The sequence below is a fragment of the Lates calcarifer genome, linkage group LG12 (genome assembly GCF_001640805.2).
Source record: "Lates calcarifer isolate ASB-BC8 linkage group LG12, TLL_Latcal_v3, whole genome shotgun sequence".
In the NCBI taxonomy this organism is placed as follows: Eukaryota; Metazoa; Chordata; class Actinopteri; family Centropomidae; genus Lates; species Lates calcarifer.
Window position 1 is genome coordinate 16562192 of NC_066844.1, and position 452346 is coordinate 17014537.

At 40.2% G+C, this 452346-nt stretch overlaps 27 protein-coding genes and 1 long non-coding RNA gene across 83 annotated transcripts; 18 read left to right on the forward strand and 10 right to left on the reverse strand.

The window, feature by feature from the left end:
- Nucleotides 1-577: 577 nt before the first annotated feature.
- On the forward strand, nucleotides 578-4672 carry psmd6 (proteasome 26S subunit, non-ATPase 6). The gene is made up of 8 exons (XM_018700222.2): nucleotides 578-858; nucleotides 1364-1569; nucleotides 2428-2573; nucleotides 2662-2881; nucleotides 2998-3106; nucleotides 3338-3506; nucleotides 4277-4354; nucleotides 4448-4672. The coding sequence occupies exons 1-8, from the start codon at nucleotides 714-716 to the stop codon at nucleotides 4542-4544; spliced, it is 1170 nt and encodes a 389-aa protein (XP_018555738.1). The 5' UTR covers nucleotides 578-713; the 3' UTR covers nucleotides 4545-4672.
- A 57-nt stretch (nucleotides 4673-4729) lies between these two features.
- LOC108899660 (ataxin-7) lies at nucleotides 4730-31379 on the reverse strand. Its single transcript, XM_018700216.2, has 13 exons — nucleotides 31225-31379; nucleotides 28864-28962; nucleotides 24810-25022; nucleotides 24546-24614; nucleotides 18814-18918; nucleotides 14722-15019; nucleotides 12966-13306; nucleotides 12719-12801; nucleotides 10820-11100; nucleotides 10428-10623; nucleotides 10183-10304; nucleotides 8845-10015; nucleotides 4730-7966 (listed from the first exon to the last, which is right to left on the reverse strand). The coding sequence occupies exons 3-13, from the start codon at nucleotides 25012-25014 to the stop codon at nucleotides 7949-7951; spliced, it is 2889 nt and encodes a 962-aa protein (XP_018555732.1). The 5' UTR covers nucleotides 25015-25022; nucleotides 28864-28962; nucleotides 31225-31379; the 3' UTR covers nucleotides 4730-7948.
- An 891-nt stretch (nucleotides 31380-32270) lies between these two features.
- thoc7 (THO complex 7) lies at nucleotides 32271-34508 on the forward strand. Its single transcript, XM_018700223.2, has 8 exons — nucleotides 32271-32328; nucleotides 32596-32716; nucleotides 32830-32957; nucleotides 33210-33296; nucleotides 33756-33813; nucleotides 33914-33980; nucleotides 34087-34156; nucleotides 34336-34508. Exons 1-8 carry the CDS (start codon nucleotides 32310-32312, stop codon nucleotides 34395-34397), a joined length of 612 nt encoding a protein of 203 aa, XP_018555739.1. The 5' UTR covers nucleotides 32271-32309; the 3' UTR covers nucleotides 34398-34508.
- A 502-nt stretch (nucleotides 34509-35010) lies between these two features.
- On the reverse strand, nucleotides 35011-69329 carry LOC108899664 (interferon-induced GTP-binding protein Mx). The gene is given in 14 exon segments (XM_051074677.1): nucleotides 35011-36094; nucleotides 36207-36458; nucleotides 36773-36849; nucleotides 36964-37122; nucleotides 37198-37339; nucleotides 37432-37554; nucleotides 37651-37710; nucleotides 37712-37730; nucleotides 37849-38047; nucleotides 38144-38282; nucleotides 38534-38593; nucleotides 38595-38689; nucleotides 38790-38927; nucleotides 69015-69329. Coding segments are annotated over 14 exon segments (1875 nt in total). The 5' UTR covers nucleotides 69202-69329; the 3' UTR covers nucleotides 35011-35869.
- On the reverse strand, nucleotides 41725-49779 carry LOC108899663 (interferon-induced GTP-binding protein Mx-like). Its single transcript, XM_051074680.1, is given in 15 exon segments — nucleotides 41725-42224; nucleotides 42343-42498; nucleotides 42593-42775; nucleotides 42902-42978; nucleotides 43082-43240; nucleotides 43332-43473; nucleotides 43562-43699; nucleotides 43793-43871; nucleotides 43997-44097; nucleotides 44100-44197; nucleotides 44284-44422; nucleotides 45036-45190; nucleotides 45328-45465; nucleotides 46497-46702; nucleotides 49664-49779. Coding segments are annotated over 15 exon segments (2022 nt in total). The 5' UTR covers nucleotides 49690-49779; the 3' UTR covers nucleotides 41725-41999.
- LOC127143129 (uncharacterized) lies at nucleotides 53982-54982 on the forward strand. Its single transcript, XM_051074679.1, has 2 exons — nucleotides 53982-54251; nucleotides 54339-54982. Exons 1-2 carry the CDS (start codon nucleotides 54078-54080, stop codon nucleotides 54960-54962), a joined length of 798 nt encoding a protein of 265 aa, XP_050930636.1. The 5' UTR covers nucleotides 53982-54077; the 3' UTR covers nucleotides 54963-54982.
- On the forward strand, nucleotides 55650-58454 carry LOC108899667 (uncharacterized). Its single transcript, XR_001963593.2, has 4 exons — nucleotides 55650-56644; nucleotides 56744-57211; nucleotides 57340-57595; nucleotides 57725-58454. It is a non-coding gene; the product is annotated as an uncharacterized LOC108899667 (long non-coding RNA).
- LOC108899662 (interferon-induced GTP-binding protein Mx-like) lies at nucleotides 58593-63394 on the reverse strand. Its single transcript, XM_018700219.2, is given in 15 exon segments — nucleotides 58593-59477; nucleotides 59602-59814; nucleotides 59906-60097; nucleotides 60225-60301; nucleotides 60393-60551; nucleotides 60624-60765; nucleotides 60858-60980; nucleotides 61069-61119; nucleotides 61121-61148; nucleotides 61247-61317; nucleotides 61319-61446; nucleotides 61535-61673; nucleotides 62084-62238; nucleotides 62406-62543; nucleotides 63067-63394. Coding segments are annotated over 15 exon segments (2028 nt in total). The 5' UTR covers nucleotides 63254-63394; the 3' UTR covers nucleotides 58593-59252.
- A 1649-nt stretch (nucleotides 69330-70978) lies between the features above and the next one.
- Nucleotides 70979-90824, reverse strand: synpra (synaptoporin a). The gene is given in 7 exon segments (XM_018700215.2): nucleotides 70979-72677; nucleotides 73598-73789; nucleotides 73902-74100; nucleotides 74255-74292; nucleotides 74294-74380; nucleotides 90458-90523; nucleotides 90682-90824. Coding segments are annotated over 7 exon segments (852 nt in total). The 5' UTR covers nucleotides 90700-90824; the 3' UTR covers nucleotides 70979-72425.
- Nucleotides 90825-97497: 6673 nt separating this feature from the next.
- On the reverse strand, nucleotides 97498-101631 carry zbtb49 (zinc finger and BTB domain containing 49). Its single transcript, XM_018700322.2, is given in 8 exon segments — nucleotides 97498-98395; nucleotides 98888-99049; nucleotides 99179-99261; nucleotides 99505-99578; nucleotides 99669-99715; nucleotides 99843-100512; nucleotides 100514-100970; nucleotides 101057-101631. Coding segments are annotated over 8 exon segments (2391 nt in total). The 5' UTR covers nucleotides 101209-101631; the 3' UTR covers nucleotides 97498-97649.
- Nucleotides 101632-101961: 330 nt separating this feature from the next.
- Nucleotides 101962-104611, forward strand: lyar (Ly1 antibody reactive homolog (mouse)). Its single transcript, XM_018700319.2, has 8 exons — nucleotides 101962-102467; nucleotides 102593-102707; nucleotides 102805-102912; nucleotides 103097-103177; nucleotides 103357-103687; nucleotides 103857-103922; nucleotides 104077-104162; nucleotides 104330-104611. The coding sequence occupies exons 1-8, from the start codon at nucleotides 102346-102348 to the stop codon at nucleotides 104465-104467; spliced, it is 1047 nt and encodes a 348-aa protein (XP_018555835.1). The 5' UTR covers nucleotides 101962-102345; the 3' UTR covers nucleotides 104468-104611.
- Nucleotides 104612-107280: 2669 nt separating this feature from the next.
- On the forward strand, nucleotides 107281-112291 carry tmem128 (transmembrane protein 128). Its single transcript, XM_018700320.2, has 5 exons — nucleotides 107281-107457; nucleotides 108887-109019; nucleotides 109406-109567; nucleotides 111407-111515; nucleotides 111688-112291. Exons 1-4 carry the CDS (start codon nucleotides 107331-107333, stop codon nucleotides 111504-111506), a joined length of 522 nt encoding a protein of 173 aa, XP_018555836.1. The 5' UTR covers nucleotides 107281-107330; the 3' UTR covers nucleotides 111507-111515; nucleotides 111688-112291.
- A 2510-nt stretch (nucleotides 112292-114801) lies between these two features.
- On the forward strand, nucleotides 114802-121476 carry otop1 (otopetrin 1). Its single transcript, XM_018700324.2, has 6 exons — nucleotides 114802-115932; nucleotides 116149-116285; nucleotides 116634-116692; nucleotides 116857-116987; nucleotides 118307-119211; nucleotides 119935-121476. The coding sequence occupies exons 1-6, from the start codon at nucleotides 115548-115550 to the stop codon at nucleotides 120103-120105; spliced, it is 1788 nt and encodes a 595-aa protein (XP_018555840.1). The 5' UTR covers nucleotides 114802-115547; the 3' UTR covers nucleotides 120106-121476.
- Nucleotides 121477-123258: 1782 nt separating this feature from the next.
- On the forward strand, nucleotides 123259-125759 carry drd5a (dopamine receptor D5a). The gene has a single exon (XM_018700323.2). The coding sequence runs from the start codon at nucleotides 123676-123678 to the stop codon at nucleotides 125056-125058; it is 1383 nt and encodes a 460-aa protein (XP_018555839.1). The 5' UTR covers nucleotides 123259-123675; the 3' UTR covers nucleotides 125059-125759.
- A 44567-nt stretch (nucleotides 125760-170326) lies between these two features.
- On the reverse strand, nucleotides 170327-262616 carry slc2a9l2 (solute carrier family 2 member 9, like 2). 3 transcript variants are annotated; one of them, XM_018700286.2, is made up of 13 exons: nucleotides 262484-262616; nucleotides 256591-256676; nucleotides 252152-252253; nucleotides 246864-247024; nucleotides 242977-243101; nucleotides 241546-241691; nucleotides 230577-230709; nucleotides 223683-223870; nucleotides 218575-218685; nucleotides 209584-209685; nucleotides 209128-209203; nucleotides 186905-187032; nucleotides 170327-170813 (listed from the first exon to the last, which is right to left on the reverse strand). In XM_018700286.2, exons 1-13 carry the CDS (start codon nucleotides 262578-262580, stop codon nucleotides 170571-170573), a joined length of 1698 nt encoding a protein of 565 aa, XP_018555802.1. In that variant the 5' UTR covers nucleotides 262581-262616; the 3' UTR covers nucleotides 170327-170570. The 3 variants fall into 3 exon arrangements, with proteins under 3 accessions (XP_018555802.1, XP_018555804.1, XP_018555805.1); XM_018700288.2 differs by lacking the exon at nucleotides 262484-262616 and adding an exon at nucleotides 259789-259929; XM_018700289.2 differs by lacking the exon at nucleotides 262484-262616 and adding an exon at nucleotides 256945-257078.
- A 2122-nt stretch (nucleotides 262617-264738) lies between these two features.
- On the reverse strand, nucleotides 264739-275232 carry wdr1 (WD repeat domain 1). The gene is made up of 15 exons (XM_051074236.1): nucleotides 275067-275232; nucleotides 273561-273682; nucleotides 273025-273115; nucleotides 272763-272910; nucleotides 271936-272116; nucleotides 270879-270956; nucleotides 270591-270671; nucleotides 269911-270144; nucleotides 268946-269035; nucleotides 267792-267946; nucleotides 267238-267325; nucleotides 267013-267123; nucleotides 266649-266822; nucleotides 266405-266549; nucleotides 264739-265677 (listed from the first exon to the last, which is right to left on the reverse strand). Exons 1-15 carry the CDS (start codon nucleotides 275221-275223, stop codon nucleotides 265571-265573), a joined length of 1962 nt encoding a protein of 653 aa, XP_050930193.1. The 5' UTR covers nucleotides 275224-275232; the 3' UTR covers nucleotides 264739-265570.
- A 1849-nt stretch (nucleotides 275233-277081) lies between these two features.
- idh3b (isocitrate dehydrogenase (NAD(+)) 3 non-catalytic subunit beta) lies at nucleotides 277082-284433 on the forward strand. Of its 2 annotated transcripts, none has more exons than XM_018700292.2 (11): nucleotides 277082-277207; nucleotides 278066-278239; nucleotides 278712-278832; nucleotides 278986-279046; nucleotides 279142-279274; nucleotides 279705-279838; nucleotides 279987-280089; nucleotides 280183-280329; nucleotides 280556-280650; nucleotides 280802-280862; nucleotides 283857-284433. In XM_018700292.2, exons 1-11 carry the CDS (start codon nucleotides 277154-277156, stop codon nucleotides 283932-283934), a joined length of 1161 nt encoding a protein of 386 aa, XP_018555808.1. In that variant the 5' UTR covers nucleotides 277082-277153; the 3' UTR covers nucleotides 283935-284433. The 2 variants fall into 2 exon arrangements, with proteins under 2 accessions (XP_018555808.1, XP_018555807.1); XM_018700291.2 differs by lacking the exon at nucleotides 283857-284433 and adding an exon at nucleotides 281902-283561.
- A 1274-nt stretch (nucleotides 284434-285707) lies between these two features.
- On the forward strand, nucleotides 285708-312190 carry ptpra (protein tyrosine phosphatase receptor type A). Its single transcript, XM_018700271.2, is given in 23 exon segments — nucleotides 285708-286265; nucleotides 296140-296186; nucleotides 296467-296548; nucleotides 296663-296721; nucleotides 296723-297110; nucleotides 301082-301181; nucleotides 301398-301471; nucleotides 302003-302139; nucleotides 302473-302563; nucleotides 302848-302924; nucleotides 303034-303070; nucleotides 303195-303292; nucleotides 303730-303849; nucleotides 304155-304321; nucleotides 304435-304570; nucleotides 304714-304860; nucleotides 304970-305063; nucleotides 305198-305274; nucleotides 305413-305547; nucleotides 305960-306085; nucleotides 306283-306434; nucleotides 307036-307171; nucleotides 308311-312190. Coding segments are annotated over 22 exon segments (2529 nt in total). The 5' UTR covers nucleotides 285708-286265; nucleotides 296140-296165; the 3' UTR covers nucleotides 308386-312190.
- A 947-nt stretch (nucleotides 312191-313137) lies between these two features.
- gnrh2 (gonadotropin-releasing hormone 2) lies at nucleotides 313138-315857 on the forward strand. The gene is made up of 4 exons (XM_018700270.2): nucleotides 313138-314148; nucleotides 314520-314665; nucleotides 314792-314875; nucleotides 315329-315857. The coding sequence occupies exons 2-4, from the start codon at nucleotides 314531-314533 to the stop codon at nucleotides 315365-315367; spliced, it is 258 nt and encodes an 85-aa protein (XP_018555786.1). The 5' UTR covers nucleotides 313138-314148; nucleotides 314520-314530; the 3' UTR covers nucleotides 315368-315857.
- A 3166-nt stretch (nucleotides 315858-319023) lies between these two features.
- On the forward strand, nucleotides 319024-323421 carry zmat1 (zinc finger matrin-type 1). Its single transcript, XM_018700264.2, has 6 exons — nucleotides 319024-319085; nucleotides 319193-319276; nucleotides 319744-319880; nucleotides 320035-320328; nucleotides 321243-321333; nucleotides 321889-323421. The coding sequence occupies exons 3-6, from the start codon at nucleotides 319790-319792 to the stop codon at nucleotides 322871-322873; spliced, it is 1461 nt and encodes a 486-aa protein (XP_018555780.1). The 5' UTR covers nucleotides 319024-319085; nucleotides 319193-319276; nucleotides 319744-319789; the 3' UTR covers nucleotides 322874-323421.
- Nucleotides 323422-324297: 876 nt separating this feature from the next.
- cd8b (cd8 beta) lies at nucleotides 324298-330711 on the forward strand. The gene is made up of 7 exons (XM_018700269.2): nucleotides 324298-326658; nucleotides 327924-328286; nucleotides 329325-329411; nucleotides 329579-329668; nucleotides 329776-329809; nucleotides 329933-329972; nucleotides 330120-330711. The coding sequence occupies exons 1-6, from the start codon at nucleotides 326604-326606 to the stop codon at nucleotides 329949-329951; spliced, it is 648 nt and encodes a 215-aa protein (XP_018555785.1). The 5' UTR covers nucleotides 324298-326603; the 3' UTR covers nucleotides 329952-329972; nucleotides 330120-330711.
- Nucleotides 330712-332819: 2108 nt separating this feature from the next.
- cd8a (CD8a molecule) lies at nucleotides 332820-339731 on the forward strand. Of its 3 annotated transcripts, none has more exons than XM_018700266.2 (8): nucleotides 332820-333657; nucleotides 335341-335492; nucleotides 335595-335700; nucleotides 335851-336174; nucleotides 336278-336376; nucleotides 336481-336588; nucleotides 336838-336877; nucleotides 337461-339731. In XM_018700266.2, exons 2-8 carry the CDS (start codon nucleotides 335463-335465, stop codon nucleotides 337519-337521), a joined length of 768 nt encoding a protein of 255 aa, XP_018555782.1. In that variant the 5' UTR covers nucleotides 332820-333657; nucleotides 335341-335462; the 3' UTR covers nucleotides 337522-339731. The 3 variants fall into 3 exon arrangements, with proteins under 3 accessions (XP_018555782.1, XP_018555783.1, XP_018555784.1); XM_018700267.2 differs by having other exon boundaries at nucleotides 332820-333422; nucleotides 333525-335492; XM_018700268.2 differs by lacking the exon at nucleotides 335341-335492.
- On the reverse strand, nucleotides 338685-376424 carry cast (calpastatin). 50 transcript variants are annotated; one of them, XM_018700225.2, is made up of 37 exons: nucleotides 375447-375718; nucleotides 374645-374737; nucleotides 355198-355266; nucleotides 353400-353543; nucleotides 352907-353017; nucleotides 352012-352143; nucleotides 351297-351428; nucleotides 350800-350844; nucleotides 350615-350716; nucleotides 350421-350501; nucleotides 349638-349676; nucleotides 348639-348725; nucleotides 348336-348407; nucleotides 348133-348249; nucleotides 347485-347619; nucleotides 347246-347350; nucleotides 346988-347104; nucleotides 346749-346862; nucleotides 346532-346657; nucleotides 345509-345601; nucleotides 345256-345360; nucleotides 345020-345136; nucleotides 344763-344876; nucleotides 344182-344295; nucleotides 343945-344028; nucleotides 343681-343785; nucleotides 343364-343480; nucleotides 343032-343145; nucleotides 342844-342945; nucleotides 342651-342755; nucleotides 342447-342539; nucleotides 342208-342252; nucleotides 341979-342113; nucleotides 340988-341074; nucleotides 340333-340362; nucleotides 339964-340070; nucleotides 338685-339840 (listed from the first exon to the last, which is right to left on the reverse strand). In XM_018700225.2, the coding sequence occupies exons 1-36, from the start codon at nucleotides 375474-375476 to the stop codon at nucleotides 339972-339974; spliced, it is 3510 nt and encodes a 1169-aa protein (XP_018555741.1). In that variant the 5' UTR covers nucleotides 375477-375718; the 3' UTR covers nucleotides 338685-339840; nucleotides 339964-339971. The 50 variants fall into 50 exon arrangements, with proteins under 50 accessions (XP_018555741.1, XP_018555743.1, XP_018555740.1 ...); XM_018700227.2 differs by lacking the exons at nucleotides 374645-374737; nucleotides 375447-375718 and adding exons at nucleotides 359911-359961; nucleotides 369806-370019 and having other exon boundaries at nucleotides 346568-346657; XM_018700224.2 differs by lacking the exons at nucleotides 374645-374737; nucleotides 375447-375718 and adding exons at nucleotides 359911-359961; nucleotides 369806-370019.
- Nucleotides 376425-383137: 6713 nt separating this feature from the next.
- Nucleotides 383138-398678, forward strand: pcsk1 (proprotein convertase subtilisin/kexin type 1). Its single transcript, XM_018700317.2, has 14 exons — nucleotides 383138-383602; nucleotides 384895-384999; nucleotides 385097-385219; nucleotides 389605-389751; nucleotides 390900-390976; nucleotides 391674-391762; nucleotides 392368-392540; nucleotides 392896-393108; nucleotides 393239-393339; nucleotides 393490-393723; nucleotides 394945-395102; nucleotides 395230-395363; nucleotides 395466-395627; nucleotides 396399-398678. The coding sequence occupies exons 1-14, from the start codon at nucleotides 383414-383416 to the stop codon at nucleotides 396825-396827; spliced, it is 2334 nt and encodes a 777-aa protein (XP_018555833.1). The 5' UTR covers nucleotides 383138-383413; the 3' UTR covers nucleotides 396828-398678.
- Nucleotides 398679-399939: 1261 nt separating this feature from the next.
- On the forward strand, nucleotides 399940-403028 carry LOC108899640 (globoside alpha-1,3-N-acetylgalactosaminyltransferase 1-like). Its single transcript, XM_018700188.2, is given in 4 exon segments — nucleotides 399940-400138; nucleotides 400941-401003; nucleotides 401371-402194; nucleotides 402196-403028. Coding segments are annotated over 4 exon segments (1056 nt in total). The 5' UTR covers nucleotides 399940-400104; the 3' UTR covers nucleotides 402331-403028.
- Nucleotides 403029-407290: 4262 nt separating this feature from the next.
- Nucleotides 407291-423822, forward strand: ell2 (elongation factor for RNA polymerase II 2). Its single transcript, XM_018700307.2, has 12 exons — nucleotides 407291-407496; nucleotides 411000-411047; nucleotides 412155-412279; nucleotides 412393-412556; nucleotides 415254-415513; nucleotides 415961-416085; nucleotides 416900-416972; nucleotides 417055-417745; nucleotides 419521-419593; nucleotides 419923-420094; nucleotides 420640-420684; nucleotides 420809-423822. The coding sequence occupies exons 1-12, from the start codon at nucleotides 407323-407325 to the stop codon at nucleotides 420923-420925; spliced, it is 2067 nt and encodes a 688-aa protein (XP_018555823.1). The 5' UTR covers nucleotides 407291-407322; the 3' UTR covers nucleotides 420926-423822.
- A 1576-nt stretch (nucleotides 423823-425398) lies between these two features.
- Nucleotides 425399-430829, forward strand: glrx (glutaredoxin (thioltransferase)). The gene is made up of 3 exons (XM_018700306.2): nucleotides 425399-425705; nucleotides 427348-427479; nucleotides 430283-430829. Exons 1-2 carry the CDS (start codon nucleotides 425499-425501, stop codon nucleotides 427459-427461), a joined length of 321 nt encoding a protein of 106 aa, XP_018555822.1. The 5' UTR covers nucleotides 425399-425498; the 3' UTR covers nucleotides 427462-427479; nucleotides 430283-430829.
- On the reverse strand, nucleotides 430303-451448 carry rhobtb3 (Rho related BTB domain containing 3). 2 transcript variants are annotated; one of them, XM_018700304.2, is made up of 14 exons: nucleotides 450857-451448; nucleotides 450282-450513; nucleotides 449205-449397; nucleotides 446507-446664; nucleotides 446048-446156; nucleotides 443061-443256; nucleotides 442711-442907; nucleotides 437469-437578; nucleotides 436024-436129; nucleotides 435080-435253; nucleotides 432562-432630; nucleotides 431707-431873; nucleotides 431323-431419; nucleotides 430303-430423 (listed from the first exon to the last, which is right to left on the reverse strand). In XM_018700304.2, coding segments are annotated over exons 1-14 (1929 nt in total). In that variant the 5' UTR covers nucleotides 450859-451448; the 3' UTR covers nucleotides 430303-430304. The 2 variants fall into 2 exon arrangements, with proteins under 2 accessions (XP_018555820.2, XP_018555821.2); XM_018700305.2 differs by lacking the exon at nucleotides 432562-432630 and having other exon boundaries at nucleotides 450857-451440.
- Nucleotides 451449-452346: the final 898 nt, after the last annotated feature.

The following is a 452346-nucleotide window of genomic DNA, read 5'->3' on the forward strand; positions in this document are numbered from 1 at the left end:
AAAAGTTTAGTACTGCATCAAAGTGTCCACAGACAGTGGAGTAGTTTGACTTTTCAGTGAGGAAATATGGGTTTGATGAGAAATGTATTCGACTCCAGACCACTAGTTAAGATTGGGTATTTCATCCAAAGTTTCCACTTTTATTCCAGATGACTGTTGGTATACAGTCTGAATGAACTCTGTTTGTTCATTTGAATAAAATGCCCACACATTCACCAAGGCTACATAATGTCAAAGTTTAGTAATACATGGCTATGGGAATTGCACCGCAGTGGCCAATATTTTTGTGTAATACCTAAATCCTGTCAGGGATTATTATGGTTTCTGTGATTAATTGTGTGGAATTTAAAATCAGTCAGAAAATGGAAGGTGCTTCTCACAGCTGAAAAAACAGTAACACAAACCACTAATGGGAGACAGCACAAGCAAAGACCACAGAACACATAACTGCATAAACAATAACTGCCAACGGCATAGTTCAATTTGTTATTTACACCCATATCCAGCAGAGGGCAGTAAATGAAAGTTGGTTATTAAACGTCACGCTGCTCTCCGCTCTTGTCTCCTCTCACTGTCAGACGCTCCGGCGGAAGCAACACAGTCCAGTGTTTTCCGTAGTCATCGTTGACTAGCGGGTGTCAGCGAACAGAGGCATCGTCTACACAAAGAAAAGCCTTCATTTTGTGTGCTTGCTCTCATATTTTTGACTAAAAATGCCACTAGAGAATTTAGAAGAGGAGGGTCTGCCCAAGAACCCCGACCTGAGGATAGCACAGCTGAAGTTTCTACTGACAATGGACGGCCATCGACAGGATGCCAAAGTGAAGACTGAGCTCATGGATGCTATCAAAGCTAACAGTGAGTTAGCTTTTCACTGCACTCCCTGGTTTTGTAACAGCAGCTTTGATAGCCTGCTCATGTATGCGTGTAGCAGACATTAATGTACATACATACGTTTTGTACCGGGTATATCATTTTCTTTAAAATGCTTTCAAAATAAGAGAAATGCTTTACACCTATAATGATCGTCGCTAGGAAATTAGCATTGCTTGCTAACGTTACTAGTAAACTCTAGCTAGCTAACAAGCAGTCTGAAGAAGCATTGCTTGGGTTGTTTGTCAACCTAAAGCAGAACATTAACAAGTTATAGCCTTTATATTTTCAAGTGCAGCTCCATTTATATTGCTTTTCATTTGGCTTTACAGGGAAACAGATAATAAGAGGTGTTTTTAATTATGTGTTTAAGTATAATTGCAGAAATAGAGAGTCATGAATAATACAAAAAGTAAAAGGTGATAGTTTTTTGTTGTTTTTTTTAAAACTCGGGCTCGTCATTTGCAACAAACATCGTTTCTCTCTCCAGATATGGCACCTTATTATGAGGGTCTGTGCAAGGAGCTGAAGTGGCAGCTGGACGGGGACCTGCTGAGTAAAATGAAGAAGGCTAACGAAGAGGAGCTGAAGCGTCTGGACGACGTGCTGGAGGATGCGGAGAAAAACCTGGGAGAGAGTGAGATACGAGATGCCATGATGGCCAAAGCTGAATATCTGATCAGGATTGGAGACAAGGTATGTGTTCCCCTCGCTCAGAGTATATAATTGTGGTGTAATAGGCTCTGCTGCAACAAGGTTAAGTTGGACAGCAGCATCAGTACAAATGTATGTAATGGTAAGCGTGGTTATAGTGACCATAAATGGTAAAATGGAAATAACTCAATTGCACAGTCTTACTCCATCAGTTCTCGCCTATCAGTTCAGGCTACACTTCATGACCATGCATGTCATATATCAGTCAGTATCATACAGAGGATAATTATGATTGGTAATTTGCTGTGTACATAGTGTTAGTGTACAGTGCGTGTCTGTACCTGTGCTAGACCAGTAATCAAGAAGTCATTAAATAAAGCTAAAGTATAGTGTTTATCTGAACAGTAGTGTTGTTTTTCTTTCCTGTGTAGTCTAATTTAGCTGCTTTACCTTCTTCTATCAAATAGTAAGAGATTTAGTGTCACGTGGCAGTTTGCATTTGATTACCATAGTATTATGACTATTGATGATGTGTACATTGTAGTGTCATTCAGCTTTAACAGTTATTCAGTAAATGCACTTTGAACCAAAATCTTAAGTACCACTGAAGCATTCTCCAGCTGTTATTCACTTTTGTCAAATCAAGTGGCACTCTTGAATCAACTGCACATAATATCAGCCTCTTAGTACTTAGGGTGTCAGGTTCTCTGTACTGGCTGTATTGTTGCATCAAGTGAAGTGAATGATACTTTCTCTCGGAAGTAATAAAGTTATATTTGTCAAAATGGTCGTTTGTATCCTTCACCGTCTTTGACAAGGCGCAGCTGACCACTTAACATTGCATGAACACAAATTTGAACAGGTGCAGATTCACTGACATTGTCCAACTTGTGTCCACAGGAGGGTGCCCTGACAGCCTTTAGGAAGACCTATGACAAGACAGTTGCCCTGGGTCACAGACTAGACATCGTCTTCTACCTGCTGAGGATCGGCCTCTTCTACATGGACAGCGACCTCATCACACGCAACTCAGAGAAAGCCAAGAGGTGCAGGCTCGGATATGTTTGTTCTCGAACTTCTCCACAAATAGTGTCTTCAGCACTCACCTCTCGATGCATCTCTTTTTCTCTGCAGCCTTATCGAGGAGGGGGGAGACTGGGACAGGAGGAATCGCCTGAAGGTCTACCAGGGCCTGTATTGTGTGGCCATCAGGGACTTCAAGCAAGCTGCTGAGCTCTTCCTCGACACAGTCTCCACCTTCACCTCCTATGAGCTCATGGACTACAAGACCTTTGTGACCTACACTGTCTACGTCTGCATGATCGCCCTTAAAAGGCCTGACCTCCGTGAAAAGGTAGGAAAGGGACTCACAAGATGCTATAGAGGGGAAACACGTTTTTTAGAAAGGCGTGTAAATCGGCACCTCAGCTGCTGTTAAATGTGTTATATATGTGATATGTTTTTCTACAGGTCATAAAAGGAGCAGAGATCTTGGAGGTGCTGCACAGTCTGCCTGCTGTCCGCCAGTATCTTTTCTCGCTCTACGAGTGCCGCTACTCTGTCTTCTTCCAGTCCCTGGGTGAGGAAGGCCTTTCCTTTACTGGCTTAAAAACCTGTGACAGATATTTCATTCATCCTTGCATGTAGAGTAAAACTGCCCATGACTGTATGTGGTTTCTTAATTTTAGGTCATGAACTTCTTTAGTCTTTTCTTCAAGATTTTCTAACATGCTACTGTACTTTTTTTCTGCCCTGCCACATCTTTACTCTTTAATAATCAATGTGACACTTTTTTCTCTTTGTGCCACAGCCATGGTGGAGCAGGAGATGAAGAAGGACTGGCTCTTTGCGCCACACTACCGCTACTATGTGAGGGAGATGAGGATCCAGGCCTACAGCCAGCTGCTAGAGTCCTACCGTTCCCTCACCCTGGGCTACATGGCTGAGGCCTTTGGTGTCAGCACTGAGTTCATCGACCAGTGAGTGTACCAGCACACCACGTTTTATGTGCCACTTTTTCTGGTGATGTGTGTTTAGCCACAGTGTCACTACAGAAATCCTAGCAGTAGTCTTCTCTTGTGTCCTCAGTGCGTTCCTACAGGTTGGTTACAGGTATGCAGTGCTATTTGATAATCTCTACAAAGGAATTGTTAGATGCACTTCAGTAATGGTTGTGAAACAAGACTGGAGATAGTTCAGCGTTTTTATATCAGGATTAGCATTTGATTGGCATCAGGTTTTTTAGAATTCAGATCTAAACATACCAGGGTTCAACTTCAGAGGCTGAATTAATAGGAGCCAGTAATCATTTCAACTTGCAATGTGTTTTATCTGTACATGAGTGTTGACATTAGTTCATCATCAAATACTGCTCATTTAAAAATGTTCCTGGGATCATTAATGGAATATTTCTAATATTTCTTTGTAGCTCAGGCGACTGATACCAACATATTGTATTTACATTTTTGTATGAATTACACAAACAAGATACCTTATGTTAACTGAAGAGCATTAGTGGTGCTGGTGGCCAGCTTTTGTTAACTCTGGATAGAGCCAGGCTACATGCTTCCGTTTTCAGCTAAGCAGCTGCTGGCTGTAGCTCAACATTAACTGTAGGCACAGGCATGAATGGAAGTGAAGTGCTTTTCCTAAAAATGTTTAACTGTTCTGTTTAGTCTAAGTATTCATTTTTGGTGTCAAGTGCTCAGGTTAGTTCCAGCTAACTGAACTAAATCTCCTCTTTTCTCAGGGAACTGTCCCGATTCATAGCTGCTGGCCGTCTCCACTGTAAAATTGATAAAGTGAATGAGATCGTGGAAACCAATAGGTAATGTTACCATTCTTCAAACCTCAATACATCCAAGACATATCTCAGGAACCAAGTGCAGAACACTAATTCTTTTCCTGCTCTTCTTTCCAGACCTGATAGCAAAAACTGGCAGTACCAGGAAACCATCAAGAAGGGCGACCTGCTGCTCAACAGAGTCCAGAAGTTGTCAAGAGTCATTAACATGTAACCACAGAGGCCATATGTTTCTCATTGCAGCAAAGGGCGGAGTTCTTCTTCACGGTATACCCAAACCTGTAGTTTGTCCGACAAAGTGACTTCTTATATTGTGTATATAATAAAATTTGTTTAACTGTTGACACTGCATTTCTTGCAGCAGGTTTTTTTTACTTTAGGAAAGAGGCAGAGACATGATTTCATATAAATAGCAGTATAAATTATTTTATTTACAGAAACTTGTTACAAAACAAATATACTATACAATCTTTTTTCTTTAAATATTAATTCTAACCTATGTTTTGTTCATGAATTACATAGCAGCCAATACATAAGTCCAGCTGAAAATGATTCTGATAATGTATACAAAAAAAAAAAAAATCTATACACGCTTTTACATAGTATGAATGGTGGATTTTTTTTTTCCTCCCAGACACAAGCTGTGTTTTCTCTCACTTTCACATTCCAAGTCTATGGTACTGATTTAAAAAAAAAAAAAAAAACATCCTCGCAAATGTTTCCATGTACGGGAAACAATGGTCAAGATGTTAGTGGAGTTTGAGGGTAAACAAAACACTTGATTGAAAGTTCTTACAAATCCCAGTAAACCAGAGGAGGCCTAAGCCACACACTGAGGCTAACTGAAAATCTCAACGTCTTATCTGGAAAACTTGGATAAACCTGAAAAAAAAAAAAAAACAAAAAGAAAATACTAAAGTGTTTCATACTGGGCAGCTGACAAACTCAGGTTTTTACCATATTTAGGGTTCATAGGCAGATTTAAAAGCAAACTCCTAAACACTTCGAACATTCAAGTAAGGTAAAACAACCCAAAGAATACTGTCCTCAAACAGTCATGGTGAAACAAATTCAGGCACTTTCTTAATTTGATATTTCTTTTAAAAGCTGCAAACTATTTCTTTAAAAGCTGTGATTCAAATTACTTGTTTGGCAACAATGATGCAAGCAGGTGGGACTGTCTGAAGTGTTCCTCTTCCTTGCAATGACAGCTGAACTCTATTCAGCCTTTAAAAAACTACATTAAGTGTTTCAATAATGAAATGTGTTTAAGGTCTGCAAAGTGTCTGAAGAGTACACGGTAACTAGTTAGACAAAGGGGGCACAGCTTCAAGCCTGCAGGACAGTTTCAAAATCACAGGCTAACTGGGTCACATAGTAACTGTTTTTTTTTTTTTTTTTTTTTCCGTGTTGATTCATAGGCAACGTAAAATGTCTTGTAAAAGCACATGTGATTGAGACCTTGAAAAGTGAATAAAGGTATCCTCTGTCATACAGACACATGCTACAGTGGCAACACTTAACCGCTGTTCCTTAAAGTACATGATTCATGAGATGCTTCAGCTTCTACATATAGGCGTATTGCATTATATAGACTTGGCAGTGAACCACTTCAAATAGTCAAGTTCTCTGACTTTTCATCCTTTTTTTGTTACTAAATAAATAATGACTTCTTTTCTTAAATTGTACCAAAAACTCAGCGTGTACGAAAAATGCCTGTGCAAAAATACATATTTCACTATGTACAATTTGTTAACAAAATATGTATTCTCAAATAGGGATACTTCAATACTTGTTTGATACATAGGCTACAAGGAAAAAAAAAAAAAAAAGCTAAATTAAGATTCTTTTTTTTTTTATAAAATTGTCTCTACTTTTCCACACTATCTGACATCAGTGGAGGTTCCATTAATCAACAGGTGTTGCCAAAAAGTTTAAATATGTCCTGTGAAGCCATCTCCATGAATCTCGCACCACAAAACCCATTCGAGACCACGCAGAAATAAGCAAACATCCCGACAAGATGGGCAAGTATTGCCTGATTTAAGACTCCATTTTGACAAAAGGAATAGAGTGTAATGCCTGGCTGGCTGTTCTACTGTGACAAATCTCTTCTCAACTCGCACCAACATAGTGTTACGGTGAGGCATTGAAACTTTTAACATACAGAGCTTGGGTAGTGGTTACACATCAGAGGGACAATCATACTCACAGAAGACGGGTGACGTGCATAAAGTTTGCTCCAGTTAAGACGTACCATACCTGATTCCCTATGTAGGAAAAAAAATAATAAAAGATTACAATTCACATCTGCCCAGAAGCAGCTGTGTGGATTTTACACAGCTGTATGAGTATTAAAGTAGGTAAGTTGTGGCAATAACAATATGGTTTGCACAGATTTTTTTCATATCCACACAGGCAATGCACCATCACCGCTTCATGAGCAAGACAGCCCACATTTTAGTTAACAAAAAAAAAAAAAAAAAAAAAAAAAAAAAAAAAAAAGTAGTTGGCAAAGCTGATAGCAGCTTTTGGCTAGCTTTGTGGACAACTAAGCAGTGCCTGTGGAGAAAGCAGTTATTTAGTGCTGTTCACAGTTGGGGGTAGGTCTACTGTGGCTATCATTTTGCACAATGAAGAGATTCAGAAAATTAACAGGTGTCCTCAATACCAAGCTATCGCTCTGACAAAAGATTCAATCGAATGGGCACATCAGGCGTCCTTTTCACATTTGAAAGCACAACTGTCTTCATCACGTCTACAAAGACTCTTTGTAGTTCAGTGTAAAAAGCTCATAAGAAATCATAAAAAGGTAACACTTGCATAATTATTCTGGGTAATAAAAGAATTGACCAGATCGTCCTTTACGGGCTCGTCTCGGGCTAATGCGTGTAACCCGAGGTTACTTGACGTGTCGCCAGAGGGAGTCAGGCTAACGTAAAAAGTGAAACAACAAGGTGATTGTGTGTTGTTTAAGGTGTTGCAAGTAACAGTTTGCTGCTCCTCCTGCTCTCCTTCCAAGGCTTCTGAGATCAGGCGCTGGGGGTGTAATTAAGTTGGAAATTCCAGTAGTCCAGCAGAATCTGACATGAGAAAAATACTCTTACACACACGCACATTCACACACTCATCCTTCAACAAACGCGGAAGAGATCGGCTTGTTGTCTCCCCAGTTGCTCGGCGTCATGACGGCTTGTTGCGGCAGCCCTTAACCTGAACCCCGATGAGCTTTGAACCCCGGCTGCTGCTATTGTTTCTCCTACTTTATACCAGACAGGAAGACCTCTCAGGATACTGGGACAGCACTTGCGTAGGGGGGAGGGGGTCCCTTGGCTCGCTCATTAGACCCCTTGTGCTCCACGCTGCTATGCCCATACAGTGCCACCATGCCCCCCTCCCTCCCACACACACACACACATGGCTTTGGGAGAATTAGTAAGGACCACATTGACTTCACTGGGCAGTCCAGATCATCTCCACCCTGAGGATTGTGGGAAGCTGAGAGTAATGTGGGTTTGATTTTAAAAGGCCTCGTGTAGTCCAGAGCAGTGTGCGGACTGCTCCCGGACTATTCCCCGCCCGCCTGCCGGTTCCATACACTGAAGCCGGACACCTCTGTCAGGGACGAGCCTTTGGCTGCGGAAGAGGAAGAAAAAAGAAACCATTCAGTTAAAATGCTTTCAACACATTTTTACAATAGTGCCATTCACCACTTTGCACTTCAGTGTCTGAGCTGGTGGTAAAAAAGTCAACTTAAGCACAAAACAGGTTACTTACTTACTTTGTCTTAGGTGAAAATGTGCGTTAACCCCTGTTAAACTGTGGGTTCATCAGCATTTTTGATGAATCTAACTGACAAGCTTAAGCCATGTTTCAGTTCTTGTATCTACCTCATGTTTCATTGATGTAAATATGTCTGCGAAGGTGTGTTTTAAAGTTACAAATGGTCAGTTTCAACTAATGGCCACTGATCCTCTCTTCTGTAATGTAATATTTTTGTATTTTTTGACAGTGCACTTGCAATATGGGGCCAGATGATTTGGCCTTTTTGCTTTAACAAGTCTGCAGTCACCCTAACGGCCCTGGACTGCTTTCAGCTGTCCTTTGAGCTAAATGCTAATGTCAGCATGCTAACATACTCAAAAGCAGGTGTAATATTTACCATGCTCGCCATTGTAGTTTAGCATTTTGCTATCATAATTTGGTCATTTACCGAAGTATTAGACAAATTATAATTTAATAATTTACTGTTTGAAAAGTCATCTCCTGCATCACCTAGGATTTGTCCTCTGAGATCATGAGGGTCTGTACAAAATTATACAAATTTTCATGGTAATCCATCCAGTATCTGTTGAGAAAATTCAGGCTGAATCAAAGTGGTGAACTGGCATTGCAAAAAAACCCATAGTAAAACATGACAATAGTCTAGTAACCTAATATATGTCTCTCTTGGAAAGACACATATTGCCCTGTTATTCAAACATATCTTGACTGGTACAGAATGCAAAACTCACCTGATGTAAATGGGAGTTGTTGGGCAGCCCTGGCGTCCCTGGAATGCTCCGCCCATGCTTCCCATGGATGTTATTAATGGCAGGTGACTTGGCCACTTTGGGTCTACCTGGTCCAGGTCCTCCTCCTCCTCCTCCTCCTCCAAGCCCTCCTCCCCCACCTCCGCTATTAATGCTGCTGGAGACAGGAGAGCTTTTGCGCTTCTTGCCCTCCAGGCGCCCGTCTGAGGAGTGGTGGCTGAAGCTGGTGTGGTGGTCTGAAGAGGATGAGGACTGGTGGTGGACAAAGGGCCCCAGGGAAAGGGTGGAGTCACTGCTGTTCATCACCACACTCATGCGCTTGATGGACTCTGCAGGGCTGCCCGAGGGAGGACCTCGTGCAGGAGGCCCAGAGGATCCGCCTGCTGAACCTCCAGAAGGTTCGGCTTTGAGGCTAAGTGAGTTGGTCCGCACAGTGGGGCCACAGTTAAGCCCCACGCTGTGGACTCCACTGTGGGAGGAGGATAATGACGATGAGGATGAAGAACCTAATGAGCTGTGATGGTAGGTGCTCCCTGAGCTGCTGACATTTGCACAGTTCTTCTTGAAAGAGGAAGAGGAGGAAGAGTAATTGGCATTAGAGGAGGAGGATTCAGAGGAACCATGGGATGAAGAGAGGAGAGAGCTGTTCTTCCTCTTCTTCCCCGAGCTGAAGCTAGTGCTGCTACTGTTACTGTTGGCTCCGCTGTTGCCCCCACCGGTGGAGTTGGGAATGACAGGTGTGGAGGAGCCAGAGGAGATCTCCTTGGGCCTGAAGGACGACGACGACGACTTGGTAGTGCTGCTGCTGGAGGAGCGGGACTTAAGCGCCCGGCCTGAGGCTAGGGAGGGAGCAGAAGAAGAGGAGGATGAGGACGAGTGGGCTGAAGGCATCTGCGGCAACGAAGACACTTGTCGGGCCTGCGTGGTGCCGTAGGCCGGGTGCTCAGCCCCGCCCTGTGGGGAGCTGCGGGCATTTAAGGTGGTCCCATAGGAGAGCACTGATTTGCCCTCGTAAGATTGGCTATAAGGAGTCTGGGGCAAGGTGGCAGGGGGGCCCAGGAAGCCTGAGGAGGGAGTGCTACCGTGGGAATTTGTGCTTGTCCTATGGGTAGGTGCAACGGAGGAGGAGTTCTCCAAGGCCAAGGGGATTTTCCTATAAGGAAAGACATCATTCATTAGATTTGACTGCTAACAAGTCAAAAATTCTGACCATATGTGGCAAGCTGTTCAATTATTATCTCCCTCTGAGTAAACATCCATTAATTCTACTTTAATAGGGGTTCAGTATCAGTCTGAGGAAGCTGAGCTGGACAGACTTACTTCCACATCTGAGAGTTGACATGCTTGTCCATCATTGTGGTTAGGGCACATCGCACTCTGTCCCATCGCCGGTCAAAGGAGTAACATCCTCTCCCAAACAGTCGACTTCCAAAGGTACAGTACTAGGAACAGAGAGGGGATACAGAAGAAAAATAAAACATCATTCCTTCATAGTTTAACTACTGTAATAAAAAGAAAAGATGTCCAGTACTTATCACAGATCAGTGATGGTAGGGAGCACTTACAGCTGCCGGTCGAGGGTGATAACCTGAATAGTGACAGTCCAGTTTGTCAGCATTGTCCTCCCGCTCCTCGTTCTCCCCCTCATCGCTTGAGGGTCGGGAAAACCCATCATGGGTAGACTGGGGATGGTGTGGTGACTCGTGGACTACTGTAGGGTCTCCGGGGGTACCACCTCCGTGACTGCTGCTGCTGTTTAGTCTGACGGACAGATAGTGTGGCAGATCATTTTCAGCTGAATCATAAAAATTGCTTGAGAGAACCACTGGCCCTCAATTCTCTATCAACTGCTCAAAATGGGGCAAATGCTAAATTGCAGTCATGTTCGTGTCACCACACACAATTCAAGCACACATGACAAAATGGAATGTAAAAATTCTTCTGGCGAGGCACCTACCGTGGAAGACCGGGGCTGTGAAATTTGGGCTTGCCTAGTGGCGAAGGCTTAGTGGCGTCTGGGGCGGGGCCGTTGCCGTGAGCCACCTGGTGGGGATCATGGGCAGCGGCGAGGTGGGAGGAGGGGTGTGGGTCCCTGAGAGGGGGGTTTTGCTGGGAATGGGGTTGGTGGAGTTCTCTCTCCCTCTCCCGCTCCCTTGCTCTGTTCTTGTGCTCCGCCAGCAAAGTGTCAAAGCGCTTCCTCCGCCCTGGCACTGCCCTCCGCTGGCTTAAGGAATGTGTCTAGTGTGATGGTGAAAAGGTCGAAGGTCAGAATTGTTGTTTGGACAGGTTAGATTAATGATGGCTTCTTTTTATTCAGATTTGTAAATGACAGATACGTGTGATGTGTGACTGCTGAAAACAGTCACAACTTCAAGAATAAGTCTTGTAGTAACCTCCATGTTTATTATAAAGCCAGAAATATCTTATTCTTCTGTGCCACAGAGGTCCATCATTGTCCCAAAAACCTATTAAAAACACGTCAACGAGCGGCATCATTGTACTGCTTGACATGTTCCTTTATTACATTTACAGGCTATAAAAGGGCTATGTCGTGATCCAGTCAGTACCACACCACAGAAGTTGACAGTGTGTGTCCTAGAAACACTGGCACTCAATTGTCAGTCAGCTACTGCATGGAAGCACCCACCCAGAGGTGTGTTGCTTAGATGCTACTTCAACAAGTATGTCCAAAAACTGTCCTATCCTCTTTTGAAAAATGGGAAAATATTCACAATAGTTGCACCATCGCTATCATTCTACTGTTCATTAACCCTTTATGACCTACCATAGAGCAAGTCCATCTTTACATTTTTACATGCTGTGGTGCCATTTTTTCGGAGCATTTTAATTTGCTATATATCAATACAACCCTTATATCCCAAATTTTAATAATATGAATGTAATAGGTCCATACTAAATAAATAAGTAAATAAATTGCTAAAAAGTGCAATATAACACACAAAAAAATAAAAATAGTTTTTTTTCCCCCATATTTTTATAAATACAGAAATAGCACAGCTGTATCCCTCAAAATTGTAAATGTAAAAAACCACAGAAAAATTATTTTGAGTGTGTTCATAACTTCATTTTTGAGATACACTTCAGAACAGATGAATACTAATTATTACGTATGGTGTGTCCGTGTTTTTGCAGTTCAATAAATATGGGCGAGGTGGGGGGTAGTGTGTGGTGAGTGTCTGGTGTGTGTGGGCTGTGTGTGTCTAAGTGTTTTTATGAAAGAGTAAGACATACAATGAGATCGAGAGCGAGAATGCGGCTGCTAGCTAAGACAAGTGTTTACTGTGGAAAAACTACAATTCCCGGGGAAATGACGTCACTTCCTGTTGGGGTAGAAAAGAAAACTACGTGACAGTTCATCCTCACAACATGATTACATATACTCCAACATAGGAGGTGCTGTGAACACCAGATCAGATCTATAAAAGCATTTGGGTCTGGATTATAATGTTTTTGTGAGTGCTTTTTTACAGAATATCTCCAAATCCATTAGTGGAAGGAAACGGCGCTCTGGGACACGATGAGTGCATGATATGAAAGTGTAACTCCTCTGGGTTTATATGCAAAAAGAATTATTGCTCTATCTTGTTCGGTTGCAATTCTACCGGCATTTAAAAACAGATATGCAAATGAAAACGCAGGTGCTCCCGTCTGTAATAAAGGATTAAGCAAATAGTTAAGAAATTTAGGTTCAACTTTAGGGATTTGGTCGTTTAATGGAATTTGTTGACTATTAGCAAACTTTAGAACATTGTCAGCTTTAGGTTTTAATGATGAACAGTTACTTGAGACTTTGAACAGTACACAAACACAGGAAATAGAGAGACTGTGTGGTTACCTTGCATGTTAGAGATCTTGTGCATGGTTTCCGAGCTGTCATATCCACAACACCACAGTGGATATCTGGATTGAACTCACGTTCTGAAGGCACAGCGAGAGAGAGAGAGAGAGCTGTTACTTACTTACATTGTGTCAAATCAGTGGTTCTGTAAGTAATGTATAATGTATATGTAGAAAATATATGCCGCAATCTAAACAGAAAAACAGCAGGTTTTTTTTGTTTTTGTTTTTTTCATCCAGCTCACCGGTCACTTTCTTGCTAATATGGCGTCTGCTACTGGCACTGCTGCTGCTGTCCTGCTTCTTGTCTGAGAGGACCGAGAGGTGGCCCTTGCCATTGGGAATCTGACCCGGGGCCAGTAATGGAGGCTTTGGTATGGAGGGACAGTTAAGGCCTGGTTTAAGGGCTGATGAGGAGGAGGAGGAGGAGGAGGTGGTGATGGTGGTAGTGTTGGAGCTCACAGTGGTGCTAGAGGAGGATGTGGAAGAGGATGAGGTGGTGGTGGGGGCAGATGGGGCCTGCACCAGCTTGGCTGACGAATCCACCCTCAGGTGCATCTTCTCCACCTTGACAGCCGGGGTGAGGCTGGAAGAGAAGGTTACAGAGATGAAGAGGGCAGCAAGGAGGAAGCTGAGAGTTAGAAACACTGAGCCAGTGAGAAACGCATGGTAACAAACAGATGTACATGTATGAATGGAGCTGGGAGAACAAAACATAAAACTAATATGATCCATCATTTGTCATAAACATTTTTTTTTTAAAAAGGACAGGTGTTTAAATGTAATTTTCTCTGACAGATCCTAAACAGGGACCCCATTCATGCACTATATAGGCCTCATTTTACAGCAGACGTTTTGTCTTGTCATAGCAGAAAAAGCAGTAGCAGAACAACAACAATGGCTTAGTCCTACTAAGTGTTCCAGTGTTGAGGATGTAGGGTTATAAAGAGGAGAATCCAATTTTAGCTCGAACTGTATGAGGTGAAGTGAACACAAGCTTTGAGAGTTGGGAGCAGCAAGAATTAAATGCAACAATTTGTTTGCATAGATATGTTTAAATAATAATTGTACTGTATATCAAAAGAACATTGCCATGTTTATACCACTTTGTTCACTACACAGTTGTTTAATAATAGACAAAATGTCATCTGCTCTTACAAGGTGCTCAAAATGGATAAAATATTCACACATAGAAGATGTAATTCTTCTAACTAGCTAGGATTTTGTATTATATATATATATATATATATATGTATATATATATATATGATAAACCAGATATCTTAGTAGGAAGGATGATCACAAATTAATCTTGTTTCTACAAAAGTGAAATGGGTGAAAAGATTCAGTTACTTGTTGCTGTGAAACACCAGCGGTGGTGTAATTGACACCGAATAATATCCAAATTCAATCTTAACATCTAAAAGCAATGTCACATTTGGAGTCATCAGTCCAATATCAAAACACTGAAAGACATGACCTCCCAACAGTTTGTAATTATTACAACAATTGCTTTTGACATCAGACTGATGACCTTAATAACACTTCTGACAGCTCTGCACTGTGGCTGCTTGAGCTTCACAGCTGGAGGTCTCCATTCAGAGCTTTTAAAGGTTCTAATCTTAAAATGATGATATGTGCTTCAAAGTTTAGCAGGGAGATTGCAACAAGAGATTGTTCACCAGCTGTGTCATTTACACACAACAAAACAGCTAAGCTAGAGAGGCAATCTGCCAGCAACAGTTGTCATTATAGCTGGTGAAATCAACAGTCATCGGCTTAATGTCTCACTTGTTACAGGTTGTTAAGACACTTAATTATGTAAGTTATAATCAAATAGCAGCTTGTGCAAAAAAAAAAAAAAAAAAAAAATCTGCACAATTTCAAACTGCAATTTTGACTTAAAACAATTCATCATTCAGCCCTAGTCTTGGTATATATTACCATTTTGTGCAGCCCTAGCGACTCACAATACTGCAAATGTTACACAGTGTAACTTACTGTGTCTTGTCCGGCTGGAGCATCCTGAAGGGTGCAAAGTTGGTTCTTCGCTGAAAGCCTGGCAGCTTCTCTTTGGCTGGTTTGAGGAGTTTGGGATTGGAGGACGAGGAGGACGTTGAAGAGGAGGATAAGCTGGATCCAGCGGTGGAAGGTCGGCTAAGGATGCCTCCAGTTGCCATTCCAGCTACAGACCCAGAGCCCAGCCCAGGCCCAAGCCCACTGCCGCTGCTCCGGTTCCTGCCCGACACGGGGAAGGGCGAGGTGGAGGCTGGCTTGCTGGCTGAACTGTGTCTTCTCTCTGCAGTATAAACAGTTAAACAATAATAGTTAACGAAATAATGATCAGAATTTGTCGCAAAGCTTTGATCAAACACTACGGCAGACTAATCTACGGTCTATGTGGGTAACTGTGGCAGTTAATGGGCCATGAGTCAGAAGGGAAGACACATGGGAACATAAAAATTTTCCTCTGACAGTAGTGAGCAGTTTACCTCGACAACAAATAAGCAGCATTTGTGATTCATGCCAAGTCAGCCTGAAATAGAACCAGCCAGCAGGTCAAGAGCTTCATTTCCTGCCTGAGCTTCTTAGAACAGTTGCTGTGCAAACTGATAAAAGACAGTATGACAGCAGAAAAGGTTAAGACGATACTGAGTTGTGGATGGAAAGACAAAAATAGAAGAATTTAAGAAATGCACATCACTAAGCGCTTGCCTCCACAACTAAATATCTTTTCCTTTTGAAAAATACATGATCGTTTCCAAAATGAGCAAACACAGATCTCTTATGTGTGCATCCACAATGATCACAGAAGCTTTGGTTTTCATAGGAAGTTCTCATCACTTGCTATTTTTAGTAACAGCGATGAAATAGCACACTCAAAATAATTTTATTGACATTTCCACTACTGTTACGCAACAAAGACTCATTTTACCACAACACAGACTATTTTACAGAGAAAAAAGGACAGCAACCTCATGAGGGCTTTTTTTTTTTTTTTTTTTTTTTTTTTTAAATTGCACCAAAGTCTTGAACCTTGGCCACATAGCAGCTCTCTAACAGATATACTGAGCTTCTGGGGTCAGAGAGGGGTCACACGGACAGACAGACAGACAGACACTCCTGCTGCTCTGTCCATAAGTGGAGAGAGAGAGAGCAACACACAGAGACAGAGAGAGGTGTCCGCTGATGAGTTGAGGAGAAATAGGCGACCAAAGGTTACCGTGACCCTCTAGTTGTCAACACTTTGGTGCACGAGCAAAACAGCATAGAAGCATTTCAGAATGTTAGAGACTACAGCTTCGGGAGTACTAACAGGTTTTGACAGAAAGCGTCTGCAACTAGTTACCATGGCGAGGTTTGGGCCTAGTTAGCTAACATTTTACTGAGCTAACGCCATGGTGTAGCTGGGAAGCGGGCTGTCGGCCAAAGCTCAGTCTCAGCAGGTGAACTGCGAACAAGCTTGTTGCTGCAGTAACAGTAGAGGGGATACTAACAGACATGCACGCACAGAGCTGCCACTCCCTGATCTCCCTCAGCCACAAAGAAAGACAAAAAACCCCCGCACTAAACTGTTTAGTCTTCTTCCAGTTTCCCTTTTAAGAATGCCCTCTTCTTACCTAGGGGCCTCTCTCTCTACACACCCAACCGTGACACACTCAACATATCTTGCCTCCCACTTCTTTGCAACCGTATAACCCGAGGGCCTTTCTTTCGCTAGCTCCTCGCTCGCTCACCCTCCCTCCCTCCCTCCCTCCTTCCCCTGCTGTCTTGTCCTGTCCCGGTCACAGTCAACAACACACCCTACACACAAACTCACACCAGGAAACCCCAGCGTGACACTCAGTGCTCTGTTGACAAAGCACTAGCAGTGAGAAAGGCGAGCAAACACCAGCGGCAGTAGAAGACGAATAAAATAGGAGTCAAGAAAAATATGGGGGGAAGAAAAACCAAAAACCAAAACAAGACACAAAAACTAGGAGGAGCCTTAATATCCTCTTTCACACTGTCAAACCGTTGGCACGGTGCTAAGGGGAATCCCTGACTGTGGGAGCGAGAGAAAAGAATCAACGTACAAGTGTGACGGCTTTACTACCACCTCCACAGGCACCATTTTTGAGCCATAGCACAGCCTAGCTTCAGTTAACTATTTATGGAACAATAATAACCTTATTCTTAATGCAAAAATAATAAATAGACTATGGTTAGTTCTTGCTATTTTACCTCAAGGTTCATGATTTAAAAAATGTGTGTTTATTTAGCCAAGGCAACGCTTGTGAGCAGAGCTGTGAGGAGGAGACAAGTCTTTGTTCCACAAGTTCATAAATGAATGCATAAAACGGCAACCGAGCTTGCAGCTTCCAGTTCTGCGGTGAGTGTCACCCCTGCTGGGATCAGCCTCAGCCGAGAAGCACAAACACCTAACGGGAGACAGATGGGCTCAAAGAGGCACGCTAAAATCATATTGAGACTATCTCGATGGTGCTGAGATCAGTGCCTTTGCCCCGTGTTAACGTCATGGTCGTCCCGTAATGACATCAGAGAGAGGAAGACGAGGGTAAAATCACAGCGAGTGCACCGTTACTTTGTACAACCATGTGTAAGTAGCAGAGGCACAGATTTTCACCTAGATTTAGACTGTTCTGGTGTGGACCTGAAACAATAAGTCGATTGACCAAAAATTAATCTGCTGTTTTGATAATTGATTAATTGGTTATAACATGACAAAGATGAAACCTAGATACCTTGAGAGAGAAAAAAGCTAATAATTATCAACACATTACAGAAGCAGAAGAAACAAATGGTTATAAACAGCTTGAAATCCCTGTCAAATCACTTTTCATTTTGGGTACTGCATGGATCAGATTGTGCACAGTCTGCATCAACAACACCACCCTGTTCAAGATGTACACGGCCACCTGCTGCGATGTTCTTCTCATTTAAAATCCCCACGCAGGTATGAAAACCCAACTGGATGCTATAGTACATAATTAATAGTCTGGTCCAGACAGGCTAGTATCGGTCTGTATTGTTCATCAGTTTGGGAGGAGTCCTTTCTTTGAGTGTTGTTGACACTGTAGCAAGGAGCCGTGTGCTGTTATAACTCCCTCTTGTGGCTGACCTCGACAACTGTGATAAACTTCATGGGGTATGCGCGCCACTGCAAAGTATTCAGTGGTTAAAACTCGATCCACATTTAGGACAAAAAGGTTGTAGGTAGAGAATGCGATCAGGGATTTCTAATTCAGATGCTGAAAGTGTAAGAACAAAACCTAATGCTAATAAGGGTTAAAGTGATCAGATTTCCATCACAACACGGTCACATGAATCGACTAACAATTCCTGTCCTCTTAAACTGACTAGACTTACACAGACTAATACAAATTCTTACTTTAAACCATACGTGACAGAACACAGTAGGTGTCACATGCAGCTTTACAATTTCAAGGACAGCTTATTTTTTGCTGTGACTGTGGGTGTTTGTGAACTTGCCATTAACAATGTCATGTTTAACGAGATCCACAGTTGTGCAAACGCTATATTCGCAGATCTATAATATATCCATTTGCTAAAGCACTCTGGTCAAAGATCCAGCTTTACTATCTAAGCAGTGGAACTTATAGACACACACATCCCTATAGTATTAACAGAACCAGAAATTTGATCTAAGCTGTATGTGTTAAAACAGTACATTACTAGGAAGACTGAGAGAGTCACATCAAATATTAACAGGGGAATTGTAAACACACGCAAGTGAGACAGTGAGTCAAATAAATAAATAAATCAAAGTCTATGGCGTCCCCTCTCAGGTTACTGCGTGGAGAGGGAAAAGTGGTGGGGGAACACAAAGGTAGAGGGAGAAGTAATACCACAGTGTGTGTTAATGTGTGAAATATCACCACCAGGCTTGAAGTGGTATACGGTACGGATATAGAGTTCCTACAAATGAAAAGTACTTCCTTTTTCACTCTTATTGTCCATGTGCAACCCCCTCCTAACAACCAGTGATGCATAATATTCTGTGTGGTGTTTGCATGAAACATGACTGAATAAATACATGCGTATGTGCGTGTGCATGTGCATGATGCTTACCGTAGTGTGCTTGGAAGGCTTGGGGCTTGACTACTTGACCGCAGTGGCTGCACATCACCAGGTAGAAGTCGTCCTGTGCGGGACACTGGCCAAATATGGGCATGTCTGTACATGGGAAGGAAAAATGAACCAGACAAGGCACAAATCAAGAAGAGGCAAACTAAATAGATCAGTGTTCACCTGGTGCCCCAGTTGGCAGATGTATCTACACTGACACATTTGTTGTCATAACACTGTTACAGGTCAAGAGAGGTGTAATGGAACAATCTTTTTTACATAACACCTAAAAGGAAAAACAGTCATGTCCAGAGTAAAAGTCAGACATCATAGTGTTGTACAACACTTGCATGTAAACAATATATAGAGAATATTAAGAAACTGAAAAGCTTGGTCAAGGAAATCTGAGGAACAAAGTCTGAACATGCAAATATTCCTAAGAACTACTCGCCATTCACCATAGAGAACATGTCCTAGTGATAAGAACCAGGAAAAGGGCCGAGCCAGCAATACAAAGGTTACCTACTGTCAAAGAATTAACGTCTCTCCCAAATAAAAACAAACTGCACTTACAAAATAACAGGAGTAGGAATACATAATATGGAATATACATATATATGTATACACACACACCACACACACACACACACATATTTGCCCCCCTCCTGTTTTCTGTATTTTCTTCTACTGGGTAGCATCTCCCCTATTTGGTACTTTTCTCTATTTTCTGTGATGGTAAACTGAATATCTTCATGGCAAATTGAAGGCATCACCTTTACTTGACTCTCCAACTATTTATCACTCAATGATGAGAACAATCAGCAGATTTATACATAATGAAAATAATCATTAGTTCATTAAAAAAGAAGAAAGAGCTGCTCATGTTGATCATAGTTCATCAAGTCATGAAAATGCATGTCAGAGTGAGAGGTATAAAAATGCTTTGAATCTGTAACAGTAAAATATTCCTAATCCATTTACTCTGGTCACACTCTTACTATAATTCATCTGAAACCTCCTCCCATATAGCCAGCTTATGCTTAACACACAAGGACAGTATGGGGTAACAATTAAAATGTGAACACACACACACAGGGTCATAGACCCCTTAAAAGGTTTTACAACTCATAGAAGTATAGAGTCTCTGTCCAGGAGTCACGAAAATGAAGACAAGCTGGAAGACATGTCTGATTTCAAGGTTTCTTTTCGTCTCCAAGGAGGCGTAAAGACCTTATAGTACCACAGAAGTAGTGTAATTTTTAGGCAAATGACCATAAAGGCATACGGAACATGAATACCAAGCTACACAAACAGCATGTGCACAGTTCCTCTCTAGCCACCCGATAGTATGAACCAAGCCACTCTATGGCAAATGAGAGGGAAGTGCCGCTCCTCACCAGAATGTGATCAAAATTTACCCTGGCGCACAGAACCAGAAACCACCTAATTAAGGAGGCTAATTAAGAGATTGCCTGGGGCGTTATGATGAGATGAGCAGAGAAGAGGATACAAGAAGAGAGAAGTGGAGCCCCTCTCCAATACGCACTCCGACAGGGCCGTCAAGGGTTCTCTAAACATCACTAGCCGAATCTGGAAGGGATGAGGGCCATTAAGCAAAGACTGCATAAAAGGGCCTACCTGGCGGGTTCCCTCTCAGGGAGGTCAGTGGCAGTCTTGTGTGGAAGAATTGACAAGCCTGATGCTACTTAATGCGCGTCAATTGTCTGAAACCATTCTGCTAAGTGTCTCGTTCAACAGCAGTGGAGTGAAAAGGCTTATTTTCACAGTGGCTGGGGTCTACCATAGTGAAAAGGCAAATGTCTTCACTTAATGGACAAAGGCATGTAAATTATATAGAACTTGAGTATGAAAGAACACTGCTGATGCGCACAAGCACGGGTCTGACTGCTCTGCAAAGAAAACAAGCGCTGAGATGTGGTGTGGAGGCAAGTATTCACTGGTTGCCAGTTGCAGAAGCATAAGCCATTAAAGCAATGTTTGGAAGCCAGCCTGAAAGTTCTGGGCAACTTCTATCTGTTCTACATGTCTGTTTTCATCTCATTCTCTCTTTAAGCCATTCCTCTATACAGCTAGCAAATTGAAGTTATAATGAAAGAGCAAATATATTTGCTACATCAATAATTTCCCATTTATTCTCCATTAAATCCCCACCTTCTCTGAGAATCTTACAGAAAAGGGCCAAGAACAGCGGAGTCCAGCAGGCCAACCACATTTCCTCATTGGATCGATTGCAAGGTCAGACGACACTCATGCCCAAACTGCTGCTGTTGTTCACATGGAGCATTCTCCAAATGGGTTGCTCAACTATAAAAGCAGCCTGGCTAGATCACCCTGCCACTCTGCATTCAACGCACTGGCACTGACTGAACTGTACCACTAAAATGGCCTGCCTTGAAAAGTGGTCTAACGCCACAGTGACTCCCCGATTCTTAATCTCCATTTTCTTCTTGTGCAAGGAGGAGATGAAAAGGATAGAGAGAGAAAGGAAGTCACCGTGGAAGAGAAAGAAGAGACAGAACAACGGAGCAGAGCCAAGAAACGAGCGTGACAGAGAAAAAACACGGAGCAGAGAAGCAGGCCGAGGCCTCAGCGAGACAAAGAGGGAGTGAGCGGAGGACCAACGCTCGAGGAGGAGGAGAAAGAGAGCCTGCGAGCACGAGACAGAGGGAGAGACCGAGAGTCTAGTTAATTTCAGCATCCTCATCCATGGCAGTGATGAATGATCTAGGGTGGAATAGTAGCAGCGCTGGCTGCCTCTGAGCAGCACGCGTGCTGGCTGAATCTGACCTGTGACACTGACAGTGGCACTACATTTCCCAGCTTCCCTGGCTGTAACGGTGCAATTGTAAAATGTATAAAAAGCAAGACAGATGACGAGTAAATTCATCAGTCATTAACTGCCAATCCTTTTTTCAATGTGTGTCTGTGTGTGTGTTAATCATCTCTGTGTGATAGAATGACGTTTACACCACAGGAGGAATCTGGTGGTGAGTCATGTTGGAGAGGTGTAGTCATCCACTTGTAATACCCCCACTAGACACACACACGCACACAAGCAGAGAATTACATTCTACAAACACACGCTTCTGCGTTGGGCAGCATGTGTTGATCAGCCTTATGACACAAACAACAGTCGCTGATAGACGCTGCTACATGACAGAGACACGCTTCAAGCCAGTTGTATGACAAGTGTCGTAACAGCTTTGAATTTTAAATGACCACGCTCTCCCTGCCTTCCTCTGAAAAGGTTTTTCTTGATCTGGAGATAAACCAATTTCATTCACGTTCAAACAGCATTTCCTCTTGGGTCAGTCAAAAAATAAAAATCTATACAGTCCAATGAATATCTCACTATTTTATATACTGTGCCACTCCTCAAGAGCCACAAGCATGTCCTGAAAATTGCTACTGAAATTGTGCAGAGGTCTTAGAGTGCACACACAGGCCCAATGCAAAGGCAACATTAGATAAATGCCCTGACAAGTAGCCCACAATTAACCTTTTCCTTTAGAGCAACACATGGAGAGAGAGGGGGGGGGAGAGAGAGAGGAGAGAGGAGAGAGAGAGAGAGAGGAGAGAGAGAGAGAGAGAGAGAGAGAGAGAGAGAGATAAAGAAATAAAGACAAGACTGATGACATCATAACTGTGGGCCAAAATCATGTGACCAAAGTGAAATTTGCCATCTTTCCTGATGGTTATTTCTCACTGTGGTATAACGTCAGACAAACACCCTGTTCTGTAAATACACTGTTCGACAGCATGAATGAGAACCACAAACTGTCATTCCAGCACACGTGCTTCTCCGAGTGAGTGTCCATAGGTGTTCTGCATTAGGAGTCACCTAATTCAAAAAATCTGTCCAATTCTGTGATAATTATGAACACCACAGTGATCACTTTGTTGTTGGCTGCAGAATTAATGATGGTGTTGAGTGTCTGAAGAAGATCCTCATGGTTTTTGCTTAATTAGTGCCATTTTTCTCTGCCAAATTATACACACAAATAGAATTTCCAAACAGGGAACAACAGAGAGTAAGATTATTTTCACTGCATGCTTAGATGTGAAATAGAGCTCAAAGAAAAGGATGTATCTTAATCTCAGTGTCCTAGTCGCTGCAATGACTGTCCCGTAACAGCAAGGTCATATTCGACATGCCCCGCTCATGTGTCCTTGAGCGGGAGATAAAAGTCCTCACTGCAAAGTGATTCAAAGTAGATGTGGACATGTTGCCGAATTGTACAAAATACAAAAATAAATATACCATCTTTGTGGGTACATGCTTTTAAGGAGGTTTCCTAGTTTTACTTATGACCATACATGACATTAGCAGGAAACCTGTAATTAAATGAGCTAGGCTTCAAACCACAATCACTCTATCACTCTAGTAAGAAAGCTGATGCATCATTCATTCATCAGTCTCCAACTTCCAACTCATGTCGACTGGCTCATTCTGATGTCAGTCTTAGTGTCTGAAAAATGACTTCATGATTGTTGGATTTGTAATTAAACAAGATGCCATATTCTTGTCATAACAGAGGCTGTGGTGAAGCTCGTTCTAAATCCAGGCCTGCCAGCAGGGCAAATCAGCTAATGCTAATGGAGGCGTTTCCAAAAATAAAATTGCGGCTCAAAGTGCTCTAAAACATCACCGCGCGGCTGCGAAGCCAGGTGATGTGCGCTTCTGACATTGTGGGTTTTATCACTTTCGTCAGGCGAGGTCCTTTCTCTTCATAATGCCATCACTGAACATTTCCCTGTTACTGTCTATTACAGAAGGAATAAACATCACAGCCGCAATATGTTTCGGCTTTAGAGAGAAAGGCTGCAATAACCTGAGATCACAGATACTAACAGGAACATCATCGTCCTGTCACTCTGTTACCAGAGCAGTCTGGTTGTACCCTCGGTGATGGTTGACTTTGAGAGTTTAGATTAGTCTAAAATAGATACTAATATGCTATGTTTGCTAGTGGGTGAATACTTGAAAAGACATTAAAAAGTCATCTTACATTTAGCTTTTTGTTCAATTTGCTTACAATACTGATCTAAATGTGTGGTAACAGACACATTTCAGTTGTTTATATTTTGTGTTGAAGCAGCATGTGAAAGAGCAGTGGGCCATATTGCAACCTCATATAATTTTAACAGTGGTATGACTAAGAATGGGCTTTTACAAAAAGTCCCAATCACAGTCTTATAGGTCAAATTCCCATTTGTGGATCTTGGTTTTATAAATCAAAGTTTCTACTGAATCACTTTTGAAAGTGAATCAGTACCTTACAATTCACCAGGCAACAAACCCTGCTGTTGTCTTAAGGGGAGACACATGAAATATGGTTAAAGGTTTCACGTGTAAAATGGCAGAAATGTAGATGCTGAACAATGAAGTCCATTAGATGCATTCTCCAAACAGAATATGACATTGTTATTACTATGTTTGGGCCTACACTCACCTACAGCGAGACTAAGTTGTTAACCGTTAAGTTATTTTAGGGACAGATGCAAATGTCAGCAGCCACACGAATAACAGACACATGTTTCACTGATTATATCCGGCTGCCCAGTTAATTCATGATCCGCATGTTTACAGTAGGTTTTCATTTTTAGCCCAACGACGCATGTAAAGTGTTTGAATCCATACGTGTGTGTGTGTGTGTGAGCAAACCCCCAGAACCAAAATACACCTTTGGCCCTAGAGGGAAAAAAACACTCACCTTCTCTGCACAAACGCATGGCTTCTCGATTTTTCCCGAAGTCTTTGAAACTTTCCTCCGATTCAGCACCTGAAAATAAGGCGATCCGACACACAGACAAATAAATAGTTGCACTTGCTTGCCTGCCCGTGCTGTTGCTACCAGTAGCGTTTCTTCATATTCCACCAAAAACTGCATGCAATCGGCCAAAAAACAGGTCGGGACTGGCAACTGCCGCGCTCTACCTCGCTTCCTCGCACACATTCGGGACGCTGGGGAACTCACCGTCGTTGCCGTGGAGTTTGGCGGCGTCGACCCAGTTGCTCCAAGGCTGTCCCAGCATTATTTCTGGACTAGGCAAGGATCTCCGCTCCGCAACAGTCGCCATTGCTGTGGAGCCTTCTCCCCGCTGGATCTGCTGCTGCTTCAGCTGCTGCCTGGCCGCTCGGCGCTGCTCCCCCCTGACGTCATCCTCGGCCCTTTCCGACATTCTTTCCGCTACAATGTAACAACACAAGAGTCAGCGTTGGTCGCGCTCGGGATAGGAGGACTTTTTCACTGATTGACACGGGCAAACGCGTGTTGTTTCACCGCACCCGCCCCTCAAAAGAAGAGAAAATGTGTATGGCCACTTGACATGCAACAAGTACAAAGCTTACACAACGTATTGCATTAACCGAATGAACTGGTTAACTGGCAATTTATCTGAAGGTCTCTGTAATCCTCGCTAGTTAGCTTGAAATTTTATCGCTTACATTACATTACATGAAATGCTTGACTTCTGGGCATGGTGGTTAATGTTAAGCCTTGCTTATTAAATACCACATAAACATACATAGGCTCAGTCACTGATTATACAGCAATGTGAAATATCATATGGTTTATATAAAAAATATGCATAATGCATACAAATATTACAGCAAATTTGTGATTTTGGGCTTTATATTTAAAAAATAATAATAACTTACTTAGCTGTATTAGTAAAGGCAAGATTTTGTGATTTTCCTCATTATATACCACATAAGCTTACAAAACACCACCGCTGGTGTGATACTTGTGAATTGCAGTAAGCACTATGCTTATGCACAGTCTGGGTAACGCAGATCTTGTGATGATGCAATCTCTCTCACCTTCCATGCTAAGAAAAGGTAAGCATTTAAAGTCTAAAGCCAATCAGCCATGAGAAGGCACAACTAAAATGGCACAACACAACTCAAATGTCACATTTTTGCATGATTCTGCAATGACAACAGTACAGAAAAAAATACATGTTGAGTTACTAGAAGATGTTTGTCAGGCAGATATTAACCAACTTAATGTAGGATGACTGTGCATAACAAAATGTTTTTTTTTTTTCATTTACTCATCAATACGTAGAAATTTCTATTTCTACATAGCTGCCGATGCATATTTATGGTGTTGACACTGATTCAAGTTCTCACACACAGTAACATAAATGAAAGTTGACTTGATCATCATGGATGTTGGATCAGTAACTGTTAAACACAATGTCTACAAATAACTTTTTTCCCCTTAACTTTTCAAATGTGTAAAGATAGAGAAACTGCTGTGGTTAACACAGCCAAGTTTTCTTTGCTTTCACTTTCAAAATGAAATGTTTGTGATTTGTGCTGAGCACATTTAACACAAACAAATACTGACATGCAAGAAATAAAGAAATGCAAGCCGACAACATTTAGTATAGAGATTTCTGATTGCTGTAAAGAGGCAAAGAAATAGACTAACCCGACTTACAAAAGAGCAAAAACATTTCTGGTCTTCATCAAGTATTGTTCTTCCAACTTTATATCCTTGCTGTAGTGCTGATTCTGATCTCAATTCACCTAAATTCTAAAGACACCACTATCTGTCCGTTTGACCAAATAATAAGGCCAGTTTAAGCAGCCTGCAACACAGTTTTTCTGATATCAAAACTCCTCCTAATAAATGTAATAAAAGTTGAATGTATTCCCATTCCAAAGAGCCTTGAGCAAAAATGACCTTGGCCCTCTGCTGCTAGTTTCAACTGTACAGTTCAGAAACTTGGCTTTGTCTTTAGGCCAACACTAAATTTAGAAATACAAATTAAGAAGCGTATCCTGTAGATGTTGCCAGTGACTCACGGTCAAAAGACCTTATGTTTTATTTTCACTAGTCTTTATTTATTGCACATGCACACATCTTTGTCACAAATTGATCCCCTGTATCAAATTGTACGATAAGATGTGAATGCTGACTAAATAGAACTTCTAAAAATCTAGCTGCATAGGTTCTTAACATGAGGATTTTGAGATTCAGAATCTAGCCTTCATAATGGAGATTGGCTACTGTTTGAACTGTTAAACTGGCCGAACCACAGACCATAGAAAAACATGAGTTAGTGTCTTTGACATCACTCATGTGTTAACCTAAGGACGGCTTGTGGCTTGTACTTGGATCATTTACTAAAGGCCTGAAAATTTTAAATAGGGACTCAGGGTAGAACCTGACCGGAATAATATACTGTACTAATTCAACATTTATATGTATATGTATAGATACAGACATAAAAAGCATGACGTTCTATGATCTGGTTGTAGTTTGAGGATGAAAACATGAGTTCCTTGTCATTTTCTTTTGAAAAAATATCATACACATCAAGTTTGCATTATGTTCTGTAAAACAGTGGATATTCTACATGAAGCTGAAATGGATCTTTTAATTAAATCAGTGGTATACACTCTAAACAGTGGAACATGTCAAATGATCAATTATCTGCTTGTCAGCTATTTCCGACTGACACACAAAACATTAACAGTATTTTTTCCAAGAAGCATGCGCAGACAGTGTTTTTCACTCAAGTGTATAACTTACCCACTTACCCAGCACCACAAATTACAAGAACCTGTGGATAACATAACATTTGGGTAACATTTTTCTGTCCATGGCCATGACTGCAGTTTTATATTACTCCAGTATGATTAAAAGCATTGACATTAAGGAAAAACACAAGTTTGTAACGTTTTTTTACCTGAAGCATTTTTGTCTTGTGTACAAAAACTATCACTAGAGAGTGAACATTTAATGACCAGAAAAATAAAGACCCCTGAACAATAGTAGGCAGTCTGAAAGAAAAGACTTGTAACTACTGCTATTCTAAAACTTGTACTGCTACTTGTTTGTTGAGGTGGTGGTTTTGTATTGGATTACATTTCATTGAAAGTTGCTTGTAATAGGTATACAAAGTCTAATAAACACATCTTACCAAACAAAAACCCAACCTTCTACATTATGTGTCTAGGAGCACACAATGATATTGACACGTCAAAAACTTTAAAAGGTCATTGGCAGATATGAACATTTCTGCTGATGTACCTGGCCAATAAGGTGATGCATTAACTATGTGCATATGATGACACTAAATGTGCATTATGAGCGCCAATGGGGTATATCTTGTATTTTGTTATTTATGGTGAAGGAGATATGATTCTTGGTTTTACAGTTAGGGGTTTGCTTAAAATATAAGGAGGCATTTTGTTCAAGCTGAAATTATTTCCCTCCTTCCTGACATTTAGATGCATTTATTGTAGAATCAAAATGTTGTTTTATGTCTATATCTACAAGAAGCTAAGCCATCATAAAAAGAGTAAAAGGTTAATTGTAATAAAAAGTAAAAAGTAATCAGTATCAGTATCAGCAACTGGCCAAAATAAGTTTGAAAATATCGGCATATTAAATATCTGCAAAAACCCAACATCAAGCATCCCTATATGCATCCTAATACAGCACCAGCATAAGCTATGTATATCTTCATTAGGCCATACACTGGTGTTTCAGCCTCAATAAGCAACACCACAATAATGAATATTTCAGCAAAAAGGGGATCCATCATTCACTGCAGGACTGCTGTGCTGAATTGCACTGCATTTAAAGGGGTTTTTGATCTCGCAGAAAGTGAGTGTATAATAGTAGAAAAGTGGATTTTTCCCATAACTAGATAACAGCTACTGTCCCTTATTTTTTATCAACAAATAGGCATGAAAGTGTGTTTATTATATATGTGTTTGAAATAAGTAAGTTAACTGAAAAACTGAAACTTAACTGAAAACATCACAGCTAAACCTGGGAACCAAATAAGAATTTGTTTGGAAAATGGTAGGGTTGTGCATTAATTGTGAAAAACAACTGCTATACAATTAGCTATATTGAACTCCAAAATGTTAGCGAGTAGTAACTTAAGTAAGTAAGTAAGTGACTGTAAACATCTGTAAGCACTACACAACTACTTATGATTATTATCTCATATTAGAAAACACTGCTTGTCAACAGAGTACTAAAATGAGAAGCTCTGAGATCTTACCTTGGCAAAATAAGAAAAAAGGAACTTATTTATAACTCAGTCAGCCGATCCTCATCAGTTTGGGTGATCGTTGGCTGCCACACACACTGGAGAGGAAGTCTGGAGACACACACAAACCCACACACACACACACACACATACACACACACACACACACACACACACACACACACACACAGAGAGAGATAGGCATTGAGGGAAGATGAGTCAGTATCAGGTTCTTTGTTTTGCTGTTTTCTTGATGGAGTTAATCAGTGAATAGGGGATTATAAGACTGTGTCTGGAATGTAACATTGTCCTCCCTGCGCTTTGTCATGGAGTTCTTCACCACTATGCAGTAATCCAATCCATTAAGCACCATCCCTAACCACCTCTCTAGCCCCACAGTAATCCCTTTTAAACACTGAGAGCATACCCTTTTATCATATTGTTCTTGTCTTAACTGATGCAAAACATAGCTGTACGATATTAATTAATTATATAGTAAGTGAAACAGAAAGTGATACAGTGATAACTATTGTGTATGAATTACAAAAACTTATTCTGGTTTCTGTTTAAATCTGCATAATACTTCAAAAGTTGTTTGTAAAAAGCTTTTGCTGCAGCCCATTAAAGCCCAGGGCAAAATGAACTAACTTTAAATTCAGCAGCATTTCTTCAGTTAAAGTTAGGAAATATTTTTGACCAGTGAACATAACTGGCCACAATCAATGTAAACTATCTGTATATCATTTTGAACCTGAAATCCTGAGTACTACCAACATTTTTGCTATGTGGCATACTACGACTGCTTTAAGATGCACATTTAATACTTTTTCATTGGTATGCCAGTAACCTGCTACCTACAAATAGGTATATAGTCCTGTGTTTCTGGATATCATTTTTGTTTGATCCTTTTTTAATGTAAAGGAGTAAGAAGCAGAATTAGAACACTGACAGCCAAACAAAAACTGCAACTGTCAAGTACTTTATCTTGTGCTTTAGCCTTTGGGCTTGTGCCCTGAAACATGTATAGGTCAGAGTAACTCAGAATCCATAGATAACTGTCCTTAATTGTTATAAAGTGGGTGAAATGACCAATATTCCAATGCAATGTGCGACGCCCACAGTGCCTAAACAGTAAAACAGGTCTGCTCAAAAGTCCTGCACAGTAATAGTTCGCCCTGCAGCTAGAGTATGTAGCCACAGGGTAACCAACACACCTTTGTTGTGGCAGATATTTTGTGTTGCCAAACACATTCACATAATATAAACACAACCAAACACTTACTACATAAAAAAACGAGAACTGTGACCTAATAGTCATTCTTTAATTTTCAATTTAATTTTCATTTTAGAGCCACATGAAATGTAACATGGTTTATAGGCTTGCCATTGAATGACTGTAGAACCACACTTGTACAATGGCTGGGATGTGTCCTGCATATCCTCCCTGTTTACTATAAGGGGTGGGTGATATGGTTAGAATAAATATCTCACTATTAATCTGAACTGGTATGGATATTTTCCAAAAATCACACCATTATATGGCAAATGTATGTTAATATCACATAAAATAATCAACTGATGTTCAAAGCATTGCATGGCTGTGGTTTGCCGTTCACTGCTTATATCAAATAAAACACTAAGTTATCATAATAAAATATGAACATGTCCCAATATGATTTCATTGAAAGTTAATAAAAAGTCAGTAGAAGATCACACTGAAGTTGTCACCCAGCCCTCATACACTGTTACACTGGCTATGACGATGGAATCAGAGTGAATATATAGTATACACTGTGGCATTTTGCATAGTCTGTTATCCTGCAATATAAACATGTCAGAACTCGTAGTTAAAATGAATTCAATTGTGATTTGGGATCTATGAAGACAATATCAAGTGCCATGACTGGCAAAAGATAACACTGTATAATATCTTTAAAAACTAAGTATTTGTCATTGACATGCAGACGCGCACCTTGCCAGGACAACTCAGTTAGCTGGCTAACAGTAACTAGCAGGGACCAACGGGAGCAAGCATTTTTATTGGCTAGCGTTTCTCCCACCTTTGCAGCACACTAACCATACTAACGTACATTAACTTTTTTTCGTTTTTCAAAAATTAATATGACAAAGTCTTCATATCGTAAATACAATGTGTGAAAAAAGACATTATGTCTATGTGGAGCTGTGTCATGAAAGCAGTGTGGGTCTGTGACTGGTACAAGCGTTACTGGAGATCAGTGGCAGCTACATTAGCCTGCTAGCTGACGCCTGTAGCCAGCCATGACTAGCGTTAGCGAGGAAGCTGGCAGAAGCCTGACAGTACAGCAGAAGTCATTAGCAGTCGTCACCGACCGACAACAACTTCACTCTTACCAAGGCTCTGGATGCTGTAGACGTAAACGTGACACCAGGCAGATGTATATCAGCTGGATGCACTGGGTGAAGGAGACAGAAGACGGTGCTGAAAGAGCGAGTGCTGTGCTCAGCCTCTGTGGAGGTCTTCACCTGGTGCTTCCATGTCTGTTTACCAGACTGCATTCTGGGACAGAGACGTCACTGCGTCAGGACGCACGCACACTCCCGCACACACTTCTCCATAATCAATGACAATACAGTATCAAAATATTCCTGGTCTGTTGTCTTCAGTGTAGTCCAATATCACAAAGCTTAGGCCATTTGTGATGAGCACTGCATGACAGGTGTCATATATAATAGTACATATATTTTATCTGGTGAAGACATACAAATGAAAGACAAATCTTTCAGATTTACATATGAACTACAGGTGTGACTTTTGTGCATTTGTCTAGAAAAGCATCTCCTTCTTATTTATCAGTGTACTTTTTCCAGGATGTTTTGACCTGGGGTCCCTCTGTGTGGTTTCTTTTATTTTGAGAACAACTCAGTCTAACAGATAACAGAATCCAATTTGTAATGATTTGATGACGGTTCGCACGTAGAAACAAAAAGTAATTATAGATAGAGATGAAACGGCTCCAAGAATACCTTCAACAATATACAAACAACAACTAATATTACAGGCACAATGTCACGACTTTAACTTTAAATAATCATTAAATGGTCCACCCTATCATCATAGGCGCTAATAAGTAATGATGATGATAACTAATAATGACTGTGAATTGTATTTTCAAGCCCTCGGAGGTGTTAATAAAAGACAAACTAAATTGCCTTCTGTCTCAGATGCTTAGATTATTTTATTTAATCTATGATTTGTGTGAAATATATTGTCGTGAATGTTTTTGGTCCCTTTTTTTCTTGTATATTTTCTCTATGAATTTGTTCGTTCAATTGTTATATTAACATTACCCAAGTTTAACTGTTCTATTTCCTTGAATAAAGGTTTTTAGAAAAACAATCTCCGACCAATCACCAGCGTCGGTTTGCTTTGTCCACTTCCTGTTTTTCGATAAAGTTTAAACTAGCTGGATACAGACATGGGTGCTGTTACAGATGGTAAGCTACTGTTTAATTCATTGATTTCGACCCTCTGGTAAAAGCCATGAGTAGAAATGTGTGCCAGAGTTTTTAATGTACTCATATGGGCCCAGTTGTACTGGAAAAAACTGATTCATATCACAAACAGAAGTCGTACCATGCTTTCAAAACAGCTAATATAATAACAGCAGCCATGTTAGCTAGCTAACAGTTAGCTAAGGCGGCTTTTTAAATTTACCTGCTTTGTCTGAAAGATCTCGATCTCCTCTTTCGGCCCTATCCTAGATGAAGTTATTCGGAAACGTCTTCTTATTGACGGGGACGGAGCTGGTGATGACCGCCGAATCAATGTCCTGTTGAAGAGTTTCACCAAATGGTGCAACTCTCCTGCGACCCCGGAGGAGGGGTAAGTGAGCTCCACAGACCTCAGTCTTGGACTTTGTCGTCAAGTATTTCGATACAATTGTGGTGAAGAACTGCTTTGCTTTGACTCACCAACCGCTTTGCATTTCTGTGAAGCTTTACGCAGTATCAGAGGATGTTGGGCACACTGGCCCAGTGCGAGTTCTCCATGGGGAAGACGTTGATGGTTTATGACATGAATCTTCGGGAAATGGAGAATTATGAGAAAATCTACACTAACATAGGTAAGAAAAGGGGATTTGCTGACGCTGACCAGGAATATTTACAACCCCAGCCCCCATTAATTAAATTTATACACAAACTGTTGATAACTCATCAGCTATATATTCTCTTATGTAACATTCCTTGCATTTTATACTTAGCTTTTACTTGTAGCAACTAGAAGAGCTGGGTTACCACAAAAAAACAACTCATGAGTTTGTGTTTCAAAGGTATTACATCATTACTTAATTAACAGCTTTTTGTCCACACTCTAGAACAAAACATCACGTCAGCACACGAGAAGATAGCAGAGTGCAAAAAGGAAATTCAGAGGGCAAAGAGGATACGAAAAAATCGCCAAGGTAAGAATATTTTCAAGGTGTAGACCGTTATTGTATTCACAGGAGATTGAACTAGTGCTTTTCTTAAATGCTGAGGTCAAGTTGACCCCACCATGTGAAGGTAATATATTATAGAACAAATTTCCTTTTGGAGGATAGTAAAACATGGCTTGCATGGTATTTCATGTTGCAGAATCTTTATTGTAACTTATGAAACATTGCTCAAAAATGCTATGTCATATGTTATATACAGATATATAAATCTAATATTGAAAATGCATCAGCAACATGATCAAATCAGTTCTTAGCGGTAATAGCAGTTAAAGGTGAAGAAGTTGTTTCTGTTATTTTAAAATGGAAATGGAGAAATTGTAATTAGACCATATATTTGTGAGTCCTCAAGAAGTAAATACTGTTAAGCAGCTTCTATTTTAGTGTGGTAGTATGGGTTTTTACACCCTCTCTTTCTTTACTTTTCAGAGTACGATGCTTTAGCTAAGGTTATCCAGCAACATCCTGACCGGCATGAAACACTCAAGTAAGTCAGCCCATGTCTTCTCTTCCGTCATAACAGTTTCACAGTTTTGTCTTTCATGATAATCAGATTACATGCTTAATTTTGCTTTGTTAACTTACAGACAGTTGGAGGCGCTTGATAAAGAACTCCAGCAACTGTCTCACATCAAGGAGAATGTGGATGCAAAGGTAAAACCAGATATACTTTTCATCTCCTTTATATGAACCCACAATGACCTGAGTCATTAGTAGTGTTTTATTTTAATTCTTTTAATCTCCCTTTTGTGCCACTTAGTTGGAGCTGAGGAAGAAGCAGTTCCATGTGTTACTCAGTACCATACAGGAACTACAGCAGACCCTTGAGAGTGAGTAAACAAGGACATTTTTGGGTGCCACGTTTGCAGTGTTTGTGTTTTTTGATGTCCCTTTGTCATGTTCTTTACTCTCAACAGCTGTTGCACTGTAAACCAGGAAATGATTCATCTGTAAAGGTTAGAAAAAGCAGAGGTCCCCATGCCTCGCTAATCATTTCTGTCTTTCTTAGATGACGAAAAATCTGACAATGACGACAACAATCAGGAAAGCCCTGCAGAGAATGGCGAATGAATACGTGGAGATCCTGACAAGAATAGATGAAGTCAACCATTTCTTAATGATTTAGTTTTTTTGTCAAAGAATGCTTTTTGTATGTATTGTTGAATAAAGTTGGCATGTCTATATCTGTCTTTTTCAGTTTATTTATCATAAGTGCCTCTTTTTATTTAGAATGAGGACTTCATGATGGAAATACAAGAGGGATACAAGTTACTGAAGTATTAATGGTTATCAGAGAAACTGTATGTCTTATCTATCCACTATTGGTAGACCGTTCTTAGGCAGGAAGTTGGGACTAAATCAACTCTGTATTTACATCACTGATGCAGTCCCTTAATTGTAGAAGGTGGAAGACCACATTTGCTTATTAATGACAGAGTGAAAGAGGTTATGGTTATGAACTTGGTTAGAATATCTGTATAAGCTGTTACAAGGGTTACATTACAACTACTGCGGTTTGCCGTCAAGCTGGGGTTTTGTCTTTACAATTTCCTCTGCAAAACCACAAGGGGGAGCTAAAGTATAGTCATGAGTAAGTTTGATGTCCAAAGTTTACCACATCTATCAAGAGCCCAAAGGTAGAAGACAGTGCTAAGCAGCAACAATATGATAGACTGAAACGAAATAATTGATATCTACTGTTTTATTTGTAAAAACATGAAGCAGGGCAGGTTAGGAGACCAATTTATGTTGTATCGTTTTTCATTTTAGTGGCTATAAGTGAGTTATATCTTTAAAATGTACTAAAAAGCACAATGTGCAATGGGATGATTGTAGTGTGGAAATGACAGAGTCATCACCCAAATGTCCAGCTCCTCTCAGCTTTATGGAGGTTTACAATGAACACTGTACAACATAAACATTGAACGGAGGCTATATGGTGAACAGAGTGGAGTGTTTAGCAGCTTAAAAGCCAGATATTTCCCTCAGAACTTAAAAACAGAGAGACAGTGAATATCGGACTTATATTTGGCCGGGTGGCCTGAACCACAAGTCCAAATGAGTTCCTCATTTCAATTTATAAAATAATGTAATACATCACTGTGCTCACAACTTTCCCAACAGAACTGACTGAACAGACTGTTCAATTGAGTAGTATTACCTATAAAAGCAAGCTGGATTAGCCAAATGAGAAGCTATCAATTTGAGGCATATCTTTTCTTTATCTAAACAAACACAGTATATTTTAACAAATACAAACATGGTGCATTTGGACATATTCTTAGTCTGTAGAGAGCATTCTAAACACTGTTTAATGAATAATAGGCTGTGAATTACCTTTTTTGAGTGGCAATAGGAGTGCCAGTTGCAGTACACTTAAGAACACCAATTTAACAACAATGACTTGTTCTGACTTGGTTGTCACATTTAAAGTAAATCTATTCATTCTACACTGGACACAGTAAAGAAAAAATAATAGTATAATATGATTGTACTGTATGACAGCAGTGCAGTGGACTCATGCTGTTAGGCCTCGACCTCCTCTAGAACTCCACCAGGTATGCGCGGGCCTTCATGAGGCGATTGAGGCGACTCTGCAAAGCAGCCCTCTTGTGGCCAATGTCAAAGTCCTCCTTCAGCAAGAACTCCACATTCTCTTTATCCTGGAGCATCTGCAGCATCTCCCTCTGCAGCTGGACAGCAGACTCCTGCAACATCTGGTAGCGAATCACCATCGGGATCTGGTCAGCCAGACGCTGGCTGGCAATCTGAAGGAGGTAATAGAAAGAAAGGTTTGTCAGGCAAGAGCAGTTACTGAAAAAAACAGAACCTCTGTCTAAACCTTACTGTTGTGAATCTTCACTCTAAATTTAAACTTACGCTGTAATAAGATTTAAGGTGTAACATCAGCTCCTGAAGTGTCGCATGGTTATCCATGCAGTGCACAATGCTCCTTTTTGTATTGAATTTTGGACATTTCAGTTCGTCCTCATCCTCCTCTCTCTTTCTGTCACTCAAACTGCTGCTGTAGGTTCTGTCCTGGGAGTAAACGATCATCTCCATCTTGAACTGGGTTCTCAGTGTGGACTCTGCGGTGGATTCTTTTTCTTGCTTTATGGCTTCGATCTTTGTCTGGAAAATGAGATTTTGGTCAGACTGAACAGTGCCAAAAATGATGCAAATACTGTAATTTCCGGACCATTGAGTGCACCTGAATATAAGCTGCACCCACTAAATTTAAAAAGAAAAAAAAAGTACGTATACAGGCCGCACTTGTCTATAAGCCGCAGGTGTCTAAATGTTTTTGCGGCATGAAGCTCGTTAGCCTGTAAAAATCTATAAATTAGCCGCATCATTGTTTATGCCGCAAGGTTCAAAGCGTGTGAAAAAAGTAGCGGCTTATAGTCCGGAAATTACGTTACATTCAATTTTGACAGCTAAAATACCTTGGCTGTTTTCATGAGATTAGGAAATCCAATGAAGCTACTGTGGGCCAGCTGTACGAAAGCCTTTCTAACAGCATCTGGTGGAAATTGAAATATAACAATCAGCATCTTCATTTTTACATTTTTACGTCCCTTCAGAATCTCAACAAATACAGAAAAACACAGTTAATGTCACATATTCAATCATGTACCTCCAATATCCTTGAGTTTCTTGACAGCTGGTTCTTCCAGCTGTTTGATCTGCTCCTTGACCATGACCTCAAAGGTCTTGTAGTTGATGAAACCTGGCAGCTCTCTCCCACGGTACCTCTCTTCATACTCCTCCACCTCTCTATCAATTCTTCTGTTAACTGAGAAAACACCAACATATAATTCAGACTCCCGCTGATGGACAGCTGTACACCAGACCAAAATGAAACACTCACAGTTTTGTCCCGAATGGTCCAGCTGGCTGTACCACTTCCCAAACTCTCTTCTGAGTGTGGAAAAGACATTGAGTTTGTCTCCACACTGGAGCTCCTCTCCTGCAGCCAGATTGATGGCGTCTTGGGTGAATGCTGTCACTTTCTAGAGGAAACATGACAGCGGGGACAGCTGTTTAAAATGTTTATTAAACAAATCTTAATATTGGTGGTCTTAGGTAACGTAAGGAAGCTTACATCAATGAGGTAGACGAGTCTCTCAGCTGCATCAGTTGGCGGCCCATTGCCATATCTCTCCATCTCTGCCTGAGTCTGTGCTAGTTTCTCTTCTATCTGCTCTTCTAGTCGAGGCAGAGATCTCTGAAAAACACAGCAGAGGTCAAACCTTTGATACCTATGGTCATAATCATTATTTATGCAATAAATTGTTGAGGTAAAGCAATACTAAAAATTCACCTCAATGTGATGCACCAGCTCAAGTGTGAGCTTCTCAGCCAGTTTAGGAACGGTGGCATGGACCGTCATTGTAGAGAGTGCTACGGCAAGAAGAAAAAACTACTGAGTACATGTGATGTGAGGTGTAAAAAGCCAATCACAACAGTGACATTTCACTGATAAAATATTTGTTGAAACTACCAAGAAGAATGAACTTACTGGAAATGAACATGATCTTGGAAGAAGGCTTTCTCTCTTTCCATTGCTTCAGTCAGAGACACCTTCTCTGTGATCTCTTTCTGACCCCTGCACTTGACGATCATGTAGCCCTTCTTCAGGTGGATGACCTCATTATGAACAATGTCAACCACTGTCTCTTCTGTGCCTTTGTCCACCAGATCAGGCTTGGTCAAGATACCTGACAAAGAGGAGAGACAGACATACAGACAAGTGAGCTGCCTAAAAGGCAAGTCATCTGAAAATGTGGATCTTTTCTAAAATCCTGTCTATCTACCCAAAGTCCTCTCTCCATCAGGATCCACCTCCTGTGCCATCTTCAAAGCCTCTGTGGTTGCTATGTCCACGTTGCATGGAACAACCACCAGGCTGATGGTTTCTTGTCTTTTGATGAACTTCTGGATCAGTCTCTTTATCTGAAAGTATCAATTCATATTGAGCATCAAGTTATGAGTCGTACAACATTGAAATCACAGTGTTGCTGTTTTAATAACATGATGAATTGATATTACAGGAATAAAAATCTACAGCTTTGCTAACAAGTGTTCAAAGATTTGCATGGTAGTCTTATTGGCTTTTTGACCTGAGGGTCTTCCTGGTGGAAAGGTCAATACGAGAAGTCATTTATGAGATGTTGTGTAGGGATGGGAAACAGGGCAGAGCATACCTGTTCTCCAATATTCTCTGGTTGTCCTTTTACAGCCACCCTGGCGATGCCAGGCAAGTCTAATGAGTGTCAGATCTGGAACATCAGGAGAGGCGATCTCCAGACTGATCAGGTCGTCACTGATCCCCACACCAACCCCAGCCATTTCATCCTGAGCTGTAGAGAGAAGATATATGTTACACAAAAACCTTAAAAAACTTTCAGTGGCTCTTTCAATACTTGGATTTTGTTAGTGACATTAAAGAACGCTGTATACCTTCTCGAATCTTTTTCTCCACATGCGCAGGATCTTCTATCTCTTCCTCGTGGTCCTGGTAGCTTATTTTTCCGTACCACTCCTCTCCTTCTTTCTTTCTCTTCATCTTCAGTTCGAGAGGACATCTTGTCACAATGCCTGAAGTGATGGTGACAGAGGGAAAAACATTCAAGGTGAAATCCACTGTACTTGGAACTTGTACTTGAAATTAGCAGCAACATGATCCAGTGATAATAAATATTCAAGAGAAGTCTAACAACAATGCCAGTATTTTCATGGCAAGATCAACACCCCAAATGTAAACAGGACACTCTCTAGTGTGGATTCGTATGTTTGCTTGTCTGAGATATAGGGCCTGATAATTTGTACAAAGCCAGCAGACAGTTACAATGCAATGCCATGCAATTTTCACTGGGTGGTAGTCTTTTCTCCAGTACCACCAGCAGGTTGACATTTTTGGTTCAGCGTGAAATGTCTCCGTAACTAACAGATGAATTACCCTGAAATTTGCATTCATGCAAACATCCATGCTCCAAACTCCAACATAACATTACATCTGGAAAGGATCAATATAATTTTGTGAGTAGTTATTAGCATGTTAATATGCTTAGCATTAAACCCAAAGTACCTACCTTCAAGTACAGCCTAAAAGAGCCATTAGCATGGCTGTGGACTCTTTAATTTTTGTGTTTACAACCAAGTGCAACAACATGAATGCCTTCAAAGCGAGACAGTCTGAAACTGTATGCTGTTATCCCCAAAAACTCACAAAAGTCACAGTGCTAATGCAGTCATTTGGAACAGGCTGGTTGGATGATACACCTTACAGCCCTGTTTGTGTCAAGCATACTGAATGATGACCAGGGACAGGATTCTGTCATTCTGCATATCATATTTCCTGGCAGCGACCTACCTATAAAGCACTACAGCGAATTTTGTAAAGCTGTAATTATTGTCTCCTTGTGGCATTTAGATTGCCTGGAAAGTTTTGTTGTAACCTCCACTTCCTGTTCATATACTGCAGACCACATGCTGTACAACCAGTCATACAGGTTTTAATTGCCGTCTCAGATGATATTAGTGTCCTGCTCACAATAATGAAAAGTTACATAAGACCAAAAAAAATAAATAAATAATAAAAAAAATAAATAAATAATAAAAAAAAGCTTTATCAATTTATGAGTTAATCACAATTAAAGGGTAGCTCCATCCCCTAATTCTACCAGGACCCTCCCTCTCTGAGCATATTTGCAACAGAGGGCTAGGAGGGCACCAGCGTGGGAGAGGCTAGGGATCTCCATTGAACACCAGTTTCATTTCCACCGAAGTAGCCACATTTAAGCCATACAGTCTATTGTGCTCAAGTTTTGCTGGTGTGATTGCGTATACAGTACAAAAATCAATTATGGTTTAATTACTCTTTAGGCCAATACAATTCATCCTGCGACACATTTGGCACAAAACCCAAATAACTGCGTGGTCATCAGTGAATATAACTCACCACTTCCTCTTGGCAGAGCCACCCCTGACAGCGCCTCCAGCACAGAGCTCTTCCCCGAGCTTTGGTCTCCTATCACGGCGATAGCAGGCAGCGCCAGGTCCTTCTCCACACCGAGAGAGCGAAGAGAGTCTATGAGGTCAATGCAGGGACGCACCTTCTCCTCATACTGTTGGTTCAGGGTGTTCATGGTGATGACTTCTCGTCAACTGTTGAAGAAATACCGTTTAATGAAGAAATAAACCCGCCGGATAAAGGTTTGTTGAGATGAGCTCTGTCTGTCACAACCGAAGCCTCAGTGTGACTGATGCAAACTGCCGGCCGGTATTTCAGTGATGAGGATCGGGAAACTGAAAGTTGGGTTTCGTTTCCTTAACTTTCGTTTCTTTAGCTGTTATTGAGACAAACGCTTACGGGGCGGATGCTGCACATACATCCCTGTACTAGGTGAAGAGATTCATTTAGTCTCCATTTAAACGATATGAACGGGATGATTCGACATCTCATCGAGACAACGATGAATGCAGCAGCACAGGTCCAGTGTCTGCAGACGTGGCTTAAGTTTGTCAAAGGCAAAGGAGACACAAATAACTGATCATTTTTACTTACCACTGTTACAGAAAATCAAAAATTGTATGGTGTTCACTATTAGGTGAAGAGTTTATTAATACCCACGGGGAAATTCATGAGCCACCCATTAATATAAATACATCAAGCCCCACCTTTACCTACTGCAACTTTGGAGTGATGTAGCCTACACATTACTGCATATTGCATAATTGTAATCAAATGATCGAGGCTACATTATTCTGGATTCAGTCATTCTGCATGATGTGTGTACTTTTACTTACACCATGTTCTGATGCTGGTACCTCTGTATTTCCCTTGTACGTCTGGATCGGGTGTGCAGGCATGTAGGGTCACAGTGGTTAAGAAGGAGTTTTGTCCTGCTTAAAAACACACAATACACATGTGCACATATGTATTACACAATTTTGTTCTGCATGTGTGAGCAGAGCAGAGTTGTGAGGTAGATATCATGGATAAAATATATTGTTTAAGAATTAAATATTTTGAACATGATAAAGATATGTTTTTTTCTGACACATTTATATGGACCTCCTGTGTTTATGCATTATAATACCAACCTTGCCAAAATTGCAACAGGGGACTAATTAAACAAAACAAAACAAACAAACACCAATATCACTGAGAAAGAAGAAAAACAAATTAGCCAGGTGCAGGTGCTCTCTTCCTGTCTTTGCCTATAACTCAGCTTTAAAATGATGTGGTGTGGCATGTGGCCAAGTAACTGGCAATCCAACATGGCTGCCACACAAAACATGGCCTCTGATGTGGACACTAGTGCTGTCAATCCACACTTGCCAGCCTGAGAGGTCTTTAGGAGGAAAACCAAATGAAAATCACAACAAAAAATCATGTTATGTCATACCCATGGTAACAGGTATGGTTTTATTACTCTGCAAGAGAACAGGAAATGAATAAGCAAGTACTGTGACTATACATTTAACCCATTTCTATATCAAGACAATGTGGCTCTGATAGTTAGTAGTACAATAGTAATAATTTAAACAGGATGATGGACATAAACAGTACAAGGCACTCATTTCCTCAGGCCAGTAACACAACTGTACTGTATTTGAGAAATGAAAGTGGTACAGTGGACTCATGCTGTTAGGCCTCGACCTCCTCTAGAACTCCACCAGGTATGCGCGGGCCTTCATGAGGCGTTTGAGGCGACTCTGCAAAGCAGCCCTCTTGCTGCCAGTGTCAAAGTCCTCCTTCAACAAGAACTCCACATTCTCTTTATCCTGGAGCATCTGCAGCATCTCCCTCTGCAGCTGGACAGCAGACTCCTGCAACATCTGGTAGCGAATCACCATCGGGATCTGGTCAGCCAGACGCTGGCTGGCAATCTGAAGGAGGAAATAGAAAAGTTTGACAGAGGTTGGTCAAAGTTGGGCAGATATTGTAAAATCATGGACACCGTATTGTCCTTTTATTCATGAATCATCCCTCTAAATTAAAACTTACTTTGTAATAGGACTTCAGATGCAAGTTCAGCTGCTGAAATGTTGCATGACAATCCACGGTGTAAGTGTTGATATGTTCATCAAATAGAAAGGTTTTACTTTCATAATTATCATCCGTGTTCAACTCTCTGTCGCTGTCACTGCTGTAGTAGGAGACCTGGAAGTAAACAATGAAAAAACAACAGACCCTCTATTTAAACCTTACTGTCACTGTTTTTGCTCATGAATCTTTGCTTTAAATTAAAACTCACTGGAGAAGCTGTCAAAATACTCTCCTTGGATGCTTTCATCTCCTCCTCCTCTCTCTTTCTGTCATTCAAACTGCTGCTGTAGGTTCTGTCCTGGGAGTAAACCATCATCTCCATCTTGAACTGGGTTCTCAGCATGGACTCTGTGGTGGACTCTTTTTCTTGCTTTATGGCTTCGATCTTTGCCTGTAAAATCAGATTTTGGTCTGACTGAACAGTGCCTGTTTTTTTTTTTTTAGCATTTTTATTGGACAATTTGTTAGTGTCTTAAATTATAAGAATGTCTGTATCAGATTCATAGATGATGATCACCTTAGCGGTTTTCATGAGGTTAGGAAATCCAATGAAGTTACAGCGGGCCAGCTGTATGAAAGCCTTCCTAACAGCATCTGGAGGAAAGGAAAATGCATGACCTTCTGTAAAGTTTGGTGGAAATCTGGAAAAATGTGAGGGAAATACAACACAGTAACTGTCACATATTCAATCATGTACCTCCAATATCCTTGAGTTTCTGGACAGCTGGTTCTTCCAGCTGTTTGATCTGCTCCTTGACCATGACCTCAAAGGTCTTGTAGTTGATGAAACCTGGCAGCTCTCTCCCACGGTACTTCTCTTCATACTCCTCCACCTCTCTATCAATTCTTTTCTTAACTGAGACACAAAAACTTTGATCACAGAATCCTGCTGGCATGAGAATAACCCACTGTTTTTGGACAACTGTAGACCAAAATGAAACACTCACAGTTTTGTCCCGAATGGTCCAAATGGATGTTCCACCTCCCAAACTCTCTTCTGAGTGTGGAAAAGACATTGAGTTTGTCTCCACACTTGAGCTCCTCTCCTGCAGCCAGATTGATGGCGTCTTGGGTGAATGCTGTCACTTTCTGGGGGACACATGTGACAGCTGTCACACCTGTTTACAAGTGGTTTATGTTCATTAAACAAATATTCATATTGTTGGTCTTAGGTAGCGTGAGTGAGCTCACATCAATGAGGATAGACGAGTCTCTCAGCTGCATCAGTTGGCGGCCCATTGCCATATTTCTCCATCTCTGCCTGAGTCTGTGCTAGTTTCTCCTCTATCTGCTCTTCTAGTCGAGGCAGAGATCTCTGAAAAATCACACAGCAGAGGTCAAACAAACAAATTGAAATTACATTAAATTACTTACAATAAACTGTTATGGTGATAGAGTAACAACTCACCTCAATGTGATGCACCAACTCAAGTGTGAGCTTCTCAGCCAGTTTAGAAACAGTGGCATGACCGTCATTGTAGAGAGTGCTACGGCAAGAAAAAAAAACCAAAAACTACTGAGTACATGTGATGTGAGGTGTAAGAAAACCCAATCACAACAATGATACTTCCACCAAAATATTTGTTTAAATTACCTGAGATAATGAACTTACTGGAAATGAACATGATCTTGGAAGAAGGCTTTCTCTCTTTCCACTGCTTCAATCAGAGACACCTTCTCTGTGATCTCTTTCTGACCCCTGCACTTGCACGATCATGTAGCCCTTCTTTCAGGTGGATGACCTCATTATGGACAATGTCAACCACTTTCTCTTCTGTGCCTTTGTCCACCAGATCAGGCTTGGTCAAGATACCTGAGAGAGAGAGAAAGAGAGTGAACTACCTGAGACTTGATTGACTTACGCAAGAGAGGTTTGAATCACTTCTTAAATCTATTTACCCAAAGTCCTCTCTCCATCAGGATCCACCTCCTGTGCCATCTTCAAAGCCTCTGTGGTTGCTATGTCCACGTTGCATGGAACAACCACCAGGCTGATGGTTTTTTGTTTTCTGATGAATTTCTGGATCAGTCTCTTTATCTGAAGATTTAATATTGCTTCAAGTTGTACACTATTATTATTTTAGGTTCTGTTATAATCACACATTGAGAGATCAAAGATTAAATGAGTGCATGGTTGTGAGTTACAGGATGGAATAACACTATTACAATATATTGCCTATGGCATTATAATAAAGATGATTATATAATGTGAGAGAAATCCCCTGAAAACCATTTTCAACATTTGCTTCTTATTATGAGCAATGGAGTCCCTCATGCAACATCCAACATTGATACTATTTATGGTATCAATAATTTGATTGATTTGATTTCACTCATTACCTTAGCTTACCTAATGATCTTATCTGGCTTCAAATTGCCTTCACAAGCATGGGTGATTCACAGGAAACAAAGTATGCATTTAATCCAGTGAGGGTTTCTTTTCACTGAAAAGTGGAAGTTTTCAGTATCTTGCTATGGGCTATAATGTTGGACAAGTGGAAACCTTGATTTGTTTGTGGAGCTAGATGAAGTCACCTAAAGTTATTAGGATTCATTCTCTGAGGATCACAACTGTATTAACTAGAGGGCATGGTCTTACATCCAATAGTTTACAAGATATTCATTCTGATCAGGAACCTGAACTAGCATACCTGATCTCCAATATTCTCTGGTTGTCCTTTTACAGCCACCCTGGCGATGCCAGGCAGATCAATAAGTGTCAGATCTGGAACATCAGGAGAGGCGATCTCCAGACTGATCAGGTCGTCACTGATCCCCACACCAACCCCGGCCATTTCATCCTGAGCTGGAGAGAGAGAGAGAACATGATGTTAACTACAACAGGAAAGAGGTGTCACCTAAATAACTTCAATTGCTCCATCAGTACTTGTGTTTTGTTTTGAGACAATCAAAATGCTGTTGTTCAGTTTTGATGGACTGTACCTTCTTCAATCTTTTTCTCTACATCTGCAGGGATGTCTATCTCTTCCTCGTGGTCCTGGTAGCTTATCTTCCCATACCACTCCTCTCCTTCTTTCTTTCTCTTCATCTTCATTTCGAGAGGACATCTTGTCACAATGCCTGAATTAATGAAGAGTGAGAACAAGTCAAGGGACAATTGAAACCCAGTGCACTTGGGGAACTTTTTGAAAAGCAACTGGAAATCTCAGCTATCACAAAAATCGTATAATCGTTTGGATAAAATCTTTATTGAACGAAAAGCACAGGACTAATCTCAATACTGGTCATAACTCAGGTTTATAATACTTCAAATTTGGAGAAAGTTGGTCAATCCAAAACTTTCTACCATATTTATCTCCACTGCTAAAGTTCTTTACAAAACATTAAGAATGTAGAATTATGCTGTTGTTTAAAGCTAGAGTTAGTTCTACAAACTGACTGACAAAACTGTAGCAAGCAGGCAAACTGTGTCATCATCTTGATAACAAAAGTGAAACTAACTCTTATCTGATAATATCCTCCTGTGCAAAGTACAGTGCTGAGGCAACCTCTGCTGTGAATTGGTGCCATATAAATAAAACTGACTTGACTTGACTATGTAGTCGCTTTTAGCTGTTTAGTCAGTGGGCTGTACATTCATTTTTGATGACATCTAGTTGATCCTTTAGATTATGGATGGACTTAATGCAAGTCTCTTGTGCATTATAATATTTAACATCTGCAGGTAGAGATGAAAGCAACCACTCATGACACCACACAACATAGTTTAGTTTTAAGAATTCCCCATACCAACTCTGAACTGAACAGAAGTGGAGAAATCTGTTTTAGTACACACCTTATTACTGAAATGAACTGCAAAACACACCAAAGTTAGTCACTTATTCCACTAAGGGACTTTTAAGTTCAACTTAATATTTTTGTGTTATTTGATATTTTTAGTAATATTTATGACTTCTGCATATGTTGTAATTGTGAGCTGCCAAGGAACTGCAAATCAAAATCAGCTTTAAGCTAACTCAGGTACAGTACATTAGATAGTAACATTTAATATTTTTTTGGTCCCTTGCAAATAAGATCATAATTAAACAACTGCAAATATTTAAGTGGCACATTTGGCACAAGTAAATAACTGTGCTGTGAATATAACTCACCACTTCCTCGTGGCAGAGCCACCCCAGACAGCGCCTCCAGCACAGAGCTCTTCCCTGAGCTTTGGTCTCCTATCACGGCGATAGCAGGCAGATCCAAGTCCTCCTCTACACCGAGAGAGCGAAGAGAGTCTATGAGGTCGATGCAGGGACGCACCTTCTCCTCATACTGTTGGTTCAGAGACGCCATGGTGAGGACTTCTTGTCTCCTGTAAAAATAAAATAGATATCAAATAAATATGGAAAGCTACGGAGTATTGTATTGCTTTCACTCACACACACTGCAGGTATCTCAGTGAACCAGAAAAACTGGGTGAATTAGGTTTCGTTTCTCTGGCATTTATCTTGGTGAGGTTAAATGGATTAGCACAAAGGTGCAAATGCCTCACCTGAGTAAATGCACTCAGGACATTCACGGGTCATCTTTCACTCAAAAATAATGGGGCGGTAGCGTAGTGCAGCAGTAGAAATAATGCACAACATCATTTGTGACATACTGTATGCAAGTACAACAAGGACCTGCACCAGCTATTTTTGTTAATTATATCACAGCTTATCCAACTCACCAGCTTTATTACTTTCATTATAAGATTAGAAAGGCAGTGTTTATCTTCTCAGTTGCATTCCTTATCTCACAAACAACTGTGCAAAGTAACAACATGTTAACATATATTATACATCATGACATGACAGAGGAGTTCATGTTTGATTCCACAACAATCTTGAATTGGAATATTTTTTGTTGTTGTTGCAAAAATAAACAGTTGTGTATTTACACTTGTTTTCTGTCTGTCCTTTCTCATTCATATGCACACATGCATGCTGACATAACTTGCCTGAAACCAGACTTTTTTTCTCAATTTTTTTCCGACACTGCACATTGTTTTTTCATTTTTACAAATCTGAGACAAACATGCACATTTAAAATAGATGTAACAGATTTGAAATGATATGTGTATATAACAGTAGTTATAAAGACAAGGAGGTAGAGTGCTGCTCTGTTTGAACCAACTACCTTTATTCTTTACAATTTCACCTGAGATTCTGCAGTCTTCCCTTCAGTGTGATGATTTGGGCAACACAATTTTAATGACAGAGCCACAGCAAAGCTTAAACCTATCATCTCAGCGATGATGACGTCATTACTGCTGTGGATCAATTTTCTCAGACAGTGCTGACTAGGTCCACAGTAATGATCATCTTCCCCATCTTAGTTAAGAGTATGGGTGGGTGCTGCATAAGTTCAAATCCACATTTGGTAGATGACTGCATGAAGGCTGAATTTGTGCTGGCTTGTAATTTTGAATTAACCGAAACAAAAATATCACAAAAGTTATATTGACTTCAGACTTTCTGCATAATCACTTAGGTTGAGTTAAAATGCATGTGCATGTAATGAGAGTTATTTAAGTCATTTCCTTCGCCATTAAGGCAATAAGAATACTGAATATGAAACTGAGAATATGGAATAAAAGTCTAAAATTATTTAGGAAACATGACTGTAATAAAAAGTCTCTGAATGTAATCAAATGTGGATACAAAATGTAATAATCTAACAAAGTTCCCTCAATTTTCCTTGATGACTGACTGTGCCAAAAACATAAAAATCTCCAAAGAAACAAAATGGTTATACAGCGTATAATATCATAATTAGAAAATATAATAATTCTGCAATTTCTTCTTGTTGTAAGTGTTATTCATACTAAAGAAGTCAATAACATTTTGATGACTTTAGTATGAATAACACTTACAACAAGACAACGATAAATGTAACAACTAGACTTTAGCAGGGTCTGCTGGGCCGGCCGTCTACACATCTGTATAACATGACCATTTAGCGGCCTGAACCAACAGTTTAAATTGTGTGTGAAAAGCTTCACAGTTAGCTCTGTTGTGGGGGGGTTTCATCGTGGGCAAAGGGGCTCCTCAACATGTTACCATAACTCGGGCCGCTGCTGTTTACTCACAGGTGGTACGTTGATCGCCGGAGCGGACGGCGTGCTCAAGTCGGCTTCCGTAGCCATTTTAACCGCCATTTCTCTTAACTGTTCTGCCGCCTTCCAAGCTTCGGCCGTACTATAGGTAACCTCCTCCCGCTTAATCTTGGAGAGATCCCTCAACGACATTTTCTCACAGTCCAGCAGCTGTTAGCCGTTGTTGGATGTTAGCGAGTGTTGTAGAGAGCAACTAAGCGAAGCCTGGTAATCATTTTTAACACCAACTGTAGCGTCCCTCAGTCATGAATCTACGAGGCGTTAGCTGGTTCCGCTGGTACGTTTATTTGTCAACTGAACACAGGCTACTGTGGGCCGTAGCCAACGCCAAAACAACAAAACACTGCGTGGTTTTACAGTCTATTCGACGGGCTGCCATCCTACACAACTGCCGCTTAGCTAACTCCCCGCTAAAACTAGCAGGGACGGTAACGACTCTCTGCCAATCACAGGTACGTTACCTCACACCAGTCACTGTCATAGGTGGCTGCGCTGACTGACAGGCTTCTCAGCCTCTAGACACAATCACACATTCACTGACCCCTGGAAAACTCAGTAACTGCAGGAGCAGTCCTATTTACCTTAATTGAACATAATACAATCTTGGCACAGTTACACTAAGGCATCACCCACAACATTCATCACCCAGTCTATTTCACTATTTTTATGCCTGTGTGCCAGTGATAGCTGTGGCCTGAGCCATTATGTTATCACGCATATGTATGTCCTCCTGAACATGATATCTCAGTAAGTCCTATCTCAGTAAGAGAATTTTGTGGTGGTCAAAGGTCAAAGGTCAAAGTCACCTCTCCAAACACATTTATGGCCAAAACTCATGAATTGACACACTAATTAACTGCAAATGCAAGGTATACTATTCTAGTTTCAAATAAAATGTGAATTGTGTGCTAATTATTTATTGTAGATCTGATGTGATAATATTCTTTCAGCCTTCCACAGGTCCAGCGTTTTCCCCTGCAGCTGATAGAAACCACCTGCTCTTTCAGCCACTGCAGCCATTACATGTCCCCCAACAAGCTCTTAGAACACTATGAAGATGCAAGTATTTGAAATTATCAAGTATATTAATGCTTATTTTAACCCTCTGTCCTCCAGGAAGTTATCTACAGAGCTATGTCAGAGTCTTGTGGATGTGCCCACTCCCAGTATCTTCACCTTGAACAGCAGCGGTGACTCCTCATCTGTTTCCTCCTCCTTATCCCTCCTCATCATCCTCCACAAGGCTTAAGCCCCTGACCTTTGACCTGTCCATTGCAGGGGAAAGGAGGAGAGAGAGAGAGAGAGAATTCCTTTAAGGTAATGAAGACAGAAATGAATTAATGAAATAAATAGGCAAAGAGATAAATATATCAGATAAAAAATAATGATTGTAACTTTATTTTTTCTTCCTGTCAATGTCAAATGTGCTTCACTGGCAAAACCAAACTTTACACACATGCACCTGATTTCATACACCAATGATTTGAAGTTTTAGGCTGAACTGATTGATCTATGTCATATTATCATTTATTGGAGTCCAGTGAAATAATGTTTACAAGCCTACTCCTCTAGGTTGAAGGCTGGTGATCTACATATTTATTATAGTCTAGATATAGCGTTAACATATCAATTTCAGAAAAAATACCAAAATGTTTATGGATGATGGTAAACAACAATGCCAAATGCATTTAAAACCCGCTGAAAAAATTAACTTAACAGGATTATTCATAAAGTTGCATCATTTTAATTTGGACTTTTACTGTAAAAAATAAAAAATAAAAATAAATGTCGTGGCAGCTCTGATGGGCCTGTTCGTATCTTGAAGACGATTTCTGTATCGCAGATGTTTTTATCGGATAAACCTGGTACCTGTATGTAACATTACAAGTCCCGAAAAGCATTTACGTTTACATTCTTTCGCCGTGTATTACAGTTTTAAATTATTAATGAAGATACCGCCACTGTGCCACGTGCGTAAAATGCGCACAGCAGCGCTCTCAATTTACAGATGCACATATCGATGATCATGCTGCTGCTCGGCAAACTTGGAGTTGGAGTAAACATCTAAAAGACCCTATTGAAATAAATGAGTTCGTTACTTTGATTACATGTCAACATGTTGAAAACGTCTGCACAGTTAAAGTTGACTCCATAAGAAGCCGTTCATAAAGACTGAGGCCAAACTTGCGGCAGACAGGTGTGACTGAGGACGCAGCCAGAGCTGCACATTTAATCACATTTAGATATGGACCTGATCTCAGGTCTTTTACAGGTTGATTGGATGAAACCCAGAGATGAGATGTGACTGTAAAAACACAGGTGAAGAAAACGGACGTCATGGATTCCATGGTTGCCATGTTTGTCTCCAGGCGCATCATATATAGTGTATGTACGATCTATCATTCAAAAACAAACAAAACCAACAGCGCTCAAGAAAAAGTTTGTACGAGTTTGACTCAAGGATTTTTTCAAAAGCCTCATCAAAAAACGCCTGAACCGAGGATTTATATCCTGAAAAGAACCAGAGACTCTCTGAGACCACCAACTGGCCAAACTTCCATCATGGAAAATGTGAGATTTGAACACTTTAAAAGTTTATAGTATTTTCTAAATGTATTTTACCGTCGAGACTTTGAGAACTCTCATAGTTGACCATGAACTCTGCCCCCACCCCGGGGGTTACATCTTATATAAAATATATTGAAGTAAAGCCAGATTCAACAAAAGAACTGTAGAAAACACTAACTGTTTAGATCTATGGGTCTGCGCCTGTTAAACACAGTGTAGGAGGTCATTAGTTTACTGCAATGATGCACACTCTTAGTATTGGACTTTATGGCCTCCATTAATCTCATGTTAAAATATTCAATATAAGCAATATCACTCATTTGTATCATCCAGCTCACAGCTGGCATAAATAGCAATATTGTGGATTTGAGTGGAGCCATTGGTATTATAAATTTGTTCCCAGCAGCTATGTGATACTAGATTTTCAGACATTATAAACATTTGTTATGATTTAACTCAAAATTCATTTGGAAGTATACAACTTTTAAGCACATCAACAACTGACAGGACACAGGGCCTTAAAGTGCTCCCTCTGTATCACCAAACCTGTCTTTAAGAGGGCCCCTGTTTCACTGTCTATTTTTAAGACTTTCATTGCTTCAGTTTTGTATTTCATGTTGCATATTCTCAAATTAATGAGTGTGATGTGTTATATAACTGCACAGTGTGAGATACAGGGTTAATGGGGGCCCAACATTGGATTTTTGGTCTAGGGCCTCGAGCAGTTTAATTCAACCAAGTTTTAGGGAACGATGAAGTAAAAAAGTCAGTGCTGGAAAGTTAATGAGTTCTTTTCTTCAAATACTGTACAATCATGAGGTTCTTTACTGGTTCTATTTTCTGCTACTTCATATTTGTACTCTGCTACATGTCAGAAGGAAATATTATATTTTTTTACAAAGTTACTCATTACTTTAATGTTACATTAATGTTATATTGTTTTCTGCCCAAAACATTTGATGAACATAGAAATTATGATTGCTTTTTAAAGACTGAACAACCCATTGTTATGTAAAGTATTTAAAATGAGCTGAACCTTTACCAACTTACAGAAAAATTCTTCTTACTCATTTATGCATCAGTGCTGATAAATAATAATTCAACATGTAATTATAAAACACTGATACCAGCCACTCAGCTGCTTAATAACTTTTCTTTTTGTCCCTTTTCTTTTACTTTAAATAAATTTTGCTGGTTAAAACTCCTGTAGCTTTACATTTTAATATGTGACTTGCTTTAACTTTAACTGAACTTGCAAAGCCTCATTCTAAAGTGTGTATTGTTGCAGTGTGATGTGCCCATCCACCTTCAAGAGCACAACTACTTCAGGAGCAGGAGAACCTCTGCACGCCATAGACCCACCCGCAACTGTCCATGCTGCAGGGACTCCGAGGTTAGACATCTGGATTTAAAGAAAGAAAAAAACTAAATTTTCACTCATTCACTGTTGGGCATTTCTATGAAGAGAAAAATTTAAGTTAATTTGTAGTATTGTCCTCTATAGTTCATCTGATGTAGCTCTTTCTCCTGTGAGATTGTAAAAAAAAAATGCTGTTAATAAGTATCAAGTCTTCCAGAGCCTGACATCCTCTCATGTGCTGCTGACCTTCCCCAGGGGCAGAATTCCACCCCACCGCCCCAACGCTCTGTCACCACCTCCAGACTTCCCCGGAAGAGGAAGCGGAGCACTGAACACCATCCTTCCGCACCTCCTGCTGAAGCCCCAGGGGAGTTGGATCCTGTCCAGAGGCCTCGGTCTCCGATCTCACCTGACAACCTGCCACCAGTCTCCACTCTGCCACCCAGGCCTCAGCCCTCCACTGCTGAACACCCGAGCAGTCCTCTGAGAATACACAACCGCTCTGTAGAAGAGTATCAGAAGCTCTATCACGAGGTGGTTTATGATATGCTCAGGTATGTTTGTGTTTTAAAAATTCTCACTCTTTCAGTCAGATCATTTTCACATTCATGAAATTATTCAAAAATCTCAGTTGTTCACTATCATTATTATTCAATTTCTCTTTCTTCCATCCCTCACAGGTACAAGAGTGGCCGGCCGCGTCCGTACAGTCTAGAGCTCGGACGTAGTATCAAGCAAAAACTCTGGGAGAGACTGAATCATCCTACAATTTCAACGTCGGCCAACGAAGACGGACAGGCGATCGTGGACGTGTCATATGGGGCTGGAGTCTATCCTCCCCATTATGATGTTGACATTTCTGGAGAACCAGAACCTGGACGGGCACCAACAAAGAGAGCTAAGAACTGAAACTCTCTCTCAAAGTAGTTCAAAGACTGTGAACAATGGCATATTGGCACAGTCAACTGTAAATAGTTCATGTATATAGTTAATAGTTGATAGTTAATAGTTAAGTGTTAAGTGTTAAGGACTTATAGCTTAAGTGAAAAAGTGCAGCCTCTGTCAGTACGCTCCTCAATGTGCATCAACCTCCTCAAACAAGCACCACCTACCATCATCTAACAAAAACCCTAACCAAACCGCCTCGCTCCACCCTCCACCGACCAACCACCGTCGGTCTTAAACTCTGCCTCCTCACTACAACAGTCATCTGCTGCTCTAGCCTCCACCTGCAGACAGCAGAGAACTGACTCAACAACCAGTTTTGCCAAACTCCACCTCCAGCCTCTGCAAACCAACTGAAATGCCATCCTCCACCCACGGCATCAACCTCCACCGGTAGCTACAGACATATCTCCATCAAAAACGTCTGGAAGCTAACCAAACTGCTTCGCTCCACCCTCCACCGACCAGCCACCGTCGGACTCTGCCTCCTCCCTCCAACAGCCATCTGCTGCTCTAGCCTCCACCTGCAGACAGCAGACAGCTAACAACAGACTCTCCACCGGCAACCAACAACATCCACCGTTGCCAAACTCCACCTCCAGCCTTTGCAAGACAACTGAAATGCCATCCTCCATCCTCCACCCATGGCATAAGCCTCCACCGGTAGCTACAGACATATCTCCATCTAAAACGTCTGGTAGCTAATCCTCTGCCTACATGCTGATGTGTAGAGAGCTGGAACCTGGAATCCTCCACCCAGAGGGTTGGGCTGAGGCTGTCTACCAGAAACCTGCAGTATCACCTCCACCTGAAGATTCCTGCAGACAGCTTCAGTCCGATCCTCCATCTGCCTCTGACAGTTGGATTCATCTCCATTCTTCAACTACACATGTAAGTGGAATAATAACACATTTCCAGTCCTTTATTTGTTTCTGCTTCGTCATACCAAATTAATGTTTATTCCCCTCCACCTCTCAGGATGTTATCAGCAGAGCTGTGTCATGGTCTTATGGATGTGGCCATTTCCAGTATCTCCACCTCACCTCCAACCTCTGCAAGCCAGCTCCATCCTCCACCAACCAGCCACCGTCGGACTCTGCCTCCTCCCTCCAACAGCCATCTGCTGCTCTAGCCTCCACCTGCAGACAGCAGACAGCTGACACCAGACTCTCCATCGGCAACCAACAACATCCACCTTTGCCAAACTCCACCTGCAGCCTCTGCAAGCCAACTGCCATCCTCCACCCACAGCTTCAGCCTCCACCTGTAGCTTCAGATGTATCTCCACCCAAAATGTCAGGAAATTATCTGAATTGCCACCGCTTCACCTGCCACCGTCCAGCCAGCATCAGACTTAAACTCTGCTTACTCACTACAACAGCTACCTGCTGCTCCAGCCTCCACCTGCAGACAGCTGAGACCATGCTCCGTCTACAACCAATTATGACCAACTTTGCCAACCTCCACCTCCAACCTCGGCTGGCATCCTGCAGCTTCCTCCACCTGCAGATTCAAGCAGACAGCCACAGTCCAACCCTCCACCTACATCTTGCCAGCAACATCCACTGGTGTCTCCATCTGCAGATGCTTGCAGCAACCTGACCAACCCCAACTGCTACAAACTGCATGTAAGTGGAACAATGAAACATTCCCAGTCCTTAGTTTGATTCTGTTTTGTATCAGCTCAGTCAAATGTCATGACCTTGTGGATGTGGACATTTCCATAGCCTCCACCCTGTGCCAGGAATCTCCAGCTTCCTCCACCTGCAGATTTTTGCAGATGGCTGAAACCTGACTCCACCACCACCACCTACAGCCTCTGCAAAAACCTTGTAATGCCACCTCCACCGTCAGATTCTGGCAGACAGCTATAGCCCAAGCTTCCACCTCCAGCCTCTTCCAGCAACCTGCAACAACCTCCACCTGCCAATAACTGAAGGCAGCTAACATCCTGCAGCTTCCTCCACCTGTAGATTCTAGCAGACAGCTAAGGACTCTGCCTCCACCTGCAGGCTCTGCAACAATCCTGTGATGCCTCATCCATCAAATTCTGGCAGACAGCTATAGCCCAAGCTTCCACCTCCAGCCTCTTCCTGCAACCTGCAGCCTCCTCCACCTGCAGATGTGTAACCTGTATAACAATATGAGGAAGCAGAGGTAAGTCACACATTTCTCACTTTGAATGTATCTTAACAAACGTAATAACTTAGTATGTACTTTAGAAATTATCAGTCCAAATTGTATTGTATATTTTATCCCACCCTCTTCCAGGATGTTATCAGCAGAACTATGTGGATGTGGCCATTTCCAGTGTCTCCACCCCACCACGAGCCCCTGTCGTCAGCTCACGGTGGATTTTAGTGAAGATGTGTCTGTAGCTGTCTTACAGGTGGAGGCTGAGGCTGTAGGTGGAGGTTTTAGCATCAGCTATCTTCAAGAATCTGCAAGACAAGGAAGCTGCAGGAGGAGCTGGAGGTTGAATTAGCTTGCAGCAATCTGCAGGACTAGATGGGTGGAGGCTGCTGACAGAGCATGTGGAGGGTTTGGCCTTAGTTGTCTTCAACAACTGGCAGGTGGAGGTGGCTGCACGTTGCTGGAAGAGGTTGATGGTGGAAGCTTGGGCTACAGATGTCTACACCTACAGATGCTGGAAGATGGCAAATCAGTAAATGCAGCCGCTGTCAACGAACTCTTAAATCAGCCTCCACCACCTACATCATCTGCCAGGACACTAACAACATCTGCAAGCAACCTGAAGTGCTATGTTCCATCCTCCACCTACATGCTCTGTCAGCAACATCCACCGTGGCCTCCACCTGAAGATTGCTTGCAGTAAGCTGATTCCTCCACCTACAGCCTCTTACAGAAACCTGCAACACAGCCTCCATCTGATGAGTCTGACTATACAAGTATATTCCAAGTCCGCACCTCCAGCCTCAAAAATCTTGTGATGCCACCTCCACCATCATATTCTGGCAGATGTTGGCCCATGTCTCCACCTCCAGCCTCTCCCAACAACCAGCCATCACCTCCACCTGCCAGTTGTTGTAGACAGCTATGGCCAAACCCTTCACCTACATCCGCTGCCAGAATATTCCACTGGGACCTCCACCTATACAGTCAGCATCCTGCAGCCTCCTCCACCCTCAGCTTCTAGCAGGCAGCTAAGACCAAATCCTCTGAGGCTGTCCTCACCTCCACCTGAAGATTCCTGTAGACAGCTTTAGTCTGCTCCTCCATCTACCTCTGACAGTTGGATTCATCTCTGTGCTTCAACTACACATGTAAGTGGAATAATAACACATTTCCAGTCCTTTATTTGTTTCTGTTTTGTGTCATGTCAAGATGATCCAAGAAACATCATCAAACTGTTTCTGTTTCAGGTGCCCATTAAGTCCAACCTGTGTAACCTGCATGGCATGTCTCCTGTGGACCTAGAGCACTAACAAGAAGCAGAGATAAGTAACACATTTGTCACTTTTAATGTATTTTAACAAACTATATGACTTTGTATGTACTTTAGAAATTGTCAGTCTAAATTAATGTTTTTAATCTCTTTTATCCCTCCCTCTTCCAGGATGTCATCAGCAGAGCTACGTCACGATCTTGTAGATGTGGACATTTCCATTGCCTCCATCCTGTGCCAGGAATCTCCAGCTCCCTCCACCTGCAGATTCGTGCAGACAGCTGTGGCCAGACCCTCCACCAACATCTTCTGCCATCAACATGAACTACAACCTCCACCTGCAGATGGCTGAAACCTGACTCCACTACCGCCACCACCACCTACAGCCTCTGCAAAATTCTTGTAATGCAATATCCCACAACGAGGACACTAAGAGGAAGCAGAGGTAAGTCACACATTTCTCACTTTAAATGTATCTTAACAAACGTAATAACTTAGTATGTACTTTAGAAATTGTCAGTCCAAATTGTATTGTATATTTTATCCCACCCTCTTCCTGGATGTTATCAGCAGAGCCGTGTCATGACCTTGTGGATGTAGCCATTTCCATTGCCTCAACCCCACCTCCAACCTCTGCCAGGAAACTTCAGCTTCTTCCACCTGCAGATTCTGGAAGACAGCTAAGGCCAGACTCTCCACCTCCAACCTCTGTCAGAAACCTACAACCCCAGTAAGCCGTTGCCTGAAGCCTCCACCAACAACCTGTGGCCTGTGTGACCTGCATGACATGTCTCCTGTGGAACTACTAGGACACTATGAAGAAGCAGAAGTAAGTCAAACATTTGTCACTTTTAATGTATTTTAACAAACTAAATAACTTTGTATGTACTTTAGAAATTGTCAATCTATCTTGTATGTAAGTCTAAATTCATACGTATTTTATCCCTCCCTCTTCCAGGTTATCTACAGAGTTATGTCCTCCTCCTCCTCATTCTCCAAGTTTCTAACTTCTGCTCCTATCCTCAACTGAGAGTGCTCCCTCACATGGGCTCTTCCACTCAAAACCAAGGTTTGAGCCCATCCAACAAGTCTGTGTCCTTTGACCTCTCTATTGCAAGAAGGAAAATGGAAAGAGAGTCATTGAAATACTTGCCTGCATTAGTCTGTTCTCAGCAAATGCTATAAAAATCATCCAGCTGAAGATTTGCTGTTTTGTCACTATAACAATACAGTTGTGATACTCTAACTAACCATGGTCTGAGTTATTCCTGATATGTCAAAAGCTAATGTGTAAATGTGTGTATTACATTAGCTGCTGAAATAAACATGACGCAGACTGTACAGTGTGTTTTTGATCACTTAACACAAACCATGAAACTGATTTAACACCATAAGAAACATTTTTCTTCATAAAAGAGGATATGTTCACTGATTTATTACTAATGTACTAATGTATTGATATATTATATATTGATATAATAGGTAATGCCAAAAATGCTCACTTGACTTGCTGTGGCATGTAGAGTTGAGCGATATAGAAATACGAAAATATATTTGTAATACTTTCTGTGAAGGTGCATCATAAGCACATTTATAACACATTCTAACACATTTAAAAGGCTTTATAAAACTCTTTAGAAATGTTTATAATAATAACAAGGTTTATAAAGTTTTATAAGTGGTGAAAATAAATATAAATTCAGCATTCATATTGCATTATACCAAAAAGTGAAAATTATCTATAATTAAATTCTTAGACTAAAGCAAAAGGTTCTGTTTCATTTTAACTGAATCACCTCAATGGTCTTATGAGAAAGAAAAATATCTGACATTCACAGTGACTCTTTTATTTTTAATGATGGTCAGAAGGGAAGAGGAAGAAATTATTAGTGTTTAAAAAAATTAACAATTTAAAAATAATAATATTGAAATGTGTTTATAAGTTATATTAATGTCATGTACAAACTGAACCATCTGTTCAACAATGAGAATGTTTCTCTACAAGGAGGTTGCTCCTTCCTACTACAATAAACACAGTGAGACTGAGGAACTAGACTTGTACCAGAACCTAAACCCAATCCCAGGATAAAAGGCTGAGTGAATATGGTGTTGAAGGTGTGAAGGTGGATCAGTGATCCAGAGGTGACACACTGCCAGTGACAGTGGAAATTTTAACAATAGTATTACTCCTTAGATGATACCAATTTTTTTACCTGCAGGAGTCTCCTTCTATAGAAGCATTGGCAAGATACTCCTGAGCTGCTCAGCATTTCTGGCCATCCGTTGGCCATCTTGGTTTTGCTAAATTTATGTTCTACCACCAAAACCCATGCATATACAAGAAAACAGCTTTTTAATAGCTGTCCACTGTAGTAACCACTATGCACGAAAGGGTTAATCATCTGGCAAAAGCATATAATATACTCACTCCACAAACATGAATGTCTGTTAAAAAACAAAATCATTCCATTTGGCTTTGACCTCCTCTAGAACTCCACCAGGTATGTGCGGGCCTTCATGAGGCGTTTGAGGCAACTCTGCAAAGCAGCCCTCTTGCTGCCAGTGTCAAAGTCCTCCTTCAACAAGAACTCCACATTCTCTTTATCCTGGAGCATCTGCAGCATCTCCCTCTGCAGCTGGACAGCAGACTCCTGCAACATCTGGTAGCGAATCACCAGCGGGATCTGGTCAGCCAGACGCTGGCTGGCAATCTGAAGGAGGAAATAGAAAAGTTTGACAGAGGTTGGTCAAAGTCATTTGCACTAATTGAAAAATCGTAGACAGTGTATTGTCAATATTTTCCCCCATGAATCACCCCTTCAAATTAAAACTTACTTTGTAATAGGACTTCAGATGCAACTTTAGCTGCTGAAATGTTGCATGACAATCCATGCTGTGTGTTCTGATACATTCATCAACTAGAAAGGTTTTACTTTCATGATTATTATCAACATCTTCCTTGTCCTCTTCTCTCTTGCTCTCACTCAAACTGCTGCTGTAGGCTTTGGAGTTCAGCAGTAAACAATCATCTCCATCAGACAAAAGAAACTATTGAAGAAAAAAAAAGGCAGGACTGTTTTTTTTTAAACCTTACTGTCACTGTTCTTGTTCATGAATCTTTGCTCTAAATGAATCTTACCCTGTCATATAATTGAAGAAGTGCCAAGAGTCCATCCCCTTTCTTCTCCTCCTTCTCCTCTCTCTTTCTGTCACTCAAACTGCTGCTGTAGGTTCTGTCCTGGGAATAAACCATCATCTCCATCTTGAACTGGGTTCTCAGCATGGACTCTGCAGTGGACTCTTTTTCTTGTTTAATGGCTTCAACCTTTGCCTGGAAAATGAGAGTTTTGTCAGACTGTACACTGGCTGTCAGAATGTGTTTTTTATCATTCATTCATAAGTTGTAATCACTATTAAATTATAAGAATGTCTGTATCAGATTCATAGATGATGATCACCTTGGCTGTTTTCATGAGGTTAGGAAATCCAATGAAGCTACTGTGGGCCAGCTGTATGAAGGCCTTCCTAACAGCATCTGGAGGAAATGGACAATGCAGCAATATGCAGCATGTTGATTTACATTGAGCCCTTCAGAGCAATAGAAAAAACACAGTAAATCAATGTACCTCCAATATCCTTGAGTTTCTGGACAGCTGGTTCTTCCAGCTGTTTGATCTGCTCCTTGACCATGACCTCAAAGGTCTTGTAGTTGATGAAGCCCGGCAGCTCTCTCCCACGGTACCTCTCTTCATACTCCTCCACTTCTCTATCAATTCTTTTGTTACCTGAGACACACAAACATACAGTATATTTCAGACTCCAGCTGATGGACAACTGCACCAAAATGTAACACTCACCGTTTAGCCCTGATTGGTCCAAGTGGATGTTCCACCTCCCAAACTCTCTTCTGAGTGTGGAAAAGACATTGAGTTTGTCTCCACACTGGAGCTCCTCTCCTGCAGCCAGATTGATGGCGTCTTGGGTGAATGCTGTCACTTTCTAGAGGAAACGTGACAGCGGGGACAGCTGTTTAAAATGTTTATTAAACAAATCTTAATATTGCTGGTGTTAGGTAACGTAAGAACACTCACATCAATGAGGTAGACGAGTCTCTCAGCTGCATCAGTTGGCGGCCCATTGCCATATCTCTCCATCTCTGCCTGAGTCTGTGCTAGTTTCTCTTCTATCTGCTCTTCTAGTCGAGGCAGAGATCTCTGAAAAACACAGCAGAGGTCAAACAAACATCAAAAGTGAGCCAAGTAATGTACAGTTAACTGTTACATTGATGGAATACAAATTCACCTCAATGTGATGCACCAACTCAAGTGTGAGCTTCTCAGCCAGTTTAGGAACTGGTGGCATGGCCGTCATTATAGAGAGTGCTACAGCAAGAAGAAAAAAACTACTGAGTACATGTGATGTGACATATAAAAAAGTCAAATACAATATTTGTACAAATTATCATAAAGAAATAACTTACTGGAAATGAACATGATCTTGGAAGAAGGCTTTCTCTCTTTCCATTGCTTCAGTCAGAGACACCTTCTCCTGTGATCTCTTTCTGACCCCTGCACTTGACGATCATGTAGCCCTTCTTCAGGTGGATGACCTCATTATGGACAATGTCAACCACTGTCTCTTCTGTGCCTTTGTCCACCAGATCAGGCTTGGTCAAGATACCTGACAAAGAGGAGAGACAGACATAGGGACAGTGAACTATCTAAAGAGCAAGTGGTTTGAACCTTTTCCCAAAATCTAATCTATTTACCCAAAGTCCTCTCTCCATCAGGATCCACCTCCTGTGCCATCTTCAAAGCCTCTGTGGTTGCTATGTCCACGTTGCATGGAACAACCACCAGGCTGATGGTTTCTTGTCTTTTGATGAACTTCTGGATCAGTCTCTTTATCTGAAAGAATCAATTCATATTGTGTATCAAGTTATGAGTTGTACAACTTTCAAATCACAGTTGTGCTGTTCTAATCACATGATGAATTGATATTACAGGACCTAAAAGTCCATAGTCTTCCTAGCAATCTCAGGCTTTAAAAACATTAAAGTGTTCAGAGGTTTGTGTGGTAGTCTTAATGCCGTTTTGACCTGAGGGTCTGGCTGATGGAGAAGTCAATATAATGTGAAGTAATTTATGTTGTGTAGGGGTGAGAAACACAGGGCCCAGTTTTTTGTAGATTTCTGGTTTAGGCTGGAGAATCCACAAACTTCAATAACAACATTTTTCCTTGGAACAACTTTCTGCCAGAGAAATCCCTCCGATGTAAAGTGTTGACAGCATGTTTTGGGGACACTGAACTAGCATACCTGATCTCCAATATTCTCTGGTTGTCCTTTTACAGCCACCCTGGCGATGCCAGGCAGGTCAATGAGTGTCAGATCTGGAACATCAGGAGAGGCGATCTCCAGACTGATCAGGTCGTCACTGATCCCCACACCGACCCCAGCCAGTTCATCCTGAGCTGCAGAGAGAGAGAACATGATGATGACTACAGGAGGAAAGAGGTGTTGATTACTGAAGAGAAAATAAAAATGCAACTACCAGTCACCTCAATAACTTCAGTACTTGTCTTTTGTTTTGAGACATTTAAATGCTGTTTGGATTCCACCTCACTTCTGTGCAGTGTACCTTCTCGAATCTTTTTCTCCACATCTGCTGGGTCGTCAATCTCTTCCCTATAGTATTGGTGGCTTATCTTTCCATGCCACCTCTCTCCTTCTTTTTTTCTTTTCATTTTCAGTTCGAGAGGACATCTTGTCACAATTCCTGAATTAAAGAACAGTAAGAACAAGACAACTGACAAGTGAAATCCTGTGTACTTGGGGAAGCTGTGAAAAGTGGTAGGATATCTCAGATATCACAGCAGTCATTCGGATAAAATCTGTATTGAAATTACACATAGGCTACACATTATGTTAGGGGCTATAATTAGAGTCAAATAGGACTGGACCAACTTCAATACTTGCTTGTAACCTCACCACCAAAATTTTGGTTGAAATTGCTATCACTCTCAGTGATAAGTTTTTAATTCTTTGTGATGTAAAAAAGTTTTTTAAGATCAGCAATGGCAGGAGTGAAAACAAAAATTCTTTATGTGTACAGTATATATGGATGGATCCCCAATTACAATAGTAATCAATAGGTGTAAATGAGATCACACAGTACAGCTTATAGCTTTAAGAGTTCCTCATACTAACTCTGAACTGGAGCTAACTGGTTTGCAATAGTACACACCTCATTACTGGAGCAAATTGCAAAAGAGAGAAAGAGTTTTCTCTTAGTGACCTACCACTTCCTCTTGGTAGAGCCACCCCTGACAGCGCCTCCAGCACAGAGCTTTTCCCCGAGCTTTGGTCTCCTATCACGGCGATAGCAGGCAACGCCAGGTCCTTCTCCACACCGAGAGAGCGAAGAGAGTCTATGAGGTCAATGCAGGGACGCACCTTCTCCTCATACTGTTGGTTCAGGGTGTTCATGGTGATGACTTCTCGTCAGCTGTTGAGAAATACTGTTTAGAAATAAACCTGCAGCGTAAAAGTTCGTCACTCGGCTACAACCCCAGCAGCTGTTGTGCTCAAAAGTGATTGGCCGCCAAAATCTCGTTTCCATCCGCGGGAGCGCGCACGGCGCCTGTCAAGGCTTTTTACACGGCTACAGCTGCTTTTATCTGGATCAAGAGCGTGTTCATGGTGATGACTTCTGCTCTTCTGATTGGACAGAGGCAGTTTAATTAATTAATTAATTAATCAATTAATTAAAAGAAGGCCGGGCTGATGTGTGTCCGGGAAAACAATGCGAGAGAAATCAAAACTTGACTTTCATTTCCCTGACTTTCATTTATCTGCTTGTGGGTGCAACTATATAAACAATCATCTGACAAATGCCACAATTTTGATGATTTGATTTAATGATTATAAATAAACCTACATTCAGCCCACCTGTAAATTCACATTATTATGTAAAATTGATGACCAATTGCACTGCATTTATGTTTTATATTTACATTTACTCTTTTAGCAGACACTTTTATCCAAAACAACTTACACTGTTAGGGACAACACTGAGGCTTCAGTGCAGTAGGAGACCTTTAAGTAAATCTAAGTGTTAAATCTATAAGGCAAAATGCAGGGAGATGAATTGAAGGTGCACCATAAATGCATAGTAAGTGCTATTTCAGCATGGAGAGGAGGTGCTCTTGGAAGAGAAAGATTCTTGGGCAACAGAGTGTGCACCTACTGCAGAAGCTCACCTCTTTTAGAGTTTGTAATGTTATTTTAACCATCTTTTATCAGTCTTTCATTGAAAGTCTTTTAACCTTTTATTTGTTGGTTCAGATGGCTTTCTGTGAAAGACAGTATAGTGAAGGCCTGCTCCAAATCCAGCAGGGAGACTTGTGCTCTCTTTGGGAGAAACATGTTGCCCAGAAAGCAAAATTATTATTTATTTTATTAATTTACTATTTATTTCTGATTTCACATTTCACAAAACAAAACTACATTTCAGAAAACACAACAACACGTCAGATTATGGAAAGGGAGGGACAACACCTCTTGTATTATTGACATTAGGTAAAGCAAACACAAAAAATGTACTGGCACCACTATATAGCATAGCACCCTTTATAAGAGTTTATATGTTAACTAATTAATTAATTAATTCTAATAATTAATGTCCTTGATTCATTGCTCTGATGTGAATCAATAATTACAGTGCCTATAGGGCTCTCAGGATGAAAAAAAATCTTTCTGGCTAGTCATACATAATTACCCCATTAATAAAATCATTAACCCTTCGATTACTAATTATGTCCAACGAAAAGAAATAAAGAAATGTTACATAATGTCCTAATTATAACATATAATAATTTAGCAACTTCCTCTGGTTTTAAGAGTTACTCTGGAGTTGTGTTGTGCTGAAGTTGTGTATGTTCATGCTGAATTCAGTCAACAACATGCGTGCCTTTGACAGACGCTTAAGGCGGTTATGATGGTTGGTTCTCTCAGTTTTTATCCTGGAGTCCTCTCGAAGCAGGGACTCAGTTTTCTCCTTGTCTTGAAGCATCTGCAGCATCTCCCTCTGCAGCTGGACAGCAGACTCCTGCAGCATCTGGTAGCGGATCACCAGCGGGATCTGGTCAGCCAGACGCTGACTCGCAATCTGTGGTTTGGAGAGAAGAAAGGTGGTGCTCTATATTTTGGTGTTTTTGGGTCGGACTTCAAAATAACAGCTGTTCTTTATGTAAATTCCTTGCCTTTTCACTGTATGTAAAATGTGTATGTATGTATTAAACACTGTGCAGAACCTGTAAATGTCTGTAGATGACTCTTACCTGGTAATAGGATTTAAGGTGTTTTGTCATTTCTTTAAGCGTGGCCCCACTCTCATTATTGCTTGCAGTGCTTTTGTTAATTGGTGTAGCCATGAAAACAGTCTGTTCCTCTTCCCTCTTCCGCTTTCCCAGCTTCTTGCTGTATGTGCTGTCCTGTGTGTAAACAATCATCTCCATCTTAAACTGAGTCCTCAGCATGGACTCTGCCACAGCCTCCTTCTCCTTTCTGATGGCTTCAATCTTCATCTAAAGGACATACAAATTTGTCAATTAGTCATGCATTGAGTTATTTCAGTCATACTTATGAAGAAGAAACTGACATTGAAGATGATACCTTGGCTGTCTTAATGAGGTTAGGAAATCCAACCAAGCTGCTCTGTGCCAACTTGAACATCTCTTTCATCACAATTTCTTAGACAAACAAACAAAAACATACAAATCAGACACAGTGAAAAAGACAAGTACAATAATATCTGGAAGGTCTTATATACTTAGATAACCTGCAAGTCATTGCAGCATCATGATAAGACATACCTGACACCTCCTTGAGTTTCTGGACAGCTGGTTCTTCCAGCTGTTTGATCTGCTCTTTGACCATGTCCTCAAAGGTCTTGTAGTTGATGAAACCTGGCAGCTCTCTTCCACGGTACTTTCGTTCATACTGAGCCACCTCTCTCTCAATATTCCAGTGAACTGCAATAATAATGCAATAATATCCACATTATTTTTGTATTTGAAAATGTGAAATAGTTTGCTTTGGCCTCATTCCTTAAACCCACCTGTCACTGTACCTGCCTTTTGTCGCTAGTCTTTTGTCAGTGTGCCTGATTAGTTTCCTGAGTTTTGCTTGCCAGCCTTCCTGAACCTCACCTTTTTCCACATGTCTGAATGTAAGCCTATTTTCTTATATAAAGAGGATCTTTTTTGACTTAGCCTGTCTGTGTATCTACATTTGAGTCCTCCTCTGTCTGTGTTGTGATCAGCTATCAGTGACATGTTCACACCAATAAGAAAAAATGCATTTTAAAAAACAACAAAATCTTACAACATCAGTTTGCATTTCATATCAGATTACAAAAATCATGTAATGACCAAGTTGTTAATGCACTTACATGTTAGTCCAGAGTTGTTTATGGTCTCTTTCCATACTGAAAACTCTTTTCTGAGTATGGAAAATATATTGGTCCTGACTCCAGATTTTAGATCCTCCCCTCTTGTGAGGTTGATAACATCGTATGTAAACTCTGTCACCCTCTAAAATATCAACAGGTTCAGATGAAAGAACAGGACAAATGATTATGAATGTATATCCTATTATGAGGACTTATCTAAGAAGCTCAAATCACTTTGGTTACACTTTTGATCAGGAGGTGCATCTGTATGTGTAGAAAGAACCATCTAGTAAACTCACATCAATGAGGTAACCAAGTCTCTCAGTTGCACCAGAAGGGGGTCCACTGCCGTATCTGTCCAGGTCCTCTCTGGTCTTTTTTAGTTTCCTCCCTATCTGCTCCTCCAGTCGAGGTAGAGATGTCTGCAAATCACACAGGGGTCAAAACATCTACATCTGAAGCGGGTAAAGTAATCTATAGAGAATCCTTCAAGTGAACTATTCACCTGGATATGATGCACCAGCTCAAGGGTGAGTTTTTCTGCCAGTTTAGGAACAGTGGCATAACCTTCATCATAGAGAATCCTACAGTTAAAAATGAAAAGTCACTGTGTACACGCTACACAAACTGTCAAACCTCAAATCATTCACACAATAACCAAAAAGAATGAACTTACTGGAAATGCGCATGATCTTTGAAGAAGGCTTCTTCTCTTTCCATTGCTTCAGTCAGAGACACCTTCTCTGTGATCTCTTTCTGACCCCTGCACCTGACAATCATGTAGCCCTTCTTCAGGTGGATGACCTCATTATGGACTACTTCAACCACTGTCTCCTCTGTGCCTTTGTCCACCAGATCAGGCTTGGTCAAGATACCTGAGAGAGAGGGAAAGAGGGGGTTGGGGTGGGGGGTCACTCAGAACAACAATGAGCTAAGGACTGTCCAGAACTTTTCTAATGCTGTGTTTAAGACAACGATGAACCATATGGATGTCCACAGACATATACAGTTTTATTGTCTTTACAACGAATACATAAACAAGTAAATCCAACTGTTTGCTATTGTTGAGCAACACACAAAATATCTAAAGTGAATGTACTTCTATTTGTGGTAAATGTTTCAGTGCAGGGGAACCCATTGACAAGCTGACAGTCATCTTAATTTTGGAGTCCTGGTGAAAAAGACAGACTGTGTGAAGCTTTAGATACATAAGACTGAATAATAATGTGATTGGTCGCACTGGTTGGACATTCCTACCACAGTTAGTAGATTATGTCATATTTCTGACTGTTAACTGTAATGATGGCAACTTCGCCAATACATTAAGAATGCAAATATATCACATACAATAGTAAATGACTTGTTAGAAATAACTCAATAGCCTACTGTCCCTCATAATGGAGGCCACCATGATTGTAGTTGATATGACCTCCTACCTATGAATACCTACCTACCCTTATGTTCATGCAATCAAGTAATTTTTTTGTTTAAGTCAGAGCTTGCAATTTCCAACTGTCCAACATGTCATGAATGAAACATACAGTCAGATCTATTTACCCAAAGTCCTCTCTCCATCAGGATCCACCTCCTGTGCCATCTTCAAAGCCTCTGTGGTTGCTATGTCCACGTTGCATGGAACAACCACCAGGCTGATGGTTTCTTGTCTTTTGATGAACTTCTGAATCAGTCTTTTTATCTGAAAGAATTAATCCATATTATATCAATTGTAAATATAAAGATTACAACTACTGCATCACCATTGTGTTTGGGACTGTGCTAATCAACTAATGAACATATTGTAATGTACTGAATATATTAGAACAAGACTAAAAATCTAAAGTCAAACTAATGGCCCTGTGATGTTGTGGTAGGCATTACACACAACATAACAACATTGCTGAACGTATTAAAAATGGAGGAAAATCTTAGATTCTTATCACTAGTGCTGCAATAATAATAAATTAATAAATCTGTATAATAATAGAACAAGCTAACTCTACATTGCAATAAAAGGGCAACGCGTCATATTTATATCCAAATCCAGCTTTGGCTTCATTCTATATATCACACATATAAATTATGTCATACACACAGAGATACACACAAAGTTCATGGCCCATGTAGTTTTTCATTTTAGTTGCATTAATAACCACAGGAAATTTGAACATTAGGATTCTGCAGTGCTCAATTAACATACCTGGTCTCCAATGTTTTCCGCTTGTCCCTTTACAGCCACCCTGGCAATGCCAGGCAAGTCAATGAGTGTCAGGTCTGGGACATCAGGAGAGGCGATCTCCAGACTGATCAGCTCATCACTGATCCCAGCACCAAGCCCCGCCAATATCACTTGAGCTGGAGGGAAAGGATATGATATAAACAAAGGACAAAGCAAATTGAACTACCTTAACCATCTCTAACACCTTGCTTTTGTCAGTAACATTTAAAAATGCTATACACTATACCATCTCGAATCTTTTTCTCCACATGTGCAGGATCCTGTATCTCATCAGAACTGCCCCGGTAGCTTATCTTCCCGTACCACTCCTCTCCTTCTTTCTGTCTCTTCATCTTCAGCTCAAGAGGACACCTTGTCACAATGCCTGTAATAGGAGAGAGTGAATGATGCCACAGGTGGAAAAATGTGAAATCCAGTATAATTGGTGAAATTATTATTATTTTTTAAAAATGGTTAGATGATAGGCCAAGGAACAAATGACTGACAGGGCTTTAAAAAACGATTATTGTCATTTTGAGCTACTAGCCCCCATATTTAAGAGTTTTCTTTTAATGACCTACCACTTCCTCTTGGCAGAGCCACCCCCGACAGCGCCTCCAGCACAGAGCTCTTCCCCGAGCTTTGGTCTCCTATGACGGCGATAGCAGGCAGATCCAAGTCCTTCTCCACACCGAGAGAGCGAAGAGAGTCTATGAGGTCGATGCAGGGACGCACCCTCTCCTCATACTGTTGGTTCAGAGACGCCATGGTGAGGAGTTAGGTCTCCTGTATAAAGGAAACTAAAAAATTCGAAATGAATACAGTTGCTACAGTGGGAGACAGTCCGACTGTACAACGAGAGTTTTTACTGAGCTCCGTGTGACTGACACAGACAGGGGGAAGGGCCAGAGAAAAACAAAACTTTATTTAAGTTTCGTTTCTGCGGCTTGACATGCAATGTGGAGGATGATGATTTTCCACAACTTGGCAACTCAAAAGCTTTTCTAATTTAATTTTTTCTAATCTAACTGATCTATAAAGTGTTAGTAAATGATTTAACCATTAAAAAAGCTGTTTAATTACTTTATAAATGGTGCCTTACCAGAAAATGGTACTAATGTTACAAAATAATAATAATAATAATAATAATAATAATAATAATAGAGGCAATGTGGTGAATCAAACTAACTAACTATATTGTTCACCATATTTGTTTCAATAACCACATCAAAGACATGCAGGGTATGACAGTCAAATGCCAAACAGGAAAATCTTGTTGCCTGGAGGTGTGTAACTTATAAACAGCTAAAGGCGCGTGATATTTTAGCACCACATCAACAAGCTACAACATACACTGTGTATATAATCATGGAAGGGAGTAGCCACTGATGTTCACAGACTGTGGGAAATGATAGTGGTACTGATGCACTGCAGCCACAAGATGGCCTCATTATTACAGTAATCCTGTCTGTTTTCTCTAGGCAGTTGTTTTGTACAGTATACTAGTGCTATTATTACTGCACTGATAAAACCAACAATAGCTTTCATATGCAAAGATCTTTGTGCTGGTTATAAAGACACTGTGTATATATTTTGCCATCTGTGTCTCTCCGTACACAACGTGTTTGTCCATATACAAGCGTAGTGCAGTTTGTGATTAGACGTCCCTCTTGTTTGACACAAGTTTTATCACATGTGGTGTCAGTGCTACATGGATCTAGTGCCTACGGGAGAAATGAGGTTGCAAAGCACATTATGTAATGCCTCATTATTTGGTAGATTTGGGGGCGGCACAGTGGTGCAGTGGTTAGAACTGTCGCCTCACAGTAAGAAGGTTCTGTATTCGAACTCTGGTTTGCTTTTCTGTGTTGAGTTTGCATGCTCTTCCTGTGACTCCAGCTTCATCCCACAGTCCAAAAACATGCAGATTAGGTTAAATGGTGGAGTTTGTATTACCTGTAGGTGTGAATGTGAGTGTGAATGGTTGTTTATTTCTATAGGGTTGGCCCTGCGATGGACTGAAAATCTGTTCAGGGTGTATCCTGCCTCTTTCCCAATGTCAGCTGGGATTAGCTCCAGTCCCACTGCTTGAGGATAAGCAGTATAGATAATGGATGGATGGATAGATTTGGAAGCTTAATTTCATAATCAGTTCCCTTTTCGGAGGTATATGATATTTTCACTTGCAGTATTGTTCCTTTCCACAATAAAACAAACTTATTTTCCTGTGCGAGTATCCAGCTCAAATCTCAAGGAAACACATTTGACCCATGTATAATAACAATTATACTTACTTACATTACATGGATATAAGGAGAGGACATGTAACAACAAAGCTTCTTAACTCCATTAGTTGGACACTGACAAAGCTGTGCACAAAAGGCAAATACTGCACATTAAACTTTATGATGACCAATAGAAGGAGCAAACAATTCAACCTTTCACAGACTCTCATGGACAATGAAGCATCCCTGTTTCTGTGGAAACCAAACCAACAGGTCAAAGGTCAAAAGTCAACCAAAGAGATCACAGCAGATACGTGAGATTGCGTCACTTATGGACAAATATGTGCATCTTTATTAGCTTGAATTCCTGTAAAATACGATCCACACTCAGTATATAGATCCGTACACATTTATCATTGACATCAGACTATTATACATACATGAATGTTCAATCTGCTTTATTACACTGATGCAAGCCACATGCTTAGGGGAGTCAAAAAACAGGGTTGCACAAGTCATATTAATGTAAACAAACAGCAACCAAGCATCATCCTTTGATTATCACTTTACATTAATTGCACATATTTTTTTTTAAAGTTGTACAAACCTGAATTGTGATTTTGAAGTAAACAAATGCTCAGTAACAGCTATGTACAGATGAGCCCACTATTCACTATTCTTCTGTTATCGCTGTGGTACTGATGTGCTTTTTTGCTGGGCTTTAAAAGTGTAAATGGATACTCTGGACATGCTTCAGAGGTATAATTTCTGTTTATCATTTTCCAGTAGTCTGAGGATGTAGCATAGAAAACAGTCACAGTAATTTGTAGCAAGAGTGGCCACTTGTAAACAGCGTGTGAGACAATCACCCTCTTCACATTATTTAAATAAAATGACAACGTGATAGCAGATGCAGCTAAAAAAAACGAAACCATGGAAACAGAAACAACAGCTGCATGTTATACTGTATTTTTTTTTTTTTTTTGCACAAACCCTGTATAGTGAATTGTTCAGTATGCAGTTATTGCTTTTGAATTTTTTTGTCTTTCTGACAAAACCAAAGTCAAACTTTTGTTGGAATGCACTTATAACACATGTAACAGAGAACTCTCCCTAAATTATGTTCTGAATCGAAATCTGAATTAGAAATACCCATTATCAAAATATAGTTCCTGATAGATCTTTTAAAAAAGTAACAATACTGATCAAAATAAACTTTAAGTAATGAGCCGGGGCAGTGTGAATCTGTAAACTTTCAGAGATAAATTGCATGTTTTTTTTCCCCTCAGGGTCACAGAGAGCATATTAACACACATACAACATCATGCACTTGAAAACGTGAAGAATTATACCAACATAGAGTACTTTTTCCTTCCACCACAGAGTGCAAACCAGTTTGAAAAAAGACATCAGTCTAAACAGTGAATGTCAATGACTAAGCACAGAGAGAGAAACTGTCACTAATGCGTTTCAAACTACAAGAAATACAACATTCAGCAAACAACACCTCAGAGAGAAAAGGAGTAAAAGACTATATCTAATAATTTTGTACAATACCCAACAATACTTGTATGTACAATGGGTGTACTCGGACACCTTTGACACCTTTTTATGACCATCTTTTTTGTTAGTTTTTTTTGCACAGACAGATTGATGACAAACTAAGCAGAGAATGAAAGTGAACTCCTCTTTCCTCCTCTCCTAACACCCCCCTGATTGCCCTGGTAAGAAATGCAATAGTGCCACTCAGGAAACAAAAAGGCACGGCTACATTTGATTGGAGTATGAAGTGGGCCCCCCCACCTGGCTGTACTCAGACGGCTGGCCGAAGTTTCCCTGGGTGTTGTAGCTCCCTGACTGGTCAAAGCTTCCCTGGTTGTAGGGCTGCTGGTTAAAGGTGCCGGCCTGTTTCTCAGACGCCCCGGCCGCCAACCTTGAAGAACCCTTGTGCCAACCTGTCTCCTTAAAGACAAACCAGATGTTTCCAGCCCATAGAACAAAGTTGAGGAACCCAAAAACCTGAAGAGAAAGAGAAAGAGTGATTAGAAATTTTATTCAGTGATGCAGATTCATTTTCTTTTATTTTTGTGTCTTTATTTTTATTCTGAAGGTCTTTTCACATACAGCTTGATGCAAATAAAGAATGTGAAAGTGCAAAATATTCCGTGAATATACAGGAGCTGAAGCCCCACTATGGTCAGTTGCGGGCATATTTTTAGGATGTCGGTGAGACAGTTTGAGGTCCTGCTGGGGACTGGATGAGCGCCGCAGCTGAGGAGGCAGAGGACCGACTACCGGGTAAGTAATATTCACGTTCTGTGTGAAAGTACTTATAACAAAAACAAGAGTTTGAAAAAATGAATTGATGTGCGAATTAATTACACAAAGAAAAACACCCGCAGTGTGAAAAGACCTTTATTCCTGTTATCTGTGTTTAAGAATGGTGTGCCTCTTTTCAAAGATATCATATCATTCATAATATTTGAAATATTTAACTTGTTTTTCATTTATTTTCCATTCAAATCAATCTTTGTTCAGCTCCACTTCAGTCTCTTCATGCTGATTCAACTTTAGCTGACAATTTAACTGTTTTCGTCTCTTACTCTTCAAATGGCACTTCAGCTCCTTTCAGTGCTTATAAATTTGACTTACTTTGACACTTATTACTGACACTTATTCTTTCTTTTTTCTTTCTTTCTTTTCATCTCTTCAAACACCAACAATTTCCACTGTTCATTCACTATTTACTTCAACTGCTGTCAGTGCTTACACCTCAACTTAAATAATACACTTGAACAGATGCTACATTCTCTCAGGATTTCTTCTTCAACTTATCAGTATTTCAAAAAATTCAACTGCAAAATTTCAAGCACATGTACAGTTTCTTCTGAAAATTTGAACATTCTTTTGTTCATATATTCATCTATTCCCAAACCTACCACTGAGGTGTTGAGTCCGGACCAGCGCGATCCGTGCACAGAGCCACACTTGTTGGTCTGGATTTTGCAGGCAGAGATGAGGAGCTGCACCTCATCTGGATCAGTGGCCACTTTGACATCAGACAGAGCCTTCGCCCAGGCAGAAGAACTGACCAGCCACATGAAGGAGAAGACCACGGTCACTATAAAGTCCTGATGGCATGGATGAGAGAAGATACATAAATAGAAACTAGTCAAACAGAAGAATGAAAGAATTTAATGGTAATGTGTGAAAAGGTCCCAGGTGAGAGGCCACTGTACTTACAATGAGTGGTCCTCGATTGTTGTCACGATACTTGTTCTGGAAGAAGATATAGACGACAGTGGCCATCAGGGAATACAGGAAGGCAAACACCGCAATGGTGACGAAGAACTCTGCAGAGGATGAATAGTCTCCAATGAGGAACACACGCTCCCTCCTCATGCCCTCACACACGGGCGCTTCAAAGGACACCTGATACAACCTGGCACACACAGAAAAAGGTACAAGGCTCAAATCCCACCCTAGTGTTACTACATAATTTACCTGAATAGGTCCTGGGAACACAACACAGTGATTTATTCTCATCAGGATGTTCCCTGTTTTTAACATTATGAAGTAAAAATGTCTTAACTCACCTGAAAGGATAAGCGAAGTCAATGCCAATGCTAAGGTTGCTGACTGGCCTTCTCCATGCAGTCCACGCTAACCCGCAGCTGCCCAGAATAGCCCCCACATGTCGCGAAGGCAAAAATGGCAAAAAGCTGCACAAAGAAACAAAAGACAAAAATCAGATTCACCTACATTACAACTCATCTGAACTGAGGCAATACACGAATTAATGTAAAGCATGAATATATTGCCACATTATTCAGACCAAACACCATATGTGTACGACAAGGTGATACTGTCACAATATCATCAGACCCACAGCTTCCTCTCTTAGCCCTTCTGTATCTGCTTCAACATACTGTTACAAAGAGGACCACTGCGAGGACAGAAGCATCAACTCTAATGAAATACATTATCAGAGGTCTGAGAACAGAGGCTCTCAGCTAAGAGATTTGCTGGCTTGCCAGTAGACCAGATATTGAGCGGGCTGATCAGCAAGGAGGAGGAGATGAGGCCTACAAACTACTGGGAATGAGATTTCTTTAATGTGATAACCGCCCAGACCATGAGTCAGGAGACAGTGCTTTACTTTGTATAACACTGGTGTGTGGGCAGAGTATTAATCCCACTGACTTTTACACAATGAAACATGTATCCTTAGCAATATATCGGGCTCAGTTTCAGTTTTTTTGAAAGCCAGATGAAAAACCTACATAGCTGTTTTACAAAAAGCTTTTTTTTTTTTTTTTTACCAAAGATATAACCACTTTCTTTATACTTAGTGACTTTGAGCTCATCTGAAATCTTTAACTTTACACAGATCATCACTATGCACTAGTGAGAGGTAACTATGATATGATGTCTGGACGATGATGTCTAAAAATGCTGGTTGTTTATATGAATCAGCCACATATGCTGATGTGTGACAATACAAAGGTGGTGTAAAATGAGTCAGTTGGAGAGTGTGATGGCTCTGTTTTGAACAGACTTTACTGACACTGTCAACCACACAGGTAGATTACAGTGGATGTGTCCAACCATGGTAAATGTGCTGTTGTGTTTAGCAGTTTTTCATCACATACATTAATACACCGCAGTGGTATTAATTGACTTTTGGCTACTTGAACATGGTTTCTTGTCAGGACCAGGTGGAAGTGGTAATAATGTTTGCTTGCCAAGAACTTCAGCCACTTGTTATGGTTACAAGACAGGAGGTTAGAATACCTGTGCAGCACTACTTCTTCATCTCCTCATGTTGGACTGAGGACAGATGAATGCTACAGCGAATCACTACAGGTAAATTTATATCACAAGACAGGACAGTCCAGGGCTAGCTTTTTAGCATACTAACTTTAGTAGAAGAAAAGAAGGGCTGTTAATGCTAACGTCAGCAATGCAGTGATAGTCAAAACCTACATACAGCACCTTAAAGAGTTTCCAATATTGCATGAAGAGTTTTAAATCTTAAAATGGAGTCACAGGAAACATTAAAACTGTAACTGCAGTGAATTTCTACTACCAAGCCCCGGTGGCAAACACTGAAGCTCAGCAGTCCCACCATTTTACTTACAGACATCTCAACATTTTTTCTGCCGTGACGTCAATTTAACACCAACTGATAGCGTTTTGGCCACATCAGCACAGGGACTACAATAGCTGCAGTGAGCATGTGGGCTGAGCTGAATTAGGACAAAGCTTCAGAGTCTGGAGGAAGAGATCTCTGTTTGTGCTCCCTCCACAGTCACCTGATGATGATTTCACCACCACAATTACTTGACAAAATGATTTTTTCCTTGTGCATTTGCTTTGTTTACAATTGGCCAAATAATTCAAGCCCGTACACTCGTATGGATGCACACACTGACACAACAACAAAAAAAAAACAAAAAACAGAAGAGTCTAAGAATAATAAAAAATTATTTGGCAGATAAAACTGCATTAGCAGTGTAATAGAGAAGGACATACACTAAGGCGATTACAATGAAACAAAAACAGAATTTGCTCTTAATGAATCTAGACTTCACAGTTTGTCCTATATTACTGTCTGACTGTAAAACCTTAGTGCATTATTAATTTATTTTTAATGCCATTATAACAAGTTTGATGACAGAAAGAAGGATCGCATATTGAAAAACTATCCACCTGTGTTTGTGTTTGTTGAAAATCTATATCCACAATTTTAAAAAAACATTTAAACTTATTGGAGCAAATATAACTACACACATTGAAGAGTGGAAGATACAGTATAATCCAGCTTTGTTATGCTACAGGGCTCTCAGAAGCATTCTGATATGAAATAGAAGCTGGAACAGGCTGCCTGAAGAAAGCGTGGCACTGTGTGTGTGTGTGTGTGTGTGTGTGTGTGGCTGAGTATTAATGTTTACTTGGCTCTATCTCATGTCTCTTCATTCCTCTACCATTCTACCACATCAGTGATTATCATTCATGTGGTTAAAAAAAAGACATGGGAAGAGAAAGTGAGAGTAGAGCACGTGTCTATAACAATTAGTAAAATGTATTTAAAGTTACAAAAAGAAATAAGCGTAAGCCACTTATATATTTCATTTTAAGTTTAATATTTCATGCATACTTTACAAGCTTTGTAGTACTAGCCACCATAAAAAGAGATAGAAAATGTGAAAAACCTTTCTTAAGAATAATGCTGATCTCTATGGCTCCTCTGACAAAACATCTGAAAATTATTTTATTGTACTGAGGTAAAAGTAAAATTACCCCAGTTAGTACAATTACCCCAAGACCTGCATTCACAATCTAGTGTAGGAGATTAGCATAAATTAACATAAAAAATGTATAGAAAGTAACAAAAGTAAAGGCTCTCCAAGAGGTACAGTTTGGCCATATAAACAGCATTTTAATGTTATATAAATATTATTTTTAATTTGTAAGATCATAACATGTTTATGTCTGCAAATCTTGACTTTCAATGTAACTAAAAACTACAGCTGTTAGCAGAATGCAGTGGAGTAAGAAGTTCAACATTTCTTTCTAAAACATGGTGGAATGTAACGTTGCATAAAAATGTTATAAAATAAAATGCATTTTATTATATAAGTTAGTAAAGTATATTGGCATGCTCTTACTTCCTACACATACAGTCCCTGCCACTGCTGTGATTAAATTATATTGCTACCTCTGCTGCCCACTCCAACAACAGTAGAGCCCAAAGAGACATCATTATGGAGCTGTAAGCGGAGAAGTTTTGCCCAGGCTTTGCCTGCCTCATTTGGCAAACAGGGACAATTCGCTTTTCTCTCTCTACGTTGCTCCAAAAGTGATGAGTAGTTTTAATGACATGAAGTTTAGCAGTTTTGTGTGCGCGACTAGTAAAAGTGACACAATTACACAGCTCCTCTTTGGTTCCATGGCTTTCCATTAAAAGTTAGAAACACTACACTTCTAGGTGTTTACAACCTCTGTGTGTTTTGTTAGTTAAAAAAAAAAAGAAAAGGGGTAGTTTTATTGGTCATACAATGATGAAAATCTACCTGATTTGTGTGAGGATTCTTTACTTGAGGAGATGATGACGCAAGATTTCACTGATTTTAACTTGAGGAGCTCACTGTGTCTTTCCCTGGAAAAACAAATTTCTTTGACTTACTCCTGTGTCAGAAGCCTCTAGTTATATTCAACAAACATGAACATGCAGCCAGTATATAATCATACACACATATATCCAACCTTTCGAACACACACAACTACCCTTAATATGCTCCCTCTCTCTCAGCCTAGTTTTCCATATAAAGCTCTGATAGCCTCAAGAGTTCTCAGAACCATGATCACCATAATCAGACCTGATGCCTGGTTAGCATGAGCCTCCCCTCTCCCATATTACAGGCAGCTGGACATGCAGCTTGCCAGTAGCTGGGGAGGACATATCTCTTTAGTTTGAAAGTCCCTCAGCCTCTGGAGGGCACAATCCGATCGGAGTTAGAATATGTGTAAACGTATTCTTAAAGTATGTCTAGATTAAGTGTCATGTGTGCATGCCTGTCTCATGCAAATGTCTACATTCACAGTGTCACAGTGACAGTACGCACTAAACAGAGAAGTGTTTGCTAAGTGCCACAAAAGAAGCAAAACTTCTATGTAGTTAATGAGCCTGCTGTGTGATTGATGGGTTAAGCAACACTGAATAACATAAAATAAATATATTGAGAACGCCAATTCACCAAATTTAACAGTGCATCACTGTTACATTTTCTGGATCATATTACTGGTAAACATCAAACTATGCTGCTATGCAGATGACACCTCATTGCACATTACAGTGAAACCCAGTTATGCTTGCGATATAAACCGGATGCTGATCTTTCTTTCATGCTACAGCTTATGTAATCCTGTAACACTAAAAATATCCAAGCCTGTTTTATTTGGCATTTTAATTCTTTTTTAAATCTCTCTTACCGGTTTATGACTACTATTTGACTGTTTACCTTGACTATAATGTACTTTGTGTCACTCTTTCAAATGTGCAGTATAATAATATCATTACTGCATTAAGCTTAAATATATGTCTGTGATAACATCTCAGGAACATTCAGACCAATTAGTTAGGGTAAGTGAGTGTAGTAAGTGTCAGTAGGTTTTGACTCCACACCAATAAAAATTTGATATCAGCCATATAAAAATGCAGCGCTCACTTACTCTGGCTTCAGGACAGGGATAACCACGTTCAAAAATATATGTTTTCCCATTTCTGTTAAGATATTATGTATCACAGAGAAACCACAGCTTTGTCAAGGCTTCCTCTGCAAGCTTGGACTTGGCAGGACATACCAGATTGTCTGAGGTGGAAAACACAGCACGTAGTAAGGAAGAGTTTTATCTTCCTAAGAGAAAATACATTTTCTTCCCTGTCAAGTTTAATTGGATTGATTTGATTCCCTCAGCTCTGTCGCCTCTTTTTGCTCATTGGCATGTTATGTAGAAATCAAAGGCTGTTACATAATAACCTCAGTAAAAACTACTCAGGCCTGGCTTTACTGATGACACAGAAATACACAGAGGCAAATCCAGCTCTTCTGATATTTGATGCATTCAAAATTGTATTTATTAGCGGCAAAAAAGCACTGGTATGACGTATTTTAAGGGGAAATCCACAGCTGATAAATTCAGACCCACATGCATATAACCAAAGAGATTTCAGCAGATATGAAAAGGGATCAGTGTCTAACTTTTCTATAGTTGTCTTCATATTAAAGCTAGATGGCTATTGTTAGCCACTGTTGAACACTGTTAACTGTGTACAAGCTTTGGCTGGTTCTGAGGCATGATAGGCTATGAAAAAACACAGAGAAATGTGCTCATATGTCTACACACACACACTTAACAAATTAAAATATGCAGCCAAATCATATGCAGCTAAAAGATCTCATAAATACTATACACACAGACTGTAATATGTTCTTATCTGAGCAAACAAATTGTAGAGGAAAAGTGACCAGAATAAATACTCCCCCCTAATTATCACAAACAGCCTCAGATAAACATCTCCCTCTTCCTCTCTCCCTCTCTCTCTATATATGTCTATATACACGTTCTCTCGCTCCTGCAGCTGCCTCCTCTCCCTGTGATTTTCGGCTCGGGTTTAGCCCCTCTCATTTCTGGCTGGGGCCTTTGAACAGGAGAGCGTGGCATTGTGGAAGGAGGGTGGGTGCTAAGCCCCGCGCCCCCGTGTGTTTATCTGCCTCTCCCAGCTGGGCTCCTCAGGGAACAAGAGATAGAGAGGGAGAGAGGGAGGGAAAGCAAAAGAGACAGAGAGAGAGAGAGAGAGAGAGAGAGAGAGAGAGGGACAGATACAGGGGGAGCAAGAGAGGAAAAAGCCAGAGTACAGGAATGAAAACCGTCTGAGATATTACCTACAGATTTAAATGAGCGGATGTGGATAAGAGGGCAAGGATTCTGTCTGAGGAGAACTTGAATGCAGCACAGGCGAAGTTGGAGACTTAAATGGATGAACGCTGTGGAAGAGCGGAGGCTGGCTGAGGATTATGAAACTGATCCTCAAGCTTCAGGCTTGACCAGCATGAATCAGACCCACCGTCCAGTACAAACAGCCAGGAAAACAAATTGAGTGTAGTAAAAATGACCAACCAGGCAAAGAAACAATCGAGAAACTGAGGTGAACACAAAGACAGAATGTTTAAGGAGTGGTGGTTTGGTAAAATGAGGAATGTTTGGCTGTAAAATAAATAAAATAACACGAGAAAACAGAGGAGCTGCTTCAACAAGAGGACGTGATAAGAGCGGCAGGCGAGGCGACTGAGGTAGCGTGGGGAGGTGAGGATCACGTTAAGTGGCAGGCGAGCTAAAAGGTGCATTCACTGATGAGCTGCACTTGACATTTTTGCAAAAAAAAAAAAAAAAAAAAACCCTCCTTGCAGATGCTACACATACACACCAACACACACCGTCCACCTGCTCTATTCAACTTGATATATAACCGTTGTGGTGTCAAGTGGCTGCCTCAGGAGGAGAAAAACGCCTCAAATGTTCAGCCTCTCTCTCTGCCTGACTAAAAAAAAATCTAGGACACTCTTTTTGAAAACAGAAAGAGAGAGACAGATGAAACAGAGTGAGACAGAGATTGAGAAAGGGAGGCATATCTCAAACTGCTTATCCTCTACTATACTTTAGAATCAATCTGCTCTATGAACTACTTGTCTGGTTTGAGTCTGGTTTAAGTTGCTACTTTAGATTTAAGTTAAGACCATTATAAAAATAAAACAAATCATGTATACAATAAATTACATTAAATTCATAGAGCTCAAGCAACAATATGGCAAATGCATAGGCACACAATTTTGTCGTGGGATAATTGAGAAGTACCTCTGTTGTCAAAATGTGACTTAAAGAGAAATTCTGGTGTTTTTCGACCTGGCTGCTTCTCATAATTGTAGCTGCTTTGACTAATGATCGCACTTAAGTTGCACTTGCCACTTCTGTTGTAGAGAACCATGCATATTAAGATGAGCAGTGCAGACTCTTACGGTTTCCAAATAAACTTAAAGCAGCGCTTTATTGCATATTTCAGCTGATTGTTTATATTGACCGACCTGCAACTTTGCTGCTGTTATGGTTCACTCTCATCGCTCTCACAGTGTTGGCCACAACAGGCAACAAAACTCTAAAATACCGTGCACTGCCTGCTCAGCACTAACACAGACAACAAGCTTAAAACTGCTGAATGCCAGATATGTCCATCAAAGTCAAGTCAAGTCAAATTTTATTTATATAGCGCCAATTCACAACAGAAGTTATCTCGAGGCACTGTACATATAGAGTCGGTCTAGACTGAACTCTTTATCTTATAAAATTTACAGAGAGAAACCCAACAGATCCCACCATGAGCAAGCACTAGGCGACTGTGGTAAGGAAAAACTTCCTTTTAAGAGGCAGTTATGTTGCTCCATAACTCCTATAAAATATGTAAATAAGGAGCTGTTTGCTAATAACTTTGTCATTTCAACTTAAAGGTGATGAGAACAGTGTTGTGTTCACAAATCAGCTATTGCAAATATTGCCATTATAATTTTTTGGTTGCTAACTGCACAGGGATCTACTTTCAAGGCAGTCTGCTGGCTAACCAAACTAGCTGCCTGTTCTTCTGCGCACAACAGTTTGTTTACATTTGTGAAGCTGAGGCAGGCAATGCATTCAGTATGCTCATGCTAGAGAGGTGGTAGGTAACGGGAAAGGTTTTAATGTAACTGTCCTCACAGATATTCAAGAAACTGATCAAAACAATTGGATCCAAGACCAAAGACAAAACTGAGCTACAGCGACTCTACTTTAATGTCTTAGATCAAGCACTTGAGGAAATGGAGGCAGAGGCCAGAAAAACAGGCCATCAGACATTTTGGGTCTAATGGCCTAAGAGGAAATAATGGCCTAAACAAATGCCTGAATGTATTGCCAAACAGTACGTCTCCAATCCGTTAACATTTGTCATGTGTATTTGCGCCTGTGTGTTCATACAGTATTGCCATTCTGCCCATGTTTGTGTGTGCGTGGCTATGCCTCAGAATGTGTGTACCCTCTTTGTGCATGTGTGTGTCTGAGTGTTTAAGGACCTAGATGTGAGCATGCAATGTGTATGTATGCGAACGTAGAGTAAAAATATCTCACTCTCTCCACTCAGGCAGAAGCATTAGCCAATGTCCTCAAACACACACACATACACACACGCACACACAAACATAGTCTCACTTGCTCTCGCTACTGCAGTGTGCCAGTGTGCAAACATGAGCAATTTTATGCCAGCTAGCTAAACACAAAACAACAAATGCACATCAGAAATAAAAGTGGGATGAGCAGTCAGATGCACATTTGAACTGAACTTTGACATAATAATGATGAGGGATACCTCCCTCCCTGTCATATTGTGTATGGTGTTGAAATATTGAAAAATTGCAATATCTAGTTTCTGTGATTTTTATTATTATTTTTTGGTTTGTTTTTCATTGACTTAAAATCATAAAAAGCTTCTTTACCCATGCATTTCCCTCGAGAAGTTTCATTTTACACTTTTTAAACAGGGATGACACCTTGTTTTGAAGATGGACAGAATAAATACATAAAAGTAGAGGAAACCCTGTCAATTCCAGCCCTGCTTTCACATCTAAGACATAGGTTTTTCCTGCTCATCAAACAGATGCAGTTACACTTCAGGGATATTGATCTTGGCTCATGCATCAGTCAGAAAAACCCAGCTACTTCACAGAAAAAGTTACACAAAGAGGTGACATCCACAAGCCTTCATGTAAATGCTGTCTGATCTTTGCTTCGATGGCAGCACCACAGAAATCAGTAGCTCATTTAGCAGCGGCTAATCCTGTCCCTGCACAGCAAGGGGAGCTCTTTGTGCCCAGCACAGCCCAGATTCATATTTCCCTCTATCTCTCTGCTCTCCCCTTCTGTAAGCTTGACTGACCACAAGCAAGCAGAAAATCTCCATTTATTTTTGCAACAGTGTCCCTTCTTGGTGCCTCTCTTCTTCTCCCCATGGGGTTTCCATGGCTACTTAGTCAGGTGACCTAGCTGGAACCCGGCCCCTGTGTCCTGCAGGGACAGTCAGTGCGCTTATAAAGCTGGAGGCACCCGATGTAATGTAACGCAAACCCAGTGTGTGTGTGTGTGTGTGTGTGTGTGTGTTTGTTTCTATATGCTGGTGGGTTTACATATGCAAGGATGATATTTCCTATCAAGAATCTAGATCTAGAGGAAATCATCTAAATTCACGTCAGGTTCTGTGTCACTTTATTGATCAAGTAGCTGTTAGTCAACTTACAGAAACACACCCTCTTATATTAACATATTCCTGAAATCAGTGTGAAAAATGTTGACCGCTTGCAGTAACCATCACTGCAGCTTTTGTGTGAACTGAAAATGACACTGATGGAACAGATCCGTCATACGCTACTCAGTGGTTATGGCAAAACAAGGGTTAGGGTTAGGGTAACTCTCCTTCCCAGTTTGTTGTTTTTCTCACCTTTACTTTTTTGTCTTTGTGACATTTCCATGTCTATGTGCTCTTGTCTGTGTACGTACTGTCTCGACACCTGTGCTCTTCCATGTACTGTGTGTGTGTGTGTGTGTGTGTGTGTGCGTGTGTGGGATGTCTTGTTTGAACAGACGTGTCCACCTACAGGAGAGGACAGGCTAACCTTTCCCTGTCTGAATCACTGGATGGTGGACCATCATCTCAGGGTTAAGAGGGAGACAGAGGCCCAGCTCTGACCTACTGGGTCAGGAAAGGCTACGTCACATTGAGGAGCTCGTTGGCTACCACAACCCACAAGACTGAGCTTACTTTGAGATCACATCACTGGAACTGAACTACCTCGACAAAAGTCAGCATTTTTCTTTTAATTTAAATGCTTCATTAGCTCAATAATTACAATGAAATAAAAACTCTGAATTCTGTATTTACTGTTCAAGCTATTACATATACAACATGACTAGGTTATTTCAGTGACTCTAATAGCTAGCATATCCTCCATCTCATGACTTTGTAATTACAGGGGGAAAAAGTGAGAGAGAGACTCATAGTCCCCAACCCCAAAGTGAAAAAATTTAGGACCGAACTGTGATGCCACAAAAAGCAGGTCCCTAAATATCCATTTTAACTGCCAGAAATATAAGCATCTACATGTGCTCAAGTCAGTATTAAATTATATTGTGTCTATGAAGCCTGTGTTGAACAATTATAGTCTGGTACTTGCAAGTGAGCTTTTGAGGGTGGGGGGCAAGATAAATATGGGGATAACAACACACATCCTCTGCAGTCTCTCCTGGAAGACATCCACAGTGTTGCACTCAACAGTTGTGTAACAAATGGAAAAAAACAAAAAACAAAAAACAAAAAACAAAAAACGCTAGAGCAAGACGTTTATACCCAGTGTACTTTCTCACCTCTAAACAGCTGGCTAATTATGCATAAAATTGGTTGTGAAATTCAGATGATCTGTTTCCAATCCAATTTTGGAAAAGTGTCTGACTTCGCTGTCCAACCGTCCAACAAGTGCTTTGGACGAAGCGTAAAGGCCCATAACAGCTAAAAGTTCCCACCTGTGAAGTGCAGTAAAGATGTTGCATGTTGCATGTGTCAGAACATCCTTAAAATATCAGTAAATATCAACACACGCCCTACCAAAATAAGAGCATCTAATTCTGTATTAGTCAATGTTTTTGCAGATGTTTTTCAGAGTTGATTGAGGAAGGAACATCAGACATAAAACTTTAAATGATATCAGACATCAGAGAATACCAGACTTTGTAGATTATACTGACTGACAGATATCTGGGAAGACACATATCACCAGCTACAGAGCATGTTTTGCAAAAGTTTACTTTCAAATAATATCTTGCAGAGGAGAAAATGCCTTCATACTGACTAATGTATATCTGAAAGGCAGTGGCACACTAATTCACCTGCCTAACCCAAGCAGATTTCATGACACTGAGGTATTTGTTTAAATAGATAGCCCAAACTTGACGCCATCTCTTGGAAGCATTTTTTCCCCTCAGCCTCATGTCCCCTTGTCAAAAGGAAATGAGTGATTTCAGTGCTGAAAAAACAGATCTTTGACCTGGCAAGTCTCTTGCGATATCTGTCAGCAGCTGTCGCCAATCTCGCTGCATTTCCCTCCTTTCACTTGTTTTCCTTTGGTGTGTGTGTGTGTGTGTGTGTGTATGTGTGTGTGTGTGTGTGTTTGTGTGTGCATATTCCCCTGCGTAAATGTTTATCATGAACATTGTGCAGAAATCTGTCAAAACCAACACTATAACACATTACAGAGGTGATAGGTCAATGAAGAAATAACACAAAATGTGGCAGACAGAACATGGAGTGAGTGAAAGAGAAAGAGAAAAAGAGAGAAAGAGAAATGAGATTGCTTTCTAAAAACAGGATGCATCTAATTTTGCCAATCCCACTGCATTCAAAATCTGTTTAATCTGTGTTGTGTTTTACTCATGTGAGTCTGCTGTATTTGCGTAACTGCAGAGTAATTCTGGCCTGTCTCACTCAGTTTTGCAGTAGCATTTGTTTAGAGTCATGTTTGGAGATTAGGGTTCCACACCTTATATCTACTTTGTTATACAAAAGATGTCTACATTAAGATGAATGCAATAATAATCATCACGTGTTTACTTTTACAATGGCCTATTATACAGACAGGTGACAAATTAAAGGAAAAACCTGGAAAATGAATCGAGAAACAGGATGAGGACCCCCCCAGACCTTCCCATCCACTGGGCACAAGTGGTCACTAAATGGTTTGATGAGTACGAAAATGATGTAAATTACATACTGTGGCCTTTGAAGGCACCAGATGTCAACCCAGTTGAAAAAGCTGTGGGAAATTTTGGACCGACATGTTAAGACAACGCTCTCCACCACCAGCATCGTAACACCAAACTGAGGGAATATCTTTTGGGAGAATTGTTGCTCCATTGCTCCAGCAGAGTTCAGAGACTTGACAGAATTAAAGCCTAGGAACACCAGCACATGGTGGCCCAACACATTACCACTGCTACACGCAACCATTACGTGCATATTTTTTACATATGCATATTATACATTAACAGAACGCCATTTTCAACCAGCTTGCAGAATTTTAAATTTAACATTAATGTCTGAAATACTGTCTGAAATCAAGGATCCACTGTGTCAAACATCCCATTTACATGTGGTATTAAAATGCGATCTGTATCCAGATACATTATCCAGATCACCTTTGACATTTACATGTGATTGTAATTTCAAGAAATTTTTGTTGGGATTTGATCTCTGCTCTCTGCAACAAAACTTGAGGTGACAGCAAATCAGCTGTAGGTGTCAAATATGTCTTGGGAAACATACCTACTTCTGTAGGAACTGTCCAGTTTTGCTTGGATAGCACTGTCACCCCAAAACGCCAATAAGCATCTCGTTTCCTGATGGCTCCAGAGACATGAATCTTCCATTTCTACCAGTTGTTGTAACTGTGCTGCAAACATGGTGCTCTGCCCACCCTAAAGCAAACTAAACTGGCATACAGTAAGGTACTGAGCATGACATCACAGGACAGTGTGACCCACTGGTTTTGGATGAGTGGAAGATCCTTACTCATAAACTAGACTCATGACGGGACTCATTCTTAGTCACTCATCAGCCTGTGTTTTGCTACAGTATAAGAAGCTCATACAGTACTTGTAAATCTGCACTGTGTGAGATGATACAACAGCCATGACAGTGCTTGAGCGCATAACAAATGCATGTATATCATTTGCATCATGTGCTTAATCAACTGAACAATTTTCCCTCTCCTTTCTCCTTCCATCTCTCTCTCATACACACACACACACACATACATGAAGACAAACACACACACACGCAGTGAAAAGTTTGGGCACATCTCAAAGGACAGCTTCTGCATGAGTTGGTCCATGGTGGAGAGGAGGGGACCTTACAGCTGTTTGAAGCAGAATATGCCAGCCACTGACAGTGTGCCAAACAGGCCAAGAGCTGAATGCGTACACACACACACACATACACACACTGAGCCATAAAACCATCCTTCAGAATCTCCTGCAGCCATGGCTGATTATGAATTTGCCTTATCCGTGTGCAGACCCAGTCCTGACTGAAGCTGTAGGAAAACCTACAAGTACTGCAACATCTTGACTGAAGTTAAAACAACCTTTCAACAGCCTTGTGTTTGTCCACATGACCAATCAGCCATACAGTCAAGGGTTCATCCATCATTAGCAATGTAAATGTCAATCATTGCCTGAACAAAGCCTTTAAGGCCTGAAGGCGTGTAAACAATGCAAACTGACAGACGTGTGTTTTTACTGGTGCTGTAATGTGCAAAGAAATTCACTGCAGGCCTTTAGATAATGAAGCATGATCGTTCTAAACACAGAAAACATTCGTTTCCTGGTCAGTCATGCCATGTCAGCTGTGTGTATTTCAGGCTGGGAGGAAGTCTCTGTTTGAGTGATTGTCTAAAAATAAAAAGGGGCCATATTTAAACTTAAGGTGTGTCCAGATTGTGTGCACATTTTGGGCTATTTGGTTAAAAAAAATGATAGCATCATGTCTTACATCAAGAATTAACCCTGGTTGTTTTACCTTAGGACTTGATTTGTTTGTAAAGTAGCTAGTAGGGACGTCGAGAGAAGCGACACCAAATCAACGCCAAAATTGTGAAAATGTGACAGCACCTGTTTTCCTAAAGTAGCGTAGGTACTGGAAGGTATCATAGGTACTGGAGATGTAATTCTTTAGGGACTGATGAGAGCAACATAATAACCCTACAAGTGCTCTAGTCTGATGTCAAAGGGAAGAAGAAGGAGGAAGGCACAGTAATGGATAAAAAACAACACTTGGCAACACATCCACTGTGGCCCCAAAAGTCATTGTATTTAAGGCAAATCACCAGGGGCAAGTTATAGACCACCAAAATTAAAACAACCATTTTGAATGAGAGTCATCAAATGTCTGTGGTAGCATTGCTCCACACACAACATTCACAGAGGCAATGTCTTGTTTGAGCTAACGTAGAAACAGCTCATAACATAAGCTGGGTGCTCATGATGTTAGTAGCTGCATTATACCATTCAGTCTGTCAAAGTATAACACCGACGTTTTAAATGAATATTGTCACAATACTGGTCAAGTTGCCACAGTAGTAAATTTATACTACTGCTAGCACACATCATATATGGATGCGTGCGCGTGTGAATTTTTTAGTTTTGGTATGGTATTTGGTATTGGTACCATTTACCAAATTTTCTGGTATCATGACATCTCCGTACGTGAATAGCAAGAGGAGAGTCATTGCTCTGAACTTGTAATGCCATTTCAGAGGAAGGGGGACCCCTTGTAGTGAGACAAAATACTGTGATGAGTTAAAAAACAAAAACAAAAAAAAAACAATCCCAATTCTCCAGTGCACTTTGATGATGAAAATGTCATCAGATGCTACATTTGTACCTGTCTGAGTCTCCTGAGGCACCCCGAGAGTCAGAGCTGAGCCGTAGTCAGGGCTAACATGAGGCCAAATGAGGTCAAAATAGTACATGTTACATCACTTAGAATCCAGGTGGAGGCAGGAAAAGTGAGAGATCCCTTTCCTCTCTGGTGTTAGAGAGGAACAGCCTGACCACAACTACACCACTGTAGGTGCTGCAGAATAAATCAGAATAATACCTGGGTCATAATTTGAATTGTTTGCATTTTTATGAGTCCACTGGCCAGCAGCAGAGATGCTGGAAAAGTTTCCATCTTTTAAGATACGGGTGAGGGAGAAAAAAAAAAGATGCAACAAGGAAAAGGTCACTTTTATAACAGTGCTATGAAGCTGTAGAGGTAGCCTGCCCTTTGTGTGTGTGTGTGTGTGTGTGTGTGTGTGTGTGTGTGTAGGGGAAATTACTTGCATAAGATCGTGCATGATTACATGTTAGTGAGCACTGCCAGGTGATTTGTGGATGATCAATACGTCAACTGGATGTCAAAGGAAGGTGTGCAGTCATGCTCATACAATCACATCACACATGCTGCCCTCCACCACACACACACACACACACACACATACACACACAAACATGAAAACACACATAGGGAGCTACGACACTGTTATCTTCATCATACAGATGGTGCTTTGGATCATCTGCTTGTTCTTTGGCTCCGGCCCACAAATATCACAGTGAATCTGATCGCACACACAAAACAACCAAAGCAGATGCACTTGAGAACTCACCTCACTGATAGACATCTGCCCTATATATCTCAGCTAGAACGTCACACTTCTGACGAAAGCAGGTTAGACTGAGATTCATTCCCCCTTTGCACATCAAAAAAAAAAAAAAAAAAAATCTGATTTTATTTATGATTTTTCTGGAGAGGAGACTGCTGCTTGAGGATTCTCTGCACATTTGATGGCATTTGTAAAAGTGAGAGAGACAAGCTCACACTTACGCATTCACACACTCACACAGGCGCACACCCTATCTGCACACAAGCTGAATACCCTCATGGCTACAGTAATTTCTCTAAACTCACATCAAAGAAAATCACTTATCTCGTTTTGCCTCCAGGCTTCTCTGCACTGTACAATAAACACGGGAGTCTACGATACAAGCGGCACCAAGACAGAGAGAGGTAGTAAAGCTTTGATTCAGTCAGAGCTAGGACACCCCGTTCTTATTGTTGATTCTTGTTATATCATTTCACTCAGGGTAAAAAAAAAAAAAAGAAAAGAAAAGAAAGAAAGAAAGAAAAAGAAAAAGGGGTTGGAGGGGAGGGGGGCTTTTTTTGGTGGACTGGCGCAAAAACGCACAGGTTTGGCGCAACTGCAAATCTAAAGCACGCATAACTGAAAAGCATCATAACGGTTTCCAATGTCATCTAGTTCCCACGGAGCTGTAAATCCTTACATAAACTTGAGCCATTTAGTCACGGTGAAGCGGATCACAGTGAAACCTGACTGACCCCCCGTGTGGAAGTAACATAAACACCACCATTAAGGCGCAAAACACCAACAGATGTGATGAACTTCAAGTTGCACCAGAGATGTGCGGGAATTTATCGAGACGAAACCAGTTGTTTTGCTCAACCACCGAAAACAGACGCTCAACACAATCCTACATTACATAATTCATTCATGCGTTTTCACAGCACAGTGAAGTTATTGCATTGCAAACACCAAAGTCCAACTCACCCATTCCAAAACACGGATAAATCCCAGAGGTAATTTTAGCACTTGAAATGTCCCCGTAGATGCAAGCTGCAAAATACACACAGAGAGACGGGGGGGGGAGTGGAGGGGGTGCAGAGAGAAGCGTTCTCATTTCTACCATCAATTAACGACACATTGGCCAATTTAGCTCTCAATTACTCACATCTCTGAGTCAAAATGATCTTTCTCTTCGTTTATTTACGCACCTGATTGGCGGTGTCCATCTCAGCAGAGGGCGACTTTCTTTCTTACTTGTTCTGATCGGATGTAAACAATCTCAAACCACAAGCCAAGACCCGATTGATGTGTCTGTCGCGCGTTAACAGTCAGGGCGCCCTCGGGCTTTGATTCCGACTCCGACCGGAAAAAGCCGAACTTTTTTTTTTTTTTTTTTTTTTTCCTCTGGATGAATTTACCATGGAGACAGGCAGGGATTGGCCTCAGCAATAGAGGAGTGACGCCTTCATTTTTTGTCATTGGAGGGAACAGATTTATTATTGTATCTGTTTAAGTTATTAACTCTGTAACTGTTACATCCTCAGTGTTCATACTCTAAATATACTTTATGCTTTTGCTTTGGCCTTATGGAGTTTTTTTTACACCAAGAAACAACGTGTCACTTTAAATAGGCCAAAAACTAAATGAATTTAAATTGAATTTGACTGACTATTCACTGTTTCATAATAGTACCAAAATAGCCTTTTGATGAACTTGGACAAAACTAAACAAAACTTGCAAAATACATTCTCCAAGATGGAAAAGGCCCACATCTCTGTAAGAAAAGTCATGTTTATGCTGAGGTGTAAATTTGGCTTTGATGTCATATTCTTATATTTTGGGAAATTCACTTTTTTCCCCCAAGAGCGAGATGAGAAAATCCTTAACTCACAGATACAAGAGTGGTGTCTATGTTTTTATTGTCCCAGCAAGAAGCCAAATATGCATGATTCAAAAAATGTCAAACTGTTCCTTTAGAGAGGATTCATTTATGGAGCTGACAAATACACAACATCTGCCCCACTGGAGATGTGACTCGCAGTGTGGAGACTGACATTATGCAATCTATGACAACCAGGAACAAACCACTCATGCACGCACACACACATATACACTCACATATATATACAGGTAACTTCATGTGATGGTCCTTGACTGTTTGATTGCTGTTATTATTCAGATTCACTGTAGGAGCTCAGGCAGTTTGTCATCTAATGAGTTTGCCCAGGCACACACACACAGAGGGAGAGAGAGAGGAGAGAGAGGAGAGAGAGAGAGCCTGAGTCTCACTGCAGGCGAGATGATGGAGAGTGAGGGGGGCTTCCCTGAGTATGCTACACTGATGACAGTTCCTGCAAAGCCAAGTGCAAACTGCTCTGACAGCGTGGCTAATTTTACAACATCCCTCCTATCGCTCCTTCGCTTTTACTCTTTCATTTTCTCCCTCTGTTGTCTCCTTCCCCCTCTCCCTCTCATGCACACACACAGACACAGACACACACACACTCCCTGCCTGAAGGGCTCTGTCCATGCGATTAGAGAATCATTGAATCTGATTGGCTAATATTTTCACCATAGGAAATCAAAAGGATCTGAGCAAGAAGAAGAACACAGTCTCTCATGTGCATTTCATCCTTTTAGTTAGGATCTGTTGCAGATAATGAGCCGCAGCACTTCCACTGGCTTTCATGGAGGCGTCTGACCTGACTGCACAGTGTGAGATCACAGAAATATTACACAGACAGCAGATTGTAGTCAAAAAAAAAGAAAAAAAAAGAAAAAAAAAAAACCCAGAGATATATGGTGACAATTTTTCCAGCATGAATAATTGACCTACAACTTCTTTTCCATGTAAAGAAACATTTATTTTTCTTAAGTCTTACATGATCCTGTAAGCATTTAAGCAACAGCCACATACCCAACCTGACCAAAGAGAAGATTCAACAAAAAGTAACATCCATGGAAAGTGAATGGTCCAGTGAAAAGTCATGGACTGGTGAACTGAACACACAAGTCTGGGAAATGCAAGGAAAAAAAAAAACACCAAAAAAAAAAAAAGCAATGAACAGAAATGTATACATTCATACTTTAAAGTGAGACTATGTTACTTTCTCCTGAAGAGCAGCTAATATGGCTACAAGTGAAACATCCTTTCCCAAGATTCTTTCAGTTGCTATAATTAGGAGGAGTCTAACTGACTGAGAGCGAGTGGAATCACATGGAGGAAGAAGGAGGTGGAAGTAGGAGAAAATTCTGGTGAGGTACAACATGTTTACATCTTGTTTTACTTTCGTATGAGGGGAGGAAAAAAAATGAAATCTGTGACAAAATGTAGTGTATCTGTAGCACGAGCAGAGAAGAGTCATAAAGTTAGTGATCTGCTTTGGTGATATCAGTTAATGCTACACAGACATATCCAGAGTTTTAATTCTCCTTTTGTTTATCTCATAACTTTTTCCCGCTATCCTGCCTGTGTCTGTTTTCACTGTTTGAGGCCCAAGTCACTGTTAACACACCCATGGTGAAGAGCTGCTGCCACTTCTTTATGCATGCTAGGAAATAAGGATCTACAAATAGATACAAAGCACCTTCGGGGATCACAGATGTAGCCAATCATGTCTCAACTTCCCCACAGTGTGTTACTGTAATATTTAGAATAGTGTTTTCAAAATACGACTAATGTTTGGCCGCAAAACTGACTCCTTTTTCCTCCCTGTACAGAGCCTATTACTGTATGTGTACGTGCTAAAGAAACGGGGGCAGATAACCTGTCACACACACTGACAGGTGTCAAAATGCATTTCAAGAAACTGAAAGTGTACTGCAGACCCAGAGAGAGGAGCACACCTGGGTACAGTAGCTAAAGGCCAGTGAGTGTGTGTTGTAGAGAAAACAGACAGGGCATAGGAGGAAGTAGAGCAGGCATGACTGAGTTTGCATCTTCCCTTGTATTTCTGCAGGACACACGTGCATTTTAAATCCAAGCCTCATCACAGATAAGTGTGTTAAAACACCTTATTATGAGCCAGCATGATGATGATGATTTCAGATTAACCTGCCATCGCATTGTGAATGGGTCTGTGTCATAAGAGCGTGGACTGCATGAGGGGCACCCTCAGAGGAAATCTGATTCAGACGGAGCTAAGCAGGTGCCGTCTGAGAGGAAGAGAAAAGCAATAAGAAGCAGAGCAGGGAGAGAGAAAGACAGCAGAGGAACAGTAGGAACAATCACCATTCTTCTTCTCTGGTTAAGCCTCTTTCATATTGCGACACACAGAGGAATTATAGCGCAGAGACTAGGTCAGCCACTTATCCATCTCATCCAACAATGCAACACGCCGCAACTCCACAGCAATTACTGTTCAGCTGGAGCCGCTGCCAGAGCACGTTCACGTCCTCTGGTGCTGATGCAGTTTCAGAAGCAATAATAATTAATGTTGTACAAGAGGTAGAATATTCCAAAAACACCCATGACATTCAAACAGAAAAACTGAGAGTTTTTGCATTGTTAGTCATTAGAGATGGACGATGCTTTATATAAGAATAAAATAATACAAAAAGATTCTTAAAAAATGTTGAGATAGATAAGAACCGTCTGTGTCCATGATGCACATTTAGGTTAAAAGCAGCAAAAATATGAGGAAATATGATAGAGCCCAGCTCATTCTCTGCAGTTAAATGTCACAGTTGGCCAAATTTGGATGGATTCATGTATTTCACACTCGCTTGTTAATTAAACCTATCCTCATATGCCTGTGACAACACAAAGCAATGAAACATGATTAGATACCGGAACAAAAGACAAGCTTTGGAAATGTTTCTGGATAAAATGGCATTAGCCCTGGTCTCATTCTGCACCAGTTAGACAGCGTACATAATCAGGATTAACTTTAGCATGATGGGGGGAGAGAGAGAGAGAGAAAGGAAGAGTGTGTCACGGGAAGGAGAGTATTCACCCTCAAAGTCACTCATCCTGGTGGCAGATAGCAACACTGGTGTACGTAATGAACGCGACAAATACACAAGAAGCACTATTGTTTCAATACCAAATGGGACTGCTGCAGTTTTATCAATGTCAGCGGGTTTTCCTTTAGTCCAGGTGGATGTCTATGAATGCAGGTAAAAATAAATATCCAGTTATAATGTGCAAACAAGACAATTGCTTGGTTTTTGCATGGTTTTTACTTTTTATGTGACTACAAAAAACATTTTTTTGTGTTTTTTGAGTTCTAGCACATCATAAAGGGGGCATTCCACCAGTTTTACCCATGCAGTTCAGTTTACTCTCCATGGGAGTGCTATACAGTGAAAACAGCTGCATAAATGCACAGCATAACAAGAATACAGACTTACACCTGGACAAACATAATTAAAAAAAAAAAAACAACAACAACAAAAAACAAATACATGCAAACTTGAATGTATAGCTACAATGCACAGGTTAAGATCTGGGCATCAAAATATTCTTTCAGGTCAGATTTATGCACTAGGTAGTGGTAAGTGGTAGTTGGTTTTATGCTCATATGTTGAGAGAATATGTACAATACAGTCCACTTATGTGTGTATAACAATGAAAGGATATCTTGCACTTGCTATTGTACAATGTTTCTGTTGTGTGTAATGTGACGCCATGTGGAAAGAGATAGTTCTTTAGCCTTGTCATTTTGGTGTACAGTGCTCTGAGTCACCTACCTTACCAGGGATTATTTAGATGTATTTTATGGTGACCTGTCAACTGACCTGTGCTACAATGATTTACTGTGGGCATGTTAGCATGTTGACGTTGGTAGCTCAAAGAACTGATATGCTATGCCTAAATACAGCCTCAAAGAGCTGCTGGCATGGCTGTAGTCTTTTTTAAACCCATCTCCCTAAAGTCCCCTCCCCCCCAACCTCTTGGATGTATATTATATGCATGTCCACTTTTAGAGTGGATATTACCAGAGTGAATATTTTCAGCTGTCACGGTGGATACGAGTGAAGTAGCTCACGATGAGGACCAGGAACCAGGGTTGGTGTTAACATTTAGATTAGAGATTTCTTCTTCCACGTTGTGAAGGACAGAAGGACTTTCTTCACACTCTCACACTTTGGTGTCTGCTGTAAAGTGAGAACGTGTTCACGCTCACCAGGGTTTGAATAACTAACTCTATACAATGTGAAACGTTCACAGCTTCTAAGATAAAACAGCAAAACAAAACCGTGAAAATAAAAAGTTACAACTTTGACTTCCAGTTAGTGAGTAATATACTATAATAGGATCACAAGAATGCAGGAATATTGTGATATTTACACACATACACACACACACACACACACACACACACACACACTTACTCTTGACACTCTTCTCATCAGGGTCAGGTACACTTTCCTGTCCAGAATCCCATATTGTCCATCAGTGGTTGGAGGATTGACGCAAAGCGAAATGAAGGAGAATGAACACCATGATAACAGACTTATCCAATGTGTTGCTAGGCAACTAATTCAGCAGGCATGGAGTATCAGGGCCTGTATGTTGTGACAATGACAGCAAATTATTGACTGCCTATCTTGTGGTAAACGCGTTTTACTCAGTGCACTGTTTACAAGTCTTGCAACGCTACAGTGGTGTTGCACAATGTTTACTGGTGCACAGTGTTTACTGGATGTGTGGTGAATGGGAATCACATTTATTCTCCATAAAAACCAAATCCATGCCATGAACAATGTTCTTACCCTCAGGTACTTGGTCAGAGGGGACTGGCATTACATAACATGCTATTATGTAGAGTATATGTTGCTGTAAATTTTGTCATTGATAGTTTTTGATACTGTCTGATTTGAGAAACACCTGCCAGATCCAAACCTGTATCTGAGGTTTTCTGACAAAAATTTCTTTGCACATTCCACCATTAACTGTAGTATGTGATTTCTAGCTCCCTCTGTAGTCATTTTGACAGCGTAACACTTTGCAACTATGGGATTTAGTTGCTCAGTAGAGTCCTCACGCTGATGTAGCATCTGTGTTCTGCACAGTGCACCAAAAGTCAAAAATGAAGAGCCTTGAATGAAAATGAAGGAGTCTTGAAGAAGACACCTGATGCAGACTTTACATATTTACCATTATAAAATCACATACTGTTTACTCCATGTTTAATCTGGTGAAATGTGAAAATACGATGAACATAAAATCTGTTGTTACATAGTACACAAAATGCATGTGGCTTTCAAATAATGAACTGATATGATTTCATTTTGGTGTATATTTGTGAGTGCAGCTGCCTATAATATGATAATCCCATCTTGATTGTATGGTAATGATAGGGACCTACTTCACATCTCATGCATTACTGTAGTGATTCATTATTCAAGAAGTGTAAATTCTACCTCCTTGTGTCAGTAAGACACAGCGACTGTTTTTTTTTAAGGCTTTTTAAAAAACAGACCAAACAGTTAATATCTTGAACTCAAGTTATTCTATACTACATTGTGAACACATGGAAGAACTAAATGTTTTCTATGACATAATAACGACAAACACATTAAATAGAATGTACATTATTTATTCTTATATGAATATAATGCATCAATATTTGACACTAGTAATTGAAAATAGGTCTGTATTTTTATGTTTTAAAGTGCAGTGCTGTATATACAAACTGAGAAAGTTTAACTAACATTTTTATTAGCTGTGATGCATCATTGGATGTTTGGAACCTTAAAGGAAAGGCCCACACAGAATCACAGAAAAACTGCAGCTGCACTGCTCTTTATGGCCTCTAATATTCAAGCATGTTACACTTCAGACCACACCCTAAGCAGTGATGTCACCGTAGGGGTCCACCATCCAGCTGTAAAAGGCTTAACACATGTTGTGGCATCACAACAGAAAAGCTATGGCCAGAAAAGCGTCACAACAGCAGTTTTCCCCCTATGAGTAAATGTATTGCTTCATTATTTAAGAAAAATTAGAAAGCACTTACTTTGACTTTGAGTAATGGCAACTCTACACACATAAATAAAACATTTCCAGTCATGAATAATTCATTATTACTATTTTATGTTCACTTTATTATAAGAGCTGCCTTTTTTGACACAAGTCTGTTTTAACCAATCAAGAACCAGGTGGTAACAATCAAAATCAGCTAAGTACACATTAGTGAAAAGTGTGCACTCTTTGAACTGCCTATACATTTTACTGCTCCATATCATTGTCATTTTGCAGTGTTTTCATTGCTAGGCCCCACAGAGTTACACTGGAGATAAACTGGCCCTCACTGGACCTGTAGGAGCCACTATTGGGCCTGCTAGAAGATGTAAGTGAACTGCAGTGATTGTCTGTGTGAGGCAGGTAGGGCCTTCCCACCAGACCTCTGCCCATCTCCACTGACATGTGCCCATTCTCCACATACGGACCATACACAGCCTCCTGAGACAGGTGGGGTTTGCCCAGCTTCATGTGGTCTGGACCAGCCAGGGCCGCACTTCTCTCCTGGTGGTTGGAGGAGAGGAGATGATGTGGTACCAGGGAGCGCAGCTCTGGCAGCGGGGTAGGGGTGGAAGCTGGACTGAGGTGCATGCTGGGAGAAGGAGTTTCTATATGTGGTGGTGGCTGTGGTGGTGATGGAGTAGGTGGGGAGGGTTTCTCTAGTCCTGTGTGGGGCATCATAGTGGTGAAATTCTGCTCACTGGAAGAAACAGGAGGTTTACTGTGGCTGATGGACTTAGGGAAAGAGGATGCTCCATCTGAACTCTGAGTTTGCTCAGCGTTGTCGGTGACCGGGCTGTCGGTTGGAGCACCTTTGCAGTGCATGTTGCTGTGTCTTCTCAACATGGCAGAGCGGGTGAAGCTTTTACCACAGGCATTACAGATATAGGGTTTCTCACCGGTGTGAGAACGTATGTGACGCTGCAGGTCCCCTGAGCCAATAAAGCACTTTCCTGCAATAATTAAGGATAGAAATAGACTGTGAAACACTGTGCAGATATCAGCTGTGTATACAGAATTAGAAAATATGCTTACAACCATAGGAAAAACTAGCTGATGAACCTTAGTTTAAAAAAATGCTCTCGAGCATTTATTAATTAATTTATTAATTTATTAGGCAGTTTTGGTCATCTTTGAAGGTAAAAACAACCATTGAACATTAGGTGGCGCCAAATGACCTTTCCTGAGAAATTGATGTATGAAAAATCTAAAAGTGATCCTGCTGCAGAAAATTACTAAATGCCTGACATTCATATCTGGAAAGACAATTTTAACTCAAGAACTCACAGGTGTGAAGAAAAATATATAAATTGTGGCAAATATAATAGACAAGCCCATCATACTCATCTAAAGCTGCCGGGACTGAAAGTGGAATATTTGGCACCAGCTTAGATTTTTTTTATTACTAAATAGAAATTATTTTTAATGTGATTAATGCTCCTTACCACAGGTGGCACAGCTGTGTGGTTTCTCTCCAGCATGACGGGCCTTGTGCTTCAGAAGCTTTCTGTGCGTGTTGAAGGATTTTCCACACTGATCACAGGTAAATGTCTTGTCTGTGGCATGAGTCCTCTTGTGCTCCTTGAGATTGCTCAAGTTGTTAAATCCTGAGCAATAATAATGTACAGAGAGAAAAACACCAATCTCACAAACACAAAATGTGTAACAATTTTCCAGATGTGTCTCCATAAATTGTATAATGAAGACTATTTTTTGTGTTGAGTGATGTCACATACCTCGACCACATATATCACACAGATGTGGCTTCTCTCCTGTGTGGACCACTTTGTGACGGTGGACATCCCCTGATGCTGTAAAGCTGCAAAACACACATGAATATTATGTTAATGGGGCACTGTTGGGACTAATTCAGTTCATCCAGCCAGTCATTTATTACCACAAATTCTTTAGTATTGCTTCAATGTGTGATTTAAAGATAAATGGCCCAAACTATCAAACATTTTTTTTTAGCAAAGGCAGACACATGAACATAAAAGCAGAAAGGGAAATGGGGAAAAAATGAAAATATATGAGGACAAGGGATAAATAAATGATACTTAACCTTTTACCGCATAATTCACAGATGTACGGTTTCTCTCCAGAATGTCGCCGCAAATGGGTCTGTAAATTCCCAGCCTGTAAAACAAAATCATCTATATATATCTCAAAATAATTTGACCATCTCAGAACAACTGTGCCAAGTCAGAATAACACATTAGACCATACCTGTGAAAAGTTTCTCCCACAAACATTACACTGAAAGGGCTTCTCACCTGCGACAAGAAATGTAGATTTGGGTCTGAAAATATTAATTTAATTAATCCTACAATAACACTGATTTAACTGAAACGTGTTTTGTATATCACGGGTGCTTATAAGGTCATTATAAAATGTAAGTACCAGTATGTGACCGCTTGTGCAGCTCCAGGTTGCTCGGGTGTTTGAAAATCTTCCCACACACATCACAACAATACTGCTTGTGTCCTGTCTGCTGCGGTGGCTCCGGCACAGTCTTTAGATTTTGCTCCTCTTGGGTCACAGGTGGAGGACTGGGATGTTGCACGTCTGTCGAAGTCTCAGGAACCTTCTCCTCGCCTGCAGCAGTGACCTCAACAGGAGCTTCTGGAGTTTCAGTCTGGATTACAGACTCTTCTTGATGACTCTCTTTGGGACAGCTGAGGACAGGTTCACTGGCTGACTCAGCACACATCTCCTCCAAAGCCTTCTGAGACCTTAAGTAGTTGTATTTTTTCAGGTACACAGCCTTCTTTGGGCGCACTGGCCTGTTGAGCATGGAGTCTGCTGGGTCAGAGTTGGGAGTGTTTAAATTTTCTGAGGGTGTTAAGGAGGAGACAGGGTTCTTCTCCACTGCCACAGATGTGCTGGCAGGATTAGGCTGAATTGTGTTTCCCTGAGCATACAGGTGTGTTGTTACCTCCCTGGCTGCCTGTAAGCTGACACTGTTGCTCCTCCACCCCCACCAAAGGACCTGGACCTTGATTTGAGGCTGTACTATTAATCTGAATTGCGCTTTGTTTGAAGTACTGCTTGCTGTAAAAGTTACGGAGCTTGTGGCCATGGACAAGCTGTTTTTCTACAGGTGCTGGAGTGCTGCTAGCTGTGTCACAGTTTGAGCTGCTGTTTAGCACAGAAACTGACACCCTTTTGGTGTGGTCCACGTCATTGTTGAGGCCAGGCCTCTGGGCTTCAGAGGGACAATGGAGGTCAACATCGTGAGGCAGACTGCTCCCCAAGAGGCAGTCGTGCTCAGAGCTCAACATGCCTGGAAGAGAAAATGATGGGATTTCCACTGGTGGAGGACAAGGCTTGAGGAAAGCATTGCACATGCTCTGCACGTTTGGAACCTGCAAGCACTGAGCAATGTCCAGGAGCGCTTGTACATTATCCTGGTTGATGTCCAGGTGGGAGGTGTACATGTAGTCCAATATTTGGCCGATGCCACTGACATCCTGGATAACCAATTGGAACACCTCATTCTTCTGGCTAGGGGAATTTTGGAACAATGACCTAGAAAGATCAAAGAGAAATTAGTGGGGATTCAGGCAAATTCACTGATGTGCCAATGCATTAAATATAGAAAGATGTAAAGACACCTGAAATGGGAGCTGAAAGCTGCCAGGACATTTTTGTGGGCTTTGAAACAGACACCTTTGACCACCAGCATGCAGTCACACAGCAGCCCCTGAATCCTCTGCTCCTGGAGCTGCTGCAGGAGGTAGGAGCTGTGGCTGGACAGGGTGTCCATAGTCACTCAGCTGCTGAACCACTCAGCTCCAACTTTTCCATCAAAAAGCTAGCCGAGGGGACACATGCGAAAACGAAAAAGAAAATAAAACAAGAAGTCACTTATAAATGAATTATTAATCACTCCTTTGCTGGGCTAAACCTTGAAATGCAACCCAATTAAAAATGTTGTCACCGACCACTGATAACATTTTTCAAGTGGCAATTTTCATATATTATCATTCAACAACCGCGCAGACTCCAGTGTGTCTGTGCTACGAGACCACCCATGCAAAAATTGGACGAAAATTCCCAACGAGCGAACTACAAAGCTATGCTAACCAACCGGAGCGGTGAGTGGTGTGAACCGGCGCAGCGTCAAATAATAGCGTCACGAATTCAAACCTAAAGTCCTACATATCTTTAGTTCAGTGACGTTGGTGATAAAGAAATACAGACCTATATTAAAACGTTTCCACCTTTTATTTGGATGATGGGTCACTTTTCCAGTGCGATAAGGTTACGTCACATCCTGGTGCGGCTTGTATTTCGAGCTGCATAAACATGAAACATACAACACCAGAATATAAAAAGCAATTATGAGACTCGTGTGCTGTAGTATGTTTGTGTAATATATCGTAATGTGATAAGATGGTGTACCTGATATGCTGAGAATCACTGTGCTTAGCTATTAAATTTGTAAAAATGTTTGAATTATATTCAGCTTCACTCGGGTAGGAACTTCTCTTTTGTTGCTTTTGCTCACGGAAGACCAATAATGTAGCCACCGAGTGTCTGTGTGGTCACGTGTGTTTTGAAAAGTTTACACGAATGGAATTGAGCAGGAGCTGGTTTGCTTTCAAATGCGATTTTGAAGCAAAAAAGCTTGCCATCGTGACTCGCCGCATTCACACGTTTTAGTAAACCGCCAAACAGTCCCAGCACTTGGTTTATTTCAGCACTCGCTAGCTCTGAATAACGTTACCTGCCGTGCCGTGGCTAACGTTACCTCGTATCGGCGCTTTGGACGTTTCGGGTGTCGCGTTCGCACGAGTATTACAACGGTTTTAAAACGCTGGTGCCGTTAGTTACAGTTACACATTCAGTTAGTAGACTAGTTTGCGTTTCGGTCAGCTAGGTGTAGAAGTGTCTTTCAAAAATGGTGTTTTTTACCTGTAACGCGTGCGGTGAATCCCTGAAAAAAGCTCAGGTTGATAAACATGTGACCATGTGCCGGGGTTGCCAGGTTCTCTCCTGCATCGACTGTGGCAAAGACTTCTGGTAACGATGGAATATTTACGGTCTATCTTCTTTCTGTTTATTCAAGCTAGCTGTAACCATTTCCTCCCCCAACCTCACAGTGCTATGCTTGTGCTCATGGTGTTCCCTCTGTACGTGTTGAACAGGGGTGATGACTACAAGAACCACAACAAATGTATCAGTGAAGATCAGAAGTATGGAGGCAAAGGTTACGAGGCTAAGGCAAACAAAGGAGATGTTAAACAGCAGCAGTGGATTCAGGTGAAATGCAGATAAATGATGCCCCATCTCTGTGAAAAACAGGAAGAACAAAACACAAGAGTGTTTGTAGCTAACTTGATATTTTCTTTGTCTGTAGAGAATCCAAGAAGCCATGAACAAACCAGGGGTTAGTGCTAAGCTAAAGGATGTGCTTTTACAAGTTAGCACATATGACAATGTCCCGAGAAAGAAGGCCAAATTTCAGGTTAGTATTTCTTCAAAATGCAATAGTAATTGAATGCTTTGTTAAGGGACTATTTGGTAATCAATTGTGTCTATTTCAAAGCTAAAGTGTGTGTGTGTGTGTGTGTGTGTGTGTGTGTGTGTGTGTGTGTCTCATGGGAATGTGGAGTTGAACTTATCATTTTCATGTTACGATTCTTCCTCAGAACTGGATGAGAAACAGTCTTAAAATAGCCAACACTAGTCTTCATGATGAAGTCTGGAACATCATTTCTGCAACTGACAGTGTAAGTTCCTGTTGTTTGTCTGGGTGTTTCCATGTGCGATGAGATGAGGAAAAGCAGCATGCTCCTCTGTGTGGTTTTCTTTCTACTGCCTAGTTGTAATAAATTCTGCCACAGAAATATAAGTTTCCAATATTTTCAATATCTAAACTGATTTTCATCTCCCTCCCACAATCTGACAGGCTCCAGAGGTCCCTCAGCAGACTACAAGAGATGAACAGACAGTGGCTGAAGTCAAAGTGGACACCAATGGAAATGAAAAGCAGAATGGCCAGGTGGATGTTGAGAAGAAGAAGAAGCGGAACAAACAGGAGCGTAAAGAGGCCCGTCAGCAAAAGAACGGGAAAGCTCTGAAAAGTGCGGAAAAGAACGTCGCACAAGAGCCAGAGGAAGACCATGCAGGCAAAAAGAAAAAGAAGGACAGAAAAAGAAAGCGCGGCTGTGAAGAGGATGGAGATGAAGAGCAGAATGGGCACAGTGTGGAGGATGAGACGTCCATTAAGAAAACAAAGGGTACGTCAGACATTTTTCTGAAGGTTCTCACATGCTCTGTTATTTTTAGATTCTTTTTAGTCTGTTTTATACAGTTTTTCATGTGTCTTGATATTCTCAATGGGGAATGGCCAGATGTTCAGATGTTACTGTATAAAATATAAATAAAATAAACGTATATTCTCTTTAGTTGACAAAACAGCAGAGGCTGCTGATGCGCACATGGCAGAGGAGCCTGATGATGTGGCTTCCAAAGGTATAATGGTTTTCTATTCATTACTGACATGATGGTGTTAAACAGTGCAGCCACCAGGGGTCAGTGTTGCTTCTTTTGTTGACAGTAAGAACATGATTGTTTGATGAATATTCTCCATACTAGAAGCTAATTTGTACTTCTTATCTACTCACAGGCAAATTCAACTGGAAGGGGAATATCAAGGCAGTACTGAGAGACTCACCTGACCAGGAACTGTCAGTGAAGAAACTGAGGAAGAAGGTGAGACATGGAGTGTTTTGATTATTTTGTGTACATGAGTCTGGAGTTCTTTTGTACAGCATCCCATCTGACTTTTAACCCCAGCAAATTCTTAAGATAATAATTATGTAAAAATTAGACTTGTCTGTGGTTTGATCCAATGTTAAGAGCTTGTTCGTCTTTTATAGGTTTTGGCCGCCTACTACTCTTTCACTGGTGATGGGAATTTTAAATCGGAGGAGGAGGTGCTGGCTCTGTTCAACAAGAAGATCAACAACAATCCCAAGTTTAGAGTTTTGAAAGACAGAGTAAAACTTGTAAAGTAGACTTGTTTATCTCACCTACCTGACATAAAATGTACGTTGTTTATAGACTTTTAAAATTTAAAGACCACCGTTGTCTGTCGTCCTCTCTTGGATGTTTTTGTACAGATGACATAATCTTGAAGATTAAATCATTTTATAACTGAATTCCGTGTCCTGTCACTGATTGCAGTGGGCCTGGTCAGCATGAGTTTTACCAATTACCGCTGAACGTGTCGGTGTGATTTAATATATGAAATGACAATTGTGATAGATGGCTGTACTCTTCTACATTCCAAGCCCATGGTAAGGCTGGGAAATGGCACCTTATCTGTGGGATTGGATGTTGGAGTGGGGGAAGGGAAACAGGAGAGGTGCACCTGAGGTGAATTTGACTCTCACACGGGACGAAGCTAATGCACATTCCTCGGCACCCCGAACGGGGTTCACTTGGCCAGGGACACAGAAGCTCCATAGAAGCAAGATGCTTGGTGTCAGCCTCAGGTGAAGTTTTAATGCTGTCTGATTTTCCACCGCTAGAATGAGCAGCCTCTTTACCCTGTACACACACACACCCACCCACACACACACAGACACACACAGAGGAGGAGCTACAGGAGGAAATCTGCCCAGCTTTATGAAGCTCTCCTAATCCCAGCGGGTTTAACACTGATGCTCATTCATCACACTGCTTACCTGTAATTGTATATTGCATACTTTGGGTATTAGTCAAGCTGTTACTCAGGTTTGCTAGTATTAAAATGGTGTTTTCTAGTCCTCAGTGGGACTCAGTATTGTTTTAATCCAGACCCCACAGGATACCTAGAAAAACTGAAACTAAGCCCGTCTTTACTGTTGCAAAACAAATCTGGATTGCCAGATCATTTCATTCCTGCCATTAAATACTACCTGCTCAGTATGTTTTGCATGGTGCAGTTTGATCCCTGAGCTCTGATCTTAATGGCAGCCATGGCTATCTGAACAGTGTCTTTTTCAAGTAAATGTGTACCTGGGATATTAAAGTAAGAATATGTAATTTCTGAAATAAAACACTATTTGTCTTACAAATAAAGAGTTGAATTCATAAGAAATAAAATGTACCCATACTTAATACAAGTACACTGCTTTAGGCTTGGTAGCTGGTATGACCATTAGCTTATAGCCACTAATGTTAGCTAATGTTTGGAAACTTTTGAATGATATTGCTGTGTAACTGACATTGTCAGTTTTCTGACTTAATGTCTGTACTTGTCTTATTGTTACATTAAGTTGTTTGTCACCTAAGTGATAAAACACACCCTCCAGGAAATTTGCTGTTATAGCCCTTACTAGGTCTGCTTTGACCAGCAGTGTACGGTGGCTACTGTTAGCAAACCTTCAATAGATATTCCTGTAACAACATTATTTAGCTACTTCTACCATCCTTTCTACTTGTCTTATAGTTTTTATGACATTCATCATTAACCTGTAATTGTCACACATGACAACTGTATACAGCGGAAATTACACAGTCTTCACTTTAATGTTGTTATTACAAAGCATTCTACAGCAGTGAGTACAACTATTGTATGCTGCTTGTGCTGTGATCAGGCACTGGTAAACGTGACCAGGTATTTCTGCTATTACTTATCCTCAGACTAAGCACCAAACTTTTAAGGGTGGCATCTCTGAGCTAAAGTGTGAGTTAACAAAGGTCCATTTACCTTTTTGGTATAAACATGGGTAGTTAATAGTGATGCCTTTCAGTATAATGCAATATTGTCCAACAACACCACAAACTGTGGGCTCCTAAAATAAAACACTGTTTCCGTAAAAGCTAAACATTCAAACCTTCATGATGGTAGGATTTATTACAGGAGCGTTGTATGAGTGGTAGCAGCTGACAATAAAGTATTATTCACTTTTTTCACTGAACATACCCTGTCTTTGCCTCATTGAAAGTTTTTAATTGAGAGTGAAATAGGTAAAAGGTATCAGCAGTGTCAAATTCTTGCCAGCGCTGTGTAAAGGTATACATTCCAGATAAACGTTGGAATACAGCCAGCTACTATGCATTCTGCAGTTTATATAGGATGGGACAGACTTTTTTTGTGTGAATATCTTCAATTACCCTTTATAGGATACATTCTTTTTCCCGGTCTGGCGGTCCAGTTTACTTGATATTGTTCGTATCAAGGTGGTCCTTGAGGAAGATATGCACAAAACACACTTACTACCCTTGTTATTTATCTCAAGTGATCCAACATGGTTTTCTTCATTAACCATACTAACATTAATATTTCCCTTTTGGAAAAGATTTGATGTAGCAATACTCTCTTATGCTTATACTGTTGTGTCTGCTTTGCAAGTTCTACACTGTCGATGCCATAGTGTTTGATATTGAATAATGTGCTTCTCTTAATCAAGTTTTATATTCATATCTGTAAATGGAGAAAAACCAACATGAATAAGCATGTTGTCTGTATTTAAAGAGACCTTGTAGACTTTATTTGAGTTTTGCTGTTTATTTATTTGCACAGGTAACAAAAACAAGAAACTCATTTGTATTAAAGAATTACAATATGCACTATGCATATGTCTTTAATACACACTCAAAACTGAACTTTCTGAAGCCACTGTTTAAAAATGCAATTAAACTATGTGTTCTTTTATTTCTAAACTTTTATTTTATATCAATAATATATTGTGTGTTTATTTATGATATGTTTCTTTGTTTACTTGACATGTGTGCATTGTCCTTCCATAGCTATGCCTTGACATTCATTAAATTCAGTTATTTCAAACACACACACAAAAAACTACAACTGTCGCTTTAAAATGCGTCACAAAAAGCGACTCTGAGTCTAGCAGGAACTGCCCTCTAATCACTGGTTAGCTTTCAGAGCTAATGCAAGTTAATGATAGCACCAACATAATGCTAAACGACAGTGAGCTTGCAACGCTGCGGAATAGATTTAAGAGAGATGCGGAATTTTTTATGCAAACAACGACATCCGGTGACGAAGATGAAAAGAGTAAGCTACAGAAACGTTATGTTGGCTAACGTGATTAGCCAACTTTAACCGGTTTTCTGACTGCGCTAACGGTATAAACACTGTGGTAACATTACATGGCCCTGTTTTGGGCGTTAACACAACTAACTGTAAGTGCTAGTGGTATAGCGTCAGATAAACAGCTGGGTGCCTAACCTTAGCAAATATTTCCGTTAGAAAAATAGCTAACTTAGTTGAAAGGCCACTTAATATCCAACGAAGACTATGAGCAACTTAACGTTTTCTTTTAATGAAACTCTAATGAGATTCTTGACCATTTAAAATATATGAGAAGGTATATTCAGTTGTCAGTTTCATAGGAACACTGAAACTAATATAGTCTACTGGACAGTACAATATAAACACCTGCCAGTTCAAGAGTACCACAAACTGCAGCCTTTATAATTATCATTCTGTCAAAACAATACCCTTCTACAACGGTTTAATCAAACACTGACTATTTCAATTTTCATGGAAGTATGGTTTACTGCAGGACTGGTTTTACCTGATAAACTAGCTGTTGAGTATATGTATAGACACTTACAGCATTTGTAGTCTAAGGGGGGTTTGTATGCTGCTTGTACAGTGGACAATTGTCCAACTTTGAGGCCCATGCTGGCACAAATCCAGCAATTCTTGATTGTTTTGACTGTAAGCAAACGCTGTGTCAGCTCAGCAACATAATACAGGGAAACTTAACTCCTGCACTGTCCCCAGTCCAAGGGTCATCTCTTTGCCAATGTAAACTGATAACTGTGATACAAGCAACAGACCAAACATTTGTCGAGTGTCGAGCATATTCCAGTTTACACAGTGCCAGCGGTCCTTCTGGCAGCAGTGACTTGCTATAGTGTACCTTGTATATATGATGGACCACGAGGCATAACTTTGATTAAAGATGTAGGCCAGCTACTTGTCTGGGGCATGGAGTTCATTGTGAACTCTGCACAGAGAGGACCAGCATGCTGAAGCTCTTCAGCAGCCAACTACAGGCTCTGATACATTTAATCAACCAGTAAATTATAGAGATTAATGTTATCTGAGAAGTAAGATTATCTCAAAGAAAACTTATCAGTTTCATCTCAGAGGCTCCTTAAACCCAAAAGGTGGGGATTTAGTACATTCTGTTAAGGCAAGACAAACCTCATATTTAGTAGTAAATATATACCATATTGTAACTCTTTCAGTGCCTCTTAGTGTATAGTTTCTTTGAATTATGCAGTGGTAAAACACTTTAAAGACTGTAGTCAAACATTTGTGGGCATGTGAATTGTTGAGTAATAACTATGTATGATTTGCTATTGTTGCAATCTGTACTTGGATCTCGTGCGATGCAAAAGTGGATGCATGGATTAAAACTCCCTCCCTTAGAATTTATGTCATTATTGTTCTCTTTTCTATTACCTCTCAGGTCAGGAGGAAAAAGATGCCAAACCTCTCCCTCGCATTAACAGACACTCCATATTCTGGATTGTGGCATCTATAGGGATGACCTACTATGTAGATTTCCTCCACAACATCATGGAGAATGATGATATCAAAAGGTGAGTGAATTATGAGGAAGATGCAGAAATTTCGTTGAGGATATCATTCAAACATTCTCTAGTCCCACAGAGTAAACGCTCCTCAGTAAATCAGAATTATATTCAATTTTTGGTCATGACTTGCAGTTTTCTTCAATAAAAGACCTGTACACACAGTAGGCACTGTTCCAGGAAAGCCTCTATTGTAATGGAAGGTGGCTATGCATGGAAAACATCATCTTGCACCAAGGATACAGATGAAACCACTGGTATCTGATACCACTGGGAAGCTTTTTGTGCTGTTGTTAACAACACAATTATTTGTATTTGAATAGCTTCAATAGGTCTTTACAGATTGTCCTCAGGTCTTTCATAATTTTTATCCCTTTAACCCCCTTTTTCCCCAGTTGGTGGTTCAATGTAGGTTTGGTACTCCTCGGGATCTCCCTGTCTCTGGCCATGTTTTGCATTGTGTACCTGGAGTGGTTCAAAGGCATCCAGCACTATGACCAAGAGTACCCCGCCATTCCTCCGCTCACCACTGCAGCCTTTATTGCTGCATCGTGCAGGTAAAACAGGCACAAAGTCGGAAGCACAGTATTGTACTGAAATATGAGTGTGTGCTGTAACATTAAGATTTTTCTTGAGTTAAACTAAGGAGCCTGGTCCAAATCATGACAAAATAGGCTTAGACCAAAAGTACACTGACGTATGTGAACAGGGGTGTGCTGTTTTTGCCAGCCTTTCAGACATGCTTTGATTTGCCTTTTAGCTTCGGGCCTTTGGCTTTATAAAAGCTCAACTTTTATATCAGCGACTTTGCTTTTTGATGTTTCCGACCGGGCAAGTAGCTCTTTGCTGGAATTCACTGGTGTTGATTCACAGTTGGTTCTTCGATGCTAGCAACCTGGTCCATAATCATTAATCAACCATCAAGTGTTGATTTCATAATTATTTCTTGATGTTGTTTTATGGCCCTATACCCCTTGTAAACCCAGCAAGGGTGTTTTCACTTAGTTTTCACTTCTCACAACTGTGTGGATGTGCACAGACGTGTCCCACTTTCTTGTCTAATTAGCCATACTAACTGAAAACATCTGTGAGGTTGTGTAATATTTTAAACCAAGTAAGAAATGCTCTGTTTGAAATAAACCTCCTTGTAGTCTCGGTACAGTCAGTTGCACTAAATTGCCACATGGTTTATTTTGTTTATCTTAAGTATAAGCAAGTAAGCAGTTGGTGACAGTGTACAGTTTGTTGATCTAATGGAACCAGCAATACTCTTATTGTTTACACAAGCACAAATCTATCAGCCTTTTCTGAAGAAGATCAGGACGAGGTAGAGTAATTTTTCAATAGTTCGTTATCAGCACAAGGTGAATCCCTTGCCATAGAGATTTTTCCACTGCAACTATTCATTTACAGATTGTTGGTGATTTATTAGTTGCTTAGAGGAGAAATAATCATGGCTGCTAATGGATTAATTCATCAAATGTAAAGTGAAATTGCCCTGTTAGCTTGCACATTCATATGTCATTACTGGCTAATGCTTTTTATTTGATCTCTGACATCTCAAGTCTCAATGGTCACATTAATTGATGGGCCACTTAACTTTCTTTGTCCTGTGATTAGCTAATGTGCCTTGTTTAACTCATGAGTCCATTTTCATTTGAATTTGTGTCTTTCACATGGTTGATTAGAGTCAGTGATCAGAATATAGTGAGAAGCTTTTTGCTGTCAAATGCAAAAAAAGAGGTTAATTTAGATGCTACCTTAGAGTGCCAAGAATGCCAAGCTTGAACATGTTTGAAGTAAATTTGTTTTGTATGTTCTCACCAGTTGTGAGTGTTGTTGTGTTAGTACCAGTAAATAATCAGAAGGTTGGTGGTTCGATTCCTGGCTCCTCCAGTCCGCATGCCAAAGTATCCTTGGGCAAGATACTGAACCCCAAATTGCCTCCGATGTGTGTGGTGCGTGAATGTATGTTAGACTAGATTGTGTGTGTAGGTGTTAGACACTAAGACTAGATTCTGTGTGTGTGTATGTGTTAGACACTAATTTATATAGAACAAGTGCTGTATGAATGTGTGTGTGAATGGGGTTAATGTGATCTGTAGTGTGATTGTGATTGTGATAGTGGTTGAAAAGACTAGAAAAGCGCTATATAAGTACAGACCATTTAATGACTCATTGCCATTTAATAGCTTGCCAGATTCTCCTGTTTAATTCTCCCAGGCCTACTGGGAAGCTCTTATTTCCACTTATTGTTATGTGAATATATGAACAGCTCTGGGTCACTGCCACATTGTGTAAAGGACAGCAGTGTAGGTGGCACCTGTTTGCACTAGTTTCTAATCAAACATTTCTTGTTTTCATTAAGTTCAACTTTTGCACATTCTCTCTTACAGCTTCAACATTGCACTGTGGCCGGTGTGGTCCTTCTTCACTCCAGTCATCCTCTTCACACAGTTCATGGGTGTGGTAATGTTCATCTCTTTGCTTGGATGAATGTGACAGGTGAGGATGAAACTTATTTAAAAAAAAAAAAACCAAAACAAAACAAACATAAATGTCTTTTGAATGAACAACATTGTATTTGGCCATAAATTGTGGAGTGAAATTACATAATTAATGCCCATGTTTCATACTTGAGTATCATCTTGACATAATCTTTTCTTTTGTTTTGCAGCTCCAGAAGGACTCCTTGTTAACCACAATGTTGAGTTTTGTTTTTATAGTTTTTCTCTTACTGCTTACACGCATTACCTGTTGCCTACTGCATTACCACCTTTCCTCAGTCTACACTCCCACCAAACCTCACACTTTCTCTTCAGAATAAAACACTGGTAGCCAAACAGGAGGCACACCTGTATTGAAGACTTTGAGCATAGATCTTTTTCACAGCAGTGTTATAGCAGAGAAAACACAGATGTTAGTAATAACACTAACGATGGCTCGGTTCTATTCAAGTGTACCAGTGAGCCATGACAGTGAGAGAGCATGAGCAATACAGGGACCCAGAAGGTAAAGCAGGTAAATGGAATTCAGCCATTGTTCACTGTAATACACACACCTGTGCATTTCCTTCTGTGACATGTAAAAACATCTTTAGTGAAGTTTGCCTATTGTGCCGTAGGAAAGTATGTGTAAGCAATGGGAGAAAACTTTTAAGAAAAAGTGTTTTAAAAATATTTTTTATAGTTTTGAAGCAGTTTGCGGTGAAGGATCTAAAGATGTCTGCTTATATCCTATATCTCTTTTTGCCTTTAATAAAGTTTTATAACTACTTTTAATAGCTGTGTAAAATTGTTTCTTTTATGTAACAAAGCACAACGTTGAACAAAACCGTCATTTAATGACTACAACAGCGTGATTGCAACTAAAACCTTGGCTCGATTAAAAACTTATCTGAGCGTACTATACTTAGTCTATAGTACAAGTATACTATACTTAATCTTATAATGTTGTATAATGTATAATATAATTTTTGACACTGTCACAGAGATGTTGATGCAAGTGTTTGCTCATTTTTGAAGCCCTCGTTATGGGTGGCACTGACTAAATTACACGTCTTTGTTGTGTTGTCTACCCGTGTTTACACAGTTGGCAGAGAAACCTCTCAATATAACAATGCAAAGCAACAATGCTCCCTAGACCTGCAGGACTACATTACACCAATAAAACAGTAAAACTATATTTGAGTAAATGTCATTTATATCAAATTCCTTTGCTCAGTATCACATTAGCTGAACTTTGCAAACCCCATTTACTGAATTTTAAACAAAAACTCTATTTGTCTAAGCCTCAGTACACACAGGAATACAAAGAAATGTGTATTTTGCTTTGTACAGTGTTGGTCTGTTTGACTTACAGCAAGTCAAGTCAAGTCAAATTTTATTTATATAGCGCCAATTCACAACAGAAGTTATCTCGAGGCACTGTACATATAGAGCAGGTCTAGACGTACTCTTTAAGATTTACAGCATGTCTCCAGTGCACTGATAATAGATGTTCAATATACTGTATACTTAACACCAGTGGTAGATGAAGTATCCTTACTAAATGTAACAATAATACCATATAAATATACTCCATCACAAGTAAAAGTCCTGCATTTGAATTTTTACTTAAGTAAAAGTCCAGATTTATAAAGAAAATGTACATAAGTATCAAAGTATCAAAAGTAATCATGCAGAATGGCCCCTAACAGAATGTTATATATATTTTATGTTTTTGAATTATTATCAGTGATGCATCAGTATGCAGAATTTAAATCTTGTATCTGTTCAAAGTACAGCCGGGCTATCTAATCTATAATACTGCATCATATTGTATCATCATCATATCTATAATACTGCATCATATCAAAGTAACTATATGGTGTTGTTAAATCAAGGTGTTGGAGTAAATAGTAGCAGTATTTCCCTCTCAAATACAGTGAACTACCATAATATGGAGACAGTACATTGAGCTTCAGCTCTTAAAAACCCTTTTCTGTTAAAGATGGCAATAAAGCTTTGACAGAGTTAATGATTTGTCTTCAGTCTGTGTTTTAGGGGATCGTTTTGATGCTCATGATGTGCAAACAACAAGGAGCCAATAAGAGGCTTCCAAATTCAATCAAAAATGTCAGACTTAATCAGTCGCCCATTAAACTTCTCTGATAACAAATAGATTTTAGACGACTCTTTCTTTATCGCTCTGATTCCCGGTGATCAGAAAATCGATACTCGGCAGATGGCGCTGAGATGGGCTGTTAAGGGGCATTTTGATCATGTCTCCAGTCCTCGTGATGCTGTTGTGGTGTGTTCCTCGCTAAAACCATTCAAGTTAATGAAAGAGACCAAGAGGTCATTTGTCCGCCCCAGTTCACGGTTTAACCAGATTCAAAACCCATCGGACGTGCACGCCAGTTAACACCGCAGCAGCGCGCGCACGGATCGTTGGGGGGACGCTAAAGTTTGGTGTCTGTAGTTTTCCTCTAAAGGGAAATAAACAAAGCTGCTGTTTGAATTCTGAGAACCCAACCGGTGCGTGACAGATGTGTGAACCAACCAGGTTGTAATGTGAAACCTTTTGTTAAAGCATCGAGAATGAAACGCTTGCATGCGTACTGGCACACTTTAATCTCTTGCGCATGGTGCCATCGCTGTGTGTTATTTAGGAAGTAAGTTTGAAAATACATAATAAAACAGTTTATTGTTGCGTCGTTTTAACATGATATATGCTTTAGGTTCCTTTGAAACTCACAAATTCGGAAATGAGTCTAGTCGAGAATAGACTAATGTTGACATTAAGGGTTAAACGAGTTAGCATTTTTTAATCAGCTCTTATCAGGGTTTTTAAAAACGTGTTGTTGTTTTTTGGAGTCCAAGCTGCATGCCTAGACTGACTCCAAAGTCCTGAGGGACTGAGAAGACACCCAAAGCAGAATAGGAGCTATTGTGAAGGCGCTATGCTACATGGAGCCTATCAATTTCACTAATTGTGTTTTACAATTTAATTAGGCTTTTTTTCGCTTCTGGAATGAGCCATAGTTGTTTTTTAAAGGAAACGCATGATTAAAGGGCCCTCAGTAGCACCCCCCTCCCCCCCCCATCCTCACAGAACACCAATCACCTATCAGTCTGTGTCAGCAGAGTTTTTGTTGTAATGCTGATTGGGTGCATCCGTCCCAGAGTATTTATATTGAACCAGAGGTTGCACGGTCATATCTAGAGGAGCTCTCTGCGCTAATGGTGTCAGTGTTCTCCTTCTTGACATCCACTCACAAAAAGCCATTGTGACTTTGACCACTGAAATCTGATTCTTCTTCTTTTCTTTTTTTTTTTCAACCTGAAAGTTTTTAACCACCATATCTCAACCACAGGTGGACATAAGGATTTGAGGAAGTGGCACTTAGATTCGAAGCGCATTAAGTCAGAAGGGGGTCACTCGCCTCCAGCCTGTAGAAATCGCAGGTTTGTGAAATGTCATCTTCCTTTTCATCTCATTTAGGCCTTAACACCCGATAGCCACACTGAGAGGATTTCAGTAGACTTGGAAAGACTGTCTGGCAGCTCCTCTGAGGAGGTGGATTTAGGCGAAGCGCGTGTTTTTTTTTCATTCTGTTATTGTGGATAATTCCGTGCTTAGTGTTTTTTTTTTTTTTGCTTCTTTGAGCGGTGAATGGTTGGCACAGTGAGCCCAGTGGTTTCTCTGAAACATATGGGGGTTTCAAGAGGACGGGGGTCTGGGATCACCAAAGACTGAAACGCAATCTCTCATTTTCAGTGACTCCGCGAGCCTGTTACACGACCACATATTTCAGTTTCAGGGTTTCAAGATGACAATGGTATCTATCAAGTCCATCCTCGGCGAGGCTGGACGCTGAGATTACGCGTGGCCACTGAGCCGAACCTTGAAGATTGAATGAGCATGTTTGGCACGGTACCTATCCGTCTGAATCCCCACCTTGTAGCAACAGGTTACGCACCTGGCCTCCTTCAAATGCATTTATAGTGCGCGACTTTGTCTTTACTTTTCTCTCGGTACTGCGATTTTTTATACATGTCTCTCACCATGGTGGAGCACAGCGGCCTGGATATTACGTGTCTGAACAAGTACTGTCACAGTTCCTCCTCGTCGTCCAGCTCCGAGCAAGAAAAGAAGACTTTCGCCAAACTAAAACTCAGTTTGTCAGGGGACTACCCGAGGAAGAACGCGGAGATCCTCAGCGGGCAGTATGGGACCAACTTGCTGCTGATCGGGGCTGCGCTGATGCTGGCCATTGCGTACCAAGACCACACTGTCAAGGAAGAGCACCTGCTGTCCTTCATCACCTGCCTCATGATCCTCCAGCTGATCTGGATGATGTGGTACATCCTGGTGCGGGAGAGACAGAAGAACACGCGGACCGAGAGAGACGTCCACGCCACCACATGCTGGATCAGGGGTGAGTTTGTACTTTTACGCACAGGATTATAGCAGTAAATGGCGAATGAATTTTAATCTTGTCCATGTGTTTGGAGATGACAGAGATGATGATGATGATCCTCACTAGATCTGAATGTTTATGGTTTGACAAATGGAGGAAAACCTGAAAAGAAAGCTCTTTTTGTTGTTGTCAGTGCTAATAATAACTTGATATTAAACTCTTTTCTCTCCGTAGGTGGTTTGACTGTCCTTGCGCTCCTTTCACTGATTATGGATGCTTTCCGAATCGGGTATTATGTTGGCTATCAGTCTTGTGTGTCGGCTGTGCTCGGGGTATATCCTGTCATCCATGCAACTCACACCATTGCACAGGCAAGTTTACCACCCCACTTTAATTTCAATAAAGTGATAATCTTTCAGCAGTGTTAGACACTGTTTTTTTTCCTTCTGTGCACCACTTAACCAGGTAGGTCTATGAATAATGTGCTCTTTGTTGCTGAGGCGAGCAGAGAGTTGCTGCAACACTATAATCCTGTCATTGTCCATGTTATGTGACTGTAACTGCATATGACAAGGGAAATCCTACTAGTAAAGGGACTTCAATACTTCTTAAGTTGATTTTGCTGTTTGTAAAATGTGTTTTAATGAGCTGCATTTTGTTTCATAATGTTTTGTTCAGCCTTTTATATTAAAGTTCTCTGTCTTGTTTTTGGTGTTTAGGTTCATTTTCTTTGGTTTCACATCAAGGATGTCATCAAGAGCTTGGAAACATTTGAGAGGTATGCAAAATATGTGATATTATACTGTAATTTAACAACACTAAAGTTGCTGTCATATCAATTCTGTTGAATCTTAAAACTGTAAAAAAACACTGTAACACAACACTGCCACATGCTAGCAGATGACGGGTCAACTGATCGGTTGCAACTGTTTGTCTCATCAGATTCGGAGTGATCCATGCAGTCTTTACTAACCTCCTCCTGTGGTGCAACGGTGTGATGTCAGAGGCCAAGCACTTCTTGAACAACCATATGAGAAGACTCTCTGATCTGGGCTACGGAAACCTCACTATAGGTAAGGGCCAAGGGGTCGATTGCTGGCTTGTACCTGGAAGAAAAGTACAATAGTCCACTTGAGCTCTCACTTCAGTGGATGAAAAAAAAAGGAAGGAGAGGAGGGGAAGGGAGGTTAGCCCAGCAGGCCCGGCGGGTCTTGTTTGTGTCGAACGTCTCTCTATTAGGTTTCAGGAGACACACAGTGTTGTTAGCGCTGGGGCCCCCTCCCTGGGCCCTCTCCCCACACTTCAACCACCACCACCCTTCCTTGGCAACCCCCCGCTTGACCTCAGACGGCTTTGTCTCCAGGCTGCTTACTCCCAAGGGTGCTGCAATTACAGTAACTGATACATCTAAGCCTAGGGTTGGGGGGTTCGGCTGCTCCTCCTCATATCCGGCTGACTGTGAGGCTGGCTGCACCCTGACTGTTCCCCCCCCCCCGTTTTAATTAAAGGGTGCAGGACCACAGTAGTGGCCTTTGGGGGGTAGGGGGGTGGAGGGAGGGAGGGGAGATGTTCTCTTGAGGGAAACAGCATCTCTATCGTATGTTGAGGTGGGCTTTACAGGGAGTGAGTAAGTATAAAAAGTGTATTGGCATCAGCGTCTATGATCCTCCGGTTTGCCCTGACCTTAGTGTGAGCTTCAAAATAAAATGCTCTCTGGCCTCATTGTTGTGGTGACCCACCCTCTAATCTTTACTTTTTTCCTGTGTAAATTACTGGATATATATATATATATATATATATATATATATATATATATATCAAATAAAGCAAGGTAACTTGGTTGAACTGGTCATAAGTAATCAATAGCAGTATACATTAACAGAGGGTTATATGGAGACACTGCTTTGTAACAAGCAAAAAAGTTGGGATGCTGACTCTAACACTCACTGTGGTAGGTTAGTTTTCAGATGAGGTTGTGTATAACTGTGAGTAAGATTGCACCGGAGCAAAAGAATGTCAACACACAACAAACTTTATCTTCATTTAAAAATGGTTCTCTTGAAACATTTAAGATTGGACTTGTTTAAAGGTTCAGTGCTTTCAAAGCATTCATGTTAGACACTTTCACATCTGCCAAAATAAAATTACACACAAAGTGCAGATGTTTTTATTCATTCAGCAGTGTCTTCTTGTAAAGTGCAGTACATTAAATTTGACCTTTACACAGGTTTCTCCCAGGTTTCACACTCTCTCAGCACAGTAGTGTCTTGATAGATGGATGTGGTTTTGTCAGTGTTTATAGGGGGCAGCGTAAAAATTGTTTGTTTTTTTTGTTGCTGTTGTATTTTTCATATCTCTCATACATTTGCATCTGTTTTTATGTGTTTTGCAGTGCACTCAGAGCCTCTGTGTAACTGCACCACCAACACTTGCTCTATGTTCACCAACAGCCTCTACTATCTGTATCCCTTCAACATTGAGTACCACATCTTTGTCTCTGCCATGCTCTTCGTCATGTGGAAGAACATTGGACGGACCATTGACCATTCTTTAAACCAAAAAAGACTGGCTTCCAAAACTCAGGGCCTGTCTGTAGGCCCTATTCTGGGTCTGCTTGCCCTGGCAAGCACTATCGGGATCCTGGTGGTCTACATCACCCATGTGGAGTCCCTTAAAACACATCAGTCAGCCATTTCCATGTTCTACATTTATGGCATTGTCATGCTGGTGTCCATGTGCTTGGCCGGTGCTTCAGGTCTACTCATATACCGAGTGGACCACATGCCACTGGATAACTCCAAGAACCCATCAAGACAGCTGGACACAGAGCTGCTTTTCGGATCCTCTGTCGGCTCCTGGCTACTGTCCTGGTGCAGCATAGTGGCAGTGTTAAGTGCCAGCAGCAACCCTCCTCACCTCTGGACGAACTTCATCTACTCTCTGCTTATTGTGTTGGAGAAGTACATGCAGAACCTCTTCATCATAGAGTCTCTTCACCGCCAGCACGAGGATGAAGAAAGGGAGGACCCAGAGTTACCAAGTGCTCCAGAAATCTTCTCTGTGACCTCCAGTTTAGCGCCACCGTACAACGGCATCATCAACCGAGCCTATGAAACTCCGGACAGGGCCTGTGTCACCATGGAGAACGAGCAGGAGGAGAGCGGTCAGGTGTATAGATGTCCGAGAAAGCCATCGGAAGTGCCGCTGCCTCTGGGAAGCCAAGAAGCTGAGCCTCCAAATATAAAGAGGCGAATCCTGAAGAACATTGCTGTCTTCCTGATAATGTGCAACATTTCGGTGAGCAAACAATTAATTACTCACAACTGAATGTCAATTAGATGAAAGGTGTTCAGTGTTAGTTTGTTGTGGCAAGCAACTATTTGAAGTGCTTGTTTGAATCCAAATCAAATTTATCCCTCCAAGTTTTTACTTAGTGTTTTTATCATATGCAGCAGGTTGTTTTAAAGCTCTAACCAATATTTTTAATATTAACAAGGGAGCAAATAACTATGTTTAATGTTACAAGCGTCTCATGGTGACAAACCCACAGAGAATTAGAACTCAACACTTCAGTTCCCCTCAGGTCTACAGAGTATTTTAGTGCCTCTGAGCTTGTTATTTTGGTTTTATGGCCCCTAACTATACAGTCTCATCGTTCTCATCAGTCTTTTTTCCAGACATGGTTAGAAGCTGTTTTTATGGAAAAGCTTTCTACCTGCCCAGCATTAAACAACAGGTAGTCAAACTTAGCCACTAGCCGGTGAACACAGTGGGGTATTTAGCAGAGCCAGATATTCATACATACATCAGGTGGCCAGAGACACAACTTTAAATGAATGCTAATTTTGCTCTCTGGCTGCTGGATTCTATGGGCAACTATTTGCCAACATGTTAGGTAACAACAGCTTTATGAGGTGGTAACATTTCAGTCTGGCATTTACAACTTGTCGTGCTTCACCCAAGTGGCCAAGATATCAGTTAACACAGGTTTAATTAATTGAACTTCTTGCTTTCTTTCAGCTATGGATCCTTCCCGCCTTTGGCTGCCGGCCACAGTACGACAACGGGTTGGAAGAGGACACATTTGGCTTCAGCATATGGACAACAGTTCTCAATTTTGCCATCCCTTTGAACCTTTTCTACCGCATGCACTCAGTTGCCTCCCTCTTTGAGGTGTTCCGCCGGGTCTGACAGAATAGCAGATGACTGACAATGCCAGATAACATGCACAAGAACACTTGTCACCACCGGCTCCCTAGAGTGTCTCATAGCGCAGGTCAACCGTTCAGGAGGCAGTCTGGGTCACACTACAACAGACTTGAAAGCAAGCCGTGGAGACAAAATGTAGATTCCTCAGTGTGGGGAATACAGAGGAAGACAAACCTATTACCCTGCATTCCTTGAAGAATTACCCTGTATAATGCAAGGCGTACTAAAGATGGTGATGAACAGAACCTTTGGTTTCAATAATTTAAAAAGGGCCCTCTGTACTTTTTGTTTTATCGCCACATTTCAGTAAGATTTCTTACTGGTGCATCATGTAAAATGTATATGCTGTATCTGACACACACACAGTAACTGATATAGAATAGACTACTCAGTTGATTTTGATATCTGAAAATACAAGTCAAGCAACTGAAACGCCTGTTAGTCTCATATATCTAATAAGGTATTAGTACTGTATTTCACAGAGCCACAAGTGCATTGTTGTTGTACCACTTGACCCATATTTTATCTGCATGTGAAATGTGCATACTCTATATGGATATGGTTCTCATTTACTTTACTTAGTAGTTCAAATTGTTTAATGGATGTTGTACAACACTTGGGCTGCGAGGATAGTGACAATCTTAGAACAGCACTATATTTTGAATAATCTTTATGAGTCGGATGATAGTTCTCAGAAGTAGCACCTCAGTCAGTTAAGGTTCATCGGGGACACTGATTCATTCTGATTCTCAGTTCTGCCTAGTTGAATGGAAAGTTACGATACATTTAAGTTCCTGCGTAGCACTGTTTTCAATTATAATTAGAGTCCTGTGATCTGTATCCACATTATATTGAGAAGTACAAGGTCTGACAACTAATTAGCATTAATTTAATATTGTTCAAATCAAGTGCAACTACATTGATAAAAATGGAACTCTCATAATTACACCAATATAAAACATGCTCACATGATGACAACTGCTGCACCAGACCAGGTATCATATGTTTACACCTGCAGAATCAGCGACAAAATCCCAGTATGTGACATTATTTGTTGTTTCTTGATATAAAGCACAGATATACCGTAGAGTTGTACTGTACAATTTTATGTCAGATCAATGTAGAATTTCAGTCAGATGTCCAGTAGGTTCTCAACCTGGTGCTATCTGCTGTATGTATTCTCACTATGTGCCAAGTTGTGGTAAAAAACTTTTTTTTTTTTAGGTGCAAACTGCAATATTACTGTTCATCATCTCTGTAAATAACTGCCATGCTGATCAAAATCATTCAGAAACTGTGATACGATTTTGCGAAATTCCAATGAAATGGTGCTCGCATGAAATGATGTGTACAATAGTGATAAATGTATATCTTTTGCCTATTGAAATAAAGTTAGTTTTCTTTGTCATAAAGAAGACAGGTCCCATCTCTTATGTTGTCTCCCCTTATGAAATCTGCTCATTAACACTGAGGATGCTTCTTACTTTTTCACAGAACTTAATATTGTCTGCAACTGTAGTAAATTTTTGCACCACAGGATGGCGCCACGTAGTTACGTTTTTTTTTTTTTTTAAGAGTTTGACAGGACACCTCAAAAGCTCCAGCGCTATACGCCACCACAGCTTGGATTACTGTGCCATGGCATCTTTTTTTAGTAACTGCTTTGTACAAAAATAATAATAAAACACATCAAGGCGGTAAAAGAAATATAAAAGTATGTAAAATAATAACATCAATTTTCATAAAAGCACAACTATGCTTTCAGGTTGTGACTTTATATTATTGGTCTGGGGTTTTCTTAAACTTAAATGCAACAATAATATTCCACATAAACGCGTTTTAGTCAGTGTCTCATGTGGCCACTATCAGACAAACATGTCCGCAAGCATCACACTTTTAAGCTATGCACATTAATTTACTGGCTGTGGCAACATCTGTAGCAACATCTGTATGTAGAGAAATAAACGTTGTGTCGGACACAGGTTGCCTCCTGACATGACATTCCGAGATTATAGGTTACTCCAGAGAATTTGGCATCGGGCGTCGGGAGATTATTTTGACATAGTGTCAGAACGATTTGACAGGCACGCAGACACGTCTAAAAATATCCGTGACGTATCCAAGCCGGAAACGGCGCTGCTGCTGATGCGACTGCTGCTGTTGCTACAGACACACGGCGACGCGCAGCTCGCGCGGAGCTCCCGTCTTGACATGCCCGCCGAGAGTGTGAACGTGTCTCACCTGTTCAGGCAACTCTGAAAAGTGGGTGAGCTGTGACCTCCGGTCAGAGGACAAAAACCATCGATGTTAAGTGAAACTCTGAAAAAGATCGACCCCCACCCCACCCACCCTCCCTTACATTTTAAAACCACATTTTAAAGCTTTTTTCATTAAGCATCGAAATGATACTGTAGCTTTTTATATCAGGCTGAGAATATGTTAAAAAAACAGTTTTGAGTGTTTTTTTTTTTACTACGCACTGGAGTCCTACTTAATGGTGATGGTAATAAAAGTATGAATCAAATTAGAGCTCAATCATGCCTCAAGGCAGTAAAATTGTTCAATGATCCTGTAGGAGATAGTATAGATTGATAGATAGATAGATAGATAGATAGATAGATAGATAGATGATAGATAGATAGATAGATAGATAGATAGACAGATAGATAGATAGATAGACATGAGGTGTATCTTTTTGTGAAGGGAACTATGAATGCAGTGTGCCCCTGTTTCAGCACCATGGACAGCTCTGCTGATGCAGACTGCATGTAGGCTCATTTCTATTTACAATTACAGAACCTCCACTTGATAAGATAGAACTGCTTAACTATGTGAACTGGCTGGGTGTGTCTGCAAATTATATGCAGTACATAAAATGTATATTTAAATGCACGCAGTGGCTATTCATTGATATTATATATATAGTCCACCCACAATTTAATCCTGCACAAAAACGCACCATGTCACTCCCGTCACTGCAGTATTGCGTGATGTCAAATATAGATAATGCGCACCAAAGGATAGACAATTCACAATTGGAAGAAAGCTCTCGACTGAATTGAGTTTGTAATTACGCAATTTGGAGTTTCCACCAACGAAAACCCTCAAAATGTTGAGGGCTTCCTCACACCCCTATCCCAGAACAGTGCACCGTCGTGCGTAACACCACGCACAAAGGAGGCGTGATGGAGTATGCGCCCAGCCCTTGTTGGGTTAGTGTGTGTTAGGGCTGTATAGGGACTCCCTCCTCACCCACACCGCGCTCAGGATATCTTGGACTGAGAGATTCACAGAGGCAGCCAGGTCAGACAAACGCACCGCGCCAGGCTGCAACATGCGCTCGCCACAGCCTGCTGCGTTTCAGCCCCTCAGCGCACCTGGCACGTCGCTCGGTTCAGTTTCAACGCGCTCGTTTCCCTCCTCACGTCTGTTTTGCACTTCACACCAGGCTGGCATCCGAGCGGGTCAATGGGGACTATGCGGTGAGTGGCTGATAACTGCGCCCGTCCCCGCGCACGAAGCAATGGACTGCAGTTTTACTTGAACAGGCTCATGGAGAACCCAGCCAAATATCTCTCATCGGTGCAGGGGATTGACTCTGTGCCGGCACCCCTCGGAGAGATTATGTGGAACAGCACCGAAACAGAGGCAACAAGCGACGGGGGGAAGGATATGGTGGTACGTACAGTGACGGGCTGTCTGCTGTCCCTACTCATCCTATGGACCCTCCTGGGGAACATCCTGGTTTGCTCCGCGGTGCTGCGCTTTCGGCACCTGCGGACTAAAGTCACCAACATTTTCATTGTCTCCTTGGCTCTGTCGGATTTATTCGTGGCCGTCCTGGTGATGCCGTGGAAAGCTGTGGCAGAGGTGGCGGGGTATTGGCCGTTTGGCACTTTCTGTAACGTCTGGGTCGCTTTTGACATTATGTGCTCCACCGCCTCCATCCTCAACCTCTGCATTATCAGCGTGGATAGATACTGGGCCATCTCGAGCCCCTTCCGCTACGAGAGGAAAATGACCCAACGAGTTGCCTTTGTTATGATTAGCATCACTTGGACGTTGTCTGTGCTCATTTCATTCATACCGGTCCAGCTGAACTGGCACAAAGCCACCGGTGACGACATGGCTGGAGCGCACAACTCTTCCACTCCTCGGCAGATTGAGGAAAACTGCGACTCCAGCCTGAGCAGGGAGTATGCTATATCATCCTCTTTGATAAGTTTCTATATTCCCGTGGCAATTATGATTGTGACTTACACTAGAATATACCGGATTGCACAGATTCAAATCAGAAGAATAGCCTCCCTGGAGAGAGCTGCAGAACACGCGCAAAGTTGCAGGACCAACAGAATAGAGTGCCAACACCACAACACCTTGAAAACGTCGATCAAACGGGAGACCAAAGTGTTCAAAACTCTGTCGGTGATCATGGGTGTCTTTGTGTGTTGCTGGTTACCTTTCTTCGTCCTAAACTGCATGGTCCCGTTCTGCGACAGGCCTGCCACGGACCGGGACGCGGGTCTACCGTGCGTCAGCGAGACGACTTTCGACGTCTTCGTGTGGTTCGGCTGGACCAACTCCTCTCTGAACCCCATCATTTACGCCTTCAATGCCGAGTTCAGGAAGGCCTTCGCCAGCCTCTTGGGGTGCCGCTACTTCTGCTCCAACACGCCCGTGGAAACTGTTAACATCAGCAACGAGCTGGTCTCATATAACCAAGATACCCTCATCCACAAGGAAATCGCGAACGCCTATGTCAACATGATCCCCAACGTGGTTGAATGTATTGAGCACGAAGAGACCTTCGACAGGATTTCACAGTTTTCTCACAACAACGACAACGCCACCGACTCGGTTTGTGACTTGGAGGACTGCGAGGCGGACATCAGCCTTGACAGGATGTCACCGTTCACACCCAATGGATTACACTGACTCCAACTTTGTGTCTCCCCGTGCGTAATTTGGATGTATTGATAATAACGTCATCGTTCATTCAGCTCCTTTGCCCCCCCCACCTTACTATCCCCTCCTCAGAGGCTCCTCTGCCCCACAGGTCAGGGTCCTCTGAGCTAGTGAGCAAAGGGCCCCCCGGAAACCACTAGTTCTAGTGGTTCTAGGTTCTAGTGACTTGCTCATTGACACTTCAGCAGGAGGCATGTCTCTGTAGCCACCAGCCCACCCCTGCCTCAGCTTTTCGTCATATATGAGATGTGATGTTGTTGTCCTGTTCTGAAAAAAAAAAAAAAGATGTGTAGATGTTTATTTACATGACAAGTGAAGTCTGTGTTCATTTGTTCAAAGGTTCAGTGTTGTTGAAGCTGTTGTTTACCGGAAGGCTTTACTCAGAGCGTCCCTGTTCTCACGTCCATCCTACTCGAAGGGGGAATTTGTTTGTAAAAGACTCACTGAGGATTCAAAAAGGAAAAACAAACAAACAAACAAACCTTTTGCTGCTTAATGACCTCATGTGTATCCAGTGCCCGCCTTTCCACTGAGTATGAAAACTGAGGGCAGCCTTACAGACAGTGCAATCAAGATAGTTCTACTCCAATGCAGTCATTTCAGCGCCTTATAGCTTATTCAAAGAGGAGTTTCGAGACATGAAAGGAATGTGTCGTATGGAGCTTAAGTTACATGATGCCAAATGCAGTATTAAAGTGTTTACCCACTGCGCCCACCCCAGCGACTCCTCCAGCACACCTGCTCTGCACCACATGGACTATTATGCAGTTTGATCCAGGCTCAGATGGCCAGAGTCTTTGATGGAGAGAGAAAAAAAAAGATGCAAAGGCATGAAAATCTAATGCTATAAACACATGAAAGTGAGCCCGTTTATTCTGGCATCACTAATCCAAATCAAATAATTATGACTAGAATCAGCGAGTCGTTTTGACAGGTCAAATCTGTTTTTCTTCTCTGTGATTTTTCATTTCTTATTGAGGCCAAAACTACAGAATTCTACTGCTTTTTCAAACACACTCAACAAAGGGAAAGAAAGAGTGAAGACCTCTCCTAAATGACCAAAGATTTCAAGGAGCGAATCAATAACTCAGACACAATAAGGCTACAGCATTTTTTTCAACCAGAGGAATTGTTGCTATAGAAAGCCTACACACATGTGAGGCCACTGGGCCAACACAACTGGATGTCATACATTACACCACCTCTCCCACACCTCTCTTATCTTTGTACTGTACAGATGACCTGATCTGAATGTATACTGCTGTCCTTTAAACAGTGACGTGTGTCATCATTTGTCTAATAAAACGCTGTCATGCTGAGAGGAACAGAGTGATCTGGTATCTTCCTGACAGGTGACATCAGTGTGTATGGGTCTCACAATTTGACAGATTTTGCAGGGCTGAATGATTTTCACCTTTAGTTTCACTTTCAATTTTAGCCGTACTCAGCAGTGACTTTGCCCTCATCCATGTCCACCTCTGACTTGTTTTTTTTTTTTTTTTATAAGGATTTTATTTTTGGCATGTTGCCTTCCTTTGGACAGAATAACAATAGAGACTGACAGGAAATATTGGCACAGAAAGACAGAGAGTGAGGGATGACATACAGCAGAGGTCCCCTGTGGACTCAAACTGGGAACATTGTGGTTACGTGGTGTGCATCTTATGGGCTGCTGCTCTAGGAAACTTCAATTGTCTGACCTGTGTTCCAGAGGTTCAGACAGCTCCGACAGAGGCAGAGAGATTTGAAACCTGCTGATTAGAGCAGCACAGTTTTATATGTAAGTAAAGTAATAATAATTAAAAAAAAAGAAACAGACATGGAAAGCAAAGCACACCCTGAAGAAGCATCTCTGTTCATCATGGCAGCGTTTATTCTTGGCCAGTTAACTTTATTTTTTTGAACCAGTATCAGTAGTTATCCTCTTACAACAGTGCTTAAAGCAAACACAATACCTCAGTAACAATACTTTGTTGACTTTCCAACGGCATCTGTCATTTCAGCTTTTCTGCCAACAACAACAACAAACAAAAAAACAAAACAAAACAAAAAAAAACTACTGTGTGTGTTCACTGTTTCTCTTTTATATAGGTCTTGGCACATATGAGTTGACAGACAAAATATGCAGCTGTTTACATGCAAATAAATAAATAAATACCTCACCCTATGTGTTCCTATCCCACAATTTGCCTGAAAATGAATGTAACTTTAGTTCTTGATGCTGGCACCTTCACTCTCAGGCTCAAAGTTGCAATCTACTTTCTGCTTGAGAAAAAAAAGAAGAAGCATATTACAATCTACGTTATGTCTGCATACTGGTTTTAAAACTTTCTGTGCACTTTCATAATTAACCCATGCAATACCTGATGTTCTGCTCAGTGACATACATCTGACATGACATACATAGGGTGAAAGAAGTATGCAGTGCCTTTACTCAAGTTAAAGTACCAATACAACAGCGTGTTTTTACATTGTGGAACTTTAAGTGGTGGAAGAAGTATTCAAATCTTTCACATAAGTAAAAATCCCTCACAAAAACACAAACAAACTAAAAGTACGAAGCAGTGGTGTTCAGCTCCATGTGGTAAATTTGTTGTTTTTGTGAGTGGAGCCTGGTAATGATATATATCAGCGTTTCTAATTTAACAAAACTCTTCAATAAAATGGTGTATATCTGTAGGAATCCTTTATCTAATGTTATCCCGACACTTATAATAACAAGTTGAGCTTGTCACTAACAGAAACAAGCTCTTTAGTGGACATACTTTAATGTGGACAATTGCCCACTGGATTACATTGAAGCGGCTGTTTAGCAGTTCCAGGGTATACATTCTTGCTCAATACTCCACTGATTGCAAAGATCTTTGTCCTTATTAATCATTTACACCCAAAAACATGGGGCCCAAATATACCTGAGTTATTCTTTAGAGATAGTTGTTCAAGCCATATTTGACATGATGGAGTTTCTATTAAAAAAATTGAAAATATGCACACAACCTTATTCCATTATTCAGACACTGCAGTTGAGTAGGGGGAATGTAATTTAGTATGTAAATGGATCTAACTCTAAAGAACACTGCTCTTCTCATGTGGAGTGTATCTCTTGACACATTTTCCCAAAATTAAGACAACCTGTTATTTTCCCTCATCAGAGACAAAATTCGCACAGCTGCCAAGGGAATTGGATTAAACGACACAGAGAAGAAAGCCTGTTAACTGAAAGCCCCGAAGCTGCGCTTCGGCGTCGTTCACCTCCCACCTCCATCCTGTTGCTGATCTGCGTCTCCGGGGTGGGGGGTGGGGTGAACAGCAGATAATATTGTGTCTGTCAGACTTGAAATGTAGGTGATACCTTAACGACAACCTGTCAGATTGCGATTAAACTGGAAGATCAGTGATGCCACCGGTGCAATTTTCATCAAGCTTGAAGGATTGATGCACTTTGACACTGGATTTTTAAAAAAGCTGTCCTCACTAGGAGGGTCTAATTGAAGGTGGAGGTCATCATATCACATTTATAAGTCCACAACTTCTTCCTGCAGCTGCTGTTACTGTAATTTAACCAAAACTGGAATGATGATGCTCAATATTTTCATCACTATTTTCATTTTCTGCATTTTTACGAAATGTAATCATGCACTGAGGCAATTTTTTCAGCAATCATAAATGAAAGGAGTAAAAAAACAGCAGCAATCCCAGGGGATGAGGTGTTTACTTGTTCTCTGCGATTGTGTCCTTGCAGTGTGGAACAGATATGAAAGGTGGTTTGACCTCGATATTCAGCCATGACAAGAGGGCTGGAGAGGAAGTGGAGGCAGGCTTAGGGGGGTTACACCATCCGTCAGGACACATTCATCAAAATCACTCTGTTTCCTCCTGCACATACACACACACACACACACACACACACAAACAGACACACAGCATGCTTGCACGTACAACACATAAGTTGAAACACACAGACGCAGTAGTGCTACAAGAGATTTGTTCTGAATCTCTCTTCACTGTTATACAGTACACACTCACACACATGCACACACAGACACATGGGCAACCATTTCTCTATCTCCTCTCAGCTCTCAGCGTGTTTCCTTCCATCTTCATCTTCAATGATTTCGGTCATCTGAAGAAAAGTGTTGAGGCGGTTTAACTTCATGTTTCCTTCACCTCTCAGAGGAGTGACACCACTCTGAACCTGTCTTAGCTACATGAATGTTGAGTGAATGAACCCCTCAAGTACTTTAAGTTAAACTTGACCTGTTTTATCAGATAGTTCACAATTGACCTTTGAGTAACCTCATTAATACTGGCATCTCATCACCTATTCTCTCCTCCCTCAGTAATGCACCCACACCTCCATGTTCCACTTTACACAGCCACTCTTTGAATTATGCCTCAATTTTAATGATTGCATGTTTTATTCTCATGATGAAAGAAACTGTCTCACTGAAGAAACTGTCTCTTTGGACCTGCATTGTTAAATGAGAGACTTCATTCAGATCACCAAACCATTGTTGCATGTCTCTGTAAGAACAGTACAGCTTTTGAAGATCAGAAGTTTTTGCTCTTTGAAACTCCTTCTTTTACCTCCCGCTGCCACCGCATCCGCTCCCTATCTCTGACGCAGTCTGTGGTTTTGAGTTACTTTCAGTGAGCTTGAATGGAGAGAAAGACTGGTATCTCTTTCCCAAAAGGCCACTGGTCCACTGTGTATGTTAGCCCAGTGGCATGCACCAGCTCTCAGCAGGCAGAGCAAAACCTTCTGCTTTGTTCTGTTGATGTAAGATGTAAAAATAGACAATGATTTTTTAAATTCTGTTCCAGGCCCCTTTTCACATGTTCTCTTCTTTTCACCAAGACCTATTTAATAATGCAAAGATGCCACGAAAAAAGAGAAAGGTGCGTTGTCAGAAATAATCTTTGAAAATCAGCATTTGAATATTATTGACATACAGTTTTAAGGATGACAATACAATGTAGCTGCATCTTTGTCTGAAATTCATTTATCCACTTGGGCGTATCTAATTTGAGAAGCACATTGCTTTAAGCAAAGAATTTAAAACTCCAGATAAGTTTTCTCATATTTTTCATATCTCTTAATTATAAAATCTGTATTAAGACTAATCATATATGCAAATTGTGAGAATACATGGTAATAAAAGAACCTCATGGTTGTAGCAGCCATCACCATTTCAGTCTCACTTAATTTTCTTTTATTTCCCCCTCAGTTTGAGGCTGTGAGAAATTTTGTTATTTTGTTTCTTTATAACCTTAAATATTCTAACTATGCAACAATTGAAGATAAAGTCTGGAGAAGAAAAATATCCCTGGGTGTTACCTATTATGAATTTAACAGAAATTCAGCTAATCTGCTTGGTTGTGACTATGTGATGTGATGTGGTCACTTTTGGAGGACAGTGGTTGGGCAACATGAGCCAACAACCTGACAGGTGTCATCAGATTTTGATTTAAATATTGCTATATCCTGATTGGTTTTCTACTTACAGCTGCATTGCTCTCTGTAAGTAGCTGATCAAACCACATTTTCATGGCCTTGAAGTAAAAAAAAAAAACAAACAAAAAAAAAAAAACATCATTATGGTATCAACATTCATGTTGTACAGTAACTGGGATCGTTCAGATGAAATATACTCTGATCTGCGTTAGGATGCTCCTGCACTTAAACTGATCAGAAGACACTGAAAACTGACAGATCCTCTCCTCATAATCATAGCATTTTCAGAAACGTGAGATACAGCTCTCATAGCTGTGAGACAGCTTTTGTGTAATTAAGAGACGGAAGTCGTAATTATGAGATACTCAGCAGGAAATAATGCCATAATCACAAGAAATATGGAAAGAGGACATTTCTTAATTTTCTTTCTGTCTTTGATTACAAACAAAGTGCTGCAGAGTGCAAAATTCTGTTATGTTCTGTTGTGTTAAAAGTAATCACACAGCTGAAGGTGAACAAAGCCAAGGCTGAAAATTGTGCACCCAGGTCTTAATAGCTTGTCAGTGAATTGTTCCATCAGAAGGACCACTGGGCAGAATTACCTGCACACACATAATGTAAGAGCAAAGGCAATGAGGCAAGAGTTATATAGTTTTATGGGAAGAATGAAAGCATCCTGTAAAATGCTCCTCACTGGCCAATGAAAGCTCCTGAAGAGAAGGCAATCATGCACCCTGTCTGAATATCTGTAAGCACAAAGGGCTGTAGGTTGCCAACATTAACACTTCCGGTGGTTGTAAATCAATCATCTGCGGATCTATTTGCTTGGTGACTCAGCATTCCTCAGCATTTCCTCATGATCATCTGTCAGACAGTGATAATGGACTGCTGCACTGCAGGAAACTAGAGTTCATATGACAGGGTCACATCTCTGTTAATTTGCTTCTGTTTTGCTTGAACCATTATTATTTTAATAAATGTCTCTCTCATGATGTGATCTGAAAATGCTCAGTTGATTCAGTTTTATAAAACAAAATGTAAAACGTGGCTTTATAAAACGTGCAATTTGGGAGGCAATGAGGATAAAAATAATACCACATGCCAATATTCCATCATAATACCATCATCAAACCATCAGCTTGGCTGGATCCTGAAGGACTTCAAAGAAAAAGATCACCCAGACTATCATGTATTTATCCTAAACAGGTGTGAGGTCAGCCACCATCTTGTCAAAGGAAACGCCCTGGCACTTCCTGTCATCTCCTTGAGGTTAACGGCACAAAAACATCATGGTGTGCTTCTGAAATGAGACAATGACAAATGCAACAGCAATTACTATCATGAGGCACGATGGTTCATTATCATAAAAGCTATTATTGCAGAGCAGACCTGTTTGAGTCACTGTCTCTCACTGGTTCCCCCTGTGATGATGGACAGAGTTGATTTATTAGCAGAGGACTGAAACTTGCTGTTGCTTTGAAGACACCAAAGTGAGAGATGCTCTGCTGGGTGTGTGATGGAAATTGACTTTGTGACAATATGGCTATTTCCAGAGTGATTATATGCATGGCCGCAGTTAATAAATTAGTCATTTGGCTCTGATATGAATTTTAGTGAACAAATTGCTTGGAATTTTAGATTTAGCTTCATCCATATTTATTCACTCAGGTATTCTTTTGCAATTATGTATTTTGTATTGTGCAGCAGACCTCCTGTAAATATTTTAGAAATCTTTTATCTGCAGTTGGAGACCTGTGCATAAAAAAAAGAAAGACCTGAAGAGTGAAGGCTGTCATAAATTGTGATCAACATGGTTGTCAGCAGCAGATTAGTTGTGTATTTATCTCATTAGGATTTAAACCTTGCAATTTCTGATTCTTTTCATCAACATTTAACTTGATATGGCGAACTGATTATTTACACATCCAGCACATATGGCGCAACATTAGCAGTCATATTCATTCTCCTTTTACTCTGTATTTGCCAACTCCAGTGGGAAATGTCTGGTTAAATGCTCCATCCATGTTCATTTTCTAGTCGCTAACTGTATCTGTCTGCCATTTGCTGCAGAGCACGTATTGTGCAGGGCTTTTATTTTTATATTGTTGCTTGATGCATTCTGAGAAAGTGTAGCAGTTTATAGATGAAAATATAAGTTGATAGAGGAAAATCTTTGGCTAGCAGGTTGTCAAATGTTTCCATGCATCGTACGTAAATAATTTATATTATTTCATCTTATGTACTGTTGTAGTCTGCGGGGTGTTTTATTTTGAAAAATGGAACCAGGAAACTCTGCCCATCCCATCCGTCTGTGCCTCCTGATATCGCTTGACACACACCTGTCTCTGTCACGGCTGTAATGCCCGACAAGTTAAACTAGCTAGCTAACTAGGTAAAATTTGTAAAAACAAATGTCCGTGGAGAGCTTCTTTGAAAAGGGAAAGGGGACCCAATGATGAAACAACAAGAAAGACTAAGACTGTCAAGAAAAACAAAGGTGCATTTAGTGGGAAATAGCAGGAGCCCAACTTAAAGTACGGTCTTATCGCGACAGGTGATTCACGTGCTCCAGCCCCGCCCCCCTGCATAATATGTGGCAACAGGCTAATGAGGCAATGGAACCTTCAAAACTGCTTTGACAGGTAGAGACAAAGCACCCTGCAATTAAAGACAAGACAGAATGGAAGTTCTTTGAGGAAAAAAACGTGAACAAGAAGGACAGAAGCAAGTCTTCAGGCCCACCACAGCAACAGGTGTAGCTGCACCAATAGCACCGTACTTCCTGGGTAACCGTTGGTGAAGAGCCGATGCTGCCTACTTCTGCGTCATGGTGAGTTGTATTTATAATGCTCTTTCCGTATGTCCCCACCCCCAGCGACGGCTGGTCATGAAAATATTATCTTTGCATGAAACCGGTCCGTGGTGCAACAAAGGTTGAGGAGCGCTGCTCTAGTCCAAGAAGTCGTCTTTTAATTTAATAAACATAATAAACGTTAATTTTTGATTAGTTATTATCTGTTAAGTTCTCTGTTCTCAGAAATGCACTGACCATATCATCCCTTGCCTCAGGCTGTTGTTGTCTTTGCTTCCATAAAGTGGTTAAACACAAAAAACTAGCAGGCCATGCGGAACAGACATCATTAACCAAATATCACATCAAACCATATGAGAAGTATTGTGTGAAAGCAGTTTGATTTCAAACATAGGTGGAAAAAATGGGTGATATAAGTAAGAATGTTTGCTGTTTTAAACTTCATTTAAATGTGATAGCAGAAGCAACACAGAGTTGACTTACTGAGTTGTTTATGATTTGAGTCCAACAAATTACATATTTGTTTAAACAAATTTTACATACAGTGGAAGAGACATTTCTCACTTCAGATCAAGTTGTATACTAATTTGCTATTAAGTTGTCATGCAATTTTGAGCTGTATTTCTGACAACTTTGGCCAAATTGACTCAGCGTGTTCCCATGGATGAAATCTTGTGTGAAAGTGCTCTGTAAATATAAATTCTGCTGCTGCATAAAGAGAAACATTTATCTCTCCTCTGTAGATCTCTGGGCCGATGTTTTCAATGACAAAAGAGTAAAAGACTAATCCCACTGGTACTCCCAATAAGCCGACCTCTGCTTATTCTGCCAAAATTATTCAGCTAAAGTCAATATTTTCCTCCCATCACAGCAGTCCACCCTTATGCTGTTTGGGGCCTGCAAAAAGCATCTGTCTTTACCTCTGAGAAGGACCTTGAGTAAAAAAGGTTGAGGACTTTTGACATTTTAATGGACATTGAACCTAATCAGTGATCGAAGTTCAAACAATATTCTTAATGAAAGCTGCTGCACTTTGGAGTGCTGAAGAGTCAAGCCATATTTAAACTCAATTAAACTGTTTAATTAATGATTAATGTCAGGTTGACATTTATTATCTGATATAATAATGCAGTGTCATATTAAATAAGCAAATGAGTGAATTTGAAATTAGCATAGCATTATAATTTTTTTTTCACAATATACTTCCTATCACTACTTGGACTGTTTATCATTAGTTTATGGCTTATTATACTAGATACTGGGACAGTACTATGATAACCTTTATTAATCTTTCATACTGCATGGATTCTACCCAGCATGGGTTCTCAAGAATACCCAAGTGATGGCCTGAAATGGAAATGAGGATGTTGGCTTTGAATCTCATGGGCCTTGGTCTGAATCCACTGGGTCCCTTATCAGCAAACAATGCTAAATGCAACCACGTCACCTCAGTTTCCTCAATTTCCCGCTGTACTCCCATGCACCCACATATTCATTTGAAATGTTCATTGGTTATTGTCTGGTATTATCACACCTGACAGAAACAGGTTGGCTATGATACTGTCAACACTGTTGGATGTACTGTTTGCATCACAGGATATTAGCTTCTTGCTCATTCCAACGTGCTTTGATTGGCTTGTCAAGCTTTCAACCCTGCTTTTGTCAAGCAGCGATGATAACAAAGAGCCTCGCAAATTTGTTCAAGCGCGTCTCTGAAAGCTTCAGAGGCAGACTCGTGTCTCCTGGTTCAGACTCTGAGATGAGGTGAACAGATGCTTTTCATGTTTTCTTCATTCTCCGTGTCTGCGAGAGAGTCTCAGATTCACAACTGAGCCAGCAGTTTGTGTGCTGGACCTCTGCTGTACAGCTGCTCCAGAACAATGGCATAAAAACATCTATGTATGCATGCGTGCAATTATAATCTGACATACTTTTCTACTGGTAATTGCCACTCAGTCCCATCAGACCACTGCTGATGGTGTCATTGTTGTATCAGGTGCCAATATGTGTGCCGTGTACAGATGTGGGAGGTTGACAACCGCATTATATCCTGTCACCCCAATAGAGATATATAAATACTATCAAGTTTTAATCCACTGACATACAATGCATCATTTCCTGACGACGTTGCATTAGATTATAGAATGACCAAATTGATCATTGGTTTTGAAATGTAGTCATCCAGGAGCTGTGTAAGTAATCTCAAGTTAACCTGTTCTTAGTAATGTGAATGTGTTATGCAGCGTGGAAGATAATCGTCTCACATATGCCTAAACTGCTCCTCATGACTTGGCTGATCATCTATTGTTGGACATGTATGGTATACCCACTAATTTTCTCTATTTCTTTATCTGGAGACAGAATAATTAAAACCAGTCTCTGGAGGTAGAAAGTACCAAGAAATGTGCAGTTTTTCCACCATATATGCCTACACCAACGTCAGAGAAAGTGATAGGCTGTTCTGAAAGTCACTGCAACACCTCCAAGGATATGGCAAAGACAGCAGGTAAAAAGAGTATACTGTATTTTTTATGAAACAGTGTTGAGTATAAATAATTCATATGGTCCTGCATCCAGGGAGCAAATTAAATGTCCGATGCAGAATAATTCTTGGAGAATCCCATCACAAAATAAGCTGGGGACTCTTTCTCACACTGTGCCATCATTGCAGGGTGGTAGGGGAATGGACAGAGAGTAGAGGTGGTGTAACTCTATCCGCGGTGCTGTGCTGTCTCTCTGAGTGCTGACCTGTGACGACACGGGGGAGGCAACCACGTTTTATCAGTGGCAGGTAGGCGGGTAGTGGCCAGTGCTTTGTTGCCTTCTGAAACCGAGGAATCGGGTTGCGAGCCCTGTCAACTGACACAGCAGTGGATATTTATGTGTGTGTGTGTGTGTGTGTGCATGTGTGTCACTGTGTGAGGTAAGGGGAATGTATGTATCTCTGGGTTTGCTGATTGAGAAATGTGCATGGTCAGGCACAGGTGAGATAATATTCAGTGCAGCAGCAAAATCAGGAATTCTGGCTGCGGTGCTCACATGCTGCTGACTTCAGGTCAGGTATCCAAAGCTATTTATTCATGTATTTGGTGCTTATTTAGCTCTATTAATAGACCTATACTCCAGGACTGCACTTAAAGTGACAATAATCAATATTTGTAACGTAACAATGGATCAAATTACATGTATATTCTCTGTCACTGTTTACTCAGAGTGACAGCGAATATCACCCGACTCTCCTGTTCAGCACTATGGAGCTTTATACCTTCTGTCAGCACATTTACTGTTTTGGTTCACTCTCACAGCTCTCATAGCATTGCTTTCTGCAGCAGCAGGCTGATGTTTTCAGGCTGTTGACTAAAAACCCACCATACACATACTGGCCCAGTACCAAAAAAAACAGAAGTAGAAGCAGCTAGATGGTGAACACGGTGGATCACACATTTATCAGCTAAAGAGCCTGATATTTCCCTTAGGAGTTAGTGAAGACCAAAACAGAACAAATGCAGAGACTCATATTCACCAGGTGTCCAGAAACACAACTCAAAATGAATGCTAATGCTGCTCTGTGCCTGCTGAATGTGTAAATAGGCAACTGTTTGTATCCTTTGCTCTTAAGTTTTATTTCAGAGAAACTTCACTACAATTATTTAACAGCTACTGGTTAGATAAATCTGTTTAGATTAAGCTTATGTACAAAATTTGGAAACTGGATAGACATATAAAATATAATGTGTTTTTTAAAATTAAACTAATGGTCCCAAATCTTTTTGACCTGTGATGTCTTACAAAAAACAGCGTCTGATATGGGCCCCTTGCCATGGAGTATTTTTTATATTGTAGTATTGCACTTTTATTTGACCGAAGGATGCAAGTACTTTTTCCATCACTCCAGACATGGCTTTATATCCAGAACTATCAATTTATGTTTCATATATAAGCCTTATAATGACAGGGTCTCTAAAGTCCAGGCAAGGTTCACATTCAGGTCATCTGTAAAAAGGACATCTCTTTCCATTAAAGCACTAGTTGTCTCTGCTTGAACTCATTAATGGAACCATTTAGAGATATAGGTAAAGTTGGTAGGTAGAGTTGATGTATTTGCAAAAATCTCACTTTTTTCAAAACAAGCACAGGAAAAACAATCAGTTTCAGGGTGACATGAGAGATGACTGAGTCATAAGCAACAGTAGGAGGAGGATTGAAAGATATAAGACTTGATGGAAATTAGATCTGAAAGAACTGTTCCATGCTTTTGATTAATAAGCTCATGTCTCTCAGTCTGTGCAGTTGAAAGTTTGATTGCATGCTCAGTAGTAGCAACACATTTTCTTGACAAATGGAGCTTGATATTGCTTTGCCAGAGTGCGGTGTTTCCATCAATCTCTCAAGTGAATTTTATGGAAACTGTAGATATGACAAAAACGGGAAGGTTACAAGTGTTTCCAGCAAGGGGAGGAGAAAGCACATAAATAGCTTCTCTGAACACCTGAATCAAACACCCATCCATTTATCAAAGGGAATATATGGAGGAACTGATCAGTAAGGTGTTCTTTATTGTCAGATAACATAAGCTATGTCACAGACTTTCAAAGACAAGTAAATGTATTCAATAATATTTTTAATGCAGTGACAAATGGTCAAACAAACATAATGGGCACCTAATAAATGAGAGTGATTGCAGATTTGACATTTGTATGAGGTAGCATTTGTTTCACAGAGAGCCACCAGGATGTCTCTCTGTGAAACAAGCCTGACAATTTGAGCTGAAATGGAAGTCTTCATTAGTCCCATAATGCTAAGACTGTCATAATGCATCTGACAAATGAATTTCATCGCCTGCTCTGTATGTAACAAATGGGGGAGAAATCATTCTCCATATGTCCTTTGCTTCAGCACAGATGTGTAAAGTTGTCAGTCATGGTGTTAACACTATAGTTGATAGTCTGGCCAAGAAGATAAAAAAGAAAAAAATTGAGAAATCCACTTTACTGTGACAGTTTCATGGCTCTTTTAAAGGCGACAAAGTACATCAGAAACTCGATTTAATCAGCACAAAGGAGTGTGAAAGTTCCAGTCTGAGGACTGCTCTTTCGTATTGTAGCACAAAAAAATCCAATCAGAAATATAGAGCAGAAATATAAGTGCATGTGCAGGGATGGTATCATATTAAAAATCTCAGTACGCCTTCACTCGAGGCCAGTAAATCATACCTTATGGTCTCAAGTTTCAGGAACTGTGCCATATCTCTAAGGCAGTTTTTGGGAAAGTGGGGAAACTGGATCTGCTTACAAAGATAAAATGCAAACTGCTGACATGCATCATTTAAACAAATCCAATAGAAATACATGTGTATGGAAATAAACAATGTGCAGTATATGAAAGATATATTAGAAAATATTAAAATTGTGAAAGGCACAGCAAAAAAAAAAAAAAAAAAAAAAAAAACAGATGGAGCTGACTGCTAAACAGCTCTCGCTAACAGTTTTTTTCTCCCCCCAGTCATAACTTAGCAACTGTAACTGGGCACAGCCGGTCTTTTGAGCTTTGGATTTCTTGCATTGGGTCCTCATCAGAGAGATACTCTTTGGTGGGTGACTTTCCAAAAACAAAAGGGAAAAAGCATAAGGAACTGATTAAATTGTGTGTTTATCTGCTCAAAGGTAAACTACATTTAAAAAGAAAAAAATGTGTATTATGAAAACAGAAAGCTTGAAAGGTGGAGCATCAGTAAATAAGAGGGAGCTGAGCGAACAGTTTTTGTTCTCATTCACTGGATCCTTAAATGGCCAATGGCTCACTATACAGGTGAAAACTGAAACCTCAGCTGTGCAAACCATTGTAAGACTAGGAGAGTCTATGCACTTTACTGCCTTGAGGATGTCAAAAACTAGATGGTCAGAACCTTTCTCTAGCCTGAGAAAGGCAAGACTGGGGTCCCCAGAAATAACAAAATAAAATTTGTTGCTTATTGCTTTGACTCTGTTTGTATGGGAGTCAGTTTGTTACTCTTGTTTCATCAGCAGCTCATCTTAAATACAGCAACAAAGATCCTCACTGGTCCCAGAGACAAACACCAACATTACCTCTGTATACTGGCCTCCCTTCAAAAGCAGAATTGATTTTAAGATTCTTTTGTTTTTAAAGCATTGATTGCCTCGGCCACTATTCCTCCTCCAAATGTCTTAGATATTCTACCAGTTATTCCTCTGTAGTTCTTGTTTCCCCAAGTCTTATTATGATTTCTTATGTTAAACGTGTCTTCATTTTAGTTCATTTTATTCCCAGCCTCTCTGCACAGCATTTTGGTCAACATTTGCTGTTAATTATGCTCTCTATAAATTGACTTGCCAAGTGGTCAAGCGATTTTCACTCCCCCTTGTTCTCTCCTCATCTATTGAACTGAATATCTATACCAGATTTCTCATCAATTGCCAATTTCTGGCAGGGAGATTTAACTAGTCAATCAAAATGCTATTTCCAGTCTTCATCTAGGTCTGGGGATCATTATTGAACAGCTGCCCCCTCATGTCACAGGTGAATCTTAACTTCTCTCAAGTCCACACTTAAGTTCTCTCAAGTCATTGTCGTTGACAATGTCATTGTTGTTAAGTGTGGACTGCAGGGAGCGTTTCAGTGTCTTGCTCAAGGACGTTAAGCTGGCAGGATGTAATGGGGATTTAGGTAGAGTTTAATCTGTGACTGGTTAGATGAGGCATCTAATTCAAGTGTTTGTGAAACATCAAAATGATCAGTTCCTCAGTGGAGTCATTATTTTCTCTTAAATATTTCATTAAAATAATGCTGAAATCATGCTAACGTTAGCATGCAGGTCTACTGTGATGATGGATGAAATGGTGGAGAAATAATCAATTATGAAGCTAATTAAGGGCCTAATTACTTTTACCATTTACTGTGCTAAATCATCTTTTTCTGGATCACAGATCATGTGATTATGTCATTTTTCAATGACTAGATGCAGGGTCAGACAGTGTTTCAATAGCTGTTTAAATCTCCCTTGTGGAAAATCTTCTTGTTTTACATGAGGTTATGTACCAGAATACCTCTTTTACTTGCCGTCTGAGGTTGCCAGGCAACCAGTGAGGAAGTCACTGCTCCTAGCCAAGAAATAGCCCGGCACATGACCTCTCATTATTTTGCAAGGTGTTTGTATGGATTAAAGAAGGGCGATTTAACATGTAGATTTTTTTTGTCTCCATGCTAAACTAAGCTAACCAGCTGCTGACCCTCACTTTATATTGAATGAACAGATGGGCAGATATCTTCATATCTAACTCTCTGCAATAAAGACAGGAGACGAATAATCCTTTAGATCTGTTAAATATTTGTGAAAGTATCAAGGCTAGCATCACTGGCTTGTCTGGCTTGTTGAATCAAGCCTTTACAATATCCTGCTCATATTCTGTACCTGCCTTCCAGTAAATTAACATGTTTTCATGTAATATTCGAGCACTCATCTCTGAAACCTCCCTTAAACAAAAGCTGAGACTCCAAGGTGACCCGCGCATGTTTATTTTATTGATCAAGATGTCATTGATCTGAGGAACAGAAGCGACTGTTTTGCCCAAGTGGTTTTAGTAACTCGAAATGTCTTAATGCCACCAGTGGGAGTACTTCAATATCATGTTCACAGACTTGCTTCCTTTCTGACAGTTCAGGTGTTCTCTCTTTCCACGAATCTATTTTCAGTTTAAATCCCCATTGGCTTCTGTTATGCCTGCATCCTCCAAGCATTTCAGGTTTTCAACACTGATCCTCTTGTTTCTTCATGTCTCTGCAAGATTCTTTGACATTGGATGTTTTGATAATCTTTGCGTCTTTGATTCTTTCATTCCCTTTGGATTGTTTTCTCTTTGACCTTAGGCTGTCAACTTTTGTTTCCTCTGAGCCCCTCCCCAGTGCCAAACAATCTTTTAAGCTTTACCAGGGTTTTTGATATTCAGTGATTTTCTTGCACAGTCAATCAACATTACACTCAAACACAGGTCCTTAAAACAAAGCTAACCCTTCTCTATTTGATACAGGAGTTCATGTAACAATCAAGATCAATACATGTTCCAGCATACAATTAATTTTGGTTGACAGGAAGGCTGCTTTAAAAAAAAAAAAAAAGCTTACTAATGCTTCAGTGAAATCATCAGGAGAATGTATGGCCACCTGCTATGTAAACTGTAATTAGGGAAACTCCTGCCCTCTAGAGCAATCCCCAAGAGACACACTATAGCTGCATAGTGACCTGACATGACACCATCCTCTTGTGTTTGTGTGAGCGTATATGTGTGAACTTCAGTTCAGGCGTGAGGATGCATGTGCACGGACCCATGTGTGTATGTACTTTATGTGTAAACACTTAACAGATCCTGTTTCCAGCAGCCTGTAATTAGATGAAGACTGACCCACCCTACAACGGTGACTAATGTTCTCCAGTGCATCAGTGGTAACAGAAGCATCAATAGCGAGCAACCAGGTCTACATGAGATTTATTTATGTGTGAGACTGGGATCATGGTATGAGGATTTTGATTAAATTAAAACACTTTCTGGTCCTCACAGATAATTTACTTGTTTGTGTGTTATCAGTTTATGGAGCAGTGACTGGAAGAACAGCTATAGCTATAAGTTTTAACTCTGGGGAGTGTACAGACATTAAAGTGGCATCAGTCTTATCTAACTTGAGGAAAGTACTTGATTTTTGACTGTTGATGGTGTTGTGGGGCACCATGCTGTATGATGTCTGTTTTTCACTGTAATATCTTTTGTTGTTGTATTTGTCTGATAACAGCCACAGACACAGGAGAAAACTCCAAAAGGAAAATGAAACTAACTAGGAAAGGAAAAAAAGGTATTTCCTAACAGATTTAACCATTCCTTTTGAAGAAGTATGCTCAGAATTAAAAAAGAAAGATCAGAAGAGGGAGGAGGGTCATATCTCATAATCTCTATGGGTTTTCAGTCACTCAGTCTTTCATTACAGGTCTAATCTGTTGTGTGGGAGTTCTTTGCGTGTTGCAGGTCTAAAAGATTTGAAATACATGTAATCAGTAAAAAGCATGATGGGCATTGCTTTTTAATTATAGGACATCTCACATCCTAAGTCAGTAGTTGATTGCTCTTAAAATCCTTTACAGATAATCAATAGTCTAAATAATCACCTGGTCACACAAATTGGTAATTGCTGTCCTGATCACTTTGTGCTGTTTGATCTTTACAGCATCACCATGACTTAATGACCTTCAGCCACACAAAGCTGCACACCTGAGGGCGAGGGTGAAGAGGGCAACAAACCTCTGCTGTTTATAGCTGCTGCTCTGACTGTTTGATGGGATGTCATGTCACCATAGCTTTTTTTTTTTTTTTTTAAACAAGTGCAGAGGTTCAGCCAGTTGTCGTCTAGGGCGATTCACTGTCTCTTCCACAGTTCTAAAAGTGCAGCTAAGTTTGAAAACGTTAAAGCTTTACTGCTTTCTTTTACCGCTGACGCTGCTTTTCCACCACGGTAGTCTGTCATGTTCATTGTTTGCCTGCTGCTTTTGTGAGGCAGGTATTTTGATGAATGCCTTTTGAACAGCAGTGTTTTGTAGGATATGATGATTCAGCAGCGTAGACAACAAGGAGCGTTGCTCTTATCAGCACCTTGCAAATACTGTTTAAGATCCAACCATTCTGCTCTCCTGCTTTGATGGTTTTTTTTTTAAAGGAATATGCACATATTTGTTGGAAGAAGTAATTAAAAATAGACAAAATATGCAGCTTTGAGCATAATGATAAAGGTTTTTTCTAGCATCACTTCATATATACCACACCAGAGGGTATAACTGTGAAGTATTCAGATATTCAGTTGTCCTCCGCTAACATCAGCTTCTGTCAAACATCGAGTCAGCTCTCAATCAGCCAGTTGCGGTCTACATGAAACAGCAACTCAAGTCCAAAGTGTCCCAACGTATTTTTGTTTCATGTCATCATTTGTGATGTAACCACGTGCAACGTCGTGCTCGCTGGCTTTGAAGTTTCGCTCCCATGTCGAACTCGTGTAAATAATCCGACCAAAGAGGCAGCGTCATTTTCTGTCTCGCTGAAAGTAGGCCACAGGTTAAAGGAGAGCAGGAAGATCCTGAGTACTCTTGTCTGTGGTCGTCATTTCATCGCTGCATCCTGCAGTCTTACAGGGTTACTGGTAACAGGCTGCAGGGGACGCTCCACTCAAATTACACTCGCAGAAGCATATTATTTCCCAGATGTCCACTGTAAAGATCGGGTGGCGTCCAAGGCAACCCGACAGCTCGAGTAAGTAACCCTGACCCACATAGCAGTCCTGGAGTGATGAGTGAACAATGAAGTTGTGCTCGGTGGGGGAGAGAAAGAGATAAGGAGCGCACCCTTTCACTGTATGGGAGGATCAATTCTGCAGGTTTAAAAGTGTTCCCATTGGAAGAGGCAGAATTGATGGCATGACTCAAAAGCAGGCCAGGATTTACATCAGCATAGTGATCATTGTTCTGCAACTGTGAGCAGGATCTGATTTGACTGATTTAAAGAAGAAAGATAGTGAAGTGAAAAAGACAATCAGTGTGTGTGTGCACACAGTAGTCCCAAACAAATCATTTTTACTGTGGATGACACACAGCCTCTTCAAAACCTCCTTATGTAGCTCTTCATTTGAGGGTTTTGTGTTGACGGAGATAAGAGCTCCTCATCAAACTGAATGTCTGGAGGGTCAGTGAAGTGTCTCATCAGTCATAGGATGTCACTGGGACATAAGACTCAAATATATCAGCATCACCAAACAAACACAGCCTTCACATTAAGGGGGTGAAAATATAACATCATTCATCCAAACACACTAGTGAGGTGTATTCATTTTCTGGCCTATTTGTGTTTATCTTGTTTGGTTTCCTCTTTTCAGTGCTTTTAAGTTGATTTTGAGATTGAACAGTTAATCTTAATATTGAATATTTGATGTTATACTCTGTAGTTCAGTCTTATTTTTTGTTCTAGACTGTGACTGAACAAAACCTCATTTGCATTTTGTCCACATTTGTCTCCTCATTTCTGTTAGTGGGAGTGTATTCTGTGCTGTCCTTTCCACAAGAAGACTTGTAATTATAGTCAACATGTTTATACTGCGTGGGTAGATGCAGTCTGGGTGAAAATCAGTTTACAGGTTCTCCATGTAAGGTATTGTTGAGAAAACCTGAAAATGATGAGTCTTACTCTGCAGAACACCACATAATTGCTGATTGTGTTTTCTTTCAGAATCACTTTTCTGCTTTTATGAACTTAAACCTAGTCAGCATCTGGTCTGTGTCTCTTTTCATGGTAAACTAACAGAAACCTAATAATCAGATGTTGTTTCACTTCATTCATTCAGCCTGACATTGTTGTTCATGTTAGCTTGTATCTTGTGGGAATATACGAAGTGAAGTGACTATTCTGCTATATGGACACAGATATAATTCTCTCTCTTTATGCAGAAACACGCTGGCAGTAATACAAAATGTGCAGAAATATTTTCACAAAGCAAGTCGACATCCTGTGGTGCTAAATTTCAGTTTGCCATACGTTAATAAGGAGGAGGTGTCTGTTTGGGTGCTAGAGCAGGGAGACAGGTACTGCTACAAAAAAGAAATACACACACCTCAGCTGAGCAGAGCAGACAACCGTTGGGTCAAAATGCACAAACATTTTGATTGACTGTTGAAGTGTGTTTTGGATGCCTCTCTGCAGTAGTTGTCTTTGAGAAGGGGAGAGACTGAACTTCAATTTCAGCCTTCCTTGGCAGCTCAGAGACACCTTTTTTTTTTTTTTTTTTTTTTTTTGCTCTGAAAGATCCTTCGCGCCACACTGCATGCGGGGTTGAGGGTGAACTGCAAATCACTCCTGCCTCTCTTTAATCTAGTTCAAATCAAAAATCCCCCGAATTTAAATGTGAATGTGAAGAGCTACTGTGCTCACCTTGACATTCATGTGGTGCCATTTCCTGTAATAGAATATTTATATTTCTCCTATCCTGGAGAATTTGCAAACAGTTGAGTGGGTATGGAGAGCCAATTTATTTCTATGCACTGAGAGGTTTATTTTATCAGTGGATTTCAGCGATGAGGACCGGTATGTAGGGGAGCCCACTAATTATCCAAACAAATTGGAATTTTATCACTGGAGTTGAATGTAAGTGACATCTGGCTTTGAGAGCGCTGTGAGTGGCTGAGGCGATGGCAACCATCGGCCAAAGAGCTACGAAAAGCCAGCTAAAGGCAAAACAAATGAGAGGTGTGTGGATACAATTTTAATCAGTTTCACTGATTGTAGGTGTCCTTCACGGTCATGCCACTGGATCCTGTGGAAATTTGCATTGCAAATCCAGGTGTCTAGTGTTTTCTCCTACAGAGGTCATCTCATGTCAGCTGTGCAGGTACCTGGCGCAGGATGATGAAAAAGAATGATGGATTTTCAGGATGACTTTAGCTCCAGGCTCCTTATGCTGTATACCAGTAGAATAACAGGAGAAGGGGTTGGGGGGTGAGGGGGTGTGTAGTGTTTGTATTGTATCTGTCTTGAAAAAAACGTTCAAGACTTAGGTGCAGACCACACACACAAAAGATTTTTGTTTTCAGCTTATCTGGCTATTGTTAATAAGAAAAAAGAAGCCTTGTTCTTGCCATTCTTTCAGCAGTAATTCATTTGCACACGGAGAATTGTTCCCATAGCCAGCCCTGTTTGTGGATTATGTTGAATCATTGTGTGAGAGAGTTTGCGCATGTGTGCGTGTGTGTACCATAAATCCTGTGTAAAGCAGACAGAAGGCATTGTGTCTGTTGTTGGCCATTGTTCTGGTGTATTGTGCCAGCGCGTAATGTATCGTGCCAGCGTAAACAAATAAATAAAGTGGCATAAAATTAGAATCTCCCACAAACAGAGTGTAATGAATCAGAGGGGCATTAAAACCAAAGAAATATACAGGTTAGAAGTCACCCTCACCTCACCACTCACCACCACAGAGTCACTGCATGAGTCCTCTGTTATTCTGTTGACAACAGTAAAAACCTCCAGCTAGTTTTGTTTCTGTCTACAACTCATTATTTGCTACTTAAACTTTACTGCAGGTTTCAGTGTCAGAGGGATGGCCGCCTCTTTAAAAATTCATGAATAACATCCCATTTAATCAAAAAACATAAACTGAATGTGCCAATTTAAAGCTTCCTCTGTTGTGTTGTTGTACTTGGGCTACTAATGTGATTTCCCCAGAAGTTAATGGATAATGAGGCGGCTCCAGTGACAAAGTTTTGCTTTTGTCAAGCTGTTTTGACATCCTGGACTTGAACATATAATCAAGACCTGACTCTAGACTGATTGAATGGCAAAAGAAAAATGGCAAAAACCATATAAAACACTTTGACAGAAATATTCAACCCCTGCAGTTATCCTTAGTTTTATCCCTAAAAAGCAAAACAGGGAACTTTTACTTTCACATAAAATAAAAGATAGAGTTCATTGTGAATGAGTCTAAATTTGCATTATGCGCCAGGAAAGAGACTGGCAGCAGTCCCGTAATGAAGCAAATCCCTCCAGATGCTGCCACCCGGCCTCCTGATGGGCTCATTTAGCGCTGTCTCTTTAGAAGCCTGGAGGGTTTTAATGGCTGGATTCTTGGCTGCTCTAAGAGTTGCAGTTTGTCAGTACATTCTTCAAAAAAGCGCCTGGTGGGTGTTAATCCCGCATCTCTGAATAAGTTAAAGAATAACTCCAGAAAATCTGATGGGCGGTCGGCAACAGTCAGCAGAAAGCTCTGGCTTATTATTTTGGGCAGAGTGGGTTATTTTGCTTTTTGGGTTGACACATAGGGAGAGAGAGAGCGAGAGAGAGAGAGAGAGAGAAGAGATTTTCTCTCCAGTCACATGAGCACTTACTTCTGTACTAATATTTTAAATCATCTGACTGTGTTTTAGATGGACAGGTGGCTTTTAGGTATAACCTAGAAAACCATGGCCTAAATCCCTGGCTTATCATCTTTCAGAGGTTCACAGACTCGTGCACACACACACTTGCACACACACATAAAGCACACATAGCAGCACAGAAACACAGCTTACAAGATCAAAAACGGCTGTATCTGATGCCTCTGGTGCAAGTTACCACATTTAAAAAAATCCTCTCACCAGGAAACTGGAAAGGCCAGGGAATTATGTACTCTGAACATTTTGTCTGAGTGTACTGCATCAATGTGACAGCTCCTCGGGATGCTGGAGGCTTCTTTGTGTCCTCTTTCTTTCCACTGGAAGCCCTCGGCTGGGTGTTGTGGAATCTCTCCTTTTAATCATCCATTTTACGTTTGTTCTGAACCACTCACTTGATGCTCTGTCAAAGTAAGAAAATCCGTGATTCACACATGGGAAGCAGCCATTAAAATCATCCACGGGGATCCTCCTCTGTATGCACCTGTGCTCTCAAGGCCAAGGAGTATAGGAGGTGGAGTTAATGAAGAATGTTATTTGTGAGATTACAGGTTACAATACTTAAAAAAAGAAAAAAAGAAAAAAAAGGCTGTGTTTAGGACTGGAACATCCACCACTCTGGAATTGGTCCTGGATGCTTCTATATCAGAGCTTATTGTAACTTTATTTAGTTCACACTGTAGAAGGCCCAGTCAAACTTACCTTATATTCCGATTAAACTTAAGTTTAAGTCTTAATCCTCATCCTCTAATGTCAAATCTTTTCTCTTGTAACATTAAAGTTAAACATATTGTTTGACCATGAAGCATAAATATGACCTCTGTTTACATTGTCCACATATATTTTCAGTTACCATCCAAACAAGGTTATGTAAGAATGAAATAACTAGTCTGATCTTACAGTTTCCTTATCATATCTACCAGGGCGAACCAAAACAACCTGCAATACCCTATTTCCAGTCCTCTACATAGGTCACCAGCTGGTGAGAATGCTGACTTTATACCTTGGACATGTAGCTATAGCCTCAGTATTTTAGCAAGATATAATTTATGTAGCCATCTGGTTTATATTTATGACTGCTCTGGAGTTTCATCAAAGACAATATTATCAACCAACTCAAGGAGCTGACATTAAATAGCTAATTACAGCTGATAAAATCTGCCAGCGACAGTTGTAATTTCAGCCAAAAAGTATACAGTTGCCAGTTCCAAATGAAAAGCCTGCTTTTGTTTGCTTGAGTCTTAAATTAAGGACCCATTATTTAAAATAAACACTAAGAAGAGTGACACAACTGCCCATTGTAAACTGCATATGCGCCATATAGGATTGGAAATCTGGACATGCCTAGTCACTGTAATAAGATGGGTTAAGATCAGAAGATGAAGGTAATATGAAACCATTCAACTATAGAAGTATCTGATTGTTTTCATCCATTAAGGGTTTTCCTTTAATTTATATCCTCTGATACAAATCATGTGATGATATAATGTCTGATACTGAAGTGATGTGATGTTTTTGGGTAGAAATGGGTATCAGTTAGTTCATCAATTTATTATACCTGTAATAAATACTCAAAAATAACTTTTCTAAAAATAGCCACCATGATGTTTTTTATGACATAAAACAGACAGAGTTTACTCGGACAGCTTTGCTCCAGCTCTTTCCAAAACAACAGAAGTGTTTTTAAAGTGTCCCACAATGGACAGAAATGACCGTGAAATAACTCAGAATAAGCTGCACAGCAGAATCTAAGTGTATTCAAGCCGAATGACTGTACTGCGGTTCCAAGGGTGCAATGTTTACCCTATTAGTGCTTGCGCAGGATGGACATTAAGGTTTAAGTGATGACCTAGATAGTATGGCTGCTTTGTTTAGGTCTACAGATTGTTTGAACAGGGAACTGTTTTGATGTAAAAGGATTATTCCTCAAAAACAATACCAGGTTTATTGATGAATTTCCAGTCACCAGAGATTACTTCATTAATACTGATGTGGTGCTTCTCATATCTGTACGTTGAGCGCTGCTGCAGCTGGGAGGTAAATAACTAAGCTTAGCATAAACACTGGGGGCAGGGGGAAACAGGTAGTCGCTGAGCTAATCGGCTCTTGGCTCCAGCTCTGTACTTCGCTCACAGATATGAAAGTGGTATCAATCTTCATATCTACACTAACTCCCAGGGAGAAAGTGAATAAGAGTATTTCCCAAAATACCAACCAATCCCTTCAAAGTTTAGATATATGTCATTGTTGAATAAAACTTTTCATCTCACAGAATCTCACATTTAAGATTGATTTTTATTTCCCTTGAAGTTATTCCTTTGTTGTTCTGCACGTCCACACTGAGCACCAAACTTCCTGCAGCTGTTATTTTCTTAGGCCCCGCACCAACAGATCTCCTCAATGTCTGCCAGCTAAAAGCCTTTGAGTGCCACGCACCAATCTCTTCCCATCGCTGCAAATTCCACTCGCCTGTAATATATATATATTTTTTCCTTCCCTCAGCATTCGGAGGGCTTAATCAAGGTCAAGGTGCACCACTTTTAAATGTAAAACTTCAAACAGCTTCAATCTCAGGTCTCGCTCCATGCCTTGGGCCTGTTCTGGATGAGCTCTCAATGAGACTGAGGGAGACGTGGGCGAGGAAGCGGGCTCCGCTCGGTCTGGAGTCCCTGTGGGAGGCAGACCTGTGTTCAACCTGTCTTAAGTACCAGCTCCGTCTGCTTATTTATAGATGCCCTATTTACCTTCAGAACTGGAGGACAATAGGGCACAGAAAACAAACATCACATGTTGCTGAAGGAGCTCGTAATGGATATTAATTACTGTTGGATGCAGGACAAAATCCAGCTTCTTAATCAGCTCTTTGTTATGATACATTTTGAGCACAGACTGTCACAAGTCTCACAAGATGCAATGCTGTTGGCAAAGTTAAAATGACACAGTGACAGAACTGAAGTCACAACCTGGAGGTTGAATCATGTCTAAATTTGGGATCCTTCATCTAAACTGATGACTGATTCATTTTTTAAAAAGGAAGAAGAAAACACAAATCAATAGAAAGGGGAGTCAGGTGCTTTGTTAGTCTGTTGTCAGCCTTTTGTCTCTGACTCTCGTCACAGCAGAGCTCTTCTTTTATTTCCCCTTTTCCTATAGATGACGGGATTTGCACGCCATATTGCTTCAATGCATCATTCTCTTCTCAAAGAGAAAGTCAGAGGTTAATCGGCTTCAGCTCTCCATTCTTTCCCTCACCCTCGGCTGCAGAGCACTAACTACGGCAATTGTCAATCACTCTTTGCCAAATATGAATTCTGCTGACCTTGTGCAATTCAAGCTCAGGGAAAGTGTCAGACCCCTGCAGGTTCAGTGAGGCGATGCTTTTTATTTTCTAAAAGGGACGTTCCCTCCTTCTGTTGTATTGAGTGTTAACTGAGGGATCTAAAAGTAGATTAGGGATGACATTCATTTGTTATCCAGCTCATCACTGGGGACTGTACAGTGTGTACTCTTTTAAGTCCTCAATTTCCACCCACATCTGGCGCCTGTGGTGATTTTTAAAAGGTGATCATTATATTTAGGAAGCCCAACACGCTTTTTTAAATTATATATTTACAGTGTCTCGCTCTTGAGCTAATATTAGCACAGGTTTGCCTCTTCTCTGCCCTCCGCTGCAGAGGCACGTGCAATTGCTGCTATCTTTCCATCAGAACAAAGCCAGAAATACAGTTCATCTATTATTCATCACTGCTATAGACTCCTCAGAGACTTTCCAGTAAAAGATTTCCTCTTGTGCACTTTAAAACCAACACTGTGCACCCTGAGAGCTGCCAGGAAAGAGAATATGAAGACTTTTGTTTGCTCTTTACTGCCTGCACTGTTTCTACATTTAATGTTTGTTGAGGAAACTCACATATTAAAGAGAGATTTGCAAAAAAAAAAAAAAAAAAAAAAAAAGTATTTCTTTCCAGGGAGCTGTTTTTACACTGACACTTTATAGAAGTGTCGATAAAATTTAAGGGAAGTACATCTTATTTTTTGTGGAATTGTTGCCAGGTTTTAAAGAACACTCATTTCAGAGCTAAAACAACCCCAGGGAGGCTGGAGAGCTGCTAGTGTCAGCATTTCTCAGGGGTTAAGCGAAGAGACACTTCTCATTATAGCCGTGCGGGGACCAGTGGTGCAGAATTAACTCAGAGAAAGTCTTCATATAGACAATTATCCTGCAGCACGGAGTATAATACTAGCCATCCCCATTTCAGTGCACAGCACTATGCACAACATTTATTACAACAGTGTTCCTGTGGCTGAGAACCAAAAAAACCAAACTGTTTTAATTAAATTAATTATTAATCCCTCAGATATCCCAATGACCGTCCCGAGCAACCAGAGAGGCACCAACATTTTGTCACAACAGAACCGTTCAGTTCAGTTTGCTGCATTTGAGAAGAAATGGTCCGCAAAGGCCACCGCTACACTCAATCAATACCTGAGATGGCTTTTTATAGAGACTACCACTTGATAATTGGATGTGACCTAACACACATGGATAACGTGGCACACAAATCAATATCAGAATCGCACTTGAAGGAACAGGACATCGTACTCTGCACCTTCTTCAATCCTGGATTAATGAAGAAATTAGTATATATATTTATATAAATATATATATATATATTTATTACCTGCTTTGATCAAAGTTACCTTTACACAAGTGGTGAACAATTTACCTGCACCTTTACTGCGTATCTTTCATTGAAAATTACAGGATAATGATAACTGCAACAGTAGCACAAGCAGAGAGGAATCATAAAGTCAATATATTGACTCACTAATGTCAGTTAAGTAACAGCAGTATATCTATCCAAAGATTGCTAATAATAGCTAACATTAGCCAACATTAGCCACCATTAATTACTGGTCATACCAGGCCAAGGAATGTTGTAGCAGCAAAAAGCTTAGTGTGTTAAATTGGGTGTGTGCGTGAGGAAAATTCCTGTGATTATCATATATTTCACAAAATGATCATACTCTTATTAAGTTGCATATAGCTTGCATAATAAATATAATAAATTGTTGTGAAACTTGCCATGAATTAATTTATCCTGGAGAGAGCTAAAACCTTTTTCTTGTGTATGTATGTTGAACATGTGTTGAAAACAACAGGACCTGTGTCTGTAACAGTTTCAGGCGATGTTGAGATGTTATAACCTGTCAAAGAAGAGAAGAACAATGAGTCTTAAGCCAAGAGAAACTCCTTAACAATTCAGGCAAGGTCATCACGAGATCTTGTGATTGGAACCATGTATATCCTGTGACTGCCTCTACTACCATCTGCCACAGGTATAAAGCTAAGAAGAATATTGGGTCATGTAGTATTTAACTATCAGGTCTCATCTGCACTGGACAAAGACAGATTTTCAATTTCCACTGGAGTGTGTTTTATTGCTTATGAATTCAACCTTTCATTTGTAAGAAGAAGGATGTAATATTCCTTCTTTCAAAAGTTGCATACTGTCACTTCAACAAAAATGTAGAAGTCACGTCTCTGTGGGAACTGTTCAGGTGAATATGCTTTGAAGCCATGGGAACAACAGGTTTTTTCACAGCCATCCTTCACTTTTTTGATAACATAAGAGATGTCGCACATTGACATCAAGACCAGAAACCTTTAGTTGCTCTTCACATTATTTACATGAGCATATATAGTTTTACATTTATACCTTTCAATTGTTAACACTGAGTTCCTCTTGGGAGTTTTTGTCCTTTTTTTCTTAGCCACTGATATGTGGTGTCATTTCGACATTTTGCTCTTGCACCATCTACAATCACTGTCTATTGGTACAGCAGCCAGAGATCGTCTGATTGTCATATCCCCCACAGTAAATCTGAGGCGAAAACTCCCCACTGCCATTGATTTGAATGAATCCCTGCAGGTAAGGAGAGCATCTGCGCTCATGGAAACACAATCAGAAAGAGGAGAAAAGCAATTTTGGTGATGTAGTCTCTGCCTTGAAAGGATCCCCTGCAGTGAAATGATAGAGAACTTGGGGCTAGATCCATTTTCAAAGATCCCTTCACTTATTCATTTGGAGAAATTGTATTTTAATAACACTCTACTCTGCTGATGGGTTATTTTTTCTGTCATGCACTGTAGCCCCAGACACGGACAAGGTAAAACCTGTATTACTCTCTAACTGAGTGAAAGTAGAACACAAAATAATTCTTATAATTGAAAAAAGAAAAAAAAACTGTAGAGAATGTGAAACAACACAGTCAAATAATTTGTTAGGATTGATGTACATTGTATACTGTTAGATTCTGAGACATTTATCTTACACAGCCAGGCTACCTCTTTGGTCTAGACTGAAATATCTCAACAATTATTAGATGGATGACTGTGAAAAATTGGTAAAGACATTCATGATCCCCAGAGGATTCAAATTACAGACTTAGGCAATCTTCCCTCAGTGCAACCGGGAGGTTGACATCTGGACATTATACAAACAATTTTGTTTTTCAGCTATGCCCATGATCATCTTTCAACCAAGTGATTATTACTCTAACCATCATTACAAAGGTCCAAAAACAAAGTAGTCATTTAAACCAAAATGCAACATTTCCCTAATCCTTAACCAAGCAGTCTTTATGGTTAAACCTAATCAAATATTAACCATAGCACTCACTTGATAAGACAGATTAATTTTTCAACAGTGATTTGTAATGATTTTGGAAGGCACAGAAAAATGATGTTCTGTTTATAGGGGTGTCAGATCAGAAAATGTTTCCATGTGTTACTCTAGAGTGTGTGAATGAACACGACATATTTTGCTGGTTAATTTGGAGGACCTACTGCAGTTTACTTGTGGCTGAACATTCAACAGAATCTGTTTTTCAGTGGGCTACTAGCAAGGTGTTCTTGGATGAGAGGCATAATGTCTTAAAACAAAAGAGAAAATCTAGTCTCATTTGGTATATTACACCACAAAATGACCTGGAAGATTTTGAATGTTGTTTAAAGCTCTCACTGAGAGGTGGTTACATCTCTAGTGCAGCAAAATCAAGACACAGAAACAAATAAATGGTGTTAGAACTAACAACATTTTGGGTTCAAAGGTTTTATTTTTCAACAGAGTTAAAAATGATATCCAACAACCTCTGTAAGCACAGAGGGTGTCATGAAGAAGTCAGTATCATACTGTTTGGAATAAAGAGCACCTCAGATGAAAATATTCAAGATCTGCCAGAGCTGCTTACTGTGCCTTTTCTAAGAAGTATCAAAGACCCATATTAAGTATGTATGATGTGAAGCTTAGTATCGATGGTTTTATATTGCCAAAGTGCTATAAAATGCTGTTAGACTGACTGTAAAGTTCTCCTAATCATCACACAGTCTAGACTACCATTTAAACTATATTTCCTGTCTATAGGGTCATTCTAGTTCTGCTTTCTCATTCTCCCTGCTATATGTCTGTGCAAAACGTGTTGGGTTTGGAAAGGAGTTATGCATTTGAAGAAAATGCCTTGTTTTGTCAAAATTTATGTATAAGCTTTGCCAAGAAGCCTGCTAGATGAAAGGTAGACTACCTCACTGGAATTCCAAGTTTTGTGGCTTTCTGTGATTATTTTTGTCTTAAAAGACAAATTGTTGTAGGTTATATATTGTAATGCTGGTGTTCCCTTGATCAAGCCAAAATGACTACTTATCTCCCCATAGTTGCTGCCACATTCCTATTCCACCTGTGAGACAAAAATCCTGCTGCAATTCTCTGCTGCCATTCTCTGTGAAGTGATAAAAAAGAATTGCAGCAGGTTAATATCTGTGTTTATTCCATTGTTGATACCTGGTGTTGAGCTGCCAGTCACTGTTTAAAAGTCCAGGGCATTAACTCCTAAATCTGATTGTATTATTGAAGGAAATTGCTTTTCTTTTTTAAAGGAATCATGGATTCACATAAGGTGTCAAAATAAGAGGATTTACGCTTAAATTAAGGATCTGCAGAAATCTTCTCTTGGTAATGTAGTAGTTTGCTGAACACAGGTTGTTTATGCCAATACTATATGTAAGCCCAACTCATAATTTGTTGCTCTAACCACTGGGAGGGCTATACAGCAACAATGGTAACACAGCAAGAAATATCCAGCACAGGGACAGAAGTAGCATGCAACAATGGCTAAAAGGAGCTATGGACGTGAACAATACACTATATATATATATATATATATATATATATATATATATATTTAAATGGCTTTGCAAATGTTTTATCAGGAAAGAAATATTCCACACCTTTATTAGACCTCAGGAATACACACAGTATGCTTTGGTGAGAGACAATGAATGTAGATATTTGTTTGTTTATAAGAAAGCTCAGTTTAGTAGCTATTTTGGAGCTTTCAATCATATTACAGAGTCTTCCTCAGCATAAGGAGCTGGTGGCAAATGCTCTACAAAGCCAGTTTCTGAGAGTATATCTGTTAAACAGAAAAAGTAAACCAAATGATTGTCATTTCAGGCACGTCACATGTTGCTGGGATTTAGCATGTAGACAAAGGCTAATCCAGTGTAATTGCTGTGAGAGCTCTCAGTCACATGGTACTCCAGCAGGCAAATAATGCTCATCTGATACATTTGGACAATTTATGATCATTGTAACTTTAAAACCGACAACCGACACAGTCTCCAGATAAAAGTCTGCTTAGGGCACAAGAGCATCTTCTTACAGGGATAATAATGATTAGGCATTAGGAGATTTAAGCGGGGAATGTGAGTGACAGAGTCCCTGTGACTGAACATCAGCCAGTCTATTTGCGGACCTGGAAGGAAAGACATGGCCCAGTTCCACATTAACCTTCTGTTTTGTAGGTTGCTGCAAATCAGCAGCTGTACAGATGGTGTTCTGGCACACTGTCATCTGAAACTTTTTCAAGAGATGAACGGTATTTTTCTCTCCCATTAGGCCAACAGTCCCACGCGCTGACCTACATGCATCTGTCTGACTCTGAATCACTTTAGAATTATAATTAGTGAGGGTGTGCATCAGGATTATTTTAAGTGATGTTATTTAATATTCCAGATTTGAATGTGGTTCGTATAAAATGTGATGTATCATGTTGATTTATTATATTTTATTAGCACAAAATATCTGGTTAATAGGCAGCATGTAGGGATTTTACCACAGCAGCATCTGAAGAAACTGTGCCGCACTGTCACTAGCTTATTGCATTTAAGATGCTTATCTTCAGGAATTCACAGATTGAGACTGATAGTGTCTGACAACTTGACATGAATTAGATTTTATTGATATAAAATGCTTGTTTACATTATGCAGTGTTGTGAAAGTGACAGAAAGCGAATCTTATTTTCTATCTCAAAGCGAACACAAGCAAATGTTGAGACGTTTTGCAGAAAATAGCAGAGGCACATTCACACAGCAAAACATTATCAGATGATGAGATCAGTAGATAGGTCAGACATACTAAACCTGTCAAAACCTGAAAATCTGTCTCACCCACAGTTCACTGGCTCACACACTCCCCTTGCTCAAATTATTAATATGTTTGTAGAGCACTTTCGACATGACATAGATTTCTGCTCTCAAAGGGGTATGACTTGCAGCTGCCCTGAAGACAGCCAGAAATACTGTAGCTCATGAGAGCGATGGACCTAATGGCCATCCCCTTTATGTGCAATGGTCAGAATTGAAAAGAGATTTCATATTTACTCTTCCCTCAACAATGGTAGGAAAATTAAATTGAGAAGACAATGTCAACTAGGCCAAGGTGACTTTGTTCATCTAATGTCCAGATTATTGAGCAAAATGTGATCTTATGATAGAACTGGTGGAATTGAGTCTGGCTTCACTGGAAATGAGGATGATGGTAGGGCCAAGCACAAAAGCAAACATAATTTGACTGCCAGCTCTTCCAGAAGCTTCTACTCATCCTTTCAACTTATTAAAGCTGATACACCCGTTCAGTGTTTCCAAATCAGTCAGGACTGTTTTAGGACAAAATGCAAAACCACTTAGAGTTATGAAATTGTAGTTACGATTTATACTGCAGACGTCTCTGTTCCATAACTTGATATTCTGGCCTGTTGAAGCTATACCTGCATTGGTGAACATAATAGTAACTAACTACATGACTTAAAGCTGCTCTAATCAGTATTTTATATTAGCAGTGGGTCAAATGAATGTGTGTAATGTGACAGCTGTCGCTCATGGTGATAAAGACCAAAAACAGCTAAAAGGACTTCAATTTATCAGGTGGACACTAACGTAACCCCATCTCCAAATGAATGCTTGTAAGTATTGGTCAATGTTGTCTGGATGTGTAAATAAGAAACCTTTTGCTGGCAAGTTAGCCACAACATCTTTATATGCTGATAATAATATGTTAGAGTAATTGAGTAATGCAGCTTTAAATTCCAACTGAGTCTGAAGTTACCTTTTTTTTTTCCCTGTGAGACTTTCTCCTGTCATGGTGATATTGTTTTTGTTATGGATATCATTACATCAAGACGTATTTGAATAGAGTAGTCCAGAGTTACAGTGATTTGCGATGATGAAGAACCTTGAAGTCAGCATCTGCTCAAATTTATTTCCAATGGAATTTGTGCATTGGGTTTTTGCACAAAGAAAATAAGCTCTGTGGCAAATGAACCCTATGATATACACCCATTAGTTATAATATAATAATCACGATAAGCTCCACAAAGAGTGTTTGAACGCTAACACTCTGCCACTTACAATTTCACAGTTGTGATATTAATGGCTGTAATTTATACCATAGTAAGCAGGTACAGTAAGGAGGATTATGTGTGCTGAAAACCACATTTTTAAGCATAAACCTGAAATCCTGATTGAAGGAAAGCTTTGAGGTGACAGTAGTCATGGTGTAAATATTTCTGGGTATTAGAAGCACAAACTGTGATATTCTGTCTCAGTGCACATGGGAGCCATGTCTGTGTAATCCACTTCTTACTTACAGTACTGTATGTCAGCAGTTCCTGACTCTACAAACAGACTTCACATGCCTCCTCTGTCACTGCACAAACTTAATGATTCTTGTGAACGACATGTTATTTCCAGTTTTGGATCTACCATTTCAGCTTGTTGATATTCTTTTTAATTGCACTCAGCGGTGCAGTGACTTAGTGGAATATTTGATGGCACAATAAATATCTCACAGGACAGCACAGCTTTCACATGAGGTCAAGTGATGATTAAGGACAGTGGAATAATGTGATACCAGAAAAGTGGGTCATTTGGCTGTGGAAGAAAAACAACTATGATTCCAGGATGCTGCTTAAATTTGGGGCATCAGTTTTTACCTTAAAAACATTTATCTAAAGGGTGACATACATGCTACCACACCTACAGTATATTTTCTTTATGTACTATATAATGGATGGACAAGTTGGTCAACAAACAGTGGAAGCTGTACTTTGTATCCACTATGAGCATGGGCAGTAATTCTTTGTCACTGGAAGACAGTGTTTGTGGGATGCTTTCTGCAATTTTGTGCTGCAAATTAGTTATGAACTGCCAGAGTTGGCTGGTATGTTCACTGATTCATCTCAGTGTCAGATTTCCTGCTTGCAATGTTAAAGCCCCTGTGTGTGGGGTTTTGAAAATTTCTGACTTTTCTACATTCACTAACATAGCTCTGGCTGAGGTGGGCTAGTGTATCAATAAAAGCAAAATGTGACAAAGTGCAATGGAAACAGGCAAATAAATCATGACACACATGAAGCATGAGATTTAAATGTCACTGAGGCTTTGGAGAGACAAAAAAATATAGTGGACATAAACATCATATTGGTGGGAAGCAATGAGGAAAATGTAACGTTCCTCAAATGAATAAATGAAACAAACAGAAATGTTGATTTTGACTGGCACTCTTAATTACTGTACTTCACCTCTTTGCATTCCTCTTCTTCTGCAATTGTTCAAAGGCACTCGTCTGGAGAATTAGTGCCACCGGTTGTTTATCTTGATGTTCCAAAACCCTATTTGCATTATAGTAGTGGATGGCGCATTAATTTGCATTTTCTTTCACCAATTTTCAGAAATTCTGTTGAGACACAAAAAATGGATGGAAACTTGACTGCTGTGGCAGAGACACGAACACAAATCTGAACAACTTGGCACACACCTCTTAAATTTTAATTATGGCTAGCTCATTTGTCAATCAAATTTCTATCCAAACTTTCTAAAACATCAGAAGAACATAAAACCATGCAGAACCCAGCACATGTGGAGAACAAAGACATCATACAGAACAAACTGAACAACAAAAAAAAAATGCATAGGTGGCCACACACAGCATGCTGGAGCCATATGCCGTGTAATCTGACTTGTGATATTACACTGTATGTGTCCTGCTGCCCTGCTGTGATATACATTGTGTGATCTTTTCCACACAACAGGAGCAAATGGACAATTTTTGCACTGAACACATCCATCACCCAGGACCTCACTTATGTGTTCCATTTCCACACATTATTTTTGAGAGCATGATACACTGTGGTCAGACACATCTTAAGCACAGGGCACATACTGAATGCAGTTTATACTATGCTTCCTAGCACTACATCCTGGCTGAGTAAATGCACATGGTCTGTTTTGAAAAGTGCAACACCCTCCATTTTTATCCTCTGCTCGTGTGCAGTAGTGAAGTGAAGAACAAGGCAGTGCTAGCCTTCACCACACCTCAGTGGTTTGTAGCTGTGTGAGTGAAAGAGTGGAACAAATCAGGAAAGAGAGAACAATAACTATTTAGTCACACATATTGAGATTGACTCTTGATCAGGTATGAATGATATAATTTAAGTAATGACAAACTGCCCAAATAAGTTTTTAAGTTTGACAGGTGATAAACCTTCTGAGTAGTTACGAGCCAGCACAAGCAAGATAAGCAGTGCTTGACCAGTTTGTAGCTAAAAATAGACATCAGGTAAAACAGTACATCATTTACTGCTCTCTTGTGGCTGCAGAAGGCTATTGTCTTTGGAAGCTAGTGTGACTGCCAGCCATAACATTTATAATTTCTGTCATTTGTGTGGGCATGACCATGTCCTGTTGACCGAGGCTGAGGCTTGTCAAGCAGAGGGGGGAGCAGCATTTTTTGAACATTTGCGCATGCACATTGTGGATAATGCTGGGATGTTTGACAGGTGACCAGCTTTAGCTAGCTACAGACAAGGGTGCTTGTAAAGCTGCCCTTGACTCAGCTTTCTGAGATCAGTGTCGAAACTGTATTTGTACATTTTAAAATTATTTCAACAGTCTTTTTTTGTAAGTGTTACGAAGTAGCAGTAGGAGGCTGTGAAAATCGCCAAGTGGTTTTACTAATCACATTGGTCAATGTTGCTTTTTCACCACATAATGTTCACATTCTGTGTGAACATACTCATGACTAAAACAATAGTTGAAAATATATATATATATATTGATGTGTGAATTAACATTGAATAGAAACAACACCCCCAGTCTGTAAAGGCCTTTAGGACATATTGTAGAGCAGCTTTTAATAATTTCTTTTGCAAGGAAAGCTCAAAGTCCAGCTCACATACGATAACCTGGTATGTCTAGACTTTTTTTTTTTTTTAATTCCACCACCTTGATGTTTCATTTTTATTCAATTTACATATTTACAGTCCACTATGTAACATAATATCTTAAAGCCTTTTAAAGCCTGTTCTGCTTTTTAGTTATCCCATTGATACCTTTTCCCTTCTGTTAAGTTTAGAAGTAAATTTGAGAAGCTTGAGACAGCATATTGAGCCAGGAAGTAGCGGAGGGTGTTGTTGGTTGTTCAGCTCTGCTTGCCTGTCTGTAAAAGTCACCACACACCACTGCTTCTGAGTATCATTATAGAATTGTTTGTCCTAGTTTTGACGAAGAAGACACCCAATGATGTATCTCTCTCCGTATGAGTTCTGACTGTTGCGCAGCTGTTAATGGTTTCAAACATGACAAGGAGATTGAGAGCCCTCCTTTCTGTGCTCTACACCAGTACCACATGGGCTCATTTGTTTTGAGAGGTGACATTAAGGTCAGCAAGGTTCACCGGTCCAATCCACATCAGAAATGAACTTTGATTGTCCCATGGTTCAGCAGTGCTTTCCTTATCACACTCTTAAAATAGTTCACAGAAATACACTACACAAGCATTAAATCAGTTCAGTCGCCTGCGTCAATTCTGTCTTCTCTTAATGAGCTTCAATACTCTGGTCCTGTCAGTTCTTCAGCTTTGGGACATCACTGACTGATTGAGACAACACAGAAATGGAAATCAGATGTCCTTATGTCCAACTGACAGATGGAATGGGAAGATGGCAGAGAAAAGGGAGAAAATATCTAAAATAATAAATGAATTGAGACCAGAGATATGAAGATGATGGTCCAGTCCAGACAGAACATTAGTAAACATGAGGTTTCCTCATGATCAAAAGAAATGTGTTTCATGACCCTGCCATCAGCTTGTTTCTTATCATAAGAAGACATCAGCAGTTATCTCAGCATGATAAATGATTATTTTGTGATCTTTGCAGAACAAGCTGTCAACATCATTTTTATGATTAGAGATTAAGTATGTTGTGATTGCAGGAGAAGTTAAATAAACATATTTTCCTTGAGCAGAACCTGACAGCCTAATTTTACACTGCTAAAAACAACAATATATAAATAGATTTTAACAATATTTCATATTCAGTTGTTATAAGAAAACTGTAGTTTCTTAGCCATAATTTCTTCTCCTGCTTGCTTTGAAAACCAAGCAAAACATGGTCAGTCAAAGTCTGAGGTAATGAGAAGTCAGTAACAGCAGAATCTTTCCAATCTCTGTCATCCATTCATATAATGCCAGCGCCTAGAACAGCTTCAGTAAAGACTCATAATATTTTACTTATTTGTTGAGTATCATTTTAAGTGTTGAATGCCATTTCCCACATCTTGTTACTTACTTACTTACATAATCATTCTGCTGTTTTATCCAGGTTTTACTTGAAACAGATTTCAATATCAAGAGTATATCCTGGTTCAATAAAATACAAAATAAAATGCACTTCAGTCCATTACAAGCAGACCAGCAATTTGTGAAATAGTCACAGCATTCTGTGTATTGATTAATTTAGCCTACATGGACAGGTGACTAAAGCGATATTACTTATTAACTTATTTTTGATTATGTTCAGTCACTAACAGCACTTTGTTAAGGTAAGTGAAAGATCATAGTCTGGTTAATACAGAAAAAGTTCATAGTCACATCAAATACAATATTTTGATCTAAATTCAACCAAAACCACAATGTTTTACTAACCTCAACCACAGGTGGGAGTCTGGATGCAAACCCTGCTTTCTACAGCTGGCATCCACCCCAAACTGCTTCCATACACTACACTTCTTTACAAAATTATGTTTCCAGATAAATGAGTTTGGAAGTCATGCTTACTGTCATGAAAAAATCACAAATTCATGTCCAAATCAATTGATAACATTTCGTGGCTATTTCATGAGTTGTCTTGAGTCTGAGTTGTGTGCATACAGTTAATGTGCTGAATGTACAGTATGTAAGTATTAGTTACATCTTCTTGACATGGACATACAGAGTCTTTCACTGTGAAAGTAATTACAGGTTTGTCAGCTTTATCCATCTAGTTGGTTGACTTTTATTGACTTTGATTGATGGTTGAATTTGAATCAGTTCATCTATAGATATTTCTGCAATTAGAGTGGATACGTAGATATCTTCACAGTAGACAATACTGAAAGAGTCAATTTTCTGTTTTCTCAGATCAGGTTGGAGGGTTTTCCGTAATAACTGCAATACCAACTGTCCTCTCTAATGATGTTGGAATTTCTGCATTAACATTCCTGTAGAATCTGTTGAACATTTTTTGCTGTGTGGCTTGAGGATTTATGAAATATGTGGCCCTGAGTAACTTTGGAAAGACTTTAAATTGAAATCCATCTGCTGATCTGTCTACAGAATGATTGTTTGATTTCTCCATGCGCTGTCAGTGGCAATTTACTGCACAAAAAGTAACTGAGACAGCAGCTTGTGAGAGTTTTTTGGGGGCAGGCTGCTGTATGCCTGTTTACATGTTGTCTTAAATTTTATTGCTGAATTTCTCTCATTTTCTTGACAAATTAGTTTGCGAAAGAATATTCTATTTAAAGAGTTTGTCTATTCTTTTGTCAGCGATAACATTAAGACATGAAAAAATAATGCTTTATCTATTTCCCAGGATCGTTAGTTACAGACAGGTGAATAAAATATATTAATTGTTAGGTGGAAAACCATCAGAAAGTGATTATTTTTCCCCAGCTCTGAACTGAAAATCCTCACTTCTGTTTGATTGACAAACAGCAGAGTCAATTTCTATTGATATTGTCTATTTCACTGTCCATTGCTGTCTATTTCACACAGGCTTGGCCCTCTAATGGGCTTTATCAGCTTGACCTTGGGCTCAAAGTGGAGAAGGCTGTTTCTTTGCAGAAGTGTTGCTGACCCAGAGAATGGGCCTCCATTTCAGACTGTAATGCAGAATAGATGGGCTGTCCAAAGTGTTGGGAAAAAGAGGACTGATGGGTTGTCTTGTTCAAATCAGCTCTGTGCCTAAAAATATCAGGTGTTCTTTTAGGTGCAGGACAGCTCAGCTCAATGCCTTTTCCCCCTATAAACCAGGGCAGGGAGAGATGGGAGAAATTGCACTGTGACTTGTGCATGTCCTGGCATACTAAGTGGAACCACGCAAGCTCTCTGAGATGCTCACAGCATCTGTTCACCTGTTATAACAATGGGGCTCCTTCCCAAACAGAGGGTGGAACATTAACTCTATGCAAATATCTCACATGTTTATGGGCAGATCAGCTTAGATTTTGCTTCAAGTGCATTCTACAATTTTCATCCTTTGTCTTTGACAGATCATATTACTATACCAGCTCTTGTTCTTTGCTTTCACCTGTTATGTCTCATTACCTGTGGGATGTTTATAGTTTGTTCTGGAAGTCAAAGCTGAATTCTTGTTCTTGCATTGAAGATCTTCCCAAGACAGCCCCCACCCCCAACCCCCATCTGTGCATAGTAACTACAGTATTTAAAGTTAAGGGGAAAATAAAGGTTGCTGCTTGTAATAATTAAAATGTTTGGCAACTGTAACACTTAAAGTAAATTTAAATGCTTGGAAATATGTTTTTCCCACCTTTGCAGACTGTTAGACTAGAGATCTATACCACTCTCATTATTGTATTCATGATCTGTGCTTATGAATCTGATAATTTCTTGGCTCTTTCTTACTGGCTGCAGCCAAGCCTATGTTAACTGTTGATGCTTAAATGTGCTGGTGGGTAGATTTGTTGCCTTCACACAGACCCAGGTTAGCTCTTTCCCCCCTTTTTCTACTATTTGTGCTTAGCTAAGCTAACTGACTGCTAACTGTAGCTTTATACAGACATAAATGACTCAAATCAATCCTCTCACCTGCCTGTCTGTCAGAAAACACATGAAAGTTATTTCAAAGTTGAGTAACTCTTGGGTAAACACTTGGTTAAGATGAGGGAAAGATTGTGGTTAGAATATCAAGTCTGTGGAGGAAACGTCCAGGGGGCACTGTAGGTTGGCACTGGACGCACATCATGAGGTGTGGAACTGCCCAACATTAATGTCCTAGGGGTTCTGAGCTTAACTTCCCACATGATTCTCTGTGTGTGGTAGATGTTTGGTTACAGAGGATGGCAGTCTGTGTGTTTTGTACTGCAGGAGCTCCTTCATCCACGCTGAGTGTAGGTTGAAGCTACAGACTTGGGTTTTGTTGTTGGCTAGAGGTCTCGAGGTTGATGTGTCTTGAAATGCTCTACAATGAGAGCAACAGTGTTGTCTGCCACTAGCAGCATGCTCATTAGCATGACTGGCTCATTAGCGTGATGACCCCCTCCTTCTACTACTGCAGTGGTGAGAGGTGCCATATTGCTGCCTAGCTGAGTTGACTTTCTTGTGCTGTACAAGGTCAGTCAGACGTGAACTGGAGCAGTGGGCTCTGCCTTCCTGCCCCGGGTTGTTGAGTCCTAGAATGGTGGCCTGTTCCCATGGTAACTAATTCATACATGGTCAATGATATTATGTAGGTGTCAGAACTAGGACTACATGCATTGGCTTTCAGCGGTCATTAAGTTTACAGCGGTCATTAGAGGGTGAAATATATGTGAAACAGATCAATGCTATAGCCTTGGTTCTATGAGTATAGATGGAGGCCTTTCACCCTTTGTCTGTCCAAGAGTTGCTGACCTGCTGTGCAAGAAGAGGGAGGCCTCACTACTATTTATGTACTATAGGGAAAACAGAATTATCTTGTTTGGTTGAGTGAGTAGATGCAAAGTTCAGTCTGCTGTTCCACTGAGAAGAGTAGCACCACCTAGAAGCTGTTAAATACGCTGACCTAATTCATTAAGCCTGACACTATGTTCATGTTAGCCAATTTCTTGTTGCAGAGGGGGTTGGTTTTGCCCTAAAACATTAGTGAGTGACATATCCATCTTGTAAACATCATTTTCAGATGACATGGATGCTGTGGTAGCAGGGGTTGTTAACATTTTTCAGGTCAGGACAGACAAAGAAATTTGTTGAGTTTGAGAGCTGCTGTTTCCTTAAATTGACTCACAACACTGTGTACAGCTGTGTCCATCTCATCCATGTCTGTTGGCATTTTTGTGTGTGTAGCTGTTCAAAGGATCCAGCTGTGCACTTTTTTAAGAGAGTGAACGTCAATGTGTAGCTCCTTTCATCCGATGTAACGTTAAAATGGTACCATGATGAAAATGTGCATTCACATATGTAATTTTATGTCAGTGCTGTTAGAGATGAGACTCCTCTGTGTGAACTGCCTGTATTTGTGTCCAGGCATGCTGTATTTAATGAGATCATTTTGTGACAAAGAGCAAGGTTTAAGAATTTAAATGGGCCAACGGACACTGAGTCATTTATTCTCACTGTATCACTCATAAGACACCATGCAGCATAAAGTGGTTAAAGGGCACAGGAGTTAACACAGAGCCAGAGCCATCGCTCCACTAAAATAATGAACTTTTAATGCAAAGGCACATTGTTGCGTTACTCATATGAGAGATAGTAATTCATTTTTTAAAATAAACACACATAGCTCAAGTTTTGTGTCTAGTTTCTCTTGACATTACAACTATCAGTGAAGGTAAACATTGTGTCTATATAACTTTTCTGCTCAGCCTAGTCAACTGGAATGGACCAGGCAGAGAGAGTCCACTGAAGCAGGACCGCCAGCTTCCCATCCTCAGCACCTGTCTCAAGTGCTGTTAGATGCTCACTTGCACCTGAACACAGACACACACACACACACACACACACACACACACACACACACACACACACACGTAGCCAGACTCCCAGACACATTTACTGTCTCAATATTTACTTGAGGGTGTCTAAAGTGCTCAAGCTCACTTGTGGTAAACTAGCACCACTGAGACTGAAGGAGAAAGCAGATGCTTCAGGGGCATGGCAGCCTTCTAATGGAGCTGCCAATAGAAGGGCCCTTAAGCTAAATCACTGTTTTATTAAGTGCAAATGTCAACAAATGTCTTGAAGCTACAGTCACCACAACAAAAAATATCAAGAATACCCCCAAACCCTCCTGCTGGATAACAGGGTTCAAATGATCAACTCTCCGGTCAGATTGCAAAAGAAGATCAGAAAATGAATATACCACACAAAAAGCCTTAAGTGCCTGAAGACACAGGTGTGGGAGGCTGCGATGCAACAGGTTTTTACAACAAGAGCTGTGCCTGTAATATTAAATGCCCAGAAAAGATTTTATCATGGTGAAGGAAGTAAATCTGTCACTGAGTGTTTACATGCACACTAGTGTCCTGGTTATCCATATGCATGTAAATATCACAGATACCTGGGTAAGATCTTGCTCCAGGTTTGAGAAACCTTGATATACTTCTCCAAAACAAGCTAGGATATGGCTTACAAGTGCAATATCCAGACGCTGAATTATTGTGCACGCAGATGGAACGACAGAACAAAAATTGTGGCAAATGACATAATGATGATTTACATGCTGCAGTGAAATTAGAGCTCTGACACTAGCAATTCGGGGGGATAAACTGATTATTGCTTGTCACTTTTGTTTTTCCATTATTGGAGATCAGACAGAGAAGCCAAATCCAGCAGAGTGGTGACTTCAGCAGGGACGCAGAAACCAAAGTGGGTTAATCCTCGGTGCAGTAATGACAGAAAGTGGCAGAGATACTGAGGAGTCAAATAACATACCAGTACACACACAGATGATCAAAAACTTAAATAATAAGATAATATTAAAAATGTTCACATGGGGAGATGAATGGGCAGGCTAATGTATGTTCCAAGCAAACATCATAGGCCTGACTATGATCAAAACCTGGATGGTAGTCATAGCAAGGAATGTTATTTGCATGTAAATGTGCTCACTGTGGAAAGCATGCAGGTGAATGAATATGATGCTGCATCCCATTGACTGCATGGTTAAATTCCTTTTAGTTCGATGCAGCTGTATGGAGCATAAGTAATATCTGTGGTTTTGATGACTGTATAGGAAAAGGAAAAAAAGTGACTCCTTTGTGCTTTGCGTGAACACCGTGTGATCTACTCAGAGAGGCAGCCTTCTGCATTATGAACAGAGCAAAGACACCTGTTTAGTTGTCACAGTTCAAGTGCTGAGGCAGACAATGTGGAAGGGGTGGGGGGTAATCCACACAGCATAAAATGGGCCATTCATCACTGAAGTGACACACCTGCAGAATGAAGAGCCCAGCCTCCTCTCACTGCAAAGCATGAACATACTGTAGAGTAGATACACTTAAGTCTCCAGGACACAGACTTGTCTGTTTACAAAAAAATAAAAACAACAACAACAAAATAAAAACAGCTACTGGTTTTAATGTTGTGGCTGATCGCTGTATATTCCAATTTACCATACATTTTAAAGCCAACATGGGCCATAATGAGATACTATATTGTGTTGTTCATGTGTGTCTGAGCAACAGACCTGGCTGACGCTACTGCTCATAAGTTAGGGGCATCCAGGTGGGAAATATAGCACTTCTGTGTATGCAATGACTCAAGCGCCAAATTTGGACCCCCTAATCCACGGTTTAATATCAGTGAGTAAACTCAGATGATATGAAGCGGATGGCCGTGTGTGGTGAGGAATTGCAAAGACATAATTTCTGTTACTCAAGTCCCGCTGGCCCACGTCACGGTCTGATGGGCACACTCTCAGAGTATCCTCACTGGGTAAAGGTGCTGCTCGGACTGAGGCCAGGAGAGATATTGGACAGAATCAGTGCCGGATCAGTGTTTCATCACAACACATCAGGACTGCTAAGCACTTCTAATGTCAAATTAACACTTTAGCAACCTAGGTTTAAAAAAAACATGAAGGAACGAAAAATTGTTATGGATTGCGATCGTCATATTTTGCAAAGTAATAACAAATAGAGCTATTAAAAGGTGGAACGTGTGGAGTAAAATTATCCATGTCTCACTTCTCCCCCTCACTGAAAAATTAATACTTTGGAGTATTCTCGATGCTTGATGAAAAAAATTCCCAGTATATTTTGGCTATGAATTTCCTTTTTAAGTGACCCCACCCCCACCTCACAACGCACACACAAACACTTCACCAACTTCTTATTTTGTATTATGGGAAACTGATTGGACTTCCTGAGAGGATATTTAAGAGGGTGGACACACAGTAATTCATCAAGCACAACATTACCATGCTTATTAAATGTATAATATTTATTTATTTATCTACTTTGCAGCCATATCCATTGAATGCCATTAGCATAATTACTCTCCCACCAGCAAACCTTTCTGTCAATTACCCACTAACTAATGCTGCTGAGAATATAACTCCTCGAGAGTAACATGCTGGAACAACAGGACATTTCCACTTATTATTCTTCTCACTTCCATGTCTGTGTGTCACATGGACAAATGTAATCTGCAGCGCTAACTCAACGAATATGATCAGGAATTAACCTGAAAGTGATGACGCATTGAAATTTTACCCACCCCTCTTGGTCAATACTTGGACACCATTTGTCATAGCATGACACACACACCTTTGTATCTGTGTGTGTGGTGAATCTACATGAGAGGGTGGGATGTTAACCCTCCAGGCAGCAGACTTTGAAATGTTGAGTACACTCTACTGTGGAGCAAACTGTGACTGCTATTCAATGCCATGCTTGTCTGCTTCTGTTCAGATCACTTCCTCCGCTGGCTCCCGCCATCTGGTGGGAAGTAGCCTTGGCTCCTTTCAAATTTGGAGGGGCTCCAAAAGACTGTCCCAGTCAGCTTTACCACGCTATCTGGGTTCTCTCTCTTGTTGGCTATATTAGGAAGTTGACCAAGACATCAGCATTAGGGTTATAATCCTGCAAAATATGTCTCTCCTCAGACACACGCCTACCCCCCTCTCATTATGAAACTGCTTTAGGACAACAACAGAGATGAAATATCCCCAAGATGAAGAAATGCTGTCACAGCATGTCCAGTTCATGATGTATTATCAGCTGCCATTTGCTCATTAAAGCTGCTGTGATCATTATTTTTATACTGATAATGGACCAAACCGTATGTAATGTGAAAGTGGTTGCTTGCATTCACAAACCCATAGTGGAGTATCACAAAACTCTGCAGTTCCCCTCAACATTTTAGCTTCTTTCAGCTCATTGATTTAGTTTCTTGGTTTTCAACTTTACTGGTTTTGATTAAACAGCAAATGCCAACTAATTAGTTAATGCAGATTTAAGTTTCAATATTGTAGTTAGAATCTATCCCTTTACATCAGTACTTTATGAAAGCACATCCCTTTCGTACCTGTTGAATGATCTCATCAACAAGTTTCTGCAATTTATGATAATTCAATATTATCATACTGTGTACTGATAAGAAAACAGAATATGGAATCTAATTGGTTTGTTTCATTTTAATAAGAGGTACACACAAATAGTCGCTGTAAACTGAAATACTGTAATATTCCTAAATATTCCAAACATACAAAACATATACAAAATAATAATAAATGTACTGAAACTGTCAAAAAGCATGGATTGTCATCTCACTGATTACAGCAATTAAATAAATATATACAAACAATGAACACTTTCAGTCTACATTTCAACCCTGTTTCTCCACAGTTAGTGTAGTTTGCTCACTTAGAAGGAACTCTCCATCTTGATGACATCTTGGACTTTTCCATTCACGTCAGTCTTCGTGGACAGAACAAGCTCCATTTCTTGGGTGGGGGCGGGAATGGGGATTTTGTTGATCTTGGCAAAGCTCTGACTGATGTCCATGAATGTTTTATTTTTGGTTTCAGGGAGGACAAAATAGAGGTAGATTGATCCCAAAGTGCAGACCACCACAAACACCAGGAAGGCAAAGGACTGCAGCGTCTCCTACACAAAGGGAAAAGAAACAGGGAGGAGTTAGATAAAAAAAAAAAAAAAAAAAAAAAAAACTGCATACATTTTTTGGGCAGCTGAAAAAGAAATAACTTTCTTAATTAAGGTTAAGGTAAAGACATGACTTCTCAAAACACAGATTCACTGTTTTCACAATTACTGGTAAACACAATTCATCTGCTGCATCAAACATGGTGCCTACTGTTAAGACTGATTTTTTCACTTTCCTTTTTTAGCATTTAAACCATTTGATGATTACTGTTCCCCCCCCTCCACAGAACCAAATCCTGCCATTTTACAGCCATTATAAACTTGCCAACTCCAGAGGGATGTCGTCTGCGGCATCTATTTTGTCATCTGTGTGTATCACGCTGAAGACATCATAATATCCCCACAATTTTCCACTCAAAAGGTGTTGTGAGGGTCTGTGCAAACACCCTAACAACATTTGCACTTTAGATTTTGAACGGTATTTGTCTGTGTTTGTGTGTTTGTGCGCTGATCTGTGTCGCAGTACCCAAAGTATGAAAGCTAACCTTGTCCAGTGTGTTATGCCAATAATAGAGATTAGTGACAGATTTAAAAATACACACTGACTGATTACCCAGAGGGAGATTTAGAGATGGAGAGAGGGTTTGTGTGTGTGTGTGCGTGTGTGTGTGAGAGGGTTAGTTTTACTGTATTTGTGGGGTCTGACATCTTTGTGGGCACTGGACTCTGCAAGTGGCTACTTGAGGGTTAAGACTTGGTTTTACGGTGAGGGGTGGAACTAGGTATTGGGGTATGGATAATAGTTAGGGATAGGGTAACGGACTAGGGAATGCATTACAGTTATGACAGGTCCCCACAAAGATAGGTGTACAATAACATATGTGTGTGTGTGAGAGAGACAGGAAGAGTCTAGGAGAGAGATTTTGCGTGGGTCAGAGAAACTTGACTGACCCTCAGCGGTGTGTCACCGAGCTATAATCCCTTGCTCATGAGGGGACAAAACTCAAAATGCAGCGCTGTGTACCTGGTATTAGATATGTAGTGTCCAAACAACCATGACCTCAATGAAGAACTACTTACTGCTTTGATTTCAGCGGTTACATCACCACTGCTGTTAGCCTCTGACACCGTTTTCCTCCGTTGAGTGTATTTCATAATAGCACTAAAAAAAAACAGAGCATCGTGCAATGGGCCTGACCCAGTTTTCATGCCGTCTCTGTGACGTAACGCTCATCTGCAAAGTTAGCAAGTTCCTCAGAAAACACTGCCTTTCCCTCCCAGTTATCACAGGAGATGAGTCATGGTACAAACAGGACATTTCTGCATCCACTGTCTTATTAATTGAATTTTTGCAAGCCCTGTGGATTGAGGAGAATGGGACGGACCTGTTCCTGACAAGGCGATAAGCCTTTGATCTGCTGCGGTGGCTCAGCTGGATTCAGACACACAAACAATTAGGCACAAAGACCCATCAGTGGCTGCAGACAGACAAACATGAATCACATTTTCACATTTCATGTTCAAACACATGTTGCACCCACAGTGAGAGTGGAGCTGGCAGTTGCAGTGGTGGGGAATCCTGTGCTGGGACCAGACAGGATGAGACATTACAGGACAGAACAGAAAAGCGTAAAATTGAGTAGGAGGAGGGTAGGATAGGAGAGGACAGGACAGGAGAGGATGGGCACGGGACAGGGTAGGACAGGCCAGTGCAGGCTGGGACGAGATGGGACAGAAAAGGAAAGGAGAAGGTACAGGCCAGGACAGAACAGCATTGGACAGTAGAAAGGGACACTCCAAGACAGAATGTTTTAGACAAGACGGGATAGGCAAGGCCAGTGCAGTATGGGACAAGAGAGGACAAGCCTGGACAGAACAGGACAGGACAGGACAGGACAGGACAGGGAAGGGATCGGATAGGACAGGACTGGACAAAATGGAACCAAAAATAGTGGGAAAGAGCAATGCAAGACAAGTTAGTCTAAGACACAGTGGAATAACACTGGGCAGAGGACAGAAAGGAAAGGGATGGGACACAACAGTGCAGGACAGGACAGAATGGGATAGAATGGAAAGGAATAGGACAAGACAGGAAGGGAGGGGACAGTATAGGACAAAACAATGCAGGCCACTGCAGGACAGTACAAGATGGGGCTGAACAGGACAAGTTGAGATGAGATGGAATTGGGGACAGTATGAGGCAGAAGGGAAAGGGATAAGACAGGGCAATGCAAAATGGGACCAGATGGGATAGAACAACATACAAGGATATGAAGCAGAAAATGTGAGGACAGGACAGGGGAAAAGTAGAGAAGACATTAAAAATTGTCCTGGTCCAGCACCTCTCTGTTGCAGGGAAATACACACTGTAAATACACGGTGACTGGCTTCTGGAGCAACACTGAATCATCATCAGTGTCTGGGAGTGTGAGCTCAGTGCTGGGAGATTATTTGCATGTGTGAGCTTTTATACATTGTGTTGAATCTTGTCAATGGGAGGCACACCCCCAGCATCTGTGATGCATGAAAGACTTAATTGTACATAAGATTACACTGCAAATGTCTGCACTGGGTTGTTTAGAGGTTTTATGGATTACTATATATCAGTGCTGTCAGCAGGAATCATTCGGCATCACAGTTATGGATCAGAGCGCCAATAATCCGAACTCATTAGCAACACATACAAATGCATGTGATCAAGTTTGATGGCTCATTAGTCTTTACAGATGTCATAAACAAACAGAGCCTGTTGTCAGTGCCCTATTATAAATTTCATAGCGTCAATAAATCTTGTGTATTCCAGCTGCATTTAGTTCAATGTTTGAAAGTAGCTGGAAAATCTCGATTAAATGCTAACAAGTCATTAAATTGCTAAATGGCAACAATAACTCTCCTCATTAATCAATACATTAATGGAGATAATTCCAAGACGTTTATTCCATATGTTCTGCAAAAACCTTGTATCTCTAAAACATCATGATTAAATAAAATCTGGTCTGTTTTTTGAACATGATTCTAAAGGTTTTTAAAAGCTTTATTCAGTTTACAAGTTGGGAATGTTCTTAAAGGTTATATATGCAAGATTTTTCCCGTTAATAGCAGCAAACTGTTCTTTTATATGTAGAGTTATAGAGGAATAATAGCAGATAATGAAGTCACATCCTTTGTGTGTGTTGTAATCTGAGCTTCTCTATTCTTTGCAATTTAAATCCCTCCCGTTGGCTGGACAGAGGCTGTAGGTGTGGCTGATAAAGCATTTGTTTTGGTCTGAAGTGCTGGTGCTCTGGTGCGACATCTAGTGGAAGTTAATGTTGTATAAATATCCTTTGATCCAAAATGGAAAATTATTCTTGAGTGAAAAGTTTGAAATTTGGAGATGTATGGTTTTTACATGAGAGCCGCTATGTTGAGTTGAGTGGGATTGTGATAAAGCAGCTCTACGTTATAGTGAAACACGTGTCAAAACACACAGAATTTATCTGATCTTGAAAGCTCACTCTTGATCATTGAAACAGTAGTTGATAATCTCACCATGGGCATCTATTTAGTTGCTGTTGTGGAGCTTTTGATTATATCACACAGTCTTTCTCAGCAGTAGTTATGTGAATGTGCTTGTTCAAAATTTACTGAACACTTTTTGGACCTCTCAGCCGTGCTGGCTTAAAAACTGAGATCAGAAGGTCACTCTTAAATCTTAGATTGTGTGATCCACTCATAAGCTACTATAACTTATGAGCATGTGGTGAGACCATTTAGTCAATCTCCACTTCCACCCAAAATGACAACCCCTCCAAAGCTTTACAGCCTGTGAATTCAGAGAAGGTCATCTCTTTCATGGAAACAATGAAAGCTAAAACAGTCATACATGCATATCCCAGTAATTTGGTTTGCAACAGTCCTACGTGATAGTCATTTAGATGCCTGTAAGATGATGCTGTCATGCATCACTGTTAAATTTCCATGGTTGATATCTGTCTGGATTATAAAGTGGAGGGAGCTCTTGTGTTCTTATTGTAATTCATAGACTGTAATGCAAACAAACCTCTTTTCCATCATTTCCTGCCTTTTTCTCCCAAATGTGGAGAGAGAAACAAAGACGCAAGATAAAAGTAAGAAAAGGGCAGGCTCAATATAAAATGTCTATGCAAAGCTATAAGGTTATCAATTTGACAAACTACAACAGGCTGTTGATAATCAGCACAGCACCATGACATCAAAATCTGCCTCAACAGTGATTAAATAAAGTCATTTCCAGTACTACTGCTGGATAACCCTTTATGCTCTCCTCATGGGAACAATGTAAGAGGTTACTATGCAGAGAAACTACACTGTATTGCAGATATGACTGTGACACCAGTGCAAGGAATCTATTAAACTGAAATGAATTTAAGTCCATCCCCTTATGGACAGCTTAGGTTTTGCTTCACCTTTGATCTGCTTTAACTTGAAACTGTCACAAATTGTTTAATCAGAGCAAACTGCTGCTCTTTCAAATGGAGACACTGGGATTTCCTCGTAGCCCTGGAGCATAATAATGCTTAGTACTGTCTGGGTACAATTCAGAGATAAAGACATCATTCAAAGCTTCAAAGTGGAGGGAATTACTCAATCAGCCTGTGCTCAACTTAAATTATCAATGACTCCCTTGTGGTAAATTTGTGATATTGGCCTATATAAATAAAGCTGACTTGATTTGTTTACAGGGAGGCACAAAGTGACCATGTTTGTGTTGGTTGTAATGGTTTTGTGTCTCTTTCAGTCTGGGTATTTTGCCCCAATGTAGAGGAAGGGGTGGGGGCTTTTACATGTCTGTGCCCAGGCTTCCATTGTCTCGTGACATAAACAATTTGGAGTTACAAAAAGCAGCTAATAATTGATATTATTGAATATTAGAATACTTTTAGTTGTTTATTTGGCATTCCTTAATTACAATGAATAAAGAATATAGCTCTCGATACTGTGCAGTTTATAATTGCTGGTAATCATGTCTTTAAATTTCTTAAGGCATTTTTATTCACCCCCCTCCTCCCCCACACACTCCCATGTAAAACTGTGGCCCAGTCAGTTCCTTACAGAGGCCCAAATGACACCTCCACGGTGGCCTGTCGCAGAGGTAAAGGGATGTGACAGTGCGGCAGCGTGTTTTCTGAACAGGGGTCAGAGCTGGTTTCAGGTGCCAGTCAGTAACCGGTGAGTCACTGCTGTGATCTGGATGCCCTGTATGTGCCTGGGAGTAAGTGGACCCGGCGCAACCCTGGCCAACAAAACCAACACTGCAATATTCACCGCATCAGTCGCCTAAAAATAACCCTATGTCACTTCCTGTCTCTCACACTTGTCTGCTTGTTCCTCGCTTTGGTCAGCCTTATGTCCTGTATGCCTCTTGAGATGTAGTGCTCCTATACCTTTTTGCTGTATGCCCCTCCATCTAATTACATACTCAGCATCTATCTAACTGAAGGAGCCATATATCTATTATTGTCACATTTCATCTCTTCTCTCTGTCTATCTGTGCATAACACAGCCTGGCAGACCTGCTCATAATAGGCACAGGAAGCTCACTTGTTTGAATCAGTGCAGAGAAGAATGGGACAACAGGTGTAGAGATACAATGGTGAGGTGTATAATTGGTGTCCTGTGGTTCTGCTGACACTCTCTGGATGAGGTTCTACATACCAATGTACATCTGGCTTTTTCCTGACAACACAGTGAGTCCCCCTCTGATCATTAAAACTAATGAGCACTGATACTCTGACGTGTGATCAGAGATAAATGTAAATGTAATGTACTTCCACAATACTGTTTTTCTAATCCTGGCAACAGATATCTCCTTCCTACAGTTTAAGTAGTAATAAGGGACAAAGGTCAAGTAAATGCTGTGAGATGGGGATGAGGAAAACAGTGGAAAACAGGAATACTTCATTCGCTTACATTTTTATAAAGAAATAAGCAGGGGAAAAAACATATTTAATGATGAGACATTCCAGAAACTAGTCAAATATTGGACAAAATGTTACTGTACTTGAACCCAGCAAGATGAATTGAACTCGTAATAATTCTCTGGTTTCAAGCTTGTTGTGTATTTCCCTGGAACCGAGAAAGCCAATTTGAGAGATATGTGTTTGTATCTGGGAACTTCAGTTATAACACACACACATTTGCTCCTCCTGTGAAAATTGGCAAGCTAACCCTGGTACTTACAGGAAACCTGTAATCAGCATGAGCAAAGCACCATTTTCTCTTGCCTTAGGTGAACTGATCTGTTCTCTTGTTTTATTTTTGTGCCCTTGTTTGTGTCTCCTCTTAAAATTGATAAGGCCAAAGTAAAAAAAAAAAAAAAAAATGAAAAAAGACTGGTCTGTTAATAATGACCAGTTCCTCTTCTAAGAAACCACTATCTGACTATTTGATCTTCCCTTTGCAGCTACTTTAGCTCTCGGGTTCACTCTTTGCCCCAACAGCATGACACACTGGTGCAGCTGACTGAAAGGACAAAATTAGGTCTATCTGCAGGGCTGCAGAGAAAACATTTGACAGAAGGTCAACCCAACGTCACTACAATGTCCAGCATGCCGCGAGCATAGTTTCGCTCTGATGTCAAACTTCTGTGCTGACTTTTGTCTAACTCTTTCTGTCCTTCAGGTTAGAGTAAAAGAAAGTTTGCCCGTATGTGTGCGCATATATGTATGCATATCCTTGGCTGGAATAATATATTGAATTTTTCTTTAATGTAGAGGTTGCAGCAGCAGCAGTGGCGTGTAGGTCTAGAACTACAAGTATAATAAGTTTCCAAGGGAACTGTATTTGTTTCTGTGTCTTTAAACTGTAGTTTGAGTGTAACTAATGTCATTTATGATGGTTTAACATTTCTATATGGCATATGTAGTATTCAGCTGCAGCCGTATGCCATTTAATGTCAGGAGCTATACTGTGCACATGTGCATGAACAGAAATAACACTGCATAAAGTCACGCTGTAATGGCGATAGGTGTACTGTAATATGTGGTCATTTGCATTTCCCATGTAGTTCTGTCATGTTAGGTTTATTGTTGGATTCAGCAGAGCGATATTTTAATGAATTTCTGTATTCACAACTTAACAAGGTTATGCCTGAAACATCCTGTGCTTGTGTCGTCTCTGCTCATCCTCAGCCAAGTGTGACCATGCTTGAATCCTGCTTGCAAAAGTCCTGATGAACGCCTGAGGCTAAATGCCTGCATCTACATAACTGCATCGACTAGAGGTCAGACTCATTCTCGAGTTATGCTGCCATGAGGCTCACACACGCTCACAACAGTATGTCTAGGCACAACGGAGTGTTTGAAAAATTCAATACAAGACTAAAGATGCAGATAAGGAGCACAAAATGCTCACAGCGTCTGGATTAAACAAAGTCTCAGCGGTACGAATCATTTAAGTTACAATATAGGCAATAGATTTATGAAATGGGCTTCAAAAAACCGCACAGTATGTGTATAATAATCCTGTGTAATTAATGTAATTGAACAGGTGAGGCAACACTAACACCCCTATATAAGTAATCCTCATGCATTAAAGATTCTTTAACATCATGCAGCAAATTAAACACAACTACACTTCAATTTATATACATGTGTGTACATTCACCAGTATTATCTCTCCTGCCTCTCAGAGCTTTGAAGCATTAACCTGGATGTTTTCCTGCATTCTCTTTAAGTCAGCCATTTTTTTGTGTGGACTATTCTAGGAAAAATTACTTAAACAAAACAATCTGCTTCAATTATGTTCCCAAGATTGGAATTATAATAACATATGCAATAAGGCATGCTTCAATTGTGCACCATGTTTATTAACTCAGTCATACATTTTATGTTGTGGAGATGTTTCCTCTCCTCTGTAGTGTACGCAACAATTGCTGAGTCACAGACTATGAAATGACTACACGAAAACAGAGCAAAATCTGCCTTAAATAAAGTCTCAAGCAAAGCTCAACCTGCACCAGGTATTTCTGTTAACAGTAGATTACTGTTTGTGAACAGACAGAAAAGTAAGTGTCTGAATAAGTTGAGAAAACTGAAACTTTAGGAGGGCATGAACTGCAGCGTACGTATCTATATTTTTTCAACTCACGAAGATTGAAATGTCAAATGCCATTAGGATCTAATGAGGGACAAATGGGACATTATGACCGAGGGCAAAGTTCTGTCTCTATAAAAAGCAGAGCTGAACTATGTCCTCAGCACAAAGGGCAATTATCAGGCAGACAGCAGAACTTTACTTTTCTCACAATATGAGATATAAAATTGAATATGTAAAATTCAAACCACTGTCAGGTAAGCACAAAGGTAATACTTATAGTCTGAATGCTAATTTTTGGAATATATCTGCTCATCTTTTCTAAATGTCATCAGTTTCCAAATTTCCTAGACAATGGTGGCCTGGAGTCTTTTATTAACCCACTTGCTTTATACAGGAATGTGTCTTAACATGTAACATTATCACTGAGTAAGAGTTAGATGAGAAGATCAATACCAAACTCATTTCTGTCAACAAGAACAGAACTGAAAATGTCTGCAAATAAAATTTCAAAAAGTGGGGGTCATTGTATATTGAAGGACTAAATATTCTTTTTGAATAAAGAGAGTAATAATAGTAGGTTTAATGTTGCTAGACTAGCGAGTATTTTTATGGCTATGTATACCAAGTTTTCTGAGTTTCAAATGACTTATATAAAGTGTTTTCTTGCCACAGATGAAACAAGTTCATGATGCAGTAAAAGAAGGTAAAATAGTTCCCCAATGTCTTTACTACAGAAACAGACCATGGATAGAGTCACGTGTTAAGAAGCCATTATGGTCACAGACAATGAAGCGCTCATAAAACATGCCAGGGAAAATTATTTCAACCACTTCTAAGAACCTGACAGAACAATGTGTGGTTATATAATTGATTCACGTGCTACATAAATGTAGAATTTACAGTATGCTTTAAATGAGGTATTTCAACTTTTCAAAAGAAAAGGCTTCAAGGATGAAGACTGTCTTCTCCTTGGACTAATAGTATCTCAGGGAAACTTTCCTAACAGGATTAGACTGGCAGGGTTTCCTATTCTTTTCAGTTAATGCTAACTTTGGCTATGTAGTGACAGTATAACTCACAAATAGCTCCTTTAAAGCTTAAACTCTTTATATACATAAGCACAGAGCAAAGAACCTCAACAAAAACATGCAAGACAGCAAGGAGACAGCTCATCTCTGAATAATACGTTTGATTTAAAACACACACAGCTCACCAAACTACTTTGTTTGTGACCTTGGGAGATTGATGTTTTAGAAAGAGAGTGAAAAGGCAAAAGACAAAGAGACGTTGAAGGATGAAGACACAGAGGGGCACAAGGTATATTTATGGTTGCTTGAATATGTAAAAGAACTCAAGGGAAAAGCAGATGAGGTTACATCTACTCAGTGAATCACTTAGCCGAAGTCCTTGGGAGAAAGATGTGTGTGTACTGCAGAGGCACAGAAAGGAAGAGGACATGACACTTTGAGAGAGAGAGGAGACATAAGAGGAGCACAGGGCTGATGCATGAGTACGTGGGCAGTAAAATGAAGAGCCAGACTCTTTGGTGAGACCATGTCAAACTAAAATGTCACATTGATTTCACCTCCCTGCATTTCAATAACAACCTCTGCGCTTTCCTACGGTTGGATTCGGTCTCTAAACAGATAGAGCTGATGTATACTATAGGCCAAGATATAGATAAAAATGTCACATTTTGCAAATAGAGTGATGATTCATCTGAGGGCGCTGTCATCTTATCATCTTTACATGTATATGACCCGTATTCGTCACCTATTGGTTGAGATGAATGTGAAGATGTGACGCGCAGAGATGAAACAGATCTGCAAAAGACGATTAATGAAGCATCAAAGTTCATCGCAGACAGTTGGATCCAACTTGGTGCAGTTAGGATGAAAAATGTGCTCATTTAGACGCCCGCCGAGACATTAAAGACTGGCTACAAAACATCAAAGACAGAGGGAAAGGAAGCACAAGGCAAAGAGGGACAGACACCACAGAATACATATACATTGCAGCCTATGGACATTGTTTACCCAACAAAAACTCCTTAAAAAACAAAAACTAACCCAATAGAGACCATCAGTAACAAGCAAATGAACATAATCAAGCTCATTATCTTTTCTGCTCAGATCAGATTAATCCTGTTTGTTGCAAGTAATTCCCTTGCTTTGTGCATTTGCTCAAAGTCACGTCTTCTAATCTTTCTCCACAGCTTGTCTAATTAATTTACAGTAGCTCACTAAAAAGAACAGTTGTCTCAGTTTCTCTCATGAAGCAGAGTTTAATGACTTGGGTCCTTCAGTACATCCTGAGAAAAGTGAAAGAACTGAAAGAGCAAATCAGCCATGGAATGTACCACTCTGAGAAAATAATAGTTTTGTCAGTAAAAGCTTAGTGCAATTATTTAGGTAACTGAAATGAATTTGCAATGCCTCAGTTATGTGGTATGAAATAGCTATGTGGATGTAATGCACAGTAGTACAAGAAAGGCACAACTAATAGGAATTATTAATGAATAATAAATCTCCCCTCAGGGAATATTTGTCAGTTATGATGACTTATGGAGAGCGAGCTCACTGCAGCATGCAAAACTGCTTTCATCCTAACGCTGGATTCTGAAACAAAGGGGAGCTGTGCATCCAAATCTATGGCTTGGCAGTTTCTGGGAAAAAATACAGCTCCAGCATGCTCATTCTGCCTGTGCTCCCTCTGTCATAAATCCAGACAACTGGTCACACAGTAGCACAGTAGTTGACCAGATGGCTCTGAAACCATGCAGGATTTCAGAATTGAATGCAATAGAAATGCTCTCTTTCTGGGTGGGCATTGCCGGTGGAGATGAACTGGTGGTGAATTCAGATTCCATGCTTAAGAACATGTAGGGTATCAGATATTTTTAAAACTGACTTGGTTTCTATGGCTTCACACTTCATAACCACGTTATTTCTTGGCACATGAAGACACTTTTCATAGCAGTAAACAAGTAACACAGTAAACAAGGTCCATGTGTGACAAGCACAGCTTAGAATATGCTTATAATAACAGAAAAATGTGGGGAAAACACAAATGAGCTGCTGAGTCAGCAGAGTCGTTCTAAGTAATTTCAAAAGCAAACAGTGATACTGCGACTGTGATACTGGGGGTGTTGGTGATGTAAAATGTATTTTAAAGTATTTTTTTCATTTAATTATCACACATTTTAATTTGATAATAATACATATAAATTCCCAGATTTGTAATGAAATGAAAATCCGAAAATAATGAGTCCCAGCGGCAGGTTACATCACCCTGGTAGCTTATATCACCCTCCCTGATGAGCTGGCACACAGGTTAAGAGTGTGGAGCTGTGCACATCCCCTGTCAGTGCACACAGCACAAGTCCCAGGAGCCACGAACATGGGGGCAGACCTCCTGTCCAGGGAAAATCCTCTGAACCCACAGGCTGTCAGCCAGGTTTGGCAGAGATACAGTATGTACAGGCCACTGTGGATAACTTTTCCTCAAAAACAAAAAAAAAAACAAATGCTTGGTGCCTGGTCTCCCCCAGCACAGCCAGAGTGACAAAGTACAGTTTATGATTGTGTTGGAGGTAGTCCAGCTCCTGTTGGGAAACCTGTGACAGCTCCTGTTACACAGGGAGTTTGTATTCAAGGCACACTCACTCAGAGTGGAAAACCCTCTGGGTCTGGCTAGGGACTAAGGCTGAATCTGAATGCTGCCAGCCTGCCCCCCAGCATGATGGAAACCATTCAGTGTATTCAAGCCTGCCTGAATGCACTGAATGGTTTGTTTATAATTAAAGTAGGCAAATTATTGTTCTGATATGTTGCTCTTCCTGCAGGACATGACAAAGGAGGGGACAGCCAGATCAGCCTGTCGTATGAATTTTATCAGTAGCGACACAGTGGGTCTACACCCTTTGTTGTGCTGTTCCATGCAAGGGCCATATCAGTATTCTCTAACCCACTGGTAACTGCTCTGGGATCTGACCTGCTGGTCTCAGACACCCTCTGTCAATATTCTTTTGAGAAAGTCCATAAGAATATGTCCCTGTTGAAGACAGCTCTGCTTTTGGCACTGGCCTTGACCAGCAAACTGCAGACCCTGTCAGTCCACCAGTGTGTCTCAGAGCTGTGCCTGCAAGCTATGCCTGCTTCTGTGTGGAGGATATTATTGGTGTAAAAGATTGAATGTTCTCATGGACCACAGATCCTATTCTACTCACACAGCACAGACCTTGTTAAAGGGGGTGTCAATTCAGGACATTTGACTCCTGAGACTCTCAGCAGATTACCTGATGTAGTTAATCTCCTCGGGAGTTGTCTGTCTGGACAGTCAGTTTGGCTTGGGAGTGCAGCAACAGAGGGGGATGTCACTATCTCCTACAGACACTAAATTAACTTAGAAATGGAACTAATCTCAGCAGCAGTCCTCTGCACTTATAGACTACTTTGTACTTTTTACAAGAGTCCAGCTAGCCCTTATACTGTACATGCCGTGAAACCTACCAACCGATAAGACTACAAGTAGGGAATAAATATACTAAAAAGTGCTTTGAGTAAAGCAGTTGGCTATGTCTTTTTCTGTGTGTGTGTGCATCTGAGTGTGTCCTAATGTTTTGTCACATCAGTGAAATGTGATCAGGCAGCAGAGGCCTGGGGACCATTAGTGGGATAAGAAGACAGCAACAAAGGCCCAGTACATTTACCTCAAGGTGGGCATGAGTCTTGTAAAGCAAGTGGACCGACTGTACATTACAGTACACGTGTCTCAGTATTGGTGGCACAGCTGCAGTACCCTACTATTCTAAATTAACATATTTCCATCATACTTTTAACACTCAAATAAGAATTGCCTGATAAATATCCTTTTAATCACTGATAATCCTATAATAACACAATGTACTGATTACAGCTCCTGTTATTCATCTGTATACATATGATATTTATAAATTGATATGGATTTTTCTTCAAGTTCATGTGGTTTGGATTTTTCAGACCACCATGGTGGGGCTTGATAAGAAAGACATGGACATTGAATAGGGGCAGAAAAAGGGTTGAGCCTGATATATAATGTATATCAATCCTTCTTGGCACCTTTTCTAGTGGTTTTACCAGCATAATTACTGTATTAAAATGTAATTTTCAATTTAAAATGCAGTGAAATGAGCTAATTTCCTTTGAAGACAGTCTGCTTTTAGACTGTAAACCAATATTTCGGGCCCTTGTCTTCTCAAAGTGGTAAGGTCTCAGGAGAAAACACGACTCAGGCCAAACTTCAAACGCAGAAACACAATATGGAAAAAATAGATCTTAAATATTTTATACATTATACATTTTTATTGTTGTCTTGGTTGGCATGGAGTTTTTGGGCTGGTATTAAAACAAGAATCCACCAAAATACAATGGAAAAGTCTTCCCAAATGGATCAGGACGAACAAGTAAAAGAAAAGTGAACCATTGAATGAAGTGAAATTAAAAAATCTACTACACAATACAGTAAATACTGTATGTGAACAAGTAGAGGCTGTCAATGATTTGGAGAAAGACCAACATTTTAAGTTTGGCGCTCCCCCTCTGGCAGACACTGTGGACAGAACAAGATAGGGATCAAACTACTGATCCACCTGCTCCACCATCTGAGTTAAAGCTGCCTTTTTTTTATTATCTGGCATGCCACTTCCAGACTTCAGTTTGCATTCCCCTTGTCTCCCAGTGTTTAAAAATCAGCACTCAACCTGAAGACCTCATCAAGAAATACTTCCTGGACAAAATGCTGTGTGGTTTTACGTGGTGTTGATGAACTGGAGTTTATGGGGAAACTATCTGAATGTAAAACGTTGAATTTAAAGACTTGTGGCAACTGCAACAACGCCCTGTCACAAGGTTTTCAAAATGCAACATAAAACAATAGACCAAAGTCAACTTGCACCTCAACATAGCACAACCAATCCATCAAGTGACCAAAATGGGTACCAGGCAATATCCTCCAATAGCATTAAGCCCAATTCTAAACTGTACAAACACAATATACTCCCTAGGAGGGTGTTTCAGTAAAGTGAAAAACACTGAAGTTGAAGTTCAGAACAAAACAAGAAAACACATAAAAAGAAAACAAAAAAAAGTCCATAAGGCCGAAGAAAGAGAGAGATAAGCACAGAGGGAAAGAAACAGAGGAGGTAAAATGAGAGGAGGCAGTGATGTGGAGCCGCCTGGAGCAACAGTCAGGTTTTAGAAGTTGAAAGGACCCTGCAGTTTCCAGGAACAAATTCCAATTTCAGACACTAATAGGCTCTTCTGTCTGAGACTGAGTCTGTTGTATTTGCTTATTACTCCACTCTTCAAAAAAACACATTTATCCTCCTTAAATAAGAGGTCTCTCTGGTCCCATATGAGACACATCAAAGATACTCAGGGATTAAGTGACTATTATGAACTGTTTAGAAATGCAATACCAGAAAAAGTATATAAAGGGTTTCTAAAATAGAGACTTCCTATGTTAGCATCTGTACCATTTTTTCTGTTTTTCTACACTGTGTTTTCTTGCAGAGGGTCTCTTTTATCAGGTCTTTTGTTTTTAAAGGTAAAACACATCTCACCGGACCTTTCTGTCCATATTCTAACATGACAGGTATCTACTTCTGTACTGTCTCCTTATTTAAACCACAGTAAAACAGCAATTACTGTTATTTTCTTTAATTTTGTTAGCAACAAATAACTGCAGTTGTGAAAGTGCTTCTGTGTCTAACTCTATATGTATTCCTGTCATGTCTCGCATTTCACCTGCAACACATTGTTTACAATGGCTGAGGAACAAAGCAGACTGTCAGCAACACAACAGTCAATGTCTGAATTTGATCTGTTTAGCCACAGCTTACAGCCCAGTACAACATCATGGGGAGGGAGGCAGTGTTGAAGGCTAACAAGACACTTCAGGTTACAATTACTCATCTGAAGTGTAAGTGAAGCATGAACCATTATGTGGCAAGGTAAGACAGCTGCATTGAAAAGATTGACTTAAAAACAGAAGCAACAGAGTCAGGGATATACTGACTTACAAGCTTGAAAAACACTGGATCCTTCAATACTGCAAATCAGTCTTTTATTTAGGCCTCATAAATGCTCACTTTTGGCAGACTTCTTACCTCCAGTACGTGATGCAGGTTTTTTCTTTTAATTCTTTAAAGCCAAAGGAAATAAAAAAATATAATAATCCATAATTGGGGATTATTATTACTTTTTCTTTTTTTTACTTTTAGAGAGCAAAAAGAAGACAATATACAACAGGGGCTGAATAATACTTCTCATGATGAGTAAACTGCACTTAATGTGTAAATTGGTTGTAGTGTGACTTTGGTTTTACTGCTATTATCTCACAGTTATAAAGTGAAATTCTCATGCCAACACGGGAAATAAAAACAGTCTCATAATCCTGGTTGAGTAATAAAAGCAAACTTCCCTGTGGAAAACCCTTTGGGGCTTAAAGACTGTTACTCAGCCGAGGTGGTGATCACACAGGTTTTGAGTAAAAGAAGAGTTTTCATTTCCATATCTCACGCTGTTACGTCAGGTCAGATCTTAAAAGTCTCTGCACTAAAGCTGAGAAAGTATCAGAGAAGTCAGTGGAGTGGTGTGCATTGGCTGCCAGAAGTTATGATGCTACATAATAGGGACTACAGAAACATCAGTTCTCCAAGTATGCTGACCAGTGAGTCCAGAAAGGAGGTGGAGATGCTGGTGGAAAATAGGCAGCGCAACAACTCAACATAATGTGGCAGGCAGCCACTGCAGGGACTAATGAAGAGCTGACAACTTTAATGGACTGAGAAAGTTTAAGTGACAAACATAGGTGCAGCTGGTTTGGTTTAGCTGACAATCAGCCGATGACTTACTGTGTGTGTCTGACGTTTTATTTTCGAAAAGTGCCACTTGTTTATTTGAAGCATGTCTGCTAATGATGTGGCTGACTGAGTTCCAGAACTTGACCTCTGTTAAAATGTGTAAACGTTTGCACATTTAAATGATGTAACTCACTTGAATGAATGGGAACAGGAGGCCCACAGCAAAGTTGGACAGCCAGTTTACAGTGCCAGCGATCATGAAGGCAGCAGGGCGGTAGGACTGTTCAAACAGTTCCCCGGTCAGGACAAAGGGGATGCCACCTGACAGAGAAGAAAACATCGACCGACTATGAGTTACAACAAACTACACAAAACACACAACTTTGTTCTGAGCGGCATTCTGAACTTACAAACACAGTGGAAACTTACTTGTTGTTTTCTCTTACTACAGGATGAGCTTTTGTTCAATTCAGACACAATGATCACATAAAAGTTTTACTTTTCCCTGCCCTCATACCAGATAGTAATGCATTGTTTCCCATGTGCATTAGTGCATGTCTGACACTATAGTTCCCACAACACATAATCCCTTTTTCTCAAATAACCTCACCATGAACAGAGCTCATATTACCATTTCATGGCCACTTTGAAGATACAATCAGCTATTTATTTGATGCAACTAAAATCTTGGATTATACATGTGCACTCCAGAAAAAAATCTAAAACATTATTTCAAGCTGTGAAGAGCCTTTAGTTAAATTTCAGAGCATAAAAAAAAACAATATTTAAAAAAAAATCGATTGCATTTGCATGAGTTATGTTATTGTGTTTCAGTAAGGGCTCACAGTCAGTAACAATATCACAGTTTAATCCTTTTAAGGTGGCATCTCCTTTGTTGAAAGTCCTCTGGTACAGTGTGCCCACGTACTAAGTAATGTGCACCAATGTTCCGATCCAAACCTGGAGGAGCAGATGTTGACATTTGGATGCTTTGGTGGTTTCAAACCAGGAGGCTGAAATCTAAACACTTGGCACACTGAGTTCAAATGTAAAAAGTAGTAATTCACCCTGACAGATCATTGCAAACTCAAGAAGACAGTGCTGGGAAACAGTTCAAAACACTACAGTCGCTAATGCTGCTGCTGCAGAATAGGTTTTTTATTTTTTTAGCTATCTAGTTTTAGCTAGATTTACATCATATATATATATATATATATATATATATATATATATATATATATATATATATATATATATAAATTTTTTTTCTGCAACACACTGTTTGTACAAATGATTCAATCAGGAGAGTTTCAGTAGAAGATGTTATAATCCTGGCTCTGTAGTGACAGTAAGACTTACATAGCATCTTCAATCAATTTAATGCCAAAGTTGGCTTGTTGACTTTTTTTTCCTGCTTGTAAAAAATTTCACAAACAAGTCAGCAAATAGGAAGAAAAAAAAGTTTTAAAAAAACAAACAAAGAGACAAAATGAAAGGGAACTACTCCGGCGCTCAAACAATGTGGGTTGAAGCTTCTGTACAGCCTGGTGCACCCACACTTTTTATATTCTGCAGTTTGTAAGCTGTAAACTTGATTGATGGTATGAAAGAAACGTTTTGTTGAAATGAGAGAGCATTTAGAAACTAACGCCATTATTATGCAAGGAAAGGAAAATCAATCGACACTGCAGGGATAAGGCAAACTCTTGTTAGAGGATAATGAGCCAACTTAAATGACCTGTGGTGAAAAAAAAAACTTAACAACACAACAACACAGGTCTGATTCTGTGCAGAAAGACATGCATTTATTATTTTTTTTTTTCCCCAAAACACACCACAGTAGACAGGATTTGCAAATGTCTCTGCCGCCTTGATTGTGGATGCAAAAGGAATGCCACTTTTAAAAATGTAACATTTTCAGCCATATTTCATCAGAGTGTAAGCCTATAGACATTATGGCATGGACCCCCTGCTGTAGAGATTATGCAGGAAAAAGCTGCAAATGTGATCAAACCACTTTCTCCATGCTGTGACTCTCGAGGACAGATGGAGTTGGCAAAGGTTCACGCTACTAGTGATTTGTGGTGGGCATATGTTGTGCAACCATGTCAAGAAAACATGATTATGTGTCTGTACTGTAATACAGTTTTTGCTCGAATCTGTGACTGCCTGCACTGCGCATTTCAAAGTCTGAATGCTCACACCAACACCTATATTTTTTAAACACAATCACACAGTCACACAACAAGCTAGAATAATGGAGAAAGAAACACTGATATACACAGCCACACACTTTCGATAATATTATCATAAGTTACGTCTTATCTGGATTGTGTGTTATTTGGCTCCTTTTGAGTAAGCTGTGGCCTGACAGAATATTGGTATAGGAGTGAAGATAGTGTTCCCTGTAGGGCAAGGCATGCTGTGAAATGGTGTGTGTAAGCAATTTCAGCTAGACATGTAGCAACATAGTTTTCCCCACAGTGTTCCTACATTAACCACATTGTTAAAGCTTTAAATTACTTAAGAAATTAGATGTGTAACATTTGTTCTGTAAATGGGGCTGTAGAGAGTCTTTTACCCTCTGAAATGACAACAAAAACATCACTTTAGGCTACAGTATAACATACTGTATTCTAATACTTGTTGTCACTTAATTGCCTTTGAAAAGAAAGTTAATAAGCTGCAAACCATTTAGAACTGAATAAAGGGAGGGATGGCTGACATTAGCCCTCAGTATCCTCTTAGATTTAATTGGCTTGCAATAATAAACCATCCTATTATCTGAATAAGATAGCCTTGCTGTCAACAAATGTGACCAGCTGAAGAGTGAATCTGTGTGTGTATTCGTGCATGCACGCAATAATCATGTACATATTAGAGACCAGCCAAAATCTCAAAAGATTAATGGTCACTGACAAGAAGTGCAGGTGCCCTCTTTCCCCTTACAGCACATCTTCACTGTGGAGAATAAATGTCAAAACACTGTTAACATTTCTGAAAAGTTGTTCCACAGTGAAATGCCAAAGCAATGTGAAAATGGCCTCCTGTGATTTAACCCCATGAGAGCCTATAGACCCATTTCTCCTTTTAGGAAAATTATAAATTATGGGGGATATTAAACAGACTAAATGGACCACATGTAAAACATCTTTGAAGTTTTTAAATAGTTTTTTTTTTTTTAGATTTTTTTTTTTTCTGTTCTGTTGTCAGATGACTGAATGAACATGAAGCAGGGATTCGTAAATGCTACCTGTTAACCAATGTGAATACAGTTCTTGTGACGCTGCACTTAGTCTGTCAGTTAAAAGAACAATTTTATGCTTGTCTGGTGGACAGATGTGGAATTGCCTGCATTGGTGTGTAAAATGAGGAAAGGAAGACAATGTTCCAGTCAATGGAAATGTCTCTTCTTTACTTAACAGTTAAACAGCACCCGAGTGTGTCTGAGCAGATTTACAGCACTTGATAGTTTTAGACCATCTCCATTATGTAGTTTGACTCTGGATACTGAGCACTGTGTTATCCACATACAGACCACGTGTCAATGCCTTGTGTAAAACGAAAATTTGAATTTTTAGATCCATCTACTCATAAAGACATAAAGATAAAACAGAGAGAAATATGAAAACACATTTTCAGTTTTAGCTTGCTTTGTGTGTGCATACTGTATGTAGCCTTAAATCTAGGAATCCACCAAAAAGTGAGTGTCCTTCAGTCAACTTAACATTAGCACTTACAATATCAGGAAATTAAACATCCTCTACAAAGATGTTACCTTGTAGTCTCTCTGGAAAAAAACATAAAGTCCCTCACAATATGAACAGATACAAAAGGTTTTGGACAATTGATGTATGTACTTTATGTATCCTCTTATTCTGTCACCAAAATCTATCAAACCTTGAGGGACAGCTGCAGTTGTCATTGACAACAGTACAGTGCTGCTCTATTTGTCAGTTTCTACATTGTGCACATTTAATGAATTGCTTCTAACTACAAAACTACATGGAACCACAAAGGGCACTGGCACCATCCATGAGGTGTTAGGTGGAAAGTCCTCTCTTTCTCTCGATTGTTAAGAACCTCTAACAAAGGAAAGGCAACTTTAATCAATATGAATGTAATACATTACTAATGACACAAGCAGGACAAACAGGAAACATTAGGAAGAGGGTTTTTTTTCCCCCCCCCTTCCTTTTTATGGATGCAGCTCCAGCAACACTGATTTCATTTCTCCCAGGAAAGGACAAATCTGCTTCACACATGATGCAGGGAGGGTGGGGCAGCTGGCCAGCATAGGCATTTTGTGTGTGTGTGTGTGTGTGTGTGTGTTAGTGTTCAGTTTAGATCTGTTCCAAGATAATCTGCTCAGTACAAAATAGTGTTTTCCAGGGAGTTGTGCACCTAATAATATGTGAAGCGTGTGTGTGCGTGTGTGTATAAGAGGGAGAAAGATAGAGAGAACAGAAAATGGTTGGGTGGGTGGGTGTTTATTTTTTTATTTTTTTGCGTACACCGTACACACTGGTAAATCAGGCCACTGCTGGCCTGTATTTCTCATATTTCACACAGTCAGTCATGATCCCTGATATTGTAAAGGTATTTCCAGCCTTGCAACTTAACTGAGTTGAGGGGACTAATTGAGCGGACTTGTTGCCACAGCATGTTCCATGTCAAGCCAAATTTCTCTTTATAGCCTTTCAGTGCAGTTACAGTCTCAGACTGCTAGGATGAGCCCAGGGACAGCACACTAATTAGGCTATGTATGTTATTTGTCCAGCATATGTTTGTGGAGGGCCTCAGAGGAGACAGCGTGTGTTGAATGATGTGAGATGAAAATATGCAGGTTTCCCTTCTAGCCACAGCACCACAGCAGCTCACTGATTAGTGCACAGTCAATCAGAGGGTAAATGGCTAATTAAAAGAAAAGCCTGCTTTGTTACAGCATATCCTTATCACACAGTATCTCCCAATGTTGTCTTTTTGCCTGAATATGTCAGCTTAAAGACCCTGTATAAATCAGATTGTGTTCACTGTGTCACTTAGTATCAAGATTCATTCACTATATAAAGTCACAGTAAAAATGTATAGTCATTAAAAGAGCAACAAAATTAACATTAGATCTGTTCATGTAGTATCTGCAACACTGAGCAGGTGGGCATAATGCATAAAATCATGCATGCATAAAAATTAACTAAACATTCATATTATATAAAAAAATAAATATATACAATAACAAATATATTGATTAATGCATATAAAATCTGTATGAACTAAAATAATAGATCAATAGAGTATTAATGATTATTTAGTGACCACATAATTACTAGTGGAAACAGAGCATGAAAAGATCAGTTACAACAGATCTAAATCACATAAGCAGGCCAGGATGACACAATAGTGCAAAGTTGGTCAGACAGAAATTAAATAGTGATTCCTTTGGTTTGGGATTTGTGACAGGACTTAGTGCATTGCCTTCTGTTTCAGCTTGACCTCCTGAGACATCACATTTTCGGGGGTTTGGCCACACTCCACCAGTGCTGGAGCCTTGATCTGTTGTGCCTCAGGCAGAGAGTCACAGATGACAGGACAGCGGTGAGAAGGCAGCACCAGAGGCCACTGTGTTTTTTTTTTTTTTTTTTTTTTACTCACAATTGGTTCTGACAGGGGTTTTAACCAGCGCATCTGTGTAGTTTATAAGTGCGCCCGCAGTCCTACTTCATGGCAGAAAGAAGATTAAGATTCTAAATACAAAAATATTAATTATTACATTTTTATTAATCTGGCAAATTTTTCTAACAGCTGCAAATTATTCATACTTGTTTCTCTAAATCTGGAGGATTATCTAGTAGCGCCACCTTTGCCCTTGTTGTGTCTCATGTGATTTGCTCCACTGCTCACAGATGTATGCTTGTGATATTATCTAACAACAGCGCGCACACACACACACACACTATAAACAAATACTAATTATATAACAGGATAATTATGTCACACTAGCAGAATAATACCCTCCCACACCAACACATGAAATATTCTTGTCACACATACAGCAGCATGACTGGAGTGAGCTATGTGTATCCATGCAGACACACAGTGAGTGAGAAGAAATTGGCATTGACCTTTATCAGCGTGTGAGTTTATGTGAATTTCATTGTTAATATCAGCAAGCAAATAGAGTAGTGATACTTTCTGACAATTATACATCAAATAACAATAACAAACATTTTCAATATTTCAACTTAAAACAGTTAATTCCATTAGGACGTTTGATCAGAAATGGCTTAAGCATTGTGTGTTGCATCAATATTAACATGCTGACGTTTAAGCTCTCGGCTAGTGAAAAAAGAATTAAGATAAGTCAGATAATTCCCTCTGTAAATTGTGACAGCCAGCAACTAAAGGATGCCCAGAAAAGAACAGCTGAGGAAAACCAGCAGGTGTTGATGATGAGCTGTGTGATGACTCATATGTATTAAGTTGTGCGTCATATTACTCAGGGGGAGGTGTAGAGTAGAAAGACTGAAACACTGACAGTGTAGCTCAAAAGTTAGCAGACAGTTTATGGGAAAAGTGTGATGTTGCTGTAACACCTTCAAAGATAAAAACTTCAACCAAAAAGAATAGTCCCTTTACAACTTTGAGGTGACACAGTGTGATAAGCAGAACGTCATCTGAACTGCTGCACACTGACAATAATAAGGGTGGGGTATATAAAATTTGAGACACTGTATTGACAGTATCAGCAACTATTATTGAATGTGATCGTTAACATCAAGTCATGTGATAGTAATAGATAATAAAAAGCAACAACCATACACCTCAAAAAACCTACAACTGCAAAAAAAAAAAGAAGACAAATGTCCTCAGTCAAACACTGTTTTGAAAAGGTCTTTGTTTCCTAGCTTAGACAGAAAATAAAATTAGAAATTACGCATTTTAAAGGATATTAAGTGTATCACCTTCAAATGTGTTGGCATATGTATCAGAAAGGATGAGTGAGTTAACTGTAGGTTTGGATGATTTATCATATTGCTGAAGTGTTTTAGCCATGCTAGTAGCATGGCTGCAGGGATGACAATGCTGGTCACTCAGTGAGTCTGGACTTTCCAGTCCAGACTGAATGAACTGTTGGATAGATGTGGATTAAATTTAATACAAATATTCATGGTGCCCAGGGGATGAATCCATGTGACTTGTGGTGATCCTCTGAGTTTTCATGTATTACTACCAACAAGTCAAAGTTTCCATTTGTTTATGATCAAATACCTGCAAAACTATTTCTATTAACCTCAGCTTTAATTTTTTGTTTGCATGTTGACATACTGGACTAAGACAGTGAACATGGTAAACATTAGAACTGCTTAACATCACCATGTTAGCAAACAATAGCATTTAACTATCTTGGTTCAGTATCTTGGAGCATCATCTTGGTTTGGAGTAGGAGTCAGTCAGTGTGCTTTGGTCCAAAATGAAAAGTTCCTGTATACTTTTAATATGTCACAGGCAAAAGCAAGTTCCTCAAATAATTCTTCTAAAAACTGAGACAGCTTCTGTTTGCCCATGGTGATAGCCAGACCTTCATTAACCTGATGTACCTGAGGTATCATGGCAGAGAGAAAAACTGCCAGTGCTCTCGCCAAGTCTAAACAACAGCATCTGACAAACTCCCTAGAACCTGCCCGGTTCACCCTCTTTTCTCTGAGGCTTGTCTGACACTCAGAAGGCAAAAGACCTGTGGCAGAAAACTGCAGGGAAGTAAGCTTGCATTCTGCCCACACTAGAAAAACTGGCTGAAGAAAAACACTGCAGCATGATCTCCCTGTCCTCATTTGCTCTCTCAGCTTAGACTATAGATTGCAGATGGAAACCAGGGGCGAGAGGAGCAGAATCATGACAAAGTGGTGGCCTTTATTAGAAACATCACATGGCCATATGTGGAGACAGAAAATGTGATGATTTATTATACTGGTTGTTTCACCTGGTGATGGCCATTTGGACCGCTGGGATAAAGAGCATCCTTGAAAATCCTATCAGCAACAAGTATGATAGCAGAGTTCACTGTGGAAGGAGGGAGGATAGCCAGGATTAAAATCCAGTGACAATAAAACCAAGGTTGCCTGGGGATTGAAGAGTCAGAGAAGACTGTTTGGAGGACTTATGTTCAGCACATGGGGAGCTTCTAGTCCCAAAGGAATGAATATGCTACTTCAGAAGTGTCCTCCACTATAAATGACTGTAGAGGGTCAGTGTCACACAGCAGTGGGGCCATGGTTTAACAGCACTTCAGTTCTTGAAAATGCTGGTTCTGCCTTTACACACAACAATCATTCTTCTTGTTACTGAGAGCAATTGTGCAGCTGAAATGAATTTGTGGTAAAAGTTTCCAAAGCCAAAACTGTTGCTTCTAGTTGCTAGAGGTTAGCCAGGGTCATTCTACAACTCTCTGGACTTAAAGGAGGATCCATGTTGACGAGGGTGCAGTATGTAGTCCTGGACTTTTTAGTCAGTTGAGATGTCATGCAGATTGACAAAAACTAATATTTTAAGCATAAATTGAAGGGGAGTATTGATCAGAACTTGAACGATAACATGTGTGGATGAGGCCAAATGGCACCACCAATCTGTTTTTTTTCACAGGCACCAATTAAGCCACTGAATTTGTGAATTGAATTTGAGTGAATTTCCCGTGCGGATTAATAAACTACCTATCTAATCTAATCTAATCTGAAATCACACTGAGCTGTGAACATATACAGCTTCACAGCAGGACATTACCATGCTGACCTGTGCAACTGTGTTTTGTTAGCGGGGATGACAAGGGTCAACACATAACTGGCTCCTCCTATGATATATTGATTGCTGTTTACTAAAAACTGATCAGACTGAATCAGATTTCTCTCTCAATCAACATAGCAAGTTGTGGACATATTCTACATTATTTATGTAGCAAATGAAGTTGCAGGGAGGAATAGTGAGAGAAAAAAAACAACCACAGTGAGTTGGTTACATTGGAGACAAGGTCATTAGTTGGTCAATGGTTTGTGTGAACCAGCACCAGGTCTGGACCTACCCCACCAGGTCCAGCACCTCCAGCATGTTAAAGTACCTTTCTGTGTTGTACTATGGAAAATCATTTGCACCATGCTAGATTGTCTTGGAAGGTCAGCCTCATGTGGGTTTCCCCACTACCTATGGAAAAAAGGCTTGAGTGCCTTGTTGTTGTAACAAGGTGATGTCATGCTCTTCTCACATGGTTGTAGCTGCCCCTCAAGAGTAGTCTGGTGTAGTGTCAATATTAAGATTTTCAATAGGAGGGTATAGTAAGGGGATTACGGCTCTTGGCTGTCATGTTCAGTCAATACTATCAGAGCCCTGAATTTGTCTTTCCCTCAAAAGAAAACCCTACCCCGGCTGGTGCTGTAGAGCAAGGGGATGAATCCAGAAGTGGGGGCATCTTGAGTGCACTCTTCCATAGCGAGTGTTTCAGGACCCAGAGGAGAATAAACCCATCCCTGCGGAGGACAGGCTCCTGGCAGAAGATTAGTGTCATAGTCATACGATCTTTCTGAAGAAAACATTGTTTTCTGCTTTTTAGTAAACTGCTGTCAGGGGTCTGTGTACATGGAGGGAATATTACGTAAGTAAGTCTCGCAGGAGACATCAGCCTTGGGGTGTACAACAATATTTGTGGAGGAGTAGGCAAGGAACTAGGCAAGGAATGACAACAATCAGGGCCCTACTCCTCCAGAGGCCTCATTTATATGTGGGATGCAATCAGACCAGGGACAACTGAGAATTGCATTCAGTTCTGGAGATTTATGATTATGATTCATGTTTTTTTATGCTAAATGTCACTGTGGCAAGGTGCACATTAAAATAGGAACTTGATGTACGTATTCACTCATAAATCTAAATTACAGATGATTCAAACCACTTACAGTACAGCAGGATTGGAATATTAAATAGTAGCAATTTCAAGCCTGTGTACTATTAAGATAGATAAACAAAAAGACATTAACTAAATGAGGTGGTAAATACAGAGATGATTAGAGGCACCAAACACACACCTTCACACAAATACATTCAGGTGTACAGAGACCATTTCCCTCTGGCAAACCCATAGTCCATCAGCCTCTACTTCTTCCTTCATTTCTTTTGCTCTTCTAATTAAATCTTGCTCCATTATTGGCTGCCACACATCATTAAGTTTCACCTTGGCTTGATTTCGCTCCACAGAGAGTGTCCTCTCATCACTTCTGTCACTGTATATTTGGCTTGTGGCTCCTAAAAAGCAGCACATGCCACTCTTGTCAGGAAATGTTTGCACCTCACCCCCAGTTTCCCTCATTTAGAGTGTGGCTGTCTGATACGTGTTTATTTCCACACTCCCAGGTGAAAGGTGATTCATCTTGTTTCAGTGGTCTCCTGTCTTACACACTATGGCCTGTTTGGCAGCACTTTGTAACCACCACTGTGTCTGTCTTCCAGCTATGGCCTTTTCTCTTCCCAGGAGAATTGAGTTAATACACCATCCAACAATGACAAGATCATAGGGTCTGATACAACACACTGTGAACATAATGACTGAAAAAAATCTATGGATTTTGAGCAAAAGTTCACTTGTTCAACAGAGGAAAGTCAATTTTTTTTTTCATGGTTGTTTACTGTGCATTGCAGATGAACTTGCTGAGACCCCACTTTTTTGTTATAAATGGACAGCCATCCAACTTTTTTGTAAAAACATTAATACCATTTAGGTTAACGCCATTACCCATATTTATGGCTTGTCTGAACTGGCACAAAATTTCCAGAGTGTTGCAGATTTGATCCAATGTTTAGTTTTACAATTTAATTTACACATAATTGAAAACCTTTATCACAGCTACGCCACTGATTATTTGTGACACAACAGCTGTGATTTCATTTACTGCCCCTCAAAGCTCCAATAACATGCATATTAAAAAATCTCCTTATCACCATAATTTGTGTGGATCTCATTTCATTTTACAGATCTGAATGTCATTTTTAAAAAAAAGAAAGAAAAAAAAAAGAGTGTTGTCTCTCACTCTCAGAAGAGGACAGCTACTGCACCACTTGCTGAGAGCCTCTTGCTGAGAGTGTGGGAAGAACTCTTAGGTCCTTTTATGATTGAGGAATAATTCTTAGCTGAGATGATTTTTGACATTTAAAACTGCTGTTACTGGAAAGCTCAACATTATGGGATTCTGTCAGTAAATGACAGAAGCGCATAGTCTAAATGTACACAGAGCAAGTGCATTGAGGGCCTGTCCAAACCCACCATCACACCTTCTAAAGTCCTATAATGTGTCTTCACCTATGTCCAAGAGGAATCCATGACACACTGCAATGTTATGCAACAAACAACATGTGTTTTATTTTTAATCTTTTCCATGTTTGAGCGCTAGTCCACATCTTTGTGTGTGTAACAAGCAGAGTGTGTGTTAGTTGTGCACCCACCTGTGTAGGCGCATATCGCTCTCTTGATAATGCGTGAAATGCCTCGCCATTGACTTCAGACCACTTTTTTTTCCCTCTCAACTGTGCAATCACTGTCTGCTGCCTCAAGATAGACAGACACCAGCACTGCACCTGACCAGACCTCATTCTAAAACCAACACGCCAGTGGGTGCTCAGATGGGCACAAGTACATTGGCTATTTCAACAACATGGTTGCTGGATATGAAAATGCAGTGGAAAGTACAAGACCAGTTTTGCTTTATTTGTCATCATCTATTATTTGAGACCAGTTTGAACACTGTAGTTATCAGTTTCCCATTGTCCTCCATGGTCTGTACAAAAGTACATTTACTGTGACTGGTGAAAGAAATGTTCAGATCCTATACTCAAAGTATTAATACCATTGTTTAATACTTACATAACAATAGGAAAGACATACAGTGAGTTCAGAAATAACTTTTAATAATAAATTTGTCATGTTAAATTTGGATCAAATGACTCCCTGTAATGTTTAATAGATGTTAAAATACTGCAGAACCCAGCATACCAGTCCTGCAGGAGTTGACTGGTAATGTATTATGATTCAGAAGTAATGGTGCATTTTTCATTATAAGTAACAGTGTATAAAGCATTATTTTGTTAAAATGTTTACTGTTAATTTACACTCTTTCTGCAGTATAAATAAAAAATAAAAAAAATGCTTAATGTAGCTTCACCAGCACATTGAAAATGCCCATCATGGCATATGATCTGCCATTAAATGACTGAGAGGCAGCTGTAAATAATTTGCTTGAATGGCTAAGCTGCAATTAACTGTCAGAACCAATTCAGTGCTAGCAGTATTAGTGTACAAGTATTCTGGAGCAAATATTTTGAAGGAAAATGTGTAGTCAAAAGGAGAGAAAAGGAAAAGAAAGCCAGGGGAGCATTTGTTGACCAAGCCATTTTCTTTTGTCAATGCACCATTTACATTAGGACAATGGGAGGGGTACGGTGTGATTTGACAGGGAACAACAATTATTTCCCTATTATCACTGAACAATGTGTATCTATAGTGACTGCCTCAGTTGCTTTTCCATATTCAACTCTAAGAAGCTTCTCACCATAGTGCACAAAAGAATATCATTTGCATCTTATCTCAAAAATAAAATTCAGAAACACCAGGTGGGCTTATTTGCTTGCTACTGAAGTGAGTGAATGTTTTTTATGTCAACGCTGATCCTGCAGTAAAAAAGACATTAAAGAAAAACCATGTGATGTTTCATCTTGATCTTGGTGGAAATTGATGTGTCCTGTGGCTTGTGGTTGATGTCAAACACCCCAAAGGACTAAAGGCTACAGTTAGAGGTTGCAGCTAGAGGTTCTTTTTTGTTTTTTGGAAGGCCAAAATGGTAGTGCACCCTCCATTGCCTTCTATTTGAGGAAGGGCTTTAATCTTCTAAACCCAACAATGGCTGAAGCTCTTGGTAGGTAAACAGCTGTAATGCTAGCTAGTGATAACAAAAACTTAAAAAAATAACTGAGGAAGGAAGGAACTGAGATGAGTGTAGCAGACTAAGGGGTCTTGGAACTTTGAGTATCGGTAAAACAGCCACTACAGTGGTGTCTGTTTTTGGTCTTTTGTTTTGATCTAATTATCTAAGATTGAGCAGTGCACATACAGTGGGAGCTTCACATCATCTAGAGGAGCATATTAGAGGATCACAGAAGTGAAAAAGAAGTGTGAGTTGCAAGAATGCTGCAGGTTATTATGTTTCATTCAAAATATTTGACCCTGCCATCTTAACTCAAATCTAGCAGTAAACTCATAAAATGGATGAAAAATCATTGCCAAGCTAATTTATATTCAGTTCCAAAATCTATAAAAGAAATGGGAATAGTTTTCCTCTCCAGCAAGGGCATAGAACATTTGCTTTCTACATTTTGTATAACCAACTTTTCACTACAGTGGGTGGGAGGGTGCATGGGTCAGACACTGTGCTCTATAGCTGAGATGACTACAAATGTAATTTGACATTTAAAGTTTCTGCCCACAGATTTTCTGCTTTCATTATTTTATTGTTCATTTACAGTGCTGCCCTGTGGATAGGTTGTCATGAAAACAAAGATTAGCTTGAACTATTTTTATATTATTATTTTAATCAGAGACAGATGAAAAACATCAGCTCAAATGAATAAGGAAAATAAGTTCTTCACAGTAAGCTCTAACTAAGCTCAGAAAAGGGCTGGCCACAAGTTTATTTTTAATTATGTTTTACTGACACTGCTGACTCCACTGTCAGTTCTTTTAAAGCACTTTATTAACATCCTCTCTTTTTTAGCTGCTCAAAGTGGGGAAAGTTTGTCATGACAACGCTTTCTTTTTTTGGCTTCAAGGGACGTTCATTTCTAGCTTCAATTGATCTCTTGCCCTTGTTCGCTTGCTGAGGAACAGAGGGGCTCACTTTCTTTCTGGATCAGAAATTTCATCTCTAGTGGGCTCGCTGAAAGGCAGGCACGAAGGGAGCGAGACAGGGGAAAGATGAGTTTGTACCATGCACAAAGTGATCTGAGGGAGAATATGAGCTCTTGTAATGCTTATTTCTGCACAGGCTTCTTCGAGTTACACAACAAATCCACCAAAATAACAATGCACAGATTTAGGTGTTAAGTTTCAGGAGTGCCAGCATGGGTGTGAAATGTTTATTTTCATCCTAGGAAACAGCCTAATCTCTGTTTCAAGTGATGAGTGAGTCACCAGGATTACTTAACATAATTTCTCAGCTGTGAAATGAGCACGCACCAATTACATGGCATGATTAGATCCAAAAGGATGATACCTTGATGAATGCAGGCCACTGTGCCATTGCCAGACATTTCTCCATGCTAGATTTGCACTGTTGACAAGACAATAGAAGACTCCTGGCTGAACACACACATACACAGATATATTACAACACTCGAGCTTGTGGACAGTGTCTAGAATCCAAATCACTTGAGCTGCATGTCTTAAGATGTTTCAACATCGTTTTCATTTCACCTCCATCGTTTTGGTTTGTGTGTGTGGGTCTGTGTGTTTTTATTTCTTAAACTTTATCCAGAAATTCACTTCTGATGTATTGCGCCTGTTAGTGTATCCTGTGTCATTCTATGTCATGACATTACAGTGGAAAAACAGATCACCATTATTATTGTGTTATTATGTGGTGGCTCTGCAGTGGATGTCCACTGCCTGTGTGTGCGCTGACAGTTCAGGTTCATTGATGTCTGACCCGAGCTGACTCACTGACGTCTGTGAGCACAGTCATCTGAGAGGTGGATGAAAATAACTGGGGTGCTCCTGAACTGTACAATAACAACATGTCCATCAAGATGAGACAAACAAGATATACACTTGATGAAATATCAGCATGCAGAGGCAGCTACCTTTGTTACAATAGCACTGAAGAAGTCTCTTAAACAGAGCCATCTACTGCTAGAAACATTAGCATTATAACCAAGGTGTTTTTAGCACAGCAGCACCTAAATACTGCGCTGACCAATGCAGAATGCATAGCACACAGGTAAAATCAGGAAGCATATGTTTTTTCTGGTGTAATGTAAATATTGCCATTATTCTGATTGGTTGGTTTGCAGGCATGGGTCATAGCAGCAGTTACATTGTAAGAATTGGTCCTAAATTTCTGACACAGTCAAATCCACAAGTTATGTCTCACAGTGAAATTTAGGGAACACCATTTTGGATTGACGATGAAAGATTATATTGTTTAACCACATTAGCTTCAACTGAGACTCATCCAGCAAAGCCAATTTAATACGTGCAAGCCTGTGATTGTCATGATGAAAGATAAAAACAAACAAACAAATAAATCTAGTTAATTTTACAGACTTTACTCAAACTGGACTTCCTGGTTTATTCCTGGTATAATTCATTGTCTCACAGACGCCTTTAAACAACAATTCCCTACCAACACAGCTTCCTCTGTCATTTTGACAAAGAGCTGTTTTCAGTGCGAAAGCCTCCTCAGACAGAAAAAAGCCATGCAAATGATGTGAAAGGTCCACAGAGGATGCACAATTGCTGAGAATTAAATCCATGTAATTTATGCTGTGACAACAACTGAGCCACTGCTATCACGAAGAAGTGCAAGACCATGAGGCATGATGAAGCTGCACTAAATACCCAGTGAGACACAATCTGAGACTATTGATGCCTTCAGTGAGATTATTACCAGAGAATTACACTGAATACAGTATAAATCAAACTGACCACATTCATGAAAAGGAATTTTTGAAGATGAATTTGAATTTGCACATAACATTAAGACTCACCCTGGATACATCAAACATTCAGAAGCATCTGTTCTCAACTGAAAAATACTGCATGAACACAGTACGTTCATGACAACTAGTAACCTAAACCTAAAATCACATTAGGAAAACAAGAACCTCCCATCTTCAAAATCTCTACAGCAAAATGACACCAGAAGAAAGCAAAGAAGAACTTCTGTGATTCAGTAATTAAAGTAAAACTGAAGAACGTCATGCTGCAGGTGTTTGTCATCGTATCCTCACTGGAGCAGATGTTAAATTAAAGTGGTCTGACTTAAAATTGTCATACAATAAACGATGACAGAATCGTGAGGTAAAAGCTGCTGGTCTCAAGCTACTGAACACATCTGTGCATCTGTGGTGTCCTCCACTTGGGAAGACTGACAATCTGCAGAGTGTCGACACTATTCACTCATCAACAGAACAGAAGGAACAGCTCTCTGAGGACTACAGGAAAATATTTCTCCTCCACTCCTCATTTTCAGCAGGTTAATATTTTTTGACTTAATTCTGTCAGTGTGACAACAGCTCCAGCTGTTATAGTGCATACATGCATAATGTATACAGTGAATAGCACCAATCCAGTGTTATCGCATTCTCAATGCGGGATGCAGAAACAGAGCCATATAATATGATGCAGTTGTATCTGGTCTTGTTAGTTTTCATATATAGGTACCAGCTTTACAAGGGTGAGATATGTTTTTTCTCTGGTTTGACAAGGTGGCAAAATCTGACACACAGTAACAGCAGAGTCAGCAAGAAAATCTACAATTCCCAGTTAATGAGATGGCAGTGACAGCCTGCTGGGAGAGGATAATCTTTGAGTTAAGTTCAAAACAAAAACAGTTTGGATTTCTGAGTTCAGCGTGAAAAATAAAGTCTAAATGTCAGCTTTTAAAAAAATACTTTCAACAATTTTGGTCTGATAAATTCAGAAAACGGAAAGCCAGACAATGGAAATACAGGACTGGAACTATTCTGCAACTGTAACATAACCATTTCCATCCCTTACAACTTCAAAGTAGAATCTCCACACCATTTGTTTGACTGTCACCACTGAGACAGCCAAACAAATGGCTAGCTTCAGGAGCATATACAGTGAGCCCCACAGTGAACAGCCTCCAGCAGTAAAGGGACCCAATTAACCTTCACCAGAGATATCTACACCACGGGTGCTCCTCACAAGCTCCGCTGTTTGGCAGAAGAATGGATTTGCTTCTGTAGACAAGCGCTCCACTTGTCAATCATCTGACAAACCATCTGAAAATCTGCCTAACATTTCTCACCGAGGGCTCCAGCGGCTGCTCACGCCAATTAAAAGCCATATGTGTGCTGCACGTCAAAAAAAAAAAAAAAAAAACAGTACATAGGTTACTGTAGTTTGAGAAGGATGTCAGAAAATAAGTATTAGGTGAAACAGGGTAGGTGTAATAGGTAATTTAATGGTGCTTCAGCAGAAGCAAGAATCTGAATGTCACTGCTCTAGTGGAGAAACTAGGACTTTTATATGTTGCTTGAAATTGATTATTGAATTGAAGTGATTATTCACTCAAAATCTACCATTTGAATATCTCACACCTTACGGACCAACTTGATCTCAAGATAGTTACAATGGATTTCTAAAGAAATGTCTCGATTAACTCCTGTAACATTATGTACTTCACTGCTGCCCCTCTGTCTGTAATACTCCACAAAATCAATCATCATCATAGCACCATTCAACAAAATATAGCTTTAATATAAGTGATATATTTCACACTAAACTAAATTAACACTTATTTGGAGAAACCTTCTCCCAGTCAATAAAAGTCATATGTGCAGCCATCAAACTGACAAAAAGGCTGTTTTTTTTTTTTTTTTTGAGGAATAATCAGAGATAATTCCATCTTTTCAGAGGTCAAAACCAATCATTTATTTATACCATCAAGTATTGTTGTATAGTCTCATATAATATAAGTATGCCTTCAAGCAGTGGACCCGAAGCCATCCAAAAGCACTTAAAAACACATATTAAAGAGCCATTCCTTCATTACACTGAAGCTAGTGTAGTTTATTCTGAATCAACATTGTAACTGCATTATAATGAAGGAAAATGTCACTCAGTACAGTGATGTGTTTTTTATTGCTTTTGGACAACAGTGGTTTTCTATTGCACAGAGGAATATGTATAGACCAACAACAATTGCTGTTGAAAAACAATTTATCATGACTTATGGATTTCATTTAACATTTCTCTATAGTGCAGTTTTATGAGTTGTCTATTTTCCACGTTGCTTTATATATCTTGTTGTATTTAGCTCTGACACTAGCTGCTCTCTGTGCTCTACCATCTCAATTGTTTGCCCACATTCCCCAGGTTTGTCATCATCCATCATCAAGTGACAGGTGTGACTACCTGCGATATTAACCTTCAGGTGCAGAGGCCTTAAACAGAGCTCAGCCAGCCAGAGGTATAATTTGTCTCTTCCCTCGACTGTTACATATGACTTGAAAGATAAATTAAACACTGCTTATTAGTGAAAGGGGTCCTAATAATGTGGCTGCAGCTGTATATAAGGAGCATGCAAGGATAATAAGATAATAACACAGAGATGTGTCTGCTTGAAATTATTCTAACATGCCGACAATGAGTATGGGAGGCTTTTTATCACAACAGTTGGTGGGTGCTGCATGACAAAAACCTGTTATCTCGAGGTGCATATTTTAAAAATATGTAGTGCTCTGCAATTATGGTGTGTATCATTACTTAGGCATTATGTGTGGGCTCATTTGTACTATGAATATTCACAGAAAAAGGGGAAAATATACAATACGTTGTTGTCCCAATATACAGTATGATCACTGATGAAGGTGTTCTGAGAACTGAAACCCTGCCCTCTATTGCATGCAGGTCTGTTTTGAGTGAAGGGAATGAGAGTCCCAATAAGTAGACAATTATATGTCAACAGAGCAGTTATTATCAGACATGCATATGTTCTAGTCAGCGGCTCTGATGTGTCAGCTACATAAAAATGTGAGAATTCACGGAGGACGAGTGTTTATGAGCTGGTCACTTCCTGCACTTAACACATTTTCAAGAGTGTTGAACAGAAGTAGGGGGACACGGTACAGATGCTTTGATCATGAGCGAACCACCCCACACACACATTTCTCTTAAACTTTCAGAATATTAATTATTCCAACCCTGCTCTATTATACTGGTCAAACTTTTATCTTCCAAGACAGATCATATGTTTTTGTAATTAATAAATTCATTAGTGTGGTTAACTGCAAAACACACATGTTTAGTAGTTGTCATCAAAAACCAATAAAGTCTTAATGTGTGTAAATTACTTGTATCAAACGTTAACAAAAGCTGCTTTCCACTTTTGCAGTGTTTGAGTCAAATTCTTCCAAATCTTTGCTGGAGACCTCTTCCTGCTGCAGAGGGCAATGACTTGCAGTAAATTACAGTTTCCAGTACCAAGATTTTAATCTAACCTGTTTCATTCTAGCGTGTAATCACCAAGTAGGTGACAATGCAGCCACTTAAAGTCCAAGGACCTCCGGTATATCTGGCAAATTGCATTAGAGGAGGAAAAAAAATGTAACACTGGTTTTGCTCTTCAAAGGAGAGACCTGAGACACAGCGGAGACATTAAAACAGATGCCAAATTGGCCATTTGTCCCTTGGCCATTACCCTCTGGAGGAGTGCTCTCAGGGAAACTGATTAAGACCCACTGCTTTAATCTAACACCTGATTTTCACAGGACTAAGCTTGATAAAAGCAAAGCTAAAGCAGATCATAATGCATTATATCCAGAATGAATAGAATAGAGAGGAACACGCTGCGTAAAGAGCAGCAAACCAGTCTCTGCAATGCAAAGAGATACATTCAGTTTGCCACAGTACCAACTGTATAGCACTTACATACTGTACATACTGTAGAACTCCCACATATCTGCACATATGCACTAAATTTATTCCATGTGAGCGCCAGGTGATCATCTATAAACAATTAGCTGACTGATTTGCTTAAAATATGGATTTGGCATAAGTAGCTGCCAGTTATGAGCCTCCCCAGTCAGCTACCATAGCCACCAGTGAGTTTGTCATTAATATTCTGCTTACAGGGTGACGAGTGTGCCCACTTCTCTCTTGCCTATTACAGCCATATCCCAACAGCCAAACAAACAAACAAACAAACAAACAGGAGCCTGGTTTGGGTGCACAGGGTTAGTGAAATTAAATACAATACAAGCCAAGAGAACACATTAATGAGAAAAGACCACACATTCACAACCAAGTATACAGGGCTATGGAGTCAGATTCATATTTGATAATTATGTCTTAATAAACACAGAGATTCGCTTCCATAGAGTAATAAAGCAGAGGGGCACATCACAATTGATTTTGTGCTTACAGATGCACAATGAGAACAAGGACCCTCATAGTCCACATGTTGTTCAGCAAATTTTGCCATAATTGGCAGGCAGCTATCAGGCATCAAGACCCAAATGTAGATGAAATATAGAAAATCAGGAGAGTGGCAGGGCATCTGCAACAGGTCATCAAATTAGGGCTATAGGTAACAGAACTAACTGATGGAACACTGCAGCCATGAGGCAGCATAGATGATATGGCATAGAGTACTGAAAAATGCATTCTCTCTATATTGGAGAGCAGCTGTGCTGGCAGGGGGCTGATTACAAAGGCGTTCAGGTGTTTCACAGAGGCGAAAAATCACTAAGGAAGCCCAGTGGGCAGGTGTGGTATATGGCTACATTTGTACAATTTACAACACACATGAAGACAAAGAAGAAAGAGCGTGAGGCTGGTGAGACAGGTGGTGCAGAAAAAAAAAAAAATAGCGTGAGCAAAGAAATACGCATGAAAAATGAATAACGATGTTTATTTCATTACACCCGCTGCCATTCAAACAGTTTTTCCTCCAGGTGTGGGATTTACATCTTCTTGGTTCATGCTGCAGCTTGATGAGGCAAATTGCATCTCAGTCACAAAACAAGCCGAGGATGAGAGGATTTAGTAAAAAACCAACCTCTGCACCTCTGACATACAAACACGATGCAGAATGCACTGCCAGAGAACTATCACTATTATATTATCAATATAAGCCTTAGATAAATAGCTGGTGTCATTTACACTTAGTAAGAGATATGCAGTATGTATAATAAAAGTTATGATTAAAGTAATTGCTAAAATGATTGTAATTTCTTTTTATTGTGCATATCAGTAAATTGCACACAGATTATAGCTGCGAACTGAGTGATTATCGACATACTGCTGTCTCTAAATACAGTCATAAAAATGTGGGATTTGCTGCCAAATGGAAAGTGAAATTGCCTTTTCTAAACATTGCTATAGATCATTGGTTGTTTACAGAGATCTCTATCATGACATGACTAATCCCACATAATACTGACAGTGATTTATCTCTCTAGTTATTTGTAAGCACTACACCCTATCTCTCCAGGAAGGGCAGGTAGATGAAAATGCATATGTCTTAATTCCTCATTTCAAAAACAAAAATGGCCTCTTTTTTGTTTTCAGAGAGCCACATAATCTTTGTGTTCTCATAAAGCTGTGAAATATCTGGGCCAATGTTTGCATAGTGAAATGACTTGAGAGGAATGGTAGCCGCCTCATTTATCCACTCACAAGCTCAAAGCACTACTGGGGTTGTCCCTCATGTGAATTTGCTTCTCATCCCCTCCCAGTCATTCACCATTCCTGAGCAGCGAAGCACTTCGTTTGCTTGAGCGTAGCCATAAATCATCTCTGCGCAGAGGACATAAACGAGAAACCATCTGCACTGTCGATTACCACATAAGTGCACCTGAGCAAGGCACTGAAGGATCAAAGGCTACAGCGAAGGTGTTATAATAGAGGACAGTGGCATCGCTGTGCAGCCTGCTCTTGTGTGTGTATGAGTGTGTGTGGATGTTTCTCCTTTCTATATCTTCCTTTTCCTCTCTTGATTCAAGAACATCTATTGAAGGTTAAGGAGAATTAAATGTACACCCTGTAGTTTTCTGTATGTGATCACAGTGAGAGAGCGTCTGTTTTCCCACACTTTCTCCTGTGCCACTGTTCTCATCTCATGATACACTGAGGCACTTTGTTGGATAAGCGCTCCCTGGAGACATTATTATTCACAAAGAATGTACCTGGATGTGTGATGACAGCCACAACCTCACCTTGAAACTCAAAGTCAACCTCCCAGCAAGACCCACTGTGCACACTCACACTGTACCCAGTGCTGTGGCATATACAGTATATACTTAGTATGCTAATGTATGACAGCACCTTTCTGTGATTCTAATTACTGACACACCAGTTGAATGATTATTCGTATTGTTTAAGTAGTCTGAAAGCAAATTACAGCTCTGAGTCCCTTTGTCAGTTTTAAAATTGAGGACTTGAGCACAGCTGGTTCACTCGCATTGATTATTCAACAGTGACTTCAAAAATGTGAATGTCAGTTACTCTTTTAAGTGAGGTTTAGAGTGAAGTGGAGCACTAGGGAGGGATTGTGAAACAAAAACCATTCAAGTATAAAGAAAGTGAAAGAAAGAAAGATTAAGGAGGAAATCTCAGATAGACATGTTGGTCAGTGGTTTTACCTGGCCCAGAGCAAAAGGACGCGATCACAGCCAGTATACAGATGAAACTGAGGTAGGGCATCCACGTCACACTGTCCTGAGAGAAGAGAAAGAGAGTGAGATGACACTGCACTATATCCTATATTTTATGCTGTTTCAGCCAACATCCCCAGAACAAACAGGAGATGCAATCAATATATTCAAGACATTTCCTTTTTAGTATTGTTCTAATAAGCATTTATTCATCAAGGAATTGATCATATTTGATGCATATGACTGATGACTGAATATTATTTTCATGTTTTGGAGATTCAGAAATTCTGTTTTGCAGAGGTTGATGTGTAATTACATTATCTCCACAGAGTAGAAATCCCGATGGTGATTTGCTCAAACTATAATTGGACTGCAGTCCTGTGCACCTCTTCACTCACAATATGTCTAGAATGAGGTCAGTGAACAACAGGGAGAGTGGCTTACCTGGAAATTGAGGAACACTGTGAGCAGGCTGAAGAACACGGCCATGGCAGAAAAACCAAATATGAGGAGGGGCTTCCTCCCGATCCGTTCTATTACTAAGCCCTGGGGACAAAGTAAAAAACAGTATAATATAAGAGGCATTTCCAGGGGGCTGCTGTGTCACTGCTGCATGATTATTTTGAGATACTGCTTGTGGCAGTGGGATGATAATGTCAGTCGGTTGGTCAGTCTACCAGACTGAAATATCTCAACAACTGCAGCATGAATTATAATGGAATTTCATACAGATTATCATGCTCTCCAGGGGATTAGCCCGACTGACTTTGGTGATCAGGTGACCTCTCTTCATAGGATCACTATTGATGTTGACATTTTTTACTTCTAGCGACATATCTTGACAATTATTAGAAGGATTGCCGAGGAATTTGGTACAAATATTCATGGTGCCGTGAGGATGAATCCTAATCACTTTGCTGAACTTTTCATCTAGCATCAACATCAGGTTAAAATTTTAGTTTGCCCAAAAATACTTTACAAAAATACAAAATACATTCCCATCTGCCTGACCCGTTCTTTGGGATTAGACATGCTAACATGTCTTATTATAGCATTCATTGTTTTCGCAAAGCAAATGAAACATGTTGATGTGTGATCAATATGTTATCCTCTTTAGTGCATTTCCTCAGCTCTCTAAATCATATTGTGTGTGCCATATGGTAACATTACTGGAGCTCACAGTCCAGGACACAAAAATAAAAACTCATTTGAAAGGGATTTGCTGAAGGAAGGAGCAGCATATCACATTTATTTGCTTAACCCCTCAGGCCACTAGTAAATTCTACTGAAATAAATTTGGGGGGTGAAGAAAACCCTATATATAATGCATCATGTCGTGCGTACATAGTGACATACACATAAAGATTTACTCATACACAATACTGCAGGTGGCTCATCAATAATTCCACAGGCACCTCACACTCCGCCCAGGTGTTTTCTAGTTGGGTCCTGGATTCAACGTGGGATATAAGATGGTGACCTGACTCATTCACAGTTGCAATCAAGCCCATTCTGAACCCCAAGCAAAGCTCCAGCCACAGCCTTTCTCCATTGTGGCCTCAGAGCATTATTCATTGCACGCCAAACCAATGGGATTTCATGAGGTTGTGGAAGAGGTCACTGGTGTTTGTACAATATGTATCCCTGTACAGAAGGGCTGTTGAGTGGAGCCAGGGTGGAAGACATAACGTGAGGTGCTTTTCTAAGTGTGTGTATGTGGACGTAGGGAGGGGCTGGACAACCTCTCCACAAGGAAACGAGATCAAGACTTTTCCCACTGTTCCAAAGTATATGTCGGCTATTATTTTCTTATTTTGAGCAATTTCCCACTGGGAGCAGGTTATGCCCTAGAATGTATCTGCTTTAAATCTGGAGTGCATCCAAAATCATTGGAATTTACTGTGTGTGTGCGAGTGTGAGTGTGTGAGGGTCCCCACACATCCCACTGGTCCCTGAAGGCACAGGGCATTTCTCTTTCAGACACTACCCACACTGCAGCTGCACACACACACACACACACACACACACACAAGCCACCAGCAAAGCCGCAGCTCATTAAGGTCTATGAGGCCGAATATTCCAGCGAGTGTGTGTGTATTTGTGTGTGTATGTGTGTGGATGTGAGCCTTTATGATAAAGAGCAGTGACAGAAGTGAAGTGTTAGTTGTGCTGGTCGTCAGGCATTCACTCCTCCGAGAACACAAAGCCTTTTGAGAATCATACATTCACCCTTAGGCTTGGAAATGTGTTTTAGACGCTCATTGCTTCATGAAAATATATTCAAATTCACTGCTTCTGTGAGTTTTGACTGGCAAGCCATGTGCTGGCAGAACAATCTCCTATTACAGTGCTCAAATCTTCAGCTAATGTCCATGTATCAATAACACTGCCGGTGAGAAAGTCATCCCACTCTCTGACAAAATAATTGAAGCTATTGCTTTAATGACTTGTAAGTGCATGATGCAAGATGTTTCTAGGTCTTGGCCATTTTGTGCTCACAATAACCTAATGGAGTACAAATGAAAATGGATCAAATGACCTCTCTCTCACCAAATGAAAATAAACGACACAAAATCTCACTTCCTGGCAGACGTGACGGAGGTCAGACTGGCGACTTCAGCCCATCACGGTTGGCAGGACTAAAATGTCCAGTCATTATTCATCACATCAAGAGGCAGATGAGCCATTACAGACAACTGGCCACAGCTTGAGGCACCACTGGCCCTTCACATGAGCTGCAATCTCTCCACCATCCATTGTCAAAACCCTTGGGAGAGGCTTTGAATGAAGGAATCTGTCAGACTGACACACACTAATAATGACGCTTCGATTGTTTTCACACTCTTGACAACTGACACACAAATTACTTTGGGAGACAAAGATATTAAAGGACAACGCTGATGTGTTCAACGCTGGTGTTCTGCAGTCAGCAAGCGTTGCTGGAGAAATTAGAGAAGATATCAGAGACTCTCTTCCTGCCTTCAGAGGAAGTCATTTGCAGATAATCATATTTGTACAGCATGGAAAGACAACTTCCACCGCAGGCTCAAAAATTACTCAAGCTGGAAAATTCATCCAGAGTTAACAGGAGGCATTCATTTACTTCTGTCAGTGCAAATATTACTATCCTAGGCCTGCGTCGCCTATCAATTAATCAACTAATCTTAATTCTTTCACTTTAATTTGGAATGTGTCTTCTCATACCATAAGGTCAGTTTTTGTATTCCGTGATAGTTTGTTTGTATTTAGACTTCCATTTGCCAAAGGGCTACAGAGTGTGATGCCAGAGCCGGCTGCGTGTGATTTAATGAGTCGTGGCACACAGTCCACAGTTCTTGTGTGTTAGCCAGCCGTGTAGTGACAATTGTGCCGCAGTGAAAAGGCGATGGCCCAGTTGGGCACAAGTAAAGGGGGCAAGAGGTCAGAGGATAGCATTGTGCATTAAGTAGTCATGTATTATGCCTGTTTTTTTCATAATGTGTTTCAGGAAGGAGTAATAGCTGTGTTATGATCTGAATAAAAAAGAGAATATAAAAAAGTGTCAATGGCTTTAAAAGAGCTCAAGAAAAGGTCGAATGAATAAGTCCTTGGCTGATGATTAATGATGCATTCAGATGTAATGAGATGCACAATTCAACAACGGCATGAATGCATACAAAGCCAATGGAAAGATATGAGCAGATGCAAGCAGACATGAGCAGATAAAATGTTGCTCTGGGCGGGCGTGAATTGTGGAGCCTAACTTGTAACGCTAAGAAGTGACATCACTTCATTAATCTACAGTGCAAAAGGAGAGGGTCACAATGAAAAATAAGAGAAATGGTTCAGAGTTGGTGGTAAGTCTGTCTAAACTGTCACTCACACAGACACACTTTCAAACACACTTAGAGTCAGTGCATGTTAGAAAACCTGTGTACTTCAGTCCATAAAAGCAGTGGTCAAATTGGCGCACACACATACAATGAGGCAGAAATTTGCTGCACCTTCAGCCAATCTCAAGTACGGAGGCAGATTATTCCAAAACCTCTGTGACCCTGCTGTGGCAAAAGCCTCAACTCCTGTACTGAGTCTGTAACTAGGAATTACCAGCAGCATTGAAGGCACCAGCAGATGTGCAAGAAAGAAATTCTATCATACAGTATGTGGAGTCATCTGGTTATGTAAAAACCAATAGTGAAGATGTGTGAGATTTCACCATGCCTTACTGTTGACATGTGACAGATGTTAAATGGCACTTTCACCTTTATTTGAGTAGAGACAGTAGAGGCTGACTAAAAGTATGAAGTGTGTGAGAGGAAAATACACACAAAGCATCTCCATTACATGAAATGTGCTGTAGACCCTTAGACCACCAGGGCACAGTGAAACTACTGTTTCCTGCAGCTTCTGCAGTCAATGTAACATTCTTTTTGTAAATGAAAATTTTTATCTGTGACCATCCTCCAGCTGCAAGTGTCCACGTTGTTGAAAAATACATTAATTCACTGAAAAGGCTGAACTGACTCATCCATCCGGCCCATATATTTCACCCACTTATTTTGTTCAGTATTGCTGGAGCCTATCCCAGCATTCATTGTTGGACGGGAACAGGTTCCCGGTGTGTCACACGCATACTGTGGTCAAACACATTTTGAGTTTCCAGTTTATCTAACCTTTGTGTGGCTGGACAAAACCCAGGTGAACACCAGGTTTGGTGGCAGTGATTGTGGTGAGGGTGGGAGGGTGTTAAGACATTTACCATAATTTATTTTACACTACTGTAAAGATGGAAAACATGGCCACCATCACCTTTCTCTTTCTAGCAATACATGTACAAATCTGACAAATATGTCGTATTGTAACTGGCAAAAAGAATTAAATAATTAAGTCACTAAAAGCAAAGCCTTGATTAAAGATTAAAGGGTGGGTGGCTAACTGTTCACCAAACACACAGCTGACAGTTGATTTTAAGATAATTAACTCTAATATTTCTCCCTAAAACCTTTGGACAAGACTTTAGACTACCACTCACCTCTTACACAGGCATTTTCTAAACAGGAGGTCATCTGCACTGTCTGTTGGAATGCAGAAAACCTAAAGTCTTCAATTTCCAACCACTTTCTGCCTGCATTATTCAAACTCAAATCTCAAGGATTTAGCACTCAATATTCATGTGATGTGTGGGCCTTTGGTGCAGGTGAACATCCCTAAATCCCACCCCTCCACAGGGCATGGTGACCAGTGGCACTTGCAGCACATATGGTGGGTGGAATCTGGATGTATACATAATCAGTGACTATTGTGGGCCATTGTTATTCAGCAGTTTTCCTTCCCTTAAAAACCTGTGGACTCCATACCATAGCTGAGAAGTGGTAGGGTTTTACCATACAAGTTTACTGCATCAAGAAACTGATGTCCTTGTAACAGAGGTGCAAAACTGCCACGAGCAACTATAAGATTCCATTAATAAGCTGCTGAAAAAAAGAGGGTGTTAAATTAGCTCGGGACGAGATAACACATTTGGTTGCTTTGGTCCAAGGACAACCACTGCCTGTAAAAGTATACTGTTTAATGGTGTTACATTATTGAATTAAAGTATAAGTTTAGTCATTTATGAAATGAACCAATTATTGGATTATAGTGCATAGTGACAGCCAGGCACAGATGGCATCATAGGCACATTTGTTGAATAAAAAATGTTAAATGTGCACTTTCATCCCTTTTTGGCATGCGAAGAAAGGGAAAACCTACTTCACATATAAATTACACTGTGCTGGTTTTTGATCTGCCTTACAGTCACCTCTGTATACGATACCACATAGGCAAAGTCAATTTCACAGTAAGTTATCAAAATGCAGAATACTTTCACATTGCTAGCACCAATCAAAAACACCTACACAAGTAGCACGGAGGGATGGCTGATTGAAAATCCAGCTCCATAGCATGCAAGCACTGAATGCAAGAATCAAGCAACACAATGATGTTCAGGGGTAGTGGGTCAGTGGGAATAACTTTCAGCTACACTGACCACAAATCACATGTGCAGCATAGTTGCATTGGGTAATACGTTCATGTTCCCTGCTGAATGCACACAGCAAAAATAATTAATACGGTATCAGTCAAAACTCATTCTCTCTCAGTACAGGTCCAAACAATTCCTTGCTTGCTCCATTTAATAGAATATGTTGCATAACATTCTCTTTTTCACACAACAATCAACAATCCATAAGTGACAGCCCTCTTCTTCTGTCTTGTCTGCAATCACAGAGCAAATCTTAATTTCCCTATAGAGTGATACCAGGAAAGGTGGTGTCTTCTGGGTGCACCCAATAGCTGGGTACTCCCAAAACTCATTAACACCAAACTGCAGAGTGCAAAAAGACAACTAATCTTTCCTCACAGCTTTTTCAGCATGTTTACAGCGAGGGGCCAATTTTGCTGCTAACCGGCCCATGCACATACTAAGCTTTCTGTGGTGGCTATTTCTTCCCCTCCTTGTCAGAAATCATTGCCTGTGAGTCTGTGTGTGTTGGCAGCTCTGTAAAGGCGCTGCTAATGTAATAAGGTTAACAGCCAAATGCACCCTGTCGTGCATTCAATTTATCATATTAAGAAGCACATATCACAGGATTTAGGGATTAAACCTCATCTTTGAAATGTTTGCCATTTAAATGAAAAAAAAAAAAGTAAATTTTTAAAGCAGCCTATAGACTTTGATTTGAATATCATAAATATTTGAAGCTCCTGAAAGCACAAATCAAATTAATCTTTCTTATTAAATGTCAGAGTGTCCCTGATTGTGAACCTGAGGCTCATACAAATGGTTTCTCTTCAGTGGCAATGAAATATTAACACAGGTCTATAAAAGTCTTTGAGGTTGCACTCAAAAAGAAAGATGTCAACTGTTCCACTTTTTCCCCCCAAAGGAAATTCTATCTTGTAGATATTTGCTTTTTCCTGACAGTGGCTAACATAGTGTTACAAAGCAAACTTTGTGCAGGTAATGGTTATAGTATTGCTCGGCCATTCTACTGTACAGTATATGCTATACAGCATCATATGACATACTAAAAATTCACACTTCATGACAAGTAACTTGTTAGATTAACACATTCAGTTTTACAACTAATGGATATTTGAGTTTAATTTATTTGTTGTGTACACCAGTCAAACAACCAGTGGCTCATTATTATAAGAAGGGTGGTGAATAGGCTGTGGCTGACGAGGGAGATGTCACAGGTCTGGAGGGAAAGCTCTTGTCTGAGGGGTACATGCTGGTGTTTGAAGTTAGTCATCTGGCAGCTAAATCACTCAGTGGGATTGTCTCCCTGCTGAAGATCAAAGATCAACCTTAGTGTGCACAGGCTAGAGACAAATCACAGAAATAGATAGCATCCGTAAACAGGGTATTAACGAGCTAATTAAATGACAGGAGAGATGGGGCTGGGGTTTATTTCCCATTTCATTATGTGATGTGTTCTTATTGGAAAAGTAACAGGGAAAATCACATAGATATATAGTTATTAGATTACTAGAATATCAGCCTTTCGTGACCAAAAAGTACCAGAAAATAAAGATCTAGCAGACTTAAGTGGAAACTGCACTCAGTGAGTGAAATCCACTTAAGTTAATTCCTGTTTTTTTTTCTCTACCACATCTCAAGAACACAAAATTAGGCAAATCAGATCAACAAAAGCGACAGTCATTTTTGATGTCATTTGGAACATGATGAGGAAACAGTGTGTATCCATTGTGTTCTTTATAATTTGCTGTAATGTGATGTTTGAATTAAGGAGACATGCAGAGATGGATTTTTATCATTTATTCACTCTGTTACTGCTAGATGCCTGTGATGTCTTTGCTCATATGCTTGTTTGGATTCATGTCTCTGAAGAAAGTGAGATAATCATGTTAATTGTAACCAGATGTTCTGTGTTTCCATTGCAAGAAAGCCTCTCCTCTGGAATTCCTGTGCATGTGTTGTTTTTTTTGTCTTGAAAATACTATAAAAGTGAATTTTATTTTTCTGTAGTGGAGACTTTTCCTTCTGATTTAGGGTTGATAAGATTTCTCTCTTATATTGTATACACTACATTCTAATCTTCAGCCTGTCACTAGTTTGTGTCTTCATTTTATGTGTACTGAGTGTTTTGCTGACAATTTGCACCACAGTGAAAAGGAGGATGAAGTCTCCAGAATAATGAAAATCTGCAGTGTTCTCCTGCTTTAGTAGCCTCTATAACACTATTGAATAAGATGAAGTTAAACCTGCTCTAATTGATATATTTAGATCAACATGTGTGATGTGAAAGGGTTTACTTGTATAGAGAAACCTGCAGAGAATTATCACCGGGCTCCGCAGTTCCCCATCAGCCCTATAGAGCTTCATAGTGTCTTTCAGCTCATTGTTCCGATTTTACAGCCCACAGCTGCTGTGGTTCTGTGTTTTCAGAAGCTGTTATCAGCAAGACAGCTCTGATGAAGCTACTGCACTCAACTTGCCTTGCACCAAACAGCAGAAAGACAACGTTAGCTACTAGTGGGTTGGTGGACACCAAAACAGAGCTAAAAGGAGTGTGACTTACATTTGTCAGATTGCCATGAAAAGTGAATACTAATGCTGCTCTGTGTCGGCTGGATGTGTAAATATACAGAAGTTTGATAGCATGTTAGTCATATCAGCTTCACAAGGTGATAATATGTGAATGTTGTAATTCAACTTTCAAGTTTCATTGCTTCTCTCTCATCTTATATTCTTGTTTTTAATAGTAAGGACATCACCAGCATAATTAGAAATTAAATATCATTGACATTACAAGACATTACCAAACTGTATCCTATAGATCAGTAAAGAAGATTTAAATTAAATACAGCAAACTAAAGACTCATTTTTTCTGAAAGAACTTGTTTCAAAGCTGCAATTAACCATAGTCTCACACCACTCTACATCTCAGGAACACACGTCATCTGCAGCAGTTTACTGCTTGGAAATGGAAACTGTGACAGAGGCTATGCCAACAGAAACACTCCCACCAGCTAATTACTCTGCTGAGCTGTTTGAGATGTTCTCTGCTCCGTCATTTACTGACATGCCACCCAGAGCAGGACTGAAATCCTGCTGACAGCCCTGCCTTTTCTCATCAACTCCACTGTCAATGTTTGAGCAGTTTTCATCTGTGAGGTTCATCCACACCAACAAACTTTGGTCAACAGCATCAGGATTACTTTGTCTGCGCACGGCAGATCTATGCTTTTCCACCTAGGTCATTCGTGAAAAGGATTATTCAGAGGACTGTTCTATAACAACAGCAGTGTAAATAGCTATAAATACTCCAAATAGACTTAAAACAAATTTATCTTGCAATATTGAGCTGCTGGTGGTACAAAGTTACAGTAATCTGCTGATGGTAAAACCTCTGACAGTTTTGGTATTGATTCCAAAGTAGCAATACTTACCGAAATTATGGCAGCCAATGTCTCTATAGCTCCAGTGCTCAGTGTGATGTAGGGGAGGATGTTCTCAGCAAAACCCGCTTCCCGAAGGATCCCATTAGTGTAGTACCAGATCTGTGAGAAAACAAACCACATTTCACTGATCTTATATACATATTACACATAAATCTGCATGAACAACATACAATTTTATAGTAGGTAGGTTTCATTAAAGACATTCAGGCCATCTCACTGGCTTTAGAATGTGTAAGCAGTTGAATAATCTCATAAAATGTATTTTCCTATTAGATTCAAACAAAGTTAATATTATTAGTTGTGGCTGAATTAACGTTAGCTGTTTACTTCGGTCACAACAGGGTGCAACATTTTGTCTACATAAGAAGCCACAAGAGGCACATTGTGTGTTAGGCTGCAGAAATGCAGATGACATACATAGTAGAACTGTACCTAAATGCATCCTGTGTGGACACTGAGGTTACTAAAAGTGCTGCTGCTGACGTGCTGCTTTATACACAGCCTGTGTAGACATGGTATAAATTAAAATGAATTACTGCAAATCTTATCCTGGTGTGAAGGCTCCCAACCCCCCCGACAAACTGTTGAAACTACACTTCAACAATCTTCTACATGAAATGATAGCCCTGCCCAATTCTGAGTCTTGTTATTTTGCTGCCAGTGCTCATACTGTGCAGCACTGACTTTCTCCACCAACCGAAGCTAAGAGCTCCTCTCCATCTGCTCTCCTCACAGCATCCTTACCCTTGGCTTTATCCTTCAAAAGGAAAAAATCCTGTCATATTTAATTCTTTAAAAACTTGAGCCTGTAACATTGTGTATTTTTTCTCCTTTAGATCAAAACTTTCATTTCCTAGCATCACTGCCAGATTCAGCTTTTAAACTGTGGAGGGCCTAAAGGCATTGGGTCTCTTAGAAACCTCTATATTAATGTTACCTTTGCCTCCTTTTCTAATCTGCAAGAAAGGTGTAATATTTCCAATTCTCAGTTTTACACTTATGTGCAAATGAGGGATTTTTATCATGTCTAATTAGTCAGTTTCCTCTTTACTGAGCAATACTTCCCTGGATGATGTCCTCACTACAGACCCCTGTGATCAGGGTGTTATTGCCTGTTTATATAAAATAATGATGCTCATATCAGAAACCTCATTAGAAATAATCAAAGATCATTGGGGGGTGAACATCAAGGTTAAGATGGATGAGAACACTAAATACTTGTACAGTATAATACAGTGTTTGTGCAGTTGAAATTCCTTCATCTTTCTAAAGAGAAACTTGTATCCTGAGGTGGATCCCCAATATATATATATATATATATATATATATATATATATATATATATAGGCATATATATAGGCATAATAGACAAAATGCAACTGACGTGCCATTACACTTACATACATTACATTCTCGACACTTTATGAACACCATGACTGGCTGTAATCTCTGCATGTGTGGTAGACTGATTTCATTGTTGGTTGGTTGGTCACTGGTACCAGTTTGGAAACAGTGAATTAAAAAACATGTGGATGGATAAGCTGTGGATGTAAAGTTCTTTAATGGTCCGTAATTTAAAATTCACTGTGAAAGAGGTTAATTGATTTATAACGATCATGAATATACCTGTCAGATGAGTTAATCTGTGATCTACCTGTTGAACCTTTGAAGGATGATCGTGATTGATTAGTTATGCCTGCAGAGATCGAAAGGGGGAGCCCTCAGCCATGATACTTCACTTCCAATGAAGCTATCAGACAGAAAGCGTCATGTCTGAGCATTTTTATTGATATTTCCCCTTTTCAGGTATGTTGTACATGCTTCAGCCTTAAAGAGTGTTTTGTGTACATGTTATCCTCGTTCTGAGTGTTTTTGGAGCGTTTGTTTAATAGTTAAATTCTTGGTTAACGTAGTAGCTACTCCAAGCTAGTTTAACCCCGTCCTCCGGTAGGAGGCACTGAGCAGCACCTCGTTAAGCGTGCATGTGAGGCGTATATATTGTGATGTGTCAAGCAGTGAGAGACATTTAAAGCAGAATGTTGTTAGTGTGTATGTGTATTCTGCTGGTTATTGCTGCATTTGCAAGTTCATGCCGAAGCAACTATACAAGAAACAGTAAAATGAGATTAGAAATGAGGATGGTGACAAATACTAAGGGGAAGATGTTTTGTATATGTTTTGTTTATTTAAAATGCACCTAATTGTATTATTATTATTTGTATTATAATTTGTATTATTTCATTTTATTTTGTTCATTTAAAGGGCAATTTTATGAATAACTGAAGAACTGTACAATATACAGACCTGTAAATAAATAATAGTGGAAAATTGTGAAATGTAACTATATATTTTTTCTATATTGTTATATTTATGTTTGAAGAACTGCTCTCAACGAAGCTGCCGGAGAGGAAGCCTTGTGTCTGAGCATCTTTATTGATATTTCCCCTTTTCAGGGTGAAACACATTCTGTCCCCCAGCCTATGGTCTGCCTTATTCTCCCCACTAGTCCTTTTTGACAGGTAACAAAGGGAGTAGAAAACGGCTACACAGTTGTTAGAAATTTTAAGTTATCAATTGAAGCACTGACTCTGTGACATGGAATATTTCTCAGCTCTCAAGTTAGCTGAAACATCACCAAGTCATTTTAAGGCTGTAATATTTACTGGAATTGTTTGACTGGTCTGTGTGGGAGAATAAAGACCTCCAGAGTGATCTAAATTATATTCCATTCCATTTTCTGGGATGAAAATGTATGTAAATGAAGCCATGTTCATATCTATGATAATTTAGATGAGCTTTTGTGATTTCTAGGCTTCCTGTATAGTGAGAAGTCCATCAACCTATCAAATATGAAAATTAAATCATGGAAAAATTAAGTACAAATATTTATGATATTCACCCTGAATATAAATTTGGAGACAAACTAACCACTTGCATGTCTTGCATACAGCCATACAGCCTTCTACAGTCTTTTGATTGTATTCTTCTCACTAGTAAAGTCTTGATAGATACATAGAAGTTTGAAGCTGCACCTTTTTCAATAGAACAGGAGTTCACCTCTCTGCTCTACACAGACTTAAACCTGCAGTGCTGAGCTTCTGTCTCCCCCTTCTTGTAATGAGAATAAGTACAATCCTTGTTTGTCCTTATTGTCAATTGTTTTCTTATATAGACTTCAATCCTTCGTCTGCACAGCTTCAAAAACATTTCTTGGATGTTTCCTAGGTTTTTCTTCCATACTCCCAGTTACTGTAGCCCATTCCATCTCTATCACTACAGTTGTTCTTCTCTTCAGTTCTAGCAAGCAAATTATTACTGGTTGACGTAAAAGGCATAGCCACCAGTGCACCAGCGCAGGAATGTTACCTCAGACAAGACATTTAAAACTCTCATATAGTGCGAAATACAGAGGGATTTACCAGGTACTGATAAGCTTCATTTCATTTAATTTATGTGTTAAAGTCCCACATTCCAGTGCCCATCTTTAAAGGCCAGTTCCTGTCCTTGGAATGTAAATCATCTGAAGTGAGTATTTCTCTATTCATTGTTGCTGTTCTCTTTATTTTAGGTGGTGGATGGCAACAATAAGCAGCAACTCTTCTCCTCATGCAGAGGGACTGTTGGCACCTATGGGCCCAAGACTGAGAAGGTAGGTTCCATAATTTGACATTAGTCATTACCACCCACCAACTGCACTGTTGAGGATGGTTAAGCATCTCATTGTGTCAACAAAGTGCACAGTTCATAGTGAGTCACAGTGACTTGACCATGCGCACAGATTCTCATACACAGTAGTAAAATCAACCAACACTAATTAGGGTGAGAAAACTGTCTGCAAGAGCTATTATTTATGATGAATGTTTTTATACAGATTTATGAACCTTTTATAACAAAAAGTAGATGAAAAAAATTTATTACTTTGCACATTATTTCTAAGAGACCCCAAATATGGGGTCACACCTGTGCATGCACAGACCCAGAGGGACACTGTTTGCAATGTGCTGCCACACCTGGTCCACTGTGGTGGTATTGATTTTTTTTAAAACGTTTTTTTGGTCACTGTCAGGACTGTGATGGGACAGCACACCCCAGCGGTTCAGCAGCAAACCACCAGCCCTGTAATCATTGTCAAACAACCCCACATACAGTAGCTGGTGATTTTATGCAGAATGCTTTGGCTTATACTAAAATATCTGAAACATTCAAAAAGGCACTTAAATGTTCATCTATTTGTGACTTATTTTAATACACTAGGGAAATAGATGAGGTCATATGTGAAGAAGAATTAAAGCTGCATGTGTTTTTTTTTTTTTTTTTTTTTTTTTTTTTTAGACAGTAGCTCAAATAACTATGTGTACTGTGAAAGGAGTTGCTCATAGTGATGGACCCATCACTGGCTGTAGTTCTCCTCATTGAGTTTTAGCATCTTTCAGCTCATTAGTTCGTTTAGATTGTGACTGCTCTCATCAATCTTATTTCCACATGCTGCAGGCAGCTGTTTTCAGAATAATGGTTCTGATAAACCCAATGTCCATGACTTGCCCAGCACCCAATGGCAGACAGATGCATAGTCAGCAATATTGCTCTTAAGAGTTTTTGGAGACCAAAACAGGGCTAAAAAATAATGAATACTGAACTTAAAATATTTATTTGACAGCTGGATGTGCTAACATACATCCACTGTAACAAATCTGCAAGGAAACAATATGCTAGTACTGTGTCTTCAACTTTGTTTGCTTCCCCCAAGCGGCCAAAAACATCAAATAATGCAGCTTTAAATATACTGAGCTGTTTGCCTGAGAAAGCACTGGTCTTTCTCTTATTTGAGTCTCTCATGTAGAAGAGGAAACAGTTTTTGCCTTCTTGTCGTGTCACTAATGTAAATCTGTCCGCCAAGGCCCAAGTCTAAATAACAAGGTTGAGGTGTAACTGCAGGTGTGACAGAGAGTCTTCAGCAGAGTCTCCAATATATGTTTTTTGATTAATAGCAAATGAATTCCTGGTTTTTTAAATTAAGGGTCCTCTGAGCATAAAAAATAGGATTTTAGTGAAAATCTGGAAAAAGTGAAATATAATAATTATAATCTGCAGCTTACAGCGTTGAGGCCACAGAGCTGATAACAGGCCATGGTGATGATAATGGTGATGAGCTGCCAGCGAACAGCTGGGCTCCTCAGCAGCTGTAACACAGAGACGGTGTGTAGGTTGTCCTGAGCTCGAGTCTCCGCGTGGACCTCTTCCAGCTCCTGGGACACATCCGTCTTCCCCAAAAACCTCTGGAAGGCTGACACACAAACACGCACACACAAATGCTGGGTTAAAAATATCCAAATATATAAAAAAAAAGGTTTGAGAGCTTGAAAAACAACCATCCTGCTGAAAAAAAAAGAACAGAACAGAACACCCTCACAAATGGATCAGTTTGTCAAAAACTGAACACAGTTTTAGAGTAAACTGAGACAGAATTCATCAAAATTCAGTACAAATTTAAATTGTGTCATGCAATTTGTGTGTAAACAGTAAGACCTCTTAAATGTGGATCTCTCTTAAACCAAATCAGCTGTTTGTACAGCTTCAAATGTTCAGACAATGCACAGAATGTGTGTTGATGCGAACAATGAATGTGAACATAACTGTTTATTCACAAGGAAATCCCACAAGGGACCTTTAAACTGTAGTCAAAACAATATGTGGCATGTCCTAAGGCTACATTCTGGTCCTGTCATGTTCCCATTTTAAATGCTTCCTCTGGGAAGCGTCTGCAATGCAGATGACACTGTCTGAAAACCACTGTGATTTAAGCAGCAAAAACACAAACACATTTCAGGAACCCTCCTGATGAACATGATGACTTTTCTTTAAACCCTTTGCATTTTGACTCTATCCTACTTGTGTAACAAGTTAATGCAGATGTAATATTATCTCACCCCTAATGTTAGATGGATAGATCATTTGACTGTATTCTTCTCTCAGTAAGAAGGCTGAACAAAGCTTTAAATCAGAAATACACACACAGTTTCTGTGTGCACAGCTAAAAAGGTTTCAGGCAGTCATCTGCAGCCTGGCCAGTGAACGTTGCCTGAACTTGAATGTGATGTACTGGAGGGAGTAAGTGGGTGTAATAACGCTTCTTCCTTCACTTTAATTCTTTCTCCTGTAAAGCTGAATCTCTGGGGTTATGGGTAGTCAAGGTTGGTAGGCTACAGGTTAAGAACATGACCCAGAAAAGCATGTCTCTATGCACAGATAGGAACAAAAAGCAGGTCATTAGGATGAGTTGGATGGCACACAGTGTGGACAGTTACCACCCAAGAGACAGGAAGACCTCCAAAAATAAAGGCTGGCCTATGGTCTCCAGGGATGAATTGTGCAGCATTAGTAGAAGGCAATAGTTATAAAGAGTGGTTATCTGAGTTATCATAGCCTTCCTGACATGAATGTGCATTAATTTATGCATTGCATTGCTGACACTTGATTGGCTGATAATTTCATGAATAAGCAGCTGTGCAGGTGTTCCTAATAAAGTGCTCAGTGAGTGTATGTTACATATATTTTGCCTTTTCTGTGGCAGTGGAGTAATGGGCTTCTATGTGCAATTTTGAGGTTACATAATTTCTGAATGTAAAATTGCATCAAATGTGCGAAACAAGTACCTCTCACTGCTGTTGAGAAGTAGACAGAAGTGTTATGTTTACCTTTCTAAAAGGAAAAATTCAGTCCTGAAACACACTTTGTACCAGTAATGACCCTTTTAAGCCAAAACATTACAAAATGTTTTGTATAACTAGAAGTATTTTATGTCATCACAGCATAAACTGAAACTCTTGTTTTTACATAAGTAATTCATATCTACATACTGGTTTTTGTTTTAAATGTTACTAAATTTATATTTATCTTATTTATTTTACAAGCACCCAGTAGCAATGAAAACCATCATCAAAAGAAAATTTACAGTGATGAACCATAAGACAATGGAGGAAAGGGGAGAAAACATCCATCATGTTACACTAATCTTTACAGTAATTTGATTAAGTTACCCATGAGATCTTACCTCTGCATAATTATTACATAGACTAACACATGTAAATAAGTACTCAGTTGCATCTCCCTGCTGACAGAAAATATGGAAACATATGGAAACCTGCTGGACTGACTCATACTGTGGGTATCAGTAGTGTGGCTTGGTATTGATGTTAATAACAGTATGGTGGGATGTGCAACGATGGCGTTGTCCCCACGGAGGCAGCCTAGTTTATTTTCCCTGCAGGGGGACAGTGGGGCCTCTCTCTATCTAACTGTTGTGTCCTGAGTCCTCGCTGTGCCAAGAGGGGGATGGATGTAGCACAACAAGGAACCTTTAAATGACCATACAACCTGACTGACAGACTGACAGCATCACTGTGGGAATAAAAACTCTTACTAATACAGGTGTGAAAAAGCCAATACTTAAAGAAGGTCTGAAAGGGACTGGGTATATGAAGGCATTTTTTTCACAACATGTCCCTTGAAAAGACCAAAATCAATAATCCATCTCCCAGTAGTTACCAGTTCTACTATCCTGTCTGTGGCACCCCAAACCCACTGGTTCCTGATGAAGATGTAAATGTACATCTTTAATGACTAGTATATATTTTCATTTTTGAAAAAGGAATAGTAATCTCCTGTATCAGCTGGCTAGTGTATCATTTCCCCTAACAAGGGTAAAGGAATAAGATACACAGACAATAGTTGTTAGTGGGATACATTTGTTGTTGTCTTTTTGTGAGATTTGTTAGCAATTACAAAAATAAAACATCACCAGCCTTATTCTTTTAGTTTGGCTGGGTGGTCCACAAAAGAAGTACTTTTAGAAAGATGCAAAAAGGATAACATATAGCATTGGTTGGGTAATTTGGTGGGGCAAAAATAGGAGTGTTAGCAAAACCTCTTCATGGGGAGTTTGAAACCATACAGAAGCTGTTAGCTCAAAAGTAATAAAACTGCTGGATTCAATCCCACACCTTACTGTAAGTCAGAGACTAGTGACCTTGGCACCCTGCTTTCAGCCACTCTGACAAATACAGAGAGAAAAGAAAAACAAACCCATAGTATAATGTCTGATGACTTCTTATTGGATGGGTGTGCTGAGAAGATGAGGCCTCATGTCATATATTTTTTTATAGCTCTAGTCCTGGCACAGTAAAAAGTGAATTTATGTTTTGTGTTCATTGGTAAGCCCAGAGCTGAATAAGGAGATAAACTCAGAAATCCTGAATACAGTGGAGTCAAGACGATTCTAAAATTAAGAGCAGTTTTGCAGTCACATTGACAGCCTTTAATATAAACATTTATTTCATCTTCAACCTCTGTAACCTTTTAATGGAGGGCAGATATATGACACGACAAGAGACGAGATGGGGTGTAAGAGAACATGCTGTTCCTGTCTGACATTGTATGATGATGATAGGACACTACAGGGCCACCCCTCAAGATTTGTGCGATGTTGACAACTTTTCCCCCAACCGCAGCGCTGTAACACAAGCCAGCAACACGGATCTGCAGCTCTGATCAGACTCGTGCCAGCAAAATGTTGCAGGGACGACGTGAGGGGAAGTTTGGGCAGGATGCCCTTTACCCAGCCACTCATCTCCTCCTCAAGGAGCTATTCACACTGCCAGACATTGTCAGCAGTTGTCAAATGCTCACATAAAGCACCAGACAGGAGCAGATTTTTCCAGCCCCATATGTTACCACCATATAGCAGCAGCACTCAAATAGAATGAGAATTCAGCATAACCTTTAAAGATAATTGGATGTGTTCACAGACAATGTTGACTTGCTAAGTTCTCCATTTGCTTAACTCTCTTTTTGTGTTTTTGCCAGTTAAAAAGAGGGGGGGGGGCTTTTCTCCATTCTAATTTGCCGAGCAGACTCAAGGTTGGAATTATTTATTAGATGAGAGCAGCTATGAAACAAAGACAGATGGCAAAAAGAGAAAGTGAGCTAAAAATAAAAGTGCTCCATCAAGTGCAGTACAAGCACCATCCTTGAATTCACAGAACTTTAACAATAAAGTTCGAAGATTCACTGCAATGCACAGAGTTACACTTGTTTTTCAAAGAGCATTTACGAACAAATTTTCTTTTCCTTTTGTAAAGCATCTGAATGCTTCCTCCACCATTGACAGTCACACAATAACACAAACAAACTAATCAATCGAGGCGGCAGTATTCCAGCAGCTACTATGTTCTGTTATGAAAAATCACTGTTTTTGTCAATGGAGTCTGGCAGAGATTTAAAACAATATTTCTGGTTAAACAAAAAGGAAATGGTTGATCCCTGTAGGAATCCTCTCCATAATGTTTTCAGATGCTTATAATAACAATCCAAGCCTGTGGCACCTGGCATTATTGTGTGTGTGTCCCAGTCAATCATTTACATCCAGAAAGATGGGAAAATAAGGTGCAGGCTAGAAAATACTGGAGTTATCCTTTCTACTTCCAAAACTTCAAAAGCAACAGGTACGCACTATTTATTTTGTGTGTTTGGTGTAGACATTAGGGCCCCATTTACGCCTGGTATTAACACGTGATCTGTATCTGGATACATTATCTTGGCAGTGATGTTCTATCCATGACCCTATATACACCTTCACTTTCATGTACAGTGTATTATAATATATTATATTACTACCATTGTACAGTATATATTCAGGACATTGTTTAACTGTGGGTCTATCTCTTTTTAAAATTCATTTTCATGCTTTATTTAGTTTAATTTTTCCTATTTATAATCTATCCTTTAATTGTATTGTTTGTTGCCTACCTCATTGTTTTTGTGATTTATGTGAGGTGGTTGGTACAACACAGTAACTTTGCTAAGATGGCACCAGATCTATTGTAGATGTACATAGTAAGGATGCAATGCCAGATTAATTGCCACAAACATATTTCAGGATATCTAAAACATCCTTTCTTGCATAGAATATCCAACAAAATATCTTATTTAATATGCTTATACTCTTGTGCATCAATCAAAACTGCTATACTTTTGGTCTAATTTTCTTCTTTTGAATATAAGGACATTGCCCTCAAACACTTCAAAGCAAATCAGTTGTTCCTCATTAATTCAAGCTGGTGCATGTCATGCCGCAATCTGATTTTAAAAACTTAATGTTTCTATCCGGTATTGTTACTAGGTTAATGTCTTTAAATAAATGAAGGTGAAGACATGCCACCAAGATATCATACTGTCTCACAGTGTCCTGAGTGCAGTGGTAGCTCTAAAGAAACAAACAGGATACTTAATTTTACAAAAAACATAAGCAATAAATCCTTCAGAGAGTACCCATCTATAATGTATGGACATGGACATCAAAGAGCTTGAATTACCCCAGAGACAAAATTGATCAAAGCTATATCTGACGTCATATTTTTCTACATGCTTCCATAACACATGCACTTTGAGCTGCGCCTCTACCCCATGCTGTTTCTTTCTATGTTATAGCGTTTTAACATTTGACCAGATCACACGATAGTTATTCAAATGAAGTCTCTGAAATGTAAATATGTTGGATGGGCAAGAAAATTCAAATATTTTAGTTGAGAGTTGACAACATAGACCTAAGCCAATGCATGTTACATGCGTAGACTGCATTGCAAAACTGAGGGTCAAGGTATGGGTCAGATATAATAATATATGCACATACAAAAATTCTGGTTAGAAATCACTGAAAAAAGACACTTCAGAAATCGTCAGGTCAAGTTTTCTTTAGCATCAAAGTAATGCAGTGTCTGTCCATCAATGAGTATACTGCAAACAGGAACTGCTAATAGCTAATTCAGCAAACTTTTAAACTTTTTTTAAAGCCAAAATGGGGGCAAATATCTGCTAAAATATTCCTGATAGGATACCAATACCTCCTTGTTTCCATCTATGAGGTAAGCAAAAACATTTTTTGAACCAGTGAGTTCATCGAAAAACAACCTGTAATTGCAGCTATATTTATTACTGGGGTGGGTGTGAAAAATTACTCTGATAGATGCTGCAGATGGGATTAAAATTACTGACCTCAAAGGTAATGCTGAAATCACCCCACCCCCTCAGAGAAATACAGTAAATCCAGTCCAACTATGGCTTAAGAATAAAGTCAGAAAACTTTAATTTTATTGATTAAATATGCTGTATTTTTCAAAAAAATGTATTATTGATTCAGAAAGTGCCTTATGGTACTTCACTTCTTTTATACAAAATATCAAAACCTAAGACATTTTAGTCACTTGCATGTTTAAAGAGCCCTGCACACCCATGGCAAACCCACATGAGGTTCACCATAATAATAATGATAATAATTATTCTGGCTGATTAGACCTCCTCTGGAGACTATGTAAGTGTATAGTAATTGTGCTTGATTAACAAATTAAACCTTACGTGGAGACGGGTGACATCACGTAAATCTCACACTCACACACCTGTGTGGCTGTACAGAGCCTTTACACATTTTAAATACAGTGAGCTGTACTGCAATTCTCTTAAGCAACATTAAACTACAATTAGCACTACTGTAACAGACACTGAATATATTTAAATAATTTGACAATAACCAGAAGAGAGGAAATTGTGTTAATTTTTCTACTACTACCTTACATTTGAGAAAAATTTTATGAGGTGGCCGTATTCTGAGGACTGTGCATGCATGTTTCTCCAAGTGTGAATTAAAAAACAATGATTATAATGAGTAGAACCTGCTTCAGTTTTCACATGGGCGCTTGATTATTGTTTTAAGACAGATTTGGGGAAAAAAAAATTGTGAACCTATCTTTTAAGTTTTGCACATTGAAATTCAGTTGTGAAAACTGAGGTAAAATGCTTATTCTCCTTGCAGACATACTGTGGTAGTTTGTGCAATGGTACAATGACACTCTTACACCTTCAAAACTGTGTGGATATGAAAAAAAGCATGCTCTTATAACATAACGAGCACAAATGTATTGTTATAGTGTATGCTGTACCTCTCTCTGCTCCAGCTTCATCCCTCCTCTCCATCAGCAGGAAGCGAGGACTCTCAGGGAGGAAGGGCAGCACACTGAGCTGCAGCAACGCCGGCAACGCCAGGAAGGCAAACAGGTAGTTCCACCTGGACTCCTGCAGTCAAAACATCAGAACGACATCAAAGCGTCAGACATGGAGGAGCTACAAAAGAGGTTAGACAGAACAAATGTATCTTACAGCTGTTGTATTAACACTTCATGGAATAAGTGGACGCGCATCATTCTTCCACTAAGAATTTCTGTCAGCAGTGATGATTATCATTTAAATGCAACATAACAATGTGTTAGCTCTCAGGAAATAGGGTATAGGCTTAGGGCAATGCTTGGAATGTGAAAGCTTAAAATAGGACTTATAGTGATGCATTTCTTCATGCATATATTTCCTTAAAGTAGGAAAGGCTGAAATTTCTATGTGAGTTAAATGCTGTTTACTGATGTACATAAATGTTAATAGGTTAGGCTTATAAAGCAATGTTAAGCCATGACAGTATGGTATGCTATGTATGCAAATGGCGAATTTGTCAAGCAGCTTAAAGGAACATGGTAAATTCTCTCAACACCAATCCAACTGAATAAATAGTGTTTAAGTTTTGAGGTTTTAGTTTTGGTTTAGCCCCCAACAAATATAAAAAACAAAAATACAAAATCAAAATTAATGCACATTAACTCTCTTCTTCTGTGGTTGTGACTATAGATTAATTTACATTACATTTATAACCAGGGTTTCCAGGATCTTTTTAAGTGCCACTTGTCTTGAAGTGACTTTGGTCAAGGACATTCCTGCTTTAGCAAATGTGATAACCTTAAAAACTGAGTTGGCAGTTTTCCCAGTCACTGACAGGTGAAGCACAAAATGAGCAGTGGATTATGATGACAAAACTCGGGAATGCATGTGAGAATGAATGTTTCTTTTGTTTCTATATCCCAGCTATATTATAGAGTGAATGCAGACTGTGGAGAAGACAAATAGCTGAACATGAGTGCAGTCACAGAGATGCTGTTAGTCATGTAGGTTGCTCCTCTTCCATTACACAGTCATTTCTGCATGAAATGCCTGAGAGGCTAAATATGCATCAAAGCTTGGTAGATGTATGGAAGTTGGCATCATACATAGTCTTTTCAGTTGGATGTTTTTCAAAACATACCTTACAATGGCAAAGAGCACTAGAGTCATTTAAGATAACCTTGGATTTTATCATTCGTGAAAAAATTACAGCTTTTTACGGAAAAAAGTCACAGCCTGGCTCTTGAACCTCCGGCTCACAAAAACTCAAATATTTCAGGTATCACAGTTGGACATTCAGTAAGGTCAATACCAGCTTTTCATGAAGCATGAAGCAACTGCAATTTGAAAATTAGATCAGTTTAAGACATTAAGTTGTTTGGATTCATTCAAAGACATGGCAACTCAAGCTCAGAGAAAAGTCCACAAATGTGTTTTTGATTTTCCAAGGAATAATTTTAATTTCAATCCAAGGCTACATATATATCAGGTGATTCTCTCCTCGTGGCAGACTGTTGCACCAGACTAGTATTGGTTGGAAGATAGATTTTGTTAAGGGGCTGGAAGACTCCAATTGAACTACCATGTTACAAATAGACTGCACAGCTGGGCATGTTTGCCTTGTTTGAGAAAATCTAATTTAAAATGAGAGATAGGGTGGATCAGTGTGAGATCAAAAAGGAGTTTTTTTTAGGTATATTAATGTAATAGAATTATAATGAGGACGCACTATGAGCTACATTCAAGGTTGATTTAAAAAAATATATTCATCATAAAAAATGTCACAATTTGTTCTGAACATTGCTTATTTATTTTATTTAAGAAAAGTGTACCTTTAATGCACTGAAAGGATCTGACAGTCATTGTAGACAGTATCCTCCTCAGCATATTATTATATCTAATGGTTGTGGTATATACAATACATATATAAATACAGAATGCAAAGCTTTAGCAGATCTATGCTTCATAGTTTTATTTAAGCAAATGTGAGGGGGATATTTGCACTTATGCAGAGAGAGTGTAGGGAGGTGCCCTTTGGAGAGAAAATGTCAGCTCTCAACTCATAAAAAGTCTGTTGGGAACTCAGCTCCGTAACCTTTAGTAGGTGTTCAGACTGTAAAACTTTTCTGAATAATGTAATTAACTTTTCTTGATGATTCAGATGTATTCAGCCTGAGCTATCAATTATTCCATATTGACAAGTTACTGTAAATACTCTATGGTCCGCATCCACCAAAATGTCATCATACTAAGGTATAAACTTCTGTATTGTTTGTGTTAAACACTGAACCTCACAACAGTGTGGCAAATTAAGAAGTATTAATTGTTTCTGTGGCCAAGTGGGGGCAGTGCTTAAAGCTCTTGACACAACACTGACATATTGTCACATATTGTATTTCAGTATTTTTGAATAGTACATGGCGTACATATAGATTTTTTTGATATATACAGTGTACTTATAGCTGTAATGTATTTTTGTATATTAAAAGTCTTAGATGGGTATGGGTAAAGGTATATTTCACTGTTCTGGATTGAAGTAAAAATTTGGAAACAGTGTGTTTGAGTGAGATATGACTCACTAATGAATCTCTCATAAATGTGTCCCTTGAAAAGAAGCTTGTATATAGTTTCAAGAGCTAAATAGTTTACATTTAAATTTAATAATGGTTGAAAAATAAAAGGGAAAGAAAGACTTATGTTCGTCGGTAATGCCCATAGGAGATATTTCTTGAAATATGGAAAAAAAAAGTTTGCCTTTTTGCCTTTTGACTGATAAGACTGGCTTGTCCACACTAGCAGAAACAGTCCAGTTGATGATACTCTGTGCACCAAACCACCAAACCACCAAACCATCGGTTTCACCGATGTTGAGTTGTGGGTCATCTTATCTCAGCTGGAGATGAAAGTGGGCTATTAGATTAGACCTCTCAGAAGCCTCTCAGACAGACAAAGAATCTTGTCCAAAGCATTGGACAGAGTTCTGTGTTCTGTACTATATTCAACTTACAAGAAATCATTTTTTTTTTTTCCTCCACAGAATTTTCTGGTACAATATAATACAGGTTGCTGATGTTGGCTGCACTTGCAAACTGTTTTTTTTTTTTTTTTTCAAAGAGACATTTCCCATACAAGAAAAAACTTGACTGAGAGCTTAATCAAGGCAGGTTTACAGCATGTAGATGTTTAAGTACAGGCTGTCACGATCCAACATTCACATAGAACACTTAATAATCAGGTTTGGACTGTGCCTATTAAGGATAAACATAGAAAACCTTAGTTGGTTTGGAAGTTGCAGTGTAACTAAAGAATGATAATTTGTGGGTGCAGAATGAAGCCATGGCAGATGTAACTTGTGAAGGACTCGCATGTACTTCTCGGCTTCAAACACGCTCACACACACAATGTCATGCAAACTAAATGCACGCCTTTTGGCATCTATCAGTAGCTGTTTTTAACTAGGGCAAGACTGTGGGCTCTGATCCCATCATCCCTCGCGATTAAACAAATCCCAGCTCAGAAGGCCCAGCTATGACCTAGAGTGATACGCATTTACAGTGAACTAAAACAAAGCAGACAAAAACTGTTCATTGCTATATTCCAAAAGCTTTGTAGATTTTTCTTTTGATTATCAACGGTGAGAATGCAGAGGCTTGGGGAGCGTACATTGCCATTTCTGATTGAACAAAAGCAAAGGGTGAAACACATTTTTTGTTGTCTAGAACTGAGAGGAGTGAGGAGAATGTGGATTTCATGAATCCCTGGAGGGCCACCACAGAGTCATAGACAGGGTTGATGTGAAGAGGTAAGGTCTCAAATAGAGGTAATGGAAGTGTCAGGTGGACCACATGTTTGACGTATCCAATTATACAAGATAATATTATTTGTGTTAGGCCAGTCTTAATTACATCTCCTAGCCAGTGAGGGAAATGAACCTGCTCTGTACTAATCTTTACCAGGTTTGCTATAGGCAGTAAACATTAATTGCAGTTCTTTATTTCCACAGTGGGCCCTGAGATTTAATTGGCTGTCACTGATTTCACTGGTTAGAGACTAACACATGGTGGATTACAGGGGGATTACAGGAAGAAACCTTGGGATTACATGAGTTTTATGAAAAAATTCTGTTTTCCCGGAGGAGAAATTAAGCAGTACGTAAATGAGAACAATTTTTGTCTATTCCGTAGTGCATGGAGCAACCCAAATAATTAAACTCTTAGAAGTATAAGAATAGCAGATAGCATTTTGCTATACTTTGTTTTTGGTCGTGTCTCATTGGTCTGCCCATAACCTAAGAGATTTTTTTAAGTATCTGGAGTTATTGTATGTCTGTAAATAGGACAAACACAACACCCCTTCCATATTAAATTCTTTCAAAATGAAAATCTTGTTGATAAAAACCTCACATCACCACTATCTCAGCCTCTGGAATACCATATAGATCTGCCAGGATCAGAGGAAAAGCCCATCATCCCTCTGCCTGCAGCTGTTTGTAATGAATGTCACCTTCTCTATAAGCCTATTTTCCTGATACTCTATCTAAAAAGCGATTTGACAGTTGGCCTTTGCAGGTGTGTAGGGCCCCATTCCTAAAATATTAAAAGAGTCGCCTTATATTTGGGGGAAGTGGTATTCCACCGGGATTGACAATTTACAGGAGGTGCTGACATGGAGTGTTAACTTACTTAAAGAAAATGTAACAGCAGGTTTCATATAGCTTTTTGTTTAAAGACAGGTAGGGCTTTAAAATTCAATTACAGGGACTGTATATGGCCAAAAGGCATGCAAGTATGAAAATATGTTTTAAAAATTGTTCGCTCAAACGGAGCACTGCTTGTGAGTTAGCTCAGGCAGTCCACTCGAGCTGCTCTGCCCTACTTATATGACATGCCTCACTCTGTATTCATCTACCACATACACACCCTTCCAATTTGGTGGTCTGTTTAAGCTACAAAAATTTCCCATTGCTTTTTTTTTTAGGGATGCTCCGATACCACTTTTTTTTTCAAACCGATACGATACCAATACTTGGATCTGAGTACTTGCCAATACCGAGTACTGATACGAATACTTATTAATGCCATTACACTTCATACATTTACTTGAAAACATTGAAAACACGTTTTATTTTCATCAGATATTGTTTCATTCTCGGGCTGTAAGAAATTGCTGTGACTGACATTTGAACATTCCATTATATATGGCACTGCCACACATTTTACTCAAATAGAAGTACTGTTAAAGTACTGTTATTGACATTTTAGCATTCAACTGCATCTTTTTTTAACAAACAGAATATCTTCAAGGCAGGAGTAGGCCAAGGCGAAATGTTTAAAATGTCCAACTATTTTCCTGCCACAGCATTAGCCACGCTCCTCTGTGCTAAGAGCCCCTCATTAACAGCCAGCTGAAGGGTGTGTGCAACACACGGCAGGCTCGGGAGTCCAGCGTCACTCATGGCTTTGATCATGCACAACATGAACAGAACTTTTAGGGACTCCCCATGTCTGAAGCATGTCATCAAACACACCTGCGATGGCTTGGCTTGGCTTGGCTAAACTGTTTTGCATGCACTCTTTGCAGAGTAAAATCCTTGTCAATCTGCTGTGCAGTTAAACTGATGAGGTGAAGCTGAGGGCGGAAATGTCTTGCAACAGGCTGCGGATGTGCCTCTTCACAAAGTCGTGTAGCTTTGGCAATACTGTGTCAGTGATGTGGTGTCGGCTAGGGATCTCATACCTCGGCTCCAGTACGCTGAGTAGACGTCTAAATCCCATATTATCAACAACCGACAATGGCTGGTCATCAAGAGCAATGTAATACCCGATACTGGTATTGGTATCAGTGCATCCCTACTTTTTTTGTCTGTCAGTGCCACTGCTGCCCTGCGTACATATTGCTGCCAGTTGTTTCAGTTCCACCACCACCCCAGCATCCACCTGCGGGCTTCAGTGGAGGGGATTTAAGATCTTTACTCATCACTCCCCAATATCTCTATGTAAACATGTCTATGGGGACTGACGAGGTCAGAGCCTAGATGCCACATTCAAACTATGTTCTGCTGCTGTGATAAGCATTTCAAACGCGAGTTGTCTAAGTTAACTACTCTTGTGGTGTTGGTTGTTTCTGGTGTTTGGATGTACAGTATATAACACTGTACTGTACTACTAAACTACAAAGAGCTGAAAGCTCACACAAACAACACACACACTGTGCCTACAGAAATATCAAAGTAATTCAGAATACTTTGGTGTCTGATAAATCCCCACAATCCATTGATGTTTGAAGCTATAGTCAGGTGTGATTGAGGGTAGAGACTATACAATAGATAAAGGCCCATTATGGCCCCCTGCATGTAACCTTACTGGTATGAGCTGCGACAGAGGCATGCTGATGAGTTCAGTGTCTCAGAGGAGTGCGGTGACAGACGGGCTAAAAGTCTGTTCCTGCTGTAATGCTGGAATAAACATGTTTCCCTACTGGGACAAGGTCAGTAGCTAAGCATGAAGGTTAGAGTAATTATCATTTGTCAAAGCTTATCACCATTTTGCACCCCACAACAAGCGACATCTTAGACCGACTCCCATTAAAAGAGGCCTCCAGTGAGACGAAAACCTGTTTGAGTCTCATAACCACAGGCCAGCAAAGACCGCGGTGGCATTATCGTCAGATATGTCACATATGTCCGTGGCGCTCTTGTCAAAATGGCAAGGACAGGGTGTCACTGAGGGGATATGAATACATAACAATGGCTGTGTGAAGAAATACAACTCCATATGATATTTATAAGGGTGGTCTGCAGGTTCAAATGATGGATGAGACAAACCAATACTCATAAATTAAAAATGAGTATCTGATTTGCTTGGACACTCGGACGCTACGCCCGGTTGTAAATGTCAGTGTAAAGTGACAATGGAAGAAAAAGGAACATCCTCTGAAAATAACACGGAGGACGAGGGGATTCACAGTTTTCAGACATACAGTGGAATCCAAACAGTACTGATATTTTGTTCTGCTTTACTTGAAAGTAAAAGCGAGAACACACATTGATTTAGAGAAGAATGAATTGCGGTTTGGAAGAATTTTTACTTTCTACGGTATAAATTCAAGAGTCAGACATCAAAGTCGGGTGGCTTAAGAGGTGATAGTCATTTTTAATCCAAAGTGAGAAACATGGCATAGAAATACATAATCTTTCTTTACCACTGAATTAGATCCATACCGTGGAAAAGACACAGAGAAGCCAACAGAAAACTGATTAACCACAACAATACTCATGCCTTCATGCAGTATATGCATGAACCTATAGAAATTATGGAAAAAAAGGAGCTTCATCCAAAATTCACTGGCTTAGAAATACGTTTGCTTTGCTTAAATCGTCATTGTTGGAATGAAAGCAAATGCACTGCTGGAAATGTGTAGCACTGTGCTCTGCACATACATTATAACATAAAGGATAAGCTCCAAACAAAACAGGAGATGGGTGCAGTCTAGTTGTTTGTGGCTCTTTAAGTATGTTATCATGTGCAAACAATTATAAAGACAACTCCAGATGCTGCATACTCCCACATCATCTTGTCTCGCAACGTCAGCGCAAACAGCTGTTGCTGTGATTGATGCACCAACATGCATTTATGAATCACATTCACCTGAATTACATTTTCTTGGTATTACTCATATTACTGTCAGTCATTCCATAATAAAGCACGTTTTTTTTCCAGTGAGGAGGGATTAATTTGTCCAATCTGAAGCTCCCGTACACCACCAACAATTTCAACTTAAACAAACAAAAAAAAAAAAACATCAATCATAACGTTTCCTGACATTTGTTGAGATTGTTCATTGTAATGGCTCTTTAAGCAATTCATTATACAGACTGATTAAATGTTGTGTTAATATGCTATGTGCATGACAGTAATGACGTCCCTGTCATTTTTTCTAGTCAAGTTGTGACAACAAGCCAACAGCACACCATTAGAATAAAAGCAGGCAGCGAGTGGGTAATGTAGATTTACAGTTTGGATTTAATAAGGCTGCCCGTTATAGCCACATGTATTTAATTGTGGGTTGTAACACCAGTCCAACAAACTCATGTTGTTACTAAAATATTTGCTGACAAACTCTATTTTTGTCACATATAACAGAACACTGGAGAGAGAAAGAGCAACAATTGACATTTACATTTTTTTCCCAGTGAACTCATCTGTTTTATGGTCATTCAATAGTTGTAAGTCCTGTACTTCCATGGGCACAGTCGAGCTCACTTCCACTATCCCTGCAATAATTATGTGCGATGTGATGCTAGCCTTTGCTATATTAATCAAATATACAACAATAAGAGCCACACTGGGAAACACCAGGATTTTTCTGTTCATCATTTTATATAATTTTATCTACCTTTATTTGGAAAATATGTCAGCATTCTCCAGTTTTTATCACTGTTAATTTTTATCTTCCACCTAGTTTTACAATCAGGGCAATTAAAAGTTATCTAAACTCAATTTACTGACTTTTATTTTCAGCAATTAGGCAGGTGAATCAAGTATTCGCAGCTCCATATATATATATATTTTTTTTGTAGTCAGTTTGACACCTAGTAGCTTTGGTTTGACAATGATAAGAAGCTTCCAATTAGTACTTGTATTGAAAACATAAATAGTCACTGGCCAATAATGTCACTGCTTGTTAGATTTCAGCAGCAGGCTTAGAAATACATATATTCAGCCTATGGCCCCAGAAGACCAGCACATAATCATTACATAATCCAAACGGATACAACTGCCAAAGGATATAATCACGTGCTTTAAAACTGGGAAAGCCATTTGGAGAAAACACATTCAGTCCTTAATTTTTTAATACAGTGCCCAAAGTAAAGCGGTGAGCTAAAGTCAACAGAATGTGCCAGTGGAATGTGGAGTGGAGTGCTTTATATCATAGGCTTTCTGCTCACATTACAGTCAATCACTGTTATGAAAATGCCTCAGAGTCACTATGGATAAAATTGTGTAGAGTGGGCATTAACGTGAGAAGATAGCATTTCCTCTCGGTAAACAAGGTGTGATTGAGGATTCCTACTGATTTCTTTTGTAAACAAGAGACAGACAGAACCAATCAAAGACTGCGTGAGGCAAAAACGTGAGCTCATTACTCAAGTGGCTGAGGGAGACATATCGCTGATGGGCAAAGTGTTGTCAGATGGTCTGCGCAATTCATTTGTCCAGAAAAAAGTGATGGGAAATCATTATGTTTGGAGGAGTCTGTGTCTTTTTTCTCCAAAGCTTGAATGTCAAGTCGAAATGAAACTACTGTATCCACTGGAGCTGTGTAGAATAGAGAAAATCTGCTACTCGCCCACACACCTTAGTCACCTTCACTAACTAATGGAAAATTCTTTTCATTTAAACCTTTGGGGCCAGTTCACACCTTGATGTCACATGAGAGTCACTAAGGTTGTTAAGTTCACATGCCTGCTATGTAAGTATGAGTCTCAGGAATCAAAGTGGAATTGGTGTGAAGGGGTTAGGGTTCAAGGATACTATAGTCATCCTGGACTGTAATGAAGAAATGCAAAGGAATACACACAGCTGCTGTTGTAGTTCTACTCTCCTGTTCAGTGAGAGTTTCTTTACATAGACTGCATTTTCTTCAAACCATCTGTCTTCACGTGTATGAGTATATTTTGTTCCTCAGACTGTACCTACATTCCTGTAAAAGGGTTAACACCAGAAACCTCCGTGTTCCCCTTTCTATGTTGTACCTTGCATTTGTGGAGGGTTTTATATTAGCTTCAACTCTTATGTGATCTCAAGGAGTGGCCCTCAAACACTGAAATGCCATGGACTCCCCAGGAGTCTGGAAAATAATGAATTCTTTCAAAACTGTTCATAATGTCACGGTTTCACTTTCACTGAAATATTTACAACCAACAGAGGATGTGTGTGCTAAGATGTAGCATGTGTGGCAACTCTTATCACACACAGTAATACTAGACATTGAAATACTATAAAGAAAATGGCTGGGGTGGGTATACAGTGTGCAAGAAGGTGAATTTTTTATTTGCCTGATAGTGGCATTATAGGTTTTAGGTTTTAACACATCTTCTACTATAGATTTAAAAAAAAAAAAAAAAAAAAACTTATTTCCTACACAGATATAGTGGTATTGAAAGAGGGAAAAACATCTAGTGCTGCAGTACATCATGATTTAGGGAACCATTTAGGTAGGGAACTAAACTGTTAAACTCACCAAACTACTAAACCTAATGTTGAGTCAGTACAAACCATAATGACTGAATGCTGTTGCCAAAGTAGAAATAGTTTTTATATGATCGCTGGATGTTGGCCCCGAAAAACAAAATTAAACTTTATTAAGGTCAAAATAAAAAACAATAAACTCTGTCCAGATGTACAAAGTCAATAAATCTTCATAAAAAGTGGAGGAAAAACAATGGAAGTTGCTGTGGTGGTTATTAAAACGTCAGTGTAGCTTCAGTCTTTATGTCTCATTCTTTCACAATTCTCTCTCTCTGTCTCCTCACCTCCTCTAATCAGCTGACTGTGGGTGTTTTCGATAAACCAATCTCCACCACATTCACCACCAGAGCCCGGTTCAAGCTCTACTCCCCATCATATCCAGACCTTAAGCATTTTCTTCATCCCATCATCACTAACCCCCTCATGATGGGGTCTAATCACCAAAGACTCTCAAGACATCTCCCATATTTTTCTGTCTTGAAGTGTCCTTTCTCATGTCACACTGGCTCTACCAACGCTCCACTTTGTTGTCCCCCCTTTGAATTTTCTGATTCTAGCAATAGTAAAAGATGGCAGCAACCTTAAATCCAACTCAAAATGTTCCTTCAAAAACATATAAATGAGCAACATAATGTGACAAATACCACATCACCATGTCATCTTTAACAACACTGACCTGGCCCAGCAGCTCTGGCAGCCCCAGCACTTGCCCTGTGAACACTCCCAAGCAGATCAGAATGGAGTTGAACTGGCCAATGAACCCTCTCATATGTCTTGGTGAAATTTCTCCCAGGTACATGGGGAGGGCACTGAGGGCTATACCTATCAAGAAAAAAAATACTCTGAAATGATGCGTCAGCTACTTTGCAAATTAGTCAAATACAGGAGTTAAAGCACAGAAAAACCACAAGCCAAACACCTAAACTAATGCTATTTGACCTCCAGTAACATTTAAGAAACACTAAACTCCCTTGAACTGGGGGGCATCGTCATGGATACTGTATACAGACCTGTGCATTACAAGCAGTCTGTACTAATAACATGATTCAGAAGCTGTATACAGGTGAATGTGCACTACAGTGAATGAGTGTATTTCCAGTGTGCTCCGGTCATATGTAGTGCATAGCTGAGAGTCACTGATTGCAGTGGGTTATATTTAGAGTTAAGTACATGTAATGAGGGCTTATTACCAAAACTGAGGCATGCCTCAGTATTAAGACATCAGACTTGCCCAAAGGTTCAAGCGTCACTAATATTTCCCAATAATCAGAAGATTCATGCATGACTGGCACATTTTAAATTTCTGCCAGCAGCAGGTTCAAGTTGAGCTGCTGTCTGACAATTTAACTGCAGTTTGATCTCCCTAAACTTTGAGTCTGCAGGCAACATCACCCACAAAATGACAGGGATGAATAAGCACTGATGTTCTGCTCTTCCCCTGTGATTGCAGATGTGCACCCAGAGGAGAGTGTTACACCTGTAATCAAAGTCTTGTTGTTTACTGATCATCAGTGCATTCAGGTGTGACAAGCAAGTTATTCTTGATCTCTGCTAATTCCCATGGATTCCTCTTTTCCTTGGGGGGTTACTATTAATCAGTATGATTTGTGCCTATATATTTTTTCTTTCCACATTAGCTTAACACACCACTTTAGATTTTATGGTATAAACTTTTCAATCTCATTTGAAGCTGCAGGTGAGATGTGAACATTTTTTAAAAAGTTGTCAGTGTTTCTCTGGGGCAGTGTTCAGCAACTCAGGTAAATGCATGTTACCTTGTTTGGAGGCTAGATCTGTTTAGCTGTGATCAAAGTGTAAACTGTTAAAATATTGTGGTATAATTTTCATTTAGCTTCATATCTAACTTTAATATGGGGCATACCATGAGATGCAAACACAGTGTTAGGCGCCCACATCTCATGTGTTTGCATACAAATGCGTTTCTCTGTATAACTAAGACCAAACTTTGAATATAGTCCAGTATACTATCAAGGTCTGTACTTGACTTACATTGACATGATTTATTTGATGCTGTTGCAATGTAGTACTTTGCTTCACAGTGACATTTGTACACTGCTTGGTAAACCGTGATTGAATAAACTCTTACCAGAGTCCACCCCGATTATGAGCCGGCCAATGATGAGCATCTCAAAAGATTTTGCCCTCTCACCCAAGGACAGCAGCAGTGCAGCGATTACAGCAAAGCTGTTATTCAGCAGCAGGGTTCCCTTTCTACAGTTAAACAGAGAATAGGGTTGAAAAATGTTAAAAGGGTAGAAAACACAAATTAAGATCTTACAAAAATTCAGATCCATTTAAAAGTTCACAGCAAAATGTCACCCTTGTAACAGAGAGGGATGCAGCATATTTACATGGTTCTTCCAGAAAACCTTAAGGCCAGGCTGAATCTGGGCCTCTTCTCCTCATGCAAGACTACAAAAGGTGCATTCAGGCAACCCTCATGTGCTCATCAAACATTTTCTATGTCGCCCTCAAACAGCCAACAAAGTGTAAATACCACTGGAAAACTCGGACAAATTCCATGGTTACCAAGTTCGCAGAGCGAGTTGTCACATTTCATATCAGAACATAAAGAATAACTGGAAACAATGTGTAAGGTAAACAGTGAATACATACATTCAATTCAAGTTTTACAGCAACAACAGACTGGTGTTTATGCAGGGTTTTCATATTAACACAAGCAGTGACCTTGTTTGACCTGAGACTAGAAACCTACAATACTTTGTAAGTACTTATAATCACCTCACAAAGGATTGACAGCCATTGTATATGCTGACCGAGGATCCCTTTACTATTAAAAGTAATTCAAAAAATATCACAAAAAATTTATGACCCAAGCACATTTTAACAAAAGCAGACTTTTAAACGGTTGCTTGATTTTTGGCTTTTAACAGAAACCCATGGTTTTTAAACTGCATTGTGGCTGATGAAAGTATTAGAGGATAGTGTTGGACTGAATAGTGAAGACCAAAACCAGCTCTTTTCTATGTAAATGAAATAGACATTTATAAGAATGACTTGTTGGGAAACATGACAGTTGTTAGGACGCTCCAGTAAGACTGACTGGCAAGCAAGCTGCATCTGTAACCACTTTGACCTATGATCTTTGTATCATAAAAAATCTTTCTGTGTTGAAATGTTCAGAAAGATAGAACATTTACCTCAGCTTCACTGGCTTTTTACTTTTAAGGAACCACTTGGCCACTCTTTGAAGTACTTTTCTTTTAGATTGCTCCCTGTGTCCTCATCTGCTATTATATATTCAACTCTTCTCCCTGACACCTGAATTTCAACCTTTCCAATACATTGTGCAAAAGCAGCAGCTGGCCCACAGATGTCTGGCAGAGAATATGTAGAGAGAATGAATAATATGTTTCAGCCTAATCAACACAGCCAGGACAGACACCTGAGAAATCCAAGGTGAATCTTAAGGGCATCTTAATTTTCTGAAATGACTCAGAATAAAAGCTTCATAAGTCTTCTTCCTGCTCCGAGAGTGACATCCTCATCATTAGCGCATAATAGATTTTTTTGAACGTATATTATTTCAGAGGACTGAGGTGATATTGTAGGTGCCAGGTCTGTCCCTGGGGGGTAGAGGGACGTACAGCTCTGCAGTTCTGCACCAGGGGGTTGGGGGGATGACTCGGCTAGACTGAACCCTGACAAAAATCATTACACTGGCTCACTAGCTGCAAAACTACATCTCACAGTGCAGAATAAGTCATCAAACCACTGCCACTCAGTCTGAGGCAAATTACTTTTTCTCCAATGTCCCCAAACAGTTATATCCACATAGAAAATGTATGGATGACTGTAACTTTATATATAAAAAATAAAAATAATTCTGGGTCATTTTCATAAACAATACAAGGCAACAAACTTCCTTTTATATGTGGTAAGTGGGGGATAAAAGCCATAGTGAGACTGATCTGTATCAACATTAATTACTGCTCGTACTTCATAAGACCTGACGTCTCATTCACTGAGCATTCAGGCAAGATGAGGAGGTGGATGAGAAAAACAACTTGTGCTTGTTCTGAGTGTCACACTGAGTCCACTGCAGGAGTTGGTAAGAATACGTTAACTGATCCAAAGTGTCTGTAAAAGCACCCTGTTGGGAAATTGTCAGTACAGATGGAGGTACAAACTCTGCTTGAATTTTCCTCTTCAGTGGATTTGGTAAATAATGATTGACCTCATATGTAAATAGTTTTTAAGTGAAAATAGTTATCATGTAGGACAAAGTAAAACATAACATTTTTGTTGTTGTTGTCAAGATAGATTATACATGATACGTAAATCAATAAAACCTTAAAGCCCCACCCAAAAAATGTTTTTTAAGTTTAAGTATTTCTCTGTAACACCAAATATTCATGACTAAATAAACAGCAGTCTAAGTCAATGTTGGGCAGAGAAAACATCTCTTCTGGCATTATTTATGAAAAGTTAAGCTGAGAAACTCTCACTCACTAATCTACTTAATCAGGACTCTGTGGGTGCGGTTTGATCAGATTTGATCAACAGTGCTGCAAACATTTAAAAAAAAAAAAAACCTCAATACTGTTTTTGATTCAGATGTTGCTAACCTCCAACTGATGTACAGAGATATGTGAAAACAAGTGTAAAATGGAGATAAAAGCATGGACAAAATCACAAATACTGACATTTCTCATGTAAAATAACAATGATCTCAGTCATAGTAAGGGCCCATATAGCAATGTCTGACCCAGTGACAGCCCACACTAACCACTTCAACTCGGCCCACATATGGCAAAGAATGGCCTATTTTTAAAATGATAGAACTGATAGGAGCAGCGAACAGTTCTTGGTGAATGGAGAAAATGACGTGCGGTGAAATATAATTGCAAATCCATGAAGACAAATCTACACTACCAAACCCTCACGGGGAATCCCTTGAGAAAAGTCACTGTGCCTTTTCCTGTTCTGTGTAATGGCATGTGTACAATGTGAATTCCTGTATTTTTTGCACTGAGCTGACGGTCACAGCAAGTGATTTAGAGAGGATGTTGGTGAAAGGAGTAAGAAAGTGCATAAGGTATGGAGGGTAATAAAAGGAAGTCAGAACCAAGAGCTTTGACAAAGAAAAAAAGAGAGAAGAAAGGATGTGTAGCACAGCATACAGCAGCATTTTCTCCTGTGCTCCAAAAGATAGGGAGCATTGTACTTCAAGACAGGCAATGAAAAATGTATGTATTGTATGTCATATGCTGGGATGAAGGTTAATCTTGCCATGTGTTTGAAAACCAAGCCAGGAAAAGTGGAGGAGCAACAGGGAAACAGTGCAGTACTTCTCCTAGAAGATTTTTTTTTTTTTTTTTTTTTTTTTTCAAAAACTGGTGGTAAAGCACATTCCATTTAACAAGTCTAAGAAAGCCTAGTTTTACCTGACACCTATACACTTATCTCAAGATGAACAAACTATCATAACATTTTGGAAATATCTTACTTAAAGGTCTTTAAATCTTTATTATATATAATGTATATAATGTAGCTTCTGCTGCATAATCAAGAGATAAAAATGATTGATTGTTAAATTTTATCTATTATTGACTACTTCTGGTCGATGAGCTTCCTTCTGTTTATTACAAATGTTTTTCTCTATGTTCTGATCTAACTTTAATGGAAATGTCTGTAGATTAGTTTTTAGTGCTCTTCATTTCTCATCACTGTTGTATAAGTGGGATACTTTGGCTCATGTCTGGATCCTGTAGAATGGTGCCTCCATTTCTCCAATCACTTAACCAATTAGTAGGCAGGATCTTTAGGATTACACGTTTTGGTCTAATCTTGTGAACTGCCATAGCAGCAGAGGTTACCACTGTGAAGTGCCCCAGATAAAAGTGAGCTAGCTTCGTGATATCTGTAAGCCTGGGTGAAACTGGAAGTATTCTGCTTCAACCCACTACAGTGATGTGTGTTATTATTATGAGCACATGTGGGTCAACTCACCTTCCAAGGACTTTGATGATAAAAGAGACAGACAGTGCTCCGAAAAGGCCTCCGATAGCAAATATGGACACTATGATGGACCAGAGGAGGGTGGCTGTCTCTGCTCCAAGAGGTTCCCCGTATCTCTCCACCCATGTTTTATTGAAGAAAGCTTTAATGTACTGCAATACAAGAGAGGCACAGGAGACGGACACATGTTGTCCGTTTTCCATTAAACTTTAAATGAAAATGTAAAAACGTCTATAAAAACTCAAAATCTCAAACCTGCCATCATGCAATGAAGAATGTACATATATATTACATGTACCATACCCAAGTTACGACCCAAACTAATTTGAATTATTTGCTCAGTCATGGGCTAAATATTAAAAATGGAAAGAGGTAATAAGTTACATGAGGAACTCATGTACTAAGTACAGAAATGGAGCATGATTTACTAATTACATGTCTGTTTTAATGTCTTAATGTATCCAATAAAAGAAAAGCAGTCATTCAAATCATGTCACAGACTTAATATACTTAACTGCATGTGTTTGCAGTTTCTAAATGAGATCTGGTGACCCCAGAGAGCAAACTGAGCCACTACATTAAGAAAGTGAATTGACTGAAGCACATGCAACCACAAGTCAATGAATACAGTGTTTGAAATTACCGGCAAGTGTTTCACAGCACTCAAGCTTTGACTGAAGTGTCCTTATTGTGGATGAATGTGTCACTTCAAAAGCACACAAAACAAAATGACTTTGTAGGGGTTTTTTTTTTCTTGTTTTTAATCTTGTATTTTGCATTTGAGATTCATGTTGTATTGTCTTTGCTGTCAGCTCACGGTTATAAAATGAAAACCTGGTGATTTATCATACCACCAAAGAGAATTAAAACAGTGTCCTTATAAATCTAGTGATAAAAGGCTGATGCAAAGTGGAGAGTGTTTCTTTGACCTGATAGTCCTGAAAGCAGAGCTGGCACTGTTAGCAAAGTCATTTTCATTGGCTCAGGAGGGGTACAACTGTCCTTGCAAGCAACATGCAGATTACCTGTGAGTGCCAAATTTTTTTAGCTTTAGACTAGAAAGCTGCATTTGATGTGACACTGATGTGACTACCAAAAAGACTATACCTCATTCTTTAATTGTGAAACAACAAAAGAGGGGTCATAGGTTACTCTGGTTTCCACAGAGTTTTCATCACCTTTCTCGCTGTCCTCACAGTTCAGTCAGCCAACTCAGATAGAGCAGATTAATAATTGCCAAAGATCTTGATCAAACTCAAGTTAAATTAGTAATGTGTTCATTACTATATTCCTCTTCTTCCCTTTACCGAAGCAATCACATGGCTACTCCAGACTTCTACCAGCATCAGTTCTTTCTAAACATAATCAATATTAAATCAGGTGACCCGGACAAATGAGGTTAGACAGGAAATCGGTTTAAACATGCTTATATACAGTGTAGTAACCTGTAATGTAGTAGAAATACTGCACGTCAGAAATAACATTTTATTTCCCTATGCAGATCTTATTTTGTATGGAAGACTGAAAATGCTAAAATCAAAACAAGTAAACCAAAGAGATACAGTGGAATACATGAAGCCTGCTGGCTTTTTATGAATGCTTTTACTGTCTTAATTAAAGAAAAAGACCTTGAATAGACAATTATTTATGTTTTTGTCTTGAATAAATAAATGAATTGTTGTTTATTGTGATATGACAACCAAGCATCCATCACTTAAAACTAAGGCATGAATGAACCGTATTTATGAACTACAAGTGAGCAGCAGTTCAGTGCTTTAGCTGCTGTTATCACAGGGATGGAGGACCATGCAACCACTCTTAAGACTGAGAAAATGGCTTTGCCAAAGAGAAGTCTGGCCAGGGAAATCAGATTTCTCTAATCACAGACCCTGATTATGGCCAACAGGTTTCTTATTTATATGAAGTTAAAGAAAACAGATCACTGCAGAAAACCGAAAGCAATGAGGAATATAACTTGTGGCACCTAATGGATAATAATAGTGGATAGTAAGTGTTCGTAGTGCCTGCTTTTATGTTTGCCATTTACGTTTGCCATCTAATTACATATTTAATGTCTGAGATCTTAAAAGCTATAAGTTTTAATTTAATTTTAATTTTAATTAATTTAATTTAATTTAATGGGCATGCTTTTTTAACAGTTCTTTAAATATTCCTTTACCCACTGCAGCTGCCCAACATTTTAAGACTGGTTCACTCTGGAAGGTAAACCTGCTGTATGTGGGGGAAACTGAATGTTGATTTACAGAGTTTAATGCTGTGTATTTGTTGTGGTATTGTGTGGATTGTCATTAAAAGGGCTGATTAAGCCTTTTGGTTAATGGAGCTTGGATGCTTTTGTCTGGTGCTCCATGGGTAACATGGATAGTTATGTTATTTTCACTGTAATAAATGCTGGCAATTTGTAATTTCTGCTGCAGTTGGACAAACATAAAAGAGGGAAGTGGCTTGTTGCCTTATCTTATGTGAATTTTGTCAAAACAGCAGGAGCAGAGGTGGACCCCTACTGCGGTGGAGAGGAGTCAATGCTGGCTTAATGATCAGCTTTTGTGCTCAGTGAGCAGAGGCTATGAACAAAGATAAAACAACAATGCAACAGCTTGACTATACACGAACTGGAGAATTAGCTGCATCGGCAGAAGCACAGTAGCTTCTGCTGAAGTAAAGAGCAATAACTCACAATTCCCTGGCTGTAAAATTAGTGTATTCATGAATTTTGTGCAAACGAGACATTGAGAGGAGAAAAAGTTTAAGCTTGATCATTTAAAGGATGCAGTACATGATGAACATTTTTGACAGTTGTGCTGCAGGAGAGTGTTGATGACATATTTGAGCTTGCTTATTCCCATGCATTCTTAGCACCTAGATCAAACTGGTAAAACTGATGATGTTGGTGAATTGGTGAAACTGCAGGATCGGTTTTGTGATGGTACTACAGATCAAGTTTTGAGGGGTTAGACAGAGAGGAATGGATGGTGCACTTTAAGTCATCCCTTTAAGCACAGATAATACCAAGCTGGTTTAGTGTCTAGTAAAGCGTAATGTGAAGATATACTGTAGAGTCACAATCATCTAAATAAACAGAACTAACATCCTTACTAACAATTCAACAGACTCAGAATTAATTATTCAGGCACTGGGTAGTTTGAACAATTACAGCTTCATGGAGCTGTAACTACCCATACTGTAAATAGGCTACCCAGGTTACCCAGAAATTTATGGGACATGTGGGAGGTCATTCAGAAACAGTGTTTACACACAGTAATCCCCTAAACCATCCAGGCACTGCTACGCCAGGTGCTACAGAAATGTTTTTATTTTTGCCAAATTGAGAGCTGAACATGCAGGCCCTTCTCAGAAATAATAAAAAGCGAGGAAAGCAGGGCCAAAAGAAAAGGGACGCTCCCAGTGAGGGCGCTGGTGAGTTGGATTGTCAGCATGGACATATTAGCATTAAGGGTGCTGGTGATGCATTAGGTCTTGGATGATTCTGACCAGGGGCAGAATTCTAATAGACGGCATCTTTTATGAATCTGTATTTTTCTGTCATTCACCTACTGCTGGTGATGGGTTGAGGACAAATAGCAGATAATTGGCATCACAGTTTCAAGAAAATGTGTACTCTTCCACACAGTAAATAATGTATGATGCAGCATTAGAGCAAATCAGCGCTGATCCTGTAAATCACACACCACCATCACCAGTTATATTCACAGGTCAGAAATGCTGGGTTTCCTGTCTTTACTTTTCATTCTCCCCTTGCTTACTGTCTTCACCTCACCAATCATGGCCTGCATTGTGGTGTCTAGTTTGTTCACTTCATACACACACAAGACCTGATTAAAAGAGGACCCCCACTGTTCTGTGACCGCAGAGTTCTCTCACAGTTCCGGTGAAGGAAGAGTACAGTTAGAAAAAGGCGATGTTGTTCATTTCTGTGCCAAAAGCAACTCTTAGCAACATTTGACTCATTTGCGGTGACCCAAGTTGAACTACTGTTTGCCTGAGTTACTATAGTATGGACACTATTTTTTTCACTCTACTGTGGAATCTTTAAGGGTACTATATAGTCCAAACATTTACACCGTCAGAATTAAGACACTCAAGCAAGCAAACAAAATGGCAGACAATAAATACAGTGCACTAATATGTAGGGACTGATTTCAGTCACAGCCAAACACTTAATAAACAATAACTAAAGGTACGATCACATTACACTTCCCATTCACTTCTTCTGAAGCCCATATGACAAACAAATTCAGTGAACAAGGCTCAGTTTTTTTCAGTGAAAGCTGAAATCTGTCTTCTGCATTTCCAATATCATTCCCTGTACTTGTATTGGCTACAGCAGAGCTGAGAGTTATAATGTCTGAATGCTAATTAAAGACCTGTGGGGCATCTAATTACCTCTAAACAAACAGAGGGCCAGATTGAAAAGTGCGACCTCTGAAAATGCTGCTTCTCATCCAAAGGTGGCACCACTCAACTGGACCAGTGCATGAAAGCTATTAAAAATTGTGGTTTCTGTTTCACCAGTCAGACATGATTTGCAGAATGAAAATGTATCATCCAGTCCAAGCAATACTAAACACACATAACAGTCTTTCTGTTGATGTCTCTCTCCTCTTTTATCTGACACAAGGCCTTTTTCTAACAGTGCCAAATGAACATATATTCAATTAAATTTATCTCCATCAGAGACCAAAGATAGGGTCACAGTAAAATGACAATGAGGCAAACCCCAGCAGCTACAGTATTTGCACAAAAAACCCCTTTGTAAATCATTATGATGCAACTTTTGGAATCAAAGTTTCCCTCTGCATTTGGGATGAAAGTGTTATTGAACATTTTGAACATTATTTTTTTTTTTAGCTATATCCAGTTACAGAATATGAACTGGTCTGTCTGTCTGGTTTTTCTATTTCTATTGTTAGAACTGAAGTAGGCAAAAATTGTGCAAGATTTCTTTGCCCAAAAACACTGTGTCCGGTAATTAAATACCAGATTTCTCTATGGGAATGAATAAGCTCTATAATAGAGTTTAGCATAACTATGACACAAATTCTGATTGAACGTGCAATTGGAATACAGGAGACATTAGAGTCTCATCATTGAGCATAACTATTAAAACCTGGTTCTGAGGCACTGTGTAAATGAATGTTTATTGATTTCAAGTTGTGCTAACAGATAGGCAAAGCTTGATAAATCAATAGCAGTTGCTCACAAGATGGCTTACAAGAAAGCCTAACAGTGTGACTTACCAGAGCAGGAGCGTTGACCACAGATAGGTTATAGCCGTAAAGGAAAGATGACCCCAGGGCACCGAAGAAGGCGGCGCTCAACAGACAGGCTGTGACTGGTTGCTGTTGAGAAAGCACATAACACACAGTTTCAATCTAGTCATACAAACACAGACATGTTAGAGGCCTTGTCAGTGGTGGCTGCATTGCTATTGATCGATGTCAAGGTCAGACCAAAACCAGGGGGATTCAGCAGCGGACGTTACATATAGGTCCAGGTATCTAGGCCAGGAAAGTCGGTTATTGCCCTCACTTTGCCCTTGAGTGTGTCACTGCTTAAATAACAAATACTAACAGCACAGTGACAAGTTTCTGGTGGTGTTGCATGAACCGTATACTAATTCTTACACTACTTAAGAGACTAAATGATTATTCATAAACTGGATGAAACTGCAAAGACTGAGATCTATTACTAGATTAAAAGGATGCTGTGAATAATAAGACTTAAAGCATAAAAACCCACTAGCACTTAATAAAATCTCATAATACAAATGAGCAAGACCAAACAAAGAACATAATGAAGATTTTGCCACTCAGAGAGCCTGACCACTTACGGGATGAAATCGTCAAATTTGTCCTACAAGTGGCAAAAGAGAAAAGGCCACGGCATGATGAAATTCAAGCCATTTATCCCCTTTGGGAGAATGAACATGCTTAAATTTCATGGCACTATGCCTAGATTACAAGATATCCTGTGTGAAAAGTTGACATTTAGGCCAGAAGATGGTGCAGAGTGTTAATAGAAAGGGTTCATACTCTGGGGACTGTGAATGTGTTACGATTTCTATGGCAATACCTCTGTTCAATTTCTATGTGTCTTGAATCCAGGTTGAGATTTTGGCCTGATATGACAAAGTAAAAGTTGAGAGGTAACCAGAGACTCTGGAAATCCCCTGGGGCCTATGAATATACATAGTGTTCACATTGGGGGATTTTACAGATTTTTACAATTATGTTACATGAAGTCAGTCACAAATCTAGATTTGTTTTCCCAAAATAGAATGTTGACCATTCTAGCAGCATGCCTCTTGGGTTGGCAATGTCAATCCCGACAAAACAAGTTCAACAACCATTGCATTGCCATTAAAGAGACGTAGAGGTATCCATGATCTCCAGAGGATGAATCCCTCTGACCCTTCAGATCCCCCTCACCTTTAATGGTGAGTCTGACTTTACATTATTTGACTATAATCATGAGAAATCATCTCCCTCAAAAAAGATTTGGGCCTAGTTCAGAGACAATGGACACACTCCTGTATGTGTCTCATACAAGAACAAAGACCTTTTGTATTCATGGCATCAACCTATACCTTACAACGACAGGCCACAGGCCAAAGCAATAATCTGTACCGAAGGCATGGCTACATGATCCAGCACATGGGAATAAGACACAGCAGAGGTGATTAGAGGAAGGGTTAGTGGTGGTGATATGGGAGAAAGGATGGTGCACTGGGGCTGGGAGATCTATAGGAGAAGATGAAGGCAGTGTTAAGGATTAGAGCTCAGAATGTTATCTAATGTAGTGAAGAACAGCGAAAGAGAAGGTACAGTTCAAAGTGTCCCCTTCTCCGCTTGTTAAAATTTGTGCTTATTTTATGGTGCAGCTATCTGCAGTGATTAAATTTCTGTGTCTAAGGGTTGAGCATATGGCTTATCCATAATAACCTATAAAATTTGAATTGATTTTCTCATTCTTAAAAATTAGGGGTCAAAGTAAAAGGAGCTACATTCGAGTGGGAGGACTGAGTTCAGAAGGTGGTGGTAACAAAGCCACACAAAACAAATAAATTGCTGGGCAGAGCTGAATGTGGAGCTGGGAAAACATGGCTAAAAGCATGGTAAGCTGTTTTATCTAGGTGTACGTGTTTATTTTTCAAAGTATGTAAAGTTGAAAGCACCACACTAAAAGTAAGTGCCTAGAAAATAGTACTAGGTAGGACATGTGTTAATTCTACCTATATATCTTTCATGATAATAGCTTACTGATAATAATACGCTTGCAGCAGGCAATTGTAATATGTGTCCCAGTAGAGCTCTGCTCCTGTAAAGTCCTTCCTTTTCCATTTGCATATGTTACCACATAAACAGGCGTATGCAACAACGTCTCCTTCGCCACACTTGTTTTGCATGACAATTGACTCCCAAGAGTCCACTTGAAGCCCGTTCTCTCAGTTTCTGGAAATAGGCATGATCGTGTTGTTAGGATTAGTCTGCAGGACCCAGCCCTTTATGGAATAATGTAGGAGGCATTTGGTTGGTGTTTGCCAGTTGATAAAATGACAGCCAACGTCAATGACAGCCAAGGTACCATTCCTGCTAGTAATCCATAAAACAACTAGAGAGGCTGCACATAATAGAATAATAATCAGCCAGTCAGTTATCTTTATATTAGACACACACAACTCCTTTTAATTATTCATGCACTCAAGTTATTTTGCCCCAATCCTCTTTATTTTTAGACTTTCCTAACGTTGCTTTTTATACACAAATTATTTCACGTGTGTAGTTCAGCTTTATAATTTGAGTGCACACTTTCAAACTGGTTCAGAAACTCAACAACGTAAGCTTAGGCAGTTCACTGTGCACATGGAAACTGGACTTCCTGAGACCAAGGAAATAATAATGGCCTTCAGAAAATCTAAGTGCATCAAGCACTCTGCCCTCTGTGTACAAGGCGAGGAGGTAGAGAGGGTAGAGAGCTTCAAATTCCTCGGTGTGCACATCTCAGCTGACCTCACCTGGACCACACACATCTCACATCAGGTGGGGAAGGCCCAGCAGAGGCTTTACTTCCTCAAGAAGTTAAAGCAAGCTCACTTCCCTCATCACCTGCTGACCAGGTTAGGGGATTATTATACCAGTCAAGAGGTTAAAGCGGGGGGGGGGGGAGTCACTTCCTTGAGTGCAAAACGTGTGAAGAGTACATTCTTTGTTTCAGCATGTTCAACAAGCAAGCGGTGCCAAATGGTTATGACACGTTGTTCATGTGGCCCCTGGTTAATGAATATACATGCCTGGTAAAACAGGTTTTCAATACTTGTAATACAGTATGTTATATTTTTTTTACTTTATCTCCCATCACTTGATAAAATATATTTTAAACAAATGTGTTTACTATACATATCATATATATTCTCCTGGCTATTTATGTTTTGTTGGTCCTAGATCATGTTTAACTATTCATTTTTGTAACAATAAATCTCTTTTTTTGTGTTTATATGATTACTAGAGGGTAAATACCTGTTGCACACAGTGATTAACTGCCAGATGATTTTAGACAATCACTTTCATTATTACGTAACCAAGACTGAAAAAAAGGAAAGTTTGTGTAGGGAAAATGTAAACTAGATAAATTATTAAACACCAGCTAGAATGACAGTCATAAAAATAGCCAATATAAGATAAAAGGAAGAATACAACAAAGTTATGTTTTATTTATTTTTTAACCACTTAGAGATAAAAAGAAAAATGCTTTTGCAGCAATTGAGAAGTAAATTATTTAGCTTGTTGCATTATTTAGTCATGTATCCAATTATATTTTTCACTCATCGGATAGCTCATTCGTGACTTTTTCCACTTCTGAGCCACATTTAGAGACAGGAAATGTGTCCCCCCTCAAACCTCACAAACATTTCACACATGACAGATGTTAATGCATCTACTTATGCACTTTATTCATCACACTGCTACTTATGTAGGCAGGTATGAATATAAGTACACAGGCATGACCTATTTGAGAAATGCTTAGATTTAAATGGAAATGCTAATGAACTTCAGTCAGTTTAGGACCTTTCTGAAACCTGATTAGAAACCAACTGACTGTGTTATCTTTGAGGATTGATTTATTAATTAATAACACGACTGGGCAGCTAGACCAAAGCTTTGACACTGATGTTTGCATAGCCAAAAGTGGTGGGAGGAATGGGATCAAATGAGTGACAGTCAGTTCACCTTTTATTAAAAGTTGTCATTTCTAGCTGTCTTTTCTTATTACTTTAATCTAATGTTGATGTGATTTTAGTGCAGATTCAGGCAGTTGAGAGGACCTTTGTGTGTCAGCAGCAGGTCAAAGCCTCAAAAACCAGCAGCAGGGTTTTGGAAAACAAACCAGACATTTGTGCTATGTGTAAATTACAAAGGTCATATTCACTACACATTCACTAAGGTACATATGCTCTAAGGCACACTGTCGTCACCTGTTCGGGTTAATCTGTGACATAAGAGGCAAATAACAATAACATGTCTGATAGTTGTGACCCACATAGTGCTCTCGGAGCAGAACTGTCAGTCTGTCAAACCAGTCAAATTTTCATACATCACAAAAGATATCCTGACTTGGCTGGAAAGATAGAAAGATATACACTTGGCTGTAGTGTTGTCAGCGACTTAATCACACTAACCTTTGCAGAATCCTTTCCGGAGTTGCTCATCTTGTGATCAGTTGGGGCGTCTTTCTGTGGTTTGTCCATCTTAAAGTCTGAGCGACCTTAAATGAGACGGTAATATCATATCAGACATGTAGTTCATGTAGAATACCCCTAGGAAGACAAGACATGTTTCACAACAAGAAGGGGGAAGTGGGATTTATTTCAGAAACTACTGCGTGAATCATCTGCTGAAAAGGAAACGACAGTGCCTCTGTGTGCTGACATGTAATACAGAGAGAACACAAGTTAAGGATTTACACTGAAAGTAGCCTTCAACTGACAAAGACAACAAAGTCAAATCAGTCTGCAAACATGCAAAACATTTACCTTAGGGTGAAATCTTAGCGGCAGAATCTCAACTACAGTTTAAAGCATTGGATTTTTGCGCAATCTTTCAACAACAGAAAAAAAAAAAAAAACAATGGTCTGGTTTTGTACCACACCACAGTACAGGATTCCTCAATGGTGGCCAACAGTGATGGATAGTCTGCCACCTAGTGGTTATAAGAATAGTAACACTTAGAAATCCTGAACAGAAGAAAATTCAGAAACTTTATGAAAACTAGTAAGTAGCCTTGAAATTATTGTGAATCAATACCATATGCAGACCTGCTACCAAATGCAGTTGATGCAGGGAATTGGACAGATGAATTTCAAACTACAAGTCAATTCTTTACACTCTTTGTGAAAAAGAGTGAATTTTTATATGTTTTTTTTTTTTTGACAAAATCAAGAAGTAAGCATTTTCCATATAACTGATAGGAATCAGTGTCTTGTAGTGCAGAAATGCTGGTTTCCTCTCCTACCTCACAGTTAATTACATTTAATAGCCTTCAGTCAGCTCACAGAATGTTAATGAGTCTCTTGATTGGATGACTAGAATGAAAACCAGCAGGACCCTGAGTCCCGAGAAGCAGGATAAAAAACCCCAGCTGTGGAGTGAATTACTAAGAAGTCACATGACACATCAAAAACTTAGTCTAACCCTTCCTGACTATAACGATTTGATTAAACTGCTGCTTTGATTTTCAGTCTGTAACTCACTTTATCAATCTGGAAGCTGGAAGTTTTATTTAAGGGTGTATGTTGATGGTTTTATGGGGATTTATTCTGGCCTAAATTGCTGTGAAGCCACAGTCCAATCAGCCTGAGTACTTAAAAAATGCATTAAAGACATTCACGGTTTGCCTAAACAATTTCCTCTCACTATTTAATCTCCATTATCAACAAATGTAATATAGCTGAATGCAAAAGTTCACCTTGGAAATCTTACCTCAAATTACTACAGGGAGATCTATCTGGCTTTTTTTTTTGGCCAAGTTTAATATTGCAACTGTACCACATCCTATGTACAATTAAGATTTTGTTTGTGTTTGAAAATTAATTTAACCTTCTCAGTTTCAATTCCTGTAGAGTGGTGGTAGTGTGAGTGTGAGTGTATTTGCAATCTGCACCTGCAGTGGAAAAAAGGTGCTGATTCATGTCAGAAGAGTGAGCTGCCTTGCTGTTTGTCTCATATGCAGAGGCAGACTGTTCTGGGTGGTTATCAGTAACCATGGGTATTGACTTTGGGATACCTCCTACATCTCTGTAATCAGAACATGCCCCTAACAACCTGTACATGCAAAGAGGAAGGCTTCAGAGTCCCTGGCCTTGCATAGGGAACACAATGCAGTCTGTTTCCATTGCCACACACTCTCAGGCTGAAACAGAGTAAAGTCTTTACTGAAAAAAAGATAATCTAGAGGTAGTTTCTGAGGCATCAAGTCAACAAATTATTGAATAATTCATTCATATCCATGTAGTTTATCATTCCAACACACCGACAGTGAGTGCAGGATTGAGTACATCATAATTCTCAAATACTGCATCACTATAAGTAAGGGACTTTTGTCACCTCCTTAAAAGAATATCCATGGAAAATCTATGTTTTGAAAAGCTGGTTTTGAAAAATCTGAAGCTTGCTTTGTAGGGGGGAGAAAGTCAGAGTATTCCTTCAACAGCACAATCTGTGATTTATATGTAAACAGCATGGGTCACCTCGCCATTATATCTTCACACACACATACAACACAAGACTGAAAATTGCTAACAATCACTAGCTCTCTGTTAATACAGAAACTAACACTAGACATTGGCTAAATCTGAGCTATTAGTGCAGTCTGATGCTGTTGCAGGTTGGTTACAAGTAATGATCACAAACTCTAAGGTAAAATGACCAAAATTAAATATTTCCATCTATAACTCCTAATAAATAATAAATTCTTCAACACATGAACATACTAGGGCTGCGTGATGTGGTTGAAGTCTTCATGATGATTTGCTCAAGGTTAATTTCTGATATTGTTATAGATCATGACATGTATATAAAATCACATAGACAGTAAAATAATCAAACTGCAAAGCAGTTTCACTGCTTTCCAGCTGTGCATCACAAGAGATCAAACTCATGTCGCATAATCATTAATTTGGACAGTTGAAACTGGTAAAATGATAAGTTAATTTTATGATTATATGACACAGTTTTATTCCAGTGAATGTCTATAAATTCTGATATGAAGCTCCCTACAATATCATCTGTGCATCAGTTTTATACTATTGCAAATATGACACATCAGGCACTAGATGACTGTAGGTACTGATTATGATGATCAACATTTTCCTCAGATATTGACATGATTAGTCAAGGGAATGTAACAGATGATGCTATTTATATCACTTTATTACTGTATTTGTTAGATCAGATTAGATTAGATTACATTATTTCAAGTATTGAGACAACAAAATGCAGTTTAGCATTTAAAAAGTGCAAAAAGTCAAGAAAAAGCAATCAAGATTCACCAATTTTATCATTACAATGCAGTCATATTGACAGTTACCATTATGTTCCACCACTTAACACAAAAATTGTTTAAAAATGTTGGAAATAATACAACCAGTTACCTGCAAGAGCTGTCCATTGTAACAGACCACTAAGTTTAAAAAAATATACACACGTCATACTTGTAGAAGAAAGTAATAGTAAGTGAATTTTTAACAGCCTAGAAATTTGTATGGTATGATATTAGCAGACCATGGCCCTGAGAATAAAATTAAAAATGAATGTTAAAAACCTCTGTTTCCACATTTATTTTCAGACTAAGAGAGAAGTATTGCTGTGGGCGCACTTACCCACACGCAGGCTGAGTCTCCAGTGCTCACAGGAAGACTACTGACCTAACATTACCTAGACATAAATGTAATTATTACACTGACAAATGATTAACTTTCATGAGTCCCTCCCTACCCATCTCTCTTTCTTATGTCATCATGCCGATCTGATGTTAGCTACGCTGTGCGGAGCAGAAGAATTAACCACGCAGGTGGATAGCACTGCTCCACTGAGAAAAAACAAGGCAACACAGAGGCACCTGAGCAGACTGCTGACTAACCATAATCACCTTTTTATTAAACACAACCGGCTACACTAATGAGGACATTATGGCAGCAATAAATCACATTAAATTAATTTGCAAAAATGTACTTGTCCTCACAGACCACAGAGGTGGTTGTAATGTAAAAAAAAAAAAAAAAAAAAGGAGGGTAAATTTAGAACCTGTGGTCACAGACTCCACCTTTATGACCCCCATACAACCCATATGATATTAGAAATTAACTTAACGCCCCCCTCATCTTGCTGCAGTGATGCAGAGGTGTACTCTGGAAGCTTGTGGCATCACTACTGAGCATGGTTACAGGGGCAATAGAGCATACCTCCCAACCACACTCCTTTTCACCCAGGAGGTGACACAGGTATGAAACTGTCAACCAGAGAGGGCAGTTAAACATTTTGTTTCAGGCTAAGGCCCTGCAACTTCTATGCTCACAGATCAGTTGTTGTAAGCGTGGAGCTGACTGACAACTGCAATAAAGTTTATTCAAACAAGACAATCACGTCCTCAGTAGTGCTGACAAAAGGAGAGAAAGAAGAGCATAACAAATGGCTGGAAGATGCAGACAATATGGTACAACATAGTTAATTTGAAAAGATGAAAAGGGTAAAATGTATCTCTTCTCATGAACACTGAAGCTCTGTTAGTGTTGCAAAAACTTGATGATGAAATTCAAATTCTTGCAGCCAAAACAGAAGGCCTACATGACAAAATCAATAAAGCATCAATTTACTTCCAACAAGGGTTAGAGTAAAACAAAGTTAAAAGTTATGATAAAGAAATCCTGCTATTTACCTTGAATAGGGTATTTGAAATTCATCATGTCACAGAGGAGTTGCAATTGTCAAGCTTTAAATCACTAATATACAGATTCAATGTTGGTAGAAAATGTATTTTTCTACCAGCTTTTTAAAAACAATCAAGAGTGCCCATCCAGCTTATCCATGCGTCACTGTCCTGCTGCATTTCTTGACCCTGTGTAACCCTGAGCAACATACCCCTTCATCAATGCAACTGGTCAAAGTCCGGGAAGATGTCCCCACATCAGATGGTCTTCAGATCAGACACACCAGAACACATATCTTGTCTACCAGCTGTCGAGGTAACATGCATACCCAGCTGAAGTTATCCCACAGAAACATATTGGATGCTAATTTCCTCTCAAATGGAGCGACAGCACCATTCTAGACTAAGAAGAACATCTTACTGCAACTGGTGGAGCTATTGCGGACACACTTCAGCTTGTTACATAAAAGCAGCACAAGAGCTTGTCTTCTGTTCCCCCCCCCCGCCCCACAAAAAAAAGGAATCCTCTCCTCAGGCAACGTTTTCTCTGATCAATGGCTGCTTTATTCTCCCTTGGCTCAACATTAATTATTGTTGAAACTACTCCCTGGCAGTTATCTATATTACTAACATGTGAGCCACATTTCTGCCATGTGAAAACTCCATAAAAGAGCATATAGAATGTCATGAACACAGGCCTAAAACCACGTGACTGGAGAATTGCGCAACTCTGAGTGTGTGTGGTTAGCTATTGTGAACTGCGCTAAGGAAATATTTGTGTCAGGACAGAGCTGCCATGGGAGGAAGATATGGCAGAGTAATTTAACTCAGGCTTGTAAACTGAACACCCCCTTTGGGACATCTTTTCTCGGCCCTGGAGTCTAGGTAACAGAAGTATTAGGTTTCCCAGGCTGTGGATGGACTTCTCAGTGGGAAAAGAATCCACGGGTAGGGTTTGTCCAAAAAGAAAAGTTTTCTTATATTCCCATTTCAATTTCAACCATATATTTTGACCATGTTTGTGCAATTTATCATCATGTGTGCTATAATTGTATACAGCACAAATCCTGCACTATTCATGTCTACAAAATAGTCTACTCCAGACCTGATTATGTCAGTTACAGCTATGGTATACTACGCCTCTTTGTTCAAACGTGCACAGCCACAGACTAAATACAAAATTATCTACATTGTGCAGCATTGCATATGCACAGACTGTCTGTCATACCATATCATACAACAATGGATTACAGAAGAAGCCTATGTATGAAGTCACAGAGCTCAGTTAAAAGACCCCTACAAAGAGATGCAATACAATCCCAGTGAGATGCAAAATGACCACAAAGAGACAAAAAACACCTTCAAAGAGCAAAACAAACACCACTAAGGTGCACAAAGTGACCATAAAGACACAGCATCGTTTGTAGTCATTCTGTGTCTCTTGGAGGGACTGCATGGTCAGTAAAACTCATGCCAGCAGCTGTGTTAAACATTGACTTTCCCCACTCTGTCGGTGGCTCTGTGTCACCTAGTTGCCACAGAGAACTATTTGTACAACTGTGTCTCTCTACAAATGTGTTGTTGTGAATGGATGGAAAAATTAAAAGTTCTTAAATATGTTCTTTTCCAGAGAAAGAAAGCTCACCAACCTCTCTCAGGACTCTCGCTGTCTGGATCACAATCAGGATTTTTCTGTGGACTCCACAACCAAACTAACTGCAGGCACGTAATTAAAAAAGATACCATTATCACATGAGAACTGGCTGGCTAATTTGATTTACTGAAGCTGGACATGAACCAAAAGTGGTTGGAGCCACAGTATATAGTGCTGCTGAGAGAGACCACCTTCTTTTGTTATCTGTCAATCATTCACAGTATGCATTCTGTCTCATAAAGTTATACAGTAAACTTCAGTTGGTGGGAAAAAAGATGTTAAATGATGTACCAAGCTTTGTTGCCCATTGAACTTTGGTATTTTTTCTTTTTCTTACTTTTACAGCAACAAAGTATCATGCTAGGTAATTACACATGAGGTTCTTACCTCAGTGTAGTTGCATACAACCTAATATCAAGGAAAATGCCAGTTCTACCCATACAAACCATTTACATTTCAGACCTACATGGAAGTTGATGTTCCACTTACCTTTTTATCTTCCCTGACAGATTGCTTTATGAAACCTGCTCAAGCTATTCGTCCTCCTAACACAGACAATAGTATGTTTCAGTCAAATTGGTCAATTTTTTACTGCATCTTCTGATGGAGGCAATTTAGCTCAAGTTGTTATATATGCTGTGCAGTTAGCCAATAGGCAGACCATTGTTTGATTCACTAACCTGTGGTGCTAGAGGGGGAAGAAAGAGTCATCTGGTAACCTATCAGCTTTCTATACTGTCATAGCAAACTGTGAATAAACACTGAGAGAGAAATATGACCGTTCTGATTATTTTTTCATTTGGCTATTTTTCAGATATTTCATCCACCCACCTCGGTCCCAGAGCAGCAGGATTGGAAAGAAAGTGGATTTGAGAAAACACTCTTTTTCTACTTCTGACTGAAAATAAGCCTGAGACACACCGATCAGCCATAGCCTCAGCCCGCCTGCCTAATATTCAGTAAGTCCAATTTAGCTGCCAAAACAGCCCTGACCTGTTGAGGCATGGTCTCTGCGAGACCTCTGAAGGTATGCTGTGGTATCTGGCACCAAGCTGTCAGTAGCAGATCCTTTAAGTCCTGTAATTTGCAAGGTGGGGCCTCCATCAGTCTTACCAGCACACCCCACAGATGCCCAGTCCTATCAGCGGTCATAATGTTATGGCTCAGTGGTGTATGTCAGATAGCTTTCCTGTATTTTCTCTGGGAGTATCCTGCCATCTTGCCTAGATAAAGGTATCTTAAGATAATGGTGAGGTGTTTTAATAGAAGCCATAACTAAGTACTGATTTACTTGATGGATGCTGTAAAATTAAGGTTGTAACTAAATTAAAGAATGGCAGATAAACATTTATAATATTTGAACTTAAAGCTAACAAGTGATAGGTAGGCCTAATATAAGGTGAACTAACCGGCACAGCAGAAACATTTAGTGTTACCTTAACTGTCTGTCTTCTCAGAGAAGGACATTAAATACACAGTTGTGGTCTGACTAGTGAGTAAGATCTACATAGAGTTTGGCTTTAGCTTTTTAGCATTTACTAAAATGTGCTTAATAATTATGTGATGATTCCAAGTTACAGAATTGGAATTTTTCACAGGAGACAAAAAGTAGTTACTTGTCTTAAAATCACATTTGAAATGAAAGTATAGCAGTTATTCATAATATCAACAGCTTTCACTGGATTAAACATTAACCTGGTCAAAGTTATACCTGTTAATTATCTGTTTCCTCTTGAACAGGTATAATCATGTGAAGGCCACACCTGTAGCACCACAGCCACAATAGGAGTCGGTTAAGTTTCTTAGATTTTGACATTTGATACCGATAACACACACTACCACTGCAAATAACAAATTTCTCTTATAGCATTTAAAAATAGTACAGCACAAGACCCTTAAAGTAATTATATGAGCACCATTTTAAAGATACTTTTCATTTCTGCTTTATTAAACTTTACAATAAAAGGAGACAGAAAAGATGGAGACATTGAAGTGACAATGTCCAACGTTCAATCACTATTACATAACGGCCAACTTACTCACTGATTCACAGGGAAATCCTGGGAGATACGCCTTTTAACAAGGCTTTTTCATTTGATCCTCTCACTCTTTGCACCCAACTACAGGAGGCCCCTACTGGTCAACACCCAGAGTTCACTGTGTTACTGAATACCATGAAGTTGTGATGACAATCTGCACATGAAAGTGTTTGACAAGTAGAATAAGTGCAAATCTGCATGAAACAGAAAATGCATAAAAAGTGTTTTATTATTATTATCATCATTATTAATGAGTCACTTCCACTTTGGAAGCAGATGCATAAAGATATGGAAAAAAAATGTGAGACAAGCATAGTGGGCCCAAACAAAAACACAGCAACAACACAGGACCTTCAACTGAACAGACAGCATCTTGATTGTATACATACTTTGTTCTTTCAGTCCCTATTATTGCTCCACAGTCCAACAAGAAGAGTAATGAGTCACAAAAAAAGAATGAAACTTAGGACAAAGCAAAAAGCAACAACACCCACCCCCTTTAAAACCATGAAAATAACAAGTGACAGGCAACTGCAGTTAGGACCAGTTACTTCTCTTTTCAGGAATGTAACCAAAAGGTTTCATTTCTTTTAAACGCTTTTTTTTTTTTTTTTTTTTTTTTGTCAAAAAGACAAGTCACTTTTGGTTCATCCGTTTAGTTAGGATGCATTGAGCCCAACCACAGACAAGGATTTCAGTTTAAACTGAGTGAAGGCTATTACCTATGGAATGTTGAGCTTACATATAATTTTCTGGGTCCATAACGCTTAAAGAGATGTAAAAGCACTCATGGTTACATTGTATATTTCATCTCAGTGTAGGGTTACTTGCATCAGAGATACATTATCTTGGATAACTTTAATGGAAGTCTTTTCCCTATCCATAACCATTTACAATTCAGATGTTTACAGACAGCATAGAACACCGTTGAGATAGTGAAAATACAGTTAAAAAAAAAAAGAAGAGAAGGAAAAAAAAAAATGATTGAATTCTACAGTAGTCCTCCTTGTCCCTGGAGATGTGGATGTTTGTCTGCTTGCAGCTCAGTATGTAATAGTCCACTGCTTGATGCTGGCATCGTGGGAGGCAGTGACTAGAGTGTGTTCATCTATCCAGGCCAGACCGCTAACATGGTGCAACCGGTGAGAGTCTGCAGACATCAAAGCATTAAATAACCAGTTACAAAGTTGTCTTAACACAAAGAATAATCGAAACACTAAGTAAAGTATATGACATTCGTAGCCAAGACATTTACATTCTGTAATTACCTCTCCATTTACTAATATTCACCATTAGAATCAGCCACTCCTGTGCTGGACTCAAACTGCCTTCACATGTATAGAATAATACTTTATTGATCCTTGACAGGAAATTACTTAATGAAGGTATTAAGAGGAATGTTATTTTACTGATATCAGCTGACTGTATGCAACCTTTACTGCCCAGCCACAGGAAATGCAGTGCATTTGTCACTGAAATGAACTCACATGGTGCACAGCATGAAATCAAATTTCCATTTTAATTATTTTTGACTGACTCCATAAAAAAAAAAAAAAAAACAAAACAAAAAAAAACAATGTGAGTTTGTTATTCTGCTCTGTACAGACATACACCAGCTGCTCTTCTGTCATAGCACTGTCAAAGCAGCTGTTCAGCTAAGTGATTACTGTGGTGTTAAACCACACTAGCTGTTAACACCAGCAACCCCAGGTGTTGTCATTTAAACCAGGACTATCTCAAGGAGTAGAACTTTAACCCCTGTTACAAGCACTAAATGTAGGACTTAACTCAACTCAAAACGTCCTGTTAGCTTTGTTTTAGTATGGTCGGACACTGTCGAGCAATAGTGAATGTACACGTGCGCTTGTATGGCTTACCTGGGAGCTTGATCCTCTGGTCTGCATCAGCAACCGTCCAGATGTACACCATCATGTCCATCCCACCAGTTGCAAAGTGCTCATTATCAGGTGACCAGGCCAAGGTCACTGGCTTGGCATGGTGTCCATAAAACTCCTGTTTGACCTGAGGAAAGGAAAAGAGATATAATGATTCCATTTTACACTACACATGTGGATACTGAATTTTAAATAGTCCACTTATGCAGGATGGACAAATGTTTACCGAGTGGCCGTCTGCCACACTATAGACTGTGGCAACTTTCTTTTCGTCAATTGCAGCCAGATAGGCTCCATCATTGGAGTAGGCCATGTCTGTGATTGGCCCTTTAGCCTCGATTGTTTTACCCTCGTCCTTCAGAGTGGTGCCCTGAATGGCGTACAAACGGATTTTCCCATCCTGAGGAGACAAAAAAAAAGGGAACGAATGAATCTCAAATCTAATGTCACAGAGTGTGCGGTACAGTTTCCTGTGATGATTACTTAAATAGGTCATTATTACATACCAGGTCATACTGGTATTTTTCCCCACTCAACTCAAAAAGCATTTTCATGCTTATGTTTGGCAAGATAATGTGTGTTCCACTTACTGTTCCCCCCACGGCAGCAGTGGTGCCACCAGGGTGGATGACTCCCACCTCTGCTTCATAGTCGAGATTGTCCAATGTGAAGACTTTCTTCTTATCCTTCAGCAAGACAATCTAGGAAAAGCAAGAGATGAGGGATGATGCCATCCAAAAGAGACACAATATTTGCAGAGATCTGACTTGTAGATGATTCCTGGTGAGGTTAAGCAATGATGATGAAGACATTACCTGCCCAATGCAAACAGCCAGTGACAGCCCTCCTGTTGCTGCTGACACACTTTTGGGCTGGAAATCCATCTTCACCAGATCAGAAGCACTGAAAACCCCCAGGCATGGTTATTTACATGATAATTAAGCTTTTAGCAACATTGAGACGTGGACTATTTTTTTTTATTCTGAAAGCTGATATTTACGTAAAGGAAAATAAGCGACCTTGCATGACAGGACATCGAAAAACTTACATTGACGCTTATTCTAATCATATAGCTGGGACTTTTTGTGAAGTCATTTTTATAACCATTTTTAATTACCATTTCCCATCCATGTTATTATACTGAAACAGTCACTTTGATGCAGTGTTTGTAGAATGACTATAAAACACAGACAATATCAAGGAAAACTGTGGCTGATTTTGTGCAAGACAGCGTCAAGTGTAGGCACAACTACCTGTCATCAACTGTCAAAACAAAGCTCTACTTCCACACTTTACCCAGACTGATTTACATTATCATTAGTTCATCTCATAGTTGTTATCTGTAGCAGCAAGATATTATGAACCTCACCTGTACTCCTTCTTGTTGATGTTGGTGTAGCGCAGTGTATCATCCATGCTGCATGTCACCAGCTCGTTGGCTTCATCAACCACCATCTTGCTCACCTGGTTGCTGTGGCCCTTCCCGGAGAAGCAGTCGTTCTCCCCAGTTTCCGCATCCCAGTAATGTGAAGTAAACGTAAAGGAGACAACTAATGGAATGGAGTGGAGCTGGTTAGTCATCACTACGGGAGAGCATTGGGCTTCAGCTCAGTGTTATTGTCTGTGCCACAGGGTCATCCCCACCTAGTATCCATCTGATAAATAAGCTATTTTAAACTCTTAAAAATGCAGATTGCCCCACAAATACTTATTTCCATCATAAGAGGTGATACTGATAGTTAAGTCATTTCTTAAAATACCATCCCAGTCTACTTCCATGTTCAGTCTCCACTTAAAGAAAGCTCGTTATAACCAAACTGCTTGAACAATATTAGACCAATTTCAGAGAGTTCAGAGAATTCTGTTGGACCATGAGACTTTCCATTTCACAGAAAGTGCTTCAGTCAATATTAAATGGCCTGAGTTTAGCTGCCAACAATGGCAAACCCTTGGTGCTGCCATGTGCCATTGTGATTATTTAATTCTGCTTCAAGAATCTCCATCAGCAACACATTCATGGTGAAACTGTGTATAGAAATAGATTAAAAAAGCCATTTTTGAACATTTTTTTGTGCAAGCAATTTATACAAAACGGTCCCCTCCAACAAGCAAATAGCTAGTATATTATGTGGTTGCCATGGCAAAGCATGCAGATACAGTCTTCAACTGTATGAAAACAAGAGCATCTTTCATGCAGCAAAACTTAGCTACAGCTGCCAGGATCTTCCAGAAATTGGCAGAGTGAGTGTGATGGAGTGCCACCATGAAATGAGGAAGTGCTGTGTCTTTGTTTTCATTGAAACATGGTTACACAGCAACATTCTGGACACAGCCGCCGAGCTGGATGGGCTAACTTGCTACTGAAGTACCAGGGAATCATCGTAGTCTGGTGGGACTTGTGGACTGTGTGTTTATATCCACAATGAAAAAAAAAATCACCTCTAAATGGAAGAAAATAGTCTATAGACAGTACATAGATGCTTGTGGGCAGTTAGTACTGGCACCACTTAAATCACAAAGGATATTGATGTGTCCATCATGACTCCCCGAGTAGATGTATGATCGGCCTTCATTTTTGTGAACTGTCAGACACTGGATGGATTTGCTGTGACCCTGCAGGGATGCACAAGTACATGTTGTTAATATACACGTAGGAGGGCGCATAAGACTAGTTTTGTACAATATTAATCCCCATACCATGAAGGACATTTCACTTTGGCACCGAGAGATTCATCAGCATATTAACCTGGGATCATTATGATAACATGATACAGAGTGACTGGCATTTTCTCTCCTACTGCTTTCTGGGATATATAATATACTTCAGTGGATAAGACCGAGTTTGGTGGCTGAGTCAGCCACCAAAGTCACTCGACACTGACATTTTGAGGGACTGGAGCTTAAAGAATACCGGTGTAATTTTACACCACATATCCCCTTTGCCATTTCTGCCAGTCAGCGGCTCCTGGGCTGTGCTCTAGTGAAAGATAGTTTTATCTTTATCTTTAACTTTTTTCAGATTTCCATAGAAAACAGTTTTACAGCAAAAGGTAGCACTCCTGACAACAAAACTTTTTTTTTTTCATTAACATCCATTGTTAATTTCTGAATGTGTGTGCCCAAATACGCAGTTATATAATAATAAGAATGTTTGTAAATGAATACATAAAGGAATGGATGCAGACCGAGAATTGTACATGTGTGCTACAATTTAAGTAAAAGTGCAGTGAGATTTGAAAATGTTATATTTTCTTCTAACTGCAGGACAATCATTAAATGTGTTTTCACAGATATGGCCATACAAGCTACCTACTACACATTTACAACTAACATGTTTTCAGTTCCTCAGTGTTGTGGCAAGCAAGAATTTAAAAAACAAAACAGCTTGTTTTCCCATTCATGTCAACTTTAACACAAGGCTTGGATCTGCATCAGGGAACCCTACTGATAATATCCAAAAATAACATCCTTAAAAATTTGATTCTGACCTTGACGGTGCGTATGGGCCGGTCAGGGTTGTTCTTGTCCAGGTAGTTGATGTATCCTGACAAGGAGATGCTGAGGAGGTGGTCTTTCTGCCACAGGCAGCCCAGCTGCTGGTCGAGCACATCAGTGCCCATGTTGAACGTGGTGACAGCCGTACCTGCACCAACATCCCAGAGCTTCACGGTCTTGTCCCCTGAGGCAGAAATCAGTTGGGAGCTGTCAGGACTCCAGCTGACCTGAAGGATAGAAAGCAGTGGAGATTGGAAGGTAATCAAAATGCATGTGACCAAAGTTGTCTGTAAAGACTGTTGTAGTGCCCTATAAATGTTCACTCAACAACAGGAAATCCAGTGCTATGTGGAAAACAAATCAGTGGGAAAAAAAAATCAAATCAGTAACTTGAGGACAGAAGGAGGCTGCTTTCAGACAACTTAATCTCTAATTTGAATAGGAAAATGAGTGTTTTCTGTGTCTACAGACTTTAGGCAGACTGCATGCCAATTCTCTTTTAGTTAGCTCTCCTGAAAAACAAAACCCACGCAGTTAACCAAGTTACTGGGCCAAAGAATTTCAAAGAGGTAAAACACTGCAGTGATGATTTGTTGAAGTGCGAAGAAGACAGACTGACAAAAGCATTTGCTGAAGATAGCGTTTCGATGTTATATATAAAAACACCACTTACTGCGTAGATTCCTCCTTTGTGGGCCTTCTCTCCACCCAGAGAGCAAACACGCTCACCATTTGTTCCATCATAGATGAAAATCTGTGGAAATGATACTCGTTAGGAAGGCAAGGAATGTTATTTTGCACACAAATGCAGAGTTTGTGAATTATTTTACTACATAAATACTACTACATCATACGTGTATTTTTTCAGTTCAGTATCACAGTGAGCGTAACTTCATTAAGGCGATCTTAATTTAAACTTTTCAGAGGTTCACATGCCCTCACATGATAATCTAATACTCACCTGGCCGTCAGCACCAGCTGTGACAAACCGACTTCCATCCGGAGAGAAACGGACACAGTTGACAAACTGGCTGTGGTCCTGGAGACGGGGGAAGAAAAATTGTGAGAAATTATTCATGAAGAAAGACTGTGCACATTAATATACATTAGTATTCTATGTGGCACAGTCCCCTAGACTTTCAGTCTGTTATCACAAGACATGACATATAAGTCAAACTTTCAGATGGCAATGGAATTAGTCATTCTTAGTCATCCTCATGACAAATAAAAAGCCGCAGTTCTTCCTCAATTTAGACCATCAGGGCTGATTCAAAGCTTAGGCTTATTCACACAAAAACTCTGCAGCGCACATTGTAAGAGCAGCAACAAAAATTCCAGAGCTGCACAAAAACAAAATCCTTTGGCTAACTGTTAAGAGTTAAGAAGGTTGTAGTTAGACCAGTTTATTGCCATGCCCAAAAAAAAAAAAAAAAAAAAACATTGTTGCTGATTTTTAAAAAATAAAATACTTCCCTCTCACATATTATACAATCAAGTATCACAAGCTAGGTCAGTATTACACTGAAAAAAAGGTAACTGCAGACTGAATTCTAAAAACGGACCACAAGAATCTTGAAGTAGAGCACAAAATTTAAAAGGCTTGGTTTGCAAAAATGTATAAACATGTTTCTGGAGAGAGGGCCTGGTTTCAGGAAGGCAGCTCACACATTCTCCAAGAATTTATGGGGGAAGTGGGTTATGTAATTTGGAAACAGGCAAACAAGGCAACACTGTCAAAAACCACCAGGGTGTGACAGACTTGAGATGACCAACGGGCATTACAAAGAAGACAGCTGGTTCAGTCACGGGAAAAATCCATTATCTGCTGCTATATCTGCATTTGCTGGAGGCCAATATTTTTAATTAGTGATTGAGGATGACGTTTAGACTTTTGTTTAGACTTAGACGCTCCTTTATTTCTAAGACAGGTCCAGCAAAATCAACTTGGTTACATCTACTTTATTTAAACACAAATAAAAATGAAAAAAAAAAAGCAAATGCTAATCTCTGCAACTCACACGCAATGTGAACTTGAATTTGAAGGGAGGCCCCTCGAAGAAGGAACCGCAGGTGTCATCGCTGGCAGTGGCAAGGCGGTAAGGGCGTTTCTGCCTTATGTCTACACTGTTGATTAATTTGGAGTGGCCAGAAACTTCCCCCACTGAGGATCCAGAGTCCCACAGGAACACTGCCCCAAACCTACAGGAAGGAGATGAACACACATTCAGTTGTGCCACGTTTGTGTGAGGTCTGAGAGAGGAATAAAAATAGCAGATAAAAGCAGAACTTTGGTAGAATACTGTGTCATACCTCCAAGTCACACTAAAATAATGATGCTGTGGATTTTTTTTCTTTGTAATTCTATTTCAGTATGTGTTCAGAAAAGCAAGTGACATGCAAAGCCTTAGATGTCTTAGCTGCTCAACAATTATGTACAGTAGATAGCATTCACATTCTGCACAGCACTTTGTTGATATTTCATACAGATTAATTGCACCCAAAAAAAATCCAACTTGGCATGTTAAAAATATCTAAAGCAAACAGTGGACCTTTGCCCAGTACACATTAATCAGTGTGACTGCCTGTGTTAGGAGGAGCTTCTCATGAGACTGAGTCATTATGGTCAGAGTTTAAAGAGACTAACTGCTTTCCTCTCTTAAAGATGAGCATTTTTTTTTATTATTAGAAAATTCACAATGGATGTTAATGCAAAAAAAGGAGTGCTACCTTTTGCCGTAAAGCTCTTCGTTTTTTTGTTGTTTGTATTTTTGGACATGAGCTGTTTTCTATTATATATGTGTATATATGTATATTTTTTCATGGTACAAAAACCCCAGACACTCACTTCTCTCGTCCGTCCCCAACAACAGCAATCCTCTTGCTGTCCTCTGTCCATGCGATGTCCTTGATCTTGCCTGAAATAGGAGTGTACTCATACTTGAGCAGGTGCTCCTTCTGGGTGGTGTCCCAGATACGGATCTTTCCGGATGCATCTAAAGGATATGAATACAATTGTTTCGTTACAGTATCAACATTTCTGTGGTAACTGTGAGTTAATGCGAGTTTCTGTGGGTTTGTGGATGCAGGGTCATATCTGAGTTGTTTACCTCCAGATGCAATGTAGAATCCACTGGGGGCATACTTGGCAACAGTAACTTGATGGGCATGTTCAGTGTAAATGTCTGCGATAGCGGGGTTCTGTAAAACACAGAAAGTGCGAGAAATAAGAAGGTCTGCATCTGACAAGTGTTAAACATATGCTTCCCTTCTTACTCAGTACAAAGAGAAGGAAGATTTCTGTTATTTTGTTTTTAACATGGGTCTTATGTTCAGAGTTTTGGCCACTGTTCCTGTTGGTTATGATAAGATTTTACTCATTAAACAATTAAGGAGAGATAAAGGGACACAAACATCTATGCTAAAAACAACTTTGTACTGTGCTCAATACACCCTGACCCCACCCTTACAGGTGTGGTTACAGGTGCAGAGACTGTGTTCCATTTGGCCATGTTCCATTGTGTTAAAAACCATTTACTGTAATTAATGAGTAATATGTCATTGTGACTAATATGAATAATGGCCAAAACGAGATCCAGATTTGTAAAAACATTTGTTGAATATGGCTTTAAAAATATATAATTACTTCAATGTTCCTGATGATGACACACTTTCCATTGGTATACAGGAAGTTGTTGCCTTTGGGATCACCACCAATCACTTTTGAAACTCCCCTCTCCATCTGTGGGAGACTGGCGAACACATGTTCTGAAAGAGTAGAAATAACAAGAAAGATGACAGATAATGTGAAACATTAAGTTTAAAACAAATCAAAGGAGCATACACAGAGAAAAAATTAAGTATTAACCTCACCAATAATTGTTTGCAGACAGAAATTATCAACATGAGATGATAGAGCCTGAAAACCTGTAACTTGCTCTGTCTAGATTGACATCTCATACCATTACAGTTACAGATTCAGCATATGCGTATGCAGAGTCAATCAGTATCACTTAGGCCACCATTAGTCACTCTGAGGACTTGTTGTGCTGAAAATGGTCTCTGATTCGTCACTGACCTTTCCAGACACATTGATTACTGCCAGGTCTGTACTCATTGCTCAAAACAGTGTTCAGACCAATTTAGTACAGAGCTGTCATGGCAGTGTGCATGAAAAGTTAACTTTCCTACTATAGAAATGACGTTCACGTCACAAACACCTGAATATCAATAAGATAAAGTAAGTGTCTTTTAAGCTTATACATGATGTCATGGTATCATGTTAAGCACAAGAAGAAAAAAAAGGAAATAGGAAGGAAATAGATGTAATGTTTTTTTTCTGCTCTGCACTTCCTAAAACTGTGCAACATCACTGTGCTAAAATATTGTGGCAATATGTTTCCAAGATTACTACTGATCGTTTAATGGTTTATTTCATTGTTTGGGTTCTTAAAGTATTAGTGGGAATGAAAAACAAGCACTTCAATCTCATTGTTATTGTAATTTCATAAATTCACCAACAAAACGCCTCTATTTTCCGTCTACAATAAAAAAAACAAAAAAACAAGACCACTGAATCTTAAAGCTCACAAGACAGCTGTAACGACGTTGTTGCATTTACTGGGCTTCCGCATTGACTAAAAAAAAAAACTCTGTTTTCTTGTTGAGAACATCAGTTCTTATCTCCAGCTGTTCGACATCAAACCTAAAACCAAAACCCTTGTTCAGCAGCCACAGACTGTATCTGTGAGCTACTTCCCCAGCAGCGGTTCCTGACTGTCTGGACATGTCATAACAAAGCGATGTGACCACAACTATTTCCTCTGACTGACGTTAGCTCAACCAGCTAACGCTAATTTAAATGAACACCGTTGTGTTCAGGGCTGCATATGGAGTAGGAAAATCTTCACTACAATCCGTGCTTATTAGACACAGGTCTGTAGTAAATCCTGGTATAATCACTGCCATTGCAGGATCCTGTATTTCATCTGCGAGATGAAGTGTCAAAAATCGTGCAGCTATGTATGGGCGAGGCTAGCTAGCAGCGAGCTACCTGTCTGACTAGCTCGATGTGCTGAACAGTGTCGACCAGAATGAGAGTTTCGTTGCATTTCCTCTCAGCCAGTTGCAAGTAAAAATAAAGCAGACTTACTCAGTTCATGCGGCATTTTCCCTGCTGGTCTCTTGCTTAACGTTACTCTTCCAAATGAATGAAACAGTGGAGACAGTGAAGCTCCCCCGGCTGTGCACTCCCCGATCACACAAACACGGAAGCGAATGCAGCCCTCGCTCAGCCTGGCTTTGCCCATATATAGTAAACTCACATACTACGCTGCGGCTGTCAGCCACTAGCCATGCACTGCTGCTTATGGGATGATTTCTCCCTCATATTTGTATTTCAGGCTCCACCAATCAAATTGCCCTCGTTAACCCAAATGTGGGTTTCTCATGCGCTATCATCACATTCACAGAGTCAACAAACAAACACAAAAACAAACAAACAAACAAAAAAACAGAGAAAGTCAACTCTTCAAATCATTTTGATAAAATAACAGTACTGTTATTACCATATCCAGGTAAGCAGAATAAAAAGGAAATTATGAAAAGCAATATTAATATAGATATTTTTAATTCAAATTTTACATCAGACTCACAAGATGGTCCATAGCAAATAAAAGGAAAAACAGACTGAGATAGATATAACTATAATATAAAAATAATATAATAAAAGTTTTTATAGTCAGTCATATTTTGTTTGTATTTCTGTTCACAATTACACAAATCAACCGCAGACATGTCTGGAAACCATCCTTATTTTGAACAAGGAAATAGAGTTTCAACAATAAAAAGAGACAAAAACCTTGTTGTTGCATCTGCATGCTGATATTTCACCTACTAAATGTGTTTTTGTCTGGTCTCAACATGAGGCCAATTTGTCACTGTCAGGTCTCAAATTTGAACTTTTGGCACACCCCTGTGTGACACCCCTGGGACAGCCTGAGAAGCCCTCCTCGGGGCAAAATTGTCAAATTGTGAGATGCGCTACTTTGGCCCCCAGTGAAAATTATGCTAGCATGAATAATCAAATTAAATGCCCAACAAGGTAAAGGAGGACTATTTAATAAGTGTCAGAGGGTAGCCCACTGATCTACAGTGTCATGACTGTGATTTTAAAGTCCGATGTCATCCTGCGTGTCAGTAGAGGGCATCACCTGCCTAGAATAGGATTGGGAATCCCCTGACCTATTTAGGATGGGCCCATTTCAGAGGGTGGCTGTGGCAACCACAAATATACTGTTACAACAATACAGAATTTTAAAGATAATATAATAGACAGTAGGCAGTATAGAAGAAGATCTGTGAGTGAGCGTGAAAATGTATATCCTCAGCAGTTCACATAAAGATGGACACAGGGGAACCACTAGACATGTTTGGGCCCCCCTGAGCTCAACTCAACAACAGCTCTGACACAATAAATAGCCATAGTCCTTTGCTTGTTCCAAGGGGCCTGTCTAGCTGTGGGCCTCCTGAATCATTCAAACTGATGTGAGCAGTAAAGCTTCACCAGGACTTATCTATTAGAGCACCACTGTACGGCAAAACACTGTAAGGTTTACTATTTTATACACCTCTGTCTGAATTCTCCCCATACTTCACTATTTTCTTCCAATGCCACCCTATCTTCAGTATCAGTATGCTATCCTCCCAACCCCCCACCCCCTTCCAGCTGTAAAGTGGCTGTCACAATGAATGAGTGGAGGTCAGAAGATGAGGTGGTGTCTTTTAAGCTCATCTTCCTCAGACAACATCCAACTGCCTGTGGAAGATAACTATCATCTTTTTGCACCACATGGCTTCAAATCTTGTCCTCTGTTTGGATTAATTTATGTGAGGAAAAGGTGCCCTCTCTGTGGTTTCATTCCCTCATCATCCCATCTCAGGTTTTCTAGGTTTCAGTCTGAGATAATAGACCACATGGTTCAGACTGGCTATGTGATATGACTGTGTCATGTAAGTTGAGGACCCGTGTTCAAGCCCTCATGTTGGCTACCTACCATCTGGTCTGCCCAAGTGCCCTGGAGTATGATAGTTCTCAGTCGTGGAGGAGGAGGAGGAGGAGGAGGAGGAGATGGCTCTGTTACCGACCATATATGCTCTGACCACCAGGAGGCGCTGTTGTCATTTAGAAGTTAGCGCTACACCACTGCTGCACCACAGAAGAAGTGACTCAGTTGCTGCATGTCTGTAACGATGGCGGCCGCCTTGAGGGGAAGCTTGGTAACATTGGTCAAGGTGAGTGTACAGAGGATGTTTACAAGCTTATTTTGTTAAAACTTCGGTAGGAGAGGAACCGCTGTAGTTGACGTTGTATTCAGTTAAACTCGAGCACCATGTTACTGTAAACTGTCAGGGAAAGAGTCTGACACACTGAGCGGTTCCATCTACGTCTTGTCGCTAATCATGAGCCTCCTTCACTGATACTTCTCCTGTCGTCTCAGGATTAAAAGTGACAGACAGCTTTTGTGGCTTCTCTTACTTTTATCAGCTGCTTAAGGCGAAAAGAAATCTTGGCTAATTGTGGTTTTCAGTATATACTCGTCCAACAAGCCAACCTAAGTGGTTAAAACTGTCTTTATGGTAGCTAACGTGGTTAGCTGACAGTTAACCCTGACATGGTGGTAACCTTCCTGTCCTTAGTCAACCATCAGTCACTCCTACGATCAACCAACGACAGCAACACAACTTATCTGAGCTCACCACCAGCTAACCGCCTGGAAAAGAGCAGACCAGATTAGCTGTCTGTCAGCCTCTTCAGTTAATAAGCTTGTGATCTGATAATTAAATGTTACTTATCAGTCTTCTCCACTTCTTTCATTCACCAGATATAGAAATGTCAGTTAGAACCAACAGATGTGAGGTTCATGTCATATTTTAATTTGTTTACCTTAAAATTGCAGGTGTTGTCATTCTGACAGATGACAACTGAAGTGTATTGTTTATTTTATTTATGCCCTGTAACTCTCATTTTGCCCACTGGGTAGGAGAGGATGATCATTCAGGATTCTCTTGAAAAATATGCACATATCAAGTTCTGCCTCCATCAAATTGTCACAGTTGCTCATTGTGACTGTCTTCTCTCCCATCCTTCAGGGCCTGAGCAGCCCCCGGTGGCAGCAGCTGGCCTCTCGACCACTGAGTTTGTCTGCTGGTCTCTGTGGTTCAGAGGCCCCGCCCGCCCGTGCTGATGCTACTTTCAAAGTCACGATGGTACCGGGTGATGGAGTGGGACCTGAGCTAATGACTGCTGTCAAGGAAGTCTTTAAGGTAAATTTGGATGGTGCTGGAGTTATTACTGTCTTTTGTGCTTTCATAAACCATGTAGTGCACTGTATACAAGGGTCAGAAATGCAAAAAAGCAGAGGAAAAGTTTTCATAAAACATTCATACAGGAGAATTTTTTTCCCACTTGAAATTAAATATCACAAAATGCAAAAGTGTCAGTTAGTAATATGAAATCCAGAATCCAGAAATTCCTTAATATTGAATAAAAACTGCTAAAGTTAGAAATATACCAGAGTAGATAGCTGCATGTATACTGGCATCCAACAATGTAGAAGATTTAATTAATCTTTTTGGATGTTTTTCAATGAACTTGGACACTGACAATATTCTAAAACAAGCAAGAGCTCAGAAAATGCTGAAAACAAAATACACCATGTAAGTGTGGCATATACATAAGAACAAAAATGTATATAAAATGAAGTTTTTCTCTGACTTCTTTCTGCTTTCTCTCCAGGCAGGAGATGTCCCCGTAGAATTTGAGGAGTTCCACCTGAGTGAGGTACAGAACATGGCCAGTGAGGAGAAACTGGATCAAGTGTTGACTTCAATGAAGAACAACAAAGTGGCCATTAAAGGTAGTTTTACTACTTTTTGTCATCCTCTAATAGTTCATCCAATACAATGCGACTTATTTAAAAGGCTGCATTAAAGTATAAGTACAGTTGATTAGGTTTAAAGAGAATTGCATGAATCTAACATATATGTTTGTGGTATGTGTGGTTATCCAGGAAAGATTCACACGCCCATGGAGTTCAAAGGGGAACTGGCTTCATACGAGATGAGACTGAGGTAAGAGCATAAAGTCGGTTGTGCATTTGTATGTGAACATTTTGTGTTTCTTTTTTTTTTTTTTAAGAAACCGTACCTCCCTGTCCACTCCCCAGGCGTAAACTGGACCTGTTTGCTAACGTGGTTCACGTCAACAGCCTGCCGGGCTACAGCACTCGCCACAACAACCTGGACCTGGTCATCATCCGCGAACAGACAGAGGGGGAATACAGCTCCTTGGAGCACGAGGTAAACAACACTCCTCCTCCTCCTCCTCCTCACTGCAGGCACAGGATGAACAGTGGTTTTAAGCCCACATGAAAAGGAAATGCAATTTTTCTTTGAAGAGGGAGATTTCCCATGAACACACAGGGAGATTTGGCCAGCATTAAACTGGGTATCAAAAACAAAGATGACTCATCCTGATAGAGGCGCTGAAATGGTACATTGCGTTTGTGTGTGTTTGTCCTGAAGACTTAGTTTAATATGAAAGTTTGTTGGCAGTGTGACTATGAACGCTTCACTGGCCGCCTTAATTCGTTTAATACGCATAAATAATGTGTGAGGTGTGAGTTGTTCCAATACAGACGGCTTCATTCATGTAATAATATGTGCTGTCAGACATGAGCAAATAAAATTGGCTGCATCAAAACATACATACCTTTTTCTTGCTCTTCAGAGTGTGACAGGTGTGATCGAATGTTTGAAGATCATCACCAGAGAGAAGTCACGGCGCATCGCTAAGTTCGCCTTCGACTACGCCACCAAGAAGGGGCGAAACAAGGTCACCGCTGTTCACAAAGCCAACATCATGTAAGGAAATAGAAAAGCGTGCCCCCTCTGGCTTTTTGTCTGATATATATTGTGGAATCTTAATCTTCTATTAGTTCTGAAAATTGTGGTAATTTGTGTTATGATTTGTATCACACAACACTTAACCTCGTCCCCTGTCTCATCACAGGAAATTAGGTGATGGTCTGTTTCTGCAGAGCTGTGCGGAGGTGGCACAGCTCTACCCCAAAATCAAATATGAGAATATAATCATTGATAACTGTTGCATGCAGGTATGCAGTATTAAGCACTACACTTTAATTTTACCATAGCAAATAATCACAATAATTACTAACCTTGTTATTATCTGTGTTACATTGCTGCAGCTGGTGCAGAACCCGTACCAGTTTGATGTGCTGGTGATGCCGAACCTGTACGGTAACATCATTGATAACCTGGCGGCGGGACTGGTTGGAGGAGCAGGTGTTGTTCCTGGGGAAAGCTACAGTGCAGAGTATGCTGTGTTTGAGACTGTGAGTTCTCACTGACCTTTTCCACTGCTTTGTTTGTTTTACATGTGTTTCAGAATTTAGCCAGCCAGCCATTCTCCAGTTTTCCTCTTTTTTTCCACCTTGGTTTAGAGCTTACTGTTTATACTTTATAAATTTATATACGTAAAAGAATCTGGTGACTCTTGAATACTCAACCTCAACGTTCTGGTGGTGTCATTCCTCATGCCCCGTATTGCTTCTCTTTCAGGGTGCACGCCACCCCTTCGCACAAGCTGTAGGAAGGAATATTGCCAACCCCACGGCCATGCTGCTCAGCGCTTCTAACATGCTCAGGCACCTCAAGTGAGTCAACCTCTTATGCCTTGTAGTAACAAGCACATTAAGTTTAAAACCACACCAACAGCAACAACTTTAAGTGCCTGTTTTTCTAAATGTGGACATGTGTACAAGACAGTTCTGGTCACCTCTTAATTGTCATCGTATTGTGTTGCAGCCTGGAGTATCACTCCCAAATGGTGTCAGATGCTGTAAAGAGGGTCATCAAGCAGGGCAAGGTAAGTCTGTGTGTGTATGTTTTACTTGTTCAGCCAGTGCCCACTGGTGCATTGAGCCTGTAGCTGTGGAGGATACACCTGCCATGACATGAACATAAACATGTCAGACAGCAAGTGACATCTTAACATCTGCATTTTAACAGCTGCTAATACCAAAAATAACAACTACGGATTCTGCAGAATGAGGATACGTGAAGCCAGCAGGACTTGTTTCCCACAATCCTGTTATCATGTGTTTCTGAATTAAGCTGCTGCTCATTGGTGTTGTGGGTCAGTAACTGCAATCTCACAGATACCAAGTATCATCGTGCTGGTGGCACTTCAGAAAATGAAACATACACTAAAAATTCATCAAGAGTTTCAGTGTGTTACTCTGAACAGATAACCAAAGAGCTCTGTCATATTCATAAGTCAAATAGAAGCAATGACACCAACACATTAAGTGTAATATTAGCAGTTCTTGACCCACAAATGCCTACATCTAACAACCTGCAAACTACACTTAGGTGTGTTAGAGAGCCTTTGATTACTCACTCACTACTTACTTGAAATGGTATGATTTAATTTCTTCGCTCCTCTTTTGCATTTCTCTTCCTTCCTCAGTTTTGTCCTTCTAAATGTGCAAGTTGAATTCATTTGTTACCATGACAACCACACGTTTTTTTTTTTTCTTTTTAACTGCCCTTTGCATCTGATCCCTGTTGACACTAACACACACTGACACAAACACTAGCATGAAGTGGGTCAACCTTCGTCCCTTAGATGGCTGCTTCAGGGCAGGACTCTTTCTTTTGTTTTTTGTTTTATTTTTTATATTCCTCCTCTGCAAGAGGTGGCAAAAGTTGTTCATTCACTTGGGATAGCGTTGTCTTTGCGGCAGCTGCGTGAATGTGAGAAATTCTAATTTTTAAGGAATGCTTTGCCTGCACATTGTCTGAAGTACCCTTCCTCTCCCTTTTCCCTGTGCTTTAACTCCCTCCTCTCCTTGTACCCCATTATCCTTTGTGTGTGTGTGTGTGTATCTGTGTGCACGTCCCAGGTACGGACACGAGACCTTGGCGGGTACTCTACCACTGGCGACTTTGTGCGTGCTGTTGTGGAAAACCTGCGTCACCGACCTGTTCACTAAGATGTTTCGTCACACTCCTCACTGACTTTACCCTTAAATCTGGACATTGTCTCAACATGAACTGGACTCATGTTAAGACTCATCTCCCCCTCTCACTGCAAAATGACAGATATCTCACACAGTCACTGACAAACACCATCACTCGCATCCTATGGTTTATATTGGGTTTGCTGATAGATACAGCGGAATCAACAGTGCCTTGTGTTATACTGTACTAAAAAAATGTGCAGCTCATGAGGCTTCTTCTCAAGCATTTCCATTATACAGTTTGATCTCCTGTTACCCCTTTCCATCAGCACACCTCATAATTAATAATTAATGCCTAATTAATCACTTTTTCATTTTTTCTTTTTTTACTTGGCTTAGTAAGATCATCTTTTCAATCACTCTAGATAACCTTTTTGTTTCGCCTGTGTTCATGTGCTTTTGCTTGTTGCTTAATTATCTAAATGTTTCAGCCATCTTGGCCATTTAGACTACCTCTCTGCTGTCGCACATCAGTAGAAACTTACTGTGGAACAACCGCACAACAGGTTACATGTTGTATAATTTGGCTCACAATTCACCACCTGATTCTGCATGTTCTGTTTTGTCATTACTCAGAACTAAACAATCTAAAAACTGAAAGCTACTGTCACTTATACAGTATGATAACACTCATACATCATACCGTTACACTTCTGACCAATGCATTTCTTAATGTTTTTCTGTAAAAAAAGATTGCAGTGCTTTAAATATGGTTAAAGCCTGAATAGTTACTGTATAGCAAACCTGTCCTGACAAAATGTATGTTTCTTGCTATGACATTTCATTATACAGTATTTTAACATGAGCAACTCAGCTAAAACAAAAATCAAGAAAACCAAAAATATATATTTTAACTCAAGATAATACAGAACTGTGTGAAATCATTTTCCAATGTTAATAATTGTAATTCTTATTTATAATAATAAATAATGAATATAATTCTACAGTTTTAATAGCCACAGAAAGTTTCTGTAGCCAAAGCTTCAACAGCTGTGGCAGTTTCAATAGCCAGAGAAAGTCTTCTCATTTTAGAGTCTGCTGTTCATCTTACAGTGCGCAGCATCTACACCAAGCTGAATTATGAGTTGGTAAACTGTAAATGATCTCTTTAGTGTTTCTGTCTTTTGGCAACAAATAAGTATAAGGGTAAAGTCATCATTTTTACATTTAAACATAATGTCCAAGAACTAATACAAACGGTTTTTATCCTGAAATGGTGCTGATCATTCCCACAAGTGTTGATGCCATCAATGCTGTAAGAAATTAAAACACTGCTCTACCCCACCACTTCATCTAATATGCTTTTTGTGTTACTGTGCCACAGTTCATATGTCATCAGTTGTTGAAGCAGTGTATTAGATGTACTCTCGTTTTGACCTTTGGCACCATCAATAATGTAAAGTTATTATGGAGAATGTTTACCACCACCAAACAGTGTAAACAGTGCCGTGTTTTGTTTCCAGTTTGACCACAAATCTTATATGGAAATTTCATACTTGCATATTAAAGCTGGCCACAAGTGTGATGTGGTGTTCGATAAATACCATTCTGTCTTCTGTTAATAGTCAGCAACTTTGACTGTTGTTATTGTGGTTGAGTACTAATTAATAAGATAAAAAGTAGATGCTTTTTACAACACTGAGCTCTAAATGGAAGGACAAAACTTCAGAAATGAAACTGATGCTTTCCAAAAGAACATATCCATCATCACACTATTTGTGCTTTCTGTGAGTGCAGTCTTTAAAGGCTCTCTAACACGCAAGGCTGTGATACTGTATGTGGACATGTGTTGCTGCAGCTGTGCACATAGTAACACTCTGTCCTTATGTTTGCAACAGGTGCGCACTGGAGACCTGGGGGGCTATGCAACAAGCGACGAGTTCACCCGGGCTGTCATTGCTAACCTGGCAGTCTGAGCATTGTATTTGCAAATCTGTCAGCTGCTGAGACACACACACGCTTTTTAATTTACCTCCTGTTAAAGCGATCTCATGACTGATTGTACACATGCGGTACACTATATTCCAGCAACAGCTTGCACACATTTTCCAACTTACACAGTAAAGTGCAGATGAAAAGCAGAGTTGCAATATTCACACACTGGTCTGAAGTCGAGCATAAGCATTAAATATGACATCTGAGACAAAAAAAAAAGAAAAATGTGGGTTGAAAATGCAGAGTCTTATAAGCAGCACAAAACATTTTACATGCTGTTACACTGGCGTACGCCAAACATTCACATTCTGCTCTCTGACATAGTCCTGTAATTTCTACTTAATGGTTCTATGCCTGGATATTAATCGTCAAAACATGATTTATGTATACTTTCATATTATTTATTAAGTCCAAAGTTTTAGGTTCATTGCTTCTTCATTTAATATGAGATACGAATAATAAAGAATGAATGAGATATGACATCTTGTGTTTAGCATCCTTGCATGAATCTTAATAGGAGACTGATGCAGTATTTAGTGTTATTAAAAGTTTATCAGGGCTGCTGGTGGCTCAGTCAGCACGCATCACCTCACAGAGGAACTCAGATCTAAGCCAAGGCCCTCCCTGTGTCCAGACATATGCGAGTCAGGTGTACCGTGGTAGGATCTATGAAAAGTATGAATAAAAGCCTGTCTGGCTGTGTCAGACATATGATGGACTGGAGCTTTGTGTATGATGGTACAGCAGATGCTCCAGATCCCCAGGACTATGAAAGAGAACAGGTAGGTAACAAGAAACTGAACAAATACACAGTGTTTGTACTTTTACTCTAGTCCACAATGCTAATGGAGCTACGGCTGCATCTAGTGAAGAGTGTCTTAACTTTATTAATTGACAAATATTTGATCTATAAAATGTTTCTAACCCCTATCTCACTTATTCAAATTGCTGATTTTGTCCAACCAGCTGTTTACTATAATAGAAGAACTAGAAAATATTCACACTTGCCAAGCTACAATTTATGAATTTTCTTCACTGTTCCACAGTGAAATAGCAATATTTATTTATTATTTGATTACTTTTAGTACAATATAAAAAGTAGTACCACTGACTAAGTAAATAATAAACAGAATAATAAGGTGTTTCATTGATATTGCAGTAAGCCTTTCCTGATCTTGTTATCTAAAATAAATTCTAAATTCTTTTGATTCAAACTCCTTTTCCCCTGTAGGCCTGTAGTACTGCACTCAGTTAACAATAAACGGCATAATTTTAATATGAATGGGATTCATCATTACTATGGACCATAAACTTTTGAAAATATGACATTTTCACATGCATTCAACCAGGAAGTATTCAGATCATTTACTTAAAAGTACTTAAAATGTTCAATAATAAAAATACTTATTATGCAATGCAGGCATTGTCACGATATTAAGTTATTGTGCCATTATTATGCATTAACATGCAGGTGCTGCCTTAATGTTGCAGTTGGTTGAGGTGGAGTTCATTTTAGCTGCCTCTATGCTGTCTTTTAATTTTAGCAATATGTCATATAGTAAAAACCGTGTTTTGTGGTGTATGGCGTTAAATAAATATGTTTTATGTTGTTATGTTAAAAAAAATCCCTCTGAAATGTAGTGGAGTCGAATTATGAGGTTAAGAAGATTTTAAGATAGATTTTTCAAAATTCTACTTGAATCGTGGACTCCTTGGAGGTCCCCGAACCTTTATGTGGGGAAGCACTTAAATTCCGCAGCTGCAGTGACTGTGTGGCACAGTCCGAACCGTGTGATATTCAGCTCTGCCAGCAGGTGTCGCTGCGGGCTATGCAGAAACGGAGTGGAGAAGAGACGGGGCCTGGCCTGGGAATTTGCTGCTCGCTTCCCATTCTTCCTATGCAGACAGACACACAACATGGCGGACTAGAATAGTCGGCCGACGCGCCCGGATACAGCGGATAAACCGTGGGATTTAACATCCAGGAAGGCCAACAAAGTACTCTCTGAGGGGACGGTACGTTAGGGCGAATTGAGGACTTTTTCAGGAGGGGGTTGCTTTTCCTTGACTGGATTTAGCAGACAAACTGACCGCGAAGTGTTGACTTGTGTGTCCCAGATCGTGCTTCCCTCCTCTGCTATCACCCAGGTCCCCCCACCCCGCTCACACTCTCGGTTCCTGGGGTGTGGAGACAGGGGCCGGGGTTGAAAAACGTGGAAGCGAAAGAGAGGATAAATTCCCGCTTGGCTTTGATTTTTTCCCTCCCTCCTCCATCCCTCCTCGGGTTTCCTTTGGGTGCTACAGGAGTTGTGGTGAGTTTTCTTGTTTTTGTTGCGCAAAGCCCGAATCACACTTGTTACAATGTCGCTGTAGCAGCATGTTTCCTCTCGCTGTTAACATTGTGTCACCCACAAACAAACACTTTGTCTCTCCCCCCCCCAACATTCAATCTTCATAGGCTACGTTACATGATTATCTATCTCACAGTGGAGATAAACCCGGGTTTATGCAAGGAGTAGGGTTGCGTTCAATAGTTGTGAGCCTCCTTGTACTGCTTGAACATTTCAGAAGTAGCTCGGAGGCAGGGAGGGATTTTTTTTTTGGGCGAAAGGGGGCTCTTCGAGAAAAGGGGGCTTTTGAGATGAGTGCGACAATGTTTTAGAAGTCAGAGGTTGTAACTCGGGTTTGTTGTGCCAGCACAGATGCTGTTGCGCTGGCACTGGAACAAAGACGAGGGAGTTGGGGGTGGTTGGGGGCGGGGGGGGTCCAGGTCTGTGCTGCCTCACTGGAAAGTACACTTTATTGATCAACGCTTTGTTATTACACGTTCAGAGAGGGTGGGGAGCTGGCTGGGTGGTGGTGGTGGTGGGGCTTCATGGGACCCACAACAGGAATTAGGTCGCCCTAACATTAACACGTATGGTCTGTCAAATCACAGCAGCTGCTTTGTCTTTCTTCTTCTTCAGCTCTCTAACATTGAGTCTCATGAGTGTGCATTCCCCTTTACAACCTCTCCCACAGCTTTTTTTTTTTTCTCTTTTCAATGATTAATATTCTCCTCTCTTTCTGTTGGGTGTAACCGAACATACCATTTCGATCTTGTGGGTGTTGAGGTTTTTATGTATTACTTTGCTTTCACTCGGTTTTTAAGTTATGATTTCTCAGCTCATTAGAACATGGGTTATTCCTTTAATGCCTTGTTTGTCATGAGGAATAGTGGAAATTCAGTGTGTGTGAGGGGGGTGGGGGTGTATGAATGACTACAGCCACTGCTTCATTTGAGCCAAATGCCAACTACAAGAATATTGCTTCAGGAAAAGTCACGTTAAATGCTGGAAAGTCAGGGCAGAGTGAAGCATCACACCAGGCTCGGGAGGCATGGCAGAGCCCCCGGCTTGTCATATCTGAAAAAAAAAAAAAAAAATCCCTGGCTGTGTCTGCCCGGAGCTTGACTCATCACGTCTGGACCGATTCACTGAACTGCAGCACATATCCACCATACCTCAGTCTCAGTACCTCTCCGCAACACGCCTTCCACCTCACAGAGGTCGTCGTGTCACGTTAGGATCATTCAAGTGCAAAACCCGAGCTGTAGCTCTACAATGGGGCACCTCACGATTGAGCAACAGGCCTACCTTGACCTCTGGTTTGTCAGGCCTGGACTCGTCCACTACCTCTGTAACAGAAAGCTGTCATACCATCTCTAGTTGTCAAGCAGTCCCATCTTGTGAAACCGTGGACGGGGAAGAAAAGTGTGCTTTGGCAATATGAAAGAGAAAAGCAGAGCTGTTATCATCATGCTCACTCTATCCACATCTTCTCCAACCTATTTTAAGAAAAAGTAGTTATTCCTGTCTTGGGATCCTGAAACGGCTTCAGTAGACGTGTGTGAGTGATCCTCACATCACACTTTTCATGATTGGCCTAGTTTCTAAAAATAAGAATAAAGTACAGCTTGAAATCGCCCCGTGGGGACTTTGCGTGAAGTTTTCGAAGGGTGGGTCTTTTCAAATTAACTCCATGTTGTGAAATTTCACAATTTCAGGGTGCTGACACAATATTATGAGTTGGTTGTTTTGGGTGGGGTTGGAGGTATATTTTTGTTTCCACCTGTTCCACCATGTTTTACTGTGGAGGAGCACTGTAATTCAGCCTCTGACAGGATAAACACGGCTACATTTAGAGGATTATGAAGCATTATGGGGCCTGATTGCAGTTCTAGATGCATGTGATATGTCATTCAGGCTTAATGACATTTATTTCGCAATACAGGAAATGAACCAACGTAATGACTAACAGTTCATAAATCAAGTACCTTGCCTGACGGGGGAAGACTTCACAGCGAATCATCCAGCTTTGTTCTGTCCCTCTGTAGATGTGGAGTAGTAATTATGTAATCCTTTCGAATTACTGAGTAAATCTTTGTTTTACATCCTCCTGATGTGGGATGATTGATGTTTCTGGTTCGCCACAACTGTGATGGATATGGACAATCGTTTATTTCTTCTCAGTGGACTTCAAAGACTGGGGTGAAATTTTGGATTGAAGAAGTATTTTAGATATGTGAGAAGTTTCTTTTAGTCTTGTGAGCTCACGTGTGATCCAGGTCAAAATCTGGTTTCCACCACCTTATTCCTTCATTATTTTTTACAGGCCACTGTTTTGTATTGCTGTAAGGTGGGATGATAGTAATAAATGTTGGCGTTCTTGATGGCAGGGCAGGTGGGTTTTAGTAGAAGTCAGTATATCAACATGATTACACAGAGGTATATTAATTCTTGGATTGTTATACAGTATGTCTTGGAAATGGAGGCAGTGAATGTAGCCATCATTCACTGTCTTGTGGGCTTAAAATACATATTTTGTCTTTTTGTTATCAGAAAAGCAAGAATTATGAGCAAAAAGACACATTCAATCATGTTGTGTTACTGTATTTAAGTCAGTTTTTCCTCTTACACAAAAACTTTGATGTGCCTTTTTTAAACAATGCCTTCACAGTTGAGGTCAAACTTAGTTTGGATTCAAAACCAGTTGAGAGCTGTAGTTATAAATATTTATATTTGCCCTTGGCATCGGCCTTCGAGCCGGCAAGACCTTTCTTGCCCTGCTGTGAAAAAATGTCCAGAGAACGCGTCAACATGCCAAAGTAGTCTTTCAATGCACTGAAATGAAAATGGACATAGAAGAGAGGGGCATCCTGGAGAAACGCTATCATCGACACTGCTGTGAAGTTAAGCCCTCAGATGACTGTCTCTTCATCTTGGAAGGGCCTCTTATCTTTCAGAGGAAGAGGAGGGGACGAGTGCAGTAGGATGGTCACTTCAGATATGAAAACCTTCACTTAAACCTAAATATGGTATAAAGGAAAGATTGGGCAGCACTGACTGTTTTCCTGCTATAATAAAGCTGGATATTTTTTTGAAATGTTTCAATACTAACAGTGGTTATGAAGATTTACCTGATTTGCATATATATATATAATGTTTAGAGACAGAGAGAGAGAGCTGTCACCTGTGGAGACATTTTCAGTATTGTGTACTTTATTATATAAGTACATTTTGCCCTTAATACTTCTGTGCTTTTACGTAAGTGACATTTTCAAAATAGGACTTTTACTTGTAACAGAGCATCTTTACAGGGTATTATTGCTACTATTACTTAAAGTCTGAATATTTCCTCCACCCCTGGATATTAATGTCGAGCACTAGTACTAATAGCATATATACTTTATTTGACCCTTAAATGTTAAATATTGCCAGTGCTGTTCAAAAACTTTCAAAAGTCTTAAATTTTCAAAATTAAAATGCAAATCAGGGACTATCTTTTCAGAGTATAAGCAGACAAAACTTAAGACCAGGCAACTGATGCCACCTTTTGGAGCTTGGCAGTGTTCGATACTCTGTGGCACAGACACATTTCTGTTGATATCAGAAAAGTATTGAAATTCGATGCCCAGCCTCGGCTGCATGCTGGATGTTTAAGTGTTTAAGTTTCAAATAGCAGAAGTGATAGTGAGTCGGGTTTCGTTGTGGCCCTTCAGCTGCTCGTTTGGCCCCACACCACGCTTCAAGGTCACAGTGGCTTCTGTGGGGAGGCCATGCTTTGCGCCTCCACATCCTCTCTGTGTCCAATGTGGGAAAGCTTGAGAGGCCCCTGGCATGCTCTGTGAGAAACCCCACAATGAAGCAGACACAGAGCAGAGCTTCACTGACTCACCACTTTCACTCATTGAAACGAGTGAGCCCGCTTGATCCATCCAGCCTGATGGAACAGAATCACCATTACAGGCTTAATAACAGACACAGCGGTCACTCTCGCCCGTATGATTAGCCAGAATAGTAATCCCATGCTTCTCTTCGTCTTTTCATCAACTCACCAGCTCATGAATGAAGCCAACAGGAACACAAACCACACCAGCAGGGAGTAGTATCCCTCAGAAAGGGAAGTCCAGAGGATTGTGGCTGTTGTATGTGGCACTGGGGACATATAATCTGTGGTCTGTTTCAGAGCAAGAGTCCTAGCGGCCCTGAGTTAGGCCTACTTCAGTCTCCCGTGAAGAGAAGCATTCACAGTATTCCTGTTGCCCCGGACCCCCCTTCCTCCCTCTCAAGACATAGAAACAGTATTAATATGCCATGAATGGAGACAGACAGACAAGCATTATCTAGTGCTGCAGCGACTAGTGAAGCAGGATGCCTCGTAGAAAGGCAGAGAGAAATATTTCTCTGCATGAATGGTGAAGTCCCCTTGACCACCACTGTCGGTGTCATGTCAGCGAGGCCTGGAGCGTTTGTGCCTGTTTAGTTTCCAGCTCACTCATTTGCCTCGGGGTGTTTTCTGTGAATCATTAATAAGATTTATTGATACATAATACTAAACATAAAGCATCCCTGCAATTTTAGTAGACTGTATTCTTTGGCCACGCTTGTCAGATGGTTTCAGTCAGATCTAGCTTAAACAATGCATAATAAACTGAGGAGAATGCAGCAACTCTTAAGGATTCTTGTCTGAGGCTTAAGTATTTTTTTCCCCTCAGAGATCACTTTTTAAAAATCCGTCTCCATCTCAAGCTATTCATTAATTCATGTCCATGCTGCCGGAAAAGATACTCATTACCTCACCTAAGGTAACAGGTAAATACAAAAGCATCAGTGAAATCCACAGGCTTGAGTGGGAACTCTCCATATTAAATGACTACCTTGCATTGATCTTACGTCTTGGCCTTTGGTTGTCATGGTGATGTAATTGGACTTCCTTTATATTCCACCTATAAGTGTTCCTTTCACTGTGTGAATGAAATGGCATGGGAACAGCCCAGCCCTTTCACAACTGCGTGATTGCAACCCTATGAGGTCTGCAGTTGGCCACAGGCAGAGAGGACAACTGTCTTCATTAAGTTGGTCTGGCTCACCACTTGCATGCACGTGAAGTGAGTTCTGCACAATGGGGTCGACGCTGACACAATGTAAGATGGATTTTGAAGTTCACGTCGTTGTTTTGCATGGCCAGAGATTAGATGATTAGATTTCCATAATGAAATAATTGTGTACTGATATATAAACAAACATGTTTCTGTATTTTAATGTATCGTTTCCTTTTATTTTATATTATTTTTTTGTGTGTCACTGAGGAATATGTGGAAAAATGTTAAGGTTTTCTTTATACTAAGCATGTTTGATCACGCAGTGCAGTCAGATCAAAGAGGCTCACATTAAAGTAACAAAAATACCATAGAGACGTGATAAGCATTTGTAACAGTTAAAGCGAGACTATACAACTCTTGGAAATAGTCTGTTCATCTTCTTACAAATGAAAAGTTGAATTCATAAGCAATAAAATACACACTTTTTTCACAATTAAAACACCTAGGGGTTTTGCTGCTACAGTCTCACCTGGTCTGGTATGACCAGTTGCTGATAGTTGCAAACGGTAGAAAATAGTCGATAGAGATTGCAATGAAAATTGTGTTTCTGAGTTATTTTGCCAATTTCAGACTTGCCTCTCCTACACATGCTAACTCTGCTGAGGCTCACCAAATGCTTATATCTGAATAGTCCTCCGTTTTAAAAGTTGTTTAAAAATCAGTAGTTAAAGTCAGATGTCCACAGTTTGTATACTGTCAGTTCAAATCATGATTAGGTTCATTTTCCCCCTGTAGAGTTGACTGGAAACATAGTGTGAAGGTTAAGCATTATTGCTATGGTACCAGTGGTTGGTATGGTATACATTTTAATATTATGTCCTATTTTTGAGTTATCCTGATAAATTATTTCACTGGATGCCTTTCAGCCAATCAGAAAGCAATGTTTTCTAAGCCAGTGGTATATGATTTAGTTTACAGCTCTATATATTAGCCAATATGGCCCCTGTGTCAATACCAAACTGTTGCCTGAACAATGCAGCTTTTTACATTTAACAGAATATCTTGAACTGCTACATGAATCAACATTAAATAAAGAACTTATAATACGGTCTAGAGTTATAAATATATCCCAATTTAGTTCAGGAAATATCTGACTGGAGAAATAAGTAAAGAAGGCTACAAATCTACCCGAGCATTCAGTGCCAACATTTGATACTCGACACATCTCTGGATGCTCAGTGCTATGAACAGATTCTTGTTGCAACTCAAAAGGTATTAAGGTTTGTCAAGCTTTAGGTTGACACTCAGGCCTGTTGTTATTCCAGTGCTATTCAAGCCAGTGCAGTATGTTCTGATACAGCAAGTAAGCTTCTGATAATAAGGGGGAATAAATGATGGAAAAGGAAGAAACTAGTCATTTTTGATTTCCATCAAAAAGGAAGCAAACATCCTGTCACATTTTTGTGTTGTGTGTTGTTTATTCCCTCCAGGCAAGCCATTGATTTCTGTCGCTTGTTGCTTGTCATAGTCTTAAGAAAGCAGTGGCAGTTTTGTACTTCGCCATGGGGCAGCACATACCCAGTAGTGAGCGCTGTAAAGGGCTTGCTCTAAGTGCTCTGCCTTGTCTGAAAAAATATTCACATGGTTGCACAACACAAGCCCAAAGTCAGGACAGCGTGAGATGCATGACTACCTTTTGAGTACATTCATTCACTAATAGATGGGCATGTACGTGTTTCCTCTGCAGGGAATAGCGTGATGAAACTGTTGGAACCTTTAATATTTGACTGTGTCGCAGCGTAGAGTGGGAAGCTGGATTGAAAGCAAACAGAATAAAGAAAAGTGCTTCATCAATTAAATCTGCTTATGAAATATGAGATCAAATTGTGGTAAAAGTTGGTAGTGAGCCATTTCTTTGTTCTTCTGAGAGGATGGATGCCTTGCGCTGTCACCAAAGGTGTTGCATTCGGAACAAAGATGTTGCATCAGCAGCTAAATGTTTATCAGCCATTGTACAAACATTATTGGAGCCTGGTCAGGACGCTAAACAAGAGTGATGTTCTTCAGTGCTTTAGTGATAATGTCCTGTATAATAATGTAATTACACAAACAGCCAAATAATTGGACACTAATAGTTGCTCCGTGATGTCTCCTGCATCCTCCATCATTTGAGTGTGAATTACACCAACCTATCACGCACGAGTATCTATTTAATAGAGAGCGCTGACAGCACGAAACCTAAAAGTGGCACAAACAGAAGCACTTGGCCAGTACCCCTTAAATTAATAATGTCCTCTACCAACACATAAGTCTCAAAAAAGAATCCCATGGATTTAAACACACACACGCAGGAAGACTGCTGCTTCTCAGGAGGCTAAAAACACATTAAGATGCATCTCGGGGGAGTTGTACTCCTGGGTCTACACAGTCTCTAGATAAAACCCTCTCAGGCTCCTGCAGCATCTGCGAAGTGACGGTTAGCAACAGGACCGGCTTATATCACTTACACCAACACAGTGACACGTCACCCAGTCTCCCCGGATGGCATGCAAAAAACAATGAGTCATGCTTCATTCAGAAAAGGTTACTCAAAAAAAGCTTGCTGATGTGAACACACCCATCAGTAAGCCTTGTCTATCACATCGAATTTAGCCTAATACAAACATCAGATGCTCTATAACACTAATTCACACTGAATAGTACCAAATTGGCCAAACTTGGACATTACAGCTGAGTCACTCTTTTTAATGAGTACTGAAGGAAAGGATGGTAGAGGTAGGGGATTAGGGTTATAATGTGGTTTTTGGGTTAACAAGGGATTTTTATGTCTTTAAAAATCTATGACAGGAGAAGAAGGAAGCACTTTCAGTTATGGCTTTACTGAGATCTGGACAAACTGGGAGACACAGTCCAGCAGGTGTAATGCATGCCATTTTGAATTGAAATATCTGATATTTTTTGAATATAGAACACAGTTGGGCCAGGATGCCAATGTACTTTCTTAGAACTGTGATTCAGGCTGTTTTTCCTGTCTATGCGTTGGTATAGACGTATTCAGAGGTGCAATGATTAGTCAATCAGTAAACTGAAACTAAATTAACACAGCTATTTTGATAATGAGTTAATCAGTTCTGTAATTTTTCAAGTAAAAATGTAAAACATTTACTGCTTCCAACCTGTGGGCTTCCAATTTTTGGGTTTTTGACTGTTGTTCAGACAAAACAAGCAATTTGAAAAAAACACTTTGAGCTCTGGGAATGCTATGATGGCCATTTTTCACATAGCAAATGAATCAACTATGAATATAATATATCCATCAATCAATTGACAACAATTTTAATAAGCATTTCACTTCTGTCCTCAGTAATCTAGGGTTGCAAACTGAATATCTTGGGTTGAACTGCTGGTCAGGAAAAATATGTTAAACTGGAATGAATCGTGCTTAGTTTTCTGACATTTTATAGCCTAAAGGATTTGTTGAGAAAATAATCGGTAGGTTTATCAATAATGAAAACACAACATACTGTCACATGTTTTAGATAGGACAGTGTCTATAGAGACACATCTTGCCTTTTGAAAAAGGAGCCAAAAGAAAGTTTTCCAAAATGCTGTTAATGTAAACAAAACCAAAGACTGTGAAGATTGGATTAAAGTCTTTTCAATTTTTGGTTGTCGTTTTCCATTTCACTGAGGTCATGAATCGTGTTTTGGGAACAGGCATTTGCTGACTAAATGGATGCAAGGATGGGTGACAGAGAGAGAGGGAGAGCGACAATTGGATTTGTAGGTTAATAGCATCCTCATTGACCACATAACTTGCTCATCATGCCCCATTTCAGGCTGCAGTCAGAGCCAAAGAGTGCTGTGCTAAAACCAGAATGTAAGTACCGCAATGAATGAGCTCAGTTCAAAACAGCAGAAGATTGGCAACTGGCACTATTAAAGCTTTTAGCGCCCAATTTATCCTCTGCCCACTGATGCAATAATCCGTGATGTAAAGCATCAGTTTCTGTGCGGCAGCGCTGCAGTGTTTGGCTCGGTGCAGCAGTGAAGTATCTCTGTAAGCAGAGGCAGACGGGCTGGATTATTTCAGGGTCAGGACCATGGGATTAGGTCCAGGGATTATCACAGCTCAGTCAGGGAGACAACAGTCTTGTTGGCCTCTGGGATTATACAGAAGACTGACAGTCAGCCAGACCGACCACCCAGCCTCCGTCATGCTTTCTCCAAGTCTGTCTGTCTGTCTCCCGGCCCCCCGCTCGCTCATTCCCATATCAGTGGGTGAAGAGTGTCTTAAGTGCTGATTCACTGTCACTGCAGGAATTCAAATGTGACTCTAATTCTGTTTTGGTCATGGTCCGGGTGATGAATGCTCAGTGACAGATGAGTGTTGGTTGGGCATAACACATTTTTATGATGAAACTCTGTTGCAAAGAGATACGAAACATATAAAGGGCTGGGAAACATTTCATTAAAATGTTCCATCTATTTTGATAATCAATTAATTTCCTGTCAATCAGATAATAATTCATATGATTCGAGCATGTCAGTTAGCTCCAACTCCACTGAAGGTCAACAAACCATAACAGTGAATCATTGCCTAGAACTAATATGAATTGTTAAGGAATGTTAAGCTGCTAATGTCTCTCCTGGTCTCTCACCATGACACAGAAAAATGTGTTTTTATTCTGTTAATCTTGATACAGCTCTTTCAGAAGCATGTTGCAAGGAGCAAGTTTTAGTTAAAAACAGTCTGATACATTATGTGCATAAAAGTAAAAAGTCCTCTGAGTCAAGCTAAATTTCTTCTATTTGCTTTCTAGGACCACGCTGTGCGAATGAGTGATTGATGCCAACTTCGCTTCTTCAGGTAAAACATTTTACACACACAGGCTAACATTATACAAGTGTTTCATTTTCATTTCAGGTTTAAAAGTACCACCTTCCCAAAATGAGCATGTAGGATTATGACATAAGATTTATTTGTTTTTAAAATAATGTAGTGGATTATACAACATATAAACCCTCGACCTCTTGCTCTTAATGGAATATTTTTGGGTTTGCTATCTTCTGTTATTGATTTCAGTGAGATTTGAGGTTGTTTTTGACTAATACATTTTTGTCCCTTTTATTATCAATCATCCGTGTAGGGCAGAATGGGTGCGTGTCCCCTGCTCCTGCTGCTTGGTCTAGTCCTCGGGGCCTCCGCCCAGGATTATGTCCCCATCACAAGTATGTACCACGTCTATTTCTAACAAATGTCTTCACTCACTCACCGTCTTCACTTCACAGTGGAAATTCGCAGAATACTTTCCTTGACCGATTGTTTTTTTCTTTTTTTTACAGGTCCTCCAAATATCACTGCCAAACCCACAGATCCCCCCGCAGCACCCTCCCTCGACATTTACAGTCGCACCCACACCAGCCCCCCCGGGCCCACCCACGAAGCTCGCCCCTGCGGTCATCCCGCTGACGACAATAACAACAACAACAACAACAACCACAACCACAAGCCCGGCTGGTAAGGAGGACGTACAACCTGCGGGTCCCAATGCCACTGCAAGACTGTCACCAGTCCCTCCCCCACCTCCAGCTCCAACTGATGCCCCTCAGGCACCACCGAGCACCGAGCCTCAACCTCCTCCCACACCGGCGAGGGGAGACAACGGGACCACATCCCCAACTCCAGAAACCCCAACTACAGAGGTTTATACTGATGAGGATATAGTCACCGAGGACACGGAGACCACCACAGAACCTGGAATGGAGTTAACGTCAGACCCCGACCTACAGGGTGAGTGTTGATACATGCGCAGGGCACTGTGTGTCTGTTTCCTTAATATCCTATGGTTATTTAGGCTTTCCTCTCACCAGAATAGATTCAGTGTGAGGGTTCTTGAAGAATAATTACAGATTATTACAACTTGGGTCTTATTTCCATAGTTTTTGCCATTCTTCCTATCAGTATTAATACAATTAGGAGGTCAGTGCTAATGTTAGGGAACAAGACAACATTGTCAAAAAGAAGTCTACAGTTTACAGAAAAATGTACAACTATGATCTTACACAGAGTTTAACTAAAACCACTTACTGTAGTTGTGGGTGAACAGAATCTTCTTGTGCACTGAGAGATTATCACCGACTTTTCAGGTGCACTTAGTTTTGGCTTTGTCCTCAAATAAAGTCGTGTAGAATAAGTGTTGGCCTGTTAAAAACTTGTACGATCATCTAACTGACCTGTCAGACCTGTTTGTTGTAGCAGTGCCATGGTATTCTCAGATCTCAGCAATTACTTTAGTAAGTACAGTGTTATCTAAGTCCAAGGAATGATGGTCATAACTACAAATATAAGACCCACGTTGTAATAAAAAAATATACTTCAACCACTCATCACTTCTGTGGAAGGAACATCCATCCTGAAACATTATCCTCAAAGTTAAGGGAAAAGGAATTCTGTCTGAAGTCAGAACCTTTCAGCAGCCACATTCAGACAAATCTATGGTAGAGGAGACAGAAATTCCAGGTCCTCAACTAACAGCGTCCTCAGAGAAATGTGGGAAATGATTAAGACCCTACTCAGACCCTGTGTGTTGAGGCCAGGTATTTGTGGATTGTGTCGTGATAGGATTTTTCTTTATTACTCACTTTTGATTTTATCTGTGGCACAAGGGCTGCTGCTGCTGAACTGAAAAAAGCGGCACGGTGACTTTTCTCTTGTGGCTCTTAAGTATTTTGCTTCAGGTCCATACTTTTGAACCCTATCCAAGTTGTTTATTACTGAGAGATCAATTATATAAAACTGTGTCAGAGAGGTTTTTCCTGCTTTACCCACACTGCAATATAAATATGACTGGGCAGTCCTCTTTAAAATGTGTTTATTTGTTCCTCCAATTGAGCCCAACACATTCTCAATGCTTTTTGGGTGCATTCAGGTCTCCTACTAGTCATCAAACTACTAATACACATTTTAATCTTCAATAGAATAACTCCTGGAACACATAAACAACACAGATTCATGGTATACTTTGTTTTTGTTCTCATCTAATTGTGTGTTATTCATGTAGGCCAGCAAAGCTGTAGCAACAGCTAGAAAAAGCAAGAGAGCGAGCTCTCCCAGTCAAGAGTCGACCTTTAATATTTTAGATAGTTGAACACTTTTCTGCTTTTAGACTCCATTGTAGCAGTGCTGGAAATATCCTGACGTGACATACCTGCATTTGACCAGTCATCCACGAGAATCAGAATACCACCAAAACTGGCTGACCCAGACACCGCCATAGGTGTATGTCATGTCTAAAGTAAAAACAAACGGCATTGGGGGAGCATTTTAATTTATCTTCCTTATTTTTATGAAATGCTGCTTTTGATGTATTGAAGAAAATACTTGAAATTCCATGCGTTATTCAATTTGACCTTTTAGCATCTTTGAGTCTCTGTGACGACCATCCTGGTAATATCCTTCTAAATGAAACATAACTCCACCCACCCTTTTCTTGTACATTAATAATTCATATTACATGATTATAGAGAAATACACAAATTACTATCAAATGTCACTCATTGATTTGGAAAGAGATTTTTTATTATCAAGTATAATAACAACCAGTATGTTGTGAATCATCAAGTAAAACAAAAAAAAAAATGAAGCTGGTTCTGGTACAAAAATACAGAGGGAGTGTGTTTGAGGACTAAAGGGGGAAACTGTAGAGGTTCTGATAAGCATTATACTCTCCTGGTCAACATGAATGCAACAGATGTAGCTGCGCTGCACTATATGGTATCCCTATTATATAACATAATCACTCTGGGTTCGTAGGTGTTACGTAATTGCTCCATTGTCTCTCTCTCTGGCCGTCTGTTGGCCTTGTGTGGAGAGCTGTGAGCAGTTCTCAATGGCATTAGATCCATCAGGCCTGTGTCAGTTCCACATGATACCCACAGCCTGTTGTGCTCCTGCTCTGTTCAATGTACATATTGTCTGAGGGAGAACACTGAAAAGTCCTGGGAATGGGGCTATGAAAATGCAACATAACTGGGCAGTGTTCCAAACTACTTCCCCCAGAAAGTGCATATGGAGCATGAAGTCAAATGATGCATTCTTTGTAGCATATTTTTGTCCGCACCATTAAGAGCTTTCTTGAATTTTGAGTCGGCCCATGGAACAGCTGATTTTGTCATTGCATTGTCACCACCACCATGCAGGTTTCTAGAAAAATCTCTTCTTTTGTTGTGGCCTAATGTGTCTTACAGACCGGCCATCAACACACAAACGGCAGCCAGTTTTTTTTGTACACCAAACTCCTGTTGTTGTTGCTGTTCACATCTCATGTCTTTTGTGCTAACGCCGGCAGTGAACGGTCCCCAGGAAGACTATATTGCCTTCAACCAGTGACTCATACGCATGGTGGAAACATGTTCAAATTGGTCAGCCATTGTAATCTACAGGATGCATCACAAAGAATAGATAACTTGGGTCATGTAATGTCTAATTTGTAATGTTAAGCCTCTGTGAACACAATCCTTTCTCACCCATCAGTAGCATCACAGTTGGCCCACATGCTTTCTGCTTTATGACACACAGAAGGCATTTTACATGTACACTCTGAATAATTCACATAGAATTCACAGCAAACGTCCTAAATGTTTAAGTATTTTATGCCATCATTCCCTCGCTACTGTCGTCCAGGGTATAACCATATATAGAAGCCAAGGGTCGACCCTCTCAGTTAAACTGTGATTTATCTGCTCACTCCAAAGGGCAGCCTGTTGCATTCTCCATTTGTGTTTGTGTTTTTTTTTTCCCCTCTGAAAGCCACTGAAATATTAACGTGGACAACCATTATGGGAAGGAAAGATACAGGCTGGTGTTGAAAGAGGCAGGGGTCACTGCACGACCTTGCCTTATTTTTTTCAGACATTCTAACCTGTTAACAAGCTGAAAATCTGTCTTGTGTGAATGTAAATGAAAACAGTTTTTTTGGGAACACAGCTGGACATCTCTTAAAAATATTGTTTAAATCCTAGCTGAAACAAGTGAATTAATTAATTAGGTGATCAGCAGAGAATTAATATGCAACAATTTTGGTAACTGAGTTGTTGTTTAAAAGAATAGTTCGATATTTTGAAATGATTAGTTGATTAACCAGTTAATCAACAGAAAAATAGCAACAGGAACTATTTTGATTGACAAAATACTATCAACTCTAAAGCTTTCAAATTCATGTTATATCTCTTTTGTTTAATTTGTTAAACATTTTCTTGAATGGAGTTTCTCCTATCAGTGACTTTGGTTTTTGTACTGACTTAACAAACAAAATATGACATGTTCATTAGTTATTGTAGAAGTTCTGTTTGTTACATTGAACTGAGCTGTTCTGGTCTTTATGCTAAGCTACGTTAACCAACAGCCTCATATTTACCCTACAAATAAAAGTAGTATGTAAGAGTAGTATGGAGCTTCTCATCCAACTCTTGGCAAAATGGCAAATAAGCATATTTTCAAAAATGTTAAAGATTTTATCCCAGTAAAAAGGTGTCTGATTTGTAAACTGATGAAATAATGAAACATCTACATTTAACATAAAACACCCCAAGCTTATGTTGAATAGAGTAATATGAGAATAATTTTGTAATGGCAATGGAATTTGGCATCAGCTTCATATCATAACACTGACACACCTCAGGTATTGAGACACAAATTTTCAATTTATTCTTTCTTTTCCCCCAAATCATTTATCCATCCTTTTCTTTCTGTCCCTGATGTAGACAACGACCAATCTGACGACATGCCAATCATAGCCGTGATGGTGGCCCTGTCCTCCCTGCTGGTCATCATCTTCATCATCATCATCCTCTACATGCTCAGGTTGGTGATGTGCTGTTGATGTTCTTTAATACAAGACCAGCCAGAGACCTGTGGCGCAGGGCCTAAGGTGCTGCCATTACCATGGCAACAGCTGATTGGCATTCTGCTGTGAGGCTTAAAGCTTAAATAAACAGTGTGTGTTTATTTGTGTGCATATAAGAGACCTGTGTATGTATCTGTTTATTAATATACACTTTGATCTTTGTTGATTGACAGGTTTAAGAAGTACAAGCAGGCAGGAAGCCACTCAAACTCCTTCAGACTGACTAATGGCAGGTCGGATGATACAGGTAAAACAGTCAAATGTGTCTTTGTGTGTGTGTGTGTGTGCGTGTGCGTGTGCGTGTGCGTGTGCGTGTGCGTGTGCGTGCGCATGTGCTGCGTATTTGTCAGGAGAAATGACTGCATACTCACTGAACACTCATTTATTTGTTTTGGGTCATATCAGCAAATATGTACAGCCAGCTTGACCAAACTTGTTACTGAGTTTTTTTCTGATGAGACTTGATTGATCTTGCTCCCCAAACTGATAGCATTTCACTGGTTGACTGTTGGCAGGAGGCTTTTGTTCACTGTGATTACCTAACGAACAGGGCTGCAGTTAGCATCCTCATATGTTACAGCACTGAGCCACATCACCCTCTGGTGGGCATCTTGAGAAAAGACAGTGAATGATGAAGTCAGTGTTACTTGATGTATGACAGTGCCACTCTCATGTTCTTACCCTGTCTCCCATGTCTTTATCTCCACCTGTCTCACCCCTCCCATTCCTTCCCTCCTCTCCTCACTCCTGCCTCTTTCCTTCCTGCTCGCCGGCGCAGAACTCCAGAGCGTCCCGCTATTGGCTCGCTCACCCAGCACAAACAGGAAGTACCCGCCCCTTCCTGTCGACAAGCTAGAGGAAGAAATGAACCGTCGCATGGCTGATGACAACAAACTCTTCAGGGAGGAGTTTAATGTATGGCAAAATCGAGCACACACCCTTCGATAACATACTGAGCTTGTGATTTACCTTTAACCCATATCACCGTAGCCTAAAGTAATACTTCCCTACTGGGGCACAGGTACATCAGGGGGTTCCTCAGCAGGTGGTACGGGGTATGAATCGATTCTGGTGAAGCTCAGCTAATTTGGGTGATTTGTAGTAGACACACAGCAGACAAAAGATGGAACCAACAGGAAATGATGTGCAGGGCCACACGGAGAGATTTGAGATTGAGACTGATACATATGTGTCTACTCTCCTGGTGTCTAAATGTGTTTTTTTTTTTTTTTTTTTTCCTACATTTAGGCACTGCCAGTCTGCCCCATACAGGCATCATGTGACGCTGCTTCCAAGGAAGAGAATAAAGAAAAGAACAGATATGTCAACATCCTGCCATGTGAGTGATTGACAACATTGACACTGTGACACTGATGGACATTAACAATCAAGGAATCAATGTATCTAACTTCTTCTAACTTTTATCAGTACAAAGATGGAGTCAAAGCCAGTTTACCAAAGTAATTTACTGTATTGTATTTTCGTAATTACTGAGTGATTAAAATTCCCTATCTTATCTTCATTTGCTTTTTCTCTCCATGTCTCCTGCTCTGTCTCTCTCTCTCTCTCTCTCCTCTCTCTCTCCTCTCCTCTCCTCTCTCTCTCTCTCTCTCTCTCTCTCAGATGATCACTCCAGAGTCCATCTTTCATCTCTGGAGGGAGTCCCTGACTCTGACTTCATCAACGCCTCCTTTATAAATGTTTGTATAAGTGCAGCACTTTTTCCACAAAAGAAACAAACCTGGTCTAAATACAATGGGCTCTTATTTTGCTACATCCTAACATCTTGTGGCCTCTCTCTTTTTACAGGGTTATCAAGAGAAGAATAAGTTTATTGCAGCTCAAGGTAAAGTTTGTGCTGCACCAAAACAGAGAATACTGTGATGTGCTGCTCATTTAGTAAACAAACTACTTGATTATTAAATAGCTCAACACTTCTCTTGATGTCTTGGTCTGTCTTGGGCTCTCAGGGCCAAAGGAGGAAACAGTAAATGACTTCTGGCGAATGATCTGGGAGCAGAACACAGCTACCATTGTCATGGTGACCAATTTGAAGGAGAGAAAAGAGGTAGGACAGCTGCAGCAGGAGGGATGATGTTGATGCTTGTGTTTGCATGCTGTGTTTAATAAGATAATACAGCTTCAAAGGACACACATATGCACAACATAATCTGTCTCAGCCTCATAAAGCACTGGATTTATGTTTAACATGTCTTTATTTGCAAAGTTAATTTTTATCTGTAAAGTTAGTTAAACAGTGTACTTTTTAAACCCAAATGTGAATTCTTATGTGAGGACCAGACCAAGACTTTGCCTTAATCTCTCTCTGGTTTTCACTACACTCATTCTTTCCAATATGTAGTTAGACATAGTTAGGGTTCTGTTAATTTTGATAACCTCATTTTCATGCCCTTTTTTCAAAACTGAAATAAAACGTGGCTGTTATTCTCTTGTGTGCGCAGCTTTGTGAGTGTGCTCAGTGTTAAATCGCTTTCTGTTTTTCAGTGCAAGTGTGCCCAGTACTGGCCGGACCAGGGCTGTTGGACATATGGAAACATCCGCGTATCTGTAGAAGACACAATGGTTCTGGTGGACTACACCATCCGCAAGTTCTGCATCCAACAGGTACCATAAACTTCTTAACAATTCAGGTACAGGAAATTTTTTCTAAGAATGGCATTAACACTTAATTCCTCATGCAGGGAAATCAGTATGAACATAGTCATAAATACACAATGAATACAAGTGTAGTTAATAGTGTGTGTTTCAAAAGACCTTAGACAAATATCAGGGTACACACTGCACAAACAAAATGGATAAAAAAAATATTGGCATTATTTTTGGATTTTAGACATGCCATCATTTAGTGACATAAATAGAAAACTCATGTGGCTTGGTCTATGACCTGGTTTGCGTGTTTTGTGTCTCAGGTGGGAGATGTGTCTGGGAAGAAGCCCCAGAGGCTTGTCACCCAGTTTCACTTCACCAGCTGGCCAGACTTTGGGGTTCCCTTTACCCCCATTGGCATGCTTAAGTTCCTCAAAAAAGTCAAGACCTGCAACCCTCAGTACGCCGGCCCCATTGTGGTCCACTGTAGGTAAGTGGATCAAAGCTTATGCTCTTGATTTTTGTCTTTTTTTTTTTTTTTTTCATCCTGTCTGTGTCTGAATCCCACACACAACTCACAAGAGTCATATTTCTGTCTCTCAGTGCGGGTGTAGGAAGAACAGGTACCTTCATTGTGATTGACGCCATGTTGGACATGATGATCGCAGAGAGGAAGGTCGACGTGTTTGGCTTCGTCACCAGGATCAGAGCCCAGCGCTGTCAGATGGTCCAGACTGATGTAAGTCCTGTGTTGACACGCTCCACTGAGAGCACGCACTACTGGAAATACATGACAATTTCTATTAACACAAATTCAGTTTTGCAGTGATTTTTTTTTTCTGACTTCCACTTGTTCTCCATCTTCTTCCCTCTCTCCCACAGATGCAGTATGTGTTCATCTTCCAGGCGTTGTTAGAGCACTACCTGTACGGAGACACAGAGCTGGAGGTGACCTCTCTGGAGTCCCACCTGGCCAAACTCTACACCCCCTCACCTGGCGCTGGCAGTGGTCTGGAGGCTGAATTCAAGGTCTGTTTGTGTACCGTAGTTCACTGTGACTCGTCAGTTTCATTCCAGTAAGATGTGTCATTGTTTCGGGAAAACAAATGCGTTAACATTTGACCCACATATCCTCCAGAAACTTACATCCATCAAGATCCAGAATGACAAGATGAGAACAGGAAACCTGCCAGCCAACATGAAAAAGAACAGAGTCCTACAGATCATTCCATGTGAGTAATGCAGTTGTAGATGTGACCAGTGGGTCTATATAATGATGAATGCCCCAACACAGCATGATGTAGATGTACAGTCCTTGTGTCCACTCTTAAGCTTTGAGGTTAACGTTTCTCCTTGCTCCTGACAGATGAGTTCAACAGAGTGATCATTCCAGTCAAACGCGGAGAGGAGAACACCGACTACGTCAACGCCTCTTTCATTGATGTGAGTGTAGAAGCACCTGGAGTAGAGTGGATCATTTCAATTCATTAATGCAAGCAATCGATCGGGTGTTTTAAGTCTCCCTCTCCCCCTCCTACTGTTAATTTTGTAACATATGTCCTCTCTCTCCTTTCTGCACAGGGCTACCGTCAGAAGGACTCGTACATGGCGAGCCAGGGCCCCCTGCAGCACACCATCGAGGACTTCTGGAGGATGATCTGGGAGTGGAGAAGCTGCTCCATAGTCATGCTCACTGAGCTCGAGGAGAGAGGGCAGGTGTGTGTGTGTGTGTGTGTGTGCGTGTGTGTGTGTGAGAGAGAGAGAGAGAGAGAGAGAGAGAGAGAGAGATACAAACCCCTCATATTAGATAACAGGTCAATAACTAGCTAAAATAGAATATTGATATTAGATAACTGGATTCTGCCAGTCTCATATAACATGTTAATAACCTCAACTAATATTATCTGGATGGTTTAATGCTACAACATAGAGTAAAAGTAATTACTGAAGCTGAACAAAACAAGAAGTCGTATTTCTCTCTTTGGTATTTATGTTATTAAGACATCTGTTAAACGTCTTGAATACACACAACAAAAATCACTATTTAGAGATTAAGATGATTGACAGTTTTAGATTTCCTTGAAATGCTCAGAATCCTAAAATGCTATTGTTATTTGACCACCTACAGGAAAAGTGTGCTCAGTATTGGCCCAGTGATGGATCGGTGGCCTATGGGGACATCACCATCGAGCTTAAAAGGGAGGAGGAGAGTGAGAGCTACACGGTGCGTGACCTCCTGGTCACCAACAACAGGGTAAGAAAGGACAAGCAGTGAAACAAGCACATACAAAGACTGGAGGTTCTAACAGATGACAAAAATATTATATGCTTTAGACTGTGCTTTTAAAGCCAAGATTGGGTAATATTGATTATATAACAACAAACATTTTTGCAATACTACTTATAAAACATACACAAATGTCTTCTTTTTGCCTTCCTCTGTCTTTCCAGGAGAACAAGGCTCGAGCGGTGCGTCAGTTCCATTTCCATGGCTGGCCAGAGGTGGGGATCCCCACTGATGGAAAGGGCATGATCAATATAATTGCTGCGGTACAGAAACAACAGCAGCAGTCTGGCAACCATCCCATCACTGTGCACTGCAGGTAAGACACACACACACACACTTGTACCTCAGTCATCACAACTAAATGTCTAAACCCAACCATAACTTAATCTTAACCTTACCCTAACCTTGAAACAGGTTTTCACATTGAAATTAAACACTGTATACATATTGGGGACTTGCTTTTTGTCCCCGTAATGAGGACAAGGTCCCCACACCACAAGTAATACCTGGACCACACACACACACACACACACACACACACACACACACACACACACACACACAACCCTACCCCTTCTTCACTCAGTATGTTTTTGTTTTAACCTGTATGTCCCAGTATAAGAGAAAAAGAAAATAAAACACAAGATAATTATGTTGATTTTTTTTGTTTGTATTATTATTGCACATAAAAATGCTTCTGTTAAGTGTGCTAGTGTGTGTCTGGGAAATTGTTGCAGCTATTAAATCACAGGAAAAAACATCTCAGAAGAATTGTTCTCTTCTTCCTTGTGACATTTTAACTACTCCCAGAACTGTTGCCATGCCTCTTCTCTAAAATGAGCACTCATACAAAACCTCTTTACTGCATTGTGTATGTTGAATGTAGTTTATATTTTTGCCTGCGTGTGTGTTTATAGTGCTGGCGCTGGCCGGACAGGGACTTTCTGTGCGTTGAGTACAGTCCTGGAGAGGGTGAAGGCAGAGGGCATCCTGGATGTCTTTCAGACAGTCAAGAGCCTCAGACTGCAGAGACCCCACATGGTGCAGACACTGGTGAGGACCTTTGACTCAGAATTATTAAACATTACTCTGTTATTATGCTTAAAAACTGATTTTTCAAAGGGATGTAGTGGGAAAGTGAGACATTTGCTTCCCTGCGGTTTGCTGTTAAGAATTTGTGACAGTGGGGGCGATCTCTTTTTAAAACTCCACCTGTTGGTGTTTTTTTCCCTCAGAAAGCAACAGCTGGTTAAGATAGAATTAAGAAACCAGCAGCTTGATTTACTACCACTGCCAAGAATTTACTTCCACTGCTGGTAGTGTATCTGTCAGCACAGAGTAGCTTAACAACTTAGGTATTTCCATTAATATTGGAAGTTAAATCAGACCCCAGCCAAGCAGCAACTGATGAGATTTTGGCAACAGTTTGAAAATGAGATAGAAGTTAAAGAGTTAAAGAAATATCTCAGCATAAGATTGAAACATTGATAAACGTGTATAATTAATACCATGCTCATTTCTGTATTGTAAATATGGACAGAAGCCAGTAGCTGGTTAGCTTAGCTTAGCATAAAGACTGAAAACAGGAATCTGTATAACAACAAGAATTTCCTGTGTGAAGGCAACACTAGTTGACAGGCAACCAGCAGAGATTATTGGTCCTGACCAAACAGTGTGTCACATAAACCACCCAAACCATCTTGTGTTGCAGCTAGGCAGATTTTGTTATCCTTGGACACAGATAGGCCAGCTATTTCCCCATTTCCAGTCTTTATACTAAGCTACATGAGAGTGGTATCAGTTTTTCCATCCAAATCTCAGCATCACCAAAAATGTTGAACAACCCCTTTAAGAAATTAGTTTTATTTTATTTAGCAGATAGAAATAAAGTCCCAGTGCCAGATGCATTTTGGTAGAGGTTTGGATGCCACTCAGTGCTTTTAAGTGCCATTGACTAGATGTAAAACTAAGTTTTAGGAACTTTCATTGCCCATCAGTATTCAAACTACAGCTGTGTTAATGTCCTTTTTTATCATATGTAGCCATACACTGTCAGCCACTACACACAAGGTCAATGACTTCAGTGTTTAAAATGAACATGCTACACTTGAGTTATAGACTTAACGTGATTATAGTGTGATCTTTCAGTTAGTTGGCTGATGAGGCTGATGTTTCCGTCCTTCCCTCCTCAGGAGCAATACGAGTTCTGCTACAAAGTGGTCCAGGAGTATATCGATGCCTTTTCTGACTACGCCAACTTCAAGTAGGGACCTGCCATGGATGGATGAATGGATGAAATGTCCGCATACACTTTATACAAGCACGCACCACACACACACATACATTACCATGCAGAAAGCTGCATATTCCCATCTGATGGATTTTTTTATTTTTATTTTTAAAAAAAAAAGACTCATCACAACTTGATCTGTGGATGGGATGAACTGCCCCGGAGGAAAAGGGAACAGATGTCTCGGCCCAGAGGACAGGGCAGTGCAGTCGGACAGAGAAAATAACTGAGATGCCTTCTTGAATATTTTGTAATATTGGTCTTGTTAATACAGCCCTTCACCCCTATTTCCTTACCATCTTTACCCCCATATGTATATATACTTACTGTGTTGCATCTTATTACTTTGGTTTCAAACACAGTTTTGAGTTTGGCTGCATTTTCGGGTGGCACCTGTAATGTATTTTATTGGTATATATATAAATATATAAATATATATGAATATAAATCTAATGCTTTGGAGGCTAATGTAAAAAAATCCAGAATCAAGGTAATGATGTTTGGATTTTTTTTTCTTTTTACTTTATAGGGACAGAGACTTAACACATTTTTGGCGTTGCCTGAGCCTTGCTGTAGCGACATGTGTGCGGTAGCAGAACCCAGGACTTTCTACATTTACAGAAAAAACCTGGATTGTTTTCACTCCCAGACACTCGCACACATCCACACACACAGTCAGAGCCATTTTTCTTCACACATAATTTGGTGCATCTCCTCAGTGGGGAAAAAAAACCAAACATTTCAAGCCACTTTCAAGCGATAACAATTGGAGATCAGAATCTCTGTGACGTAGCTCAAAGTCTCAGGTTGACACACACACACACATTAACATACACACTTAGTACGCATTCGCTTTTCTTTTTTTATTTTTTGGTTTTTAAGCATCTGTATGTGTGTGTGTTTGTTTGAGCTGGAGCATAAGCTGGCAGAGAAGACACAGTGTGTTTCATTACTGTCTACTATCTGCTGAGTGCCAAAGTCCTTCACTCACTTGGTTGTGCAGCTCTGGAGTCTGACAGACTCTACCAACCATGCTTAGACATTCAGTACGAGAAAGCTATTTTTCTGTCCAAGGATCAGCAACGAATAGGAATTTGGGAAAGTAGAAAATATAAATTGTTATTTGCCCCATACAGTTAAGAAACAAATGGAGAATTGGTCACGCTTATAAATGGTTTTGATTTTTATTTTAAGGTCTGTTACAATATCAGCAGCAATGTTGATCGTGTTGACAAGCCAAATTTCAAACAACACAGTCACAAGTAACTCCATTATTGCATCATAGAAATCAACAAATATTATACACCCAGCATATTTCCTTTTCTTGTTTACAGACACATGTCAGTATTTCTTGTAGATTGTATTGATATATTTCTTTCCTGTATGGGCTTCCTGTGAGTCTGCCTGAATTAACTGTCATTTCATATTTTATTTTATTTTATATATATATATATATATATATATATATATATATATATATCAGCCTCACATCACTACGCTGTACTGTCACTGTTCGAAAGAATGATTCCCTTCTATCTCCCACCACAAACACTGATGTCAAAGAATGTTTCCTTTTATTCAAATGCTGTTGCTGACATATTCCTCAAAGATGGATTCATTGTTACTTTTAATAGTGGAGGTGTGCCATGCCATGTTTGATTTTTTTTTTTTTTTTTTAAGTTGAGGTCACTATTGAGGCTATGCCCTTGATGATTGTAATGAAAGATGAATGATGTCAGTTAAACACGGGGCCTCAGGTCACTCCTAATTTCAACTCGGCCACCTCAGGAAATGACTGATGCCAGGATTGTTTGAATTTACAAATTGAACAAATTGAACTTGAGTTCACCTCCAAAGCTGTCTCATGTTCAAATGGTTTTAACTCTCGCCAGAGGGAGTATTCAAATATCATGCCTCACCCAGATTTTAACGCCATGACATTAAAAATTATATTTCTTTTAGGAGTTTTAAAGCAATTTTAATCTTTTTTTTTATGTAACAGAACAGATTTTAACAGAAAATAGCCCCATACTTACATAATTTACACCACACAAAGCATTGAAATTACACTAACACTCCCATTACTTTTGTTATAGGAAGGAGCACAATCAAATTTAATTTATTATTATAAAGTACATGCAGAATTTTCAGGAAGGGTGGTTGTGTCGATGTCGGTTGTTTGGACACTCATGCACTATTTTGCACCAAAAGCAAAGCCCTTAAATGTACAGAACCAAATGAGAGATGAGGTCAGAAAGATGATTTGGCCTTGATATTGGAATATATTTGAATTCTTGAAGCTCTTTCAGGTCTCAAAGCCCCAGGTTAGGCCTTCTGTAAGCCCCCCACCTGCTTGCAGGGACTTTTCAGTAGCAGATATTACTTTAATTGACCAGTCACTGAAATTTGTTGGCTGTTTGTGCTTCATTGTTATCATTTCAGGTCTTGTTTCATTCCAAAGCATCACAAGTGCCCGCACTATTGATTAGGTGCCATTTTGTTCATCGTGTATTTAGTTTGTCACTTATTGGGTATTTAATTAACAGAGGAGGGGATTTTTTTTTTTTTTTTTTTTAAGCTATGCTGTCTGTGCTTAAATTACATGGGTTCATTGTGTATTTGGATCATGTGATCACTGTCTGCAATTTGACTACAAAGACATGACACTGTGCCAACCCTTGAGACCCACTATTTTTGCGATTATAGTGAACTGAAAAAAGTGCCTCACTAATTAACAAATACATTTTGTCCACTTTACCCATAATATGTGGTGGAACCATCGCCATCCTCAAAGCTGTCCTTTGGATTTTCCCTAACTGGCATGTACTTCCCAAACATCACCTGCAGACCAATCACAAACCTCTTTGTTTGATGAATCAACAGGGCCAAAACCAAGACTGGGTCAGTAATTTTTCCTTTCACATTCCCTCAAGTTGTGTATACATAGATTTCTCGTTCACGCAGATCAAACTAAGATTGAGGGCACTTCTTAATTAAATTCCATCTTGATTTAAAGGCTTCATCTCATTCCATATCACTTGAATGTGGGATCCATGACAAGTAATCAATTGTGGGTACCCCAGTGTTGAATTAAAATTCAGAAAGTTTTCACCACAACAAATATAATTGCATCTTTTACACATCATCGCCAAGGGACATCAGCATTCTCTGATTCACATCCCTTTATCCCTGGAGCATTGCCCCAGTGGAGCATATTGAATGCCCTGGAGAATGAATATATGTCTCCATTACCAGAGAGGGAGACCAGAGGAAGACAAGACTCCAACTTCCCTCTTCTCCTTTCCACCTTTATGTTTCCTTTATGTCTCCTATCCACCTCCCTTCACTGCTTTCCCCTTCTCGCTTCCTTTCCCTCTTTCACTTTGTCCTTGGACCATTCTTTCCCAGTGGTCACTGCCCACTCCCTTTTGTACATAATGTAAGGTTATTTATATTTCATTCCTGTCTGCTGCCTTGCTTATTTTATTTTCTGCTCCCCCTTCTTCTTTTTTTTTCCTAAAGATGTATATTGAACTGTATTGGGACCATTTTGAAATGTATTAGAGATGTTTTGTTTTGGCCATTTTTAATTTGGTATAATTGTCTTAAGCAAATCCTATTTTTTAATTTGCCTATGTTTGTTTCTAGTGTTTTGTTATTCAACATTTGAATATATGTATATATAATTATATATATGATAAAATTATATATAATTATATAATGCCAAATGGCCTTTCTAAGCAAGATACTGTTCAAACCTAATAAAGTGCTTGAGATTTTAACATTGCATTTATTGTCTTTAAATCTAATGTAAAATGCAGAAGTGTAGTGACGTCATGTGTCAGATGACTCAGATACATACATGTATTGTTTCAAGGCACGAGAACCTGATGCTCATTACAGCTCACTTCTCAATGAAGACTAATGGTGCAGCGGTGCAAAATAATTGCCATTCGTTCATAGATCAGACAGTCCTCTTGAGTGTTGTTCTTGAAGGGTCTTCAATCAGCGTTTAACCCTTCGCCCCCAATCAACTATTAATGTGCTTTTTGCAATAATCAATTATTAATCTAAGAGTCGTTAAGTGTTGCTGTTGAAATGGTTTTGTGTGGAAAGAGTGCGCAGTAATACTTGGAATACATTTTTGGATGCACTATGTTGGGTCTATGATTTCTTGGGGTTTTGCAACAGTTGAGGATCTATTTGTGAAGTAGTACATTAACTCGGCCACACTGACATGAAATTACTATTTATAGATAATCAAAGATATCAGTCATAAAAACGCAATGACTAAAGATGGTATGGGTGAGGTTTATGATAAATTTTGACCTGTCATGGGTTTATACACAGTCAGGAAATAAAATCTTTTTACTGTTAAGCAATCCATACAGCTTTGTGTCAAGCACATCAAGGGGGTATTAACTCAGCAAACACCCGCAACAAATGCTGCAAAGGGTCAGGGCAAAAAACTGTCCAACAGAACACTATAAAAAGTGACAACAACAGTAAGTAACACTCGTTGTGGCAGAACTCCTGCCAAGAAATAATATCCAACTAAAGCACAGGTAAATATTAATTCAAATGCACTTGCTACCATCAGTGCTGCATCAGTATTTCCATTCTATTCTATTCTGTTCTGAGGGAAATGTTGTCTTTTGCTCTTCCGTCTCTCTCTCCTCTTCTTTCACTTTCTGCAGGTACCTCTGCCTCTGGAGGTGTAAATGACAAGTCTCCTGCTGCTCCTACAACCCCACTCAACACCTGCTGCCATAATTAGAAATTACTAGTACTGCTATTAGTTTTATTTCTACGCTTGCAATTAATACTTTATCTATCACTACTATCATTACTACTACTATATTATTGGTACCTAGGTTAGCATTCAAGTTAATGTAGCTGACACACAGTCTATAGGTACAAAGCAGCCAAAGTAGCTCATCACAAACAAATGCAGTTTATATATTCAGCTGACCTGTTGCTGAACACCGTTAACTGTAAACAACTGAAAAGTGTAACAACGTAATTTGGAAGTATAGCCACCTGACTAACACTGACTGGTAAGCCTTGGAGCAGAGATCATGTCTCAGATGATGCAGTTTGGCATCATTTTGCTTCGACCACTTCCTTCCACCTATCTGTCTTGTGTCACAACAACACTTGAACTGGCAGATCAACTAAGTCAACAGTCACATGTCACACTGTCAGTCACTTCCCGAGTAAGAGCTGGCTCTGAAAATGTTCCTCCTCTAATTGAGAGAGACGTCATCTGTGGCCTGGAGATGAATCCACAGCATTTGCTCCTCTCGTCATCGGATGCCCCTGAGTTTCCCCCCTGACTGAGGGGTCAGCCAGGTTAGAGGGAGGATGTGTAATGGGTCACAGGTCATGAGCATCCCAGGGGTGTCAGTGCTGTTTGCAGGTGATAATTGGAATTGGTCAGGTTCTCTACACCCATTGTCCCCAAGGAACGTTCATTTGACCACTGAGAACAGGGCGACCAAAGGGGTCAGTGATGGGTGGGACACATAGGGAAAGGATAATACAGATGTGTATTGGGAGGAGGAGCCTTTTAGACAAGTACATATAGTAAGGATGAAGATAAGAGGGAAGAGAATCTCTATGGTAATACACCTGTGAAACTGTAAGATACTCTTCGCAACTGACCAACTACAGGACAAGCAGAGTGAGCTTCTGGAGGGACGTTAAAGGACACTTGTGGTGATAAAGTTGCAACACTAAGGTAAGGATGCTTACTTACACACTTACTGTACTCTGCCTGAAACAACAATTATGAATAGTAGAATTATCATCACACAATGTTAGTATAAAAGTGAATGGGATTATTAAAATTTTAACTGCAGTCAAAAAAAGAAAAAAGTTGGAGAGAAACCTTGCAAGACTGCAATTTGCAGTAAAATAAAACAGTTTTTACAGCTGAGTCCAAACATTTTAACTCATGTCCACTTCTAACCCATATACAGCTTGGTCTAGTCCATTTAGCTTTTATTGCAGGGTATTGAGTATTTACAGTATGTGATAAATATACATACTAATACACTAAAAGGTCAGAGAGAATAGTCTCCTATAATCAGTGTCTGTCTTCGCCCATAGGTAGAAATATCATGTGTGTATCTCGGCTGGTTTTGCTGCTGGGGCTACTTCTATGTGTGGGGGCTCAGCTGTCCAACGCCCAGCACTGGTCCCATGGTTGGTACCCTGGAGGCAAGAGGGAGCTGGATTCTTTCAGCACATCAGAGGTTGGGACAAGTGTTGGTGTGTGTGTGTGTGTGCGTGTAGAATTTTAAAGTGCTTTCTGTTGAGAACAGAGAAATTCTTTGCCTCTATATTTTTTCTCTCATATTCCCCCTCGTTCTCTCTCTCAGATTTCAGAGGAGATTAAGCTGTGTGAGGCAGGGGAATGCAGCTACTTGAGACCCCAGAGGAGGAGCATTCTCAGAAACATTCTTGTAAGTAAACTATGAGAAAACAGAGTCTAGCAGTACCATGTCTAGTGCTGTTTAAATCCCACAGTCCCACAGTAATTCCAGAAGTTTATTAAACATAACCTCTAGTGAGATTATTAACTGATCAACAGTTAATGCCATGTCCAGCAAATAAAAATATTGTCAGCATAATTTGATCAGCATAAGTGGTGTTAATATGAACTCAGTTTTCTTATTAATGTACACATTTAAAACAAGGTACTCCAAAATGTTGTTTACTCAATATGGAATCTCTGGTGAAGGTATTGTGTCATTACAAGAATGTGTCTGCACATATACAAACAGATGCCACCCTGACAACATGCTGCCCCACTCTATTTATACATTGGCCATGACAACAAAAGGCTACGCTATAGATGTACCTTACACACATACCCTATCTGTAGTGTGTCTTAACCTAAATAAGTCTCTCCACAGTTGGATGCCTTAGCCAGGGAGCTCCAGAAGAGAAAGTGACTGCTTTCCACCCAACACTGCTTTTCTACCCATGGCGGCCCTCTTCATCAGTGTCCTTGTCTTGATGTGAAATGAACTTTTTTTTTTCCTCTGATCTTGTCTATTGGTTATATTTGTCAGTGAATTGGATCTGCAGCATTACACAGATATTCCCTGCACACAAATGTTGAATAATGTCCCATAATAAAGTACCTATTTTGATATTAACTTTTTTTCTTTTTTGTGTGTCCAAATCATCTGTGTCATAATGTATAAATGTAAATTGTTGTAATTTGGATTCAGAGTGGCACATGTCTAAGTAGTGAATATAGCGTACAGTTCTTACAGTTTTGCACATCTAATTTCAATGCATTCATGCAGATATATTTTATGATTTAATGCTTAGACTCATTCTTACCTCAAAATAATAAGCAGTAGTTGTTTTGTTAAAAGTAATAAATGTTGACTTGTCACAGCAACAGGACAAGTGTAAACAATAAAATTCATGATGGCTGAATTCCATTTTAACTGCTTCTGTTTCAGGACCCTGGTCTGTTGTTAATGTTATTGGTAACTGAGCTACTATGGCATGACATAATGTCTGTTGTAAAAGGGCCTATTGACAAGAAACTATTTTAGAAAGTTATTTATTTATTTATGCTGTTTAGTTTATCATGAGGAGGCCACAGTTTATCATAGAACGAAGAGGTTAAAAATCCTTTTTAAAAATTTACAATAATCTTAACACTGTATTCACCAATTTGAAAATACCAAACTTTTTACGGAAAAGGGAGTCCAACACATGAAATCAAAGTTTAAATACGTACAGTGGCCCAGTAAGCGTAAGGGCTGTGTGTAATTTAAAAATAAAATCTAAAACACTTTGAATAATAAAACCATTATTATTGTGTGATATTGACATTACAACAATTAAAGGTTTATTTTCTGAGGATTACCCATGGATTTAGAATATATCCATGGGACTGTCACAGCAAATGAGACAACGCCATTAATACATGGCATTTCTGCGCATGCGCTAGCAACTAGAGAAAAAGATGGACGATAGACATGTCTGTACTCCGCTGCTTGCGGAAGCAGGCGCTCAAAATAACACTACTAGTACCCCTAACGCGGCTTCTGCCACAGATGCTGACAAAGTAATAAACACTAAAATAGATAGTACCCAGGTTGAAGGTGAGTTTTGTCTAGAACGTGAAAATTCAAACGTATGGCGTCCTATCTGCCGAGCCAACGTTAGCACTTTAGCTAATTGGCTAGCCAGCTCAGAGTGAGCTAGCTTCTTAGCTAAATACGCTAATGTCAGCTGTCTTAACTTTCGCTGTACCGTGGGGAGTTGCTCAGTGTTTACCGTACTGGACCATCTTAAGCCTTAGACCAACCTGATAGTGAAACCACACAAAGTCAAGAGGTTGCTCGTTTCACAGGTCTGTAAGGGGTTTGCCATTTGCTAAGTATTTAGCAGTCCCCTATCCAGACAACCATTTTAAACTAGACACATACCGGTTGTTAAGGTTAGTTGGTTGTGCAGCTAATAGGTTTTGGTAGCGGAGGCCACTAAAGAACTTAATACTTTTTAGTGGATGACATTAACTTCATCCGTTCTCTGGTAGTACTTGGTAACTTGGCTAATAAGCAATGGGCTGCAATGCAGCGGAGCAATACAGTAGCTAGTGGCAAGTTGAGTTAAAAAAAAAAAAAATCCCAGGCTGGCTGTGAGTTTGAAGGACTTCAGACCCCATCAGCTGGACTGTCTTGTCAGTCTGTCATCAGAAATGACTATAAATTGGTGGCCTTGCTGATCAGTAGAATAAAAATACTTTCAAGATGAGGGTGGTAGAAGGAAATGTTTCCTCTTATTTAAACATTGTACACATTAATTGAGATTCAGTACCTTCAGTCTCTGTTGTCTTGTTAACTTCTACTGTGATTATCATTTGGTAAGTACAATATTTGAAATGTATCAACAGACAAATATTTCAGACAGTAATTGTCAAAGTGTGTATATGCTGTTTTACTTTTGGCAGTCCCAAGTTGAAGTATAGACATTATTTTACTTGGATACATTGAGAAATGCTTTATTTTAGTGAATTATTATATCATTGCATTACATTGCAGAAGCTGGTAAATTAAACTTCTGCCACCACACCATGTAGGCAGTCAGCATTGCGACTTGAGGCATTTTAAAGTATTTCATAGTCCATAATCCCAGTGCCTTATTTTTCTTTCCTCAGTTTCACACCTGCAATAGTCATTTTCAGTAGTGATTAATATAACAATTATTTATTTATTTTGATAATTTGGTCAGTTATTTTACTCACTTACAATGGATCGTCATAAACATTGAATTTTCAAATATAGAATATGTGGAGAAGAAAAGAGATTACATCTTTGCAGTTGAAGCATTGCCAACCAATATTTTTAACAATAAATTAATATTAGAAGGTAATTGATTTAAAATAAGTAATAATCATTATCTCTCAGTTTTGTCCTATGAAAAACCATACACCAAATCATGTTATAGTTAAATTATGCAGACATGTATGAATTACTTACAGTGAGTATGAAATTTATTGTGATAGCAAAACAAAAGTCACTAATTATTTAATTTTAGCCTTCTCTAAAAATGAAACTTATACACTTCACAAACTGCTTCTACACAAATATAGTCCCATATGACCCAAATCAAAGTGTTGGAACCATTATGAATAGTGCTCAACCACAGTGCTGTTGCAAGATCTTAAAAAAAAAAAAAATAGAGAGAGCTAAATAATTGTGTTTCAAGTGAAAATGTGCAGAGCATGACATAATTTATTGATGCTATCAGAGCAAAGTGACAGGCCTCTTCCTGTAATCAAAGGTTGCATGAATGCAGAAGTGCAGTGAACAATGAACATGTATCAGGCTTTGAAGGAGCAAAATGAATGCAGTCAGACATGGAACCATAACTTTCTTACCTGGTAGCAATATATGTTACAAGTGTTTATCATTGCATGAGAGTAATTTAGGTAGCAATTATCTACAGCAATTTAGGTGTTTTATATAAATCTAATAATGGAAGAAACTCCTAGTTTACTTCGATCCCAAAGAATCCTTTTGCTAAATAATACATATAATGTAATACAATGAATAACTTCTTGCTTTGAATACATTCTGTACATTTTCCATTGCTGTTACAGTATATATTGCATTACTGTTTTTCTCTGTATTGTTTTGCGTTGTGCCTAATTCCTGGCCCACAAAAACAAATGATTTTGAGTCTTAGACTTTTATCACACTCATACAACAAGAAAAGTTTTAGACATTAACATTAAATTTTGCAGCTTCTCATTTTTCAAAAACCCATTTGTCCAGAAAATCACCTAATGTGGAGACCCAAGCTCAACACTCAGTCAGATTTTAAGTATAGCTCTCAGTTACGCAATATAGGTTTGCATTATACAGAAGACTGTGAAAGTGAAATCAGTTAATTTTCAAAATGTAAGATTCTTTGGACAAAAGTATCTCCCAAATGAATGTGATGAAATGATTTAATAGACTTATTTATTCATTATGCAGAAATAATCTTCCACTGAAGTTTAATTGTGACAGTGATAGTATACTCTGCCACACAGGAGACAAGAATGAAGAGGAGCGTCTAGAGGGTCTCCTTACTGACGGCTACTGCCATGTGTGTGAGGCCGTGCTGCTGTTTGAATCTCAGCGGCTGTCTCACTATGAGGTGTGTGCTGCCTCCCAAACACTAGTCACGGATCTGTGGTACAGTTTTATTGACTGCACCAGGTCAGACGCTTTTTAATAATGTCTCCCCATATCCCCCGACTGCAGGGAAAGAAACATGCTCAGAAACTCAAGGTGTACCTACAGGCCAAGAAAGCAGAGAAGATAAGCAGAGAGTCCACAGCACCTCAGGTTAGCATTCATTTGATTTTATTTATTTATTTTTTTTTTTTTTTACAAATTTTATATTTAACATTAAACAATGATTGTAACAGTAGAATGAACTGAACCCATGATGTTGTAAGCATCCAACAGTACAGAATCATAAGGATCATAACTTTAGTGCTCTGATAATATCCCTCTCAATAAAGCATAATTATATAAGAGAAAGGTGCACAGAAATGTAACAAGGAGAGTGTAGTGGAGGGATGTAGAGTACAAACTGCTGTGAAGGTGTGGAGGGGCCAAGTCCCATCTGTGTATGCCAGTACAAGCATTTTGAATTAAATAAAAGTAGACACAGTGGAGAAGTAGACATTATATACATAAGTGGTAAAACTGGTCTACTTTATTTAATACCTTATTCATTTTGCTCACACTCTGTGCCAGAAAATATATATCTGTCTCCTGACCAGTCAGTCTTGTGTCTCTTTTTGCAGCGGACCATGAACCACTGATAAGGATCGTTTCTGTGAGCTGTGTAATATGGTGTTTAGCTCCTCCTTGGTGGCAAAATCACACTATGAAGGCAAAGTCCATGCAAAAAATCTTCGTAAACAAGGTCTTCAGCCCCCAGGCAAGTGTATTATGTGTGATGAAAAAATATTCCTGTGATTAGGGCGTTGATATTTGCAGATTAACATTACATTTTGTTTTAATACTGTCTTCTCAAGTTTGGCCTAATTTTAGATGAACACAAATTAATTTAAGTTGATAATTTCTCATTGTAGTCATAGACAGGTACACAGAGACGTGCACTTCACCAAGTCTGACTGGGGGTCCTGATAATGCCGACCAGAAATCAGCTCCAGAGAGTGGTACGGAGCACCATGTGGATCCAGCACCCACCACAACTACCCTGAGTACAGAAGTTGATCTGAAGGACCCTAACAAGTACTGCCCTCTATGTGCTGCTTCTTTCAACAATCCCCAAATGGCTTTGCAACACTACAATGGACGAAAACACCAGAGGAATCAGGCCAGACAGGATCTGATCAAAGAGCTGGGAGACGATGTTCAACAAGGTAACACAAGGTCCTGCCTCTCTGCAAGGCAAAATAATACAAAGGGGAAGATCAAACACTGAAGGAATTAGTTTAATATTTAACCAGTCCCTCATTGTGATTTTGTATGTTTTTAAGAGGCAATACTGATGTTAAAGAAAGAAAAATACTTCTTTGTTAGACACACTTTATGACAGCATCCTTTAATAACGCTGAGTTTTAAGGCGACAAATAAAATCAATATAAGCAGCTAGCAGCACAACAGCCCGAAACCAGCACATAAACGATCAAGATAAAAAGTAAAGTACAGAAAGTACAGATTAGTGCACAGAAATGTGAAGCAAAAAGCCCCAAAAGAATTTTCTGCCGAGCTTCCTTAAAAAACACTGATATTTGAAACTGCGAATCCCCTCAGCCATGAAGATTTCATTCCATCAGGTAGCAGGTAGGTAGAAGATTAGTAGATAGGCATTAGCTTCATGACAATAAACTAGTGCTGACAAGAGGCAGTTAATCTAATTGTGGTTCTAATTATGTTAAATAATAGTACAGTAGAGTTTCAATTAGCAAAAAGTGTTTGCAGTTGATACACAGAATGTCAAGTCAAATCAGTTTATTTATAGAGCACATTTAAACACAACAAACAGCGACCAAATTGCGTAGTAGGTTACTAGGTTTCTTGTGAAACTTTTATATTCACTTTTTTCAATTGTCAGTTGTAAGCTGTAAAACATCTCCTTGAGGAGAGAGACTTGGAGCTTCCAAATGCAAAAGTAATGTTGAATGAATACTGTTTGATGTCAGTCAGAACTCATTAGAGCTAACTAGAACTGGAGAAAGCAGTGTTTCTGATTAGTTATGAGCCACTATTTCATCATGTATGCCTCTATGTCTTTCCCTCCTTTCCCACCTCACCCGCTCTTTGTTGTCTTCAGCTAACTCCCTGATGTGTCAGATGTGTGGTATACAGTTTAACTCAGTGGAGATGTACCAGGCACATATGCAGGGAAACAAGCACCAGATTAGGTAAGATAAAGACTTCTGACAAAAACAACAGATCTATTGTCATTGCATCGTAATTTGTACTACACTTAAAATGTAGCCCCTGCTACGATTCTTTTCCCTGCTGCACTTTTCTTTTCTAGAACTTTGGCAACATTAAAGTGCCATCAAGTTTTTTATACTAACATTGAAATGAATGAGTATTATCTCTATGGCTCTATGTAGCTTTTAGCAGTTTTTAGGTTGTGTTTTGGTTTTCAACTAGGTTTGTGGTTGAGTCCCATGGCTGTTATACATACACAAGTGAGATGAGTAGTGTAAACAACCCACCCCAGTTGGGTATGGATTCAGGACGAAAGCAGCATGAAAAAGGACAGAAGTTATAGTACACTGATGTGGTATTGGACAGTTATCGCTGATTCTATTATGAAATTCTATTTCTGTTTTCCTGCTCTCTAATGGTAAAAAAAATACTTAATAGAGCTTTAATGTGACTTTTAATCGGAGCATTGATGTGACATTAACATTTATTACCTGGTTGAATAGCTACTTAATTCCTGTTTACATGCTCTTGACCAGAGAGAAGAAGGTCATTGACCTCTGCAAATCTCAGCAAAAAGTCTACAGCACATTTGCAGATGAACTGGCAGATTACATTCAGGTTCAGAAAGCTCGTGGACTTACCCCCAAGACAGGTCAAGTCCTCCCTCAGGGTGGCGCACAAAAGGAGGATGAAGAAGATGAAGAGGAAGAACAGGAAGTATCAAACAAGGCGCAGATCATAGAATTGAAAAAACCTATGCCCAACCTCCCTCCCACCTCTGACCTTCCTCATCAGTCCCGTCCTGGTTGCTACTACCCAGCTGAAAGATGGCACTCTCCATACCAAGGCCCTCCCTGGCCGCCTCATGGCTGGGGTTATAACTGCCCTCCTCCAGCCCTCCCAGGCGTAGGCTCTCCACAATTCACTAGTCAGCCCATTAAGAGAAGGAGGAGCAGAAAGCAGTCAAGCTCCTCCTCGTATTCTGCCTCATCATCTTACTCCTCCTCATATTCCTCCTCCTATAGTAGCACAAGTGACAGTGATGATAGTGAATACAGGAGAAGAGAAAGGAGGAGGATTAGAAGATCCAGGAAGGAGCGAGGCAGGAGGGCAAGAGATGAGGACTCAGACAAGGAGGAGAGGAGGAGAAAACGGCAGAGGAAGGAAAGAGATATTGACTCAGAGGAGAGAAAAAGGGAGGAATCTGGAGATTCAGAGCAAGAGAGGAGGAGAAAAAAGCGAAAGAAACATGGCAAGCAGAGACGAAAAGAAAAAAAATCCCAGGAAGAGGACTTTGAGGAGGAACAGGTGATGGACAGTTTAAAGCCAGAGGACATGATGGACAATAGAAAATATACTGAAGTGCACATTCAGGCTGAAATTAATGTTGAGCAGGGGGAGGGTGGGCAGGATGAGCCAGCCAAACCCAAATACAGGAAAGAGAAGAAGAAAATGAAAGAGAAAGTAGACACTAGGACAGAAGAGGAGAAGTTGTGGGATGACTCCATTCTGGGCTGTTAAACTCAACAGAGCCAGCTGAAGTGCTGACATTTAGGCAGAACATGAAGGTATCACGAGCATGACTTTGACATTTTCAAAACAGTGTATATTAAAATTATTAAAATAATTTTGATAGTAATTAACAAAGCAATTTTCACCATCTGCTCTGATTGCCCAAAAGTGCTGTTCTCCATAGGTGTGCTAGCTGGCTAGCCATGCTTAGTCAATTTGTGTTCCTAAGGAATGAATGTTATTCTTATTTCAGTGTGTTTGAATGAGTTTCTCACACATATCCACAGCTATAATAACTTTATTTTTCACTATGTCACTTAATAATATCTTTAATTAAATTAAGATCTCTTATTTTCTTGCCTATCATTTAGAATAATCAAGAAGTAATCTTGACCTCTTAATGCACCAGTAAATTAAATTCCGTTCGATTGTGTGTTATGTGCTGCTGGCAAGGACGTGTTAGATTGTGATCCCTTTTAGAGCCTGTGGTTGGCGCTGTTGAGCTTCATTCAGAGCATCAGTAAAGCAAATAAAAGCCCACAGATGTTTGAAGCTTAGTCATTTCATTTCTTTTGAAGCTCGGTGCTTTTACTCAGAGGCGCATAGGCTGAAAGAAGGCTATTGGAGATGCAGATAGGTTCGGTGTATTTTGAATGTAATGGGGATGTTAAAAATCCAACAAATTCTGTGCCCTTTGCATACAATGCAATATCTCTTAACTATAAAAAAAAAGTCAAACAAAATAGTGCAGAGACATTGTCCCAGTCTACAGTGCATTATCTGCATGTGTTATGAATATATTTGCGGATCCAAACAGCATGTGAAGTGTTTGGGGTCAAACAGGTGCACAAGTTCAAATGAGGACAGCTCTTTACAAGAGAATTCATGCTTAGATGCAGTCTGTGATGAATTGAACAAAAGCAGGTTACATTACTTTGTTGTGACTGAAAAGAGGCAAAGTTAATGCAGCAAATTCCAATCTTCAGTCATCCTCTTTATTTATAAGGATCCCAGGTCCTTAAGAGTGTAAAATAGTATAACATAGTCTTTTTGGCACACTATCTCTATCACTAAACTATCGTTAAAGCTTGGTCAAACATGCCAAGAAATGATATATATTTTTTGCATTACAGTTTTTGTGGTACGATACAGGGACTTTCCTCATTTCTCTGTATCAGGTATTTGATTTCAGTAGGATCCTTGGAGCAGAATGGTGCACAGTGTGTGGCTTGTTGGAATAACAGAACAGTGTATGCATGAAATAGCTTGCCAGTATGTTTTAAAGTTAAATAATTGTTGAAAAGATGTAGATATCAGCTGTCAGATTACTGCTGGAGGTACCAGTGTTGATAACAAAAGAAAAATGTGAATGACAAGTTCATAAAGCAATTGATTTAAGTTGAAAAGCTGCTGATACTGCTGAAACAAAACCAAGGCTCCGACTAAACTTTTAACAAAATTGGCGGATGAAAGGAGTGGAGAAATGAAATGAGAGGCAAACAACAACTCAGCATGGCAGCCTTTGACTTAAAGCATCGGAGCAGAGAGACCAACAAAGGCTTCATAGCTCAGTCCGTGTGTAAAGAGCAGCTCTGAAGCCCCCTGAGATCTCCTGTTTTCAAAGAATCCTGTGGTCTCGTTCCCTGTCTCGCTCGAATCTTCGACCCCCGTAGAGCTATAGGGAGCCCACATCCTCTCATTCTAAGACCCCCAGCAGCCCGTTCTACACCCTAACCTTTTACGCAAAACAATCCACAGACACCACTTAGATGATTTAAGCAGACTTAAATTCTATCAAGAAAATGTAAGTTCAGTGAATAATAACACATTTAAACAGTGAGTCCTGGCTTTTTTTTTTAAATGGCTGTTCCATAGTAATACATAAATGCCAATAAATGGGCATATTATCTTTAATACAGGGAAAACTGCATAAAGTTTGGTTTTCAAGTAAGATAAAGTACAAGCAATTCCCAAGTGCCTTCTTTGCCCTTAACAATGCAGTATATTTGCACTAAGTCATTACTGATCATGAATGGCAACATCACGCAGAATCTATACGTATGATTTGTGGTTGATATATGGATAAACAAGCAAAAATCCCAATTATTCATTGGTTTCAGTGTTGGATTGTTTTTTTCTGTTTTATATCACCATAACTGAAGTACCTTTTTGGCTGTTTGACTGAATATTTGGCAAAACCAGCAAATTGAAGATGTTACCTCTGATTCTTTGGAACTGCCAAGGGCCATTTTTACACTATTTTCTAACATTTTATAGACTAAATGATTCATTAGACAAATCAGCCATTCCTGAAAATAATTGGTCGTTGCAGCTCCAACTGCCTCATTGAGAAATACAGTACAAACTGAACCTTTACTGTCGTCTTTTCGTATGACATACTGTATCTGTGCGCGTGAAAGATGACGTTGAATTTGCATGTCAATCAGTCTGTTGCAGGTCTGTTCTCTCAGTTTTTGGTCAGGGTTTTCAACTGATCTGTGTTATTAGGAAATTTAGAAAGTATATATAGTATATAGTATATATATATATATCTCCATTAGATTTTTTTTAATGATTTAAGTTTGATTTACACTACCAATGATTAAACATTCACCTAACAAGAAAGAAATGGGTCAAGAACGAAATTCAGAGGCTGGAGCATCCTGCTGAATATCAATATTATATTTCGTTTGTTAAAATATCTGAGAACTGTATTCAATCTGTTGAAATAATTGGAAATGAATTATTTCACTTTCCTTCAATTTCAATGGGAAAAAAGTTTCTTTTCACAGTATATAGGTGAGAATATTCAGAATTGATATGATTTGCTTTGCAAAATAGCGTATACATGCACAAAACCTCACTGGGTTTTGTGTTTCTGCCTACTTAAAGTGTGTCTTGATAGACTTTACGCCCCATGCAGTTAAAGAAGTAAGTTGTATGAAAAAACTGAAGTTGCGGTAGAGACACAACAGTGAATATTTCACATATATATGATATTTGTACAGCGTTGTGGAACTGAGTTTGTATCGCTGACCCTTGTTTTCCAGTTAATACCTGAAATTCAGGCTTCGTACACTGGTATTCCTTTGCCGTGCTCTGCAAGTGAGGCATGAAGCTGCATATGTAGGACTCCGCTGAGCTCTAGGTCATGCACCTGGGCAGACACCACAGCTCTGCAAACTGCTGCTCTGAGAATATACAACTTTTTTATTGCTTGATATGTGGTATCATGTAAGCTCTGATCAAACATCACCACATGTTTTCAGCTGTCTTTCATGACCCAAGCGATAAATTACACTTTATGCCTCTTATGTTGACTGCTTTAATTATCTGCATCTGAGATGAAAACAGTTGTTACTTGTTGGGTACATTCTTTTTGAGTGAACAGAGACAAGAATATCAGGATCAGCTGATTAGCATTCTTTTTTATGCTGGTATCCTTTTTGCTAGCTGTCTGCTGTTTTAAGCACATTTCAAATTTCAAGTAATTTTTCCCAGCAATGTATGAGTGTGTGTGTGTTATGTTTATGTCCCTTGGCAGCTATTCTAAATGGCCCATTCTGATAGGCCCTGTTTGTGTCACACTGGGGTGTTACCTTGACGACTCAGGGCCCCGTCAGCTCAGTTCCTCCCATCATCTCTGACAGATAGATAGCAGGAAAAGAAAGTATCAGCACCTTCCCTCAGCGACCACTCAAGATACACACGCGCGTACACACAGTGGCGACCGGACAAAATGATCCCGCTGCCACTGGCATGGACACTGTTGACAGTATCGCTGTGGACAACAGGTAAGACCACAAAGTTTATCTGTTTGCTGTTTCGTAAGCCTCAAACAGTCTCGGCATCACAGCTCAGTCAGGGGCCTGTAGCGAGGGATGTGTTGTTGTCTGCTCAGACTGAAGCGAATCTGATGTTCAGCCTGAATTGTGTAGTTAAACGTCAACAAATTATGTCTGAAGCGTTCATAGCCATAGTTTGAGCTATAAGGTGAAATCCACCTTCAGACGACTCTGACAGTTTAAACAAAGTACAACACCGTAGCCTTTGGTTCATTTGTTATATATAATTTATAATAGTCTTCCATATAGGTTACTTAATTGTCTTAGAACTGTCCTATAATACTGGTATAAATGATTGATACAGTAAAGTTTTTGCCTCAATATAATATGTACAGTCTGGATTAAAAGTGCAGTCATGACCTTGTTAGTGCTCAGTGGTAGGCCTGTATCGTCAATTTTATATTTACTTTTTTGGTATTATAATTATATTACGGAATTCATTGAAATGAATTGTATTTTACTGTGTAGTGCACCTTACTACATAAAGAGTATATCATTTTGGAACATTCTCGAATGCTACGCACCTTGTGCATGTCATATATGTTGGCAAGAACGACATGATCATCCAACAGACTTAAATGTGAGCCTTAACCTTTCACACATGCCTGTGTGTGAAAGGCCTTTGAGTTGCCACTTACCTTCAGATATTTCATAAGAATAGTGATTGCAACAGGTATATGCCTACGTACCTGACTTGAAAACACACAAAACAGGCATTGGAACTGATTCTAAAATTAGATGAAATAGCTCTTCCAATGAAGGCGTCCCTTAAACATTGCACAAATGTGAAATCAGTCTCCCAGTGTAGCAATTTCAAAATATCATCCTCACAAGTTTAAAATATACATGTATATATGAGGCTTCTCCACAATTCAGCTTGTGTTTCTATGTTGCCAGTTATGTTTGTACATTCTTTTGCCTTGTATGCGCTTTTACGTTACAATTAGTCTTAATTTTGTTACGGGAGACTGTGCATGCACTGTTGCTGACGGCTTTTCAAGTCAAGACAAGTCGGCTTGAGATATCAAAACAAGACTTAGTAACCATTTATAGAAAATACACAATGTTTGCAAGTTTGGGTGTTTCGTCTTGACCTCATTGTAGTGTTTTAGAGCCTCATCTGTCAATAATATATGACCGTAAACTACAGATTTTGGACTGTAATACAGGTGTGTGTCTTTTGAATTCTCACATCCCTGTTTTTCTCCTCCTAGGTTCAAGCGAGAACTCAGAAAATGAACCCTTCAAAATTCTTTACCCTTCAATCTCCAGTCAAGAGACTATTGAGTGTGACTGCGCTAACATCTCCTGTGACTCTGTCTACTGGTTTCGCAGTACTTCCAGCGAAAGCGGAGACTTTAAAAGCTGGCAGTACCTAGGCAAATGCAACAACGCTGACCGTGTTAACTATGGTACTGGTGTGGAAGAGTCACGATTTAAATTAAGCAAGAGAGGTAATTCCTTTGTGCTACGCATCACCAAAGTGCAGAAGACGGACACAGGGATTTATTCCTGTATTCTAAAGGACAAGAGCAACAACGAAGTGTTGAAACCTGCGAGTCTTCTTCAGCCAGGAGGTTTGTATGCTGAAATCTCCTTCATCTACAGAAGTTGAATATCAAGTGTTTAATATTAAATGGTTGTGAGAGCTTCAAACATTCGTTTGAGTTCAGATGGCAGGTGAGATGGCTAAGAAATGCAAATCTGAGACAAACCTCTGTATTTAAATCTGGTCCAGTATGACATTTAACACAATATATTTATTATTTGTTGTACAATGAAGATTATGACTTAAAAAAACAAACAAAAAAAAAAAAAAACATGCCACTGCCCTCTATGTAACTGCGTACCCAGTTAGAGTTGGTCGAGGAAACTTTGTCTCATGTCCCTTCCTTTATATGTTTCCTGCAGTATAACTCTTATGTACTGTCCTTTAAAAAGTCGCTGACGTTATTCTTGAAAAAATTTGTAGTTTAGTTTATTGATCCTTTATCTTTAGAGTTATTAGTTCTGAACAAAATCTACGCTATCAACCTTACTTACCTGGGTGTGGCGGTCTAATACAAATGGTCCATAGCTAGTGGACACTCAAACCTCAGAGCGCTCATACAGGTAACTGCTGTTGTTGCTTTTGCTGAGAGATGTACACAAGTATAACACATGGTATGCATGACAAATATAAGTTTTCATATTAATTTGGATTGTGGTTGAGCACTTTTTTGTGACCAGCTGGTGCTCCCCGTCCACATGAATGGCAATTTAACATAGAGTAAAATCAATGGTAAAAGATGAAATACATAAAGTGAATATGGTGTATTTACAAAAAGGAAAGTATGTCGCGTCTACCTAGATATGCGTGTATAGTTCATTCATCAATGCGTGAACGTCTTTGAGCCGAAAAGGAGCAAAATTTGAAGAGGAACTGTCCGCTGGTCCAACTGGATGCCAACAGGCTCACAAACGAATATATGCAATGTGATTTGTGGAGAGAATTTTGGCATTTTGGACGAGATCCTTCATCAGAATCCCCTTTAATCTCTTCCTCTACTGTGTTGCTTCAATGCATACATTTTGTTAGCGCTTGTCTTTATTGTTGTTTGGTCTTTATCTGACAGTAACCGCTCCAACGCCACCTCCAAAGCCAAAACCCAAACCACCAGTCAAGCCAGTCTGTCGCTGCCCTAAGAAGAATCCTCCACCAGGTAAGTTATTCAGGAATTTTCATTAAAGAAAACAGAGCACTGTATGTAATTGTATGCACCTGTTTGTGGCAGAAGAAAAAAACAACAAAGAATTAACTATTAACTAATGCTTGATTATATCACATAGCTGCAGTGCAGTAATACTCTATATTGTATGTTTGCTCTAGATGGCTGCGGCTCCATGGTTCTGTGGCCATTGGTTGGACTTACTGCCGGCCTGGCTCTGGCTATCATCTGCACACTGTACTACTTCAGCCGTGAGTAGTCCTCCAGTTTCTTGCGCTACATAACGTGAAGTGAGGAGGGAAAGATTCCGAGCAATATAGCAAATTTCTTTTTTTTAAAAACATATTCTTGCTTACAGGGCTACCCAAAAAATGTCGCCACCACTTTGCAAAGTAAGTGTATTATTTTTCCTGTACAATATTTTTAAAAATGCTTGATTCTTTGTTTAATTCTGCCTCTGCAGTCATATGTACTGTAATTGACTTCAATGTCTTTGTTTTGTTTTCTCCATTAAGGAAAAGACAAATGCTGTAAAGCACAGCATCCACAGTCAAAGTATGTACCTGATTTGTTATATATTCATATGTAAAACATTTGCATGTACTTATGATATTTTATACCATACAAAATGTTTTCAGGTTTAAGTAACATTGCTTATTAAGGATCTTTCTTATACACTAACACTTGCTTCTGTGATTACAGTGGCTGAAGTGTCTCAGTTAAGCCCAAGTCTGATGAAGCATGAAGGACACAGTTCAACCAGTTTTAGAACTTCAACAGCAGCAGCCATGTAACATATTGTGATATACTGACTCATTTACTTATACTTATTTTACAAGGAAGGGCTCCACCAAGTTTTAATTTGTGCTGTAAGTTTTCATCTGTGATATCAATATGCTGATTACATCATCGTTTATCAGGGTGTGTTTTCAATTCAGCAGGTTTGTGATCAGTAGCTCTGTTTTTCCATATTTTTATTATTACAAATCAGGACAAAACACAGGCACTATTTTTTCCTCAAAGCCCATATCGTGATACAGATATATTGCATGCCTAAGGACAGACACCCAATCTGTTTGTTAACATACAAAAAGCAGGTAGAACACAAAACAGCTGAATAGAAATGCTCAGTTTTTGCTCAGTTGCTTTTTGCTCCCTTCAGTATTTATTTGTGTTTTTGTCTTTCACTGTATTTTTTGTGTGTTAAAGTTCACGCATCCGTCTTGAAGAAAACAGCACTGTTGAGTAGATTTTTCTAAGAGCATAAATTAATAAAATTGTATATTGCCAATAATTTACAGTGTCTATCTACTTTTTCTATGTGACAAAACGTATTGTGTTACCTGTTTTGTCTGTTAAATGCATCCGGCAACAAAGTTTTTTTTTTTTTTTTTCAGCAAATCACTGCCTCGTATACAAACAGATAAGAGCTAAAAGGCAAGAGGTAACCACAGACTAATGACAATTTGGGTCTTAGTGCCTTGCTCAATGGCGCTTTTGCAACAGCAGGAAATAAAACCGGTATAACCATGAGGTCAAACGCTGTGTGTGTCTCCAATTAGAGTTTTGACTTGTGCAGAGAGAACTAATTTAGCCAAGAGGTCTGAAGTTTCAAAATGTATGTAGTGTTGCGTTGCATATCTGAAAGAGTTCTGTGTATATATATATGGAAGAGAAGAGAAAGAGAGGTTTGGCAGTGGGTGTCGTACTTCCATTGTCAATATTGTGTTGGGCGGAAGTTGAGTAGGTGAGTGACAGGGTTTGGTTTCTTCCTTTACTTTTGATGTGTAAACTTGCATCATATTCAGTTTCTGTTGAACTGCCTCCACTATGTGGCAACAACCTCTTATTGTTACAATCTTAAATTCCAAAGTCATTTTTATAGCAAAGTGTGTATCTTGTGCTGTCTCTCTCTCGCTCCATGTGTTTTTCTCTCTCTCTCTCACACACACACAAGCAACACACATGCACACCTGTGCGATTGAAGGAGTGTAAAGAGAATACTGAGTTAATGGTTTTTCAGGTCTCAGGGAGTGTGTACGATCTTTTCCTGTGTGCTAGAGAGAGAGGAGAGGTAGAACCGTCTTCACTTAGATGCTATCACTTCGCTCAGCTTTGAGCTCTTCATCTAGCCTGAAACAAAAAGACCGCAAAAATACCACAGACCGAACCACAAGCACTGACAGAGACAGAGAGAAAAAGAAAGAGCGAGCGTTAGAGTTTTGAAAAAAAAAAAAAACTTTTATGAAAACTTGAGGACAACTTCTTGTTAAAGTGCATTTATTAGATATAATTCAATATGATACAATTCTATTGCCAAATCCAGTTCAATGCATTGTATAACTTTATTGACAGTGCATGTATGTGTGTGTGTGTGTGTGTGTGTCATATGTGTGTGTCGTGTGTGTCTGTGTTGGTGGGACAGGGGTGTTTATTTATTGACTGATGATTTCCTGTAAATACAGATAAAATCAAGCATGCTGTCTCAGCAGTCTTCAACATTTAACACTCTGTGGTGTAACACACATACAATCAAAGTGAAGTAAACCAAGATTACATTCAGTTGTCAGTTCAAATAAGAACAGCTCCACTAATTGTGTGGTCAAAATTATTTAAAAAGATGATAAAGCTGAATCAACACTTCACTAAAATATTTTTTCAGAAAACTGAACCTTTATAAACGTTGGATTTTATTGACTGTTTTATTATACAGCTTTAGTTTTAGCAGGCTGTACATAAAATGATAACGTCATGTACAATATATTATTATAATTTTTAGTAGACGTTTCAGAAAATGGTTTCATCGCATTTATCAGTTCCAGGAAACGTGACTGAATGTCGATTTGTAGGACACCTAGAGGTGTGTGTATTTCAAACAAAAGACACTGTAAAAATGAAATACTCGTGAAGATAAGAAACTATACACAATATATTTTAGAAAGCATGCGTGTGCCTTGTATCCTTCATCTTTGATAGTTACAAAGAACACACTGCTGTTTGTAATTTTTTACTGTCACCACTTACTGTATCTTAAGTATAACCATAATTAAATGATAAAGGTTTAGAGAGAAATAGTAATGTGTACTTATCATAATCTTTAAAAGTTAAAAATACCATTACGTCTGTCAGGTTCTTGTTAGTTAAATTGTACAGTTTCTCGTAACTGTAACTTCTGTCTCAACTTCAGCTGAATACAGTCCAAAAAAAATGTTATATGCGGTATGTGTGCAGATGTTGAACTGGAGCAAAATTGCATATAACCACAATGCAGTGTGTAAGCATTTGTTGTTTTCACTTATTTACATCATATATATCATATGCCATACAAAAAGACAGGGTTCATTCTGAATGATAATATCTTTTGTAAATTAAGTTACATTTGCATGTGAGTATGACTTGAGAAACAACAATTTCAGATTTTTATATACGAGAAAGTATACACATGTTGTATGTATGTAGTATGTATAATACATACATAACATACATAGAGAGACATACACCATGTTGTGTATCACTGATCTATAAAGTTTTACATCTAGTCATTACATTTAAATTATGCAACAAGAATAAATTCAACCAAAATATTAAGACAGTCATGAATGGTAAAATTTCAAGTACATTGATCAGTGCGATTTGTTAACTGTATGTAAAACAACATTCAATCACAGCATTAAAACCGGCAACTGGTTTCAATGTGGAGACTGATGGTGTATGTAAATGTAGAGAACCATAGTCGAATCGTACAAATACCATGATGACAGCGTAACGTGTAGCATTTCAGCTTGGACTTGAGAGTAAAGATCAAGTTTGTCCCACATTATCCAATTTAATAATCAGAGTCACAAACTGGATGAGTACCCAATACATATATATAAACCCAATATGTTCACATTTGATGGAAATTAGCTTTTGAATATATTCACTTTGTTCATCTATTCCATGTTATTTCAGCTTTCCTTAGTTTTATTTTTACAATCCGAACAGGAAGTCCTGATAACACAACAGGTACGTACATGCGTACAACCATCTGCATATGTTCAGTTCCTCCATTTTGGAGATCTCCATTTCTACTTACTCCTCTTGTTGCTCTTGGTTTCCTTTTTACAGCTTTGTGTCCCATAATTCCTGAAACTGCCGGTATATCAGCAGGGCAGCGACTAGAGAGCCAAACTGTTGAAGGACTGATGTGGAAGCATTGATGTTCATTTACTGGTACTGAGGCTGATGCTATTTTCAGTAGGTAAGGATGTCTTTTCTGACTGCTTTTGAATGTCAATTTATGCATTGCTACTGTACATGGTACTCTCTCACTGGCTTTCCCTGGTCACCCACTCCATACACACTCACGCACACACACTAAGTTTCAGGTTGGATACCCCCTGTGTGACTAAGATAGGGAAGCCCATGCAGGTGTTTTGTGTGTGACTCAACCCTGAAACAGAAGTATGGAAAGGTGAAGTGGGCTAACTGAGAACATTTTGACTGGGTCTCCCCTCTAACACAAAGCATCAACAGAATCCCCTGCTTACTGAAAACGACGCAAAACCTGAAACCAACACAGTTTCCATTATGGTTTCATTTGCAATAAATGTCAAAGCAATTCATGAAAAACAAAAATCAAAGATAAGTTCATGATAATCATCAGCATTCTGAGGAAATAATGTGACATAGTAAAAAAAAAAAAATTCTACAGCACAGGTTAATGAGACACAATATCGTCTCTGCTTCTCTGTTATTACACTCTCTTCTTCTGTTTGCGTCTCTCTGTCTATCTCCGCCCACCAGTGGAACATATAAATCGCCCACAAGACAGACAAATGTCAGCAATTGTTGCCCATTACCAAATCAGCGCATTTACTTTCCATCAAGAACAGGAAATAGGACGGGCCCCAAGTTGCGCCATAGCCTCTGTAGCTCTCCTCAGATGATCTGAGGGGAGTTTCACTTCCCCACATCTGTTAGATCAGCTTTCACATCAAGAAAAGGTGACATATGCTTAATGTCCTTTGAAAATGCTGTTTTACAACCGTGGTCACTATATATATCTATGTTGTGTTGATATTTTTACTTAACAATTCAATACACTGAGCATTACAGCATAAGCTTTCTGATAACCATTTCAAATAACCCCAGGGTTATTTGAGGGCCATTTTATACTTCACTTCTGTGACTATAAGTGGCAAATCACTGAAAACATTTGAGATGTCAAACTGCTGCTGCTGCGCTCTGCTCTGCTCTCTGTGGGCTCAGACATCAGAGGATGTTGCCCTTCTAGCCACACCCGAACCGCTGACATCACAGCAGGTGTTTTCCATCAGCTTTTCTTCTTTTCAGCTGTCAAAGGCAAAACACCTACTGTGACATCACTTACTGGAATGGTGGCCAGTAAGGCAACATACTTGAAATTTTCTGCCCAATTTTCAGCGATTTACCGTTTATACAATCAAAGAGCTATAAATCCTGCTTCTGCTGCCATCTAGCTGGTTAAGATTTTCACCCTGCTGCAGTGATGTAAAACTGCATATTAACGCAGTGTGTGGTTAGCCATGTAACATAGATGAAACTTTGTCCATTTAGCATGCCATTGTCATACTTAAAATTATTTGAGGTGATGCTACAATTTGAGAGATTTATTTCGTTGAAGCATACTGGACGATTATTATGACATATGTCATATCGCACACATGAGGGAGGTCAAAGGTCAAAGTCAACCACAGAGCAGATGACATGTCAGCAGGGCACATTTTTTGTTTACTGTACATTTGGGTATAAAGACGTGTCTAATGAATTTTTGTACCTCTTGAAATTCACTATTTGACTTAAACAGAAACAGCGTTGCTTGTACGTAAAATGAGCTGCTGCACAGACTTAACAGTACGTGCTCCGTGCACTGTTTTTACACTTCCGACCCCATCTTTTTCAGCCTACATACTGTGCAGTGCTGCGTTTGTGTGTCAGTAGCTTGTGGATGAAGTCGCCCCGTTCACTGCTTGACACCAGAGGCAGAGGAGTGAAGGTGCAGATCGGTGGGCTCCACTTCAAAACATGTTGCAGACCACGACTGTGTTGCAGGAGGTCTCTGCAACACTCTGCTGCAATGATCTTATTTGACACAGCAGAGAAGAAGGTTACAGGTGGGGCGTGGTTTTGATATCTCGCTGAACTATCTCTTGGCAGGCTAAAACAAGCACCACGAAGACCTGTTTGGCAGCTATTATCGTCTGCGAGATTAAAATGGACCAAAAGTGGATTCAGATCCTGGTTATTCTGGTGTTTTATCCAAGTAAGTTCAACCTAATTTCACTGATAAATCTATTCGCTACCTTATGACAGCTTTCAAGTGCTCTCTGGTCTTTTTCTTAGTCTTTTGCTTTTAGGTACCTGAAAATACAGAGGTGAATTCTACTAATTCTCATTTTATCCCACCTTTTAGCAATGACTTCGGGAGATGGTGATGTAAGAGTAATGGAGGGGGAATCAGTTGAAATCAAATGCAAGCCTCCAGAGGAGTTCTACTCCACACTCATCTGGTTTCGAGTTCTGGACAACTCAGGCATGGAATTCATTGCATCTTTTAGCAGAGGTGGCAGTTTAAAGGCACCCAAAGCCCTCCCTCCAGCCTTCAACATGGACAAGATTTCAAAAGATATTCTGAAGCTGAATTCCTTCAGCAAAGCTCGTGACAGTGGCACCTACATCTGTGCTAGTATCCAAAATAACGCAGTAAAATTCGGCGAAGTAACACAAGTGAGAGGAGGTGAGTTTTGTTTCTTATGTCTGGTCTAATTATGATATGATGGATGATTTTCAACAATGCTTTCCATCCCACCTGTCCTCTTTCTTTAAAAAAAAAAAAAAAGAAGTTGAAGTTGCAACAAGAGCACCACCGACCACCACTGCCAATCCAAGACTACCCACAACCACCACACCCTGTGTTTGTACCAACAATATAAAGCCAGGTAAATAACACTCATTTCATATATCAAATTACAATCCTTTGCAGAGGGTTTTTGATGCTGTGAAATATTATATTATATATATTAAATGAGCACATGTTTTGCAGTGGAAACCCACCCTACCACATATTGCTCTTTAATCATTCTGGGCCCACTGGCTGGTGGCTGCGGCCTTCTTTTTCTGCTCCTCGTCATCACCATCCTGTACTGCAATCGTAAGTCCATCTTTAATATATCTTTAATAACCTAAAAGAGTAGCCTTCGTGTTCCCTGTTGCATGTTGTTTTGTTGAATGATATTTAATATGCAGTCAATAATGTCTGTGCCATGGAAAGCTGAACCTTGTTATTTTAAATTCCACATTCTTCCCTTTTCAGTCTGTTGATTTAAACTTGAACGATTTTACTGTAATATGTGTGTAACGATGTGCATAAGTTTTTAACAACACATTTGATTTTCTATAGATGTAAGAACACGGAGATGCCCACACCACCACAAAAGAAAGTAAGTTATTTATTTATATATCTTTTTATTTAATATTGTTATTCCAATTAGCACAGTAATCAGGATTTTAGAAACACAGAGGTTATTAGTTCAAGTCCTCCTACCCAATCCCAGACATCAAAATGAAAGTATATACATTTTTTGTTATTATAGTTTTGTTTTTTCATATTTACTTATTGAGTTAGTTCAGTGATATTTTTACAAGCATTAATCAAGTAAGGGAGATTTTTCTGGGAAATTCCTCTGAAATTCAGTAACTGTTCACCAATTTAGTTCAAAATTACTGTAACTAACTCGAATTACTGATAAAGATTCGTCTCCATTTTCCTTGTAATTAGTACCACATTAGAAAGTTCTTTCCAGTGATCTTCATAGGAAATTTTATGAAAATTACAGGCTTGTAAAAAGTGAGTGTGACAGTTATAATTCCCAACAAGGAGGCCTTAATGCTGTTTAAAAGCCTTTTCAATGCAGGAATACAGTATTGGAGGAAGACCTGAATTCTATATGTATTTATCAAAGATATCATCCTGTTTTGTAGAAAATTATTTTTAATTCTAAATATTTTATTTATCTTGTATAGACCGCGGTCAACGGCTCCTGGAAAACAAATGAAGGTCAACAGGCACATTTATTCTGAATGACGCAGTTTCTCCGACATTTCTTTAAATTGCAATTGTTTCATAGTGTTGTGTTATTGACACATTCATGGTGAATAATTTGCTGGCAACTTAAAACGTAGAAAATATAGATACTCTTCAAAAGTGCTTCAAGTACTCAATGCTTCAAATACTATGAAAGCTTTTCATTGTCAACATTAAGTGCATTGTTGACTGAGGCTGATAATGCTGCTTTAAATAGTATGACATGAAATGTCTGCTCATCCAGTCCCTGAGAAATACAAAGAAAGAATATTAGAATTCAGTTAATTTTCTGTTGAAATTAATGAAAAAATTGTACATAATTAGTTTTGTTTTTGTATAGATTTCATTTAGTTACATTTACTCTCTCAACTTTTAAAAGCCAATTTTTCACTCTTAAGTTTTTCGTCATAATCTTCCTTCGTTGATTTTTGACCTTAACTACTGAACTGTCCTTTAGTCTTCAACGCTCCAAAAATTAAATACTCACTGTTAAGAAAATGCCTTGTTCGACTTGAAATGTTGAAAATTATAGATATTTAGTTATGCTTTAGTTTGAGTTTTTTTCCTCCAAATTAGCATTTTCAAAAATTAAAATTTTCAAAAAAAAAAAGAGGCAAAAATATTTAAATGTTTTTGGGGTTTTTTGAATGGATTTTCAGTGTTTTACAATTATCCCCGTCTGAATTTTTGTAACATGAAATATATTGTAAAAGAAATAATAAATAAATGTAATACCATTCAGATAAGCATTCTTAGCTGCAAAGAATTGTATTTCTCTTTATTTTCTTACTTATTTATTTTAGATATAAAACCCACTCATTTACATCCCTGTCAGCTATTCAGGGCAGTGGCACAAAAATAAGTTGTAGCGAAAGACATTTGTTTTGTTGTAAGCCCCCCGAGTCAAAAGGAAGTGGGCTGCTACAACTGTATGCAGAGTGTAAAACCACTGAGTCGGGAGCAGAGAAAAACACTTTCAGCCGAGGTTCCCATTCAGTTTAATATGCACACCTGTAAGAAAACAGTGTTTATTGATTTGATATTAAATCTGTTGATTTTTCCCGCTATACATTTAACTTTTTTAAAGGCAGTTCATGTTAACTTTTGTTTCTTACTTTAGGCACAAAGTGTAGAAAACAGACTCTCATGTAACAATTACACCATTCTATTTTTAGATGTATTTTATTTAATTAGCATTCCCACATTTAAAATATCTCTCAGATCTTTTGACTCACACCCACACAAAACCTTTGACATGAAGAAAAAATAACTTCGGGGACATTATAGTGATTTGACTTTACGGTTTAAAGCCCTTTGTAAATTATACAGTGTTGTCTTATATAGAGCAAAAATCTTCTTTCTTTTTTTTTTTTACAGTATACAAAATGGCGGTTTACAAAGCTTAACCACCTTGGTTCACTAAGTGCACTTCTGGACACCAGTTATCTTTTTCTCTACAAGGCCAAATATGTTTTTTTAAAAAAGACCCTTTTCTTGACAGATATTTCTCTACAGAAAGTAAAATGCATTCGCAAGAAGCTCTCGGATACAGAATTAAGCAGAACACCCTCCTGGAAATCCTCCACACATTTAATCATGTAAACTATGTGCTGTCCAAAATATAAGCAAACTAACCTTTACACTAGTGTCTTAATGGCATGTGACCACATCATGATAGAAAACTTGGCTTTTCTGTGTACATCAAGATTGCACAAACATCCCAATACTATACACCTAATCCATACTGCTTCCGCGCAAGCTGACAGTCACCACCGCTCCAACCAACGTCACAACACCACCAGGCTTCAATAACCTGTGTGATGTGATATTAGTCTATAATTGGAAAAATAGGAACTGTCAGCTGAGATGTACATGCAGGACTCTGACGAGCAATGTCTTCCTTCCCTCAGCACGCTCAACACACCAACCAGCAGAACAACTTTTTTTTTAACGTCTTAAACTCCCCCCACCCCACCTCTCCTTTCTTTGTCTGTTCATCACTCATTCTTTACATCCATCTAGATTTTAAAAGTCTCCTTTCAGTTTCTCCAAAGAGAGAAACCAAAAGCTCCTCAGCCTTGAACACATGTGAAATCGAACAAGAAAGGTGCTGCGCGTAGGTGTGTGTGTGTGTGTGTGTGTGTGTGTGTGTGTGTGTGTGTGTGTGTGTGTGTGTGTGTGTGTGTGTGTGTGCATGTCTAAGTTTGTCTTTCATCCAGAATACATTCTTGACGATTTAGAAAAATAGAATCATTATCCAGAGAGCAGCTCCCTCACTGATGCGTCCCTTTGGCCTTGAGGACAAATTGCACAGAAAACCTGCAACAGCATGTGACACATTCAGCTGTCAGTGGAACGGCGTGGACATTTATCCTCATCATGTGTGGCATGCTACATCTTTTAATCAGGTACCATTGTGAAAAAGATGAGAGCAAACCTTACCAAGTGGTCTAGCTCTTGCCTCCTTTCTTTGTAGATGTTGGTACAACGTCTGAGCTTGGCTGAGCTGGTAGCTCACCAGTGGCAGATGGCTCCTCTGCATGGTGTTTCTGAAACACAAGATGTAGTTTTAAAAAAATATATATATGCAAGGTAAAAGAGGAATCAGCACATTTGTGTGCAATAATACAATTTTAATATAATTATTTAGGGGATTAATATCAGGAAAAAGCAGAGAGAGGAGATTGCATCACATGCAACTGTGTGATTGTCTTTATTTTTGGACATTGGCTCAATTGTCAGTGCACAGAATCATTTTGCTGGTGCATTTAAGCTTAATGGTAGTCTTCATGCAGCAGGCAGTTTGCTTACTTTTGACTTTGACTTTGACTTGCTCTTGCCCTGTAACAAAGTTCACACCGTGGTTAGGCTCAACAGCTCCACGTTGCTCTGTGAGGCGGTGACCACTGACACAGTAAGTGCTAGTAAAAGCCTACAGAGGGCGCCATGTAATCATGATAACTAAAAGTGTCTAACATCAGTAACACTGTACATTTTTACCAATAGATGGCAGGCTGTACAACGATTTAGATCTGGGCCAGTGTTTATCACACTGCTTAAGTGAAATTTTAGACTCAAGTGAAAGATCAAAGTAAAAACCCTTCACTCTTGCTTCAACCTGCCTCTTAAGTGGATCTTAGATGACTGTAGTATAGGAAAATAGGTGACTGGAAACCTTCTGAAACATGTCTTGATGTGTTTGTACAAAATATCATGAAATATCATGGTTGTGATTAATACTATATTAGCTACAACTATTAGCAACAATATACACTGTATAATTCAGAATAGGAGAAAGTGACTTGATAAATGTGTTTTCAGTGTAACTGTTATAAATCAGATAAATACAGGTCTTGGTCCTCAGTTACTCTTTCACTTTTGCTCACATAAAAGTAAAAGAGTAATAAATCATGTGAACTGATGGAGCAATCCTAATACCCTGATCTCAAACTGATGTCATTTTTACCTTGGGTTTGTCTGTTTTAGATTTGGCATCTAGGGCACTTGGGAGCAGGGTGCCGGCCAGGGAGTCCAGAGCAGGACTAGCCATTGGCTAGGGAAAAAAAAAAAAAAGAAAGTTATAAACAGACTTTTCAAACATGATCAGTTCCTAATCAGTTTATGCTATCGAATTAATGCAGTTGCCTACAGCTAACATTTTTGTACAAACAAATGTTCATCTTGCAACTTTCAATTGCTAATTCCATGGCAGAACAATTAAACTCTGCTGTTCTTAAACCCCAGGGTTATTAAAGGTGCTATATGTAAGTTTTTGGTATTGGTGCACAGCCAACAAGTCTAGAAGAAACATTGCGAGTTTAGCATTAAATTGTATTCCTCTACTCGTAAATAGCTGGTCTCCAGCAGTGGAAAGCAACACCAGTGTTGGCTGTTTTGCTTCTAATTCCATTACTTTTTTCCTTTTAATGAAATTAGCATGCTAACCAGCTAGCCCATCTCCTAATATAGGAAATAGTAAGTCAGTGTAGCATCCAATCTGACCATCCAACTGATCAGTCCAACATGAGAGGATGACGATGTAGCACTACCCAGAGGGCATATTCTGACCACTTGTCTTGTAAACGTAACAATACTTGAATCTCTAAATAAGTTAACAGTTGTTAATGCTAATGTTGGATATGTAGTAATAGCAAAAACATGAATATAGCACCTTTAATGATTGTATCTAAAAACTGTAACAAAAACTGTAACATTTTTTCATAGTAATATTTTGACTTGTCTGCCATAGCAGAAAAAGCATAGGTAAGTAATAACATGAGCAATGGCTAATGTCCATTAAGTGTTCCAGTAAGCTAGTCACCAGTCAACCAGTGAACAATACCAGGACCTCTGAACTGCCTAAATGCAACGCAACCATGTCAAAACATCATAGAGGGGTATGTGTTGTATAAGGGTGAGGTGTAAAGGTTGTTTTTGCAGTTTATTTTCTGTGCTACCTTCAGGGGCTCTGAGTCCAGCACAGGAGGCTCCAGCTTTGGTGTATCTGCACATGATGTAACCGGTGCAGGCTTGGGAGCAGCAGAGAAATCACTGGACAGCAGATCCAAAGCTGTGTTATCATCCATGGTCTTCTACAGGGCAGAAGAAGACAGGAAATTAAACGCTATCTGCATGTCCTATCTTTTTATCACTTCATCATGACTGTATTCTATGACAGACTTTTACCTTCTTGGGTGCTGCAGCTGCTTCTGCCTTTGCTTCTGCCATTTTCTTTAAAAAGAAAATATCTTTTATTAGAAGGTTATTTGAACATATGTGAACAAATCAAATAAATTTAGTCTGTTATCCAGAATTAAAAGAACAATACAAGTCATACGTGGTCAATAAGCGACTTTATCTGTCACATATTCCAATAATAAAGCACATATCATATTCATAATGTACAAATGTAGAAGTCACTTTACCTTAAGATCTTCCTCAGTGGGTCGATACTCTGGAGGCAGCGTGTCATCTCTCTCTCCCATCTTAATCAGCCTCTCCTCGACAACCTTTTTCTCCTGTAACAACCAAACAAATCAGAACAGCTGAAGTGACTGGCAGACTTTGTTCTCTAAAATTGAAAATATTCTCCCCCATGCTGGCTATGCTCTTGAAGCTTATTTGGTTACCTTGACAATATCCTTGGCAGGAACTGGGGCTGGCTGAGGGACGGGTGCAATATCCTTCAAGGTGTCTGACAGAGCATCCAGGGCGTTGTCTGCTTCTGCTGCCAGCTGAGTGCACAAACAGACAAATAAGATTCTGATGTAGCTGCAAGGTTTTAGAGAGTCTAAGTAGCTTGAGTTGTGCTTGTGTGCTCACCGCAGTCTCTGTGGGAGCACAAGCAGCAGACTTGACTGTTGGAGCAGCACTGGAAGCGACAAAGTCTCCTGCCAGGGCATCCAGAGCAAAGTCGGCAGAGGGCTGAGGGAGGGAAGGAACAAAACGTATAAAATCTGTGTAGATAGGTATTACTATACTATTATAACCTCCAAAGATCAACAGTGTACCTGTGTGGAAGGAGCTGAGGGGGTGACAACAGGAGCCTGGACTGCAGGAGCTGCTGCGGGGGTCACAAAGTCTCCAGACAAAATATCCAAAGCCTCACCAGTGCCCATGGTGGGCTGCAGGAGGAAGATGAGGAGGGACATGGACGAGAGAAAATGATGAGGAACTGTATGTTCACAAGACAATGTTCTAATATGGAATATGCATAAAATCTTTGCCTCAGAAATATCATATAAAAAAAAAAAAAAACAACCTGCACCTTGAACATCAAGCTCATGCTCTAATAATAAAAATTAGTTTATATTTCTTATAAGAGAATTTGTCCCAGTCTCACCTCAGGTTTAGGGGCTGGCAGTTTTTCTAGTTTCTCCTTATCAAACCTATAGTCTGGATGAAGTGTGTCCTCCCTCTCTCCTACACGAACACCCTTCTCCTTCTTATGTTTGTCCTCCTGTGAAAAGGGAAAATAAATTTTTTTTTTTAAAAAGGACAGTACCTAGTGGGATCACTATTTTCAGAATCCCCAGAGTGAAAAAATGCACATGAACTTACACATTCTCACAGAAATAAACAAAACGAGGGCACTATGCCAGCATGTCTCTCTATGATAATTTGATATGGCGTGTGTGTGTATGATGGTGCGTTCCATACCGAGACGATGTCCTCAGGTCTGAGTTTGGGGGATTCAGGTTTTGGTGTGTGTGCTGGCAACATGTCGCCAAGAGCGCTGAGAGCATCCAGAGGCACAGAGGCTCCCTGAGGAGAGGACAGGAGATTGTAATTTAGCCATGGTAGTTTTCACAGTAAGCTCAGTAAAGTCTTTAACAAAAGTAGAACTGTGATTGTCAAAGAATAAAAATATATAATAAAATTACAGCATTTCAGATAGAAAGACACTTTCATCCTCATGGTTACCTTCTCAGTCTTGGGTTTCCCCTGTTGTGGGCGCACAGGGATGACATCAATTGTGTTGGGTTGCTCCAGAGGACAAACTGTTCTCTGCAGAAACACAGGGACAAACAGTGAAACATGTAGACTGTAAAAGACATGGGATTCTAGGAGACGCAAGGAAATTTATTCTATTAGCTCGGCATGGAGATGCACCAAGTCACAGATATTCAAACACACACACATTCAGAGCTAAACCTTTACCTCTGGTGCCTTCTTGGTAGGAGGAGGGACGGGTGCCTGAACTCCAGAAGCTTTGGTTGGAGCCACAAAATCACCAGAGAGTGTATCCAGTGCTGACAAATCCTCTACTTTGCCCTGGAAATAAGAGACAGCAGCTTTTCAGTGATAACACAGAGCTTATGCTATCATAAGTAAATAACATTTATAAAATGGTAAATGAGCTGTACTTATGTAGCGCTTTTCCAGTCACACATTCATTCAGCACTTGTTCTGTATATACAGTGCTCTAACACATTCACACACCAGTGCTCCATCGGGGGCAATACAGGGTTCAGTATCTTGGCCATGGATACTTTGGCATGTGGACTGAAGGAGCTTGGGATTGACCTTTAGTGAGAGACCTGCTCTACCTCCTGAGCTCCATGTTGATTTTACCAGTCTTACAAGTTTAGTTTAACATTGTGGGAAATAAACTTATTTGGTGTCTAGCAGGGAGTTTGATGGCAGGACTGACACCACCCTCTAAATGTATGCTAGCCTGGGGTCTGTCATTTTGACCCTTTGATTTACATAACCCTGCTGATAACAGACTCATAGTTTACCTGTGCAGGAGGAGCTGAGGGGGTGACAACAGGAGCCTGGACTGCAGGAGCTGCTGCGGGGGTCACAAAGTCTCCAGACAAAATGTCCAGAGCCTCACCAGTGCCCATAGTGGGCTGCAGGAGGAGAGTGAGTGAAGGGTATATCAATATCATGCATTTATTGATGCTTTTATTTCCCATTTTTCTATCATATGTAAGAGCTCAACACCATAAAGTATCATTTTCAGAGCCTTAAAGTTAACTTGTCCCAGTCTCACCTCAGGTTTAGGAGCAGGCAGTTTTTCTAGTTCCTTCTTATTAAACCTGTAGTCTGGAGGAAGTGTGTCCTCCCTCTCTCCTACACGCACACCCTTCTCCTTCTTATGCTTGTCCTCCTATAAAAAAGAAAGGAGGAGGAAATGAGGCATTGTCTGGTGAGGACTTGAAACTCAAATGCAACTGATATGTCAACGACATGAGGCTTTCTGTGCCACTGAGTGATTGTGTTCCGTACCGAGACGATGTCCTCAGGCCTGAGTTTGGGGGATTCAGGTTTTGGTGCGTCTACTGGCAACATGTCGCCAAGAGCGCCGAGAGCATCCAGAGGCACAGAGGCTCCCTGAGGAGAGGACAGGAGAGTGTACTCTACGGATTTGTCATGTAGCCATAGTTTAACTACAGAAATAAAACTGTCGCAGCAGAACAATCAGCAAAACAGCAGACAGGTGAAGAAAAGTAGGAAAAGAATCTGTAAATCTGTATCTTACCTGATTAGTCTTGGTCTTGGTGTCCTTTGTAGCAGCAGCTTTCGCTTCTTTGCCTTTCTTATCAGCAGGGGGGAGTGCAGAGGATTCAACTTTCTACATCAGACAACACAGATGACATTAAAAGTCACAGTAATAATCTAACTGAGTTTAGGGTTAAACTTTGGAAAGTGATCAGATAAGATTAGAAGATTAGAAAAATAAATCATCTGAACTTTCAATATAGAAATGTTTCTGTACTCATACATTGCTTTGTTTTTTTTTTGTTTTTTACTGCAGGCTACTACTAACTGTAGCTTAACATATGTTAACCATGTACCTACATTATTTAAATGGTAAAGCCTGATTTGTAGTGACCTGTTAATGGACTTGGTGAAAATAAATAGTGGAAACAGTAGGAAAATAACATGAGGCGGTCCAGATGAAAATAAAGTTGGCTGGAAATGTCTGTGATAAAAAAAATTTAAAATAAAAAAATGAGAAAGCAATTTTTCTCATGGTCATTTTACATGCTTTTTTTTGACATGGTCCCTGATTTCAGTTCCTCCGCTTCCGGTCTACCGTCAAGTCTGAAAGGTGCCATGCTGGCTTCAATGTGGGATCATGAATGAAAAGATGAATGTTGGAATCTTGAAACTTAAACTACCAGCACCTCTGTGCTTTTAACCTATGGCCTACTTGTTTACATTTTGGTAAATCTGCATCATAGGAAGTAATTCTGTTATGGCATGCAACACTTCCTGTTCAGACTGTGCAGACAACTGTCACCTGGATACTGAAGAAAAAGTCTGAGTCTGATGATCAGACTAGAGAAGATCAGGAGGGCATTTGCCCTCGCTATATCAGTATGTGTGTGTGTGTGTGTGTGTCTGTATATTTTGAGTTGACTGAGTTATGACTGAACAAATGGTGTGTCATTTGTAGCAAACTCTGACAAAAACTCAAATATTACTGCTACAATTATCTATATCTTTAATAATTGAGTTACATGTGTCTGCATTAGTGGAGATTCAACAAAGCACACACCTGTGGAAAAGGAGGTGTGAGTTTGCTGTGCTGTACCTTGGCAGTAGAAGCCGTAAGTCCAGCCTCCAGAGAGAAATCATCCGAGACTTTCTCCATTTTGGCTTTCTTATCAGCGGGAGAGGCTTTCTACAACAATTAATAGAGATGTCATGAGATGAGATATTTGAAATTTTTTCTTTGCTTGTATTAATTTGTTAATTATGAACCCACAGTGTACCTGTGTGGGAGGAGCTGAGGGAGCGACAACAGGAGCCTGGACTGCAGGAGCTGCTGCAGGGGTCACAAAGTCTCCAGACAAAATGTCCAGAGCCTCACCAGTGCCCATGGTGGGCTGCAGGAGGAAGGACATAGAGGAAGAGCAAGACATATATTATAAATCAGTAACATGTTACTATTATTGTGCTTATATCACAATAATATTTTGAGACCCTTAAACTAAATTCATCCCAGACTCACCTCAGGTTTAGGAGCAGGCAGTTTTTCAAGTTCCTTCTTATTAAACCTGTAGTCTGGAGGAAGTGTGTCCTCCCTCTCTCCAACACGCACACCCTTCTTCTTCTTTAGTTTATCCTCCTGTGAAAAGGGAAAATAGGAAGACATAAGATGTTGATTGCTTCTGGGATGATGAGATATGCCTTCCCCTCTCTGTCCACTGGAGAGACCTTCAAAGGCTGTGCGAGACCATGAGGACAAGACAGTGATCGCGCTTCTTACCGAGACGATGTCCTCAGGCCTGAGTTTGGGGGATTCAGGTTTTGGTGCATCTACTGGCAACATGTCGCCAAGAGCGCTGAGAGCATCCAGAGGCACAGAGGCTCCCTGAGGAGAGGACAGGAGAAGAAAGTGACAATCTAACTTATCTGTCATTTATTGTTTAACTACAGAAATTAGGAGATGGGTGAACAATGACACAACAGAGAATTTTTGGCCACTTCATTTCCTGTAGGTCTCACCTCATCTTTCTTGGGCTTAGTGTCCACCTTGGTATCTAATCCTGCCTCCAGAGAGAAATCAGCAGTGGATTTCTCCAGCTTGGCTTTTTTATCAGCAGGAGGAGCAGGACACACAGCCACAGGAGGAACTGCTTTCTACAACAGCCAACAGAGACAACGCTCAACATTTTTACACGGCGGATTCCAGGCATAATGTTGACACAATGAAATGAACAGTATAATTAAGTGAAGAGTATAACTGCAAGGATCATTTTTAAGTGTTAACATTTCCCTTAATGGAAATGTTTAACGTCCTTTCTCGGTTTCCAGCTGACATCTACATCAAACTTCAGCACCTTCAGCACTTAACAGTATCCATCTTCAGCCCGCTAGACTATAGACACACACGAGTCATGCCTACTACAAGATACTCAGACACCACTGGTTGTTTTAACACCAGTCTCAAACATGTTAGGGTAACAGTTAGGGTTTGATTTAGAGAAGCACCAGAAACACCTCCTTATACAAATTACACCCCTACACATTTCCCCCATCTTATAATCCACAAACAGACCCTTCTCCCAGCACCTTGTAAAGTTTTCAGCTAAGTGTTTCTTTAAATTTTAAGACTGAGATCTGACCAGCCAAGACAATCTGGTATGAAAGTACCGTGGCAGGAACAGAAGAGAGTCCAGCCTCCAGAGAGAAATCATCTGAAGCTTTCTCCATCTTGGCTTTCTTATCAGCAGGAGGAGCAGGACACACGGCAATGGGAGGAGCTCCTTTCTGTAACAGAGACGACATTAGACGATGACCTCCTCAGTCAGATGCCACTACAATTTCATCCCTGATAGCTGAAAGTTTTACTTTACCGTCACAGGAGGTGGTGCAAAGTTAGCAGGGCCAGCAGATGAGGCAGCGACACTGTCAACATGGTCTTTCTTCTATATATTTCATGTAGAAAAAAAGAAGACGCTGATTTGTTAGATTTTTAAAACAACAAAACATATGCCTTCAATTACATACAAGAAATCAAGGGTTAATAACATCTACAACACACACGCCAAACTGGAAATTTTAAGCATGGACTTTGGTCAAGAGGGCACATGGGGTGTGAAGGTAGAGATGGACAAGCAACTGAGTGCCACATTCTATCCATTCTTGAAAACTCTGACCTCTTGCTTCTTGGGTGCAGCTGGAGCGGTGGAAGTCATGAATCCAGCTGAAAGTGAATCCAGGGCCTCGTCTGTGCTCAGTGGTTTCTGAGAGGAAGAACAGAGCATGTAACAGATAACGATTTTTTTCTTACAAAAGCCTAAAATAGTCTGACGGATTTTTAAGAGGAATTAGTCCAAATCAAGCTCCACATCAGCCACACGATCCTCCACTAGAGGGCATGTATGACCAAGTCACAAGGCAAACAAAAGGGCAAAATAATGCAAACCAGACTGCATGTACCCATAGTGAAGGAAAAGTACAGACACACCCTTAACATTCCGTGGAGGCAAAAAAAATACAAATTCGCTCCCTATTAAGATACATCTGATACAGATACTAGATTGATTTAGCAAAGATATGATAAACACAAAAACCAAAGTCACGAAACTCACACTGGAGGAAAGTATCTGGGTGGAAACAGATCATGAGACACAGAGCAGAAGACAACTCCTGCTAGGCAAGATGACAAAGTGGGAGTTGTCTATGATGCAAATGTGGGTGTGTTGAGAGTGAGCAAATAGTAACCTACATAAGGGTGGATATCAAAGTGTCTAACCAATGTACCAGTGTGTGTGTGTGTGTGTGTGTGTGTGTTCGCACACACACATTTAATCAAATGTTTGGGTTTGGTCGGACTAGATCCAACAGGTTCAAGCAGAGGAGGTGGTGCTGTTTGCTCAGACAACACCCACCAATGCAGTGCAACATTCCCCACTCTAGAGGAACCAGCAGATCACACAGTGGAAACAGTGCTTCCTGTATATAAGTGTGTGTGTGTGTGTGGTGTGTGTGTGTGTGTGTGTGTGTGTGTGTGTAATGTGAGTGAGTGCTGACACATTTTGGAAAAAGTTTATAAAGAGTGAGTGAGTCTGTCTGAACTTTATCTGGAGCAAAATGAGCTGATTGCAGTAGGTTGTGACTTTACTGGATGTGAGAGTTATGAAATTTTCACTTACAGGAACGTCCTTGGGTTTGACATCTGCAGGAACTGGAGGCTAGAAAACACAAGTTAATTTTAGACTGGGAGAAAAAAAAATCAAATTATTTATTCAAAATAATTATTTAGTGAGTCAACAACTAATGCTTTAAAGGATTGATTGAAAATATTCTTTCATTTTTCTCTACTAGCCATGTAGATAGCTCTGGTTTTATGTGCCCATGTTTTGAGATACCTGAGTCTTGTGCTGAGTATCATTTGAACATTTTCATTATAGGCCCTCACTGTATGTGATATTTGAGTTTTGGTAAGGGTTCTAAAATGATACTTTTTTTCCAATAACTTATCGAGAAGTAACATAAGTTAAACCCTTGTTTATTTAGCAAAGAAGGCAAAATGTTGCCTGAACATAAGCAAATTAAGTATTCCAAAATTAGCAAATCTGGAACCATTCTGACCAGAGGATGAAGCTGATTCCAGCCTTTGCTACCAAACAATTTATGATACTCAATGCTCCAAACATTTCAGTTGGTACCATAGAAAATGTTGAGGTTCGATACTCAGCCTTGTTCATCTCCATCTCAACACAGTGGAACTGAATGGAGTTTTGTTTGTGCTCACAGCATTGAAAAATGATGTTTTAAAACTCTGCAGATCTCATAGTGAACAGTTATCACAGCAATGATAGCCAGTTGACAGTGAGATCTGGGGACAATGAGACAAACAACACACTCCACTGGCAGTGTGACAAAACTAGTCAGTGAATCAGAGGATGAAGAGGAGTACGCTGTCGAGAACTGACCATATCTCCGAATCTGTAGCCTGGAGGCAGCGTGTCGTCTCTTTCTCCGCACTTCTGACCCTTTTCAGCAGTGATGCCATGCTGTGACACATGCAACACACACGGTTATACTCATGCCATGCTTCAGCTGCTTGTTATCACCTGTACCTGCTCAGTTTATGCACAAATTAACACACACTGTAGCTATGCTGTACCTCTATAACCTCTGGCCCGGTGAATACAGGCTCTGGGGATGCGATAGGATCAGCTGATGGTAATATGCTGGCCAGGGCATCCAACGGATCCACCACGGGTGCCTGCGCATGCAATACAAGTCAGCACACCGGAGCAGGCAACATGCTTTTCAAAGCAAACCTATACGACTTTAGCGAGTCTTTACCTCTTTGGCTCCTTTAGCTGCTGTGGAAGGAACCTCCACCTGCACCTGCAAAACAGACCCTAGAATCAGTACACATTAAACAGCAATGCAGCAAAACAAATGTCTTCGCATGGTGGGATTAATGTGTGTTTGAAAAGCCCTGATTAAAAAGAGGCAGAAAGAGGAAGATTTGCAATTTCTGCTGGGTGATGATGAATAGCTCAATGTATGTCAGGCCAAACGTCACTTTCCTTCATAATAATATCACACCAGGAAGAAAATAAAATGTGAGATTTGATTGTTTCTTAAAACCCAAGACAAGTGGACAAAAAAGAAAAATCCCTACAGGCCCTGAATGCACCTCTTAAGCACATTAGTGGTCTATTCAGTCTAGGACAGAGAAGGGACAACGAGCACCAGGAGAAACTTTGATCATATCCATTAATATTCCACAGGAAATACAGAGGACAGAAGTATCAGACAGCCTCCACCCTGGTTGGTTTCAGGTTCAGTTCTACCTTTGTTTGTGTTGGATTAGCTTCTTTCTTCCCCTGCACAGACACATTTCCAGCCGCTGCAGCTGGTGTTGACGTTTTAGCAGGATCAGCTTTAAACACATCAGCTTTGACTGTCGTGACGGCAGTGGTACTCTAAAATACAATAAATTTGAATCTATCATTGGCCTAGTGCTTGTCAAGTAAAATAACAGGTCTTCGGTTCACGTACAAAGTGAGTAATATATCCAAATAAAACAAATGTCATTAGTCATTAGTTTAGAACTAACAACAAACTGTGGGCCTCTCTTTGTTTCCTCTGGCTGACTCAGATTTCTGTTTTTCTGTTAGGTGTGTGGTGCTGCAAGTGGACAGGTGTGTACTATGAGCAAATATAAAGTAACAAGCGCAGGCATGCTGAGCAAAGGGCTGAAGATTAAAGAACAAAAGTCCTTTATACATCCAAACTGGCCATCTCCAAAGTAGAAGAAAGGGAGGGCCAAAGCAGTGACTTCTTCTCAAAGAAACCCCCAAAGCGAGAAATGTCCAAAGCAAGTATATGAGTGTTCTCAGGAAATGGCTGTGACGAAACGAGATAAGACTCTGCGACGCAAAGATATTGCAGGAAAAAAATAAATAAATAAAGCAGTAACCAAAGCAAGCTGCAAAAGGTACACCTCCAGTAAGGTCAAGGAGGCATTTAAGGGTCTGAGCAGAAGCCTGTAGCAGTCGAGTCTACCTTGGCCGTGTCTTTGGGTGACTCTTTCGGTTTGGTCACAGCAGCGTTCGCTGCCATGCCAGCAGCTGTGGCTGTTCCAGCAGCAGGAGAAGGAGCTGTAGCTGCGGCTTTGACTTGGGACACAGGTGTGGTCTACAAATGTAGCCAAATGATTACTCACAAACACAAGGATGACAGATACACTGCACTTCTAGATATACTGAAAAGGCTTGTGTAAAGCATTTTTGGCAGTGTTAGTGAAAACAGAACAGGAAAAATTTTTTGCAATGATCACTGGTCAGATCTGTCAGTGGAGTCCAATAGACAAAATGATTATGCAGAGTTTGCTTATTTTCCAGACCTGCTGATCTAACCATTGATCAGTTGAGGTATAAATACTGGAGCTTTTTCATGCTTTAGCCCACTTAAAACAAACCTTTAATACTTTACAGTACTGCTGAACTTTTTTTGAACATTCTACTTTGATTCTCTTTTGACATTGATAACACTGATTAACATCTAGAATGTATTTAAAAAGCCTTACTCAGGAACTCAAACAACAAAACAACAAAAAAGTCCAACCCACGACACAATAAGCAAAATAATAACTGTGTTGTAAAAATCATGTGAATCATGTGAACTTGGTGGTGATTTAAAAGGGTGCTGTTGAGCAGCTGATGTATGCACGTATGTTGGAGTTTCCCACAAGCACATGGGAAGTGTTTTCTGTTCACAAAGGCAGCAACAAAACCCCAACAAAATAAATAAATAAAGCTAATATTATATTCAGTATGGCGTGCTGGTGATAAATATGGTCAGCAGTATTGTAAAAACAAAGGTTTTGTAGTTAAAATGATACCAGGATAAAGCAAGATAAAAGCGCCAACCAGCGCTTTAACCATGATGACATCATTACCTTCGGCATCTCTTTAGGACCACCTCTCGCACCTGCTGATGTCATGTCAACAACAGTAGCCCCAGTGGACGACATGTCAATAACAGTAGCACCTGCCGGCGTAGTGTTAGTCTACAAACCAAGGAGCATGTGTTTAAAGGAAGCCATGAGAATGTTATTGATTGAAGCCAGTGCCACAGTTTGTGAAGAGCAAGCATCTCGAGTGTGACGATGTGAGAGCTTATAAACATGAAGCTATGGGTGTTTGCTTCCCAGATGTGTGGACAGCCCGAGCCACAGGGACAAAGAGGTAAACACTGGGGGTAAAGAGGTAAAACACATTTTGCCAGATGAAAAGAAGATGAAGCCCATGAGGAAGACATGTGAGCTGCTTCATGTTGAGCACACTCTCAGAGTGATGAGACCAAAAGAAGGAAGCTGTGTTTCATGTTACATCACACCAAACAGCCAAAAGCCCCCTCCACTTTTATTCAGGCATCCAGAGTCTGTCTACCTCTGGTTTGGCTTTAGGTGCCTCTTTTCCCGCTGTCCCAACTGAGGCTCTTCCTCCTGCTGTGACACCACTTCCTGTGGCTCCACCTGTTGCCGTGGTACCCACCCCAGGCTTTGTAGCCATGGCGGATCCTGATGATGCCTTCTGCAACGCAGGTTACTCATCATTAGGAGTACTTATCAGCCCGTGTAAACAGTTGTGTAATGCACTCTGTGGCTCTGAAGGGAGCTGAGAAAATTACCCTGGTGACATCATGGTGACATCATTAGGGTTGGCATGCTACAAATTTAAAAGTCAAAGCCTATGCTAAAAATTGGGGGAACTGTGTCTGAGATAGTTGGGTGTGAGTGTCATGCGGGGGGGGGTGATGTGTCAAATGAAATGATGCTTCTGGGTGCATGATAGGGAATGTACGAAATACTGTACTAGTGACTAAACGTCTGGATATCTTGGACTTATGAGCTTCGATTTTGACCTTTAAAACACAAAACTTTTAAGTCCCCAAACTTTATAGAAATGCAAATCTACAGAGCTGGAATAACCACATAAATTTTAGAGAAAAAGTGTCAGTTTGATCTTCTTGAATATGCAAATAATTTTAATTTAAATTTTATTTAATTTTGGAAAGAATTCAATGTGTTCCCGTGACTCAATATCATGTAGAGTACACTGTATGCACGTATACAGCTGCACTGCGCTCCTCTTATACACTGCCACTGAAACTTGAGTAGTTGTACCCAACTATGGCAAAGCCAACCAAGAGGCGTGAAAAGGGGCACCAAGGTCAGCTGCTAACAAGAGTCACAGGGTTAATGGCTAAGTAATACAAGCTTAATCTATAAATAACTGTACATTTAAAACATGTATTTCTTTCACATTATGAGTAATTCGTTTTCTAAATATTTGACCTATTTTCTGCCCGGAGCCACCTCCAAATATCCTACCAAAGCCTTTCGCTACAGGCCAGACACCAAAATAGACAATATCTAAGAACAGGTGTTGACAGCCAAGTGAAAACAGGCGGTTTGTTCTATCAAAACACTGTCTGGCCCCGAAGAAGTACGAGAATACTGATAGGCAATCAGGCAATGGACTTCTGTGTCCTGGAGCCAAGAAGAAGTTGAGTCATTAAGAGACTCTCAGACTTTCACTAATAGAGGAGTAAAGAGCAGAGAGAAACAGACTTTTAATTTAGGCCAAGACGACCAGTGTGTCTCCTGTAAACTGCACTAAACAAACATTTAATAAGATACAGTTTATGCCAAATACCTATAAAGTCTTTGCCAACTGTTTTCTAGCGACAAACATCATGCTGGTATGTTAATAAGAAGATCCTGCAAAACTGGCATCTAATCATAATCGGTGTACAGTAAGTGCTGACTTCCTGAGGAGCATACTGTAAATATACTGGAAATCAGTCCAATCAGCAACAAGTCAAAGTGACAATCACCTTGATCCATTGTTTGAGAGCAGGGTTGGGGGGGGGTTTAATTGCCTAACACTGACTACAAAACTGGGTGTTTCCTCTCTCCACTTGAATGGAAGGAAAAGTTTTCTTTTCTATGTGTTATTTCCCAGAGGATGCTGCTAGACCTATACCCTCACTCTACTTATGCTGTAGCTTTTAAAAACATTAAGCTACACGGTGCTGGAACAGGAAAGAAAGTAACAATGTTACACATAGTCCAGATAATGGGGCGTGAGGGAGTGGGGGGTCAGCCAGACATAGATAACAAATGAGAGAGAGGGAGGGAGGAGAGAGAGAGAAAGAGAGAGAGTGCAGGGAAATACTTAATACCTCAAACTGTGCAGGCTTTACGGTGGAGACCTGAGCTGCTGGTTTGGGTGTGGCCTGGCTAGGCTGCGACTGCCAGGAGAAAAAAAAAAGAGGAGAGAGAGAGAGATGGAGAGAAAAGTTACACATATGCAGTGAAAATTCTAACAAGAAACCATTGTAATCATTTCAAGATTCACACTGAGCAACATCTCGGTTTCACAAGAGGCAATTTTTGTGTTTTCATTTGTGGAAAACAACGCATTCCATGCATTTCAGGATGGATGGATGGGTGTCATCACATCTTTAAACTGTGTATTTAAGAGAGAGACAGCGCAGTCATGTACTGCTGAAAAATGCCCACAAACCCATCCATCATGCTAGAGTCAGAGGTGGTAAATTCAGACACTGCATTCCACACTGAGGGGTGTGACTGCTGTTTGTCAGCAGAGTGCAAAGAGACAGAGTATTATTGTTGTCTGTGGTCGCCACAGCAACTGGCAACAGTACATAAGTTACTCTTCAGCTGACGTCACAGACTGAGATCGTTCACATCTGTTGCCAAAGAGACCCCACGAGGTCGGCCTCTAGACTTTGACAGCTAAGGTCTTTGATGCAGCCATTTTTTTCGCTGGTGCACTCTGTACTTCCTCACACACCAACCAGAAATCACGTATGATTGGTGCTGTGATCTTAGATTTCCTCTTGATGAGATTTGAGTTTCTGTAGCTGAGGCTTTTTTCCCTATTGATTTACAAAAGCTATGACTGCTCATGCTAAAGATCCAGTGTGTCTTTCAGGTCATTTATACCACTGTTCCTGCTGCTAGTACTCGCTCTCTGTCAAGTATTTATATGAAGGGATAACTTAAGGCTATGCATTTTAAGTAACAGTCAACAAAATGATCTCCTTCCCAGCCATGAATGCAGCTCGGTATTGCTGAGGCATGCAGGGTTGTCCAGGTGGAGTCCTGTATTGTGCGGAGCCCAGCCCTGTTCTTTCAGGTGGCATGAATAAAGAGCACAGAACCTCCACCTCTCTGACACCAGGTCAAGATTATTGCTGTTAGTTTCACATCCAACCCACAGCATTGTATGATGCTGTATCACTGTACAATCAAATCTGAGCCAGCATGTTTGTGAACATTACTGTGTTTCTCCTTTTATTCATACTTCTCACATAGGGTTGTGAGAGAATTTGGATATTTAAGCACGCAATCTGCCAATCACTGCACTGTAAAACATGTTGTAATTCACTGTACATCCTATGCTGTGTTGTTGGTAATTATTAATTTCAAAGCATTTCTTGACAGATACCTTAGAGTCCCTGTGAAAAAACTACGTCCACTAATTGCCACGCTGATAAGCCTGTGAGTGAGTTAAACTGTCATGCCAGCTGTGCAACATGTTTTGCAGTTATGCTGAGGGGGGGAGGAAAGAGGGTAAAGCCAGGTCATGAGTCTGTGAACGACTGTGGTGAGTGAAGGAAAACACTGAGATGAACAACAGAAGGGAGGAGACACAGAAACATGGAGCACACAGTCAGTTGCACCATTCGATTTAGAAATGACTGCAGTGTCAGTGATTACCAAACACTCTGGTGTTACATTTGACAGAAATAAGGTCACAAACCAGCTCAGGGTTAGCGCATGTAAATCACCTACAGTACTTGCTCTAGCTTTGCTTCAACTATTGGGGCTCAAATCTTTGCTTAAACCCTCAATATTTATTTGGAAAATATTATTGTAAGTAGAAATACATGATTTTTTTAAGACCTAAGCAAAGTCAGTAAATATTAATTTCACATGTCTCCTACCTGTCTTATTCTAGTTCCCCTTTTTCTCTTTTGACATTTTTCTGATTGCAAATCATTCTATTATAAACTAACTGACAGTTGGTGGAGTCAACATAATGCTATTTAGAGAGAGACAATATGGAGGAAATGGCACCCAAGAGGAAGTGAGGTCACAAGCAGCCAGTGCATCCCCCTGCCACAGGGGAAGTCATGCTACTCTTGTTACTGCAATAAATATTGAATGTTGCCAAGTTACCACAAAACAACTTGAATAACTGAAAAAAAGGAGACAGGGTGGTACAGTATGATGGGTGGTATTCATGATCAGTCAGATATTTTCATTGCACAATTATGAAGCAGATTTTGGAAATTTTGAAGTTTTGAATCGTGCTAAAGTTTAAAAGTCCCACAGTGGAAAACTGTGATCAAACTCAGCATGAGTATTACTAAAATTTCAAGAACGTATGCTGATGAATATATGAGTAAGTGCATTTTTCTACAATAAGCTTTTGTTTTCATTTCAAGGAATAGTTTGACATGTTGGGAAACATGCTTATTCACTTTCTTCCAGAGAGTTAGATGAGAAGATTGATGCCACTCTCATGTCTGTGTGGTAAATATGAAGCTATAGCCTGCAGCCTGTTATATTTATAAAGTGGGAGACAAATCCAGGCTGGCCGTGTCACCCTGTTTTCAGTCTTTGTGCTAAGCTAAGCTGCTGGCTCTGATATCAATCAAACTCTCAGCAAGAAAATGAATAAGCATGTGTTGGTTACTGTGGACACAAATCTCAACACAATACTCAAATGATACTCAGGTGGATATGAAGCTTTGGGTACAACATTGACATGATTTAAAGATAATGAAAAAGCTGTTATGGTTTCATTTGATTAAAATACTTGTGGTAACTGCAGTGTACTCCCCTACTTGTCAAAAACATGATGTAAACAAATCATGTGTCTGTGACCAAATACTCACACTCTTGCTCTGCTCTGTACTTAAAAAAAATTGCACATTACAACAAACCTAAAGCTCCCAGAGACAACATCCTCATTAAATTTGGAACTCTCCAATGTCTCAGTTGAAATCAAGGGAAGTTGGCCCAGAGATTTTGGTGACTCATTTGCCTTTCATTCATATGAGAGCAGTCCACAAACAAAGAGCAAGGACCAAAATCTTGGAAGCATGAGACCTGCAGAAACATGCTACCTTGATGATCTCAACATAATATTCAAGAAGTTACACTCTCCAACCAGGAGTCAGAACCTCACTGTGTCATCAGCATGCATTTGCACTGTGAGGGGACCTATTTTGAAACCATGCTTGAAACCAAACACAAAGGCTCAGTCTGACATCAAAACCACTGCACAAGTGTACCACCAAGCCCTACCTTCACTGTGTGACAGGTGCTATTTAACAAAGACAGGTTAGGCAGCACATACAGCGCACCACCCAAATACTTTTCCAACAAACAAGCAGACTGCTTATTTCATTCACAAACCATTAATAAAGGAAACAATGTACCAACAGACGGGAGACTACAAAGCTCAATACATCAATACATCGTGTTTACAAGATGACTAAGTCCATATCAGATAACCATAAAAATGAGAAATAATACATAAACGTGCCAGAGAGTGAAATAAAAAGGTCTGGAGTGGCTGAAGCAGGGGTTTGTTATGTCATCAGACAGAACTCTCTGCGCTCACCTGAGCTTTGAGAGTTTTATGCCTGCTATACTCAAGACTGCAGCATTCCTACTACATTCCTCAGTCTGCTCTCTCATCCATCCACAGGCACTCATTACAAACAGCACACACACTGTACAAGATGCTTTCAACGGGCACATGCCTCACACTTTATGCCATTCTGGTTTTGTTAAAACCAGCTTAAAGTGCGATATGTTTGACATAGGTGACTCCAGGCAGCATTTAAAAGATGGATGCTGGTAGTGTTAGTGTGCAAAAGAAAGCTTAAGTATGATCCTACCTCCAAGTTAACCTCTGCTGTATATATACATATTTTTGCAGTTTGTTTGGGAAAAGCAGAAGCATGACACTGACCCGTATTCTGACGCATAGGGGTGTCTACTATGCACAGTAAAGATTCACTCATTACCATTCAACAACTACAGCTCCCATGAGCAAAGGCTAGGTGTCAGTTGAAATGTTTCTGTACCAATATCAAAACAATACTTTTTTTTATACCTTAATTTCAGGAATATCAAAATGTTTTTCTAGAATATCCTGTAGAAACAAAAGAAGACAAACGTCTGAAATGTTAAATGATGGCTAGAGCAGCCGTATAAGAACTTGATTTTTTTTTTTTTTTTTTTTTTTTTTTTAAAGTCTGAAACTGGTAAAACAGCTTAGCTTTTCAAATCAGGCACTATCTGGTCATAGAATATATGAACAAGACTACAGATTTGACCAGACAGGTGCACAACGTCAGCAGTTTGCTAACAAGCTATACCATGAGGCTTAGCAGTGAAGCACAGTAGGTGCGTCATCAAGGTGTCATGCTAGCTGTAGCATTAGATGGTTAAGTCAAACAAATATTATGTTTTGTAAAAATGAGAGAGCTATAATTTGGTAGCAAATACATCGTAGATATTGACTGACCTTTAAATTTGGACAAAAGTCATGTCATGTCACCTTTTCCCAAAAACCAAAGAAACCACTCTGGAGAACAGAAGTTAGTGGAACTCAAGGTAACCCCAAGTGGTTTGTGACTGGCTCTGTACACAAGACTTTTCTTGACAATGGTCATACTTGGGGTGGACAAAGTAGCAGGAACGATTAAGTTTTTGTTGAGCATGTGATAATTAATTTTGTAGATTGTGAAGTGACTGCCTTACACAGCATTATACTAGGTGTTCCTGTTATTCTGTCCAGCACTGTACACAGACAAAATCAGACGGTAAAAAATTTCATACAGCTATACCTGATTGAAATTTTGTCGGGGTAAGGGAAGGGGTCGATAGTTTCCATGTATCTGTTTCACAAAGGAAATATTGAGCATTAACAGAAGTTCACAGCTCACAGACACATAGAGAGACTGTGAATCAGTTGTAGACTAACACACAACAGTGCATATAAACACACATTATAAATTCACATATGCACATAAAGCCCAACATATATCCTCTATTGATACCATTTTAAGTTTCAAATCACTTTGAAACGCTTGTGGTCATTTGTTTCACCTATGACACTGGAGGACACAACAAACCATACAAAGCATCATGTTAAAACCAGCAACAAAAGGGGGTTCTGTCGCAGTGACATCCTCTGTTCATTAACAGCTAGGCAGCCACACAGATGTGTATGAAAATTTGTGTGAGACAAAATCCTACAAACAGAAACCCCACTCGGATACACTCATGTGGATGCCTGACCATAGTTCCTGTGGTAAAACACAAGACACCCCCACACACAACGAACACCGACCGAATCACTGTTGCTACTGTGGCAATATCCGGGGGAGGACTACACTGACTGACATACCATCGACAGGACATTTATATCAATATTGTGGTCGCTGTGAGAGTGCTGGGCACACTGCTGACTGAAGCCCAAGTGAGTGTGTCCAAGAATAGGCACAGGATTTTAGAGCTGAAGTGTTTCTGTCATATGACTCTGAACACCAGTGACAATGTAGTAAGGTAATGATGGCGGTGAGGTGCCATTTGGAATGGTTCAAAACTGGCAGCCTCAGACAGAAACTGCCGATGTGCTCGAGGTTTTCTGTTTGAGTCCTCGTTCTGTTTTACATGCCTACACATATGTTAAACGCCAGATTAACCTGGACTGAAGCACAACAGGAACCAGTAACATGACGCACACAACTCACAATGTGTTTGTCTGGCAAGGTTAAAGAGACAACGCAGTATGTCTAGGCCTTACCCAGCAAGAGTGATTAAAGCAGTAGCTTGGCCCTGGTATGAAAACTGATGACTAATGCTTGGCCCCACCCAACAAACCACAAACACGCACATGTGAATATGGCTGGAAATGACTCCTTAGTTAGCTGCTGCCACTGCTTAAAAAAAGCACCTTGTATAAATGGTCAGTGGTGATAATGTGGATCAGAACAGCTCTGTGGTGGAAATGACAGAAGCTGCAATGAGTGTTGCAAAGCAAGACTGTGGAGCAGAAGAGTAAAAGTAGCAAAGAAGCTAACTGTTGCTGTGTGACTGCAGTTTCAATTCAGAGCTGCACATCAATGAATATTATTGCTGCAGGGAAAGATTTGATGAGACAGCTGGGTGAACTCAAAGGTGAGGTCATTAGTCAAACATAATACAATATTCTATCTGTTCTGATATCATGCTGTTGATACCCTTTATTGTCATTATGTTATTGCCATCAAAGCCAGGTTGGAGAAAGACAACCATAGCATTTTTACAGCACAGTTCTGGTTTCATTTGTTCATTTGATATGTATTATTTTTAGTTTTTTCCTCACTCTTCTGTTTAACTCTCTCGGCACTCTGTGGCAAAATAACACACACACATTACATTACATGTCTCAGTCGGAATAAAAAGACATAAAGCAGAGGGGCTGATCCTGTAATTTGCTGTATTGGTACTATCTGTCAGCCAGGGGCAGCAACAACACGCCCTGACTCACAGAAGTCTGGATCATCGTTCATGCATTTGAGTGCAGTATCCCTCATAATACATACAGTGTTGACTGCTTGCTGTTTATTTGATCCATTTTGTCGTTACCTTGGCGACCACTGCTCTCTGGGTCCATAAAAGTCACAATAACAGTGACACAGAAATCTTAAGTCCATTGCCAACTTTCCTTAACTTGACACGCAAACGGCACAAGCTGCCACTCACACGACACACAATAAAAATGGTGAACTGAAGACTGACACATGAACAATAAGCCTCCAAACCATCTGATCCCAACCACAGCTCTGCCAAAAAACAGCCGTCAAACTGACAGTCTGACAGTTATCAAACAGGAAGCCACTCCACATGCAGGCATTTACAAAAGGGTGAGCATACTGCCCAGATACATACCATAAGTTTGATTGAGAGTGTGTATCCTATGCTGCTGTGAGTATTAAAAAGTTGCTCTCTTGCAGGCTGGTTCACCTTAGATTCCTGCTGTGGAAACACTTAAGTCTACACCGTATGTCAAGCACACTGGCACGCGCACGCACACTTGTAAACACACATAAAGATACACACACACACACACACACCCAGCATGAAAAACTTGCTGCTCCGCCCTCTTGAAAGAGGCACAACAAGCCTGTGCTGCTCAGGCCCCACCCCCTCAGGCCCACTGCAACGGAGCAGACTCAGTCAGATTGGATAGTTGGACCACAAAGACCCACCCACTGCCCACTGCCTTCCAGGAAAAATAAATAAGTCAGTCTGAGGGAAACTTTGGGCTGGGTCAGGGCAGGTTTTGTGAGGAGAGATATTGCAGTTCAATAACAGATGCAATGACCCCTCAGCAAGATGTTCAAAAGAAGAGCTGTCGGGGGGGCAGAGTTGAAGCATAAAGCAGTGATGAGGCAGGAGTCGATTCGCTGCTGCAGTGTTGTTTGGCAGCGTCTGGGTGTGCCTGATAGACTCACTGCTTAGGAATCTAGACTGCAGAGCCTCTCAAACAACAGAGGCAGAAAGTGTGTGTGCATTTGGTTGGAAAGAAAAGAAGGGGGAGGGGGGAGGGGGGGGAATCACATCACATCTAGTCCATACCACACCCAAAGACAGCCAGAGCAGAGAGAAAGGGGGGGGGGGGGGACTCTAAATTAAAGTAAGTCAAAATTGGAAGGAAGAGACAATAAACTGTGTCATCAACACAAGTTCAGACATGTTCTCTGTGCCCTTCAAGGGTCTTCAAAGTAGCTCCAGGACAAAGGAACAGACAGGAAGCGCTGCCCCTGGACAGCAGCCAGAGGTTATGTAACCTCTCCCTTCCCCCCTTCTGTTCATAGCATTGATTAGTTGATAGTTCAGTACCTCTTGAAGTTAATCCATAGACTTTTGATTACTTCAGACAAAGCACTCCACACCACAAAACATGTAAAACATGTTATTAGGGGAGGGCTTAAGAAAACACAGCACCCCCTTGTGTCTAAAAATACTCATAGCACTGAGGTGAAAATGAATGGAGGATTGTGTAGCGTGTCATCTGAAACTGCTGCACAGGCTCACTTTGTCTGTCATCTTATGTATCAGTCTGTTGTTTTATGCTGCATGAACATAAAACTAGCATATATATATATACTGTATGTGTGTCATTTTTGCACAACATATAGAGTTTAGCCATGATTAATATAAACTATTCTTGGCTATGAAGAGAGCAATATGATGCAAGTTACAATAAACTGATAGACATTATTTTTGGTGTTATTTGCTTTGTATTTAATTAAGAATTTGCTATTTGAGATTTATTGTACAGACATGCTTTCCTTTTTATACTACTTCATAATAAACTGTGGTTATACTCTAGCTTTTCTTCTTGGAAGCATTTCTGTCATGAACATGAGTAAACTTGCTTGAACATCAGCCGAAGCAAGCTGATGATTACAACACAGGATTATCACCTTGAATAAAGCTACACAGAGTTCAGGAGTGTATATGGTTGGTGTATTTTATGTATTCTTTGAGAGCAACAGTCTGTCTTATATCCCACCAATTTTATTTGTTATAGTAGGTGGGCAGACTACCTAGTAGTCCAGTAAGCAGACATACGCAGATATACGATTTGTTGCACAATCCCTACCCTGCCATAGCCCTGGCAAAAATATTTGTGTCTGTGACCTCTCAAAATAAATCTTCTTTGATAGTCTTTCCCCCGACTGACTCCAAAAACACAACAGAGCCTTTCCTTTGCTTTTGCATCTTTGACTGTGTGTGTGTGTGTGTGTGTGTGAGAGAGAGAGAGAGAGAGAGAGAGAGAAAGAGAGCGAGACAGAGAGAGCTGGCATTTTTCTGTCCGAGAGGCATGCATGCTTACGCTGGATCCAAACGCCTTACTTGGTAACCCCTGGTAACACTTATCTTTGTTGACAACTAATGAGCTAAAGCAGACCCACCCATTCAGAGGGATCGACCAATCCAAACTCTGAGGCTGTAAACTTAGGGGGGGGTTTCCAGTCTGAAACTTTGATGCTGTTTCCAGGGGTCCACAGGCAAACTCCAAGTGGGAGGCTTTATCGCATCATGTTTCTTAAACTAAGCCTGTGTTTATACTTTTGCTGACAAGTGATCATAGTTAAAACCATTTAGCAGTAAACATACTGGTAGAACAGTATGTGAATCAGGTCATGTCTGAACAGTGGCTTCCTGACAGATTCCTTATGCCAGAGGGAATCTGTATGCTTTTAAATCCTCATATGAACAACCTGTAGGCAATGTATAACCTGACGGTGCAGAAATAATCAGGAATAATGTAGAGGAGAGGAAACCAGGATAACTTAACAAACCAGACTAATTCTCCTCTTAGAAACACACTGACACAGATTTAAGTTGCAAGTCAATCTGAAGGTTGAGTTTCTAATAATTAATCAAATTAGTGTGTATGTTGTGGAAGGCATCACAGCAATGACAAACCCACAGAGAGTTCACAGCAGCTCTACAACCAAACCTGTTTCTAGCAGCTGTTTTGTAACATTTGAGTAAACAGACTCTGGAAAACATACTATACACTACTTGGCCAGCACACCTTCAGAATCGCCTATCTGCTTTTTGCAGACGACATGGTTCTGTTGGCCTCATCAGACCATGACCTTCAGGATGCACTGGGAGGGTTTGCAGCCACATGTGAAGTGGCTGGGATGAGTCAGCACCTCCACATCCAAGGCCATGGTTCTTTGCCATTAAAGGGAAGACTGCTCCCTTCCTGTTGGGAGTGAGTTGTTGCCCCAAGTAGGGAAATATCTTGGGGTCTTGTTCACAGGACAGGGTAAAATGGAGCGTGAGAGATAGGGTAAGGAGTTCAGACATCCAGAGGGAGCTAAGCGTGGAGCAACTTCTCCTCCTCATTGAAAGGAGCCATTTCAGGGGGTTCTTGCTCGTGATCAGGATGCTTCCTGGGGCTCATACCACTGCAGGTTTTCCAGGCACCTTCAAGTTGTAGGAGGCCTCAGGGTAGACTCCCATGGTGGAGTGACTATATATCTCATCTGGCCTGAGAACACCTTGGGGTCCCCCAGGAGAAAATGGAAAATGCTGCTTGGAACACTGGAGCAGAACAACTGGACTACCTTGCTTAACCTGCTGCCACTGCAACCCAACTCCAGATAAGCAGAAGAAAAAGAGTGGAGTCCATGTGGCCAAAAAAAAAAAAAAAATTCTAAGAAGAGCTATTGCTGACTGGAGTGTCTGTGAATGATAACTACAAAGGAAAAACCAGTAATGTTAGTCTCTGAATGGATCAAACTCATGTTTTATATTCAGTAACATGCATCCTATTCGAAGAGCCAGTAGCCATGTTAGTGCCTTGAACCTTTACTGCTCAGCTCTACATTATCCTCAGCTGGACTTTATCAGCCTCTGTTGTATTTAGGCTCGCCTATGCATTAGTTTCTTACATTTTCACATACATTTAAATCTGCAATACTCTGTATAGTCTGCTGGGTTGCTTATCAGGCTTATAGATAAGGCTTATATATTTGATTTACTTTTCTTTGACTTTAATGGAGATACAGTGCTGTATTCATCTACAACTATACAGTCTCTCTACACCAAGGTGAATTTAACTTTTTTCGCACAAATGTTCTTTTTCTTGTATCAATTCATCTCTCTGTTGTCATATAATTTACCTTCTGTAAAATTCAAATTCCATATTTGGCAAACATAACACAAACAAACATAAATAATCCATGGAAAACATAGGTATAGTCTATAGAATTTTTAGTTTTTCTTTTCCAATTAGACCAATTAGACACTTCCTCTCTCCAGTCTCTATTCCACTGTCTTGGTAAACAAGAGTAAATGTGTTTTTCCTGTTGTCCATTGGTTTAGTTTCTAACTTCAGTATTGTATGAAAATCATGTTGCTGATTCTTGAAACTTGTTTGAGCTACAGATTTCATTATCAGTAAATATAATATAGAATTTCAAAGGAAATACATTTCAAAGTTCAGGCTTATGTTAAGTCAGTACATTTTAACTCTTAACTATTGCTGTCCTATGGTATGTTCAGGTGCAGATGAGATGCTTGGAAATCTGAGATATCAGAGCTGGCCAGTGGAAAGAACTTGCAGCCTCAAATCAAAGTCAAACACAGAGAATATACATGGCCATAATAACAAGGATAGTATGAATCTGATGGCTCCATCCATTATATAAAAAAAGTTGTTTTACTATTTAATCATTATAATACATGACTGTGGGGAAATTACTTTGGTGCATCAATATACTAAAGGAGACAATGATGAAAAAATGCAATCAAAAAGTTCTGACAAGTTTTATAGTAGTATGTAGGTGCAAGTACATATTGCGGCTGCTGTGAAACTCTCCTTTTCTAGTTCCCTTGTGTGCATCCATGTCCCCAACACTGACAGTAAACTGTAAATGTCCTTTGCTCTGCTGCACATCCACGCACCTTCTCTAAATTTAGCTCTGCACTTTCCCCCTGATTTGTTGACCCACACTTCATCCCATTCTAGGAACACACGAAAAAATGTGGATCTTCATCTACCAACCTACAGTGCTGACTGTCAATGCTTGCTAAAGCTTCCTTCTTACATTTACACAGCTGAGTAAATAATCCTGTACTGTTCTAACTGCATAACAGATTAAATCTTTAGAGTACAAGAACTACAATAACATCAAGACATAGTTGGGACATGTCAGCAATTTTGAAAATTAGCACATAATAATCACAAGCCTGCTAACATGTCATCACCAAGTTTAGCTTTCCACTTTCATCTGTTTATGTGAAGTAATGCCAGGAATCTTGATTATTATATCACATTACAATTTCCAGTAAGCGTCAGGCTGCTGGGTCAACATTATCTATCATTACTTGTTGGGACAAACATCATGTGCCCACGAGCATCAGCTTTTCCCCAAGCATGGGAGATGTAAACAAACAGCAGAACATATGTACCAAAAGAATTTGGTGCTGAACAACAACGCCTCGCTGAATCTTGTTCATAGGTGAGCCCAGACACCTGGAAGCTCTCCCAGAGATACTTTTATGTAACTGACATGAAAAAGCAAAAAGCCTCGGAGCAATGTTTGGGTTCAGCAGTTGAGCTCAACCCAAACTGTCAGTGAAGTGAGAAATCTGACTGCACAAGTCCCGGTGAGTGCTGGGAAATAACACACAGCCTGCCGATGGGATAAACACCAACATTTAAAAACACATTTAACAGGAAGTGAAAGGATAATATCTAGCGGTCCAGGATACGTGTCAACAAAAAATGTCTGTGTATTTATAGTCACGTGTGTGTAACTTGCTCTCCGTCTCTCGCTGGCACACACACAGCCTGAGGGTATATCACTGTGTCACAGACATGACAATACAGCTGATTGAGTTTGTTTTTCAGATTCAAAAACTTTGATCCTAAGTAGCTACAAAAACGCAGTGAGAGGTAAATGAGAGGTTCAGACACCGATGTGACATGATGTCAGTGAACTTCACATGACACAGGCTTGCATGAGCCAACCCAGCTGATTTATAGAGAGAGGAAATTTAGGTTTTGACTTGTCATTTCCTGACAGCGTACATGCCTGACATCACACTTTCATTTGAGCAAATGAGTCAGCAGAGCCTCCTGCCGTGGAGACTACATACTTCTTTGTACTGAATACCCACACTGTGCTTCAGGGTGACACAGAAAAAACAACCACTGTCGGCACCTTCCTCAAAGCACTGTGTTGAAATACAATTTTGAGGTACTTTACTACTAGTGTTTTTATGCTAATCTGACCTCTACTCTTCACTATCTTTCACACACATATTTCATAGCTATTAATGTCCTAATAGCTAAACCTAATATGATTTCACAAAAACCTGTGAAGACCCAACAGCATATAAAGCAGCTAAAATTTGTTCCACCTCAACCAGCTGCAACAATGAAATGCTGCTTATATGTTACTGCATTAATGATAATAGGCCAATAATATAAGTAATAGAACAACAACAACAGAGGCCACTTTGTTAGCATAATGAGTATATTTTTTACTCTTGACACTTTACAGGTTGCTGGCAACACAACTACTGGTATTTAAACCTGCAATAACTCAAGTTGTGAACACAACATTATCAATTTGTTAGCAAATGGGTTGCTCATTTATACATCAAACAATTAGGGCGAAACATCATCATTTATTTGGAGAATGAATGATGATAGTTCTGATTTTGGTCTCTACCGACTCCTGAGTGAAATATCAGATTCTGAAACAATGAGCTGAAACTCACTACAAAGCTCCATAAAGCTGATGGGAGCAAATAGTCAGTTCATCACTAGGAGCAACCTATAACCTATCGTCACGTTGTAATCTGTTATTTTCACTGTGGTACAGATTACAGTGGTACAGCATAATTGTTCAGAACTGAACAGAAGGTTTTGAATAATGCTAATATACATGATCTAACTTGGATATCAATTATAAATCCACTGCAGCATTGAAATTGCTGTCTATCTGTCTGCTACAGCATCAGTCAGATGTCAAGACTGATGAGTTCAACATCCACTCAGGTTGAAACGGATATGTATGTTTGACAATGAGGATATGTCCAGGTATTATCTCATTATCATTCATTGACTTTGTTCTGACGGATGTCCATGTGCAATCAAGACATGTTTTCCCAGTGGCCATTTCCTGTCATTCTAATGCTTGCTGTTCCAGCTGCGGGGGGAGTCAGACTGCTACAGCCCAGAGCTGGAAAAATGTGGCCCCAAAGCACAACACAAAAATAAATAATAAACCCACCAAATATATGAAGGTCTATCTGTCCACAATCCTCCTTCCCATACACATTTGCTATTTAACCTTTCACACATAAAGTGACTCAGAACAAACCAACACAGCCCTGATAACAAAGTAGCAACATCAGGACAGCCAGTGTGGACCTGTCACATATCAACACGCAGCCGCTTTCCCTGCCAGACTTGTGAAAATGTAACAAAAGCTACTGACGCTGAGGCTACAGGATATGACCTAAAGTACATGCAATATTAAACTGTGCAAAGGGGAAAAAAAGCACTTAAGCTTATTCCAGCTACACACCCTTTAAAGTTGCTCCATCTTCTGCTGCAGATTATCACAGGAGAATGCTATTTGGGTGAGACAGAAAAATCAAAACCTTCTCCTCCTGTGAGAGTTCCCAAACAAAGTTTAATGTTCTTTCTTTTTTGAATAAAAAATTAAAATAAGGATATTCTCAGCACACTCTTCACACAAACCTATCACCATCAAAACAACATCACTTAACACTGATCTGTCAGATTTTCCCTGTGGTTTGGTGCTTGTAGCAACTGGCAACAAACACTGCAGGCATTGCCCCAGCCTTGGTTTAATATCTCACTACTACACACACACACTGGACTCTCAGAGGCTGACCAGGACCGGGAGGCTCTCACATTCCAGCAGAGAGAGAGAGAGAGAGAGAGAAGTCTGACTTGGTCTGGAGCCAAGATAGTTTTCCTCCTAATATGTGTTTCCCCTGTAAGTTCTTTGTTTAACGTACAGTACAAACCAGACTAACAGAACCAACAGCAAATATGTTTTTACACTCACAGGCCGACTTACATTAATAAAACAAAACACACGTGGATACTTTTGGATTAGTTGCTCAGCAAATACCATGACACAAGCAACTCACACACACATAGACATACACACAGACACACACCTGCTCTTCCACAGCTACATCCTGCAGTACCGGGGCGTCCCGTGGGCCTCGGATCCAGCTCAATATCTGGCCCATGTTGACTGAAAGTGCCTCCCGAATGTGTGTGTGCGTGTGTGTGTGTGTTTTTGTGAGCGTGTGTCTGTCAGCCTCTGCCTTGTCTGTCGGCTTGCAGCATGTTTCCAATGCGCAGGGAAGGGAACGGGAGGGAGAGAGCGAGCAGAGAGAGAGAGAGAGTGAGAGAGGGAGGGCAGAAGGGACTGGAGGGGGGCGTGGTTGGGGAGCAGAACGGGGCAGGGGGAAGGCTCAGACGGGGAAATCACAAGAGGTCAGGGCCGTAACTCTCTGGGCTATAAAGGGAAGTGAGCTGACCGTGGACTGACACCCACTTGATGAGGGGCCATATCTGAGCTGCTTCTCAAGGAAACAGATACTGCTTTAACACACACACACACCACACACCACACCACCACACACACACATACAAGGGCATGCATGCGTAAAAAAATATGCATACATGGGTATATGTGTAGAACTATTTTCTGGAACACCCTCTGTTTTATCTGAGACACTATCCGGGCTACTTATCAGCAAGCACACACCCAGATTTGTGATGATATACAAGGCTTTGAGCACACACAAGCAGAAAGACATACATGTACTATATTTATGTATACACTTCTGATGTGCACACAGCAATAAAGCACAGCTTGTGCAACTATCCTGGCTGCTGTGAGAACAAAGGGAGGGGCCCGGCTGTAGTTTGATATTACATCTGCATCAGCAATCTGTCATGGGAGATGAGGCTGAGCTGAAAACTTTCAATCCCGATCACTTATTACAGTAATATAGCCTCTTGAGGATAAGAGCAGGGAGTGATATTGATTAGATCCTGGTTATTTCATCATCTTTTTTCACCCAGTCAAAATGTTAACTATCAATCAACAGCTACTGACCGAGCCAAAGAAAAACACATCTGTGGCAAATGGGGAGATTTCATCATGATTTTGTGAATCAAAACAGACTGGGAGACTGCAAGAAGAGGTATTTAACAAACAGGAATGTAGGGAGTGTTTCCACAGAACACATGACTTAGAGATTTGATAAAGCTCAAGGCATGGGTGTTGGCTTTCTGAACTTCACCCTCTTTTTTTTCTAAGACAGATGTTTTACTCAGAGCTTCACTTGAGCAACATGTACAGCAAACTATAAAAGTGGAAAAACTGGAGTAGGTTTTGTAACACCTTATGTTCACACAAAACAGTGTGAAAACATACATGGTATGACTGAGCTCATCGTTTTTATGTCATTTAAAGGCAAGAGCAAAGTGCAATTACAGTCTATCACTATCCATCACTGAGGTTTTACTTCACCTATGACTTGGGTGTATTCTGCGTCCCTTTGGGTGGAGTGAGCAGACAATACAGCCTTTGAGTGAGTCACTGTTTGCATGGAATCATTCGGACAGCCAAGCCTTTCACGTAAGAGCATCTTAGTAGCACACCTCAGCAAAATATGAAAGTAATGTTTAAACCAGCCTGACATGAAACTCCCATTCATGCAGCACACAGGCTGATGGTCACTTAAGCTATATGTCCTGGTGGAAATGTGAGCTGTCAGGAGCAGCATGTACACTAATATGTGTTGTGCTGATAAAATATGAAAATTTGCGATCTTATATTTTTATAATACAGAACTATTGAGGCAATTAAATTCAATTAAAAACTCCTGTTGTGCATTTAACTGAAGTACACGTTATGAATTCTAATGTCATACTGTAGTACTGAGTTGAAGGGAGGGTGGAGGGTGAGGCACAGAGAGGGAGACATGCATGCATGTAGTGCTTGAGGTGCAACAGACAGGTGCATACTGTTCTAAAAATAACAGGGAAGTTACTTATTGTGGTGTTGCACACTGATTTGTGACACTTATCTCCACAGTTAGCAGTGGCAGCAGCAGCATGGTGGCAATGAAGGTACTTTAAAAACAAACCTTAGCACCATATAGCTGCAATTTGCATCAAAGATCATAGCCTTCCACAACTCTGTTATAATTAAACACATAGACATTATAAACACAGCTTTACATTCAGTGTGACTTACACTGTCTGAGGATATTATTTTCCAACATCTAAATCTGCTCAGAAATCACAGAAAAAAACACACTTCTTACAAGTCCATTACTTGCCTGAGACTCATCAGATTTTCAAGTATCAAGGTAATCCAGTGATGCATCCATGGACACATCATAAACAGGAATTCCCAAGAGTTAATCTGTCATATTTTTAATGGTGTCAGTTTTCCATAATGTTAACAAACACCAGTTAAAACGTTTGGGCCCAAACTGCAGCTCACAGCTCACAGACAAGGCAAAATTGTACTTCCTGTTTGCAATCCCTAGAGCATTATGGGAATTGTAGTTCAAAACCTTAAAGCAAGCTCATCCCCCAAATAAAACAAAGAAATGAAGAGTAATCGTAGGGGATCATAAGAGTGACAATACCCACTTACATTATACACACACACACACACACACACACATATATATATATATATATATATATATATATATATATATATATATATATATATATAGATTGATAGATATATATTTGCTCTGGGTTGAAAACCTAGACATACAGACAAAAGACTCAAACAAGTTTTAACTGTTGTTGTTTCAGTTTTGTCTGAGGGGAGGCCCACAGTAAAAGACTATGGAAACCTCTGCTGTTCCATCTCATCAGCCAGTGTGTTCACAGCAATGGAATGAAGTCATGCAAGTCTGCCTTTGTATCTTTTTTCCCACATCTGTCTGCATGAAACAAACAAAGCATGTACAGCACAGGTACACACATGGTCCTACTGTTATGTGCATATTTATGTTGCAGTGCACATGTACTTATGCAAGTGTACATATGTGCACTCAGACTCTTTCACACAACTCACAAGCATGGCACATTCCCTGCCAGGCAGACACACCTTTGGCAATGTGAAGTGCCAACTGACCCAGCCTGTAAATCTAGCTGGTGCACCATGGGAAACAACAAGCAATGCCTTGCGGTATAACCTCCCAAGGACCTAGTGACTGTGACAACTGATTGTGATATGCTCAATATATCTAATATTATTAGTATGACAAAAATGAGTGAGTAAATACTAGATGTTGTCATCAACATTTAGTCATCAGTGTGAAACAGTGTATGAAAATGACTATGTATATGTAACTGGACTCCTCTGCTAAACTGGCGCTCATCTTTATATTTAGACTCATGTCATAGTACAGTGACCTCTATCTCTACCATGGCTGTTCAGACATCTACATACTCTGCCTATCACCACCTCACATACTGCTTCACCTACACTGGGTTATGTTCCTAGAGAGGAATACAAGGCTTCTACACCAGCTAGCCAGGAAAAGTATGAATGATTAACAACTACACAGCAGTTTGCTGATAAATAACTATAAAACTTTGACATCGTTACAACATTACAGGTCAGACAACAAGATTCTTGTGATAAAATTGAGAATGAGAATACTTGTAAAAACGTTACACACATTCTCTAAAAAGATAAAGACGAATTCCTTGTAAAGATAACATGATTCCACGTAAGGAATAGAGTTTTACTAATCAAGATGAAAGTAACTCAAGAATTTCTGAAACGACAAATGCATGGAAGCCCATTTCTGCGAACGTGATTTTGAAAAAAGATCCTGTAGATCCTGGCATTATAATGAGAGATTTTCTCAAAATAATGAGAAACATTCTCAAAATAATGAGACGCTCTCAAATTAATGACAAACTTTCCCAAAATTATAAGTTAGTATCTCAAAATAATTACATACTTTCTCAAAATTATGAGTTAGTATCTCACAATTTTGAGAAAGGATTTCAAAATTCTGACTTAGAAATGGTAAATTTAAGATACTAAGTTGTGAAAAGTTTATTTATTATTATAAAGATTTACATGATCTTTTTATTTTTCATCACTTTTGACAGAATTCCTTACAAATGGGTTCAAGACAACAAATTTTCCACATGCTTTCCCAGAGCTCAATCAGCTTAGCACAATGGTAGGTTAATAAATAGCTGCAGATGAGATTGTGCAAGGTCATCAGTTACTCAAATTAACAAGATCACAGGCGTTTGATATGTGGGTCTCACCTCTTCATAAACAGAGTGAGAACAGACAACTTTCACAGACAGCAGGTTTACAGGCAAGCAGCTCTCATCTGAGGGATCAGCCTTTGCAAGCTCAAGCGTGACTGCTCTCAGCAGAGGGAGACAAACACAAATATAGATTTTCCCTCTGACCTATACTGCTGTGCAGCACAGGCATTTTACTTGAGAACAAAATGCACTCATTAACAGGAATGCAATATGTTACACATTCCTGACCTGTGGCCACATTTGATGCCCCAACAAGATACAATCAGTTATCATTATCATCTAAATTATGAAATGTTTATGAAATATTTTATATATATATATATATATATATATATATATATATATATATATATATATATATATATATAACCAGTCCTATCTGCTTTATCAAGTGATTCCAAGGTTGGGAAACTGAAACATTTCATATTGTTCCATAATATTGACTAGCTTATATTATCTCTTGAAATATAGCTGTTTTCCAGTCCTACACTTTCAGTTTTATCTATTCAAAGTGAAGTGGAGAACGTTACAGCTGGAAGTCACTGGGCACATTTAATCCAAAATAAACATTTTCTTAAAATCAGTCTTGCAAATATTCAATCCAAAAGAAGATTCCTTCCTCCTCAGGTTTCAGGGTGTGTCTATATGACAGATGGAGGAGGTGAAGGCTGTACCTTGCCATGGTAGGACCCTGCAGTGGGATTGTAGTAGGCCGAAGACTTGATACTATGTTGGACATCGAGTGGGGAGGTGGCTCCTCCTTTTTGCTACGTGCACAAACACACACACAGACACGCGCGCGCGCGCACGCACGCACACACACACACACACACACACACACACACACAACAACTTGTTATTCTACGTTGCAAAGGCTTTGAAGGCTTTTGGCATTATATTCAATGGGATGTCTGTACAGGATGCAGTGATTTCAACCTATTGTGTTAGTGAGGAAAATGTTTCATCTACAAGTCATGTAGTCTGTTTGTTCTTGCTTTTATCGGTCAAGTATATGTTGAGGTTTTTTTAAAAAAATCATATCTAGGTATTTGTAGCAACAGTAATAACTGTATGCCACTCAAATAATATATTACAAAATGTTATGCATCGACTGAAATGAGCTGATACTGGAGTGTCTTTCACATCTAATTCGAAGCTGAGTGTGCATGTTGAAGCTTATCTCGGGTCAAACAATCACACACCCTCATGTATAAATACTGCATGTGACAGAATATGGGCAAAGCTTACAGTTATTTATTTCAACTCAAAGGTTATCTGCAACCTATGCCAAGTTTAAACAACATTCAGCACAGCTCGTAATGCTCTCAGACCAGTTGTGCTAGTTAACTGCTATAAGAGCACATTTGCAGCGTCTCCATGGGTGCCAAGCTTTACTTAAGAGTTGTCAAAGTGTATCGCCAGAGGGTTAAAACAGAAGGGAGAGGGCAGGTGAAGAAAAGTAGCAGATGTACTCACACGACTCATCCAGTATGCTGCATACGCCATGAAGGATCAGGAGCAGAGAACACTGTCCTTCTGAAATCAAATGTTCCACCCTGCACCACTGCCACTCTCTCCTGCCGTCACCGCAGAATCTTCACACTTTCATGCCTCCCTAAACAGTACGTGCCACTCCCCAACTAACTTAAGGCGATTATCACACAGATATGTCTGTACTGAAGCAGACAGGCTTCTTCTGACTCAGTGAGATTACAAGAAGAAAAAAAAAATCTTTTCCAGCGGGGATCACTGGCTCTTCCGCATAACCTAAGAGTAATCAAGCACTGACCTGTACATACACTACTACACACTCATTCCCATTTCCACACACACACACGCGCACATTTCCAAAGAAGGAACTTGATAGACTACTATTTGATTGTTCACAGCTGAACCGCGCGCTGCTGGGGGTTTGGACAAATATAGTTTGATGTGATGCTTCTGTGGTTTACAGCACTGGACACGAAAAACCTCTGCAAACACGACTATGGGAAGCTTTTCTGCCACTGCCAATGGCCAGTTATTGATTGATCGATGATGCTGAGGTCGATCGATGCAACGCTCTGCAGAACTGTCTTTGCAGCAGGCTCCCGTCCTGCAAAAATATATGTCACATACGAAATATGCAGAGAGAAAATTGCAGTTTTCTCCATACGGATGACAGAAAATTTGAATTTATCTACTGCACTGCATCTTTTTTTTTTTTTTTTTGACAATTTTTGAGCTTATTGCAATTTTACACATATCCTGAGATATACGACCCATGTTTCCGTATGCATGCGATGCTTAAAACGAGAAAACTTACCTCCTTTGCCTCCTTTGTGTTTTTATGATGACCATGTCCTCTCTTCTTATGTGGCATATTTAAAACTCGTATGGGTGAACTTAATAAGCTCTCTGTGCGCCGTCAGTCCTCTGTTGGAAATCAAGAGTCAAAAACAGACTGATCTGCCCCCTTGGAGCAAAATAGGTTGCCCCTCCCGCTGAGAAAACTTTCGACTTTGATGGCTGATGGAAGTAGTTGGCAAAATACTTTAACGATATCTGTGTGTATATGTGTGTGTGTGTGTGTGTGTGTGTGTGTCTAAGATGGAGTTGCAGCAAGTAGGGTCTTGTATTTAATAAATCAGCTCCTCTCTGATATGATGTTCAGTACAGGTCCAGACAAAAGTTACTAAAATACACATGTGACACAAATGTCATCATATGAGCTATAAGAGGATACAATGGCCAGTGTGAAATAGGTCCACGTCAGTCACACTGACTGACTGATTCAGTGCAGGTTCAGAGATGTGGAAGTATTTGTGTGCTTGTTACAGAAATGCAACATGTTTTACGCAAGAAGAACTCCCAGTCTGGCTTCTTTTTTCGGTATGATTGGACACACCCCACAAGCTCTGGGAAGAGTTGACTCACCACTGATGTTATCCTTTTCCTCTCAGTGAGTTGGTACTTTTATGATGCACAATGCTGCTCTCTGGTGGGAAAAAGACAAATAGTCTTGGGGGGGTGGAGGGGATTTTAGTCATCCTGTTTGAGGTAAAACAGCATCTGATAAAATGAGTCGCATTAACATAAAGCACAGTCATGTTGCTGTTTGTGTTTTCAGGCAGAGACATAATATTCAGATACCTTTAATCCACTGTGCAGAATGAGATTAAAAAAGAGAGTAGTAGTTTAAGAAAGAGAAAGTTTCCCCCCCTGACAGAATGAGGTACGTAATTTTCATTCCACTGATTGCTCATCCTGAAAGTAAACGAAACTGTCTGAACTAACAGGAGTCAAACAGTTTAACTGGGGTCAAAAAGTTTTTGGGCACAGAGGCATCAACCTCTACTAAACTCTGATATGGCAAGGTCCCATATCTAAGACAAAAATATTTCCAAACCTTCTTAAATTGACTGTGTTTTACAGAAGTGAACTAATTTAGTCTCTCACAGCTGACATGATTTGATTTTTCATTACAAATACAAAGCTAAAATGATCAGATAATCAATCAAGTAATTGATCAAAGGAACTCTGATCATCAAGTTTTGTTAGTAATAAATCAATCAATAATAATCAACACATAAATTCAGTCAATTTTTAAGTAAGTATTGCAAATGTTAATTTGTTCAAGACTCTGTATGAGAGAATAAGTTGTTTTTCGCTGTCACACTGGGCTGTGATGAACATTTTTCATGCTTTTCTGGCATTTTATAGACCAAACAATTAATCAGTAATCAAGGAAATAATCAGCTGATTTGCTGATAATGAAAAAAAAAATAAGCAGCACCCTATTTTGCAGCTCAGTTAGGTCTTTAAAGTCACATGTCTGGTCTAATCTTTAGTAGATACTGCAAACAGATTTCTGTCTGCTTTAGGTTGATGATCGCTCTCTATGCTAACTAATACTGATGATGATAACCAATGACATATTACGCTAAAAAGTGAAAGATAACATTTATATTCACATACAGTAGGTTAAGGGATGAGAGGAGAAAGATGTAATTACCATCCTTACAACAGTAAATCCTCTACAGTCTAAGGGCAAATAATCCACTTAAGTCTAAACCTAAGCAATTTTGAGGGAAACTCACTCTGCAATGGCTTAATATACTGTTGTTCTTTCTTGCAGTCATGAGCCCGCACAGTTTAGATATTTTGTTCAAGTCATGTGCATTACCACTTTGCCACCATCACCATCTGCATTTTTTTTAAATTTTCTTTACCCATAATTATTAGAAGTCTTAAATATGATATATTCATGTTTTAATAAATACCTCTCATGACCTTTCATTTCTGTTTCATTTTGATCCAGTGATGTGATACAGTGCATATTTAACCAAATGTGTGGCTTCCTCTTTCTTCTTCTTCTTCTTCTTCTTTTTTCCTTCTTCTTCTGGTAATGCAAGGTTTATTTGAACAATTTTAAACATCAGTTGGACATTTCTGTCATTTTTACATAGAGACAAACACAAAACTGTCAGAAAAACAAAACTCATTGAAATGAACTGGAAAGAAATCATTGTGGGTTGACAAAAAGAAGACAAAAACAGAATAAAGTCATCACTGAAATGCATTTCTTGTCTGATCTGCCTCCAGGTTTTTCCATCATCATTTATCTCTGTGTGTTGTTCTTTTTAAGTACAGATGGCCTTGATGTTATATACTGGGTGGAAGAAGTGATGACTTGCATTTCTGAGCACCAACAGTACCCATCACTCTGATGCCCTTCAGTGGCAAAGTCCATGTGACCTTCACACTTCCTGATAACACTATGAACATTCACCCACATCAGTGAAACTGTTTCCTCAGTCTATCACCTGCAAAGTGATGCCAATCTGGCCGACACCGGAACGACATTTTCACAGCATCCTCTGATAACAACTGACATTTGTACAACGTTGGCTGAGCTTTGGTGACATGAATGAATGAAAGTGACTCTTAACCTTTGCTGTTTTTTCCCCAGTATCACTCATATTTTCAGCGACTGAAACAGCCATACACTGAGTTATTATATTCTGAATTAACTTCTATTATTATTATGCTAATTCGTTTTTCCACTATGATAGCTGACTTCTTAATGACTGATAGAGAGACACATTTGTCTAAACTGTTGCAACTCAAAAATACTAGTCAGTGAAGTACAACTATCAGAGCTATAAATAGGCTGTAGACTGAAAAATTACTTAGTTAGAAGCAACTTTCAAGCTTCAGGCTGAATTCAGGTACCAATGAAATGGACCACATCAACACGTCTGAGCATCAGTGCATTAGGTTCCAATATTGTTACGATTAGATTTTTAAATGTTTTACTTACTTAAGCACATATGCATATTTGTGTACTGAACATGAATATATCTGTATTTCTGTATGTGTATCTACATACATTGTATTTAATAATCACCTGTTTTATTTCTACTTTTTCAAAATCCACTTTTTAGCACTGCTCTGTTTTGTAACTTGTGTCTGTATCTCTTCTGGAAATTTCTATATAAATAAAGTTTATTCATATTTTGAACTTTAGCAGCAGAAATCTGTAACTAAAGGTATTAGATACTGATGTGTTTTATAATCCAAACATATTTTTACTCTGCTGTGCTTAATCTGCTTTTGTTCACCTTCTGGAACCATGAGTTTCCTTTGAATACATTTATAATCAGAAAAGAGATGATATCATGATAGTTCATAATGTTTCATACTGAGTGGGTTTGATCAGTCTGATGTTGGATCAGCATCAATCTAACAATCTGAATATCACAAGTGAAAAATAAAATGTATCTTTGACACACTTCAACATCAGTGCTTTATAATCTCCTCATTATTTCATAGTAACTTTTGACTGTCTTTACAAATACTGAGAAGTGTGAGTGCAGATTTTCCACACGTTTGCCACAGTGACAATGAAGAGGACAGAAGGAGGGGGTTGGCATGACAATCATTTGTCGCTGGGTGTCACTGGCTGCAGATTTCTCAGGGCGGGTGAGGGACGTGGGAATATATTGATCCTGCTCGCTGGTATAATGTGTCTCTTTTACTTCACAATGACTTGTTTCATGATCATATTAGACCACAGGGAAATCCTTCAGTTTCATATACTTTTATATGATTTGATATATAAATATTATGTCTTTTCTTTATGTTGGCTTTATGTTCTTAATTTGCACCATGTATTAAAAAACTATATATGATACACACACAAAACCAGACAATAATATATCAGTACACAACACAATTGCCAGAACAAAAAGAGCTATGTAAAACTGAATTATAAAAGTGCTGGGAGATCAGTAGGGAAGTGCAGCTCAAGTCTTCACATTTGTCACACCTAATTGATTTTGGTTGAATTACCGTCCGTTGAGGTGGATCCCAGTCACTTCAGCTTCACCTGCGTCATCCTGTGGCTAAAAGCAGGGGCTCTCCCCTATTGTCTGTCTCCGGAGCTGGAAAAATAATTAGCTGACGAAGACACAGTTAGACCTCTGACCTCATTTGACGAAACCCATGGTGTGACTGGTGTGTATTGGTTTTGTGCGCTGGTTGTGTGTGCATGTTCTCTCAGTGGAATAAGGAAGACCGGATGAGTGATCTCAGAGCCACTGTGCTGAGATACACACCCACAGAGAGCAGAGATACGGACAGAGGATAGTGAGGATCGATGAAAGAAAATCAAAGATTCGGTGTTCTGTAATGAAACCACGATCTCTTAAAATGAACTGTCCGTCTTGTTAATATTCCTGCGGCTCTTCAGCAGTGTGCTCTGTGCTCCTGAGTGAGTGCTCTGGTCAAAGCAAACAGCTGTTGCTAGGTAAAGGAGGATTATACTGCAGATCAGGTGCAGACCTGTTTGCACATGGCCAGATGAACAAAGGTATCAGTCATCATCAGTTCTGACAAGTAACTCACAATGACTAACAAGCCTTCTCTATGTTTAAACAAACATTGTGCATCTGAATTAAACTGAAGAGCCATGTTGTATGATTATGTTGTTATCATTGTGTTTGTTTCTTTGTCCTGCGTGAACTGCACTTACACAACCTCCACTGTGTTCATGACGGGAAAAAAATAACACCTTCAGTACAACACCTTTATCTCTGGATCATTGTACACACCTGACATCAGACCTCCCACTGTTTCCATCAGTAGATGGCAATATCACTGTCATAAATAACTGCCTGCAAACACTTTGTTTGACAGAGCAAGAAAATAACAAAACACATTTTAATAAGAAAAAAACTATGTGCTTTAAAGCTGGAAAATTCACACCCCTTGTAAAAATCCAAGTCTGATATTATTTAATTGAATATCACTAGAATGCACTTTTTAAATCCATTCTGAACATCAGTTTCACACACAACAGCATTCATTCAGGACACAGAGCAGATTAAAGGAGCTTTGTGTCAGTTTGGTAACAGTCCCCAAATACCATGATCCACAACATCCAGTCCTACATGATTCCCTCTTTATAAATTGTATGTGTTACATTGTCTTTGTCTCACAATTATCACCCCCACTTCACACAAAGTACATGGACATTTTTTTTTAGAAAATTGAGTGGTGTCTGATATATGGGTGCTTTGCCTGCAATTTACAATATTTGTATTTTGAATGCCACTTGTAAATTGTATTTTACATCTCTAAACAATACATATTTTTGTATTCATGCAGTATGTCACATCCATCTGATATATCTGATAGTATGAATAGTGAGTGTAAATAATAGAAAAAAAATAAAATAATAGACTTTACTAAATATAATCTGTTTTATCAAGAAACATCATTAGCTGGTATTCTTACCTGCATGCGCTGTATTTGACTTGACTGTCATAACCCTTCTTCCCTCTGACTTGAATGGCACCATTTCAATATACTGTGTAAGAGCAGCCACATATGTTGTATGGCTCTCATTGCTAAAACTATGAATACAGCTGCTACAGCCTCATGGTAATGAAAAGTACAGCTTATGAAGTTATGTGAACATTTATCAAAGAGTCTTGAAAAGTATTATAGTTGAATATCATTTTGAGGTTTTACTTGAGTAGCTCCATTCTGTGCTACTACACAATATAGTTTTTACTTTCAACATTTGATGTAATTACCAGTACTTAACAGATTAAAGGACAGGTTCACAATTATTCAAATCTGTCTTAAAACAATAGACAGGTGCCTATGAACATGTGAAAAGGGTTTTGCTCACTGTGATCCTTCCTCCTGTTCATACTAGCCCTTCTTAGAGTCATTTCAGCGTAAGGGATGGGGGAACAAAATCGACAGTCCTTGGTCTGTGTACTGAAAGCACCACAGGGAGGGGTTTTCTTTATGGACAGGAGAAACGTGACAGTGAGTAAAACCTGCTTCAGTGTTCATATGGGAACCTGACTATTGACTTGAATAACTGTGAACCTCTCCTTTAACATTTTTTCTACAGGACATATGATCAGTTAATAAAATGTGATGCATTACTATTGTATAAACTGCCAAAATGTATGTAAAGTGACAATTTACATATTATATAACAGTTTAACATTATCAGGCTGCTGCAGTAACATTTTGAATGCATTTTGAATCTCTATTAACCATCAGAGCGGCTAATGAACATGCTTTGTTTTAGTCTAAGGCACACATCCCTGCGTTTGGTTTCAGTTTCATCATCCTCTCATCTCCTCATATGTGATAGAAGAGCTGTCCGCGGTGCTGAAACCTTCTCTCTCTCTCTCTCTCTCTCTCTCTCTCTCTCTCTCTCTCTCTCCCTCCTCGTGACGTGACCACAGCTTGAGCGCAGAGAAGATGTTTTATCGATTGAGACAGATTTCTTTAATGGATGACCCTATGAAGAAAAGCACAGTCGCAACTGATAGCGTTATACAGATCGTCTCACGTTGATTACCAGAGAGAAAGATGCTGCAGTATAGTATACTCACTCTAATCGGATCACATAGGATCTATTGTATTATAGATTTATATATCATATATTTCTCCTCCTCTCCGTGTCTCCCCTCCTCCTCTTTCAGGGACAAACAGAGGGATATTTTTAGTCGGACCCCCCCCTCCTCCTCCCGTTTAGACTTTCTCCTTCAGGGACTCGAACTCACATCTTACCGAAGGTAGACGCCAAACTGACGTCAGAGCACCCGTAATTTGACGTGTGAAACCCCCACCACCACCACATCACACACACGCACACACAGAGAGAGAGAGAGAGAGAGAGAGAGCACAGACCATCCCTCCCAGTCACCAGTATTTCCTCTCCTTATCGGACCAATACTGCTCAGTTTCACGTTCCCTCCATCATCTCAGCCAGCTGTTTCTTGAGGATTAAACAAAGCAAACAAGGACATTTCTTTATCATCACCTCACGGCGTTTATATATATTTCTGGTCTAGTTCTGGCCGCTTTTCTTGGGAGCATAATATAGGCTGTAGAGATAGATAATTTTCTCATCTGGTTGAATTTCCTCTGAGATGGAAGTGAGATGTCGTCCAGCGGTGATGTGTTGTGTCTTTGCCGTCCTCTGCTGCGCGGTTCCCCCGTCGCTGGCGTCTTTTTACGGGGACAGACAGTACCTGAACGAGTGGGCAGTGGAAATCCCGGGCGGACTGGCCGCTGCGAGGGCGATCGCCAGGGAACTGGACTACGAACTGGTCCGACAGGTAGGCACCACCAACAACACCCTGGAGCAAAAACACCACTTTAGACTAAAGCTTCAAATCACTCTAAAATGAGGTGTGTGTGTGTGTGTGTGTGTGTGTGTGTGTGTGTGTGTGTGTGTTCAGGCAGCTTTGATGGATATTATTTATTTTTTGGCATGACATTAAAGCTCTAATACAATCTCATTTTAATATCAAACATCCAATTTAACAGACACCAAACAGGAACCATAAAAGCCAGATGAATCATGGGATGTTAATTAAGCCTGCAGCCTACTGTATGCTAAGCTGAGGACTGTGTTGTAACACCCAGACCCAGGCAATAGTTGTATCAATTACTCTGTTTTGCTTGATAAGGCCATTAGACTGGAAACTCATTGCTTTTATGATAGCCCAAAAGCACACATTGCATTTTCAGTACCCTGCTAAATTAAAGCAGGAGGATTTTAATCAATCCATGACTCACTGTGTACACATTTCTGATAACCCATAACCATGGACTCAGGTTTTCATTCCCCCTAACTCCGCTCAGTACATCCCTGTTTTTCCCCAGTGTGTCAGACTGACTAATGCTGTCTTCTCCTACACACACACACACACAAAAAAAAAAACCTTAAATCCAGTTTAAAATTATTAGGCCCGTTCATTCATTCTTTTGAGACCTGTAGCTCATAGCAGATTAATTGAACTTTCAGGTGTCAAACATACTGAGACACACTGTGTGCTGTCTTTCTTCTTCTTTATATTAGATTACATTAATCTAGATTGTAAAAGTAAGTTCGAAATACATGTATCCAACCTTAATAGAAACAAGAGTCAGATGTCATCAACTGTGGAATGATTTCTGGTTTTACGAAGTATTTTTTTTTTAAACATCAGTCGGTGACATTAAGGTGGATATTACCTGCTTTGGTGTCACTGAAGATCCATGTAATGGATCCACAGAAAAGCATACACTCCATACACTCCTTTTATTTGTTTTCTTCTGAAGGTAATGGAAATAAAACCTGTAGATAAGGTATGTCTGCTCATCTGATTATGAATTTACCATCCACTTCATCAATTACGTACCAGGTATCACAGGAAAAGTAAAGGCCAGATATTGAGATGTAAGGACAATTGTTGCCTGTTAATGTTGCTTTCCCCATAACTGAGCCTTCCTGAGCCTTTTGTTGAGAGACAATAGTGTCTCTAGACCTGTGAGGCAGGCTTTGGCTACTAGATGGCTGGTATTATGTTATTTCCTATAAAATATTCAGCCTGTCTCATGTCACATCTTCCCTCTCCTTCTGCAGATTGGGGCCCTGGAAGACCATTTCTTGTTCAGACACCGCAATCATCCTAGCAGAATGAAACGAAGCGCCGACCACATCACCAGGAAGCTGTCGGAGGATGATCGGGTGAGCGGTCTCTTTCAGATGTTATCTTGTCCATCCGGTACTGTCATCCTTGTCTCATTTTTAAAAGACCAAATGTCCCCCACCTGTCTTCTTGTAGGTGCTGTGGGCAGAGCAGCAGTACGAGAAACGTCGCAGCAAGCGAGCGTCCCTCGGGGAGTGCAGGGACTGCCCTGTGGATAAGCTGTTTGATGATCCCATGTGGAACCAGCAGTGGTACCTGGTTAGTGTGTGCACACAACAGCGAATTAAGCTTGTCTGCCACAACACTGGTTGAGAAAATGCAATGAGAAATTCAACAAGTGACACAATTCATCTAGTCTTTGATAAAAAAAAAAAACTAAATATATAAAAATCTGAATACTATGCACTTTCCAGGGCTCTATAAACCACAGATCTAGGTTGATATCCCACCCTGCTGGTCATATGTTGTGTACTTGTGTGCCTGGTTGGGGCCTTCTGTTTGCATGCAGCTGCTCTGATCTCCCCTGAGATGTACTGAAGCCATGTGAGTGCTGGACAGTTCCACACTGTTGACTGCTCTCTGTCCTCTGATTGGCCCTCATGATTCTACTGTAGCAGAAAGTCACTGAGTGTGTTTGTGTGTGCAGTATGTATGTGCATGGGTTTATAAGCAAGTCTGTGTACATGCAAGCATGTGTAGCTTGCGGGAATGCAAAAAAAAAAACAAACAAACAAAAAAAAACCCAAACTCTCACTACGTTCTCATAAACACTGTCACGAGAGAGAGAGAGACAGAGAGAGAACAAAAAAAATATGAAAAAAGTGAAACACCAGCATGCTATCAAGCAGTTCTACCCAAAAGAGCCATTTGCTTAATTGGTAACGCAGTCTGTGTGGAGATGAGAGGGGTGGAGAGACTATAATCCAGCAGGATGTAGTAGAGTAGAGCACCATGCATTAAGTCCCAATTTACCCTGAATGGGATGTTTTAGCCCATTGAGGCCAAGTAGTAGCAGAGAACAGTAGATTGTCACAGCTGTGCATCCCCCCCCCTCCCCGATCCATTACTAACACATCTCACTTTATCCTGACCGCAGGCTGACCCTACATCACCACTCCCAGTGACATCTTTACTGATTTTGATCCATAATCTTAGAACGAACCCGGCCTCTGTCCCATTGACCGCAACGCATATATGGACATAACAGTGGTTAAATGCTGCTTATGTTTTTTTTTTCAAACCAGAGAACACATTAAGCTGTTAGTAACTCAGTTAGGGCTCCAGCAAACAGTTATCTTAGTTAGTTAGTCTCACTCACTGAACTGAAACACAACCAAACAGTGTATTTTTTTTTTTATGATCCATTGCTTCAGAAGGGCTGTAGCTGTAACAAATACACCAAGTAATTCTTGATACACATTAGAATAGAATAGGTCTTTATTGTCACTGTACCAAAACAATGAAACACCATTTAGCAGCTCTTGGAAATATGAAAAGTCAAAAGAAAAAAAAAGGATAAAAAATAATGACTATCAAAATGAGATGATATTTACAGTGATATATATGATATGGTACAGTGATATGTATGGTATATACAGTGGTATAGTGCAAAATGATGATGAAAGAATGTAAAGTGCAGAATCAACATTGCAAAGTGGAGTCTGGGTGAATCAGGGGGTTGTTCTGGGGATAGGTATTATTTCACCTCAGTCTTAAGTTTATTGCACTACAGTCCTGGGTGGTGGGGGCTGGGGTGGGTGGGGTGGAGGGGTTGTGTATTTTACTGCCTGTGGGAAGTAGAGATATTTGTAATGACTTGGGAGTCTTTTTAACTGATCACCAGTTAAGCTTTACCCTTGAACTTACTGGACCTGATTCCAATAGTTTGATTCACTCACTATCACTCATTTAGCAGGGGCTTATACCCACTCACCAAAGTTACACAGAGCAAGAAGAAGGCGTGGAGTAGAAATAACAGAGGCACCATTACTCATTTCAAGTTAGTGTACCATCAAAATGATTCTGATGCTGTTATTTTAAGGCAAAATAGTAGCATAATGTTGCTTTAAGCGATGCTTTGATTGAGGGTTTGGTCTGTAAAATCTGAAAAATAAAACCAAAAAATTATATTACAGTTCAAAAAGTCTTATTTTGTCTGATCCGCCTAAAGATAAACCCAAAGATTTTTTAAATTTCCACTGATATAAAGCAGAAAAAACAGCAAGTCTCCTCAAATAAGAAGATAGAACAAGGAAATGTACTAATTTACTTATTCATTTTAGATTATTTACAGGATTAACTAACAGTTTCAGTTCTAAACTTTGGTGTCAAATATAATCCTAGTCAAGTATAATATGTGGCTGTAGTGTCATATTCAATGATGCATTTCTACCAACTCATAACAATGACCATTGCTACAGTTAGATTTGTAATCTTGCAAATTAAGATTTTAAAAGAATCAAAATTTCATGAAAACAAATTGAAACACAGGTTAATGAGGTTTTTCTTCAGGGCCTAAGAGATAATCACAACATAGTCATCACATGCAGAGAACAGACATCATCGGTACTTTTATATATGATTCTGCAGCCACATCATCAGGATTAAGGGGTTAATCAGATCAGCATAGTCAGTTATCAAACTGATCACATTAGATGAAGCAGTGACACTGAATCATCTTTAGCTTGGTCGCACTCATTTGTCTACCCCTGCTTTTCCAGAAAACAAGGAAGTGTATGTAGATGTGTCTTGCATCAGTGTTTGCGTGTGCATTTCAAAGAGAGAGAAAGAGAGAGAGAGAAGGGGGGGGGGGGTTCGTATTATGCTCTCTCAGCTTCCACTTCTCCACACCTGCAGTAACCGAACATGAGTCACGCGCTTACGGGAGAATAAGAAAACAAATTGAGATGAATCATTTTTGCCGATCGGGGATGATGACACTAATGGAATCGGCCTCAAAGTGCCACTTAGTGTATTTCCACATGAGCCCATGTCTGTGTCACCGCATGGGCCCACGTTACAGTTCATCTGATGCATCGTGATTCATTCAGCAAGGAACAAAGCTATGCACGGATAGGTAAAACAGTGGACGGAAAAAAAGTCTGTTTCAGGTGTCACCTTTTAACATTAGCCATTGTGCTACAATGTTGTCTTTTTAGTATCTGCAATTGAAGGAACACGTATGATAATGAGGGTGAAAGGGGTGAAGGTCAGCAGACTTGATGATTATTGGCATTAGTGAGGGTGGAGCTGTGTGATAGGGGTAGAGGCCGATGTAATGGCAGAGGGGGGAGAGCTGGGCCTGCAAAGCGGATGAGTGTCTCTATCTTTCAAGAGTGGGTGACTGCCTTGATAATTTAATCAGGGAGTGACTCATACTTGTAGCTTGAAATTCCTCCTGCCTGCATGGCTGTTTGTTTGTGTGCGTGTGTGTGTGTGAGAGAGAGTGTGTGTCCACGGCTATGCAAATGTCAGTCTGCGTTACTTGTGCATCGAGGGATCTCTTTGTGTAATCACTGGCGTGTGCGTGTCCACTCGCTCGTTTTACAAGCTGCCGTGCGTGCTTAATATGTACCATTAACGTCTATGGACAGCAGGCCACTGACAGCCCCCTCAGCTGCTGTGCCACCATCAACAAGTGAGTCATTGGGTGTTGCATCAAAACAAGCAAACTGTAGGTATGAGCTGGTCAGGAGTTTAAAAAAGCCTCAAGAGCAAATTGCTATTGAAACACATTGTGCAAAAAGCAGAGCATCTGCTGTGTATTTACATTGAGATTTGAGTTCTGTTTGCTGTCAGCTGGTCCTGATGCTGCCCAGAGAGAGAGAGACAGAGAAAGGGGCTGGTGAGAGGATGGTGTGAAAAGAAGGAATCAAAGCAGGAGAGGAAAAAAGGCGATACATCACAAGGATGAGTCACATCTTGGGGTGGCGTTCTGCAGTGTCTGTGCATAATGCGCAAAGAGCGAAAGAGCAAAGTGAGTTCTTTTTTTAGTCTTAGCTCTGAATCATACTCTTCTCCAGGCAGGCAGGCAGGCAGACGTGGGGCATACTCACTCCCTCCACCCCCCCAATTTAAAACAAGCTTGGTGTCCTCTCCTCCACACACACACACATACAGACACTGTGTAATATCATATAGCCTCAGAGATGGATTTCTACAATAATCCAACAGGGGGATTGAATGTGAGTCAAGCCAGAGAGAACTGTGGGTTGAAACACAGCACATCTCTAGGTGCTGCAAGGCATCTTGGGGGTTAAATTAATCAGCAGAGCTGCTGTATTGGGCAACACAAAAGCCTGTATCATTATGACCCTATGGCAGCAATCTGCCTACAAGTGGCCATAGAGAAGGAGTGGACTCAAGCACTGACAAAGGGAAAGCCAACAATCCAGTAATGAATTTCGGTAAAGGTCAGTGAAAGAACAGACAGACTCAGTAGACTCTACTTCGGCTGACCTTTTTAACACATAAGATAATACTGTAAGAGCCTGTTTAGCTAAAGTGCTGATTTCAGTGGAGTTTGAAATTGCAGATGTGTGATTTTGCAATCCCATAAACAACCAAACCAGCTCTATTTGTAACATATGATACAAATTTTTCACACCACAACTACAACCCCTGTCCTTTGTCTTGTCTTCCAGCAAGACACCCGGACCTCATCCTCGCTGCCGAAGCTGGACCTGCATGTGATCCCCGTGTGGCAGAAAGGCATCACAGGGAAAGGAGTGGTCATCACCGTTCTGGATGACGGGCTGGAGTGGAATCACACAGACATCTACTCTAACTACGTAAGACACCGTTTCCATGGAGACAGGCTCCATCGTCTGGGTCTGCCGTCGCCATAGCGACGCTGCTGGTGACACCTTACAAGGCGGTTCATGAAGACGTAGAAGTAATAAGTCTTCTGTATGATAATGTCAGCCTCCAAGGAACGTTGGTTTGGTTTAATCTCTGGATGTAAATCAGGCATCTGTGTCTGATATTTAGTAATATGGATGTGAATGGTTATATGCTCCTTGCGTATAGGAGAATGCAGAATTTGAAAAGATTCCTAATTCCTCAACTAATGTTTTGACAGTCTGTATGTTGATGAAGATAATTGCAAGCCAATGAAAGCAAGCATGACTTGAATCAGAGCCCAGTGAGGTTTCATTATGGCATAGTTTTCCTTGTTGACGGAAACTCTAAAAGCCTTTAAAAGCCCCATCTGTGGTTTGGTTTCAAACAGTGCTGTCACTCCCAAGAAGCGAGGCGCCTCTGCCTCGCCAGCATGCAAAGAGCGAAAGAGAGAGAGAGGGGGACTGGGGGAGGGAGAGAGAGATATGATGTATGACAACAGGGCTGATGGAAACAACTCCCACTGTAATTAAGTTAACACAGATTAATCAAAGAGGCTCAATCAACTGAGACGCTCATCCTTAACAATCAAGGCATATGAGCGGGGCACATTTGCATAACTTAATAGCAATGATTCTAAAATGACAAGCACAGGCATCTGATTTAAATTGGATATTAAACCTGTTGCAGAAGCTTTAAAATAATCCATCATTTTAATTTCCTGTTCAATCATTTGCGCATTTCATTATATTTTCTAATGCAGACGAATGACAGGAGAGACAAAAAACAGACATGGCTCGATGTACCACACACAGTTTGTCGACCCATGACACAACCCTCAGGCAAAAAAACAAACAAACTGCATTTTCAAGCAATCTGAAGGTTTCAACAGATGACTGTTGTCTAGCATTCATCGTCAAAGTCCTTCAGTATGTGTCGTTTCACTACGCGCATCACATCACTCTCTCCTCTTGTCACCAGTCATACACGTCTCCATGACAGCAGATTGGACCCTGACAAGCCTTCGTAAGTGATGTACACTGGCGTCATCCCAGCTTTTGAAGAGTCTGATCATTTTCTGTGCGCTGTTTCTTTTAAGGACGCAGCGGCCAGCTACGATTTCAACGACAATGATCCAGACCCCTTTCCCAGATATGACTCCACTAATGAAAACAAGTGAGTGAACTGCTGAGATGTGACATTCTGACCTTGTTGTGCCTCATTTCTTTTATAAGAGTGGAACAAATCTGCCCCTGTTTTGGCAAGAACTCTTCATGAACATGGTTTCTTTGGTAACTGTTCTCATGGGAATGTGCTTAAAATCATTTTGTTGCTTGAGCTTGATTATTACAGCTTACATCCTAATCTAATAATAAATAAGAATAAAGTAGGCAGGAATAGGGAGCACATGGTAAAAGCAGACTCTGCCAAAGGATATGAATACACTTCTTTTGCTGGATTCCCTCTCCTAGTATTTAGTATTTAGTATTTAACACAGTCACACACACCTCTCTGCCAATAATAATTTGCTCTCTTGTCATCACAATACTCCACAGCCTATTCTCTGAGATGAACAATTGCAGAGCCATATAAACAGACGGCCTCTATTTTCAGATTACGCAAATGACCCTGTCCTCACAATAAATATTTTCAGCTCTAAACATGCCATTTTAGAAAAGAGGTTATGTAACCATACAATACAGTGGATTCTTGTGATAGGTTTTACATCCTGTGAAGGTAAAACAGTTCAAAAGAACCATCAGGGAAGCACAATGTAGTGAAATTCCTGCCATAAGCAGCGTGTGATAAAGAACTGTGTGCCATTTGTGAATGTTTCTATTAAGTGTATATCACATATGCTGTTTCTTCTCAGGCATGGGACCAGGTGTGCCGGGGAAATCGCCATGCAGGCAGACAACAATAAATGTGGGGTTGGAGTGGCATATAACTCCAAGGTTGGAGGTAAAACCTTTTCTTAAACGTGTATATATGTATCATACTGCACCACACCACATGGCACCTTTATCTGTGACTGTGTGCACATTGTAAATGGTCAAATAGAGACTTGCAGCTCATTGCAGCTGTTGTGGGATTTAGCTTAATTCACATCGATTCTTGTGTCAGAAATGATGAAAAATACAGTAAAGACGTGTTGTAGGTGCTTGTGCATCCATGCGTGTTAATCAGTATACAAAAACCGACAACATCACTGTACTTTAGATGCCATGGCTGCACAAACATGGATTTTATAGCCAGCAGGGAAGGAAGATCTCCTGATGGAGACCTGATTTTTACACCAGATGGTTGCATAATGTCACTTTCCAAAATTACTCAGCTCCAATCCACCTAAACAATGGTTTGCATATTAGGGCTGTAACATCTGAAGGGCCAGGGTGGCCAGCTGGTTCTTATAGTGCCCTGAAAGTACCCAAATCCTAAAATAGGAACTCTGCCCTGAAAACAAAGCATTGTATTCATAACATGTAAATTAACTAAATGGCTTTAATGTGAATGCAAAGCAACTGAGCACCGTGCTCAAATGTCCCTGCCTCTCTCTGCCCGCTCAGGGATTCGTATGCTGGATGGGATCGTGACCGACGCCATCGAGGCCAGTTCTATTGGGTTCAATCCCAACCATGTGGACATCTACAGTGCCAGCTGGGGGCCCAATGATGATGGCAAGACAGTGGAGGGCCCCGGCCGCCTGGCCCAGAAGGCTTTCGAGTACGGTATCCAGAAGGTAAATGATAAACGATAAGACGGGTGGTCTTCACTCAAAGTGAGCTGGTGTGATCTCAGACTGCAGCTCCTAATGGGAGCTATTATCTGCAGCAGTGATGGGAATCAGATAGAACAGAATCAATAAGGACAATGAAGTCTGCTGCTACAAATAAAGCTTCTAATGACATAGTTGTTAGAAAAGATTTACATTGGAGAGAGTCTATTTCATGCCAAAATAGGTTAAAAAATAATGTGACTTCTTTACAGGACTATGTGTGTTTTGTAGATAAAATGTGTTTGCAGTGTAAGCAACAAGGCCGTATCTGATAGCACAACACATCCAGCATCTCCTTTCTCTGGCATGCCTTCTGCAGGGCCGCGGTGGGAAAGGCTCTATCTTTGTTTGGGCGTCAGGTAATGGTGGCCGCCAGGGCGATAACTGTGACTGTGACGGCTACACAGACAGCATCTACACTATCTCAATCAGCAGTGCCTCCCAGCAGGGCCTGTCCCCCTGGTACGCTGAGAAGTGCTCCTCCACTCTGGCTACAGCATACAGCAGTGGAGACTACACCGACCAGAGGATTGTGAGTAACTACACTTGTCCTGTTCTATTATTATCTAACATTAAGCTATGTTGTGTCTCATTATATTACATTTATCATCTCAATCAATCATCTATGATTTTTTTTCCACTCTCTGCCCGCTTGATTCCAGACAAGTGCTGATCTGCACAATGAGTGCACTCAGACTCACACCGGAACGTCGGCCTCTGCTCCGCTGGCTGCAGGAATATTTGCCCTGGCACTGGAACAAAAGTATGCAATACTGCAAATGAAACACCTGTTACTGGCACAATCTGTATACTATATTTTTATACAACTTACAAAATCATTTGATATTTTCATGTAAGTCAGTGTCAGCAAATACTCACCGGTCTGCCTCCCTTTCCATCTTCCCCATGTTAGCCCGGATCTAACCTGGAGAGACCTGCAGCACATTGTGGTCTGGACCTCTGAGTTCGATCCTTTGGCCAACAATCCAGGCTGGAAAAGGAACGGAGCGGGACTGATGGTCAACAGCCGCTTTGGCTTCGGCCTTCTGAATGCTAAAGCCCTGGTGGACCTCGCTGACCCAGCCACCTGGAAGCACGTGCCGGAGAAGAAGCAGTGCATCGTCAGGGATGACTCTTTCCAGCCGAGGTATCTCTATCTGTCATCTACCTTTTGTTTTTTGTTTACCTCTGTAGTGTCTGTTTTTGCCCACTGGCAAGGATCGGCAGCCAATGTTTTTAAATGATAAACCTAACTCCACTTGGCTATATTATGTACAAACCTCTTAAAATCACAGTTGCAGACTACACCACATTTTGATGATGTGTCTAATTCAAGAGAGAGAAAGAGGGAGAAAGAGTTTTACTCACTGTTGTCCTGATATTTTTGGTCCAACAAAGCAAACAGATAAAACCATCTGTGTTATTAAAGACGCATCTGTTGCTTTATTCAAGTGGATTTGTGACAATAACGAGTCTTAAGCTTGGGAGGGCTTTTGGTTCCATCAAAATGAATCAAAATGAATTAAAAAGAGGGTTTTTTGTTCACAATGACAGCTGCGATCATTTAAGTTTGAGGTCAGTTGTCAGCTATCAACGTTTTTTGATAATTACTAATTGCTGGACAATTGAATTTAATATCCAAATGCAAATCCGCCAGAGCATGGACTGAAACTCAAAGGAAGGAACACACCCAGCTGTTGTCCAGCCAGATGCTTTGTTTGTGTTCCTTTTTGGATTAACGGTTCCAAGAATTGAGGGCTAAAGCTTAGCTTCTTCTTCTACTTTGTATTCCAAATAAACCTCTTGCCTTCATATTGTACCACCAACAGCAGCTAAGGCTGCTTGAGTTCTGAGTTCCTTTAAGTGTCCATTTTGCAATTTGTTTTGGATTATGAGACTCAATAGCACTGACACCCAGTTTCCCCATTACCTTACTACATCCCTGTTTAATCCAGCGGATTTGGCTCTACATTTCCGTCAATGCTTAGTGGTCTACAACCGCCCGCCCATCCAGCTTTATGCCAGCTTGAACACGGAAATCCTTTCATTCATGTCTGGGAGAGATGGGGATTAACTGTTTTCGCAAATGAATGACCAAAGGCATCCAGATGCATCTTATGTATGCATGTGATGCAATAAATATCTCCCAAATTTGCGATTGTCGCTGAATTATCACAGAGTGATATGTAATGTGTGCAGTGCGAAGAGCAGGGTTGCGTGTTTTTTTTCCACCCTGCCTCCAGTTTCCCAGACCTACGTACAGTAATGAGAACATGTCAGGGAACCACGTGGCACATATCATAGACTTCTGTTGTCATGGAGAGCTGTTTGTGTGTCTCATTCCCTGCTATTTTAATGCATCCCAAAGGGAGCTGAAAGCAGCAGGGGAGATCACTATAGAGATTCCAACCAAAGCCTGTGCAGGGCAGGAGAACGCAGTCCGCTCATTGGAGCATGTGCAAGTGGAGGCCAGCATTGAATACACCAGGAGAGGAGATCTGCACATCACGCTCACCTCCCCAGCCGGTTAGAGACGTACACAGACAAACACACACAACACACACACACACACACACACAAACATGGATATATGAGCGCAATAACATAGCACTCAATTGATCTATCCCTTTGGACATGTCTGATTTTCCCTCAGGTACCAGCACAGTGCTGCTGGCTGAGCGAGAGAGGGACACGTCCTCTAACGGCTTCAGAAACTGGGACTTCATGTCCGTCCACACATGGGGAGAAGACCCTGCTGGTACATGGACACTAAAGATTACAGACACTGTGAGTTACACACATATATGAGAGACAAAACAGCCTTTCGTAGCCGTAAATTTGACATTAGCTTCATATTTCTACATGCACTTTTTAAATTTCCTCTCACAGTCAGGCCGCATGGAGAACGAGGGTCGTATTTTGAATTGGAAGCTGATCCTTCATGGAACGTCTGAGAAGCCAGAGCACATGAAGAAACCTAGAGTGTACATCCCCTACAATGCTGTGCAGAATGACAGGCGTGGTGTAGAACATATGGATGACATGATGGAGGTAAGTACAAAACTGTAACTGTTAAAGGAATAGTTTGACATTTCAGGAAATACGCTCATTCACTTTATTGCAAAGAATTAGATGAGATGATTGATCCCACTTCTATATGTTGTTTAAATATAAGCTATAGTATATTTGGCAGCCAGTTAGCTTAGCATGTAATATCTTGTTTGTATGCATTTCAGAGGGGTTTTGTGGTTTTAGAGCAGGATATACATTTCTTTGTTGCGAGCAATGACCTCCTGGAGGCTTGCCACTCACACACACACACACACCTGAGGTTGCAAGGGCAGTTTGAGTGAGCTTTAGAGGTCTTCCGAGGCAGATTTAATTTCTGTTGGACAGAGCCAGGGTATCTTTGCTCCCTGTTTTCAGCCTTTATGTTAGGCTAAGCTAACTGACAGCTGGCCTCAGCTGAATGAGCAGATATGAGAGGGTATCAATATTTGCCATCTAACTCTAGGCAAGAGAGTGAATAAATATTCCCAAAATGTTGAACTATTTCTCTTTACATCCACATTTAACATTTTTATCCCCCACAATCCCCAGGCCCAGGTTTAATTTCAGATCCATTCTGCTGGAGGACAGAGCTAACAGACATTTCACTGCCTAAGTACTTGAGGACTGCATTGATTTTATTCTAACAAATATAAAAATGTAATTTCTCTTGGAACCAAGCAAAATGGAACACAAGTTTAAGGATCAGTTTGTCCCACAGTGTGTGTCACTCATCAATAACATGTCTCCTCTCTGTCTGTCTGCCCAATTCAGGAGCCCACACAGGCCCACCCACCTCCTAAGACAGAAACTGCACATGCTTCTCCCTCGTCCAACCCAGAGAAGGTGCCCAAAAATCCCACAGCTTCACTTTACTCCCCCTCCCTGGCCCTGCTGCGTCTTCTGCAGACAGCCTTCAACAGGCAGATCCCAGCCCAGCAGCAGCCCCAGGCCATAGCCAGGGCCTCTTCCCCCGTCTGGAGGAAGCAGCAGCAGCTGGACAGAAGCCTCACTCCTCCCGCTACAAGACTCCCCCCTCAGAAGCTGTACCAGGCTCTGGATTTGATCAACAAGTACCGGGGCCCCGAGGACAGTGTCTACAGTGACTACAGCGACGGCTTCTACAGCACCAAGCCGTACAGACACAGAGATGACCGACTGCTGCAGGCCCTGTTTGAAATGATAGATGATGACCGCAAGTGATGGCCTGAAGAGAGGAGAGGAGAGAAGAGGAGAGGACGAGATAAATATATAAGATAAGGGGGAAGCATGGTTATGTGTTGGTTGGGGAGCAGAGGAACAAGGCGAAGAGAAGAGAGAAAGTGGAGGGATAGGATGAGGCGCTGGAGGAGTGGAGGAGAGGAGAAGGAATACAGGAAGGAAAACTCTTCCATTCGATTCTGTTTTTCTTTCCCCAAAAAATTCTGCAAATCTGATCTCTTTACATTCATCTGCCAATCACTGTTCATTAATTACTCCATTCAATCATGGGAAATTTACACAGTTCACATATGATTCAAAACATGGTTTGTTTTGAGCCTCTCTGCTACAAACTGTATCTCCATGTAGTGAAAGTGAAAGCATTTAAATCTCAAGAAAAGGAAGGAGGAAGCCTTGTCTCTCTTCTCTTCACTGCCTGCTCAAGCATGCCACCTTTAGAATATAAGTTTTGTATTAGTATCTATATATTATCAATATATTATACAAAGACAATGATTGTAATATGGTTTTGAAAACACCTGACATCTAAAATCTTCAATTTCAAAAATCTAGTTTCTATTTATACTTTTGCATTTTTCATGTGTCCTTCCTCTTGTTTCACACTAGTATAGAACACCTGCTCACTTTAGAAGACAATTTGATTCTTTAAAAACAAAAAAAACAAAACAAGTCATTATTTTCAAATTTCAAAATTTCAAAATTTTTAATTGAACAGCTGTTTGAGAAGTTAACGTTAAAAAAACTTGCTGACTAAAGATTTATTCTCAGGGTGTTAACAAAGCTCAAGAGAGTAAAAGAATTGTATTCTGGACTGTAAGTATTAAAAGAAATATATTTATTGTGAGAGACAATTTAATATAAAAGTATGCAGATAAGACAATACAGTTGTACCAGTACACTATTAAAAAGGAGAAAACAAAAAAACCTCAACTCTGCTAATAAAGAATGAAAGAAGGAGCACTGGAAAGTCTTTCCGTTGGAGTAGCGATAAAGTGAAAACAGATTAATCTTCTTGTGCAGTTTGTTTAATTTTGTATGAGTACAATGCTGCATTAAAATGAAATATTTTTCTAAGGATCCTCATAGTTTATGGAAATAATATATACAGTATCAAACCCTTGAACAGTTTATTTTCTCGTGGCACAGTTCACTCAATAACTGCAAAGTCAGTGTAGTTATTGTAACTACCAATAAACACTGCCAAAATCTTTGCTGTCAAAAAGCTTCTGTGTATTCAGTGATTGTGCAAATGGCTAACATGTTGTTTGTTCATCACTTGTAATATGCCAACTACAAACAGTTCCTTGAATCCTAGACAGATCATTGCTTTAATATTCGCAGCTGATCCATCTCTCTGGTATTATTTATTTGGTATTAAAGGGCCTATCACAGCTGACCAGAAACTCTGTAGCATAGGGGCTCTGCACTGCAACCTTCAAGCAGATTCATCTCGAACGCCTTAATATATGCTGTAATAAATGTGCGTACTCATCTCTACATGGTGTAGATTAATTCACAGATGCTAGTCTTAAGTGTTTATGACATGAATAGTTATGAAGCCTCTATGCAGAGTCTCTATCCTCCAGCTTGTAACTGCCTGCCCCGCTTCTCTGCCAACAAGGTGACAGGAGAAAGAAGGTGTATGGGACAACGCTTTACATGCACCCTGTAATTTATCCATTTCTTAGAGTAGCCTGTGCTGTTTTATTTATGTTTTTTTGGTTTCGACTGATGCTTCAGTCCAAAGTTGTTTACACAAACAATATTATGTTGCAATTTCTGTATGGATGTACAAAAAAATCATGAGATTTATCGTAATAAACTGCAAAGTGACCTCTTGAGTCTGTTTGAGTCTCTGACGCGATGCAGTAATTCTAGGCGTTGACGTCAACTGTGTTTTAAGCAGCACTATAATTAGACTATAAGGCTGAATGATAAATTGTATGAACCTGATCAATTAGAATTTCAGTTTTGTATGTCAATCTTCTGGATGTCTGTCTTCTGTCTGTCTACTTAAAGGAAGCAAATGGGACTGACAGCCCATGGGATAACCCATATATCTAGGTGTGCTGGATGTGTAGCTCTAGGTATGTTAGTCTGTTGGTGGGTCCACCTCTTTGGTCCGGCCTGAAATATCAACAGCTATTGGAGGGATTGGTACAGAATTTGGTATAGATATTCATGGTGTCCAGAGGATGAATCCAACTAAATTTCATGATCCCCTTGGCTTTTCCTCTGATGTCACTAGAAGGTTGACATTTGGTTGGTAGAAGGTTGACATCATTTAAAATTGCTTGGCCATATCATCCAACCCTAAAATAGACACGCTTGTAATCATGAATTCAGCAAAATGAGAAAAACTCAAAAACTTAAGAAACTTGATCTTGTGGAGCTCAGCTCCCTATCCAGACTTTTTATTCATGTAAAACCGCCTTTGATACTATGTCTTTCCCATGTCATTTAGTATTCATACTGATAATAATGTTACATAGACTCGTAGCTTGATAAAAGATATTACCAGCACTTAAAAGTATGTTGTGTCTTGTTTACTGTTGAGATGCAATGCATTTTCCATTGTATTTCCTATTGAATGCCACCACCTTGTGGACAGCAGGAGTACAACACCCTGAGGTTTGGTTTAATACACATGTCTTTCTACTTCCTGCTTACTCTAGAGCTGTATTTTCAGAAAGGAGGACGAATGAAAATATGAGCATTAACTGAATCTTCTAAGAGTTTTTTTTTAAATTGCATCTATTGTCTAAAGTTTACTGTCATACCTCTAACATGTGCAGGAGTAAAGAATGCTAGTTCACTTCTGTGTTTGCTGTATTTCCAGTACTACTTTACTTTTTAAATCTTTTTTTCCTTTGTCCCTTTGACTGTGTCTTATCCTCTACTTCTCAACTCCTCCCATTCTCCCAGATTCCCCACACATCTGGCTGTCTTGGGTTTGCTCCAAAACTGAATACTGCAGAGGCTTAAGGGGGGGGGGGCAAGACGGAGGATTTGTGAAGAAAAGTGAGAGGAAAATATTATAAAAGCAACGTGAAGAGAGAGAAAGAGGGGGCAAGGTAAGAAACGAATCACTGGCGGAAGACAGTGAGTGAGTCAAGCAGCACATTTCCAGGAAGAGACAGAGTGGGTAGTAGAGAGACAGGGAGAGAGGGGCAGAGATTTATTTATTTATTTATTTATTTTAGCAAAAATAGTGGCCTCAGACAAAGATTTGTGTGTTTATCCATCTGCAGGTCACAGTATGGCGTTGTTTCCATTCTGCAAGACGCCCACAGGTCAGTATAACCTCAGCCATCTTCTGCTCCTGCCATATCTGGTTGTTTTCCCCACACTGATTTCTGACTGTTGTACTTGCACGCGCTCAGTGGAAGCTTTTTCGCTTGTAAGACAAGGAGATTCAGATTGAGCCAGCCGAGATGAAGTGCAGACACCAAAAATTCTTAAAGCTTTTAGAGGTTTTCTGAGAGCTATCTGATCCTCATTATTTGTCCAGGGAGAGAAAATAAACCCTTGATTATTTCTTGGCTGGTGAAAGAGCATGCACATCTCGTGAACACATGTGGAGAATATGATGATGAACTTCTATATTCACTCACATGTGCTTGTGTTTAGGTTCTACCTAATGCTTTGTGACTTTTGGATAAATACCAAATCTCTTCATAAATCTCTAACACCCATCGGACCAGTCTGCCCTCTGTTAGCTCTCTTTGATCAGTTAGATGACATGGTTTTATATTTTTCATCTTGTCTTTTTGCTAAACGTCTTCAGAATCTGAACAGGACCTCATGCACTGTGATGACCTACCTTACCTGGGCTATAGCATAAAGCATTTAAACACTGCAGAGATTACATTATTTGTGCAATCACAGGTTGCTACACTTCCAAAGTGAGATATTTCTTTAGCAGCACATTCTTTTCTTTCCCATGAGCTCAAGCCTTTCTTTCTTTCTTTCTTTCCTTTTTAACCTATCAGGGTTTAATATGACATATGCTTACTGGAAGAGTACAGAAACTGGTACTGGTTTCATGGTTTCATTAAATTTGCATGTGCATGTGTGTCTTTGTCCCTCACACAGGACAAGTCAGAGTGACCAGAATACAACTGGTCCTGTACTGTTTTCTCCTGTCTCTTATCATATGTAAGTGTACAGAAGAATTTATTCTACTCTAACTCTTTGTGCTGGGACACTAAGTGCACATGGAAAATTTTTCTTGTGGCCCAGTGAATATGAAACAGAATCTTGTTGTTTGAACTGCATGCTAAGTAGTTTCCATCCCATCATGTTCAGAAAGGTTTTTTTTATTTTTATTTATTATTTTTTTTTTGTATTTTGCATTTTGTCTTGATTGTGACAGATTATTATGCATATGCCTCTAAATACTCCAGACACAGACATATGGTGAAAGTTATTAAGTTTGAATAAGGTCAGTTCCTGCCATTTCTTCTAAAAAGAAACTGCTTTTGTTGTTGAAATAAAAAGAAAAAATCATGTTTTGCCTCCTCAGACTTCCTCCATGGACGTAAAGCTGCTGCCGGTGTAAAGTCACCTCATCCTATCTTTCATGCCTTGGGAAAGGATAGAGGAGGAATGATGACAGACATGATGGTTGTCAGGGCAGCACTGCCACAGACTCCTATGGAGACACCATGGGGTGCTCCTTTGGTTTGGGGTGACTCCCGCAACTCGGCCTGGCGCAGAGCTAAATTTGCACAACGGGGAATCCGCACAGGTCTGCTGGTCCTCGTGGTGGGATCTTACAGCCACTTCATCCGACGTTTCCTCTCTTCAGCTGAAACCTACTTTCTCCCTGGCCAGATGGTCACCTACTACATCCTCACAGACAGTCCCCGTTCTCTGGAACCCCCCATCGAGCTGGGGCCTGAGCGACAGCTGAAGGTGCTTCCTGTTGCAGAGCTGCCTGGGTGGGAGAGACTGGCCTATCGTCGCATGGTCCTGCTCGCCGATGCCATCAGAGAACCAATCAGCGGTGAGGTCGAGTACCTCTTCTGTGCTGACGTTGACCAGGAGTTTGTGGCCCCAGTGGGGGAAGAAATCCTAGGCGACCTGGTGGCCACGTTGCACCCAGAGCTCTATGGGATGCCCCGAAATGCATTTCCTTATGAAATCGAAGAAGTCTCGTCTGCTTATGTGGAGGAGGACGAAGGAGACTATTACTACACCTCCGAGCTGTATGGTGGGTTGGTTTCTGAGATGTACAGACTGGCTCGCGCCTGCTCCTTGCTCATTCTGCAGGACCAGTCCAATAGGGTGGTGGCAAGGGGCCTGGAGGAGAGCTACCTGAACCGCTACCTGATCGATCACAGGCCGAACCTGTGTGCTGTCACCGGAGTACAGCTGGTGGGATTCAGCCCTGGCTGCTGATGTGCCTGTACAGAGACTAGTTTCCTTGGGGAGGCAATGTGAGTCTTACGATAAGAAGGCAAGAGAGGAGCACAAATGTTGAATAAATATATATATATATGTAAAAATGTGGGATCGAAGGGTCCTGTTGGATAAATTCAAAAAAGTATCTAACTTCCACATGAAGGACTGCTGTTTTTAGAGTTAAATTCCGTTTGGAGAGGGTCAAACAGTAGTAAGTAGTGTTAGAACAGTACAGGAGCTGGAAGGAAAAGAAAAAGCACATATTCCAGTCATATTTATTCAATTAATAACTCTGAATTCTAATTCTAATAGCCAATAAATGCAGCCTGCAATCATGCACAAGCAAACTGCCCAATCTGCTCTCAATTAAAGACTCATTTGTGTGAACAGCACCTCTACGTGGCCGTTATCTCTTCCACAGCCGATGAAAACAAAATTGACCTGTCTCTTTAAACGAAGCACTGTCCTCTCCATTAATGTCAGCCTGGGGAGATACTGCTCCAGCAGCTTTGTGGTCAGCAGCGATAAGAGTCAACAGTGTAAGTGCACACTTTCCCCACAGCGGCCAATCATTAACTGGAAGGGCTGCTTTTTCAAGGTCTTTAAATACCAGGTGGAAGCAAAATGGATACAACGAGATGCTGTTTGAGCTTCAGCAAAAGCTAATGCAGTTTTGAAACTGGTGAAAGTGGTTCAGGATGTATTTCAATAATTTTCCATTAAAAACTTTTTTGTTTTACCCATGCATGAGTTGGAGTAAAAGGTAAACTTGTGTGACCTGGTGTCAATGGTTGTCATGTTGTCAGTGAGTCTGTCTCACTCTTTCTCCCACACACAGATACACACACACACAAACACACAAACACACTCCCACATCCACACTCTCTGCTTTCTCTTCCTCGTGTGCTGTGTTTTAATGGGAGGGTTAAGCAGCAGCAGATGTTTTTTTTCTCACTGCCAGACAGAATCTGTCCTCAGGGCCAGATCGCCACGTTGAGTGAAGTTGGGGGTGAACTTCAGATAATCTTCTGAAGCTCTGAATCTTCTTTTTTTTTTTTTTTTAACAAAAATCAAAAATGATCACTGTTTGTTATATACTTGTGCTTCTACAGACAGATTTCACATCAACTCAGCTTATTAAACTCTATTCAAATTTGAACTGAATTTCCCATTAGACTGTAACTTTCTGTCTCATAACACCTCACTTTCACATACTGTAACGGTGCACGCATATAGCTCAATACAGCTGCCATCTGCAGATGTCCCTAAACATCTGCTGTAGTTTTGTTAAGAATACCTCTGTCACTTATATACAGCATAAAAGCTTTTTTTTTCTTTTTTTTTCCCCTTTTTTTTTTTTTTTACATAGGCTGCGTGATCCATGCTGAGTACTCCTTTTCATTCTATAATGCAAAGCAGTTTAAAGAATTATTGGTTTAATCCCTGTCATGTGGTTTACTGGTGGTCAAGGAGTCTATTGGCAACAGCAACATAACCTAAGGCAGGGGAAGAGGCAGTATAGAAATCCTTAACATAAAAACATGTACACATGTAATCCTGTTTCTATGATTATCAGCCATTAAATTCTTGTGAGTTGGAAAATAACCCTTGCACAGATGAAGCACATCTTCACCTGTGCCCCAAACATGTGCTCCAAGTTAAACATTATCGTTTTCCTCTGGTCTACTTTAGTTTTTACTCATGTGGATGTGTCTGACGTGTGTTGATAATTGTCTGTGTTTATTCTGAATGCAAAAACAACATATTATTGACAGCCCTAAACCATCTGCTGCCGTGCTGACACTGAGACGTATTTAACTGTAGTGTTCGCTAATCTACAAACAACAACAACATGAATATGTGCTGTATGGGTAAGTACATTTACAAAGCAGTTTTAACTGCTTAACAGATGTGTAATTATGAGTTGAGTGATGCTAATGAAATATTGTGGCTAATGGGCTGCTCTGATAGACCATTAACCTGTCAGAATATAGTCAAATAGTAGGATGGATTTTCATCAATACAGTAGTGAAGGATGAGGCTATTCTGATTATTCTGTGACTAACATACTGTGATATCATATAAATTGATAGCAAGGGCTGCATAAACAAGTAGAGCAAGTCAAGGTGAGTTTACTTTTCCATTTAAGTCTCTGTGCTGTAAATCCCTTATGTGCACTGTAAGCAAATGAACATGGGGCCTACCTGGGAGCAATGTTCATATGGAGAAAAACATACAGTTGGTCGATTTTGGAGTCTCCAGCTCACCTGTCCTCCATGTGTCTGTACTGAAGGAGGAAGCTGGAGCATCTGGAGAAAATCCAGCCCAGGATGTTGCTGTGAGGCAACAGCTAATGAGCCACTGTGCCACTGCCATGCCTGCTTATTAGTGTCAATTACAGGTCACTTTCAGGTAAGTTAAACTGCTGGAGACTTTTGGATGATGGTGCAATTACTCAGTCACGAGAGGGTGTTGATAATTAAATTCCTCTTTACTTTTCCTGTGTTTAACCATACACAACAATTAGCCAATGTTTCAATATTGTAAATATGTTACTTACTAAGGTGAACTTTATTGTTGAAACAATTAAGTTCTCCAGCTATATTATATTGGTGTCTTATCTGCTACATCTATCCCACATCCAGCTGCACAGGTGATTTCATTGGTTCAAATAATAGCTCAACCCTTCCAACATAAGTTATACAGTGCGATGCTGGTGAGCATTTAACTGTTCAAACCCCAGGTGCCACTGAATAACCTAGCTATGAAACTGAAAGCGCTCAGTCTGTATCACTGCGATAAAAGTTTCCCATATTTGAATACAATGGTTTAAAACGTACATATTGTGCAAATACAGTCCCGACAAACTATTCAGCCCTTAGCAAATATCAGCATTAACAGCTTCGTGGCTTAACAGAAACATCTGAGCTTATAACCAGACACAGAACAGCAAATTTTGACCAAAGATTACTTAATTTACCTCATTAGCAAGAAAAATAAGCAGCTGGTGTATTCATTTTCATATATAAAGAACCACTGAATATTTACACTGGATGATAGAGACCTGACTAAGAGAAGACTTCAGTGGGGATGGGTAACACTGGTTGTTGGAGTTTACCTCATTAGCAATATGGTTAAGGATCACATGGGAAGCAACTTTAGATGTAAAACCTTCAAAAAGGAGTTATCTTTATCACTGCTACTGATTGTGGGCTCTAGGCTGCAGCCACTAAAACATGTGCCTCTGATTAGCACTAAAATTGGAGCCTTGCCAAATAATGCACCTATTAATGATTAACCTCTGTAGTCATTCAGAACAGCTTGTAAGGTAGAAGGTAACCCTAGTACTACACAGAACTGTGATGAAAAGTAATTTAGGAAGAAAAAAAACAGCGGGTAAGGAATAAGTGTGTAACATTTCCTCTATTAAACTATTAACTTTGTTTGATTTTAAATAATCATCAGTTTTCCTGGTAACACTCTTAAATAAGAGCCTCACAGTTAAGTCCTCTGTGGTCTTCCTGGGTTTAATGTTTAGCTTTAAACAAAGGATGTGCCATTTTAACCTATTCTTCACACTGTGCTCTTAAGCTTCCATCAGGTGACACCTTCAGGGCTTCTGTAAACACAGACACTCCAAAATCAATGAGTCCTGTCCACCCCAAAGGCTTCATTTAATTGTTTGCACAGCAGGCTACCTGTCTGACAAAGCAGTGTAGACCCTACCTCTGGAATTAAACAGACTTAAAATTTGAATGTATTTAAGCCAAGAGGAAGCACAATACGCAATACAGGAAAAGTAATGCACTGAGGCTGTTGGTGTTGGTGAGCAGATGAAGGGTACTATCAATGACATTAATGACTGCTGTGTCAGAATTCCACACAAGAACTGTATTAATATTTACGTTAGCTTTCTATTTGTGTGGAGCAGGTTATTTTTGATAAATAATAACACTTAGTTTATGGGTTGATGTGCAACAACTCTCTCTCTCTCTCTCTGTGTGCATGTGCGTGTGTGTGACACATCAGGGGGATGGGTGGGGTGAAGAGCTATGGTAATCTGCTGGATTCACACAGGCCTTTCCCCACCCTGCCCCAGGCTACACCACACCAAAACATGCTGCTCTAATCACCAGGTCAAGGGGACTGACACAGGGAGATAGTGGAGGTGCAGCTCACAGGGGGGGACATACGCTTGTGCCCATTATGCTGATGTCATGACATATCCCATATCATTAAAGGAACCAGATGAAAGATGATTATAGGCCAACATTCACAAAGTTAGTTAGCTGTATGCGAGATGACTCTGCCATTTTATGAGAATTTAGTCAATACAGGTGTGTGTAGTTCCAGAAGTTGTTAAAATACAATAGCATATTGCTTGGTTTCACTACTAATGAGCATTACTGATTATTTTTGTCAGTTCACAGTGTGTACAGTGTGTTTCTTTTATGAAATGGGGGGAACTTGTGCAGACAGTTTTGAATGTACTGTATATAGGCACAGTAGTTCACACTTATGGTACATATATTTAAGTTATGCTGATATTTATTACAGTGTCTGATAAACTGTATGTGAATGAAACTGAGTTAATGCTGCAGTAGAGTCAACAAAAGCTACCTTTAACAGTTTCACTGGGCTAGAATTAGTTCTACCATGTCAGCAAAACAGAGCAGGCAGAGGCAGTTTTGCCAAGAGGTAACTATGTGCCTGAGAGAAAGGCTCTGGGCTGACAGAGAAAGGGAAACTTGTTACTAGAATTTTTCTTCTAAAAACACTTCAAAACACCATAAATGAGCCCACACAGTCTTGGCTTTTGTAAATGCACAGCAGAAAAAAGGTGGGGTTATAGGGATAGACCTGCATGGTATACCTCTTAAGCACATTAATATTTTCTACTGATTTTTCTACTGAAACATTTCATGTATGCCATACTGTAAGCTGACTGTGACTGGAAAGTGAAAAACTTACAAGCTAACAAGTCAAGACCAATCCACTACAGTCAGCCCTGTAGGCACCAGCTGTAGTCCCTCCCAGGCCCACAGTGAGCACAGGGAGTCTGGGCTGCTAAATGCCCCAGCCTCAGAGGGACGATGGTGGAGGGCTGGTAAAGATGGCGGCGCTCTCCGAGGATGGGAGGTACGGATTAAATTGTGGCCAACAGAGCGCTGACAGAGTCACCGTATTGCACGTCAAATTGACCGAGACAGCACTGAGAGCGATAGAGAGCTACCAAAATTGTATGGTGAGTGAAACGGGTGTTTATTTAACTTCAAATAAGCTTGGGACTGTCGGGCTGACACGGCTTGTCTCAGCTGGGAAGCATAACTGCCACGCACAGCTAAAGCTACAAAGTTAGCTAAGCTGTTGACAGAGCGAGTTTCTGCTTGGTGGTTTCTTTAATTATATTAGTTTTATGTCATTGAATTAAAGAACTGGAGAAGATATATGAGACTTTAGCCTCATGTTCTGGCCAGGTTTTACGAACTGACAATACGTATTTAACGTAGAAAACCTGTAGGTAAAGTTAGACACTCTGATTAGCCAACGCTAGCACTACGTTAGTCTGAGCCTGTGCTGTGCTGGCCAGCCAAGTCCTTTTTTCCCCTGCCAAACTAACGTTACTTTGACCAAATTAGGAAAGTGGTAATTTCATATCGTCGAGTACACCCGTCACCAGACAGGTCTCATAAGCCGAAAGTTTAACTTAAAAGCTCAGTTAACTAACATGAACTTAAATTTCGACGAGGTTGTACTTAAGTTAGTGTAAGGGTGGAAATACTACGTTACGGATAAATTACGGCTAATGTAACTTTAGTATAAGTTAGTGGCGTTATTTAGAACATGTCGATGACTGGCCAGTTTAGCACATGGTTTAAAGTTAAGGCTAGTCCAAAATCTAACATCACAACCTGGCATGGTAGGGTATAAAGCCCCTACTCAGGTTTGTCACTTCATAGCTAGGTTTTTCTTCATTAGAAAATGTTGCAGTCAAACGAGCTGCCACACTGTAGCTGTACAGGATGTAAGCTAACTTTATGAGCAAGTGCCTCAATGGTTTACAAGACAAATATTTAATGTGGGCTTGTTTGATAAAGTGCTGAATTGTGCATGGGGGGGGGGGTAGGCCAGTAGTTACAAATATATGGTATCTGGTAGCGTTTTTGCTCAAAATGCAATATATTTTGAACAAAACCTTATACATATACTTTGCATTTTGTGCAAAATACAATGTATTCATGTACTTTTTAAGCTCTTGACAGTCAACTTCATGAAATGTACTGCCTTTCACCCCAGAGCTTGACACCACCAGCCACTGAGAAGCTAAGAAGAAACTAAGTGTGCTAAAAGGACACTGCATACCTGCACAGATTAAATATAACCTGTTAATCTCGAAGTGTACAAATTGTGTAATCTTATTGAGGTGCTGCACAGGTGAACTAATCTGAAGAGGTCTCTGCAGTCTTGATCTGACGGGCCCCTGAAGCCAAGTTACCTGACCTTAACTCTGCCAACAGTAACGCCATTACATAACACAGTGACTGGGCCTAGGTCTCAACTCAGGGCTGATGCACTGTAGCTTAGCATGGGGCAGTAGTGTTCAGAGGTCTCTGCAACTGCTTTTTATGGCACACGGTGCGTGTTTGTATGTATGTTGCACACTGCTCACACCCCTGTATGTGAAATTTTTGGTCTCTGCTAGCCCTTTATGACACGGCAGTTGCCTTCAGACAAATCCTTTTTTTGAAATGTGGACATAGAGCACGGTTTCAAATGATTATTTAGTCCGTTTCTGACCACTGGTGATCCGAGTCATCACTAAGTTGAGGGAATTCTTTTGTGACAGCCCATGCTACAACCTTATTGGATGTGGTAATGTTGGTCTGTACGCTGCATTGAACGGCAGCCTGCCATCTCTTGCTGACTGAGCAGCCAAAAACTGCCTGCTTTTTGTTTCTCTCTCCCTCTCAGTAATGTGTGTTGTAGCTCAACCAGTCATCGAACTATGGAAGCTGGCTATCTTTGTCTTTCTGTGGTGATGTGAAATGTGATCAGAACTGTGTGTGTGCATGTGTGTGCCAGAACTGGTTGCTGTCTGTGTGAGTCAGTATATGGATGGTGGGGGAGGGAGTCAGTCACTGGCTTGGAGTAGCTTAGCTTTAACAACCATGACATGGTTCTTTCACTCTGATTAAAAGCGTACATTTTATCCTGAATTATTCTGCATCTTGTTTTCATGTACGAGTTAGCAAGCATGTTTTCATGTCCAGGAATGTAGAGAAGCTGTTGTTAATGAGAATGCACGTTCCACTCAAACCAGTCGACACAACATTTCAGAAGTCTATGATCTAGCCAGCTGGTTCATCTGTGTGAGGACGCTGGGAGTCCTGTGCTCTCCTGTCCTAAGCTATACTGCACTAGAGCAGCCACTGCATAATTGTGGCTGTCAACTCCATTTTAAGTAGCCACCAACACAAACCTGCAAACCTACACAAGACAAAGACATTTCACAAATGCTCTCTTCAAAATATCTGCTGTTTGACTGTTGACCAAATTCCACCACTTGTGGCCAGATAAAAGCAAATATTTTTACCTACCTCCCACTTAAGAAGATACAGGTAAAGTTGACTCATATGCTATCTTTGTAGGTTTCAACTTAAAGGCTTTCAGACACTGAACCCAGTGTTAGCTGCTAGTGGTCCCGTCAGCAAGTACTTGTGGCCGACAGTCACCTCTGGTATCTGCAGCACCAGTAGTTTGGCCACTAGTTGGCCCTTATTGGTCATTTGTCCCATGGAACATAATAAATTGGCTTCTGCTCATTCATTTTGTTTTCCACAAGTAAAAGAGGACACGCTGACAACACCATTGCCAAGAAAAGTGAAACAAAACTTTACAGTGCTTGTCGTAGTGCATCAGACTATAACTGATTTATCACTTTGATTGATTGATGATTGATAGAAAAATAACAGCACAATTTTCTGATAATTAGTTAATCACTTAAGTCATTTTTCCAATAAAAATGCCAAAAGGTCCCCGGCACAAGCACCTCAGTTGTGAGGATTTGTTGTTGTTTTCTTCTCTTTGTATGATTGTAAACTGAAAATCTTTCGGTCTTGGAACTGGTAGTCAGACAAAACAATTTGACATCACATTTGACTTGAGAATTGTGATGGGCATTGTTATGCTATTTACAGACATTTTATTCAACACCAATCAACCAATCAATCCATTAATTGATAAACTACTCTGCAGAGTAATCATTCATGACAGCAGATCAAAGCAGAATTATTTGCAGCCTTGTATTAGACATATCCTCTATTCACATTCTTTGCATAACACAACATTGTTAACTGATTCACAGTCAGATGAAAATGAGAACGATTGTTTGCCTATCTGCAGTGCTGGCTCTTCGGGTTTTCTCTGTTGCATTAGGAAGACTGCCTAGTCATTTTATGTGAATGTCAGCTGTCAGCTAGCACTCAGCTTGAGTCTTGACGCTGTCTTTAGCTTTAGTCTTACATGCAACTTTTAACAGAACAGCCCTTGTCAGTACTAGTTAAGAGGTATGCTTGGTGTGAGAGGACCTCAGGGCTCTTCTGTTTCCAGTCGGAAAGTGTCAAAGTGTACATGTTCTACAGGTTCTACATCACTATTTCTCAGTTTTCTTTTCTTTTATTACCCTCTCAACTAGCATTGTTCTCCTAATGATGATAATATTAAACTGCTGTTCCTTTTCACTTTCAGAATGTACCTTCTTTGCGGCCAACAATACAATTCAAGGGACTCCAAGGGGTAAGTACCTTTTTTTTTCCCCTCATAAGATTTGTGTCAGATGAGTCATTGCATCCCAAATTCTGAATTCCCAATGTGGAATTAGATAAAACCCTAATTCTGTTTCAGGTTCTCATCAGCAAGCATAGTTATTTACATATTCATTTGTTCATTTACTGTTGTTGCTTGAATATGCTGAGTTGCATTCATTATTCATTGAAATGTGGCTACACAAGTGTCTTCGAATCAGTTAAACCACTTACTCTTGCTGACTTGGTCAAGTTAATCACCTACTTAAGTATCGCTCAGTTTACATTTTTCTATGTCACTATTATTGGCCCAGATCACAAGAGCATCAGTTGCATAGTTATAGAGTGATCATATTGTACAGTAATTATTGATATATTATTGTATAACTAGTGGTTATACAGTGATTACTGTGTAAGAATACAGTGCAAAATACAGTATAAAATACACAAAAACATATAGTCCCATGCTGAGGGTTATACATTCAAAAGAGGTTAGCATTTATTCAACAATTTAGATACTGCACAAGTTTTATATTGCTTAAAAAACATAATCATATAGATGAATAGAGAGAATTTGTGATTCTTATTTGATACAGACAGTGCACAATACACATGTAGTAGATTTTTAAAGCTAGTTTTGACATGATTTGTCTTATAAGCTTTGCTCTCTATGCAGACTGTTTTCTGAACAGTTCAGAGAGGTGACACTTGTGCACTGCTTGTAGTACATGATGCACGACTCACATACAGCCTCCCCTTAGCTGTTGAGGCCTCAGACACTTTCCAGTCTCATGCTAGCCCCCATGTTGTTCACATTAAACCTCATAGTTCAGATGCCCAGCTACCTCTGTACAGTATGTGCATAAGCATATAGTGAACTGTAAGGAGAAGCCTCAGGTACTATTTGAAGATGTTTCACCACAGGGTTGGTATATGGTATTTTTCTAATCATAAATTAACCATGTGTATTTGATCAACCTGCTCTCCTCAATTAATTCTCCTCAGACATTCAGGTGTGAATAGATGCTATGAATTATGTTGTCCATTTTTGTGTGATTATTATTATAATTTTTTTTTTTTTTTTTTTTTTTTTTTACAGCGCATTAAAATTCCTAAGACCAATTCCTCGTCAGACACCTTCAACAGTTTTGATTTCTACCTGTCTAATGTGGGCAAAGACAACCCTCAGGGAAGCTTTGAGTGCATCCATCAGTATGTGTCGAGGTAATGGTAATCACTGGTCAGCTGAATCAACTGTTGCTGTCTTACCACACTTTGCTAGAACGTAATCCCCCTCTGCCTCACATTTCTTTCTCACACTCCCTCTTTGTCTCCAGCTCAGGGGCCTCACACCTGGCATTGTTGGCGACGGTACAGGACAAGCTCACAGTGCGTGCCACCAATGACTCCTACCAGGTGACCCGGGAACGCATGACCCAGGCTGTGGAGGACACACGTGAACGTGGGACCAAAGTCATCAAGCCTGGGGGCCAGTACAGAGGTAAGGCCCTCACTGAGGTCTCCCTTATCTACAGCTGCCACAAAAAGATGCCAGGTTGTATCCCAGTACATCAGCGTGGCTTTACATTCTATCAGCACCTCTTCTCTCTTTTCAAACTCGGCCCCTTTTTAGGGACTGAATATGGTGAATGGTGAAAGCTGACAGCCTGACTCCATTCAAAGCCAGTATTGCAACTGACTGAGCCATTATGCCATCTCAGTCTTTTCCAGATTGCCAGTCTGACTGATAAGGGCCAAAGGTGGCAGATGAAGCTTTTTTCTGTTTTATTGGCACATAACCTGCTAAAATGATACATAAAGAGCTGAAGTGTCACAGTACAGCCTCTAAGTGCTACTTGTGTTTAGCACCTATCACTCGCAGCTGGTTGTTGCAAGACTTACTTTATATGTTTCCCTTATTTTTGATTAGCAAATGTAAACCAGTTGCGCCACTCAGTGCCTGGATCGGAGTCACACAAGCTAAACAGAAAAAGTAATCTTTTATAATCTATTTTGGCTTGTTACTCTCCGGCCTCATATGTCTTATCCAACTCAGTGCAGGTAGGGCAAGGTATGTGCAGCAAAACAAACTGCTGATATAATGTCATGTGTTTTTTTCCCCCTTTCCTTCCTTCCTCCCTTTTTTTTTCAGCATCTGTTTTTCAGTCTTAGCAGAAATTTGGTTTACAAACTCCCAATTACAAAACAAATCAGGCCAATTAATACAATAAAGACGAGACAGAGTAGAGAATAAAAAACTGGCCATGCCAGTGGAAGGAAACCACAAAGGAGGAGTGGTATCGTAAGTCTTTTACCACATGGAAGTGGTTTGGTTGTCAACGGCAGATCAAAGCAGAATTCAAAATATGTTGATGGTCTATTTTAATCACAACAACGGATGCATATATTATACCAGTTAAGTTAATAGGTTACAGTTATTGAAAACAGACTGGAACTAGAATGGCACTAGAGCACACAACTTGCCAAAGGCCAAAGAATCCTACACGTCTTTTTAGCTCTGAGAAACAAACAAAAGACAAAAGCGATTTATCTTGCAGGGGAATGTAAATGCCTGGGATTGTAAAATATTAACCTTTAAATTAGATTTAATGTTGATGTTTAAAGGACAGATATGAAGCCAACATCCTGACTATTTTAAATAATAAATAAATAAAAAAATCTCAAAAAGCCCAATAATGAGAAAATATGCAACCGAAATCTGACATTATTTGGATATGTGCTAAAGCAGGAAAAAAGCTCTCCAGATCCTCTCTGTTTTGATAATTGAGAATGAATAATAATAATAAATGAATAAATATATAATTTGAGCATTCTGTTTAAATTATTTATTTAAAATATCATGCAAAATCAGATTACCAGACAAATGAATATTGTGTTGTTTATGTCTTTTCTAGCAGTTGTAATGGCTGTTATTTATTTATTTTTTTTTTAAGGACAGAACTAGTTTGTTAGATCTAAATTTTCAGCATGAGTTAAAACCACCTCAGGCTTTTTCTGGGCTCTGGGGATAGATTTGCATACAGTGGCCCAGATAGAAACTGGGAAACGAGAGGAGCAGCAGAGAAAGGGGGTGGGACTGGAGTTTGTAGCAGCTGGTTTGGAGTGAGCACCCTATTAACTAATGCAAAAGGAGCCTTTACTTTCTGGTTCTCACAGTCTGTTAATTTCAGCTAACAGTAACTTTTATCAGCATTTTTATCTTTGTCTGTAGCTGCAAAATTGTTATTTAGAACGCTGTGGCATTTAATGTTCAAAGTTACCATACTCTTGTTCTCTATGTGTTCTTTGATGCAGACTTACTATTTCTGAGGGAGAAAACTTACTATTACTTAAGCTTTTCACATGCAGCAATCTGTCACTGGCCTGTTAGACAACACCAACTGTGTCAGCTTCTCACATTGCTCCCTAGTCTTGCTTTTTGACAAGGAGGGAGGGGGGAGTTTTTCCCTTTCTCTTCCTCTCTCTAACCTTAATCTCTTAAAGAGCTTTAGAATTTCATAATTACTGTGAAGCAGTATAGAGAAATGTGCAGGCACCCTGACTAAGCACATGGCTCAGCAACACAGAGCCAGAGGCGACTTGGATTCTAATCATCTAGACACTTTGATATAAATCAGTTTTTCAAACTGCTATAAGCTGCTACAGAGAACTACAGCCTAAAATAAAGTGTAGTTTGGTGGTGACTTGTATTTCTTGTGACTGACTCTTACATTAGGTCATTTTGGTACCTCTTTGCTTCAAAAACTGAAAAGGTAAAGGTAATTGGCATGACAAAAAGCAGGTGGCTTCTGCCTGACATTTAAATTGAAATATGATGAACTGCTCATTATTTTGCCTCTTGTAACCTTTAGATCCAGTTACCAAGGTTCATATGAAATTTCAACTTCCTCAGTCTGTCAGATATTCCTAGTATGTTTCATTGAGTTTCAGACTCTGGTTGTAGCTCATTTGCAAGCAGTTTCAGGCATGCAGTGTTTGTGGCTGTCTGAATCTAATTGCAGGAAAAGTTGTCTCTATTGAGGTGTGGTGCTGCAGAATGGCTGGGATCTTACTCCATATATCCTTAAGATCCCATTTTTCTGAGTTGAAGATGGGCTCTACAGGAGAGTTGTTGAGTAAATTCCTGCCATCATCTGTCAAAATTAAATTAAATACTGTCTTTACCCTCTGTCTCTAGGAAAGCAAGTCCATGTCCGTAAGCCTGCACTATCAACCCCAGAGGTGGCCCCAGAGCGCAAGCGCTCTACACCTATCAACCCAGCCAACACTATTCGTAAGTGCCTTTCCAATAACCCTGTGTCCCAGCGGCCATTCCGAGACCGCATCATCCACCTGCTGGCGCTGAAGTCCTACAAGAAGCTGGAAGTGCTTGGCCGTTTGCAGCGGGACGGAATCAACCAAAAGGACCGGAACTCATTAGGGACTACCTTGCAACAGGTACTGTAAGGTGTCTTGTGTTGTGCTTACATTGTCAGTATTGACAGAGTAACTTAGAGGAGAAGTGTCCTAGTGATCACAATTTACATGTCCTCTTGTTGTATTTACATGTCAAAATCCAGCAACAATAACATCAGCTTTTGCAAAAGCTGATATGTACGTCTTTGACATGTGTACCTGTGTTCTTCAGGTGGCTAATTTGATCCCTCTGCTCTTCTTAAACATGAGCTCGAGGTATACAAATCTGTCAGAGGAAATCCGTTTCACAGTATAAAGGCTTCATTCACTTATGAAAAAAAAAAAGCTGTGTAATCGTTAAACATTATTTGCGTGCACAGATGTTTGGCCAGCACAGGAAATGAGAAGTTTCTATTCCTGTTCTATAGGTGACATGCTGTCATAGTTTAACTTCGAATCTGTGTCTGTGTGCCTGTGTGTACAAAACAGGTAGCAAACCTGAACCCAAAAGACAACACATATTCATTGAAGGACTTTATTTATCGTGATGTCCAGCGAGACTGGCCTGGCTACTCTGAAGATGAGAAGTCCCAGGTTGAGTGGATCCTGACTCGGTAAAGAAACTGCATTTTCTTTTTTTTGGTGTACTATTAAGTATTCCTATTAGTTTAAAATGATATTCTTTCTTTAGAAAATAAATATTTTTTTGTGCAAAACCCCTTCCTTATAACCTGTGAGAAAAGACTAATTTTGAGTTAGGTTTAGTAGTTGATATGATGTTTTGATGTGCGTTTGTTTTTCTCTTCTGCACTGAAAACCTGTTACACACTGAAGAACATTGTATCACACATGAATTTAAGATTACCATATCTGTTGTTCTCTGTAAAGGAGAAAACGTCATAGTATTAAATACCACCTTTCAGTATGTTAATAGAATAGTTCAGGATTTTTTAAGTCTGTCAGCAGCACATGTAATAGACAAGTAGGTTTTATTTTTACAGCAATATATCCTTTCTTCCATAATAAGCCATAAAGTATACAGTTAAATATAATCTCCACACAATTCATTGGAGATTAAGTCTTAACAAATGTGTGAATGTGAATTTCATTTCCTTCCTCATAACACATTTGCAAAGCAGATTCTTTTCAGTGTTTAAAATCATTCATTGTTTACATACACCTTTGCTAGCTTGCAGTCTTCTTTGCATTTGTCACGCTGTGGCTGGCCACTACAAGGAAAGTGTATATGACTGTGAAATTAATAACCTCTTGTGCCCTACATGAGCTGTGAGTTAAAAAATAGTGACACTGCACAGTTGCAAACAATTGCTTTAATATGAGTAAGAGTCATTCAGCACTAGGCCCTAATGTGTCCTTTCTTTTCTTTTGCACTTTGGCACTGACACCACTCTTTCCCTTCTTTAACAGCAAATTAGGTCTTCCTACTGAGACACTCTCATCAAGCAGTTCTCCCAAAGACAGTGTCCCCACATCCCCCCAGGTATCTGAACAATACACATTATAACATATACCCATCAGTGAAGAATGCAATTTTCAGCTAAACCCTGGATCCTTTCTTACAGAAGCGCCAGCCAGACTTTGACTTTATTGATCCTTTGGCGCCCAAGAAAGCCCGCATATCGCACCTCAGCAATCGAGGGCCAGCCGCATCTTCCTCATCCTCCTCCTCTGACCGCCATGAGGACGAGGGCAGCCCCAGCTCTAAACGCTCGTCCCTACCCTCCAGCGTCACCTCTGGCCCTCCCACCCATCTCCCCATCTCCTCCCACCCTCCCGCACCCTCTCACCAGCAGCCCAGCCCAGCCTCCAACTCCAACTCACCCAGCACCCCGGAGGGCTGCGGCACCCAGGACCTGCCCATGGACCAGAGTTCCTCCTGCAGAGACCCTTCACCCAGCCCCTTCTCCTCCGACAGGACCCTGCAGGACCGTTTTCGGCACCCTTTCCCGGTGCCCAGACCAGCGTCCTCCCCGAGCCCTCCTCCCCCTCCTCCTCGCACCTCACTCTCGGTTACCTCCACTGTCATCACCAGCCCCCCTTTGCCCAGCAGCACCAACAAGAAGGTCAAAAAGAAATCCAAGAAGCACAAAGATAAGGATCGGGAGAAGGAGAAAGGGAAACGGACGGAAAGAGGCAGCAGTAGTCCTCCCAGTGTGGCAGAGAGGGCTGTGGAGAGTCGTAAAGCCAAAAAGAGGCGCAGTGCTGAGGAGGAGAAGAAGGAAGTTATTGACAAAAATCCTCACAAAGATCAAGGTGTGTTTCTGTCTTGTTACCATACATCTCAAGACTTTTTTCATTGCAAATTCAGTCCATTTACTGCTTTGCACACAACCTCAAATTACCATCAGCCATTTCCTAGCCTGCACATCAGCACATAACCTTTTGTAAAGTTATATTTTTAAGTTGTTTCATCAGTGTCTGGTCAGTTACTGATAGAGACGTCTTTTAAAGATGTATTTATATATATTGTATATTTACAATGAATTGAATTAACTATATGTAACTATATTATTAACTATATTCCTATTGTCAAACATACAGAGAATTAACAGCAATACTAGGGAGCATTTTAACCTAATGTAGCTAATTGTTCAGCCTGTACTTGTCTAGCAGGAGCAGATAACTGTTAGCGAACAAGCTCTAATAAAAAATAAAACTCAGTGAACTCACTTGAATAAAACAAAGCTGGTGTTGATGTTTTTAGTAACACCTGTGCTTTTCCTGTTATAACAATAATAAGTCAGATGTCTGCTGTGGAAAAAAAGGTCTGTGGTTGATGCTTAAGTAGAGAAGTCTTTGCTAACATGTAAGCCATGGAACTTAAAATTGGTATAATATATCAAGGAAAAATCAAACCAGGATTTTAAATGACAAGGAAACTTTGATGTACTGAGACATCGGGGGAAACGCTAGCAGAAAGATGTCCATATTCTTAAAGTCAAACTTGTCTCTGTCTCTGCAGCATAATTGAAATATGGGGCAAGCAAAAATACATGGAAATCCAGATTAAATCCAACTTTGAGAACTCTGCTTCATTAACAACTATAAATGTGTGTTTGTGAGAAAGCGAGAGAGTGTATAGATACACTAATTCAAGCAGCATTGACATGTCTTGTGACTGACATGCGTCCTCGGTCCAAGTTTCCAGCCAGTTTATCTTTCAGACTTTGGATTGCTCCTCACTGTGTTTCAGTGTTTATCTCTTCACTGTCTCTCACAGCCCAGCCAGCCGCACATAGTTTGATCTTTGATTACACTGATACACTGGATTTTGCCTGAACATGTTGAGGCATTGATCTGACCTTGTCTTCATTCTGTGGTCTTTTGATCTGGTTGACCTGTTGTGGTTGTCAGCCAAACTGTGTGTTTTTTTTTTTTTTTTAATGCTGCTGTTTTTGCAGATCGTACGGTCTGTTCCCTGTTGGGTTTGACTACACTTGTGGTGACAGTTGATTTTGGGTTTCACTCCTCAAAACAGTCATTGACTGTTGGGTTGTAGCAATATATTTAACTAAAGTGTGTCTAATAAAAACCAGAAAATGTACCTGCATATCTACACCCACAAACAAAACAGGATAGATATGCTTGTAGGAGCTTAATAATAGTGGATTGGAGTCCTGTTATTAGGTTTAATAACTGCTAATAAGCCAGGAGCTCTTATTATTGGCATTTCATTTGGAATAATTTGCTGTGTGTTTTTTAGGTGTTAGCCTATTTGGCAAAAACAGCGGATTTCATCGAGTAAAAACCAATATGTAGGAAATTATATGCAGAATACAGAAGAAAATGCATCTGGAAAATTTAAAGGAGCATCCTCTTTTAAACTTTTCTTAACCTTTCTTCTTCTTTTCTTTCATATGTTTTGGAAAGTAGTTTTCCATCCTTGTGACACTTCATGATAAGTACAAATGATACATTTTCCATTTTGGCTTTAGGCTGTGTTAATCATACAGCTATATACGGTTGTCCATCACTGCAGCAGTGCTGATACTGGATTTACCTTGTAACACGTTGCTCTTTTCTCTCAGACTCTTCAGATAAAGAGAAGCCAGTCCAGTCTACTGAATTCTCCTCCACAATTGAGATGCCAGACTATGTAGTGTGAGTATCCCTGATATACCTTCAGTGTGACTGTCTTCACCTTATCTAATTTCTTCTCCACAGCACAATATGAAAACACACATTTTAAAATATTTGACTAACAGGACATTGAGAGCAGCAACAAACTTGAAAATTACGACACAGGAAATACAGCAATAAGGAAAAATGTTTTGTACTTTCCACGTCATCAGTAATAAGAGCAGGAAACATGTTATCTTTTGCATATCAGAAGTGAAGTGCTGTCTGCATGTGGGTGAACAGATTGTTTCTGAATACTAATTGTGGAGCATGTTTTTTTTAATGGAGTTTAAATTCTTCTGTGTTTTCAGGAAGTACATGCCGTTGGTGTCCATGGACCAGCGGCAAAGCTACAAGGATGACTTTAATGCAGAGTATGATGAGTACCGCCTGCTGCACGCCCGTGTGGAGAGCATCACCCGCCGCTTTACCCAGCTGGATGCTCAGTGCCGGAAGCTGGCACCTGGCACCAAAGAGTACCAGGTCATATTGAAATACTTAGCTTAAATGCACTGTACTGTATGACCTTAATGGAACATTTGTAGCAGCTTTGTTATCTTAAGACAACACATTCCGTCTTTGTCCTGAGCTCTCAGATGAGAGTCGTAGTTGTAAGACATTATGCTTTATGTGACTTTTTCATATTTTGCTTGTCACACTTTTACCAGTGTTCCAGGTAACTCCCACAGAATGTGATGAAGCATTTGGCTTAAGGCCATTCAGAATTTTTTATTAGTACACTGGTGTCGATTTGTGGCGCTACACAGGAGGCAGGAAGTGAAGGAAGTTTCTTTTTAATTATCAAGAAAAATTATGAGAGCTGCTACCATTCCACATCTGTTCCTTGACACACTTGTTCAGGGTGCTGCTACTGTGCCAAGTTTCCACATAGAGCTGTAGTGTTTTGGTTTCTGCCTGTTTACAAAATTAGAAAATACAGAGTGTGCTATTTGTTTTTTATAATAGTTATATATGATGAATTAAACATGCACATCTAGTAAACACAATTTTTATTTTCAATTTTACAGAAGGTGCAAGAAGAGGTCTTGAAAGAGTACAAAAAGATGAAACAAGTAAGTAGTTGCATTAGACGCCTGTATACAGGTGTATACAGACTTCACTTGACTGTCTGTTTGCCATCAGTTTTTGTTGGGGTGATAGCTGTAGTCTGATGTTATGTTCATGTTTGTTTTACAGCACAGCCCCAACTACCATGAGGAGAAACAGCGCTGCGAGTACCTGCACAACAAGTTGGCTCACATCAAGCGGCTAATAGCTGATTTTGACCAGCGCAGAGCCCAGTCCTGGTGCTGAGAGCTGAGAGCACAGCACACAACATCTTCACTAATCAGTATTGAGAAAGGAGTGTCGAACCAGGAGGGGGTATCCAACTGGCTCTTATTTATTAACACCCCTTCAGTTACTGCCTCGACAACATGCCCCCACCCCACCTCACTCCCCTTCCTTCCTTCCCTCTTCATTCTCCCCCCTCATCCTTATTCATTCCTTTCCTTCTTTTCCAATCTTTGATTCCACAGGCTTCATCGTCGCCTGCAATCTCAAAAAAAAAAAAAACAACAAAAACTCACTTTGACTTTTTACCCCCATCTTTCGCTTTCTCACTGAGTTCCCGTGGAATTTCATACCACTGGATCAGTGGAAAGAGCTGCCTGCATGTGGGTTTGGGGGAGAAAAAAAACATCAAAAAACTTCAACTCTTCTAACTTTTGAAGGACTTATCTTGAGGCAAAAAAAGAACAAAAAAAAGTATTTTTGAGCATCAGAGAAAATATTAACACATATTTAAGTAAAAGAAAAAAAAGAGGGAGATCTATTTATTTTGGGACTCGTAGTGCAGAAGAGGAGTCCGCAGATGATATATTGTTTAACTTTTCTTGAAAACAATGCAAAAAAAATTACAGCGGCCTTATGTGTGTCAGCTATTTTGCACGCAAAATCCATTAAGTCCTCTCATTTGGCAGAGACGTCTCTCCTGACTCCTTTCCTCTCTTTTCACACAAAACTGTACTGGATAACACTGCTTCAACAAATTGCTGTCATTGCTGAGTTTGACGCTGAAGAGGAAGGAAATGAGACAGGAAGGAGAAATCACTCGAGCTGACTGAGAAACAAAAACATTATGTGTGCATGGATTGTAAATTTAGTTGTAATGACCACATGGGGTGGTGAGGGTGGGATGAATTAATGGAGTATGACCCCAATCCTCCCCACACTCTGACGGGAGGGGGGGGGGGGGGGGGGGCAGTATTCCCCGCTCCAGTAGTGTTTAATGTTAACGGTGCATTATGGGTGCCTTAAGGTGTTTACACTCGCACACGTCAAGTTGGGCCGAGCCTTAAGGGGCCACAGGCTACACAAAGGAACTACAACTGCCTGGAAACAGGTTGTGTGTGTGTGTGCGTGTGTGTGTGTGCGTGTGTGTGGATGTCTGAGCAGAAGAGAAAGGAGTGTTACAAACTGTACGAGTGTGTGTGTGTGTTTGTATAGTTGTGCATTATGTGGAGTGACAGGTGAAAGGAAAAAAAAAAAAACAAATGTGGGGGGAAAAAAAAGTGAGAAATATGAAAAACAACAAAAAAAAAGCTGCTATAGTGTTTGACCAGCCAGAGCACTCAGGATTAGCCTGGCTGGAGTAACAGTACCTGATCTTAAATGAAGAGATGTAGAGGATCCTTATCTTCCAGAATGGTTCATCTCTAAACCCTGAAAAGGACTGCGCCCACCTCTTCAGCTTTTGTCCTGCAGCAAACAGTCTGTGTTTCTGTATTAGAGGGAAGCAAAAACTTGCCATCCACCAGAGGACTAATCTGTATTACAAATGTATTTGACTCTGAGTTTGAGTTCTGAAAGGTTTCAGAGTAATTTTTGTTTTTTCCTCCAAAATTAGATACCGATTTAGTTCGAAGGATGGATGAATGGCTTCTATATTAAATCTTTATTTCAACAAGGGAAAATTTGTTTACAAACCTGTGTTAGAGTGTTTGCCAAAATATTAAAGACTTTTCTGGTCCAGCATCTGTGGAGTAAAATTCCTGATTGGGGCTTCATTTTAGGAGACATCAATACTGGAATATATGTTTCCTTAAGTGATAAAGTAAAACACCCTTAACATTTGGGGATGTCAAAAAGGAACTTAGCCACTGTGCCCCTAGAAATATCCACAATTAAAGAGCGTTGACTACATGTTTGTAGTGGTCAGCTCCTTCTCAGCAGTCCTAGTATAAAATATATTCAGCGAGTGTGGACATGTAAGAGGCTGCGTCCTGTACTGGGGAGAATGTGGCACCATTTTTTTTTTCCACCAAAAATATAATTATTGGGTCCTGTGGGTTGCGGAGTGGGGCCTTCATGGATCTGGCTTGCTCTAGTGCATCCCACAGATACTGGATCAAATTGGGATCTGGGGAGTTTGGAAACCAGATCAACACCTTGGGCTCTTTGTTGTGTTAGTTGAGATAATTCTAAGCAGTTTTTGTGGTGTGGTGGGAGCACTGTCCTGCTGGGGAAGATAATAATTAGTCAAGTTAATATTGGCCAGGCCCATTTCACATGTATTTTGGTTGTGGCATTCTGTCAGATAGTCAGTCTCTGCAGTAGACTGGCTGTTTTGGTCGACTGTCAGAATCAGGTTAAACATAATTACAAGCTGGGTTTAACTCGCTTGTTGTCGCTCAAGTTATTTTGGACAAAAAAATCAGCACTTGTGTTTCGGAGGTGTCACAACAGCAGATAAAAAAATGTCCGCAAGGGTTCAGACTCTAGATTTACAACTACTATGGCTGTGGGCCACAGGGTCTGGTTTTTATTTTTATCTTTTTCTGGTATATTTTTACACTTATCCCTTGCAATCATTACTTCCCAGAATTCAGAAAGTCCACACTTAAGGGTCACTCTGACAAAGTGTTGTCCGTCACTTTTGTCATCCTCTCAGCCTTCCAAAGATTTATGTCTTTACTGAAAACAGCTTTACTGGTGTTTGGTCTGAACAACATAAATCAGTCTGAAGTGACATCATAGTGGAAGCGATGGGAGAAGAGTGTTGATAAAGAGTCTTAATGAGGAAGTGACAAAGTAAAAAAACATGCCTCGATTTGAGAAACCACTGAAAATCAAGTGAATTTTGAGTGAAATCTGATCCTTCCCAGCTGAAAATGTACAAGTCATTTCAATAAAAAAAAATCTCAAGTTTACCTTGAAAATGTCATTTCTTTTAAGTGATGATGCATGCATTTGTGTTGTGTTGTTTTCAAGCAGTGGATGTGATCAAAGCTGTCTCATAAAATACAGCAAGATTTAAATGAGCAGGGGTCGGTAGTAAGTGTTGCATCTGAGACTGATGTCCTGATTACTGAGTAGTTCCAGAAAAAGAGAAATGTGTTGGATTAAATTTAATCACAACATAGACATTGTTCTAATAAGCACTTTGGGGAGGTGCTTTTCTTTGTTCTACTTTTATGTTGCCTAAGGGAAATCTGAAACTTTGAGCACTGATACTGATGGGAGAAGACATTAGCTCATAAAATGCTGATGTACAGGATAAAACCTAGGACAGAGCAGATGCATCACTAATCATCACTCTATGACATGATTAAAGTAATTTATCCAAATCATGAATTGACATCTAATACACAGTGTCTGTTCAGTCTTGCACACAGCATCAGCAGTTATGTTACAATTAGAAATTGTATTACATTTCTTAATTTAACCAGGTTTGGCTCAGTCATTAGTATATGATCCTACCTGGGCCAGTTCTGGTTTCCTCCCTCCCCCAGACAAGGAAAAGCAGACCAGACAGCTGCATACAGGATATACCTCCAGGTTTTATGTAGTTTACCTTTGTGGCCGAGTAAAACTGGTGATACAGGTTTAAATGTGTCACTGAAAGGTGTCACTGAATTTCAAAACATGTCAAAACCTCTGCTGTTGTGATTGTGCTGCTCCGCTACTCAAATAAATCACTGTAAAACCGAATTTTAAAATCTTCTTGGTCGCCCTCTCCAGCAGTGAGAGGTAAGTGAAATGATGCTTGCTTTGATTTGCTTTTTTAATACGTTAAAGAATCATAAATGGACAATAGAACATTTAAAGCCCAGTATTTCTGACTGATGTTTTACACTACTAAAAATGAATAGATAATGTAATGTGAATGCCTGCTAGTACTACCAATCTGATCCTACCAATCCCACTGAAAATCAACATCAGTCTCCAGCTTTTTTGGCATTTAGCAGCTTTCAGCACACTACTTTGAATCACTGGTCAATATTGTTGAACTCCAACAATTCTCTGACCCCATATGTAAAACTGTAGGCAACTGTTTGCTGATTGTATAACTGATTTAAATGTGTAGGAGCTCTGCCTTTCCTAAACCATTGGCATTATTGCACTGATTTTGATTCTTGTGCTTCCTAACAGTTATGGAGTTCGCAAAAATGAGGAGGAAGGAGGCAGTCACTCTCCTGAACTTTTTGGGTGTGGGGTCTTAATGAGCATAGTAAGTAAAGAGCTGTAAAGAACTGTTTTAAATGGGGACTTGTATGCTTCAGGGTACATGCATAATGCACAGAGGGAGGTCTGTGGCTGTGGCTGTGTGTGTGTGTGTGTGGGGGGGGGCGCATTTCTTCTCCCTGGGGCTGCCTAACAGGTACTGTGAGCTTTACTAGTATTACTTTATCACTTAAAATAAATTAGGCGCTTAGGTGCACGCGCAGTATGTAATATGTAATATCCCTTTAAGACGTAAAGGCCCTAACTTACGTCACCCTGATTGGCATAATTGTCAAAGAGCAGACCTATCCTTTTTCTTCTCCTCCATTGATGCCAATTTTCTCCCTTTAGCCCACGATCACTTCGAGCCGAGCGACTGAAAATGGCGCAGCAGTTCGTACAGACCAAAATCAAAGGAGACAAAGTGGTGCTGTTCATCAAGCCCACGTGCTCGTTCTGCATCATGGCCCAAGACGTTTTGTCCAAATACAAGTTCAAACCGGGACATCTGGAGTGTGTTGATATAAGTGGACGCAGCGACATGAGCAATATGCAGGACTATTTCCTGGAACTTACCGGAGCACGCACGGTAAACAGTCTCCACACAATCATTGGTCTCACTTAGTAAATAACAGAAGAGACTCAGTTTGAGCTACACAAGAGGAGTTTACGTGTGTCTAAAGAAATTATGTGTCGTTTTTACGGAAAACGAGGCCATTTTAACTTCATTGCAGTGACACCGAAAGCGAAAAAAAAAAAACTGAAACTAAAACAGCTGAGCAATGATAGCCTTATTAGCTATGATAAAAACGTTAGGTGGTGTAACATTTCTGTTTATTTGATGATTTATTTGTGGACTACAGTGGCCATTAAATCCGTAACTGAGGACTCAATTAAAGTTCAGTATGAAATCAATCAGGGCGTCTTCAATAGGAACTGCGCAAGCACAGCACACATTACTCAGCCTTACGAAGCATTATGAAGTCTGGGACTTGGACTCTTGACACCAGTCTGATTTATAAAATAAAGGTTTAAAACTAGGTGTAGTTTGTATTGTTATGTGTTTTTTTGTATGTCTGTGCATCCATGAGATCTATATTATAGCGGATGTAATACTGTGATACCAATACTTTGTCGTAGCCTATTATTGGATAAATTGACCAATTAGTTACCTGATAATATTAATTTAGAAATCACATCATTTTACTGCCAGAAGTTCTGCTCATTAATTTGCAGCATTGTACCTATTGGTCTGACACACCCAGATATATTAAAGGGATAGTTGCTATGGTTAAGAACAGGATGGTGAAATCTGTGATACCTTTCAGCCACGACATTAAAACCACTGTCGAGTGAAGTGAATAACTTTGATCATTTTGTTACAGTACAGTGTTCTGCTGGGAAACCGTCGGCCCTGGGATTCAGTTGGATCATGTTACCTTGATGTGTACCACCCACCTAAACATCACTGCAGACCAAGCACACATACCATGGCAGCGACACTCCCCAGTGGCAGTGGCCTTCCCCAGCAGGACAGCGCTCTCACCACACCACAAAAACTGCTTAGAATTATCTCGAGGTGTTGATTTGGCTTCCAAACTCCCCAGATCCCAGTCTGATCCAGTATCTGTGGGATGCACTAGAGCAAGCCAGATCCATGGAGGACCCACTCCGCAATCCACAGGACCCAAAGGATCTGCTGCCAATGTCCCCTCGTGCAAGACACCACAGGACACCCTCAGAGGTCCTGTGTTCATGCGTCGACAGCTCAGAGCTGTTTTGGCTGCACAAGGGGGACCTACACAATATTAGGCAGATCCAACAGATCCAAACCTGGATCAGGTTGGAATCTGAGGAGTTTGGAAGCCAGGTCAACACCTTGGGTTCTTTGTTGCGTTCCTCTAGATATTTCTGAGCAGTTTTTGTGGTGTGGTGGGAGCCCTGCCATTGGAGACTGTCATGTGAGATGTGCTTGGTCTGCAGTGATGTTTAGGTGGGTGGGACGTGTCAAAGTAACATCCAGACGAATGCCAGCACCCAGGGTTTCTCAGCAGAACACTGTATTGTAATAAAATTATTAATGTTACTCACCGCACCATGTCATGGTTTTAATGTTGTGGCTGATCTGTGTGCGTAATTGTGTTGCCTAGCTCTGTCATATGCCATGCAAAGTCAGTGACTGCATATTCACCAGCCGCTTCCTTGTTTAACTTGTGTCCATTTAAATGCAGGTCCCGCGGGTGTTCATCGGAGAGGAGTGCATTGGAGGCGGCAGTGATGTGGCAGCGCTGGATAAGAGTGGTAAACTGAAGGGCATGCTGCAATCCATTGGAGCCCTGCAGTGACATACTCCAAACCCCCAGGTACAGGACACTGCACAGACTCATCACGACGCACCTTTCCCTTACCCCACATTAACACACACTCAAGTAACGTGAAAGACAGAGGGGACTGGTGGTGGAGAGAGGGGAAAAATGACCCAGAGCGAGTCATTAAGGACATAAATTTGTAACAGTACGCTCTCATTAGTGTAGGAAGAAATAAATGAAAGAGAATAAGACGCCTGAGGTGGTGCTCAAAGAGATCAGGAATAATTACTCTGTGGTAAAGGCAGGGGTAAAATCTGCTCTAAGCCCACACTGTGTCACATCCTTGTGAAAGTGTACAGATGGTTAACGAATGAAAGGAAACACCTGAGCAAATGGGTGGAGGAACATAAAGATGCACACAGGGTGTCTTGTAGATGTCACCTCACCCTCTTGTAAACATAACAAAGCCCTCTTTCATTCATAAAACCGTGACTACATAAACACTCATTGTTGGTGTTGTCAGATGGAACAGTAAAGTCTGTCAAGAATTGATGACTCTAATCTGACACAGTGTGGAAGACAAAGATGTAGTGTAGCCTAACTGCATTCTCTATCAGCATCATCAAACCACCAAATGAAGGAATGTCTTTTTGAAGAATGCTGTTTAGAGCACTGAAGCAGTTCTGGAAGCTTGAGGTGGCCCAACAGGTTTTCTTTTACTTTGTCATCCATACCACACAAACACCTGGTTGTGCCTGTACAACAGTGTACAAACACAACAGAGCACAGACATTCATCAAGTCTGTGGTGTGTTCATTCTAAAACATGTCTTTATTTAAAGTTAGACGTCATGTTATCTACAGTCTGTACAACACAGGCCCAGTCGGAGCCACATGTGTCTCCACATACAGGGTGTGGATGCAGTACCGGGGTACACTTTGTTTCAGAGTCCTGTGTTTCAGCTGCTATTTAGATTGGGATTGTTTTTGTTTTTTTTTCTGGCCAGACACACACTTTGATTGTTGTGTTACTGCAGCACTTTGTTGTCATTGCTAAATGCACACCAACCACTTACACAATGTCTGTCAACTTGTGACAGTGATTGTGGTCTGAACTATCTACACAGCCCTGCATGTGCTGGATAAGAACACAGCTAGGTGCAGTTTGTTGGTTATTGATGACTGATACTGATCCACTGTATGGAAAACTAGTCACAAATGTTACTTTTGATCTTCTTTGCTTTCATTTTGTTGTTCTGCCTGTGTATCCCAGTTGTTTTTTGTTTGTTTTTTTCAAATCAATAATTTTACTTCTTCCTTTTAAAATGAATAGCAGTGAAACACTGGACTGTAAAACAGTATGACCCGAAGAAAAAAAGTCATTAATGTCCACACACAGTATAGTTTACAAAAATAATTGCAGCACCAATAAATCATAATCTCATTATGATTAAAAACAACTTATCAAAGAAAAGGGATAAAATAAATATTGTGTACCCACCCAGAGGCATTGTGGTTGTAGTGTACCAACTTATGTTCATGATATGGTTGTTTTTCGTAAATCTTTATGCCTCTTCTGTACACAGTAAATGCTACAAAAGGCCCCTCGCCTTTCTGTGTGTGACAGGAACAGACCCTTATTATTTGTTATTGCAGATATATAAGGAATTAGTTTCAACATTATTTCATATTAACCTGCAAAGGAAATGAAGTAAAAATCCAGCTTAAATGAAAAATACATTGGTTATTGTTTTGGATTTTGGTGTACACAGCACTTGATTTTGATAACAGGCTATGCGTAGTTTAATTTCAGAATTGAATTTTCAAGTCATTTCTCAATGAAAGTGAAACGGCCTCATCTGACACGGACTATAGCGGAAATGTATTCCCTCTCACATGGTAATACAATCAGCCTGGCTCTGAGACACCGGCTGACTGTTGCATTACAGATCTGAAAAAATCGAATAAAAGAATTATAATTAAATTGGTCCTGCTTGTATGCTAAACTGAGGGTCTGGTACATTACAGATGAAAATGAGAATGACTGTAGTTTTACCAAGTAGCTTTCCCACTTTGCTCTGTGTTAATGTAGGTCACCGCCCGGATGAAATACTTACTGAGCCACTGAGAAATTAGGGGCTCAAGAGTTATTTCAGCTTAAGAAATGCTGCAAGTACACATGTTTACATTTTTTTAGAGCCAGCAGGACACAGATGCATCATGGGCCATCATGGGTTTAATTTAAGATGGAGCAGTCCCCTGTGCAGCGTACTTAAGAGACACAGGCTCCCCTCCCGAGGTGTCGCGTAGCAAAGAAAAAACATCAGCACAATTTTCCCACCTGAAGTCACATTACCTGTTACTGGAGTTTGAAACAGTCTGCATGTAATCCTGGTCATGGTTGTCTAACAGATGTGTGGTCATTTGATATATTTCTACTTGTAATGGAGCCATTTTGTGTCAATGTTCATCTTCAAAATCCACCATTTTGCATCAGCTAATAGAAATATAATCTTTCGCAGAGCTTCTGGCCGGTGGCCAGACAGTCATTTTAATTCATATTGGGTTTAACGGATCAGTCTTTTTGTGTTGCTCATGATGAACAGTCATTATGCAAAGGACGCACATATTCCTTCAGGGCAAGAGAGGCGTGTCACACACAACGCTGTCCTGTTGGTTGAGTCTAACGCTGTCTTCCTCTGCAGTGGTGTCCCCCCAGAGTCAGCCCCTCATCCAGCAGTACAGAAAAAAATGTTTCCTCTGTTTCCCCGCATGTTGATGAGCAGTCTCACTCTTTGTCATCATTTTGTCCTTCAATTGCCTCCTCCTCCTCTCTCCCCTCCCCCTGTTTTGCACAGGCCTTTGGCGTCCAGGTGGGGGTCACATGACTATGCAGCGGGACTTGCGTAGCTTGCGTCGCCGCTGCTGGTACTCGCTGAGCTCCTGCAGGTAGCCTCTGGATGGCCAACGTAGTCTCTCCACCTGCTCGCGTTCCTCCTCTGGAACACACACAAACGCAAAGACATATAACTCTAATCTACTGCAAACACAACTATGGGATGATTTTCTGATTTTCTGATAAAACCATTACAGCAAGACTACTGTACTTGGCACAGAGTCTCACACACACACACACACACACACACACACACACACACACACACAGTAACAACTCCTTGGACTGTTGCCATGAACACTGCCAACGAGGCTGAAATATCTGATAAGATTTTGTTTACACCAACAAGCAACAGAAGACCAACAGTGACCGATCATGTGCTGTTTCCTTTTGCTGGCCTTTGACTTTTGCTTGTGGCCTTCAGTATCCGTCCAATGACCTTAAATAAGTCTTGTGTGTATGACTAATGATCACAATAAAAAAAATGCTAATGCTACTAACCAGAGAAATGTTGCCGTTAATCTTTATAATTAGCCTGTCTTTAGGTGCTTTTATGTGGTCTTTTAAATGCAAAAGACAATTGTATAATAACCGAGAGGCAAATAGAAGCACTATATATAACTCAAGCATAAACTTATAGTATTAAAAATAAACATAAATACTATAAGGAGGCATTCGTAACAGCTGCTAATACATAAATACTGCCATATGGTTCTGTATGGCAGAAAAGCATTAAATACAGAGGTTTTCTCAGGTGTCTGTGACCATGTCTAAACTCAAAAATACAAAGCTCACTCCCTGTTCTCCAGTATTCATCAGTAGACACCTTGCACCTTATATGTTTTGTACAGTGTTGACCATTTGACAAAAATGAGAAGCCTGGCATTTGTAGCATTTATCTGAGGCTAAATTATTTTTTAAATGAAGTCTGAAACTCTGTAAGGGGAAAAAAATCAAGCAGAAATGAGCTGTTTTTAGTTTTTGCATAAATCACACACTGACCTGAGAGCTCCAAGAAGTCAGGTTTGTGACTGAAGATTAGGTAGTTGTTGGCGATGAAGTGGAGGAGCCAGACGTACAGCTGCTCTGCATTGTGGCACTGAGAATGAACAGAAGTGGAGACAACACACCACATAACAGTTATTCTATTGAGAATTAATGCTTTAGGCCTCAGGCTTCAGCAAGTTAAGCTTGCCACAAAATAACATTGCATAGGACTATATGTATATGTATGTATGTATGTATGTATGTATGTGTATGTGTATATATATATATACATACATACACACACACACACACACACACACACATACATACATATAGATATATTCTCTAATCATCTCTCTTGCCCCCCTTTAAACCCTCTCTGTGCAAAGCTGGACTGACCTTTGCTCTGCGGAGTAGTCGGACCACGCTGATACCCGTTGATGCCAGCTCTCTACTGGGCATGCTCTGAAGGTAAGCGCACACGCAGACCTCACACAGGTGCTGCAGACGTTTCACCTGGTACATCTCGGCACAGACCAGCACGGCCATGGCCTGCAGCACACTGGCTGGACACACAAACACACACGCAACACTGGCTGATATACTGTACACTCATGTAGACATGTAGACAATTCCCCTCGTCTCTACAGAGCATTTTAGTATCTTTCAGCACATTGTTTTGTTTTTCCATACCACAGCTTTAATCGTTTTGATTCACTGTCAGCGCTATCGTTTGCTGTGTTTCCAGCTGCAGCCGTAAGCTGAGTTCAGCGCTGATACTGATAAACTACCTGCTCTTGCAAAGAGACAAAGCTGAATACAGTAGCATGTTTAGCAACTATTTCCCTCAGAAGTTGCTCGAGACCAAAGCAGAGATTAAGGGAGAGGAGAGAAAATGTTGGTCATATATCCATCAGGTGGCAAGAAAAATAACTCCAATATAATGATAATATAGCTCCTACTGGCTATATGTGATTGTTTTCTGATACATCTGCCATTACTATATGTAGCCATATAAATTGATAATATGTCAATGATACAATATTACAACTTGGTATGCTGCTCCCATGTGGCCAAAGAAAATAAATTAATGCAGCATTAAGAGGTAAATACTGCAAAAAAATGAAAAATATGGCTTTGCTACGGTATCAACGGTGCTATGTTCACCTATCATATGGTGTTTACAAACATCATGTATTTATGCCATTTTTATTTCTTTATAAGTCATATTGCAGTCAGTGTAGTCTACAGTACCTCCTTTGTGCAGTGCTTCACACTGCACCAACAGTTGGTTGAGTGTCCAGCATATTTCATGGAAATCTCCTGATAAAACACATGATTTCTGCAGTTACAACAAATGTCATCACATGGTCTTAATCTCAACCGTGTGTTTATGAATAGACCTCAGTAGTTGAATCACATTAGGCTAAATAAAACAAATGCTAATTTTGCCATTGCTTTTTTTTTTTTTTTTTTTTTTAACACTGTCAAATTACATCTTTAGATACACACAAGCAAAAAATGTCAGACAGGTACTTTAAGTCCTATTATGTGATGTCAAAATGTCAAAGTGAATCACTCCTGCTGCAGCCCAAAACGTGTCATTTATGGGAGCCAAACACCACCCTCAACATCTCTCCCTACCCCCCTATAAACACTAATTCGGCTGCATATGACAGGCTGGTGCACTGTCAGCTGAGCAGCAACCATACAGAGGGTTTGTTCTGTTTGACTGCAGAATCACCCAAAACAGAAATTAGCATTAAAATGTATTCTACTGTCATATGTGCGGTATACATTATTTATGTGAATGAAAGACTCCAACCACGCTCCTCCTTTGATTTTGCACCCTTCATTTTTGTTGCTACTGGTGGAGTTACCTTGCTTTGACCTTGAGTGCTGAGCTTCTTACGCAACAGTGCAGCGGCTGCAGCCTCTGGAGCTGTTTCATGGCTTTAATTTCCTGTTCCCATGACTCAACCTGAGGCTGTATCTCTGGAGACAGCTTGTTTACCCTCCTTGTACCTAAGCTGGATCTTAAGGATTGCTTGTCGAAGTTTGTCATGATCTTTTCATCAAAACATCTCATGCCACAGAGAAAGGGGGATCGTCTGCTCCTGAGAGCCGCTTATTCAGAACTGATTATTCCGAAGCTTTTCACTGTCAATCCAGCAGCTGCATTATGTAACAAAACTGGAAAGGAAGATGACACTGAATGTTATAATTAACACTGTAATTCTGCAACTAAAAGTTTGTTATATGGCTTTTTTGTTATCTATTAAGGAACATAACACAATGCTTTTTTGTGCTTTCTGAATGTATAATCATCTGTAGTTATAAGGCTTAATCCAAGAGGGACTGCAGCTGTGATATCACCATGGTTGTCATGAAAGTACACACACATGCACCCTCACACGCACACACACACACACATACCCCAACAAAAGAACCAGACAGTACTGCAAAGGCTTGTGATTCAAAGCGGCATTAAGTCAACTTTTACCACTAGAGGGCAGAAAAACTAAAAGATAAACACAGCAACAGAACTTGATATATCAGCTTACTCAGTTGTTTTGGCCAACATATTAACAAATAATCGCACATGTTGCAGATACAGAATGATATTAACATTGCATTGGAGTCCCTCTGTCCACCTGACCAATATTGACTGACAGTATGATCAGATACAAAAAAAATATGTCTTTTTAAATGTTTGTCTCTTACTTTGACCATACTATACGATTGGTGGGTGTAAGCCTAAGAATAGCCAATAGTTTTGAGTGAATTGGTTTGAATGTTTGGTTTGTCTGGCTGACAGATCAAAACAATGAGCTGAGTGTGGTTAAAAGCTACACAGAGCGTTGATTTTCAGTGGGATCAATAGTACAAGCAAAGCTTTCCCATTGTGAGAAGTCGCTAGCTTTATGCAGTTTTAAGGTTGTAGAAGCTCCTCAGATATTTTCTGTATGTAATGTACTGTAGCTCATATTCATCACAAGAGAGTATTATCAGCACTAATTACTTTGAAAATGCAGCACACGATGTGTCAGATAGTGACAGAGGAAAACGACAACACCACCACTTCTGGGGCTGTGATTTGGCATCATTAAAAGCAGATGAAGCAGTGATACCACGGGTTGATTTTGTCATCACTAAATCTAATTTAATTTTAAGCTCAGTGCTGTTCTCCGCACGCCTCCTGAGACTGACACTGGCAGCATGTCGCAGTCACACAGATGGTTGATGGGACATGTCATCTGCGCTTTTGTTTTAGACAGCGTTTAGCAGCAAGGCCTACAGGAAAGCACTACTGTACCATTCTCAAGTGTTTTCTGATTGGGGGATTGGTGCTTATTTCCATGGTACTTTTACATTACATTAGAGGTCCACTGTCTTTCTATAAAGAGCTGTCACATTGTCAGTCAGACCCATAAAAAGCAACTTTCAGCTCAACCAAGCTTCTAATTCAAGTTATTTTCCATTACTTAACTAAGTAAACTACTTTTATTTACAGCAGCAGCCTGAGGGTGTAGTTATAGGCAATGAATGAAGAGTGCAGTCAATCTCAGCACCATACAAAATCTGCTACAGGGTATAATTAGTCCACAGGATGAAGAGACGGGAGGGCCTTTCTATTACTATATTTAGGACCCCCCGCTGGAGATGTGTTTGCAGTTATAGGAGCCATTTAGTCATTAATCTTATTGTATACACAGTAGTGGTCACAGTGGTATAATTAAGTAGACGTCAGGGTTGTGTGCAGTAAACTCACCAGGACAGCAGGAGTCAGTGTAGAGGTACTCCAGGAAAGAGAGGAAAGTATCTGAGGACACTCCGTGGATGGGCACCACTCGACTCCGGGCTTCTGCATACTTTCCACTAAACATGGCCGCCATGACATCACAGCGCGCCACCAACACCGCCCGGTGGGCTGGCAATACACTCCCTAGAACATAGACACACACACGCAAAATTAACATCCTAGGTTTAGAATTTCAGAGCAGGGTCTGGAAAAGTCCTAAAGAAGTGCACACAGGTCATAATTAATACATTCATTCTTGAATGATAGTAACAGAATGCATCTTTGGCTTCGACTTCAATCAAACACTCTTATTGTCACTAACTTGTCTTTTTTTTGAATGATCACAGAGACCAAAACTAATTCAGTTTGGTTTGTTACAAGTGATGATCTGTCATAATGGGACATTTAAATGAACAAGAAACAAATGACATGTAAAGCCGGGGCGCAAGTCCTGACATAATCGCTGCCATTAATTGCCATTAATGGCTGGTGACAGCCCTCACCACACACCATCAGCAAGTCAGGGTTAAGAAAAATTCACAAAATTTATTTATTTATTTATTTTTAAATTTTCCCTTTGACCTCCAAGAGTTGAACTCTCCGCTCACTATAGTTTTTATGAGATAAGTATTGATTAGGATAGGCTTTTGGGCATTATATCTCTATTTCTCAGTTTGATCCTTTAATAGAAGTGCAGCTCATGGAAAAGCTTTTGGCTGAGATGAAACATGACAGGAGCGGAAGGCAGACAGTCGCTCGGACCATTTTATCTTATTTTGTGTCCAAATGGACGACCAGGCCCGGGAATGAGATCATAATTCAATCACGGCTAATAAAGAAGTGACCTTCCTCTGCTGTGTGACGGTGCATTTGTAAGCCTGCGTACGTCAGCGTACAGATCAGCCTGAACCCACCTTGCACCATGAAGATGACATCTGAGTAAAGAGGAGAATTGAAGAGGTTGACAAGAGTCTGGGGGCCGAGCTGAGCTGCTCGTGCACTCGGGGTATCCCTGGGGCCCTGCGCACGCACACACACACACACAATCAGTGCGAAGCAAGCCAAAAGAAATGGACAGAGAGTTAACATTCTTCTGCTGGATGTCAGGTGCTAGTTACCAGCACAATTGCAATTCTGTGCATCTATCCCACCTCCCCTGTGGAATACAAATGGCCTCTCTGCCAGTCTTGCTTAGCGCTACCCAAACATACTTGACTGCAATGCCAAGAACAACATGATGAAACTGGCTAACACTGAAAACAGACTGAGAGCCAGACGGTCGTCCAAACTGTCTATTTATCAACACATTACTGCTCATTTAAAGGGCGAATAGTAGCATATATCTAAATACAGTAGGCTGCACTGTACAGCAGGTAGAATCAGCAGTACAAGAAAGTCTGTCAGCGTGTCTTTTTTTCGAGCAGAGTGCATGTGGTTTTGTTAGGTCCGCAAATAAGTGTCGTCAACGCATTACCATTACGCGACCTTTCTCAGTCAGCTGAAGCACAAAGAACTCCATATTCTCAGAGGGAGAGTTCAGCAAACACTGAGTCCTCAGTAAAGGCAGCAACAGAATCAAGCCTCTTTGATTTTGTAAAACAATGGAAAGCTTATGAAAAGCAAATTTCAGCCCGGACTCACAGAGTGAGACGACCCGGAGGTGTTTGCAGAGGATAAGATCAAATCACGACATCAGGACATTAGGGTGTCTCATCGCGTTAAAGTGGCCCTGCCGTCTTTCGGTGTACCGCCTCAGGTAGAAGACCTAGTTCTATCCAGATGGGTTGGTACACCATGCATGGTGCCAAAGGCTTGTCAGATGTACCCATGTCATATCTCCTGATCTCTCTCTAAGTGTTTGAGTCTGCTGCCTATTACAGAGAGCCAACTCGTGTTTTCTTTCCAGTGACGGGACACTACAGATGTGACGCTGCAGTTGTTAACCTAATGTTGAATATCATGTCTGATGTCTGGTGTGATCTCCTTACAGATCTTATGTTGTGCTTTTGCTCCCTTGGGAGCATCTCTTGTTTATTTTGTGCTAATTCCCTCAGTGTCTGAGAGGTGATTACGAGCACTAATTATGTAAACATGCTAATTATAGCTACATTATTACTGCGCTGTTTCTAAACAAGGTCTTGCTAATTAATGAGCTGTTAGACTGCAACCACAAAAACATGTGTTTATACCTTCAAAAAACAAGTTTGACACATTATAGATATTTAACCTCTTTTGCTGGGGAGGGAGGGGCGTTATAGCATACACACCATAAGATCTCCCAATCTCAAACAGGGCCTTTATGAAATCTGTGAGTATTTAAGAAATTGAGTAGAGGTGATTTTAAAATTGAAGATCTCACCCTGTCTCTCCCGATGAGAGATCGTATTTGCTCCATAAGCTGAGCAACAGCCAGAGAGTTCTTCAGCTTCTCTTCCAGGGCCTCCTGGAGGTGCTCCCACTCCCACGCTCCTACAAAACATCCACAAACACACTGATTCTGTGGACCCACATTAGTATGGTTTACAGAAACGCAGAGGCAAACTCTTTTCCAGCTGGCACTGTGCTCTGACCACCCACATACCTTACACTAAATACTCAGAGCCTGTTTTTGACAAAGTTGGCTTGTTCTAAAATTTGTCTGCTTATATAATGTACAGTGGTTATGGGTGGGTCAGCCAGGCCAGACTCTTTTGAGAAAACAAAAGGCTTTTGCAAAACGCACAAATGACTTTAATATATCTCATTCAAAGTTAGTTAGTTGATTTGTTTTTACGTTAATTTGATGTAAGTTACTTTTTTTCAGCTGGTTGCTGACTACAAATCAAATATATTTTATATTTTGAACAAATATCGTATAAAGATATTTAAAGCTTTAATCTTGTGTTCACATTTTAATTACAGGTATAGCCATATGTGTAATTAAACAGCCACGCTAGCGACTCCACTAAGGCCCAGCGGTGCAAATGCAAACATCAGCATGCTAACATGCTCGCAATGACAATACTAGCATGCTGTTTTGTAGCAGGTAATGTTTACCACATTCGCCATCTTACTTTAGGGTGTTAGCATGCTAACATTATTAAGAAGCTCTAATCACAAAGTGCATCTAGGGCTGATGGGAATGTCATTATCTTTGCAGGTTTTTGGTCAAAATGGAAGTACTGCACAAAATGCAATTTTGCATAGATGCCATGCGGTTGACAGGAACACACTAAAAAACACAAATATGAGCCTCATGATGGGGGATCACCTGATTTGACCTCAGTAGGAATCATGACAATCCATCCAATACTCGTTGGGATATTTCAGTCTGAACCATATTGGTCGACTATCCAACCAACAGACCAACACTGCCATCCCTAGAGCCACACAACTAGCAAGGCTTAAAATTATTGATATAGAGTAAACAAACACGCAAAACAGAAATTTGGGCTGTGATATACATTAAGTTAATCTCAACCAAATGGATGTGAAATATAAAGACCCTGTGACTAGCAGCGCTGATATACATTATTAAACAGCTATTAAAATACAGAAATGACAAAGTAAACTTTCATTTTCTAAACATGTACACCTCATTTCAGTGGTTTACTCCTTTCTAAAGCCTGCAGCTTGATTGAGGTTGCGCACTCTGCCACACTGGGACATAAACAGACTGTCGAGGGAAGAAGGGAGCTGGACTGGGCAGGATTTAGCTCATCATTAGTTCATAATGACGGTATTTCAGCTGATAGAGGGATTACCTCAACACACGGTCCCAGATAATGGCACTGCAGACACCTCATAGTCAGGGTGAGAGATTAGCTCAGGAGCTGTGGTGCTGACATATGATGCAGCCAGACACCAAAAAACAGCACAGAATGGGCTGGTAGATGTTTTCATTGGTGCAACAGAAGGAAAATTAAAATATACATGCCAAAAACTGCCTCTACTTAATATCACAAATACAGTAACACCACCTACACACACAGAGACAAATACAAACAATTTACTAACAATGTACAGATTAACACTCATTCCCCAAAGGTTTACCTTAATCTCATCCATAACTGCCACATTCCTGACTCTAAACCAAACCCTAACAAAGACTGAAACCAGTGAAGTTTGTGTTTGAATTAAAACCAATCTCCCCCTACTGAGACATGCTGTCCCAAAAAACAACTAGCCTGTGGTCTAGAATGTGACCTCAAATAAGACCAGGGTGACCATAAACACACAATAATTCATCTATGTCACATACATGTAATACATGTGCTAAGCATGCACATGCACACAATAGTAACACAGTGACAAACCCAATAATTCAGTGGGATTCTACACAAGGAGACAGAGTCTCACAGTGTTAACATCACACAAGGCAAAGTCACAGCCCCTGTGACTGTCCACAGACACACTCAAGTGACATAAAAACCAAAAACCCAAGCGTGGAAAAAAAAAAAACCCATGAGTGTGACACTGTGTTTACAGGGATATGATATTGTTATGGAAATTTGTTCTGCTGAGCCAATAAAATGAGCTACTAGTGACAAATGAGTTGTATTGAATTGTGAGCAGGAGACACTTGTCCTGTCTCTAGCGAATCAAAGTACATCTTGTTGTGGATTTACTGCAAAGCAACATTGGCACAATATGCTCCCAATGTTTCTGTGGGCAAAGAAGGCATACATTCACGTCTGATTAGCCAATTCAAGGAAAAAAAAAATAACACTAATACAGAAACACACACATGCACACTGCATATGAGGTCAGCTGCTGTTAACATACAATCAAACCCACTGTGTTGAAGGTTAACATTAGTCATTTTTCACGCAAGACTCAACAACATCTCCCTGCAGTGTTTTATGGAAACGTGACATTCGTATTCTGCTCAGCACATGCACACACAGATTCCCTTTTCCGCCATTCGCCCCAAAACACACACACACACACCACATATTAACAGTATGGTCTACTGCCTAGCTCTCCCACCACCCAAACACTCTCACCATCACATTATCTCACAGAAATGCAGAAAAGCAGCATCTTACACTCCACCCCCTCTCTCACCCTTGCGTCCCGCCACCTTCGTTTTTCACCCCACTCTCAATTTTCCACCCCTTACTTTCCCATCTTCCTCCTCTCATTCTCTCTCATAAAAAAAACCCACATAAGGACTTATATGTGTGCGTGCAAATACACACTGCTCTCTCCGTCTCTCAACCGCTGGCTTTCTTATTCTTATTCATACAGTCACTCACAGAGACTCAGCCTAACCCTATAATCTTCTTCCCTTCTCCGCTCACCCCTCACAAGTACACATACACACTCAGCTTATGTGTTTGTGTGTCTGCCTCTTGTGTTTATGTGTGTGTGTGTGCACACGTGTGTTCATTCAGACCATAAGTACTGCTCACATACATGTTAAGAGGCAGTCCTGAATCAGATGTTAGCACAGCTTTTTTGCCTTATGGATTCCTGCACAATATGCAGCTTGTGATGAAGCACTGGCATGCACAGGCACTGAGATCTTACATGCAGCAAGCGCAGCACTGCAGACTATAAGCCGCGCGGACTGGGAAGATTTTCATTACCGTGCTAAAAGTGCAGAGAATATCACATGCCTGTTTATCTGGGCCTAATACACATTTTGGGTGCCACAATTTACAATGTCTACAAACATTTTGGCTGTACGTTTTATGCCTGCATATGCCTGTATCATTGTTACCGCGAGGTTAATATATGATGTTGTTCATTTTACATGACAGTTTCATCAGAGTTCATCACTTGTTGATGTAAATACGCGGCAGCTGTAACAGACTGCAGAGTCAGATTCTATCACCTAATCCCAGCAGCCATTAAAATGATGGAAGTTCAGTTTCTGCAGAGACGTCGCTCAGTGCACCTATCCGTTCATAACTGGCACCCATAATGTTTAATAGAACCAAGTTTGGCTGGAGATAAAGGAAACATGAGTGCTCCGAGATATCCAAGTACAAATGTGGGTTAAGAAAGCAGCCTAAGATCACACCATTACACGATGAATGATCAGGCCCTAGATTAAAATACTACAGTTGCTTACTATCAAGCACTTTCAGTTTGACTGATTTCTGTTCCTCGGCATAATGGAACATTGGACAAGACCCAATAGCAGGCAAACTGCCTTCTGCTGCCAGGGGACATTAATCATCACATCTAAATTATTGGAAAAAGAGTAACTGCTTTTGGAGAATGGAGTTCCCATGCTGTGGATCTCAGTCCAGCTCTGGTAGCTGTATTTACACTCCAGCAGTAATGTGCAGAAAGTGTCCAATATGGCACTGAAAGAACAGGAAGTATCAAGGCTGAAACACCAGCATCCAGTAATGTCTCTGATTCATGCATCACAAATAGAAAATGGGTTAATAGGACCGAGCACTTTCAGGTGTTTAGTAGCAGGAAGCTGATTTTTTCATTTCCTACAAACCGCGTAGTGTGATGGGCATAAGCTGTTTGAGCCATCCATGCTGAGTCCAGATTTCTCTGGACGAAGTGCGTGTTGGCTGCTGTTTTGGAGACACTTTTGTAATCTGATCTCCGCTTTCTATTTGGCATTTCCTGTGCAACTGATCCTGATGCCAGAATGTCAGTTTGGGCAACTTCATTCTGGTGAAATCACAGGGTTTTCATCAGTGGGGATCATGGGATGCTCTTCTGTGTTACTTCCATGTTGTTCTAATTTAGGTTGGTAGAGCACTCACTAAACTTCACCAGCTAGAGATACCAACTTTTCACCTAGATTATATTTACAGAGTGGACACATTATTTGATTAACTGGTCAGTTCAACAAAAAATAATTCTGAAAACTGAAATATCTCAATAGCTATTGGATGAATTGCCATGAAATCTGTACAGACATTGATTATGGTGATCACACACATTTACATTGACACTGTGGTAATGGTAGCATGCTGGTGTTGACAATTAAACTCAAAGCACAGTTTTGACTAGTACAGCCTCGCAGAGCTATTAGCATGGCTAGAGAATTCTTAATGTGAGAAGAATGTTAAACATAAATGCTAAAATATTCACACATCAGACTGAAGATGCTGGTTTTCTCAGATCTGCCAGGTGTGATCAAAAAGTTCTGAGACTGCAAATGCGCACACAGGTGCGAGCATCAACCTTTGTGATTAAGTATTTGCATCAACAAGATCGGGACCTGTGTCACACACATTTTTTGTGACCACCCACATGTGCACATTTGCAATTTCACCATGGAGCAGAGGCAGCACCATATCAGAGTCTGCAAGGATCTCTGTCAACAGGCCCATGATGACCTAACCTTCATGTCATGCACATTTTTTGGCCCCAGCAACAAAACTGTCGCCCCACTACTCGATTTGGCTTCCTCTGACTTCTTCCTTATCCCCACAATGAAATTCAAGCTGAACAGTAAACGTTTTTACACAGTGGAGGAGATCCAGTGCGAGTGTATATCACTGCACAAGGTGACTACTTCCAAGAGGATGGTGGCCAAATTTCAATCAGGTACACTTTTTGCTCATTATACAGTGGGTGCGGTCTCTAAACTTTCTGATCGCACCTCATACCCGAGTGTGCTGTGTTTGACTGGTGATTTTTACCTCTGTAAATAAACATGAGAGTCTCCCACAAGCACATACACAGGAGGGGGTCCTTCACTACCAGGCGGGATAGTCGTCCGGTCAGGTGCCCGTCTGATCGTGGCATGTCATCAATAATCCCACCATCCCAGGTAGAGAGTAGTGAATGGGGGCCTCCATCCCGCTCTCTGCAAACACACCGTGACTGTGGACGTTCCCTGTTCAACCAGATATGAAATTCAGCAGAGAATTCTTCACAGTTACAATAAAGAGGAGTGTGCAGGAAAAGTTTAGCTCCTACTGGCTACAGGCTCAGGTGGTGAAATAACTTATTAAGTGCCATCCTGTGACCGTGCTAATATCTCATCTACCTGGTCTTGGGGCCCAGGAGCAGCTGTCTGAAGTATGGGCTGACAGCACACAGCACAGCCGCGTGCGCCCAGCCCAGTTCTTTCCCAGAGTCCCCGGCGTAGAAAGCCACATCGGCAAACTGCACGCCACGCTCTAACAACCATTGCATGTCCTGGGAGAAGCTGGATTCCTCCACACGAATGGGGGGAAGACGAGCTAAATGGGGGGGGATGTAGCACAGAGGGTGAAAAGAAGAGAGAAGGATAAAAAAAGATAAGGAGGGTGAGTTCAATTAATGAACACTTACTGCTGAAATTCAGCTTGTTCCCTAAAGGGAAAATCCACCAAATCTGTTAAGTCCAGGAGTGTTATAATCTACACTAGTGGTGTACTCATTTTTCCTCAATCTACCTTGTCTGCTTCTACTAGTGAAAATGGGGTGTGTGGAGAGAGTGATTTTGACAGCAATAGTGTAGTGAGACCAGAGAGTGTAGAGAGCAGAGTGAGGCCAATGTCATGTTGTGCCCTGCCCTGTTACTCAAGTTAGAAAAAGCGCTTCCAGATATGTTTGTCTTTGCGCTAATGACAGACCTGCAAAGATGCAAGCTGAGGCTACTGCGCTAGAGTCTGGTCCACTGAGGAAATAAAGAAATTTCCATGCCTCTCTGTTCCACAGAGGATTTGTTCCTGCTTCTCTTAATCTTGAGGAACTGACACCAAAAGCTGACATTTAACAGATAGGTTTTAGATTATTTTGGAAATTTTAAAAATACATCAGTTAAGAAACAAAATTAACCAAGAATCCCAAGCAAGTCCAAAACCTGGTTGTAAAAAAGGTTAATGTTTAAAGAAGATGTAGAAAAACCGTCACAGACAAACCGTCACAGAGAAATGATTTGCAGAGAAATGAGTGTAACAGCGAATGCAAGAAAAATTCTGTAGTAAAAAAACTACAAATTGAAAAACCTTTTTGGTGCAACAACCTGTAAAGAAGGATTTCATAGAAAAACAAAGATGAAAATGGTGCTTTGTGATGCATGTATTCATGAATTCAGATTAATAAAATGAAAAAGCACAGAAAAGGAAAGCAAAGGAACTGGGAAGGGGGGGTGGTGCCATAAATCATTGTCCTATTATACTCCTATTCATGCTTAATACACACTGCCCCTTTGTGGACCTCATCTCCTTTTTTATGACCACTCACATTTAGCCGTGAAAATAGTACTGTTCCTGAATAAGCGCACGTCATATTTAATGCAAGCTTCACCCTAAGTAGAGGTAAGTAGTGTTGGACAGGCACCAATGAATCCTCCAGCACTCGCTGCCTTGTTTGGCAGGACTTAAAGCTGTCAGTCATTGCATCACATTTAAACACACAACAGCAAAGTGGTCAGATCAATATTTAACACTGGTTTGACAGTGTAGTTTGTGTTAAATACTCTCAGGTGTTTTGATTGCATGTGAAAAATGGCATACTGAAATGACAGTAGGAGAAGCAGCAGTTGTAAAGAAAAAGATTCTGTCCTTAATAGAATACAGCACTGGACTCCCTCCTTTTCAAAATATAGTGATGTTACTGAATCTATCTGTGGTGTGGGAGTTTTAATTATGTAATTTCAAATTCAGCATGCAGAAAGCTTTCAGTTTGTGGCAACACCCAGCAGTCAGGAATGGCAGCCGACTGCAGATTTAATCAGGCTGTCCCCTTGCCAATTAGGAGATAGAGTACCACAATCGAAAAAAGTCAAACATTAAGACAAAGGAAAACACATGGCGATCCAGCTTTGGCTTGTTTCTCTTAAGCTTTGTTACAATAATCAAATATGCTGTGCCTCTGCTTTCTGTAGTCCTGTCGGTTTTTGTCTCTTTTGATCACGGTAGGCACGGCAGTTTAACTCTCCTCACAGTTAGGATTTTGTGTTTGTGGAATCTGATTGGCTTAAAGGCTGCTTGATTAAGTGATTCAATGTTCTGCTTCTTACTAAAACCTTTCAATTTCAGTGTGGGCTGTTTAGACGCTTAATTAAAATTTAATCTGAAATTCTGAATTTCAAATAAGGAGATTACGACTAAATTAGAGTTTAAACAATAAGTCGATAATTAATTGTCTTGCAAAATGCCAAACAATCTCTGGTTGCAGCCTCTCAAATAAATAGAGGAGAACTGTGAGAGTTTGTCAGTTAACTGAATATCATTGGGTTTTGAACATCAGATAAACAAAACTATCTGCAGATGTCACCTTGGGCTCTGGAAAACTGTGACGGCCACTTGAAGCCCATCACAATTTCCTTGACATTAATTGATTAGGCGTTAAATTAACTGGATTAACTGCTAATGGAAATAACTGTTACAATGGGGTTGTGTAAAATTTAGAACACATAAAGAAGAACTGCATTAGGGATGGCTCTGGTTGGACAAGTGAGTTTGTAGCGTCCGGGTCAAATATCTAAACTGATTAAGAAAATTTAGTTAAGGAAAAGGTTAATGAGTAATCCTCTCCCATCCCACAACAACAATCACTACGGTGATTGTGCTCAAGGCACTAAACACTCAGTTGTTGCTGCGTCTGGCGTTGAAAAGAGCTCAGTCTAAAATTGATTCAGACGTCACTGAATAAAAGTAGTCTACCTAGCTCTTTGTCTCCCTTCTTATTTCCAGTTTGGAACAGAGAATATTGATCTGGATAAAACCTTTGTGCTCAGCTCTTTTTATGGCTTTGTAAGCTCAAGAAGAAACAATCCAGTCAGTCTGAATGTTCTCTATGCACCACAAAAACAGCAGTATAAAGCAACAATAATTACATAATAAAATAAAAATAAAATGACTTAATAATAACAATAATTATAATTAATTATATTTAAATATTTGATTTAAATTTTTCTGCAGGGAAAAAAAAGGTTAACATTGCCCAACTATCTGTAGAACTCAACAGGACACAAATACAGTGAATGCCATTCAAAATAACATTAGCAATATTCGTTTTTAGATACCGTAGTACTCCTCTGACCTGGTTGTTCTAAGTGAGGGGGACGGAGCTCGTTCACTTTATTTCCTCGCCTCTTCTCTGGCCTCTCTTTGGCTTTGTGTTTCAGACACTGAATCATGAAGTACTCCAGCTGAACAAATACAGAAATACACACATTAGTTCAAACACAAGGTGCAAAAATAGCACTGTTACATCATCAATTCTTTGCTTCGGAAGCATCTTCCTGAGAGGACCAGTGTGGCTACTTGTCCTTGTCTCCTCCACTCAGTATCTATCTGAAAATGTTGATCAAGTTGAAGAGACAGGAAGAGCTGCTGCTGTCACTGCTGCCCGTTGCGATTCAAGCATTGAAAAGTGTAACTTGCTCAGCATCTCTGACCTTATGTACTTCAGTGCTTATTTAACTACAGCAGCTGTAAAAATGTCTGGAGGTGTTGTCGTTAAATTCCTATTTAGATCTTTTGAGGTGTCGTCACTTACCACGCTGCCAAAGTAGCGACCCACAAAGACGTGGTTGAGGGAAGGCAACTCCAAGTAGGTGGCCCCCAGGTCCCGGGACAGCTGCAGACCTTCACTGTGAGGCACACAGCTGCTCCAGTCAGACGCACACAATGGGCACGTACAGGGAGGGCCCTCGTCTGAAAAAAGAGAGAAGGGAATTCAACTCTGAGATGAAACCATTCAAACTGTACACACTACTGAATCTAATAAATACTTAATGGGGATATATGAGAAGCAATGCATGAGTCACTGATACGAGTCTGTAGCTTTTTAGGATACATGAACCAAGTATATCTTGAACAGCTATTGCTGGAAATGTTTGTTTGTCTGGACTATGATATGAAATCCATGAAAAGGGCTACATGCTTAAAATATTAAACTAAAACAAGAAATCAGCTGCCATAAAAACCTTCAAATACAGCATTTGAATTCTTTATGTCCAAAACATACTCTGAAGGCAGAAGTCAGCTTCTAAATCTGCACAATGTGCTGATAAAAATCACAGAGCAGAGCAAGTGTTATACTTTCTATGGCCATAAACACACCCATTACATTTGTGGTTATGATCTACATGATCAGAGTCAAACTCCAGACTGGATCATCAGAGCACTCCGTAGGAGGGAAAAAGTATGCCAATACTAACACCAAAACGAATTAAAGAATCTGATAATATCATACAACAATATGCCAAATCTACTAAATAATAAAAATTTAATAAAATACAAGTCAAATATAATACCCCGTTTAGCATTTGTTAAAAGTGTCTTCTGAGCTGGACAAAAAAGTGCAAACAACACAAACTAAAAGCCACTTTGCACAATGAACAGAACACAAAACTGAAAACATATTTCGCAATAACAGAATATACAAACCAGATGCCACATGTGGTTTGATGGTGTAGACTCGCCCTTCTACCTAACTCCTCAGAGTGACTATGTAGACATCCCCTAAGGATTTTAAAAGGGAGGTTCTCTATGAGTACTTTTTCCATTTTTTAAAAAATATTGTTGTTTTCTCTTCTCCTATGTTTGCCCATGTTGGTTCCTGAAACAACAGATGTTGCTGTGGTGCTTCCAGGCCACTGTTTTTTGTTTTTTTTTTGTTTGTATTTTTTTTTAACACCCTTGCTATGTTTTGAGAAAAAAACCAAAAAATTCCTGTACAACAGCATGAGTATAAGATCATTTAAATGTGTAAAATCTGCAGCGGCACATGCACTAGGGCCAGCCATACTGTGGCATGTGTGTGAGGGGACCAGAGAGACAGAATCAGACAGAAAATTAGAGGGATTAGCTTGAAGGAGAAAAAAGGACTACAGAAAGACCGCACAAAGGAGGAGAGAGCCAGAGAGAAATAGAGAACAAGCGGGACATACAGCTAAGTGCTGAGGCATTTGATAAATCATAGTGCTAATAACCTACAGGCATGACACAGAGACGGAGCTAGACAGAGAGTGTGTGTGTGTGTGTATGTGAGAGAGAGAGGCGGAAGGAAAAGAAGAGTGTGTGTGAGCCGTCTGACAGGCAGTGACTTGGCATATCGGTGGTATGTTAGTGTGTGTGAGGGTGCGTGCGTGCCCTTGGATAAATCTGCCTGTGCTCCTGCGTTCAGCGCTGGTTTAATGGCTGCGTTAATGCACGTACAGCAGGGCTCTCTCCACCACAGCTGTGCCTTTAGGTGGTCTAAAAGTCAAGCAGCAGGAAACGCTCAGAGCTCAGCCGTCATTCTCTGCAGTCATGAGGGGATAGCATGAAAATACTCGCGGCAGCCGCAAACAAAAACACAAACAAAGGCTCTGGTGTACAGCTACCCAGCTAACCCTCTCTCCTTCTCTCACTCTCACTCTCACTCTCACTCTCACTCTCTCTCTCTCTCTCTCTCTCTCTCTCTCTCTCTCTCCTTCTGTATCTCTCTGTCTCCCAGCAAAGACTTGACTTACACTGTGATCATTCTGCAGTGAAGCTCTGACAGGATCTCAAAGTGTGTTGAGCAGATGAGCTAAAAATACAACCTGGTGCTTGTTTACAGAATCTGGATTTGACAAGGGTCAGCGTGTCTGCAAAAACACATGCAGACTCACCAAGGTGCAGATACACATGTATATTAATGCCTAATGTGTTCAGAAGTGTACAGTAAGGCTGCACCCATGCCCAGGTGCCCCCATGTAAGGGTCAAATTACTGTTGTAGTGCACTTTTGAGCCCTGACAGTGTATATTTAACTGCCGTTAGAGCTCATATCTGCTTACAAGGCTTCTAATGTGCAAAAAGTATGAACTTAAATGTCTTGCTTTGGTGTGTTTCCTACAGGCAAGCATGTGTGCTGACAGCCTGAAGGCAGCCAAGAGGAGATTTAATCATTGCGCACCCTCCTCATTGCTGGGAGGACATGCTAGAGGACACAAGGCGGTGATCTCCCAGGCTCAACAAAACGAGCATGATACGGTCCCGAAAGTCAAAATCAACAACTGAGCCGGCAGTAAATTAACCCTAAGATACCAGGATATCAACTTCAGTGACTGACAGATGAAGACATTTCGTACTTGCTTCCTCTCAAGCTCTATTGTTCACATACAACAATGATAAACTGTTAGAGGAGCCGTCAGTTGTCAAGGCGCTGTTAGCAAAACGAAACTCACTCTGGTTCAAACAAAAACACAGAACAAAAAGCGTCCTCACCGTTTAGCCGCGCTCCCACAGCGACTAGGATGACAGGTACACCCCAGTGTCTCAGGAGCGGGCGGAGTCTCGGGGCGTAGCCGTTCCTGACCTGCTGGAAGGCCAGCTTGTCAGTGACTGAATATTTAATGACCAGGATGTCCGCCTGCTCAAGAACTTTCCGTACGCTGGCCCAGTCGCTGTCCAACAAGTCCTGGAAAGGCAAGAAAAGGACAACAAAAACAAAGAGTAACAGGTCAGCAGAGGACAGACACACGAGAACCGCAACCAATCTGTACCATGAATCTCACCTCGTATAACCCTATCCTTTCCCCTCGGAGTCTCCCTATGTATAAATACCTCAGTATGGCTCTTGGGACTTTACCCCCAAGGCCCTGTGTGAGGCTCGCAGATCTAAACCAACCTGATTCAATTCATTAAGCAGCGGGGAAAAAGCACTTCAGAAAGCTTTGAACAATTTGGATAAAGAGACATACAATTAGACTGACAGACTTTTCCCCAGCACCACCCCTGACTGGGTTAGACAGCCCTATAATAGGACACATACAGTGCTGCTACAAAATCATAACAGTGCTTTCATTTCAAATTCATAGGCTATTAAGAACAAAAGTTCTTTCATCAGATTTTTTTTTTCTTTTTTCCTTTGCAGCGCATGTTAAAATAGCGTTCTACTAAGAATAGAGACATTTTTATAAAGCCTGCAATCACCACTGGAAGGCAAGTGGCCTTGGAATTTTAAAGGTTTTACGTCTTCTGAGGAGCAGAAGCAGAGTGAAATGTAAACAGCCTATCAGTTAAGTGACGCACGCTCTTTCACAATGATCAAAAATGACACTACTTTTTATGGCATGTTTGGCCTGGCCTAACCTTCCTCTGCAAATCAAGTGATTTGGTGTAACACAAGTAGGAGGGTGCAGGGGTAAGAGGCAAAGCAACACCTAAAAAGGACTCTCAAGGGTTCCTTTTATTTGGAGGTGGCAAATATGTCAAAGCAAAGATTCATACTGTGACAACCCATGCACCTCTCTTGTTTTTTCTCACTCTGTCCCGCACACAAACACACCACCAGCCTCTTACCCAGCTGGGACAATCTCGAACCACTACAGTCACATCTCCAAACACGCGTGAGGTATACTCCATGAAGGCCGGGTTGTGCAGGCTGCTCTCCAGGTCGCAGGGTCCCACCAGCGCTCCGTGACCCAGGTAGCTCCACAGCAGGCCTCCCTGCAGCTGCCCCTGGCCCATGATCTCCTCCCCGGGCCCGACTCCTCCGGGGCACTCGCTGCCCAGAGCCACGATGTGGATGGACCTGCAAGCCAGCATCGTGCACAAACACACACACATACACACACGGGCATATGATGATACAGGGGACGCAGCAACGAGGCGAGAGGAGGCACCTCTCTGGTCCTTATTATTCATGTCTATCACGGAGACAGTGCATCACTGTTATGTCACTGAAAATGACTGAGAATGGGCTTGCCAAGGCCTTTCTTACACCTGTGTGGATTATTATGGTTCAGTAAATCAGGCACTTTGAGAAATTACTGCTTTTACATTTAGAAAACACTAACAAAAATAAAGCATGCGACCATACCAGGGACCCTTTCTTCATACATCCCTTAATGAGTTGCAGCTTCAGGGAAACTTACATTGTGGTAACCGCGGTTTTGTTCCGCTGCTCTGTGCTATGGAGCCCGTTTCCCTCACGGTGCGTTTCCTCGCCAGTCTGCAGTCAGACTCGGCTTTTCCGCAATGAGCCGCGGCTCCGCTCCGTCGTTAATCCCTCTCATCAGTGGCTGGCCCCTCGGGAGCCCGGCTGCTGGGGAGTTTCGCATTCACTCGCATTTTTTCTTCCCCTCCCCTCCTCCGCGTCTCGTTATTCATTCATAAAAGCGGAGCCCGAAACCGTCCCGAACCGACCGCAGAGGCGCACCGGACAGCCCAGGCGGCGGAGCAGAAGAGTGTGTCAACAGCAGCGCCCATGGGCAGCCAATGCGCTAACAGACAAACAAGTTGTCAGTCGGCAGGAAACACAATTAACGACGAAGAGAGGGCAGCCTCGCGCCTCGGTGTCCAGACCGTATGAATGACGTCGGCGGATAAAACAAAGTCTCACTGGCAAAGAACAACTGCGAGAGAGAGAGAGAGAGAGAGAGAGAGAGAGAGAGAGAGAGAGAGAGAGAGAGAAGGCAACGGGCTGAACCGAGAGTGGTCGCGCCTGACTCAGCAACATGCACGCGGGCATACACACGAAGAGGCAGCGCGCGCCAACGCACACAAGTACCCTCACCAGGACCCTGCCTGTCGACGTGCTGGACATGACGGTGGTGTTCTGTTCACTCTTTACACGTTGTTGTCGTTTTGAAGCTGCTAGTTTCACCTGCAAGAACGAGAGCGTTTCTCCGTGATGAGTGCAATAGAAAACACGTGTGCCATTAACTTCCATTCTCCCCCTTGTCCCTGAATCTGAAAGACGGACACTAAATTCCAGCACATGAATAGACACAAAGGGAACTGCCATGAGGCACACCCCTGTGGGGATGCAGTGTAAATGATAGTGACAATAATGAGCAACTATTTGACAGCAAGAGAATGTGAAATACTTTTAACTGGCTTTGGGTGTGTTTTGTTGAGAGAGTCAGCTGCTGATAATAGATAATAACGAGATGTGGTAGTCCCTCTTGGACCAACTCCAGGGATTCCAGAGCTTTTTGAGAGGAAGAATAGCCTTAGCCTGAAAGGTTTAATCAGAGCCTCTTGTGTCATTCACAACCGCAATGAATAATGCAAGACATAAAACCAACAGAGGGTATTTAGGCCTTTGGTTTGAATGCCCAGCAACATTAAATCCATGCTGCTTACATGCAGTGCAATACTCTCCTGAAATAAGACACACTAGCCCTGCTAAGCACATTCCCCCAGACAGTCTGCTCTTTATCATGACAAACAGCCCTCCACTTGACCTCCTGCAAATGACCACCTGCACATAATAGTTCCTGCCTTGTATCAAGATTCTCAAATTGACTACATAATCATATTTTAATATTTAATGTGTATGTAGTAACCCCCCCCACCCCCCACCCCTCGGCTGCATGTGACCCAGGGCTCTGTGCGTTCTTCTTGACTCTATTCAAAGTGC

Excerpts from the sequence above, each read along its gene's own strand:
- LOC108899660 (XM_018700216.2), bottom strand. The coding sequence starts at position 25,014 with ATGTCGGAAAGGGCCGAGGATGACGTCAGGGGGGAGCAGCGCCGAGCG. Across the intron at positions 15,020-18,813 it reads AGCCTTCCAAGCACACTACG|AGAGAAGACACAGTTCAGCC; the intron begins GTAAGCATCATG and ends TTTATACTGCAG. Across the intron at positions 10,016-10,182 it reads GTCAACTCTCAGATGTGGAA|GAAAATCCCCTTGGCCTTGG; the intron begins GTAAGTCTGTCC and ends CTTTCCTTATAG.
- idh3b (XM_018700291.2), top strand. The coding sequence starts at position 277,154 with ATGTCTGTAACGATGGCGGCCGCCTTGAGGGGAAGCTTGGTAACATTG. Across the intron at positions 280,090-280,182 it reads TTGATAACTGTTGCATGCAG|CTGGTGCAGAACCCGTACCA; the intron begins GTATGCAGTATT and ends ACATTGCTGCAG. Across the intron at positions 280,330-280,555 it reads AGTATGCTGTGTTTGAGACT|GGTGCACGCCACCCCTTCGC; the intron begins GTGAGTTCTCAC and ends CTTCTCTTTCAG.
- zmat1 (XM_018700264.2), top strand. The coding sequence starts at position 319,790 with ATGGTGTTTAGCTCCTCCTTGGTGGCAAAATCACACTATGAAGGCAAA. Across the intron at positions 319,881-320,034 it reads ACAAGGTCTTCAGCCCCCAG|TCATAGACAGGTACACAGAG; the intron begins GCAAGTGTATTA and ends TTCTCATTGTAG. Across the intron at positions 321,334-321,888 it reads GGAAACAAGCACCAGATTAG|AGAGAAGAAGGTCATTGACC; the intron begins GTAAGATAAAGA and ends GCTCTTGACCAG.
- ell2 (XM_018700307.2), top strand. The coding sequence starts at position 407,323 with ATGCCCCAGCCTCAGAGGGACGATGGTGGAGGGCTGGTAAAGATGGCG. Across the intron at positions 416,973-417,054 it reads GTGTCCCCACATCCCCCCAG|AAGCGCCAGCCAGACTTTGA; the intron begins GTATCTGAACAA and ends CCTTTCTTACAG. Across the intron at positions 420,095-420,639 it reads CTGGCACCAAAGAGTACCAG|AAGGTGCAAGAAGAGGTCTT; the intron begins GTCATATTGAAA and ends TCAATTTTACAG.
- wdr1 (XM_051074236.1), bottom strand. The coding sequence starts at position 275,223 with ATGGGCAAAGCCAGGCTGAGCGAGGGCTGCATTCGCTTCCGTGTTTGT. Across the intron at positions 270,672-270,878 it reads CAGCTGGTGCTGACGGCCAG|ATTTTCATCTATGATGGAAC; the intron begins GTGAGTATTAGA and ends TCATTTCCACAG. Across the intron at positions 267,947-268,945 it reads GTCATGATGGACACATCAAT|TACTGGGATGCGGAAACTGG; the intron begins ATCCTTTGTGAT and ends TTTACTTCACAT.
- psmd6 (XM_018700222.2), top strand. The coding sequence starts at position 714 with ATGCCACTAGAGAATTTAGAAGAGGAGGGTCTGCCCAAGAACCCCGAC. Across the intron at positions 2,882-2,997 it reads GGCCTGACCTCCGTGAAAAG|GTCATAAAAGGAGCAGAGAT; the intron begins GTAGGAAAGGGA and ends GTTTTTCTACAG. Across the intron at positions 3,107-3,337 it reads TGTCTTCTTCCAGTCCCTGG|CCATGGTGGAGCAGGAGATG; the intron begins GTGAGGAAGGCC and ends TTTGTGCCACAG.
- slc2a9l2 (XM_018700286.2), bottom strand. The coding sequence starts at position 262,580 with ATGGTATCTTTTTTAATTACGTGCCTGCAGTTAGTTTGGTTGTGGAGT. Across the intron at positions 247,025-252,151 it reads TGGTCAACGCTCCTGCTCTG|TACATTAAAGCTTTCTTCAA; the intron begins GTAAGTCACACT and ends CTTGTATTGCAG. Across the intron at positions 218,686-223,682 it reads AGCTCTGTGGCCTCAACGCT|ATCTGGTACTACACTAATGG; the intron begins GTAAGCTGCAGA and ends GTTTTCTCACAG.
- tmem128 (XM_018700320.2), top strand. The coding sequence starts at position 107,331 with ATGCAAGTTAATGATAGCACCAACATAATGCTAAACGACAGTGAGCTT. Across the intron at positions 107,458-108,886 it reads CGGTGACGAAGATGAAAAGA|GTCAGGAGGAAAAAGATGCC; the intron begins GTAAGCTACAGA and ends ATTACCTCTCAG. Across the intron at positions 109,020-109,405 it reads GAGAATGATGATATCAAAAG|TTGGTGGTTCAATGTAGGTT; the intron begins GTGAGTGAATTA and ends CTTTTTCCCCAG.
- thoc7 (XM_018700223.2), top strand. Across the intron at positions 32,717-32,829 it reads CCTGCGACCCCGGAGGAGGG|CTTTACGCAGTATCAGAGGA; the intron begins GTAAGTGAGCTC and ends ATTTCTGTGAAG. Across the intron at positions 33,814-33,913 it reads GACCGGCATGAAACACTCAA|ACAGTTGGAGGCGCTTGATA; the intron begins GTAAGTCAGCCC and ends GTTAACTTACAG.
- cast (XM_018700224.2), bottom strand. The coding sequence starts at position 369,880 with ATGGGCCAGATATTGAGCTGGATCCGAGGCCCACGGGACGCCCCGGTA. Across the intron at positions 346,658-346,748 it reads CCTCAGCTCCTCCCACACAG|AAAGCCTCTCCCGCTGATAA; the intron begins GTACACTGTGGG and ends TAATTGTTGTAG. Across the intron at positions 340,363-340,987 it reads CTAAAACAGACAAACCCAAG|GGCAAGAGCAAGTCAAAGTC; the intron begins GTAAAAATGACA and ends ACTTTGTTACAG.
- cd8a (XM_018700266.2), top strand. The coding sequence starts at position 335,463 with ATGTTGCAGACCACGACTGTGTTGCAGGAG. Across the intron at positions 335,701-335,850 it reads TATTCTGGTGTTTTATCCAA|CAATGACTTCGGGAGATGGT; the intron begins GTAAGTTCAACC and ends CCCACCTTTTAG. Across the intron at positions 336,589-336,837 it reads CACCATCCTGTACTGCAATC|ATGTAAGAACACGGAGATGC; the intron begins GTAAGTCCATCT and ends GATTTTCTATAG.
- pcsk1 (XM_018700317.2), top strand. The coding sequence starts at position 383,414 with ATGGAAGTGAGATGTCGTCCAGCGGTGATGTGTTGTGTCTTTGCCGTC. Across the intron at positions 391,763-392,367 it reads ATATAACTCCAAGGTTGGAG|GGATTCGTATGCTGGATGGG; the intron begins GTAAAACCTTTT and ends CTGCCCGCTCAG. Across the intron at positions 393,340-393,489 it reads GCCCTGGCACTGGAACAAAA|CCCGGATCTAACCTGGAGAG; the intron begins GTATGCAATACT and ends TCCCCATGTTAG.
- glrx (XM_018700306.2), top strand. The coding sequence starts at position 425,499 with ATGGCGCAGCAGTTCGTACAGACCAAAATCAAAGGAGACAAAGTGGTG. Across the intron at positions 425,706-427,347 it reads AACTTACCGGAGCACGCACG|GTCCCGCGGGTGTTCATCGG; the intron begins GTAAACAGTCTC and ends ATTTAAATGCAG.
- otop1 (XM_018700324.2), top strand. The coding sequence starts at position 115,548 with ATGTCTCTCACCATGGTGGAGCACAGCGGCCTGGATATTACGTGTCTG. Across the intron at positions 116,693-116,856 it reads AGCTTGGAAACATTTGAGAG|ATTCGGAGTGATCCATGCAG; the intron begins GTATGCAAAATA and ends TTGTCTCATCAG. Across the intron at positions 116,988-118,306 it reads CTACGGAAACCTCACTATAG|TGCACTCAGAGCCTCTGTGT; the intron begins GTAAGGGCCAAG and ends TGTGTTTTGCAG.
- cd8b (XM_018700269.2), top strand. The coding sequence starts at position 326,604 with ATGATCCCGCTGCCACTGGCATGGACACTGTTGACAGTATCGCTGTGG. Across the intron at positions 329,412-329,578 it reads TAAGAAGAATCCTCCACCAG|ATGGCTGCGGCTCCATGGTT; the intron begins GTAAGTTATTCA and ends TGTTTGCTCTAG. Across the intron at positions 329,669-329,775 it reads CACACTGTACTACTTCAGCC|GGCTACCCAAAAAATGTCGC; the intron begins GTGAGTAGTCCT and ends TCTTGCTTACAG.
- rhobtb3 (XM_018700304.2), bottom strand. Across the intron at positions 446,665-449,204 it reads TGTGGGAGCGCGGCTAAACG|ACGAGGGCCCTCCCTGTACG; the intron begins GTGAGGACGCTT and ends CTCTTTTTTCAG. Across the intron at positions 446,157-446,506 it reads GTCGCTACTTTGGCAGCGTG|CTGGAGTACTTCATGATTCA; the intron begins GTAAGTGACGAC and ends GTATTTGTTCAG.
- drd5a (XM_018700323.2), top strand. The coding sequence starts at position 123,676 with ATGGAGAACCCAGCCAAATATCTCTCATCGGTGCAGGGGATTGACTCT.
- lyar (XM_018700319.2), top strand. The coding sequence starts at position 102,346 with ATGGTGTTTTTTACCTGTAACGCGTGCGGTGAATCCCTGAAAAAAGCT. Across the intron at positions 102,468-102,592 it reads GACTGTGGCAAAGACTTCTG|GGGTGATGACTACAAGAACC; the intron begins GTAACGATGGAA and ends CGTGTTGAACAG. Across the intron at positions 104,163-104,329 it reads TGAAGAAACTGAGGAAGAAG|GTTTTGGCCGCCTACTACTC; the intron begins GTGAGACATGGA and ends CGTCTTTTATAG.
- gnrh2 (XM_018700270.2), top strand. The coding sequence starts at position 314,531 with ATGTGTGTATCTCGGCTGGTTTTGCTGCTGGGGCTACTTCTATGTGTG. Across the intron at positions 314,666-314,791 it reads ATTCTTTCAGCACATCAGAG|ATTTCAGAGGAGATTAAGCT; the intron begins GTTGGGACAAGT and ends TCTCTCTCTCAG. Across the intron at positions 314,876-315,328 it reads GCATTCTCAGAAACATTCTT|TTGGATGCCTTAGCCAGGGA; the intron begins GTAAGTAAACTA and ends GTCTCTCCACAG.
- LOC127143129 (XM_051074679.1), top strand. The coding sequence starts at position 54,078 with ATGCTGATGTGTAGAGAGCTGGAACCTGGAATCCTCCACCCAGAGGGT. Across the intron at positions 54,252-54,338 it reads TCCATTCTTCAACTACACAT|GATGTTATCAGCAGAGCTGT; the intron begins GTAAGTGGAATA and ends TCCACCTCTCAG.